Raw genomic sequence first — 439542 nt, 5'->3', positions numbered from 1 at the left:
GTGCAGTAATTACTGAGCTGTGGTTGCAGAGAGTTATTAACTTGCAGTGCTAATGGAGACTGCTCTGCTGTCGAGTGGGCTTTGTCCTGGCAAGGGGCCAGGGCTGCTGGCTAGCTGCAGAGGCCAGGCTAGGCAAGGGGAGCTCCTTCCCCGAAGAGCTTGGCCAAAATCAGGTTGCAAGTCAAGGCATCCTGGCTTCTCAAGTAAATTGGCTCCCTTCCAGTCTCTTTAGCTACTGGGGCAGGTCAGGATTGAAGGGGAAGGAAAAAAAAACCACAGTGTTAGGAAAAAAGAACACTCCCAGCTTCTGCAGGTCACTGGGCTGCTGAGGAACCCCAGCAAGAGCAAGGTTGAGGAGTCAGGTGAGCTGCAACATCCAGCTGTCACAGCTACAACCTGCACTTCTGGAAGCACTGCACAGCTGTCAAGTTTTGACTTGGGAGCAAAAACCTGTGTGGAGGTCATGCCACCAAGGGAGGGTCTGCACTAACCTCAGTGAGCCTGGCCCAGACTAGCTGAGACCTTTGGGGCACTTCAGCCATTTGCATCGCTGTAGCTGGAGACGGATTGGGAAAGCAAACCTGAGGCTGCACAACCCTGTAGACCGGAGCGATTCAAAGGCAATAAACCCTCTGTTCTGAAACTGCTCTCAGCTCTACTAAAATGTTTCTCTTTCCTAAGCAGGGTTTCCATACCGGGGCCAAAAATAGCAGGCCAGTTCTGCTCTTGTTTTCCCATCAGCAGGGTCACGTCCCTCGGAGCCTGGAACACACATTCAGCCTCACACCAGCAACTGGGCGAAGTTAAGACTTTTTTCCCATTGGAGAATACTAACTGCATCAAACAATTGATGGAATAACCAGGGTATCACCCAAGTGCTGTCAAGTATGGACTTAAAGAACAACTCCGAAGCAGACACACAAACTGTTACTCCTAAATGAACCAAAGGAGTTCAAAAATAATATTAATAATAATTAAAATAAAGCTCCTAGGAGTTGACATGAGCAGCACAGCTGGGCAGGCACCCCCAGCAGGTGAGTCTTCCACAGGCAGTGCCTGACCTACAATGGAAACAGGAGCACTCGGGCAGCCTGGGCTTCCAGCGGAGGGGGCGCTGCGGGCAGTGTCCCCGTTCAGGCTGCCCCTCTCGGGGGCACTCACCATGACAGTCACAACCCCCAAAAGTACAGCCGCAGGCTTCTCCTCTCCGAGCTGCCCTCCGGGAGGCGGCACGGGCACGGGCAATGCCGGGGAGAGGCGCTGGGGCGCGCAAGGTCAGATGGAGACCGAGGCTACCGGGGAGTTCCTGTTGGTGCCGGTCAGGTGCTGGTTGTTGTCAGTGGTGCCCTTGGGGAAGGCGTCTGACTTGCAGAGGATCTTGGAAATGATCTTGCGGAAGGTGTAGCGGAAGTCCCGGATCCGGTAGGCGTAGATGATTGGATTGATGACGGAGTTGGCGTGGGAGAGGATGATGGCCACGTACATCACCCACTCGGGCTTGGATCTGGAGAACTCCTCGTGGAAGTGACTGATGCAGTTCAAGATATGCAGGGGCAGCCAACAGAAGGCAAAAAGCCCTACAATGATGGCCAGAGACTTGGCCGCGTGGACCTCCTTCTGCAGCGTGGTCCTGGAGTTGCCCATCAGTTCGATCTGATGCAGCTGTTTGCAGGCCACCATGAATATCTTGATGTAGATTCCCAGCATGATGACCAGGGGAAGCAGCACGCAGCCGAAGAAGTTGAAGTACACCATGTAGCTCATGGTGACCACGTTCTCAAAGAGGCAGGAGACGAAGCAGCCGTGGTGCTCCGGGCCTGTGCCAGCCTCCGTCTCGTTGGTGGCGTTGGGACAGCCACTCATGGCTTTATTCCATCCCATAAGTGGAGTCAGTCCAATCCCAAAGGACAGGAGCCAGAGCACAGCAATGAGTCCTCTTGCCCGCTTGCCAGTCACCAGGCTGTTATACCTGCAGCATCAAGAGGAAAGCCAAGATAGAGCCATCAGCCAAACCAGCAGCCCTGACTCCCCTGCGTTTTGGCAGAAGCCACAAAAGCCCCACCCATGCCCACACAGGGACCTCACCTCTGTCATCACCCCAGGGGTAAAAAAATCTCACCTGAGCTCTGTGCCTGCACAGAGTGATTCATTTACTATTCCTGAGAGATGCCAAGCACCAGCCCTGCCCACAGACAGCCTGTGATAGGAGGGAAAGGGCTTGGAGTCTTAAAAAAGGTTTTATCACTGCATGAGCCTAAACCACCAACTAAAGGAGGGCAAAAGCAGGGGCAAGGCTCACTCCGTAACCACCAGCTTACTTTCTTGCTCCAAGCACCCACTACTGGGCATGCAGGGACGTGCTACCAGGCTACGTGAACTTCTGGGCTGACCTATTACAGCTGAGACAATGCTGGGCTCAGCTCTGCACTGTGAGGAGCAGCTAAAGCCTTAACCAGCATCACCACACACTTAGAGCCTCTACACCACAGCCAGCCTGCTTCAGCCTGGGCTGCTCTTACGCCTGCAGCAGTGCTGGCCTCCCACTGGAGACTGCAGCAGTCCCACGATGTGATGTCCCTTCCCAGGCTGCCTCACACACTAAGGTGGGAGGTGCCCACGTCCGTGGAAATCAGGGGACCTGCTGTATCCCCAAGCCTGCAGCTCCTGGCTCACACCAGCCAGACTGCAGCCCACGTCAGCTTGTTGTGGCTGGATAACAAATACCCCAAAAGACTTTTCTGAGCCAGCATCTGAAAGCAACTGCTGCTGATGGATTGCTTAGGGGAGTTAGGAGACAGTTTGTGTCTCCACTCAGAATCTCACATCCAGCATGGAGCTAGGAGCCAGGAACACTGGGAACTTCTCCCTCAATCTGATGTCCCTTCTTTGTGCATCCTCCATCAACAGTGCTGATGGGGGCAGCTTTTTCCAGCTCCCAGGGCTGGTGTTGGCCTCCACTGCTTCTGTATTGGACTGGGTGATTCTGTAGGACCATTGAGGTGTCCTGAAGACAGACACAGCTGCTGGAGCCATCGGTGGGGTTAAACCACAGAGCCAGGAGTAGCTGCTGCTGTCAAACAATGCTTGTGCTCTGCTGACCCACCACAACCAGTCATAAAGATCCAGATTTTAAAGTGGGTATCTTCCTTGGGCACCTGCAGCTCTGATATGTTACAAAGAAGCTCTATGGTGGCCCAGGGACAAGTTGATGCAGTGCTGGGAGGTGCAGAGCCATGTGCTGCCCCACACTTCTCCTACCCTCAGGGACTGGGTACCTTCATGGCCAAGAAAAAGGCCACGTCTGATGCTCAGAGACACAAACAGGGCTGGAACCTGAAGCAGCAAAATTCAAGCTGGTTTGGGTGCAAACAGGACCAATGCCAACATCCAAGCACCAGTCAGATCACTCGTTGGAGGTATGAAGGACCAGTGGCTGCCAGAAAGACAACATCAGAAACCCATTACAGCTCTCCCCACAGCCAGTCTGCTGGCTGACACACGTCCCCCCTTCCCACCCCCTTCTCTCAGTGCTTGTTTACTCTGGCTTGGCCACCCTGCTCCTCCTCTCTGAAGAACGTTTGTTCTGATTTTCTTCCGGCCCGTGAGGCAGGGAGGTTCTATTCCCACAGCCCCGCAGCTGTGCCTGTGAATCACGCTGCCGGCGCCTCTCTGCAAGCTGCCCGGCCTCTCCTCCTGCAGGCTACACGGGCAGGAAGGGAAGTGGTGGCTTTGCCAGAATGAACTGGGAGGCAAAGAGAGACCGAAGGAAGCCCTTGGCCCCTTCTGCATGGCCACTGTGGAGCAGGATGCCCTCTGGGCATGGCCGGAGCTGGCCAGAAGGATGCAGGAGCTGCAGCCACGTCTGGGCGCTGCTGAGCTGGGGCCACGCTCCACAGGTAGATGCTAAAGGGCAGGGCCAGCCACCGTGGGGCTTCTCCTGTGCTCTTCTCTCATAATTACTAAGTCTTGCTGCTTCAGGAGAAGTTATCAGTCGAGGCCTCAGTGAGGCCAAGCCCATTGCTTTCAAAGCCCCATGTTAAATTTTCAGGAGCCAGAGCTGGTCTGGAGCTGTGAGACCCAAAAAGGTTAAGCTTTGATTCAGAGCAAGTTCCCAGAAATCTGATCTCTTGACAAAGCTACCAACCAGAAGAGGCCAAGGTGAAACTGGCAATAGCTTGACGTTCTAAAATCATTAATTAGCTCATCATTATCTTGATCCACCTATTTAGTGGATCACTGCCTTAAGATACTGGAAGTTAAGCATGTGCTTAAAATTCCAGAAGACCATGGGTGTCACCATATCCAGGCACAAGGAGAAGGCTCTCAGGGTTGCCTGAGAAGACTCAACCAGGTTTGCAGCGTGCCCCCTGGCAGAGCAGCTCCCACCATAAACCACCATCAGCAAGAGCAGGTGGGAGCTGTGAGGCACCTGAGCTGGGAGAGTGAGGAACCAGCAGCTTTCCACAGCTCTGAATGATCCAACAAACCCTTCCTCCATTCTCTTTTAGGCTTAATATAATTAAGGGGGAGGGAACCAAACCAACAACTATCAGAGTAAATTTACTCACCTAAGTCTGCTCAATTAATGTAGGACAAATATTGAATCTCCTCCATGTTTCTACCCAGAGGCATCAGATGTTGCTTTAATGTAAATAACAGCTGAATATTTTTAAATGATTTATGGAGATTAAATAACCTGGCAATGCATTAGCTCCTTTCACACCACCAGAAGTCTCTTTACTGGTCTAATCATCATCAAGCAGCTAATTAGCTCAGCTCCCACCCAGTGCCCCCGCAGTGGACAGGCTGCAGGAGCCCCAATGCCATCCCCACTGGGCTGCAATCACAAAGTGATTCAAGGTTCTACTCTTCTGGCACAGACAGCTAAACATTTGCCACCAGTGTCACAGACTGCTTCAGGCTGCAAGGTCCTCTTGTCCAACCCCCTGTGGTAAGCAGGGACATCTCCAACTAGATCAGGTCGCTCAGGGCCCCATCAGCTTTGACCTTCAATGTCTCCAGTGATGGAGCCTCAACCACATCTCTGGGCAACCTGTTCCAATGTTCCACCACTCTCACTGTAAAGAGCTTCCCCCTATGTTCAACCTAAAGCTACCCACATGGTCATGCAGCCCAGTTCAGCTGCTGTTACAGCTTGGCTCTGACCTGCTGGTGTGACCATGTCCAAGTGCCAGGCTGATGGGTCCCTTCCTGCTGTGCCAGCACCAAAACAGAGCAGTGGCAGAGGCTTCAGCCAGGGCACAGCTCTGCCAAGCCATGGAGTGAGCAACTGCTCTGCCACTGAGGATGCAGGAGACAACCCCTGGGCTAGCCCATGGGCTGGAGATGATGTCCCTCACCCAGCAGCATCACTGTTGCCTGGGGCTCTTCCACTTCAGTGATGGCTCAGCAAAGTCCACAGCTTTTCTGGAGGAGCATCACAGCAGCAGACTCATAGAAAAGTGCAGGGTGCAGGAAGGCTCCCTGCATTCCCCAGGCACCATGTCTCTGCTTGGTAGGGTGGTCAGGTTGGGTTTTCCCAGCAGGTCTCATTCCCTTTCTTCTGCTATTTAGCAGAGCTGGATCCCAGCCCAGCCACCCAGGCAGGCGTTGCGAAGCACGGCCGGAGTGGCCCAGCCAGCCCAGCCTCTCCATGCTGGAGTTTGGCTCCAGAATGGCAGGAACTGAGTCATGTCCTGCACGTACCTGGCATCTCCCCACCACCCCCTGCAGTTACAGCATGGAGATCACCCAAGCAGAGGCACTGCTGCTCCTGAGCTTCCCATCTAACAACGGGCATTCGACAGCAGCCAAGCCAACATTCAGCACTTGGGGCAATGAGATGTGGGCCAGAAGGCAGCTACAGCCTGGGGGCTGGAAGGAGACTGCTGTTCCCACATTATTCATCCCCAGAAAGCAGGAATGAGGAGAATCCCCACTGTCCTCAAGTAACCCAAAAGGATGAACAGGTCAGAATGTTGTGGTGCCACACACCCACTCTCCTGGTGCTTGGTGGAGTCTGCTGGTGGCCCGGACCATGATGCTGGCCTGGGCCCCAGCTTATAAATGAGTAAATAAACCTGAGGTTCACAGAGAGCAGAGCCAGTAGCAATCAGTTTGTTTTACTGGACATCTGAGATGTGCTGCTGGACAAAAGGGGCTCTGCAAGCTGAGAAACTGCGTCAGCATTTGCCACCGCGTGGTCACCAGCGCTGTGCTGCAGGGGCTGCTGTGCTGGGCAGTGTTCCACCATGCAGCCCTTGTCCTGCCCAGTGGCAGGTAGGAGGTGACCTCTCTGTCACCTGCAGAGTGGCATGGCCCCCTTACATTTTTTGCACCCTGGCAGCCCTGTTCCCAAAGTCCTTCTCTGCCCCCCTTACACTGGGCCACTACTGGAGACACAAAAAGAAGCTCCATCATCCCTGCCACGGTCTGAAGACCTGCAGCTGGTACCTAGCAAATATGCTGTGAGTCCTGGCTCCTCAGACATCTGCACCACGATGTCCAGGATCAGCTGAACAATTTCAGGGCTTGAACTGCAGGCTTATGAGTACAGAATCATAGAACTGTTCAGGCTGGAAGAGACCTTTGAGATCATCACATCCAACAGCTTGTCTAGAGGTCACAATCCCACCACTACTGCTTAGATACTACCACTAAACCATGTCCCTCAGCACCACATCCACAAGTCTTTAAATACCTCCAAGGATGGTGATTCCACCACCTCCACAGGCAGCCTGTTCCAGCACCTGAGAACCCTTTCTGTGAACACTTCTTTCCTAACATCCAACCTGAACCTCCCCTGGCACAGCTTGAGGCCACATCTGATGGGCCCAGTGGGGAGACACTGGGGCGATGGCTGCGCAAGGGATGCTGCAGCCAGCTCGGGTCCTATCTGCACTGTCAGTGCCCCAAGCTGTGATGGGAGCCCTGGGGACTGGTGCTCCCTCTGCTCTCCCTGCATCCCTGCCCAGGCTGCCAGATGCAGGGAAGTGAGCAGATGGAGACTTTGCAGAAGTTGGACTGCGCAGGTGCTCCGACACAAACAGGCAGCGATAACTTCTGTGCTGCTATTTTAAGTGCGAAGGAAAATCAACAGACACCTCGATCCACAGGGGAGGGAGCTCTCTGGCTGCCAAGCATTGTGTCCTGCTCATCTACTTACAGCTGGACTTTGCATCTTGCCCTTGGTTTTGTGAGCTGTAACAGGATGGAATTAGCACCACTGCTGCCGCTCCGTTCGCTCCACACGCAGCCGTGGAGCAGAGCTCACACACCAGCTGAAAGATCCTGGCAGCACATTCCAAGTGAATCATAAATTGCACCTTAGAGAGGGGAGAAGGGGGGGAGGGAAAGGGGGGAGGGGGAGGAGAGCAAAAGCAAAAGCTGTGCTTTTTGACCAGGAAGGAGCTGGCAGCGAGAGTGAGAAATCTGATGAGCGGTTCCAGTATCAGCTGAGGAAGCAGAACATCTGTGCCTGGTGGTGTCCTGCCCTAGATAAATCACTTCCTCCTGCATCTGCCCCCATTGTGTGCAGGGGACAGCAGCAGCAGCCCCCGCTCGCACCCCTGGCCTTCCGCTGGCCGGGTGACAGCCAACACGCCGGCCCCAGCGCTCAGGTGAGCACCCAGGGGTCATCTGCAGGGCCAGGAGGCTTCACTCAGCACCACCAGCTCTGGCTGGGAGCACAGCTCCTGCTGCAGCTTTCCTGGGAAACCTGAGTGGCTGTAGCAGCTCGGTCCCTGTGCGCCCAGCCTCTGGGGGTCTGGATTGGAAGGGACTTTTTAAAGTCATCTAGACCAAACCCCTTGCAGTGAACAGGGGCATCTGCAACTAGAGCAGGTTGGTCAGAGCCCCAAACAACCTGACCTGGAATGTTTCCAGGGATGGGACATCTCCCACCTCTCTGGGCAGCCTGGGCCAGGGTCTCACCACCCTCAGTGTAAAAAATGTCTTTCTCTCTAGTCCAAATCTCCCTCTCTTCATTTCAAACCATCACCCCTTGTCCTGTCACAACAGACCCTGCTAAAAAGTCTCTTCACAGCTTTCTTATCACTCCCTTTAAGTACTGAAGGTCTCCCTGGAGCCTTCTCCAGGCTGAACAATGCCAATCCTCTCAGCCTGGCCTCATAGCAGAGGGGTTCTGGCCTTCACACCATTGTTGTGGCCTCCTCTGGACACTGACTCCAAACAGATCCATGTCTCTCCTGTGCAGAGGCTCCAGAGCTGGACACAGCACCCCATTCCCAGAGCACCCACCCAAGCACCCTAGTCCAGCAGGGAGCCCTTCACACCAGGCAGGTGGCCCTGGGCAATGACAGGTGAAGGAGAGCACCCAGTCCCCAGTGCAGAGCCCATCTGCAGGCTGCTGCTCCAGCTCATCTTTAAAAGGGAGGTTGGTGTGTGGGTGCTGAGCCTGGTGCTCAGGGAACCCAGCTTTGCCTTGGCTCCCACCCTCATGGAGTGAGGAGGAACAGCCACCTGCTGTGAAGTTTCCATTCCTGCTTGAGGCACCCAACCAGCACAGTCACAGCTGCAACACTTCAGTGTTAGGTTTGGGGGACCACTAAAAGGCTGGGGATGAACCCTTGGGCCATCTGCTGTGCCCAGTTGGGAGCCCCCAAGTTGACTGCTCCCCGGTTACAAAGACTTGAAATGACAAAGGAAAAACCAAACCAAACCAACCTCACTTCTGCTTCACTCAGCCATGGTGATGCCTCTTGGGATGAGCTGGGTGTACAGGGGAGAATTCCCCACCCCTGGGTACCTGTTGGTGCTGGTGTGCCCCAGCCCACCCCATACAGGCTACAACCATGCCAGGCCCTGCAGCCTGCCAGCTCAGACTATCGAGGGTCAGCAGGCTGAGGTTCCTCTCAGCAAGATATCCATAGCCACATGCTTATCCTTCCCCAGAGCTCCTCCTTCCCTGGGTGGAGGCAGAGCAGCTGGGACAGTGAAGCTGTCCTCTACAGCCCCCACCTCAGCCAGTTTATCCAAGGGCTGGCACCTCAGCTGTGCTATGGTGAGCACAGCACCAGCTTGGGGTAGGACAACAGCTGAAGGCTGTTGAGGGTTTGCAGGGCCACGGGAAGGAGAAATGCAGGGGAGTGCAGGTTTGGCCCAAGGCACCCTGCCAACAGCACGAGTTTGGGTGCTGTGGGGTATGAAATGGGGAAAGTGCAGCTCAGGCTGCTGCAGGGTGGGGAGCAGCACCAGCAGCTGTAGCCTGGAGGTGTGAATGTCTCACACGCGTTCGGAGCGCCGCATCCAGGCCGCATTTCCCATGTCCTGCCCTGGGTGCTGTCAGTAGCTCCAGCCCCAGCACCAGCCCCAGCACCAGCCCCAGCCCCAGCTCCAGCACCAGCCCCAGCCCCAGCCCCAGCCCCAGCCCCAGCCCCAGCCCCAGCCCCAGCCCCAGCCCCCTCTGGCAGCAGCGGGGCAAGAAGAGGCAACCAAAAGACAGACACGGTGCAGGGCAAGCCGTGGGCTCCCTGCCCACGCTGGGCAGCCCCACACTGCTGTGAGCAGACCTGATGCTGGGGCACGGGCAGGGAGCGTGGAGCCCAGCACAGGAAGGAAATGAGCTCAGGCTCCGCACGCTGCTCTCGGCTCCAGCAACCGGCGACACCGAAACACAGAGCAGCTGCCTCGGACACCCACGTGCGACACCAGCCCTTCGTGCTCCCCGGGCTCTTGCTGAGTCCTGGAGCACAAAAGTGCTTGGCCCTAGCCAAGACCACAGGGCTGAGCTCTTCCTCCCATCAGCCTCCCTCAGAGCCCCACCTTATCTGCCTGAGGGGGCCTGGGGCTGAGAATTTTTGTCATTCCAAACCTCCCAGAGGGTCAGACCTCAGATGTGCACCAGCGGGTGGCTGAGTGAAAGGCAGCTGCTGGAGGTGAGATAGGAACATTGATTCACAGCAAGCTGTTGGGGTGGGATCCTGCAGAGCGATGGTGGGACCACGACCCCTCCCAGGCACCCAGTGCCCTGCTCACTGATAACAGACACGGGTGTGGGGATGGCAGATCTCTGCTGCCTCCCTCTTTCTAAAACGGGTGCTAAAGCCCTTCCCAAAGGCCCCAAGCCACTGGCCTCTCCATCCACCAGTCCCAGCAAGTTGCTACTCCTCTGCCTTCCCTGCAGAGCCCCAGCTGACCTTCCCAAGGGCTGGTGGATTTTGCGTGGTCAGCACCAAGCCCAGCACCACTCATCCACCGGTGCCTTGTCCCAGCATGCTCCAGCAGCTCAAGGAGCCCATCCTGTCCTCATCTCCCTGCCCAGGCACAGCCAGGTTCAAACCAGCTGGTGACACAGCATCCAGCCCCTGTGTGCCAGCTACACCATTGCAGCAGGAGGGGCAAACCTCATGGAGGAGACCAACAGGTCTGAGCACGGTGGATGTAGGACCTGGCCAACAGCCACCCCCACAGCACCATGCTCCAGGGAACCTGGCACTAGGATGTGGGCAGGAGGGGTAGAGTTGAACGCTGGGATGATGGGTGCCAGTGCACAGTGCATCATGAAGGGGTGCAGGCAGAGCCCCAGCAGTGGTGACACCAGTCCAGCTGCACAGCCACTCCTGTGCTCTGCGTCCCCAGCGGGTGCAGCCGCTCTGGTCGTGGTGCTCAGTGACACACCAGTGACCACAGGGCACCAGAGGGTGAGTGTAAGAGCAGGGGCACACAGGCACTGATGTACCCACAGGTTATTTGTGGCTCACACCCAGGCCTGATGTCATCCATAGGATTAGGAGATAATCTCTGGCACAGACAGACCCTGAGCCTGGCATCAGGCTTCACAAAGCCGTGGGAGCCGAGGGGAGGGGAGAGGACTGGCACATCTGCAAGCACAGCTGGCACCACTGATTCCTGCCATCCTGCAGCTCAAATACAGTAACAGGAGCCCCAACCCTACCCTGTGTGGTGACTGCCCAGAGGGCCAGGGCACAACACCCCTAAAAGACTCCGGTTTGGACTCTGTGCTCCCTGTTTTGGCAAACAGCAGACTCATAACATACCCAAACCAAGAACACCAATTAACAAAGGGAAAGGCTTTAACTGCAAAATGAAAGAGCTTGCTTGTTTCATATATTTTTTGTAGAGAGATCAGAAGGGCTTCTGGAGTAAAATTCTGCCTGATTTCAAAAGCTGCTGTTTTCACCTCAACATTCACCTGTATTTTTTTTACAGACTGAGCTGGCCCAAACTGAGCAAAGCTCCTAAAGCCCCCAGGCTCTGGGTTCTGACTCAGCCCAGAGACTGATGCCCTCAGCCCACAGGCTGGAAATGAGGCTTTGGGCCACCACTCCCTGACACCCCTGCTGCTTTTGGGGTTTTTTGGGGGGAGGGAGGTGACCCCTGGAAAAGCCCAGTCTAGACAGGCTGGGCCAGCATCCTGTCAAGCTCAGTCTTAAAGGTGTCCAATGCTGGGGACTCCACCACTTCCCTGGGAGATTATTCCAATGGCTGATTGTTCTTGTTGTGAAAAACATAGACTTGGGATATGGTTTAGTGGGCACAGCAGGATTGGGCTGATGGTCAGACTTGATGACCTTAGAGGTCTTTTCCAACCTTTATGATTCTGTGATTTTTAACTCTTGTGTCCAGTCAGAATCTCACCAGAGGTAACTTGCACCCATTACTCCTCCTAGGACTCCTCCTGAAAAGAAAGTCTCCATCTTTGTAGCCACCCCTTAAATCACAGAATCACCAAGGTTGGAAGAGACCTCAAAGATCATCAAGTCCAACCTGTCACCACAGACCCCATGACTAAACCATGGCACCAAGTGCCACGTCCAGTCCCCTCTTGAACACCTCCAGGGAGGGTGACTCCACCACCTCCCAGGGCAGCACATTGCTGCAACATTGTGAGAAAGTCTCCCCTGACCCATCTTTTCTCAAGACTGGACAACCTAATTCTCTCAGCCTTTCCTCATATGGCACTTTCTCAATCCTTGGATCATCCTGGTGGCCCTCCTCTGGAGCCTCTCTAGGCTCTCCACCTGCGTTTTGGATAGTGGGGACCAAAATGTATTAAAGTGACCATAACCTTGCCCAGGCACAGGCATCTGATGGACTGCTCAGGTCTCTGGATCGGGCACTGTGTGTGGGGGGCTCTGTGTGTGTGAGGCACACGAAGAGCAGAACATCTGGGAGTTCAGCTGAAGGGTAATGCAAGGACTTCCCTTCAGAAAGGAAATGAAGCAAGCCAGAATGAAGGGCAGCAGAAGGAAGAGCAGCTGCAATTCAGTGAGCTATTGATGGCACAGAAAATCAGAGAAGACACCGAAGAGGATTTTCTCTCCTTCCCAGTGGTTCCAGCCCTCCCTTCCTGCCGTAAATACCCACCAGCTTGCTTGGCTGGGAGTTGGAAGGAATATAGGAACAATTCTTTGCTGGAGAACACAGAGGGAACCCCCTCCCCTGCAGCAGCAGGGCACCATGAAGGCAGGCAGCAGAAAAGCATCAGCCAACCCTTCTCTGGAAAGGATCTTGCACAGCTAAAGGGGTCAGATAAGAGCAACAACAATCCAAATGGAACTTGTTGCCCTGAGGAGAGCAGGAGCTGGTCTGCTGGCTTCATCAAGGGCAGCAGCTCATGTGGGAGACTGACAGCACCAGCAGCAACTGGTGCAACACCATCAACTGATGGGAATCCAAGTACAGATGCTCTGTCTGCAGGGGGACAGCAAGAATTCAGCAAGGTGCGGAAAGGCAGAGGGCATGGTCACGTTCTAGTCCAGGGAAAAGCTGCTCAGGAACATCACTCTCACACTTCTGCTAGGGATACAATTGAAGACAGGAGAGAACTAAATCTGGGCAGGAAGAACAAGCACCAGATCAGCTCCAGCTGCAGGGACCTGGGGCTGATTTTCCCTCCTCAGGTCACAGCTGAGGTGTTTGCTGGGTGGGCAGCAGCAGCACCACATTCACTGCCCTGCAGGAGACGACCAGTGGGACAAGAACACACACAGTGTGATGTTGCACAGGGTGGTTCATTCTCTTTGTGCTCTCTAACTACAGATACTCTTCCCCTTCCCTAATTCCTGACACATTTGTTCCAGGCATCTCCCCATCCCTACAATTATTTGACACACCAAAGGATTTTGGTTAATGCAAATAGAAGGGAAATATTTTGTTCCACCTATAAATATTCTTTGGCTCACAGCTCTGGGCCTGTGGGGTGAAATCCAGCTCCGGAGAACACCAGAGAGCCAAAGCCTAGCACTGCTCTTGTGCCAGACACTGCACAGGGTGGATTTACTGCTGCTGAAAGATGCTCAGTTGCTTGGCTTTGACATTCTGTTGGGAGGAAGCACTGTGGAGGGAAGCAAGTATTTGGAAGGGTCAGGTTGGCAGATGAGAACAGGGCTGGTGCCATGTGAACCCAGGTGGCACAGGGACAGAAGCATGGGGGGCTGCAGGAGGGGTGAGGGACATCTGGCAGGGTTAGAGAATGTCTGGAGAGAAGAATCAGAGTCCTGGTGTGTCAGCTGGGGGAGAAGGGACCCGGGGAAGGGCTCAGAGCTGCAGCTGCACAAAGTGGGCAGCAGGGGTGGGGGCTCCTCCTCAAACAGCAAATTTGTCAAAAACAAACAAACAAAACAAGAGTTTCAAGGGACAGAAGGAATTCATGGCTTCAGGTCAAATCCAGCAAATATTTTTAGCCAGAAGAGGGAGGGTTCTGCAACACCATTTTTAAATCTTGAAAGTTTTTTGTTCTGCAGCTGCCCAGATGAGAATTTGTCAGTTCCTGTCCCACAAGGATGCTTCCAGCTCAGAGAGCAGCACAGCAACACCAGAAGGGTTAAGCAGCTCAAAGGAAAATCTGCCAGGTTGGTTAGGACCACTTTGTTTCACTGAAACCTCCAGACATCACTGTTTCAGCTTGACCAAAACAATTTTCCCTCTTCCCCATGGGATTTCTCAGTTCAGCCACAGAACTGAAAAATCCATTACTAGCCTGGCCCTAATGCAAACTTCCCCCGCTCACCCCCAGCCTGCAGGTCTGCCCAGCCTCTCAGTTTGCCTAAATAGCCCTGAAATAGCATGAAATCATACAGCACAGCCAGTTCCCGATGTCCCTGCAGAGATGTCCACAGGGAGCCGGTGGATGCGGCAGGGACACTTGTCCACCCTGCAGTAACTGTGCTACTTATCGTAATTGCTAGACAGGGCTGGGCACAAATCATCTTCTTGAACATTCATTACTTCATGGCTTGCTATCAGCCCCTGCACTGCTCTCCAGAGTGCTTTAGTGAGAAGAACTTTTCCTGATGCTGCCATTCCTACGAAGTAGTGACCAGCTTTCCTTTCCCACAGCACAGGTTCCTTGCAGAAACAGGACGTGCATCTACCTGGGCCAGGTGGCCGGCAAAGTTCCCCTCCCTCGCTGCTGGCAGCACATGGAGCATCTCAGGAATAACAGTGCTGAGGAGGCAGCTCTGACCAAGCCTTGGCTGGAAAACCCGAGTGCAGTAGAGAAGTGTTTTGCCAGCATACTTTTATATTCTCCTCCATCCTCTTGTGGTCTTGGCTGCACAAATCAAAACAGCCTTTCAGTACCAGCCTATGAATCTCCTCTAGCCAAAGCAATGACCTGGCCACTGCCCCATGCTCCTCACAGTGAGAACCCCTTGTCCTTTTAAAGGGGCATCTCTGAGAGCCATGAAATGAGCCTCCAGATCAAGACCAAATTTAATCCAAACTTCACACTTCAGAGCAGCCTAGGATGGGACTTCTTGATCTTGTGGTCCTGCTCTGGCAGGGGGGTTGGACTCAATGATCTCCGGAGGTCCCTTCCAACCCTTAACATCCTGTGATCTCTATTTACAGCTGAAGGGGCTCTCTGTGTCCAGCTAGGAAGTGCTCATGGGAATACAGATGTTTGTGCAAATGGAGTAGAAGATTTGGCCTAAGATGGGGTAGAAAAGCAATACTAGGAAAGGATCCCCAAACTGCCCTGGGATTTCATCCCACACAGGTAGAATCATGGAATCATAGCACACCAGGCTGGAAAGGACTTTAAGGGTCATCTGGTGTAGGAACTGACCTTGTGTGGAGAGTCAAGCAAACCTGCTGGAGACCAGCATTGTGAATAAACCGAGAAAGTGGAGGAAACAGTTGCTGTTTTGTCAGTTGACAAAACCACTTCTCTTCTGCAAACATGTAAAGGACCCCCTCAGAACATTGCTGATCTGCTACTCCTGCCTCGACTCCAGTGGAGTAGATACACAAGATTCAACTTCATCCAAGCACTCACAAAGCACTTGTGCTACAAACTAGGAGTAATTTAACAGCCTGGGCTTGAACAGCCTGCAGAAGCTGATGTGACCAAACTGAAACCTAAAAACCTGCATCACTGCTGCTGAGCCACAAGCCCCCATGCTGAGTAAAGCCCCAAACAAATGGAAGCAGCACCAAAGCGTTATCTGGAGCCAACAGCAGCTGAGAAGGTAGGAAGTTCAGCAGGTGGTGTCAGAGATGCTGGCAGCAAACTGAACAGCTCTGCCTCTGTGCAGAGCAGGGCTGCAGCTTGGCTCCAGCTCGCTCTACATCCCCTGGAATTTCCAGGCGCCGTGCTGCGATGACACACGCAGCCACCCAGCAAACGTGCGCTTTCACTGCCGGCTTTTATCACCTGCCTATGACTAAGTCACATTTGCCCAACATATGGTGGGTGCTACAACAGGATGAAGGGTTCTTTTGAGTGAATTCATCACTCACACAAGGAGAAGACCAGAGGCGAGCAGGATCTAGGAAAGCTGCAGCTTACACAGTTCAGATGAGGTCCCCACACCAAACCTGCCCTGCTTCCCACAGCCTCTGCTTCTGACCCGTCCCCTGAGCACTCCTGGACTCCCCAGCAGTGTCTTATTCACAGGCAGGGACACGAGAGATGCAAAGTGACCCAGGCTAAGGGACTCAGGTCATTTCTAACGCAGAGCAGGTTCTGGTGCACTTAGTCTTAAGGAAGCTCACTGGTGAAGAGCCTGTAAAACCCACTCCATAGGTTTTGCCCCAGGACACTGCATTGGCTCATGACTGAGAAGGAAACCAGTTTATGTATCTGAAACTGCTCTTGGATGACAGTCTAAACTGTAAAATCCTGAATACAGTAGTATGAAAACCTCTCTCTTCCCTCTTCTCCTTCTATAGAGCTGACACCTTCTGACATTTACTGATCTGTGAGCTCTCTCATGGTAAGCACTCAGAAGGAAATGGCACATGTAAGCACCGAGATGTGGTTTCAGCATTTATAGATGCAACAAATTGCACTTTCAGTCCATTCCTTAGACCCCTCTAAAACCTGGAATCCAGCCTAGTTAGACCCCAGTCCAAGCTGAAAACGTGAAGCATATACAGAACCCTATTAAGATCTAATTAAGATGAGTTAAGATTACCATATTTAAGATGACTTTCAGCCTTTCTGAAAATGTTATGCCCTGAACTCAGGAGGAGGCAAGAGTTCTTACAGAGCAGTCTACAGAACTCCTTCTCTGACAGGCTGGGAAGGAGGAGAAAGAGTGGTTGCTGCTTTCTATGATAACCCAGGAGATGCCCAGACACCAGAGTAATGGGGGCTGTATAAATACCTGCATAGATTAGCTGCAGCTATCCCAAGCACATCACTACATCACCTCCTGGCCCCCTCAAGAAGCTACTGACCTTCCCAAGACAGACATCCTCAAAAACTGAGCTCTCAGGTACATTTTGAAGTACAAGGCAGGATGGTGAAAACCTGGTCCCAGTCCTGCAGCAAGCCAGTGCAAGATCTGTGTTATATTCATCACCATCTGTGAGCAGCTAACACCAGAAGTTCCTGCACACTAAGCAAGGAAAGTCCCAGTCTGGGCTGTCAGGAATTGTAGCTACCAACATCCCCCTCCAGTCTCTTACCTCAGTGGGATCTTAATAGCCAGGTACCTGTCGATGGCCACCGCCAGCAAGCTGAAAATGGAGCTTTGGGTCAGCACCAACACGAAGCAGGCAAAGAAGAGGCAGCTGTGAAAATCCACCTGGAAGCCGATGCTGATGGTGATGGCGAAAGGGATGGCCAAGAGACCCACCGCGATGTCAGCCACTGCCAGGGACACCAGGAAATAGTTGGTTGCGTTCTTCAAGGTACTATTGATGGCCACGGCCCAGCAGACCAGGACGTTGCCAGCGATGGACAGCACGGCAATGATCAGCTCCAGCACGATGTAGGTGGTTTTCACAGTGTCCATGGCGAGAGCCCAGGGCGGGGAGCTGGAACCGTTCATCAGAAGGTGCTTTCCAACGGCCGCCAGCCCGCAGGTACCAACAGGCCACGGGGCAGCGCTTCCCCGAGAGAAACACCCATGTCCGGGCGCTCCGCCGCCTCCCGCCCGGCCGCCGGGGCGTGGGGGGGCCGGAGGGGCGCGGCGAGCCCCGGGCCGTGGCCCCCCGCTGCCCGCAGCGCGCGGCCCCCGGGGGGCATCCGCGGCTTCGCTCCCGCGGGGCTCCGGTCACCGCCCGCCGCCCGCCACCACCGGGCCCGGCCGTTGTGCCCGCCGCTGGGCCATCTGCCGGCACCGAGGGACCGGACCGCACCGGAGGGGACTGGGCGGGATGAGACCGGACAGGACAGGCTGGAACGGGACGGAACGGGACAATCCCGCCGCTGCTCCGCCCGAGGATGCTCCGCCGCCGCCCGCTCGCTCGCTCACGGAAAAGCCGCTGCCGGTCGCGGCGGGACTATTTCTGCACATGGGGAGAGCGGGGCGGGGAGTCCGCGGCGCTGAGCCGATTGGCCGAGAACCGACGGGCCCCGGGACGGCTCCTCCGCGCTGCTCGGCCCCAGGACGGCACCCACCGGACCACGCACCCTCGCACTGCCCCACTCTGGTACCTCCCGGTTCGGGCACCCTCTCGTCTCCTCACCTCCCAGGCTCAGCGCCCCGGTCCCCCGCCGCTGCTCCCGGTCCCCGTGGGCAAACTGCGGTGCTGGATGCTCACCACGGGTACTTGCCAAAGGAAGGGTGAAAAGTTGCCCCAAAGGTTTTGGGTGAGGGTTGCACCTAACACAGCACGGGCTGGGGTGCTTCTCCCGGGAGCTGGGACACCGCCTGCGGTGTTGCCACATGGAGAAAAGTCCCCAGGACCAAATGTGCTGAGCAAAAAGTAAGAAGTTTCACAAAAGTCATGACAGCGCCGGGGCTGTGGATGGTCATCACCCAGCATGACATCTCCTGATGTAAGAAAATGGCAACACACCACGGGTGAGCCAACGCTGTTACTCACCAGGCTGCAGTTGTGGAGTTGAGGTCCAAGCAGCTTGGATGAAATCAAAACTGAAGTAATGACCCAAGAAAGGGGTTGCCTGCACTGGTGGATCTGAAAAACAACAGCAGAGAATGCGAAGATAAATGTAATAACTACTTAACCTATTCAATCCCAGCTTTATGCCATGCTCACCCTCAAAACACAACAGGTCAGAGGCTGAACTTCACACCCTCTTTGTCACATCCAGCAGCATCAAATGATCCAGGACAGAACTAGGAAAAAAATAACTCACCAACAATTCAGCAGAGCAAACCTGTAGTGAAGAGAAAAACAAAAGAAATGGACATTGGTTTTGCTTAAGACAGAGTTGGAAATGGAATCCTCTGGAAGAAAAAGTTTCCCCGGGATCCAAAGTTAAAGCAGAACAAAAAGATGTGGGAAAAGCAGGATGGAAATTATTTTCTATGGCCACAGTGGAAATGGAACCACACTTGTTGAGGAGCAATGCTTTGGATCAGGCAGTTATGATGGGGACCTCCTCATTCACATTAGATGAAGCCCCTTTTTTTTCCAAGGTGGATATCTCAGGAGCAGAATCCTTCAGGATGACTGGGAAGCTGAAGGAAAGGCATTGTCTGCGGTGTGTTTAATGCAACAGGGACATACAGCAAGGTCCCTTTGCTCCTTTTAGACATTTGGGGAGTGCCACTGCCCCTCACCATGCCACCTCACACCTGTGCCCTGTGCATCCTCCAGCCACTTTGCCAGCACAAAGGACCAGCTCTCACTCCTGTGACTCCAGCCTCAGCATCCACCTGGGACCGCACTGAGGGGAACAAGCATGGCTTAGAGGAAAGCTGAAGGCTGCTGGTACACAGCCCCCAGCCCTGATGGGCTGCTCCATCTCTCCCAGCACTGGCTGGATCCCAAACTTGTCCACACTGGTTTGGTTTATTTATTGTTTTGGGATGAGCTTAGCTTCCCTCGTGCAGAGCCTGTTTCAATCATGTAAACGTTGGTAAACTCTCATGGAAAAGCACTTTCCCCCCCAAAGCAATGGATTTACATCAGGGTTTTTCACACATTGTTTTCCTGCCTCTAAAACATGTGCCAACAGAAGCCTTCTGCTGCTTCACAGCATTTCAGCGAAACAAGAACTAACTCTTTGCAGTGGATATGATTTATTAGGAAAAGATCTGCTTTTGTGATCAGGGCAGTGCCTTTGACAGCCTGAACCAAGGGAAATTGTGGTTTATCAAGTTAGATGTGAATGGGAAAAGCCCTGTTTCAGATTCTGATGAATAGGTTGTTCTGGGAAGGGTCCTTCTGTGAGACAGGTAGCAAGGCAGAGCAAATACATCCTAGGGAGATTCACAGCTCTCCAAAGCAGTGAAACCTTTGCCAAGGTTTGTCCAGTGGTTTGTTCTGGCTCTGTGAAACTGGCAGAACTGAACTTATTCCGAATACAACCTAGCTGCAAGCGGAGCCAAGCACAAGCGTGCTCAGCTCTGCTGTACCAAACCTGGTTAAATCCTGCTGGCAGCCAGAGCAGGATGAACCCATTCCCAGCCAGAGACACTGACCCTGCCCTCCAGCTGCATTCTTCCAGCCCTGTTTTAAAATATATGGCACCATACACCGTACCATTAAATACCAGCTGAATGTGCTGGCCCTATAAAGTCATCATCCCAGCAGGCATTGTGAAACTGCACAGCTCCCGGGGCTCCAAGGAGGATGAATCCTTAGGTGATAATGTGCATATTTATACACTGGAGTCTGTAAAGGAGTGAGGAAATCACACAATTGGCAAGGTAAATATAGCCCAAAAGCCTGCAGCTCGTGGAACCCATTCAAGAGCTGGAGCATAATAGTAACATGGCAACAGGTCACTGGAGCACCGCTGGATGCTCGGATGCCAGAGACAGATGAATCACCATTACTATTATTTTCCTGGATTCTATTTTACTCCAGGGATTTGCCTCTCAACATTCATGTAGGAAACAGCACCAGCCCCAATCTGCTGCTTTCAAGTGTAAGAACTCCTCTGGCTCTTTTGTTCAGCGGGAAACTGGTTTAAACAGATCCCACGTTATGAATGGCGGTGCGGTGGGAGACAGGATCAGCACCCTGGGGTGGCCGCAGCCCGCGTCCCTGCGCTTTGGCAGAAGCCCTCCAGCCTCGTACGTGCTGTTCCCTCTGTCGCTGCAGCCCCCGGGGAGCGGAGCTGCCGCCTCGCAGGCTGTGTGCTTCCTGCAGCCCTCTGTGATCTCGGCTGGGGGAGGCCTCCCTGCCTCTACGTGGCCTAGGCCTATCCCTATCCATCTCTGTCTTAACACCTTCAACCCTCTTGGCTCAGCCGCGAGTTGCTGCTGAGGAGCCTCCTGGAGATATCTCTCCGTGCTCACCAAGACCCAGACAGCACTCAGGGGCTACTGCTCCATGAACACACAGGAAAACTCCTGAGCTGGGGTGCTCTTGCCACATTTGCCACCTCAGACCCTCCTGAGACAAAACCTCCAAAAGCTTCTTTTTCCCCCCCTTGCTAAGCACAGAGTTAAGGGTAACAAGGACCCAGCACCCAGAGTTAAGGGTAACAAGGACCAAAGTGGGAGTGTCTTGGCTTCAGGAGGACACAGGCACTTTCTGGATATCAAAATGAGCAAGGGGGGAAACGGTTGCCAGACCAAAGGTTCAGCCCTCTTGCTGCTCCAGACACATCTGTCATACTGACCTTGGCAATCCTGCACCAACCCAAGAGCACTGCAGTGTTGGGCACAACTGGCTCTTGGGTGGTAAAGGACATTAGCCCTGCACCTTGTGGCTTCCCAAGCTAAGCTGCTGGTAGCCATCCCCTTCTGTGAAAAGGCAGCTTTCATCCCAAACTGCTCACAGGAAGGGGAGACTGGGAAGTGAGGAGACAGAAGCAGACCTCAGGGCCTTCTGAATGTCTGTGGAGGTTCTCTCTTCCTCCAGACCTTGCCATACACCTCAATACAAGTCTCCACACATACATCTCCCCAGAGCCGCTTCCATTTCTAGCCTCTTTCACTACTTTCTCCTCTGCAAAGGCTGTTGGTGAAGGGAATGGCCAGAGAGTGGTGAGGGTAAGGGATGGTGGACATGAGGAGCTGGACAAAGAACCAGCTCCTGTCTGTCACATGGCTGAGTCTGACTGACAGGTCAGCAGAGCTCAGCTACAACGTGCTAAATAGGAGCCATCAGCCTAGAAGAGCTCACCCTGCCTTCTGAACTGAACCCCCATCACCACCCAAGCCTTCACTAGTACTTCTGGGTTGATTTGCAGGACAAGACATAGCTTGTCCTGAACTCGACTCCAAGAAAGGATTCCCAAGACACAATATAACCCATAAACCACACAGCAGGTACAGAAGCCCTCTTCAAAGTGGTACTGCTGACGATGGGCTGAGCTGCAGCAGTCTCCACAGGCTGGGAGAAGGGAACAGGATTTTTGAGGCGAGTTTGGTATGCAGGCAGGTGAAACCAGTAGTCAGCTCTGCCTGCTGAGCATTAGCATGTCAAAGGTTCCAGCTGGGCTCTGAAGGAAGCGATGATGGAGGTGAATGGCCAGAGGGGAGGTTTGCTTTGTATCCCCGTAGGCGTTTTTCTGGATGTTCCAGACAAAACCCCCAACTGTTTCCAATATGGAGACTTCAGTCGGGCTGCAAAACCCCTGGAAAACTAAACAGAAAAATGACAGTAAGATCGTAAAATGCAAATCAACAAACTTGGATTTTCCTACTCCCCAGGGTCATTGCCAGATAATAAATGTGTATTACCCTGGAATTCAAAACTGGTGCTTAAATTACCTGCAAGGACTCATCTGGTAACAATGCAGGTGTGTGAATTCTTTACAAACTGCGGGCTGCATCTCGCACCTTTCATTAGGCAGACAAAAAAGACACCACAAAGACTGAACCAAAGAAAAAAGTAAACTACAAACAGTGGTGAAATTAAAAAGGAAGGATTTTGGCTGGGGGGAGGGCAAGGGTATGGAGATAACAGTTTGAAGAAAAGCTTAATTTATCTCAAGGCTTGATTTTGTTTATTAACCACCTTCTGTGATGAAAAGCCAGAAGTGCCTCTTCCAGGAGCGGCCTCAAATGAAAGCTGCGGCTCAAGCCAAGAGTGTGTGAAACCCCAAAGCACTGGGCCTCAGTTTGCAAGGTCTCACCTACACAGGGCTCCCAGAGGGTATTGGCCCAGTTTCTTCTTTGTGCTGGTGGAGTTGGTAGAGCCAAGTTCCCCAGTGGAATCAATAGGAAGTGTTGTTCTGTTTCCAGGCCAACGCCAGCAGGGGAAAGCCCAGGGTGAAGCTGGATGGGCAGCGATGCCGTTTGCAATTCAAACAACCTGCAGTTGATTCATTCACACCAGAGCTCCTTCCTGGGCAAAGCCTCCACAGCTTCATGGCCCTAAGAAAACCAGCGTGCCAAGTGCTTGCTCCACAGGCCTGACTCAGAGCTTCACTCCCAATCAACACTTCACAACAGTAATGAGAAGCGATGCTGCTCCCTGCCAAGCTCTGACAGTGCAGGGAAATGTGCCCTTATCCAGAGTGGCTATAAAGCCACCCTGCTTTATGCAAAACCCTGACATTTGGAGCTCTAGATGAATCATAGGCTCAGAATGCAGCAGGTTGGAAGGAATCCTTAAAGGTCATGATGTCCAACCCCTCCTGCAGTGATTGGGGACATCTTTAACTAGATGAGGCTGCTCAGGGCCCCAGATGCTATGAGAAAACTAGGAAAAGGCTCAAATTTGTGCAACACAGCTGCTCTGGCTAGAGAATTGTGCTCAAATTCTAGATTTCATCCAAATCCTTCAGGTTGTTGTCCCTGTGCAAGGTGGAGCCAGGATCTGTAAATTTCTGTTATGATTATGGTTCCCTACACCAGCTAGAGAATAACTGAGAAGCCACGAGCTTCTCCTACATCCCAGCTAGAGCTCTGAAACACACCCTTCACCTCCCATGGAGAACTTCACCTTCATAGGCAGAGCCATGCAGGTTATCCAAGTGTTAAAGGGCAGCTTGGCAAAGGAAAAATTGCAGCACACACACACACACAAAAACCTCATCAATCAGCCAGTGAAGAGGAAGGGACCAGCATTCCTGCCCCACTTTGGCTCCAACACCCAGCAAGCACTGAATTTGCACTCCAAACCCATTTGAAGCCCAGAATCATTATCACAGCCTCTATGGCATTGCTCCATCACTGAGATATGAGATTTCTCTTGTCCAGTCTCTATACTCGAGGACAAAAGCGCTCCCTAAATCAAGATGTGAACACTAGCAAAGCCCAAGAACTTGGTTAGTGTGGTTTCCATCCTGGCATGACTTTGTCAGAAACACTCCTAGCTTATGACAGCAATGTCTTAGTCACAGCTGAAGGGGAAGAACCTGGAACCCAGACTGTGCTAACCCATAGCATATTATTTATAGTTAGTATTACAGCCCCTTTGGAAGCTCCAGAGTGGCTCTCCCATCCCAGAATAGCTTTCCAGGGCCCTGGCAGTACAACTGGTCTCAAGGGATGAGCTATGCATATATTATTACTATTATTATTATTATCACTATTATTGCTGTGCTGTTCAGACAGGCTGGGCTGAATGCTGGTAGCTGCATTACAAATGAGCAAGAGGCCACACTCACTGCCTTCCCCACACCTGCCCTGGCTGTAGGTTTCATTTTGACAAGGGAAATAACACTTTTTATAACTACTATAAGACTTTTGATAACTACAAAAGCCAAGCAGAGTCATGGTGGTAGCCTTGCTCCCCTAGAGTCTGATCCTGTTGGGAGAACTTTGGGGAAGGTAGTGAGCTGGGTGTTGGTCTCTTGTCCCAGGGAACAAGCAACAGAATGAGAGGAAATTACCTCAAGTTGTGCCAAAGAAGGTTTAGGTTGGATATTGGGAAAAATGTCTTTGTTGAAAGAGTGCTCAGGCATTGGAACAGGCTGCCCAGGGAGGTGGTGGAGTCACTGTCCCTAGAGATGTTCAGGAAACCTGTGGACATGGCACTGGGACGTGGTTTAATGGCCATGGTGATGTTGGGTTGACAGACTTGATGACCTTAGAGGGCTTTTCAGCCTAATGATTCTATGAATGGTGGGGCTGTCCTGCTGCATCACTAACCTGAGGAGCTTGTTTGGTCCTGCTGAGGGGGAGAGTGGTTTCCTAGGAGAGAGAGAGAGAGAGCATGAGCTACCTGAGAAGACAAAAATTGCAGCACACCAAGGCAGAACAAGGGTTTGAATTGCTGCATGATCCTTTAAAGTCAAAAGAAGTGGTAGAAAGGAGCTTTGCACCAGTGTACAGCTGTCTGTCAGGAGCAGGTTAGAACAAGCAGTTGCTCCTATGTTGATTCTCTTAATCTCGTTACTTTCTCTTTAACCAGCTTAACACACACACACACACCCCCCCCGGTGTGGGGGTAAGGACAAAACCTCGGTCATTGCTATGTACTTAAGAAGGGGCAGCAGTTCGTGTTCTAGATAGGTGCTGAACGATGTTTACTCACATTGGCATTTTACAGCTTTCATTTTCTTCCTGCTGTGCTCAATAAAACCCCCTGATTGCCCCCATAATCTGACTGCCCTCTTTTCTGGGTGACATTTACTTCAGGGTCCCAGAGGTCGTGCCTGTAATTGCTACAAAGCACAAAGCTGTCAGCATTGAATTCTGCAAAACTCGGCCTGGGAGACCTCCCTGGGTCTGATCTTTGTGGCCCATCAAGTCTCCATCTGCAAGACTTCTACTCACATTGCTTATGCTTCTCTACCGTTCATTATGGCTTCTACCTTTCAAGCACATGGAGACCCAGGGCAGCTTCTCACATCTCTGTCCAAGCATCACTACAGCTGTTGCAGCCCCAAAAGGGGAGAGGTACAAAGCTGTTATTCCATATGCATTGGTGACACTGTCTGTTACCCAGCCCAAGAAGATGGGATGTAAGATGCTTGCCTGCCTCTCACAGCTGGTCAGTGCAGGGATCAGGAAGGAACTGCTTCCTGCATACTGCAGCTTACAGCTCATTTCCATCCTGCTCAGCCATATGCTCTTTAGAAAGCCAAACCAAAACCATGGCTGCTCTGAATGCACTACAGAGACCTGCTCTTCCACAGTAATTTCTGGTGGTGATGGTCTCTGGAAAGCAAGAAGTCTCAGAAGCTTTTGAAGCCCAGTGTCTCTGGGAAGACCTGTTTGACATGAAAAAACAACCAACTTCTGTCTCAGATGAGCTGTGGTTGGATCACAGGAAGATGGAAATTAGGTAATCAGCCACACAGCTTTGAAGGTCAACCTGCAAACAGCTCATGCTAAGTGAGAATTTCCACCTGTGTCACAAATACAGCTGGGGAGTCCACCAGCTAGATCACAACTTCCCTGAGCAGGGCTGGACAACCAGGGTTTCACCCCACTAGGACTAAAGAACCTTCTTTACAAACCCAGTCTGGTCTGATTATTAATTAGCTCTATGATAACATTGGAGATGAACTGTAGATGGTGGCTGGAGGCTGTACAAAGTAGCAAATACAGATGCTGCTTCAAGGGTTTTATAGCTGAAAAAGACAAGGGCAGAGAAAAATAGATCAGTGGAGGACTGAGAATTTAGGCAGCCAGGCATAAACTACCTTATTCTAAGGTCACACAACCAACAAACTTCAGGATTCAGAGTCCTGCTCTTTGCACTAAAGTGTAGAGTAGGAGGCTGCATTCCTGGTCATGGTGCAAGCTCCAGGGCTGGTCCTGAGAATTCCTCTGCAGAAGACAACTGAAGTGCAAAAATTGAGTCCAGTGCTTTCTACATGAGCTACAGCAAACCTTCAAAATAAAGCACAGTGACAGCTTGGAAAAATATTCAGAACAAATTTGCCATGTTATGTGGTCACACTTTGTCCAGGAGAGAAAGCTACCCAGAGCAGACAAATCATCAAAACCACATCACTTTGCCTGGGACATTGCCACCAGAAAGGATCAGCCCAGCACTGAAAATCCAGGGTTGAAACATAATAGTCAGTTGTGGGAAGGCAAAAGAGTTCCTGTTATGTAAATGAGAGCTTTTCCTTTAAGGTTTCATCTCCCCAGCCGGACACAATCCTACCTGAGAGGCGTGGTGAGATTTAAATGCCCATTCCTTTTGTCCTCTTGTTTTCTGTGCTGACTCAGCAATCTGGATTGTTCTGGTCCTGCCACTACACCCAGGAGATGAAAGCAGCCTCTGTGAAAGGTGTTCAGGAATTTGAGCTCAGCAGCTTTAAAAGGTGACAGAACTCTCACCTTTGCAGGTAGATTGGGTAATGGCTGGAGCTCAGCATCCAGCTGAGTTCCAGCCACTCAAGCTAGAACTCAACCTGGCTGCTGCCATGAGGGAGAACCAAAAGAGGTTTTTACAAATCCATTAACACCACAAAGAAAGCCAAGGAAGATGCCCACCCTTTCTTGGATGCAGGGGGGAACACTGCTATCAAGGATGGAGAAATGGCTGAAGTACTTAATGCCTTCTCTGCTTCAGTCTTTAATATCCTCAGGGTATTCAGCCTCCTGGCATGGATGGAGAGCAGCATCATAATCCAGGAGGAAGCAGCGAATGTCCTGTTCTGCCACCTGGACACTCACAAGTGTATGGACCTGGATAGGATTCAGCAAGTGTGCTGAGGGAGCTGGTGAAGGAGCTTGCCAAGCTGCTCTCCATCATCTGTCAGCAGTCCTGGAGAACAGGGGAGGTGCCAGACAGTTGGAGGCTTGCCAAGGTGACACCCATCTATAGAAAGGGCTGAAAGGAGGATCCAGGGAACTCCAGGCCTGTCAGCCTGACCTCGGTACCAGGGAAGATCACGGAGTGATTCATCTTGGGTGTGCTAACACAGCAAGTGCAGGATAATGGAGAGATCAGGGCCATCCAGCATGGGGTCATGAAAGGCAAGTCCTGCTTGACTAACCTCATCTCCTTCTATGACCAGGTGACCTGCCTAGTAGATGAGGGAAAGCCTGTGGGGATGTCCACCTGGACTTCAGAAAAGCCTAGGTCATGGTAGTTGGCTTACAGCTGCACCCAGTGATCTTAAAGGTCTTTTCCAACCTTGGTGATTGCATGATTCTGGATATGCAAAACAAAGCAGCAAGCTTCAGAAACAGAAGAAGATTTATTAGAAATATTACACAGATTTTTGCATCATACATTTTAATAATGTTAATCTTTAAATATTAGCATGTCCAAACCTGGCAATGCCTACTATATACATCCTACTGTGCTCTTTGTATAAATTAGATCAGGGTGTACCCTCTGTACCCAAGAGAGACAGCTAAAAGGACTTGACTGTTAGAGGTGATTATCCCAAGCAACAAACTCAAGCCTGGACCAATGGTCAATAAAAACATCGTGTCCAGTGCTGCCCAGTGGAACCTGGCACGGGTGCAAGTTAAAAACGTAGAGACCAGCAGCTGAGGAAAAATGTTACTTGCAGTTCAGTTATAAGCTTGATCCTACACCATACTGGTGAGTGAGTCTAAATGGCACTGGAGTTGGTAAAAACCAATAAAGTCTAAGCATAGAAGAAGTTATTGCTGGGTTTAAAAATGCCTTAATGCTCAGTGCCCTGAGTCTTTTTTTTTAGGCAAAAGCCCTCTTCTGACAGGAAAATGCATAATCTCATCCCATACAGGCTCTGCCTTTGATCAGATACACAAGGCACAGCTCTGCAAACAGCTGGCCCCAACAGATTCTTCCTGCTGGAAGACCTGGTACCACAAACGTGGAATGAGGAGGGAGGGACGAAGAGATGAATGAGCCAATGCTCCTGTTTGCATCGCTGAGGAAAGGAGGAAGTCAGCAAAGCAAAAAGGTAGACTGTGAAGATTTCCAGGTCAGAAACGAAGCAGGGAAGAACCAATCCCTCAGCCAGCGTGCACTTATTTGGTTTGGACAGAAAACTCACACAGAACAGGTTGCACAGACAAACCAGGAAAACTCACACAGAAAACCTGTAAGAAACAACTTCAAATGACAAAGAGAACACCTGCCAGAACTCAGGGAATGTGTCTCGCCGAGAGGAACCTGGAGAACGTGCCCAAGCCAAGGCTCACCCCACTCGGCACAGCTGCCCTGCTGCAGCACAGGAAGAACCAGGAAATCTTTATCCCCTTTGTGTTTCTGTGACTCTTGCAGGAAGGGGAACCTGGCAGAGGCAGCAGGCTCTGTGTTCTCTTTCCTCCTCATCTTCTGAGACCTACTCCAGGCTGCACTCCTAGGAGAAATGTCACTCGAGATGACAGTCAGTAAGGACTCTCAGGCTGCTGTCCTCGGCTGCCCACAAAGGCCCAGGTGCTTATGTCCCATACCTGCCCCTCTCCTCACACACTGGACTTTCTCTCCTCCCAGTTTCACTGCATACTTTCAGAAACAGCTCCTCAGCCTGCCTAGAAAACTTTCTTAGAGGGCTGACTCTGGGCTCACTTCTCGCCACCTCTGTACCTTCCCAAGCCACGACACAATTTATATCTTCCATGACTCACCAGAACTTCTGGCAGTCAGATTGTATACCTGTCACACTTCAATCTCCTCTCCTCTCTAACAGCTCCAGTACAACAGCCACACGATGCCATATCCCTCCACAGACCTCCACTGAGATCCTCATCCTACTCTTCCTTCTCACATGCTCATCAAAATCCGTTCTCTGGCTCCTTGTAGTCCGACAGTCTAGCCAAGTGCACACAGACAAGTGTTCCAGAGTGCCTGGATATTTAGGGAACATGTGGGTACATTGATGTCAAGATTTCATCTGCCTGCATCAGGGGAAGATCCACTGCTTCTAAGAGGCAAAGCCAGAAAGGATTTAGGCAGTTCAGGCAAACTGATACTGACCCAACACAAGACATCATCCACATCACATCACCCCATGTGCCATTCTAGGACATTTTCAGAGGATTCTCTATGAAGACCATCCCTGGGCCCTCTAGCTCAGCTCAATTAACAAACTTCCCAACTTTAAAGGCAGCTAGAACTTTAGTGTTGCAGTTCTAATTCCAGATGGCTTACAAGGCCCTGCAGATCTGCTGCAAATCAGGCTGCTCTGCAGCATCTTGTGTGGGACAAATTTAATTTCATATTCAAATTTTAAGGCTTCATGGGGAAAAAAAAAAAAGAGAAACCAAACCCAAACCCAACCCAACCAACAGCAATTGCTGAAAACCTAGGTTGAAAAATGTAACTGGGCAAGGTTCAAGAGGAAGAAAAAAATCCACAGTACTGTAACAGTTAAATGAGCAAACAAATTGTCTCACAAACCAACCTAGGAGAGCATCTCCCAATCCCCAAGCATCAGAATGAGATGATCTGCAGGTTTGAAGAGTACCACTGAGCAAGTGGTGAAACTGAGCAGCTTCTTCCCCCACTGACAGCTCCCTGGGGTGGCTCCTAGGGAAGGAACAGCACTAGAATTGGGTAGAATTAGTGTTTGGGCTATGCTGCCGGGGGGACAGGGCAGAATCCACGGCAAAGAGGTGACAGAAACATTGCTTTGCAAAAAATCAGTGGTGGTGGTGGGGGAAAAAGCAGCTGCTAGGTCAGTGCTTTGTGAGGACAGAATAAATCCTGGAGAAACAGATTAGAATGAAATGTCAGAGCAGTGCTTGAAGCAAGTGCCACTGACACGTTAGATAACAGATAGCATACAGCTGACAGGCACATGGAACACACATGTCCAGTGGCCAGAGGGTTAAGATGATCTTCCCTTTCCAAAGCAAGTGGAGCCCTCTGACTCTGAAATGTTTACCAGACGCTGGGAATTAAAACAAGCTCTTCCCATCCCTGCGAGTGCCCGATCCAAAGCCCACTGAGGAATATGGAATTTTCTGTGCTGACTTCACTAGGCTTTGAACTACAGCCTGCTGGAGAGAATTGGGATCGCTGCCAAGGATACCTCAAGGGAAAAGAGCCTGCAGCGTCCACAAGGCAACAGAGCTCTGCAGCGTGACCGCCTGCCGAAGTGGACTCTGTTAGCAGCTACTTTCCTCTTCCATCTTACCACATAACAGCAGACTGGGATCTGAGAACACTTAGAGCAACTCTGTTCTCTAGGGATGGCAGAGTCTGTGCTGAAAAATACTGGAGAGTTAATTCCATGTAGAAAGCACTCTCTTGCAAAGAAATGACTGTGGCCAGCATTTACAGCTGCATTCTCACAGGACAAGAGGACCCAAAGAGTGCGACGGCACTGCAAGTGCGTGCCACTGTCCTGTTTGATCACACAGACTCTGAAGAGATTGGAATCAGCTTTCCCTGGGGGTGATGGATCAGAATTGATGCCAGAGTAAAACTAAGAGCAAGTGATGCTTTCCCACTGCCCTCGGCCACTGTCACCTACCCCTCAATCCTGTGTTTTGCTGAATCAAGCCTGAATCAAGTGGTTTACTAATTAAATAGTGTTAAAAATACCCCAAACACAACAAAGCACTGTGTGGAAGCCAGAGGCTGAGTTCAGCCACCTGCAAAGCCCCAGAAAACCTGAAATCAAGTTTCTCCTGTGGAATTGTTTGTTCCTATTTCAGGAGCCCTTTTGCAGGAGTTAGGAGCAGCAAGCACACATCATTATTATTTGTAAGACAGAAACAATCCCTATCTCCCTAGCATTAACATTCACAAAGCATCAAGTCTGGTCACAGGGTTAAACATGCTCACTAAACAACCACTTTCTGCTACCACCATAATCTAAAGCAGCTAAGCAGCCCTCTATGAGGTCCTGTACAAAGCCTGCGCTCCAAGACCTGCTCCTAGAAGAAATCAAGCAGCCTGTTAGATCCTGCTGCCCTTGGAGACAAACAGAAAATGTAGCTTCACGAGGTGAAAGAAGAGAAACAGTATAATGGAAATTAAACAGTATCTTGCAGACGTTTTACTAACAGTATTATTGAGCTGTAAAGCTGATCTCTGGCGCCTGAGAGACTTCCAGGACTCAGAGAAGGGTTCCAGGTACATTCTCTGTAACTTGTGGAGTGAAGCTGCAACTTCCATCGGTACTAATACATCACTGTGCTCCTTTACAGGGTAACATCACTCCCAAGGATGTATCAGTGCCCTGTGGACTGTTTTTTATTGGCCAGGGCACTGGCTGTCTCAAGATTCACGTCTCCACACGGCACCTCCACACCTGTGCTGATCGGAGAGCATGAACAACGAAGTTACCCCACTCAATCCACAGAGAGATGTCACTGTATTGCTTAGAGGCATCACCTGATTACTGGCACCTTGCAAACTAAAGCTTGTAAACTGCATTTGCGACATTCCTGTGAGAACTGTGCCTGCACAGTCAGCTGGGAAACCAAGCTCTGGCTTCCCGTTGTGATCAAGTAACGGTGTTGAAGTAATAAACCTATTTTTCCTCAAAGAGGTGACTTCTGTTTGATCTGCAATGAAGTCCCAGCACCTAACAGGATTTTCTTTCACTAACAGGTGATGGAACAGAGTGTGGTTTCTGAGCTACACATGATCCTGTTGTTATCTTGCTGGTTAAGCTATCACAAGCAAACTAGTGCACTTAGTGGGTCAGATGTGTGAGAGTAACCCAAGTGAAGGTTCTGCAGACTTATGTGCATCTGTCCTGATGTTTTATAAAAATCTATGGAGACAAGAAAAACAACAGCTATTTGGGATGAGTTAAGCATGTTTTGGCAAGAAGAGCATTTTTGTGAGCTTTTGTAGTAACCTCCCAGCCTCCCTTGAGTGCCAGCATAGTCCACATTGATTTACAGCTTCGTTCTGTAGCAGGTCTCTTGGTGGTGGAGTCTGGTTTGAGGCAAACAAGGATCCTCTTCAGAAATATCCCACACACAGTCAAAAATGCTTTGCAGTTTCCAGGTGGGAATACAATTAGAGATGAATTTGGTTTGTATAGATGGACAACAGATACTTATTTGGTTGCAGTCCCAGACGTAATCAAAAGGATGGAAGAGCTTTCTTTCAAACTAAGAGCTTAGGTTGGTTGTGGAAGAGGAGCAAGTGGATTTTTAAAGTGATCAAGTGCATCTGTAGCATTCTTAGTTCTCTTCCCCACTTCTGTCCACCTCTTGCTCTGCATCTCAGGTCTCAAAGTACTTGTAGATCTGGGCCACATACTGCATCACACTCTGCCAGTCCGGCCGGTCTGTGTACATCATCTCACTGAGCTCCTGCACAGGACAGACACAGCACCAACACTTAGGCAAGCACCACCACTGGGAACATCACCACCTCCTCCCAGCAGCTGTGGCGACAGGGCACTGCTTCCATGCCAGAGCTCCTCAAAGCCACACACAGGATAAAAGTCTAAAGGAATCATCTACAAGCTACAACCCAGGAGGTTCCACCTCAACATGAAAAGAAACTTCTTTGCTGTGAGGGAGCCCTGGAGCAGGCTGCCCAGAGAGAGGTTGTGGAGTCTCCTTCTCTGGAGACTTTCAAAACCCACTTGGATGTGTTCCTGTGCGACCTGCCCTGGGTGATCCTGCTTTGGCAGGGAGATTCAGCTCAATGATCCCTGGAGGTCCCTTCCAGCCCTTAACATCCTGTGATTCTGTGATAGTGGCCAGGTACAGTTGTGAAACTCATTAACAAGCTAATTAAACAGCCACCTGCATTTCACATTCTGAAAAGACTTCTTCCATCTGCTGGAAAAGATCAACTGTCTACATAACTTCAGGTAAACTGCTGCTGCTGTGCATGGGTTCTGGTTCTGGGTTTAACTCATGAACTCCAGAATATTCTTTCATATTAAACTTCATTCTTCCTCATCATCATCTCGTTGATTTTAGAGAAGGCTTTTAAAACAGTTTAACAAATTATCCTCCTGTTTCTTAAGGCACTAAACCAAAAGAAAATGGCCTCATGGTCCATGAACAGGGTATCATCTAAAGCAGCTTCTAAGAGGGGCACACAATCAATAATCTCATTTCAATACTAGATGACTTCCAGAAGTTCCTTCAAAATTACATCAATTCCATGCTTCTACAAACTCTTTCTGGGCATTCTCCCAACACTATGAGCTTCAACAGCTGGTGGTGCAGCCTCCCCTAGCACTATGTGAACATTTTCAGTGCAAGCATGCCTGGCTGCCCACAAAGGCTTTGGAGCAGCGTTAAGCAGCAAATCTTCCCTGACTAAATGAAGGTTACTCACCAGGCTGGGTTTGATGCCTACACTTTCAGCAGCTTGAAAGGCTAACAGCAGATTTCTCTTCTGTAGAAACAAAAGAAAAGTTCAAAAGGCTTAGCATCAAAGTGTGATTCTTGAACCCTGCCTTGCATCTGCTTCATCTGTAGGCTTAGATGGGCAGGTGTATTTGAAGGCTGAAGAACACTTGGTCCCATACTTCACACAGACTATTTTCTGTATTAGTGAGGAACAGCCCAACAAGTTGTTTGCCTTTGAATAGCTCATCCACTCTTGTCCAAGCTACAGCCCTCTGCTTTTGACAGAGGTTCTTGTAAACTGATTACAACTGGGCAAAAAAATCCCAACCCACTGAGGTTTTATCTTTGCTATGGGTAAAAGGTTTCTGGGGAGGTGTTAACTAACGTAAGGCATTCCTGTATATGGAGTGTAATCCTTGCTGTAATAGATACTAGCTGTCTGAAGGAAATCCTCCCCTTTCTGAGGACCCTAATAGCACACTTGGAATGTGCTGACGTGGTCTGACTTTTAGATACACTGCTGTCCAACTTCCACGAATGATGTGCTTCCTGATCCAGCACTTCGAACGTGTGCTAACTCAGGAGTCCAGAAATGCTTTAGCCCTTCAAAAGGGATGCTGTGCCTTCCTGTTTATCTGCAGCTCTTGCTGGATTCAGGTAACTTGTCACTAACTCCTTATCCACTGGCCCCTGCATTTCTCTCAGAGAGCTCACTACAAGTTTCCTTCCCCATTTCACCCAGGCTGTTTGCCTTGAAAGCTCTCAGCTGACCCTTGTCTCTTACTGTTGCTCCCATCTACTTTCCATCAGTCAAGATCTTACAGCACTGTCTCCACCACATACCCAGCAATGCTCATGTAACAGGCCCATGCTCACCCTGAATTCTGCAATTGGTATAGGAGCAGGTACAACAAAACTTACCTTATCCTGGCTGTTGAGCTCCTGGTAAGGAATATGTGCAGGCAAATAGGTGTGCAGGAGAGCACAGAAGGCCAGCCCATCACTCCAGCTGCTGCTGAAGTTGGTAATATCAATATTCTGAAAGACAAAGCATGAACCATCCCTGAACAGTGCCATGGCTGGTGGTGGGGGGAAGCATCTCCACAATGATTAGAGGGGGTCCAGAGCGCATTTGGGGTTCTTCACAGGGCTCTCTCACGGGGCATGGCTGCAACTGAGCATGGAGGTCCAGTTCTGGTCCTGTGAGCAAGGTGACCTTTCTAAGGCTCTTGTTTGCACTGTCTGGCCATACCAGCACACTAAGGAATTCTTGTGACTAAGTTTTGCTGTTGTAGCAGCAGCTGCAGTTCCAGATACCAGCTAAAAACATAACAGTGATACTGCTCAGAAAAGAAACAGCTGCTGGAGCAGGGCTGGCTCCAGGACATGATGGTTCTGCACCCTCCAGCAGGCGTGGAGCTACCCTCAGATCATTCTCGCCAGCCACATCTTCCTGTGTGCTGAACTCAGATTCTCTGCCACTTAATTTTCTTTATTTAACTATTTTCAGGTTTCTTTCAAGATTCCCCCAAAGACAAACCTTTATTGCATCTCTCATACAATGTTAATGCAGATGCACTAAAGCCCAGACAGGAAGTGTTTTAGCACATGCTCTTCACTTACGATGCCTCACTCATTACTTGCCCAGCCTGGACTTTGTCCAGTCAGACAGGATTTCAGTTTGGTAATAAATGCCCATAACCAAACATGACTCAAACTGAAGCAGCACAGAGTATTTCAGGTTAAAATCCTCTGGCTGCAATAAATCTACAGACCTAATGGGCTGCAAAAGCCCGGCAGCAGCAGCAGCAGACATTACCACACTGCACCAGCCACCAGAGTGTGTTCTGCTCTGTTAACATCTGTCAATGGAGATGAAAGAAAAGCAATGTGGTGGCTGAAAACCATCATGAGGGGGGAAAAAAATATTCTGCTCTGAAAGCTGTCTTGGCTTTGCCTAATCCATAAAGTCACACCATGGAACGTCCAACTGTGTGTGATGGAACTGGCTGAAGCTGGGTTATTCTGCTTTCCTGGCATTTCAGCCAAACAAGTTCCTTACTATTTATCAATCTGCAGTGAGTGGGAGAGGGCTGACTGCCAAATTACAGAAGTGTTTTTGCTGAGGCCAATATATTTTATCAGCAAATAATCTACCATCAAATGCCAATATTCTCATTTTATATTGTATGATAGAAATGGAAAACGGAGGTCATCTTTCCCCACCCTGCCCCACCAAAGGCCATGGAAACAGGAACAAACAAAGCCTTAGTTAAGCAACAGGACCAGACAAAAAGGCCACTCATGTTTGTGTAGGAACAGTAGATCCTAGCCTCGATTTTGTGATGCTTTTATGAGGGACACACGAGACGCAAAACTGTTCCTTCCGACAGCATTTCACCAGCCCAGCATCAACTTGGTAATTTCTCTTGTCTTTGTAGTTTTGGCTACACCTAAAAACTCTTCAGGAGAAGAGTTCTCCTCCCATCTAACAACACCCAGAGAGAAGAAGTGCTAATGTCTACAGAACTGTATTCCTCTCACCCCCTGCAGCAATGCCCAGCCACTCATCTTCAGGAATTCTCAGATCCAGGTAGCAAAAGTTCAAGGATGGGATTCTGCTGGCAGTCTTTAAACACTGATGAAGCCTGCTGCAAAAGTGGTGTCATGATCAACAGAGAAAACTACCTCAGATCTCAATTTTTGCCCTAAATGCAAACCCCAAAATCACCATCTGAAGGTTCAGCTCAGCTGTTCAGCTAACAGCACAGCAACAAACACTCAGACATACTCAGAACCACTCAGCTGTTTGCACATCCCAACAAGCATCAGTGCAGCGTGAAGGGTTTACCTCTAAACAAAAGCATTTCCACCTCATATAAGGTATAAACTCCTCTCTGGTGTTTCAGCTTGGAGTCTCTGTTAACTGCTTTCCCACTTGGGATTTAAGGACATGGTAAATGAAAACTGATTTGTGCTTTGCCACACCGCAGCTTTGCTCGTGGAACCCCCCCCCCCCCCCCGACTCCACCACACCAAGAGGAATTAAGTCAAACAGAGGCACTCTCAGTTCTCAGAAGATCTTTGGCTCTGCTGAAGCCAGGAAAAAAAAAAAAAAGAAAAAGAAAAAACAAGGCAAACAATTTAGGCAACAAACACCTTGGAAACTATTCACTTCTCTTGATTATTTTGGCAGGGCAATCTGTCTGAGTCTTTCTGCCACACCTCTCTAGCCCTCAGTACACAGTCTATGACTATGTGGAAGCTATTTGTGTACATGCTGGCTGTTAATGTACACTTCCAGCTGCAGAAGAGCCTGGAGATTTCTTGGTGTGCTTATGGCAGATCCCCCACCCCAAGCTCTGCTAAAGACATCTGCTCCAGAAACTAACCCCTGACCCATGGGTCTAGAGGTGCTGAGTAACTCAGACCTGCAGCACTCAGGCTTCCTTTGGAGCAGACTCACACAGCACTTGACCTGGATCTTCCACTTTGCTGCTAAGAAAATAATCAGGCAGGTGAGGCTGGTGTAGCTAAAAATCTTGAAAGACCATGCAAGGCAGGCCAGAAGAGGAATGCTTTTATAGCAGTGACACAACCATCTCTACATACTCTGAGTGGCAACAAGGAGCATGGAAAGACGTGAAGACAGAAAGTTGGCTGGCACAGGGGTAGAGTACTGCGTAGAGAACAGAGGTGTCCAGACTAAACCACTTCCAGTGGAGTTCTCAGGCTTCTTGTCAGTGAAAATAGCTTGTTGACCTCAAATGAAAAGTTCATAAGTAGGAATATGAAGAAACTTGGCTCTGGAAGCACATCAGGGCCACAGTTACCTGAAAGTATTGAAGTATCCACCCTGGTTTGTTTCTGTAGAGACTGAAGTACACTAAGCAAAGTGTGGGAGGGGAAACCCAACAAAGTCATCCAGGTGATGTTAGTTAGAGAGCAAATATATGACATCAGTGACAGGCCAAGTCTGAAAGGCATCAAGCACCTGCAAGTCATTAACCTCAACCCCTCAGGCCAGGAGCAGGACCTTTGCTTGCCGATGCCAGAGCACCACGAGAGCCAGGGTAAAGGCACACAGGGAGATCTGTGGGATCTGCTCTCATTAAAGACACTTTCTTGTTTATCTGAGGAAAGAACAACCACACCATTAGATTTCACTAGATCTTTGCCTCCAAGTCTTCAGTCTGAAGCAACAATGACATCATCTGCTCTTCACCGCAGCCTGAGTAGGTTAAAATACTGACACAAGCTATTCCCACTAGACAGATGTGACCGTGCCCACAGCAGTGGCTCTCTGAGAACAATTTGCTCTATTAGACCCAGAATTATAAATTACAGATGAGAATCAGCTTGAAGCTAGCCTGGAACTCTGTGGAAGAAAGGCTACAATAAATATGAGCCTCATTCTTCACACCTCAGCAGACAACACGCCTTCCTGCCTCTCAGGTGTACACACAGGAAACATGGCAGAGTGGCTGATTATTGAGGTTCAGCTCACACAGAACATAAACTTAACTACTAAAGACAGAACTAGTTGAAACAATTAGGTTGAATAAACCAGAGGGAATTGTCTGGTTTCAATAGCAGCGCTCCCTCAACTGGCTCAGCCTTCTGCAATCAATGCCTGCTTATCACAACCAGAGACCCACATCTCCACAAACCCAAAGTCTGACACCTCAACGTGGTTTTCTCCTGGGGTTACATTTAGAGAGAGATAACTGAACAGGAACCTCCTTCTGTGAACCACATCTCTGCCAGTCTGAACTCTGCCCTTTCTAATGTAAAAATCTAATCAAGGCAGCTTCCAAGGATCACCTACAGCCAGCCAACTTTATCAGCAGCTTCATGAAACTGCAAATCTGGTTTGACCTATTACACACTAATTGGCTGGGGACATGTTAGCAGGCTTCAGCCAAAGGGGTTCTATCACAATATGAGGTTTGAGCTCTGGGTAAACAAGTTTTAAACACTTCCTAAGAAGCAACAAAAGGGAAGAAGGGCTCCTTTTAGCCTGACCTAACCTTCTGAGGAAGCAGAACACTGCACATGATCTAAAGTGGTCTAGCAAAGATATGAAACATCTGGGAAATCTACTGGAAATCTGGGTGAGTTACAAGGGTGGTCAGGTCCAGATAACACAGATGAAGTGCCTGAAACTGAAGACTGCCTGGATTCTTCTGTAATGAGAGGGTGCACCCAGATGACTTGGACAATTGCACACAGCTATTTTCAATGGGCAGTTGCAAGCCTCAAGTGATTTGCATATCACATTTAGGCAATTTACTAGCAGGAACCCTTCTGAATTCCCTTAAGTGAAATGTACAATAAAGTAATGCATTCTGTAAAGAAAAGATCAATAAAACAAAATCCAGAATAACCTGTGGAACAGCAATAGCAATACTGTTTGTTGTAGAGAGATTAAGTGGCTAGCTGAGATTGGGAAGGAAGCCAAATGACCTTCTGTCCTCCAGGCTGTATTAATATCCCCAGTTCAAATGGTTCAGGCAGCTGCAGTCTCCACAGGAATAGTTTTAACCTTTCTTTGAAACTTTGTGTATCCCCATCATCCATATCTCATAGATTCATAGAATGGTTTGGGTTGGAAGGGACCTTAAAGATCATCTCATTCCAACCCCCCCCTGCCATGGGCAAAGACACCTGTCACTAGACCAGGTTGCTCATGGCCTAACTTGGCCTCGAACACCTCCAGGGAGGGGGCATCCACAACCTCCCAGGGCAACCTGTTCCAGTGTCTCCCCACCCTCACTGGAAAGAATTTCTTCCTAATCTCCAGTCTAAATCTGCTCTCCTCAAGTTTCAATCCATTTCCTTTCATTCTATCACTGCAAGCCCTTGTAAAAAGCCCCTCCCTGGCTTTCCTCTAGGTCCCTGTCAGGTACTGAAATTTCTACCAGCCCCACCACCAAGTCATGCATCTTATTGCTGATCACAGGTGTGTGAAACAACACAGCTCAGATAACATTAGATGCTGTGTGAAAATGCTCTTGAATTAGGCAATTACATCCCAGTGTAATGATAAGGAAACAGTGCCAGCTCTGCAGAAGTTACCTCATTTACTACATCGCTTCTAAGAAGCAAACCCCATTTCCTACCACGTTCCTAGCTCCTTGCTCTACTGCTCCCTTAGGTGTTGACTTGGGTTTACTGTTTATCACCTCCCAAAGTGAGGGTGAATTAACCACAGAATGGCAGGGGTTGGGAAGGACCTCAGGAGATCATCTAGTCCAACCCCCCCTGCTAAAGCAGGTTCACCTTCTTAGCACAGACAGGACATGAACAATTCCAGAAAGCTGATGACTGTGTTTTTTTTTCCCCCCCAAAGCACCAAACATCAGTTGACTACAGCTGTCACATGGAGCAGGGACAGTTTAAAAGAGGAAATCTATCAAGCTTATTGTCACACATCCCACACACAGATTTTTCAGCTTCCAACTATTTTAGTCCCTCAAAAGCCCAAGATCTGAGAAGACACAAAAATATCAGGCATGTCCAGTACTCTTCATTACCTTTCCTAGCTGAGTCAGACTGGCAGGAATAGCTTGCAGGATGCTCTCTTGTAGTTCTGTGCTCAAATCAAGCTCATCTGACAGGAGTTGTCTCAGAGATATCATCATTCAGAGTCTGTTGTAAAGCCATTCTAAAGTGATCTGTGCCCTCTGCAAGCTCAGCTTCCCTCATGAGATCTTGAGGAGGTCCACGACCTCTACAAGGCAGCTTAGTGCTGCTATTTTGATTACTAAAGAGCTGTGGTGCTGCTTCAAATGAAATTTTCATGAGAATGAGAAATGAAAGTAGTACCAAATGGGAGCTATTTAAGGTAATATGTGATAGAGTAACGAGGTGACCTCCCATTTCCTCTGCTTGTAAGGTAAAATTCTTTCTATTGACATTGAAGACATCACTGTAACTGTACAGATGAGTAAGTTCCCCAATGAGTCAGCCAGCACCCATGTGTCCATCTGCTCTATTGCTCCCAGCACTGTGTGGGCTGCCCAATATTTCACCATACTTTGGCCCCTTTTTTGGGGGGGTTATCTGCATTTTTATATACAAAGATTTGACTTTTAAAAATGAAAACAAGTTCTGCTGAACAAGGGTCGAGAGTAATTGCTGGCACAGCACACACAGCACACAGGGAGGGTTTGTTTCAGTGGTGGCCAGTGACAGGACAAGGGGCAGCAGGTACAAGCTAGAATGCAGAAGGTTTCACTTGAGGGGGCTGCAGCACTGGAGCAGGCTGCCCACAGAGGTTGTGGAGTCTCCTCTGGAGACTTTCAAAACCCCTCTGGTCACACTTCTGTGCAACTTGCTGCAGGTGAACCCGTGTTAGCAGGGGAGCTGGGCTAGGTGATCTCTGGATATCCCCTCCAACCCCTCCCCATTCTATGACTCTGTGCTTACCTGTTGACAGCCAACCCCCTGCCTGCTCTACAAATAACACTTCCATCACCTTTCTCACCAACTGGTATAAATGACAATGTGCTGGAATGTCACAGGTAAGAAAGTTTGGACTGTGTTCCTTCATTCCCAAGGCTGCTAGAGTGAAGATGCAGCAGCACGGCTCCAAGGACCACACAGATACTCTGGGGAAAGAGGGAAGGAGAGGGGGGAGGAACTCGCTCCCCTCTGTGTCCAAGGCAGCAGCACAGCTACTTCCTGCCCGGAGCCCTGGTGCAGAATTGCTAATGACCTCACTGATTGCTCCCACTGCTATTTCTAATCATCTGCTCTGAGAGTTCAGAGATTAGCCATGTCCTGGAATTCCTGGGCGGAGGGATAGGCTGCAGACTGCAGCAGGCTCACCGTAAAGGCTGGAAACAAGGGGGGAAAAGATCTCAGCAGCAAAGGATATTGCTGGAACGGGCAGCAGGGCTCAGCTCTCTCCCAGTTAAATTCTCAGCCTGGAGCTGTTCCAGCTGGTGACCAATCAATTCAGTGTTTTCCCTGATTGTCACTGCAGCCAGGCAACACGGGGAAAGTGTCTTGGACTTTGGGATGGCCAGAATGTAAATGCTATTTTTAAAATCACCCAGCAGGGTAGGAAGCTACGCATGAGAGAGCTGCATGGGCGTTCGTTTTATCCCTCCAATCAAGAGACCTGCATTTGTTGACAGGATAAAGCCTCTTAGTGAAAAGAGGTAGAGCTTGGCTGGAGCGATTTGGCTGCACTGGAGGAGCACGTTTCTGCATTGGCATCACTGTGAAGGGGGCTCACACGTTGCTCATCAGCTTAATTATTCTCAACATGCCTCAATCTGGCTGTTGCATTTCTTTTCCAGACCCAATCCTGGGTCCAGCTGGGACATACAGAGAAAGTGCATGTACATATTTGGCTATAAGGGATTTTATTTACAAAGAGGAAGCATTTGGGGGGGTGGGGGGGTAAGAAAAAAAGGGAAAAAATAAAAGGGGAAAAATAGAAAAAAAAAGAAAAAAAGAAAAAAAAAGAAAGGAAAAATAAAAGGAAAAAATAAAAAAGAAAAGAAAAATAAAAGGAAAAAATAAAAAAAGAAAATAAAAAAGAAAAAGGGAAAAATAAAAGGAAAAAAAGAAAAAGGAAAAAGGAAAGGGGAAAAAAAAAGAAAAAAGAAAATAAAAAAGAAAAAGGGAAAAATAAAAGGAAAAAAGAAGAAAAAAGAAAAAGAAAAAAAGGGAAAAATAAAAATAAAAGAAAAAAGCAAAAAAAAAAGAAAAAGAAAAAATAAAAAGAAAAAAGAAAAAAGAAAAAAGAAAAAGAAAAGGGAAAAGGAAAAAAGAAAAAGAACAAGAAAAAAGAAAAAGAACAAGAAAAAAGAAAAAGAAAAAAGGAAAAAGAAAAATGAAAAAGAAAAAAGAAAAAGAAAGAAAAAGGAAAAAAAAAAGAAAAAAAAAAGAAGAATAATATCTTGAAATGCTAAGGCAGTATTTTCACTGTCCTTTTTATCCAAGTGCTACTGAAAATCATCCTCATCCAGCAACATGGTGGGATGATCTAGATTTTTAACAGCTAGGGAAATCACAGAAGAGACCTCAAAGATCAACCTGTCCAACCTTCAGCCCAGCACTGAAGGGTCAGCTCAGGGCAAAGGTACTATGCCAGAATGCCAAAGTCACAAAGATGGTCCCAAGCAGCCTTGGGAGCAAAGTTCCTGGGCAACTTATGGTGAATTTTTATTTAAACAGAGGTAATAGCTCTTGAGACAGGAGGGATTATCCAAGATCCCCTTCACCTTTTGCAGAGAGAGGAGAAGCCTCTCTGAAGTCAGCATTCCCCTCTTTGGCCAAAAGGAGAGAAACACAAAGAGAGCCAAATATTTCATCCATTCCTCAGAAAGTCACAGAATATACTAATAGCTTCCTGGGGAAACCCCGCTGCACATAGAACCTACTTCTAAATGTCAAAATGCTACAAGAGCTCTTCACAAGCATGTACAGAAGGATACTTCAGGGTAAGCAGCGCTGCTCACCAGAGAACAACTTTGTTGCATCAATGATATTGGCAAACGTGAAGACACAGACAGCTTTTTCCTGCTTGCTCAGCAAGCTCTGCCCATCGGCCTCCAATCTCAGGTTGGTGTGGCAGGAAGGAAATCTTCCCAGTCCTTCCCAGAAGAGAAAGGCTCTGCCATGAATGCTGCTTGGAATGAATGGATGGCTGCCATTTAAATCTAGAGGGGTTGTTGGTCAGGGTTTTATTTCACCCACATCACACAAACCAGGAGTTATTTGTTTTGCTGCTGGTCTTCAGCACACAAGATCACAGAACTGTGGGAATGCTGCTTTTCCAGACTGCACATAAACTCTGTGTAACAGCAGATGGGATTCACCTCCTATCCCTATTGCCTGAAAGACTTCACTTGGGAAGGTGGCCAGAAAACCTGCACATCCACTCCTCAGTGCTGCTGCTTACTGAGTTCTCATGACTGCTTAACATCTTCAATAGAAACCTGGCTCAGGTTGATTTTTCTGTGTTTCTTTAGGACAGAGCACAACTGTGCTGGGATTCTCAAGGCTTCACAACTAAGCTTCATCAGTGTCAAAGGAGGTGTTTGACTGTTTCATGAGCCAAGCCCCAGGAATTGTATTCTAGCCAGGTTCAGAGATGGAGAGGGTTGATCTTGGTCCATTTCAACTCTGGCTTTTTACCATAGCTGCCAGGCTGAACACCAACCTGAGGGCTGTGGCAGCACTTGCCATACAGTCTCTGTTCACTCTCCGTGGTCCAGGATGGTGTGTAACTGAAGTGAGGCAAAGTGCCCAGTCCAGGCTGGGATTGAGAGAGCAGTTGCTTATGGGGAAAGATAACACCAACTACTCACACTAATGACGCACAAAGAAGTAAAAGACTTCTTGTTTCCAAATACAACTCTTGGTTTCCAGAATAAGGAAGAAACCATCAAGCATGAATGTGTTAATGTACAGCTGGCCACGGAGCAGCTTTGGGATCTCTCACAAGGCAGGTCCCCACAACATGCAGGTTGATCCACCAGTGATCGTGATTAGCTGTTCTAGCAGTAGAGCATCCACCACCTCCCTAATGAGAATGAATTGGCCCCATGACCACTTGACCCAAGGGAATACTTTATGTCCTCTCCAGCCTATCTGCATTTGTACATCTTTGGGCCACACTTAATTTGTGCTGGAGCTTCTCCAGCCAGCAAAGAAGTCAAAGAAATGCAAGGCAAAAAGCAGGGGATAATATCATGGAGCAGAGCTTGAGAACAAAGAGGGTATGGAGGAAATACTGTCTAGCACAAAAAGAAGAGGAATTTAAATTCCTGTGAGGAAAAAAAATAAGGGCAAGCAAGCCACAAATTCATAAACAAAAACCTAGTATTAGTCTGAGTTTAAACTGAACACAAAAGGGTAAAAAGCTTTTCTATTCCAGTCCCTGCCAAACCACCAGTCACCCAGTCTCTTGCTGTAATTACTTGACAAACAGCAAATACTGCAAGAGCCTTTTTTCTTCTCCCTATGCTTTTGCATCTGTGCTGCACAAAGAATGCAGTGCTCTGCAGAAACACCAACTTTTACCCGCTCTGAGGGAGCAGCTTTGTGCTTCTGGTAGTAAAAGCAGTCAGAATTGCAGTTAATGACTCCTAGCTTACGTTCGGAAGTAATTTGTTTCCAATTTCTGTCTCTCAAGGCTGGAGCAGCCTTAATAGCAGGAATACTTCAGGGAAGGGTTTGTTCCTTCTTTTTGAACAGCTGAGGCACTACACAGGAAAGATACTTTTGTTAGTATTTACAGCACAAAGGCTGGAGCACTTAAAACTCCTCTCAATGCCAGCCTGTATGTCTGGAAACAACGCAGGCTGCAGCGTCCATTAGGATGTTCCATCAGAGCCTTACAACTGAGCTGTGTCTTGAGCAAAGGAAGCTTCAAAAAACAATTCACAGCTTTGAGGCAAACATTCAGAATGGGCAGGCATATTTGTGTCTTGCTAATTTAGACTAAACAATACAAAGCCAGAGAGCATCACCCTAAAAATAGTTCCTACACGCTCCTAAGCCTACTTTCCAAAGCTGCAGAGTGTTTCTGGGACCTGCTGCAAAGTCAAATACCTGTGAATAGGGCATGGAGACAAAGAAATCACTTGCTTCTAGCTTTGCTGGTAGTATTTTATGCAGGATAATTAAAAGGAATTATTTCCTCCAGCAGCTACTTGTACAACATGAAAGCTACATTAGGATTGCTCTGGTTAGTAGCTTCTCCCTGGTGTTGAGATTCCTTCAGATGATAGGAAACCAGATCTGAGGCTGGTCCCACAAACAATACCAATTTATTTGTGTCAGTGCTAGCAGGGAGCACTGCCTCCTCTCCTGAAGATGCTCACTGCCCTCACCCACAAGCTGGTCCCTGAAGATGCTCACTGCCCTCATCCACAAGCTGGTCCCTGAAGATGCTCACTGCCCTCACCCACAAGCTGGTCCCTGAAGATGCTCACTGCCCTCACCCACAAGCTGGTCCCTGAAGATGCTCACTGCCCTCACCCACAAGCTGGTCCCTGAAGATGCCCACTGCCCTCACCCACAAGCTGCTGCTCTGACACTCTCACAGTCAGGGAGATGCTATAAAGCAATAGCTTTAATGCACAGGTCAGGGATATATGAAGTATAAAAACCTTCAGAGCTGGAGCTGCCATTTCCCTTTATCAGTTCTGGAACATTCCCCATTCCTCTACTTAAGACAACCACACAGACAGAGAGGTGCTGGCTCTTCAACAAGTGGGTCAAATGGGTCCTGTTAGACCAAACACAGCTAATAAAAAGAACAACTGTGATTGTGCACTGGAGAGAAGAGCTGGTCTCAGATGCTCTTTTCCTCTGTGCCAGAGGTTGGATGGGTAGTGGTTGGAAAATAAACATGAGAACAGCTCTTTTAAGCAAACCATATTCATTAACATGGTAACAATTGCCTTCCTTCTCTGGAGAGGGTATGTGTGGCAGAAACAATAACCCTGAGTTCTAATGATCATGGGTTAAGTGCCTCTTGATGTTCTGTGTTTTCACAATACATCTGTGGATAGCAATAGGCTCAATCTAGAGAGGTTTGGCCCCTTGACAAATGGTCTCTGCAGAGAGCAAACAGAACCAGGGCACTTAAATAACACCACAGTCACTAATGATACGGTTATGGAAGGTGATAATGCAACAAGAATGACTCTCAGCATCTTCCAGGAGTTAAGGACTCATAGGAAGAGAGACTATTAGAAAAGAGGCACCCAATTGCTGCTTCACACTCTTGCCATGGTGTATAATCTTTTTTAAATAGATGAGGATAAAACCAACAGCAACCCACAAGACAACAAAAGAAAAAGCTATTTTAACATAAATAACTTACTCTCAGTAGGCTTTGTGGTTTAAAGGACTTGGGGTAATTCAGCTCCAGAGCCACAAAAGCAGTTCTCCAGTCTCATCACCCTACATTATAAGCCATGATGTCAACAAATCCAGAGAGGCAGAAGGAACAGCCTGGGTATGACTGGCAAAAGGGCTCATGTGGCAGTGCACAACGTTTACAGGACACCAGGCACTAGATTAAGGTTGCTAGGTTGCCTTTTTAAAGCCAAAGATCTTCCTCAGGGAAGCTTTGCACAGTGTCACTGAGCCCAAAGCCACATTGGACTACAATTCCTTTTACTACCAAGGGTTGCTTTTTCAGCACCTTCCCTGCATAGTTACTCCAAAACTGATGGCCAAAAAGCCACACCACAGCCACCTGGCCACTGAAATGCGACAACCAAAAGCACATGATTGATCATGTCACAGTTGACACAATGCCACTTCCATATTCTTTTCTCCTAGTCATGAATGGAACTTCCACTTGGTTTTCTTTCTGCTGCTTGTGTTTCCACGTTCTAAATCGTCTCTCTGCAGCGTCCATCTCTTTTTGGTATCAGATCACTGTTTAAACAGGGATCTTAAAAATGCCATAGCAGCACGGAGAAACACCAAGGCTTTCATCTTTCCCCTCAGTTACTGTAAACTTAGGCAATTTCTTTTCTACAAAAAAACAAACAGAACCCTCCAGGCCACCACTACTAATTTGTGTGGCACTTCTCCCAGCTCCCCCCCCACCAGTGTCCCTTTCTCTTGTTGTATGGAATCGTCTCCTGGGGGACACGCTGGAGTTCAAAGCCAGGAATGTTCCCACTGTAGTCAACGCAAAGGATATATGCCAGGAGCAGGATGTAAATTTCTATCTATAGTATAAGCCTTGTATGGATTAAAGCATTTAAAAAGTGGAGCCTCATCCTTTGGTCCCTGCCTTATCCCCAGATACTTTCTGAGGTCATTAATCCAGCTTTCCTCAGGAAATCTAGGACACGGGTAGTAGCTGCTACTGAGAGTATCAGTTATTCTAATCCACTTTGCTCACACTGTTTAATGAAATCTGGTATCTTCCTAATTTAAAGCAGACAGGAATCTCCTCCTTCCTCACCAGCTCTCATCAGGAACTGCCACTAGACCTCAAAGGCAGCACATTTTGCCACTGCAGAAAAGAAGTCAGGCGGCCAAGGAGCAAGTCTTTTATTCTTTCCTTCCACTGTGTAATGGAGCTGAAAAGAGTTCTCATCCAAAGCTATCTGTGGTTCTAGGCTTCATGTTGAGCAAGAATATGAGACATCCTACTGGAATTTGCAGAGATGATGCCTCACAGGCAGAGGTATTCTCAATGGAAAAGAAGCCATGCACGTCATCGGTGCTCTGCTCAGCAGAGCTCATTACCTCATTCCCACCACTGCAGAGGCTAAGGCAGGAAGGAGGGTGACGTTCTTTACTCCAATTCCAGCTCTTTGTACTCAAGAATGATAAAAACTCCCTGTGGAGCCTAGTATCAGCCTTATCGTAAGAGTGCAAGGGTCTGGGAAAAGCTGGTTCAAGAAATCAGTGAATGCACTGCCAAGAGCACAATGGCAATGGGGATCTGAGCAGCAATGTCCAAGAGAGAATGCCTCTAAATGAAGCAGTGAGTGTAGAGAGGCATGGCTGTCACCAGAAGTCCATACTGGCTTTGTCCTTTGGTTCACCCAACTTGACTTTCTGCCCTGAGATCTCACACTCTGGGTGCCAAGGCTCCCTCCATCAGTCTGAACTTCTGAGGCTCCCCTGCATTATGCTGTGTTTGTCAGTGCTTTACCTGCTGATTGGCAAAAACTGCTGAAAACTCAATTCTGCTGCCTGAGGACAGCCATGCACAGAACAGGAACCTCATCAGAGCAGGAACCAAAACCACAAAGCTTGTTCTGAAATACCATCTGGACAATCACGTAGCAACAACACTCCAGCAGCCATGCACAAAGCAAAGACTTCCACTGTCCTCTGAAGCCTGGACAGACTTCCCCCCAGAGACTAATACTAAAAGGGAAAACAAATAGACCCAGATTGCCTTGCATACCTCCTGGGTGGCCTGCTATCTGATACACAGCTAGCTCCACTGCTTGGGTTCAGCTCAGGAAAATAAAACTCCTTCTCTATTCTATCATGGATGGAATAGTTATCACTCTTGGTGCCAGTCTGGTACCTTCAGAATCAGGCCAGGCCTCTGTATTGGCAAAGCCACATAATAATCTCTGAAAGCAATTCATTTAGTCCAACTTCAGTGTAATCAGAGGAAGAAAACTATAGGCTGGCTCTAAGAGAACACTTCTAAGAGTGCACTCAGAAGAAGTGGAAGCTCACCATATGTGCCACTTGAAACCAAAAAGGGCACCACTGTCAGGAGGAAGTGTTACTCTAGAGATGGCTTTTGCTGGCTTAACAGAAGTTACACTTGGAGAGGTCATATTCCATGAATCATTTTCTGAGGACTGGATGGGAATGTTCCTCTCAACTTCAAATCCAAGGCCAGGGGAATTTTAGTAGATGAGATAGAAAACAAATGAACACAGCACAGAGCATACAGCTTGAGGGGACAGCACTGTAGCCATTTAGGCAGCATCACAGAACTGGAGGCTAAATGCAAACCCTGGCTTTACACTTTCTCAAGCATGTCTACAGTCAAGAGCCTTCTCTGTTGCTTTTCCCTCTCTGAAACTGGTGCAGGCAGTGCTAAGAAAGGACTCAAACTCTTATAGTTCACTTTACTTAAAGGGAAAGCTACTGTCTCTGTTCTTCCAAACCCCTGCACCCTGCAGCTAATGCTTCACAAAGAGCTGGTTGTGAAGAAACAAAAAAACCACCACAAAAAAAACCCCTTATTATTTACTTCAAAGATGGACTCTGCTTTTATTAAAGCCTTGCTGCAGGGTGCATATCACACAGTGGTAACTGCTTTTGCCTTCTGCTCTGAGTAACAAACAATACTGTTCTAAGGAAAGAAAAATCTCAACGTGGTATCAAACCAAGACTGTTCTGCACACCCAGCATGTATCTATAGGTCTATAACCAAGCTGCAGAAGGCAATCACAAGCAGAACCAAAGGCCTGACAACTGCATTCAAACACCAGCCAGAGCTTGATAAGCCCAGGAATACCAATACAAGAACTGCAACAAACCATTGTGCCTGTGGAAAAAAATCACTGCAAAGAAAGGAGACATTTCTCAAGCAGTCAAAACCTGCTTTGTAAAATCCTACTAAAGTGCAGCAGGTTAGAAAGAGAGGGCCCCCAGGATGCAGCCTTCATTTGGTTGAAGCCAAAGAGGCAAAGAAATATTCCTCTGGTTCTACAGAAATGACCAATGAAAATATTCTCACAACAGCATATCCCCCACAGAAGCCTACAGAAAAATAAGTACATTAGAATGGCATTTCAAGAACTGATGCCAAAATGAAGCTGCTGCACACATCCACTCTTTGACATCTGGTGCAGTAGATGTTTGGTGCTTTGCACACAAATTATTCATAGTAATGTAATACTGGGGACTGCAGGGTCAAAGAAAAGTGATGCAGTAAATATTCTGTGCTTTGTACACACATTACTTACAATAATGTAATACTGGGGGCTGCAGTGTAAAAGAAATCTGAAGGGAGCAGCTGGGAAACAGCCAGGAGAAGCAAACACACAAAAAGTCAGCAGCCTGAAATACACATCTTCATTTGAAGTCATGTTGCTTACTGCACACCTGTAGGAAACTGATGGATTCATAACTCTCCAGAGAAAAGTAAAAATGCATCCATTCCCTTACCTGGTAACCTCCAGCACCCAGTCCCTTACCTGGTAACCTCCAGCACCCAGTCCCTTACCTGGTAACCTTCAGCACCCAATCCCTTACCTGGTATCCTTCAGCACCCAATCCCTTACCTGGTATCCTCAGCACCCAATCCCTTACCTGGTAACCTTCAGCACCCAATCCCTTACCTGGTATCCTTCAGCACCCAATCCCTTACCTGGTATCCTCAGCACCCAATCCCTTACCTGGTATCCTTCAGTCTTCTTTTGGCACCATTTCAACAGAGCATTCCTCTTCGAACCACCATACTCCCGAGCCAGGGCTGCCAGTGGGTCCTTTCTCTCCACACTAATTCAGAGAAGGGTAAGAGAGAAGCTAAAAATCTGCTTGAATTCTCTTTTATTTATATTTTTATCTGTGTATAAATAACACCTGTATGACAAAGCAGGATGGCAGCCCAGAACCTCAGTGTAAGCCAAACGATCACAGCTGCCAGAGCTTGCATTCTGTGTTTGCTATTAAAACCAGGATTTGGGGTGCAGAACTGACCAAAGAATCTGTAACTGCAAATCCACACCCAGATGAGCTGATGCAGAACAAGTTCTTGAATACAATGAAAAATCTGAAAGCTGGACTGGAGCCAAGGCCTCAAGGACAATTCATAGAATGGCTTAGGTGGGAAGGGACCTCAGAGATCATCTATTCCCACTTCCCTGCCATGGGCAGGGATGCCTCTCAACTAGACTCAGCTGCTCAAGGCCTCATCCAGCCTGGCCTTGAACATCCCCAGGGAGAAGGCATCCACAAGCTCCCTGGGCAGCCTATTTCAGAGTCTCACCACCCTCAGAATGAAGAACTTCTTCCTACGATCCAGTCTAAACCTACTTTCCCTCAGCTTCAAACTATTCCCCCTGCCCTACCGCTAGACACCCTGATGAAAAGTCCTGTACCTGCTTTGTCACCAGCCTACAGCTTCTGCTGTTGGAAATAATGGTGGAGATGAGGAAAGTTAATGCTTTTTCTCAAGACAGAAGAAAATGCTGTGCCCAGCTTTCTTAGACCTCAAAGCTCCTCGTTTTTAACATACAAAGCTACAACAAGCTAATGAGGGTTGACCACTCATGCACATGATGGAATTCTTGTATCCAATTTAGTGGCTCCTGAAAGCTTTCTATCCTCCTTTTGTCATGATTGCTCATCTTACAGGTAACTGTGGTTACTATAATCTGAATTTTGATAGCTGGCACAGCCTAGTAATTCTGAACTGGACAGACCCAGCCAGCAGTGAGACGCAGGTCTCCCAGCTTAGAACCCTCATCCTGGTGCCAGGTAATGCTGACAATCTTTCCAGGGCATTGTTTTTCAGAGGAGATGGAGGTGGTACCTGAGTTTGCTTTGGGGTTTCAAGCTGCTGGGGGTAGAGGTAAGCATTCTGCTGCTGAAGGCCATGGGGGGTTTGCTGAGGGATTCCAGGGAGGGGCTTTTACGGAGGTAATGGTCTGGTTTCAGCTCTTCATTCCTCCCCTTCAGAAGGTCTGTGAGAAATGAAAAGGGGGAAAAAAAAAGAAAGAAGGAGAAAAAAAAAAAAGCTGTCAGCTTGCAGTCTGAGGAACTTGATTAATCACTGTCCTGCCACCCAGCACAAAATATGTAGTCTGTTGTTTTGATTCTAAACAAATGTACTCATTTGTTCATTAAACACACATGGGGCTAGGAAACCTTGAGCAGATTAGAGGTGATCATAACAAGGCATGGCTTTGATGATTTCAACAGTACAGCCTGCCTGGTTTCCTGTGATTGATACTCCTGCTAGGGGGTAGGGGCCTCAGGTGAATGAGGGGAAATACCAAAACCTACAGTCTTAAAGGTTCAAAAGCTGGTCGCCAGATATCCTCACCAGATGACTGAGAAGCTCTAGCACAATAATTTCTTTGCTGCCATTAGCAGGCTTGGAACTCAAAAGCCTCTTGGTCTCCTGGACACAGCCTAGCTCAAGGCAGCAGTGAAAGGCACTTGTTGGCACATAGAATCAATAAGGTTGGAAAAGACCTCAAAGACCATCAACTCCATGATGCTTGGCATCCCTTCTGACAGAAAATTGGGAAGTCTCAATATATTCATAGCAGAAGTTAATTTTACTGACATATGTTATGTGGTTTGTATTGATATTTATTTACATAATAGCCATGATAGATAGATAGATATTTGCATTTGTGTGCATATAGATGTAAAACCTAATCCAAATCAGCAAAACAAGCAGCTATGAAGCCCAGCATTGATAGGTTTCTTGAAGAAAAGACAAAGAGATCATACAAATCAAATGATCTCCCCATGCCTATCAGCCATGAGGTGGAGCCAGGTATGACACAGGCAATGTTGGCTGCTTTGTTTTTGTAGACAAGCTATCAATAAGGCAGAGGCTGTGGCCAGCCCATTATGAGCTCTTATCAGAAATCCACTGAACGTGGAACAACTTTTTCTCCTCCTTTTCATTTGCCTCCCAGTGTTAATTATCAGTTAATGCCATATCAACTAGAGGGTGTGAGTTCCTCCTTATCTCAGCTTCAGCAAAGGCTAGTACCACTGGATCAGTCCTAACTTTCTCTTCAGGAGTACCTGGGGGGTTGTGCATCAGCAGTTGCCAAATAAAAACCTCATTCCAGCAGGAGTGAAGCTGCTCTTGTTTTGCCTCCTGAACTTTGCAAGATGAAAGCAGCATTTGTAGCTGCCAAGAGTTGCAGGCATTCCTGCACCTTCATTACACAGCATAAAGGGCTGCTACATTCCTGTCTGTTAAGAAGTCCAGATGGAGAAGCACAGAATCCAGTCCCAGGAGACAGTCTCATTTGCAGCAGCTTGGCTGTTGGCAGAGCTTTGCTGCACTGGACTGCATGCACCCTGCTCAGTCAGGGTCACCTCTCCTTCCACTCACCTGCTCCTGCTCTGTGTGCACCGTGAATCCAGAACAAAAAAGAAACAGCACAGGTTTTAGAAGTCTTTTTGTTGGTGTTCCTCTGGACATTCCAAATGTGTATGACTCTTCTAGCTCCTCATTATGCTGGGGAATTGCTACACCCATCAGACAGGCATCCACTGAATGATTCTTGGGACTATTTTAAACTTAAGACTATTCTGCTTAGAGATACAGAATTCCTGCACAGGGCACATCAATGAACAAAGTCTGAACATCCTAGAGAGGAATGTAGGTTTTTCACTAGATTATAATCATAGCCAAATTAAACAAAAGTGCTGTAAAATTATCATTAAAATAAAGGCATGGCCTAATTAGGAAATGCTGTGCTAATCACTCAGGATGTGCCCATGCATGGTACAGTAAAAGCAAGGAGAAGGAAAGCTTCCTGCTAGCTCTAAAGGCTATTGGAAGCATCTAGCTAGAAAGAAAAGATGGAGGAGATGAGGGCAAATTAGGAGTCATTTGGAAGGAGAAACAGGATAATAATTGCATGAAAAATATGCAAGGTGATTAAGGCAAATCACATCCTGTCAGCACTGTGTACAGAAAGCTGGTGGTTACCAGCTTGAATTATGCCTGCAGTGGTGCAAGGTGAGAGCATCCAGTTTTCAATACTCTTGAGCCTCACTTGCTTCAGTACTATACTTCCTTTGATTATTTCTGGCTGCTAGGAACTCCAGGACAGATCCAGTGAACCCCTGATTCTAAATTAAAAGATTGTAGCCACAGATCAGCTTCTCTCTGAGAAGTAATCCATACTGCTCTCCAACAACATAAAATCTGGGTCATATTAAGGACATTACAGAACCCTGCTGTGACACTGGTCAGATGGAATCAGCCAGAAGATTATTATTGTGGAGACTACTTCACTCTGAATTTCCTTGGGGATATTTTTTAATTCAATGCTGTTTGCACAGGGCTTGGACCAACTGTCTTCCAGGATTATTTAGATTGGAACCAGAGCTATTACAACTTTCTAGTGAGTAAGCCTTTGCTATGGATTATTGGAACTAAATTAAATCCAGGTACAAAGAGAAGCTGTAAATAAAGGAACTTGTCAGATAAGCACCCATAAATTTTTTTTTGCCCTGCAATGGCTAATAAACTATCTGTGTATTTCAACAGATTTTTCACAGCACAGTTACCTATGGGTAATAACAGTAATTATCCATGGCCTGGAGAGGGATATTTATTACTGAGGACTGGCACTATATTATACAGTTGACTCATTACTTTACTCCACAGCCAACTGCTAGAGATTAAAAAAGATTATGTTCTGGTTAGGATCCATTATATACTCTCATGCAAGACATTTCTGGAAACAAACTCATACAAGTAAGTAAACTGTCTCTTTCACTGATCATTTCTGCTTGCTTAGCATTTACTCCTGCAGGAGAAAGAAGCAGCACTGACAAGAGGTTATTTGCTTTTTGCTGCCATCTCAAAGGTCTTTTCCATCCTGGTTAATCCTATTCCATTCTATTCCATTCCATTCTATCCTATTCCTATTCCATTCCATTCTATTCCTATCCCTATCCCTATCCCATTCCTATTCTATTCCTATCCCTATCCCATTCCTATTCCATTCCTATTCCTATCCCTATCCCATTCCTATTCCTATTCCTATCCCTATTCCTATTCTATTCCTATTCCTATCCCTTTCCTATTCCTATCCCATTCCTATTCTATTCCAATTCCTATCCCATTCCTATTCTATTCCAATTCCTGTCCCTATCCCTACCCCAATTCCTATCCCTATCCCTATCCCAATCCCTATCCCAATTCCTATCCTATCCCCTATAACTTTTTTGCTCTTCAGATACAGAACTCTTCAGCTTTGAAGGACGGAAAGGGGAGGCTCAGCAGGTTATCTGAAGTGTCTACAACCAAAGACAGGTTCTAACTTCTTTCCTGTACTAGTAAACTGCTGCAGAAAATCCAGTCTACCAGTGAAGAAACTGAGACTGAGTTTTGGGTTTGTCCCTCCCTGCAGTTCCACTACAGGAATGTAACATTTCATCTGTCCTTAAGAAGTCAACAGCCTGTTGTTACCAGCTTTGATTCCAACAGGACAACCTACATTCAGGACTAGATAATCAAAAGCAAGGGCCCTGGAGAAAATGGGAAACAAACTCTGGGGGGAAAAGAATATTAAATGACAAGGGAACAAAAGCAAAGTGTGAAATAAAAACAAACTCCTCTCTTGAGAAGTCTCAAAACAAACTATTTTGAGACCAAACGCGAGCGCTCCTCAAGCAGTCACACTGGCGTCTGAAATGTTTGATGTGTTTCAAATGGAGTTCAATTTAAAAACAAATAAACCTTCAGAAGACAGTGCTCTGGACCCCCTCCAGATATATACATGTTGAACCAAATCCAATCCTCTCCAGTTCCACAGCATGGATTAGAGAGGTGCCGGTGGGTACTTTGGAATAAGGCAGGCAAGTTTGTGTTGGCAAACCACAATAAATCAGCTCCCTTTTGGGTTTCTAAGGCTACAGTCAAAATGGGAATGGAAACACAGCACAATTAATAAGCTCTCCAAAACAAAAGACTCTGAAGATCATAGAATCAGTCAGGGTTGGAAGGGACCACAAGGATCATCTAGTTCCAACCCCCCCCTGCCATGGGCAGGGACACCTCACACTAGATCAGCCTGGCCAGAGCCTCACCCAGCCTGGTCTTAAACACCTCCAGGGATGGGACCTCAACCACCTCCCTGGACAACCTATTCCAGGGCTTCACCACTCTCATGGTGAAGAACTTCTTCCTCACCTCCAGTCTGAATCTCCCCACCTCCAGCTTCATTCCATTCCCCCTAGTCCTATCACTACCTGATATCCTAAGAAGTCCCTCCCCAGCCTTCTTGTAGCCCCCTTCAGATACTGGAAGGCCACAATTAGGTCACCTCGGAGCCTTCTTTTCTCCAGACTGAACAGCCCCAACTCTTTTGGTCTGTCCTCATAGGAGAGGTACTTCTTTGTGTTTGACAGCAAGATACTTCTTTGTGTTTGACCATAGGAGAAGAACAGCCCAGGCAGAGGCAAACAGTTCATGACAAGCTTTTCATAATCAAAAGAGGCAACATTTGTGCATTTCCTGCAACTTACCTGCAAGAGGAAGGTCTGAAAGATCTGTGTGCCTGGCAACACCCTTGCTGGCTGGCTTGGCATTGTTATAAACAGAATGTCTCTGTCAAACAAGCAAATGTACAAAATGTAATTAAAAAAGTACTTCTCATCAGACTTAAATGGGCAAGAAGAAAGAGGAGATGCTTCTGGTATCTCAAGATCACAAAGCAGGTGGAGGGCTACAGAAACCTTTCCCCAAAGTGTCAGCCGTACCTGGGCAAATGGTTGTGAAAAGTAAAAAGGAGAAAGGAACAATATTTTTTGCTGCCATTATGTTTGTTCCTGAACTACTTCACAGATCTATCTGCATCATTTGTTGCTCACAGCAAACATGGTTTAGGTGTCACAAACCCAAAGATGCTTCTATTACCTAGCTCAGTCTGTTGTTTCTTGTACCTCACTTCCAATAACCAAAACCTATTTTCTGGTCAGCAGTGATTCAGAACTGTACTCCGAAGAGTTCACATCCGTCCACTGAGACCTCTAAGCTGAAGTCAAAGACAAACTCACTTTGATCCTTTTTGTTAGTGCTACAGCATTTGATGTTTCATAGCAAATAAACAGATGAGTTTCCCCTTCCTCTTGTCAGCACATGCACGTTGGCATGCTGAAGCTGTGTCATGCTCTCCTGAACACTGCATCTACTCATTTGAAAACCACGAGGCTGGAAAGAGCAACTTGTACCTGCATGGGGGAAACAGCAGCAGCTGGGGCTGTCCTCACTGGAATTCCACTTAGAGGGCTCCTGGGGACCTTGTGAACTGGGATATTTTGTCCAGTGCTACCTACAAGGCAAAAAAACACAGAAACTTTTGCAATTCAAACCCAGATATCTCCCTCTTGTCAGAGCAGGGAACCACTGGTGTAGTGACACGGCAGAGAGGATATTTATGTACCATGCACCAACAGAAAACATCCATAAAGGAGTAGAGTAGAGTAGAGTAGAGCAGAGTAGAGTAGAATAGAGTAGAGTAGAATAGATTAGAATAGAGTAGAGTAGAATAGAATAGCCCAGACCAGGTTGGAAAAGACCTTTGAGATCATGGAGTCCAACACATCATCCAACACTATCTGATCAACTAAACCCTGACACACAAAAGGGAAAAATCATGTGCTCACTACTAGAAAAATTTTCAGTACAGAACAGTGTTCAAATACCTGAGCATCCCAAGTCAAAAGACTTTATCAGGGACTTCACAGTAGCAGCAGATTCTGAGGGCGTGGGAGATGCTCTGCTAATGCAGACTCCTTGCCAACGGTTGGTCGTATCAGCCTCCAGGGAGTCCACCTCTTCAGTTGTCAGCCTGCAAAGCAGAAACCAGATCAAAGTCAGGAGCAACAGGAAATGCAAGCAGGGATTAAAGATCCTTCTATGTAGTAAGGCAAATCCAACGATGCACCTCTGTCACTGCAGTGCCCCCAGCATGGGCACTCCTTAGAACGTTCATGTCCCTTGCTCAGAGAGCCTGGCAAACATTTAAGTCATTGAGTCTTACAAACTTTCCTGAGTTGTTAACCATATCATCCTCATTCCCCATCCTCACACAGGGTGGGGAGTTATGGTAGGGAAAAAAAAGGCAGTTTGATGAGATTTGTGAGTAATGATCAATAATTACCTGAGGATGGGCTATCAATACAGCACAGGGGCCTAGGGTGGTCCTCTGTGTATGATGAGGAGAGCAACCACAGAGCAGGGTGTTATTTTACACTCTGTGCCTTTAACTAGCATGGCCACTGCTGGAGTAATTGTTACCAGCTAAAATGCCATAACTGAAAATAGCTGGACAGGGTTCAGGTAATAGCCATAAAAATTGGACCCCAAAGCATCCTCCATAATAAACAACTTTGGCAACTCAACTCTCCCAGCCCATCCTACAGCAATCTCACCACCAGCCTGGTGATGGGATTGGGAGCTCTAGGTGAGCAGCTGGACTTGAAGATCTCAGAGGGGTCTTCCAATCTCAACAGTTCTATGGTTCCATCAACAAGGACAGCTGCTGAACAAGTCAGTCCCATAAGCAATTATATGGGGACTAAAACTGTTAAATGCCTCATCCTAGCAGGCACACCACCACCAAAATTCAACAGTTAGAATGAAAAGAGAGAAATGCAAACTAGAAACGAGGCTTGGATTTTAACAGCAAAGATCATTAACTTACTCCATTGAAAAGAAATGTTGAAGTCAAGATTAGGTGCTGAGCTTAGAGGAGCTAATGAAGTCCACAGCTCTGTTAGACAGCAAATGGAATCACACAGTGCAACTGTTCCTTCCAGTCCTGCATTTTATAGATCTGGCTGCCACTGCTTAGCACTGACACTGTACTTACCTGGTAGCTCTCAGGTAGATCTCAAGTGCAACTATCTAGCAGAGCCATGTTAAAAGAGTATTTGCACACTATTTTCCTGATCTCCTAGCTGCTTAAGACGTGTGGATCAACAGGTTCTGCTTCCCACCACTTTCCCTACTTAAAAGTGCAGTAGCCCCCAAGAGTTACATGAGCGAAAGCAGTACTTGTTTCATAAGAGGGCTGGAGAACTCCATCCAGAAAGTGCCTATAGGGTTGAACAACTTCTGCTGTGCTAAAAAGAGAAGTCAGAACCTTTTTCTTTCCCTTTTAGCATCACAGTCCACAAAATGCAAGCAGCTAAAGGGTGTCAACAAATAAGGGAGTAAGAGTGACTCAGGTTTCTATTTCCGGCAGAGCTTAAGGAGGTGCTGTCTTCAAGCAGATATTGGCTATTCCTTTGCTAATTCATTCAAGCTCCTTGTGTGCCAGGGGAGCCTGCAGAGGCAGATGGTTAGAGAAAAGGCCATTTCAGTTCCATTCTCCATTTAATCCAATAAGAAGAAAAGGCAGATTGGGTAAGATTCTCTCAGCTCAGAGGAGGCCGGTGCTGTGCCGAGTAAATTTGAGTTATCTTTTTCTTCTGTGGCTTTATAAAGTACAAATGACAGAACACAAAAGTTAAAGGAGTCCTGCTTCTAGAAAAGCATGGAGGAAGATCAGGCTCAGTGTGGTCCTGGGCAGCCTGATCTAGCTGGAGGCATCCCTGCTCACTGCAGGAGGGTTGGACAAGGTGACCTTTAAGGGGTCCCTTCCAGCCCAATTGAACCTGTCAATCTGCAATAGATTTCTGCCACCTACTGCAATCTATTAGGCTTTCAAGAATTAAACAGGCCCCTGCACAAGACTTCTGCCCAGTTATCTAGGCAACAAGGCTATGCACAAGGTTTGTGGAACATTAGAGTAAGAAAGGAATAGTACATTGCCTGTAGGTTAACTGGTAAAGCCTGAGAACAGAACAAGTCAGAAGTATGCTCCTGGCAGCCATCACTTCACTGGTTAGGATTTAACTCTCAGAACAGCTCAAACCTCACAACCTAGTCTAGCCTTTGATTGCACAGGGCTGCAAACATGTCAAGTCAATTTAGAGTAACTAGACCAGGCCTTATACCATGCCACAGAAAAGTGCAATGAGAAATCAGCTGCCATTATTCTGTCACTGTGCAGGGTAATTAAGGAAGATTCAAGTGCTGGAGCTACTACCGGCTCCAATTTTGTTAGGATGCTTCCTGTATTTGCAATAGGCTTCTAATGCCCTTTGAAACAATCTCCTAGATTAAACACAATCACATTAGAAAATTGAGGCCTCCTATGCTGCAAACCATGGGATGAGAGGTAGGAAGAACAGTGGTGAGAGGTATCTGCTGCAGCTCAAACCACACACAGCAGCCAACAAGCAATGGAGAATTATGAAACTTGGTGAATGCTTTCCAGTTTTAAAGAGAAAAATCTGTGTGAAGAGGGAGTGCAGGTATGTGTACACAGATGGGTTTCTTAATAGAGAAGCAGAACAGTAAGAGCTTAACTTGCAGCAGCAAGCCGATTCAGGAGGCTGGCACCAGAGATCACAGCCATAGCTTCAAACCAGAACTGATTCCTTGTGCACAGGATTTATTCAGCCCTGTATATTTTAGGCCATCCAGGAAGGCTAAGCAAGCTCTGCCACATAAAGGATGGATTTGAAGGAAATGTCATCTACTGCTGTGTGCTTTCCTTGAAACAAGAGTGAATGGTTTACACATCAATGCTGCAAGTGCAGCTGGCTTAAGTGGAGCAGCTCCAGGAAGAAGCAGACACACTTTAGCCACAAAGGAATTAAAAAGTCCAGCCCTTTTCACAAAAATCACAGTCCAGTTTCATTCATTCATTCACTGGCGAGACAAATAGATGCAGTGAGCTCTTCCCTAGTGGCAAGAGTTAGCCTCCTTGTTTTCTACATTTGGGTGCTGTAGACAATGGACAGTCAACAAGGTACAGCTCTTTCTCTGCTTAATGTGTAGATTTAGGCAACAGCAGCTGGCATGCCTGTGAAACTTCTAAACTGCTGCAATGACCTCTTCATTACAGGTGGCCTAGGACCACAGAAGCCTAGTTCCAGAAAGAATTCCTCTGCAGTCTAGTCTTTGACACAGCTCCTGGCATTGTTGTGAAGCCTCCTGAACGCCAAGGGGACACAGAGAAGAGACACACAGCTACTGAGGCACAGAACAGAAGAGAGGCCAAGGGCAGGCAGCAGACAGTTCCAAACACTTAAACATTTATTTGGCACTTTAATATATATTTCTTAAAACATAAAAACGAACATTCAACAGCTGCCAGCACAGAAAAGAAAGGCAACACAAGTGTGTATCTGTGTGTACACTCCAGGGGCACGGCACAGAAGTGAAGGCCATGCCAAAGCCAGGACATCCTGCAGATTTTTCTGCTAGCTCAGCCTGCTCTGAGACCAGGCCCTTGCTAAGTCTTCACATCCAGAAGGAAAGGACGGAAATCCCACAGCCAAAATACAAAACTCCAGTCCTGGAATGAATCCTGATGGTCTCTTGGTAGAGATGGCAGCTCCCAGGTTTCTCCTTAGCATCCAAGGAAAGCTGTCTCCAGGTATCTCCAGTTGCAAAGCTGAACCTTAGCAAGTTCTCCCTGATGATCATATACTTCACCTGAGTAAAGGGCATGAGAAACACTTCCCTTCTGAGAGGATATTTACTAGGGGCTTCATGCCAGAATTTCTTTTCTTTCTGGTTTCTCCATCTGCAGTTCTCACAGCCAGGACAAACCTGACGTGAGGCATCCTTTGGGAAAGTCATAGCAGGACACACTGCTCGGGCACCACCCTGCTTCCTGACACAGACTGAGCCAGACATGCCACCCAGTGGTGAGTGCCTTCTTAATACAACACAAAAAACCTGAAAGCACCCAAGCAGCCGATACTGAACACATCACTTCATGTTTGTACTCAGCTTTCCTGCTGGGTTTCAGTCACCTGCTCTGTGTGTGTGTGCAGATCCTGATCTGTGTGCAGGCATGGAGCTAGACACAGACCTAGGAGTATAACACTATATGGAGAACTCCATGTGTATGCACTTTACAAACTAGACACACTCAGTCCTGTCTTTTCTTTAGTCTTAAACTGGCATGTTTGAACTTGTTTCATGGCAAATATCCCCATCCTTCCAAAAAAAAAACCCCAAAAATAGCCCTCAGTTACTTCAGCTCCCCAAATCTTTGTGATTGTTTCTTATGGCATAGTTTGCTTTAGATTAATTCAGAACTTCTTCTGCCTCATGGAGTCCTCTGAAAAGAGAAACCTTCTGAAATGGAGAAATTGGCTCTTGCCCGTGAGGTGGAGGTGAACCTGAGCAGCAATCACACTTTGACATACACTCGGCTTTGAGAGGGCAACAGGGAAAAAAAAAAACTGGAGGTGCTTCTTCAGATTGAAACTTCCCTTTTTCAGCAGCAAGTTGAAGGTATGTCCTGAAGTGTCTCACAGGCCTGGCCATGCATCCATGCAGGGCTGTGTTAGCTGGTAGAGATCAGGCACCTATGGAGATAGAGACAACAATCGAGGGAGTTAAGAAGCAACACAGTCGCCATCCTGAGGCACAGCTCAATTTCGCAGTTAATCACCCCATCATCACTACACAAAGGGGAGAGGATAAAACGTTGGTGGTGTTGCTAGGACTGCTGAAGGAGAGCGTCTTACACTCCACCAACTCAGCTTTGGGACCTGATGAGCAACCAAGAATACAAAATACAATAATAATTCCGAGTTGCTCAGATAGAAAGAAATTTAAGTATTTAAAGCCAGGAAACCAATTTCCAAGGAGAGGGATGGTAACATTCCTGCCTCCTTTCCTCTAATCATTTGAGACTATTCACTCAAAATGGGCACCTGAACTCAATGAGGCAACAAGTGTGGCTCTGCCTCTCTCAGAGCTTCTGCTTCAGGATCTTTACACCAAAAGGGATGGAATAATCTCCATCCAGTGTGGAGAAGAAAAAAGAGGGGGGGGGGGGGGGAAGCAAAACCAAAAACCCCACGACCAAACCACACCAACTCTGAGGGGCTACTAACTAGAGCAAACAATGCATCGAAAGGACACTGCTCTGCCATTCTAATTTGCTTGCCAGTGAGAGCAGAAGGAACTATCAGACAGAACAGCTGCAAAACACAGGCACAAATGAGCAGCACATCAGCACATACAGACTGACAGCAGGGTTTAATACACAGAGGAGAAGCTTATTTCCAAGAGAAAAAGCATGTAACACTGCCATGCTGTGGCATTTGAGACTTCAGGAAGAAGAACAGAAGCAAATTAGTGGGATACAGGTCACAATCTTGACTTTTAGGCTTCCTTTTGAGGCTTTGGTTACATTTTATTATTGTTATTACTGTTGTTGTTATTACTGTTCTCAGAAGGCATTCATTTAATTACAGGCAGAATATCTCTGTTTTCTGAGCACTACTCCCAGCCCAGCTGTCTTCTCTCCATGTTCTTGGTTCAAGACACGACAATAAAGTGCCCAAATCATTTTGAGAACTTGAAGGGGGGGAAGTCAAAGCAAGACCTTGAAACTTTCACTGTTGCCAAACAGTGTATTGCCACAAAGGCTTGGAAATGAGTGTGCAATGAAGCCAAAAAGAGCCATCCACAATGTGGGTACTTTCGGCAATACCTTTCTCCCTTTGTGTTACAAATCCAGTAAAGCCTTTTTTCATTTGAGGTATCTGATCCTTAAACAGCTACAAAAATGAATTGATTGCCAAAGTGAGTCTTCTCCAGAGATGAAATTTGCTACAGGATCATAGGATAATCCAGCTTGGAAGGGACCTCAGGAAGTCACCCAGTCTAAGTTCCTGCTCAAAGCAGGGTCAGCTATGAGGCCAGACCAGGTTGCTCAGGGGTTTATCCTGTCTGGTCTTGAAAACCTCCAAGGATGGAGACTATGGAATTTCAATTTCCACCATCTGTGAGGAAACAGTTACACAATGGTGGATTGTAAGCTTTTGCATTTTACAGCAGACAAATAACATTAATTAGGATGTAAAATATCACAGGAAACTGTCTGAAACATGGATTTGTAGGTTCCAATCAGTACTAGGGACAAGTTAACTCCACTCTTCCTTATTCCATTTCTTTTACACTGGTCCAACCTCCCCCCAACCCCCCCCCCCAGACATTCTCAGTCATAGAATTAGACATTTAATCTGTGTTAAAGATGCCTTTGGGAGGCTCTTACCTTCATTCAGAAGAACTCTGATGACCTCATCAGGATTTTTTCTGCAAGTTCTTTGGCTGTTCCTGAACCCAAAATGACTTTTTGTCTGATCAGAAGAGTGTAACGGTGAACTCAAACTTGGAGGCAGGAACTCGGGCAGCCACAGGCAAACATTAAAATGGCAGGATGTCATAGGAGATAAATTGGCTTCAAGATCAATTTATGAGGCAGAGTCTAATGACCCTCAAGAGATGGCTGAGATTTTGCCAAGAACCCTTTGAGTAGCAAGCTTTTTGGAAGGTGTAGTTTCCAATTGGAGCTTAAAAAATCAGACAGGAAACTTTCCTTAGGGACTGCGAGATTCACAGCTGCCCAGCATCAGCAGACACGAGGAACACTTTGCAGAGCGCTAAGATATCGTGCTACAAACTGCTTCCACCAGTGCTGAGCATGCATTAAGTCACTGCAGGTACCAGAATCAACTGCTGATTCATGAAAGCCAACCACAGGCAACGATGAGAATCTCCTCAGAACTTTCTGGGTGAAAAGCTGAAGTGCTGGGAATGGGAGTGACCCCAGGAGTGCAAAAATCACTGGGAATGTACAACTGGCTCTCAGCAGGAGCTTTAGTGACTTGAATTTGTTTTATAGGTCAGTACAGTTTTAAACTTTCAGTGCTTGGCTGTTGCTTGCTGGTTCATTTAGACAGTGACTGACACAGGCTCCATTACCTTCTCCACACCACTCAGCACAGAAACTCTGCACTCTTCACGTGGACACCGAGAGTGAAATGACTTACACTTAAGCTGACAGATGCAGAATTTGGTCTTGACACTTGTCTTTGAAAGAGAACAAATATTGCCCACTGCAGACAGCAGATCTGGCTCCACAACCAAGGTAATACTCAAAGCAAGCTATACAGAGAGTCAACATGATGCAAAGACAGACATAGATTTCTCTGTGTGTGTATGTGTAAGAGGGAGAGGCAAATGCCAAACCTGGCTTCAGTATGTCTGAATACCTCCTTCTGGCACTCTTTGGATTCAAATGCAATACCTGCAGCTCAGGCTTCTTATGCCAAAGAGCTGACAATGAAGCCACGTTCCTTATACATGGAAGATAAATATTCCTGTTTGCAAATCAGCAGGTCAGCTTCAATTTAAGTATTATCAGACATCCTCACATTAATAGATGTGTAAGACTAAAAGGAGGGAAACTACAAGTATGTGATTCCTGCCTTTATACATGGACCCCACTCTACACAAGAGAAATTTCATTAAGAGTAAATTAGGAATGGAAACAGAGCCCAAAACTTAAGTAGTGTCTGGTAATCATTTTGTCTGAATACGTGGTCTGCAAGAGCTTTTCTTTGCATTCACTGGGGACTCTGACAATGAAACTGGAGCTTAAACACATTCTTCTTTTTTTTTTCTCTCTCTGAAAAGAACCATTTCTGTGCCTTTAAGTCCAGGAATTCTGATCCTTACACCTACACAAAAAGCCCTCTCATCCTTTTTACTCCCCTCTACTGTACAGCTGCCGTGGCAAGTCCTGAATGGAAAACAGCGAGCAAAGAAGTGCAACACAAAGCTGGACTGTTACTCCACCTGTAAGAAATAACAGCATTTACTGTGCTCCTGTGACTATTCTGCCACAGGTCTACTTGGGCAGAGTAGAAGAGCAAAATGAGTTTCACACACCTTTGATAAACAGCACCACCGTTGGTGTTATTTTGCCTTCATTCCCCCAGCACAAGCTTCCCTCACTGCAGCTCTGCTTGTGTCAGTGCAAAAAAGAGCAGGGCACTTATCTCTAGAAGTTTTGGGTCTTCCTTCTAATACATCTCTTGGTTTCCAGTTCTACTTATTTAGTATTTCAACTGTAGTATGATTTTTGGTGGTACGCAAAAGTTCATACACTGCATCAAAGGCACGCTACAAGGCATCTCTGCTGGCTCCAGCCTGAATTTTAAGAGTTATTTTTGTTCTTGCCCTGCTCCCACAGAGGGAAGCCTCACACATACAGCTACCACACTGAGTTATGCCTCTGAATGGTTCACAGTTCCTGATCCCTCTCCAACCACTCAGACTGTGAGGAGGTCCAGCGCATGGCAAAGTCACTTCTGGGCTAAACGCTGCCCCAGGCCACAGTCCAGACCATTTGACACAGCAAATCACCTCAGTTTCAAGTTAAGGACAGGAGGCATGAAATGAGGAATCCTACTATTTGCATTGATCACTCAGTCAACACAGATTGGCAGAACAAAGCACCCCAGCTACTCCTCCTTTTAATTTGAGCATATATAGTCCTTGACTCCTCCTGGGTTAAGCAGCTCTCTTCTGGAAGCCCCATTCAGTCTATGTAGCCAACCAACCTCTTCACAGATGATGTAGTACAGCTGCACAGAGTTGTGAAGGCAATAAACCACAGTGGAATACCATATTGAGAACAAAACTGTAAGAGGATATTGGCAACTGTCATTAGTTAATATTTGCTGAATAAAACCTTCATGGCCTAGTTGACAGAAGTAGATTTCCAAGAAGAAAAAGAACAGAAACATCTTAGAATAAGAGACAAGAAGATCTGTCAGAAGAGTTAAAAACAGACAACATGCACAACCAAGCCAATGAATAGTTAGTGACAAAGCACTGTTTGCATGCATGTTAGCAGTCAGAGATCAAATCTTAGCCTTTGTAACCAACCAACCAACCTGTTGCTGCCCTTCACTTCATCCAGCTCCTTCTGCAGTCTGGCACTCTTCTCCTCTTCTTCTTGAAGCTTCCTCTTCACCACACGGAGCTCCTGCTGGGCTTCGCACTTAATATCATTGGCTACAACCACTGCAGTCTGCAGATCAGCTTGAAAACGCCTCCACTCTTCTGTGTCTTCCTAGAAAGAGCAATGAGAACCCAACTGTTTGCTGTAAAAACACACCTGCTTCAGCTGAGCTCTTAGTTATTGATCTCTCCTTTCAGTGATCACAAGCAACCAGGACTTCACCACCATTTCAAGATCACGCTGAGGTCAAAGTAAATACTGCCTCTTTACACAGTACCAACGAGAGTGCCAAAGAAGAAACTGATGCTAAGCTCTCAGTTCCAATACAAAAGTACAACAAACATTCTTCCTACAGCTATTGATCATTCAGTGTTGTGATACTGCTACAAGCACTGCTGCTGCAAAGAGCTTTGTTGCTGGTGGTGAATCATGAAACAGGAACAGCTACCCCAGAGTAGAAGCTCACAGGTAGAAAAACGAGAAGACATTTGCAAAGGGTGCAAAGGATTTTTCCTTCACAGGCAAAGAGACAGCTGGAAATTAGCAAAGAGAATGGAGAATGAAAGGATGCAGAAAGAACCTTCCACAAGTGTTCCAGAAAAAAAATACATCTCTCTCAAAGCCAGCATTGTAATAAAAGCTCAGCTTAGCTTTGTCATGGAGCCTAAATCTTACCTTCATTTGCTTAGTCAGGGCCTTCAGCTGCCTCTCTGTTTCTTGTTTTTGTTCTTCCAGCTTCATTGCTTTACCTAGGAACAGTAAATAAGGGGAAAGATTATTAAACATATAAAGGCAAGGGTGAAAAGTGGGGGAAAAAAAGGGAGGGCAGAGAAGCCTGCATGGGTTTGCTTCTAGTAATGCCATTAAACAGATGAAACTGAAACCAAGATACTCTGACAACAGTAGATTTGTTACTCAACCTTCTGAAGTAGGTCCTTATTTTGAGGCATTAAAGCAGACATTGACATCTACAGAAGCACACGTGCAGGCTCACTGAGTACACACTCCGCACTGGAGGCGACACTGGTCGTTCCACCAGGTGGCAGCTCCCCTCCTACACCACCACAGCAACCACACTTCACAGCTCCTAGCAGGGCTTTGCCCCAAAAGCTTTTTAAAAGGCCAATAATTCCTGTTTCTAGGATGGGCAACACATCCCTCGCTGAAAAACGAGGCTTGGAGACTCTCTCTACTGCGATTCCCACAGCACTAACTGTTTAAATAGTGACTTCAGGGCACGAACAGAAAGTATTTGCCAAACTGGAATACATCTAAAGTGAGGACCTTGTCCCATCTATCAAGACACCTTCCCTCCTCCCTGTTGCAGCCATAACTGAGCCCCCTGAAGAAGTTCACTTCAATCCTCCTTTCAGCTCCACCTACTTTCTAGGTCACTGATGAGCTGGTTATTGTGAAGTTTTATAGCTCGATGTTGTTCCACCTGGTCCTCCAACTCAAAAATGGTCTCTTTCAGGTTCTTAATATCTGCTTCATTCTCTGATGTTTTTTCCTGCAGCTTCTGGCTGGCTCTGCTCAGCTGCTCAGCCTGCCGGTCACACACCTCCTTCAGCTGACCACACTCATTCTCAGCCTGGAAGGGAGGAAAGAAAGCTGCATGTCTGTCTTGGTTCCTTAGGAGAGATCACTCATTAGAGATTTTGCTGGGCATCCCATGGTCTGAACCTGTGTTCTAAGCATTGTATAAACTGAATTGCAATGTGAAGGAGACAGTTGCAGGAAACATGAGCTACCCAAACACCACTTTTCTCTCCTGGTAATAACACAACAAGATGCTGCAAGAGAAATGAAAAGTTTTCCCTATGACGACCTTCATTCCAAACCAATCTCTGCAGGGAACGAACAGGGCAGGATTATATTCCTGGAAAACTCCACATCTGTTTGGGTATCCCATTATGAGAATGGTATCACTACTTTAGGGCCAAGACAACAAGCAGTTCATCCACACTGACAATTGTGCATTTTCCATGGATTGTGGAAATAGGCACAGCAGAGCTCCTGCAGATGATAAGTGTATTCCTGGATAAAGCACATCTGGAATTACTGAAGGGGGAATCTGCTGCGCTCCACTTTGTTGGCTGAGGCCCACATAGATCAATTCTTCCAGGTTTTGGGGGAGATCAAGTACAAACAAGTCATGGAAAAACCAGGTGGAGGCTGCCAATTCAGTGAGCAGCACTGGCACAGCCTGACTGAAGGGCAGCCTTACAGAAGCCTGCGGTCTCGTTTGGGTGTCACAAACAGCCAATGATTCAAAACAGCTTAATTTGAGGGAAAGGAAGAGTAAGAAGGAGGAAATCTGTGGTTTCCAAACCAAGCAATAAAAGTTTGGTACAGAGTTTGAGCACTCAGCAGTTTTTCATTTCTCCTTCATAAGCTCCAGCTCCAGCAAGCACTTGGAAGCTTCCTCTACTAACTCCATTTGCTGTGGTCACCTATTTAAGCTGAAAGGACATCTGGATTTTCTAAATCATTCAGATCATGGAGGTGCTTTTTGGCAATGCTCTCTTCCTCTGCAACCAGCCAATTTTACCACTCTTCTCATGATCCCTTCCCCATACAGGAAAGGCTGTGCACACACTAGGACTCTTTCTGCAGCAGTGGGACACAATCACTGCCTTGTGCTTTATTAACACTCACTTGATGACACCTCACATCACAGCTCCCTTCCCAGCATCCAGGATCACATGGAAAATACAAACAGTAACTGACTTAAGCTTGCTTGGAGCAAAGCTGCAAACCAGGCAAATGAGCCTGAGAAAATTTGTTCTAGAATAAATCCTGTTTAGTATTTTTTGGCCATTACTTTACCTATCCCAAAACAGAATTCTTCCCAGTTTGGGAAAGGATATTTTAGTTGTAGGAAAACAAATCTCATCTGGAGCTTAATTGTGCATCATTAGTCATGTCCCTGTAAATACCAGCTTCACTGAGCATTACCTCATGTCCTTGGGTTCTCATGACCTATGACACCTATAGCTCACTACTAATTAATCATGATTAATTATTCAGAATGCAATATTGGTTACTAACTACTGATGCCCTTCTGGATTTCAGAGTGATTTCCTTCAATATCTGTTTACATAACACCAGAGTAATTTTATGTTGACCTGTTCTTTGCTCCAGTTTGGATGAACAACTCCATTGACTGGAACAGTAAATTCTGCAGCAGATATTAGGGGAAATTAGTTTTGCTTTTATAAACACAGCTATGCTGAGTTTTCCCTGGGAACAATATCTGCATTATACGTACAGAGTATGTTTATTCTATGCATATAGAATCAATGAGGTTGGAAAAGACCTCAAGGATCATCAAGTCCAACCAGTCACCCAAGAGATACAGCAGCAGCAGGAGACAATACCACAAGGAGACAATATCATGCAAACCCAGCTTCCACTGAGAACTAATTAGTGCAATTTAAATCCTGGAGACTTATAATCAATGGCCCAGCAACCATCCCAAGCCAAATAACTACCTATTTATGGAAGGACAGATAAGCAATCATTCTATCCTACAGCTGTTCCTGCTTTACCTTAGATAGCAGCCCCTGGATGTGCTTCAGTTCGCTGTTTGCCTTCAGCAGCTCTTGTTTAAGCTCAGTGCAAGATGCTTCCAGCTGATCCTTTTCCGCACGGGCTACTTTCAGCATCTCTTGCACCTCGGAGTTGTCAGTAGTGCAGCCCATCACATTGATTTCTGCAGCCTTCTGTTTCTCACTCTCCAGCTGAGTTTTGAGAGAGCCATTCTCAATTTTCAGGCCTTCCAAGGCCATTTTACAGTCCTCCAGAGTTTTTGTCACTGTGCTGTTGCTCTGCTGTTCCGCTTCTAGAAGTTTAAGCAGCTTCTCATTTTCTTCCCTCAGGCTTTTAATCACCTGCTGGGCATCCTGATGCTCCCTTTCTAAACTGCGTAGGCTGCTGGTTAACTGCTGCTGAATGTTGAGCAATTTCTCTCTTTCAAATTGTGCTTTTTCAAGAACTTCAGCACATTTCTGTTCCAGTTCAAGAACCTTCCCTTCGTGAGCCCTGCTTTCTTCGTTCTTGGATCGCTCTTGGAGTAGAGTCATTAGCTTCTCATTTTCTTGGCTCAGCTGTTCCGCTCTATCTCTATGCTGACGAAAGGAAGTCTCCAGGAGAGCTTTCTCTTCCACTAGCTTCTCATTTTCTGTTGTCAGCTCCTGCACCATTTGCTGTTGATCCGACAGCTCCTGCAGAGTGGCTTGCAGCTCCTCTGCCGTGCTGTGGTGGTTCTCCTCCATTTTCTGTATTCTCTCCGTAAGAGACGCAACAGAAAGGTCGCTAATATTGTTGGGAGAACTTCCTGTGGTGGAGCATTTGGAACCTTTGAAGTGGTTGCTGCTGGAGGATGCTGGCCTGGAAGGTACATCTGCTATGTGTTCGAAGTCGGAGGCGTCGGGCGACAAGGAGGCTTTGGTCACGTCGCTGCTGGAGGAAGCAGAATCGCGCAGCGCACCCCCGGCCGCGCGCTGCCTGCGCTCCTCCGCTTCGCCTCGAGACGCCTTTTGGGACGGGCTTCCAAAACTGGACTCTTGGGTAGTTGGGGTTGGGAGGCTGCTGTTCCCTGCACTGCTTGTTGTTGTGTCTGAGAGAGGAGAGTTCTCCAGGTAAAGCAATTTCTCTTTCAGCACGCGGTTCTCTTCTCCCAGGCTGGCCAGCTCTTTCTGAAAGGTCCTGTTCTTCTCCTGGAGGGTCCTGATCAACGGATCCATGTCGACAGGTGACACTGCTTCTAAGTTTTGGCTGGAAGCACCCATTCCCTCAGCCTGAAGTGCCCCTTTCTCTTTGCATTTCTTCAGCTCGCAGCGGAGTTTGGTGATTTCAGAATCCTTTGTCTTTGCTTCTGCCAGGAGTTCTTTAACCTGAGATTCCAGAACAGCTTTGTCACCGCTTTCATTCTCCTGCTTGGACTTGCTGGCGGGGCGCACGTGCTTGGTAGGAGTTGGTGTACCAGAGGAGGTGGGGCTGGGTTGGGTTTTCCTGGTGTTGGCTTGACCACGCAACACAGCTCGCTCTCGGGACACAGAGGAGGATATTTCCCGGGGCGCCGGAATCCCTGTGCGCTTCGCAGCTGAAACTGTCCCTTGAAGGGTGAAAGAGAGATGGCAAATTGAGTCAGCTCATCAAGGAAACAATTCACACACCGATGCTAGAGCCTAGAGCTGCCTTGAGAAAAAACAACCACCTGAGTGTTTGAATAGGTTTGGTCATGACTGAGTGTGTGGATTTGTCTTTCAAAGGTTGGTATCATTCTGCAGTTCTTCCTCTCCCATCCCCTGCAAAGGAGCACAGCCTGATGAGGGTTCCCCCCTCCTCAACATAATAATGCAACATTTAGATGCTGCAATACATGAACTGCAACCTCCAAGGCCAGGATATTAATTGCTTGAAAAATAAAACTCCTTTACATTGTGAAAAGCTGAATTTAGGTCTATTAAAATCTACTACATCCATTGATTGCTGGGGAAAAGCTCAGAAACTTAAGACTTGGTCTTCAAGACTAAGAGAATAATGCATTTTTAGCACACAGGAGCATTGTCTCACATAAAACTACTGGGTTTGCATCATCCTCCATTTATGTAGATCATCATCAGGTCTGAAAGACTTCTACTGACTGCAGATCCAGGGAAACACAAAACTCTCCTGGCACTTCTAACACTAAGACAACTGTGTTGCTGCAGGTTCTCACACAGGGAGCAAGAGGAGATTTTCCTTTTGGGATTATAAATTCCCATCCTCATTTGGGGATTTTAAAAAACTAGAGGTAGAAAATTGTTGCTGTTCTCTTTGGTTGTTGGCTTGCTTTGGTTTTCTTCCCCCCTGACTTATATGCAGAGTATCGTGTGATTACAAGGAAATGAAGTTTCTGAGTTGCTGATTTTCTCCTTCCAAAGCTCTCTTGGCATACAGGGGCACAGGTGGTTAACAATAAAGAGCCATCCTAACCATGAGTATTAACAAGCTGGTTCAAAGGGAGGTATTTCATGGCACTATGAGTGGCCACACTATGAATTTAAGAAATTCCTCTTTTAAAGACCTTATTCAAAAGGAAAAAACCCTGAAGCACAGAGCCATGATGCTTTGGGATATGGTACAATGAAACAGATATTGTCAGATGTAGCCTCATCAACAGGCTGCAAGGGCCAGTTCTGCAAACAGAAAGGGCTAGCAAGGCAGTGTTTGCAATAAAAACAAGTTCCAGAGCACTCTGGGGGGAAAATCCCGGACTCAGTTACATCTCCCCACATTTGTGAGGCTCTCTTTGCTCACAGACATGTGCAGCCTGCACAGAAATGTGACCAAAGAGGAAGCAGACCCTCAGCCTCATACAAGCAACTCCCAGCCCTCCCACAGCACTTCTCCCAGGGAGCAGATCTCAGTGCAGCGATGCAGGGCAGTGAAGGGTTAATATTAACACCATCCAGTTTGCTCAGCATCTCTTTTGAAGAATGCACTAGGTTTATAAACCCCACACAGCCAGGAGCCCCTCCTCCTCTCTCCCAAACAAACACACTCTGCAGCAGGCACAATAAACACCCGGAGACAAAGAGCAGCCGAAGAAAAGCCCCCTGAACACAGAGACTGAGCTGGAGGAGAGCACAGAAAGGGCTCTGTGATGGCAGGGGCACGATAAGGCCAGAGACAAAGGCTCCAGTGTTTATGGCAAGAGATAGCAGGGCCAGGCTAGCCGGACAGTGAGCAACCCACACAGCTTCATTGAGTCATCTACAGCTGGAGCCGTGAGGTATCAGGGCAGCTCGGGGCTCCCCAGTGCAAAGTGCAAGGCAAGATGGAAGTTTTTCCACTGCTGCTCAAATGGCTGCTGGGGAAACTTCAGACACGAGAACTCAGCTCACTTGTCCGAGATCAAGGCCCTCAGCTCACTGCTCAGCCTATTTCTTACCCGGAAGGCTTCCAGCTGCCAAGAGCTGGCACCTGTAACCCACATCCACGCTGAGCTCGGCAGACAGGCAAAACTTCAGTGTCAACACAGCTCACAGCATAGGATGAAGGACAAGAGGGAAGGTGAATGGACCATGAGGTGATGGGTCATTGCCAGCAGAGAAACAGCAGCTCAGCACAGCTCCTTTCTTGCTCAGGGGCAAAGGTTCACGTGGGCATTCCCAAGTATCCAGCTGGGAGAGCACAAGTCCTTGTCTGAAGGTCTCTTGAGCATGCAGTAGGACAAGTGCCCAGAGTGAGGAGCAGTACTCACAGCAGCTATAATCATGCTACACATTAAAGATGTAAAAATACACATCACAAGTGGCCACAGATGTTCTTTGATGAAGCCTAAGGGGTGGATTTAAAGCCTTCTATTATATCCTGGACTTTTATTCAATCTGAAGGGCTTTTCTACTGTTACAACAAAATGAATGACAAAGCAAGTGCCCCAAACTACTGCAGTGCCATGACTGTCATCTGGTCAGCACATGAGTGGGCAGCATTATATTAGCAGTGAGCAGTGCTGACTGGGCACCATTATTTACATTACAAGAAATAATGCTGCTGCTGCACTCTGCTGCCAACTGCATGGCACTGAGAAAACCCAAGGGAAAAGCAATGCCAGCGTGCTTTCAGTGGCCACCAGGTGACAATTGCAACATGACCCTGAGCAATGGAAGACAGATACATGAGGGTAACAGTTAAGCATCATGTTTAACTGGGATTATCTGTACTTCACCAGCTCACCAACCAGCGCAGGCTCCGAGCTTACTCAACCTGCCCCATGTGTTTTGTAAGACTCCATGCTCTGCTGACTTGCTCTTGTCATAAATCACAAAGTGTTTGCTGCCCATCAATAACCATTAACCAAACTGGTTTTTTGTTCATGACATACAAGTGTTTATGTATTTCCTCCTCTCCACTCTCCAAACCAGCACCATGCATTACTAAAAACCCACAGAGTGCCCACAAAATGAACAGCTCTCAATGCATCTCTATGTTGATTGGAAAGCACCACAGCAAGGATAAGCACCACTATAAAGTCTGCTTTATAGGTGACCCCCTCAGAATGACCTTGAAATTAAGCAGTGGAGTAGTTATAAATGGAACTGCCAACCCCACAGCCCCGGGCACCCACTATGCAGGAATGCCACTTAGGGCTGTACAAGTCCCACTGGTGACCTGATTAGCTCAGCACCCCACACTGCTTATGGGCTATGGGAGACTCCAGGCAGAAATGTGCCTGCCAAGCTGCAGAACCCAATCTAGGGTTGATCTATGCTGCTGCTTACAGTGGCTGGAATCACACAGAACTCCCCTTCCTAGAGCAAGGAAGAGGAAAGACATCAGCCCCACATCTAAAGGAGAAGGTCTGGGGAAAACAACCAAATGAACCAAACCCCCAGACCATTATATACCCTTCAGTTGGTCAAAATGGGTGCAGTGGCTCCTCATCCCTGTTTTCATCATCCACCCACCCTGCCCAACCTGCTTGCTTAACTATTCTCCTGTGAACTGTGAGCACAACCTCTTTCCCACCATTCCAGGCATCCGAGCGCAGGCTACCTCTGACCAACAGAGTATGTCTCATTCTCTTTGCACCATATCCAACCTCCCATTCTCCCAGTCCCACACCCACTCTACTAATGGGCTCAGGTTGTGTTTTCCCACTTCAGAGAAACTGGGAATTACTCCTGAATTACTCCACGGGGAGTTATTGTCTGAAAATCTGTTTTACTCAGACTGAGGTTACCTCATCATCAAGTTCCTCACCTCGAAGCCCAGGAAGAACGCCTCCATTTCAGCATCAGCCATACTAATCAGGTGTGAGGGATTAAACCTCACAATTATAAGCTCATGCTCAAAGTGCTTCACAATTAACAACTACTTGACTCAAATCCTCTGAAACACATAATTGTTAACTCTGTGTTACAGGACAGGGAAGCAGAGAGAACTGACATGCCTCACCCAAGGTCACAGTAAGGATCAGGACCCTGGAGCTGCTGGCTGCCTGCCTGCTGTGCAGCTTGATTGTCTGCACCACTTTCTGCCAGGGAATGCTTGCAGACTTTCCACTGGTGTCAGAAAAAGTAGGACTTTAATGAGATAAAAGTTGACCCCTCATGATGATCTTTAGCCATTTTAATCCCATTTTCCTCACAGCTCCAATGTTTTTCACAGAAGGAAGGATCAGGATCACTACTCAGTTTTTCCACATAATGATCTATATTTGCTCTAAGCTCTCAACCACCTGCTGCACCAGCTCCCATAGGGACATCCACAACCAGAGGAAAATGGGCTATGGAGTGGAGAAAACCATCTCTCAATCCCCCAGGGTGGAACACCCAGGGCTGCTGCTCAGCAGTCCGTGCAGTATGGCTAATGCAATCACAGTGAGAGCAAGGGGCAAGCACTTTACCATGGTCACGGGGGGGGACAGATGACATTTTGGATTGCAGATTTGGTAAGTCTAAGATGCCCTCACACTCTGTGTGCTCTGAGGTAGCACACACCACTGTCTTCCCAGTAAAGCACTAGCCTTGAAGTTATGTTATTTTGCTTCACTCAAGTATAATTACCAGTTGAATTACCTGCTTCTCCAATCCCAGAGCAGAGGAAAAATCTCAGTAGAGAAGTAAATTCATGTGACCCCAGAAACACCTTGGGAAATGTTTAAATTTCTGCCCTGACTCTCTTTTTTACAGCTGGAACCAACACAAGATTATTTGCCTCTGGCCTTTGTGCCATTTGTGTTCCACAACCTGTCCTTTGCTTAATCCTTCCCTCCATCAACATATTAATAACCCAAAGGTTAACACCATGAGCTTCTGCTGTTCCAGGGACTGAATTAACTGGGGATGTTCCATTTCATACTTTCTTCCTCAATATTAATCCTGTCAACTCTTAAGCTAAGAGCAATAAACAGACATTTTCTACCTCAAAAGTCCATGCTAGTAATTTATTCCTCCATAGTTGAAGTAGGTAGGGAGTCCCCTGCGTGTGGAGTTCAGCTATGTAACCCAAGGGTGCTGCTCACTGATTCAGTTCAGAAAGCATTTCAGCCATGCCAGACTAAAGCATGAAGACAGATGCATCTTTGGTGTGATGTTTTGAAACACTGGATACCTTATTTGAATTGCAAGGGCAGGATAACCAGGAATAAAATAAACCTATTCGTGGTGCTCTTGCGACGCTCTAGCTTCCAAAAGGCAAGCTGTTGCCTGCAGAAAAGTTTGTACTCATGGTTATCTGCTGCTCTAAGAGGACTGTGACATCTCTCTCACTCTAGAATAGAATAGAATTAACCAGGTTGGAAAAGACCTTTGAGATCATAGAGTCCAACCTATCATCCAACACCATCTAATCAACTAAACCGTGGCACCAAGCACCCCATCCAGTCTCTTCCTAAACACCTCCAGTGATGGTGACTCCACCACCTCCCCTGGGCAGCACACTCCAATGGCCAACAGCTCAGCTATTTTTCACTGCCTTGTGTCTCCCTGCCATCCCTCCCACCTCAAAATAAATAAATAAAAGGGTGCTGAAACAAAAGAGCAACAAGAACTTAGGGGTTAATTCATAGCTTCCCTGCCAGCAGAAGACTGATCCTTTGTTGTCCTGGAATTCTGTTTCCATGTGCTAAGATATGTTAATAAATGCTGGCATCTGAGCAAACTCCCAGGCCTCAGACAGAAGAGTGATTCCTGCAATACCTTGAAGGGAAGGTTTGTGTAAATCAAACATTTAGCAGAATGACTTCAGTAAAAAGAATACCATTAAGGGTCCATGGCTGTACAGCAAATATGAGTTATTTAACACCCCCTAAGCAGTTTTACTGGGCCATACCACACCTGGTTTAGCTGAAATGGGGGCTTAAAAATCCATTTTCCAAAAGTGGCTGAGCCACTGACAGCTCAGAGCTTGAGTGAAAGCCTAGGGGACTGGGCAGATCACTTTCACCCTGCTCCAGCATTGCTCCTGAGATTGATATTGAGACCGATAGATGAAATGAGGAATATCCTCTGGGAGATGACTATCCAGCATGGAAGGAGGATTGGTGTGCATTTGCTTGACTCTAATTTTCAAGTCTTTTCATGACAAGGATTCAGAGTTTTGCAGACATTATTTCATTGAAATGCTCTCTTTTCCTATGCCCTTCTTACTCTGTAGGCAAGTGAAACAGTTAACAAAAATAATAACTTCCCTGCTAACCAGAGATTTTTCTGATATCCTAATTAACAGGAAACACACTGCCACATCTCATGGTGCCATGAGAAAAAGCAAACAGAACTCCTGAAAAGCAAGGCAGATATAACAGCAACTCCAACCCGTGCTCTTTCCTACAGATATTTCACTGCCCTACACTTGTTCTGCACAACGTTTAATGCTCCTATCCCTAAACCTCCAGGCATGCTAACAGGAAGACAGCCTGGGAACAAATACTAAGCAGATGCACATAACTAAACTGACAAAGACCACTCTAATCAGTTCCAAGTGTTTCTTGGGGGTTAGAACGAGAGCAGGACTGGATGCGGAAGGCCAGATTTTCAGAGAGATTTAGGTGCCAAGAGACACAGATTAGCCCCTACTCTTATTTTCAGAACTCCTTAAGCTGTTTAGAAACTCATATTTGAGAATGAAATGCCTAAAACCTCTGGTCCACCACCACTTCAGGCAAAACTCAGGGTAAGGAGTGACAATATCATACTGTGAAAAACTATCGTGGCTTCATCTGCTTGACACACAAAGGGAATGAGCTGAACAGGTCAGATGTCAACATTTCTCAGTGACCACAGTGCTTTGGATCCTAAGCATCCCATTCCTTTGGATAATCCTCAAAAACTCTTGAGGAGCACACCATTTTCCACCTCTTTCATGTTTGTCCTGCAGAAAAACAATGTTCTCTGCTACCTGGTCTTTGTGCAACAGCAAACAAAGCAAACCTAGGCTTGGCCAGCCATGGCTTTCCTGGATTAGATTGTTTGCAGAGTATTAGTCATAGAGCCAACACCTTTACAGGTCAGCAACTCTTTGGGAAGGTTCACTTGGACTCCACCTAGCTTGAAAGAAGGCAAGGAGATGGCTGCAGAACAACAAAGGTGGTTTTGATAATCTAACACTAATTACATAGAAGCATCTGCTCAAATAAGGCCTCCTACTCACTTAGCAAACAGACTAAAAAGCAATTACAACATGAGCTCTTCTTTTCTGAAGAGTTTTAATGGTGTGTTTGGACTGTCTGGACTGCCTGACTACATTCCCTGTGGAACAGCTACAATATATGCAACAGGAGGAAAAAGCTAAGAGAAGGCAAAGATTTTGATCTATGTAATCACTGTGGACAGTGTAGCAAAGCAACAACTCAGGTACTGATATACAGAGGGAAAAGAGACCAGAGAAATCTAAATTACAAAGTGTTAGGGAACAACAGACACCTGTATTGGAAAAGCTACAGTACCAGAGGCTCCAAATAAAAAGCAGCATCTTGATCTGACAAATTCCTACTTGAAAGCTACAGAGACCACTGACAATCAAGAGCTGAAGACTCTGCAAAGCTTGGCTTTTTGATTTCATCAGAAGGTGTGAGTCTGGAGAGCTGGGGTGCAAGAAGCACAGAAGAAAGGGCACAATTTTGGTAACTCAAAGACTAAGTCATGACAAAACTACTTGTCATCAGTGTGAGTCTGGCAAAACATTCTTTTGAAGGGTGGCCACTAGAAGAGACTCTCCCATGGCAGGAATGTAGCCCAATAGCAGAGACAACCTTACATTTGAAGTTATCTCCATGCAGTTCAAATTCTACCATCAAAGACAAGCAAAAATGTACCTTTACAGATGTACTGTCCAGTGCAGCTCCTACCACCCACAAAAGGCCCCATTAACACCATCCTCTTCAGCTAGTTGTGCAGTGGTTTCAGAAGAGAAGGCACCCAGGGAAGCCCTGCTGCACCAGCAGAAGATTCCTTGAAGGTCACAAATATTTTCTTTTCAACTCCTTGAATTCACCCTGGGCAGTAACTCTGTCAGCTTATTCCTTCTTACAGAAAAAGTTGCATTTAATTATCTTCCCCCCTCCCCCCCACAAAAAAGTGTTAAAAATGTAACCAGAAGAACAGCTCTTCCCAGCATCTGGTGGTTCCAAGCTCTCAGCACAGCCACAACAAGAACAACTGAAGCTCAAGTTCACATTGTCACAGCTCAATGGTATTACAGTGGAAACAAGGTCGCATTCAGAAGGTAAATGAGAGGAGATCTGATCAAAACCCTGCTCACAAAGTCTCATTGTGAATTCCAGCTGACTTTCTTTCCCCTTTATGGGCCTGTTCACATACAATTCCTCTCTGAATAACAGCAGGAGTAGTTAAAATCTCTTTACTCTGAGAGACATGCCAGTGTCCATACAAAAGAGCTCCTCTGAACATTTTTTTATGCTATTTACTTGGGTTTTCTGAAGGTTTGTTAAGAGTCAAATGAAAAGTCCAGCTTGGATATGCCTGTCCTGAATACAATACAGTTTTGTCCCCAGTGCAGGTTGTACTGTAGGAGGGAACTTTTGCTCAGAAGTCTAAGGACCAAAGATACACATGTGAAGGACATTGGTAAAGCTGAAAGGAGGCAAGAATTGTTCTATTTGTGTGTATCCTGAGCTAGCACACCCTGTCTTTGCTTTCACAAACACCAATCACAATCAAGAAGCATTGAGAGGGCTTCACTACATCAATTAATCTCTGGCACCAGGAGAATCATCATAGCATCACAGAATAGTTTGGGTTGAAAAGAACCTTAAAGATCATCTAGTTCCAATGCCTCTGCCATGGGCACAGACACCTTCTAGCAGCCCAGGTTGCTCAGGGCCTCATCCAACCTGGCTTTGAACACCCCAAGGAGGAGGCTTCCACATTTTCCTGTGAAATGTGTTCCAGTGTATCCCCACCCTCACTGTAAAGAATTTCTTACAGTATCAGTCGGGGTTGGAAGGGACCACAAGGATCATCTAGTTCCAACCCCCCTGCCATGGGCAGGGACACCCCACACTAGATCAGGCTGGCCAGAGCCTCATCCAGCCTGGGCTTAAAACACCTCCAGGGACAGCACCCTGATCTCCAGACTAAATCTCCCCTCTTCCATCTTGAAGCCATTCCCCCTCATCCTAGCACTACAAGCCCTTGTAAAAAGTCCCTTCTCAACTTTCTTGTAGACCCTTTCAGGTACTGGAAGAACACCATAAAGTCTCTCTGGAGCCTTCTCCAAGCTGAACAATCCCCAACTCTCTCAATCTGTCCCCAGAGCAGACGTGCTCCAGCCCTCGGATCAATTTCTCAGCCCTGCCCTGAACCTGCTCATGAGGGTACCACTGCATTCCTCTCTGAAAGGAGGCACATGAATCTCCACAGAATAAGCAAGCAATGCACATCACCATGTGTGCCAAGGCAGGTGCATCTCACAAGTGTCACCACAACCCTTACCCACCACACTGCTTCGGATGTCCGGAGTACCCTGCAACCTGGGTAACAAACACTGAGCCATCCAAAGCAAATGGTCAGGCAAATGTTGCAGAGAAACTTTATATCACACACTGACTGGAATGCCCCTTGGGTAAACTCAAGCCTCCTTTTTTGGGAGCTGTTAATACCAGTGGGCTTGCCAAAAAATTTTAGTCACCTGCTAACTCTTCCCCTGGTCTACCTCCCCCCCTCCAAAAAAAAGAATGACTAAAACTCTCAAGAATGACTAAGACTTCCTATACAGAGCATGATCCCCAAATTAATCTGGTGGAAATTAAAGAAATCCAGAATTGCCCTTTTTTGCAATGAAGTCACCCACACCTGCTGCTTCTTTTTATGCAGTTTAATACTTTTCACAACCATATAGCTCATGATTTGGGGGGGGGAAGTTACATCATTTTTATGTTCCTTAAGCAGGCCTCAACTCCACATACTCATGACATTAGCACACCAAAGTGCCAGGGATTTCTGTGTACTGTGACACTTCCTGATTTTATTTGTCCTGGAACTTTTCCTGCCAATGCACCTGTCAAAAATGAGATGACATCAGGTATAATCATCTCCCACCTACAGCAAGCTGAATTCTAAGCCAAACTGCATTCTAGGGATTTTGTAGACAGTAACTGTTCAAAAGCAATCACACATACCCCCTCAGAATAATACCCCAAAACATGAATCTTTCAGCAAATGAAGACAAAACAGCTGGGGTTTCCCTTAGGTAAAGGATTTTTAGTTTTAACTGATTGGCAAGTTTGGGGTTTCCTTTAGTTCCCCTGCTGCTAGTTTTGAAGCTTCTGCTGGCTAGAAGGTGGTCAGCAACCACATCCTTGAAATTCCCTGACACTTCCTAAAGGAAGGCACTGTTCAGCAACAAAATCAATGGATTTGCTCTGAGGTAAAGGAATAAAATTAATCTCTCTACTCAGATTGTTTCTAACATAAATGGCTGCTAGCTGGGGTAAGAATCCGAAGGTTTTCCTTGCAGAAGAACAGAACAGAACTTTACCAGGTTGGATGAGACCTTTGAGATCATCGAGTCCAGCCTATCATAATTCTTTTCAGCTCAGAAACCTAGCCCAGAAGTCCATCACTCAGCCATTCCTGGCTTAACACTGGTGACAGGACAGCTGTACTTCCATTTCTGGAAAAGAACCCCAATTATTCCAAATAGCACAACAGTGTTGAGTGGTTTGAGAAGGACAGGAAATTAAAAAGCAAACAAATGAGAAAGCAACCCTAAACCTAACCACATACACTCAATTAATAATGGTCAGCACAGAGCAGCAAGTAGATGCATTCCTCCATGTACCATGGGTGTCCCAAGTGAACATTAACACCTGATCTGGGGCTGGAGGTTCCTGAGGAGTTACCTAAAACCTCCTGGCTCAAGAATCTAGTAGGAATCTGCTCCGTCCAGGCATATGGGGTCCTCTGCCTCCCTTCTCTAAGCTACCAAAAATCTACCTAGTATCACACCTATAAGCACAAAGGGTAACCAAAAAAGCAGTTTTTGGCAGGAAAATAGCAACACTTCCACAATAAGAAGGCTAATTTTTTCAACCTGTTTATTCAGCTGCTGCTGAAGCCACGCTGTGGAACTGATTTTGCTATAAAAATGTATCTGCATGGGGCTTTCCCTTTCATTTCCCTTGTTAAAGGCAGGTCCTGATCTGATTCACTGCCCTTCCCAGAAACACTTCAGCTTGTCCCACTGAGGGAGCACCAAGCCACCACAGAGGAAAGGAGCAGCAGAAAATGTCCCCACACAGCATTGCTGTTGAGTGCTTTGTGTAAGGAAGCCCTGACCCGAACCCTCCAGTGCAGAAATGCCAAGAGACTGAGCCTGGCTGACCCCAACCAACTTCTTTCCTCTTGAATTCTCAAACCCTGATAATTCAGAAAGAGCAGAAAGGGGAAAAGGATCAAAAAAAAAATAGAACCAGTGAAAGGAGGTTCCTCCTGCTCCCCCTAAAACAAAGCACAGGACTTGAAAGCTGGAAGCCTTTGATTGTTTGCTTACTGCTTAATAACCACTATGCATTGCATTGCATTGCTACTACAACTGCCTTTTGTTTAATGAAATGTGATGACCACATAAACAACTCAGTTTTACTGTCGTTTCCAGCCTGCTTCAGTGAGGGGGTGGGGAGAGGACTGCAATTTAGTTTCCACAGCTCATCCAGGGCTTTAGCTCTGCCCAGCAGAGCAATGATAAGGGAGCCAGCCAGCCAGCATTGTCCTGAGCTGCTGATATTAGGAACTGGGCTGAAATCATTAAAATTATCAACACAGGAGGAGATGTGTCAAGAAAAGCAATGAGACAGAAGGGGAAAGAGGAAGAAATCTCATAACATAATGAGATGTTTATCTGCAAAAAGTTGCCCACTTCAAAGCAGGAAGGGCTCAACTCCATGGCTGAAAAAAAGAAAGAGCTTTTAATTAAAAGCTCAAAGATTTTCCACAGTCAAGCAGCCTCAAAGAAACTATGTGTGGAGGAGGCTGAGAGTAATTTCTGACATGATTAGTCCATTCTTCAAGCTCAAGGTTTTATGAAAGCAGCATTTCTCAAGATCTAGAAGATAAGGACTGTGGAAATATCCTCAGTCTCTCCAAGCACTGTCTCTTCCCTTCCGATGCCTCCATCCTCACCAGCTTTTGTTCAGGAAAAGGCTGCAGAAACACTAACAGAGCTTTAGGCCTTCCACCTTGGGGCAAGATCAACTCTAAGTCTAAAACCAACGGGCAGTCAGATGGATACTCAGCTTTGGGTTAAGCAAAGTTACTGCCATGTCCTTTAGGAGGTCAGGAAACGTAAGGTGAAGTATCTCTGTACTTGCTTCAGCCAGCTGAAGATGGGCTGTCTGCTGCACACAACCTTCCATTACTAGGTTCAAAAGCCTTTCAAGATTTAAATAAATGGTACCAGTTCTCTGGAGCACTCTTTCCATTCAAGGCATATCTGCAGACAGGGATGGATGTGTCACCACTGCCACAGCCCTTTCCAGCATTAGAACAGCAGCGTTACAGGCTTCCCTTGGGAACAAGAGAGCCACTTCTGCTTGGTCATATCATTTTTTTAATGCTTTTCTTTTTACTTTCAGAGGAAACAGGGTTTTGACAATTCACCCTTGAACAGATAAAATGATACATTCTCTCTACAGGCTGCAATTTATTCTATCATGTGGCAGAGAGGAACACCAGGGCCATTGTGCTATCGCATGCTCGGCGAGCTGCTGCTGTGGGCTTTTTCCAACCAGAGAATAGCAGTGCCTGCAATGATTGGTGTTCATGGAAACTCAATTTCATCCCCACTTACCAGCTGTTAACTGTGAGTAAGAAACCTCAGTGCTGAGCTGGTTCTGTTCTGCACAAGCATAGGGAATTACCTCTGCTCTATTTCAGGAATCATACTCCTCTTGGTCTAGGAGTGTAAATACTCAGATTTACTTTGGAAGGTCTTTCTCTTCCCTGTCTTGCAGGGAACTAGGATCCTGCCAACAAATTTATCATTATCCACACCCTTGTGGAAAGAATCCCTACAACAGTGATTATATGAGGCATAATTATATGGTATTATAAGATTTCTACATCTTCAGTATAAATGCTGCAATACCAAAATATAGAAAACCTTAAGGGTGTGGAAAACACAAAAGAATATCCTCCAGACACAGGGAAGAAGCCACCTTTGCATATTGCTTCACTCATCTTATTCAGAACAACTTTCTGTCCTCAGCACAGGGTTTCTCCATCCAGTTGGGAGTGGTCAGAGACAGCTCAAAGTGATGATCAGGAACACAACATGCTCAGCTTCTACCTTTTCCTCTACGGCATTGCCTCGGTGCGTTCACATTTGCCTTACAACAATCAGAGCACCCACCTATTAACACACTTTTTGCACAAACCTATCTAAAGGAAACCATGAAGGTGAAAGGCAAAAATTACCTTTTAACCTGTAACAGGTAAACAAGTCCAAATCAAAAGGCTGTAAGAAAAATCACATGGCCTTACAGGTTTTTCTGCTGAATTCAAGAATCTTACTGTAACAGCCCGAGGCAGAAGCTGTGTAGAAGGGCAGTGTCCTCAAAAATAAGAGGGTTTGCTCAATAACTACTTTGTCTTCTTTTTTTTTTTGTTTAAGTAGGCTTTAAATTTTCAGCTATCATCCTAGTTTAGAAATGGAACAGATTGTTGAAAGCAATCAAAACACAACTAACAACCATTTGTCAGCTTATCCTGAACATCGGTCACCAGTCGACAAAGAAATGCAAAAGAAACGTTAAGCATAAGCTCCAGATCAGCATGAGAAGAAAGAAAAGGCAGCCAAGACAAGTATAATATGTCAAATGACTAACTGCACCCTGTCCCTAGAGCCTCTTTCCATACATTACTAAATATGACTTCACTGAAGTCATGGGTAAAATTCTTACTTGCCTCAGTAGTGTCCTACTTTCATCAGTGATTTTCAACAGCTAACATCAAAGCATCCATCAAGAGACAAGTATCAGAGGAACACAATTTTGCTCACAGCACATGGGCCTGTTTACTTAGAGCCTAGTATTTTTCCTAAGCAATCAAGCAAATTCCAATCAGGACAACAAACCCAATGTGGTTCTTTCATCTTGGTAGCAAATGGAAGAAAGTGCGTCCTCGTTTCAGCCAACGCATCTCCTGTGCATGCTCAGAGCTGGACCCTGCGAACTCTCCTGTGAGCCTTACACTCTGCCAAGGGTGAATTTTTCCAGTCATCAAATCAAGTTTGCCTGTGAGAACTTTACATTTAAATTTCCCTGTCAATAAAAATTTAGAGCTTGTTAGTTGTGCTACACAGGCTGATTAAAAGGGCAGAAAACTGCAGTTCTGATCTAATTCCATAGCCTGCGAGAAGCGACTGATGAGCACAGATCATACAAGGACACGGCACTCTGCCTCAGAACATGCAATCCATATCTATTGATGCTTGTGGAAGAACATTACTGCTCCATGAAATAGCACATGGAGCATTTCAAAAGGTCTCTGAACACATCTGCTTTGGGTTATGGGAAGGGAAAAGTTTGTATGGAAAACCTAGCAGTGTCTATTATCATCAGAGATCCTCAAGTTCCCATCACCTTTATTCATCATGCTCAATTTGCTTGGAGAATACAGCATGGGAAAGTATCAAAACATAATGGAGGTATTAAAGATTTGTCAGCCTGCTAGTGGCAGTCTGAGAGCGCCACAGAAAAATCAAATCAAGTCCTCTTCAAGCAATCCAGTGCCAATAAAAATCAGAGAAGTACTTTCCTTCGGTTTTACAATTTCATGTTGTTCTGAAGGCTACACTCCCTGTGGAAATCAGAGATTTTATGAAGAATAAATTAATGAAATGGAGAAGGAATTGAAAAGAGAAAACAAATAAAAGAAATTACTCTGCTGAAGGACTAGTAGAAGCTCCAAAACACAGGACAGCTTCTGAATAAACTGGTGAATACCTCCAGGGCTCTGGCAGGTCTCAGTGGGAATGCCAAAGTGCAATATTTGCTCAAATTTCTTCAGCTAGCTTTAATATGTTGAGGAGCCAAATATAACCCCCTCTCAAAAAACAAAGCAAAACAAACCCTTTGTTTTTATTCAAAGGCCAGCATTATTCTCTCCTCCTTTCAGTCTTTTCCCTTGGAGTCAACACTGTGTCAGAATCAACACACAAGCACAAACATCTGGCTGTTTCCTTATCACTGCCACTGTCCAGCCAGCTGCAGCACACTAACTAAACCAATTAAAGAGCCTTCAAGAAATTAGCTTTTCTATTTACTCTTATACTAGAGGATAACTTATAATCAACTTATCAACTTATATATCTATAAGTATATCTATACTTATGATCAACTTATACTCATAGAGCCTGAAACACCACCAGCACTGGGGCAAAAGCTCTATCCACAGGACAAGATTTTGCTGACCAGCACATTCAGTAAGATTCCCAGCAGAAGCTGCCTCCCTTGATCCAAGAATGGCTTTAATTTTCATCAGCAAAACAATCTAACACAAAATGCACAAACCACATCCTGCTGCCTGCCATGCCTTGAAAGTTCTTCTTGTAAAAGCTCTGGTCCTACCCACAGAGCAACTACTCCCACTCAGCACATCCTCCCCGGCCAACATTAGGCTCTCCCCTTTGTGTAGGAGAACTTATTCCTGATCTTTTCCATTAATTTAGCACTGCTGGCCTCTCATTTTGGGATTAGGGGACCTCAGATTATCACCCAATTCTGCCTCAAGCAGATACATTTCAGAGGCAGCAAGTTTAGTCATACTCATGACTAAATCCCTCTAAGAGGCCAGTCCAAACTGTGACACAGTCTCTTGGCCGGACTCTTTTCCCTGGCCTGCAGAGCAGAGCAGTGCCATCTGACATCTGTTTGTCAGTATTTCTGAAAGGATTTAGTAATGGCAGGCCACTCAAGTCACATCACAAGACTAATCAGAGCTGGCCCTCACTAGCCTTGGAAGAGAAGCTTAAATCAAGTAAGTTACCCTCTAGGGAAAAACAAACTTCTTCAATACCAGTTTAATCAGCAGCATGTTTCTGCTCTGAAGAATGAGAGCATTTGTAAAACCCCCATGCAAGAATGACTTGCAGGAGGAAGAGGTGACTAAGGAATTAAACAATCCACTGGAGAGCAAATTGTGGTTTGTTGGCTCCACTGGGAACAAAAGGTCTTACGGCTCGCTGCCCGAGCTCGAAGAGGACACGACTTACTGTCGGTATTTCCATGAAAGCTGTTATGTGATTCATTAGCTCTGCTGGACCCTCTCTCCTCTCTCCCTTCCCCCCACACCATCGTTAAACTCGTCTGTTCTCTCGAGCTCTTGCTTGGCAGAAACAGTGTGCTGACATACAGAGTGAAAATGAAGGGAATAAAGGAGGAATGGAAGAGAAGCAGATGAGAGACTAAAGAGTAGCCAGAAGAAAAAGCCTGACTGCACATCCCACCCCACCCCCCAAAAAAAGAACGACAGAAATCCCAAGAAACAATATATATCTCTACAACATTCTTTATCTTGAAAGTCTCCATATGTTTTACAAACTATATATCCTACCCTGAAGAATCCTTTCCTTCAACACCCCCTAGGCCAGGGCAAGGGAGACCTAAGAAAACAGATCAACACTGGCTTAGAGAACACACTGACACTTGATATTCTCATCCAAGCCATGGAAGCATGTTTTACAAATAAGCACAGTCCCAAAAAAAGGCTAACCCTTGGATAACCCCCACCCATCACCTTGTTCCAACTGGAATTTAACATTTCCACTCAACTGCCTCTTTCAAGAAAAGTTTGTGTGTGTATTGAGTCATCTTTTCTTTTTCCTCCCACCTCTTCCCAAAGATATTAATCACCACATCACCTGCAGATGTTTGGAGGATAAACAAACCCCCACCATCACCGTGTCAACTAGTGTCAAGGAATCCCAGCTCTCCCCTTCAGCAAGTTCAGGCTGCCTCACTGTTTCCAAGGCAAACTAATGTTTGAAAGGCTTTCTGTCAATAAACAGCACACTGGGTAACACTGGATTCTTCCACACAGCTCCCATCAAATGTTCCAACTGTTCCACAGGTGCTCTGGCCTCTGTTTGTACACACTGATGGCTCTTGGGGTAGCCAGTTTCAAAAGCAGAGAATTAACCCTGCTGATGAACTGCAGCAACACTCACTATTGGTTTACATCTTTTTTCTGTACTACTTCATAGGTGCTCTAATTCTAAAACCTCCACATGCTTCATGAATATTCAGAGCACTCAGGCATAGCAGGAAAAGTGACCTCTTGCAAGGAACAGAGTTTGGGGGGGGAAAAGAGGGGTAAAAAAGATGCAAACTTGGGTTACACACCACAAGAGCTCTTACAAGTGATTGTACAAGTGGCCTACAGTAAGTTTTAAATTAGAAGTCAGGCAAAGCCTATAGAATCATAACATCACACCCTCAAATCCTTTTTAGCCACTCTTAATCTACATGTTGCTGAGAGTTTAATTTAAAATGAGATTATTCTGGGCTGTTACAGAGTGTTGGAGCCCTTCTGTTTCAAGCACAGCCACCAGACACCAGCAGAAGATTACTTTGCAGGAGACACAATGTAGGATGTCTTCCCTTTCTGTGTCTTCATCTCTCCATAAGTCCTTCCTCAGCTAGTCACATTTCTTTCTGATTCCCCTCTATTAATGTGCTAGCTTCCAACTGCTCAGCTTAGGGCAATAATCTCCTTCCTGTTCCTTGACCACACTCTGCAGCCCACCCAGAACTTGGGGTTATCACAACTGTACTTCTACAGCCCAAACCTTGACTGCTAGCTGCAGCATCAGGATCACCCACATGGGCACTGTCAGACTCTCAGAGTTTTGCTTCTGGGACCTGTATTATTTTACTGAGTTTTGAAACTAAAAATATATCCTTGTCCTAGAACTACAGCCTTGTTAGCCAAAAGCTAAGCATCCCTGTGGTGACAGGTTGGACTCCATGATCCTCGAGGTCTCTTCCAGCCTTAGTGATACTGTGTGATACTGTGTCCTGCTATTCCTATTTACACCTAACAGGCAAACCATATATTCTCATGACTATATGAAACTAAGTATCTCACTGTAGGTTATAATCTAGTTTACAAACCAGGCATTTAGGATCAGAATTTAAAGGCCTCAGTGTCCTGTGACACCAGTTGGAGGAACAAGTGTCTATAAATCTGTCCCAAATACTCCAAGATGCTACATTTGGGGTGAAAGACTTACAGAAGAGCCATGAAGTTTCTTACAAGGAAAAACAAATAAGACCACTCTGAATATCATGCTCAGGAAACATGTCAGGAATTGATTGTCTGTAGTTAAAGCTGGCTCATCTGAGCTAGATCAATAGAGAGGCCTATTCCAAAAGGACCAAAGGTGGTGTACCACATTTACTCCAGGTGTAGGTAACCCTGAACGAGAGTTAAAGTAAATTCATCCAAGCACACAGCCCAACACATATACTGTCATATTTTAATCTGAAAAAAACCTCAAACCAACTCTTTGCATCTTAATTGTGAAAAAAGCAACACAAATTCTGCTTCTGATATCTCCTTGTCATTGTTCTCTGACTTCCAAAGCCATTTGCACAAAGCAAGGAATGTTGTCAGAATTAAGTTTTGTCAGCAGGAAGGTGCCAGAAACTTTTTTCCCCGTGGTTAAACAGAGTTTTAAGCGTGCAGTTCAACACAAACTGCCCTGAGTTTCAATCAGAGACCTTACGAAGAGTGAGGACACCAACACAAGGCTCAGTACAGCCTACATTTAGATAAGCATACTTTTAAAACAGTTGAGGGGCAACAGAAGCATAACTCTTTCGAAAGACACGAGGCAACAAAGGATGAAAGAGATTTTTCAAACCCCACAAGGGGTCTGCACAGTCATTTATCATCGATATTAACAGTAAGCTCCTCAAATCCCACCACTGGCCCTACTAAACCTGAGTCAGCTTTCTCAAACTCTGATCAGAAGTTAGCAGTGTAGCTCCCCACCCCGTTACCCATCCCTCTCTTAGTTTATTAGCAATATTATCCTTCTGCAACTGACAGCTCAGCTCCAGCAAAACCCCTCCAGCTGGCAGTGGCCAGTGCAATATAGATCCCAGGGGCTTGGGATGTAGGCAGCCATACTTTCCAGCCTAAAGTCTAACTTTCCCTTAGGGCAGCATTTCTTCTGGTGACTGGATACTGGCAGCTTTTGTGTTCTTCATTAGCCTCCTGATTAACATACTGCTAGAGAGTTCTCCACTACACCTAACTGCTGTTCCAGCACTCACTGGCAGATCTATTGTGAGAGATCCTGGAGCAGCAGTCCAGCCTTGTCTGCCTCTTTTCCTCACAATGGGAAAGATCAGGTACATGCCTATTTACTTTTAAAACAATAGCTATAAATCTAACCCAACGTTATAGAGAAACCCTGATCAAGTAATAACAACTGTAATGGAATTTTGTGAATGAAATTCCCCATGGCAACAGTAAGAGTGTCAGGAAATACAACCCAGTCCAGTTTTCTTTATGTTAGGGGGTTCTATGCTCAGAGACAGAAATAAAGAGCAGAAATCAGTGGGCCTACTGTTCCCACCCCCCCACCCCCACCCCTCTTTCAGCAAGCAAAATAAATCAAAAGGCAACCAAACCAGTACTACAGCATCGGGAACAAATTACCAGCGCAGTGTGGACGCCTGGCACAAGGGGAATTGGATATACCTGATCCCAGCTCTCCGCTTTCTATACAATCTGCTACTGATTAACATGCAAAGCACTGCACTTCTAGGAGGACAATGGTGGGAAGACCTTCCACAAAGGCATCATTTTAAATTCGAGGGCCTGGAAAATTTCAGGCCTCAGGCCAGGAACAATGGTGAAGGCGAAGAGAGGCGAGCTGCGGATCCTGACAAGTTGTGTGTCCATCACCAGATACGGTTTGTAACTTTCTAGCTGCATCATGCAGCCTGCACACAACGCAATCTGTCAGGCAGCGAGGTCCCTCCCCTGTGGGCATTCTGCTCCAGCCAGCAAAGGATTCCTTCCAGAAAAGCTTCCTTAAGGCCGGTGCTGTGATCTCAGGTAGGCAGCAGTAACAAGCAGCATTTACGAGGCAGAAGGTAAATAGCAGTAATTTCTCCGGCAGCCTCCAAGCCAGCAGCATTAGCTCTGACAGCAGCCTCTTGTTTCTGCCCGACGGGACACGCCGGTGAAACCCCCACGCCCCCCACAAAACCAACCCGCATCCCCTGCGGTCACAGCAGCCCCCCTACAGACCTTGATCGTGCTCCTCGGCTCGCCCGGGCTGGTTGCCCATCTTCGGAGGGTGCCCGGCTCCTGTCCGAGCCCCTCTAGGCCCCCGGCGCCCCGCTCATGCCTGGCTGCGGGGAGGACCTGCCCGGATCTGCCGCGGTCTCCGCGCCCCAACTTCCAGAGGCGGAGAGGAGTCAGCTCCTGGCCGGCTGCTGGCCCCAGCAGCAGAGCCTGCTGCCCATGCTGGAGCAGCTGGGGCTCTCCCTCCTAACTCATTACAATAGTATGCACCGAAGGCCGGGCTGTGCAGTTAATTAGCTGCCTGACTGCTGGAATAAAAGGAGGGGGAGAAAGAGGCAGGGAAAGAGCTGGTTGAGGAAGGAGGAGGCTCCACGGGCGGGGGAAGCCACCCAGGGGCAGGCAGCGCGAACTGCAGGCGGGTCCGTGGAAGGCACGAAGGGTGTCTCCTGCGCTCCTGCAGCCGGGAACCACCACGGGCAAGAACTCAGCTTGGCAAGTCGAACCGCAGTGCCCAGGGCAGCCGGGGGATGGGGCCAAGAGGCTGTTTCTAGCCATAAAACAGCAGAGTTCAAAGCAAAATCCTGAAATGCAGCCGGGGGCGGGGAGGAGAGGAGCAGCAGGAGTCTCAGTGATGACAAGAGCAGTCAAATGCCTCCAAAGCAAAGGCAAAACTCTTATTGCCCCCAATTCACAACACCCATAGCACGCTTGCCACATAGCAAACAGACCTTGCTACCCTTAGGTCTAAGTACACTGCTGAGGAGAGACTCTTGAGAGCTGTCCTTGCCCAAATCTGTCACAGGAATTGGGGGACTGCGTTTCAGAAATGCTCAGCACCTTCTAAAAACTAAGATAACTAGAAGATACCAAAATGGACATTGAACTCCTCTGAAACCTGGCTGTGACTGTGAGCACAAGACCCTTCTGAAAGTCCTTGTCTGTCAGGTTTGTTCTCTGGGGCACACTAGAGCTTCACATCTGTATTAGAAAAGCAATGATACAGGATACATTGAGGACTACTAAAGCCCAATTTTTTTGTTGAAGTAAGGACATGGCATTTTGTTATTCCTAAAAAAAACCCCAAAAAATTATTACAGTGACATCCAAACTTCCTCTCATGCTAGTTCCTTGCAAGCACTCAAAAAAAACCCCCAACCCAACCAAACCAAACCTAGGAGCCACTGCTATAACTAGAAGCTGCAACCACAAATATGATCTATGTACTGTATCTCTATCTTACTTTGGACTGACTTTCCCTGCAAGAGCAGCTGCACACAAGGCAGCTCTACCCACAGAGTGGCCGAGAGCTGACCCTTCAGAGAAAGCAATCAAGGTGCTCCTCACTGACTCATGATGCACATGGAAAACAAGAATAGAAAATGACTCCAGTGATCAGCTTCCATTACCTGGATAATTACCAGAATTGTCTTCTTAACCGGATCCTAAGCTTAAACCAGATTAATTTCTGCAGGAGTTTGCAGCCTATCTAGTTGTGAATCCACTGCTTCAAATTCAACCCCCCAGAGAACATTCAAGTCAACAGAAGCAGAGTTTTGCTAATGCTTCAATACAACAGGGTGAGCTAGTTGTCAGGCTTACATTTTTTCATTGTTCTTGCTCTGACATTTTATGGATGGAGCTAAAAGTTTTCACACAGCTGTCTATATTAGGATGACATTAAGCAAAACTCCTGTCTGTTTCTGTCATATGACATGCCAAGTTAAAATGCTTTGTTTAATGAATAAGCCTCATGAGCCCTATTTTTAAAAGGAAAGAAAAAAGGATCATTTGATAGTACATCCTTCCTCCAAAAGTCATCTTACAGTCTCTTAAGTCTTGTATCTCGTCAGGATGGGTGCTCAGCTTGCCCTTCTCAAAGGTACAGCCACAAATGCATTCAAATCACTATTACTATACAAATCACTATAGCTCCAAGTGAAAGATTTTCTTCTATTACAGACTGAAGAGTGACTTCTGCTTTTCTTCAGCAGGATTCACCTCAGGGATTTCATTAGCCAAGACAATTTCTTGGGTTGATAAATCCTGACACCAAGCATTTATTATTTCAACACCTGCTCTCTATTTCTGTAACACAAAAGGGAATAGTGTGCCAGGGTCCCAGTACAGCACGGGGTGCAAGCCCAAGTCATTGTGAAATTTAATCACCAAGTCAGAGCAAACACCTGAAATCTGAGCACTGCAGAAGAGCCATGACTGGAAGAACCAATCTGTTATTTTTGACAGCAGCATGAAACATAAGGCAGAACCTTCTCACACCATGATATGGAGAATGATGTCAGGCAAAAGGCTTCTAGCACAAGCCCACAGTGGAAGGTAAGGTAAAGTATAGATTTTGAAATGCAGCTGTAGCCCAAGTAGAAGTCAAGGATAAGAGATTACTGTTTATGGGGCTTGCAGCTCAAAGTGAGGAAAAAGGAATAGCAGCAAGCATGACTTCTACAGTGGTGACAAGGGAATGAATTATAAACAGACACATGGCTAAATCTTTAGGCAACTGAGTGTTATTCAAACACTTTACATTATTTCCCTTCTTCCACAGTCATGAAAGTATAAAAATGAATGAACAACTTCATCTTTCTACAGCAGATTAGCTGGTTTCTTCCTAGGCATGAAGTTTGCTCATCCCTTTGCACCATACCCTTATGAGACTTGCCAATAAAAGCCCACAAACACTCCTTTTCTAGAGAGTGAGAATGGGAATGAGTTGCTCAAGGTGGGACATACATAAGTCTTTCAACTCATTAGTCAAAGGACAGGACTGGCTTGCCAGCCATAACCTTTCCTTGCATCCTACTCTCGCAACACAGCAAACAAATTAGCATGACCTCTGCTCAGAGTGCACTCCACGCTGAGAAGGTGTGAAGGTGCCACAGAATGGTCTCAGATTTGAAGTGGCCAGGCAGTTGACAGTCTCTTCAGAAAGCTAAAGTCTATAGAAGTCAGAGAGGCTAAGCAGGACCTCCAGAGGTTGGACCTTCTGACCAAGACTGAACTAAACCATGGGCAGACACCATCTCTCAGCACCATCACCCTATCATGCTCTGCTTCTTCCATTAATGCTAAAGATTTTATGAGCCCTAGGTACACAGGTAGCAGGGTGAAGGTCTGCAGAGATCTATCACACACGTATAGACCCCAAAGGATTAGGAAGATAGCACCTACACTGGAACCCAGAAGAACAAATCTATTTTTAAGCATGCAAAAATATTTGTTTTGTTGTGAGGATAACTTGATGAGGTCACAGAGAAGTTCTTGGCACAGAAGTACAGCCTTCCAGGAACCCATCTGAGAAGCAGCTATCAATCCCTCCCTCTTACATATTACTACAGTAAAAGCTAAGGCATGCCAAAAGCTGCTAAAAAACACACCAACAAACCAACCAACCAACAGGAAAAAAAAAGCAGTAGGGGAGAAAAAAAATAATTCAAGGAATGCCAAGCCCTCTCCTGATATGCATACTTGTTAGACCAGGCCAGCTTTGGATTCCTTCCTTTCCCTCCCATTCTTTAAGTGCAAACACAATGGCACTCTGCCAAGCCATTCTGGCTGAAATACATTTAGGCCTAAAGAATTTGTGTTAAGGATCATTTCTCTTCAAACCAGCTGAAGGAAAGCTGATAATTAACCTAGGGCAGGTAGTCAATGCAAGGTTCTGTTGACTTTGTTGAATAACTTCACTAAAGCAGCCTGGAAAAGAAATAAAACCAAACAGATGATAGATTTGCACTATTCCTGGAACATCCAAGCAGGCTCCCTTTTCTGTTTGGGTGTCCTTAGCAAGGCTTTTGCTATCATCACAGTTTGCTTAGAGCTGTAATGGATCTTCCTATATGTGTAGGCTTGAGCCAATTAACTGTCAACAGTTTGAGTCAGGTCGTTACAGTCTTAAAGATTTCACATTTCAGTATCCCTACCACACACTGAATCCTCTTAACTGGCTCAGGTCCCAGGGTGGCAAACACGTGCCAAGAAAGTCATTCTCAGGGGAATATAGAGCAGAGAAAAGGGTCTCTGGGTCTTTATTTCACAGGAGCTCTGCTTCACAGACCATTTTAACACAAAGTTGCATGCACAACCTTAGAACGTGCTCCTGCAGATGCAGGGCAGCAAAGGTAAATTGTGCAGGAGAATAGGACAGCAAAACCCTGCAAATGGCACACACTGCAGACAGTGTTGTCAGCAGAAGCCAATTCTTACTTGTTTAATAATGCAAGATGACTGCAGCCAGCCTGTGAATGCCTCTCAGAAACTGTTATCCTCAACAGGATCAGGTATCAGAAATCCCAGCAGACAGGGACTACAGTGCACTGCTCTCAGTGATGGAAGAAGGTTCATACAATACAGCCAACAACAGAACAAAAGAATAATTATGTCAGCCAGCCTTCACATGCCACCTCCAGAAAAAAAGAAGGGAGCATCCATCAATAGATCTCCCTAGTCTGGGGAATCATGAGACTGACATCTGGAGCCAACAGTTTAATAAAAACCACTGCTATTATTTAATTAAAGAACTACTGAGCTGCTCCTGCTCCCCTGGAATAAATGCCTTTTCCAATTAAAGTGTCCTACCAGAAGATAGTTATCAAGGTGGGGGGAGGAGGGAAAGAAACCCCAAACACAGCCATGTGAAGCAGAGCCCATTCCAAGCCATTCTAAGATGTAGAACTGTTTGTGGGTTACAGAAAGAAAGAGCAAAGATTAGGAGAAGGTTAAAGTTTGCCACGGTGGCAAACATCACGCAGGACCTTTTTCAAAGGCATGAGAAGTGAAGATGCACATTGGAGAATGTGCTAGCACAAGGTGGGGGGTGGGGGAAATCATTGCAAGAGGAAATAAAGAGAAACTTGGCTGCCATAAACTGATTCTGGAATGTCAAATTTATCTGCCTCAGCTCTGCAGCCATCACTTTAGAGGTTAGTGGGTGAAACCTTCTACAATGATGCTGAAACTTAGCCTGAGTACTTGCTACCTTGAGCAATCACAGGGGGAGAACTATTTGGCTAAGGTAGACTAGAATAGAATAGACTAGAATAGACCAGACCAGGTTGGAAGAGACCTTCAAGATCATTGTGTCCAACCCATCATCCAACACCACCCAATCAACTAAACTATGCAACCAAGCATCCTGTCAATCCTCGCCCTGAACACCCCCAGCGACAGCAACCCCACCACCTCCTCGGGCAGCCCATTCCAGCGGGCAATCACTCTCTCTGAGTAAAACTTCCTCCTAACCTCCAGCCTAAACCTCCCCTGACGCAGCCTGAGACTGTGTCCTCTTGTTCTGGTACTGGTTGCTTGGGAGAAGAGACCAACCTCTGCCTCACTACAACCCCCCTTCAGATAGTTGTAGAGAGCAATAAGGTCACCCCTGAGTCTCCACCTCTCCAGGCTCAGCAACCCCAGCTCCCTCAGTCTCTCCTCATAGGGCCTGTGCTCCAAGCCCCTCACCAACCTTGTCACCCTGTAATGTCAGAAAGGTTAAGGTACAGATTCACACTTGCACCAAGGTGTTTTAACCAGCCATGCAGACACTTCCAAAAGTGTTTAGGTGCCCATATGCACATCCAGCTGCACAGAGAGCTGTGGATGTAAACACAGAAATGTATTTCCACGTTATTTCCCATGTTAAATCCCTGCAGCACACCTTGCCTGTTTGAATGACATCTTGAAAAAGCAAATTTGGGGTTTGTTTGGTTTGTGGGTTTTTTTTAAGTCTTCCTTTCCTTTTTCACATTTGTTCTGGAGCTAGAATCTCTTTTTGTCTTGAACAATTTTGCAAGAGCTGTGCCTTTCACCTGCAAAGGGCAGAAAAAAATGCGGTCAGCTTTGCAGGTGAAGTTTTGGAGCATATTTATTGTTCCTGGGAAACTCCAGATGAGATCACTCACTTGGTTTCTAGTGAAGAATTGTGGGCTAGAACACAGCAACCTCATTAGTGCCTCTCTCACTTCTCTCTTTCACAACAGAGACTGAGACAGTAACGAGACCGAATGCGAAGTGCAGCAGCCTTCCCACAAACCTGTGGCAGCCCTTTGATGTGGCAGATCACAAAAAGCAGGCCCTGTCAAAAACTGATGGATGGGAGAGCAAAAAGGACCCCAAGGTCAGAGAGCTGTCCTTCAAAAGAAATCACTTTCCTTTTTCCTGTCCTAATTAGGGTGTATTAGCATCTGATGAGCTGTCAAAGGCTTTGGGGTTGTGGGTTTTTTTCAGTGATATTTTTAAAGGCAGGTGGTTTGCTTGGGTTTTCTAAATAAAGGTAAAAGACTTCTCTTAATTTTTCTGACCAGGCAGAGAAGGCTTCTGACCTGGCTTAGCTCTACACTGACCAAAACCCCACATCAAGAAGTGGCACTTGCCAAGCAGAGAAGTTAGCAGAAAGCAGACAGTAGGTCTCTCTGTGCACTGCTCTCAAACAGGAAATCTTGAGATGACAATGCTATAAATGTGCAGGAAGCTCTGAAATCTGGAGTCTGCCACATTGTCAGTTCTGATGGGAAAGGAGCACATCTAACGAGTGATACATGCACTAAAAATCATACACCTCAGTCTCTCCTAAGATCAACCACAGCTGTACTACTTCCAGTTGCCCAAGTGGCACTTGTACTTCCCCAGTTCTAGCACCAATACTTGCAGTGGCCAGTTGGCCTCATGGAGTTAAAGCCTGTTTCTGAACATCATCACTATCAACACAGAAAACCTCCAGGCAGCACTTCTAGAGGGAAATCAAGATTTCCTTCTTTTTACCTAAACTTCATAGCAAACAAGCAGTGGTGGATAAATGGATTAATGGTATGTGTTCTACTAGAGCTAGGCAGGAATTGAAGGTATCCAGGTATCATATTTACACATTGGAGCAAACTGACAACTGGGCAGGACCATGAGTGGCAATTCACAGGAAAACTGATTTAAATGGAAGCCATCCTTATTGGAACAGATCTTTGTTCAAAGCAAACTGTTTCACAAGAGAGTATCATGTGCTCAAGAGGGGATTGGATGTGGCACTTAGTGCCATGGTCTAGTAGTCATGAGGTCTTGGGTGACAGGTTGGACTTGATGATCTCTGAGGTCTTTCCCAACCTTATTGATCCTATGATCATCTTCAGATTCTTCTATAGCCTTAATTTCTCAGCATTTTTATTTTACTATTTCATTTACTTATTACAGCTTCTTATAACACTTATTATAGCTTATTATAACACTGTGCTTTGTACAGCTTCATTTCTAACTCTGGCACCCTTCCACTCTGGGATTAGTAGCTTTTGTCCAGGTAGCCTGCAGAGTTCAGAGCCTCACCACTAGATGCCGAGGAGATAATTGAAACTCTTAATATCTTTGAGTTTGCCCTCTTTCTGCTTCCGTACTGCCACTGCCTCCAACCATTGATGTCAATCAGCTCAGCAGGCACACACAGAGAGCAACATGCTTTTGTTGCTTTGCCTGAAAATGTGTGCCAGTTCTGGGTATTCCTATTCGATGCCTAAAAATAAAAGGCAATTTCCAAAGGAGCATGGAATGGCACAGTAGGCCATCCCTCACACACCTGCTGGCATCTTCTCCTGGCCTCCAGAGATAGAACACATCCCATAAGCATTGTGAGAAAGTATAGCACCTGTCTTCTGACGTGGTTCAAGCTTCAGAGAGAGCCTGAGCTTGTCAGTAAAATACCCTGGATTTCCAGAAATAGTAAGTTAGGTGATTATAGCATTGTTATTGACAGCTTCCTACTCCTTGGGGCAAATTCAATAGGTCTGTATAGATAGAGACTTTATTTAGCAATGAAGAAAGCTGATGAAGCAGCCCAAGATAAAGTACAGAGATCTCTGACTTACATGTCAAGGATAACAGAGTCTTCATATAGGAGGTGGTAGAGCTTGACATAATCATCAATGTATCTGTGAGCAATGGGCATGCCTGAAATACTCTGAATGCTTTCAGACTACATGCTGACAGCCCAGCCCAGCCACACATCACAGCTTTATCTCTTTTCTGATGTCCAGCACAACACTTTTTTGTGTGGTTCTGGTCAAACCTGATAGAAAATAGCTGCTGGCACTGAAATAAGATCAAGGAAACACAGACACACTTGAACTAGACAGCCTGGAGGCACATTTTCAGAAGGTGCTTGAATTGGAAGCTGATAGGGAAGCAAATGACAGAACTGAGAGCAAGGATTGGGAATGACTGCCAGGATCCATTGGGCAAGTAATTTCACCTGTCTGAACCTCCAATTTTCCATCTGCATTCCTGTATTACCATGCAATGCTCTTCCCGAGAGGTATCTGATGGCCTGAGAGCCTGTGACATGGTGTGAAACTGCATCATTTATTTGGGGTGCAAACTTCAAAGGATCAGAAACTGAAAACTCACCAATTTCCTAGAATTCTGACCCTTAACAACAGAGTCCTGGATAGAAAATTTCTCTATTTCAACATTTTAAAATGAATTATTTACTTCATAGATTGGATGGCTTTACAAGTGCAAGCATCAAAGTAAACACTTTCCTTTTTTATAGATTAGTGAGCTCTCCCTGCTGTTTTGCACATTTATTTTCAGCTCTTTTTTCATCTAGTGAAGCATTAAAAGCAATGCAAGAGCTCTGTAGGCTTGGGTTTAACACAAACCCAGATAGGTACTTCAGGGCAGTACATGGAAACATAACACTGTAGATAAGGAAGCTGAACTTCAAGACATTTATTTCTCCCTGCACATCATTTCCCATTACTGGGGGTTCTCAACACTGCCAAGCAGTGGAAGCCAAACATCACAGCCCAGAACTTCCCACCAGGATCAGTCTCCAGTTCCACTTGCTCACCTCCACTCACTTGCCAAGAATGGAGACACGGTATTGGCCTCATCTCCCCTTTAAGTCACTTATGATTCAGTGCATTAGCTTCCAAGAGAGCAGGCAGGGGTAGTTATGTCAGCAGAAGGTGAGAATGAATAAGTGAAATCCCACCAAGGGCAGCACACAAAGAGGTTTGTTTAACCAAGCAATCTGGATGTCAATTATTATCTGCAGCATTTGGAACATGTGCTACTGCTCAAGGTCGACAGACAAACGCTGGACAGTCACACCCAAAGAAAGAAAGAACCCTAAGCTTTTTCTTTATTACCACACTTTGTTTCTTTTCATTTCCCTTACACAATACCATAATACTGAGCACTGCCAGAGTGTAGCTGGAACTAATATCATTTCAGTAAAATAATCAAATCACTCACTTGAAGAGCAGACAACGAAAGCCCAATCCAAAAAAGCACAACCAAGGAGGAGGTGGGGTGGGAAGACAGGGAAGACACAATGTCTGCAGTTAAAACATGAAAGGAAAATACAGGGCTGGAGAAAGCTATCAGGGAAGCCAAAGGCAGTGGGTTTAGAGCAAAACTTCGAGACTTATGCAGTTGGCTACGTCCACAAACATCTGCATTTCCCAGCTACAGGAACACTCTGACTTGGAGCAGCTCCACAGTCAGTTAGCACTGCAGTGTAGCCTTGGTCACCATCAGAGACTATTTCAATGAAATATAGCAGCTGAAACAATGTTCTTGCCTTCTCTACTCGATGTTCCCAGGAACATGTTGTGCCCTCCGTCAAGTCTGAGTTTTAATTTCCCTCCTAGCAACCCCACACACTATCAGCATTTGCTGTTTGGTATTTTTCCATAGTGTGACAATTGGAAAAAAAAAATAATTAGCATTTAGCTTTGTAGCCTTGCTAGTATCCAGCACCTTTTAGTGACCATGATAGCAGCAAGCAGAGGTGGTTGATGTCCCATCCCCTGGAAACACTCCAGCGACCTGCCCTACTTGAAGATGTCCTTGCTTACTGTGAGGGGGGTGGACTAGATGACATTTAAAGGTCTCTTCAACCCACACCAGTCTGATTCTACAGTTCCATATTCTCAGGGTGTTGCTGGATTTCCAAACACCCTTTTGGACTATGGAACCACTGTGAAAGACATCATCTGTATCCTAATATTCATATCCATACCTGTAGGTGGTCCCTCTAAGACCTGGGACAGCTCTCTCTAGGTTAAAAGGAATTTCAGAGGGGTAGCACATACATCCCTAGTGTTTACCTACACAACAGACATAGCTCCACACTTGGACTCTTTTTGCCCAGCACTAATATTCCCATTCATACTTACTACAAACACGGATGCAAAGCAGAGCATGAGGTCAGACCTACTGATGTGATTTAAATTGGCAAAACAATACCCAGACGTAACTCGACCTCCACAAACCATTTCACTTCCCTGTATTTAAAGCAGTCATCATCATAAATCTTCTCCCTCTTCCAATCCCAGTTATTATACAGGCATGCAGAAGGGGGCTCTCGATTCCAGTGCTAGTAATTTGGGATCTGTGATACGTATTCCACTCTGGACTCCCTGCAGTGCTGTTTCCCTGGCTGCAGTCCCAGGATCCTACACTGCATCATCCGTCCAGGTTTTCTTCTCCCTGCGTGGCTCCTCCCAAGCATCTTTTGCCTCTCTCATGCTTCTTTTTGTTGGCTGGTGAATCTCAGATGCCTTTGGGTACGACTAGTCACTATTACATTTGAGGATTTACACACCAATTAGCTGCAGAACAGGATCTGTCTTTGGGTTACTGCGAAGCACTTTTGCATCATTTGCTTTCAGGGGTGAGGGAAGGTATCTAAAGCTGATTTTCCCCCCCTCCCCCCACTCGAAAACGCTTTGTGGTTAGTACCATTGTTCTGTTATGCAGCCAAACCCTGCAGAGGCAGTGACAAATAGGGAGGTCATGGTCAAATTTAATAAGATCTCACATTCCCTTGGAAATGCCACCAGGGAGCAGACAAAAGCAGGCGTTTGCTGAGCTCCTGGGGGAAAGCAGAGCATTTGCACAGAAGTCCTTGGTATGCAGATGGTGTCGCTGCCTTTAGAAACAGGCTTAAGACTGGAAAGCAGTGGGAATAAGCTGCTGGAGCTGGGGCTGAGGCTGAACCGAACTCGGATAACCAACTCCACACCAGGACGCTGGGGCTGGCTTTGTCCTCGCCTCTGCCGTGCCCCAGAAACGGCAGGGAAAGGCTCTGCTCATCCAGCAGAGAGAGAAGCAAGCACGCAGCTGACGTGGCGAGAAAACGTTAATAAAGTACAAGATTTTTAGTGGGTTTTAGGTGGGTCTCCCACCCGCCCCGGGCCAGTCCCACCGGCCCCAGGAGCGTCCCGCTCGGGGCAAGCTGGGACGGGACAGCAGCGCCCCCGTGTGGCCGCTCGGGGCCCTCGCAGGCCGCACAGCCCCGGCCCCAGCCCCCTCAGGAAGGTCAGACCCACGCAGGGCTCCTGGAAACCCACTTTGAACTTTAGAGCACTGGCTTGTGGAGTCAGCGAAAGACCAGGCTGCAAGGGACGGTGTGTCCCGGCCTGGGAAATTAATTGCAAACTCAGGGAGAGTCCTAGGCTTGGGTCGAGAGGACCTTCAGAGCTCATCCAGTCACCAACAAGAGCAGGTTGCTAAGAGCCCCAAACAACCTGACCTGGAATGGTTCCAGGGATGGGGCATCCCCCACCTCTCTGGCTGACCTGGGCCAGTGTCTCACCACCCTCTGCATGAAAAAAATAGTCCTCTTTCCCTCTAATCCAAATCTCCCTCTTTTAGTTTCAAATCATCGCCCTGTCACAACAGGCCCTGCTAAAATACCTGTCCCCACCTTTCTTACCAGCCCCTTCAAACTGAAAGGCCACTATAAAGGTCTCCCTGGAGCCTTTCTCCAGGCTGAACAACTCCAATTGTCTAAGCCTGTACTCAGGGCAGAGGGGTTCCAGCCCTCTGACCCTTTGTTTTGGCAAACCCAGCAGCACTCATAGCTTGCTTCATAGATTCTGGAAGATGGTTTCTTTGTCTCTACCTGTGCTGGGCTTCAGCCGACCCTCTGCAAGCTCCGAAATGGCTCCTGTCGTAATGGTCTTCTTCAGTCTAGAGACTCCAGAAGCCACTGCTGCTGCCCCTGGTTTTGTTAGCATGTCATCACTGCTTGCCCTCTTCAGCTGCAACAGAGAGATTTTTGTGAGCAACCAGAAGATTCAGACTCATCAAGTACTTAAGAATGCAAGGTTCCTAGAAGAAAAGGAACGTTTCCATACAGTAACTCAAGGGGAATGTTGCTTTGATTAGTGTACTACATTTTCTAGTCATTTTTGTATTTGGTTCATATTCTAGACACTTGTGAAGTGAGGCAAGAGACACTTCTGCTTCAACAGTGAAGAATGAACATGGGGAAGACTGTTCAAGTAAGCAAATAACTGAAAAGCTGGGAGAAAATAGATCACAGGAATACACTTCAAGCAGCCCCAGCTTCTCAGCATTCACCATATTTTCTCACTGGTTTACATTTGGACCTGTGTAGGTGAGTGCCAGCTGCAGAACCTGACACACCAAGTAGGTCAAAGCAGCAAATAATTGGCCCTTAAGAGGTCTGTCAAAAAAGATCTGACAGTTCTTGTCTCTCCACTTAGGAACATGTTGTATGCTCCAATGGTGACCTTAGCTCCCATGAATAGGGATCCAAGTCATTCCAATAGCAAGCAGCTGCCAGTTGATAAGGTGCTTGGTTGCATGGTTTAGTTGAGTAGGTGGTGTTGGACGATGGGTTGGAGGCAATGATCTTGAAGGTCTTTTCCAGCCTGGTTTATTCTATTCTTTCCCATATTTATCAAACAGGAGTCCCCAGGCTTTGAGGCCTCAGGTTCTGTGACATGCACAAAGAACATGCTGGAGACCCAAGCCAAAATCTGAAAATCACCTAGCTGAGAAGCCCAAGCTGCTGCAATAAAATGCAAGAGCAGCCAGGGCAAGATCTAACACAATTCCCAGCTGGAAAGCCCTTATCTTAAAGGTGGTATGGCTTCAGCTGTCTGCCCTCCTTGCTTGTGGAAAAGCAGCGAGCAAAGATCGCCAATGAGCTCATGGCAGGAGCTGAAGCTTTGTTTTACTCAAGACTGTAGGATTCACTAGAAGAGAAACGGAGAAATCTGCTCAGGAGGAAGCCTTTTGTTTTTTCAGCTGTCCACAGAAAAGGAAAACAAAACTTGTTTTCAGAATATATAAGCAGGGTGGGGGGAAGGAAATCTGTAGATAAATGTTTCATAAACTTGGAAGAAGCTAAACTGTCTGCTTTACAGGGTGTTTCACACTATGGGGGGGGTGGTTCAAACACACTGGCAGATATCACTGATTCCCTCAAGAAAGCCTTTTTGTACATGAGAAAGCAACTGTGTGGTCTTTCCTGGGAGGGGGGGGTGTTGTGGTAAAAGCAAGGTTGCTGGAAATGGATACAAGAAACCCACGCAACACCAGCCCCATGAAGGCATGATTCAAGGAGAAGCACTGAAATTATGTTGCTTCCAGAAGCAGAAGTAGCATTTTCTCCGAGAACACTGGTCAGCTGCTTGCCCATTTGTGTGCCTTCCTAAGCAGCCTGTGTACCTCTAGTAACAGCTTCTCATTAATTTCAGGGTGGGGGGAAAAAACCACTTCAAGTATTTTAGAAGACCAAAGCACAGGGAAGCCTCCCTAGAGCAATAATTTTTTCCCTCCCCAATCCCTTTCAGCCTGTGGACACCTAAACTATCTTCACAAATCAAACCCCACTTCCTTTGAAGTTGTCCAGGGATACCCAGGGGTCCATGAACCACAGGCTGAAAACTGCTGCTCGTGGTTAAGTGAAAGGAGAGCACACATCAAGCACTCTCCCTAGTTAGTGGTTCCTGAACATAAAAAATCTTCAAGCAAAATGAAGTCTCTCAGCTCCAATTCTTTCTCCCTTTCATCTCTTCCACTGACTCAGTCTGTGGTTTCCTGGACCCTGCAAGCTCGTAAGTTTCAATAGCTGAAGTGTTGACCAGCTCCAGGATACCGAGCAACTAACATTTTGCCTCCTGGCAAAGGTTTTGGCAGCTCACCCTGAGGAGCTGAACGAAACAATCTGACTTCCTGACCTTTGGAGACTTCTGCAGTCTCTCTAAAGTAATATCTTTAGTGTGCCCTCTCTACAGCAGCAACTGTGCTGCCTTTTTCTATCCCCTGTCTTCAAAGGAGCCACTTTGATCTTGCACTTGCTGATAATCAACCCGATTCATTATAACCATATCAGATTTCCTGGTGAGGCTTTTTTGGTAGCATTCCTTCAGAGATGCTGGCCTCAGCCACACAGCACACACTCCAAGAGCCTGAACCTGGAGGCTTGCACAGCCCCTGCTGGTTAGTACCTTGCTGAGCCGAGATTCAAAGGCAAGTGAAGTTGAAGACTTGGAGGTCTTCATTCCTGTTGAGGCGGTGGAAAGTGGCTTTCCTCTGTCAACCCCATGACTCCCTTGCTTGGTCACTGCACTCCAAGGCCTGGCAGTACTCTTCATTTTCTTCCCAGTAAGCTCAGTTTACAGATACTGAAAGAAATAATAATTTATTATGTGTATACATGCACAGAAAAACAACTCCACAGTCTTTATATCATCTGAAAGAGAGCACCAGAGATACTTGGCATCAGTTTAAAGGGCTGAACAGACCATGATAAATTTTGTTCCCTCCTATACACATCAAAACTCAGCCCAGGGAATCCCTCAGAGAAGGCTGCAGCCACTTACATTCTTCATCCTGACTGCTAACATGAAACAGCACAGAAGCAGCACTGACTTTTGCTGGGACTGTGTAAATCAGAGACCTCAACCAGCCACAGCAGAACACCTGTAGATGCTGAAGCACAATGAAAGAACAACTGAGAATCACCAAGGTTGGAAGAGACCTCAAAGATCATCAAGTCCAACCTGTCACCACAGACCTCATGACTAAACCATGGCGCCAAGTGCCACGGCCAATCCCCTCTTGAACACCTCCAGGGATGGTGACTCCACCACCTCCCTGGGCAGCACATCCCAATGGCTAACAGCTCTTTCTGTGAAGAACTTTCTCCTCACCTCCAGCCTAAACTTCCCCTGGCACAGCTTGAGACTGTGTCCCCTTGTTCTGGTGCTGCTTGCCTGGGAGACAAGACCAACCCCCTCCTGGCTACAACCTCCCTTCAGGTAAGACTGAAGTCCACAGCAGTTGGGACAAAGCCTACCCTCTCTTCCTGCCAGAACCAGCATCTTCAACTGAAGTCAGTCACATGAGAAGCAAAGTTTCCTCAGATCTATGGAAAATGTGAGATCTTTACCTTATCACAGTCTTCTAGAGAAGCAGCAGTTGATGTTGCCACAGCGATACAGATATTTCACAACACCAAGGTTTACAAAACATGGTGGTGGGGGGGTGAAACATAAATAATTCCACTTCCTGGCAAACAAATATCCAGATCCACTATTCCTCAGAGATAAGCTTATGCAAGAGAGAAATCCTGCCAGGAATCAGTAAATACATGTGAAATCCTTTATTATTATTATTATTAGATACAGCTGAGCAAGTGCAAGCTGCCAGCAAGAACAACTAGTCTGTTTCTCTCCACAGGTAGATAGCTGCCAAATAAATCACCAGCTCAACTGGTGCAGAGCTAAAGCCATACATTTCCACCAGCCCACTGCCCAACCCAACCCAGGAGCAGAATAACAATTAGTTGGAAGGTTTTTTCTTGAAGCCTCACCAACCTGCTGAGTTGGGAGTGGGAGGGAGGGGAGATTGCCTGGTATCTCCCCCACTCCTGCATGAGCAACACTTTTCTTCCACAGCTTCATCTTCTAAAATAGACACACAGGATGTAGCTGCATATCAGCATTGTGGAGGCAGAGGCTAACTGGCTTCTTGTCTGCTGAACTGGTAGCCCAGAGATGGACAAAGAGATCAGCCTAGCGTCCCAGCCAGGGGAATGTGCTCCCAGTAAGCACAAACTGTTTATCACACCAGAATCCAGCTGGGCCAGCATGAACTTGGACAGCAGCAGGTTGAAATGGCAATGACAATTTCTTCCCAGCTGAGCCAGTAAAGGGCTGGGTTCACATTTTACATCTTGCAATTTGCTTCATGCTTCATTTTACATTCACAGCTAGGAACACTCTGAACAAATCTGTTTGGGGTCCAAGCTGGATTCCACACTGACAGCACCTGGAGAAGAGGAGGCTCAGGGGAGACCTTATTGCTCTCTACAACTACCTGAAGGGAGGTTGTAGCCAGGTGGGGGTTGGTCTCTTCTCCCAGGCAACCAGTGCCAGAACAAGAGGACACAGTCTCAAGCTGTGCCAGGGGAGGTTTAGACTGAATGTTAGGAAGAAGTTCTTCATAGAAAGAGAGATTGGCCATTGGAATGGGCTGCCCAGGAAGGTGGTGGAGTCACCATCACTGGAGGTGTTTAGGAAGAGACTGGATGGGGTGCTTGGTGCCATGGGTTAGTTGATTAGATGGTGTTGGGTGATAGGTTGGACTTGCTGATCTCAGAGGTCTCTTCTAACCTGCTAATTCTGTTCTATTCTGTCCACCTGCCCAGTGCCATGATGGTCTCTTTAAGGAGAGCTTTGCTGCACAGAGGCAGAAGGAAATGTCAAGTACTCTGCTGCTGTCTTACTGAGAACAAAGCAAGAAAGTGACATTTCCTCTATTTATCCTTTGGTGCCCTTGCAGGGAGGGCTGGTTTTCTCCACACCCCTAACCTGTCAGCTCCTCAATAAAGAAATAAAGTTAGCAGTGATTGGGAAGTAGAAGCATTACTCCATTAAAATTCTTACCACATACAGCATGGAGCCATCCACTGATCTCATTAGAGGAGAAAGAATAGTCTTTGTTGATTGTGCTGATCATATGGCTCCTTTTTTAAAGCACTGACAGATATGTAAGCTATTTTGCAAGGGATAATCATATTCAGCATCCCCACAGTTCATCATCAACCTTAGCAGGCTTTGCTGCTGTACATTATTTAAACCCCCATCTTTCAACAGGCACAGCACTGACTGCATTTATATGGAATCAGAATGGCTTGGGTTGGAAGGGACCTTAGAGATTGCCTGCTCCAACCTCCCTGCAGGGACACCTCTCCAGCAGGTTTGGCTGCTTGAGGCCTCATCCAACCTGGCCTTGAACATCCCCGGGGAGGAGGCATCCACAGCCTCCCTGGACAGCCCATTCCAGAGTTGCACCATCCTTGTGCTGAAGAACTTCTTCCTAAGATCCAGTTTAAGCCTACTCTCCCTCAGCTTCAAACCATTCCCCCTTGTGTTGTCACTAAGCACCCTTATGAAAAGTCCCTCTTCTGCCTTCCTGTAGGATCCCTTCAGCTATTGGAAGGCAGTTCTAAGGTCCCTACAGCTATATAGTGAAGCAGCAGCTACACATTCAAGCTGTCTTCCTGATTACATCTCCCAATTACGCAGATTTGGGGGTTTTGCAGATCCAATGGCTGCACATGCCTTCTGCTTCAGTATACCCTCTGGATTTCTTCATGACTTCATCTCATGCTTACCTGCCTTCAGCTGCACAGATGCTTCCCTGATATCCTAAAAAAAATATTTCGAGTCATCCCCAGCACTTCCAAGTGGCAGTGCAGTGATATGCTTATTAGAGCATCAGGGTAGAAGTAAAAAGGAAAAGGTACTTCAACCACAACTCAAGAAATCCAGCCAGCAGCCTGAGGCAAGCTGGCTTTTGCATGTAATGATAGCTGAATTATGTGCCATGTGGATTTAATAACATTCTGCTACGTGCCAAGTGGATGAAGCTAAAATTGAGAGGAGCAGAGCTGGATTTATTAGTGTTTATTAGATTTCCATGTATTTAGATGGGACCAGCACTTAGAAAAGATGGAAGTAATTCTCCTCATGTATTTGCTTAACCTGGGCCTGAGCTGTAGATAAAGACTTCAGTCTCTGATGTGGGATCTCAATACTTCCCACAAGCCTTATATGTACACTTCAAAGACTAAAGAGAGGTTGCAATCATCTTAAGCTGTTTTCATTCCTAGGTAGGTGGCACACGTTGGAGTTGTTGGGAGCACTGCTTCAGGAGTAATACTAAATAAAACTATGTTTTTTTCCCCTTTCTCTCCTCTTTTTCTTTTGAGAGCAGAAAATCCATTCTCAGTCACCATCAGCTTTCCTTCTCCACATTTGATTTACTGCAGTACAGGTAAACAAAGGAGCTTCGTGGAAGCTGTGGGCATTTGGGTGAAAAGGGAAAGCCTGCAGTTCAGGAGCATGAAATGGCTCACAGACTGAGGCAGGTAAGGAGCAGTGAACTGGCAACCAGAGTCCTTCCTTGGAGATCTCAAATAGCTTCAGCCAGTTAGCATTCAGGAAACCCAACAGCAGCAAAGAGCTTTCTGCCACCCTGGGGCAGAAACAGCACGTACAGGGACAGCTCGCAAGAGATTGCATTATAGCCAGGATACACAGCTGGTATCTACTTGTCATAGACACCATGAACAATGAGAAGCCAACATACTTCCTAAATCTGGAAAGACAAAAAAAACCAAACACAGAACCCCACAACCCTTAAGACACTGAGTTTGAGACACCTGAATTTACCCTTCTGTTCCAAATCTGACACAAGGCAGCAGCTTGTCAGAGCAGTGCAGTAGCTAAATGCAGGCTCTCCTTCTTCAGTGTGATTTTCAAGACAGGGCTAGCAACAGTAGCTTGGAGAGACCATCCTTCTGAGGCAGCAGAAAGGACTTTGAAAGGGCTCAGTCACAGTCATAAACTGTCCTTGAATGAGAGCTTGGGAATGGGATCAGCACAGTCACAGCAGGACGTGCCAACAATATGCTGCTTCAGAGCAGCAAAGTCACTTCCACTGCCAGTCACATCCCCACTGGAGGGGTTTGGAGTGTGCTGTTTCTAAAATCATTGACACTCCAAAGTGCTGGTGTCTGGGTAGCCCTCTCTGAAACATCAAAGGAGAGAACTGGAGAGTTCATAAAAATGTAAATGCTGGTCCTGACAGAGCCTTCTCCCTCAATAATCCTCAGAACATCAAAGTCTTAAAAATTCAGGCCATGCTGCATAGGTTCTTCCTGGCTCACTGATATTTTTTAAGGGTATTGGGAAAAATTTTGATGTGGGCAACGCTGGCAGTTAGTAGAAGGTTTACAGTGGAAAGAGTCCACTTACTGTTTTAATAAAGATTGAGGGCCTAGACATTTCTTTAGTCTGTCCACATGCATTTGTTAATAAAGTCCTTAGAACCAGCCTAGAATTATTCCCAGTCTTATGGCTAGAAAAACTGGATTAAAGCATTTATCCTAATTCTCACAGGCAGTTTGCAACAGCAAAGACAACGCTAAGTCCCTTGGATCTGTAGGCTTGGCTATCCATCAAAGGAATCATTCACCAGTCCCAGAGAATAAGAGTCCAGGAAACACATTCTGCTGACTATCAAAGGTTGGTTTTACTCTAAATAAGAATAGATAGGTTGGTTTCAGTGATGACAAGCAATATCATTTACCCAGCAGCTACACTGTTAAGTAAATAGCACTCCTTAAGATAGCTGCAGAACCTAAGTTAGATAGGAAAAATCCCTCTTGAGGGGCTAGAGATACAAATTTTCTGTATCCCACCTACTTCACACAGTTTATGTCCTGGTGCTCATGTCTGTGTGCAAGGCCAGCCACTCAACAGGACAGGCAAATGAGAGCCATTGAAGTTGCTTTAGGGAAATGAATGAAAAACAGACCGATGAAAATTCATGATTAGATCTGGAGAGTATGGAACCAGATGGCAGGTTCACAGAGACCTGTGAATCACAGAATGGCTTAGGCTGGAAGGGATCTTAGAGATCACCTACTCCCACCTCCCTGGCAGGGACACCTCTCAACTAGACTCAGTTGCTCAAGGCCTCATCCAGCCTGGCTTTGAACACCTCCATGGACATCCACAAGCTCCCTGGGTACCTATTCAAGAGTCTCACCACCCTCGTTCTGAAGAACTTCCCAAGATGCAGTCTAAACCTACTCTCCCTCAGCTTCAAACCATTCCCTCTCATCCTATTGCTAGACACTCTTAGGAAAAGTCCCTCTCCATCCTTCCTGTAGGATCCCTTCAGGTATTGGAAGGCAGCTATTAAGCACACACCCCACCCCCCCCCCCCGAGCCTTCTTGTCTCAAGGCTGAACAACCCCAGCTCCCTCAGAATGCCCAACATCTCTGAGAAATGAGGTCAGAAGCACCACCTTTGCAGGTAGGACTCTCAATGGACAGCAGCCTGGGACTTAGGTGGGTGAAAACCCACAGTCCCCTGTGCCATTTCCCTGTAATTCAGTTACTTTTCATTACACCAAAGGTCAGACTACCCCAGAACCATTACTGCACATTCTGGTGAAATCAAAAGCACAATTTTCTGCAAGTTCTTGGGGGGGTTTATAGCATGGAAAAAAATCTGCATCATGCTTTCATTATTTTCCTTCCAACCTAATCAATCCCTGCTATTTTCAGACAAACTATCAGCTAGAACACAGAAATATCTAACAAGTTCAGTAAACTGTAAAAGCATTTTCTAGCAGCACGTAGGAAGCTATATGGCAGGATAGCCAGCTGGGCTGAAATAGAATTCTTTTCTCCCTTTCACATCAATTAACTTCAAACAACAATTTTTAGGCTTGACAGATGCTTCCATATGACTCATTGTGATTTCTTGACTGATATCAGGGATTCAAGCCAGGACCACAATCCAGGGAAGCTGATAGACCAACACAGTCACTGGTAACGCAGAAATAGATGGCACAAGTTAAAACCTACCTGGCAATAAGACCATGCCAAAAGTTAAACACCCAACTGTTTACTCTCTTTTGGTCACTTTGAACAGCTTGCTTTGGCATCTGCTCCTTTCAGCTCTGTGTTGTCTTTCTGTGTCTATCAACATCCATCCTCTCTTCTCTGTTACTTTGATTTCAGGGTCTTTGAGGCGCTCTCAGTGCAGCCTTCCTCCATTACTCCAAGTGGAGACACTTGCTGGATCATGGCTGGTACAAAGCTTGGCTTCCATTAGAATGGGATTTAAAAGCCCACCAGACCCAAACAATCCATCACAAGACAGACTTTCTGCCACTCAAACACATCTCAAAGGAACAGACAAGATATGCCCACCTGCCAAAACCACATCTCTAAGGCTCTTCTTGCTTGTGTTGGCCAAAGAGGTTCAATTATAAACCTGACCTCAGACACTGAGCAGCAGTTTCCTCTGGTCTGCCTCAGCAGACTTGCTTTCCAGTCTCATTCACAGCTGAATTTCCATATTTTGCTGGTGGAGTAGCAGAAGACAAGACAGCACTTGGAAATTTTCGTGTCCAGACTGCATGCTACAGCAGGGCAAATTCTGCTGGTTTCATGCATGCTTCAAGCAAAGGTGGTTTAGTAGTTGTGGGTTTTTGATGTTAGACTGTCAAGAGTGGAGAAGAAATGTACTACCATAGCACAGCAAGGCACTTAGAGCATCCAGGTGTTTCAGCAAGGAGTTCAAAACGTTGCTAAACCTCCAATACAAGGCAAATAGAAATTAAGACACACAGATGCCCAAGGTCAATCAATTAGTTGATAAAACTACAAAGCAGAACACCAGACTCAGAATTTAACCACCAGGGGCTCTGATGCAGTTTATAAGTCAAATCTCCATGGCCCTTCTCTGGACCCACTCCACAAAAGCTTTTCTTTACAGGGCCCATGGCTCCCTTCATGTACAGTATAAGCAACTACTGCAGAGCCATTTCTCTTCCCCTCTCTTCATGGTATCAGATAAAAACCACACAGACACTGGAAACTCCCCTGGATCCCTCCAAAACAAAGCTAAGAGACAAGCTCATGTTTTTGTGGTAAGGTGTTTCTTGCTTACTCCCTTGGGGTTTTTTCCCCCCCCCCATTATTCTCTAAAACTGGTATTTATTAACCAATACATAAATATGCTGAAAGGCCACAAGGATGTGAAACCTACATCAGAAGCAGCCCAACTGAGGACAGTTCCAACCAGCCACAAACTACAAGTTTCTGGCCATCAACTCAGCTTCTGAAAGCATCCCAACAAGACTGCCAGAGTCCAGCTCAGTAACTGCAAAACTCCATATCCCAACGTTGCTCAACATAAAATCCTCTTCCCACAGCAGCCATCAGGGTCACTGATGACTTTTCCAGGCATGGACAGATGATGAGAGCAGTGCAAAACCTCCTGCCCATCCTCTTTCCTCTGCAGAAGTTCCCCCTAGAGTTTTGGATTTGTCAGTCTTCTATTCTTAGTTATATCCCATGGTGGGGGTGGAATGCAAAAAATAATGCAGAAGTTACAACAAAATCCTTGTGTGTTCATCTGGACAAAGGGTTTATTTAGCTGCATTTCTCTTGTCCTTGATTAATATTGTTGGCCATTTATAAGAGGGGAAACCACAGTTATTCTGCTGCTCGTCCAGATACCCAGAACTGTCATCCAGCACCGTGATTGATGCTTAAAAACCAAGCCAAAGCTGTGCTCTGAGATGTCTGGGAACATGCCCCTCCTGTAATTTAAATCACCCTGCTGTACATGGATATTCAATCACCACCTCCTCCTTCCTCACACTGATTATCTAACCAGCCACCACTGCACATCTCAGAACAGAAACTATGCTACCTCCCTGTGACCCCTGATCTTATAGAGAGGAATCATAGAATCGTTAGGCTTGGAAGGGACCTCAAGGATCATGCAGTTCCAACCCCCCTTGCCATGGTCAGGGACACCTCACTCTAGATCAGGTTGCTCACAGCCACATCCAACCTGGCCTTAAAAACCTCCAAGAATGAGGCTTCCACCACCTCCCTGGGCAACCTGTGCCAGTGTCTCACCCCCCTCATGGGGAAGAACTTCTTCCTAGCATCCAGTCTGAATCTACCCATCTCAATTTTTTCCCCCTAGTCTTATCACTCCCTGACACCCTAAAAAAATCCCTCCTCAGCTTTCTTGCAGACCCCCTTAAGATACTGGAAGGCCACAGTGAGGTCTCCTCAGGATAAGGAAACAAGAATCCCAACTTATCTGTAATTTTCTGCTCCTTACCCCTTCAGAAGAACAGCGGCAACTACCAGCTGGGTGGTGCTGGTACCTGAAGATGCCATGAAGCACAACTGTGTGCTGGCTGTCAGTAAGCAGCCCAGTGTGCCTCTCTGGTTGAGGGAGGTGCATTGCCTCACTAAGGCTGAACAGAGAAGAGCCTGCCATCATCTTTCCCCAACGCCAGGACAGAGCTACAGACTCCAACGTGGCAGTTCTGAATCATGTCCTTTGCATTGCTGATGGATGCACACAAGCAAAATGACAATCAGCAGGGTAGGGTGGCAATAAACATTTGCAGGGAGACAGGCAGGCACAGACAGCATGTTCTCATGCTGGGAGAGTGTACATGGAAATGCCATATGTAGTGGCAGAATGCACACACAGGTTATGCAATACATTCCAAATGTTGTTAAGTCACATCAAAACTCCATCTAAGAAGTGACTCCACTCTAGAGGATTGGGGAAATGCATTTAGGTATGTTGTAGGCATTTGTTACTTCAATGGATGGCCAGCAGGGAAAGCTTACACAGTGCTGACATCCACCCTTTGGAGTCATAAATCAAAGGAAAGAGTCCAGAAGGATAAAAATGATGCACTGATTCCAAACTTCATTTCTTGAAGTTACAACCATGTTGTAACAGCAAAGAACTAGGTCACTCTGGGCTTTCCCCAGTATGACTCTGCCCTGAATAGGTGGCTTTAAATTATGTCCCCTTTATTGCATGTTGAGAACAAAACCTCTTAGAACCATTTCAATGTAGCTACTGCTCATTAATCCAGGCTCTTTGAACTGCTGTCCCTGTGAATACAGCACGAAGCAAGTGACACAGAGGGGTAACACCTCGTGTTCTGCCGACCTGCAAGAAAAGGTTTCACTCCAGATAGAGCAAGAGCTACATAATTGCTGGAGAAATTAAGAATAATTACAAGTGGTTTGCCTGATTATTACCTGTCACTGCATTTTTCTGTAGCATTGAGGGTAGATGCATCTACAGGAAAAAGAATGAGCATGGGTTTTCTGGACTGGCAAGCAGAGAATAGAATAAACCAGGTTGGAAGAGACCTTCGAGATCATCCAACACCATCTAATCAACTAAACCATGGCACCCAGCACCCCATCCAGGCTCTTCCTAAACACCTCCAGGGATGGTGACTCCACCACCTCTCTGGGCAGCACATTCCAATGGCCAGTCTCTTTCTATGAAGAACTTCTTACTGACATCCAGCCTAAACCTCCCCTGGGCACAGCTTGAGACTGTGTCCTCTTGTTCTGGTGCTGGCTGCCTGGGAGAAGAGACCAACCCCCACCTGGCTACAACCTCCCTTCAGGTAGCTGTAAAAAGCAACAAGGTCTCCCCTGAGCCTCTGCTTCTCCAGGCTAAGCAACCCCAGCTCCCTCAGCCTCTGTGGCTGCATGGCAATCCTGACAGGTAGAGACACACACTCTGGCAGGCTCCCTGCCCCCTCAAAGCACAGAGAGATGATATCCCAGGCAGTGCACCCATTTGGGTCTCTTCTCCCAGGCAACCACCAACAGAACAAGAGGACACAGTCTCAAGCTGTGCCAGGGGAGGTTTAGGCTGGATGTCAGTAAGAAATTCTTCACAGAGAGAGAGACTGGCCATTGGAATGTGCTGCCCAGGGAGGTGGTGGAGTCACCATTGCTGGAGGTGTTTAGGAAGAGACTGGATGGGGCACTTGGTGCCATGGTTTAGTTGATTAGATGGTTGGACCCGATGATCTCCAAGGTCTTTTCCAACCTGGTTAATTCTATTCTATCCTCAGCTCCAACACAGATTTCTTGTTCAGCCATGCAATCTTGCTATGCCTGAGCTTTACCACTTATGAAAATGATATCATAAACACACTATGCAGTGAACATTTCTGAAGCTAATGCTCATTCATGTGCTTTGGAAAGGAAGCTCACGAGTGGGGGGGGTGGGGGTGGGGAGGTGTGGAAGTAAAAATTAGCTAACTCAATATCTGTTGCACAAATGAGCAGCCTCACAGATTGCCACACGCCGGGATGTTTCCCCAACTCCCGTTTTCCATCCATCAAAATGCAAAGAAAGTAATTGAGATCTGGAAGAGATCCCTTAAGGGGGCATTTATCTTCCATTGAAGTGCAGAACAGAACACTTAGAACTTAGTAAACTGGGAACTGCTCCACGTTTGTGGGACTGTCAACTTCTAACAGGAAGGGCTCTTTGCGAAGACAAGGAGGCAACTCCAGAAGTGCAGGAGAGAGCAGAGACTTCTGCTTTCCGAATATATTCACATCAAAGAGGAACAGATTTAGGCAACAGCATCAACGGTTTCCAGCTGTGATTTGGGGAACCACTCACGGGCTGAAACCCCAACCTGGTGGGGGGGGCTAAATAATGCTATTAAATCAGAACTGGTGTTGAGAGAAGGTATTCTTGTGTTAGTTACCTGTCAAATTGTGCAAAGAACACTATTTCAGCAAATCAAAGCTCCTCTCCTGCTGAGGTTATGGGGCAGGGAGCATTTCTCGTTCTGAAAGGGTAGAAGAGGAACATGCAAAACTGTCCCTTTGGGAGGAGGGACAGAAAGGATTAGCAGGGGGCATCTAGAACTTAGACTGTGTACAAAAGAAGGGGGCAGAGAATGCCTGTTATCAAACCAGTTCTACCAGTAATCCTTTACTGCTACACATACAGGGCTCCATTAACATCTCCACAACTTGGCCATGCAACATAAATGCTGTTATTATTACCATTGTTATGATGATCAAGCTGCGGTCCACAGGCCAATTTTAAGGACAACTGCTAAACTGCAATAATTAAAGGGTCCTGCTGAGAATCCAAATAGCTCTTTACTGTGCTGTTTTAAGAGGGGACCCATCTGGCGTGCTCCCCAAGGCTTTCACCGATCCCCTGCAGAGATGCTAGCTGCCAAATCTATTTGCTTGGCAGCTTCTTCCTTACTGTCCTTTCTGGACTGGACTCCAAACATGCAGTAGCAGAGGGAAGTCTGCTCGTGCTCCTGCTTCCTTTCACTGTTGGAGCCTTAAATTGCCGGAGAAGAAAGCAGAAACAGGCACAGAAAGAGCTTCACCCCTTCTGTCACTAAAGCTACGTAGCTGAGGAGAAGAGAAATACAGTAGCCAGCTCTGACAGCCCCACATGACGGGGGGGTTGTTGTTGTAGTGGCTTTTAAGACCACCCTCGGGCCATTCCCAGCTAATGCAGAATTGTTTGCACCCTGCAGTTTGTTTCAGGCAATTTAGTTTTAGGTACTACAAAGCAAAGCCTTGGGGAGCAGAGCAGATGCACTGGCTCTACGAACACATCACCCATCCTAGAACCCTTCTAGAGATAACACAGTTCCCACCTCGGAAAGCCTAAAAGAGATTCAAATACTTACAGCAGAAGCTCGTCCTCGGGTTTTTGCCTGCATTAAAAAGCAAACCGTCTCCCACTAGCTTCTGACACCATGTGCAAGCCAGACTGAAAATTCAGGGTTTGAGTGCTTCCCTGAGAGGAAAACCACATTGCAGTGAGACACAGAGAGCTGCTTGAGAAATGATTCACATACGGAAGCAAGCTGGCTTCACCAGCTCTGGCATTCGGCGCACACACGCACGCACATATGCACACTTGCTTACTCAGGGGAAGGAGAAAGATTACATTTTCATCGAGGCAAGGAGGATTTATGCAAATAAATTTAAAAAAAAAAATAAAAATAAAAGGCAGCCACTGGTCTCTCCCACCTCCAAAACACTGGGATGGTTCGATTCATAAAGCAGACCCGTGAAGAGTTCCTTTCGGTATCATATCAAACCTCCGCGGCAGAGCTGGACACTGGGCAGAGAGTGTGAAGCCCAGAGTGGTCTGCATGAGCCAGTTGTGTAAACTCATGTGGTAGCTAGCAAGGGGGGAGGGCATGGGGTGGCTGGAGAAAGGTGTTTGTTAGAGGAAACCACAGAAGCAGCTCTCAGAAGCTTTTATGTTCCACGTCAATGACCTATCCCCCCAGAGTGCCAGCAATGACAGCCATGACACCTTAACACCATTTCTCTTGCCCCATCACTGCTTCACAGCAGTGGAAAGGTGTGTTCACAGAATCACCAAGGTTGGAAGAGACCTCAAAGATCATCAAGTCCAACCTGCCCTCACAGACCTCATGACTAAACCATGGCACCGAGTGCCACGTCCAATCCCCTCTTGAACACCTCCAGGGATGGTTCATGCAGGAAAGATACACTAGGAGAGGCTTCTACAGAAGGAGTAACTGGAATCAGTCCTGAATGACTTCAAGAAGTAGTAATCTATTCTTTATTTACAAGAGAGCAAGTAAGGGACAAGCGTGAGCAATGCTCAGGAAGGTTCCTCTTTCTTAAGCTTTCTGAAGAGAATTTAACGCCTGAAAACAGGAAGGAAAGGGCCAGAGGTCTTAATGGAGTTAAACCAGACAAAGATAGTATCAAGTTAGAGGAAACAGAGGGGATGCAAAGAAATCAAATCCCAATCTCAAAACAGAAACCCAGGGTGTTCAGAACTGGGCTGTGTTTGACTCCATCCAGAGAGGGAGCTGTTCACCCTCCCATGCCTTGGACACTGAGACTGTGACTAGAGATCAGGAATCCTCTCATGAAGTGCAGAGAGGGATCCCAGCAGTGTGAGCCCAGTATCTAAGCAATGTTGATGCTACAAGAGCAGAAAAGGCAGATTCACAACACGAGCCTAAAGAGAGTTGCTGCACCTAGTGGTTCAACCCTCTGCAACTCCTTACTCTATGTGCCAAAGGGGCTTCGAGGAAGCTGATGTTATGCCAAGAGTAAATTTGTTTCAGTTCAGTGTTGGCACCACTTCTGTTCTCACTGAGTACCCAGACCTGCAGACACAGACTGTGTCCAGGCTGAATCTCTTTCTGAAGGTTACAGATTCAGGATCCAACCTTCTCAAGAAGGAGGAACTCTTGCTTTCAGATCTTACACCATCACAACAGAAACAGACCACATCATGACTTATTAGAGCACGTGACCGTGCTTTATGTTTGGCAAGCCCCGTATACATTGTCAGTTAGAAGTCCTACATGCACCTAACATTTGGAGTTGGAGATTATTCACAGCTCAGGGCAGCAGCACTTTGTGGCATCCACGCTGACAAAGTCCTTGCAGACAGTGGGATCTACGTGAACTTTGTGTCTCCTCCCTGAGGAAGTGACACTACGTTCAGTGATGCATCAGAGGCAAGGAGGTCACTGTGGTACACCCAGCAGAAGGACTGCAAGTGGCTGCCTCTGCTTTATGGACCACCTTCAAAACTGAACAGACAGAGCTGCAAAAGGACTGTCAGACACCAAACCCAAAGAAAGAGACATCAACTGCATGCACCCTGCTGAAAAGCTGCTTTGTCTGCAGGAAGCAAACAGACTTTTTGGAGCACACTGCCTCTGCCATTGCAGGTGAGTTCACATGGGCTCAGTGAGAGAGAAATGTTGTCAGCTCAGTAGGTTTTCCAGTCCTTCAGCCAAGAGAAATACAGAACTGAAATTAGGGGAGAGGAGATGAGCTACTAGATTTCCTTTGCAGAGATATTTTTAGCTCTGATAAATATAACTGGAGCAAAAGCTAGAAAGGAAAACACTTGGATGCAAGGAGCTAGTCACAGCATTTACATGCTTCAGCTTGGGTAGACAGGCTGCAGTAAAGTGAAGCACATTTTCCCCCTACCCAACAAGACCAGACAGTACATTTGTTTATTTAGAGGTTTTCTGGTAGCACTTGCTGCTATAATTATCTGATCTCTTTACTTAGACCAATGAATTAATCAGCACAAACCCTTCTGAATTGAAAAATTGCCTGTTTCATGAACAAAGAGCCCAGCAACAGGCTGTTGAAATGACTTGGCCGTGGTCACAAAGCAAGCTTGTGGCCTTGTCCAGGGCCTTCACCATAATTACTTTCACACAGCCAGGAGGAGAGAAAACAATTTCAAGTAGTGCTATCAACTATTTTTTTTTCTGCCAGGTTCTCACCCAGCTGGTGAATTTGGTTGACAGACAGCATAACAGTGAGCATATTGCTTGCAGGCTGCTCAATCCACGAGCTCCCACAGCTCTGCAACAAGGCAAGAGGGAGAAAGACCAAACCCCACTAATCAACACACCTTGCAAATCCGATACTTGAGGAATTGCCACTGGAACAGGTTGCCTAAAGAGGTCACAGATGCCCCCTCCCTGAAGGTATGCAAGGTCAGGTTGGCTGAAGCCTCAAGCAACCTGGGCTAGCAGGTGGTGTCCCTGCCCATGGCAGGGGGGTTGGAACTGCATGATCTTCAAGGTCCCTTCCAACCCAAACCATTCTCTGAATTTAAATGCTCTATGGAGCAATCTGTGCTGCCTGTGCAATTTTACAGGAACAAATATAGATGAGACACACAGGGCTGGGCAGAGGGCAGGATTTCTCTTGGCACAGCTCATTTGAGAGGCAAATGAAGAGCATGGAAAAAAAAAAGAAAAAGGCTCAAAGAAGGAAGAATATTTCAAGTATCTTTGCACTTACAGACATTTGTGCTATATTTAACTGCTTTTGTGCATGCAACAGTCTTAATTACAAAGGAGAGATATTCCATAAACAAGACTATTATGTCAGTAACAATGTCATTTTAAAGCAAGCCTCTAATTCAGTCATGAGGCTTGGAACAGGACTGTCTGGAGCTATAAAACCAGAAGTCATTACAAAGGAAAGCCTGCATCAGACAGTGGGTATGAGTGGAGCCAGCCCATGGCTTTGGGACAGCATTTACTCCCTGCTTGCCTCCCTTTTGTACAGAACTAATACACATTTCTTTCTTTTCTGAGTTCCACTACAGATGTCAGGAAGTTCAAGCAGCTAGTGGACATTTGCAGAATGAATCATGGGGCACCACTTTCCATCTGGACAAAAACACAATTGCTCTTCAGTTAACAAGATGATGCTGATCAAATGGGTGGATATAAAAAGTCAGCTCCAGCAGCTGGTGCCAAAAAGGCTCCTCAGCTGAGAAAGATGAGTGTGCTGGCTTGGAGAGCTCAGACTGTATTCCCTGTTCTTAAGAGACAGCTTAGAAGCAGAGAAGCACTCAGGTTGGAAAGGACCTCCAGTCTAGGGACATCTAGTCCTGCAGTGAGCAGGGAAGAAATTCTTCACTGGAAGAGAGATTTGCCATTGGAATGGGCTGCCTGGGGAGGTGGTGGAGTCACCATCACTGAAGGTGTTTAGGAAGAGACTGGATGGGGCACTTGGTGCCATGGTTTAGATGGTGTTGGGTGATCGGCTGGACTCGATCTCAAAGGTCTTTTCCAACCTGGTTAATTCTATTCTAACTACATCAAGTTCACATTCTCACTCATATACCTGAGGGGCTTAGCCTGTAGCATGGCCACCAACTTTGACCTGCAACTGGAGAAAATATTTGTTGTTGGAAGAGAGTGGAATCATTACATCTAAAAAAACCCAAAAAGGCAGATGTGTTTTATGGAACATGAAGTGCTACAGGAGACAAGAAAAACAGCTTCCTCTGGTGCCTATTGCCAAAAGCTCAGAAGATGAGACAACAACTTTAGAATTTCCAAGGGAACAGCCACTAAGTCAGGCAAAAAATAGAATTAGGAAACTGCCTGCTTCAAAAGTAAGAAGAGTCTGTAAGAGGAGCCAGCATTTTTCAGCCTTTCTGTCATTTCCGAGCGGCATGCTGAAGAGTTAACAGACATCAATCTCCCAAGAGCAAGAAGCAAGCAGACAGAAGGCAGCAAAGTGGGGAAGAACAGCTATGTGGTGAAGTAATATTCATTGTATTTCATGTATTTTGACTAAGTCTCTGATCACTTGTACACATGTTTATTCAAAGTCTGGGTTTTTCTCTCCAATTCTCAAATGGCTGCACTTCCTTCGGCGTCAAGGACAGCTTCACTGCACTCACCCCACCACTCACCATGCAGATCCATCTAAATCACTACAAGGAGGACACTGAGGTGCTAGAGAAGTTCCAGAGAAGGGCAAGAAAGCTGGTGATGGGTCCAGAGCAGAAGTGTTGTGAGAAGCAGCTGAGGGAACCGAGTTGTTTATTCTGGAGAACAGGCAGCTGAAGGGAGACCTCATTGCTCTCTTCAACTGCCTGAAAGGAGGGTGGAGTGAAGTGGGTCCCTTCTCTCAAGTACCACAGAAGTTCTTCACAGAATCACCAAGGTTGGAAGAGACCTCAGAGATCATCCAACCTGTCACCACAGACCTCATGACTAAACCATGGCGCCAAGTGCCACGTCCAGTCCTCTCTTGAACACCTCCAGGGATGGTGACTCCACCACCTCCCTGGGCAGCCCATTCCAATGGCTAACAACTCTCTCAGGGAAGAACTTTCTCCTCACCTTGAGTTTAAAGTTCCCCTGGCACAGCTTGAGACTGTGTCCTCTTGCTCTGGTGCTGGTTGCCTGGGAGAGGAGACCAACCCCCACCTGGCTACAACCACTCTTAAGGTAGTTGTAGACATCAATAAGGTCTCCCCTGAGCCTCCTCTTCTCTAGCAAGCGACAGGGTGAGAGGAGGTGGCCCCAGGTTGTGCCAGAAGAGGTTTAGGTTGGACATTAGGAAAAATGTCCTCCTCAAAAGAATTGTCAAGCCCTGGGACAGGCTGCCCAGGGCAGTGGTGGAATCACCATCCCTGGAGGGATTTAAAAGACATGCAGATGTGGTTTGGTCAATGGTTGGACTTGATCTTAAAGGTCTCTTCCAGCCTAAAGGATTCCATTATGATTCTAAAGATGGGGGAAAGGCAATACTTTCTCATTTCAGGGAAGAGGCCTGAGTAAGACTTCCAGTGTTCTTTTATAGTTAAGTGACACTTTTTATTTTGATGACTAAATTAAAGACTTAAAGAATGGAGATACTCCCTTCTCTCTATGATTCCTCACTGCTACTTTTCTGATTCACAGGTTATAATGCAGCACTCCTCAACAATTCATAGAGAATTACCATATTCAAGTAGCACAGCAAGTTTTTTACTACCTACACAGGCAAAATACTGCACAAGCCCTCCCTGCTTCCTGTGCTTATGGCCCAAGAGAGATCCCATGCTGGAAGAGCTCGAATTTACCACCTAACGGGAAAGGAATGACAACAGGTACCCATTAGAAACACTAAGGAGCCTGGAACAGAAACCACTTCATCAAAATGTTGCTGATCACTGACAATGCAGAGCTGTGCAGGGACATTAAGGGCTGGAGAAGATGTGTGCTGGAGGCTGCTTTAGAACTATAAAAACCCCAAGGGGATGGTGGAGGAATGCCCCACTGCTTTGAACTTTCGGTACATTTCAGTGTGGTGCAAATAAAAGACCTGAGCTGTTGTCAGCTTTGCTTCAGAGGGACTTGCACTGGAGCTGCTGACAGCCCTGAATGGAAGCAGAGCTGTGGGGTATGCCTTAGAAGCACAGAGTGCATCACAGGGAACCCAGCAGCAACCAAAACTAGGACAAATGAATAGAGAAAACTGATGAAGCACAAGGAGTGCAAGTCCCAAGAGACCAAGAAGCCTCTGATGTAGATCAGGATTCCAGATGAAGGGGGAAAAAAAGCAGCTATTGGTAAGGTTTGATTCCCTATATAGCAATGTCTGAGGAGTTTCCCCTCTGACTCTCTGCATCTTTTACAGATTACTTGAGCAGGCTCAGCTAATCATTGCAGTAGTTTAATAATTCATCTCCTTTACAGGTAGGGAAACAAAGGCACCTAAATTACTGACAAAACACCACAATCTAGTAAGGCTCTGCAGTGCCAGATTGGTTTTATTTCCCACCTAAGTCAGGTTTGCAGCAGATATGCACAGTTATAGACAGGCACAGAAGTTTAGCTTTGGTAACCTAATCAAGTCCAGGCAAAAAGGGAGAATCTAAATCCAAGTTCAGCAATTCCTTGCTTGCAGGCAGCTTGTATGAACAAACATTTTTGCTGCTGCTGCCTGAAGCTTTAACTCAGCTTAGCACACCTGAGAAACTCAGCCGTGCAGCTGAAATGTGAAGCATCCAAACACTGAGATCCACCCCTCAGCACTGACCCCAGCATTAGAGGATGACTGTTAAGAAACATGCCGTGGTGTAAGGCAAATTCCATTCCTGCTGTCAGGATTCCTGGTGAAAGTTATTTCCCAGTTCATCACAGTCACTTGGGATTTCAAATCTTCTGTCCAAGTGTGGCACACAGGCATTATAAACAAAAGCAATAATCAATGGTGAGCATTTTGAAGCTCAGCAAGAAAGGATCTCAGCATGTGGCTCACGTGGCCTCGACACGGTATCAGCAAATCTCAGCACAACGTCCTCCAGACAGGTGGAACTCTTTCCATCACAGAGCTACAAGGTACCACTCACTCTGCCCTGTCAGCTGTCCCCACACACAAGCACAGCACCTGAATGCAAATTGCACCTCTCCTCAAAGCCCTCACCTCCTGCTTTCTGGTACAGAACATGCCAGTACACCCATAGAAGCCTTCCTTACTCAAAGGTAGAAGCCTAAATGCCAAAAGCAGCAGGCACAGCTAATGAAATGAGAGCAGCAGTAATAGGTGAGCAGCTTTCCAGGCTTCTCTAAAAGCAAGGGATAATTTAAAACCTCCAGCACACATTAAAATAGGAGGGTAATGAAGCAAGAGAACAGATTGCATAAAAAGGAAGCAGCATCCTATGGAGTTTGTGACCTGTTTACCATAAATAAATAAATGGCAGCAAATACAACCCCCTGAGGTGACAGCATGAGGGACATTAGTGAACCTGCCGTGTAGAGAGGCCTATGGAAACAACTGTCATTAGAGAGCAAAAGAGGATTGATTGGCCAAGCAACACCAGCTCGGGAAAGCAAGCAGAGGTGAGAGAAGGAAAAGGGAAGGTTAGGAAATCCAAGACAAGAAGGAAAGTCACTCTGGGTGTTGCCCAACTAACACTGCTAACCTGGGACACAGCAGCCCAAGGCCTGGAGGAAAAAGGAAAAAAAGAAATAAAAGAAAAGGCAAAGAAAAAATAAAACACCAAAAAAAAAAGGCAGTTTAGGAATAGAGAAAAATGAGGGGAGAGGAGAGGAGCCAGCTCAGGTTTTTTTCTACCCCATACTGAATCACTCAAACAACTCTGGCTGCTCCTGTGGCAAGTGAAATATCACGATTTTGCATCCTTCATTAGGATTAATTGGTTCACTTGGTGGTGGCATCAAAAGCAAGGCCAAATGCTGGCTCAGACAAGGAGAGTGACATTTTCCTGTCCCAGCAGGAGCCTGCTGGTGAAGGCATGCTCTCCAGGGAGAGCTTGGTCTGTCCCTGCCCACGTCACTGTTAATTCTGAGAGAGTCCAGAACTAATCTCACTCCTTTCAGTACCATTAATATTCTCTGTTATTAAAAAGCAAGAAATGTGCTGGGTTGTCCTCTTTGGTTGTGATCTCATTCAAACAGCACAAACCACCCAAGTGCTTTGCCCTGTCGTATCTCAGGGAGCTGGAAACCTTCTACCCAGCAAGAAACTCTTGCAGCAGTTACCATGGTGACACTGGTAATAGATATTTAAAGGCAGCTCACTCATAATCACATCTATTAGCTATCAGAAGGCTTTAGTAAGAAACACTCACAAAAGCTTGAAAGTAGGGAACCAGTCAGGCTTAGTGATGGTATAAGCAGACAAGGAATGTATGGAGAGAGATCTGCTTATGTCACCATTTAGCTGGACACAAAGGACTCCTCCTGCTCCAACCTGAAATGGCACTGAGGCTGGCACAGAAGAAACTATTTTTGGTTAGCAATTTTGAAATTGGTTCTAAAAGCTTCATGTCTAGAGTGGGAGCTCTATAAATCATTTCAGAGCAAGTCATTGCCAGAAAAATAATAACAAGCTATGCTACAACTCATCCCACATTAGAAGCAGGCTGCTGGAAACTCCCCAGCCTACCAACATCACCTGGAGGGGGTTCTTTCCAACACAGAAACATCCGTGGTGGCCACAGAGAACATTTCTCTCTGCACCCACCCCAAAGGCCTGACACCAAGGAACTAATGAACCCCATTACACAGCCCCAAAGGGACCTTACCTCCCCACCTGGAGGGCTGAGGAGCCTCAGGAATAGTGTCATACTGCTTTAGGGGTGTTATTATGAAGTGAGGAAATTGAATCTGGATAAACACAGAGCTCACTGAGTTGAAGAGGTACCTCTGGTCATGGAAATCGTAAATAATTTCTTTCTTTAGGTTCTAGTTGCAGTGTTCCAGCCCACTGGAACGTAACCAAGAGAATCTGCAGAATCAGATCTCTAGTTATGAAGCCATTTCACCAAGTTGGCTAAGCCTCTGTCACAGTCATCAAAGTGATATTTCCTTTCTCCTTTTTTTTTTTTGCTGCATATTTCCATGACAACTTTCCTCCAGTATCAACTTCTTTATATTGGAAAGGGCTCTCCAAAGAGAACGCAGGCTTCTATAGCAACAGCTAAAAATCCCTGGGAGATGATGATGTCTGAAACTTTACACAGCTCCCTTTTTTAGCCCATGAGTTACAACACAAGTGCATGTCAGATTTCAGAGGTGAAAACAACATTATGTGCAATAACAGGGAAATTGTGAGGAGGGGAAGGGATGACTTGGTGAAGTGGGACAAACACCAAGAAAACCAACAGACGACATGCACTGAGACAGAAAAACGTTACAGAGCAGAGAGGATCAAACAGTCATCTTGCAAACCCACATCCTGCTCCTTCTGAGTTACAGAACAGAGTCACAAGGACCAGGTCTGCTCATCTGAAAAGATTTTATTGAAATGCCTTTCTCTACAGTCTATTTTATACTGACCTATGAAAACAAAAAGGCAGCTCAGTGAGGCAGCGTGCCTTTAAGCTTTCTTCAGTACTTCAGCTGTTTGCCATGGCATTGCCAGTGTTCTCCAACATGGAGAACCTGCCTCAGAAGAAAAAAAACCCTGCACTCTCAAATAAGTCAATTGGTTAAACTCACTAAGCCAAGGGAAGTACAGACATTAAAGCTACTTCCTTTCCCTGAATTTAGGCATATTTCACAAAGCACTTTGCTCCTCCAGTGCCCTTTCGAGCCTAGAATCTTGCAAAGAAACATTAAACAGGTTGCATTCACAACCTGGATAAGAAGTAGAACAGCATCAGACTTAATACATCAATGAGAAGACTATAGAAGGGAAAACTAAATGTTGCTGCTAGAATCAGAGCCCAGCAGGCCCCAGCACACTTCCTTGTGTAGCCCCTGGGAAACTCTTTGCTAGACAAGAGGTGAGGTGGGCAGTGTGACCAGCTGCAAAGCACACACACACAGAATCACTAGGGTTGGAACAGACCTCAAAGATCATCACGTCCAAGCTGTCCTCACAGACCTCATGACTAAACCATGGCACTAAGTGCCACATCCAATCCCCTCTTGAACACCTCCAGGGATGGTGACTCCACCACCTCCCTGGGCAGCACATTCCAATGGCTAACAACTCTCTCAGTGAAGAACTTTCTCCTCACCTCCAGCCTAAACTTCCCCTGGCACGGCTTGAGACTGTGTCCTCTTGTGCTGGCAGCCATGCTTTCTTCTGCTAGTGGTAGAACACTGCCTTTTTACCTCACAATATCCATCAGTTTATCCCCTCTTCCTCTCATTCCACTGGATCATCACAATTCTGGTAAGGCATAAAAGGTGCAGACAGGCAGGCATCAGTGATTAAGAAGGGATTTAATCCAATTATTGCTGACTTCCACCATCAGCCACATCCAGCCCAGATAGATAACTTCAGAAAGGACTCTGGAACCGGCAGTTTTACAAAATGAAGTTAAGCTCTGTGAAAACTTTCTCCTTTTTATTTTAAATAGCAATGCCAAAAATGACAGCCAAAGCTTGTTCAAGCCCTGGGAGCTCCACAACTAAGAGCCCTGTGCAAAACCATGATTTCAGACAAAACCCCCGTTATTTCCAATGGTTTATCCTGTTTGGAGGATACTGAAGTGTGGGAGAAAGACTGAGTCACTGTAAAGGTCAAGTGCAATGCAATTATTTAATATCCCCACATGCTGCCCTCTGCTGCAATGGTCTCTGAGCATCGTCTCCCCTGCAGGCTGGGAGAAAATTCATCATCAGCTGCACCCAGGGCTGGCGTCACACAGGACAGGGCCACACTCACATGGAACTGAAATATTTCATCTGGGACTAGGCAAAGTTAAAAATAGCCCAAGTCCTGGACTTTGCAGCTCCAAGATGAAAGTAAGACAGCACTGAGACAGGAAGAGGACCACACGCGCTGGCTGAGCACAGATGCAGTAATGAAGGTTCACAGGTTTGTAAGAACCAAACAGCTGAGAGCTGCATTGGAACAAACTTCCCTTTCTCCAAGGGGTGTTGAACTCACAAATTCTCTCTCTAAGCCTTAATCCTCCATCTGATTTCACCCACATGAAAAGCCTGCTCAGGCAGCTGAGGTTATTCAAATACTCAAGCACATGTATTTGTTCACATGTGGACACAGAACAGCATGAGTAAGAAAGGGAGAAAACTACTTAAATACCTAAGAGAGTAAATATAAATATGTTTTATCTGAATGTTTATAAATAAATTCTCTATTTTATATATATACATGTAACAGTTACAAAGTATTTCTCTCTCAAAGCATTCTGTTTACAAACAGGAACCCAGCAGTGTCTTGAACACCTGGGACCAGAGAAAAGGAGTCAAAACAATAAACCAGCTATATGTATCAGCCCTCAGTACTCAGAGCCCAAATCCAACAGACCTACAGAGCTTTTTTTTTGCTCCTTCTTCCCCTCCCCACGCCTTTGGAAAATAGGTTTTGCAGCCTGACTTCAAGCTCAGCCCAACTAGGTTACTTTGGATCAAGGAGAAGATTGAAATCTACAATTTAGGGTTCCTTAGGGAGATCATCCTGCCAGCAAACCTTCTCTACCTTGTAAAGCTGCCTTTGGTAGATTCTTAACAGCGTGCTGGAAATGGATTCTGACCTTAAAAAACCCGCATGAGGACAACAACTAAACCTCAAAATTTCAAGAGAAATAAATAAAAGAGGAAAAAGGAGTTTAAAAAAAAAGAGTGGAAAGGGAAGAGCCCCGGGCGGGTGGACCCTGCTGGTGCAGCCAGTAGAGGGCAGCGGAATTTAAGAGGAAAGTTGCTGAAAATTAACTTCCCATAATGAAATCATTGAAGTGGTAAAATCACCCATGTAAATTAGCTGAACCCACGGATCCAGTCCTACCCTAAAACATAAGCGAGACACAAAAGCATAAAGGATGAAAATAAGAGGAAAGAAAACCGATTACCTTGGGATCTCTGAAGAGTTGTGTTTCATGGGATCAGGAAGATGCAACACTTAATAATTGGGGTTTAAACGACGCATTAAATGTGTTCAATATCCAGTTGTTGAAATGCACTGCTTCGAAGCATCCTAATGAAACCAGCACAGCTATTTCTCAGGACTTTAAACTAGTAAGGCTGAGTTATAAAACAGGAAAATAAATAACTAAATAAATACACTAACATAAAATAATCCAATAAAGCTATTTTTTTTAAGGCATAGGGATATTGACTTGTTCCAAGCCGAACAGAAAACTGGTTCTAGCCCACAAAACCAAGAAAGTAAAGCAAGTTCAGCAAAACACAACACAAGCAAAGCATGGAGAAGATTTTTCACGTTCGCAGCACCCTGCTTAAAAAGCACCACTTCTCACCTCATTATCAAACTGAACAAGCTTGCAACAGCCAAGGCTTCCATAAGATTTGAACACGAGCTAAGTTTGCATTTTCTGATGGAAAGCCGGATTTGGTTTATTCACTAAGCCCTTCTGAGAAACGCAGGTCTTGAAGTAAAACTGCGGCTTTACGCCAGAGGCAGCCAGGGTTCCTCAGGCTTTTCTCCGCCAGGCGTTTTCACCTGGCCTATAGAGAACATGGAACATCAGTAAGACCTTTCCTGAGCTCAGGCAAGGAGCTTGCAAGCCCAGGTGCCGTGAGGCTCTGCAGCTCTCACCTCGGAGGACGCTTGAATGCTGTTGGGGCAAACCGCAGCTGCCCGGGCAGCCTGGACCGGCAGCCTCTCAGGTGCAACCCAGCGCTAAAGACCCCCGCGAGAGGCTCCGGAGGGAGCCGGACTCTGCACCGGCAACCACAGCGGCTCGGCGCCCACCCCGCTAACGGCCGGGATCCGCTGCTCTCGTCCCGGCAGCCCAAGGAAGGCACAGTGCCGGGAGAGGCTGCAACCACCCGTCCTGCCGCGGGACCTGTTGCCCCCCAGACACCAGCGCGGACAGCGGGGGACGGCAGCAACGCTGCGACCCCTCACAGCTTCCCACCCCCTCCTCGCACCTGAGTCAGGTCAGAGGGATTCGGTCCCGCACTGCGGCACCTCAGCCAGACACCAGCCTGGGAACTTGCGCTGGGTGATGCCACCGGCCTGCCACAGCCGGGAAACGGAGCCGGGAAGAGGAGCCCGAGCCGCGCTCACCTGCCGCCGCTGCCGCTCTCGGGGATGCTCCGGCAGCCGGAGTCCTCAGCGCACCTGCAGCGACCCCAGCGGCCACCAGGGGGCTGGCATGCAGCACGCCGGATAATGTAGTCCCTGAGCCCAAGGGAACGCCAGTCGCGTCGCGCCGCGGAGCCTGCCGGGAGCTGTAGTTCGCGGGGAGGACGCTGCCGCGGGGCACGCTGGGATGTGCAGTCGCGGCTCACGCAGCACGGCCGCCGCCTCCTCTCAGCGGAACTACAACTCCCGCCATTCCCGCGCGCCGCCAAGGCTGCCGGGAGTCGCGCTACCGGCGGCTCCGGCGGGCCCGGACGCGGTGCCGAGCCGGCCGCGGGTGTTCCAGGCTGGTCATGGCGCCGTCCTCCGCTCCGGGTGCCTCGGAGCCCCCCCCGCCGCCGCTGCAGTACAGCCTGCTGCTGCAGCACCTGGTGGGCGAGCAGCGGCGGCCCCGCGCCTTGGACCCTGCGGCTCTCGGCGGCATCCCCAGCCCGCCCAAGAGCGAGGAGCAGAAGATGGTGGAGCGGGCCATGGAGAGCTGCGCCTTCAAGGCGGTGCTGGCCTGCGTGGGAGGTGAGGCGGGAATTGTTGGGGGAGCCGGGGGAGGCTGGAGGGATGGAGCTGTGGTGGGGTTAGCCAGCTGTGAAGAGAGCAGAGGGACTCCCCGGGGCGTCGGGAATGGGGTGGTTGGAGGAAAGGCTGTGGTACAGGGATCCCCCTGTTTTATTTTCCTCCCTCTAAGCTTCCTCCAGTGTCAGAGCTTCCAGGGAAGGATCCCTGTCAGTTTTCTTTCCTTGCAAAGGGAGAGGTGCTCACAGCCTTTCCTCAGCACAGGCTGTCGACAAGGAGCATGTCAGCAGCGGTGCCTGTAGTGTCAAGACCATTGGTGCTCTTGCACGGCCCCTTCCCTGCTGCAGGGCTGACAGACGGCGGGAGCAGAGGTGTTTAGGAGCCTATGGGGAAATGTGCTGCTCGAGGTTCATTTTATTCTCCTTGTGTTTCACAGGATTTGTTCTGGGAGGTGCATTTGGTGTCTTCACCGCTGGCATTGACACCAACGTTGGGTTTGATCCCAAGGATCCATATCGTACGCCGACTGCTAAAGAGGTCCTCAAAGATATGGGGCAGCGAGGCATATCCTATGCAAAAAACTTTGCCATTGTGGGTGCCATGTTCTCCTGCACTGAATGTGTGGTGGAATCTGTGAGTAGTGACTTCTTACACACTAGGAAATGTTTTGTTGTGCAATTAATCTCTTTTACTATACCAATTAAGTCTGTATATACCCAGGGCAAAGGAGTAGGCTGGCTTGTTGTGTTTCTTGGCTATCAAAGCTTTTCAGCTTTGAGACCTGTCTTCAGGACAGCTCTCCTCTGACAGATTGAGCAGAAGAGCATGCAACACCATTTCAGTTCAAGTCCTGAATATACTGGCAAGTTCAGGCATTACTTTTTAAAACTGACAAGTACTTGTTAAAACACCAAGCTGGGAGTTGCAACATGGTAATTTGAGCCTCTAAGAATGCCATATGCAAAGAGGGATCCTTTGGTTAAAGTTCTTAAGTAATAGGCTTATTTTCATCTTGCCCCTTCAGCAAGAAGTGACTGTGTGTAGCTCAGTAGTAAATCTATCATCCATTCTCTGAAACAGCAAAATTAGCCTGTTATGTGTTTGAGTTCTGCTTTTTAATTGAAAGACACAATGATTTCTTAACTCCTGCAGAAGAGAAGTCTATCTGCTTGCACAATGGAGCAGAACAAAGAGATCTGTGCCCTGGTGAAAAAGCAGCGTGCTCAGCCTCTGGAAGTAGTCCATTATTGCAGCAGTGTGCTGTAGGTCTCACCTGTACTGAGATCCAGGCTTGGTGCTGTGGTCAGAGTGTCTTTGAAACCTGTGAGCCAGTGCTAGCTTCTGGAACTGCATTCTGGGAGCTCTCTGGGCTCACCTGAGAGTCTTTGCTGTAGCACTGCATTGCACCATACAGATTTCTCTTACCTCTCCCGGTGACCTGTTCCTTTCTCATCTCCTGGCCCTGCGAGTCTCCGATTTGAGAGTGCAGAGGGCCATCTGCTGAGAGGAGAGAGAAAGACATCCTCAGCTGAGAAGGGGCTGGAAGGTCATGCAATCCTTCTTGGTATTAGCACAGATACTGAGTGTTTACTCTGTATTTACTGGTTGACTCTTCTGGTTTTTAATTCCCCAGTACCGTGGGAAGTCAGACTGGAAGAACAGTGTCATCAGTGGCTGCATCACAGGAGGAGCAATCGGCTTCAGAGGTTGGTAGTGCCTGCTCTGAACTATTTCTGGGAGAAGACCCCAGTTTGGTTATGCAGCAAGTGGTGATTTTAAAAGAACACACATTACAGATCTCTTCACATAGAGCTGTGACGATGACAACAGGGAGGTGTCCTCCAGGCTGGCAGAAGTGCTCTATCACTTTCCTGACAGTCTGAAAGATATCAGTGGGTAGAGAAGGCTTCGTTGTACAGGACAGTGAGATTAGAGTAGAAAAGGGAACTGCTTGAAAGAATCCAGCACAGAGCCACAAACATCATGAGGGAAACAGAACATCTCCCATATGAGGAAAGGCTGAGGGTCTCTTTAGCTTGGAGGAGACTGAGGGATGACCTCATTCGTGTTTATAAAGACGTGAAGGGCACTGTCAGGAAGACAGCACCAGACTCTGGTCAGTGATGTTCAATGACAGGGCAAGGAGCAATGGATGCAGCTGGAGCAGAGGAGGTTCCATGTGAACACAAGGGAAAACTTTCTCACTGTGAGGGTGACAGAGCCCTGGAACAGGCTGCCCAGAGAGGTTGTGGAATCTCCTTCTCTGGAGACGTTCAAAACCCACCTGGATGCATTCCTGTGTGACCTGCCCTGGGTGATCCTGCTCTGGATCATCTTTCGAGGTCTGTTCCAACCCCTAACATTCTGTGATTCTGTGAAATGACTTGAAAGAAAAAATCAGTGTTAGCTATCCACACTTTTCTGTGGTGTCATGGAGAGGAAGCCAAAAATAAAACTCTCTGAAGCTGCAGCTCTTGTGTTGCCAAAGCTCTACTGTCTATCTATTATTTCACTGGCAGAAGCTGTGTTAATTTGCACAGCGTGTGAAGTGCTTTCCTCCTTTCTCACTTCTCAATTCAAACAGACAAATCTATTTAGCTCTAAAAGAGCAGGAGCACTGGGATTTCAGTTCAGCAGGCACTAGTGGGGACCTTGGGAAGCCTTGAGTGCTGACATCTGCAGAAAAGCCCCAATTAGGAAGAGCTGCTCTGCTCCACAGAAATACCAAACTTCTCTGACCTTAAGTTAAAAAAATGTCCACAGAGCAGAAAAGAAAATGAAGTGCTCTTGAAAGGGCTTCTGATTGAGCTTGTTAAAATGTGCCTGTCCTGAACCTTAATCCTCTTAGAACTCTTAGGTGCTCTTCCTATCCCTCCCTAGAGTACTTGCAGTGTTGAGAGCATACTGAAATCAGCCATGGCCACTGGTGTTTTCAGTCCCTTGAGGGGATGCTTAATAGCTGGGCCAGGCCAGGGTTAAATCCACAGTATGCCAGCTTCCTGCCCTCACCTTGGGCAGAGGGAGTGCTGGTGTTCCCTGGAGGCAGACTGCCAGGTTCCTGCAGGTGTAGGCTCTTCCAGGCAGCACAGCATAAGCTAGTTACTGGGAAGAAGAATCACGTTCCTCTTGTGCCTCACTCTTTGCCACCCTTCTTGCCTTGCAGCTGGTTTGAAGGCCGGCGTGATCGGCTGCGGTGGATTTGCCGCTTTCTCCGCTGCCATCGATTACTACCTACGGTAGCAGCGGGATCCCCTGGGAGCAAGTTTCCCTTCTGCTGCTAAGAGCCTGCACCACGGCTGAAGAACCACCAGGCTTACCTTCCCACCGCCTCTGGAGCCCTGATCAGTGCAAGCTGGATGGCGTTGGCTGCTTTTCCTGAATGACTAACAACGATCTGGCTCTGAGCCCTGCTCTGCCGCTTGGGGCGGGCTTGCGGGAGGACGCGGGGCCAGAGCCAGGCGCAGCGAGCAGTATCTCCAGGATGCATCAGCTGACTGTCAGTTTCCAGGAAACAAGCCTGGACTCTGGGCTTTCTTGATCCTCAAGGTCTGATTTTGATTAAGTCTGTTGCTAGCATCAAAAGAGGCAGGAGGACACTCTTCAGACAGGTTTAGGTTACCGTGCGGCTGAACGCGCTGCCGGCGTTCAAGTTGTCACTTTTGCAGCTTGCTAATCTGTTGGGGAGAGGGAAGATCCTGTGGAGAAATTAGTTTGTTCCAGGCTTTTCTTAAAATACCAGCTGAAGACAAACCACCATCTGCACAACTTGTCTTATTTCAAGTAGAGAGATGAGAGCCAGATTTCTGTACCACGTCTTAAAGGGAAACGCGAAAAGGAATCCTTAGCCTCAGAACCGTGTGGTTACTGGCAGAGGAACAAAACAGTTTGAGGGGGAAAAAAAAGGAGGCTGCAGAAGTATAATTCTCTGTAGCCACTTGGGCAGCCTGATTTAACCTCACTATGGGAGTATAAAAAAAACCCCTTGCTGCTGATGCTTTTGACTGCCCCAGGCTCACACCATTAGTTCCAGCAGTTTGATAGTGAGACTGGAAAGCAGAGCTGTGAGAATAAGCCACTGTTAGATAACTGGGCATTCATTTAGCACACTCTCTGTTTCCCATCATGTCCCTGTACCACCTCTGAATGCCCCAGTGTTATAGCTGGGGGAAATGGAGTGTTATTTCTGCAGAAGAGTGGCACTGAAGTCAAAACATCTGTTCATTAGCTCAAGGAGCTGCTCCCTTCTTCATTTGCATTTTCATTAACCCTCTTGCTCTTCTACCCAAGCGCCTCTCTTAGGCCTCAGGGGGTAACTTTTATACTCTCAGTAGTTCAGGGTGATTTTAACCTTCACTGAGCCACTCCACAAGGAGAAACACCCCCCCTCATCTTTCTGAGGTAGCAGGATTTCAGAGTCAGTGCACACATACACACCTAAGAGGGGGTCTCCCACCCCATTTCCCCTCATTTGCACCCACAGCCTGACACCCCAGAATGGTGGCGGCACTTGCTTACCTGGAAGAGCTATACTAGCAGGGTTGTTTGGCTGATGCAGCGGTCAGTGGCTGGTTTGGAGGCATACTGTGTCCCATTCCCCCATGGAAAGAAGTGGGGAGACAGCAGCATGTGATCTATCAGATGAGGCTTCCAGATCGCCTGATGTCCCTTGCTGTGCCTGTTCAGTATCCTCAGGCCAGAAGCTGTGCAAGTCAGCTGAATTTTAAGCTTGAGTAACTCAGGGCTGATTAAACAGCCTGGCTCCAGACAGTCCAGGTTTTTCCCCTCCAGAATGTACTGAAAGGCAAGGATGCAGCCCAAACCATAAGAGGTCTCTTAAAAAAAGATTGCCTGGCACAATGCCTTTGCTTATACCACTGGCTTGAGGTGCAGCTAGCAAGGTTTCCACGATGGAAAGAAGAGAGCTGCGATGCCAGAGTGCTCAGGGAGTGCAAAGAGCAACACCACAGGGCTCCTTTTGTGCAAATGTTGGGGCTTTGCATTTTTATTAACTCCTTTTTTTTTCTCTCCTTGTTGTGGGTTTTTTTGTTGTATGTTTTTTTTTTTCTCCTCACATGGTTTACAGCCATTTAAAGTTTATAATCTACAGAAATTGAAACAGAACACAAACAAAAATATATCCTTACCAACTCTTGAAAGTCAAATATTAATTAACAGTTCTATTCTACCTATAACTGCCAAGAGTCCATCCCCCTCTTTTCCTTCCTGCAGGGACAAGCAAAGGCCAGTCACAGGGGATGGCCACAGCCTGTTGTGCTGGGGCTGTGTGGACCAGGCCTCCAGCCACTGTCACAGGGGGGTTTTAGCTGTACAGAGTCTCCATCTGGAATGACAGAATGGTGGACAGAGACTTGGACACATGTAACAAATCAGACACACAGGGATCCGTTGTGCAGTCAGATCGAAACCTCGGCCTCCTTACTGGGTCCAGGGCCAAGCCAGACGCCTGGTGGTTTTCTGCAATGCTGTTTCCCTTCTGTTTAGCTGGTAGTCAAGAGGAGCAGGGTCTGGAGTGTGAGCCCTTTGGAGGGGGACCGAGATCTCCCCTCCTTTAGTCGCTTTGCTGGTGTGGGGCAGGCAGGCACTGCCTACCCCAGGGAGGTGGGCACAGGACATACCTGGTGCATTGGTGGCAGGTGACTGGGCTCTACCTGGAACAGTCTTAGTCAGGAGGGTAAAGGCAACACTGCTGTCAGAAGGGATACACTTGGTCACTTCTCATCCATCTCCATTTGGCACAGGAGAGCACAGGGCCAACGCAGGCAGGGAGTGGAGGGCTTCACCCATGAGGACACGGACTCGGCTCACAGAGCGAAAGGTTTCGTTTCCCAAGTGGTACCAGTACCCGCTTGTGAGTGTGGGAGGGCTGGGGACATAGTGAGAGCCAGGCACTCAGCCAGAGCACAGCCTGGCACTGAGCACAGGCATGCGGCCCTCCTGCCTTGGGATGTGTCATGGCAACTCCAGCCATCAGGCTAGGGGTCAAGAACTGGGACCAACAACTAAAAGAGACCTGAGCTGGCTGGGCAGAGCTAACCCAGCAGCAACTGCATTGTCAGAAAGAAAAAACAAAGCACTTCTGCCTTCAGTAGTGAGGGTCATGAAGGTTTTCCTCCTCTCATCCCTCTCTGCTGGTTTCCAGGCTGGGTGCCCACCCAGCTGCCACAGAGCACTTGACTCCAGCAGCCTGGATGCCACCGAGGCAGGGCCATGTGCTGCCATTTGCCCGGTGCCTGGGGAAGGCCAAGGAGGAAAACAAGAAACTCCCCATTCTTGTGGGCAAAGCAGGGACATTGGTGCCCAGGCAGGCTCTGCCACAGGGCACAGCCAGTGCTGGCAGTCCTTGTGGCAGTGCCAGCCTGGCAAGGGTGTGTGTTCAGCAGAGATACAGAGTACAGAAACAGCAGGGACCCTCTCGCCTGCCCTGCCCTCCAGGGAAACTGTGAGACCCACGTGCCCTGATGGGACCCCATCAATGCACAGAGCTGGGCTCAGCCCGTGGCAGAGGAAGCAGACGTGTCCCTCAAGCCTGCCGTGGATCAAGACCAGCAGAGCCCCTCTGGCTCCAGCTGCCTGTGAAGGATTATCCCAAACGCTCCTTGGAGGCGAGGCTCAGCGCGGGGAGTCACTGCCACGCTGCATGCACACAGGCAAAGCACAGGACAGGGGCTGCAGAGGGGACTGGCCTGAAAGCACCCAGAAGAGATGTGGCGAGGAGGAAGCAGCACCCTGCTCCTCTGCTCTCGTGGTCACAGGTTTGCTCAGGCCAGAGCAGGATCCAGGCACGGGGTCCGAGGTTTGCGCAGGCAGCAAGCCAAAGCGGAGCTGGTTTCACTGGCACTGGGGAGGGAAGCCTGGGAGCTGCCAAAGCAGAGCTGGTTTCACTGGCACTGGGGAGGGAAGCCTGGGAGCTGCCAGCCTCTGGAGCGAGCCGGTGCTGCACATGCAGGCGTGGGGCAGGGGAGCTGGGCAGCAAGAACAGGCACTCGTGGGACGCAGCAGGCTTCGAGCTGGGCGAGACGAAGGGTGCCTGCTGGGGGTGGGCAGGCAGAAAGGAGTCCAGGAGAAAACTAGCCAAGGGGGAAGCCTGTGTCCACAGCCCGTCAGTCACCACCTCTTCCGTGGAACAAATATACATAGAAACCAACTCCTGAACACGAGAGGGACATCAGACACGACTACTTTACAGAGAGGCACGGTGCCTGGGCTGGGACCGGGCCACGGTGCATGATTGTACAGGAGCTGCAGGTGGCACCGCCCTGGGTCCGGGCCAGTCTCCCTGGGGCACTGTGATCCAGTCTGTGACCCCCAGCAGGGAGCTGGGAGTGTTTGCAGCTGGTGCCTTCTTCCTGCAGGCTACACGTCCGTGGAGAAGTAAAGTGTGTTGCGTTTCAGCTCAGTGAAGGAGATAGGAGGATGTTGCAAGTAGTAGAGAAGGACCTGGACCTGTAGCAGGCAAATGGGAGGCGTTAGGTCAGAAAGAGGCAGAGATGCCAGCTCCCAGCTAGTCCCTGTGCAAACACATCCAGCAAAGAGTGACCAACCCACCCAGACAGGCAGATGAACCATTTTGCTCCCCAGCCCAGGGCCGCTGGTGTGGGCTGCAGCTCCACACTACCCTCACAGCTCTTACCTGAGCCATCACATCGTGGGACCAGATGTCAGAAGCCAGGGTGAGGTGTCCCTTGCTTTCTCCCTCTGAGGGTCTGAGCAGTGTTGGCCCGAAGACTGTGGCCAGATTGTGGAGAGACATTTTGTTGATGGGCTCCTTTTCAGCGACCCTGCAGGGTACAGAGAGGGGCACTGTGAGCTCCTACTTCTGTTCTCCTGGAACAGGGCAACCATGGGGTGATGTGAGGGGTGAGTGCTGGTCTCCCCTTCTCCCAGCCTCCAGCTTGCCATTGCCCTTCACAGCCCCCAGAAAACCCAGGTGCAGGGCAAGGAGCTCTGCCCCCTTCGTGGCCTCTGCCGGAGCCGCCAGGCCTGGCCGGGAGCCCTGGGTGTGATGTGGCAGCAACCAAGCCCTTGCTTGCTTATGTGCTGCGGGGCCTCCACCCTTCCCCAGCCCCAGCTGGGTACCAGGAGTTCTACACCAGCCGAGAACTCCCTGCACCCACTCCCCCCAGGGCGACCCCCCAGGACCCCAGCCAGGCTGCACCGAGGGAACCAGAGCCACAACATTGCCATGTTAGGAGGCAGCTGCGCTCCCCGGCACAGGCTGCACGGTTGAGCCCTGGCCAGGGGAGCAGATGTGGGAACTGGCTGTGCCCAGTTCTCAGGATGGAAATGGATTTTTTTCCTTCCCCACCCCCCAGCATCAATCACTTTTTCTGTTTGGTTTTAGCCAAACCAGAGAGGGAAAAAAGAGCTTCATGATGCAAGTAACATGAGCTGCGAGCCCCAGCCCCAAACTCAGTGGCAGCTCTGACCAGGCTCTGCATGCCTCACTAGCACCCTGCCCACAGCACTGTGCACTCCATGGGCTTCTGCCCCCACCAGCAAGCCCCAGAAGTGTCCATCCCCTGGTCCAGATGGGGTTCTTCTGGGCCAAAGGAAAGGTCAGCAAACCACACACTGCTGCACTTGCCCTGGGATGAGCAATGTGAGGTGTCACCTGCATCTCTAGGACATGCCCACAGAGCTGACTCTCTCTGGGTCTTGGCTACCCACTGCAGACAAGTCTCAAGGATTACTGCACCTTGTTTTGCAGGGGCTGCTGCTGGGCTGGTGGGCAGGGATGCAGCACTCAGTTTTCCTGCTAAGGGGGACACTGCACAGCTCACAGTTGATTCCTGGTCAAGCATGGAGGACAGCTGCTCCCCACAAAGAGCTCCTCCAACCAGCTGCACACTGGCTGTGGCAGCCAAGAGCTGTACCTTGCCAGAGGATGTGTGCTCCCTGCAAAGCTGACCCCCACCAACAGCCCTGCACTGCATAGTCCCTGCTAGCACAGTGGCCTTGGGGCTGCTCTGTGGAGTCCCTCCAACATCCTACAGGGCCTGTGAAGAGGAGCAATGGAAAGCAAACACCAACATCAGCTGAAGGGACTCATGGTCTGCCAGGTCCCAGCCTGAAAGGGACTGGCAAACATGCTGGAGCCCAGGGAGATGAGGCAGGTGGGACACACTTGGGGCTGCACCCTCTCGGAGGGGGTGCAAAAGGGAATTGGCCTCCTGCCCAACACTGAGCTGCTGCTGTTGGCCCCAGCTGCTGTTGGCCCTGGCTACTGCCCGCAGCCCAGCTCTGCACCAGCACAACACCATCTGCCTCCAGTTTGGGATCAGCCCACAGGAGTGCAGGCATCACAGGAATCACACAGCAGCTCTAGCTCACAGACCTGTACCCCAGCACAGCAAGCTCAGCCTTTACCTTTTCAAGTGCTCCAGCAGGAAGAGGAAGGTGATGAGGTTGGGGTCGGGCAGCGAGCGGAGAAGGTGCATCATGCAGTTCTCCTTGGCAGCAGGATCTGAGAGGGCTGGAGACAAAGAGAGAGAGAGGGCTTAGGACCAAGGTTGGTGACATCTTGTGCAGCAGTGGGACCCATCACGGCCAGATGCCTCCCAGCAGCCCGTGCATGAACAATTGGCCCTGTCCCAAAGGGCTCTGCCTGCACCGTGGGGAGCAGCACTATGAGCCCTGACCTGGACTGAAGCCAGCAAGGACAGCCAGGACCAAGCGGGCTGAGCTGGGAAGGACCCCTGGGAGTCTCCCACCCTGGAGCAGGCAATGCCAAACAGAGCCACACCTGGGCACCAACCCAACCCCTTCCCCACGCCAGCCCTTACCAATCCCCTCCATGAAGGCAGGGTAGAGTCTGTCAGTGAGGAGGGGCTCAGGCAGCTCACGGAAGTAGAGCTTCAGCGTGCCGGCGATGGCATTGATGTCCATGTCACTCAGCATGACCAGGATGTCCTTGTTATCTGTCCAGAGAGCACCCATGGCTGTCACCTCCTTCCCCTCTGGGTCTCAGCCCTGTGTGTCACCCCAGCTACCTGGACAAGCTGCTGGCTGGAGGGCAGGGACAGCGCTGCTGAGCCCACAGCTGCATCTCCCCAGGCTGGGACTGGGAAGAGCCCAGCGGTTCCTGCCTGACCAGGCAGCAGCACGTGGAACAATTTGCACATCCATTTGTGATGCTGCCCTGACTCAGAGGCTCCCAGGAGTTAGCCAGGCAGCTCAGAGACACCAAAGCACAAACAGGGCCAGGACCTTTGGGAGTTTCTTTCCAAGCCTCACCCTCCTCCTTACCCCCACCCCATTCCTGGCCACACTGGCACATTTAGCACACATGCAGTGCAATAACCAGGCCCCAGGCTTGCAGGGCAGGGGACATGCCCCCTGGGGAACACAACATGAAGGGCAGCCACTGCCCAGGACACTCACTTGCATCAAAGACAGCCTTCAATGCCTGGATGTCAGTGGCAACACCAGAGATCCTGTAGATGCCAACCTCTTCAATGCCCCTCTTCTCCACCTCCTCGATGCACTGGCGCACGATGTAAGGCACCTTGGAGCGCTCACGCCTGGCTCGGGAAGCAGAGCCGTGAGCAAAGATTCCCAGGGGACACCATGGGGCCAGGGAAAATCCCCAGGCCAGGGACAGGATGGGGCTTGTGGAAGAGTGGGCAAGTTCCCCAGCACAGAGCAAGAGCCAAGCTCCCAGGTGTGGGTGAGAGCAAAGGGACATGGTGCAAGGACAGAGCAAGGGGACATGGAGCAGCCCCACCCCCACAGTGACCAGCAGGGCTCAGCCACCCCGGCCCCACACGTACTTTGTCACCACACTGATTTTGACCCCAAAGACTCCAGTCTGTTTTTTGGATGGGGTCCTCTTCAGGCTCATGTCTCTGCTTGTGAACTTCATGGAGAACTCCACCTTGATCTGCAGGAGACAGGGTGTAAGTCCCAGCAGCCCAGCCCTGGCCCCTCACCTCCACGCCACATGAAGGCATGGCACAGCCCCAGGGCAGTGGCTGCAGTGACAGCCAGGGGCTGAGGGTCCCTGTGGCATCACTTACCCCATTCATCTCAATCACATCCATGTGCCAGTTCTTTGTCTGCACAGCCTGTGGGTCCAGCTGCAGGGAGACATGGTGCATGAGGTTGATGGGGACCTGGCCCTGTGCCAGCCCCATGCCAGCCCCACTGCCACCCCTGAAGCCCCCAACCCACAGACACGTGTAGGGCACTGGATGTGCTCTTCCCTGGCCAATGTGCTGCCCACAGTAGGAGGATGGAGAGGTGAAGGTCTTGGGGTCCCTCTGGCCATGCCCTGAAGCAGAGTGGGCTCAGCCTCCCCACCCTGCCCCTCCCTGAGCCCCTGCGAGGCAGAGCTTTAACCCACACCCAGGCTGCAAGGAATTTCCAAGAAATTAGGACTATTTCTGGCAGCAGATTGATGAAACAGAACTAGGGCAGCATTCTCTGCACAGAAAAACAACATCTCCCCATAGCCAAGGCTATTTATAACCCCTGGGAATGACGAGCTCTGCTATTCCTGGCTTTGGGGCTAGCAAAGGGACTCGGTGATGCTGCCCCAGCACCCAGCAACAGTGGCAAGGTGCTGGCATTCCCAAGGCCCCAGCACGTGTTGCAGCGGGCACTGGGCCCCAGGGCTGGGCAGAGATGGCTGCAGTTGCCTTTCAGACCTTTCTGGTCCCCAGCTGGTGGCATTGATCTGGCCCCATCGATCCCTATAATGCACATGGCGGGCAGTGGGGCAGAGCCCAGCACTAATGTCCCCTGGGGGAAGGGGATGGAACAGGCTGGGAGAGCTGGCAGGGGCTGGAGGGGACTCCCAGGGCCACGTGCAGGCAGCTGCCAGGGGAGGCTCATGCCAAGCACACGAGGTCACTCCTCAAGGACATGAGAGATTCCTACAGCTGCTGCGTTGGGAGATGCTCCGGGCGAGTGCAAAGATGTCCAGAGCTGCCGCTCCAATCCTGGAACTGCCATGGCCCTGCTCCAGCTCCTGGATGCCCATAAAGCCACCACATGTCATGACTGGGGGCCACCTGGGGTCTCTCGTGTCCCTTCTTGCACACAAAGACCCCACGCTCCCAAGGAAAGGATTGAGCTGCTCTGGCTCTCAGCACAGACCCAGCATCACGGCATCCATCCACACTCAGCCCAACGCCACAGGGAGCCTGAGCAGCTCCTCAGCGACCACAGTGCCACGGGAAATGCTCTGGTCTCCAGCACAGCCTGGTACAGGAATGGCTCCGGACACAGCCCTCCCTGGTGCTCCAGCCCAGTACACAGAAGAGCTCAGCAAGTGCCAGGCCACCTCTTCCCTGCCAGCCCTGCGGCAGCTGCAAACGGCAGCAGGGGAAGCAGGAAGAGAAGGAGAAAGGCTGCAGCTGCCCTGGGCTCCCATGGGACCCTGCAGCAGGTTTGGACACCAGGATCACGAGGCTGCAGACAGATTGCTGCCAACCCCAGCCCTGCTGATTCCTTGTGTTCCACTCCAGTGCTGCTGTGCACCCACCATGGCCAGTGCCAACCCAGCTCTGCCTGTCCCATGGGCCTTTCCCCATGCAGCCCCACCCCACGCATGGCAGGGCAGCACCCAACCCTGCAAGCCCCAGGCAGAACAGCAAAGCCCTTCACCCCTAGCCAGGCTGGGAGCTGTGGGCCTCTTCTCTTTAATTGCAACCACCACATACGCCTTCCACATCCCCTGGGTCCCCCCAGCCCTGATGGCCCTGGCAGCTCACATCTGGAAGGGCTTTAGCAGGGCTCTGAAGAATGCTTTAATAAAAGCCAGGTTGGCTGCCACCAGCACCACAGACTTTACCCTGACCACACCACCTCCCCCCAGCCACTCACCCCCAGTCAGGCAGAATTGTTCCCCAGCCAGCTCCCTGCAGCAGCCAGCAGAGCTCTGAATTGGGGCTAATTCAGCCAGCACCACTGCCCAGAGCTCCCTTGCACCCAAGAGCTCCTCCAGCCCCAGCACTGGCACCCTGCACCTCAGGCAGAGCTGGCACCCTGCCCACTCCCCACGGGAAGCAATTCCACGGCCAATGCTTTGTCTCCAGGCGTGGGAGGACAGACTGCAACAGCCACCTATGGAGCCAGTGGCAGCTCCTGCCCACACAGCACTGGCAAACACCCTCTTGCAGCTACCACCACCATCTCCTTCTCCCCCAGAGGGAGCTGTCTTGCTCCAGTGTGACACAGGAATGTCCCAGGCTGGCCTGGGAGCCCTGAGGAACAGCCTCTGTGCCAGCACTGTGCAGTATGGCACAAGTGACACGCTGCTGGCACAGATGTCAGCCCCTCTTTGGCAGGTCAGCCAGCTTCAGACACCAGCCTGTGCCCAGGGAAACTGCTCAGCCAGGTCACCAGCACCTCTCCAGGTTGCTCCCACCTGCATCTCAGGGGGCTCTCAGCAGTGCTGCTCTCTGTGCCCAGACCAGCATCCGCTGCAGTGCCACTTTGGTCCATGGTGAGGTGAAAACCACCCTGCTCACACCCCCAGGAATGGGCCATCATCCTGCCTTCCCAATTTATCCAGAGGTTTTTCCTTGTAGGACAAGGCCCCAGGCTGCAGAGGAAAAGATGTCAGCATGGTCCACGATGCTCATCCCATCAGCCTTGCAGCACTTTGTGCATCCCAGGGAGGTTTCAGTAGCAGAGGGACCCTTCCAAGTCTCGCTAGTGCTTCCCCCACCCTGCAGCCCCTGCCTGCTGCTTGTCTCATGAGCAGGACAACTCTGGACACAAAGGGACAAGGCAACATCCTGGAATTTTGTCCTCAAGGCACCTCTGAGCCGTGCGCCGCAGATAGAGCTCCTGCGTGGGCAGCAGCAGCCGAGACAGACCCAGGCAGCGCTGGGTTCCCAGGGCTCCCAGGTGAGAATGGTTCCAAACCCTCCTGGTGGCTAAACAAGGCCCTGAGCACTGGAATGCTTCAGCAGGGCAGGGGCTGCCAGGCTGGGCATGTCCCTTCCTCACACCTCACATCCATGAGGTCACCCAGCTGTCAGCCTGGGGTGAAGCCATCAGGAGCAAAGTGGTGACTCAGTCGGTGAGGCCATCTCTGCCATGGCCCTGGGGAGTGAGATCCCAGGAGAGCTGCTATGAACAGGGCTGCTTCCCATCAGTGTGGCACACATGGACACCCCAGCCTGGCCTCCCGACGCTGCCCCAACTCCAGCAAGCAGATGCCACCACCAGACCTCCATGCCAGCAGCTCCATCCCCAGCAAACAGGCAGTCCCTGGGCTGCTCCACGCCACGGAGGGCAGAGCAGCCCCCACATGAGCAGATGATGCCAACAGCAAAGCACAGCCCCCAAAAGCAGCAATTCACAGCCCCGTGTGAACGCTGGGACCATACACAGACCCAGTTGGGGACATATCCTGCTCCTACACTCCCAGCACCTCCCAGCTGGCAGCTGGTGGAGAAACCAATGGCCACGCTGGGGATGTGTGGGGCTGGGAAATTAAACCCCCTCATGTTTTGACCCAGCAACAGCCGGCGGCAGCACAGCCCTGGCTGTCCCTTAATCCCCTCCGCGGGAGCAGCGGCGGCGGCACGAATCGAGGTTAATGCGGCTGCGTCACAGGCAGCCCTGCTACCCTGCAAACCTCGGCCCCGCCGCTGCCAAAACAAACCCCCACAGGCTCCGGCACCTCCTGCCCACAGCCACAGCCGAGGCCCCGCACAAGGGGACCCCAGAGAGGGAAACCCCCAGAACCCCTCGTGAGGTCACAGGGGCTGCAATAGTGCTGTCCCCCACCCTTGTCACCCCTGTTGCCCACCCCTGCCGCCTGCCCTCCCCCAAAGATGGGCAGCACTGGCTGGGGTAAGCCTGGACAGACCCGGAGTGGAGGGGTTGCAAAACGAGCAAGAGAGGATACCCAGGCACCGGGTGCTGCAGCACCCCAAGGAGCTCAGCCCCAGCCAGCCCCCAGGCAATTCTGCCCTTCTGGATGAGGGTTCCCCACCCTCTGCAGAACCCCCAGTGCAAAGGACCCAGCCCCCCAGCATGCAAAGGCAAAGGGAAGGAGGGAAACGAGCACACCACAAGCTGCTAACTGTTTCCAAGAGCTCCCAAAGCACTCAAAACAACCTCCCTGCTCCATGCACGGACCTCACAGCCCTGTCCTCACAAGCAGCACAGTCCCTCGTATCAGAGTGCCCCCAGCTCCGACAGCCACAACACCACCACCACCACCACATACAGCAGAGCCCGGCGATACGGCAAAGCCATCCCAGAGCCTGTTTGTTGCCCACCACCATCCCACCAAGCTGTCCCCGCACCCCGAGAGGCACCTTCTGCCGGAGCAGCTTGCTGCGCACCCTGCCCCAGAGCCGGGCACCCGTGTTAGGGGGACGCTTCCCCTCGGGCTCCTCCACGCCGCGCTCCGGCCGTTCGCCCACGGGGCCAGGGCTATCCTCTGGCTGCACCAGCACCTCCGTCATCGCGGTGACCGCCTCGGCTCCGGGGAGACAAGACGAGGGTGGCCGGGGATGGATTAGGACAGCACCCGCATCCCTTCTGCTCCAGGCGGGAGGTCAGTGGTGGTGGTTGGGGTGGCGGGGGCCAGCCAGGGGAGCCCAGCTGGGGCGGCGGGGAGGCGAGCGGGCAGGGCTCATCTTCAGGGTGTGAGCCAGGCTGTCGAGAGCAGCTCGGCAGCCCCAAAAGCCTCCCTCCCCCTGCGAGGAAGTGACTCAAAGACAGCCCCCCCCCACGGCGGCCCCCACGCGTTTAACTCTCGCTCTGCCGCCCGCTGCCGCTCGGGAAGGCTGGAGGGGCTCCCGGCCTCCCGACGCCGTTATCCGCTCTTATCCACCGCTCTTATCCACCGTATCCCTTTGCCTCTATCCACTGTTCTCGGTTTTCCACTTCCCAGTGCCTGCCACGGCCCCAGGAGACATCGCCACTCTTGGCTATAGCATTCCCGGCTCCAGGGAGGAGCCAGGCTAGCTCTCCCAGTCTCAGGATGGGGGATGAGACTTTTAGGGTCTCCTGCCATGCCTAGGGACAGGCAGGAAATCCCCCTCTGCCTGCCCTGACCCTTGTCAGCTCCACTGCCAGGGTGTGCTGTGGTGGAGCAGGGCTGTAGGGCTGCAGGTCCCCCAGATCTGGAAGGGTCCCTGCCTGCTGCTTCTGACTGGAACATGGCGAGGTGCAGGTTTTGGGGGGAGACTTCCACTGCCTCCCAGTCCAGCCCTCAGCAGCACTCCCAGGTCCTGCAGGAGCGGGTCTGGGGAACCCCAGCAACACAAATTGTCTCCTCTGGAGCCTCTGCCAGCCCAGAAAGTGGGACAGAAGGACAGGCAGCTACTGCCTGTGGGCATGGCAGGCACTGTGCCCATGACAACACAGGCTCCGCTCCTGCATCCCCTGCACACCAAATGAGTTGAAGAAGGGGCTGCTCCTTTCTGCCCCACCACTCAGAGACCCTCTTCATGCACCTGCTGCCATCTCCTCACTCAGGGCATGATGGTCATATCCTGCCTCTTCTCTGCAACGTAGGCATAAGTGCTTGCAGCCTGCTCTGCCCGCCTCCAGCATCCGTCTGCCACCCTGCCACAGCAGCAGGCACCACTGCCAGCACCCACCGGACACAGCCCAGCTGCTAGGAGTGACTGGGACAGCTTGGAGCAGGGCTGAGTCCTGCAGTGCCAAGGACACAAGCTCCCCCTTGGGAACACAAGCTCCACCATGGCACTTCTACCACAAGCAGGGCACATCCCAGCCTTGGAAGCCACACACCAAATGGGGTTAACAACAACAAAAGAGGGCTCATGCCAACCGGAAGATGCAGTGGAGCTGTACCCGTGCCCAGATGCACATTCCCACTGAACAGCTGATGGCATAGCTGGATCCACACAGCACAGGGTGTGCACCCTCCACCAGCCACAGGGACAGGGCTCAGGGTAGCAGTCTGACCATCATCACCAAGCTGCAGATCCCTCAGGGCGCATTTCCAGGATGCTCAAGAGAAAGCTGGTGCCGACCCTGGCCCCTCTATGGACCCAATCATGTCCTCTGTATCAGTAGAACATGACTCCTAGTCATGACCTCGGGAGGCCCCCACTGCTCCCTGTACACTGATCCACTCCCACCAGATTGTGGTGCCACTAAGCTGCTGTTGTGACTGACTCATGTGCCTGGGCCGTCATATTGAAGCTGGGCAGTAGACACAGCACCGACTGCAGTGGGGTTTTGGCCATTCTGGCAGCCCCCCATCATGAATACAATGAGCCTTTGCCAAGCTGCTGATGCTGGTACTCCATGTCTACCACTCCTACTGCTAACTGGAACCTGCAGCAGCTCATGATGAGCACAAGGACTAGCTAAGGACCATCCAGGGCAGCACCTCTGCCTGAACAGCTCAGGTCAAAGGGCAAGAGGCAGCACTAGGGCTGGGACACAACCCCCAGCCCCACGACCAGTGCTGCCCATCCTGCCTGTAGCCATGCTGCCCATCCTGCCCTGTCACCCACCCCACTCCTGGGGCAGGGGCTGAGCTGCAGCTCTGGGTGATGGCAGGCCATCCCCAGCCCTGATACTGCTCCATTCAGCCAGGTCCTCCTTGGGATAAGCAGCCCCAGGGGCTCTTCTCTCTCTTCCCTCACAGCTTTCACATGGCGAGGACAAGCTGTGCTGTCCCCATCCCGACCTCCGCGTCTCCCAGCGTGACTCATGTTTGTTGACCCAGGCTATTTCCGAGAGCACAGCTGGGCTGATCCCCATGGGACCTCGAGCCCCTTCCCTGCCCCAGCCCTCCTGCTTGGCCCAAAGCCACCCCCACACTGCTGCTTCCAGGGGGAGAGTGCACAGACAGGTGATTTGGGGTACGAGCGAGCCACTGGTGAAGCCAAGCCCCCATCTCCACCCCACGCCTGGTGCAGTGCCATCTCCCTGCAGTGTCCTCTTCCCAGCAGCATTTCTGTGCTGCTCCCTGCTCCCCTGGGCGCTGCCTGCAGCCACTTTCCCACGGAGCAGTCAGCCACGTCGGGCCCTTTGAAGTGGCCTTGTGTTGACGGCTGCATCTCAGGCGTGACACTGTCCCCAGCGCAGTGGGGAAGGCAGCTGGCCTGGGTGTCCCCTCCAGGAAAACACAGCAGCAACCCATCCCCCACTGACCTGGGCCCTCCCTGCAGATTGGCCAAGGGAGGTGATGTGGGGATAAAGGGGCTGGGGGTAGGACCAGGGTGTCCTGCTTCACCTGGCAGCATCTCAGGGCAGCCTAGGCCTCCATCCTGCCTGCCTGGCAACCGCCAATCAGGGTCGCTGCACCGTTGCCCTGGAAACGCTCGTTGCCATAACAGCAGCTGATGGAGGCACAGGGGAGGCAGATGGTGGCGGAAGGGGACAGCCACGGCTGGCAGAGAGGGACAGGGACTGCATGCTCAGAGCCTTCCCTGGGGCCACAGCACAGAGGGCAGCAGAAGGGAAACACATCCAGCCTAGCTGAGACTGGAGCACATCTGGCACTGGTCCACAACCACTTCCATAAGATCCCCTCTCACTTCATCACACCTCTTGCAGCCACAATGCCCCAAGACTATCATCCACATGCTGATGCCCATCCACCTCTCTGTCCTCAAGCTGGAGCCACAATGTCTGTGCCATGTTCCCACAAGCTGCCAGATGTCTCCTGTTCCATGCATCACTCCAGGGCAACTCTCCCAGCCCAGGCACCCAGCCCCAAGAGGTCCACTCTTGGGTGAGAAGGTGCCCAAAAGCCCAGTGCATACCTGGATCTGCCCTTTGCCCATGATCTTGTCCACGATTTCGTTGTTGTCCTTGTTGAGCTTAGTCTTGTCATAGCACTTCTCGTAGCAGAGGATGCGCAGGGACTGGGAGCCCTCCAGCTCGATCTCAAACTCCTGGGGCATGGAGGGAGGGTGGCTCAGCCCCAGCGCCCCAGAGCAGCTCTAAAACTGGGCTTGGTAGGGAAAGGGGGTGGCAGTCTTCTCCGTGCATCCCACCCTCCTCTCACCTCATTCCACTGCGGCTCTGTGGTGTCCCGGAAAACCCTGGTCTTGGCTTTGCTGACAAAGTAGCCAAAGGAGTCCACCTCCAGTGTGCAGTAAAGGTCTGGGGGAGCAGACACTGCTCAGCACCCAAGGAACATCCCCACCGGCTCCCAGGGGACCACTGCAGGCAGAGCAGGGCCACATGCTGGACCCCAGCTCTTCCCATCGCAGCAGCCCCCCCAAGCAAGGGTGGGCACCCAAACTCACTGGCAGACTGCTTGAAGCCCTTGGCGGAGTGGACAATGACGTGCAGGAACCCATAGAGCCCGGGGGACTCATCATCTGCAGTGGGGAGAGCAGAGGCTGTGTCAGGGCTCAGCTGCCACCTCCTGTGCCCCGTGGGAAGTGTGAAGAATGGCTGTCCCCAAGGCAGCCATTGTCACAGTGAGTATTAGGTATCTGTGGTGACACCCCAACCCCTTGGAGGGCTGTCCCTAAGGTCTAGAAGAGGACATGCATGCCCCACTGCTGACCATCCCTGCTGGAATGCCCCGGGAGAGGGTCCCAGTAGGGCTGGCTGCGTCTCGCCCTGGGGACACTCTGGTCTTGCCCAGCCCATGCAGGTGCTGGAGAGACCCCAAAAGCAGCCCCACGTTGGCAGCCGGGGTGGTTCTGCCTAGCAGCCCAAATCTACTCCGGCAGTGCCACCTGGTGGGTGGCTGTCCCCTGCACAGATCCCACAGCTCGCCCCAGCATCGGCTCGACTCAAAGAGGGACCCAGCAGCCCAGAGGACACTCACCATCCTTGTTGCTGGTGACCGGGATGTTGTGGACAGTGCGTAGCTTGAAGCAGGATCCCGTGAGCACCTGCAGCTCCACTGAGCTCAGGACAAAGGCCTGGAGGTCTGGAAGAGAGGATGGGAGAGGAGATTCAGAGGGACACAGCCATGACTGGCCATGGGGACCAGAGAGAGGCAGGCTGCGATCCTGAAGGACCTCTCTGTGGCCCCTGGTGGGGAAAGGAGCCCCAGAAGGACCTCATCTGCCTCAAACTTACCCTTTTTCTGCAGTTTCTGAATGGCTTCCCTCCACTCAGACCTCTCATAGTCAGATGACAGCAGGAAGAGATAGCTCTGGAAGAGAGAAGGTGATGCAGCAGGCTGCGCCAGGCAGGGTTGAGCCTGGCCCCCAGCCCATCCTCACCTTCCCATTGCGGTTGTGGATGCGGAAGGGGATGGCAGGCGAGTTGAGGAGCAGCCAGAACTCGTTCTCAAACATCTTCTTCTTGAGGCGCTCGATGGCCCTGCTCTGCCCCTTGTTGGCTTTCTGCAGGCGAGGAAAGGACAGAAGCCTTCACAGGTGCCCCAACCCCTGACCCAGGGGAAGGCACCCACCCCGGGCCAGCAGCAGGTCCCATACCCTCTCCAACCACCCTCCCCCTCCACTCACCTCCTTCTGCACCTCGCTCTTGATGGCTGAGATCTTCATCTTCATGTCCTCCAGCTCGTGGTCAGGGATGACGTGGACCTGCGGGCAGTGCTCCGACTCCTCCGGCGAGGGGAACACCAGGTCGGCCAGGGGCACGTACCACTTGCAGTCGTACTGCTGGTGCTTCCTGCGGCCGGGGTGTGGGCACTGAGTGATGCCTGACCCCCTTCCCAGCACATCCTTCCCCCCCGTGCCCAGCACCCTCCTTACCCCACGGCTGCCTTCTTCAGCTTGGCACAGAGCAGCACGTCGGTGAAGAGGAAGACGTGCCGCAGCTTCCGCGAGCCCTCTGACAGCTCCACCAAGAAGCCATCCTTGACGAGCTGCCGGGTCTGCGGCACAGCAGGGCTGGTGTGAGAGTGGGCAGGGAGCAAAGGCCAACAAACCACAGGGCATGGATGCTCCTGTCCCTCTCCACGGCTCTGACACCAGGAGCACGGGAAGGTCCATGTCCTCTGGGTGCTATCTTGAGTCCCATAAGCTCAGCAGGGAGCCAACAAGCAGCAAGGACCAGGGAGATTCCTACCCTTGCACCCAGGACTGCATCTAGAGAAAGCCCTTCATCTACTGCCCAAGCACCATGGAGCTCCTCAGGGTGGAGACACCAGCCAGAGGCTGGAAGAGGGCTTAGCCTTCACCCTGTGCCTAGGTACTGCCCACCCCGTTGGCTCACCTCCCCCTTGGGGGTGGTGACCGCTGTCCTCCGTGGATCAATGTCCTCATTGATGCTGGAGAGGAAGTTCTGCGAGATGCGGAGAGCGTCCTGGAGCAGCGGGTAGTCAGGGTGGTCAGCAGGGGTGTGCTTGAGAAGGTCCTGGAAGGGGACAGGTGCAGGTGAGTAGCCTAAGGGCACTGAGAGACTCCCCAACAGCACTGGGAGACTCCCCATGGCTGTGGGTCCCCAGGAGCAATGGGAACAGAGCTCTCCACTGCCTCCCACTCTGGGACTGGCATCACACTCACGTGCAGGACGAGGGTGCTCCGCGTCACACGGTCAATGGGTTTGTACAGCAGTGCTGCAGGGAGAGAGGAGGTGTCAGCAGCCACCCACCACCAGGGTCTCAGTGCCTTTACCACCCATGAGAGCCAGCACCTCATTCTGCAGGGCAAGGAGGGGACATTGGATGCCCAGAGATCTGCCAGGTCTGTACAGAGCCCTGGGCGAGTGTCTGGGATCCGTTCCATGTGGAGCCAGTGACAGATGGACCAAGAGCCAGGGCTCAATGCCACAGCCCACCAGAAGCAGCAGAAACCATGGCTGAGCTGGTGTGTGGAGCAAGGGCAGAGTCCAGTGCTGGCAGCTGCCCAATATGCAGCTGCCTTGATTTTGGGGGCTGCACCCGAGGGATTCTGCCAGTGCTGTGGGTCTCTGCAGGGTCTCACTGGGTTGACAAGCCCAGACAACTTCTGGGTGGCACATCCCATATGGTGCTCTGCTCCAGCCATCACCCTGCATTGGCAAGGTGTCCTGCAATGGGGACACCAACTCAGCCACCATATCCTCCTCCCCTCTGCTGCCACAGGTCATGGGTGGCAGAGACAGAGAGGCCTTCATGAACACTGCCTCTGCCCTGGCTGCAGGACATCCCCACCAAGACTGTGCCAGCACATCCCCCTCCAGCTGAAGAACCTCCACAGCCACCACGCATGCACCATCACCACCAGCTTCCTGCACAGTGGCTCTGGAGCAGAATAGCCACTCATCACCTTCAGCAGCATTTTCAGTTTCCCTCTTGGCCCAACAGCAGGTCCCATCCCTGCCCTGCCCTCACCAGCCTCTGCCACCCCATGGACACACCAACTGGCCCTGGGTGCAAGGGGAACCCACAAAACCCCCACATACAGAGAACACAGTGGCCAAGGCATCATCCCAGCACCACTGCCCCATGCTCCCCCCATGACTGCATGTGAGGCTCTGTCAGGCTTGGGGCAGAGCTGCCCCACACAGGGCACAGATACCTCCTTTCTCCTGCCTCACACCCCTGCAGCAGGAAACTGGTCCCAGGGACCCTTCCAAGGCACAGTTCAGCCCAAGCACCTGGACCCTCCTCCTCCTTCTCCTCCCTGGCTCTTTGGGCACAGTGGGGCTCCCCACACCCAGCCACTCACATCTCCCTGGGCTGCCTACAGCCAGGACAATGCCTCTGGGTTTTCCCATCTCTCCAGAGCACTTCCCCAAACCGCCAGAGCCAAGCAGGACCAGGCACTGGGCTGGGGCAGAAGAGGAAAAGGTGCTGCCTGCCCCCAGCCTGCACTCTGAACCACGGTGGGTTCCCCTTTCCCCCACAAGCCGCTGCCTCCTGGCACCCAGACCTGAGAAACGAACCCTTGTCCTGACAAACAGGGAGTCTGTGCTGGGGGTGGGGGGGACACAGGACAGGACCCTGAACCAGAGGCTGCATTCCCCATGACTCCATGTCCCTGCTCCCTGTGACAGCCAAGGAGAGCCCTGCTCCAGGATGGAGGGGGCAGGCATGGTGTACCCTCCTGTCCCCCAACCTAGACCCACAGTGGGGGGGGGTCTAGGCAGCCTCCTGCTGCCATCGCTACAGACACACATGCACAGCACTGAGGAGCCCTAGGAAAAGCTGTCCCACCACAAGACAAGAGCCTGAGGCTCTTCACCAGCACCTGCTGGTTCCAGCAGCCTGGGCCAGGCAGCAGCAGCCTGGGACGCCCAACGCCTTCAGTCCCCAGCCACGGAGAGCAGGGCGCTCCAGCCCCACGATGCTCGCAGCCTCCAGCAAGCGAGCCGGGACCCCTCTCTATCGCCATCCCCACCGCACAGCCCAGGAAGAGGGGGGTCCCCAAGCCACCCCAGCCCCTCACCGTCCCGTTGCCAGCCCAGCCCTGCCCGGCGCGGCCGGCAAACGCGTGGCCGCGGGAGCCAGAGCCGAGATGATTCAATCCAGCCTGGAACAAAGACGCTCCCAACTTCGGGCTGCAGAGCACGACGCAGCCTCCACCCCCCACCAAGCAAGGGCAGCCAGCCCCAGGGCAGCATCCCCGCGGCACCGCTCCCCACTGGCACTCCGACCCGGGGCCGCCCCCCTCCCCTCACCGTAGGTGCAGTTACAGCAGAGCCGGAGGATGAGGAGGATCTCCATGGCAGCCCTGTCTCCACGCAGCCATCTCTGCCGCTCCGTGGCAGCTCAGCCCGGCTGCGGCGCGGCACCGGCCCCTCCGCACGGCTCCCGGCGCAGCCCGGCGGGTGGGGAGGAGGGGGTGGGCAGGGGCTGGGGGGCTGCCGCACGCCCCCAGCATCCTAAGAACTGCGTGTGTGCCCCCCACCCCCGGCTGGCTACGAACACAAAGGGCTCCGCGCTCAGTAATTCATCGGCAGCAGTCCGGCGCTCAGACAAAGGCTGCGGCCCCCTCCCCACACCCCTGCCCGCCGTACCCTCCATGGTGACCGACGTGTGGCTCTCCTTCGAGTCCTTGGGGCCCTTCACCTTCAGCTCCTAGGGAGGGAAAGGCTCATCAGAGCAGCTCACGGTGCGGGGGCGCTAGGGTGTGGGGAAAAGTCACTGCTGAAGGTCAGAGGGGTCCCCACACAACCCTTCCTGCACCCTAGTATCTCCCCTCAGCTCCGGCCCAGCCATGCTGGAGGGCACACATGGGTGCTGGGATGGAGGTATGGACTCCATGGGATGCTGCCTGGCCAGAAGCAGCTCTGGCAGTGCCCAGCAGTCAGGATGTGGCAGACCCACGGGGCACCCTGGAGCAGGACACCCAGCCCCACAGCAGCCTGGGGAGGCTGCTGGTCCCACAAAGCTAACCAGCTCTGCTGCAGAGGGGCTGGGGGGGAACAGGGAGCCACACTGCAACCACAGAGCTCCAGGTTTCTATAGGGGAGCCAGGCATGCAGGTGCAGCCAGCAGGAGATGAGCTACAGGTGCCCAGTGCCAGGGTGAGCAGGTTCAGACAGCCCCAGAGATGACAGCAGCTGGGGGTGAGCCTGACCTGATCTTGCATGAGGCATAGGGCAAATTCCTGCAATACTCAGAGACCACCACCCTCCAGCACAGCTACCGATGGCCCTGCCCCTGAGAGTCCCCAGGGCAGGGACAGCATCTCCACAGGACAGAAGTGTTCAACTCAACCATGAGGACAGCATTCTCTGCCCAGTCTCCCCAGCACAGCCCCAGCCCAGCTTACCTCTGAAATCTTCTGGAACTGGTAGTTGCTCTGGCTGCACTTCTCCGCTGTCTCCAGTGCAATTTTGTAGTTATCTACAAAGGCCTTGTAGACCCCCAGCTGGCTGGCCTGTGGGGAGTGGGGGTTAGCCAGGCACCCAGTGGGATGCAGAAGCACCTCCCACCATGTGGGGGGACAGGCAGCCACCAAAGGAACACTGTCCAAAGGTGTCCCTCCCTGGCATGACACTGCCAGAACACAGCCAGCTGGGGTGGGTCACACACTTGGTTCTGCAGGGGAAGCCCTCACCTGGGGCAAGAGGGGGGAGTTCCTGCACAGCCCTGTGCCCCCCAAAACCTCCAAAATCCAGCAGAGAGGTACTGAGCACCTGGACATCAGAGGCTGAAGCTACAGCCGTTTCCTGGCACACTCGGACCTGTGCTCTCCTCCTTCCCTCCACCATGGGCATAGCCTCATTGCAAGTCCAAAGCAGTGGCAAGACCCAGAGCATGACCATATAGAGCCATCACCACAGCACTCATAGACATCAAAGAGGCAGTGACCTCCTGCCTCTGCCCAGAGTCTCACCCACACACCTGGGCTCCTGCTATCCCCATGGTAAAGCCACACCACACACCTGCCATGGTTGCACCAGGACTGCCAGCACTGGGCATCCCCACTGCTGCAAGGGGCACAGAGGCTGCACTAACTCCCATCCCAGGACAGTGCCTGCTGCAGGGAGGGATGCAACAAGTCCCATGGCCACCAGTGAGCACATGGCAGGGTGTGAGGCGAGTCACACCATGGGGCCAAGCCTCACAGCATGGTGCGCCATCTCCCTGGCCCTCCTCCTCTTCCAAGCAGAGCAAGCCCTGGGAAAGGCACGTACCAGCTTCTGGAAGAGGTGGCCCATGGTGATGTTGCTGTCCCACTGCTGCACCTTTGGGCACAGGCTGTCATAGAACTCTTTGTGGATCTCATAGATGTCCTGGATCTTGTAGAAAATTGTCTCAATCTGCTGGAGGGTGAGGACAGGCTGCGACGTGGTGGCTGTGGCCTTCAGTGGCTTCATAGGCTGCCAAAGGGGGAAGGGAGAGCATTGGAGAGGGCTGGGAGGAGAGCGCTGGCAATGAGAAGGATCTGATGTGGCAGCAAGGGCTGCCCAGGACAGGTCCCAGGTGGCAGCTGGACCAAGGAACTGCTCCCAGCTTGTGCATCCCCACAGAATTCCCCATGGTGGTGGTGATCCCCATGTTGTGCAACCACGTCTCCAGCATGAGGGCCAGCGAGCCCGCAAGGGGAAGTGGGGCTATAAATACCTCCCTGACAGGCACACTGCGAGCAGGGGGAAGCCAGACAGGGGCAGCCAGGCCAGAGCAAGGCTGGCTCCAGCATGGCTTCTGCAGCTTTGCTTGCCACCTAGGTAGCACCCAGACCAGGCCTGCCTAGGGCAGGCTGTCCAGGAAGAAATTACTCCATCCATCCATCCCCCCATGTCAAAGAACATCCCTGGAACAGTGTCTGGTCTGGGCTCCGTGCTCACCAACAAGAGGGCCTCCAGCTGGTTGATGTAGATCTCCTCGCTGGCCAGGAAGCCGGAGAGCACCAGCTTCCGCATCTCCAGGCCTTTGCCAGCATCCCGCTCGCCCTGTGCAACACAGAAAGGAGCCTGGTTGAGCCAGAAAGCGGCACAAGAGGAGACCCCTCATCCCACCAGCCCATCCCCACGTGGACACATGTCCTCACCAGTGCTGGGAAGCTCTGTGGCAATGGCCAGGCACATGCCCGCTGGGCGGCACAGCCAGGCTGGAGCCAGCTAGGAAGCCAGGAGCTGTGCTGGCGCTGGTCCCCTCCCTGCTCCTGGCTGGCCAGGAGCCCAGCCCTGCTGGCAGTGCTCCAGGGTGGCGTGCAGCACGGCAGGACTCTCCCAGGGCAGAGTCCAGAGGCACCAGTGAAATCATGCCTGGCAGTGGATGGCGCTGCCATGTGACCCAGCACCACCCTTTTCCCCTGCTGAGGTTTTCCTGGGAAAATGCCACTCCGGTGGTCACTGCCTGCTGGCAACTGAGGCAGGTCCTGGGCTGTGCAGGATCCCACTGCTGGTGGCTCAGCTCACATCCAGGTCTGCTGCTGGACCAGTGCTCAGGTGGTGCCACCCTCCTGACAGCGAGATGGGTGATGCATGGCTGGGCTCAGGGGGCTCTGGGACCTTCAGTGATAATCTGCCAGCACCCAGGCATGGGCACCCCAGCCCCTGGACTGTCTTGAACGCTGGGTGTGCCTGGACCTCCCCCCTTAAAAATCACACTCAGGAACTAGGCTTTGCCACCCAAACATGGGCCAAGCAGAGCCACGGGGGCACCAGCTGCTCCTAGCAATGAGCCATTCAGGTTACTTTGGGAGGTACTCTGGTCCTACCTCACATCTGCCCAACCCTGCCAGCCCCAGCTGTTGTGCTAGGGGGATGCTGGCAGCTGTAAACACCAGCAAGGCACAGCCTTGGGATGGCCATGGCCGTGGATCAGTAGCTACCTGTCCCACCCTGGCTTCCACCACCCAGCCCTGGGGGCTGCTTTGGGGTGCCTACCCCACAGGTCCCTGCCAGGCTGCACCATTAAAGCCTAGCCATGGTGTCTAGTGCAGGAGAGAGGTGCACAGGGAGGCAGGTTTTGTGTACTGGGAACTAGCAGGCTCTCTGCCACCGATTAGTCATGGGCTCTTCCTGCTTCCCCGAGCCTGGGCCCTGCGCAGGAGCTGGTGAGATAAGGGGCCCATCCATGCCCAGAGCCTGCAGTGCCCCATGGGGACAATGCCAGCTGAACCCCCAAGACACAGAGCAAACCTAATGCAAGGCTCAGTGGCCACCCCATGCAGCAGATGACATGGAGACGGCTGGAGCCCTCCGCCAGCCCAGTGCCAGCACCCTGGAGGCACCCTCAGCAGGGCGGGTGAGAGGAGATTTCTGGGCTGTGCCTGCCAGCACAGAGGTCCCCTGGGGCTGTCCCCTAGCACTGGACTTTAGGGCCATTTAGGGGTTGCTGGCAGCTGTGCGGTGGGGCAATGCCAGTGCGTGGTCCAGCCCCTTCCTGAGCATCCAGCACTGGGTCTGCTGAGCAATACAGACCCCCCACACCCCCCAGCGGCACACGTGGCCCCCGCTTCCCGGTAGGAGGAATGTTGGGTGCTCACCCCACTCTGCACAAGCACCCGCTGAGCCCTGTGCCCCTGATGCCTGGCACAGCCCTGCCCCGTGCCCCCAGCCACCGGCAGTCCCAAGCGAGCAGTGAGGCTGCAATGATGCTACCACTACCCCCCACCAGCACCCACCGCACCCACCCAGGAGCTGCGCTGAGACCTGGGCATCACCAGCACCAGTAAGATGCCCTTGTCCCACCAACCCGCTGCCCAGCTTGGGAGCGGGGTCCCCCCGCTGCCCACCTTCTCGCCGGCCGAGAACGGAGACCCGGGGCTGGTGGGGGTTCCCGGCTCGGAGTCATCTTCATCCTCCAGCACTTTATCCAGGTACCCTATGGCCTCCTCTTCCTCCTCCATGGCCGGTGGGGCAGTGGGGGTCAGAGAATACCCCGCGAAGCTGCAGGCGAGGTGCTCACACGGCCGAGCGGACCCAGCCTGCCTCAGCCCTGGCCACCGGCCACCTCCGCGGGATGAAAGGAGCCATTATGGGATCCCCGGTGCTCCTGCCTGCCCCGGCCCCGGCCTTCAGCCCCGGCGCCGCCAGACGCTGGCGGGGCGGCCGCGCAACCGCTTCCGAGCGGTGGCAGTGGCGGCAACGGCAACCGCGGGGTGCGCAGCGGTGGGGCAGGAGAGACGACCTGGCTCTCCCTCGGCCTCCGCTCACCCCCGGAGGGGCGGTGGAGGGCCGCTGCCCGTCGCCCTGCGCCCCAGCCAGCCGCTCCGCCCTGCTCTCGCACAGGAAATGCATCTCTTGGCGGTGGAGGTGGGGCTGCCTCGCCGGCCCGAGTGTGGTCAGAGCTGGGACGTGCAGCAGCCGCCTTCCCCGAGCCGGTTCTCCCAGCGCTGGCAGAACTCGGCGTGCCCAGGGAGGACCATTGTTCCTTGCCCCCTTGCCAGGCTCCCCGTGCCCTTGCCCAACAAAGCAGCCAGCAATGGGAAAGCAGCCGTGCTGCCTGCCATGCCCCTCTGGTTTCTCTGTGTCCCATGAGCAGGCAGGGAGCCGGACCACAGGGATTGCCACCAGTGAGGAGTGATCTTGCAGCATCACCAGATCCCGTAAGGCGACCTTGCTCCACATCTCCGGAAGGGTTTCAGACCTCTCCCTCTCCAGAGGGCACTCAGGCAGGGTAACACAGCTCAGACATCTGCTTTCCTGCAGCGTCTGCCCCGCATCCCACAGGGATCAGAACTGGCACCTCCCCATCAACCTGACCACAACCCCAGGGCAGCCAGAGAGCCGGGGTCATGAGCAGCGGTGTGATGCCTGAGAGGGACGTGATGGGCCCTGGTAAATGGGGCAAGAACGGGCTGGAGGAGGGGTCACTAACGCAAGAGCTGTTTCAGCAGTTCCTCCCGGGCTCCTCGGGAGCAAAAGGGAACCAGCAGCCACATATGTTCTGCCCACAGGAGATGGTTCTTCTCCCTGTGGCTGTCCAAGCTTGGAACAAAACCCTGCTCCGAGAACAGGGCAAGGACACAGGCACAGCTCCGTGTCCACACTGCAGCTCAGGCTTTGTCCTGCTAAGAGGGGTCTATGCCAGGGGACCAGGACCCTACCTGCCACAGCCAGGTCCCCAGAGTGAGGAAAGCTCCTTGTTCAGGAGACAGCCGCCAGTAGTGTCAAGCCTATCAGCACTCAAGCAGGCGCTGGACCACCAGCTCACACTGTGACCATGGCTCTCAGCATTTCCCAGGTGAGAGACAGAGGGACAGGCTGTGTCTGCACCCATTGGCCATGGGTCCCAGACACAGTCACAACTTCTCCAGGAGCCTGCAAGAATAGTTGCTCCACCAGAACCCTCCTCCAGCACTCCAAAAGGCAGCAACACCCGTCCTGCCTCACTACAGAAGTGATGAGGTGAGACTGGCATCCTGCATCACTGGAAAGTGAGTCTTGCATGCAAGCGTGCACCCATCACAAGGCTGGACACCCAATCAAATGTGCTGCTGCTCAGATGATGCTCTACTTAGCCCCAGAAGAGCAGGTCTAGATAAAGAGATGGAGGCAGAGCTGGCGCTGAGCTCCAACGCTTCCCAATCCCATTAGTGCCAACCAAGCCAGCTTCACTGCCTGCGTCCAGACTCAGCGTGCTTCCCCAGCCCCAGGGTCTCCTCCCAACCCCTGCTTCCCCAGAGCCACCCTCAGCTATCCCTGCTGGCTCCCAGGACAGAGCCCATTGCCCACAGCACCCAGCCCATCGCCAAACCCCAGCCCTGGGGTTTCAGGGCTGGGGCTCACACAGGCTGTACTGGACGACCAGGGGTACTGAGCTTGGATGGTTTGGACCCAGCCCTGGGCCAGGGTCCCCCCGGCAGAAGGGTGGCAGAGGACCAGCACACACACCCCACTCCCCCAGCCCTGTCCCTCCTTCCCTCCCTAGAGGCTGCACTGGGTGCCAGGAGGAGGAGGATGCTGACCCTGGGGAGGAATCCACACCTCTCTCCTCCTCTGTCTCAGCATCCAGGTTAAGGGCTTAACTCTTTGCAAGACAAAACCCTGCACCTTTCCCAGCCCAGGCTTCTTCTCGGGCAAACCCCCAAGCTGCTGCCGGGGCACCAGGGAAGCGGGCATCTCATCTCCATCAGCACGCCCCTGCCACGGACCCGTTGCCCCGGCCGGAGCCCACACCGGGGGCACACACTGGGGACTGCCGCCCCACCACCTCCAAGCTTTACAGAAACTTCCATCCTGGAAAAACCATGGTTTTCCCTTTGGCTTCCCGTCCCGCAGCTCTCCAAGCATCCTCCTGGGAAACATCCTCGATAAACTCCAAGTGCTTCCCGTGGATGCTCTTGGAAGAGCCGAGGGAGAGGTTAAATCTAAGTTCCCCAGAAGAGGGGTGGGGACAAGGTGTCCCTTCTCAGCTGGCAGCTCGTCCCCAAGTGCCACTAGATGGAGCTGGCATCGCGGCGGAGCGGCTGCGCCCAGTCTCCGGGGGCTCCCTGGACCAGAGGACATCGGGGATCTCGGGAATCCCACGCTTCCGGCACCAGGACGCCGCTCTCCGACCAAGCCGTGCCGTCCTGGCTCTATCAGAATGTGTGTCACAGACATTTGCATCCTCACCAGCAAGATGAGGTCAAGCATTGGAAGAGGCTACCCAGAGAAGTGGTGGAGCCACCACCCCTGGACGTGTTAAAAAACCTGTGCCGACGTGACAGCCTGGGACATGCTTTAGTGGCCATGGTGGAGCTGGGTGGATGGTTGGACTCGATGATCTCAGAAGGCTTTTCCAACCCAAACGATTCTGCATTTCTATGATTCTAACACCAGCGTAAGAGGGTGCTGCCCTAGGGAGTCCAGGGGACCACAGGCAGCAAGTTTTGGGATGCCAGGGGAGAGTTCTCCAGTTCACAGCAGCACCAAACCACCACTGGCACTGCTGACACAAGCAAGCTAGTGACCCACAGTCCCAGCTTCAACTACACCTGCTGCAGAGATCCACGTCCCGAGCACCTACCCCTGTGCCAAGGCCATCAGTGGGCGTGGGTGAGACGCCGTCCCCGCTCTCCTGGCCGCGGGCGCTGAGCTGGGGGGACATGGTGGGCGACTCATCGATGTAGGGCATGGTTTCCGAGCCCTCCGGCAGCGCCTTAGGCTCCTCGTTGCCCTCGGCGTCGTACTCATCCGCACCATAGTTGAAGTCTGCCAGGGGAAGAGAGGGTGGTGGTGAGCGCCCGGGCAGCGGCGCGGCCAAGGGTCACCACACGGCACACCGCAACCACCCCGTGCACCGCAGCCGCCCCAGCCTGTGGTTACCTGTGGGCAATTGACCCCGCGTCAGATCGACAGGGCCACACCCCCCCACAGCCTGCTCCAGCCCCTCGAGTCTCAGCTGCCCGCTTGCTGCCTGCCCGGCTGAGCGGGCAGGGCACCACACAGAGCATCTTCGGCCCGCGAGGCATGCTCTGCTCGACACACTTCCCTATATTTGCATAATTAACGGCACCGAGAGCCCTCGGGTCTCCTCTGCGCAGGGACAGCTGCTCTGCCAGACGCCCTGGCCCCACGCAAGGCCCTGCTTGCCCAGCAGCTGCCATCCCCGTGCCATCCCTGGGGAGCGACAGAGCTGGGCTGGCAGCCACGGCCGCCATCCTCCCCGCTTCCCCATGCCCACCCTCCTAGGAGCGTGGGAACGGGTGCCAGGACAGCTGGGTCCACAGCGTGAAGGACAGTGCCACCCGCCCTGGAAAAAGAGGGGTGGAGAGAGCTCTGTGGTGGGTGGGCAGCTCAGGCCACCCTGAGGAGGTCAGAAGGGGTCTGCTTTCCCCAGCACTGCAGGAGGCCACTGCCAGGCCAGGCCAGCATCCATTTTTGGATGCTCCACACTGTCCTATCTACCGCCCGTAGCCCAGCAGAAGACATTGTGGGGAGCCAGAGCCCCAGTTGGGTGCGGGGGGAGGCCCAGGGTGTGCGGCGGGCCCCCGGGGCGCAGCGGGGCCCGGGGTACCTCCTAACCTGTTACCATGGGAACGGCAGCGGCTGGTGGCGGCGGGAAGAGGCGGCGGCGGCAGCCCCGAGATGCTGACAAAGGGGAGGGGGAAGGGAGCCTGGCTGCCGCAGGGGCGGCCGCGGGGTGCAGCCAGCACCCCACCTAGGGCCTGCGGCCAGAACTCCCTCAGCAGCCCCCAAAGAGGCAGTGGGTACAGCTTGCCCAGCCTGACCCTGTGCCAGCCCCTGGGTACCCACCACAGCCCCATGGCTGTTCCCACAGGCTCCCTGGGCAAGCCCCAGCCAAGACCCTGGCCCACTCGGGCCAAAATGGGGGGCACAAAATAGGGAGCATGGGTGTTGGAGCAGCCATCCCAGACCAAATATCACACTGCTGCCACTTTGCGCCCCCATAACCCTGTCACCCTGGCTGAGGACTCCCCTGGCTCCCACCAACACAGCTCAGCACATTAATGTTGCATTCAGCTTCATACTGAAAATGGACATAAATCTTTTACATCAAAGAGCACCACAAAGCCTGCTCAGGAGCCTTGCTGCTCGTGGTGGGGAGGGATTGAGGGATCCCAGCCTGCATCTGGGGCTGGGATGGAGGAGGGCTCTGACATGAGCCAGATGCATCCTGGCTCTGCCAGAACACCACAGCCCCTCTCAGACCTTGCTTCATTAGAAATTAGCAGCTCCCACCCACCCTTCAGAGGCTGAAGTGCCACCCTCACTGGGCCACCACAGCCCCTGTTCAACCCAGAAACTGACTGGGAATAAGCAAGCTGGAAGGGCAGAGGCAGGGGAGCCCATAACTCCCCCTGGTCCTCACCTTCCAGGAAAGGGGATCCATGGTGCTCACCTGTCCTGCCCCCTTGTGCCTCCTGTCTGATGAGTCCCAGCTGGGATACCTCCAGCATCAGCCAGGTGCAAGGCAGTATGAGGTACATTAGCACTGACGTCCCCCCATGATGGGCCACCTCCATGGGCCACTTACACCCCACAGCTCCCCTAAGCCCACCCAAGCAAACACTGTCCTTGGGCTGGGGATGCCCCAGAGAAACCCAAACCTCTCACCCAAGCACCTTTCCCCATCAGGCAGAGTCTAAGGGGGAGCCAAGGCGGCAGCGAGGAGACAAAGCTGACAGTCCCCACCAAGCACATCAATTCAGAGGCCATCAGAAGCCACTACCTCCTCTCCACCGAGATCTGCAGCTTTGGCTTTACCCATGGGATGGGCAATAGGACCTCCCAAGGTGGCACTGGCACTGTGGGAGATCTGGGAACACAGGCAAGGGTGGCACAGTGGCAAAGTAATGAGGAACACAACTTTAATGAGGCACCTGGGAGGTGACATCTACAGTGCCACAGGGAAGAAGACAGCAGCAAAGACACTGAGGGGGAAGGGAGTGTCCTGTGGGGATGCAGGCAAGAGGCATTGCTCCCAGTTAGAACAGACCTATGTCCCAGCCCCAAGGCCAGGCGGGGGACAAGACCTACAGGTAGTGCATGAGGGAGGATGAAGCTGTGTCCCCATGGCTCCAGCTGTGCTTTCAGCTGTGCCATGCATCGCCATGCAGCATTTACAGGGCTGTGACCTGGGAAGGCCAGGCAGAGGCACCTCCCCAGCACCTGCTGCAGGAAGGGAACCAAGTACCACCAAGCAGCCACAATAGGTGAGGGGACACAGAGAGGCTGGTCCCTGTGTCTTCCTGCCACACAGGGAGCCCAAACCAAGAGCCTCCCTCCTTCCCCTGCAGCTGCATTGCCCCTGCAGCCTGTTCCTGTGCCCATGCCAAACCCAGTACTTTTTGCTCTCATTTTTGAGCAGCAGTGGAAATCCTCCTGCTCCACCCTAGGCATAGAGACCAAGGGGAGGGAGGCAGCCTGGCCCAGGGGAGCCACTCTGGGGGGCAAGGATGTCCTGACTTGAAGCAGGCTGGTACTGCCAGCTCCTACATGCAGCCCTGTGGCCCTGAGCTGGGTCTGACCCCACAGAGCACCAAGGGCTGGTACCCATGGGATGCTGACACCCATTAGGGTAGGGGTCTCATGGGCTGGCATATGGACCCAGGAGGGTGACAGGGTCAGGAGTTCATCATCAGAGAGGATTCTTCTCCCCACAAAAATAATGTTTCTACTCTGCCACATCTTCCCAGGGCTGAGCCAGGCTAATGCCAGCGTGATGGTCCCCAAAAGGGAGCACAGGCAAAGGCAGCGCCCAGCTCCTGCCCACTCCGGGCAGAGGCAGCACAGCCACACCAGCTGAGGGTGGCACTCTCTGCACTTTCCAGCCAGGCACATGCCGCTCCCTGGCACCCTGACAGTGCACCAGCACACACCAACACCCGCCCATCCTATGCCACTGCCAAGAGAAGCCCAACACCAGCATGGAGCCTGCAGGGTTTTGGGGAAACGCTGCAGTTTCCCTGTGCCTGGGTGAAAATTCACCATGACAACAGGGATGCGTGAGCTGGCCTCGGACCTGCCTCCGCAGCCCTCCTCCAAAGGGTGGCTCCACACAAACAGCAGCTCCCTCACGTCCTCACCACCTGCCCAGGTGTGATGAAGGCCAGACCCCGTCCTGCATTCCCCAAAACACGGGCACATCGAGCAGCCTCTCCCATGCCCCTTCCCTCCATGCTGAGGGCAGCCAGAGTAGGATTTGGGATGGCAGAGGTGCCAGGGCTGGGAAGGAGGGTGTGGAGGTTGGGGCTGGATGCAGCCCCCGGGCACCAGCCCAGCTGCCTGCACAAGCCATCCCAGCCCCCCGGGGCTGCTGCTGCTGGATGCGGCCTCCAGCTGTGGGTGTCGGAAAGCCTCAGGCTGGAAAACTTGGAGGGCTCAGTCCTATGCAGTGTGCTCCCCCAACAGCCCCCACTTGCTCCAGGGCATGGCAGGTATCCATGTCCCCTTCTCCAAAGCATCCCACTCATGTCAAATCTCACTGGCCCACAAATGCCAGGCTCTAAGATCAACACTGCACCAAAAAAACCACCACCCCTGGGCTGCCCACACAGCTCAGCACTCCCCCAGAATGGACAACAGGGACCCCATGACTGAGTCCCCCCCATCCCCTAGCAGTGTCCCTGGCTCTTTTGGCCACCTCTGAGACAGCTGCTGCAGGACTGGCACCAGCATGGCTCTGGGGCTTGTTCCTCCTTGCTGCCCATCTGTGGCATGGGGGATTCGCACCCCTTGGGCTGCCGCAGGACACCTCTGTCCCTGCCGGCTGCCAGCCCCCGGGTACTGACACCGTGTTGCCACAGCATCCTCAGCACAGCCTCAGAGCTCACTGCAAAACCCACAGAGGGAGAGGCTCCTTCCCACAGCCACAGGGATGGGACCCAGGGCAGAAAGCACCCACGTCCCCAAGGACTTCTGTGGGCAGTGCCAGCTGTCCAGCCCCTGTGAGCCCTACTGCGCTGGAACCACCACTGCCCATCCTAGAGCCCCTCAGAGTGGGCAGCTGGTCCCCAGAGCCTGGTGCATGGACCAACTCCAGCCAGTGCTTCCCTGTCATTGGTGCATGTGGGATGCTCAGGAAGGGGATCACAGCCCGCTGAGGCAGCATCACCTGCCCCTTGCCTGGGCTCGGCTCAGCCCAGGAGCCCCCCAGACCGGGTTCCCCAGCACGGCATCCCTCCCAGTGACCACCAGCACAGCATCCCTGCCCAGCACAGCATCCCTCCCAGTGACCACCAGCACAGCATCCCTGCCCAGCACAGCATCCCTCCCAGTGACCACCAGCACAGCATCCCTGCCCAGCACAGCATCCCTCCCTGCGCGACGCAGCGTTACACAACAGGTAGTGGGGACCCCCCGACCGCCCCCCAGCCCAGCCCACGTACTGCTGTAGAGGGTGTCGATCCAGGAGAGCCGGGGCAGGCCGCGGTGGCTCAGCGGCTCCATGCTGGGGGGGCCGTGCCGGTTTCAGCCCGGCCAGCCGCTTCTCATCTCACAACAAAGGCGGCGGGCGAGGGCGGGAGGCGGGGGGGCCGCAGGCCCGGGCGGGGGCTGGCTGGAGGAGCCGGGCACGGCCGCCTGCCTGCCCGCACGATGGATTTTGTGCCGGGGGTGCCCAGGGAAGGAGGTGCCGCCTGGCAATGGCAGCACGTCCCGCCTCCCGCCCCTGCCCTGCCGGGGGGAGCCCAGCTCAGCGTCCCCCTGCACGCAGCCGCGACGACCCTCCGCGGGGGTCTGGGGACCGGCGACGAGGAGGAGTAGACGACAGTGGTGGCACGGCGGCGTGCGGCTGTCCCCCAGGCCACCCCTTTCCCCACCACTCTCGTTCGGGGAAGAAGGGGAGTCGGTCTCCATCACCTCTTCCCCCGCGGTCTTACCGCCTTTCTGTGCCCCAGGGATGCGCTGACCCCTCCCCAGCAAAACCTCCCCAGTCCCTCAAATCTCTGCGGCTGAAGGAGGAAAGCTCCTCCTGGCCCTGCTTCCCCAGCTCCGGGCGGAACCGGGACCCCCAGGAGCCGGGAGCTGCCCTGCCCCATACACCCAGGGTGGGCAGAGCTGGGCACGGGCAGACAGGGGTTAAACCGCCCTCCCCAGCTGCATGTAGCCAAAGGAAATACAAAGTGCCAGAGTCATCAACCCCAATATGTCAGGGCAGCAGCCAAGCGTTCAAGTGCAGAGGCTGCCCTCGTTCAGCCTGTGCCCGCATCAATGCCCCAGTCCTGGCTGGGTGGGCAGCATCCTCCACCAGTGCCCTTGGTCACATCCTGCCCTGGACCAGGCGCCAGGGCCAGATGGGAACTGAGCAGGAGGGATAACACTCTGCTGGGCACAAGGCGAAGGCTGAGCCACCAGATCATGAAGTGCCAGGACATGGGTGGCATCGGCTAGGAAACCTAAGGGGACCTGCCACCACCTGATCCCCACTCCCATGGATGCCCACCTCAGCCCTAGACAAAGGAAAGCCAAGGCTGTAGTTTGGTATGGCTGGGGCACACACTGATACCAGTGCCTGGCATCCAGGAGAGGAGGCACTGCTGCCCCAGCACAGCCCTGCCTGTCCTGGGGGCCATACTTAGCTTTAGCATGGCAAAGACCCACACCAACAGCTCACTGCCTCCATGGGCTGCGAGTCACCAATTGCTAAGTCAGAGGCACAGGATGCAGCCCCACAGCTGCCATTTCCCAGCCCTTCCTTGTCCTGCTCCCAGGTATTTCAGGGAGCCAAGCACACCCTCATGGGATGCTGCTGGACACCACCACCAGGCCTGCTCCTTCTGGTGCTGATGCTCTCCTTGTCCCCAGGCTGTCAGCAGGAGTGACCCCAGTGTGATGGTGTTTGCTGCTCTCCGTCCCCCACCAACTCCCCCTTTTGCTCCCACCCAGGCTCCATCTCAGACCCACAGCCTTAATGGCTCTGATGGAGAGTCCCTTTCCACCCTCCAGCCAAACTCTGCATCGCTGCAGCCCCCATGGCCCGGCACACTGAGCTGCCAGGAAGGTGACAGCGGTTCAGACGTCAACCCCCCTCAGAGCAGGAAACCACACTCTGCTCATGCCTCGGGGAGCAGTGCACCAGCAGCAGCAGTACAAGGTGCTGCTGGTCCCTCTCCAGAACAGGGCTGCAGAGCCATGGGGGCGGCTGGTTTTCCATCCACAGCTCTCTGCATGCATTTTCCACATGCTTTCCACCACTAGACATTCTTGGCCACACCTGGCCGTGGCACCAGCCTCCCCACACCACTGTGCAAACCCCTTTTACATATCTCCCTCTTCATCCAACACGAGGCATGAGCTGAGCACTCAGATGAGGTGACCACAGACCACTACGCATCCTCCATCAGCTGACCACCCCTGATGTGACACCACGCAGCAAGCCCTGGCATTGCCATGGACCAGGAGGACCTAGGAGGCAAGTGCCCTACTGGAGTGAGACATCCAAACCAGAGCTGCACCCAACAAGCCTTATCTGGCCCCCCACACCTACCCAGACAGGTGCCCTTGCACAGCCCAGGCAGAGCAGCCCCAGCAAAACACGAGGCTTTGTTTCTACTTTAGTTTTCCTGCTCTTTTCACCTTCACAAAAAAAACAACAACAGCAGCACTCCAAAACCTGCAAAGCCACCAGACCTCCCTCCTGTCCCCAGGGCTAGAGGAACCCCCCCCAGCCACAGGCACCCTGTGGTGACACAGGCCAGCCCTGGGTGAGGAGATGCTGCCCAACCACGTTTTAAGCACCTCTGACCGGCCCCAGCCCCAACCAGAGCACAGCAGCAGCAGCCCTGTGATGAGAGCCGAAAGCTGAGTCCCGTGGTTCCTCCCTGCCACCGGCTGGCCCCGTGCAGCCTGCCTGGTGTCTGGCTGTCTGCCTGGCATCTGCCCAGCCCCTGCCCACCCACCCACCCACGCACCGCTATTCCTGGACACTCGTGCAAGAGACGTCTCCAGTCACAACCACATGAGCCTCAGCGCCTGCCCGGGGCTGGACCTGGGCTGATGACAGGCACCTTGGGCTGGTAGCAACTGGGGAGCAGAGCTGGAGCTGCCTACACCTGCAACAGTGGCATGGGGCAAAGCAGATGTTTTCCTAGGGGAAGACTGGAGGGTAAGAGGGCTGCTGGGGAGCACCCTGCAATTGGCAGAGGTACACAAGGACTAAGAAGGCAGCCGGAGTCCAGTGGCTGGGAGAGGTGAAGCCTCCATGCCCCTGGGCCATGACAAGTTCACAGCCAAGGCTGCAGAGCCCAGGGCTGCAGAGGGAGATGCCAGCTGAGAGCCCAGCTTTCAGAGCTCCAGCATCTGCTCTCCTCGGCTCTCTGGAAGGTCTGAGCTGTCCCTTGCAGAAGAGCAGCAATCCCCCTGCCAGAGGTTGCAGAGCAGGAAAAGGAGGAATAAATGAAAGTGCTTCCACCCTCCCCACCAACGAGCACAGGAGAGTCTTCCTGCAGGAGGGTATCCTGCTCCTCAGCTCAACTCAGCATTAAACTTCTCCCCAGTATCACTTCCTTGTGGGATAGAAACCCCAAGGTCTGCTCTGCAGCAGCCCCAAGGCATTGCTGAGAGGTGTCCAGAGCCCTTGGGGAGCAAAACAAGCTCCAGGGCTGGTCAGGTCCCCCACACCAAGTGTGAGGAGGAGGGCAGAGACACAGCCACAGCAGCAGTATATCAGACTGAGGAAAAAGTGGTGGCTGCTCGCAGGAAGAAGCATTTAGTACCAGATGAAGGCCTGGACCAGCTATCACATCACATCTCTTCTGCAGAGGAGGAGACCATGGCTGTATCTGCCAGCACCACAGCCCCAGGCTGCTTTTCTCCCACCCAGCCTGGTGCCAGCACTGCCAAGATGGCTTGGCCAGGTTTGCTTCCCACTGCAGGGCTTGTGAAGGAGAAGGAAGAGGTGTTGGTTCACAGCATCAGAACAAAAACCTCCCATGGCAGAAAGCTCTGCTCTGAGCACAAAGGCCCTGCTCTGAGCACAAAGGTCTCCCTATCTGCCAGATCTTCAAACAATCCCTGAACTTTCCAGCTGGGACTTATCTTGGGGCACATCTGCAGGACATCCTACACGGTTCTGCTTAGGCTGGCCAGGCTCCACTCCCCAGCTGCAGCCTAGAGTGCCAAGAAGTGTTGCTGTTGATGATCTACATATGCAAATTATCCTGCTTAGCAAACACTGATAAAGTGACTAAGGGTGGAAAAGCCAAGTCTGCCTGAAGATGTTTCATAGGAAGGCAGCAACATCACTCTGGTCCCTCTGGACAGGCTCCTTGTGGCTGCTCCCCCTGACAGTGGGAGGACAAATCCAGCAATGCCACGCACCAGGAGCACAGGTGACCTTTCCCTGGGATGGATCCACACTTTTGGGAGCTGCCTTGGCCAAGCCTGGCTCCCCTCTCTAGCCCAAGGAAACATTAATCCCTGCCAGCATGGGAGAAAACCTCTCTCTCCATTCACCACTGCAGGGTTGGCCGCAGCAGGCAGCACCCAGCAGAAGACAGCAGAGCCATCCGCTGAGATCCCAACCAGCAGCATCTCTGGCCACGCTGGGCAGGAGGGACCAGCTGCACAAAGAGCCCCACTGCACAGAAGTGTCTTTCCAGGAAGAAAGCAAAACAAAACCAACAACCAACAAACCAGATTTCCACAGCTTTACAATGCAAATGTATTCCAGCCCCGCGGGGCACTTCTGGCTGCAGCCAGACAGCTAAACGAGGGCTCCCTGCATGTCCTGCTGCTGCTGCTGCCCCTGCCTGGGCACCACCAATCACCCCACAATTGGCCACTGCTGCACCAAGCCTGGGGGAGGCACCTCTGAGCTGAAGTGCTTGACCCCATGGCAGGCAGAGCCAAGGGCACCTAAAGTGAAGCTGTGTCCCCTCCCTCTCTTCTGCAGGGTGCCAGGACAAAGCACACAGCCCAGTGCCACTGCCACCACCTGGATGCTGCTGGGCTGGGTGAGCTCAGCATCATCTGCCCCAAACGGGGGGCAGGAGCAAATCCCCAGGCAGTGGGACCATGCTCAGCTGCTGGCACACAAGGGTGCTGCAGCCAGACCTGCTTCCTGCAGGATCAGGTTTGGGGTGCTGGGCAGCAGCCATATTCCCACTGCAACCACATTTAGCTGATGTCAGAGATGATGTAAGAAGGGAGCAGCCAGAGGAAAGCCAGATCCAGCCATGACAGACTGGGCTTGCCCACTGCCCCTCTGCCCAGGGACAGGGTCTCCCTCCCACCTCCCACCCATCCTGCCCAGTATTCAGAGTGCTGGTGCCTGGAAGGACTCTTTCCCCACCCAGCAGATGCTGGGGCTGATGCTGTCTCTGCTCCAGGGCAGAGATCCTGGTGGTGCCCACAGACAGAGCTGCTCACAGATCTCCCCTTTGCTCTTCCAGCTCCTTTACAAGCCCTCCACCGTTAGCCCATCACAGGGAAGTGACTCCAACAGCAGCACTTTGTGCTTTCCTTTAAGAGCTATGCTTGGAAACAGCAACTGCTCTGCTCAAGGGCTTTTTAACCTCCTGAACTTCAGCATTTATTGATGATTTTCTTTAACAGTGCCAACCTGCTCCAGGTTAACCTTGCAGACTCCATCTCTGGCAGCCCCATGTCACACAGGGCTGGCTGCTGTCACACTGCCAGCAGGGGGGTTTGTGGAGAGAAGCCACCTCCCAAAAGGTTGCTGGGCCCCAGAGCAGATGGAGACGGTTCAAAGGTCCCCGGCAGGCACAAACACACACACATGCTGTGGTTTTGTCCTCTCCTAAGCAGTTAAAATTAAACACTGCAGCCCTGCCTGGCCTTCTCCAGTCAGAAGAGGAACTTCCAGCATCCTCAGAACAAAACAAGCACTTTCCAACAATGGGGAAATACAATGAATATAAATTAAGAGAATAAAAGATGAGGGTGCAGAGGTGGTAAGACAGGCTCTCAAGGAGGGACAGCTCCCAGCCATGCCTCTCCCACCTTGGCACCCACTCCCAGATCCCTTCCCGCTGCTAAAGGAAGGGAAATGGACACACAGGCAACACAGCACTTCACCTTCCTGGGTGCTGGGGAGTCACCACTCTTTCACCTCCTGCACTCCACAACCTAATCCAGGCAGAAAGAGATGCTCCAGGATAAACTCTGGCCTTGTGTGCCCCCTGGTGCACACCATAACTTTTTTATGCTCAGCACCCTTCAAGGGAGGGACCCCGTCCCTGTTGTCACTCTCCCTTCCCAGTTCCCAAGGTACTAGCAAGGACAGTGTGGTGGGGTGAGCAGCAGAGCCCACGTGACTCCAGGATCTTTCCATGACAGAAACTGTAATTCCAGCTAAAGAGAGCACTGGGATTTCATTTACGGCACCGCTCGCAGCGGCAGCATCCTGCCGTAACCAGATCCCCCAGCCAGCCCCACCGGCGACTGTTCCAGCTACGCCAGCATTCCCCGCCCCACAGCTCGCATTTCTGGGGTGCAAGGTGCTGCAGAGGGCAGTCCAGGGGCTCCTGAATCCAGCAGCCTTCCACAGGAGCTTCAGGAGTTCCCAGCTCTGAGGCAAAGCTGGCCTCTTTCTCTGTTTCCCAAGGGCAAAGCAGGGAAACCCAGCACCGAGTTTGTTCCACCTCTCTGCACACTGTCCAGCTGCCAGGCACAAAGCATCTCCCTACGAGCATCACCACGTCCCTCCACTCGGCCACCAGCACAGTCACCTCCCTCCCGCTCAGCTCACCCCCTCCCCAGGGGATACCAACCCCCAGCACCAGCCTCACACCACAGCAAGAGGGAAGGTGATGGAAGCAGCACCCAGGCAAAGCACTGCCGCGCCCGGGCACACCCCGACCACTTCCCAGCATGGCACGGCGCATACTCAGCTGTGAGGCCAGCTGGGTGTTTAGCCACAGGGACAGGTGATGGCTGAGAGGAAGGGAATTTTAGTCCTTTCCACGCTTCGTTTTTAGCCATCTGCTGGCTGAGGCTCAGATTTTGCTGGTCCCGGGTGAGCTGGCACAGGCCTTATCTCCGATGCCAGGATCGTGTATCTGGCTGTCACACGCGCTGCTCTCTCATGCAAGAGCCACTAACAGGGGCATCTTGCAGATTTCCTCATTTTAAATCAGATCAGTCACAAGCTACTTAAAGGAAAGCACTGTCTTTCCCTGGTAATCCCCATAAAGATGCTGTTCAAAGCTCCTTTCCTCACTGCCCAGATCGTGCTGCCATAGGTTAGGGTAAAACAGCCGAGCACCGACCACGCTCAGCCGCAGCACCGTTAAGCACCAGGATTCACATTAAAATTCCAAGAGACCCAGGCAGAGCAGCACTAAAAGAGTTACACACCACCTGCACTGCTGGCAGGAGAAGCAAACAGCACCACGACCAGGAATTTTTAGTCATATCTGAAACATAAAGAGAAGTGAGAAGAAAACAAGGGGAGCGCTGAGTCCGGGGAAAGGGGGATCCAGGCAACGACCACACGCTCCCAGATTCTGCTTTTAAATGTCAGTGCTGCCAGCACACACAGGCACCCTTGTAACGCCCAACAAAGCAAAGTGCTGATGCTTGGGAAAGGCTCCAGCACAAGGCTGGGGAGGGCTTGTCACCACTGCTGCCATCAGCCAGCCTCCACACAGAGCCTGGTTGTGCCATGGAGCAAGGAGCTGGGTGCACGATGGAAGGGATGCTGCCTCCTTGGATGACTGCAGGAGCTGTGAACTGTGATGGCAACCCATCTGGGAGAGGAGAAAGAGGCCACGCTTAACCACAGCAGATGAAAGTGTGGATTTCAAGGTCTTGCCCAAAAAACTCATCCTCACTGGCAGCAAAAGTCTTGGTCCAGGGACCTCAAAGGCTGTCATGGGGCTGGAGGACACCTCCAAGTTACAAAGCCAGTACCCTCAGGGGCTTATGCTGTACTCCAGAGAAATCCCTTTAACACCCCCTTGGCCTGGAGCAGCCTTGCATCGTTCTTGGGTGTTTGGAAACGTGCAGGAGCACTACCCAGATATAAATACAGGATCTGAGTGAGAATCAGAAGAGTTGGAGCTTGGTCACTCCAGCGCACTCAAGTCGCTCAGGAGCTCTCTAACAACTACAACCAGTGCCTGCTGACAGGGAGCTGCAGAAGGGCTTGGGGTGGCCCTTTGAAGGCAACATATCAAATGCCCATGGTCCTCACTACAGGGCTGGGAGCAGACTCCCATGCCTGGTCCCCACAAACACACGTGTGAGGGAGCCCAGCACGATATGGTGATGACACCGAGAGCAGCAGTGTACTTTGGATGTTTCACCTCCAAACGAGCTTGGGAAGGTGAAAAGGAATCTGAGCTGTTCTCCAGGCTGCAGACCAATGCAATAAAGATAAATCACACTACATGTTAAGCGCAGGGCTGACACCAGAGCGCTTCCCACCCAGGCCAATCTTAAACCAGCACCATCCCACCCTGGGGAAAAACCACCCCCACCCCGAACAACTGAGAAAGAACCAAACGAACTCAAGTCAGCTGCAGAATTAGTGACATTAAAAGTGACATTACTGAGCTGTCAGGAGTGTGTTTGAAATGGGATTAAAGCTGATGCAATAACAACTTCCAGGCCGCTGGAAGTAGGACAGCGTGACGGGTGACAGCGCTGGCTGGCTGTGCCTTCAGTGCCTCGAAACAGCCACGCGCTTGCAAAATCACATTGTCCTCAAATCCGCCCAGAGAAACGCCCTGGAACACCTCACCCCCCTGGCACTGGGACACCTCACCACTCTGGCATGCTCCTGCTGTAGTGGCCCCAGGACTTCCCCTCAGGAGTTCACAGGGTGTCACCCAGCAGAGGTGTCCCCATGAGCCAGGTCACACCTGGAGGAAGTGACTTTCCCACAGTTGCCCAACCCCAGAGGTGGCTCCTGGGCCAGCGGTGTGTCTCCAAGAGCCAGCTGCAGGGGACACAGCCACCCTCCCTCCTCCCATGGCAGAGGATGGGATGGGGCCTTGGCATGGGATGCCCTCAGAAGTGGAATAGGAAAGACAGTAGCTTGGGATGACCTTAATGGTGGAACAGAGAAAGCAGAAGGGCTGGGGGTGGCATTAGTTGTTTGATGAGATTGGCACAAGGGCTTGGGATGCTCTCAGCACGGGGTGCCCCTCCCTGGACGTGATGCCACGGCACAAGGTGCATCAGCTGTGTGACAGGGACAGCCTGGGGGTTTGGGCTGGCTTTAGCAGTGGCATAGAGACATGGGGATTGACACAGTGTGTCCTTGACTGCGCCACAAGTATGGGACCGGAGCTAAGGATGGGGATCCCCCACGGGAAGGGAATGCCCTTGTCCGTGCAATGGGGCTGGGGACGTGCCGGTGCCCGGTGTGGGATGCCCTGGGCCGCGGGGTGGGGACGGTCGAGCCGCGGCACCCACCTGCCGAGGAAGCGTCCTCCGCGTCCGAGCTGCCGCCCTCCGGGGAGCTGCCGGCGGGGCTGGGCGGAGAACAGGGGGCGGCAGGAAGGGCCGGGGCCAGCGGCGGGGCGGGGGCCCGGGCCAGGGCCGCCTCCAGGTAGCCCACCTTGAACCTCTCCTCCGCCAGCGCCCGCTGCAGGTGCCGGAGGTGGCGGCGGCAGCGCTCCAGCTCCCGCTCCATTGCCCGCACTGAGCCCAGCTCCATGCGGGGCGCCGGTTCCCCCGGGAACTCCGCCTGCCAGTGCCGAGCGAAGTCCGCCCGGGCCGCCTCACCCGCCGCCATCCCCCCGCCCCGCTCCGAAGTTTCCCCCCCACCCCCGGCTTCCAAAAGGCAGCCGCCGCCTTCCGCCGCCGCCGCGGGGCCTGACGTCGCTGCCCGCCCCCGGCCCGCCCCGCCTCGGCACGGCCCCGCCGGGGCGGGGAGCAGTGCTGCCACCGCCCCCCGGGCTCAGCCCCGGCTGCCAGACCGGAGTACCTCCGGCCATGCCGCTGCTTCCCGGGGAGCTCAGCGCGGGATGGATTTGAGGGAGCGGTGCGGCGCTCCCGGCTGTTCCCCACTTCGGGTCCTCCGGGTACCCGGGGTCAGCTGCGAGATGCGGGCTGGGGGATGCTATGCAGGTGCTGGAGCGGAAGGATCCGGGAGAGTTTATCTCGGAGAAAAGGAGACTGAGGGGAGACCTTCTGGCTCTCTACAACTCCCTCAAAGGAGATTGGAGCCAGGTGGGGGTTGTTCTCATGTCCCAAGGAACAAGTGATAGGATGTGAGAGGAAACTGCCTGAAGGTGCCTCAGGACTGAAAAGCCATGGAGATGCGGTGCTGTGGGACATGGTTTAGTATCGACCTGGCGCTGACCGGTTAATGGATGAGCTTGACGATCTTAAAGGTCTTATCCAGCCACAACAGTAGATGGCTCTGGGGTTATGAAAGGCAGCCAAGGAAGTGCCTGCTCGTGGTACTGGTGCAGAGCCCTTAACAAAGTGCCAGGAAAAGACACTATTCCACACCCCCCAAGTAATCAGTTCCCAAACCAGGAACAACTGAGCCTTGAAAGTCTGGGGACACCAGGAGATACAGGGCCAGTGCACAGGGACACCAAAACACCTACATCATGCAGTCACTTTAGTTTTATTTCATGGAGCCAGGTTCAGCAGCGGCGGCGGCGGCTGCGGGTCCTACGGCGGCGGCTTCTCCCCCGGTAGCTTCTCCGCCGGCTTCTCCGTGACCCGGCCCGGCGACGGCTTCTCCTGCTCCGGCGGCGGCTTCCCCCAGCCCGGCGACGAGATCTGCGTCTCGATCTCCTGGTTGCGCGCAGTTCGCTGGTGGGGCTGTCACTCCGGGGAGTCCTGCTGCGCCGCACCCGGGCCATGCTGGAGTGGTCTGGACAGGTGTGTAAGGTTGTCCTGCTCGCCCTGGGCTTTGCAGCTCTCTGGCCCCGCTCCTGCTTTTATAGGGGTGCCAGGGCGAGCCCTTTGTGATGAGGCCAACCTCACCTGTGACATCAAACCGTCTCCCTGATGCTGCCCGGCCCTGCCTGCTTTCCATGGTTACAGAGTCCTTTCCCCCCCCTCCCCAGCCCACAGAGCAACGGCTGCCCCTCAGCAGCACTGCTCCCTGCATCACCAGCCCCCTGCTGCTGTGGCAGTGCCAGCGGTGCCAGCTTGGCTTGTGTGTGTGCCTCCTGCATTCCCTATTAAATTGCTTTTATCTCAACCCAGGAGTTTTCTTACTTTTACTCTTCTGATTATCACCTCCCAATCCTGCTGGGACAGAGGGAGTGAGCAGCTGTGTGGGGCCCTGTTGCTAGCTGGGGCGAAACTAAAACCAGGTTCCGCCATGGACCTCCAAGGGCTGCAGGGTGGATGTCTGCTCCATCCATGGACATCCCTGGGCTGCTTGGACATCCCTGCTCCACCATGCTATCATCACTTTAGTGTGAAACTTCACCCGGGGTGCAGCCCTGACCCCCATCCTGGGAGGGCTGGGTCTGAGGGGCCCCTTTCTAACAATTACCAAAGATTTACAACCTTGGCAAGTTGTGACAGATCTTGCTATTGCTTTCTCTTCTTGCCTCAGAAAGCCAACACCAGCTTGCCTTGACCTGGCAACAAAAGCAATGCACTCCCCGGCTGCTCGCCTCAGGGCTACAAACATCCTTTGCCACGGAATGTCTCCGGTTGATGTTGCACCATGGACCAGGGCTGTAGTTCTTTAGCAATATATTGATGCTCCATTGCTTATGGTAGTCTCAACAAGGAATTGAAGTAGCTACTAAAATGCTGAAAGACTATTAGCAGCACCAAGGCTGGACAGTAAAGGCAGAGAAAACACAGGGCTCTAGAGCTTCTGCACAGGTTTTGAAATTAGTTTGGCATGGACAGATCAGAGAAATCCCCAACAGGAGACAGCAGAGTCCCCCGATTTCCTCTAGCAACCGCAGCAGAACAGCTACACGCTGTGGACAGCAACCCCCCGACCTGTCCCGTCCCCCAACGAAATTTCTCCCCGCATTCCCGGCTTCCAAAATGCCGCCGCTGCTCGCCCCCGGCCTTGCCCGCTTCGGCACAAGCCGGCCGGGACGGGGACCAGTGCTGCCACTGCTCCCCAGCCTCAGCCCCGGCTGCCAGATCCGGGTGCCTGCACTGAGCATCTGCACCGGACAGCTCCGGCCATGCCGCTGCTTCCCGGGAAGCTCAGCGGGGGATGGAGCAGGGGAAGCGGTGCGGCGCTCCCGGCTGTTCCCCGCGTCGGGTCCTCCGTGCTCCCCGCGGTTGCTACGGGATGCGGGCTGGGGGATACAGTGCGGGTGCTGGAGCGGCTGAAGGATCTGGAGGTGTTTATTTGCAGAAAAGGGAACTGGGGGGAGACCTTCTGGCTCTCTACAACTCCCTCAAAGGAGACTGGAGCCAGGTGGGGGTTGGTCTCATGTCCCAAGGAACAAGTGATAGGATGTGAGAGGAAATTGCCTGAAGTTTCTCCAGGACAGGGTTGGATTGGACTTTAGGAAAAAAATTCTTCCCCGAATGTGTTGTCAAGCCCTGGAACAGGCTGCCCAGGGAAGTGGGGGACTCCCAACCACAACAGTAGATGGCTCTGGGGTTATGAAAGGCAGCCAAGGAAGCGCCTGCTGGTGGTACTGGTGCAGAGCCCTTAACAAAGTGCCAGAAAAAGACACAAATCAGTCCCACACCCCCCAAGGAATCAGTCCCCAAACCAGGAACAACTGAGCCTTGAAGGTCTGGGGACACCCGGGGACACAGGGCCAGTGCACAGGGACACCAAAACACCTACATCATGCAGTCACTTCAGTTTTATTTCATGGAGCCAGGGTCACGGTGGCACTGCCTTGGACAGGCGCCCAAGCACTGGCGTCAGGTTCAGCGGCGGCGGCGGCTGCGGGTCCTACGGCGGCGGCTTCTCCCCCGGTAGCTTCTCCGCCGGCTTCTCCGTGACCCGGCCCGGCGACGGCTTCTCCTGCTCCGGCGGCGGCTTCCTCCAGCCCGGCGACGAGATCTGCGTCTCGATCTCCTGGTTGCGCGCAGTTCGCTGGTGGGGCTGTCACTCCGGGGAGTCCTGCTGCGCCGCACCCGGGCCATGCTGGAGTGGTCTGGACAGGTGTGTAAGGTTGTCCTGCTCGCCCTGGGCTTTGCAGCTCTCTGGCCCCGCTCCTGCTTTTATAGGGGTGCCAGGGCGAGCCCTTTGTGATGAGGCCAACCTCACCTGTGACATCAAACCGTCTCCCTGATGCTGCCCGGCCCTGCCTGCTTTCCATGGTTACAGAGTCCTTTCCCCCCCCTCCCCGGCCCACAGAGCAACGGCTGCCCCTCAGCAGCACTGTTCCCTGCATCACCAGCCCCCTGCTGCTGTGGCAGTGCCAGCGGTGCCAGCTTGGCTTGTGTGTGTGCCTCCTGCATTCCCTATTAAATTGCTTTTATCTCAACCCAGGAGTTTTCTTACTTTCACTCTTCTGATTATCACCTCCCAATCCTGCTGGGACAGAGGGAGTGAGCAGCTGTGTGGGGCTCTGTTGCTAGCTGGGGCTAAACCAAAACCAGGTTCCGCCATGGACCTCCAAGGGCTGCAGGGTGGATGTCTGCTCCACCCATGGACAAGCATGGACTGCTTGGACATCCCTGCTCCACCATGGAACTTGCAGAGTCTGCATGTGGATACTTTGACTAATTTGGCTTTGCCATACTCTTCCTGACATTCGTATAGACACAGGCTAACCACAGCATTTTCCCAGCTGAAATGTATTGTAATTCTCAGTTGATTCGCCAACAAAATTGATCAGTTCCTGATGAAAAAAAAAGAACAACCAATGGAAGTAAGACCACTTAGAACAGCCCAAGCCCCTTTGAATATGCTCTGTATGTTTTCTGAAGCTAAACAGCCACATCACAAGAGATATCCTATTTCTTCTACTGTGAAATACACGTTAGTGACAGTTCAGACAAGAGATCAAATATCTCATGAGATTTCCCTGGAGAAAATGAGCTAATTCTGCCTAGTTGGGAGGAAAGGCTCAAATTTCAGACAGTATTTTATTTCTAATCAATCTGTCACAGGAATGAGCATCATCACAGATAAGCTGTCTCCAGAACAGCAGGGAATGACACGATCCACTTGGCAGCATCGATGCTGCCACAAGACCGTCCCTTCGTTTCACACCTCCGGGGCTGCTTCTGGCCAGAGGGCTGGCAGCAAAGCCAGACAGGGATCCAAAGGAATTTGTGTCCCAGAGAAAATGCAGGACAGATCAATGGTTTCCATGGCTAGGAGCTGGGAACCTGCTGAAGAGCCTGCCCTTCCAGAGCAGAGGTTTTGATGCTTTCATCAATTTAGTGTGCAAGTTCCCCTGTGGTGCAGCCCTGACCCCCACCCTGTGAGGGCTGGGTCTGAGGGGCCCCTTTCTAACGATTACCAAAGATTTACCATCCTGAGAGGTTGTGACCATCTAGATATCACTATTGCTTTCTCTTCTGGCCTCAGAAAGCCAGCATCAGCTTACTTTTACCTGGCACAAAAATCAATGCATTCTCCAGCTGCTTGCTTCAGGGCTACAAACACAGTCCCTTCCCTTGCCACCAAGTGACTCCAGCTGCTGTAGAACCATGGTCCGGGACTGTAATTCTTTAGCAATATATTGATGCTCCATTGCTTATGGTAGGCACAAGAAGGAATTGAAGTAGCTACTGAATTGCTGAAAGCTCATTAAGAATACCAAGGCTGGGCAGTTAGCGCAGAGGAAATACAGGGCTCTAGAGCTCCTGCACAGGTTTTGAGACTTGTTTGGCATGGACAGGTTAGAGAAATCCCAACAAGATACAGCAGAGTCCCCGGATTTCCTCTAGCAACCACAGCAAACCAGCTACCCACCGCGGCCATCCCACCTTCTCGCGGCAAAGTTTCCCCCCCCACCTCCGGGCACCAAAATGCCGCCGCCGCCGCGGGGCCTGATGCCGCTGCTCGCCCCCGGCCCTGCCCGGCCCCGGCGCGGCCCTTCCCGGGTGGCGAGCAGCGCTGCCACTGCTCCCCAGCCTCAGCCCCGGCTGCCAGATCCGGGTGCCTGCACTGAGCATCTGCACCGGACAGCTCCGGCCATGCCGCTGCTTCCCGGGAAGCTCAGCGGGGGATGGAGCAGGGGAAGCGGTGCGGCGCTCCCGGCTGTTCCCCGCGTCGGGTCCTCCGTGCTCCCCGCGGTTGCTACGGGATGCGGGCTGGGGGATACAGTGCGGGTGCTGGAGCGGCTGAAGGATCTGGAGGTGTTTATTTGCAGAAAAGGGAACTGGGGGGAGACCTTCTGGCTCTCTACAACTCCCTCAAAGGAGACTGGAGCCAGGTGGGGGTTGGTCTCATGTCCCAAGGAACAAGTGATAGGATGTGAGAGGAAATTGCCTGAAGTTTCTCCAGGACAGGGTTGGATTGGACTTTAGGAAAAAAATTCTTCCCCGAATGTGTTGTCAAGCCCTGGAACAGGCTGCCCAGGGAAGTGGGGGACTCCCAACCACAACAGTAGATGGCTCTGGGGTTATGAAAGGCAGCCAAGGAAGCGCCTGCTGGTGGTACTGGTGCAGAGCCCTTAACAAAGTGCCAGAAAAAGACACAAATCAGTCCCACACCCCCCAAGGAATCAGTCCCCAAACCAGGAACAACTGAGCCTTGAAGGTCTGGGGACACCCGGGGACACAGGGCCAGTGCACAGGGACACCAAGACACCTACATCATGCAGTCACTTCAGTTTTATTTCATGGAGCCAGGGTCACGGTGGCACTGCCTTGGACAGGCGCCCAAGCACTGGCGTCAGGTTCAGCGGCGGCGGCGGCTGCGGGTCCTACGGCGGCGGCTTCTCCCCCGGTAGCTTCTCCGCCGGCTTCTCCGTGACCCGGCCCGGCGACGGCTTCTCCTGCTCCGGCGGCGGCTTCCCCCAGCCCGGCGACGAGATCTGCGTCTCGATCTCCTGGTTGCGCGCAGTTCGCTGGTGGGGCTGTCACTCCGGGGAGTCCTGCTGCGCCGCACCCGGGCCATGCTGGAGTGGTCTGGACAGGTGTGTAAGGTTGTCCTGCTCGCCCTGGGCTTTGCAGCTCTCTGGCCCCGCTCCTGCTTTTATAGGGGTGCCAGGGCGAGCCCTTTGTGATGAGGCCAACCTCACCTGTGACATCAAACCGTCTCCCTGATGCTGCCCGGCCCTGCCTGCTTTCCATGGTTACAGAGTCCTTTCCCCCCCCTCCCCAGCCTACAGAGCAACGGCTGCCCCTCAGCAGCACTGCTCCCTGCATCACCAGCCCCCTGCTGCTGTGGCAGTGCCAGCGGTGCCAGCTTGGCTTGTGTGTGTGCCTCTTGCATTCCCTATTAAATTGCTTTTATCTCAACCCAGGAGTTGTCTTTTACTCTTCTGATTCTCTCCCCCTAGTCCAGCTTGGAGGGAGAGAGGGAGCAGCCGTGTGGGGCTCTGTTGCCAGCTGCAGTTAAAGAACAACCTGACTCCACCCATGGACAAGCATGGGCTGCTTGGACATCCCTGCTCCACCATGCTATCATCACTTTAGTGTGAAACTTCACCCGGGGTGCAGCCCTGACCCCCATCCTGGGAGGGCTGGGTCTGAGGGGCCCCTTTCTAACAATTACCAAAGATTTGCACCCTTGGCAAGTGGTGACAGATCTTGCTATTGCTTTCTCTTCTTGCCTCAGAAAGCCAACACCAGCTTGCCTTGACCTGGTAACAACAGCAATGCACTCCCCAGCTGCTTCCCTCAGGGCTACAAACAGTCCCTTCCCTTGCCACCAAATGACTCCAGCTGATGTGCACCCTGGTCCAGGACTAATTCTTTGGTACCATATTAAAGGTCCATTGCTTATGGTAGAGTCACAACAAGTTAACTGAAGTAGCTACTGAATTACTGAAAGCTCATTCACAGGACCAAGGCTGGGCAATTATCCCAGAGAAAATAAAGGGCCATAGAACTCCTGCACAGGTTTTGAGATTAGTTTGGCATGGACAGATGAGAGAAATCCCCAACAGGAGACAGCAGAGAGTTCACTGATTTCCTGTAGCAGCCACAGCAAACCAGCTACAGACCTTGCCCTGAGGGTTAGCATGCTGGAAAGCATCCCTCCCACATCTGGCAATGCTAACACACCTTTTGCAGGATTGAACTAGGCAGAAGGGTAATGGGCTTGGGAAGCCACAAAGATGCCTGCAAAGATGCTCTTAGGCAAGGATATCCTTTGGAATTGGGGTTGTTCAGCCTGGAGAAGCAGAGGGCTCCAGGGAGACCTTCCTGTGGCCTTTTGAGTACTTTTCCCAGTGTGGGAACTTAGAGATTGGCAGAGATTTGCAAGAAGGCACAGCTTTCTGAGTTGGAGAACAGTCCAAGCTGGGTGGCAGAGTGGCACTGCAGCCCCATCTGCTGACTGCAGGTCCACAGGGATTCACCACAGGTGGGCTTCCAATGTTCAAAGGTGCTGACAGCATCATCAGATAAACAAATCACTCTTTGGGGTGAGGGAGCTGTGTAGGAAAAGGTATCTGAGTGATTTTCCTCCTTTGGGGAAGCCAGGGCTCATGCTCCTCATACTTGCCTTCAGCTGAGAAGTCTCACATGCTCAGCAGAGCTGCAGGTGCCTGTTTCAAGTGATCAACACTGCAGCTAAGGAACACCAACACACAATGTTCAATTGCTGCAAATATTTATGTATGTTTAAAGCAAATTACTGCCCAGGTAGCACTTCCCTTTGTAGCTTGGGCCCATAGGCTTCATTTTGAAGCTGGCAGCACCCTGACCCTGTCCTTTACTTTGCTGTGATATACATCAAGTCCAAAGAACTCAGCCATTTATGTGGAGCAGTTTTCTTCTGTGCCCTATCCCATGACCTAGCTCAGGTAACAGCAAAAGGAAGCTCCAGTACCTCTCTCAGAATGAGGGTACAAGGTTAGTTATGTGGCAAGACAGATTAAAGACAGAAGAAACAAGAAGAACTAGGGAAATCCCAGCACTCTTCCCTGCTCCCAACTCTGGGAATGCCATGTTCAGGGGTGTTTTGTACTCTTTTCCTTTACAACTATTTCCTGCATCTCACCATTGTCCATGTTGTGGCCAATGTCACCTACCCAATCTCGGGACCTTCACAGCATCTGCCTCTTCAGACTGACACCTCTGACAGCTTCTCCATCTCACAAGGCTCTTCCCAGACAGATCAAAACTCTGTGTATTTAATAGCCCATAGTCTGCAAACATCTCCTATGGGACAGAGCTGTGAGGAGAGTTCACACACACAGACCCCAGCCCCATGCCAACCAGAGGCAGCAGCTCCTCTGAAGGCTGAGAGCAGACCACAGCCAGCATTGCAGATCACTGCCACCTGCATCTCCTCATGGAACTGTCATGAGCAGCACAAGTCTGAGGCCAGAGCTGGCTACAGATGCTATCCCCCCCTGCATTCACTCTTGTTGCAGATGTCTGCAGAGCAGATTTATTTGATCTTAAAACTTGTCTTGTGTAAGTGCTGTCATATTGGCACAACATTCAGTTCCAAGTTGTCACCAGCAAGTGGAAATGGAAGCTTTTTATTGAATGCATTTTGTTTCATCTTAGCTTTTAGAACAAGATACTTAACAACATAAACAGCCATTTTTACATGACATGTCACAGGCTCAGCTGTGCTACTACTTTAGCTACAGCTGCATATTGTCTGCTTCCCCAGAAGTCCTGGAGCTGAAGATTCATGGCAAAACAGACAGAAAATGGAAGTAGGTTGTACTAAGGAGGCAAACATTTTGCTGCATGCACCTCTCCATCAGCAACCAGTCCAACTTTAGCAGACACCAACTGCATCTTTTGTCTTTGTCTACCGTGGGAGCTGTGTTACACAGAACTGCAACCAAGTTAATGTATGCAAAGTTTGCTGGAGCAGGGTGAGAAACAGCAAGTGCTTGGTCTAGGGAGAAAGTGTAAAGAGGGCACAGACAGAAGCTTTGCATTCCAAAGGATTCCCTCAGGAATGAAAGGTATTTGAAGATGTCCACTGGTGCAGCTGGAATTAAAAGCTGAGATTTCTCAGAGAAATGCAAATCAGTTGAGCAAAGCAAGAAGTGTTTGGAGAGGAGAAGGAAAATATTTAGCAGGCAAACACTACAATGTTGAGCAGCTCTGTGGGAGTCATGTCCCCTGGACCATAGCAAAACCATATTTAGTCTCTTGTGTAGGTAAATATCAAGCTGTGTACATTTCTTTTGCTCCTCCCAAGCATCTCCTGGACACTTGCTGCCTCACATCCCCTCCACAGAAGTACAGTACCACAGCAACAGGGCAGTGTGTAAAAACACCTGGGGGAGGAAGGGTTAGCAAAGTACAAAGTGTTTCTTCCAAAGTGCTTAAGTAGTAAACAATACTCCCCTGGGTTTGTACCTTTAGCACTGTACCCAAAGACACCAGCTGGTTTTGCACTGGCAGTTTCAGTGCTCCCAGTTTGTGTTACCTGCTCAGAAGCTGGACAGCACCACTCGAACCGCAGTGCCACATCTCTTGTGCTGCTGATGCCTTGTCAGCAGACAGAGCTGCACAAGAGTCCTTGGATAGGTCCCTGTTGCAACAGCCAAAAAGATGGCCAGCAGGTAAAGAAATGAGAGGCTTCAAATGTAGATCACATCTGAGTCATGCTGCTGAACCTACAGGGAAACCAAATAAGAGAAGTGAGTTTCACCCTGAACTCCTACTTAAAGCACAGTAACTCCCTTTGCTCCAGTTCTTTAGCCCTGACTCTGCAGCCTTTTGCAAGATGCTCTGCAATGGTTTTGTCTTCCTTCTTAAAACAAGAATATTTGCTTCACCCCTGCCTCTTGGATTAGGTTCATCTTAAAAGTTGCTTCTATGACTTTGATCCTAGAGGTCTTTTCCAGCCAAAACAATTCTATGATTCTATGTCAGGCATTGGAATAGGCTGCCCAAGGAGGCAGTGGAGGATATTAGGAAGAAAATCTTTCCAGAGAGGGTGGTGAAACCCTGGAACAGTTTGCCCAGGGAGGCTGCAGATGCCCCCTCCCTGAAGGTGTTTAAGGCCAGGTTAGATGCCTTGAGCAACCTGGTCTAGCAGAAAGTGTCTCTGCCCATGGCAGTGGGGGTTTGAACTACATGATCTTTAAGGTCCTTTCTAACCTAAAGCATTCTGTGAATCTGTGATTCTCTGTCCCTGGAGGTATTCAAGAAATACCTGGGCATGGCACTTCAGGACATGGTTTAATAGCCATGGTGGTCTTAGGTTGACAGTTGCACATGATCTTGGAGGTCTTTTCCAACTAAAACAATTCTATGATTGTGTGACCTGCTCTAGGTGATCCTACTCTAGCAGGGGGGTTTGACTGGATGATCTTTTGAGGTTCCAATCCCTAATGTTCTGTGATTCTGTGACTTGCACTAGATAGAGCTGATTCCTCATCTGCTGCTATACTCAGTTGTGTTCCTCCTAGTTCCAAGCACACAACCCCAAAGATTCAGATCTTGGACATTACATCCAGGAGCCTCAAACTGATCCTAACAACCTCAGTTTGTCCACACAAGCCAGCAGTGGAGCTTTCTTTATTCCCAATTCCTTGCACAATTAGCACTGCCTAGAGAGAGCTGATTTCCTTCCCCCTGTTCTTCTTGAGTGCACACAAGGTTCTCCAGCCTAGGGAATTTAAAAGCAGGTTGTTTTTTCCCTAAGAACCAGCTAATTCACTCCTCAGGACTCTTAAACAGGGAACATACTGGAAGAGAACTGAACTGTTGGAAGTGGAGGCATTTCCTTATTAAGATAACTGGCATTTATCTTAATTGTATATTATTAAGATGAAAAAGGCATTTTTAACCTTAAAACCAGAAACCAGGCAAACCATGGTTTAAGCTCTCTGTACCTGGGAGCCCCTTCTCATTTTCAAGCCTGGCTGATAGAAATAAAATGTGGCACAGATCCTCCATCCTGCTTTGTTTACCAAGGCTTCCAGCTTTGCTTTCCAGCTTAGATCATAAGTGAGAAAAAACAGGTGGCCTCGAGTTGTAAACAATCCCAAACAATGCCCCAGTGCAGGGTCTCCAAACTCATGCAACAGCAGTGACTCATCTGAGAGGCTGTGACAGAGCTGGACAAAACAGGTCCCCAGAGCCAGGCACTGTCTGAACTCTCAGCTTTTAGTCAACATTTGGGAATTTACTTACAAATCTGATTACCTTTATAATCTGTTTTCTGGCTCCTGTGCCCACACTGTTGGCAAGCAGAGGATTTCCTTGAAAAGATGACTTATCCACTGGCACGGTGTGCTGGATTCTGTTGGTACAAGGCCAGCTGCTTGCAGTGCTTAAGGAGGAAGCAGGGAAAGGTCTTTGAAGATTTATATCCAATGACTCTCCAGTTTCAAAGGGTTTCATCCACGAAGGAGTCTTCAGAAGAAAAAGACCACATGGAAATTGAATGCCCCCTCTGTAGCAACACTCATTGAGGCAAAAAAGAGCATCAGATGCATGCTTAGAAAATAAAGGCCATCTTCCCTCCTGTTTTTTGCAGCCTCCATTCTCTCTAAAACCACTGACTAGGAGCCACTTTTGCTACAAGAACATGGAAAGAGAAAGCCAGCCCTAGTCTTGCAGTGGTGTAGAAAGAGACTGCAGTGTTTATGAAAACCACCTGAAATTAACAACAAAGGTCTGTGTTTAGACCCTTACTGGCTTTAAAACAACCCTCCACCAAGATTTTTTATGACTTCCAGCAATCACATGAATGAAAACATGATGCAAATGATGTGGAACCACACTGAAGTGGGTCAAGTTGCAACAGTTTCATAAAATCATAGCATGGTCTGAGTTGGAAGGGACCTTCAAAGGTCATCCAGTCCAACCCCCATGCAGTCAGCAAGAGCATCCTCAACTAGATCAGGTTGCCCAGAGCCCTGTTGAGCCTCACCTTGAATATCTCCAGGGATGAGGCCTCAACCACCTCCCTGGGCAACCTGTTGCAGTGTTCCACTATTCAAGACCTTAAACCCTCACTGTGATTTCATAGGCTGTAAAATAAGACATTTTTTTTTTGCTGGTGTTCCACCCAGGACAAAACTTCTTAGATAAGGAGAATTAACATAAAAAACCCCAACCCCAAACCAACCCAGGTGAAAAAAAATATCTGTGTTCACACTTCTTCTGTTTTCCTATCAAGGGCAGCAAAGGCTTGAATTGCAATACAGCAACTGCCTCTGGCAGACCCACACTGCTCTTTTGTGGTTCACTGTGAGGAGTGGCAGGTATTTGGGGTACATACATTCCCTGAGGAGCGACCCAAAGATCCCAGCACTTCATTCCAGTGAGAGTAAAGCCCAGACTGTTTTTCTTCTAGCTTCAAAGCATAAATCTCAGACTTCAGCTCCTTCAGTCGATCTTCAAATTTCCTGCTCTTTTCCAAGTAGTCCAGCCTGCAGGCCACACAGTGGAGACAAAAAGCATACTGGCCTCACATAGCTCAACAAGTGTGTGTGAATGGAGGGGAAAGCAAGCTCAGCATTTTGCCTGCCAGATTCTATTTTAGCTACCAAAACCCCCTCGGCCTGACTCCCCTGACCCCCGAGAGAAAGAGATTCACTTCCACCCTTCACCATTCACAACCTTAGAAGCTTTTTACCATGCATTTCCTTCCAGGCCAGAAGAAAAAGCCTCTCGACGTACGAGCTGAAAGCAGTACCACATTTCGACACTGGAGGGAACCTCCTGTCCTCTAACGTGCTCTCTGCCCACACAGAGCGCTCTGCAATACAAACGCTCTTCCTACGTGTAAACTTGGTGCCACCGGAACACTCTTCCTCTGTGTAAATAACCCTCCTTACACGGACATAATCCATTCCAGCTCAGTAAAAGGCCTCCAGTCAGCAGGAGGCCATCCTGAGCTGCTGAGGATCAACTGTGATGCCCAGAGGTCACTTTTTTCCCTTTCTGTGCTTTCCATGAGTAACATTCTCTTTTATTGACACCAGAAGCATACTGATACCTCTCTCTCTCTATCTCAAAGGACAGTCTCTTGAGGTCAATGTCTTTCAAATCCAGCTTTATGGATCCTTTGTCAAAGTTGGCATCTCTGCTGTCAGTTGGTGAGTACTGTGGGTACTTGACCATGTGCTGAAAGAGGCAACAAAGGCACTGTCAGCAAGAGCTGATTGTTTGATTTCAGGCTTATCTCCCCAGCTTCTGCAAGAATGCCATGCTGAGCCATTTCATAAGTTACTGATGAACTCAGAGACACACAGATGCTCCTGTAGCCCTTCCCCCCGAGGGACTCCAGGTGACTGAACTCCACAACTCACAGATCCAATGGCAGAGAAGTCTCCTGGCTGCAATGTTCCTCTCTTGCAGCAGAGAATGGAAATCCATTCTCAGCAAGTCTAGAGCAGAAGCAGCAGTTGAGGCACATAGCCCTAGCACTGCCTTCTTGCTGGAGATAGCTTCATCTGCTTTGCCTAAAGACACTCATGGACAATTCCTATGACAGGACAACACAGATGGCTCACTACAACCACCTCCACAAAGTACTGCCTGAGATGGTACAAAGTCATGAATGCAGCAGGCAAGGCAATCTCTGATCCCCAGGTCCCAACACCAGTCCTGCTTTCAACTTTTGGCTTGTTTCTCTTATCATCCCAAGTCACTGCCCTGACCAAATACAACTGCCACCCTCACTAGACTGTCTTTAATTGGTTTATAGGTGTTTTGACTCCCAGCTGGGTGCAGACATGTCACCAGCCAGCTTGATGGAGGCTATGAAAATGCTATCACCATCAGACTGCCTGAAGTGGTGCCCAGCAGAGCAGAAACTTACAGGATAATTAAGCCTGGTTATGTCTAAGAGTTTCTGCTTTGCTTTCCTTTCAGCCTCTCTGGCTTCGTGCAGATCTTGTTTCAGATGCTCAGCTTCCTTGGCTCTGTAAGACAAACATTCTGAGGTGAATGGTTGACGATTTCCACTATAAAGCAACTCATGAATTTCAGAGCTGTGCACGTGTAAGGGACCAGAAATACATAGATGGCTCAACATTGCTGGGATAATGGTTTGGTATAAAGGGAGCGTGGCACTTGGCCCCTCGGGGACAAACAAGGGGCTTTGAACTCGGGAGACTCCCTGGTGGGACTTAGGACCCTGGGGACTCCCTGGCAGCGAAGGCAGCAGAAACAACGGGAGACAGAAGCAGGTTTTGAAGCCCTGGAGATGGCTTTAGGCACCAGCCCTGCTGACCAAGCAGGGCGGGTGGCAACTGCGCGGTGGCAAGGTGTGAGACTACGAAAGACTGCTTACAGGTCTGCTTTGGGGGACTACCCGGGGGGGCTGTTTGGGAAGCTGCTTAAGCAGCTGCCTAGCGAACTGCCGGGAGAAGGGGCGGTTACTGCTTGCCTGCACCTGCCTGCGCGTCCTGCCAGGGACGGAGCTGCCGTCCCGCCTGGCCCCACTCCCGCCCCCTCTTTGTGTCACCACCGCCTGACCACGGCGCTATTTGTTTGCAATCTGTCAAATAGATCCTTTTAGGGACTTGTCTCCGTTTGAGTCTTAATTCTGTTCCCGAGAATGTAAAGTTAGCCACATTGAGGGTCCAGCTGGGCATCAATCAGGAGTTAAACTCACAGAATCACCAAGGTTGGAAGAGACCTCAAAGATCATCAAGTCCAACCTGTCACCACAGACCCCATGACTAAACCATGACACCAAGTGCCATGGCCAATCCCCAGCTGCACCCAGCACCAGCTGGAACCCAAGGGGGGTTTAACTTCTGCCAAATCACCACCATTGGACCAGGACAGCACATCCCTAGCTTCCAGACAGCAAGATCCTGTACTGTGAGGGATTTCTCTACCCAAAGACACTTGTGGCAGGATGGTCACACGGAGATCTAACTGGACACAGCGTGACACACGCTGTCAAAAGACACCCCTGCACAAACTGCCTAACATGTTTTTCCTAACTCATAATTTCCATGGGCTCAGTTGTGACCTGCTGATACAGATTCTCCAGGCTGTCAGAGAGCCTCCCCGAGGTGGGGAGAGGTGCAACCTATCTGTTCTTTATTTTGGCAAGCTTTTTGGCAGTCTCTTAAAACAAGCAGAAGGCCCTTAACAGCAAGGTTAAACATCCTCTGTCAACAGTGGGCTGCTCTGGCACCTTCAAGCAGCACAGTGTTATGGAACATGCAAATGCTTAGAGAGTGCTTTGTATTCCATGGGAGTTCACCTGGTAAAGATCTGGAAGGGATACAAGAGACCATCACCTGGTACTAAGGAATGAAAATAGCCTCATAACCTACAGGGTATAGAGACTGGTAAGTTTAGGTAGCTGGGTAGCCAGTGCTCTTCTGATAATGTTAAATAGAAAGTGCTTCTGCATTCTGGACCTTCCTGCTACCTATCCCTAAATCCTTGCATCTCATCCTCTGCAAACTTCTTGACCTGCATCCCAACCACTGGTACCAGGTGGAACAAATGATGCAAGAAGGCTTAGTCACTCTGAAGTGTTGCTCTGGGATCAAGCCCTCCCTCCCAGGCTTAGCTCTGAGAAAAGCAGCACTCTCTCCACCCAGCAGAGACCACACAACCCCAGGAGGAGCCAGTTTAACCTCCGGTCCGATTCCTTCACCAGCTTCACTGCTATCAGCTCTGCCTCCCGCATCTTCTGCTCCATCAGGCGCTTCTCCTCCTTGGTTTTCAGAGCTGTGATCTCCAGCCTCTGGCGCTCTTGTTCAGCCTCTGCAGCGTTCTGGGCCAGCAATTTTGCCTCCTCTTCTGCAATCTGAGCTTTCTCAGCCAGCAGCTCTGCCGCTTCCTGAGATCGGATCTAAGATGAAACAGTTCTGCTTAGTTACTTACCCTGCCTGGCATTGTGGCTGCTTCAGGCTTGGTGCCCTTGAGAGCCACAAAGTGCAGAGCTCCAGAGAGGACAGAGTGACCAGGAGCTGTACCAGAAACTGTAATCTTTGTATTTCATACCCATACATCCTGCATCCCTATAAACTTGCCTGCAAACTAAGTTTCTTCCCCTTTTCCCTCTTTCTCCTCCCAGGAAGGATGCCCAGGCTCTTATCTCCCTGCAGAGCAGTGAGGCCTGGTGCCAGCCTTGGCAACGCTGCTAGTTCAGCCCAGAGTGACTTAACTGAGGCCTGGAGTTGCCTACCTGAATTTGTGCTGCATCACAAACTTGTGTGGTATGGAGGGAGAGAGCCTTGGTAGGGAGGGGTGCACGAAAGCCTGGGTTGGCTGGCCTGGTGTAAAGGGAGTTTTCTGTGAAGCTTTGGCCTAATGAGCTGCTGTGTTAGGCCCAGACAATGGATTTTTGTGTGGTTTATATGCCTTGCTATCATAGACTCAATAAGGTTGGAAAAGACCTCAAAGATCATCAAGTCCAACCTGTCACCCAAGACCTCATGGCACCAAGTGCCACGTCCAATCCCCTCTTGAACACCTATACTCACCACTACAGAACTGCAGTATGTAGCTTGTAAATAGCCTTCCCATTTAAGCTTTCTAATACTATCCAGCCCTTTATGTGTTATTCTTTTCCCCCCTTTGGAGCAATGGAGCAATCTGTCCACTCATTAAACCACGACCAAGCATCTACAAACTCCCCTCTACAGACAGTCAGGAAGAGGACATACTTTCCCCAAAGCAAAGTGATGAAAACATTACTCCTTAAAATAAGAAGTGTAGTAAACATAACTGTAGGGTCTGGGCCTTCTCCTCTGCTCCAGAGCTGCCTAGCTTGCCTCCTGCCTCTTTCCACAAATCAAGGAGGTACATTTGCTTACAGCTGGACAAAGACCTCAACCAAAAATTGAAGTTGGCCTCTTCAGCTGCCAGCGCACCATGCCCCTTTCTCCCAATTCCAGCTCCAAGCTGCTTCCTTTCTTCCCTCTTTGCCTGGAGAAAGCACAGTGACCCAAACACAGGCAGCAAATGGCTCACAGCAAACAGACTATGGCAGATCAGAATTTTCCCAGCTACTTCCCATGCCCTCTCCACCATCGGTCAGAAATTCTCCAGCCTCGTCTGAGCCAGAATTCCTGGGGGCTTACAGCCAGAATTCCTGGGGGCTTACAGGAGCCACAAGAAAAAAAAATTAAAAATGCTTCCAAACCAAGAAACCTGTCAAGCACAGGAATATTCAGAGTAATGTGCTACTCACCAGGGCCTCATTGGCCTGCCTGGCTTCATCTTCCAGCTGGAAGAGACGCCTTTCCAGCTCCTCTTTGGCTCGCTCCGCTTCTTCTCGGAGCTGCTTCTCCCTGGCCAGCCTTTGATTCTCCATCTGGAAACAGAAGGAGCAGTACCACGTTTGTGTGTTTGCATCAGAAGCTTATCTGGGCCTGAGAGAGCCCAGCAAATGAATCTAATGAACACAGACTGCTCCCTAGCTGGTGGGCTGGTATTCACCAGAACAAGGCTGATGCTGCCTCCTCTTTGCAGCACTGAAGTCCTCTACACAGATAACATTGATTATTTCAGACTGCTGGGAGAGGACTTGGATCAATTTATGCACTTCAAATCTTTGGCTCACCTATCCAGTTTCACAGACAACACTTGCATTCTCAGATGCTGCAAACGCTAGAGCTGCTCCCACATTCAATCCTGCTGCACTTTCCCACCTCCCACACAGATATTGATGCAATGCATGGACAGAGAGGGCACCAGCTGGAATAATACTCTGTGTTTTCAACAACAGAGGAGCAGAAACATTTACCTTTTTCCTAGCTTTTTCCTCCCTGGCTTGTGCTTTCATTTGCTGGATCTCTACCGAGTCCACTTTTCTTCTCCTCATAAATAGGTCGTGGTTGCCAACGCACAGGTGGAAAATCTGGACAGCAAAAGCAAAGAGAATGTGATTTGGATCTATGTGTGCCCCAGAGAGAGGGACAAAGAGCCCCACACTGGCTTCATAAGACAGAAGCTGACAATTCTGACTTCAGCACAGGTGCTGGTAGTTGCTTCCCTTCAAGAAAATCAGCGCCCAGGGCAGGCTCATACCCAGGTACATAACAGATTAGAAAAGTTCCTAGCAGGATGAGGGGTCCCTTCTGTCCTTCACCCCCCTCTGGTTCCATTTTCCTGAATGGATCTGGGCAGGGAGTACTCAAGATGGAGCTGAGGGAATGGACACCTGTGACAGCTCCTTCACAAGCTCACTGAGAAGTGACCTAGCCCCTGTGGTTGTATTAAGAAGCACACAGTGAGGACATAAGTAGCTAGTTATTACTTCCTTCCCTTATTGCTTCTCCAAGAAGAGGCAGTAGCTGATTAAGAACCCACAGCAGTCAGCCAGGCAGATGCTGCAGTGGCTTTGCACCTCTCCATTTCTACATCCACCCCTTCCAGCAACTGGATTTCTCTTTGTGATTTGGGCCCTCTTTCACATCTCACTTTCCACTCCTCATCTCCCCTTCCCAGAGAGGACAAACATACACACTGTGACTTCCCAGGCAGAACAGTCCTCAGGAAAACACAAACTCAGCACTCCCTGGCTTCTCCAGAGGTTTTCCAAGCAGGAGTTCTCATCATCAGTCAGCATTACCAGGGTCAGTTTTAAGGAAGAAAAGTAGGACACTTACCAATTTGTTCACTTTGAGCTGAGAGGGAAAAAACTTGAAGACTTCTGCTTTTTTGTCAAGAGGTTTGATAATTAACTAGAAAGGCAAAAGAAAACCAGAAAAGCAGCAGTGAGAAGGAGGAGAAAAAAGCTGAAACTATTAATACTAATGCAAAATTTAGCCCTTCACCACTTCTCTCCAGGGAAGCAGTGATTTATGCCACAAATGTGGGGAGAGTGATGCTCAAAAGAATCAGAGCCAAGGCTGCTGTGACACAGGTTCCTCATCTGCTCCCATAGCAGGCTATGTTGGAAGAATAAAGCCTCCCACAGACAGACACATCACAGGGCCAGCTTGGATGGTGGTTTTCATAATACCAGCTGTGCATTGCAAAGCATACCAGGAACACTGGGACAAGCACTGGTTATCAGGAAAACAGAATTCATTATTAATCCCCAGAAGCAGTCATTCTTGAAGGCAGGGAGACAGCCAACACCTCTCTGAATACCAAGCACTGCAGGTGCAAACAAAAAAAATCTATCAAGGGCCTGGAGAACTTGTTCTTCTGACCATCAGCTAACAGTCCTGGAGCTCCTGCTTTCTCACAGGCTCAGTCCTGTCTCCCAAGCTGTTTGCAGAGGACCTGAAGAGTTCTCATGCTGCCAGGTCAGTGCACACTGTTTCACTTCACGTGTCATGCCTGGTTTGGCTGCATAAAATCTGGCTCCCTTCTTTAAGATCCTCTTTGCTGTGACTCACAGGCTCCCTACCACTTCACTTCTGTAATTCATTTGCAATGCAATGTATAATTTCAGGCCATCTGAGTCACCAAGATCATGATGTCCTACAGCTCCTCTCACCCCCTAGGTAATAACTGGTTGAATGTGTTGCCTTGTGAGGAGCAGGGCTGTGCATGTGTTACAGCATTGAGTGAGGGCTGCCCAATTTCCCAACCACAGGGAGTTAAAGCAGTTTATTCACAGACCAGTGAGGGGGGGAACTTCATCTCATGTAAGCACTAAAAACTTTTTGGAGGCAGGCTGCCCTGCCTGATTTGATGTCTGCACATTAACACCAGAGAGCAAATCTCCTCCTTAAGGTTTTCCAAAAGGCCCACAGAAAATGGAAGAGGTTGTGCTGTCCTTTAGCTGACAAAGGCCAGGTAGTGCAGTGCCAATGTAGGTTTTTATCCTGGGTTTATTGGTGATTATAGCCTTCCATGGAGCCACATGACTTGTGATGAGACTAAATTCCATCCACTTTCCACTGTACCTTTTACAGCTTAAAAATGGGCTCTGAAAGCAGAGGGAAATTGCAGTGGTAGGGCTGAGCTGCAGACTGAAGTCATGCACTGAGAAACTGGCAGCATTCAGGCAGAAAAGCAATGTACATCTCCCTCACTCCTCCTCTTGCCCCTGTGCTTCAAACCTCGCCTACAAGGACAGTTTCTACACGTGAAAAGGCCACTAACTCTTTGCAGAGCATCTCAATCCTGCTGAGATAACTGAAGAAGTCAGTCAGTCACTGTGTTTTCCAGAGATCAACACACTTATTTTGTGAAGGACAAGCAGCAGGGAAGGAACCTGAACAGGGGGGGTCCATGAGTTTGGAGAGCTCAGAGCAAGCTCTGGCTCCTCAGGGAACCAAGGTTAAGCAGCACATCAGAAAGGCAGGTCTGTTAGTTTTATTTTTGTAACAAAGCTCCCTAGGACTTTCCCCTTCTCCCCCAAATTATTTAAACAGAGACAGCTTTCAGCCTGGTCCAAGAATCCCAGTCCACACCCATCCCTGTATAAAAAGAATAATATATCAAAGCCATCATACCTCTTTCTCAGTATAGGAAATGTTTCTGATAGCACTCCACTCAAAGGACTTATTTGGAGAGAACCTGTTATTAATGCTGTAGAGGTGGATACCTTTGGCATCAACTCCAAGCAGGAGATCTGTGTGGTTTTTATTTTGCTTAAAAAAAACAAAGCCAAGAGATATCAGTAAATGCAGTTTATGATGACATTAAATAACCACAGACAAGAACACCACATTGGTGTTTATCTGTATTTTACAAGAAATGGATGTTTCCACAAAATGCCATGAGGGGTGTCACTGCTGGCCAACAAACCCAGCTCAAACTTTTGGTCTGTTTGTCCTTGTTACACACCCAGAGCTGCTGAGGGCCTTTGGTCAGATTATAAACCACTCCACTGTTTTTGAGCAGGCAAGTAAACCAAGTCAGGACAAGCAGTACATAGCCCACCAGCAGAGAAGAGCAGAAGTCAGAGGTCCCAGTTCCAAACTCTTTGGAGGATTTCAGCAGGACAGCACCATCACCTACAGCAATTGAGAACTGCTACAATAAAGCACTTACAGCAATTGGGAAATAATTGACACCATACATTTCCAAGTCTTGGGCAATTTTCAGGTAGTTCATCTCAGCTTCATCCCTAGAGAATGAAGCCATGATTAGACTTGGTGATTCTGTTCCAACCCTTCTGGCCCAGCTGACTTAGAAAAGAACAGGCAGCCTGGTCCTTCATACCTCCTGTCATTTTGCCATCTTGCTCTCAACAGTAGAGAAAGGGGTAATAAAACCATCATCTCTGGAGGATAAAGACAGGAAAGCTCTACCTGTTTTGAATCAGGTATAGAGTAACCTTTATTAAAATGCAAGTCCAGTCTCATCCCTGTGTGAGTTTTGCCACACCATCATTATTATGTCTTGGAGACCTACCCTACCATTGTTTTCCATGACACAAGGATGTTTCCTGCATGAAACAGAATTCACTGGGAAAGGAGTCCTGAAAAAAAAAATCTAAACAGAGCTTTGAGCAGAGGACAAAGGGTAAGAATCTCTCCACCCACCATTCTTCTGTCCTCAAGGTAAGGCATTACTTAAGTCTTGAGGAAAATAGTCAGTAAAAAAAAGTAGTGCTAAGAAACATCTAAAACAGCCAAAAAGAAATGGAACCAAAATATTGAAAAGACTGCCTCTGGCTGTCATCAGCTCATTCTTCAACTGAATTTCCAGGCATGCTGGTTGGCTTGAAGTAACTGAATGTCCACATGGACTAGCACCAAAACTCAGCCCTGCAACTATGATGCTGTGTCTTTCTGTCTCTAGCAACTCCAGGTAGCTAACAGCCTTAAATGAAGAGGTTAAACTCTCAGGACTAACTGCAATTTCAACACAGTTCAAGCTTTGCTGGCTCTTTGCTGGCATGCATGGACCTGAAGGGTAGTTGTAGCCAGGAGGGGGTTGGTCTCTTCTCCCAGGCAGCCAGCACCAGAAGAAGAGGACACAGTCTCAAGCAGCACCAGGGGAGGTTTAGACTTGAGGTGAGGAGAAAGTTCTTCACAGAGAGAGTTTTTAGGCACTAGAATGTGCTGCCCAGGGAGGTGGTGGAGTCACCATCCCTGGAGGTGTTCAAGAGGGGATTGGTTGTGGCACTTGGTGCCATGGTCTAGTAGTCATGAGGTCTTGGGTGACAGGTTAGACTTGATGATCTTTGAGGTCTTTTCCAACCTTATTCATTCTATGACTCTATTGAGACAGTACTCCTGGTTTACATATGTTAGGTCATGAGGCTCTGCAAGAGTCCTCAGCTTCCCTGTTCACTTCAGAGTCCAGTTTACAAGCACTTGGAGCCCTACACAAGCCAATTTTTACCCAAGCTGAGTGGGTGGTTTTATCCTTAGCTATAAAAGTTAGCTGATTAGCATCTCATCTTGGAAACCAGTATTTCTTTGCTCACTCTACAACCCCCAAATGTCACTGAAGACAGCAAATCACCAGTTACTGAAATGCATGGGATTTCCAAAGAATTAAGTGACTTCAATACCTGGCAATACCCCTGTGCTCAGCATACCAAGCAGTAATCTTTTCTTCCCACATCTCTGCTGTCAGCTGATACTGCCTGAGGACCTACAGAGACAGGAAGGAGTTTGGTTTCTTTTGAAGATACACCTGATGCCTCTCCCAAGCAATGTGAATGCAGCAATGCAGGTCACAGCTCGGTCATTTTGCCAAGTTCAGAACTGACACACAAAAAAACACCCCAAACCCCTGTTTTTTAATGCTCTGGTTAATCCCCACAGCAGCATCTGTGTTGTAAAGAGTGAACTGCAAAATTTTGAGTTGATACAGAACAAAGACTTACCCTTTTGGGTAAAAGTTCATCATGTGCTAGAAAGCCTGGCTCATGAAAACTTGGGTCGTAGTCACCATACTGCCCCAAGAAAAGAAAAGAGACTTCAGTTGGGGTGAGATGCAGAAGAATTTGTTGCTTGGGGAGTTTGATGTGATTGCTTGAGGCAGATTGTTGGGTTGGCTCTCCTCTATATACAGGGTAACACAGAATAATCTGAACTGCCCATGGAGGTTTCTTCCAGCCTTTGTGCTGCAGACATGGCTCCAATATAGCCATGAAGGTGGCCTGCAACCTTCAGTCCTAGCCTGCAGCTCTCCATAACTGCAGACAGGAAGGAATCTCCCATGACTACATACTCTTCTATAAAGAAGCTATGCTCAGAAGTAGAAGCTTCCCCTACTCCTGTAGTTTACTACACCCCCCTACTGCACAGGGGCTGAGCTGCTAAGATTTTGTATTCACCTTCTGCCACTCAGAGTCTGGCTCTTGGTGGCATGGGGTTAATAATGTTCTGAGACATCCTAGAAAACCTGAAGTGCTTCCACTGTGAGCTCTGCTATTAGCACTTGCTGGGTCCATGGATGGCTTTTAAACCAACAGGAAATAATTGCAGCTGAGAGAAAAATTACACTAAGATGTCCAAAGTCTCCTGTATTGCAAAAAATACAATATATTAACACCAAAACCCTTGTAGGGGCATCTAAGGTTTCTTTTTTCTAGACTCTCCCAGGATAAGCTGCTACTTTAACAGTGAGTTTTAACACTGCTGTGTTTAACATTCCATCAGGTGCATATGGTGGTTGAAAAAGAACAAAAGCAAATCAGTAAGAAAGAGCATTTCTATGCACAAACCTTGGCCTGAACAGCATAAGAAGCCAGTAAAACTGTTGCTTCTGGAGAACAATAGATTTCCTCATCCAGTATTTGTTTCTTAACCTAAAGCAAGAGAAAAAGGGAACAAGTTAAAGAAGCTCAAAGTCAGGAGTTGTGTCAGGCTCAAAATGAAACTAGACATGCCCAGACTGTAACTTGGCATCAAACATCACCATTATGAGTTAGCAACAATCAAATGGCATTCAGAAACACAGGAAGCCTCCACTTAGCATTACATTACATGGAAAAAAAACCCCTAAAATCCCAAAGCCTAAGGTTTGGAAGTTTAAAGTATCTTAGTTTTAAGTTCACTGAAATGTGCCTCTCTCGACCCCACACAATCCTATCAGGAGTCAAGAGGAGTGTGGCCAGCAGGGCAAGAGAGGTGATTGTGCCTCTTTACTCTGCTCTTGTGAGACCCCAGCATAAGAAAGACACAAAACTGTTTGACTGTGTCCAGAGGAGGGCCACAAAGATAATCCAACAGAAGGAGCCTACAGGAAAGCTGGAGTGAGACTTTTCATCAGGGTGTCTAGTGACAGGACAAGGAGGAATGGTCTTAAGCTGAGGGAGGGAAGGTTTAGACTGCATCTTAGGAAGAAGTTTTTCAGTACAAGAGTGGTGAGGCTCTGAAATAGACTGCCAGGGAGGTTGTGGACCACCTTCTCCCTGGGGGTGTTCAAGGCCAGGTTGGATGAGGCCTTGAGCAGCCAAGTCCAGCTGAGAGATGTCCCTGCCCATGGTGGGGAGGTTGGAGTAGGTCTCTAAGGTCCCTTCCAACTTAAGCCATTCTATGAGTCCTGAATGCATTGTAAGACATGGTGTGTACTTCATTCCTTTCAACAATTCTTTTCTCCTCCCTGCTTTGGCCAAGTTAGGTTGAAAAGGACCTCTGGAGGCCATGTAGTCAATGCAGGTCCAACTAGACCAGATTGCTCAGAGCTGTCCAGTTGACTACCACCACCAAGGACAGAGACAGGGTGAAAACCACAACAGCAGCTTCTCAAGCTTTCTAGAGTGAGAGAATAAAGAAGATCTCCCAAAGGCAAGCTGACTAAGAGAACTTCAGTTGTTCTTAGACCACTGTAATTGAATATGACAAGAGAATGCTGCACAAGGTACAGCCTCAAACATCTCCAAAAGGAAAAACTGCTTGAGATAGCACTGAACTATCTTTACAAACACACCTTGGCACTGCAGGGATTGTGAACTGGAATGAACCACCAAGAACAAAAAGTTTTCCTTTTAAATTTGAGGAGTGCAATATATGAACCTGAGTTATAGCCCAGGGAAAATTCTTTCTAGGCTGTTAAAATGGAAAGAATGAAAAGAACAACACCCCAACCCTTTTCTTCCAAACTGGAAAGCTGCACTTTTCCTACTCCATGGTGCAAATCACTTCCAGAATTGACAACTTAAAATACCTCCCCCCCCAATAAGCATCTAGGTTTTTTTGCTTTGATCAGTTCTCACAAGGACATTGTTCTAGTTCCTTGTGAGGGAGTAAATCAGCTAATTTTTAAGCATTTAGCTTTAGTCCTTTCCATTTATTGAGGCATTTTGCACAAAGCTGTTATACCACATGGCTCTGTGAAGGGCTGAAGAGTCAGCAGAGCTGAAATCTAGGCATCCAGATGTCCATACATGTTGTACCTATTAGCATCCAGGTGTGATCTTAGGTTCTTATAGTCAGGAAGCTTTACAAGTTCCAATTTGTTTCAGTCTTGTTTTTCTACTTTGGAATGAGAAGAATTTGCTAATTGCATCTCTGCTAGTCAAGGCAGGTTCAAGGAGAAAAGAAGAGTGGGGAAAGAAGAAGGAATCAGGATTAAGAGACTAGGAAAAAGAGTTCTGCCTCTGTCATTCCTTTTCCAAATGAACTGAAGAAACAAACTGCCAAGTGGTTGAGGGTTCTGGATGAAGTTCTAGTCATCATGTTAACCCTCAAAACAGCAGCACTCTCCCACTACTTCATTAACACATCCTCCCCAGGGAACAAGTGGTTTTTACTGTGTTTATTTACAGATGCAGAGTGCCCTTACTCCACAACCCAATCTACCTGCACAGACACATACTGCTGAAAGCTACAAGAATAAAGCAACACACCAGAGGGGCTGTAGCTTGCAGAGGACTCCATAGCAACTCTCAGAATCATTTTGGTTGGAAAAGACTTTCAAGATCAAGTCCAACCATTCTCTTACTCAGCTGGAAGTTGCAGAGCTAACCAACAAGTTCCCATCCAAAGCTCCATGCTGGTATACCTACTGCTACACCTACAGCCTGACTTTTTTTCCTGGTTGATGCATCTTTGTTTTGATAATGAAGCATTGTGCTCCAAGAATTTGCTCTATCTACTTTTTAATGGAGCTAAGAGCCCTATCAGTTTCTGGCACAAAAGAAAAGCAGTAAGAAAGCTGCCTCTGCAAAGCTGCTAGCATCAATGCATGCAGGGGGTTAACTTTATTACTTTCACTGGCTTCCATCTCATGGAAATCTGAGAGCGCCACCATGGTGTACAGACCAAGCTGTGCTTACACAGCTAACAACTCTGCTCTTGAGCAGAGTGCTGCACTCCTGCAGCTCCTCAGGAGCTGCCTTTATGGCAGAGCTGAATTGGGTTCTGTTATCTGTAATGAAGATTTGTCAGGGCTGGGGATTTATTGTGCCTAAGCAGCAGGCACCCAGTTCAGCTGGGTAGAGAAGACAACTCAGACCAGCTAATTTGGCTGGCAGAAGTCAGTGTGTGCAAGTCTGGACATTTCAGAAGACCAACACCATTCCAAGGGAAAGCTCTTCTTATCCAGGGGCTATTAGACAGTGATGAAGCCTCCAGACTTTGTCTTTAGAAGGATCATACCTTGTGGTGAATCTTCTGTTTGAAGACAGCTGTGTATGGTGCTTCAGTTCCTTTTGAAACTCACCAGGTGAACAAGCCTGCATTTCACCCCAGCTATCAAAGTCTATCATACTTTCCCCCCCCCTACAATCCATCATGAAGATTTAAGAAGGGCAAGTCAGGGAGTTGCTGTTTTCTAGTGATTGTGCCTTCTACAGTCATGCACAGCAAGATCTCCCAGTAACCACCTGGGCTATTTTTAGGAACTCACAAGTTTCAGTTTCAGGGCTAGGCTGCAGTTCCAGGTCTTGTTTCTTTCTGCAGCTGATATGAGTGAAAAAGCTTATTGTCCCCAACTGCTTTATCACCACTCCTTCCCTCTTCTCCACCTTCACAACAGCCACTGCAATTGCTTGTGTAGTCACTCCCCCACAGAGTGTGCACCTAATCACAGGGCTCTTCTAACCCTGCTCCTTTTGAAAGAGCTGGATTAGGGAATGGTTACACAAGAACTTACACCAACAGGTCTAAGACAATGATGCCAAGGCATGATGGAGGCTCTCTTCATTCAACTTAGCTTTAGCCAGAGCAGACCAAATGCCATAGTCCTCAAAGTGACTTCTGAAGCTGACAAATGTGATGACTTCACTTCATGCTTCTCAGCACCAACCAGCTAGAAAAGCCTCACAGTTCTTCAAGCAGTGCCAGCCTTGCATGGATTGGTTTTTAATAACACATGTGCTAGAGAAGCAAAACAAGTCTGGAATATCCAGATGTGGAATTAGCACCCACACTGCTGGGTGTCAAAGTCATTTGACATGCAACTACAGGTCTCAGCAACTTAATTCCCATTCCTAGCCCAAACAGTGTAAGAAGCCATCAAAAGACCAAAAACCTGCAGAAGACAACATGCAGCTTATCAGTACACAAACCCACAGCAGGCAGGAGAGGTGTTTGCATTTCATAAAAATAAGATCAGATCTTTACAGAGACACTGATAGAGCTGAAGCCAGCAGAATCAGAGACTAGCAACTGCCAGTAAGATCAAAGACAACACAAAAAGACTGGGGTAAACACAGAAGGAATTCATGATTAAAAACTGTTCCTGACCTGAAGGAAGAATAAATGCTGGGTAATTTCCTGTAATAGTTCCTCTTCTACCTTCTCTGGGTAAAATTTAGCCAAAAAATGAAAGCTAATGGGATCTTCTTTGGGGATTTCTTGATCTAAAACCTGTTAACAGATAAAACACAAGTCAGCAGGGAGAAGAGTACATAAATGTGTCAAAATACTATTCCAGAGGAAAATCAGAAAGCAGCCAATAACCCATTTAAAGTAACTTTTCCATAGCTCAGGAGGAAGGGCAATGCTGAGCTTTAATCTAATAGCAATCAGTGCATATCATGGTGACTGGTATGTAATACTTTAGGCCAAATGTGCCAGAAGCAATCAGAGCAAACAAGACAAAGAACTTCAGCATGAAAAAAAAAATGATATCATCTAAAATCCTGAGTTGTCTTGTAACACATTCCTTTAGCTCCTGTGCTAAAGAAAGGAGATCTTTCTGTAAGTAGGAAACTGCCACACTTGAGTTTTGTTTCCCCTACCTTTTTGTCCAACTTTAACCAGGTGCACATTCCTTTTATTGTGTACTGCAAGCCAAAGAACCAAGTCTCCCTTAAACCAAGTGCTCGGCACACCAGATCAAACAAGTCCTTTCCTTTCCACTTCATCTAAAAAGAGAGAGAATGAAGAAACCCAGGTAAGTCTTGAATGAATTTGCTACATTTTAGTCAAGCAAACAAGGCTGCCATTTGCCTTCCTCCTGTGAACTCTTATTTTACCTTTAGCTTTTCAATTAAGCACACCTAGAAGCAAAGGTGCAATGGTTACAAAGCTCTACCTCCTCTCCTCCAGAGCAAGTCTCAGAGCAGCTCTGCTCACCTCACTGCAGCACCAAGCACTTTATGAGCAGAGGGAATGGGGACTGTACTATTGATTTCCTGGGGCATGGCAAGGCTTTATTATTATTTGTAAAACTCCCATTCAATACTTTTCTGTAAATTAGAGAGACTGAGGGAAGGCCAGGGGAAATCAAGGGAGTGTCAGGGCCCAGGTAGAAATGCCAAACAAGGAAAGCAAATCCATCTTCCACATACCTCAGCTATTTCAGTGGCAGCAAGCCAAGCCTTTCTGCTGCTCTGATTTAAATGAACAGGAGCCTGTCTTCTACACTATAATTTAATAACCTAGCTCCATAAAAACTGAATTTTGATTAAAGGTCCTAAAATTCACACACACAATGCTCCCCCCCCCGTTTTTTTTTCCCCCCCCACTGAAGAGGCTGCACATCTCTCTTCTATTTAGCTAAAACCCATATTTTGTCTAATTGCATGAGCCACTAAAAATTCAATGGCTAAACAACAAGAATAATTAACTTTTAGGCAGTATTTGGATGGCAAGCAGGAAATCATGCCAGGAGCAGCACAATATTTGGGGAGAAAGGGGAGAGAGCAGGAGGAATAGCTTAAGCTGGATTTTTAAACAAGGTCTCTGCTCTCCAAATCCAATTTTCCAAACCCTTCCTTTTCACAAGTCTGTCTGCAAGTATTCTAGATCAGTCACAGAAGTGCTCTGCTTGTGGCTGATCCTATTCTGTCTCTGAGGGACCTGGTAAATGAAATACTAAACGCCCCACTAGACAGTCAGGTCTCTCATCAGAATTCCAGTCCCATTGGACCTCAGTTTTGCAACTCCTCTTCTCAGAATAACTGAATGTCTGTATCTGCTTTTGCTGGATGATGAGGAATTAATCAGGCACAGTTCTCTCTCCTCAACAGTGCAGCTCAATTAATTTGGCAATTGATCACTTGCTGTATTTGTTTTCTTCCATGTTTCTCTGCAGTCATGATTCCTCTATCCAATTTACTAGATAGCCTTAGCTAATAGAAGCCAAGACAGCTTTTACATTTGAGCAGTTTTCTCTTCTGCCCAGATACAAAACAGCTGGTGGAGTTCAATAAAAAAGAACCTGAGGTTTTTACAAATGGCAAATTTGAAGAGAAGGTCTCAGACAGAACTGAGCACAAAAGCACCATTTTATGAATTATAAGCAACATCTCAGGCCAGCTCTGAGCAGAGCTCTTTATCCAACCTGGCAGTGTCTTAAAGAGTTGTGTCACTTAGAACAAGGTTTTGTGGACAAGTAGGAATACTTACAAACAAGCTCTGCATCATGTGCTGGAATGCCTATGAAGAAAGCAGGCTTACTGCTCACTTAGTTGTGTCACAGTCAGATGGATTTCATGGAAACAGCTTTAAACTCTGAATTAAGTCAGAGTTCACAGAAGACTGCACCTGAGACCAAGTAATCCATCCTTCATAAAAACAACAAATCAGTTCCAAGACCATCCATGAACTGATCATCTCAACTTTTCCCAATGTCTGTCTTGCTAGTACAAAGTTCAATCCCCATCTTTCTGGCATTCTGCTGAGGACTTACCTCACAGCTGAACTCCATCTCAGCATCCACTGTTATAATTTTGACTTTAAAAGTCTTTGGTTGCTTCTTCTTCAGGCCTTGGATGGACATGTTTTTTAGCTTACGAGGATAGCCACACCTGAAAGCAAACACGCATTACATTTAGGTCTGGAAATACAGTAGCATTTCCTTGGCTAGATGCCAAAGCAGGATGAGTCCAAACCTGAAGAGTAAAGAAGTCACCTTTAAATAGGTATTTTTGCATCCAAGACAATAAGAAAAAATAAATTAGTTTGACCTTTTAGTTTGCTCCTTAAAAGAAGTTACTCCAAAATGTCATTCCTGTCTCTCCTCAGACCTTGACAAACACAGGTTCCTGCAGTACTACAAAGAACCTCATTCAAACCCATTGCAAGACCCAGAGGCCTGCCTCTCACTACAGCTGAGAGCATTCAGGGAACCTCAGCCTTTGTGCTCCACACAATCCTCCACATCCATGCAATGCAGCAGCCTCTTGCAACAGAACTCTGCAGTGGATGTATGTTTACAGCTCCATACAAGTAATAACCTGACTCCTGAATAATGCCAACAGGACTAAGAGATTCCTCAGCCCTTTTACATACCCAAGCTAAATTCCTTTTCCCCAAAGGTCTCTGCATTGTGTCCCAGCATCAAATGAATCAGTGGAAGCTCCACTTGTAAGACACAGCAGAGTGCTACATCACACCTTGTGACAGCAGATCCCCCTCAATCCTTTTCCTAGCTATGGCTGCTTAAGCAACTAATCTACTGAGTTGCTTTACAACTTAACTCCCTGAAGTGACACAAATGCAAGCATACATTGAAATGAAGCTGAATTGACCATTTTTCTCATGGGCATACCCAACTCAATGATGAAAGTCACTTAGAACAGAAGGTTTCCCAGGGGAATCCTTGTGAGAAGAATTGAATTTTGCAGAAGCCTACAGAAAATTCCATCACAAAGCTTCTGCTCTAAATGCCATTGACTGCAAGCCATCAGGAAAATGTGTGAGATGTGCTGTTTCCACAGCCACAAGAGGTTTGTGGACATCATGCAAACCAAATGCTGAAAGCTGGGGCTAAATGAAGCTGTGTGAATCTGCATCATGCAGTTGTGTTGATTTCTGAGCACAGGAGATCAGCCTGGAAAGTTGTCTTTTTGCTTTATGAAAACTAACATTTCAGACTCTGAACTATATAGGTCAAGAAGAGACTGAGGCATTCTTGGTTCCCTGCAACATAAGACTATTACAGTGTGGCAGACTTCCAATCTCTCCTTAAGGAATTCCAAAATGAAGTTCCAGTTTAAACTGCAAAGTTCCATTTGTCTTCACCTTCCAGGATTTTATAACATATCCTGACCCCTTTCTTTGCTTCTGCTGAGCTCTAAATTGGCTTGCAAGCATACTGATTATTTTCCACTTTGCACATGCCCCTCATCCAAAAATGTCAAGCAGCTAACCAGGAGGTAAACTAGAAATGGAAGGTTTTCTTTTCAAATTGTAGGGAAGCTGAGGGGAGATGAGTTAGTTACCAAATCATATGGACACCAGCAGCAGAGTCAAGAACAAGTACTTGAGACAACTCAGAGTGGGGAAGAAGAGCTCAGGGGAAAACTGATCTTTCTGACACCACTGAGACCAGTTGAGGAGTCTTCTCCCTCCAGTTGGCTCTGGGAAAGTTTCTGTGAAGTCTGGTTCGGTTTGGAGCAACACTTCAGGAAAGAGAACAGCCTGACTGGAGAGGATCCAAAGCAGACATCCAAGTGCTAGAAAATAACCTGTGGTAAAAAGAAAGTGCTGGTTAGTACAGAGACAGTGTGGTGAGGCATTATGATGTCTGCTCTTCATGACCACAATGGTTAGGACAAGGAATAATGGACTGAATTACACTGCAGATAGGTTGTACAGTAAGAGAAAATATCACCAACAATATGAATATTATTTGTAATAATATTCATATAATAATATAATATTTTGGTGTTGGAAAAGCACAGGATGGGATTTTTGTCTTTCTAAACTCCTATCCAAAGCAGTGTGACAATACTTGTCCCCTCCACAAGACTGGAGGAAACAACACATCCTCAAAGCATGCTCCCCAAGCTGGTCCTTCTGCTGGTGCTCACCACCAGTCCTAGCAGAGACCAGTTCACACTACCAAGAATCAGTACAAGCTTCAGGGACTGGCATATCCAGACCCCAAATCCCACCACACCCAGTGTACCCCCTTGTCCTCAGGGAATAGCTTTTTAGAGGGGTAAAAACCATATGCTGCCACAGAGTGCTTCCTCTAACTTAGGCAACATCCCAGTGCACACTAGTGAGCAGAGCACAGGTCCTCTCCTTTTTAGCATAGAAATATGTTTTTGGTAAAGGAGAAAGGAATACTTAAAAACCCCCAAAATGGCCACAGTAGTGTGGCTTAATGTGACCACAGTAATATTGACATGTGAAGGCAACCAAAAGAGGAGCAATTATTCCAGCACTTTTTTGATCTCTAATCTGCAAGCTGCAACACAGCTAACAGCAAAATTATGTTTTAACCTGTTACATTCCAAAGGGCTTTCCTGTCTAGTTGCCTTCAAATCCAGAGCTTTACTGTAATTAATGGTACCACTGGATCCAGAGTGGAGGAAGGAGAACTACAGACTGCTATGCAACACTGGAAACAACCCCTTTCTTCTATTAGTTTCCAATGTCTGAAGACAAAGGAAGGGGGGGGGGGGGGAGCTTCATAATTCATTTTTAATATGTAATTTGAAGCAGCCAATTGAATTAAACAGGAACTTGGAGTTAGGGCCAGGGCAGAACATTCTCAAAGAGTTTCATATGGAAAACGCTGAACAGATAAAACTGAACTGCAGAGGAATGCACTCATTTTCCTCAAAATATGACAAAAACACCAGAGCCCTTCACTCTGACTTTGAAGTGCTTTCATTTCTCTTGTATAACCTGGTTGAAATGACAATATAATTTGTTCAACATTTCCAATAGCATTTTTTTTCTCCCCCAACCCTCCCCAGAATTTTTATTCCATGGAAAAGTACATTCTGACTCAGTGAAACAAAAAAAAAAAAACAACACCCCAACAAAAACCCAAAACACCACCACATATTTTTTAATATCAAATTTTCCCAAGAACTGTAAACTCCATTTTAATCAACAGCGCTGGCAAAGAAATAGAGAAGGTTTTCACACAGCACAGCTTAAATGAATGTCTGGTAGTGATGGTGGAAGCAAAAGCACTCAACAGTCAAGCTTTCAGAAAAAAATTACTTTTCCCAGTGAGAGAAATCTCACCAACTAAGACATCTCTGGGTTTGCAATCTTTTGTTGACATGCAAAACCATCAACTCTCTAGATCCCTGCTAAATAACAACACCTAACTCTGAACACGTGCACTGTTGCCAGATAACAGCTTCTGCCCCAAAGCCCCAGGGATTTATTCCTGCAGTTGCCACAAGGATCTAAGCTCAAGACCCAGAAGCAGCAAAATGTGGTAGTTCAGAGCATGTCATAACCTTCTGAAGTAACACATTAATCCAAAACAGGGTGGGGTGATAAAAGATTCCTGTCCAGCCAGAATCTGGCAACAGCTAGCTCAGAAGCTGTGAATGTCCACAGCTTCTCCTGCACCTTAAGAAAGCCAACAGGAAGATGATAAAAAGCTTTGCTTGATGAGAGGAACAGAAATGCAGTGATGAGGAATAGAATCTGCAGAAATTCAACAGCCCTGACTCTACCTTTCATCCTGTTTATGTCTAAGATATACCTTTCTGGATGGATTACAGCCTTCCTCCTTCCTGACAATGGGAGACTAGTGCCTGAGCAAAACATGGGGGTGCAAGGGAAACTGGGAACAGCAGGCAGCAGCAAGAAGAACTGGCAAGGTGACTCTTGCAAGGGACTGATGCCTATCTGTACCACAGCACTAGATGGGCAGTCAGTCGTGTTACACCACTGCACACTACTGGAAGGGGAGACAGCCCACACACCAGGCATGGCTTTTTTAACAGCATTAACTGAAAAGCACAAAGAGAAAGGTAATTAAATCAGCATTCCCTCCCAAAAGCTCAATAAATCCACCAGAATTCAGTACATCAGAGAGAGACACAGAGCCAATACCTCAATGAGCAAACTGTAATTAGTCTTCCCAAGAGCGAGGGCACAATTTACTTTCGTTTGAGCACTTCCAAGGTGGCTGGAGGGCTCACAGGGCTCTCCACAGGATATAAGGGTTTCCCTTCACATGGAACTTGCTCTCAGTGACAACTGGGTAAGCTATCACCATCCAATCACACTTTGGCCAACAACACTCAAGCAAAAAAGCATCTATTTTCACACACACACACAAAGCCTGCAGCACTCTTTCAGGTGAGATTTCCACAGCCTCGCCTGCAGGCAGGCTAGCAGTTAATGGCAGTTGTGAGACTCCTCTCTTGTACCCCCAAAAGCAGCCTGCCCTTAAGGATCAGCACATGCACAGGGGCAGCAACTGCACCATCTGCCAGCAAAGCCCTTACACGAGCTGGAAATACAAAACCCTGAAGCGCAGCACGGTTTGAAGAAACCAGGTTTGGGCAGTACTTTTAAGAGCCACCAAGAGAAGATGCTTGAACCATCAACTGCAGAAGTACATTAACACAGATACTACAATTTGAAAGTCTCCTGTCAGTGCTGACATATTCACTGCAACTCTTTATCACAAGTTCCCCTGACTCATGTTTCTCCCTGCATTTCCATACTTCAGCTCAGAAGCTAAGACAAGTAATTTGAATGCAGACAACACAGGAAAGCATTGTGGGCTTTTTTACAGTTGTTGACTCACAGTTCTGCCGGTGCTCCCTGCCCTGCCCAAGGAATAATTTAAGCAAAGAATTCACTGCTTTAAAATGGGTCAGCATTTGAAAGAGTTTGCTTATCTCTCACTCTAAAACGAAGCTATCCAAAGTCAGCGGTTGGAATCAAGACTTACCTCACGGAACGTTTCCCGAATTAAAAGATAAAGAGTGACATGGGGTTTAAATCCAGAGTGCTGTACTTCTCAGCAGCCATCAATATCCAGCCCTCACAAGTTCCACCACTGCAGATAAAATCCAAAAACAACTTTTAGACTTGATCCCCTTTCCTTTGTTTCCTATGAGCTGCAGCATGTTAGCGCCCTCTGAAAAATCAAAGAATTGCTTTCCCAGGTGATATGAAAGGCTCTTAACCATTTCCTGCCTGGGCCAGCAAGACTCCTCCCAGCTTCTCTCCATTGTAATTCAAGCAGCAAGGCACTGAAGTAAGAGAAGCCTGTGACTCTTGGGTTTCTGTAAGACCTGATCATGAACTTCCAAGTGATTCCTTCCATAGCATTTGATCAAGCTATTTCATCAGTGTCTCCAGCCATACAGAGAGCAGCCTGTTGCCACCATACCCAGCTACCTTAAAAGGGAAGCTGCACGCTGGTGCTCTATGAAACAAATGCAATTCCCTACCTGCCCTTTTCCTGCTGCAAGAAGCTATAGGACAATAAAGCCCGAAGAGAACAGACCTGGAAAGTGGTCAGAAGCCAAAACACTTACCATCAGAAAAACACAAATAAACACAGCTAAATGGAAAAGGGGATGGCCTCAGCCTGAAGTTGCAGGAACAGAGACCACAAGCTCTAAGAGCTGCCACATTACCTCAAAGGCAATGGCAACACTAAAAGCTTTTCTGTCATCATTCAGTTTGTATGTTGGTTTGGTTTTTTCACCCCTACTTTTAATTTTAGATACAAATCTACAGAAATGGACTTTCTGCCAGGGTATGGATAAGCAAAGAAACAGGCCAGCTCTCACTTCAGGTGCTACAATTATTCCAGCTTCACACGGAGAGCCTTCAAGATGTGGCTCTTATAGGTAACAGAACATGGCAGAGCACAAAACTAAACCCTCTGCAAACAGACCTCAGTCCCATGCAGCTACAACACTGCACTCAGCTTCACTCCCTGAAATGCAGAGCACGAATTGGCCTCTCAGCTCTCACACCTCCACCTCCTCACCTCCTTCTCGTGCCTCTGGATGGAGGCCTGCTCCAGGTCACGTCCAGCCCCGCAGCACAACACATTGCTGCTGAATGTAGCACTCAGATCGGTTTATACCAAAAATCAGGCTGGGCTCACTATGGGAGCCCGCAGGAGCCAGGGGTAGTACAGGTCTCCCCAGAAAAGGAACAGATCCTATGCGGACAGGCCCCACAGCAGGCACCCCCCCCCCCCCTGGCTGCAGGCAAGGCCCCTGTCCCCTTTAGCCTAGGAAAGGAAGAAAACCGCATTTCTGCTGGCTTTAGCCTCTCGCTGCGCGCTGAGGCACCTCACAAGCACCACACAGGCGGCGAGACAACGCCCCCTTCCCGCCCACTGCCGGGGCAGGGCCGCGGCCTGCGCCTTTAAAGCCTGCCGAGGCTCCGCCCACCGCTGCCGGCCCCGCTGCCGCGCGGCGCTTCCGGCCCTAGCTCCAACTCCTTCCGACTCCGGTTCCTGCGGCGCGGCGGCGGCGGTGAGAGGCTGAGGGTTGGTTGTGGTGGGGCCTCGGCAAGGGACCAGGGTACGAGTCTCTCACTAGGCTGCTCTCGCGGAGGTGGCTGAGGCGCTGAGCTGCTGAGCTGAGGCCCGGTGCCTGCAGGACTAGGCGTTCTTCTCAGCCCTGCTGACAGGCTGCTGAGGCCGGGCCTGGTGCGGAGAGCCAAGGAGGGAATGGCTCCCAGTCTCTTTAAGCTTTCTCTTTTATCCTTTATCTTCGCTGAGAGACGCTCAGTAGACCTGTCTGGCTCCTATCTTCCTGGTAGCTCCCTTGTGCTCGATGTGTGTTGCTTATCTGCCGCGTGTTTGCCTCTCCCCGGCCTGGTCACTGGTTGCTGGCGGTTAGTCCTGTTTGACACTCACTCCTCCAGCCCTTTGGCTCACACAGCTGAGTCAAGGATGGCAAAAGTAACCCCGAGCATTGTTGCCTGAAGCATTTCATCCTATGGATGTGTCTCTGTAGCCCTAAACTTTTCTTTTGATGTGTTGCAGCATCAAAGCCAGTGTCATTTAGTCTTGCAAAATGCATAGATGGAGAGTTCAACAGGTGCTGCTTGTGCTTAGTAGGTGTGGGAGAGTAAACCCACTGGTCCTCATCACTTTTAATATTGGTTCGAGTCTTCTAATGTTTAGCTGGCTGTATTGCCCATGACACTTGTAAGAGTGATATAGAAAGTTCTTCCTGATTAAAACAAATAAGGTAATGAGGTATAATTACTTGCAGGAAAGAACTAGTTCCAAAATGATTACACTTGCTGTAGGTCAGGCAGCTCTCTGGTATGCATTTTATGCTTTGGAAAGCTTACTACCTTTCTTGAGTTTCATCATCTTAGCTAATAGTGAGATGCACAGAAGCAAGTGACTTCCTGAACAGAAGTTATAAGCCTCTCCCTGTTTGAGTTAACTCTAGACATATACAGACCTGGTTAACAGGTGTCCAGCAAAACCAAGTGCTGGAGTGTGAGTTAAATTCATAATAATGTCCACAGCTACATGTCTGTGTTGTCTATGTAACAACTGGTACAATTCAGAGGAATTGTGTGGGCTTTGTGGGATAAGGTCACCTCCTCATACTCTGATGTCTGGTTTTATTGGCATCCTGAGGTGACTTTCCCTGATAATGGGGTCATGTTCATATCCCTCCTTATACCACGAAACAGAGCTGAGATAGTGCAATGTAAGGTGCTTTGAGCTGCTTCTATCTCCCCTGTTTTTCCAACAAAACAACCTAATTAAGCTGCTAGTCAGAAATAATGAAAATGTTGGCATTGATCAAAAACTTGTTGTCTTTTTGGTTGCACTAACATGTCTGCTTACTTGTTGGCAGGCACTGGATGACCATAACTAAACGATGTCTGTGCCACGAGGAGCTGTCCATGCAAAATGGATAGTAGGGAAAGTGATAGGAACCAAAATGCAGAAAACTGCCAAAGTGAGAGTGACAAGGCTGGTGCTAGATCCTTACTTACTGAAGGTAAAGGCTGGTAAACAAATTTGTGTTGCATGGTTGTGGTTTTTTTTGTACTGTGTGGAGGAATGTTTCATTGATTTGCCTCCTCTTAAGATTTTTTGATAGCTCTTAATGCAAATTCCTGCTTAAGAATTTGGTTGTGGGCTGGCTGCAAAGTGATGTGTTGTGAGGACACTTCCTTACAAATTAGCTGCTACATGTATTTCTTTGAAGTGCTTTGTTAATGTACTTCATTTGATGTCAGTTGAGAAGGTAAGTTTTTGTTGTTTCACGCTTAGGTTTAGATTTTCCTACTGATTTGGAATGTGCTTTGTTTTGGAAGCTTGACATTATGTTAGTCACTTTTACTGTAAAATCTGTAGCAGTTTTCCTGTGTGCATAATTGCAAGCCTGCCTGGTGTTTGTACTGTGATGTGCTGTACAGTCTTCGCTTTTATCACTTCTAATTGTGCATTCCAAGCAAGTAAGTGAAAATTAGCATTTCCTTCAATTTTAGATGGTAGAATAGAATAGAATTAACCAGGTTGGAAGAGACCTTTGCGATCATAGAGTCCAACCTATTATCCAACACCATCTAATCAACTAAAACATGGCACCAAGCACCCCATTAAGTCTCTCCCTAAACACCTCCAGTGATGGTGACTCCCTGGGCAGCACATTCCAATGGCCAATCTCTCTTTCTCTGAAGAACTTCTTCCTAACATCCAGCCTAAACTTCCCCTGATGCAGCTTGAGACTGTGTCCTCTTGTTCTGGTGCTGGTTGCCTGGGAGAAGAGACCAACCCCCACGTGGCTACAACCTCCCTTCAGGCAGTTGTAGAGAGCAATAAGGTCCCCCCTGAGCCTTCTCTTCTCCAGGCTAAGCAACCCCAGCTCCCTCAGCCTCTCCTCACAGGGCTGTGTGACCTAACCAGTGCTGAGTACAGGGGCAGAATGGTCTCCCTGCTCCTGCTGGCCACACTGTTCCCGATACAGGCCAGGATGCCACTGGCCCTCTTGGCCACCTGGGCACACTGCTGGCTCATGTACAGCCTACTATCAACCAGGACCCTCAGGTCCCTTTCTGCCTGGCCGCTCTCCAGCCACTCTGACCCCAGCCTGTAGCACTGCGTGGGGTTGCATGGTACACGTACCACGACAGCAGTGCTAACTTGCCTTTAATGAACAGAAGATTAAAGGTAGACTCAGGATTAGATAATAGGTCTTAGGGACCCCAGTCTCTGCATTATCCCATAGAAGAACCTGATAATATAATTCCTAAAAGAAAGATTCTGAATTCATAAGTTCCAGTAAGAATTAATGTTTAATTTTTATACAAAAGAACTTGAGTTAAAAAAAAACCCTCTGAGATGACAAACTTCCAATTACTGATTTCTTTGAGGTGATGAACTTCAGATGTATTAGGGATGAATAATAACTAACATCAGTTATGAAGTGTGGACTGCACAGGAAAGTTGTTGAGCTTGGAAGAGCTTTTCTCTGTAAATGTTGCTGTGAGATGTCTTAAGGAGAGGAAAAGGTAACTAGAGAGCAGAGAGGCTGGAAAGTGGTGGAAAGTGGTGATGCTAGGAAAGGGAAGCTATGTGAAGAGCTTGTTATTTTTACCTGTAGCTATCTGTATCACTATGGACAGCTCTTTGTGCTTGGCTTATTTTTTTTCCTTTTTGCTGTTCTGTGGGCTTGGTTGGCAACAACATCCTGACACCAGAGAGCTTGTCAGGGAAGGGTAGTGCTGTGCTTTCTTGGAAAAACAGAGTGCACAGTTCTGTGCACTTCATGATCCAAACTGAATCCCATTAGAAAAATACTACTTTTACCTTTCCTTAGTGAAATTAAGCTTGGTTTATGTTAACTTTGTATTTACCAATTGCTTAATCTTGCAATCTAATGCCAAGGTTTCCTTTTTTTTTCCTCCTACAGTTCTTTAACAAACGAAAAACCTATTTTGCCCATGACCCGTTGCAGCAGTGTGTTGTTGGAGACATTGTTCTTCTGAAAGCTTTGCCTGAGAGAAGGAGCAAACATGTGAAACATGAACTGGCTGAAATTGTTTTCAAGGTTGGAAATGTGATAGATCCAATAACAGGAAAGCCCTGTGCTGGAACCAGATTCCTTGAAAATCTGTCAGATTCAGAAAACCTGACAGAGGCAGATACCACCTATCTGAGTGAAAAACTGCAGGAACTTAAAGTTTGTTCAACAGACAAATAGTGGGGGGGAAAACATTTAAACAGAGGGCTTCTCAGCTTGTCTGTCAGGGATGGTTTGGGCCCTGCTGTTGTATGTTAAATATTGCAGTGAAATCTGTAGACAAGTAGTAAACATAGTTGCTGATGAGAACAGATTGAGAGGCACCTCAAATCTTTTCATGAAAGAGAAAATGTGAGTTTAGTGTTAACACTTCATTTTGTTGCATGTAGTTCTGCTCCGAGCTTTGACAAATTTCAGCAGCCAGCTGCTTGCTTCAAATGGTTCTTTGTGTTGAGAAAGACAAGGATACAACTGCATATAACATTTAAGTTTGGTGGGAGGATCATTACCTTGATGGTTCTGTATTCAGACAGTCTTCTGTGGCTTGTAGGATTACTTCAGCTAATGCTATTAAACCTTTTGAGAGGAAGTGTAGAATTTTAAAACCAGTTTATCTGCATGTGTCCTTATTTCCTGTTACAGTCACTCATACTACATTGCAGTACCTTCTATCTCCTAAAATGTGTAATAAAAACACAGCCTTTCTAATGGTAGTAAGGTGAGAATAAAAACTTTGGGTAGCTCAGCATGATTATCTTTGTAACCTGTCCAAAGAAGTATTTGTTTCTGGTAGAGATGGACTTTTTTGAACTGCCATCAGGAGATAGAAGCTGATGAGAATACTAAGCCAAAGTGGTAGATGGTTAGATTTAGTCCCATCACAAAGCTAATTAAAACATCACATTTTTGGAGAGAGACAGGTGCAGATTTTCTGCATACTTCAATATGAAACTAGAAGGCCATTGCCGTTAATGATTAAAGATGACTTTTTCCTGCTACAGCTCTGGGGATCTGGTGTTGTGTCTTCAGGACATAAAACAGACTAAGTGTGCAGCTGTAGCAGCAGCCTGGTGTTGCTGACTTTTTATTCAGATCTAAAGGCACTTCTGCCTCAAACTCCAGCATTTTTGGGGACAGCATCCCCTGTATGGAGGAGAGGGTGCTATATTAAAGCTACAAGAAATCCTTTTTGAAGTGGCTATTTACATCGTTGGTCTTCAAGATCAGAAGCTAAATAAGGTGTGTCTGAACAGAGTTCCTCTGACCTAAATTATCTTTTAAGAAACTGAGCCAGCTTGCACTAGTATCAGTTCTGTTCTCTTCCATTCTCAGTGGCATAAATCATTTGCCCTTTATCTTCCTTCACCTGCACAAAATCATTTTCAGCTGCCTGCATACTGTTAACAAAGTCCAATTGAACTCAGCAAATTTTTGGCCAGGAAGAATGAGAAAGTTTAATTTTCTTTTGTGCTTCAAACCAGAAAACACAGCTCTTTCAATGCTGGTCCTCCAGTACTATCCTGTCGAATCAGTAAGCTTGGATGTCAAAGACACCTTGATTCAAATGTCTGTGTAAGTTAATAACGTGAGCATGGTCTCTGACTTTGAGGAAGTGCCTTAAACATATGGCTGTAGGTTGTTCTTGCTAGTAGATTTGCTGAAGTGGTTTAGGTTTATGTAAATCACTTAGTAACTGCAGCTGGCTGATTAAGTTCCCATCAACATGAAAGGAAACCTGGGCTCTGACTCCAGCTCTAGTGAATGCAAAATGTGAAACTTACCTGCTGCAGAGATTGAGAGAAATCAGACCCAGGCTAGAATGTGGTCATGGGCTGTAGGAAGTACCTTTTATCAGAAAGGGCATTGAAGGAGCTTGACCCTCAATACATGGGATGTGAGTGTTTTGTTTAGAAGAAAGATTTCCTTCTTGCTGAGCGAGTTGCATCTATATCTAATTGTAGAATGAAACCCTTCTCTGTATTTTCTTTTTTTTTTTTTTGAGAGGCTGTGAAAATGTTGTAGGGTGTTGTGTTGTTTTTTTTTCCCTAAAATTGATTCATCACAGGTTTTTCAGTTTACAAGAAAACTCTGGGGGTGTTGCTCAAGAACTCAAGCTACTGTCAGACCAAGATGGGATTAAATGTACACAGCCTGAGTGTAGCTGGATTGTAGAGGAATAATGGCACTGATTTTGAAGTGGCACCACAAGCACTGTACTTTGCTGATGTTAAAACCCATCATGTGTGCTGGCCTCTCACAAAATGACAATGGAAACTGCCCAGGGAAATGACAGAAACTTTTATGTAAGTCATATACAGAAAGACAAGCTTTGCACATTGTATTTGCTAGTTGCTTTCAGAAGGGGCCTTTTAACTATTACCCTTATTGTAAGTTTGTTCTTGAATTATTTTGAGATCTGGTCCTAACACACACCACCAGTTTAGCTCAATGCAATACTGGTGCCACTGGAACAGAGCGAAGAAAACATCTCAGCTCCCTATGGGTGAAACATTCGTTTGAGAAATAAGAAACACGTTTTCGTACGTGATTTAAAAAAACAAACAAAAAAAAAATTAAAAATGCCTGGGCGCTTTCTTCAGCGTTTTTCTCAGTGAAAACTAAACCTGGGCCTGCGCTGACCCCAAGGCCGAGCGCCACTGGGGGCCCTGGGGTCCAGCCCCGGGTCGCCCGCGCATGCGCGCCGCTGCCTTCCCCTCTGCGGTGCGCCCCTGGTGCCCGGCGGCGGCGCTACAGCGGTCAGCCCAGCCCCGGCCCAGGAGGGAGGCGGCCGGAGCAAGATGGCGGCGCGAGTGCTGCTGCGGGGGAGCCTGGCGGGAGCCAGCGCCGTGCCGCGTCTCCCGCCCGGCAGCGGCCTGGCCCTCAGGTGAGCCCTGAGGGGGTGAGGCGGGCGGGAGAGGGCCGCCTGGGGAGGCTGGAGACAAAGCCGACGCTGCCCGCGCCTCCCCTCGACCCCGCGGCGTAGGTTTCCCCCCCCCCCCTTCCCCTCCTCTTTTCTGACTGGAAATGGCGCCCCGCTCGCCGGAGCAGGTGACGGGCCGGGCCCGCTGCCCTCCCGTGGGGCGGGGTGTGCGACCTGCTCGGGCTGTCCTTCAAGGTCATGGACGCTAAGGCCAGTCCCTTCTCCACCTTCCTCCAAGTTCGCCCCTGGGAGGGAGCGGTGGCCCCGCCGGTGACCCACCGCCTCGCACCCCTGCCCTGCCCCGCCGGGGACGGGGTGCCCGCCACCACCTGCCGCCTGTCCCCCGGGCTCAGGCTGCAGGGACACTCCATCTCTGCAGGCATCAGGGTGCACAGGCACCCCACTGTCACGTATCGCGGAGTGTCGGGCTGCACACCCACCCTGCACACCTTGCGCCTGGTGTTGAGGGGTATGGATGCTCTGCTCCCAGATAGCTCTCCAGGATCAGAGTATACAGCTCCGATGCATCCCAACTCCACCAGGCAGCAGGGTGCACGGCCACCTAGCATCTCATGTCCTCTCTCCTGGGGTGCATGGCTGCACGCACAGCACCCCTTGGTGTCAGGATGCACAACCACTCCATGTTTATAGCGCAAGGCTGTGTCCCTGCCTGACATCCGTGCCTCCCCCGGTGTCAGGGTGCATGGCTGCACACACCAGCATCTTCCCACCTTCATGGTGCACACCTGGACCTCAGCATGTGTGTGCACTCCTTGGGTGTCAGGGCACACGAATCCATACTTCCCTTAGGAGCTGGGCTGTTTGTGCATGCAAGCCCTGGGTGTCAGGACAGAGACACATCCATCGAGTTTTGGGGTGCAGACATTTGCATGCCCACATCTGATGTGTGAAAGGTCAGACATGGATACACACACACAGATGTACACACATGCCTAGGATGCTGGAGACAAGCTGCCAAGCTGCAATGGGTCTGTGCACATCTTAACTCCCTTTCTTTGAAACAGGGAAAGCTGCTGCTTCAAGCCTCAGAATGACCAGCACCTCCTGTGCAAGCAGCTTTTTGAAACAGGAATGGGGCAAGTTGTACAGAGGAGATGTTAGGAGATTTTCTGTGCATGTTTGGGTATTTTCTTTTAGTTTCAAATAAACTTTTGACACCTGTATAGATCACAGATCTAAACCTGTCTATAACAGCCAAGTTGTTTTTCTTTCTCTTCCAGGCAGACACGAGTTTCTTCAAAATCTAAATATTTGACATGGTATCTCCCACTAGTTTATGTTCTGTGCTAAAGCAGAAGCTGAGTGGGATAGAAATCTTTTCACCATTTGTAATCTAAGCAAGCTACTCTGTGTTAGCCTTTTGTGTTCATACAAAACCAAGAAAGCCAAGCCCATAGGTAACATTTGCAGCATAAGAATTTGTTGGCAGAGTCAAGCAGTGCCTTAAGAAAGTGCATGAAAACTGATTAATCCCAGAGAACAAAATAAAAAAGTGAAGTGTGAAGGCACTTGCATACAGTGGGAGTCATTCTCTGTGTATATTCACATTTTCATCAGTGGTACTTGGGGTTTGGATCAATTTGAATCCAGCAAGGCCAGGCTGAATGAGGCCTGGAGTGACCTGGTCTGGTGGAAGGTGTCCCTGCCCGTGGCAGGAGGGTTGAAACTAGATGGTATTTTAAGTTCCCTTCCAACCCAAACCACTCTATGAATCTATGAACAGCTACAGTAATAATGTTAAGAAGTTAAAAGCAGATCTTTTGGTGGTGGATTAGTTTTGCAATAATTTGTGGTCGGTGCCCACAACTGGCAGGCCAAAGACATGAATTTGCTCCCCTAGTTCCGAGCTTATCTTGGGTGCATAGTGCCCACCCAAGTGAACCAGTTCAGGACTGCCTGATTTGTGGATGCCTAGAAGGACACCAGTCTCTGAGGATATAGATTAGAAACAAGGCCCCAGCAGCTCAAACTGGGTGCACTGGCTATCTGTTTTATCAAACTTGGGCTGTTACCATGTTTTATCGTGTGCTGAGTGTGTATTTAGTCATGATTTATTAGTCACACTTCATGGGGAGCTTTACCACTGTAGGGTAGAAGATTTTGCAGAAATGTAAAGCATGACTCACTCTATTGTATTGAAAATTCCATGTACCTCCAGTTTTAGGAGCAGTTTAACATTCAAGTCATGAGATTCCCCTTATAGCAGAGGAATTGGCTTTTTGGTGTTATCCCTGTAACTCCAGCTTACTTTTGCTGCTGATAAAGCTGGTTCACCAAAAAAACCCCAGCAACATAATTCTTGGTCTTTTTAATCTTCCAAGTTTGCTGCAAACAATAATCTTCGTAGAAAAGAGTTATTAATTTGCTAACTCCATTAATAAAGGGGAAGAAACAGCAATAGTTTACAGGTCTGAGTTGCAAAAATGGGCACTGCAGGACTGGGATTGGATTCTGTGTGCCAGAGCCCTGTTTGCTGTCCAGTGAGCATTAGTGCTTATTTTGAGGGAGCTTTTAAAAACCACTTGGATTTATTAGGTCATCTGGAACAGTTTGTGTTCCTGTGGCACCTGATGTAGCTGTGACAACCTGTGCCTCACCTCCAGCCAAGATCAGAGATCTCTCTACTCCAGGCAGCCGCCTGCCTTCTATTCTAGCAGCAGCCTTGTGATGGAAAATGGCCTTTGAAATGCTTGTCCTCAGGAATAGCTGCTTAGCTTGCAGCACAGAACATATTTGTGCATTTGCCTAGGGCCAGAGGAGGCCTCCTTTTCAGTACCTGCACCATAAGGTATTTTTACCAATTACCAAACTGCTTCTTAACTTTGAAGAAGCAGTTCTGGTCATTTCTCTGCTATGAAACATTCTTCTGCTTCCACAGGGTGAACCAATTCATGATGTTATTTTCAGACACTAGGGCTAGAAGGTTGGTTGTTGAAAACCACTGCTGGTGTGAACTACTTTTGTGTAATGCAGGCAGGCGTGGTCTTGAAGAGATTTTTTTTCCCAAAGGCAGTTGAGATTTTCTTTCCTTTCCCTGTTTCTTTCTTTTCTTGCACTCTTTCTTTTCTTACTGTTTTCCTTTCTTTTTCCTTTTTTCTTTCCCCCCCTTCTTTCCTTTCCCCCTTTTTTCTTTTTTCCCTTTCCTTTTTCCCCTTTCCCCTTTCCCTTTTCCTTTTTCCCTTTTCCTTTTTCCCTTTTCCTTTTCTCCTTTTCCTTTTCTCCTTTTCCTTTTCTCCTTTTCCTTTTCTCCTTTTCCTTTTCTCTTTTTCCTTTTCTCCTTTTCCTTTTCTCCTTTTCCTATCCTTTTCCCTTTTCCTTTTCCTTTCTTTCCTTCCTTTCCTTCCTTCCTTTCTTTCCTTCCTTTCCTTTCCTTTCCTTGTTTTCTTTCCTCCCTTTCTTTCCTTCCTTTCCTTCCTTTCCTTCCTTTCTTTCCTTTTCTTCTTTTTTTATGCTTTCTTTCCATTCTGTCTTCTTTAATTTTATGTATTTATTCCTTAAATGACTGTCACAGACTTTTGATATCTGGAAGAGACAGCTTTGTGGCTGAAGATAGAGAGCTATCTTGTGGATAGTGATATAGTAGTAATACAGTCAGTAATTCAGGGTGAAAAGTTGAGTTCTGAGAGAGCAAAAGGTTTACAGTGCTGCTGTAGTGCCACATTTTTAGTATAGCAGAGAAATATTTTAGTATTTCAGCAGAAACCCCATGTCAAAAAGAGACAAATTGAAGGAAGTGGGTTTTGTGAGAAAGAAGAGAAAAATGTCTGAGTTTGGGGCCCCCTGTCATACCTTGGAGAGAATCAGTTAAATACCTCTTGTCCTTCTGCACAGGTTTTGGTGACGGAGGGGTCTTCTGTCAGCTGGAAAAGAGAAGAATAACTCCTTTAGCACATCATTTTCATGAAAGTTTTAGTGTTCTGAGTAGTCTGAGGTGTAGAGGGAAGTGCTGTTATTTTGTAAGTGTACATGCAGAAGCTGCATAAAGATCAGATGTAAAAAAGTGAAATTCTTCTGTTTCAGAGAAAGGGAAATGCTGAATGTTGTACAAAACCGTGGCTCTGCACTCCTCCTATAGTATGGTTGCCAGAATGGGGAATTGAGTATTTGCAGGCTGTTTGTTTCCTGCCACTCATCATTTTTCCCAAATTAGACTTCCAATGTATTTGTTTTTTCTCCTGAAAGATGCTTTTTTTAGGGCTATATTTGAGCAACAGAGCAACATATGGCAGTGACTTTCCCGTTCACTTCTGTGCACATTTCTCCTTACGCACACTTCTTGCTCTTTTTCGCTCTTCTCTGTGCACGTCAGGACAGACCCAGCTTTCTTGAGCTGACACTTGGTTAAAAAGGAGGTGAATAGGCAGCAAAGCAGCCATCCTCCCATTCCCAGAGTGGAATAGTGCATGGTTAACCGTTGAGCTGTGTGTCTGAAATCTTGGTGGGGAAAGGGCTGCCTTTACCCTGCGGTGAAGTGGCTCAGTGGGAAGCTGTAGCGAGAGGTGTGTATGTGACTGTGTGTCATGATGCTGTCTGCTTTAAACTTGGTTGTGCCTGTCTTCCCTGTGTCGTGAGCGTTTTCATGGCCTGCTCAGTGACAGTATAATGTACTTGTTAATGTGTAGGGGGCTGGTATCTTCAGCTAGCAGACCTCGTGAAGACAGTTGGTTAAAATCACTCTTTGTTCGCAAAGTCGATCCGAGGAAAGATGCTCACTCCAACCTTCTAGCCAAAAGAGAGACCAGCAGTCTGTATAAACTACAGAGTGAGTGCTATTTTTATATTTAACCTTACCATTTCTTTACTCTCTTCCTGCATTTCTCACCTAATGTTGTTGTTTCAGTTCACAATGTAAAACCAGAATTTCTAGATGCCTACAACAAGCTTTGGTAAGTGTGCCTGTTAACTGTTTCCACGTTTTAGGCATGTTGGTTGGATCACAGACTATTCTGTCCTGAAAATTGGCAAACATCATCATTAGCTGGGGGGTGGGGGTGGAAAAATCCTGCTTTTACTTTCAAGGTGTGATGTCAAATAGATCACATATTATTCCTGGAGAGAGAAGGCAAGAGATACTTTCCTCAGTTCCCCCTGTATCTTCCTTCTTGGAGATGTCATTTTCCTCAGCTGCAATTTAGGATGATGCCTTTTATGAAAACACTGGGGATGTTTGTTGGAATAACTCTCACCCTTCCCATAGTTGTCTTACAATTGCTGCTCCATGTGTGTAGATCCTGGCACACCAGCCCTTCACACTCCAGCTGCTGTGTAGGGATGTGTTGAGTGTTTATTGTCTGCATACAGGGAGGAAAGGGAGAGAACACTGGTAAGTTAAAAAAACCCAAAAAGGTAGATTTAAAACCCCAGGGATTGGCTTCCTCTCAACTCATCTATGTCCTTCTACAAAAGTAGATCTACTCCTAAAGAGCTGGGCAAATCCATGGATAGGATCTTGGCAGTGGGGTGATATCCTCCAAAGGGAGCAGGACTGTTAAGGGATTTCCAAAAGGTTAGTGTTTGATAAAATGTATGAATTAATAGCATTTAAAATTTACTACTTCAAAGATGAAATTGCAGAGATGTTAGTCCTGTTGTGCCCACACCATCACTCCTCTGTGAACTGCCTTTTCCAGAGCTGTGTGTTTAAATTTGGAAGTGCAGTGAGCCTCATGTCTCAACACAGCAGTGCTTTCTCACTGACAGTGATCACCTTGTCACTTAAATGAAGCATACTTAGCATAATAATACCCAGTTTTTATAGTGTGATGTATTGATGAGAACACCAGCTGGGCTGGAGGGTGGGAAAGTTCACAGCTCCTAGTTCACGTCCTCAACTCTGTTACTAGCTGGCTGCCCAGTCATGGGTAGGGCAGCTGACTTATCTGTGACTTTGTGTTCAACTTTGAAATGGGCCTAGATAGCCCAAAAGTTTCCTTGCTGTACAAACACAGAAATGTACATTCAGTCATGAGGTATTTTTAGCTTTGTTGTTTAAAAAAATCAATACACAGAGAAGCACAATTAGCATTCAAAAAGCTTTCTGTTTAAAAGCTTCATATAAACATGTCCAGCTACCCAAGACAGGGAACCACTTCTCCACATTATCTCCTGAGCTTCCTGAATGTTGAGTGAAAGCAGAGGCTTTCATTTTCAAGAGAAAGAAACTGCTGACAGCCATCAGATGAAGGATTTGTGGTTAGATTTATCCTTTCCAAACCAAAGCAAGTTTGAGTCTTCCAGGGAAGGAGAAAAGAGTTAGAGTAATTAAAAAACCCCAAACCCTAAGTCTCTGAATTTCCCTTCTTCTTCTCCCTGAATTAAAGATGAAAAGATTAATTTCTTACTCTGTATCAAATCAGAATAAGGATTAGTCAGCATTAATTCCTTGTTCTGTATCAAATCAGAATGAGGGTTAGTCAGCATGTGGAAAGAAAGGACTAATTAATGAAGACAATTAAAAGAACACTTCTTGAATTGCTGTGGATAGGGACACCCCTTCTGAAGAATTAGGAGCAGTTGGGTTTAGAAAGGAGAAAGCTGGTGTTCATAAGGTATTCTGTGTGGGGGTTTTCCTCTCATTTGCAACATTTTAGGGTTATTGTATTGATTTAACCTTCCCATTTAAAGATGCCTTTCTAGGATCTCATTGTGCTTTGCAGAAATGAACTGATGGTGAAACCTCCTTGCAAACACCCTTGGAGAGTCATGGTATTATTTACACTGTGCAGTGAGAACTCTGGAGGCACAAATGGGTGATGAGTTTTGCCCAAGGTCACCTGGAGAGTCAGTGGCAGAATCAAGAGGAAAACTCACACTGAATGATTTTTCAGCCCAAGATCAGCCTGCTACTTAATATTTGATACTGTGCAAAGACTCACTGAGCCAAACTAAGAGAAGGTTTTCAGGAAGAAGAAAATAAACTGAAATGCAAAGTTCAACCAGACTAATTGACTGACAGTGCCTCAACCAAGCTGACAGGCAGTAAAACTGAATTCCCTGGTGGTAATGTAGGCCACTTGAATAAAAGTATAACAAACGTGGTAGAAATACTGGAAACAGTCAAACAAATTATGTGTCAGAGGTATGTTTAAGGCACTTCCACTGTGTGCTTTCATGGGGAAGTTGCCTCAAACTAAACCCGCTTTCTGAGATGGTGGAAAGCAATCAGGCTTCACACTCTGCAGTGCAACCATCATTTGGTCTCTCAAAATACTTGGGTTTATTCATTCAGCCCACAGAATTAATAGCACTGTCATTGGTACAGAAGGCTGTCCTTGCCTGGTTTTGTTTCTACCTCCCTTGATTAAGAAATGCTTTTGCTAAAGCAGATCACCCCTGTAGTTGGGCTGCACTTTCTGTAAGTGAGATTTCCTAGTATTTATTTTCCTTATCTGTTGGATAACCTTTTGGGTGCTAGATGTGATTTATTGCATCAAAACAAATTCTCCCATGCTGTGTGCCTGTCAGAGAGCCTAAGAAATGGTAACACTTACCTGAATTTTTCACAGTCTTGTAGCCATCTTTTCCCCTGTGTAGCAGATCTTTGTGTTTCAGCTTTTCTCTTCTGGAAAGTAGAGCTTGTGAAATTTTTTTTGGGGGTACCATAAATGCTAAACGTGTGGTGATTTGTTATACATATCAACTGTAGCCTCCCTGAAGGCAATGCAACATAGTGTCTGTATTCCTTGTTTTCAAGTCAAGAGGTGCTGCCAAAGATTCATGAAGAAAAACACTACCCATGTGCACTGGTGGGGACTTGGAACACGTGGTACGGAGAGCAAGATCAGGCTGGTAGGAGATAGAAGTACAACAGAATGTAAAACCATACAAGTGAAACGTGTGCTTGGCAGGTTTCTTCTCTTTAAATCATCTCTGTTGACAGTAAAACCTTGAGCAATGTATCCAGTGAGGGTGTGTGTGCATCAGTTATCAATCCCTGCATTAACATGTACAGTGCTTGCTTTTTTGTCTTGGTGTTTGGCAGTAAAGCATTTAACTCCTGAAATTTGTCCTATTGGTAATGCACTTGGATGTTTTCTAGCTGGTGGATGAGCAGTGGGGGGAAATGCTTGTAAAATGTGGTCCTGTAATATTTTGTGGACACAGGTCCCAGTGTAAAGGTTTACAACAGCAGAGTTTGCCTTGTGCTGGCCAGTGTAAAAGCTTAGGAGGAAAAGATTTCTGTTTGTGTTCATCCTGCTTAACTCTGCAGGTTGAAAATATACTGGGACTAGACATCAGTGGAGAGCTGCTACAGAGGGAAGTACAAAAAGTAGTGTAGACAGAAAAGCTTAAAAGCTTCCTGGGTTCTGGGAAGTTGGAGGAAAGGGAAGCCACACATACAGAGTGGGGTCAAAAAAACCTAAGTCAAAATGAATGTCAGTGCTTCCTTATTAAAGAATATGCTCATGTACTCATGAATTTTTCCTGCATTCACAACATACTGGCATATCAACACTGAGCAGATGTGAAGAAATAGCAGTAGATAAACCAAACAACACCTGAGAATCAATCCTGAAAGTCAAAAGGGAAATTGGGGAATGAAGACAACTGAGCAGAGATTTTCTTAGCCAAGGCTCTTTGGTCGCCTGTGTAAGACATTAACACAGACTGTCTCTGTAATTGTATCCATAGCCTGCCTCAAAGATTTTACTGCCACAGTTCTAGCAGTGTAATAAAGCAGATTATGGGGTTTGGACTTGTTCAATACCTGTGCCCATTAATATTAAGTGGAGATATTGAATTTGCCCTGAGGATGAGGCAGCAGAAGCAGGCACACTAGCTGAATTTGCTCTTGCAGTGAAGTGCCTTACAGTAGGCTTATTTTTCTCTCTTGGAAAAGGCACAGGGCTGCTCTAGAGGAGAGAAAATAACCCTTGTGACTCTTTGAGGTGAAATATCCTTGCCTTGAGATACTAAGTGCTTGCAAATAAATCTTGTTAGGATTTATTAAAGGGATTTGTTATGATTTCTTAACGAGAGACTGCTTTGGAAAAACTCAAACCTGTTCTGAAGTTGTTGGTTTTTTTTATGGGGGAAATCCTAGCAATTACAATAACTCCAGCATGTTTAGATTATCTTCTGCTTTATTTAATGCAATGCTTACCTCAGAAATAACATTTGCATCATTTTCATGTGCTGCAGAAAGTGTGCTGCTCTTTGTGCTTGAGTAATTTGCTGACCTGAAAAAAAAGTCTACCCCTGTGTTGCCCTTAGATGAAATACAAACCACATTGTTGGAATTAAGTCATCCTCTTAAATTGAATCTCGGTCTCGGCTATAAAGCCATCACATTTTACTAGCACAGCAACAAAAAAGTCCTTTCAGAAATGTCCCTGGTACCTTTGGAGCTGGCTGCAAAATTTCCCAAGAGAGCCCTTGTCAAGAAGCAGATGATTCCATTATCCTTAAAAAGTTCCAATGTGCAGCAGTGCATTCTTTAGGGAAAATCTCTTTTTGAACCTGATTTCTTTTTCTTGTATAATTCTGTAGTATGAAGAGCATTGTTTTACTGTGCTAGTCCATAAGATTTAACACTGCTCTGTGACATCCCTTAAAACAGGCTTCCTTTTTTTTTCTGTTGCAGTTCATCTGTGGAGATATGAGGGAGGTTACCCAGCTCTCAATGAGGTCATGAATAAACTCCGTCAAAATAAGGTAAAGTGGATTGGTTTGGTTAGAATTGGTTCTTTTCACTCAGGAAAGGACAAAAAGTAGTCAGTGCAAAAACCCTGCACATTTGGATACCCACCTTGACTTAAATATTTCATCCCTGCCTGTATAAACTCTTTGGAAAAGGATTTCTTCTCCTCTTCAGAAATATCAAAGTTTAATATCTGAGTATTTTATGGAACATTTGCACTTAACATGGCACTTGCTTTTTAACACTCCAGGGAGATCTGTAGGGATTGGTGGGACTCTGGAATAGGCTGCCCAGAGAGGTTGTGGATGCCTTCTCCCTTGGGGTGTTCAAGGCCAGGCTGGATGAGGCCTTGAGCAGCCAAGTGTAGTTGAGAGGTGTCCCTGCCCATGGCAGGAAGGTCAGAGCAGATGATCTCTAAGGTCCCTTCCAGCCTAAAGCCATTCTATTATTCTACAGCTTAAAGGATTCCAGTGTCCCAAAACCAAAAATGAGAGTGGTGAGGCTCTGGAAGATGTTACCCAGAAAAGTTGTAGAGACTCCAATCCTGGAAGTGTTCAAACCCAGGCTGGATTTGGCCTTGAGCAACCTGGTTTAGTAGGAGGCGTCCCTCTTTGTGGCAGGGAGGTGGGAACTAGATGGTATTTAAGGTCTCTTCCAACCCAAACCATTCTGTGATTCTATGATTCTGTGAAAGCAGCACTAAAAAAACTCTCTCTAAGCCCCTGGATGTTACACTGCTGTATGTTGGTGCAACCTAATCCCCAGTTTGACAGTGACCATGTTGCTGTTTTAGGAGTTCACAGAGTTCCGCAAGGAAAGAGGTAACATGCTTCTGTCCCGCAAGAACCAGTTGCTGTTGGAGTTTAGCTTCTGGAATGAACCTGTTCCCAGAGAGGGGCCTAATATTTATGAACTGAGATCCTATCAACTTAGAGTGAGTTTAAATTTTCCTTTTTCTTTCTGTTTTTTTTTTTGGGGGTTCAGCTCTACGCTGTCGTAAAATGTTCAAAGAGTCTTTGTGCAGCGTCGATGGAAAACAGACCTCAGCTTTAAAATCTGGTTCTTATCAAAGCTGATGTCTGAGGCACTGTTGCTCTCACAAAGTGTGGGGTCCAAAATGAAGGCAGGCTCCAACAAGATGCTAACATCTGCAGGGTTGAAAGCTTTGTGTTTTCGTTTGAGGGCAGCTTCAGGCAAGTGACTTAAGAGGCAAGACAGTAAGTAAACAGAGCCATTACAGAGGGTTCTAATAGGCTTATCACTTGAAGGAAGTGATTTGGTTAATACTTAGTGTTCTCCATGCAGAAAGTGTGGTGAAAATTGGCCAAGTGTTCTAACTTCTTGAAACTCCACTTTTAACAGTCTGTTTTCTTTTTGTAGCCTGGAACAATGATTGAGTGGGGAAATTACTGGTAAGTGTTTCTTTAGCACTTGCCTTCTATTTGAGAGGTGTGTGTTTAAAAATCACCGAGTGGAGGTGGCAGAACGGTACCAAAGCATTTCAGTCACCCAGCTGATGGCCTGCTTTGGTGCTTATGCAACTTGCAAGATAGCTCTTTGACCTTTAATTTAGGCTTTGAGGACAGAAAATGGAATTCTGTGTGCAGACAACATTGTGGGCTCTGTGGTTTGGCTTTCCTTCACATAACCCTTTTAGTTGGCTGTAACAGAGCAGAAACCATTTATTTTCAGCAGCAAGCACTGCTTAGTGCAGGGTGGTGATTAACTCCTCCAGACCATGTTGATCTTTTACAACTGTCACAAGACCACTAAGAGCTGGCTAACTTCTAGTTTAAATAAGCAATTCTTGGCTCTTTTAATCTTTAAAAGTCAAGTTGCTCCTTAAGAAGCTATTGAGCAGCACATTTAAAAGGTTAAAAGCATGTGAGACAGTCTCCTGTGGAGTATATACTTCTGGTTCTGTCTTATTTAAAACCAGTTTAAGTTCCTTTTAATATACATTCACTGTCCTTGAAGTTGTGCTGGATGACAATTAAACAATTTGGAGTGGTTTTAGTCATTTTGACAAAGATGAGGGCTTGGGTTTTCAGATGTGCTGTTGCCATTGATGGCTTTTATTTAATGACAGCCATCTAAATAAAGTGAATTTAGAGTATTTATAGAACAGGCACAGTCAAACCAATCTGGTTCAGTAGATGCAGCAGATTTCTAGGTAGGAGAAATACTGATTTTATTTACACAACAAATGATGGAATGCTACACAGGACAGCTGCACAGCAAAGCTGTATGTAAATAAAAGAAGTTGGATTCCCCTACCACAAAATGTGTAGTGAATGAGCGTGGCAAAGACAATAGAACTGCAGCTCAAGGGTTTACTTTTAGAACAACCTGCTGTGAAAACATCCTGCCACTTTACACTGCTCCAGCAGTTGTCTTTATGCTGAATCTGATGCTGAAGAATGATTCATGCACAGTCCAGGAAAACTGTGAGCCTCTCCTTTTAACTCATTCTAACTCATCTCTAGGTATGTTTTAATTATTTGGAGCTGGAAAGCAGTGTCTTGCAGATTTTCTTGCTGATTTAAATTGCTGAGGTGTACTGCACATGCTGTTTACCAGTTTGGCTTCCTTTCAGATCTTTCCATGATCTATTTCCTTAGCCAGACCTGCTGTGGTTCATGGCTGCTTTGCTCTTTCGCAGGGCTCGTGCAATTCGCTTCCGACAGGATAACAACGAGGCGGTTGGAGGATTTTTCTCCCAAATTGGACAGCTGTATATGGTTCATCACCTTTGGGGTAAATCTGTGTTCTCTGCTTTTTTTTTTTTCCTCTCACTCAAACAGCCCCTATCTGATTGTTGACTTTGTTCAGGAGGCCTTTTTTTTTTCCCCCCAAAAGGCAGAGGAATGTTTTAAAAGGGCTTTCTAGTTTGACATCAACAGTGATGATTTTCCTAATGACTGTGTAGGTTCTTCAAACAAGCAAGCAGAACACTTCATGTGTTGTTCTCTTTCCATCAACAGTTTCTCTTGGCCCTTTCTTATTAGGGACTGCTTGTTTGCTTGCAATATCATAAGCATGCCAAGCCACATCCTGCTATCTCTTTTCTCCATCCCCATTCATGCTCAAGGCAGGTTTTACAGTTTAGTTTCAAGCAGCACATGCACCACACCTACAAAAAGGAAAGTCATGCATTTATTTACATTACTACAGTGAAGTGGTTTGGCTTCCTCTCTGTGTTAGCCTCCACAGATGCTTAGCTGCTTTGCATGTTAGGGTTGTTACAACTTGACAATTGCAACTGTCTAATACTCAGTTTAGAGAACATGCAGTTTTATCTTCACATCTCAACAATTCAGAATACTCTATTCCATCATTAGAAATCTGACACCACTCAGGCATTGCTGTTCTCTGTTGCATTATCTGTCTTACCTGTGTCTAAGACATTCTCTCTCTTCCCCAGTTCCTTCTTTTTGCATTGGTTTGGGAGCTTTTCTTTTTTGTGGAGAAGACCTTCGGATTTTTTTCTTTCCCAGTGTTGGCAGCCTCCTGATTGTGCACTAGAAGTGCATTCATGTGGAGAAGAAGTTCCTTCTAAGCTTTCTGTTTGTTGTTTTCTCTCACCAGCTTACAAAGATCTCCAGACCAGAGAAGATATAAGGAATGCTGCCTGGCATAAACCTGGCTGGGATGAGCTAGTCTATTACACAGGTAACCTATTAACTTCATTGGAATGCTGGTGGCAAACATTTGTGCAGGTCATCATTTTTGTTCTTGAGTGTATTTCACATGATAGAAAGTTCTGTATCTATGCTGTGTCTGTCTGTGTGTCCATTTTTCTGCTGGCAGGGAAAGGAGGGACATTTCCCTGAGCTGTAAAGTGAATTTTGCAGTTGATTATTCAAACTAGGAAAAGTTGCCTAGTTGGTAAATAATTGCTACTTCAAATAGTAGAGTTTGATGCAAGCACCTCTCCTGTTGGACAACAGTTTTGTGTAAAGGTGTTGGGGAAGATCTGTACTTTTACATAAAGGTTTAAGTTTGCATGCAGAAATTTAGGGAGTCAGTAGTGGCATTTATCTGTATATTAAGTGATTCCCTCTAACAGCTCATGAAGTACAGGAGCCTTGTTAAATGTGTTCCTCTGAAAAGGGAATTTAGACTTTGGAACTGGAAGCCAGGAGATCTTTGACATCAGGGATAGCTTTCAGAGCAAAACTCAGCAAAGTGTGCTAAGCACATCAGATTTTGGCTTCCATAGGGTACATTTCAAAGGGAGTATACCAGAAAAATATCAAACAGCTTCCATTGTGGTGAAAAGGCAGAGAACTGTTTGCCTTCAAAAGAGCAGGCAGATTACATTAAAAATGACTTGGGTCTCAAAACTGCTCTGCTTCAGTTACAGAATGCTGGTGGTTACTGACAACTTGGCATGCACTGGCTAGGAGAGTAATTTGAAGACAATGATAACCTGTTCAAACTGAGTGTGCAGACCTGCTAATGAGCTCTCTTAGTGAAATTAAACCCTTGTCTCCATTTTTTTTCAGTGCCCCTTATTCAGGAAATGGAGTCCAGAATCATGATACCATTGAAGATTTCTCCACTTCAGTAAAGTCACTGATTTACTTGTGCCTACATAGATAAAGTGACAAGTATTTGTCTTAAATTAATTTATGGTATACATTGTATATCATAGTCTGAAATATAAAAGTACTGTATTGAGCTTATAAAAAGAGACCTCTTTTCTTCAGAACCTAAAGACCTTTTGCTCTTAGGATTGTACCAGGAAAAAAAGCAACCCAAGAAATACAGAGCTGTGATGAAAAGGTTGGTTAACTGAAAACAAGTACAAAAGAGAGCCATGAATTCTTCTGTCAAGACAGCTCCTTGGGTGAGGTATGGCAGACAGCATTTAATTCTTCTGTTCCACAGGCAGTGCTGAGAGTTCAGCAGCAGAATGGGTGGTAGAGTTGCTGAGGCCTTTCTGTGGCGTTATACTGGCTGAAAATGTTAGAGCCCTGAAGCCCTCAGGCAGTTTGGGAGTACATCTAGCTGTTCTAGCAGGCCTGAAATCAGTAAGCAGCTCTTAATTGGGAAATGGGCAGTCATTTATTGAGGCTCATAGTGTTTGTCAGGTGGTAGCTTATGGACAGAGTGGGGGTCTTCTGTTTGCAGGGACTCTGAAGGCTGTGCTGAAGCTAATGGCACACGTGTGTGGGTATTTACAGCTGGAATGAATCCTGTCAGCTATAACCTGTGCTGTTCAAAGAGATACTGACAAGATGTGGTTGTGTCTGAGCATTCTGCAGGGGATCAAGTTCAGTGAAACACCTTTATCTCTGCAAATAACTTGGAGGTCTGGGAAAAGGGGTTTAATTTAATAAGCAATTGTGACTTCAGACATATGCTTGGTCGGGTGTTTCACTTACTGTACAGTAGGTACTTCTGAGTTGATGTGTGAAACTGGAGCATGTTGAGTCAATAGGATTGGCATAAAGTGGTGTACCCATTATGTCCAGTTCTATTTTGGTTTCACTTTTTAGACTAGGCTATTTCAACACTTTTGGTGTCTGCAATGATGTGAACATCCTGTTAAGTGCAAATAATATTCTCTCTTTCAAGTGGCTACAGTGTAACATACAGAATGTACAAACCAGTTCCTGAATGTCCACTTTGTACATTTCAATGAGTTTTCAGGAAGAACATACCAGTCAATAAAATCCTTTTAATTTTCACATTTTCCTGGTACCTCCTCTGTATTGCACCACTTGTGTTTTCTCTCAGCTTGCAGTGCTTACTATGAATAATGTGAATAATTTCACAGACTATTTCAGCTTAGCCAACATCACTCTTCTGTGTCAGGGCCAGCATTTCCCAGCTTTCTGCTCTTCTGCTCCAAAATGAGTTCACAATATCTCCATTGCATCTCATTTTGCTAAGTGTTCTAGAGGCCATAAGTGCTGTGGTGATAAATATCAACTATGTTTTCAGTTCAGTTTTCCTCCACACATCATGCTTAGTTGTTCAGGTCTGATTTCTCCTCTTCTTCCCATGTGGGTTTCTCCCTCTTGCCTTTGCTTGAGTTTCATCTTCAACAAAGTCAATATTTCATCTGATTCTTGTCTGTGAATTTCCCTCCTGTGGCTAAGTGCTTACAAAATTTTACTCAGTAAAATTCTGTACTCTGTTAGCTTCATGTTCTCAGCTTACTCAGTGCACCAAGTACCTTCAGCTGTTCCTTCTTGTAACTCAGTCATGAGCAGTCCTGTCATCTGGGGCTGTCTTTATTCCCAGACTTTTGGGACTACTGTTGAGCTGAAAAAGGGATGACAGTATCAGCTTCCAGTCCTTGTTATTTCTCCCAGTATCCTCCCATGTTTGTTGTTCCTAAAGAATTATGCTTGTAACTTACCCCCTATAACCAGCAAGTTGAGTCAGGGACTAAAGGCAGAAATAATTTTTGGAGGTGGGAGGATTTAGTGGGTTCTGATGCAATCTGTGTTCCTTACTCCCAGCCAGGAGCCCTGAGAACTAAATTCAGTCAGCCAGAGCTCTTGGTTAAGGCCCATGAAGTTTTGCATGAATAAAAAAAATCTTTACACTGGACATTCTGGAGGGTGGCCACAGAGCACAAGACTCTTCTTCTCTCTTTAGAGGTCTTAAGAGATCTGAATTCCCACTAGTGGTGCTATCATGTATTACAAATGTACCTCCTGTTGTTCTGAGCTTCAGACCTGAGCTCTGGCTGTCCTCAGGGAGAGATTAGCTCCTGTTAATAGTTACAGATAACGATGTAAACTCAACAAACATAGCACAGGACATCAGCAATGCCAGGCTTCTCTTGCTTCCCTTGGCCTGAGCCTTTTCTGAAGTTGGGTTGCCCTTGCTGTGAATGCTGTTGTGATTTCCCTCTTGATTTCATGGACAAGTCTGCCTTCTTCCTTTGACTAGGAGTTCTTCAGCATTGTTGAGAGCAGAACTTGTAGAGTTGCCAGTGTTTGGAAGTGTCTCTGGTTATTGATTCTTCCACTGCTACGAGGACACAGTGAAACTCAGGTTTACTTGTCCTGATTTCTTCCTGCAAACTGTTCTTCTAAGGCCTCCCCTTATGCAAACTGCACTTAAACTGCCTCACTTAGTAATTGCATTAAAATGAAAGGCTGTATACGAAGCAGTGAGCCTCCCAGCGCTCTTGGTGAGGACACCCACCTGAAGATCAGATACACAAAATCTATGTTACTCTCCAGACTTTGCTCTGCTGTGGTGGGCTATGTTCAGGTCAGTGGGTAGCTTGGTTGTAACACTGCAACTTCCCTCACACTGCTTTTTTCCCCTCCTGCTCTTTCCCAGTGTTTTACAGGCAAAAGCTCTCAGCCACCTATAAAGCTAAGTAATCCTTCTGGTAACTCCTGGACTAGAGGTCAGGCTTGATATTTGCCCAGTGGAAGGGGAGGGGTGGTATTTTTTCAAACCAGTCAGACCTAAAGAGCTCTTGTGAAATCAGTGGCACAGTGCCATGTTTCCATAGCACTCACACTGGCAGAAGACACTGCTGTGAATGTTAACATCTCTGTGGCTCAGAGCCTCCTGCATGTCTCCTGACTGTGGCATTAGTGAAATTACATATATGGGCAGCAAAGCTTCTCACAGGGTTTGTTGAGTCAGGGCCTGTAGCTGTGGCTGATTAGCTGGAGGTTAGATTATTTAGTTAGGTTTGTTTTAGTGGCCTTTTAATTCAAATCAAACTGCAGCAAACACACACTTCTGCTTCATAACTAGAACTGGAGAGGAACACAGAGCAGAAGGAGTTCATGCTTGTTCTACTCAGGCAGTCTTGACTAAACAAAAGCATGATTGTACATGAGCTGCCCTTGGAGCTGGCTGAGATTTTTCTCAGGAAGAATTTAAAAGAGATCATCTTTAGTAGTCCCAGAAGAGTTCTGGTGAGCAACCTGCCAACTATTGTCTGCCTTGGCTTTTGTGAAGTTGTTTAAACTCTGTATTTAAATTCAGTAGAGGAGGCTCCAGGAAGACCTTACAGCAGCCTTCCAGTATTTAAAGAGGGGCTACAAAAAAGGTGAGGACAGTCTTTTTAGTGGGGTTTGTTGGGGCAGAAGAAGGGATGACAGTTTTAAACTAAGAGGGGTGATGTTTCCCTGGAGGTGCTTAAAAAATGCATAGATGGGGTGCTGGGGGATATGCTTCAGCACCAGACTTGGTGGAGTTAGATAATGGTTGGACTTGATCTTGAAGGTATTTTCCAATCAAACCAGTTCTGTGATTCTGTATGTCTGCCCTGAGAAGTTTGTGTCTGGATTTGTTTTCTTTTAACCCTAAGTTTCTAGCATTGAAATGCTGTGGTAACATTAAGCACTTACTGCATTAAGTGTGCCAAAACATGAGATGGCAGCACTGAGAGCTGAGATTTATCACTCCCTGGGGCTTCAACTCTTTCTTCCTTACATCCATCCTGATGGTGTCATAGAATGGACAGAATCAGGATTTGTTTGAATTGTTGGTGATGCTTAAACAAATTGACAGGAACAGCCTGCTCTAATTTTATTAGATGAAGGAAAGGTAGTGGAAGTTGTGGAAACCAGTGATGGTCTTGTGCCTGGAAGGCAGGCACATCACTTGTGTGAACTATGTGGTGGGATGCAGGAGAATTGGAACACTCAGCCTCTGTCCTGGGGTAACTGCTCTCACAAGCCCCTCTCCCCACACAGAGACAAGAGGGAAAGTAACACCAAAAAAACCCAGCAACCTCTGGGTTGAGATAAAGAGTTGAGATAAAGAGTTTTACTGGCAATGATACAGTGACCTCAGCCTGTTTGCAGAAAAGCACAGCAAAATGCAGAAGCAGCAGCAGCAACCAGCAATAAAACAGTTCCACTCACCCAAGCATGCTGAAGCCAGCCCAGCAGAAAAGACCAACACCCCAAAAACCTGAAAACCAGAAGCAGCAACCAGAACAGGAACACAGAATCACAGAATGTTAGGAGTTGGAAGGGGCCTTGAAAGATGATCCAGTCCAACCCCAGTGCCAGAGCAGGATCACTTAGGTCGCACGGGAACGCCAGGTAAGTTTGGAATGACTCCACAGCCTCTCTGGGCAGCTTGCGCCAGGGCTTTGTCACCCTCACAGTGGGAAATTTTTTCCTTATGTTCACATGGAACCTCCTCTGCTCCAGCTTGCACCCATTGCCCTCTATCCTATCACTGAGCAGAGCCTGGCTCTGTCCTCCCAACACTCATCCTTTACATAACGGAATCATAGAACAGTTTTGGTTGGAAAAACCCTTTGAGATCATCCAGTCCAACCATCAGTCCAACGCCACCATGGCCATTAAACCATGTCCCAAAGGGCCATATTCACACATTTCTTGAACAGACCCAGGGGTGGTGACACCACCACCTCTCTGAGCAGCCTGTTCCAATACCTGACCACTCCACTACCTTTCCTAATAGCTTCATCAGCTTCCATCTCGTCACGTTCCTCACAAAACATTTGAGTAGAAAGGTGCCATTTGCTGCACGAGTTTCAGGCCAGAGATGAAGGTCCCCAGCACCCAGAATCATTAAAAAAAACAAAGGCAGAACACAAGTTTGCAAACAAATACCTGTTTAATTGCAATGTATAATGGATTTACAGTTGTTAAATACATTATTTGACTGTATAATTTATCGCTCTTCCAGCTCCTTTAGCAATTCGTCGAAGTGAGTGATGTACCATTTGGCTTTCTCCTTTACTTGCTTTCTGATTACATTTCCTCCAAACCCAATGAAGCAGTCCTGGCAAAACAGAAAGTGGACACAGGTATTATAGAACCATAGAATCATCATGGAAAAGATCTTTAGGAGCATTGAGTCCAACCATAAGCCAGCTACCATGACCTCTAAACCATGTCCACGTCTACAGCTTCTTGAACACCTCCAGCAGTGGCAACTCCACCACCTCCATGGGCAGCCTGTTCCAACCCCTCACTACTCTCTCACTAAAGAAGTCCAATCTAAACCTCCCCTGGCACAAACTAAACCCATTTCCTCTCATCCTGTTGCTGCTTATTTGGGTGGAGAGACCAACAGCAGCCTCACTCCAACCTCCTTTCAGGTAGAGGTAGAGAGCAGTTAAGATCACTTCAGCCTTCTCTAGATTAAACAACCCCAGCTCCCTCAGCCACTCCTCATATGATGCCCTCCAAACCCCTCACCAGCCTCATTGCTTTTCTATGGACACACTCCAGCCCCTCAAGGTCTCTTCTATACTGTGGTGCCCAGAACTGAACCCAGTACTCAATGCAGTTTCATGCAAGGAATGGAACTTCTCAGCAAATAAGTTTGGGTTTAAGACTGGATTTCAGAACTCCCCATTTTACTTTCCCTGTTTATTTGTCCAGATTTATTAACAACAACTTTTAAATGTTGCTCCACCTTGGTTATCAGAGTTTTGCTCCCATAGGGAAGTTGTCTCTCAAGTGCCTCAGACCTTCAGGATTGTTCAGATCTGAGATTTTCCTGAAAACCTGCTCTAACTGTGATGCAATAAGGCAATAATTCCAGAATGAGTTAACATTGGAACTTGCATGCAGCATCTCCCCATTATCCCTAATACTGTTTATCTTAACTCTGTTGACCTCATTTGATAGATACCAGCAGTAACCATTAACTCTGTCTTCAATCATTAACCAGCACCAATCATCATTTCTACATCTCAGAAAAGCATCTGCAGTGAAAGCACAGTGTTTAAAATTTCCACTGCTGCTTTTCTTTGCCTGTGGGTGGAAGGCATTTAGCACAGCTATGGTTGTGCATAGATTTAACAGGCAGGGTCCAGCTGTCTTAATTCACACCACAGGAGCTCCTAGAATTTGTTCCTGTGCATCTCCATGCACTGGGATATCTCTCCCTCAGCACTGGTGAAGAAAGGGCACTGGGGTACTTCTATTTAGAGAAAGGTGCAAAAGGGCAGATGAAGTTAAGTTCCTCTGTGCAACAACCATTTATAAAGGTGGCCTTTTAATTGATTTGTTTTAATTCCTTCACTCTGTCAGGCAGATCTCTTCAAAGGTGCCATCACTGTATGGTGAGAAGAACCCTCATCCTAGGCTGATAGCAGGTAAAAGTGCACCAGGTCTATGCCACACCATCATGCTGAGCATCATAAATCATTGCTCAAAAGCAGGGTAAGGCTTCTGTACAGAAGCCAGCACTGGCTGCAGGGACAGAGGGGAAAGGCAGATGGATAAGATCACTTGATTTGAGACAGATTGCATGATTGTCACACAGCCCAGCTGGACCCAGCCAGCAACCTGACTTAGAGACTGTCTGAACTGAGAGCACTCAAACATTGCATGATGCAGGCTTTCTAGGGGAAAACTACCTACACAGATCTCTTGGGCTGTGGGAAGTGCTAAAGATCTTCCCTGAAGTCCCACAAAGAGTTTAAACCACACTTTGTTTTGTCCTTTTTGCTCAAAAGGAACTTAGAATTCTAGTTCTTTAATACTTACACCAGGAGGACAAGCTTCCATGTCTGTAGCTCCATCTCCAATCATAACTACTTTCTTGAAGTTGAACTGTTCCTTCAAATGAGTAATAACCTTTCCTTTCCCCCCTGATTCAGATGTTGGTTGTGTTTCATCAAATCCTGCATATTCTCCTAGAACATGGTGGAAGGTCAAGTTAGACACAGAGCGGGAAGAAGGATAATGTCCTAAGGCCTTAAGAGAGCAGCTAACTTCACACAGTCCTATAAGCCTCACAATTTCAGCATCCCCAAAAAGTAATTAGAAGGTAAGCATAAAAACTAGGGCTTTGCTAAGTCTTAGGTGGAGATGTTTTCAGATTGTTGAGAGGAGGTTGGAGCAGATGATCTCTAAGGTCCCTCCCAAACTAAGCCATTCTATGATACCATGAAAAGTAGAAAACCTATGTGGGTAGCATTACAAATGCATCCCCACTCACTCTGGTCCCACCATCCTGGTGTAACCATTTCAGAAGCAACATTCAGTATGAAGTGTAAACGGTGTATGAAACACTGAGTAAGAAACAACCTCCTTAACTGGGGTTCTGCTTGATCACACTAGCTTAAAGTCCAGAGGAGCTCTGCTAAAGTACCTTGGTCTCCACACATACCTCAGAGTCACTGAAAGGGACGTTTGCCTCTGAAAGCAGGTAAGAAACTCTCTGAATTTGAAGGAGCAAGAGAAAATGAAATTCTGGTTTCTCCAGCTGTAATGTGTGTTACCTTTCACACAGCTTGCAATTAAAACACATCTACAGCTCTGTTTCATACCTTGGGAAAATGACCTGAACTCACTGGTAAGGTCTTGTGGGTCTCCTACTTGAAGCTAGCTAGATTGGTGACAAGGTCATGCAGGCTGGACAGTAGCCTGTAGCCCAATATCTGAGAGCATGAGCCAAAAGAGTGGCATTAATTAGCAGAGAAAAGAGACCTTCAGGGCATCTCACCATTAAAGTAAAACCTCAGCCTGTTGGCAAAGACGTTTGCTGTCGGAATGTTCAGCTGCAAGGCCACGTGTTCCACGATGCTCTGAAACCCCCCAGAGACCAAGAAGACCTGGACTCCTCGTTCGTGAAGCCTGCTCACCAGCTCCCTGAGGGGAAAGAACAGTCAGTCAGTCACCAAGCATGAGTGCCTGGCAGCATCTAGGGATAAGAGGAAAGTTCAAATACATCTTTTCTAAACAAGGCTGCCCATTACTTGGTGCTCTTCCAGGTCAGTTAGGATGTGTGCTGCTTTCCAGCTCCATCCACCTCTGCTGCCCAAAGCTTTTCCTTCTTTTCTTGCAAGTTTGTGCATACACCTTGCTTGAGAAGAGCTGAACAAAACCATCATGTCCAGGGGCAGGCAGGTGTTTGGTTGCTTGGAAACAAGCACTCACTAGAAATGCTTTCTATACATTTTTGTGCTGTTCACATGGACAGATGTGAACACCACCAACAATTCTCTTCCAACAAGTCAAGAGTTTTTTTTTTCCTGAGGTAAAACAGCATCAAGAAAATGAATTTATAATGCAGAGGAAAAGGTAGGGAATGGGTGTGGGGAGATAAAGCCACTGCACCAGCAGGCAGAAGGAGGCTGAAAAGTGTGCAGAGTGCAAACATAACTCAGAGTTGGTCCCTCAGATGCTGAACATGGATGCCATCTTTAGAAGAGGGCAACAGCTACAGGAGAGGATTCAAAAAGTTTTTGGACCCAGTTAATGTCAGTGGGGCTTGAAGGCAGTTAAAAGTTTAGGGGCCTTGGCGCTGGAAGCAGGAAGATCAGCATGCAGCAGTGCAGAGCTGTAGAAGTGGTAGCAGTGACGGCGGAAACACTAAAGACTCAAAAGCAAAGTGGAGGCTTAAAGCAGGCTACACAGAAAAGGAGGAAGAAAGGGAAGGAATGAAAAGGAAAATCATGTGGTTCCAAACAAGCCAACAATGTTCTCTTTGTAGTTACATCTAGCTATGCCTTCAGAAAGAGCGGAGCATGTGCTTCATTTTGGGGGAGAAAATGCACAATATCTTCTGAAATCGTTGGATGCACTAAAAACATTCAAGACTTGGAGCTATGGCCAGGGTTTGTAGTACCAAAAAGCTATTCTTCTCAGTTGTTTGGGAAAAAAATCTGAATAGGAAAAAAAAAAAACAAGCCACCCCACTTTTCACTTTAAACAACTAATGTTTATCCCAAGTCCAAAGATGACTGAATGCACACATAGAAATTGTATCCCCCCCTAATGATTTTGTAAATGATTTTTAGAGACCAGTACAGAATGGGTAGCTCTGAATGATGGATCCCTTAAGCTGAGTGACTGAAGAAGAGGTAATAGAATTGCAGAGTAGAGCAAACCAGTAGTTCATACTGGCTATTAGATCTCCTCCCAGTTCCATCACTTCTCAAAACCCAGATGTGACTGAACAGATTCTTCTCCATGCCTGTTTAATCCTTGAGCCAGAATTTGAGCTTGCCAACCAAAAAGCCAGTTCATACCTAAGACTCTTGTCATTTTTCCATGGATGCTCTGGCACTTGAGGTGGACTCAGGCCATTTTAAGCTCTCGATAGCAGCTTTGTACACAACATGGAAGTGGAGTAGGAAGGCAGTTACATGATGGTCTTAGAGCCTTCACTAATGCCACAGGATTTTGTTCATTTATGCCATGTGCTTTTGGCAGAGTTTTTTGTTGGATCATTTCAAATTCTTCTTACCTTATTCCTGGTGTTAGCTCGGGGGGGTTGTCAGATATTAGTTTCTGCACTTGCTCGTAGGAGGGCCGGATGAGCCCCAGTCGCGCCGTCAAAGCTGCCTTGAACGTCACACTGCCACCCATCGCTCTGCGGGTCCTAGATTGTGACAAAGCAAGTCAGTGACACTGGACAACCCGAGGCTTCTCCCAAGAACACTTACAGAAGAATGACAAGGATCATTCCTCTCCTGTGAGGACAGACTGAAAGAGTTGGGGCTGTTCAGTCTGGAGAAAAGAAGGCTCTGAGGTGACCTTATTGTGGCCTTCCACTATCTGAAGGGGGCCTACAAGAAGGCTGGGGAGGGACTTCTTAGGATATCCCCCTATAGGACTAGGGGGAATGGAATGAAGCTTGAGGTGGGGAGATTCAGACTGCACATGAGGAGGAAGGTCTTCACCGTGAGAGTGGTGAAGCCCTGGGATGGGTTGTCCAGGGAGGTGGTTGAGGCCCCATCCCTGGAAGTGTTTAAGACCAGGCTGGATGAGGCTCTGGCCAGCCTGATCTAGTGTGGGGTGTCCCTGCCCATGGCAGAGGGGTTGGAACTAGATGATCCTTGTGGTCCCTTCCAACCCTGACTGACTCTATGATTCTATCAAGGGTAGGAAACAAAAATGTTCTAGGTTATACCATATCTGTGCTAAGGAAGAAGACTGGTAAAAGAAAAGCTTGGCAGCAGCCACTGGTAGATCGCCACAGCTCTGAACTCAGGAGAACCGCTAAGGCAAAGTGCTTCACTCCCTCTGTGTTTCCATCTGAGCCACTGGGACCAGTACTGCTAAAGTGCATCCCAGACGCTGTTCTCTGAACTGAACTTTTGCTACAAGCTTCAATGGGAACAAGATCAGCCTGAGAGAAGAGTTAAGAGAGTTGTCCTCTCTCCTCTGTCTCCTAACAAGGTTTGCTGGTGCTTAGCCAGGTGTAATGATGAGGGCTGAGCTTAGCCTGTTGAAGAAATTTACACTGGGGGAATTGCTGTATAGTTTCCTTGAGTGGCTTGACGATTCCAGAAGCAGTTATTCATGATGCATTCAGTCTGCTCATTACTCCTGAAATCCTTCTTTAAACTGCAATCGCTTCTTTACGACGGAGCTGAATTAATCCCTACAGCAAATTCATTGGCCCAGATCAACCTTATCCATGCTTATTTCCTACTCCTACTGCAAGGAAGTAAAGAGCAAATATACATACATCTCTGCCACGGCATCTCCAACTCCACAGAACTTGGCCAGCTCATCGATGCCTTCTTCCCTGATCACTGTACTGTCCACGTCAAAGCACACCGCGTCGGCGCTGCGGAAGATCTCTTTCAACTCCATGAGGGACGCCATCCTTTTGGGAAGCTTCTTGCTGCATGGGGACAAGATAAAGTCTTTCTCTGAGTGAGAGTACTGCACTGTGTCTTGAGCCATTGGTGCAGCTGGGCTGATTCTCCTGAGTAGGGACGAGCACAGCCCGGTAGCCAGCTTTTATCAAAGAGCACGAGTGGTGTGGGGGCCTGGCTCGCTTGCTGATTTGCTCTCTGCTGTTGCTGCCTACTGATGTTCAAATTACGTTACAGGTGGGCCGTGGAGCTTTGGGCAGTTGCTGATTTGCTCTCTGCAGGCTCAGCCCATTGATGTTCACATGGGGTTCAAGGTTGCAATACTTGGCATTTGCTGAAGCATCCAGCTGCCAAGTGCGGGGCGGGATTTGCAGTTCTTTGTCTCATCTTGCCCTCACTACTCAAATGGATCCTGATTTTGCATCAGGCCCAGTCTATTATGTCAAATTAGTTGCTCCAGGGTATAGCAGAAGACACTTGGCTCTTAAGGATTTGCTTGATTGCAGTAGACATAACTATCTTAAACCTATCAGTGAGTGGTTGCCCCTAAATCATGAACCACAGAAATTGGAAGAGACCTTCAAGATCATCTAGTCCAATCTTCAACCCAGCACTGCAAGGTCACCACTAAACCATGTCCTTAAAAGGTTAGATCCTTTCCTATGTCCAGATTAATATAAACTAAATATCCTCATCATCTATGAATGCACAGAAAATTTGGCCATTAGCATTGAGAAGTAGTCTTTTATAAAGTCTTGGGCTTGGAGAACTTCACTCAACCCATTGAGATGATCATCATGACCCAACTTCTTCCATAACAAAGCCTGACAAAAGTTTGTTTTCTTCCCTTTTATGTCTGTTCACTTAACTATGTTGAGCACTTCTGTAGATCAGAAGCACCAAGTGTTAATGAAGTATTGTCTTATTCTACCCTGAGTAATTCTCTTACTCTACCCTACTCCTCTTGTGCTTTACCCTTTCAGAGGGAATTCAAAGGGAATTCAGTGTGGACCTTACTGTTTACCAATCTGACAGAAATAACAGCTTTCCATCCCTCACTTCACAGAGTTTTGTAGGGAAGAGACACAGAGTTGTCTCTTCTGATCTCTTCAATGTTTCTCAGGACATGCCTTCGGTCATTGATCTGGCTAGCAGGTTGCCTATTTTTCTAAGACAGCAAAAAAAACCCCCATCAAACATATCTTCATTGTGTTATATACCTTCACTTTCTGTTTTCCTCTCACAAGTTTGGTTTTCTCCTATATATCATGTCAGTCTTGATGGTGAGAAGTTTTACACTCAAGCTCCCACAAAGCGTTTAGTATGTTTCCATTTTTGGACAAACTTTGCACCCCCAGATCCAAAAGCCATCCAGTGAAGATGATCACTGTGTAGCTTGTTGTGGAAAAGTACAGGAGCTGATGGGTACTGACATAGCTCACTGCTAGACAGGGGTCACCCAGGGATCACACATGGAAAGCACCGATGCTGCTTCCTGAGGTGGCTGCTGAGGGACCACAGCTGAAGAGTTAATGATCAAAGCAAGGGTTTTTTCCTCACAACATATTGTAAAGCTCTAGTCTAGCTGTAGAAGCATCACTGAAGAATGGTTTGCTACAGACAGCATGTGGGCTTTGATAATTTTTCTCTATAAAGACTGCACTGTAGATATAAGAAATACAGTTCTGTGCCTTCAGCATGGCGTGGAACAGAAACCTCTCTCCTTTCAGTGGCCATGGACATAAACAACTTCCCTCTGACAGAGACTGGCTCTGAGCTGAGACTTAGCACGTGGTGAACAGGTGACACATGAAATCCAAGTTTACTTTGTGCTAGCCTTGACTTGACATTGGCTCCAGAGCACTGTTTATATTCCCAGTGGAAGATGTTGATTTTTCTGAGCAGGAGAGCTTTGATTTTAGGGCAGGCCTTGGCCAAGCCATTGGCCAAGAGAGATTTGTTCAGTGACATTCAAAAACACCCACTAACATTTTATAATTGACAGGGTGTTAATTTATTTTTTCCCCCCAGCCTATTGGAAACTATGAAGTCCACCCAAAAAAAGTTAATTTGTGGGTTTGGTGCCAATTGTAAAGATTTGCTCTACTGGACAAACTCATTTCATCACTGTGGTTGCGTCACGGTGTTCCAATACTGATTCCTTCTTATGCAAAGCCTTCACATTGCCTCATGCTGCACTGCAACATTACCACACAGTGATGCAATGTCACTGTGTGAGGACACCATGCTATGATGTGGTTTCTTGGTGAGAACCTGAAATCATTGAATGGCCTAGGTTGGAAGGGACCTTAGAGATCATCCACTTCACCCTCCCTGCCATGGGCAGGAACGCCTCTCAGCTAGACTCGGCTGCTCAAGGCCTCATCCAACCTGGCCTTGAGTATCCCTAGGGAGGAGGCATCCACAGCTTTCATGGGCAGCCTATTCCAGAGTTCTACCTCCCTTGTATTGAAGAACTTCTTCCTAAGAGCCAGTCTAAACCTACTCTCCCTCAGTTTCAAAGCATTCCCTCTTGTCCCATCGCTAGCCACCTTTATGAAAAGGCCCTCTGCAGCCTTCCTGTAGGATCCCTTCAGGTACTAGAAATGCATTTCTGGATACAGGTCTTCAAAATTTTAATCTGAGAAAAATGTTACTGCTACAAATATGCATTGGGAGCAGGAAGGAACAGACTTTAAACTTTTCCTTCTCTCTGGTTTCCATGTTTCCCATGCTCCTTTCCCTTTTGGATGCTCCTTACAATGACAAGGCCACCACTGTGGTAAACTTTGCACTTTGATGGTCAAATAGACAAGTTAAAGGAAGAATTACAGATACCAGTTGTGAAGCCAGGGTTTGAATTAACCCTGTCCTTTCTTTATGCCATGCAATAATTCTTTCAAAAGAGTTTCAAGCCATGGTTTATAGTAGCCAGAAAGGACAAGTTGGAAAGGAAGAATTATGTTTTGGAATGCAGAAACCATCAGTGTTTCCTGACCTCCCTTGGCCTGTGACCTGCTAAAGTCTTTGCACTTTCTGCTACAGCTGGGCACCAAGTCCTGGAAAACACAGACCTGGTCTTGGACACTTTTGATGAACTGTAAAATAATGAAGCTAATACAGGAGCAAAGAGGAGAACATGTGAAGGAAGCTTCAGCTGTTGCAGAGAGTTTTCATCTTAGGAAAGGTAAAGGTAAGAGTTACAGGTGGTTCACATGGAATGAAATAAGGTTCTTCTGCCCATGCTGGCAGAGCTCCAGGGATTACCACCAGCTTCTGAGGCTGGCAAATGCCATTCCAGGTGGGAACATGCCAGTGTCACTAACTTGTGAATTGTTTTTCCCAGCCCTAAACATAGATGAGAACATAAGGCAATTTGTGACTGAGTAATGGGGAAAAATACAAGCAGGAGGCATTCTGCTCCCTCCCTTGTTTCCTCTGTTTTCACTGGGCCATCCTGGCATGGCAACCACCAGGAAGCTGCCTAGAACTGACCTCTGGGGAAGTGCACATAGGAAATTAAGGAGAGCTGCAGTAGCTTGTCCACAAGTAGGTGTCACCTGTAAACATGAACTATGTAAAACCTTTCTATGGACAAATCTCTAAGAGCTGTAATAGAGGAACAGCAAATTTTTCTTTCAGAGTGGTCTAGGCCTCTACACTTGGCAGAGATTAATGACTCGCTCTGAGATACAGGGCATCTGATGGCTTTAATGAAAAGGTAAGCAAAAAGAAACTCCCACCAAAAAAAATATGAGTTCTCTCTCCATATGAAAAACCTGGGTAGAAAAATCCCTGATCTTTCTGCCACTGAATTTCAGATAGGTCACCCATTCCTATCCTGCTATCTGCGTGCTGGAAAAGCGTCCGAGCAGCAAACGTTCCGACAGGCCTCCAAACAAAATACCACGAGGAAAAGCTGAGAGGAAGAAAATTGGGAAGAGAAGAAACAGTGGGCAAAGAAATGACTAGAGAAGATGTGAGAAAAGAGTGACAGAGGGAGAGAGAGGTAGGGGGAAATGAGCTAAAGATGGAGAAAAAAGGAAATCACAAGGGAAAAGTGGAATTCCCGTGAGATCTCCTTGCCTCCAGACTGTCAAGTACTTCATTAGGCCATTTGGTGGAAAAAACCTACTTGCATTTCCACAGGTAATTATTCTGTTTTGTAACAGAGAGGGTGGAGTCACAGCAGCAAGCACAGGAATTATGTAAGGCCACATGCCAAAGGAAAACAACTGAAATCTCCTCTGTTTGCTGACCCTCCAGAGAAGGGCACTTCCCGCACCGTGAAAACCAAACATCCGCAGTTTCTGCTCCACGTAATTGAGAGGGGCAAGCAACTGATACCCAGAACTCCAGCTGTGTTCTGGTCTGTTTTGATAAAGCCTTGACAAGATCTCAAAATCCCCATTGTGACTAGACTTCACTTGTTAGCAGACTCCAGCCTTCAAAAGTGCTGCCACGCTGCTCCTTTGCATTGTTCCTATTTATAGCCGTGGCAAAAAAATAACGAAGATTCAAGTGAATCTTAATCAAATGTTCCCTAAAACATCTTTCTCAACACACCACTCAGGAGTATCTTAGTTTGCAAACAGTTTCTGGTACTTCTGATTGCCATTTGGCAGGGTGAGAGTGAGCACTTTGCTGAGGTACTCTGAGGTCCATCCCCACAGCAGAGTAACCTTGCAGCCAGGTGAACAGAAATGCAGCTCTTGCTGTTGCACTGGAGGGAAACTGCTGCTTGGAGTAAGGGATTTGGAGAAAATAGTTCTTGAAACTTTCCTCAGGACCTGCTCCCACTACAGGAATGATCCTGCCTGTAAGCCTGCCCACAGGGGGTGTTTCCATGGTATTAGTTTAATCCTCATTGTTTCTAGTTCTGTGTCTGGAAAATGGGAATAATGTTGTGATGAAGCTTTTCTGTGCTGAGGTTTAATTCTCAGTGTTAGCAATATGGTTGGAAAGCTTTGGAGGAACAGGGGTGCATTCAAGGAGATTAATTATATTTAAGCCAATTAGGACTGTTTTTATCCCTGCAAGTAGCACTCTTTAACAGTTCAACCCATCCATCCTTCACTGTGAGCCTCTGTGGTTTTCAGTGTGAGAACAGAAGGATTCAGTCCTTAACCTCACTCAGTTTGCTTCACACTCCTGCTTTTCTGTTCCATTTTTAAAGGTGGTAAGACAAATCTTGACCTGCAAGTCAAGAGATGAATTGTTGGCAGCTGTACACTAACACCTGAACAGCAGTGCCTAACAGGGAATTAGTTTAAGCACCTTCTGAAAAGTGGTTGAAAAGAGGCAGAAGGATGCTGGATGTTGACATACACCTCCCAACGCTCCAATCCCCTCTTGCCTGCCTGACCATATGATGATGTGTCCCCCCTGCACGATTGCATCATTCATTCACACCGCTCTTATAAGCCAGGCACCACCTTGCTGCTGCATCTTGCAGGGCAGCACAGTCACAGCCCCAGCAGAAGACACTCTTCTTTTTCTGTGCTAGGAAAATCTGCTGTTCTGGATCTGATACACCAAACTCCAACCCCTTCCAAACTGAGAGAAAAAAAAACTAAACAAAACAAAACAAACGACAACAACCAAAAAACCCCAGTGCTCCCAGTGACTTACAGTATTGTACCGGCCGTGGCTGCTGCTGCTGCAAACCTCTTGGCTGCACAAGAAAAGCAGGGATCAGCTGAGACCTTCGGTCACATCAACAGCACGGCACGGGCTGATCTGGAAGCAAGCCGCATTTTGGAAATCACTCTTTTATAATCTGCTGAGTAAGGCAGCCGGGATGTTGGTTTTTTTAAAGGTTACACACATGTAACCAGAGAAGTCCAGCTGTTCGCTGACAGGCGTAGGGAGGAGAGGTGTTCCCTTGCCTACGTCGGGGGAGGAGCTCAGGCCCAGTGCGGGGCGCTCGCAGCTTGGGCAGGCGCTGGCTTGGCAGGCGGCAGACCGAGGTGATGGGGAGCTGGCTCACCGGGCAGCCAGCCTGTGCCACGGGCACGGGGAACAAAACGGCCCTTGGCAAAGGCACTCCACGCAGAGCTGAGGAGGGGCTCTGAGCAGCAGCAGTCAAAAGAGTTGCTCTTGGCCTGAAATCAGAGGCACGGCAGAGACAGTTTTCTTTCGCTGGGGATGAGGTGAAAGGTTTGGGGAGTTGACTGCAGGAATGCATTTTGAGTCATTTCACTCAAAAGTAGTGTTTTGGCTTAAGCTGGTGCTCTGCATCAGAGCAAGCAGTGTTACACACCCAAAATCAAATCAGAATTCACCAAAAGCTTTTAAGGCAAAAAGGCAAACTCCTCCTTGTGAGAAAGCTCTCTTTTGTTTCCTCAATTGCAGTGTTGTCAAAAGCAGTGGAAACACTGCCAGGCCTGTCCGTGCCTGTGTTCTGGCATCCCACAAGAGTTTCCTCAGGCATTGCCAGGGCCACTGGGTTAGAAATGGGAGCCTGCTAGCCCAGAGCTGTGAAGCTGGTCAGTTGGTTCAAGGTCAAGGAACCCTGATTTAGCTGATTTAGCTTCTTTCACTCACTTGTGATAGGAGTCTTATGACTGCTGCTTGCCTTGAGAGACTGTTCTGCACCACTGGATGCACCGGTCACAGTCGATGCACAATTCTTCTGCCATTCTCTCAGCGTTGCCTTTCAAAATTACAAGCATTAATTAAAACCAGTAATAGCCTTATGTGGCTCTCTTCCCTGGGATGTCTTTCAGAAACTCTCAGTTCATTACCATGTGTCAACCATTTGTTAGTAATTTCTTGTGTCAGGAAGAGCTGGTACCAAACCCCTTTTGCTGTGCAACTGGTCCCATGGTTCACTGTTCCCCCTGGTCCTGTTTGTTATTTTGGTGGTGTGTTTTAGGAACAGGTTTAGAAATCTCTTCTGTGAATAAGGTTAAATGAAAACTGATCCTGATAAAGGTGAAAGAAAACTGCTTCTACTGAGAATCTCAGAGAGGTTTTTTTGCCAAGATAAGCAGTGCATTATTTGACTTAAGAGAGCTGCTGCTGTTTCATGGAGAATATTCCCTTTATTTTGCTTAGCTTAACAGACACCTTGGGTTTAATTCAGTTAAAATAATTCTCATCTTGTGTAATGTGTTGTAAATCCATTGATTTCAGAGGACAGCTTAGGCCCAGTAAGCATCTGCCCTGAATTATTACTGCACGTTAGAAACAAGCATGCAAAACAGTTCAACAACTACAACTAAGACTGAAAAATTAAGGGAAAATGCAGGAAAATGTGGGGTTAGTGTGAAAATTATACTGAGAAATGTTACTGTGCCATAAAAAATAACTGTTTTCAGACACTGGATCCAGCAGAGAGAGAGGTCTGCATGGGAGCTTTAAGAGGGTGTTCAGGAGTGAAAAACCAGAGCTCAGCTGGATGTGTGGCTATCAATACAAACACAGCACCTAAGCCTTGAATGAGGCCTCTCAATCTGTACAAAAGGTGGAGACCACCTACATGAAAGACTAAAATACCTGTGAAAATGGTTTGATTTTTTTTTATTCCCCCCCCAAAAATATCTAAAATTGAAACTAGATTTCCCAGAACTGCTTCATTTTCCTTCAGTAATTCCCTCACAAACCTGAACCTGCTTGGGGAATGGCCATGTTGCTGGCACAGCCAGCCCCACACACTGCAGGTGTTTAGGGTGGGTAATTCCTGCTTTTTTTTACAGGACATCACCCACAGGAGCCACAGAAAAGCAGCAAGGAAAATAGAAAATGCCATGTGCCCACTGGTGTGCCTATGGGTTTGCCAAGGCTGCCCTCTGCTGAGAACAGCCCTGAGAAAGAGAGAGCCTCGAAGCAACACCATACCAGAGAAGCAATAGGAAAATATTTGTGTGTGACCTGTTGGCTACAGAATCCAGAGCTGGGGATTCAGGTGTTTTTAACTTTGCATCTAGGCACCTCAAATATTAACACTGCAGCCTCTCAGGGCTGTGGTTTGTTTTGTTATGGTTTCAGCTGGCTGGTAGCATCCCAATAAAAGTGAAGACTAACCATTAACAGAGTCCTAGACCCAAATTTTAAGTGCCAAGTGTATTTCCCTGCATTTTGCAATATTTAATGTTTATTTCTAATGATAACAGTAACAGAACAGAAAGCCCAGCCTCTAAAGTGTCAGCATTCAAGTATTTCACAAGATGTATGCACTGCTCAGCTAAACAAAAGGGCTCCAAACTTCTGTGGTATTATGTTCAAAGACCAATTCCATCTAAAATGTTTAAAAACAGAAACCCAAGCCTATGGACAGTTGTCACCTCAAGACCTGACAAGTCCAGCTCACAGGCCACACATGACAGTCTCCTGCACAAGATGGTGCTTTGCCCAAAACCCTGAGGTCTTCATCCAAAGCAGCAGAACAGATTCCCAGCAGGTGCCACAGCCTGCTGCCAAAACTGGTCTGCCCTGACTCTTCAGTTTCACTGACTGTTCAGTCAGGCTCCCCCAAAATACCTGCAGCTAAACTGTACCCAACAACTGGCTTGGACTTTACTACTGGAACAGCCCAAGGCATTGGTGCCAGGCACTGCTACAGTGACTCACTGCAGCCCAGCATCCAGGGTTGTACCCAGGACTCCCTGCTGCCAAGAGTGGGATGGAGTGGTGGAGATTTACCCTGTGCCATGCACACAGCTGATAGATGAGTGTTTGGGATGCCTATCTGCCTTCTTTGTTCAATGCACTGAGGAAGTCCTGGCCTGTGGGCCATTGCCCTCTGCATCTTCTGGAGTAGAAAGGCTGCAGGAACACCAACAACCACTTGGCCTGGATCACCCTGGCACACCTCTGCAGCCACAGGCCACGATTACTCTGAGGACAGGCACCTTCCTCATGAAATACTTCAAATTTACCAACAGGGTTGTGTCCTCAGATACACAAGATGGGCATTGGGTGCTACAGGCCCCGACAGGAGAATGCAGGAGCCAGGCTTGGCACAGTCTGCACACGGTGCACACAGGGAACCAGGGCAGCAGCTCTCTTCTCAGTCTCCTCTCAGAGGAAACTGTCAATTGTGTTCCAGTTTGGAGCCAAAGCTGGCAAGATGAAAACATTTCACAGCCTCAAGGAACGGGCCCTGATGGCCCCTGCAGGGCAAGCATTTCCAGTGCCCGTCACAGTTGCCTTGACTTCACAATTCTGTTTTTCTTCCACAGATCTCTCAGGAAGCCTGTGCCAGACCTCAGGAGAGATCATCCCAGCCGAGAGCCCCGGAAAGGACCCGGCCCCGACTCGATCAGACCCGGGCATGCAGGGCCACACTGCAGTGGCTTTGCAGGCCCCATCAGCCCACGCTGCATCTTCTGCATGAAATGACGAGTTTTGATTAACCTCGACTCTGAACTTTTACCAGGAACTATTTTGATGATTAAGCCGGAACGTTTAACTATTAATTCTATCGATCTAACATTAAATCATCCGCTTTAGTTAGTTATTCTCACGGTTCTGGGAACCTGCCGGGGCACGTCTGTCACATGAGCGGATGGGATTAACGACCGCCCGACCATGCCCGTTCAAAGGCCCCGTTCATACTCGCCTGCCGCTCGGCCCTGGCAGCAACACCCGCTGCCCTCCGCAGCCCGCCCTCCCCGTTAGCCACCGCGGCGGGGCGGGAGCCGGCCGCTGGGAGCGACAGGCGGTGCAGCCAACGGAGACGCGATCGGAGCCGTCGCTGGCCAATGGGAGCACACCCTCCCCGGAGTGTTCTAGAAGGGGCGGGCAGCGAGGCGTGGCCCTCTCTGTCCCCGCCCCCCCGGAGCGGCCTGACCCAGCGCGGAGCGGAGCGGCGACCATGGCGGTGAAGGCTCTCAACCCCAAAGCGGAGGTGGCCCGCGCCCAGGCCGCGCTGGCCGTCAATATCAGCGCGGCCCGCGGGCTCCAGGATGTGCTGAGGACCAATCTGGGCCCCAAGGGCACCATGAAGATGTGAGGGATCTCCGGTGTCTCCCGGTTGGGGTGGGGGGTGGGGAGGGGAGGCAGGCCGCACCGGCGGCCGTTAAGCCTGAGGGGAAGCGTGGTGGGGAGAGGCGGGAGGAGGCTGCTGTGAGGCCGGGATGCCGGTCCTGCCTCCGCTACGCTTTGGGGAACAAAGAGGCCGCTGGGCCGGGTGGGGCTGAATGAATGGAGAGGAAGCTGAGCGGGCCTAGGCCGGGCACGTGTGGCGGGGCCGGGGCAGCCGCTCACCCGCCCTGTCTCGCCCGCAGGCTGGTGTCGGGGGCTGGAGACATCAAGCTGACCAAAGATGGCAACGTACTGCTGCAGGAAATGGTGAGCTGGTTCTTGCCGCCGCGGGTGTGTTCGGGGAGGCAGGAGCAAGCTGGTGTTGCCAGTGGCTGGCGGGGGACCACGTTCCCTAACGCCCCCATCCTTTATTTCTGTAATATTTAGCCCTGCACGTTGAGGGCAAAATGGCCCTTGGGAGGAAGGTAAAAGATTTAAGCGTGGCTTGGTAGGGGGGGTGTGCAGTTTATGTGCTAATCTGGCAATTTAAAAGGCAACACGGCACTTCTGTCACCTACTGTTTTGCTTATGGGAAGCATTCTTCTATTGTGCTTGAGCAGGTCTTAGGCGCCAGAGTTCACCACGGCCACATGGCCTGCAAAGTGTTTAAATCTGGGTGATGAATGCAGCTCATAGCACTTTCCTGTCGAGTCCGGGATTATATCACTGTTTCCCCAGCGTGGGGGTGAAGATTACAGGGGCAGTGGTGCCATCCTGCCATGCACCCTACGATGCTGGATGCTGGCAGTGTCCAGCATCCAGTATAGATGCATAATCGGGGTGGGGTGGGTATAATTCAGTCAAGTTATTGCCAAAGTGATTGTTTTTAATTGATACTATTAGTTGGAACCTGATGACTTGACATCATAAAAGCATCAGCTGATCCTTAAATGTTTTGTTTATCTGATTTCAGATTGTGTCCTGTACCAGTGCTGTAACACTCACTGCTCTGCTTATTTTTGTCTAGCAAATACAACACCCCACAGCCTCCTTGATAGCAAAAGTAGCAACAGCACAAGATGACATCACTGGAGATGGTACCACTTCAAATGTTTTGATCATTGGAGAACTTCTAAAGCAGGCAGACCTCTATATTTCTGAGGTATGTCTGCAGCAGTGCTTTTGGGGAGAGGGGGGGAAGTTAAAAGCTTCATATGAGACCATTCAGCTTGGTTTGTTTGATGCTTAATGCTTGTAAGCCAAAGGTGAAAATGAATACATCTGCCTGAAGTAAGTGCAGCACAGAACTTGTAAAATGGGGAGAGGAGGACTTCAAGAGATATCCAAAATCAAAACCACATATTGTGAATACTGTGACTTTTAATAAAGTTTTATTTGATGTTACTTCTGTTTTGTGAGAGCTAAAACACTTTGGCTTGCATGTTACCAAGGAGATCCTCCCTGACAGATATTTTGGAATAGGCATTCATATTGCACAGTGAACACCCAAGAGTGCTTTGTAGTGCTCTTGGTTTCAGTTCTGTGCTAGAATAATCTGTACTTTTCCTCTGCATTGGAAGGATTTGCATTCCTTTTATATGTATTCAGAAGCACAGTACATTTTCTTTGTAGGCTGCAAATTGCCTGTGTTTTGATGTTACCTGGAGTGGTGGAAAAAAACCACCATTTTGGTTTCTACTGTTTGATTATTTTCCTTCTTTCCTTGTATTAGGGTTTGCATCCTAGAATAGTAGCAGAAGGATTTGAGATTGCGAAAGACAAAGCTCTTGAAGTCTTGGAGCAGGTCAAAATAACCAAGGAAATGGACAGGGAGACCCTTCTAGATGTTGCCAGAACATCCCTCCGTACTAAAGTTCACAGTGAGCTTGCAGACATCCTGACAGAGGTAAGTGTTACGTGGCTTTGCCTCTTGGGTTGAGAGCTCCAGCCTTTAAAGTCCTGGGATTGTTAACTTGAGTGAAGAGAAGCCTAGTGGTCATTTTGAGGCTTTATTTCCCACCCCCTCCCCTCTCTTCCAGGCTGTAGTAGATTCTGTTCTGACAGTCAGAAAGCCAGGGGAGCCCATTGACCTCCACATGGTAGAGATCATGGAGATGAAGCACAAGTCAGAGACTGACACAACGTAAGTAACGAGTGCCCTTCAGCTTCACTTTAAGGATGCTCTGATGTTGGAGTAGTCTGGGGGGGTGGTTTTCTTTTTAGAACAGCTTGGCTGTCTGAAAGCTACCCCTGGGAAGGTTACTAGGGAAGGGAGTGAGAGAAAGGCATAAGCAGAAGTTCCTCACTCACTGAAGGTGTTTTGAATAGCAGAGAATGACACTGGGTTAGGGTCTAACATACCAAAGTTAAATCGATGCTGTTTGGTCGTAGTAATAAAGTCTGTGGTTCACTTGTGCCCTAGGCTTGTATCTGCTTGTTACAAAAGATTACTTGATGAATGGGAACAGGGCTGTAGTCATCTGGGTGGACATTGCCTAGGCTGTGTACCTAGCTCAGTGGCATGGACGAATTCTGCACTAGCTTTCCTCAGTAGCTAATGCAGTCAGACACTATGCCAGAGCAAGCTCCTTTTTCACACTGGTTGGCATGCTGCTGATGTGAGAAGGGGCATGCCTTTGGAAGAGGGGTACAGAATGATTGCTCACTCCCAACACAAGTGCATGGGCAGTTGATGTTGGACCAGCTGCACTTTCTGTTCTCTGACTTGTCTGGGTGCTATGGAATGTGTGTCTTGTGTGTGGACACACAAGGTGCTTTCTCATCTTTCAGGCTGATCAGGGGGCTGGTTTTGGATCACGGTGCTCGTCATCCTGACATGAAGAAGAGAGTGGAAGATGCTTATGTCCTTACCTGCAACGTGTCTCTAGAATATGAGAAAACGTGAGTACACAGCAGAGAGGTGAGGAGCAGGAAGTGCTTCTGTCTTAAAGGACTTGCATTGAAGGTGTGCTTAAATAAGGACTGAGAGGACTGCACAGAGCGAGGCAGACAGTGTAGAAGGTGGGATAGAAGAGATGATGCTCCCTTTGGAAGCTGAGAAATTGTCTTTGAGAGACAGAGGCTTCATAGTGGTGCTTATTCTGTTTTAATGAAACAGGCTGGAAAGCTTTCCTGTTTCTTGAGCAGAATTCTATATTGTAGAGCAAACATCTAAACACACTTTAGAGTTTGCTTGGTTTCTAGTGGTGCCTCATTTATTGTAATGGGAGAGCTCTGAACTAGGGTTTGGGGGTGGATCTTGGGTTTGGTTTGATTTCTTCATAACATTACCAGAAGGATTACCTCCTTACATGTAATTCTATTTCTTCAGCAGAGAGGAGGCTTTTTTCTTACTGCTTCTTTTTTCTTCTTCAGAGAGGTGAGCTCTGGGTTCTTCTATAAGAGTGCTGAAGAGAGAGAGAAGCTGGTGAAAGCAGAGAGGAAGTTCATTGAAGACCGAGTGAACAAAATAGTTGACTTGAAAAGAAGAGTCTGTGGTGACTCAGATAAAGGATTTGTTGTGATCAACCAGAAGGTGAGAAGGTGTAACTGACTGGGACAGTTAATCTGAAATGCTGGCTTGCTTGGCAAGCCTTGTGACTCCGTTTGTGCAGTTCTTCTGGCAGAAACAGCTAAGCGTAGGCTAACGGACTTGTGAATGTGTGCTTACAGTTCTGACTTGGGATCTTCTTTGAGCCTGAGGAAGAGCTGCCTCGTTAGCATCTGACTCAGAAGGGTGGGTTTAGCATTTTCTTCACCCTGATGGTCACTTTCTTGGCTTCTAGGGAATTGACCCTTTCTCCTTGGATGCACTTGCAAAAGAAGGAATAGTTGCCTTGCGGAGAGCTAAGAGGAGGAACATGGAAAGGTCAGTTCCCAGGGAGAGGGAGGAGAGGGTAAAATCACTTGCTCTTCCAAACTCAGTGAGTCAAGTCTGGCTTACTTTTGTGAAGAGCTCTTTCATGGAGCAGGAGCAAACTGTTCCAAGCCTGGGCAGTGTGGTGTTCTGCATGCTAAAATACTGTTGTTACGTTGGTGACTTCACACTTTACTTAATACAAAGCAAGGGCTGAGCTGTGTGTGTTCTCTCTCAGACTGACCCTTGCATGTGGTGGTACTGCCATGAACTCTGTGGAGGATCTCACTCCTGACTGCTTGGGACACGCAGGGCTTGTCTACGAATATACCCTGGTAGGTACAACTCAGCTTTCAGCTGCAGAGAGTGGCCATCAGGTGAGGCCTTAAGTGCTTTAAGAGCTATACAGGAGCCTGAGCAAAGGCTGATGGCACTTCACATCCCAGTGTCCACTTGTATGTGAATGTTACCTGGGTATCTGCTCTTGTCACAGTGTATTTTCCTGTTACTTCCATATTATGCTTTTAATTTCTGTACAAGTGAGAAAACAGAAACAAGGTTCTGCTGCTTCTTACTGCTTCTTGAAGGGCTGTTAGTGCAGAACTGAATCTGAAAGTGTTCCTTTGTTACATGTATATGCTCATATACGAGGTGAATGCACACCTTGTCTTTCCCAGGGTGAAGAGAAGTACACCTTCGTTGAGAAATGTGACAACCCCCGCTCTGTCACCATCTTGATCAGGGGACCCAACAAGCACACACTGACACAGATCAAGGATGCAGTAAGGGATGGTCTCCGTGCTGTTAAAAATGCCATTGAGGATGGTGAGTCTCTGCTCTCTTCAATGATGTTAAGGCTCTGCTGCTGAAACTCCCCAGACTGGTCAACTTTATGGCAGCTTCCTTGGTATCTGATGCAGCTGGATGCCAATCTGTGTGTTCCAACATGAAGTGCTTTTTAGTTCCTGTTCTTACACCTTGTAGTTTACAAGGTGTTGATAACTTGTGCAAGGTGTCTTTAAGGATGAGGGAAAAGATCAAATTGCATTAGAAGTTAACTGTTCAAACTAAATTAAATGCTTACTGTGAAGTCTCAGTGCTGTTATTTATTCCCCTGCAGGATGTGTGGTCCCAGGGGCAGGGGCACTAGAAGTGGCAGTAGCTAATGCTCTTGTTAAACATAAACCTAATGTAAAAGGAAGAACCCAGCTTGGAGTTCAAGCTTTTGCTGATGCTCTGCTCATCATTCCTAAGGTATAAGGAACTCTTGAGTAAAGTGGCTTTAAAGCATACTGAGACCTGTTGCTTTTTCTGCTGGAAGTCTAACACCATAAACTCATGTCTCTGCTCTCTCAAAGGTTCTGGCTCAGAACTCTGGTTATGATCCCCAGGAAACACTTGTGAAGGTTCAGACAGAGCATGCAGAGTCAGGGCAGCTCATTGGAGTTGACCTGAACACTGGTAAGAACTTCAAATAATGGGGTGATGTGCTGTCAGGAAACTGTCATGACTCAGCCCCATGAGGAGTCCATAATGCTGCTGTGACTGCAGAAGGCTGTTCCTTCTGTCACTGACAGTGGTGCAGAACGCTGTGGCAGGTGCCCTGTAGGCAGTTGTGGGGTGCTGTGCTGCTCACATGCACTCTGTTAGAGCTTTCTGTGAAGATAAAGCACATATTAACACCAGGGTGCAAGTAGCAAGCAAAATCATACATCAGACAGTGGGGAGTCTTGCTTTGAGCTGTGTGAACTGGTTATTCAAAGACTGTTTTACCTCTTTTGTAGGTGAGCCAATGGTGGCTGCAGCAGCTGGAATCTGGGATAATTACAATGTCAAGAAGCAACTGCTTCATTCATGGTAAATGTCACAGTGTTAGATGGTTAAAATTGAGAGAGAAATGTGGAATTGAGTGGTCCCCTGTAGAGGGAGCTACCTTTCAAAGGCAGAAGTGAAGCTGTTCTGTTTCTCTGTGTCAGGAGGGATATTCTAACCCCATTTATTTGCTGTTTCCAGCACCGTGATCGCTAGCAACATTCTCCTGGTGGATGAAATCATGCGAGCTGGAATGTCCTCTCTTAAAGGCTGAGCTGGCTCTGCTGTTGATGGCAGCAGTCACCTCCAGCAGTGCCCCATGGAATGGCCCTACAAAAAATCTACTCCAAGCCCCTCTCTGCTTGGCCAGAGGGGGTTTTCCCAGCAACAGAAGGTTCTCTGCTGTAACGAGCAGCTGCCCCTCCTTGGTGAACATGGCCACTCAAAATATTAGCAACTTAAGCAAAGATTTGGCTCTAAAAAGGAGTTATTTATTTTTGTTTTCACTGAGGTGTACAACTTCAAGTTGCTTTTCTTCTGCCCAATAAACTGTTCTGTTCTGTGCTCCATGTGTGTTGGTCATTTAAAACTTTGCTTTCCTCAGGCCAAGTTCTGGAATGCTCTGCTCCCAGCTGCCACCAGGCATCAGACTGCACTTTTTGGCTCCCAGCTTTGTTACTCATTTAGATAATTGCCTTGGCAGCACAGCAGGGCTGTGAAAAGGCTGCTCCAGGCTCTGCTCCTGGAGTGGCCTGGCTTCAGCCTTGCAGTTTCACATCCTCGAGGTGGAGGAAGCTGTTTGTTTCATGGTTTTTACTTGCTCTCAGCTAAAAGGGAGTGAGGTGAGACACCAGAATTGTTTGCAGTGTGGTGGGAGAGCTGTTGCATGTTCTCATAACGCACTGGTAGGTTTTTAACACCATTCTTGCTGTGCTGAAGTGTTCATGGACGACAGACCAGGTTTAGAACCCTCTTTGTAGATGGAGCCTGCCATAAGGAGGGGGTTGAGTTAAAGTGTGGTGGTTGGGGTTTGGTTTTGTTTCTACGGAGGGGAACAGGCTCCTACAGCCTGAAATCAATTTCCCCCTTATCCTGGCTGTGCTTTATGCAGTTCACAGCCAGGAGCCTCCCTCCTAAGGCACAGCCAGGAATAAACCCAAAACAATCACAGACTCACCAAGGTTGGAAGAGACCTCAAGGATCATCACGTCCAACCTGTCACCACAGACCTCATGACTAAACCATGGCACCAAGGGCCGCGTCCAATCCCCTCTTGAATACCTCTAGGGATGGTGACTCCACCACCTCCCTGGGCAGCACATTCCAATGGCTAACAACTCTCTCAGTGAAGAACTTTCTCCTCACCCCGAGCCTAAGCTTCCCCGGGCGCAGCTTGAGACTGTGTCCTCTTGGGGGGTTGTGAGGAGGTTCGCCGTGTGTGGAGGTGAAACGCTTTTCGGCCTCCAGCTGCTGTGAAGCCAGCCCTTCTGCCACAGGCTCTCCGCCGTGCGACCGCAGCCCATGCGGGCCTGGAAGGAAGGGGTCGGGGCGCGGGAGCCGGAACCGCTCCCCCGAGCCCACAGCTCTTCCGGGGCAGAGCCCGGCGCTTCCCGGTGGCCGGCCAGGCGGATGGGGCTGGTGGTGCTGCTGTGGTGCTGGGTGCTGGGCAGCGGCCAAGCCGTGCGGGGTGAGGAGGGAGCGGGTCCTGCTGCCCCGGCTTGTGCCGGCAGCCCTAACCCCCCTGTGCGCCTCCCCACAGCTCCCCTTCCCCTGCCCTTCCTCCCGATTGCAGCGAGGCATCAGTGTCGAGGAGCTGCCTGGCTGATCTCGCCTGACTGAGCTCTTCCTTTCCCAAAGAGACACTAGAAACGTGCCTTTAAAACAGGCCGCAAACATTACAGACCCGTACGAATGCCAACCGTGGTGGCTGTGCTGCGCCCTGCCTCCAGTACGCACAGTGACTGACTGGCACATAACCTGTGCTGCCCTGCGCGGCCGTGCTCCAAAACGACAGCTCTCAAACTGAATTTCTTCACTTCCAGCATTTGGAGAGGATGGAAGCATGGTGCAGCTGCCCGGGGGGAAGTTTCAGATGGGATCCAGCTCCTTGGAGAAGAGGAACGAAGAGGGGCCTGTCAGGGAGGTGACAGTGAAGCCGTTTGCTCTGGACAAATACCCTGTCACCAACAGGGATTTCAGGTAGGAGCAAAGGTTAGGGCCCGCTTGGCTGGCAGGGGCTGGGGGGTTGGGATTGGGGCTGGATCCCAGGGTCTGAAAACCAACATTGGGATGCTCCCAGCACCTTTGTTAGAACCCCAAAATGTCTCTGACAGTAATAAATCACCTTCGTGGGGCAAATTGAAGCATTGTACCAGTGTAGGTTGCAAACATGCTTCCCTCTACTCCTCTTTGCCCCCTTCCCTTCCCTTCCCTTCCCTTCCCTTCCCTTCCCTTCCCTTCCCTTCCCTTCCCTTCCCTTCCCTTCCCTTCCCTTCCCTTCCCTTCCCTTCCCTTCCCTTCCCTTCCCTTCCCTTCCCTTCCCTTCCCTTCCCTTCCCTTCCCTTCCCTTCCCTTCCCTTCCCTTCCCCCTTTCCCCCTTTCTTTTCTCTTTCGTCCCTTTGTCCTCCCCCACTTTCCCACTCTCAGAGCTGTACTGCTTCAGGTTTCAGGTTCCTATAGGTTCCATTTCCATCTGTAAATACAGGAGCACTCCCCCATGTAATGTTTACATTTCCTTGTGCAGAGCACCAGGAAGTGCACTGGGGAAATGCCTTGATTTGCCTGGCTTAGTCCTTGGTGGATAAAGGGAACCAACATACCCACACCCCAGTAACTGCCCAGCAACACACAGTAGTGACAATTACTGCAACTAAGGCAGTGGGGAAGGGAATGGGACAGGAGCAGGGTGAGATTATTCAGCAGCACAGGGCCTTTTTGGAGACATTCAACTAACAGCAGCTGTAGGTTTTAGTGGGTTTTGAGGGATTTTTGATCTCTCAGACTCCACTGAAGACCAAGATGCAGGATGAGGGTTTTTTTATGTGCACAGGTAACAGAAACTCTCAGACCTGCCAACAGATGCAGATCAAACTGAGCTGTTAAATCTCTGGCAAGCTGACTGAGCTGTGCCAGGGAGGAGCTGGGGCTCTGCAGATGGGTGTCTGCAGGTTGTGCACCTTTTGCCTTGCTCTGAGCTTGTTGCATGTGTAGATCATTGTATTTGTGACTCTCGAAGAACTCTTCCCAGACACCTGAGGTTGTTGTATTTGTCACCAGGGAGTTTGTTAGACAAAACAAATACAAAACAGAAGCAGAAGCATTTGGCTGGAGCTTTGTCTTTGAGGATTTCGTATCTGAAGAGCTGAAGAAAAAAGTCACCCAGAAACTGGAGGTAAATCTAAATCTCCTGGGGATGAGTTTCAGTGATGGTGATGTTTGTGCTCACATCCTTGTCTGGCCTTTCTAAGTGAAAAAAAAAAAACCACAAGGGGAGAGCCTTGCTAGTGTTACTTTCCCACCAAGTAGCAGCTTCCTCTCAGAGCAGAGCTTGGCCATTCTCAGTGGTTTTCTTTTGTCTTGGGTTGGTTTGCATTTGAAACTGACAGCAGGGTTGAGCCTGGGTTGATCTTCTCCAAACACTCTCAGACTGGACCCATGAGATGCTGCAGCGAGCTGAGAGAGAACAAAGTGCTTTTCCAAGTACCTTGTTAATGAAACCTTAAAACAGAGGTAGTAAGCAGCATGGGCTGCTTGACCCTTTTCACTTTACAAGCAGACCCATCTGCTGCTAGCAAAATGCCTGAGATAACCCAGCTCAAACTGCAGCTTTTCACCATTTCCAGACTAAAAAGTGCTCTCCTTTACACACTGCTGCTCTAGGGTGGTGCTTGGGGAGAGTGTCACCACTTCAACTTTAATCTGATGCTGTTTCTTTTCCCAGTCTGCTCCTTGGTGGCTGCCCATTGAGAAGGCTTTTTGGCGACAGGTGAGTGGAAACCTCTCTGCTGCGGGGAGTCTGTGCCAGGAGCCTGCCCAGCTTAGTGTCTGCTGAACCTCCCTGACTGAAACTGGGAGAGAATGGCATCTCTGGCTGTTGCACGCTCCCTGCCTTGGTCCTTTTTAATTGGTAAGCTTATAAAATCAGTTAGACTCTGATCAGTGATTCCTCCCAGCCCTCAGGTCCTGGCTCCAGCATCAGGGACAGGCTGGATTACCCAGTGCTGCACGTCAGCTGGAACGACGCACGGGCGTTCTGTGCCTGGAAAGGGAAGAGGCTCCCAGCAGAGGAGGAGTGGGAATTTGCTGCCAGGGGAGGACTGGAGCGTATGTACCACAAGCTCTGACCTGCTTCCAAACCAAGGCATTGAGTTATATTAGTTCTACCAGATCCAAACCTCCATCCAAGGGATGTTTTCAGAGGTTAATCTGAGGGGTTAAACCCCCTCTTTTGGCCTGGGAGTTGAATTCATAATAACAATACTAATGCAGGAAGAAGAAGTGGTTTATGTATGGTTATGATGTATCTTCCCAAACAAAGCACTTCTGGCAGCTGAAAGGACTGTTTCATGGGCTTGGGGCAAGTAGCAACCCCCCTGCCCTCCCAAGTTGATGAAGCAGTGGCTGGGATCACTCAGGGACTGCCTGGCACAAGCAGTGGTTGGTGAAGGGGAAGCTGTTGCTAATTCCCATCTCTCCTGGCCTCCTTGGCAGTGCCTGTAGGGATCAGACTGACAAGGCCCTCTCAGTGTCCTGAGCTGAGCAGAAAAGGTTGCCTATAAAAGCCTGGTTAAAAATAGGCAAGTGCAGAGCTGGAGTGACAGAGGGATAATGAGCCTCTCTTCCTCCTTGGCAGAAAGGATGTATCCCTGGGGAAACAAGTTCCAGCTGAACCGTACAAATCTTTGGCAGGTAAGAGCCTAAAAATTACCCCATCTACTCTGAGCTCTCCTCAGCATGGTGTGTGGCTGCCTGAGCAGGCTGTGTGCTCCTGGGAAGCAGTGCAGGCTTACCTGCAGGATAGCAAAAGTCAGGTCCTGGTGGGTTATCCAAAATACCCTTAAAGGGAGCAGACTCAGCCCAGCTTCCCTGGGAAAGCAAGATTTCAGTGCTTCCAAAAATGCACACATTAACCACAAATTCAGGCATACATTTGTTTGAAAAGGAGATTATCCTGGGAGGACAGTAAGAGTGGAGAGGCACTGGCACAGGTTGCCCAGGGAGGTTGTGGATGCCCCCTCCCTGGAGGTGTTCAAGGCCAGGCTGGATGAGGCCTTGAGCAACCTGGGCTGGTGGAAGGTGTCCCTGCCCAGGGACCTGGAGGATCTTTAAGGTCCCTTCCAACCCAAACCCTTCTCTGATTCTCACAGGCAGAAATGCCACATAGAGTTAATTTGCAGTTTAGAGTTATTTCCATTCTTTAGGTGTAACACAGCCCTGCCAAGGCCAGGCCTGGTGCTGTCTCCATGTCTTTGCTCTCTCTTCCCACAGGGTGATTTCCCCAGGGCTGACACGGCTGAGGACGGTTATCACGGCGTCTCGCCGGTGGCAGCCTTCCCTCCTCAGAACAACTATGGTATGGAGCAGGCATTCTTGGCCTGGGGACTGGCATCTGCTTCCTAAAGTAACACTACTTACAAAATCCTGTGGTTGTGGGAGTTTCAGCATCTTGATAGATCAACCAAGCCCAGCAAAACACTGATAGCTGTCAGTGAAGTTGGCTGATGGGCACCTGGTGCAGTTCACTGCACCAGAGCACCCCCTGAAGTCAACTATTTTGCTCATCAGTCTGATTTGCCTGAGAATCCCTCAAGCAGATGGGAAACAATGAGACACTTCAAAGGTCCAGCTGTAAACAGGGGCCAGTTGGCAGTAAAGAGCTTCTGGTTCCCGGTTTCACCATTAAGCCACCCTCTTGCAGTGATCTTTTGAATGTTGTGCCCCCTCCCACACACCAGGGTGCTTTTGCAGCCCTTGCACATCCCTAACCCTGATGCAAAACCATCCCTGTCTCAGGGCTCTACGACCTGCTGGGAAACACCTGGGAGTGGACAGCGTCGGAGTACCTGGCTCCAGGGCTCTCCTCGAGGCAGCGCACTCAGAACATGAGGGTCCTGAGAGGGGCCTCATGGATTGACACTGTCGATGGGTCTGCAAATCATAAAGCTCAGGTGACTACCAGGTAGGCCTGGACAGTGCCCAGCTGCTGCTGCACAGCACTTTCTGCCTTGGCTTTATAGAACCATAGGACTGTTTGGGTTGGAAGAGACCTGTAAGATCACTGATTCCAACCATGAAACCAAGATCAGCATGGCCACAAAACCATGTCCCAAAGTGCCACATCCACAGGTTTCTTGAGCACTTCCAGGCATGGTGACTCTACCACCTCCCTGGGCAGCCTGTTCCAATGTCTGACCATGCTTGCAGTAAAGACGTTTCTTTCCTAGTATCTAACCTAAACCTCCCCTGGCACAATTCCAGGCCATGTTCTCTAGTCCTATCACCTGATACTAGAGTGAAGAGACCAACCCCCTCCTTCACTCCTAACTTCCATTTCAGGGAGCTGTAGAGAGCAAGGAGGTCTCCCCTCAGCCTCCTCTTCTCCAGCCTGAATAACTCCAGTTCCCTCAGCCACTTCTGTCCTCCAGCTGCTTCACCTTATTTGGAAGCAGGTTTTAACAGCTCTTTTGTTTGTTCCTACTCACCTTTTCTGAGGAGGTTTTACAAGTACTGCTGAAAATTTTCCTGCCCTAAACATTCCTAATTGCTTCTCCAGTCATCAGTATTTAGAATTAAATGTTTTTTTTTTTTCCTTGAAGTTATTCTAGGGAAGTGGAGGATTTTCCTAGTCATGTTAAATTATGTGTCTCTTTTTTTCCCTCCTCCCATGAGAATGGGGAACACACCAGACTCAGCCTCTGACAACCTCAGCTTCCGCTGCGCTGCCGACGTCCCTCCAGTCAGGGCTGAGAAAAGCTGGACCAAGCCTGAGCTCTGAGGTCACTCAGGAAGACCTGAAGGCATTTTCTCCTGTGGAGATGACCAGCAACCCCCAGCAGTCACTGTCATTAACCCCAGACAGTTTAAAAAATGTAAATACTAAAACTCCTTTTGTACTGGGAAGTCTGGGCAGGAGCAGTGTTGGGAGTGGCAGGCAGGGAGGTTTGTCTCTCATCTCCTCTTGTGTGGTCAATATTCCAAGCTCTCCTTGTGGTGTCCATTGGAAATAAACTGCCAGCTTGGGGCTGCCATAAGGGGTGGCTGCAGTGGTGGGAATGATGGGGGCACATTCCTGGAAGGAGACTTGTACATCAGTCCCCATCTCCTTGGGAAATCCCAGCTTCGTGAAAGCCTCTGAGCCTTCCCAGAATTGAAACAAGGCACTTTTATTGACCCTCAGACGGTGGCCAAACCACGTGTGCTTGAGACTGAGTACATAAATGACAGCACCCCATGCCTTGGGTGTTACAGCCAGCAGTGAGGGATACAAAACAGCTCTGCGCAAGCTCAGCCACTAAAGCCCTGATGAGGACTCCCTTCTGGGCACTGCTCAGCCACTAAAGCCCTGATGAGGACACCCTTCTGGGCACTGCTCAGCCACTAAAGCCCTGATGAGGACACCCTTCTGGGCACTGCTCAGCCACTAAAGCCCTGATGAGGACACCCTTCTGGGCACTGCTCAGCCACTAAAGCCCTGATGAGGACACCCTTCTGGGCACTGCTCAGCCACTAAAGCCCTGATGAGGACACCCTTCTGGGCACTGCTCAGCCACTAAAGCCCTGATGAGGACACCCTTCTGGGCACTGCTCATCCCTTCCCTGCCTGTGGCTGCCCCAAAAGGGTCTCACTCCAGGGCCAAACTGAACTTGCCCAAGCAGAGCTGCTGCTCCGAGCACATCAGGAGCTGCAGCTGGTTACAGCTCCGTTAGCAGCAGCTTCTCCAAACCCATCCCTTACAGTGGTGGGACACAAGCCCAGGGGCAAATCACAGCTGTCTGAAGGGGCTTGCAGCTGCACCTGACCCGAGGCCAGCCCCACCTCTAAGGAAGAGCAAAGAACTCACTGGTTGGTTTTCAGTTGTTTTACTCCACTGAGCCAGCTTAGGCAGCAGCCCTCAGAAGAGCTCCTCCTCGGCTGCCAAGGTCAGCAAAATGGCCTTGCAGGTGTTCTCGAAGAGGGCAGCTCTGTTCTGGGCCTCCCCCTTCTTCACCCAGTGCCGGTAGGTCCTGAAGGCGCAGGCGTCGATCAGCTTGCGGACAGGCTTCAGGGCGTAGGGGTCGCGCACCACCAGCTCCCTGGTGACCGCCTTCAGCAGCCGGTACTGGTAGTAGATCCGCACCGAGGCCAGCACCGTCAGGCAGATCACCTGCAGCAGGGGCAGGGGAACGGGCTGGCATTTGTGGCTGCTCCTACAATGGCACCAGGTCAGCCCCAACACAGCCCACGTGACTGCTGCCTGTGTGGAGGAGCCAGGGAAGCCCAGCTCCTGGCACAGCTCTTGAGGCCTCTCTGAGCAGTTCAGCCAAAAATCCAAGTGTGCCCTTAAGGTCAAACTGCAGGTCAGTCTTAAACCTGTCACCTAATGCCACTTTAGATGGCTCTGAGCTGTCCCAATGGCTGCTAGAGGGAAGGAAAAGGATTCCTGGATCAACTTCTGCATCATCTGATGCACCCATGTGAGGTCAGACTCGATTTTGAATCAGAGAATTGTCAGGGTTGGAAGGGACCCCAAGGATCATCCAGTTCCAACCCTCCCTATGGGCAGGGACACCTCACACTAGATCAGGTTGCTCAGAGCCACATCCAGCCTGGCCTTAAAAACCTCCAGGGATGGGGCTTCTACCACCTCCCTGGGCAACCTGTTCAGCGATTTCCCCTTACAAGTGATTTTCTTTACTGATTTGTTGGGGGGTGGAAGCTTCTCCCTTTTCTTACTTAATCCTTAGGAAGTACCAAAAAGTAGCTGAAACAGTGCTTGGAGAAGGGTGTGCACCCAGGCTGCCACATCCTGGCCGAGCTTCGGTCACAGGATGTTAGGGGTTGGAAGGGACCTCCAAAGATCAAGTCCAACCCCCCTGCCAGAGCAGGTCTGTCAGCCTTACTGAACCCACCTGGGGAATCCATCCCACTGCTCAGCTCGTCTGGCTTCCAGGCTGAGGGCACTGAGACGCCCCCCAACCCCTCCTCACCTTGAACTTCCGGAAGGGGCTGAAGTGCCGAACCTCCTCCACGTCGTACTGCTGGAAGAAGGGGTGGGCGAGCGCCTCGCTGGCCGTGTACCGCTGCCGTGGGTCCACCACCAGGAACCGGGAGATCTGCAGGAGGGCAACCAGCCAACCTTGGCTATCCCAGTTGTCTGCAGCCCCTTCCTCAGGTTTTCCCCTCCCCGAGCACCTACGAGGTCCTTGACGGTGTCTGAGCGGTCGTCCCACTCCGGAGAGCCGAAGTTGTAGTCCCCGTTCATGATCATCCGCAGCATCAGCATCTGCTTGCGGTGCCAGAAGGGGGGCGAGCCGGCCAGCAAGGTGTACATGATCACCCCGGTGCTCCACCTGTGGGCAGCCCAGTCACACCCTCCAGCCCTGCCTGCCACCCCAAGAGCGGCTCTGTGCCATCCCCCATGCTGGCTTTGCCTCCCTGGAAAGCCAGGAGGACGCTGCCCTGTGTGGTGTCTGATGAGGGGAGGCTCAGCTTGCTCCTGGGGCTCCTTAGCCCTGATGGGTGATAAGAAGCTGGGGCTGCCCTGCTGCTGGGAAGGGGTTTTGAGTTGAGCTGATGTGAAGCTGTTCTGGATACTGCAGGAGGAAGCTGCATGTTGGAGGCATTTGGGTTTCTTGTTTTATTTAAGGGAGGGAGGGACATGGTGGTGCCAGCAAGGCTGGGTGCTCTGGGGTTGTCTCAGCGCCAGGCTGTGGTGTGCCAAGTGCCCTGGCTGTGGAGTTACTGAAGGTATTTAAACTGAAATAGGGCTGAAATACCCCACTGTGTTTTGAGTGGTTGGTTACAGCTCTGAACGCTGCAGACCTGAGCCTGAAGTCACCAGAGTTGGTAGCAAAGTGTCTGCAGGGCTCGGATGAGCTTTCCAGAGCTGGCTGCTTCCTCAGGGGCTGCCTTGGGTTCAGGTCTTGCTCCGGAGTGCCTTTTAAAAGCCCTGTGTCTTAGAGCCTGGCTCAAGTTAATTTATGAACACAAAGTATTGCTTTTCCTCCTCCCTGATGGGGCAAAGTGGGGAGATGTGCTCATTCCCAGGCTGCTGTGCCAGTCCCCTGGTCCTAGCTGGTCACCAGGACAACCTCTCACAGCCCTCAGGGTTTTCTTTTGGTGCCTCATTTAATTAATTTCCAACACTCAAATGGGTCCCTAGCTGCACAACTGTTGCTGTTTCACTTGCTTTGGGAGCAGCCCAAGGGATGAGGTGGGAGGGCAGGCATCCAACTCACATATCAACCTCCTTCCCATAGCCTTGGTGCTCGTCATCCATGGAGCACTGCAGGATCTCGGGGGCCAGGTAGCCAGGTGTGCCACAGATCTCTGTGGAGACAGAGCAGAGCATCCCCCTGAGCCACCCAGGAGGGTTTGTTCCATCCCCACCCACCCCTCAGCAGCTGACAAGAGAGGACTGGGTCCCAGGTGGGATCTCTGCAGTGATGATGCCCACAGGGAATAACCATAACTGATGTGCATCTTGCTGGCAACTTGCTGAACTCTAGTGGCTAAAAAGTGAGCAAAGAGAGCGATGGGGATGGCCAGGTTGGCTACGTGGCTCTTTGCAGGGTAGGAGGTGGGGGGGAAAAAAACCTTCATGATGGGCAGTAAATGGATGAGGTAATGAGGATCAACTGGAGGAAAAGAAGTGGAAAGAACAGGATGGTTTTCCTAATTGGCAGCAATTTCTTCATGGCAAGGAGCCCATGTGCAGGCAGATGTGTGAGCAGGATGCTCTTGTGTGAGCAGAAGCACCCAAAGCCACCAGGCACCCATCTGTACCCACAGCACTGAGACTGACCCCAAGAAGACTGTGGGGCTGGAGGGACTCTCAGACTTGCTGTGGGCACTGCAGCAATGGAGGGGCCATGAGCCAGCTGGCATCACCCCCACCCTTGCTGTCCTCTTACCTTTGAGCTTCTCATTCTCATGCAGCTGGCAGGAGAAGCCAAAGTCTGTCAGCTTAATGTTCATGTCATCATCCAGGAGGATGTTCTCTGGCTTCAGGTCTCGGTGGACAATGTTGATGGAGTGGAGGTACTGGATCACTTCCAGCAGCGCACGCATGATCTTCCTGGGGATGGGTGACAGCACCTCTCCCAGGCCCAGTGCCCACCAGTACTGTGCTCCCAGGGATGGGGAAAGGGACCAAGCAGCTCAGCCCCTAAGTCTGAGCACAGGGGCACAGCCAGGGGTGCTGTTTTGCCTGTGGGCACCACACTGGGTGCAAGGTCACCCTTCAAACCCACACTCTGCTTTTGCAACATGATTTTCAGCCACCTGCACCTGGCCTTACCTGGTTTCCTTCTCACTCAAGGTGACTTTTTCAGTGAGGTAGTCAAAAAGCTCCCCTCTTCTCATCCTGCATGTGGGAAGGAAAATGGAGGCAGGCAGTGGATAAGCTCCAATGGCAAAGCAGCCCCAAGCCCCTGGGGAGGATGACCTGGGGGTCACTGCCACTTAACTTAGTGAAAAAAGGGGTAAAAATGCCTCTACACTGCTGCATAACATCAGGCAAGAGGACAGCCTGTCCTCAGAGAGGGCAGGTTTTGGATGGGGCAAGGCTCTCCTGCTGATGTTCATTGCACTGCCTCGGTGTCAGGAGCTGTGACGTCACACTGGGCATATAAATAACCCCCTGGGACGTGTGACAGCTCCCACAAAGGTTAGAGGGAAACCTGAGCAGCACTGAGCCACTGACAGAGGGGAAGCACAGCCAGCGAAAAGGCTGCGGTGAGCTAGCTCACAGCCATCAAGCTTGGTGCTACCTTAAGCAAGAGCTGTTTGTCCTCCACCTTTGACCTCTTTGCACCATCAACAGCTGGCATGGGTGTTGGCTGGTGGCTGTCTGCAGAGCAGGGATGGGCTTGAGGAGATAGTGCTGGGGTGACAGGAAGCTGGTACTTACAGGTCAAACACCAAGAAGAAGAAGGTGCTGGATTCGTAGCTGTCCTTCAGCTGGACTGCAACAAACACAAGGGCTGTGAGCACAGTGTACAGCCTGTTCCTGCCCCTTGCTGTTCTAATTGCTAATTGAATTAACGAGGAGTTGCTCTTCAGTGGTGTTTTGGTTGGGAGACAGCCTGGACACTGCTGGTGTGTGCGCTGAGGTGGAGCTTCAGTCCAGAAGAGAAGGCTCTGAGAAGACCTTATTGTGGCCTTCCAGTATCTTCAGGGGGCCTACAAGAAAGCTGGGGAGGGACTTTTTATGGTGTCAAGGGAGTGACAGGACTAGGGGGAATGGGGAAAAAAAATAGAAATGGGTAGATTCAGACTGGATGTTAGGAAGAAATTCTTCCCCATGGGGGTGGTGAGACACTGGAACGGGTTGCCCAGGGAGGTGGTGGAAGCCTCATCCCTGGAGGTTTTTAAGGCCAGGCTGGCTGTGAGCAACTTGATCAAGTGTGAAGTATCCCTGCCCAGGGCAGGGGGGGTTGGAATTAGATGATCCTTGAAGTCCCTTTCAACCCTAACAATTCTATGATTCTATGCTGCAAGCAGGTGCTGTGTGGCACATTAGGACCATTGGAGGTCTGACCTTCCAGGGATTTCACCCCCAAATCCTTTCCTAGGGACACCCTGAGGAATAAACAGGCAGGAAACCCCTGGTGCTGATGCTCAGAGCTGGACTTACTGACGTTGGGGTGGCCTGAGACCTTCCGAAGGATGTCGATCTCTTTAGCGGTGGCTTCCCGCAGCTCCTGCACCTCCTTGGGGGAGATGTTGCCCGCGGTGATGTCGATGATCTTCACGGCGTACTCCTGCCGGGTGATCTTGTGGATGCACCGCCGGACGACGCTGCTCACCCCCCTGCCAGGGACAACACAGCCAAGATGGAGGTTCCCATCCCGCCCCATCCAGCCCAGCTTCGCGGCTGTGCCATCAGCACCTGGCCTGCGCAAGCGGGTCTCACTCTGTTACCCTGTCTTGATGGGACAGAAGGTTTCAAGCTGATGGGAAGTGCTGCTTCATGCTATTTTTAACCCCATGCTGCTGCGGCCCCCTGTTCATATCAGATTCCCAAGGAATAAAACCTGTTCCTATGTGGTACTGGAGTATGGGAAACCACAGTTTGCCAGATCCAAACTTTACCTGCCCAAAATCTCCTTTGGCTCATATTTTTCATAAAACTCCTTGGATGAGTTCCAGTCTGGTAGCTCTTCTTCCTTGGTCATCTCTGGCTCCTGGCTGGGGGCAGTCTGGCCTTGTCTGCTGGTGGAAAGGGGCTGCAAGGAGAAAAGAGCAAGGATGGATACTCCCTGCAACTGGGGCAGGAGCAGGGACCTACCCTGTCTCTGATTTTTGCCTCCCTAGAGAGGAAAACATTGACCTGGAGGAGAAAAGAGGAGGAAGAAGATGTTGAAGATGATGGTGAATCCTGGACCACAGACCAAAGGCAATATTTAATTGACTGAAAAAGCAAAGCTTTGCCCTCAGGACCTCATGGAGATTCTGTTGAGACTAACACGAGAAATCCCATGGGATTCCCTGCACCCTGGCTGTCCCTGAGGGCAGAAGCAGCCTCACAGCACCTCAAAACCTCATCCCTTCCCTGCTTAGGCAGCAAAACTGTCACTTTGGGGTGACAGTTTGGCAAAGGAGGGACCGTGGATGGGCAGAAGAGTATCAATATTGTGTTTAATGAGGAATGGAGCATTTCTAAAGAGCCAGGAGTTTGATTTAATTTATTAAATTTTAGCTGTTGGCAATAATGCCAGCGGTGCCAAAACAAGTAAGGGCTGAATGAGAGGTAGGGAGAGGGAGCACAGAAGAGACAGTATCTCCAGTGTTGGGCAGAACCGCTAACTTCCATGTCTTTGAAGCTGAAAATCCAAGTAGTGGGAACGGTGGTGGTCTTATGTGGAAGAGCTGGGAGCTGGGGATCTCCTGTGGGGGATTGCCAGGGTGAACCTGGGCTCTGTGTGTTGCTTTCTAGGAGGAAAGCGCCCAGGAGTTTGCTGAAAACCTCCTGATATTACAGAAACAGCTGGTACCGAGGGGAGACTGCTTTAATTATCAGTACTGTATGAGCTCCATGGGCGTGCAACGAAGGGTAAAGAGAGGGCAGGGGGTGGGGGGAGAGAGGGGTTTCTATCCCGAGGTAGCGATGGAGGAAGGCTGAGCGAGCCGGACCGGGCATTGCCACCCGGGGCCGCTGCGCTGCAACAGGGCATTACACGTTTGCCATGGTAAATATTCGGTAACACGCAAATATTTGAGAGCAATCTGGAAAGCTCAAGCAAAACCCAGCTCTTAGGCCAGCCCGGGAGCGCCCCCCGCGAACTCCTGCCCCGGCCCAGCCCCCAACCCCCTAGCAGCAGCGGCCCCCCGGCCCCCCCTTCATGCCGCGGGAGGTCTTCTCGCACCCAAAGCTCTGCGCTTCCGTGAGCCGGAGAGGCGGGCAGCTCCTGGGGAGCCGGCCCCGCTGTACTCGGCAAGAAACAGCAAAATAACGCTAGAAATAACACCCACAGCAAGCCCCGTGGGGCGGCTAACCCCCGCCGGCTCCGCAACCCTCCCCCCACGTCCAGCCCCGTCTGCCGAGGCCGGTTTCGCCCCTCACCTGGCCGCGGGCAGCCGGGCTCCGCCACCGCGCGTTCCCCCGCGCCGGCCCCGGGCCTGGGGCGGGCGCTGGCGGGCGAAGGGCTGAGGCCGCGGTGGGCCGAGGAGGGCCTGGGCGCGGGGGAGCTGCCGCCCGCCTGAGGCTGCTCCCTCAGGACCGCCCGGCTCTGCCGCCGCCGAGCCAAAAATAAAGCGCAGCGCCGCTTGGCACCGCCGGCCGGCCCGGGGGGGGCATTTGGGCCGCGGCTTGGGGACGGACTCCCGCCGGATGGACGGGAGGGGGCAGCCCGCGGCCCCCCGGGAAGGCGGCGGGGGCCCGGCGAGCAACTGCCGGCGGCTCGGTGGGGAGCGAAAGGGGGCCGGGGCTTCCCCCCCCCGCCGCACCGGCGGCTTTAACCCTTCCCTACGCGGGCTGAGCTTGGCCCCGGCGCCGCATCTCCGGTTTGCGCCGGGTCCGAGCCGCTTCTATGGCCGGTTTGGGTCGGGGCCGAGCTGCTCCTAAATGGCTCTGCCGGTTCCCCCCGCCGGGGGCTCCTGCGTGGCTGCCGCTTCCCAGCCCCTCCGAGCTGCAAAGTGGTTTACTTTGTACTTTCTCCAGGCTAAACGCAGATACCGGCTGCTTGTAAAGAGAACTTTAGGGATGCCTACTGCAAACTCAGCAGCAGCCCGGTGCGTCAGTTCTGGCCCAAATAGTTGGTATTTCTTTTCAGTCAATCAGCTGGCAGCTGAGACGCAAGCTTAAGCAGCAGAAGCAAAGCTGCTCGTGTCACCAGGAAAGGCAGTTGTGTCCTCATCCCCCCTGTTTGAGGTAACCTTTCCACACCTCGAATACTAATTTTCTCTTTTCAGCTTCCCAGGACTACAGATGAGACAGGAACTCTTGGGAGCAGGCAGAATACCCAACAGCTTAAAAGCACTTCAGCAAAACCAGGTCATGCTGCATTAAAGTATTTTTAGCAGGAACCGCACTCTTCTGTGCAGGATTCTTCCCCCTCCCCTTCCTGGTGCTCAAACCCTCCCTGCTCGGTGCAGGGTTTTACACCACCCCCACAGGTGGGTTTACTCTGCAAGCTCCAGGGATTTCCGCAGGGCATAAGCTGATCTGCTCCCTCTGATGGAAAAAGGAGGCTTTGCACTCTGCATCAGTATCTTTTAAACTGCCATTTATATTTAATTCATGTGCCAGCAGTTGCTTTGTCACCGGCCTAGGAATGAGGGAAAAAAGGCCACAGCCTCCCCAGTCAGCTGAACCACCCTCTCTCGTTTCAGTCCACAAGATGGAGAAAGAAGAAACCTACAGCCTGAGCGTCTTACTGGGAACTGTCTGATGCAAGACTGTGGTTAGATGTCTACAGCTTCCTGAGTGCACAGGCTCACTTGGGTAATGGCCTACCACTGGTATCTCCTCTGAGCAGAGGGAAGGTATTTCTTGGAGTATGTTTGATCTACATCCTGAGCTCGTTTTAAAAGTACAGCAGAACACCTATAGGGTAGAAACTTTGCTGCATGCAGAACAGCGTGGAGTCAAGATGCTAGCTCCTCACCCCCTTTTTCAGTCAGAGGCTGCCTGTAGAGTTCAGATGCTCACAGTGAAGCTGTCTGGTAAGCACAGCCACCACTGAGCTCCAAGTGTTCCTGAACCCCCGCAGCTCCAGCTCTTTAGGCACCACTGCAGTCAAACAGACAGCAGCCTGCCAAGAATCAGTTCCCACCTGCCCACCGTTCAGATTCAACTCCAAATTTCACTTCAAGCAAGGTATTTCTAGAGAGAGAAGTTTATTTCACCACTGTATCACTTACATTCAACACAACAATCAGCAAACCAGTTAATCCAAGGATGAGCTCATTCTGCTTTATTACTCATTCTTCCATTTTGTGCTAAGTAATTTGCGGCTGTAAGTCGTATCGTGTGTGTAGCTGCTAGGGCAAGAAGCAAGCCACGAGCATGACAGTGTGAATGTATGAACTAACAAGATACCAGACAGCTTTAGACTTTATTAACTGAAGCTTTTTTGTCATTCACAGGTCAGTTCTTGTACGATGGTCTTCACCAGCCTCGTTCTGAAGGCTTAGGCTAAACCTGAAAGGTAAGAAGTTACCGCGGTTAATCACACCAAGTTTTGAATCCCTAAGGGCAGAGGAGTTGTAGGGTGTTCCTCTCATCCATCTGCTGGGAGGTGTTTAACTACAGGCTTCAGCAGTCCACCCCAACACTGGTCCTAGGCAGTGGCCTCTCTGCCAGGTCAGGGTGGTGTCTCAGCTGAGCTGAACAGGAACTTGCTGCAGGCCAGCAGTGCTGTGCTGGTTCTCCAAGCCTGCTGCCACTGCTACCCTCACCATCAGGAACTCATCCTCTCCACCCCATCACCTCCAGCTACATGTACAGGACCAAGAGAGGAAGCCAGCCAGAACATCCTGCTCTAACTGCAATGTGTGTGCTCTATCAATCCCCATTCTTTACCACACAACATCCCACAACCCACAACATCCCCACGACGATTTTTCTGATTAGCTCATTTAGTAGTGGTCTGGCAGCCAAGTGAGTGCTCTACTTACCATTAGCAAACCTGCACTGCTTCAGAACTTCACTGAAGCCCTCACACAGCTTGAGGTCAGTCTGGTTCTGTGCACACTCCAGGAATTGCTTCATTTCATACTGGCAAGGAGCAAACTGCGATTGCTGCTGCTGCTGGTAGGCAGGCTGAGCAGCCTGGGGCTCCTGAAATGGAAGTACCTTATAAGAGACCTTTCAACAGCCTCAGCCTAGGAAGCCAAACCACCCCAGTGCTACTCACTGTGTATTTCTTCCCACTGTTTTAGTCATAATGCTGCTACTTTTTAAACAGAAACCACTTAAGGGGCTGATATACAAAACAGTTTCCAGCAGTGGCATTCTGAAGAGACTTCTAAGTTACACTTGGGTCACTCTGGACAGCATGTGAGCAAGATAACAGCATTACCTTAATGTTTCAGCAGCACCAAAATGCCTTGCAATAGATCTTGCTGCCATCAGACCTGGCACAGGGAAGTCCTGTCTCAATCAGGGGAACACAACACTAATACTCGACCACAAGCACTCATCCCTTTGAGGTACTTTTAAGATGCTTCATGGTCACTGTGACAATTACCTCAGAGATTGAGCCTCTATTGTTATCCCAGTTGCAATTTGTGTGGTCTTTATGCCTATAGCATTTACTGCAGCCTATACAAAACTGATCTGTCAAGTTAACTGCACTTCAGCAGCTGGTATTTAATTGTGCCTTCTCTTACCTGGTAAGTAATATCAGGCCTTGCAGCTTCAGAGCTGCTTCCTCCACTAAATGCTCCTGTAAGAGCATGACCTATAGTATGGCCCACAGCAGAGCCTACAGCAACTCCAGCAGCAGTTGTAGCCATCTGTGCCATCAGACCAGGCTGCTGTGGTGCAGGAGCAGCCACAGCAGAAGCCGGTGCTGCTGCTGGGACAGGTGCCCGAGCAGCAGGTGCTGGTGACGCAGCTCTCATTGCTGGTGCCCGACTGCAAGGACAAGAAGAGAAGCCTCCTATCACCACTCTGAACTCACAGCAAGCAGAGGCTGCTTGGCTGCAGCGACCACGTCCAGTTCCTCCTTGTTATGTCCTGCATGCTGATAATTAAAAGCCCAATATTCTGGCAAGTGGCTTATGCAAAACTGGATCAAGTTTATCAGCTCCTTCTTGGCTTTTAAAGACCACCCACACCCACCAGAGGGCTGTACGATTTTAAAGGAAATTACAACCCGAAAGTGGCTGATCAAATGGGGATTTAATGATCAGGCCCCAGCTGCCGGGGCCCTGCCGCCAAGCCAGCGCCGAAATTCAATTCCATCCCCGCTAAACACTTAACCCCGCTACACCCATACTCAAAGCAGCCGGCCACCCTCTCAGCCCTCGCCCAAGCCTGTTACCTCCCACCCCGGTGCGTCACCCACCCTCGGAATGGCGGCAGAGCCTCTGCCGCCTGCGGCCTACACGAGGGCGGAGAAGAAGGAAAGGAGCAGCGGGACCCTCACCTGGCGGGAGGCGCCACGCGGGACGTGCGGCTCCGGCCGCCCCTTGGCATCGCGGCGGGAAAGATTTGCTGAGAAGAAAGGAAGAGGAGAAAGCGAAAACGACCTCGGACGGACAGAGAGCCCGGAGCCAGCCGCCGCCGCTGAAGGTCACCCGACACTCGCCGCGCGCGGTGGCGTCACTGCGTCACGAGGCGAGGCGGGGCGGAGCTCGCGCGGGTCCCGCCCCTTCCGCCGTGCGCCTGAGGCGCTGCCGTGAGGCGGGAAAGGGCTGTGGGAGGGACCTGTGGCTGCATGTAGCTCAGTGCCACGGGGCTCTGAGGGACTGGTGGCTGCGGGTGTCTCTGTGCCACGGGGCTCTGAGGGACTGGTGGCTGTGGGTGTCTCTGTGCCACGGGGCTCTGAGGGACTCATGGCTGCGGGTGTCTCTGTGCCACGGGGCTCTGAGGGACTGGTGGCTGCGGGTCCTACTGTGCCATGGGGCTCTGAGGGACTGGTGGCTGCGGGTGTCTCTGTGCCACGGGGCTCTGAGGGACTGGTGGCTGCGGGTCCTACTGTGCCATGGGGCTCTGAGGGACTGGTGGTTGCGGGTGTCTCTGTGCCACGGGGCTCTGAGGGACTGGTGGTTGCGGGTGTCTCTGTGCCACGGGGCTCTGAGGGACTGGTGGTTGCGGGTGTCTCTGTGCCACGGGGCTCTGAGGGACTGGTGGTTGCGGGTGTCTCTGTGCCACGGGGCTCTGAGGGACTGGTGGCTGCGGGTCCTACTGTGCCATGGAGCTCTGAGGGACTGGTGGTTGCGGGTGCCTCCGTGCCACACTGCTTTGAGGGAGCTATGGTTGCAGGTTCCTCTGTGCCATGCCACAATGCTCTGAAGGAGCTATGGTAGCAGATCCCTCTCTGCTCTCAAGCTACAGTGGTTTGAGGGAGCTATGGCAGCTGGTTCCTCTCTGAAATAAGTCAGTTAAACCGCGTTTAAACGTGTGGCTTTCCCTGTGAGAGTCACGCCCTCTGGAGAAGCCCAAGAGGCAGTGTGTGAGGCACCATGAAGGAGCCTCTAAAAGTCCTTCAGCACTCCCCGAATTGCTTTCACCCAAAAGGCTGGGTGAGGGTCACCACCACCCACCCCAGCAAGGAGTGAGGACACCTCCTGCCCTGCTCAGCCCTATGCACCAAGCCTTCTTCATAGGCTGGCAGGTGCTCATTGAGGACTGTGTTTTGAAACAAGAGTGTATTTGCTGGATTATTAATTAATGATGCATGCAGGGAGGTAACTGTTACCTGGTGAAAGAAGTGTGAGTGTTGTGAGTTTATGTAGCAAACGTAATCCAAAAGCAAAGCTTCAGTCAGAAAAGCAGCTGCTTTTCATGTCAAAAGTCATTATAAAGTAAATAAAAACAATATATCCTGTTCAGAACAGCAGCATCTGTGTCAGTCCAGGCTGCTGGCATTGCTACAGGAGCGCATCGCTGCATGCATCTCTCTGGTTCTTGGCCTCTCTCCATTTTGGCTGCTTCCTCAGCAGCTCTGGGTTTGGGGTTTTGTCAAATGCCTCTGAAGCATGATGAGTTTTGCACTCCAGGCAGACAGTAAGTAATTGACTTCATTTTTGGCACTTTCTCTCCTTGTGGATCGCTCCAAGCAAGGCAGGACCACTCAGAGCTTTCAGGGCAAAGCTCAGCCCTGCTCCTCATTCCTCTGCTTCCATGGTGCCCGTTTGGTGCACAAAAAGGAAAGTCTTCAACTAAACCTCATCTTATTTAAGGGCCAAACATGAGGGTGGTTTCTTTTCCTGCAGCTTTAGTACATCTGTCCTCTTACCAGTTGCCTCTTGTGTCTTGGTCATCTCCACCCCTTTCTCATTGTCCCTCTCCCCTTATCCCCACTAAGCAGAAGGCCCAGCATCGAGAGCAGAATATTTTTCATTTACTTTATACACTAACTAGAGTTCAAATAAATAATATTTTTCTTAACTCCTTTAAATTGTTTTCAGTTTCCCTCTCTTTTTTTTTTTTTTCTTTGCTGGCAGAGGGATTCCTTTTTTGTCCTTGAAGTCATTTTGCTACATGTCTCTCTTTGAATCTCTTTTGTTTTGCAGAACAATGAGGGCATGGATGGCATAACTGACAGCATGAATGCTGCCATTGTGTTTTGTCCTCCTGCTTTCCTTGGGAAAGCTTGCAGAGCTTCATTGTGTGCCGACTGCCTCTTCCATCTGCTAGTGCCCAGCAACAATGAGTGTGCAAGGAGATGGGGAGGGGAAGAAGAACGAGTAGCTGCTGGCCATCCTTAAACTAAAGCAATGATGGTGGGTATGATGGGTGTTTACAGGGAGCAAAGATTATTGTGTCTTCAGCTACTAGACTTATGCTGGTAGACAGAGATATCAGCTCATCCTTAATCTACAGCCAGATACTGATGGCACTCTTGATAGAAACCAGAGATGCAAAAGAAAAAGGATCCAGCCCTGGTTGTCTTTGGTTGTAGCCACCCAATTCTGACTAGTGTTATCAGCTCACAGGTCTGTTGCCTATGTTTAGGGGTATGACAGGAATGGTATCTTAGATCTGGGAAACAGATGATGACATCCCATTGCTCAAGTGTATCCCTCCAAAGACTAGGCTGAGAGGGACTCAGGGGAATCTACCAGCGCCTGCTCCAGAGCCAGGCAGAGCACCAAGCTCTGGAGTGTGCTAGGAAAAACAAACTTCTAATGCACTTTTTATATCGCCTGTCCAAGTCATGCATCCCAGAAAGCCTCAGGGCAAACTCTGGTAACGAAACAAACCGTCAGCAAGAGCCCTTGGCACAGCAGGCAGCAGTTTGGTGCATTCTGTCCAAAATCCTGGTAAAAACCTGGAGTGCTTACTGGAGTACCTAAGAGGCCAACGCTGCCTTAGACGTAGTGAAACGTCACCTCAGCCCTGAGGGTTCCGTCAGCCGCGCCTGGTACTGCAGCACTCTGAAACAGCCAGATCTGAGGCGAAAAGCGGGTGAAAAAAGAACCTCATCACCCTGCCGATAGCAGGAACGGGGAACACAGCCCGGTCCGGAGGCGGAGCGCTCTGCTGTGCCGCTTGTCACCCGCCAGACGGCGCCACACCAGGAGACCGCGCCACGCCTCCTCCTCCCCCGCCCTGGCCTGACGTGACGTCGTCGCGGAGCGCCACGTCCGGCGCGGTCGGCGTGGGCGGGGAGCGAGGACCACGCCCGCCCAGCGAGCCAATAAGGTGTGGGCGCGCGTGCGCCGCTCGACTGCGCCGGGCGCGCGTAGCGGGCTGAGGCGGAGGGAGGGGGTAAGATGGCGGCGCCCGTCCTGCTGCGAGTCTCGGTGCCGCGCTGGGAGCGGGTGGCCCGCTCCGCCGTCTGCGCGGCCGGCATCCTGCTTTCCCTCTACGCTTGCCACCTGGAGCGGGAGAAGGGCCGCGATCTCCACTACCAGGCTCTGTGCGACCTCAGTGAGCGGGTCCGCTGCTCCGCCGCCATCACCTCCAGGTGAGACGGGGATGGGACCCGCCGCCGCCGCCGCCTCAGGCCGCCGCGGGGAGAAGGGGCAAGGTACACGGGGAACGGTGAGGCCTGGCCGAGGAGTACTGCCTCCGTAGCCTTGGGGGCGAAGGCGCTGGGTGTTGGGGGTCTGGGCCGGTTCCCGGAGGGGGGCGGCGATGGGAGGGCTTGGTCGAGCGTGCGGGCAGCCAGAGCCTGCGGCTGCGTGCCGGGCACGTCCTGGGGAGGGCTTGTCTGGGGCATGGGGGAGGCTGGGCAGCTGGGACCCTGCTGGGGGCCACAGGCTGGGCAGGCCGAGCAGGGGGTCGTCAGGGCTCCGAGTTCAGGCAGCCTTTTCTCTGGAGAGCTGATGTGGGAATGGGGTTTGGGGCTGTAGGGTGAGGCACCCGCAATTTCTGTGTTGTAATCAATGGCAATTAGCTGGAATGGCAGGCATTTTACTGGTAAATGTGTGTGAGTGAAATGCTGTAGGTGTGACTAGTGATTGAGGCCAATGTAAACATGTACAATTGCGGATGGATGGCATTGGGTTGTTTTAACTGGAGGATCTGGATTGCTTTTTCATTGTAATGCGACCTGGCAGCACAGAAGATGCCTTCATGATACAGAGGAAGTGTTTAATTCAAGAGATGCGTGCCTCAGCAGCAAAAGCACAGTCCAAGTCCTGCTTTATTTTACAGGTTTCCTGTCAGTAATCAATTTAGCAGTTGTTTTCCAAAGGCCAGTGGGTTTTTTTCTTTCTGTTCAGAGAGTCAGTGTATAAATTTTAATAAGCTACTGGCTTGGCTTGTTGTCAAGTAACTAATTGATTGAATTACAGCAGATTAAGTCTCTTTATTGCTATACATTTACAAGAGCTACTAATATAAATATGCTATGGGAAGTAGTCTAGGGTGTAATTTGGCTAAGAAACTCAAGAAATTCAAGTGGTTCAACCAAAGAAATAAAATGGTTTGTTCAGCAATCTCAGAGCTGTTCTCTGTGTGTGTATATATATATATGTAAAGACATTTGCCAGTGGTATCCTTAGGCAAGGAGCTGGGAAGGGGGGGAGGGTTTTAGTTCATCAGCAACTGTATGTATTAAATGCTGCCTTTATTTTTTCTAATGAGAAGGATGCTGTTGTCAAGTACTCACTCCTGAGTACTCAAGCTTTTGCTTTTTCCTCTCAGTGTAACCTGTATAAAAGCTGCCACATTTTTTGTGAAGACATTTGATATATTACCAGTGAGGGAGGAGGTGTACATGTTCTGTCCAGGTGGGAACAGGTTAAATTGTTGAAGCAAAACATGCAGGGAACTCTTAAGAACACTTGTGGGGTGACAGAAGTGGGATTGTGTTATGTTACAGAGAGATGTGTATTTATGAATGCCTGAAAGGAGGCTCTTGTGATTGAGTGAGGGCTTTAACTCTACTTTTCTGCCTCTCAGCAGGTGACCTTTAGTTTGTGAAGGTAGCTTGTGTCTGTAATTGAGTAGTGTCCTGAGGTGAGAAGTTTAGATTTAAACAGGAAGAAGACTTCCATAGGTGTGCCAGATAACTTGGACTTTTAAATTAAAATCATACATAGGCTGCTGTGGTTAAACCACAAAATTACTGTCAGTAATCTAAAGCTTACCACAGCTACAGAGGTATAAAGAGAACAGCAGGGATTTAAGTACCTAAGTAGGCTGTTGTACAGAATTGGTCCTCTGTTAGCTTTTTATTAGTGCAACTGCTGCTGTTGAGACAGGGAGTTTGAAGTTTCAGTGCCTGTTTACTGAACACTTGGAAGAAGGACAATCATTCCAATTATATCCTCAGGTATTTCTAATCGTGGAATAATGCTTGTTAATTACAGTGCTCATTAGCAATGCTGCAGCTGAAACGTTGGCTACGCCGTGGTAAGATCTGTAGATCCTTTACTGCAGGAATTCTGTGCAATGATATGAACAGTCAGGGCTAAAACCAAGTAAAATTTCGTGAGCAGTTGCTAGGGGAATCATGCTTAAAGACTGAGGAATTGCAAATGCCAGGGTAGCTCGTGGTAATTAGAGCAGGTGGTAAAAGGAGCTGTGGCAAAGGAGTGTGCAAGTTCTGTTCAGTCAAACCATATTTGGAGAAGAATGTGCTTGCAGTGCCGTGCAGGACACAGACAAAAAAGGAGTATTGCTTTAAAACCAAGACAAGAGGGCAAGCTATTACACTTGGAAGGGAGAATAACATTGAAAGAAATTAATCTTCTTATCCATGTTGCCTCAGTTCCCTGTCCCTCCGTCGCTCTCCCTCTGTCCAGTGCCGCATTCCTTGTCACCACCACCTGTGGCCAAAGTTTCTCTGAAGCTTGATTTCTACAAGGAGCTTTTAAGTTCTGTTTAGATTCCACCCCAACAGCAGCACTTCAAATCTGGTGTTCCAGAGTTTTCATGCATGATGTAGATGCATTTGTCAACCTTTTCTTTTCTCATTCATCCCAAATTATTTGATGAGCTGAGTTAAATGCGTGACAGAGCTGCACTTTGTGGCTTTTATTGTCTTCCAGAGTGTTCACTTGGTTGTATGGCTGTTTAAACTAGATTTGCTAATGGAACTTAACCTGACTAATGGTTTTAACATTTCTGATGTTGACTCTGGCAGTGGAATGAACTTTGAAGGGTACAGCATGGTGTTGGGATTCATTTTGACTGCATGGAACAATTAGAACAAATGAGTGTATAATTCCTTGAGCTGAATTACTTCAGAACTTAGTTCTGGTCTTCAGGGAGGATATTATTCTTTTCCCCCACCAATAAGCTTGTTTGTGTTTCAGGGCTTGCTTTGGAGCCAAATGTGGTATTGGCACAACAATGAGAACAGAACTGTAAAGATTAGCAGCATGCAGAGGGAGGAGCATGGAAAAGTCATATCAGAGGCTGACTCATCAAGAAGATTGTTGGAAGATATGTCTTCCTGGTATCCCTTATTCAAGATGTTAATGGGCAGCATATTTCAAGCATTTATCATGGGGAAAGTTCACTAAATAGCTCTGAGAAGAAAACAGCTCAGGGGCTGTGTAATGACCACTGTTGTTTTCCAAGCAGGAATAAGGGAAGGTATTAGGGAACTGCCTAGTGTTTTCATCTGGCAATTGCTGTAGGTGTTTTAAGTGAATTGCTTTCTTATATTTGAGAATAATGAAGTGGCAAGAATGGCTTCATTTATAATGGAACTGGCTACTAGCAGCTCCTGAAAAAGCTTTTTGGTTTTACTGTTACAGTTTCACTGAGAGAATTAAACTAATAGGCAAGTTTGAATCTCTATTCTAGGGATAGCAGAATGGCTTGAAAGATAAATGTGGTATTTGAGCAGTGAGCACTGTGCTTTGTTAAGCTGTTGCATGCTCTAGGAGACTTCTGGGTCTTCTGATGTGCTTCTACTTTCTGTCTTGATTTAAGATTCCTGCAGGGGATGTTAGTGGATGCTTCATTTTGAAGGCTGTTTTGTAGCCTGGTATGTGTTAATGCTGTGACAGCTTCAATACAGACTTAAGACAGCTGGCATGAAGGACCAAAGGGCACATGTTGCTGTATATCTTTAGCAATATTTGTGGCTTTTGGCTAGCTGTGTAAGTGAAGAGCTTTGGAAATAGTCAATATTGACCTAGGTTAACACCTTTGGCTGACTTACTGGATCACAGAATAACAGAGGTTGGGAGAGACTTCTGGAGATCGTCTAGGCCAACCCCTCTGCCAGAGCAGCTTGCAAAGGACGGCATCTAGGTGGGCTTTGAATGACTCCAGGGAAGGAGACTCTTCCACTTCTCTGGGCAGCCTCTTCCAGTGCTCCACCACCCTCAATGTGAGGAAGTTGCTCCTTGTGTTTAGGTGGAATTTTGTATGTTCAAGTTTGTGCCCATTACCTCTTGTCCAGTTGCTGGGCACCACTGAAGAAAGACTGGTACCATCCTCCTGACACCCATCCTTCTAAGTATTTATAAGCATTGAGGAGGTCTCCTCTCAGTCTTTTCTTCTCCAGGCTAAAAAGTCCCAAGTCCTCTGACCTTTCTTCCTAAGACAGCTGTTTCAGTCCTCTTATCATTGTAGTCCTTTGCTGTACCCTTCCAGGCAGTTCCCTGCCCTTCTTGAACTGGGGAGCCCAGAACTGGATGCAGTGCTCCACTACTGAAGAAGCTCTACAGACAAAACAGGATTTTAAGAATCTGTGCTCTGGATATAATCTGCTTCAGGGATTCCCTGTGCTGAACTTTGTCAGTGTGCAGAAGAATTGTCATCTTGTATTGGAGTTACTCTGCCTGTTCTGAAAAATGAATGCCTGCCTTAGGTCTTCTAGGTCAGGCATCAAAGTTATCTTCTGGTAGTTCTCAAAAATGTACTTTTGTAACATTCTGCCTGTGTGGACAGACCTGTGCAGACAGGCAGTTGTTTCACTGGACTTGCCAAGCCTGGCCTGTGACAACTGCAGTGTCATTGTGCTGTTCTGCTCACCTTCATAGATCGTTTCAAGCAGGGAATTTAGACCCATGTAAATGCTACATTTGATTTTCTCACTCTTGTGACATTTTCTCAGTCTCCAGCTCTGTGCTGTGAGAATGTAATTATGCTGCTGTAGAGCTTACTCATTATGCTGTGAGATGTTGCAGTTAAAACCTTGACCAGTGCTGGTTCTCCAGTGAAGCACACCTTGCCTGAGCTGTTGTTTTGGTGCATCTTTAAAGACTGCAGACTCTGACAGAGAGCAAGCTGACAACCACCACCACATTGTCTAAGGAAACTGGACATGGGGAAAACAACTTCTAGTATCATAGTATCAGTTGGGGTTGGAAGGGACCACAAGGATCATCTAGTTCCAACCCCCTGCCATGGGTAGGGACACCCCACACTAGATCAGGCTGGCCAGAGCCTCATCCAGCCTGGGCTTAAACACCTCTGGGGACAGGTCCCCAACCACCTCCCTGGACAACCCATTCCAGGGCTTCACCACTCTCATGGGGAAGAACTTCCTCCTCACATCCAGCCTGAATCTCCCCACCTCCAGCTTCATTCTCTGGCCTCTTCCCCAGCCTGATCTTTATACTGCAGGTTCCCATTCAGCTCTGCTGTGGGGCAGTTCCTGTGAAGTTGATGTCTGTCAATTTGCTTGATTCCAGGTTATAGCAGTTATCTTCCATATAGATGGCAAGGTCCTCATGTCCCAGCATTTCTTTCTTCTCCTGGGCAGGCATTCAGATGCCTGAGGTTGACAACTGCAGTCGTTAGTGGCCAGTGTAAGGTGAGAAATGGCAAAGATGGCTTTAGGCAGGTCGTGTAAAAGGGGAAGCTCAGGTCCCTTGTGAACCAGTGCAGGCAAACCAGGCCTGTGTGCTTTGTTAAAATGTCACCTTCTTGGCAAGTCTTCACTCTTTGCTTATCAGTAGTTTCCTTAACCAGAGCCAAGCTATTGTTTTTGTTGAGCATCTTTGAATCTGTATAGAGGAGGGGAAAAAAAAAGCTTGATTGGGCTGCTGAAGGGCAGGACATGGAGCAGCTGCTACCAAAGTAGTTTACAGGGAAGTGTAAACACCTCCTGAGCCTCAGCTGTGATTTAAAGTCAGTTGTTTATTTCTGAGGCCTGCAAATGGGTAGATAGCAGGTGTAATTGTGCTGCTTCTGTCATTGGTAGCAAGCATTTGGGTCGTTTTTTGCTGTCTGAGGGAAGGTTTGAAGATGTCTAGCTTGTTGATTAGGCAGGGGAAATCAGACAGAATCTGTCTAGTTCCTTCCACTTTGCTCCAGCAGGTTCAAGAGGATGGTGAGTTTCACAGCTGTAGCTAGATGAGTGTAATAAAAGTTTTACAGCTAAGGATGCTGAGCCAAAAAAGAAATGCAGACAACTTAAGGCCAAGAAAAGTTGTTGCACTCTGCCTTTTAAAGTCTGACTTGTAGAGAAGGTTTTGGGTTTGTGTGCATTAATTTTACTTCCCCCCCATCTTTCATGGAGAAGTCTAAAAGGATTCAAGTTGTCAAAGTTTTGTAGAAGCAGATCCAGTGCCAACAGGGAGGAAAGAGAGAGACTCTAAGACTTCTGTTGAAGGGGGGAAATAAACTAACTTGCTGTATGAGCTAAGGTTGTCTGTCCCATTTGCTCTGCCAGCCAGACAGCAAAGACTCAGATCTGACAGAATGGAATGGTCTGGGGAGGCAGGGTGCAGGTGCAGGGTGTGAGCTGGGAGGGATCCCAAAGCTGTTCCATGTGCTGGAGGAGGAAGGAAGGTCTTCAACAATGTTTGTAGAAAGTCAGCTTCATTAGTTCCAAATCTGGTTCCCAAAGCAGCAGAAGCTGACGCTTCAAGTGATTGTTTTGTCCCATCTATGTAGCAGAACTGATGCCTTAATGCCTGAGGCTGGTACGATCCGTTTCGTTCCCGTCTCATTTTCAGCTTGACTGCAGTGTGCAAGAGGGCTGAGAATTATTTTGTGCAAAATGAATTTTACAAAGTTCAAATCCAGCCTTCACTTCTGGTAGCTTGATAAAAGGGATTATGGAGAAGGCATACAATGCTGGTGGCTTGTAGCTTGAATAACCAGAGCTGCTGCAGGGACTGCTCTGAAAGAATTAACCTCTGTCTGGGTGACAGTTTGCTGATACAGACACTGAGATTTTGTTTCCCCTGCTGTTTCTGAGGTAGGGCAGGAGGGTATGTAGAACAAAATCCCTTTGGTTTATGATAAATAATGGTAAATAGGGGTGGGGTTTTTTTTTTTGGAGCACTCTTGGCAAGTTTCCAAACAGGGATTTTTTTCTTTAATCTCCTTGCTTTCTCATGGCTTCTAATTGAAGGATTTTACCTGATCTTTGAACACTACCTGTTAGAGTGGCCTCAGCAACCTTGTAACCATGAACTGAGGTGCATCCAAAATCCTCCAGGGAAGCCACCAAGAAGCTGCAACTGGAGTTTCTTGAGATTGCAAAGCAGTAACATGCTGCAGATCCTTTGACCTTTACATGAACTTTTCTCTGAAGGTGGTGTGAGCATAGGCCAGCTCTGCTCCCCTCCTGAGAACTTCCATTCTGTGCCTTGACTGTCTCAGAAAGCAGGTGACACTTGAGGAGAGGTGCCCATCACTTGTTCAGGGCTCAGCTGGATTCCATTAGAAAATGGTATTTATTCCTTCAGGGTCACAAAGTGATCAGTGATGCTTGTTGATGATAACAAAATCATGCTTATGGAATGAAAAATAGTCCTGAAATGAGGGCCTTTAATCTGCTACTCAGGAAACAAAACCTGAGGCCTTCACTTGCAGCTCTGAAAGTATCCTAAGTTATTTTTTTTAATGAGTCTTTTTTGCCCTTTCCATTGCAGCAAACCTCAAAATGGAGTGAGAGATGTGTTGGAAAACCTGCTGCTGCACAAACAGTGTTTTCTGATTGTTGAATCATACCTGCCATTTAATTATCTGGTCTCCTGGGGATTTGATAGCATTTTCAGCTAGATATTTAGGAGACTAGAATGGGAGCTGGGAAGAGAGTCTGGAGAAGAGAAGGCTCTGAGGTGACCTCATTGTGGCCTTCCAGTATCTGAAGGGGGCCTACAAGAAGGCTGGGGAGGGACTTCTCAGGATCTCAGGGAGTGATAGGACTAGGGGAAATGGAATGAAGCTGGAGGTGGGGAGGAAGTTCTTCCCCATGAGAGTGGTGAAGCCCTGGAATGGGTTGTCCAGGGAGGTGTTTGAGGCCCCATCCCTGGAGGTGTTTAAGACCAGGCTGGATGAGGCTCTGGCCAGCCTGATCTAGTGTGAGGTGTCCCTGCCCATGGCAGGGGGGTTGGAACTAGATGATCCTTGTGGTCCCTTCCAACCCTGACTGATTCTATGATGTGTGCTCTGTTCAGAGCACCTGCTCCTCACAGCTTGCTGAAGCTAGCTGGGCTTGACCTGGTCTGGCATGGTTATTTTCATGTTAAAATGAATATGCTGTAGTTAGTTCTTTCCTTGACATGAGGATTAAGGATTGCCAAGTAAAATGGAGGTGATTCTGGCATTCATCACCAGAGGATGTTGTGGAAGTCAAAAGTATGTGTTCAGAAAGCATCTGGCTGCAGTCTGGGAAGCTTCAAGGTGGGCTGCTGAGCTGAGTGATGCAGGTGAAACCCCAACTCAGAAGTTTCCTGAGCTGATTCTTAACATAATGATAACTGAGGTCAGGGAGAATGTCTTGGTGAAGGATCTGTTTGTAAAAGCCCTTAAAAACATCTGCAGGTGACTGTCAGAGTTGGGGTGCTTGGCTGGAACAAACAAGATAGCACTTCTTACAGAGCAGATGAATCATCAGACTCTTGGCTAAGCTTGTTTGTTGTTTGGACTTTGTCAGGCTTGGAATTCTGTTGCTTTTTGAGCTCATACTGATAGCTCTCTCGGCTTTTAACTTGTTATAGGTAGAGGTTGTTACTTGTCCTTTAAAATAATGGAGTTACTTGTGTCCTGTATGAGGCTCTCTCAGGCCTTTCAGCCAGTGGTGTTGTCCCTGCTGAATTACAGTGAAACGTTTAGAGGTGAAGTGTACTCCCATAATATGTTCCAGCACAGAGAATTGTGCAGAAGAGGTCTTGGAGATTCTGTAGGGGATATGTCACTTGTGGATCAACATTCCCTCATTTCTTGTCTTCCTGTTAGGAAGTGTTAAGTGCCTGGCAGTACTACTTTAAACTTGTAAAACTGCAACGCTTCTGAGCTGTGTTAGATGCCACAGATGAAAAGGGACACTGCCCAGAGGGGGAATAAGAATTGCAGAGACCTCCTCTGATGAAAGGAAATGCACATTGCACTCAGTCCCCATGGTGTTCAAGTGTAGCTGTTAGGGAGCTACCTGAACTGTTCTAAACACTTCCTTGGACTTCCTGAACCACTTCTGGAAGCTGTTTTAAAGAACACTGAGCTGCCCCTGCAGATGGGCAGTGAAGCTGGTGGTCAGCCTGAACAGAGAGGGAATGTGAGCTGCATGAAACATGCAGGAAGAAACCTTAAACATTGATTTAAAAACCTCCTGGAGGTTAGCTCAGATTGCCCTTTTTAAATGGGAGTGAAACTGGGGTGTGGCACAGGTTAGGCTTGGCAGATGCTTGTCATGGTGCTCTGAGTCACTCAGGGTGACCTCAGCCTGGCTTTCACAACACAACACTTGGCTGCTTCGGGGAAGGGAGCCACAAATCATTACCACGCAGAAGCTGCTGAAGTTGGACTAAGCTTTTATCAGGCTGTGCAAGCAGCTCTTTTAATTAGGGCAGTTGGTTTTAGTTAGCATTCTGTATCCACAACCTGAATGCAAGCTAACAGTAGTCCTTTCTTTATGGGAAAGGCAAGTCCCATGAAGAGCTTCAGAGCACTTTAGAAGCATAGAATCAATAAGGTTGGAAAAGACCTCAAAGACCATCAAGTCCAACCTGTCACCCAAGACCTCATGACTGCTAAACCATGGCTTCAGTCCTTTTCACTGATGTTTCACCTGAAGTTCTTTCTGTTAGGCCTGCAGTCTGTCTTCTTGCTATTTGCTTGCCATGTGTTCTTAGACTTCTGAATTTACCATAGCTCAGGTGTGATTCGCTTGAGTTTTGGTGTGAAAAAGGTGATTTTCATAATTGGTCTTTGCCCTTCTACCAATTGCTGGTAAAAGTGCTTGGTTCATTGTGTATTTTAGTGGGATTTGGAATGCCCTTGGTAGAATTAGGAGATGGTTTAGCCTGCTCAGTAGAGAAATGAGATGGAAAGAGAAATACACAGGCTGAATGTTTTTGCTTTCCAGTTTGTTGCAGAAAACTTCCTCACACTTCAACGCTTTTTAAGGTTGGGAAAAGTGCTTTGTTTTAAACCACAGGCTTTTCAGCTGTCCTGAAGGGTGTGGAATAAGATGCAGGATTAGAGCTGGACTCCATGGGCTGAAATTTAATGCTTGATGTCCTTAAAGCTGCTACAAGGCCAACCAGATACTTAATTAACTACTGCACGAGGAGAAAGCTTTCACCGTGCTCTGACCTTGCAGCTTCTAAGTGATCACTTGGGACCACTGACTGTCAGGAAGGGCTTGAACTTGTTATCTTTCCAGTAGCAACATTTATTCAGTCCCTGGAGGTGTTCAAGAAGGGACTGGACGTGGCACTTGGTGCCATGGTTTAGTAGTCATGAGGTCTTGGGTGACAGGTTGGACTTGATGATCTTTGAGGTCTTTTCCAACCTTGCTGATTCTATGATTCAATGATTCACTTGCAGAATAACTGTAGAGGCAAATTGTGGAGTCTAAAGTTATTCATGCTCAAAGCTTGAGTTTGCTCTCAAACACCACAGGATCTCACAGGCATCAGAAATGAGAGCTTACAGCTAGGGCAGAGAGAAGGTAGGGATTCAGCATCCTGCAGTTACTTTTAAGCTAATGTGGAACCACTCTGAGTTCTGCTCTTGATAAAGAGGAGCTGAGTGTTCAAATGGAGTTTAGAGTCACCCTACAAAGACTTCTCACTCAATCTGGAACAGTAGTTTGCTCCTGCAGGTAGTAATCTGGAGCATCTGTAAATGTGGTGCTACAGGAAAAGAGACTTTAAGTGAAAAAACTGACACCTGTACTGTTGTTGTCTGGCTCTTTTAATACTGCATTTGGTAGCTGGACCACACAAGGCAGCTGTTACATGTGCTGGGACCATCTTATCAAAGTGAGGCTAAAAAATAAACAGCTCTTGCTTAAAACTCAGATAACATTCTGTGCATGACAGGAGAGTCTTGCCATAGCTGAGATTCTTTGGAACTTGGGGTATTTCTTTAATGTTTGCTTATTTGTGCCTGGAGTTTGGACTTCCAAAATCTTGCCCTCAATGGCTCCCTTAGCTGTGAAGTGCTGCACTTTTTTCCAGGTCTTTGGCATCCATCCTCTATGCTGCTTTCATAGAATCATGGAATGGTTTGGGTTGGAAGGGACGTCCAAAGGTCATCTAGTTCAACCTCCTGCAGTGTGCAGGGACATCCCTATCTAGAGCAGGTTGCTCAAAGCCTTCTCAAGCCTGACCTTGAACATCTCCAGGGCTGGGGCCTCAACTACCTCCCTGTGCAACCTGTTGCAGTGTTCCACTACCCTCATGATAACTGAACTTGTTCCTGACATCCAATCTAAATCTCTAGTTTCAAACCATTGCCCCTGGTCCTATCACTGCAGGCCTTTGGAAACACTCCCTCTGCAGCCTTCTTGAAGCCCCCTTCAGGTTTAGGAGGCTGCTATTAGGTCTTCCTGGAGTCTTCTCTTCTCCAGGCTGAACAACATCAGTCCCTTCAGCCTGTCCTCATAGGAGAGGTATTGCAGCCCCCTGATTGTTTTCATGGCCCTCCTCTGTACCTGCTTCATCAGGTCCATGTCCTTCCTGTGTTGAGGGCTCCAGAGCTGGACACAGTACTCCAGGTGAGCTCTTACCAGAGCAGAGTTAAGTGCAGAATCACTTTGTCCCCAGGCATTACTCTACATTAGCTGGGACTCTAAATCTTCATAGGCTGGAGGGAGGATCTGTCACCAGCTTTGTCCTCCATGGATTCATGGCCCCAAATTTACACTGGGATTATTCACTGCTCCTCCCAGCAATTAAATGTTGTCTTCCTGACCCTTCAGCAGCTCTGGTATGTGTGGCATCATCCCTGTGGTACAGCAGCTGTGCTGGCTTGAAGCTTTGTATTTGCACTTCAGTCATTGAGAAGATTTGGAACCAAAATAGTTGAAAGTACCTTTTTGGGTTTCTTTTTTACTGTTTATGCAGTAATTGTGGGGTTTGGGAATTGGTACCTTATTCTCTGCTTGATTTCTTGAGGGGCAGAGCACAGGACTTGGATATAATGTTAATTGTTAACGTGAAATGTGAACTAAAATTACTAATTTGAGTTTGCTATGCAAATGTTGCACAAATAGGTGGTTTTGGAGGTGGTGTAAAATGGTTCTGACTGTGGTACCTTTCTTGTGTGAGGAAATTGTTTGCAATGTGATGGTAGCCTCTCCCTGGTCTCAGACATCTGGTGAAGTCTATCAGCACCTTTCCTGCAGTGTGTGCAGAGCAAGCCTGTACTGTGTCTTGCTTCAACAGAACCATGGCCTCTTAGACAACAGGCTGGTTGGAGACTTCACTTCTCTTGGCCTGGATGTAGCACTGTGGTGTTTGCTGTGGCAGCAGTGGTGAGGAGTTGTGGGTTTATTTTTTCACATAGTTGTGTGACCAGCTGGTAACGTTGAACCTAGCCTTTAATTTTTACAGTGCTTGGCTGATGACCCAAAGACATGCTGGCAGGTGTCCTAATGTTCTCCTGTGGATTCAGTTGTGTTAAAGCAGTGTTCTCTTCTCTTCATGTTTTCAAGTGATGCTAATAAAGTGAGTCCTCACTTTGCTTTTACAACTAACAGCCTGATTTGCCTTAGGGCATAACATTAATGGTTTCCAGCACAAATACATTTGCCAATTTAATCTTTTATCCCCTCATAGTGCAGCAGCAGTTTGGTAGGGCTTGTGCTGCAAGTCACGTTGTGGTTCAGGTGCTGGTTCAAGATGTCACACTGTGCATGTGCTCTAGCAAAGGAGGTCTGTGCTGCTTGTTATGGTGCCATCCCCAGCTCGCCTGCTTGACAGATTTGGGTTCCTCCTGAGGTGTTAGACTGATCAGGAGCAGCTGAAGTGCAAGCATATGTTCAGACTTGCTTGCTCTGATAATGCCAGCGAGGTAAGTGCTGGCAGAGCTGGTAACAAGCAGTTACCAAGCTGGACCATTTTCCCTCAGCTGCCTGGTGAGCATGTGTTGGACTTAAGGTGCTGGAGAGAAATGCTGAAGATGTTGGAGGAAGGAAGTGTTCACTTCATAAAAGAGCTTTAAACTACAACCCTGGGAAGCAGACATGGTATTCGGTGAAGTTACAACTGTGTGCACCTGGTGGCTCCTGGTACATGCCATAACTGATACCAGCAATGTGTGGGGTGAAGCTGTACCTAGTGCACTCCTTGGTGCAAGCTGCAGAACTGTCACATCAGAATAGATCCTGTCTGGTGGTTGGTTGGGCTTGGTTTTTTTTCCCTTCCCAGCAGTGATGAGTTGCAAATAGTGATGTGTAAAGCAGTAGGTACCCAAGCAGAAGTTAATTGGGTTTATTGTTTTGCAGATGGGGTCGAGGATTCGGACTGTTGGGTTCCATCTTTGGAAAGGACAGTGCAATAAATCAGTCAAACAGTGTTTTTGGACTCGTGTTTTATATACTACAAATGCTGCTTGGTAAGTATCAAACTCACTTCAGAGTCTAAAGTACCCAGCAGGTCTGTGGTGATGAGAGGAGCGTGTTGCACGTTGCAGGGGCTGCAAGAAACCAGATAAATGGTTGTGCATTTCATGTGTTTGTTTATAGCACATCTGTCCAGAGGGCTTAAAAACTCAGCTGATGACAAGCAGTGATGTTTTCCTCCTGCCTTGCTGTTAATAATGTGTCATGACACCTGCTGCACCGGTGTGTTGACTTTAAATATATCTAGTGTTGGCTTGCACAATAGAAAAGAGGGGATAAAAATGGAATTTGCAAGCTGTGCAGGAGTAGCAGAGGTAGGAGCCAAAGAGAAGGGCACGAAGTGTAGCGAGTGCATACAGCTTTAACTGTGTGGCCTGCTCCAAAGCTGTTAATATCGACAGACATTACGTCAGCAACCTCAGGAGTACAGAAGATGGTAGACACTGCACAAACTCCTTGTCAAAGGACTGGTACAGAACCTGAAAGCTCCCTTCCCAATAGGGATTTGTCAGCCCCTCTTGGTGTTTTAAACAGACTGTGCTCCAGACTTGAGCTGGAGTTGGCCCTTGGCCATTTGCTGTGTGTGGAAGGGGGGAACCGAGCAGCCGTAGTAACTCTCTCTCTCTTGTTGCAGGTATGACAGCAAGTGCAGTAGCAGCTCTAATCCTCATGACATCCTCCATAGTGTCTGTAGTAGGGTCATTGTACTTGGCATACATTCTGTACTTCGTGCTGAAGGAGTTTTGCATTGTCTGCGTCCTCACATACTTGCTGAACTTCATTCTCTTTATCATCAACTACAAACGACTAGTTTATTTGAACGAGGCCTGGAAACGGCAACTCCAACCCAAACAGGAGTGACACCTGTTTGAACTTTTGACTGACAGTCTGAAGAACCAACTTCCATTTAAGTTTATTTTGCAGTAATTTTTTTATTCTCCATATCAGACACTTTTTTTCCCCCCCTCTTCCCCTCCCTCCCCAAGAATCATAACTGAATTTTTAACTATAAAGTTGAAGGGGCCCTAGCTAATTATTTTTGTTTCCCTTTGGGGTGTGTGTGTGTGTGTGCTAATCTTCAATTTAAATGTGGTGAGGAAAGAAAGCTCTAATACAATCAAAGACAAGCTTTAACTTTACTTTGAAGGAGTTTTAGCCACAGCAAAACCTAGACTCTCTCTCTCTTCCCCCCTCCACTTGTGAAGTGGGTAACACTTGCTACGAAATATCCTGTATATAAATTCAGGTATAACAAGATGTGATCATGACATTAAATATTCTAGGCTAGCATTACCCTATTTAATGTTGCCATGTTTACAGGATGTGTATTACTGGGTTGGGGGTTTGGTTTGGGGTTTGTTTTTTTTTTGGTTTGGTTTTGTTTTTCAGCTGATGGACTTAGATCTGACTAGGACTTCTCCTGTAAATAAAACTTAGAAAGAATTGGTTTCATCCCTGGAGAACTCGCTGTACCATCAGCTTTGCTAGCCTGGGAGCTGCCAGTGCTCAGCTAATAGTCGACTGACACGACGGAAGAAGCCACCTCTGTAGAGAACTTGTTGCTGCACTCTCTGCTGGTGCTTTCAGCAGGATGATGGCTGAGGGTTGTTCCATTTTTTTTTATTCTTTTTGTGATTTTTTTTTTTTGGTCTCCCCCCTCTCCAGTAACAAAAACTGGGAATTAAAGCTGGAACCTGGAAGCGTGTCCAAAAGCCGCCACTTCGTTAATTTCTGTACGGCGTGAACGTAGCTTAACGTGGCCAATGGAAAGCTGCCATCAGGATATTATATGCAGATTTGGGGGTTGGTGTATCCCAAGTGTGGTCTTTGAAAGGACTTAATTTCCATGCAGAGCTGTTTCTTATTTAAAATGGGGTCAGACAGCCAGTGTTACTAATGCTTGATGTGCTATGAGTGCTGCAGGATAGAGTTGCAATTTGCAGTGGAAACCACTGACTGAGCAGGATAGCCAAGCAGTGTTCTGAAGAAGCAGTTAATTGATCTTCCTCGGGATCTTTGGTGTGTGCTATATTGGGAAATGAACTTTAGTCCTGACCCACAGAAGATCCTTTGGAAGGGCAACCTGTTTAGCAGGATAAGTAAAGAAATGGGCTCCTGAAAATGAAATGTGATACAGTGCTATCATTGCTCTTTCTAATAACTAATTGGGGAGGGAGGGAAAAGAAAGTGTATTAAACTGCAGATTTAAAGAGAGGAACAAAACTGTCAATGTGGTTTCTGCACTCAGTATTTCAAGGCTGAATGTTAAAAGTGCCTTCTGTCTTAAAATCTTAAACCAAATACTTTGTGTTGAACTTGGCAGGCAGAAGTGTCCTTGCTTGAAAAATGGCTGAACAAACGAAACTCCCAGCGAATTTGCTGAGGATGGAAGAGTATTACGAGATCTGGTTTAGTTTTTAGACTGAGGAGTGGTAGCAATATTGTTTCAGTTAACTTTAATGCAATTAGAGGGTTGATGGTGTGATTCCAAAAGGAGAAATCCTTGCGTTTCAGACCCTGTGACACCAAAATGTGTAGGTTGAGCCACTCTGTAACTGGTGCTGTGCTGCTTTTTGCCCTTGTCAGCTTCTAAATGTGAAGAATTCCAACTGCTTACCCATTTGTGGAAAGAATTAGTTTGATTTTAGGATCCTTCTTCCTAAACACGACTGTCAGACACGTGTTGTATGGCAGAGTGGATTATAAACACTAAGTTGCTGAGGATAAACTTGACTGTGAAACATGCAGTGTTCCCTAGAGGAAATAGAGTCCTTGAGTTCACCAAATAGTATTTGAATTACTACTGAAGTAATTGTTTTCTGGCTTATATCAAGGATGTAGGTGGAAACTGCTTTTATGTATAGACTTCTGTGGTATGAGTAACATCTGTTGCATGTAACACTAAATTTCTTGTCCCTCTTTGTCTAAGAGTTTTAGACAACAGTTCATTAAATGCATTTGTGTATTGACCAGAGTATAGTTAAAGCTTGTCTTGATGTTTAGTTCTGTCTCTCAAATGCCTTGAACTTTGCTATGAGGGGAGTGAATGATGTCAAGCTGGTCCCTCCAGGTTTTACTGTGTTCTCTGGCGAGCCTCGAGGCAATGTCACTGTTTAATGTGTTGTATAGATTTCTCTGGATGCATTCCTGTGATCTACACTAAAGGCATCTTCTTCATCCAAGGAAGAGGGGAAGGCGTGCTGCCCGCCGTGGTTAGTCGCCGCGCTCAGACCTCGGAGCAAGCAGCAATGGAGACAAGTGTAATCAAAGATCGCTTGGTCCGGTTCCTGGGGTGTAGTGCCCACCAGCAAAGATCCAAAAAAGAGGAGGGGGGGGAGGGAAGAAGCCCTATCAGCTGAAAGTTTAGGTGTTGGCTGACTTCACTGTGTCTTGTGCTTGTCTGTGTGGGCATAGTCTGTCAATTCTGTTCGTTTAGTCAAGTTGCTTAGGGCCAGATTTGCAGCAGCGACTGCAGTCCTGGGTTGTCTGCACGTGGGGATCAAATGGGAATTGACTTTGGTCTCTGGGAGAATTTGCAGCTACACTTCTGTGCACAACCTTGCAAGATCTGATCCCTTAATTGTGAACTCTCTTGTCTTGTGTGCTTTCCTTGCAGTTACTTTTGACTGGAAGTGATTTGCTAGAACCGGCCCTAACACTCCTACTTTCTCTCTCATGTGTCAGAAATGCAGTTGGCCTGGAAAAGGGCAAGAGAATAGTATAGCAGTAGAAATGTGGGCTCTTTTGCTTCCAGTTCTTTGACTCTTTCCTTGTTGCTCCCAATGCTAGAAGCAGCCTATTTCTTCCAGTAAAATGAGTGAGGTTACAATGAGTAACGTGACGGTGGTGGAAATCAAATGAGTGCTTTGTGCAGCTGCCCCCCTGCCCGCCCCCAGCCCAGACAAATGTGTGGTTGGTGTTAATTCAGCCCTTACAAATCTAAAGGTAAATTTGAAGGACAAAAGCTAGTAAACAATACCTGGTCTGGCAGAGGGACAGGGAGGCATCACACTTGGCTCTGGTTGTGTTTTTACACTGATGAGAATGGAGAATGAAAAATTCCTAATGCACGAAGAGTGGTTCTGAATTTGGGCTCTTCCTTCTCCTCGGCTCTCAGAAGTTCTACAGGGAGGGGTGGATTGGAAAGGCAAAAGAACCTCATCCCCAAACCTGCTTAGGAATTAAACATTCCTGGAATCCTCTTACTGTAAGGTACTTGCTACTCTTAAGGCCAACGAAGCATTCGAGTCTCGTTTAGGAAACGAATGTGCTTGGAAGTTTCTTACTGTGAAGTGTTTGCAACATGAAGGCCACGAAACATTCCCTGCCACGGCCAACAAATCTCTTACCAGGAGATTTCTGCAGACTGGAGCATGTTTGTCTTCTGCTCTACAGAGTCTCTTGACTTGTTCAGAAGGATTGGTGAGGTGCTTCAGGCAGCACTTGATGCCCCTGATTGCTGTGGGCTAAAGTCGCCGACAGAGATCTGATCGCTTTGGTCCTGCCAGTGTTGTTTAAACATGACCCAGAGAAAACTGGTCCTGAAAAGATGAAAGTGTTGTTACCATAAAACTGTATTAAGCATGGCCTAAATATTAGGTGTGTGTTCTGTATAGTATGTTCCATCAACTATTTATTCCCAGTGCTTTAAACTCCAAATTGAAACACCCATTTGAGTGGAGCCATTCATTGGGCAGCCGTTCCCTCGATCAACATAGGTTGGGAGATTCTCTGCTGGAGGTTTAGGAGACAATTTTGCTAACAGGTAAAAACCAGTGTGTAAATATGTATGAAATCTATTTGTTGCACATAACTCTTTTTTTGGTATAAAAAAAGAAAAAAAAAAAAAGAAAAAGAAAAGAAAGAAAAATAAATGTAGAAATTACCTGTGGATGTCTTGCTGCAATCATTCTTACGCTGCATTCATGCAGTCCAAACGTCAGGAGCTTGAATGAACCCAATCAGAGGCCTTTCTGGACTCGGTCTGAGCCTTAGAAACTGTTTAAGTCAGTACTGTAATTCTGTCTCTAGAAGTGTACTAAGTTGTGACTTTATTTTATCCCCCCCCCCCCCCCCCCCCAGGCATTACTAGCAGTAGAAGGGATAAAGCACTGGGCTCCCCAGAGATCCCAGTGTACAGACTTTTCTGCAGCTTCATCCTGCCTTGCTGAACGCTGTGCACGTGGGGGTGTAAAGGGTGAGCAGCGCTGACTGGGGGGTTTAACAGCTCAGTTCCCCAGGCAGCGTGCAAACCAACCTGCCCGCCGTGTTGCTCTTATCATTCCCTGGTTCTGTAGGTCTGCTTCAACTCCAACAAGATCACCAAGTACCTGGAAACTGCTGTATGTTTCCCTGGATTTGAAGGGTTGGCACGGGAGAGAGCTCTTAGGGGAAGGGTTGGACAGGTGGCGTGGGGCTATGACTGCACTGAGCTTTCAGAACAGGCAGGAGCCACACCTGAAGTGTGTGCTTCCCAGGCATGGGGATATTAAACCTGGCATCTCTCCTGTGGGAATGAATGGAAGTCATCACTTGTTCTTCTGCAACCACAAGCCCTGTGTGTTATCATAGTGGCTTTCTGAGCCCTCATGAGTTAATGTCAAATCTTCATCTGTATTTTGATGTTGCTGTGCCATGGCTCTTGAAATGGGGAAGAAAATGACTTACAAATAATTAAGTCTCGAGACTGAGAAGCTGAAATGAGTTTCAAACACTGGTAGTGGGTTTAAATACGGTGTTCACTCTTCTACCATGGTATGTTTGAGTAAGTGTCTTTTTGCTGTGGATAGACTTTTATCTTCTGGGGGGTTAACGGCATAGGAAATCTGTAGCCCTAACAGTAGAAGGAATGTTGATAGTATGCTGCTGCTTTCCCCCTTAAACACTCAAGAAAACTTGTTTGGAAGTCTGCAGTCAACATGTATGTCCTTATTTTGTGTGTGGTGCCGTGCAAGGTCTGTTTGCTTTTTAATGTACCACGATTGGTCACCACACAACACAAGAGGAGATGTTTTGGTCACTGGGAAACCTGGCAGAAGAGCCGGTTGAGGAAGTAGTAGTCACAGCAACAGCTGGACACAGTTATCTGTGAAGCACATCATTGTGCATCTTCCAGCATTCCGTGGGCAGCCTCCAGTTTTGTCATTCTGCTAGGGGTGATGCTGCTCTTGGGACAGCCCTGAGATGTTGCAGCAAGTTTGCAGCCGAAGTGTTCTGAGAGTATTGGCATAACCACTCCCAGGCTAGAGCCTGTGCTTTAGAGTCCTCCAAGCCTGGTGTGCAGCCTGAAAGGGACTTTACTACACTACATTAGCATCTGAAGTAGCATGTGCACATCAGTTGAAACATCACCCTACCCTGGAATGTTTCAGGCCAGGCATCTCAAAGGTTTAGAACTAATTTAACCTTGACTATATAGAGTAATTCAGGTTGGAAGGGACCTCACTGGGTCACCTAGTGCATAGTGACAGTTTAGTATGAAGGAAGCTCTTCCCTGCTGGAAGTTAAAACTGCATCTAATTGCAGCAGTTCTGGTACTGTGAGTCAAAATAGTTTCAAAGTTCAGGTGATGTAGTACCTGCAGATGTATGTGCTGCTGTAGTATGGATTCTCTACTGTACTGGAGGGTGTTGGGTCTCCTCACAGCAGTGGTGGTTCGTAGCTTTCCTCGGTGCTGTGAAGCCTCAATCTCCCAGCCAGCCCCATACCTTCTGTCCAGCAAGAGAAGCTGTATAGACTGTGCTCTTCAGTAACCCTGCAGGCACCTTGCTGTGACCTGAGTATAGTGGCACTGTTAGGGAAGTATAACTGGAAAACCTCATTTGGATTGGTGGAATGTGATGTTCGTGTAGAGGAACTTAGATTTAGTTTGTGTTTAGCTGCTGGGTTTTGTACCATGTAGTATTTTCAGTTGGTTGGTTTGGGTTGGTTTGTTTTTGCCATGAACAGATACCTCAGTCAGGGTCTCTTAACTTCCATCTCCTTGGAACTCTGAATATTCATCTTACTACCTGGAAGCAGGAAGCCTGCAGATGTGGCTCTAAGCACAGGGAATGAGAGTTTCCGACCTGCTTCGTGTCACAGAAGCCGCTGCAGGCGGACTAGAAATCGCATTAGGCTTGCAAGATTTGAGTCAGGCACAAATACCACTCGGAGAAACCTTTAATGGACCAGTTCAGCACAGTACCCAGCCACTGTAACTTCTGAGCTCACTTCAGGAAGAGGGCATGTGACTTGATGACAGGGGGCAGACAGCTCGATTCGTTCGCAATCTTCCAGTACCTCTCTCTGAGAACAAAGGCAGCAGCTTTGGGCTGGCGCTGCCGGGTGAAGATGCCTTTCTTGTTCCCCAAAACACGGGTGGTCCCTGGAGACAAGTCATAAAATAAAGCAAGGATCTGTGAAAAGCTTTTATATGCCCCACTGTGAACTGCCAGGATGCATGTGCTCAATCAGCTTAGGTGGAAGAGACCTATGCACTTTCTTTGACACATAGTCAGGTACAACGGGGAACTCGGCAGATGTCCTTTGCATCGTCTTGGCAAGATTAACTGAGCAGCACAGCTGCAATTAGCTGCATTTACAGCTGGGAAGTCCCTGACAGCTAATGCAGGTGTGCCCATTAACTTGCTCAGGGCTGTATTTACAGCAGATAGGCCTCTCTTGCCATTATCTCCACCTTGAAATGTGATGATGAGAATGTTGATGACTAACCATGTGACTGTCCTGTCCTTTGGTGGTGTCCAGATCCTCTCTTGGTTTCCACAGAAAGGTGGGAAAGATGACCACACCATTGTAGAGAGACTGGAGCTGCTAATGTGTATGTCAACTTGTCCACATTTTCTCCATCCTCCTATGTGGAACTGATCCTCTCTGTGATGACTTAGCTTTCTGCTCCCTGTATTGGTGCTCTACAGATTATTCTTAGTGGTGTTTCTCTGTCTGAAATTGACTGTTCACCACCCTGACTCTCTGCTGGTGGCATATGACTAACTGGTTCCTTACCAGGTCTCCTGAGTTGTAACAGTTTAATTTCTGTGGCTGTCAGCACTGTAGATTTAATACCCCATGCTCTGTGAATGCACTTAGTAACAGTGGGTGGAGTGTCATGACAGACCATTGTCCACCCGTGTGGCATCTGGTCCTCTGTTGTTTAAACCTCTACCAAGTTAACAGAACTTAAAGGTGCTCTGTCACTAATGGCAGTTGTAGGTGAAATGCAAAGCAAGTGAGGCACATCCCTAACAGCTGACTGAAGCTCTGAATTGAGGAGGGCCAAGGGATGAAGTAATCTGGGTCTGCTCACAAGCTTCCCTGGCATTCTGCCCCAGCACACTGTTTTGTGTCCTGGGACATCTAGAAGCTTGAGCTGGAGAGGATGCATTAAGTACAGGCAGGACCTTCCCTCTTGGCTCTGGTCATGCTGGACTTTGTCACAGAAGCCAGCTGTACTCTTAGTAAGCAGAAGGCCCTTTTGTCCTGCCCTACAGCCCAGTATTGTGTGTGTCATAAACCACTTTAAACTTGCATGGAGGTTGGAGAGCTGTGTAGAGTGTGAGCTTACCTTGGTTGGTCATGAAATCAGCAAAATTCCATATGAGCTCCCCAATCACGTAGTCTTGCCTCTTCTTGTCAAAGACAGAGTGGTACTCTCCTAGCAGGGCTTTCTGGTACTCCTCAGTGAACATCAGAGGTGGATCCTACAGCCAGGAAAAAGAGGTGGCCTTGAGTGAAGGTGACAATGGCAACAAAGGCTTCCACGTGTGAACTTCCTATTTCTTGGGGACCTGCTTCCTGAAGGCAAGTTTACAATGGCTTGGTCTGTCCATTGTCATTGACAATGGCTGTTGGGTGACAATTGGAACTCCTGCAATGGCAGGGGGAAACACAAAGTACAGACCTGGGGCCTCTGGCTTTGCTTGGCATTGCTGCTTTGTCATGGGAGCTACAGGAGTGCCACCTGCTGCTGTGCAGGACAACATGGTCTGGAAGCATTCAAGGCCCGGGTGGATGGGGAGCAACCTGGACTAGTGGAAGGTGTCTCTGCCCCTGGCAGGGGATTGGAAATAATGATCTTCATGGTCCCTTCCAACTCAGACCGTTCCATGATTCTAGACAGTCATGGATGTCCACTCTCCAGAGTTGTATCTGCCCACTCAGCATTGTCTATAAATGCCAAAGTGCAGATCTCAGAGTTTGGTGCTTTTAGTCAAAGCTAAAAACTTCTCTTCAGGTAGAATCTAACCTTTGCTAGTCAGTGGCAGAGCTCATGGATTTTGGTGGAGCAGGATGACAGTCCTGGAGCATTTCAGACACAAGCTACTGCATCTCAAAACTGAGCAGCCAGGCTCAGTGGGACTGAGCTCCTCCTTCAGTTTTGCTGACCCTCTGCTGAGCCTTTTTTCCACCTCAGGCATCTCTAACACTCACACTGTGAAGCCCAGGCACTGAGTCTGCTCCGTATTCACTCTGGATGATGGGTTTTTGGTAGGTTTTATACCAGTTCTCAAACTGTGCTGTGAGTTGTAGTGGAATAACTTCCAGATGGCCTGAGTCATGATACCAGGAGAAGTAGCTATTGACACAGATTACATCCACGTAAGGAGCCTGCAGAAAACAAGGTGAGAGTTTTGTCACAGTCCTCACAACCTCCACTCACGAAGCTAAATCCTCCTTTTGGTTCATTTGATCCAATTCAGTTTTGGTGCATGTAGGACAAAGTCTTCCCTCCCCCAACAATGCTCTTACCAGGAAATAAAGGGATACATGCAGGAAGCTAATAGGAATACTCGTTACAGAATTAGGGAGTCACAGCAAAGAGTTAGGCCAAGATCAAAGCTAGGCAAGATTAACCCACTTCATCCTCAGGTTTGTTAGAAGGTTTTGAGTTTCCAAGATGTCTCTGGCTTGCTGGTGCATTTGGATGTACTTTTGCAGTATTGGAAGGTGATGATCAAGTTAGTGGTCAAATATTTTGACTAGCAAATTTGTGCATCAATGGTGCAATACTTAAGACTAAGCATTCTGCAAGTTCTATGCCATTTCTACCACATGGACAGTATGATACAAGGGCCCAAAGCCCACTCAAGATTCTAAGTGATGTTGTCTGTAACTTGTTCAATGTTCTCTTAACATGTTTTGTAATAAAAAGAAAATAACTCTAATGTCACATCACAGTGTATGAGATTTGTTCCTGGGTGTTGCTTTGCTGTGTCTCCTCTCAAGCCAGTCAGGACACACTTGTGGGGGTGGGATGTCACAGACTGCCTGCCTCAGGAAAGCACCAGCCCAGAGCTGATCCCTGCAGGGCTCATTCCAATCTAAGGCCACAAACTGGGGGGGGTCTTTTTTTGCTCCTGGGGTGGAGAGGAGAACAGAGTTTTAATTTACAGAAGGCTATCCCTGCTCAGTGCAGGACAGCTTGAAGGAAACACCAAGTGGAATCTGTAGTGAGGGGATGTGGCAGCATCATGTACCTCCAGCCTCTCCTGCCAGAGGTGTTTACTGTGCAGCAGCAAGCACAATGAAAGTAACATTGAACTACCCTGGAAACAAATCTGTTTGAGATTTTCAGTTCATGCCATGGCCAGTGTGAGGCACAGACAGCCAAGGATGGGTGCCTGTGGGCTAGTTATACAGCTCCAGGACTGTCATTATGAAACTGGAAGAGCTTTTACGTTATTCAGCCTCACTAGACAGCTGCCAAAGCAAATCTCGAGCAGTTTAAAGCAGGAATTAAAGCAAAGCTTCCTTCCTTTAGACTTCCTCAAGGGTTGTTAGTATTTTAAAGAGGTTTAAGCTTTGGTTTAATTGCAAGTGAAAATCCTGAGCATTAGTACACACAATCAATCAAAGAGCAAAGCCTGGCAGTGTTCATGGAATCCAGGGGTCTGTTGCTGCCTGCTGCACTCAAGACAAAACTCCTCTCTTACAAATATTTTTTTCAGCTGGCCTACTCCAGGATAAAGTGCTTTGTACCAGAGACAAAACTGAAGTTTGCTTCTGCCTCTCTAGCTCCAGTTAGCTTCAAGAGGTGGGGGTGGAAAGGACTCTAAAGCAAATGACAGGAGGACATTTACTGCATGAACTGGAAAGAAATCTATGAATGAAACTTACACCAAGATCGAGGGCATAATTGGCATCTGTCACATAGGTTACAGGTCTGGAGGGATCCAGAGCTTTAGTGTGAGCTATCACTGTCCTGTTTGCAAACAGTAAAGCAAGAGTTCAGCAACAGCATGGAGAAGCACAGCCCTGTTTCCCCAAGCTCTCTGTCCTTCCCTGTCTCCCCCTCCCCAGACCCTGGAGCTGGTTTGGATGTAGCAGAGTGTTTCTAATTAAATGCTGCAGGATACATGGGGATTGGCTGCTATCAAGTGCCTGCAATTCCAGCCACTTTTGCAGGAGTATCATGGCAAAGCTGCTTGCTGTCCCACCTGAAAAACAGAGCAGGATAGAATTCCACCAAACACAGGCATGTTAAGTTGGCTGCTGGTGACAGCAGCTTGTAAGCTGGACAAGGGACTGGGTTTGAAGACAAAAATGTATGAAGGGTGAAGGAAAATTCCTGAACAGCTCTTGGGATATGTTCATGCAAAAGCACAAGGCCCTAAACAGCAGGCAGAGCCCTCAAAGACTGGCTGCTCTTGAGGAAACCCTGAAAAAGGGGAGATGAGACACAGAATGGGAGGGGCAAGCTCTGCTGCTTCCTCAACGTTGTAGGAGAGTGGTTGGCTCATTCTGAAGATTAAAACTTTACAGTTACCACTTAATGCACCTATAGCTACTAGGGACTTTACAGAAACCACTCCTGACTATCCAAAGCTTAAATCTCTTTAAAAATAAAACCAAGGGGACTGCAGGGACTCGAAGCAGTGGCTTTGGGGTGGGATGTCACAACACCCTGCAGGGCAAATAGCACTAACTGAGGAACCTCGGTTCAGAATTAAAGGCCAATTATTTTACAGCTTTGCTGCAACTCTCAAAGAATGTAGCACTCATCTTCTGCTGGTGACAAGGAATGTCCTGTTCCCACCAGCTCTGCTTTTGCATGACCTGTAGGTCAAGAGGAGGCGCTCAGACCAAGTGGACTCCTTGTAGTTCTGCAGAACTTCACTGGTTTAGATACAACAGGTTGAGACTGCATCTGGGAATACTGTTTCAGGGTTCCCTTCTCTGTGCCATCCCAAAGGAAGATCTGCCCAGACTGAAGCCTCAGCTCTGTGTACAGCAGACACACTTACTTGAAGTAAAAAGCTGCTGGGGGCAGCTCCGATGCCGGCTCGTTGGCTACTGACCACATCACAACCGAGGGCCTGTTCTTATCCCTGCGGATCAGCTCCTCCATCACAACCAGATGATGCTGCAAGGACTTGTTCCCAAAGCTCTCACTTAAAGACAAAAAGAAACAAGACCTGGTGAGGCAAGGGTATAAAACCCATCTCCTTTGCCTTTCCTTGTGAAAACTCAAGACTCTGAGGTGTGTAAGCACAGCTGAGCCTTGACACCGAAGAGGGCTTCTGCCCAAAGCCTGCTGCACAGGTCAGGGCTGTGCTTTGGGCTGATGGATCGAGCCAGACCAAATGACACGATGGCCATGTGGCAAAACACCCTCTGGTTGCCCAACCTCACTAGGCACGTGTGGTGCAAGGGCTGATTTCTACACAGAGCAAAGTACTGCCATTATCAGGACATCGGCACCGCGGGCTGGGAGGGGATGCTTAGGAAGCAGCTCAGAGAGGAACACGGAAACATGGGGGAGGGTCTTTAGAGCTTACGGCAGTTTGATCCCCACTGCTGGGCTCTCATCTATCACTACAATGCCATAGGCATCGCACAGGTCCATGATCTCCTCGGCGTAGGGGTAGTGGCTGGTGCGGAAGGAGTTTGCTCCCAGCCAGCGCAACAGGTTGAAGTCCTTTGCAATCAGAGGCCAGTCCAGCCCTTTGCCACGGATCTGGGGGGGGGGACAAAGAAATCGCAGCCCGTCACGCCCGTTAGATGGGCATCGCTCCCCCGCTCAGTCCCAGGCTGTTTCCATGCACCACGCACCACCTCTTCCCCGCACTGTTCGCCTTTCTGCGGGGCACTGCCACACGCACACTCTGCCCCCGGGGGTCGTCAGCTGCCGGCGCTGCTGCTGGCTGCTGTTCGGAGGTGAGGTGCCCTGCCCGGGCCGCCCTCTCCCTCCCTTTCACAGGTGTTCCCCATGAGGCGGACAGGGGAGAACAGTTGGAGGAGGACCCCGTTGCGGCGGGGACCTCCCTCAGAGGAGAGCCCAAGGCCAGCAGCACCGCGAGGGAGCGGCGCCCCCAACCTCCGAGGTAAGAGGGCGGCCGGGGCTGGAGCCTCTGGCAGGGCTGGAGCCTCTGGCGGGGCTGTGGCGCCGCCATGTGGCCGGGCTGCGCCTCGCAGCTCTCCACGGCTCCGACCTCTCTGCCGCTGTTCAGAGCATTTCCCGGCGCGGGGAACCTGAGAGCCGCTATTTCTCACTAGAAACCACGGCCGAGGATGGGTTAGCTCCTCTGCCAACATACCATGAGCCCCGAGAGGGATGTTACAGCTATGGCAGGCCTTGCAATGTGTTCCCTTAATGGCAGTAAAAGTACAGCCCAGCCCACCTGGCAGCTCCAAGCCTTAGGGAAGGGTGCGAGGAAAGGGCCACTTTGAGTGGCGAGGGGAGGCAAGAGCAGGTGCTGCAGCACAGTGAGAGCTGGCATTAGATGCCCCTGCCACGGGTGCCACACTTACATCTGCATCTTCGTGCTTGTTGACACCATGGAAGTAGAAGGGCTTGCCGTTGATGAGGAACTGCGTGCTGGTGACGTGCACGGTGCGGATGCCGACCGGCAGCACGTACACATCCTCCAGCAGCGCCCCGGCCGCCTGCGCCTGCAGCTTCACCTGCCGTTCCAAAGGCAAGATGCAAGTGACCTTCGCAAGGATGTTCTGTCCTCGCTCCCTCCTCTCTGTAAGGCTTATCCTGACCACTCTTCCGCTGCCCAGCCCTGCCTCAACATGCCTGCTTCTCACTGCTGCTTTGGCTGCTTCTTGTGGTCCCTCCCCAGGGAGGGAGCAAGGGCTGACTAAACAGAAAATGGAAATCCCAGCTGGGGAAGTAGAAGGATGAAGAACGAAGCCTGGATGACCCTGCTGAGGCTTGTTCACCCCAAAAGCTTCCATTTTTTTTCCTCTTACTCATTCAGGACATGTTATATCCCCAGTCAAGGTAGTGTTCACCTCTTCTGCCCTGCACCTCAACACCAGACAGTGATTGAAAGGTCATCTCCTCATAAGAAATACAAAGCTGAGCCCCTGGAAACTCAAAGCAGCTCATCTGCCCTAATTTCTACATCTTCATGTCACTACTCATCTTTAACTCTTCCAGCCTTGTGCTGTTGAAGCTGAACTCTTCTCTTACAGAGTAGGAAGAAAGCTCATTGCATGGCAGAGCCTGTGGAAGAGGTTAACAGCCTGCTCCTCAGAGATTCTACTCTCAGCTTTCATGGTAACTTCCCCCTTTTATTGTCTCAAATGGTCCTTTTGCAGTGGGTAGCTTGGGCCCTAAATGTGAAGGGCAAGCATGCATACACTCAGGGCATGTCCCTCTCATCACTAACAGATCTTTCAGTTCAGCATCCAGGAAGCTGGCAAAGTTCAATTTGATTACTGTGTAATTAGCAGTGGCACTCTGGTCACATCACCAGGATCTGTGGGAGGAGAGGAGTGCAGAAGAAGGGCCATATGGCAGCTCCTTAACTCTATTAGACAGTCAGAGGGAAAACACACAGGAAGGAAGAAATGTCACTGTTACCTCCAAGGAGTAGAGGTATCCAGGGCTCTCGTGCATCAGATAAGGCCACCAAAGATTTGGGTTCAGGACTTTCAGCTCTCCTGCTGGCTCATCACTTGTAGCAACCACTTTCCCCTCTTGGTCACGTAAACTCAGGGACAAGGAGTAGAAACTGCTGCCAACAACTGACACCTGATACTGCACCAGCGCTGGTTCAGAGGAAACAAAAGACAATCAGAGACTGCCACGAAAGGCAAAACACAGGCATTAAATCTTGGAGAGTTTTCACATAAAGCAGCATTAAAAGATGAGGGAGATGTAGAACAACAACAAAGTGGCAGGAGTTGAGGGTATGAAGCGTGGCCCACTGCTCTTGAGGTCCAGAAAGCTCCAGCAAGATCTGTGTATCGCACAACTCTGCTGCTTAGAGAGAACCCTGCTTCAAGTGGCAGGAAGAGTGCCCCTGCTGAGAAACTCTACTTTGAGGAACACCTGATCACCCTTGCACAGATCTCTTGCAAGTAATTCCTTTTCCTTACTGCTTCTGAGCTCTCTGCCTTATTCTTGCAGCTGATAAGCTGTGCAAGGAAGCAGCTCAGGTTCAAGAGACCGCCACTATGAAACAAATTCAATCAGACTTTCACAGGCTATTTTCTCTGCTGCACTTGTCATCTCCATTTGGAGCCTGAGGTAGCTGCTGTAATTGTTCTGGACCTACCAACGCTCTCTGATGAAGTAGTTGTCACAGTAATATCATCTATGTAGACAGAAGGAGTGGTGTAAAGCACAACCGGGCGATGGATTCCAGCATAATTAAAGAAATCAAACCTGATGTTCTGTACAAAATAGTTCTTGGGATACCTGAGTGAGCAAGACAGGAGAAATGGCTGCATTATGGTTCATTACACAGCAACTGAGGGCAGCATATGGATGCTAGCAATGGCAAAGGCATGCAATAAGAGATGCTAGCTGGTAAAACAGGATGGATCTAGCTTTCAGCAGTGCTGCTGCTGCTACACTGAAGGGGACTGCCAGTTAATAAACACCTAACCCACTGAATAGGTTTGGTCCTTCAGGATAGCTGGGATGTGCAGTTTCCAGATGACTTCAAGCTTCTCAAACCTGCCATTCCTTCAGTTTAGCAAACCACTTAATCTCAGTCCCCTGTGTACAAAACAGTTGCAGTAACTCAGCGCAGAATCCTCACAACCACCAAAGCTTAACCTCCTTCCTGCTCAGCTGATCAGTCTCAGCACAGATACAATCCAAGGCTTTTGTACATTGCTTGGAGGGTCTTACAAACCAGCAGCTGAATAAATTCCCACTCCCTCCCCCCTGGGACAAGCTCAGCAGTACAGCACTGCAGCAACTCACCTGGCTTTGTCACTCATGTATTGAATTGAGCCTGGAGGCAGAGTGTGGGGTGTCAGAGTGTTGTTGAGAGCGACAGTGATGCGGCAGGGGATCCCTGGGCTGCCCTGGACAATGCTGCTTATGTCTGCTTCGAAAGGGAGGTGGCCCCCTTCATGCTCCACAACTTGCACTCCATTGACCCACTGCAAGAGAAGACACCCATGAGCCCAAGAAGCAGGAGTATCAGGCTTTTGTGGTGAGCACAGCAGGGAGAAGCAGAGCAGCCCAGCAAGAGGCATGTGGGCTTCCCAGTAACACTGGACCTTGTTCTGAGCTCTTATTCCTTGAGAGCTCAATCTAGCAGCCCTTCCTTTGTGGGGAGCAAGGTCTGGGTCAAGTGTCACTCAGAGATACTGTTCTGGGTAGATCCTGTAGCAGGGACATGGTTTAGTTAGTAGCTCTGATACTGGAGGATCGGAAAGGAAACATCTGGGAAGCACGGCCACGTTCTTGGCTGGCACAAAACAGGCAAGAGTTAAGAAAACTGATTGTAAATCTGGACAGAGGTGTGTCTGCTGAAGAAGTCAGAGGGCAGATTTCAGTGCAGCATGATCTTGGAAACACGCAGCCAAGCTCCCATGCAACGTACCACGATGGAGTAGTAATGGGCACTGCCGAAGCGGAGCACCACTCTGGTGTGGTCGTCCTGCAGCCAGCGCAGAGGCAGCAGCACCTCCTTCTCGTACCAAACCCAGCCAATGTAGTTCTCCAGGCTGGGGTCTTGAGTGATGTCATTGAAGCTGGCAGGCACAGGCATGTCAATCACAGGACCAGTCTGGCAGGAATTGTACAGAAAGGGAAGGAACAGATAATTAACACAAAAAATGTTTCAGTGTCCTGGCTGTCCAACCTGTACTGCTGGAGGTGTCCCCTTCCACTGAGAGCCTTGCAAAGTCTTTGCCAAGGGGAAGTACTTGGGAAACCCTGTTTAGAAACTGGTGAGGTTTGTCACAGGTCCTATCCAAGTCCTACTTAATATCAGGCCCAGGAACCTGCCTGTTCCTACAGCATGAAGCTGCTCCTGGTTTTGTCAATGGCTGTGGTATTGCAGAACTGTTGTTGTTTCAGCCTGGGACTTCCCACAAAGGGCAGTTTCTCCTGGCTCTAGCTGTTTGGTGAGTGATGCTGGTGGTGTGGTGTCAGTGAACTGGAGCAGAGTGCTGCTTGTCAGGCTGGGAGCTGCAGCAGAAAGATGGCAAGAGTCCTTGATATTTTGGGCCAGATCTCCCAGGGAAGCTCTGTGGCAACTGTCTGGGATGAGACCAGCATTTCTGACTCCCTGAAATCAACATAGAGGCTGTAGGATTACCACAGAGTCAACTCACTTCTAATGTAAGGACTTTAGGCAGATGGTGTCATAGTGGTAAGTGGATGCTGTTGCAAAACAAAGTTGTTCATTTTTAGCACCTGCTGTGCTCGTGATGTTGCACAAACGAGCACTGCAGCAGCTTCCCCTTTCCTAAGGAAGCCTTTCCATGGAAATTTGGTCTCACTGGGGTGAGGATCATGTGTGCAGCTGAGTCAGCACTGAACTGTACCAGCAGTGCAGAGAAACTCAGCACCCATATGAGACATCAGAAAGTCCTAGGATTTTCTAGTATCTGATACAGGATACAGGTGGCCATAGTTGTGTGTCCCCTTCAAGGAGATTCTCTGATGTCTAAGCCTCCCTTTGCAAGGAGTCCAAGATTCCTTTCTTCTGGCAGTCCCTACACAAAACTTCCAAGAGAGTTGTGTCCTTCAGCTTATCTCCTTCCACAACTGGCAAAAACCTGGCCAAAGATCTTAAACAGAAGTGAAGGACATGTAAATGTTATGCACAGGACACATAACTTCTTTCTTCAAGGCAATGGTGTCGATTTCATAATGGTTGTCAGTTACACTACAACTCGTGCAGCCCTAACTTGGCTACTTTGGAATAAATAATTCCAACTAAAACACCAAACAAATAATTCCAAAGTGCCTTTCCCAGGCTTGTTTTTGTTTGCTGTGTGCTGCTGACACAGGTGAACGTTGTGCAAGGGTAGGCTGGGGTTTGCAGCGCAGGGACAGCTGATGGTGGCTGGAGTTAATTCAGCGGCTTCCTGCCTTCGGAGCAGGGATAACGGGAGAAGCGGGACAATCGGAGCAGCGGGATAACGGGAGATGTCGCTTCCTCGGGTGCTAATTCGGAAGCAAACCCTCCGCAGCCAGCCCTCTGCATGGCGACAGCCACTGAAGGCGAGGCGGGGGGCAAAGAGCAGCCGGTTCCGCCAGCCCGGTGGGGAAGGACGGGGCGAAACGGTACTGCGTGGAGAGGAAGGAAGACTGGCTCGCAGCTGGGGCCCTTCCCGGGTGGGCATCACCCCTCCGCCGCCTCGCCTTGCCCGGGGGTAGGGGCATCCCCTGCCCGCACCCCCGCTCTCGGCCCCTCGGTACCTCCCGGAGCGGCTGCCGGTACCAGCGCTGCACGAAGCCGGCGTCTCTGCCCGGCGAGAAGTCGGCGCGGAAGCTCCAGAGGCCGCCGAGCTCCTTCCGCTCCCGGGACGGGGTGTCCCGGGGGTAGAGCATGCCGCCCGGCGGGGCCGCCGCCCGCCCCAGCGCCAGCAGCAGCAGCAGGCAGCCGGCCCCCGCCATGCCGCCGCCTGACGCCCGCGCCGCCATCTTGGCTGTGGGCAGTCCCCGGCCGCGGGCAGGTACCGGCGGGGGCCGGGCGGCGGGACAGGACCCGCCCCGCTGTGCCGGCGCTGGCGCGGAGCCTGCACGGCGTGTCTGCCCTTTCGCCACAGCCTCCAAGCAAAGCCAGCAGCAGCCTGGTGTACAAAGCCGCGCAGGGGCTGGGCGGCGTCCAGGGCCGCTGGGTGTATTCATTTATTTGCTTCCTTTTGTTTATTTCAAAGTCACTCGTTGAAGCTGGAGGGCAGGATGCTATTGGGACTGATGAGCGGATGGCACCTTAGGGACAGGCAGGAGGATGATGCCTGCGTTAGAAAACCATCTGGGAAGCATGGTAACATCGCCTGTTCACAGCACATCACTCAGAACAGCCTGAGGAAGCAAAGACGACAGGGAAAAGTACCCCGGGGGTAGCAGAAGATGGTCAAGCCATCAGACCCCTAAGTATTTCCCCAAACTTCACGAGGGCTGAGGAAGAACACGGGACAGGAGCTTCAGTGAACAACAGACACCCCAGTGTTTATTAACTCCAGATTAGTGTGATAGGCACAATGCTGCATGCACGGGATCTCTCCCCACACTCTAAGCCTGCTCCTTCAGCCTCTTCAGAATCTCCCTCAGCTGCTCAATCTGGGTGGACACACTGCTCTTGGCAGTCCCACCCACGGCTGTGTACTGCTCCACGCTGTTGACAACGTTGAAGACCTGGGAGACGTCGCTGCCGATCAGGGGGCTGGGGAGGCAGAGAGAAGAGAGGTCAGTGGAGGGAGCTGGGTGCTGCTGGCTGGCTTGACATGCTCACTGCCTGCAGAGATGGGGAGGGAGTGGAGGTGGAGCCTTCTCCTGTCAAGGGGAAAGGCCTCCTGCAGCCCTGCTTCTGCACTTCTAGTGCCTGAGTGCAGCCTCTTGTGACAGATCAGAGGCAGCTCCAAGGGGAGAAGGAGAAGTGCAGAAGCAAACTCCTCAGAAGGCTGGTGAATCATAGAATACATAGAATAAACCAGGTTGGAAGAGACCTTCAAGATCATCGCGTCCAACCCATCAACCAATCCAACACCACCCAAGCAACTAACCCACGGCACCAAGCACCCCGTCAAGTCTTCTCCTGAAAACCTCCAGTGATGGCGACTCCACCACCTCCCCAGGCAGCCCATTCCAATGGGCAATCACTCTTTCTGTATAGAACTTTTTTCTAACATCCAGCCTGAACCTCCCCTGGCGCAGCCTGAGACTGTGTCCTCTTGTTCTGGTACTGCTTGCCTGGGAGAAGAGACCAACATCCGTCTGTCTACAACCTCCCTTCAGGTAGTTGTAGAGAGCAATAAGGTCACCCCTGAGTCTCCTCTTCTCCAGGCTAAGCAACCCCAGCTCCCTCAGCCTCTCCTCCTGGTGGCTGCAGGTCAGGGCAGGACTTTCTTGCAGTCCCTCCCATCAGCTGCTGCACATGCCCCCTGGAACTGAATGGTGCTGATGTCTTCCTGCAGAGTTTTCAGGCCCAGCAGCAGCAGAATTGGGACTCAGGCCAGGAGGATTTTAGGATGCTGTCTCGCTCTGGGATTCTGGGGAAGGGCACCACAAGGAGGTGTGTACAAAGGGAGATTGCTACCCAGCTGCGAGGGGAGCCATGGCAAACAGTGATACAAACCTGATGCTCTTCAGGTCATCCAGGCTGAGAGCACTGATGGGGATGCCTTTAGTCTCGGCGAGGTGGACGGCCTTGCCAGAGGCCACGTGGGCTTGTCGGAATGGCATCTGCAGTGAGAAGCAGAGGCCCCAGTCAGTGACCAGGCAACTGGGGTGTTTGTCAGAGGAGAAATGGATGTGCTCCCTTGTTTGGCTGGCTTGTGTTCACTTAGGGGAGTGTCATGTGAATCCAGGTTTGCTGACCCAGACTGATCATCACCTGGGGACAGAAGAGAAGGCCTCATCTCAGGCCCTCACTGAGCAGCACTCTGCATCCAAAGAAACCACAGCTCCCAGTCTCCCTGTGATACTTACTCCTTTACGAACCAAGTAGAGAGCCAGGTCAGTAGCAAGCATCTCAGGGCTCAGTGCCTTCTCCATGTTCTGCTTGTTGATCTGCAGAAAGGAGGGTCAGAGCAAGGCATTATCAGCAGGGCCTCCTTAGGGACATGTTGGTGGTCATGGTGAGGGGACCTAACTGGAGGGCCCTGCCTCTGAAAGGACTCTCTGACCATTGCAGCAGCTGATAGTGGGGCCTACAATGAGCTGTCATCTTAGGACCAGTCTAAAGATCTTTAAAGTGTGTTACTCACAGAACACCCACTCCAACCTTGTTCATCAGAGAGAGACTGAAACCTCACCTGGAGGGTAGAAATCACTCCAGTGGCAACCTGGAGCACAGCATTCAGCGTGTCCACAACATCAAAGACAGCTTCTTTATCCTCCTATGTAAGAAGAGGAATGGAAATTCCTATTAAGTCAACCTGCTGCAGCCCAAAAGCCCAACAGCCAGAGCAGCTGTGCCACCCTGGGGCTCCTGCTATGGCTGGGTGTCACCTGCAGTATACAGAGCAGTGGCAAGCAGCCAGTGCAGTGGCCAGGCTGCTCAAGAGCAAATCATTGTGTCTGCTCAGAGGGCTGCTGTGAAAACTACTCTCTCTTTTACACCTCTTTTACATCTCTCTTACCTGCAGATCCTTGTTGTAGGTGCTTGGCAGCCCTTTGAGAACCATGAGAATAGAAGCCAGCTGCAGAGAGAAACAGGTAAGGCAGTTAGTTCCAGGAAGAGAAGGACACTGCCCCAGCACAGGTTCAGAGCCTGGAGTGAGCACATTTCTTTACAGGGAGGGAAGGAGGAGGAACATCCTTCAGGCCTGCCTGAGCCATTTCCCCAGCCCACTCCTGCCCTTGGCAGGCTCACCCGTCCAAACACTCGTCCAGCCTTGCTGCGGATCAGTTCCAGGCTGTCAGGGTTCTTCTTCTGAGGCATCAGGCTGCTGCCAGTGCTTAAGAAAGGTGTGGAGTGTAAGGAGAGCAGGACCCCAGTCCCTACAGGTTCAGGTTGTGCAACCTACTGGCCCAGCCCTCTGAAGCAACACCGAGGTTCCCCTTCCCCAGACACCTTCCCAGGGCATAGGGAAGCAGTGAACTGCATGTGCTCAGTTTCTCATGTTTCCCACAGCAAAGCCTTTGGTTTTGCAGTCCTGTCTGGAGCTACCATGCCAGAAGGCTTCCCCCTAAATCCCTCCAGAGGTGGCATCAGTAGCCAGGCTAAGTGCTGCTGTGACCTCAGAGAGGGAAGGTTGTGCCTGTGCCACCCTGAGAGAGAGGAAATCTGTTAGTACTACAGTCCTGGCTAGTCCAGGAAAGGCTTTGGCAGCATTCCCAGCAGAGGAGGAAGTTCCCTCTGCCAGCACTTGCTGGGGAGGAGTGTCTGTGAATGCAGGCTTGGTTGAGCTGCTGGAACCAGAAACCAGTGATTGTTACTGAGGAGCAGTCACCCTAAGGCTGCTTTCTGCCAGCCTCTTTTAATGCTGTGTTGGCTGCATACGCAGGGAGACCCCAACCACTGCCTCACTCTCTCAGGAGGGGATGGCTGAGGAAGGGCTCTGTGCCCAGAGTCCTACCTGTAAGCATCAGATAGGGTTACAAATCCAAACTCGCTGGTGCTGTAGATGATGAGATCTTCAGCCATCTTGCTCAGGTGGATCATCAGCAGGGTGGCCACAGAGAGAAATTCCACTGCAGGAAATTAGGAGGTGAAAATGTGCTTCTTTTTGCCTGACAAAAGAGCTTTGGCCAGACTTAAACATGAGCAAACAGATTTCCTGTATAATTACTTCCTAGTGAGGGATTTCAATGCACTTACTAAAGGAGGTCACCTGTAAAGGTCTCAGGTGCCTGCCTGTTGCAGGGGTTGGAAGAAGTGTTTGAGTTGTACTTACCCACAAAGTCTCTCTCACTAACAGCATCCATGCTGTTCAAGCTGATGGAAGCAAAGTCCAGCTCTGCAAGGAAGGTGATGGACAGAGGAGGTCAGGCTTGGCTTGTCTGGAGCTTAAATGCAGCAGGGTGCCCCACTATGAGCACTTGAGTAGTTCCAGGAAAACAAACAAGCTGAGTGGGAACTGTGTTAACCCCTGGCAGCCAGTATGCAGCATGCTGGTTCTCTTCATGCTCCCTACATTCAAGCACCTGCTGTCTCACTCCGGGATAAAATCTTCTGGCTTAAAGAGTCCTTAGGAGCTACCTCCCACCCCTGAGCAGCAGATCATACTTCTCTTTGTTTGATTGTTTGGGGTTCTTTCCCCTCCCACCCCATGGAAGTTTTTGCAACACATCCAAACTAACACCAGGACAAAGTATCAATGCTTCCCTCCCTCCTCGATGTTCCCAGAGCTCTGCCCCTCAGCCACAGGGAGACATTTACCACAGCGCAGCAGCTCCCTGTCAATTTCCAGCGGGTTGCCAGCCAGAGCACCACTGCCGGGGAGAAAGCAACAGAAGTCATGCACGAAATCCAGCACCCTCCAAGCAAACCTGAGCTCTAGCAGGCAGTGAGACACCTCTCACAGTATCACAGTAACTAAGGTTGGAAGAGACCCCAAGGATCATCAAGTCCAACCTGTTCCAACAGACCTCACAACTAGATCATGGCACCAAGTGCCACGTCCAATCTCCCCTTGAACACCTCCAGGGACGGCGACTCCACCACCTCCCTGGGCAGCACATTCCAATGACGAATGACTCGCTCAGTGAAGAACTTCTTCCTCACCTCGAGTCTAAACCTCCCCTGGCACAACTTGAGACTGAACACTTCTCCTCCCCCATTCATGTTGGTGTCACACAGTGTGAGGCTCAGCAAACTCTGAGCTCTGGAACAAACCAGAAGGTCTCTTCTAGAGGAGTTTTGCTTCATGAAGGCTTTGAAGTTGTTACCTTCAAGAAGGGAGAAGAGGAGTGTCCCTGTGGTGAGAGACTTCCCTTTGGAACAGTTTCCTCACTGATGAGAGGTGCAAGGCTTGCACCCTTGCAGCTCTGCAGTGCATGGTACACAAATCCAAGCGGTTCAGGGGATGCAAAGATCTGCTCCAGCCATTTCCCAGAGCAAAATAAGGCCCAAGGAGTACAGAGAAATTCAACTTCACCTTCCCAAAGGCAGGACATTGATCCTCCTCTTCACTTCCCCCAGACGCTCGGAGTCCCGGGTCAGAGCAACGGCATGGCTAGGAGAGGACAGGGGACAGGGAGCACCTGAAGCCTGGAAGTGTCACACAGCTCAAGAGGTAGGAATGGCCAAAGGATGGAGTGTACAGGAAGTCAGCTCCACAGACCACTCACTGCTTGGCTCCTGGCTTGGACACTCCACACAAGGAGTCCCTGTTCCAGATTCCAAGGGTGGCTCTGGTTTGTCCCCACCCACAAATGTCCCCTCAGAGAATGATGCTCTTCTAGGCTCAAGTGAGCAGGGCCCCAAGGGTGAAGAAGGCTTCCTCCAGCCAAGTGTGAAAGGTGGTTGGTTACCTGAGCAAGAACTGGCTCCATCTGATGGGCTGAGCTTTCTGCAGGTGGGTGTAGCCAGGCAAGATAACATCAATTTCTCTGCATGGGAAAGGAGAGAAAGAGCTATTGGGGTGCAGGGCAGGGGCAGGTACCCTCCAGGGATTCCTAGCAAGGTGGTGAAGGGAACTCCTTCAGCCTGCAGCTGGCCTCTCTCTTCCTCTCCCTGTCCCTTTTCAACCTAAGCACACTGGGTTTAGATCTCCTGACCTTCCAGGGGGCTGTGGCTGCCCAAGGCCTCCCTGGAAAATGGGCAGGTGCAGCAAACCCTCTGGAGCAGGCAAAGATTCCCCAGTCCCCAGATGGTTTGGAGTGTGGAGTGTGAGGAGGAGAGCTAGAGAGAGAGTTACCACAGCTGAGCTTTTCTCACACACAGCCACTTGAAACATGCTCAAGTTCCCTCCTCCTTCAGATGGCTTTGGAGCCTTCCAAAGCCTTGTGTGCACCTCCACCCTCAGGTCCTGTGCTAGGATGCAGTGGGGGAAGAGGAAGGGCTCTGTGATAGGAACTGGGGGGGAGGAGGGGCTGCTGCCTTTGCCTGTGCTGCCACACACTGCCTGGCTGCAACTTCCTCCACAGGAGACCCTGCTGCTGCCCTGATGGTGTCAGTCAAAGAGCAAGCCTCCAAGCCTCCTGCCCCAGCAGGGCCAAGGCCATGGATGTGGAAAAGGACTCACATGGCAGCACGTTCCACCAGGGTCTTGATGAGCTGCAGGAGGTGAGTGGAGATGATGGAGAGGGAATTCTTCAGGAACAGCTTCAAGTCAGTCACAACCTGTGTGAGATTGGCCACAGTCAGTCAGAGCAGAATGCAACAGACTTAGGGAGTGGCCACTTGTGCTGCCAAGGAAACCCTCCCTGTGCTGTGTGATGGGGAGGTGCAGCTCCTCTCATCATGTGGTCATCTTGGTGTGGTGGTGTCACTAGGTCTTGCTCCCCAGGAGGAGAGCCAAAGGCTATTGTGGTCTGAGGTCTGCTGAGGTGAGGGGTGGGAGGAGTCCCACGCAGCTCTGTACATACCTGGTCATTCCTGCTTCTCCCAGTGTGCAGCTTCCCAGCTACATCTCCAATCAGCTCCTGAGGACAAGAGGAGGGTTTCTATCAGTGCCTCTGGCCTCTAAGCAGGAGCCTCCATGTGAGCAGACCTCCTCCCTGCCCGGAAGGGACTCAGCTCTGGGATCCTGTGAGTAGCCATGGGGTCTCTTCTGGGGAAGGGCAAGTTTGGGTTCAGTGCTTGTACAGTGCCTCTTCCACCAAGGGGGTCTTGGAGACACTTGAGTGTGCCCCTGGGGCTTCAGTGCCACAAGGTCCAGAGGACTTTCCCAGTGGGAGAGAGGCACAGGCAGGTCATGCCAGGCAGCTCTAGCTACAGAGGAAAGGGAGCAAGAGGTTAGAGAGGACCCAAACCTTTAGTCTGCGTTCGTTGGCAGTGTGGATGTCCTCATCAGTTTGGGTCACCACAAAGACTCCTTTAGACCATTCCTCAGAGATCTGCAAACATCAGCAGAGACACCAGTCAGCCCCCACTGGTCCCCTGCTGCAGGTGGGGCTGTCAGTGTCCCCAGCAAAGACCAACTTGTGCCATCCCAGTGGAAACCAAAGTGTGGCTCCAGTCCCAGGCAAGCTCTGGCATTCCTGTTCTTTCAGGCCTGGGCTGGCTGCTTGCTCTATCCTGAGAGTGTCTGCTGCACTTGATGGCATCCATCTCTCCACCCATGATGGCTCTGCAGCTCAACTGGGCAATCCATGTCTGTGGTTTAGGCCAGCAGACCCTTTCAGAAAGCACCAGAACACCTGCCTAGCTCTAAGGAATAGGTCATGAGGACACTTACAGATGGTTCTTAGGACAGCAGCTCAGGGATGCTACTACAGATGTTGTCACTTAAGCAACCATTCAGTTGAAGGAAATAAATACCTTTTCCAGGCCACTCAGGATCTTCTCCAGCTCAGCTTTAGATAGGATCCCAGCCTTCTCCAAGGCTTTGGCATAAGCCATGCTCCCCTGGATATCAACTTCAGACAGTCTCTGATCATAGCTAATGGAAGCATTGAGGATCTCCATGATTGGATCTGTGCTTCCACTGAATCTTCCTCCCCAAAGTTTATTCCCCTGAGAGAGAGGAAGAAGCAAATTAAATGGGCCTAATAACTTCAGTTTAGGTCCTGTGCACTATCCAATACCCAGTGATCTGTTTATTCAATACAGAGGCTCAGCTGTGTCACTGCAGTGTAGAAGCACCGAGCAGGTGGCTCCTGAACTTCAGGACCTTTGGCAAGTACTTGAAGAGTTGGAGACCATGTCACTGTCACCAGAATTTAGCCCCTGAGCTGTGAGATCTGGCTCAGGAATCCTCCAGGATACTTCACCTCTGCAGGACTCTGCAAGGAGTCCTTGAAATTAAGACCAGGAGTTAAGGTGCAAGAGGCAGCTGCAGGTCAGCAACCCTTTGATAGCCTTTTAGAGGGGAGAAGAAGCAAAGCAGTCAGTAGGAAATGTCAGTGAAAGCCAGTATGCTCCAAGTCCTTTTGGGGTTGTTGAGCTAACAGAGGGATGTTTCTTTGACTGACAAAGCTGTGGGCCAGCACAAGCCACAGGACAAAAATGTCTGAAGCTACCATGTGAAGCCTCTCCAAAGCCCATGATATGCTTCCAAGCTTTGGCATGATTAGGATAAAACTAGTTAGGGTGCAGGGTACAGAAAGGGAGGTCCTGGATACTTTCAGCATCAGAAATGTTCAGGGGGAAAAAAAGAAATCAACAGAAAAAGGTTTTAAAGTGGATAGAATCATAGAAAGAAAAGTTGGTTTTCCACCCAAAGCAAGATTCACATGGTAAATTCAAACACTTGAATGTGTCACCTACATAAGCACTGCCCAGGGAGACCCAAGACAGGCACACAGTTCCAGCTATGCATCACAGCAGGGCTGTGTGTATTGAGAGAGGTTTTTTTCCATCACTGCTTCAGCATCTGAATGGATTCCCCAGCCAAGAGCTGTGCCTCTCACTTGTTGAGAAGCTTTTTGCTTGCCCAGGAAGACACTCCCTGAAGCCCTGACTCTGGCAAACTTGCAGTGGAATGAACAGGAGTTTCACCTGGGCAGAGATCTTGCAACTTATCCAAGATTTGGAAAGCAACTCTCCAATGCCAGCAGGCATAACAAGGGAAAAGCCTAAATACAGTTGCCATGGCAGAGTGGCCATTTTGTCACCCATGTCAAGTCCTTTGCCACAAAGGTGGTGGAGCACTGGAACAGGATGCCCAGGGAGGTGGTGGAAGCCCTATTCCTGGAGACATTCAAGCTCAGGCTTGACAGGGCTCTGAGCAACTTGATCTAGCTGGGGATGTCCCTGCTGACTGCAGGGAGGGGTTGGACTGCATGGCCTCTAGAGGTCCCTTCCAACCAGTGCATTCTGTGATCCCAAGTCCCTTCTCCTGCTGTGTGCTCTAACTACCATGGACAGCAAGAACCTGGCCGGAGAGCTGCAAGCTAATCTGCAGCCTGGGCTTTATCAGCCAGCCAAAGTGCTGTTGAGTAACCTTACAAACTTCCTCCTAGCGACTGTCTCCACGTCTGTGCCAGTCCCTACTGAGACAACAGATCCCTGCCCGAGGACAGCAGGAGAGAGCCTGCAGAGGCAGGGGTGCAGGCATGTGCCTCTTGGTGTCTTTAAGGCAGCTCTGTCAGAAAGATGAGGGAAGGCACAAGTGGGAATTGGGACTGAAAAGTTGCTAGAGGTCCTCAGCATGCATCGGGTGCCCACATCAGCTTGGCACAGGGGGTGCTAAATTAAAGGCCAGCAGCAGAGGCTAAGTGCTTGAGGGGAGCAGGTCTATCGAGGTATAACTTCAGTATTATGGGCTCTCATCAAAGCAAGAATTGGCTCAGCAGCAACACTGCAACACTCACATTTGCAACCAAGAAACCAAAACTGAAAGACTGGCTTTAGCTGGCCTCAGGACCCTGGCTGGAGAGGTGGCTAGGGCAGTCTGGCAGCTGATGGAACGCTTCAGTGACCCAGAGCAGAGGCAGGCAGGGTTGCAGTAGCCATTTGGAAGGCAGAAAGCCTGACTCGCCGAGACATCGAGTCACGTCTCATCTACCAGGCACAGAAACTGAAAACGCAGCTTTTGTGCAGAGAAGTGTTTACAGAGGCTGCTGGAAAGCACCTGCTGTTAAATGCAAGTCATCAGGAACGGACTGCACTGTTCTTGTCCCTCCCAGGTAAGACCCCGAGGCCGGGGCAGACCGACCGGCTGGCAGATTAGAGTTTAACTCGGCTGAGCTGGCGCCTGCCAGAACACCCCGAGACCACCCCCCGGGGAAGCAAAGTTCACCCTCACCTCGACTGCCATGTCCGACGGTTTTCTTCCTGCGCTCAGCGATCCCGGCAACCGGTGCAACCTGTGGAACAGCGAGGTCAGGCTCTGCCCCGCTCCCTGCCCCGGCTCAGCCCGGGGGCCCCGCTGCCCGCTCCGTCGCTGCGGGGGTCGCGGCCCCGCTCACCGGCTCCGCAGCACAGCCCAGCCCCGGCTGCGATCGGTCTGTGCCCCGCTGGCTGCTCCGCGGCCTCGCCGCCCCGCTTTTACACGCCTCGGAGCGGGGCTGGCTGCTCGTCCCGCCCCGTCGGGGCGGGGTGTCCCCGGGACTGGCCCCGCTCCGGGCCCGGCCCCGCTCCGGGCCCCGCTCCCTCGTACCAGCCGCAGCACCGCGGGGTTGTGCTGCAGCGGCGAGATTTAGCCTCTGTGCGATGCCAGGCGCCCTCAAGGGAGTTCAGGAATTGCGTCCCAGTTTTCCTGTCCCCTTTCGGGGGTTTCTGTCCCTTAGCCAGCCCTGTTGTCACAGGACCGTAGGATAATTCAGGTAGGAAGGCACCTGGTCCAGCTGTCTTTCCTGTGTTCTTCTCTGCCCCAGTGTTCATCCTCTTTCTGAGCTGAAGTTGAGGACACAGTGGGATTGTGCTGGGCTTTCTGTGGCAGGAAGGATAGAGGCAGAGTGGCACGGCCGGCGTCAGGCAGGGACTGGCTGCCCAGCCTGCATGGACAAGGACTGTCTGCCACTGGGTTTCCTTCCTCTTCAAAAGTCCCTCATTTTTAGTTCTGTCTGACAAGCTCATCCTTTATAGATATCTTTGTCCTTATTCTGGGCTTCGACAGGAGGTTGCTGAGGATTTGGAAAAATAGGAAGCACTGGGTTTACATCCAAGATGGATCATAGAGAGGGAGAGGCTTTACCTCGTGGTGTTTGTGACAGAGGCTCAAGCCTGGCTCTGGGGAACATGCACAACCCATCAGGGGTTGGTCTCCCTCAGAGAGCAGTTGTGACCCACAGGGCTAGAAAATGGAAGGTGGGATCTCTCTCTCACCTTACAGAGTTGCCCCTGTGTCTACTTTGCTAGCTGTATTTTCAAGTCATTAAACCTATACATGTGTCCTATGCAATAGCTTTGATTTCTACCTGTGTGTAAACACTTGCAATACACCAGTGAAAGCTGCAGCCTCTCTTCCATGAGTTCCAGGCCTCTTTGTAATGCTTTCCATTTGTCTGTGTGTGTACCTCTCTGTAACTTGAGTGGAATCACAATGAAGCAGGTTTGTGTTGCCCCTGGCAAGTCTAGATGGATATGGTTGGATGTTGCTCTCTCAAATTCATCCCTGGTGCATCAAGCAGAGCATTTCCTCTCACAGCTCTCTTGTGATGGCAGAAAAAACGTTATTAGCTCAGATTCTTCACTGGAGAGCCATGGGCCTGAAAGAACAGGCATGGCAATTTGTTCAGGAGGCAAAATATTCAGCTGGGCTTTTCAGGCCAAGTCCAGAGTAGTGTCCCAGCTACTGATCCTGCTGTCTGTACAGATCTTCCCAGGCTGAGGGGCAGGGCTTTGAAAACCCAGATCACAACCCAGATCATTGCAGGGTGATGGTGAAAGTCTGAAGGTACTGTGGACCACACACTCCTGCAGTGTCTGTGGAGCTTCAGAGACCTCCACAGGTTCCTCCCAGTCTAAACTATTTCACACTTCTAAGAAAAGGGGGAATGAGTGGGAAGTACCAGTGGTTATGAGCTCCTCTTTTCAGTAGGAGACCAAGTTGTGCTATCTGCTCAGATGTCCCTTTCCCTTTCACTTTGGGAGGGCCTTGTGTCACTCAGCACTGGCCACGAGGAACAGTGCTGCTGGGAGCAAGAGAAAATCTGTTCAGCTGAGGGCTCTGATGGTAGGGAGCAGGAGCTAGAAAACACAAACTGGGACAAAGCAGGGAGTGGCACAGATCAAGAAAGCCTATGGAAGGAAAAAGAACTGGGAGCTGGGCAGGTAGATGAGGAGATATCCCTTCTTCTGACTCTGTAGGTGTTGGGTATTCCTGGTCTATTCTATTCTATTCTGTTCTATTCTGTTCTGTTCTATTCTGTTCTGTTCTATTCTACTCTATTCTATTCTGTTCTACTCTATTCTATTCTATTCTGTTCTGTTCTGTTCTGTTCTGTTCGTGTCACCACTCCCTTTCTTGCTCCTTCCCCCTATCAGCTCGGTGTGTCTAAGTGATTTCCTGGCCACAGCTAAGCTATCTGGAGAGCGAGACACAAGTGCCAAACCAGAAACACAGCAGGAAGTAAGAGAGCAAACACAAAGGAGATTTATGAGGTAGTGACTGAAATGTGCTGTTCCTTAAATGCCAGGAGAGTAGCTCAGGTTTAGGGTCAGAATAAGGAGACTGAGGGATGAAGAAAGAGAAGGTTTCTGTTGCTGGTTCTCCCACATATTTAAAGCACAAATGTTGCAAAGGTAGGATGAAAGCATTTTGAGTTTCCTGGGATGCTTTGTTAATGGGAGGAGATTTAGCTGGTGGCAGTTTGTACCCAGTGCTGCAGCTCTTAACCCAAGCATGGTGAGGCAATGCTTCTGTTCCTGCCACTACCTATCTTTGACAGAGTCTTGCAGTACTGAGTCAATAAGCGAGGCTGCTGCATCAGCACGGCGAGCAGGCTGCTGAGCAAAACAGCAGCTTTGAAATGCTGCTGAAAGAAACTCTGCATGACAAAGCCAGTGCTGCTGTGCTGTGGGTGCCAGGTTCAAGCTGGTTTAGTATGTCATGAAAGCTGGTTTAGTATGTCATGAAAGCTGCCCCACCTTCCCTGTAGACAACTGTCTGTCTCTACTTTTTGAATCAAGCAGCAGGCATGTTCCATCCAGAAATCGCTGTGGAACAGCAGTGGGGAATAATGTTTCAGGTGTTTGTTTACATCAGGTCCTTTAACCCTGTGAAAGACAACAAGCAGCTTGCATTCTCATTCCCCAAGTAAGGCTTTTCCTGGTCTTTGTTCTGATGATGTGTTTGTAAACACAGGAAGAAGATAATGTAAGGTTTGTAAGAGGCAGCCAACAGTGCCAGTCTCTCTTCAAGCATTCTGCCCAAGCTAGCTTGGCCTGGCTCACACAGGAAAGAGCTTGACCTGGGACTCTGCAGCCCCTGTGCTTTGGAGGAAACCAGAGCCAAAAGTAGTTTTGTGATGGGCTCAGTGACCTGTGGATTGACCTGCTGGGCAAGACCTGCCTAAGACTCTGCAAGTTCCAGTGCCAGGTGGTGAGGAGACGTTTTTTGGCCACCTAATGCCCCCTGCCTGGAGGCAGACAGGCAAGGTATGCTGCTGCAAGGAGGGCAGGAGCATATGGAGCTGTAGCATATGCTGCAGATGCAGTACCAGGTGTACTTTGTGCACACCCACAAGCTTCTCTCAGCACAGTCTGTAGCCTGATCTGGCACTGCTGCATCCAGCCTGGTGCTGCATGGAATCATTTAGGTTGGAAAAGATCTTGAAGATTACCAAGTCCAACCCTTAACCCAGAGGAGCCACGTGCACCACTAAAGCATGTCCCTCAGCACAACAGCTGCATGATCTGTTAAATCCTTTCAGGGACAGTGACTCCACTGCTTCCCTGGGCAGCTTGTTCCAGGGCTTGACAAACCCTTCAGGGAAGAAATTGTTCCTAACTTAAACCTAAACCACCCTTGGAGCAACTTGAGGCCCTTCCCTATTGTATCACTTTTTCCATGGGAGAAGGGACCAGCCCCTGAGGAAGCCCAGCTCAATCATGCCCTGAAGAAGAAAAACACAAGACAAGAGCTTCAGTGAACAACAGACACCCCAGTGTTTATTAACTCCAGATTAGTGTGATAGGCACAATGCTGCATGCACGGGATCTCTCCCCACACTCTAAGCCTGCTCCTTCAGCCTCTTCAGAATCTCCCTCAGCTGCTCAATCTGGGTGGACACACTGCTCTTGGCAGTCCCACCCACGGCTGTGTACTGCTCCACGCTGTTGACAACGTTGAAGACCTGGGAGACGTCGCTGCCGATCAGGGGGCTGGGGAGGCAGAGAGAAGAGAGGTCAGTGGAGGGAGCTGGGTGCTGCTGGCTGGCTTGACATGCTCACTGCCTGCAGAGATGGGGAGGGAGTGGAGGTGGAGCCTTCTCCTGTCAAGGGGAAAGGCCTCCTGCAGCCCTGCTTCTGCACTTCTAGTGCCTGAGTGCAGCCTCTTGTGACAGATCAGAGGCAGCTCCAAGGGGAGAAGGAACTGCAGATGCAAACTCATTTTAGGATGCTGTCTCGCTCTGGGATTCTGGGGAAGGGCAGCACAAGGAGGTGTGTACAAAGGGAGATTGCTACCCAGCTGCGAGGGGAGCCATGGCAAATAGTGATACAAACCTGATGCTCTTCAGGTCATCCAGGCTGAGAGCACTGATGGGGATGCCTTTAGTCTCGGCGAGGTGGACGGCCTTGCCAGAGGCCACGTGGGCTTGTCGGAATGGCATCTGCAGTGAGAAGCAGAGGCCCCAGTCAGTGACCAGGCAACTGGGGTGTTTGTCAGAGGAGAAATGGATGTGCTCCCTTGTTTGGCTGGCTTGTGTTCACTTAGGGGAGTGCAATCTGATCTGGGTTTTCTGGGTAGTGAAGAGGGGAGTGTTAGGAGGTGAAACTCCACCTTTAAATTACTATCAACTCCACCCAGCAGCAGCTCCACTAGCTGGGGTACATGTAAAGCATGGGATTCCAGCTTTCATGTCTGTTGACCCAGACTGATCATCACCTGGGGACAGATCAGAAGGCCTCCTCTCAGCAGCATTCTGCATCCAAACAAATCAGAGTTCTGAATCTCCCTGTGGTACTTACTCCTTTATGAACCAAGTAGAGAGCCAGGTCAGAAGACAGTATCTCAGGGGTCAGTGCCTTCTCCATGTTCTCCTTGTTGATCTGCAGAAAGGAAGGTCAGAGTGAAACATTATCATCAGGTCCTCCCTTGGAACATGTTGGCTGACAGTAGGGCCCATAATGAGCATTGTGAATGAGCTACTGAAGTCTTCATCTCAGGACCAGTCCAGAGCTCTTTCACTTGTCTTACTCACAGAACATGTGCCCCAGCTATGTTCAGTAGGGAGAGGCTGAAGCCTTACCTGGAGGGTAGAAATCACTCCAGTGGCAACCTGGAGCACAATATTCAGGGTGTCCACAACATCAAAGACAGCCTCCTTGTCCTCCTGTGTTGGAACAGGGATGGAAATTGCTGTTAAGTCAACCTACTGCAGCCCCAGATCCCGAAAGGCAGAGCAGCCCAGCCAGCAGAGCAGGTGTGTGATCCCTGGGGCTCTTGCTGGGTGTCAGTAGCAGCACCCCATGCCTCAGCCCCCTCCTCAGCAGCCTGTGCACAAGCAGGACAATGCAGTGGCCAGGCTGCTCAAGAGAAGGCAGCTGTGTCTGCTCAGAGGGATGGTGTGAAAGCTAACATCTTGGCTTAGCAGTAGGGGAGGGACTGCAAGCTCTCATGAGTGGTTGGATTTGATGATCTCAAAGGTCTCTTCTGACCTCCAAGTTCTGTGATACTACCATCTCTTTTACACCTCTTTTACCTGCAGATCCTTGTTGTAGGTGCTTGGCAGCCCTTTGAGAACCATGAGAATAGAAGCCAGCTGCAGAGAGAAACAGGTAAGGCAGTTAGTTCCAGGAAGAGAAGGACACTGCCCCAGCACAGGTTCAGAACCTGGAGTGAGCACATTTCTTTACAGGGAGGGAAGGAGGAGGAACATCCTTCAGGCCTGCCTGAGCCATTTCCCCAGCCCACTCCTGCCCTTGGCAGGCTCACCCGTCCAAACACTCGTCCAGCCTTGCTGCGGATCAGTTCCAGGCTGTCAGGGTTCTTCTTCTGAGGCATCACACTGCTGCCAGCACTGAGGAAAGGTGTGGAGTGTAAGGTCATGCAGCTTACTGGCCCAGCCCTCTGAAAGCAACACAGAGGTTCCCCCTCCCCAGACACCTTCCCAGGGCACAGGGAAGCAGTGAACTGCATGTGCTCAGTTTCTCATGTTTCCCACAGCAAAGCCTTTGGTTTTGCAGTCCTGTCTGGAGCTGCCATGCAAGAAGGCTTCCCCCTAAATCCCTCCAGAGGTAGCATCAGTAGCCAGGCTAAGTGCTGCTGTGACCTCAGAGAGGGAAGGTTGTGCCTGTGCCACCCTGAGAGAGAGGAAATCTGTTAGTACTACAGTCCTGGCTAGTCCAGGAAAGGCTTTGGCAGCATTCCCAGCAGAGGAGGAAGTTCCCTCTGCCAGCACTTGCTGGGGAGGAGTGTCTGTGAATGCAGGCTTGGTTGAGCTGCTGGAACCAGAAACCAGTGATTGTTACTGAGGAGCAGTCACCCTAAGGCTGCTTTCTGCCAGCCTCTTTTAATGCTGTGTTGGCTGCATACAGCAGGGGGACCCCAACCACTGCCTCACTCTCTCAGGCTCCCCAGAGAGCAGTTACTTACCAGTAGGTATCAGATAGGGTTACAAATCCAAACTCGCTGGTGCTGTAGATGATGAGATCTTCAGCCATCTTGCTCAGGTGGATCATCAGCAGGGTGGCCACAGAGAGAAATTCCACTGCAGAGAAGGCAGGAAATCAGCAGATGAAGAAGGTGCTTGTTTGCCCAACACCACAGCAAGCTATGACTGGAACTTTAGAACTACTTCCAAGTGAAGGATTTCAGTCTCCTTATTAAAGGAGGTTAACTAGGAAGGTGTCAGATGCCTGCTTCTAAAACAGAGGTAGGAAGAATTGTTTGAGTTGTACTTACCCACAAAGTCTCTCTCACTAACAGCATCCATGCTGTTCAAGCTGATGGAAGCAAAGTCCAGCTCTGCAAGGAAGGTGATGGACAGGGGAGGTCAGGCTTGGCTTGTCTGGAGCTTGAATGGAGCAGGTTGCCCCAGCATAAAGGTGGGTGTAAGCCCTGGAGTAGTCTCAGGAACACAAAGATTCTTAGGTGTTACACTGAGTGGGGACTTTATGAGCCATAGGCAGACAGTGTGCAGCAGAGGTGCTGCTCTGGCACCGGCTCACAGGCATTGCCTGTCTTGTTGCAGTAAAAAGCCTTTGAAGAGAAAGATTTTAAGTCCAGGACAGTGCATTACAGTCCTGTTGGGAGCCATGCATCAATGCTTCCCTCCCTCCTAGATACTAGCAGTAGATTTCTGCCCCTCAGGAAGGCCCAGGGAGACATTTACCACTGCGCAGCAGCTCCCTGTCAATCTCCACTGGGTTGCCAGCCAGAGCACCACTGCCAGGGAGAAAGAAACAGAAGTCATGCACAAAATCCTGCACACTCCAACCAAAACTGAGCTCTAGGCTGCAAGGAAGGCACCTCTGAAGGTGCTGCAGAACAAGTCAAAGCCCAGTGATTACACAAACAGCAGACCTCACCTTCCCAAAGGCAAGACATTGATCCTCTTCTTTATCTCTATCATGCGCTCGGAGTCCCGGGTCAGAGCGACAGCGTGGCTAGGAGAGGACAGGAGAGGTGAAGCACCTGAAGTCTGAAAATGTCATTTTCCTTCCCAAGCAAGATTTTGCCCCATCTGGAGCCTGGGATCCCCTCTAGATCAAAAGAAGCTTGAAAAGGAGCCTGGGCACTAAGGCTCTTGGAAGTGGAACAGCCAGCAGCCATAGGAGACTCTTCCTCTCACCCTATTAGCTAAGGCTGGAGGCTATGGGGAGTCAGCTCCACAGACCACTCACTGCTTGGCTCCTGGCTTGGACACTCCACACAAGGAGTCCCTGTTCCAGATTCCAAGGGTGGCTCTGGGTTGTCCCCACCCACAAAGGCCCCCTCAGAGAATGATGCTCTTCTAGGCTCAAGTGAGCAGGGGCCCAAGGGTGGAGAAGGCTTCCTCCAGCCAAGTGTGAAAGGTGGTTGGTTACCTGAGCAAGAACTGGCTCCATCTGATGGGCTGAGCTTTCTGCAGGTGGGTGTAGCCAGGCAAGATAACATCAATTTCTCTGCATGGGAAAGGAGAGAAAGAGCTATTGGGGTGCAGGGCAGGGGCAGGTACCCTCCAGGGATTCCTAGCAAGGTGGTGAAGGGAACTCCTTCAGCCTGCAGCTGGCCTCTCTCTTCCTCTCCCTGTCCCTTTTCAACCTAAGCACACTGGGTTTAGATCTCCTGACCTTCCAGGGGGGCTGTGGCTGCCCAAGGCCTGCCTGGAAAATGGGCAGGTGCAGCAAACCCTCTGGAGCAGGCAAAGATTCCCCAGTCCCCAGATGGTTTGGAGTGTGGAGTGTGAGGAGGAGAGCTAGAGAGAGAGTTACCACAGCTGAGCTTTTCTCACACACAGCCACTTGAAACATGCTCAAGTTCCCTCCTCCTTCAGATGGCTTTGGAGCCTTCCAAAGCCTTGTGTGCACCTCCACCCTCAGGTCCTGTGCTAGGATGCAGTGGGGGAAGAGGAAGGGCTCTGTGATAGGAACTGGGGGGGAGGAGGGGCTGCTGCCTTTGCCTGTGCTGCCACACACTGCCTGGCTGCAACTTCCTCCACAGGAGACCCTGCTGCTGCCCTGATGGTGTCAGTCAAAGAGCAAGCCTCCAAGCCTCCTGCCCCAGCAGGGCCAAGGCCATGGATGTGGAAAAGGACTCACATGGCAGCACGTTCCACCAGGGTCTTGATGAGCTGCAGGAGGTGAGTGGAGATGATGGAGAGGGAATTCTTCAGGAACAGCTTCAAGTCAGTCACAACCTGTGTGAGATTGGCCACAGTCAGTCAGAGCAGAATGCAACAGACTTAGGGAGTGGCCACTTGTGCTGCCAAGGAAACCCTCCCTGTGCTGTGTGATGGGGAGGTGCAGCTCCTCTCATCATGTGGTCAGCTTGGTGTGGTGGTGTCACTAGGTCTTGCTCCCCAGGAGGAGAGCCAAAGGCTGTTGTGGTCTGAGGTCTGCTGAGGTGAGGGGTGGGAGGAGTCCCACGCAGCTCTGTACATACCTGGTCATTCCTGCTTCTCCCAGTGTGCAGCTTCCCAGCTACATCTCCAATCAGCTCCTGAGGACAAGAGGAGGGTTTCTGTCAGTGCCTCTGGCCTCTAAGCAGGAGCCTCCACGTGAGCAGACCTCCTCCCTGCCCGGAAGGGACTCAGCTCTGGGATCCTGTGAGTAGCCATGGGGTCTCTTCTGGGGAAGGGCAAGTTTGGGTTCAGTGCTTGTACAGTGCCTCTTCCACCAAGGGGGTCTTGGAGACACTTGAGTGTGCCCCTGGGGCTTCAGTGCCACAAGGTCCAGAGGACTTTCCCAGTGGGAGAGAGGCACAGGCAGGTCATGCCAGGCAGCTCTAGCTACAGAGGAAAGGGAGCAAGAGGTTAGAGAGGACCCAAACCTTTAGTCTGCGTTCGTTGGCAGTGTGGATGTCCTCATCAGTTTGGGTCACCACAAAGACTCCTTTAGACCATTCCTCAGAGATCTGCAAACATCAGCAGAGACACCAGTCAGCCCCCACTGGTCCCCTGCTGCAGGTGGGGCTGTCAGTGTCCCCAGCAAAGACCAACTTGTGCCATCCCAGTGGAAACCAAAGTGTGGCTCCAGTCCCAGGCAAGCTCTGGCATTCCTGTTCTGTCAGGCCGGGGCTGGCTGCTTGCTCTATCCTGAGACTGCCTGCTGCACTTGATGGCATCCATCTCTCCACCCATGATGGCTCTGCAGTGTTGTGACCATAGAAAGATTTAAGCATTGCAAGGAGAAAGCTGAGATGTCAGTGACTGCTTTAGCATTGCTCTCTAAGCTTGTCCTTTACAAGCACTAACTAGACCACTGCCCTTTGTGGGTGAGCTACAGAAGTGGCTATGTTACTGAGCTTCTGAACTTCTCTTCACCCCTATACAAAGCTTTGCATCACCTCCTGCTACCATGGGCAGCCTGCCCCAGAAGGGTCCCAAGTGCCAGCAGGGAAGGAATTGACATGGAAACAATTCCTAGAGACTGTTCAGGCTGAAGAGGACTCAGTCTGAAGCCCACCTCAGTGAGGCAGCAGGGCTGCAGCCATAATATGAGCACTGACACTGAGCTCATCAGGTTTTCAGGCCCTCCCTGGGGGCTTATCAGCTGGTTCAGATCCTGCTGCTGGGTTTTGGTGTCTGTAACAGTTCAATTTAGTCATCAATCCCCCACCCAGAGTTTCCAAGAGTACCGAGCTCATCTGAGGGAGGCTGCTACAAATGCTGCCAGCTAAGGAGCCATGCATTCCATAACATAACAGATGTGACAGAAATAAATACCTTTTCCAGGCCACTCAGGATCTTCTCTAGCTCAGTTTTAGTTAGGATCCCAGCCTTCTCCAAGGCTTTGGCATAAGCCATGCTCCCCTGGATATCAACCTCAGACAGTCTCTGATCAAAGGTAATGGAAGAGCTGAGCATCTCCATGACTGGATCTGTGCTTCCAACAAACCTTCCTGCCATCATTTTATCTCCCTGCAAGCAATAAAGGCAAGAGGCACATTCAAACAATTACATATATCCTAAAAATCAGTTAATGTCCATCCCACTCCTTATCCATGTGAAACATACTCAGGAATGTCTATTTTGTCCTGTATCACTGACATGAAACCTTCCTAACTTTAAGACCTCTAGCAAGTAAGTGAAGAGGTGGAGAACATGTCACTGCCACTAGGATTTAGCCTAGGATTTAGGTGTCACTAGGATTTAGGTGTCAGCTCTAGCTCAGGAATCTTCCCAGCTACTTTACCTCTGCAGGACTCTGCAAGGAGTCCTTGAAATTAGTATCAGGGCATAGGGTGCAAGATCAGTACAGATTTGTCTTTTGAGGCAGCTGCTGCTCACTGACCCTTTGATAGTCTCCTGATAGGGAGAAAAAGGTGAGGGAGGCAGGGATATAGTGGTAACTTGTGTCTACTGGTACTTGAAAGAACTTTAGAGAAGCCACTATTTTTGTGGGGAGATGGTAAGAGACTATTTAGTTGACAAAGAGCTGTGGGCCAGCACAAACCACATCCTCTGAAAGACTCCTGTAACTATGCAGTGCTTGAAGTTACCATTTGAATCATGCTGAGGACATCACACAAACTTTAACATCAAATGGGGCAAAAGCCTGTTAAGGTGCAGACTACAGAAAGGGTTGCCTGGCTAACTTTTCGCAGTAAAAATGTTCAGGGGGGAAACGAAAAGGAAAGATAAAACCCCACGGTCCCAAACTACCCCCGGAAGGTCTCTGAAGCTGCGCGGCGCCGGGCTGCGGCCACCGGCCAGCTACCATGGACAGCGGGCGGCTGCCGCCACCGGGGCCGGGGGCCGGAGTCAGCCCGTCCCCAGCGGCTCTGAACCCCCTTGCCCGAGAGCGCAACAAGAGAGAGCCTGAGGAGGCCGGGATGTAGGCACAGAGTTTGCTCTCCAGCAAACTCTGAAGCAGGTTTGCCCGTAAGAGCTGCGGGGTCGTGGGAAATGGGAGTTGAAAAACCCAAAGTTTTGCATCTCTTCGTTGGGAAAGCAGTCCCTGAGTGGGTAGTGCTGGTAGGCAAGGGCTTGCCCGGGGAAGAGGTGTCTAAGGCTGCCTTCGAGGTGTCTAAGTCTACCTTCTCTGAGTCTAGTAGTAAAGATTGAATTAGACGCCTCTGGGTCTTCCCCGGAATCAGAGGTGAATTCTCCATGCAAACCCCGCTCAAACGAATCAGTTAGAGCAAAGCCCCCGCAGGACATGGCAGGTTGCCGTGCTGGGGTTATCACACAAGTTGAGGTCCCGTCCGCCAGAGCACCCCGAGAGCACCCCACCGCAGAAGCAAAGTTCACCCTCACCTCGGCTGCCATTTCGGACGACGTTTTGCTCGTTTGTGCAGCGATCCTGGCAACTGGTGCAACCTGTGGAACAGCGAGGTCAAGCTTGGCGCTGCCGCGCTCCTTTGCCCAGCCTAGCCCGGGGTCCCCGCTGCCAGCCCGGCCCCGCCGGGAGCTGCGACCCCGCTCACCTGCTCCGCAGCACAGCTCCTGCTGTGGTCGCTCGCTCACTCGCTGCTCCCCGGCCTCGCCGCCCCGCTTTTACACGCCTCGGCGCGGGGCTGGCGGCTCGTCCCGCCCCGCCGGGGCGGAGTGTTCCCGGGGCCGGCCCCGCTCCGGGCCCCCCTCCTCTCAGCCCCCTTCGTCCTTTCCACGGGTCCCCTGCGTCCGGCCCCTGACCGACCAGCGCACGATGAGCAGGTCAGGGAGAGAAGATGCTTTGGGAGGCAGGTGGCTGCAAAGGAGAAGGTTGGGAGAGATGCTCTCGTGTTGCCTGTCAGTGAAGGTATTGGTGTAGCTTTAGGCAGAGCTCCTGCATCGTCTGAGGGTCTTGTTTCTGGACATTGTCAGCTCCTTCTCTGGGAATATCCTTGTGCTGAAGGAGTCCCATCACTCTGTCACACCCCTCCACTGTGTAGTCTCTGATAGGAATGTAATTGGTATGATGACTTGGATCATCGTTGTCCTGTCTCTGTTGCCTCCACAGCAAATAGAGGAGAATAAAATAGGTAGGAGCTAGTTGCTCTTTCCCATTTCTGAGAGAATGACACTTCCCATCCCACTGTTAAGGATACTGCAGCTCCAGCTGTCGGACTTCTGTCACCAGTTGCTTCGGGACATGCTCACAAAGAGGCTTCTGAGAGCCTCAGGCGGTGGCAATGGGATGTGAGGTTGTGCTCTGCAGCCTTGGCAAATAGTCTCTATCTTAAACTCACCAAACCCTAAATATCATGGAAGTAAAGAACTGGTTCAAAACACAAGAGACCTTTGGGAGCAGCAACTCACTGTAGCTCAGCACCAATTTCTCCTTAACTCCACAGGCACTGAGCACTTCTCTGCAGCCACTCCACCGAAAGCTGAATGTTTGCAGGTTCACCTCACTGAGTGTGCTGCTGCAGTGCAACATTCTTCCTTCTGTGTGGTCCAAGTCTTTCACAGAGCTCAGGAAACACATTCCACCTTTCTCATCCGCACTTTGTTGGGTTATTTTCTTCCCTTTAAGGCGACCCTCTTGTCCTTTTCTACTGTTCTCTCAGTTCTCCAACTTACCTTCTTTTCCTTTTTACACTAGGGAAACAGTGCTTGATCATGTTGTGATCATGTTCTTTCCTGCTCTGAAAGTCTTTTCTTGCCTTGTTCACCCTTTAGGAGTGCCCTTGTCCTTGCTCTGGGCTTTGATAGATGACTGATGCTTTGGGAAAAGAGTAAGCACTGAATTTATAACCAGAGTGAATCTATGTCAATAAGGCCTTATTAATCTGTGTCTGATATTCCATGTGGCAAGGTCGCGTGCTTCCACATGGGATCTGTCAGCAGTATCCCTGGGTGTTTAGCAGACTCCATAGGGATTAGTTTGCTTGTAGTATGCTGCTTAACTCCTGTCCCAGTTTGTGCTGCAGAGATTATTAATCCTCTCTTTTCCCATTTTTAGAGGAAACAGGCAATAACTTTCCTTTCTATATCATAAAGAGGGAAGGGAAGCTGTAGATCCTAGCAGAAGTCAGTAATGTGAACATGAACATTGAAGAAAGAGACTTTCTTAAAGACACATGGAGCTGGGGAGATGAACCTTTTTTGAGGGTGAAACAGTGAAACAGGTTTTCTAGTGCACACTGAAATGTATTCTCATTGCTATCTCCTCTACTTGTTCTCAATCAGATGGCTCTCCACTTCTTGTCATCTTCTTTCAGTATCTTATTTGCATGGTGAAATAGAGAGGTTATTCCCCCACGTACCACTCCACAACTAAATACCAGGGAAGGTCTGAGGGAAAGGTCTTCCACCTGTTTTCCCTTCTGGCACAGCAAGTAGCACATCATTCATATCTCAATATTCCCAGCTACACCCTTTCCCAAGCTGATGTACAATGAGGTAGCACTAGAGAGTAAATTATCTGGTTTGCAGCACAGAGAGGTTTAATTACATATATTTTAATATCCTCAAAGATTTGAACTTTATTTGTAGTTGCTTTTGTAATCAGTCATCACAGCTTTACTCTTCCTTTCAGAGTGCATTTTGTGTTGGGTGAGTGCAATCTAAGGGGAATGGAGCAAAACTAGAAATGGGTAGATTCAGACTGGATGTTAGGAAGAAGCTCTTCCCCAGGAGGGTGGTGAGACACTGGCACAGGTTGCCCAGGGAGGTGGGAGAAGCCTCATTCCTGGAGGTTTCTGCAGCCAGGCTGGATGTGGCTCTGAGCAACCTGCTCTGGTGTGAGGTGTCCCTGCCTATGACAGGGGGCTTGGAACTAGATGATCCTTGAGGTCCCTTCCAACCCTAACAATTCTATGATTCTATGCTTCTGGGGGGTGTGCTTTAGTGGTTTGTAGAAACAGACTTTTCATAGCAGGATTTATTTCCGTGACTGAGTCCTGGATGCCATAAACAGCTGCAGTGCACCTTCTTTGAAAACATTATTTTTTTTTTTTTTTTTTTAAATTTTTAACTGTCAATTTTGGTTTAGAACAAGGAAAACAGACAGGAAAAAAAAAAAAAAAGCAGCAGCTCTGTGGGCTGAAAGTGCTGGGCAAACGCACCGTCAGCTCGACTGGTGTGAGGCAGTGCTGACATTTTTGTGTCAAAAAAAAAAACCCCACAACAAAACCCCCAGCAGCAACCTTTTTTAATGAATTTTGAATGTAAAAGAAGAAAAGAAAAAAAGCCACTATAGGGTGATCAGCGAAATGCTGAATCCAGTAAACATCTTTCATGACAAAGAATACAAAATACCCTGCAGATCTGCTGTCAATAGCAATTGCTAGGCCCCCTGCTTTCAATAGTTAATACCGAGGCCCCTTTCTCACCAAGCCTTAGTGGTAACAATCACAAGCCAATGGTTAAATGTTGACATGCTAAGCACATTTAGAAAAACCTATGTCTGCATTCCCTATGGATGGTGTAGCATAACTGTCTAACACCTAAAGGGCAGCGATGGAAAGCAGGGAAGGGAGCTAATCGCTTCCTCAACCTCAGCTGAATGGGAGGGTAATGAGTTCTCTCTTAGATCTTCCTCTTCTCCCCAGCGTGAGATCAGTGGACCTGCAGCTGGCCCATATATATATATATATATATTTGGTCCATCTATCTATCTATCTATCTATCTATCTATCTATCTATCTATCTATTTATATGTATATAACTATATATATATATATTTTTATATATATATTTATATATATAACTATATATATATAGTTATATATATATAGTTATATATATACAGTTATATATTTTTATATATATAAAGAAATATAAACATTATATAAATATATATAAAAGTATAAATATATTTATATTTTATATATATAATATATAATAATTATATAATATATATTATATATAAAAGGGCAACAAAGTTGGTGAGGGGTTTGGAACACAAGCCCTACGAAGAGAGGCTGAGGGAGCTGGGGTTGATTAGCCTGGAGAAGAGGAGGCTCAGGAGAGATGTTATTGCTCTCTACAGCTACCTGAAGGGAGGTTGTAGAGAGGCAGGGGTTGGTCTCTTCTCCCAGGCAACCAGCACCAGAACAAGAGGACACAGTCTCAAGTTGCACCAGGGGTGGTTCAGACTGGATGTTAGGAAGAAATTCTACACAGAAAGAATGATTGCCCATTGGAATGTGCTGCCCTGGGGTGGTGGTGGAGTCACCATCATTGGAGGTGTTTAGGAGGAGACTTGATAGGGTAGTGTTGGATGATAAGTTTGACGTGATGGTCTTGCATGTCTCTTCCAACCTGGTTTGTTCTATTCTATTCTATTCTATTCTATTCTATTCTATTCTATTCTATTCTATTCTATTCTATTCTATGTAGAATATATAATATATAATATAATACAAAATAGAATATTAATTATTACATTATGTTATATACATAAGATATATATAAATATAGATATAAATATATATTTGTATAAATACACACACACACATATATATTTTATATATATATATATATATTTACACACTGTGTGTCCTCATTGGAAAATCTTTAGGAAGAATATTTCTATTAGAAACATTAGGAAAAGAAAAGGAAAGGAAAGGAAAAGAAAAGAAAAGAAAAGAAAAGAAATTAAAAGAAAATAAAAGAAATAAAGAAAAGAAAAGAAAAGAAAAAAGTAAAGAAAAGAAAAGTAAAAAAAAAGAAAATAAAAAAGAAAAGAGAAGAAAAGGAAAAGAAAAGAGAAGAAAAGGAAACGAAAAGAACAAAAAGAAAAGAAAAGAGAAGAAAAGGAAAAGAAAAGAAAGAAAAGAAAAGAGAAGAAAAGAAAAGAAAAGAAAAGAAAAGAAAAGAAAAGAAAAGAAAAGAAAAGAGAAGAAAATAAAAGAAAAGAGAAGAAAAGAAGAAAAGAAAAGAGAATAAAAGAAAAGAGAAGAAAAGAAAAGAGAAGAAAAGAAGAAAAGAAAAGAGAAGAAAAGAAAAGAAAAGAGAAGAAAAGAAAAGAAAAGAGAAGAAAAGAAGAAAAGAAAAGAGAAGAAAAGAAGAAAAGAAAAGAGAAGAAAAGAAAAGAGAAGAAAAGAGAAGAAAAGAGAAGAAAAGAAAAGAAAAGAAAAAAGAAAAGAAAAGAAAAGAAAAGAAAAGAAAAGAAAAGAAAAGAAAAGAAAAGAAAAGAAAAGAAAAGAAAAGAAAAGAAAAGAAAAGAAAAAAAGCTGTTGAGAGGCATTTATATCATGCTGACCATCTAGCCTCTGGAGGCTTGTACTTGATGGCTCTTAAAGGAATAATCCTTATACCCATGGCACATCATCGTCACGGATGGTTAAAAAGTTTGTCAGCAAAGATCTGGAGTGAAACTCAGAGAAATGCTGAAACTAAAGGTGATAAATTTGGACTGGGGGGGGGGATGTAAAGAGGAAATATAAAGAAGAAATCATAGGCTGAAAATTCTGAAGCTGTATCTAAAGAGAGTGAAGAAAGAGTAGGCAAGGATTAGTAGATTTCTGGAATGAAACTCTGAAATTGGATAGTCTGGAAATACTACATTTTGAAGTAAAAGCTGCCATCCTTCCTGTTCTTCTCTTTAGCTTGGTTGGGAGCTGCTGTACAGCCAGTTATCATGTGCAGGGTTTGAAACATGGCAGAGAAGTTACAGGGCATTTGCTGTGCTGGTTTTGGCCAACTTAGTAGGTCAGTTAATCCTGACGTGAAAAAGGACAGCATCCATTACATCCCATCCACTGAGCCACACCAAAGGCTTTCAGCTGGCAGTTTGAAGACCTCTCTCCTCACTCTTTTTTTCCATAGGGGTCCATGAGAAGTGATTCTGGAGTGTAGATGAATTTCTGCCTGTACTACGATTTGTGTGTGATGGGGTCCATATGTCCACTGAAACTTTTTTTAGGAGTCTTCAACTGAAAAAGGCCATAAAAATCTTTGCAGCAGGCTTTTAAACTTTGCCCAGCATTTGGGTGTCTGACAGCCATGGTTTCTGGAGAGCCGAGAGCTGCTTGTTGCTCACTATCCCGATACAGTTCCTGTTGGGCTGCAGTTTGCTCAGATTTTTGCAGATTAGTTTAGGATTTGCAACACCCTAAGGAGAAGCAAAGTCCCAAAAGTGGGAGTGGGCTTTCTTCTGGCTTGATTCTGGGGAGAAAATCAGGTGGTGGAGTTTGTGCTAGTACTGCAAGATGAGAGGTTGCCAGCACAAGTCTAGCCCATTTGGCTCTCTAGGTTGTCCTTACAGGCTTGCTGCAAACAAGCAAGTGTACACGTGTAGCCTTAGGGGGCTACAACTAAACTGCTGCCTGAGAAATAGTGGCACAATTAAGTCATTAACACTTCCCAGGCTCTCAGTGTCTGAGCCAGTTTTCCTTGCTGCAGCCAGCAGTTTAGCTGGTCGCACCCAATCAAGTCTCTTCAGTTTTCTTGAGAGTGAAAAAGGCTCTTGCCAAATTTAATAGCGTATTGATTAAATGGGAGAGAGTCACAGTGATGTGTCTGAAAAGATGTGAAATGAGTTTGGTAAGATGTATGTAGAGGTGCTTTAAAAGATGGTAGGAGTATTGTACTGCTTCAGCCTTACAATATTGTGGTTGCAAAAGACTAGAGACTTGATCTGGGAGGCTCTCTACGATACTATTTCCCCCTTGCTACACACAGCAGTGTCGAAACGGGAGCACATTTTCAGTGCCTGTCGTCAGGGAAGCAGGTTTCGATTCTTTTTGCGGTAGTTACAAGTTGGAGGGCGGGAAAATGTTTACCATCACAGCATTGGTGGTTCAGTGGTAGAATTCTCGCCTGCCACGCGGGAGGCCCGGGTTCGATTCCCGGCCAATGCAGTTAGTGTTTTCGTTCCTTTTTTTAATCTCCCCACCCCCCTCCTCCCTCCTATTTCTCCTTCCTTTTCCGCTTCCGTCCCAGCCGCTAAAACTTCTTCAGCTCTAACCCTCCCCTCCGCCGCGCTTTCTTCGCCGGGAAGGCTTGTGGGCGCGCAGTGTGAGGGGAAGTTCCCGCAGCGCACGGACGTGCCCGGGCCGGCCAAGATGGAGGTGTAAGGAGCGGGGGCGGGCGCGGGGGCGGGCAGCTGCCGCCCGGCCTCAGCTGCGTCCTTTCCGTGGCGGCGGCGCGGGGGCTGGGGGGGTACATCCGTACGGGTCAGGCTGCGGTGTGTGGGGGTACAGCTGTGGGGCCTGCCTGCGGGGCTGTGCATCTCTACAGGCCTGCCTGCGGTGTGTGTGGGGACAGCGCTGCGGCCATGCTTTTGGCGTGGCTGTGTGTGTGCATATCGCAGAGTTGTCAGGGCCCTCAAGGATCATGCAGTTCCAACCCCCCTGCCATGGGCAGGGACACCTCACACCAGAGCAGGTTGCTCACAGCCACATCCAGCCTGGCCTTCAAAACCTCCAGGGATGAGGCTTCCACCAGCTCTCTGGGCAACCTGTGCCAGTCTCTCACCACCCTCATGGGGAAGAATTTCTTCCTAACATCTAATCTGAATCTACCCACTTCTGTACTGTCAACGTGCAGTGTGTGTATATATGTGTGTGTATCTATGGTCTGTGTGCAGTGTGTGTGTGTATCTATCTATACAGACCACCTGCAGCATGTCTCTGTGAGGATTTATCCCTCTATAGCTTTCTAGCTGGAGAAGAGGAGGCTCAGGGGAGACCTTGTTGCCCTCTGCAACTACCTGAAGGGAGGTTGTAGCCAGGTGGGGTTTGGTCTCTTCTCCCAGGCAGCTAGAACCAGAACAAGAGGACACAGTCTCAGGCTGTGTCAGGGGAGGTTTAGGCTGGATGTTAGGAAGAAATTCTTCACAGAAAGAGAGATTGGCCATTGGAATGTGCTGCCCAGGGAGGTGGTGGAGTCACCATCACTGGAGGTGTTTAGGAAGAGACGGGATGGGGTGCTTGGTGCCCTGGTTTAGTTAATTAGATGGTATTGGGTGAGAGGTTGGACTCAATGATCTCAAAGATCTCTTCCAACCTGGTCTGGTCTATTCTATTCTATTCTATTCTATTCTATTCTATTCTATTCTATTCTATTCTATTCTATTCTATTTGCCTACCAGCACTGTATGGGGGTTATGTCGAGCCTTTAATTGCCTATAACCAGCAGTGTTCAGCTGTTCTGATGAGAAACTGAGGGTTTTGTGTTTGCTTGAAGAATCTTGCAGAAGCCTCTGTTTGTTTGGGCAAAAGGCTCTGTGGTTTAGCTTGAATCCCCACTCTCCCCGCCCATCTCCTCTGCCCTCCTTGTGCTCCTTTGGAGAGGTAAAACATGAATCCTCAGCTTCAACTTCTGGGTGAGTTATTCCTGTGGGTGTCAGGTAGAGGCAGCAGCTGAGTGTGCTGGAGGAGAAGGCTTCAGGGGGATGTGCCAGCAGCTGCAAACACAAGAAGCAAGTCAAGATTTTGCCTAGTTAGACCAGCCAGCCCTTGAGTTGCTATCTCAGGCAGCAAGTTTTGTTGCCTTCCTACACTGACATCACTGTGGGTTTCTGCCTTGTAGCATCATCTGGGCACGAAACTTGACTTAGGCTGAAGCTCAGAAACTCCTGAGTTATGTGGAGCTCATCACAGTGTGTGGTTATATTTGTGTACACAGTGCTGGCTTCTGATGAATGGGGGCATAGAGGATGCCAGTCCCATGGGATGTATGCCAGCATCCACAGAAGTCAGCTGAGCTGCTGCAGTTCATGTTATCCATGGATGCTTTATGGTCATTAAGTCTTCTATGCTATTGCATGATATCATTAAATCTTTTCTATATGAAGTTCAAAAGCGTAAGAGACACAGACATGGAGATACAGTTTTGGGTTATGTTAGTCTTAACATAAGTAGCAGCCTGTGGGGAAAGGAGCTGTTCCTGCTGTTGTGTACTGAAGAATACTGTGGAACACATCCACAACTCCAAGCTGTTGTATGTGTGGAAGGATAACATTTGCCCTGCTGAGATAGATTTTCCTATCAGTGATACATCTGTGATGCTGCTCCTATACCTGCTTGGTATTTGTTACCTTGAGTAGCCTGACTTATTTTACTGGTGCTACCTGTTTTAGTACTGATAGGGAGGTGCATCAGAGGTAGAAGAGCTGGGAGCTGAAGTCCTGAGCTGTGGGTGTCCCTTGCATTTGAATGGAACACTTTACTCCATTCTGTATTTGAATTGCTGTTGGAATTTACTCTTCTTAATCCCCTAACTCCTGCCTGATGGCCTCCATAGAAGGAAGCTCTGCAACTAGGAAAACCTCTCCTAAGCTCTTACCCTGTCAGAAGTATCTGTTAGTAGATGAAACAACCCTCCAGAAGATGTTGTGCTTGAAACATGTAACAGATTTTAAGAAGTAGATCTAAAAAGCTGAAGCATCGGTGACATTTTCAGAGGTGTGGTGCCATATACTGAGATACTTCTTGATACAGGCAGAAAACCTCAATGATATCTTGGATTGAATTAACATTTGGGCAAGTATTACTTATTTAAACAGTCTAAAAGTGTTTATACATTGGTGTTAACATGAGTTTATGTTAACCTTTCTGCTTGAATCTTAATCTCACACAAATTAAGCATGCTGCTGACTGTTTCCAAGTCATAAATCCCAGTGTGTGTTTTTATTTTCTTCCTTTCTGGCTGTAAAATTCCGGTTGATATTTTGTTACTTTCTGAATATAAAATTTCCCATGGATATTTTCTTATTAAAAATTCCAAGGGGTGTTTCAAACCTCTCCCTTTCTGGGTGAAAAATTCCAAGGGGTGTTTCAAACCTCTCCCTTTCTGGGTGAAAAATTCCAAGGGGTGTTTCAAACCTCTTCCTTTCTGGGTGTAAAACTCCAGTGCCTGTTTCAAACCTCTTCCTTTCTGGGTGTAAAGTTCCAGTGCCTGTTTCAAACCTCTCCCTTTCTGGGTGTAAAGTTCCAGTGCCTGTTTTAAACCTCTTCCTTTCTGGGTGTAAAATTCCAGTGCCTGTTTCAAACCTCTTCCTTTCTGGGTGTAAAATTCCAGTGCCTGTTTCAAACCTCTTCTCTTCTGGGTGTAAAATTCCAGTGCCTGTCTCAAACCTCTTCCCTTCTGGGTGTGAAACTCCAGTGCCTGTTTCAAACCTCTCCCTTTCTGTGTGTAAAGTTCCAGTGCCTGTTTCAAACCTCTTCCTTTCTGGGTGTAAAGTTCCAGTGCCTGTTTCAAACCTCTTCCTTTCTGGGTGTAAAATTCCAGTGCCTGTTTCAAACCTCTTCCTTTCTGGGTGTAAAGTTCCAGTGCCTGTTTCAAACCTCTTCCTTTCTGGGTGTAAAATTCCAGTGCCTGTTTCAAACCTCTTCCTTTCTGGGTGTAAAATTCCAGTGCCTGTCTCAAACCTCTTCTCTTCTGGGTGTAAAATTCCAGTGCCTGTCTCAAACCTCTTCCCTTCTGGGTGTAAAATTCCAGTGCCTGTCTCAAACCTCCCCCTTTCTGGGTGTAAAGTTCCAACATACATTTTTAATTCCTTGTTTTCTGAACCTAAAGTGGACAGTTGATTCCTGAGAGTGAGGACTCAAGAAAATGTTCTTCCTGCTTTTAAGTTCTGCAGAAGCTTTTGGAGCTGAACTTATTTGTCAGTTTGTAATTCTGGTATTTCAGCTCAGCAGAAATGGTTGAAGATTTGGGGTTGACTCATTGCTGTCCATCACTCAGAAAAAAAATCTTCTCCTAACAATGAAGTGGTTTTGAATGAAAGAACCAATTGGCTTGACTAATTTGACTGCTGATAGGTTCCTCTCCCATCATCCATACATAGCAATGTATTGACTCTATATGACCCTTTCACTCACTTAGCAGAGTAATTCCCTATGTAACTCTTCTATACCATTATTATTTCAAACAAAGAATGTCTTTGATCCAGAGGGATTTCTGTAGGGATAGCCTGAATGCAAACATTCTGAAGAATTGCATTTACCTACCCAACAAAAGCTATATGGTTTGTGAAACATGAATGAAAACTAATGCTCATGTGAGCTCACTCGCTGAAGTTTCACTGGGCTCAGCGAAATGGAAGTTGGAGTTCATCTCAGCGTATTTCAGGAGGTCCTTTTCATGTAAAAACAATGATAGAACCTGTGGAAGTTTGTGGATGTGTTTGACTCGTTTGAAAGTGATGAACCTGACAGTTCTATTCAAACAGTTGGTGGTGCTTAACAATGCATTGTACCTTTTTTTTGCTCCCCCCCTTCTTTTTTGTCTCTTTCCCCCCCCCTCCGCCTAAGCTGGTGTGCAGACCTGAGAGGCCTTTTTCATTTTCCTTTTGTGTGGAGACTTTCTGTTGGTGTGGCTGCTGACTGCTCAGCAGAATGTGGTGTTTGGGGAGTATGGGATGTTCTGCATCAGTTTTTATCCCTTTTTTTAAAACTGAGATATATAAAATTCTAATATCTGGCAGGAGGAGAGGTGTGATCAATCTAATTACATCTGAGCCTCCGTGCACTCAGGCACCAAGCTGTGTGGTGCACTGGACTCACTTGAGGGCAGGGATGCCATCCAGAAGGATCTTAACAGGCTTGAGAAGTGGGCCAGTGCCAACTCCATGAGGTTCAACAAGTCAAAGTGTGAGGTCCTGCAGCTGGATCAGGCCATTCCTAGGCACAAATCCGGGCTGGATGCAGAGGGGGTTGAGAGTAGCTCTGAAGAAAGAGACTTGGGTGTATCGACTGATGAGAAGCACCGTGAGCTGGCAGTGCGCTCGTGCAGCCCACAAGGCAAATCATAGCCTGGGCTTCATCAAGAGGAGTGTGGCCAGCAGAGCAAGAGAGATGATTCTGTCCCTTTGCTCTGCTCTTGTGAGACTCACACCTTGAATACTGTGTCCAGTCCTAGTGTCTCCATCATAAGAAGGACACAGAACTGTTGGAGCGAGTCTGGAGGAGGGCCACAAAGGTGATCCGAGGAAGGCATCCTGCAGGAAGGCTGGAGAGGGACTTTTCATGAGGGAGTCTAGCAGTAGAACAAAGGGGAATGGTTTTAAGCTGAGGGAGAGTAGGTTTAGACTGGGTCTTAGGAAGAAGTTCTTCAGTAGGTTGTGTCTGCTCTTGTAGAGTGTGTGTGACTCAGCCAAGAAGATTTTTGGGTGAAACATCAATTCATTGTTTTTGTCTTTCCTTCCAGAAAAGATGCAAATGCTGCTTTGCTGAGCAACTTCGAGGTACGTTTCAGTGTGTTCTGGTTTGAAACCAGCAGTTTGAAGCTGTCAGCAGACACTTGTATATTTCTTTTGGAAGCTGAAATTTACCAGTGGCAATGGGGAAGGCCTGGAGGTGATTTACAACACCACCCCCCACTTGATTTGTTGTTAAAAAAACAATTGTGAAGAAAATCTAGTTCAGAAGGTTCCTATTTTTCCCTTGCAGTGGCTACTGTATTGTTTGTAGAATCATAGAATGGCTTAGGTTGGAAGGTTGTTGTTTGGTTGATAGGATTTTTGCATTGTTCAGTTCTCCTTGCCTGCTGGAATATTTTTAGGTGGAATACTCTCAAATGGTCTAAATCAGTTTATTTCCTGCCCCCCTCCTCAGGTGTTCCAGTTACTGACTGACCTGAAACAGCAACGCAAAGAGAGTGGAAAAAACAAGCAGAGCTCTGGCCAGCAGAACCTGAACACAATCATGTATGAAGTGAGTAGCACTGTCAAATTCCTTTGCAAATTAGCCCAGGCTGGAGTAATTCCCCTCCTTAGGTCTGTAGGGTGGGGGACTGCAGCTCCCCTCCTTAGGTCTGTAGGCTGGGGGACTGCAGCTCCCCTCCTTAGGTCTGTAGGGTGAGGGACTGCAGCTCCCCTCCTTAGGTCTGTAGGCTGGGGGACTGCAGCTCCCCTCCTTAGGTCTGTCTGTGAAGAACTTTGTATCAAATTTCTCGCTATGAAAAACCCACAGTGAACTGTTTTATTTGCCACTTCTCTGTGGTCAGTTTCTTCATGTTGTGGGCTTGCTGTGCTGACAGGGCAGAGGCATGCAGCTGCTCTTATTAAAACTCATCACAAAAGGAGCAGGGGGGGGGAAAAAAAAACACCCTCTTTGAATTGTTGAGTTTTATGGGGGTTTCTTTTTTTCATTCCAAATACTCTGCCCTTTTAAGAGCCAGGCCAAACTTGTTATCATCTAATGAATTGATGATTCCATGCAATCATGATTTCAAAGCTGAGGCACTGATCACATGTGGTATTTCTTGTATTAACAGAATTAAATTCATCATTTCCAGCTAAAATGAGGTTGGTTTGGGTTGTTGGGGTGTTTTTTTTGTCCAAAGAAAACAAAAATCACATGTACCAGTGATTGGTATTGCTATAACAGTATACCAATTAATAGACCAATACCAGCTTGATATGAAATGTTTCATTTAGTGGTAGGAAGAACTTTTAATATCATGTAATTACAAATAATAACATTTGAAGGCTCTCAAATTAGCAGCTTGCAGTGTGACCCATTGTGTCTGTGTCAGAATTGCATGAGCAGCACCAGGACTGGCAGCAAAGCTGAAAGCAGTTTGCCTTGCTTGCATGAGAAATCCTGTTGAGCAGAGAAACTGCTCATGTGAATAAGATTTGGCCTAGGCTCTGTTTTTGTTTTAGTTCTGGCTTTGTTTGAGGAGGTCTGGAGTTGTAATTCCTCAGCCACATAGTCAACAAAACAGGGGCTTACCAAAGGAAAAAAAAAATAGCTAATTTAGATCTTGCTGGAGACAACAGCCTCTTCCTGTACCTCTTTGAAACAGCTGAGCAAGGTCCTGCCAGTTTATTTTGTCAGGGGAAAAACCCAAATCCCCTAAGTGCATTTTGTCACCTTAAAGCTCTCATTGCTTTGTAATAGTGCTAGATGCTAAATACCTCTAGGATGCTCTGTTCTGGGCATGGAGTGAAGCTGGTGTCAGCTCTGGGTAGATTTTCTTCATATTTGACAGAAAAACCAGACTTTGATCTCAGAGGGTTGCCTTTGTTCATGCTGGGTATGTCTTCACAAGCTCTCTGCAGGCTTTTAGCCACTGGTCCTGAAAGAGCTTGCTGAACTGGAGCTAGGTTTTGCTGTATTTCTGGCATCTCCATTTATTTGAAATTGCCCCAAAAGACTAAACTAGAAAAGAAATTAGTCCTAGTAAATGATTTTGTTGCGTGGCAGTATGGTGATCTCATAGCAGTTGTTACAGGTGAAGAACTTCATTGCATAGAATCAATAAGGTTGGAAAAGACCTCAAAGATCATCAAGTCCAACCTGTCTCCCAAGACCTCAAATTTGATCTGAAAAGGTCAGACAGGGCTTACAAGAGTTACCTGCCCCCTTTGTTGTGCTTTCAGATGCATTTCTCAGTAGTTGAGTGAAACTGGTCCTTAAGGATTCCAGTGATGCACATTTCCTCACCACACTGTTAAGAAGGATGAATTATCCTGTGGCGTTGAAGTCTGATTTTTCTTTCCTTAGCATTTTAAAATGAGAACAGATTTTAATAGCAATAGCCTCAAAATACATCTGCATGCTTTCTTGTTTGCCATGCTGATCTCCCAGCTCCTTTTTTTACCCCTGCAAATGCCACGGGTGATGTCATTTGCGTCAGCACTTCCCACTGTTCACAGAAGTAAAAAGGCAGCCCTCAAAACCTGAATTCCCTTTTGCCATTTTTCTGAGTGGCACTGAGGAGGCTTTCCCAACTCAGCTCGTTTCAGACACAGCTGATGAAGCAAATAATTGAGTGTGAAGTAATGTGTGCTTCATTTCCATCTTTTTGCAGACCCTGAAGTACATCTCAAAAACACCCTGTAGGTACCAGAGTCCAGAGACTGTGAGGGATTTCCTTGTAGCAATGAAAGGCCATAAGCTAACCAAGTAAGTAGAACTGTGCCTTTGGACAAATGTACAAACTCAGGGCAGTGTTGAAAAGCTGCTCCCTCTGCACGCAGTGGGAGCATCTGACCTTGGCTGGTTTTGATCAATGCATTTAAAATGTTGTCTGCCATTATTTAAATGCTCCTGCAAACATCTTTCCCTGCCCTTGCTGACACCCCCACGTGGATGAATATTCCCTTTGTTTACCAAGGTACTTCCTGTGTTTCCCAATGCATTTCCTAAGCAGATTCTTGTCAGTATTTTGGCTTTTGGCACGGTTGCATGTGGTCCACAAAGCAGAGCTCACAAAATGGTTTCAGAGGAAGAAGTTGTAATTTATAATTGAGTTTTGAACACAGGAAGAGGGGGGGGAAAAAAAACCCAGACACCCAACCCAAGCACAGTTTATTAGCAATCTTATTTTTATGACCTTCCTTAAGCAAAAGTGGACATTCCTGAGAGGCAAAAAAGAAAGGAAGGAAAGGTAAGGAAAAAGAGGCAAAAAAGAAGGAAGGTAAGAAGTAACTAAAATGTTATTCTACAGTTAAGTTTTTGTGTGAGCCTCAGAACCCCAGGATTTGCATCTCTTACCTAAAAACCTGGTGGAGGCTAGGTGATGTGCTGAGCTTTGCCCAGCCTGCTATTGCAGCACTGCGGCACTAGGTCGTGCTAGTTGTATGTGAGGATTTCAAAGCAGCTCAGGAAGACCAGGTGCTCTGCAGAGAAGCAGCAAGAATTGAAGCATATTCATTTCAAGAGTGGAGCTTTTAATCAAGTGAATTCTCCTTTTTCCTGCCCTCCTTCCACAGACCTGCACTACCAACCATGCAGAATTCATTACTCATGAGGCTGCACAAGATGTCCTGAGATGTTCTGGCTCCAGTTGGAGCTGGTTGAGAGTCGTGCTGGCAAATGGTGCAGGGTCTGTAAAATCACCTCAGATCTTTCCTCTCTGCTATTGCTATTGTTTCCTATTCCAAATACTAGGTTAACAGACCAGCCTGCATACCTTTTCTGCTGATCCCCATCTGCTTTTTCTCATACAGGCAGAAATAAAATGCATCTTTCCTGAAGGGCAAATTTGATAAGCAAATACTAATGTACAGACAAATACTAATGTACAGACAATCAAAATCTTTGAGAGTCATTGCTAAATGGAGCAAATTCATAGAAGTATAGAATGGGTTGGGTTGGAAGGGACCTTAAAGAACATCTAGGAACACCTTCCACTAGCCCAGGTTGCTCAAGGCTCTGCCCAACCTGGCTTTGAACACCTCCAGGGAGGGGACATCCACGACTTTCCTGGGCAACCTCTTCCAGTGTCTCTCTTCAAAGACATTTCAACATCTGTTTCAGTGTTCCTGTCAGTAAGGAATGGCAATGCACAGGGTTGGTTTTTTCCCTTGTCATCAGTTATTGTGGTAAAACAGAAAATATAGAAGCAAGGTTTGGTTGGTTTTTTTCCTTTCTTTTCCAATGTGAAGCTCTGAACTGACATCTGAGTGGATTTCATTAGTACCTTGTTGAGGCCTCCAGCTTTGTCCAGGGCTCCAGTACAGTAAGCTGTGTTGTACTTGGAAGTACAGTATGGCACTAGCAGCTCATTTTCCATTTTTAGTCCCTGGAATGGCTGCATACTTCATGAGTTAGTGTGGATGGTGTTGCATGAAAAGAATATTTATGAAGCTTGTGCTTGGTAATTCTGGTGAAATGGAAATCAGCTCCACTTGTGTTTCTTCCTGTTACTGTAAGTCTGAGGTCTGATTTTGAAATAATCAAATTTCCAGTCCCTGCATATTATTATCATTTCAGCCTTTAAATCCACACATTGAAGGAGGTGTTGAGCTGAAAATCAGTAGTACTTCTAGAAAGTATTTTCCCTTACTGCTGCCAAAACCTACAACAAATAGAAGCCTCTGCAATATTAAAGGCTGAATGATTTTACTTGTTGCTTTTGTTTCCCCCCAGAGCTTTCAAAGTGGATATTCAACACCAAAGTCAGGATGGTGTTAGTTTAACAATAGCAGCATTTAATTGTCTTTTAAAAGGCTTCTTAATTGATTGGAAATTAACCCTTTGATCTGTGGCAGAGTTGCTCAATTTTTGTTGCCTAATACACACTCTCCCCTCAAACACAGAGCTCAGATCCATTTTCTTCTCCCACAACTGCATGCATTTTTTGTGCCACAGCCTGAGATTTCCCAAAGCACACTCAAGGTCACTTTGCCCTCAGCTGGAAATGCTGATCTTGGCTCTAGCTGGGTCTCATCCACTGCTGGATGTGACCTAGGAGTGGGGAGGCACTGCTCAACCTCCCAGCAGCAGCTGCCATTTGGGGATTTCTCCTGTAATAGTGAGCAGCAGATGATTAACTCTGATTAGTGGAATCTTGCTTTCTGTGAGAATATAGCTTTCAGCTGTCACTCATCTCTCAGATGTATTCTTCTATTGAAGGAGCAGCCCTTATCTTCCAAACAGTGGCACTGAAATCCATGCAGTCCAGAGAAAAGAGAGTTACTTCTGGGGGGCAGTTAAGCTGAAGGTACTCTTTGCCTTCTGTTCAGATGAATGAGCTGAGTGTGAACATGCAGGCTGTAGGAAGGGTAAAGATGGATTTGATTGGTTTAGTTTTGGGTGTAATGGAGCATGAACTAAATTCAGATTTATCTTGCCTGTACCCATGCAGTCAGCAGTGACAGTCAGGCAGAGTTGAGGCTTGCAGTGTTTGCCTTCCTGAAAGTTATTCTGATGGAACTGGGCCCATTCAGATGATGGTTTGTGAGTGTGTGGACCAGAAGTCCCAGGGGCACAGAGCCTCTGATCTTCACAGTCAGGTTTAGGTATCAGTGTTAGAAAAAGTCAGTGGGTGCTGAACTCCAGCTCACACTGCATGCAGTGATACACTGCTCACTGCAGTGCTGAGGGCTGAGCCATCCAGATTTCTGTTGCCAAGTTGAACTTCAGAGGCATTTTGTGACTGTTTGCTTCAAAGGGATGCCAGGAGGAGTAGCCTTTTGTTCACTCCATTTGTTGTGAGTAGGAAGGGCAGAAATTGCATTCAGAGAGGACATCAAAAGGGTCCCCTGAGTTGGTCTCAGCTCATGTACTTGGAGGACATATCTGTATTCTGTGCAGACAGCAGGAAGAACTGCTGACCTAAGCAGAGGTAACTTCTTTGTGCCTTGCATGTGTGGTATTTCTTAAACAGTCTTCACAGCTGAGTGTTTTCTACACAGAGGAGAAAGGATAAAGTGTTATTGTTCTCTACTGCAGGAGAAGCCTCTCTACCCCTACTAGTATCCAGTGTATCCACAAGGTATCAAGGTATTTGTCTGAATCATAGAATGGCTTAGGTTGGAAGGGACCTTAGAGATCATCTACTCCAACCTCCCTGCCATGGACTTGGCTGTGCTGAGTTAACAGTTGGACTCAATGCTCTTAAAGGTCATTTCTGTGATTCTAACTGACCACACCTCTATAACTCAGGTACTGACTGAGGGTCATGTGGGGGTTTTTTATGGCATTTTATGTATCTTTGCTACCTTGCTACTTGTGTTCATGCCAGTCTTCGTGGGGCTGTGCAGCAAATCAGGTCAAAAATACTCAGGGAAGTGGTTGGTTGTCCTCAGAGTCCTCCTCAGGGTTTGCTGTATGGTGCTCAGCAGTTGCACAAACACAGCAGGGGAGGATTTGCATGAGAACAGAGATGAAGATAGAATTATTTTTGCCCAAAGATCCATGTGTAAAAGTATGGCTTCAGCATGTTAGAAGTATGGAAAAAATACACTAGCTTAACCTGTGTGGGGTCAGACTGAGTCTGTGTGACCATGGGGGGTCAGACTGAGTCTGTGTGACCATGGGGGGTCAGACTGGTTGGGGTTTTGAATGCTGCCTTTGCAAAGAATAAACCAAGTTCTTGCCATTTGTCTGCTGGATTGGAGGTTCCTAGGTATGAGAGTTGTTCCAGTGGTTGTGATTTTACAGCCAAAGAATCTGTGACCTTTGATAAGTCATTTAGCACTTCTGTACCAAAGCAGCAGTGCCTGTTAATTAATGCTTGCACAGTAATGCCCTAAGGTTGTCTGCCTTGCCCCCTCAGGCTAGAGGTGAGAACACACACAAGAAGTACTGCATTTAAAACACCCCAAATTATCATGGCAATTAAACCACAGCTGCAAACCCAGTCAGAAACTAAACCATCAGGAATGTATTTGCCTCTTGCCAGCCTTTTGGGGGGGATCCTCAATTAAATAATAATAATATGGATTGGTTTATGCTTTGCTTTTAAACAGAGCAGAAAAGCTCCAGTTGCTTAACCACAGGCCTGTGACAGCAGTTGAAATACAGCTGGTAAGTAACACTGCTCCTGGCTCTTCTAAGCTTAAATGAAAGCAGTTTTAACCTTGGGCCTCAACTGAATAATTACTTTCTCCTGGTCAGTGATTGAATGTATCCCTTTGTGCAAGTCTTTACGTTCATGGCTTCAGATCCACTCTGCTTCCTCCCTTTGAGACTTGCCCATCTTTCTCTCAGGCAGATTCTCCACCTCTGTTTGCTTCGGTGTCACACAGTGTGAATGCCAGATGCAGTCATTAAAGGTTAGTTAGGGTACCATGAGTGAGAATGTATTTAACCTGAGTCTTTTTGTGGCTGCTCTGTAACTGAGGGCTTTGCTTCCTGACAGCTGTGATGACCTGGCTGTTTCCATGGCAGGCTTTGATATTATAGCAAACCCAGAGAAGCTGAAAGGGAGCCTATCAGTAATGACTGAGAAGGAATTTGGAGCAGTGGTGGAGAATGAGAAATGGATAGAAAGAGACTTTCTGATGGGAAGTGTCAATCTGTGAAGCGTAATGCTGATATAAAGAGGGATCACTGTTAAATAGATGATTATGTTCCTTGAAGAATCTCCTTAGGAATACAAAATCTGGTGGTAATAAAGAGGTTATTATAATAAGGATATTCTTTTAATAAAGATCTTTTGCATTAGGAACATCTGGTTGTAGTCTTGCCCTGAAACCAAACTATACAGTAATAGGATCACATTTTGCCTGCAAAATAGGGGGAAGATAAAAGAGGTGCCAGTGGAACTATTTTCCTTTCACAGCCAAGGAGCAGACATTCTAATGCTGAAAGCATCTCATAAAAGAGTGCTTTTAGCGGTGCAATTAATAGTGTGTGTTGTGACTGAGGGGATCAATGTCAGTCAGCAACCCAAGCAAGAGCAGCAAGGCTTTACGAGTTTTGCTTAGGAGTTACTTGTAAGTGGAGGTATGCTTTTGTTTGCTTCAAGAGCTTAGACACAGATGTATCACATTCCTCTGTAGGCCATGTTCTGCCTTTATTTCCCTCTTCTCCTGTAAATATAGTAATCTTTTGCTGCTCTCAGGTGATTGGTTTTTGTCTGTCTTCTCCATTATCCTACATAGCTCCTCATTGTCCTACCTAGCCATAAGGTACTGGAAGTATTTTACACCCTGTGTCATATATGAAGGCAAGTATGAGAAATCTGGGCCTTTCTGTTCAAAGTCAGGCTTCTGCAGAGTGTTGTGCTCTAGATATCCCAAGGTTTATAATGCCAAAAGTGGATGAAACTCACTGCTAAAACTGAAGAGAATACAGATAGGAGATTTGAGTTCCATGTCAGCTCATGATTAATAACACAACCCTTCTCTAATGAGTAAAACCATTGTGCAAAATGTAGTCTTCATACATTTGGGGACTGGGAGTGAATTTGTGCTACCATGAAAATACCTTGGATGCAGTTGCTTCTGTTCCATTGTGGTCCCTCTGTAATTCCCAGGGCAAGTTTGTCCAAAACTGGTATTACAGTAATCTAAGTTGACTGGAGTGTTAACACTGCTAAGTTAAGCCTCCCCAAAATTGCAGTACATTTACTTTCATTAAAGCACATCAAAGTCTTTTGAGCTCAATAACTGCTAGGAAAGTACAGGCCATTTATGTTAGTGAAAGAAAGAGACAGAAAATGATCTTCTCTTCAACTGCTGTCTTGAATTGTTGTGGGTTTTGGTGAGGACAAGGGAAAAGAGGTTGTAGCAGTGCAGTCTTTGGATAGATAAAACCTCTGTCTTCTCTGAGCACCTCTGAGTACAAAGGAATGCAGAGCTGGGAGGCTACCAGCAATTTCTTCTCTGATGGCAGCAGGGAGAAGATTATCCATGTACAGATTTCATGCAGACAAGTCCATTCACTGCCCTTGATGGCTGAGGGGCAACCTACAGAGAAGTGAACACTAGGTCGAAAATTGCCTTGATTCTCTTTTCACTGAAGTTGCTCCTGACGCTCAAAAGCTTTTGAATTGCTCTTAGAGCTGAATCAGACATAAATGATGATGAAAACTTCTTGACCACTTTATATAATGTAGGCAAATCAATCTTGTTGCTTGAAAGGCTTTATAAACGAGGTGCCAAACAGCCATGCCTCTGGCTGTCCCTTGCTGAAATGGTTTTGATGTCTCAGACTTGCCTTGATGCCCTCAGTGCTGCCTGTCCATGGAATGGAGTCAAATTTACCTGATAGGCTTTTGATAGCTGCTGTGAGGGGACACTTTTATTTGTCATAGGCTTTTGATAGCTGCTGTGAGGGGACACTTTTATTTGCTAGCTGTTGCTTTTTAGCCCTTCCAGCTTTCTGCTTTCGTGCTCTCAAATTCTTTGCCTTCAGTTGTATGCAAACAATAAATCAGTGTTGCTAAAATCATATGTAACCTGAAAAGGCAAATTTATGTTGTGATCTTTTTGCTCTTCTCTAAGTCCTCATGCATAGCTTGCTGTCATTGTTTATATTTGTCCCTTCCAGACTGGGTGCCAGGATTTATTTTCAAACAACAATAGCAACAAAAGGAGCATGAAATTCTAATTCCCATCCCAGAGGGTAAAGCACTGTACACATTGCAGCTATCTTGACCTCCTGTTTTAATCTTTAACATATGTTGTTCCTGGCTCAGTGACTCACAGAGGAGGAAACAAAAAAAGCCCAGGCAGTGATGTTGATCTGACCATGACAGTGGTCCAAGCTTTAGAATTAGAACAAACCAGGTTGGAAGAGACCTTCAAGATCATCGAGTCCCAACCTATCATCCAACACCACCTAATCAACTAAACCATGCAACCAAGCACCCTATCAAGTCTCCTCCTAAACACCTCCAGTGATGGTGACTCCACCACCTCCTCAGGCAGCCCATTCCAATGGGTAATCACTCTCTCTGTGTAGAACTTCTTCCTAATCTCCATCCTAAACCTCCCCTGGTGCAGCTTGAGACTGTGTCCTCTTGTTCTGGTGCTGGTTGCCTGGGAGAAGTGACCAACCTCTGCTTGTCTACAACCTCCCTTCAGGTAGTTGTAGAGAGCAATAAGGTCACCCCTGAGTCTCCTCTTCTCCAGGCTAAGCAACCCCAGCTCCCTCAGTCTCTCCTCATAGTGCTGAACTGTGCTGGGTTTGAAGAGTGAGCATCATCATTTGTAATGAACAAATTGGGCCCATGTTCTTCTCTCTGAATGGAAGAGTAGATGGCAATTCTGTGCTGGGTTTTCTTTTTAAACTAGATTTCTCTCTCAGAGAGCTTTTAACCTCTGCATAACCAGCCTGGCAGGTTGGCTGTTTTAGCTGAACAATAATTATTCAACAACAATATTGTTGAATAATAATGTGAAGTAGTCTCCTGGAAAATGGGAAGGTGTTAAAGGATTTCAACATTCTATCTTCTTTTTTTCCCCCGCAGTGATAGGGACCTGGGGGTAGTGGTTGATGGTAGGCTGAACATGAGCCTGCAATGTGCCCAGGTGGCCAAGAGGGCCAATGGTATCCTGGCCTGTATCAGGAACAGTGTAGCCAGCAGGAGCAGGGAGGTCATTCTGCCCCTGTACTCAGCACTGGTGAGGCCACACCTTGAGTCCTGTGTGCAGTTCTGGGCCCCTCAGTTTAGGAAAGATGTTGACTTGCTGTAGCATGTCCAGAGAAGGGCAACAAAGTTGGTGAGGGGTTTGGAGCACAAGCCCTATGAGGAGAGGCTGAGGGAGCTGGGGTTGCTTAGCCTGGAGAAGAGGAAGCTCAGGGGAGACCTTCTTGCTCTCTACAACTACCTGAAGGGAGGTTGTAGACAGATGGGGGCTGGTCTCTTCTCCCAGGCACCCAGAACAAGAGGACACAGTCTCAAGCTGCACCAGGGGAGGTTCAGACTGGATGTTGGGAAGAAATTCTTCACAGATAGTGTGATTACCCATTGGAATGGGGCTGCCTGGGGAGGTGGTGGAGTCACCATCGCTGGAGGTGTTTAGGAGGAGACTTGATAGGGTGCTTGGTTGCATGGTTTAGTTGATTAGGTGGTGTTGGGTGATAGGTTGGACGCGATGATCTTGAAGGTCTCTTCCAACCTGGTTTGTTCTGTTCTATTCTACTTCCCACTTTGCATACTTGGCTCACTCTCTCTGAGGGACATTAATCCAATCATTCAGTCTTGATTTCTTGTTTGGTTGTTTTTTTAACGTGCTTTATCACCGTGTTGGTGCTAAACACTTCCAAATTATTGCTCAGAGGAGGAAGTAGCAATCCAATCATTTTCTCATAAAATATGTACCTCCTACACTGCAGCTAAATTCTGTGGTTGATTAGCTTTGGAAGCAATCAGAAGCCCCCTATTTCCTTTTTTTGTTTGTTTTGCTGTAGTTTAAATAGAATTCTCAGTTGTTACTCAAGTAAACAATAGCTTCTAACCACAGGTTGCTCTGTTCTGTGGTGCTAATGTTTGCTATCCATCAAATATTACTTATCCTTGAGACAGCTTCTTCAGTTCTTTCACAACTTTATGGGGCTCTTCAGTGTGGCTTTATTTATTCCTCAGGAGTTGCAGTGTATTGATGTGTCTCAGGAGGCCAAATGAAATCCAGATCAGCATTGAAAACCTAAAAGAAGCAGAGTGAGGATGATGAAGTCTTTTCTACTTGATTTCACTTGAGCAAGCACAGAAGATAAGATAGGGTTATAAGGAGGGAAGGCCTGGTCCTGGAATGTTTGTCCTTGTTTCACCAAGTCCAAAAGGGGAAAAAAAGGTCTAGACAAATTCTCTCAGTGTCTGTGTTCATATCTTGTGATTACATTTGTACATGACACAGAACATACAAAGTCATACATTTGTTTCATAATCAGAGAATTGTTTTGGTTGGAAGAGACCTCCAAGATCATCAAGTTCCACAAACATTTGAATCTTGAATTGAAGCTTGAGGAAGGTGGAATGAGACTGGAGATTAGGAAGAAATTCTTTACAGTGAGGGTGATAAGACACTGGAACAGGTTGCCCAGGGAGGTTGTGGGTGCCCCCTTCCTGGAGGTGTTCACGAATCATAGAATCAATGAGGTTGGAAGAGACCTCAAAGATCATCAAGTCCAACCTGTCACCCAAGACCTCATGACTACTAAACCATGGCACCAAGTGTCACATCCAGGCCCCTCTTGAACACCTCCAGGGTTGGTGACTCCACCACCTCCCTGGGCAGCACAGTCCAATGGCTAACAACTCTCTCTGGGAAGAACTTTCTCCTCACCTTGAGCCTAAACTTCCCCTGGTGCACCTTGAGACTGTGTCCTCTTGTTCTGGTGCTGGTTGCCTGGGAGAAGTTGGATGAGCCCCTGAGCAGCTTGGTTGAGTGGGAGGTGTCCCTGCCCATGGCAGGGGGATTGGAACTGGATGATCTTTAAGCTTCCTTCCAACCCCAGCCCTTCTATGAATCTTTGGAATGATGTTCACACTCAGGCTGGCTGTCACTTTCTGATTGTCCTTCTCAAGAAATAAAATCTTCTAAACTCTTCCAAAAAAAAAAAAAAGACTTTCTGCCACCAGGAGTTCTCAGCAGGTTTTAGTGTGACTTGCAGCTTAGTGGAATTCTGTCCTTCTCTTCTGACCTGGTAAGGATGGTTGTTTTCTTCTGAGAAATTCATATCTAGTGCTCCCCATTTTGACAAAGCTACTTTGAAAATGTGCAGCTGGGGAAGGCTGTGTGCTAGCAACAATATTCCACAGACACACTTGTTTAATAAGCACAGCTCTGGCTCCCAGTAGCAGTTATGCTACAGAGCAAGACATCTGCCAGTGTTTAATCCCGCAGTTGGCAAGAGATTCCTCTTTTCATTCTCTTGTAGCAAGAGTCAGTGATGGATGTTGGATGCTGTGTTAGAAAGCCCATGCACAGATGTGTCTGGAGAGGCAGAACACGGCTGGCATCCTTTCCTTGATGTGTTCTTTATTGGGTAAATGGCTGCCTGATTTTAAACTTAAAGTCCAGTTAAGTTAGATGGATCTCTTGAGGACCTAAAGAGTCAGTCAGTGCGGAAGCTGTGGGTTAATCATAGAGTGGTTTGGGTTGGAAAGCGCTTCCAAAGACATCCAATCCAACCTCCCTGTTGTCAGCAGGGACATCTTCCACTAGATGAGGTTGCTCAAGGCCTCATCCAACCTGACCTTGAATATCTTCAGGGATGGGGCCTCAACTACCTCCCTGAGCAAGCTGTTGCAGTGTTGCACTACCCTTATGGTGCAGGACTTTGTCCTAACATCCAATCCTAACTCTCCTCTTTTCTAATTCCAAACCATTGCCCCTTGTCCTGTCACTGCAGCCCTCTGTAAAGAGACCCTCAGCAGCCTTCCTGTACCTTCAGTGTTTAAAGGTCATTTGGATGTGGCGTTTGAGGAGATGGTGTAGGGGTGAACCTTGTATGCTAGGGTTATTGGTTGGATTTGGTGATCCTGAGGGTCTTTTCCAACCTGAATGTTTCTGTGATTCAGGTACCTTCAGGTACTGGAAGGCTGCTACTAGGTCTCCCTAGAGCCTTCTCTTCTCCAGGCTGAACAACCCCAGCTCCCTCAGCCTGCAGGAGAGATGTTTCAGCCCCTGATCATCTTCATGGCCGTCCTCTGGACCGGTTCCATCAGGTCTATGTCCTTCCTCTGGACCTGTTCCATCAGGGCTATGTCCTTCCTGTGTTGAGAGCTCCAGAGCTGGACATAGTACTCCAGGTGAAGTCTTACCCACTGTTACTATTTTGGGATAGCATAGAGTTGAAAAGCAGTCATGGCTTGGGAACTCTTAGAGCAAGCAGCAATGTGGCTGCCTTTTTCCTGGGTTCATTTCAAGCAAGTGCTTGCTCTCAGCCCTGAGGAGGAGACCCACTTGTCCTGCTGCATAGCAGGGTCCTCTTTGTCCATAAATAGCATTGGCCCATTCTGTTACTTGCTCAGATACCAGGGTATTGGACCTGCAGAGTTCAGCAGAGCTTTGGTGGATGACACCCCACACTTGGCACATGGCATCTTCTGCGTGGACACTCCATTTCTACGCGGTGCGCGCGGCGCTGCCAACACAAACATCTTGCGTCATGTGCTGCTTGCAAACATCAGCATTTCTGTTCTCCTTAGTATAAACTTTGCATTCCTCCCTGCTTATGGCTTGACTCTGGTGCTTGAGCAGTTGCAGCCAGTTGCAAGCCAAGGGGTTGGCAGGGCTTTAGATAGATGAATTTTTGCCTGGTGGTAACATTCCTGATGGAGAAGCAGGTTCTTGAGCCCGATCATTTCTTTTTGCCTCTTAGGCTTTTTCTTACACCTAATTTCTCTTCTGAGCCTCATAACATTATTGCCTGGTAGTATCAAGTAGCAAAGGTATTTTGTCTTGTAGTTTTAAGTCAGAAGATGGTGAACATCTGTTGAATCTCATATAAGCCTCTGAGTGACCTTCTGTTGCCTTTGGTATCTCTTTTCCTTGAGAACAGTTTCATTTGTCCCTTTATGTGCTTTCTGTTCCTTTTGGATCTTTCCTGTTGGCACACTGCTCTGTTTCATGAGTTTATACTTTCATAAATTCCTGCTCAAGCTGTTTCCCTGAAGAGTGAGGGGAAAAAAAATGATTTTTAGAGCTCATGCTTTTTATCCTGTGAACTCTTGAATAGTATCACAGCAAAGTAGCACTGAAGCATTAACTCGAGTAAGCAGCTGTCCATCCTGCCACGTGTAGAGGGTGGTGAGAGCTGGCAGTGAGGATGCATGGCTCAGAGGCATCAAGAAGTGAGCCCTTGATGAATTTGCTGCAGTGGTGTATGGAATTACCACTTCCCTCTGGCAGAGGCTATGGATCTGTCAGCAGAAGGGAATGTGGAGCTACATTACCCACTCCTTAGTGGCATCTTTCTTTAAAGATGCTCTTCTCAGCAGTTTAATGAGACATCAGTTACAGCACCAAAGCATCTGAAGCATAAGAGACTCTTCCTTTCATCAGCTTCCTGCTAGAGTGTGATTTCTTCAACTGCCAGATCAATCACCAGAGCTCATCTGTCAATGTCTAGAGTCATATCTGCAGTTTGTCAGCCTTGCAGGCTTCCATGGTTAACCACCACAAATGACATCAACCTGATTGTTCATACTGAGGGTTGGGGCATTACTCATTTGGCACTGAGGAGCATAAGCAGTGATTAGATGCTTGCTTAAATACACTCTGCCCTTAAATGCAGAAGCTGAGTTGATTCTGATCTAGAAATCACTCCCTATTATCTGCCTGCATTCCGATCACATCCTTGTGTTTGCCCCTGGCTACTGGAAGCAAGGAGAAAATGTTTGGAGAAGAAAGGGAAAGGAGGGATCAAATTTAAATGGGGAAAAGGGGTGGACTTCATGTGATCCAATAAATGGGATCTAAAGTAGGCAAGGTGCCATCTTCCTGAAGATGGGAAAGTAGTTGGATGGTAATAAATGGAGGAGGCATAGAATCATAGAATGGTAGGGCTTGGAAGGGACCTCTGGAGGTTGAGTCCAACCACCCTGCCAAAGCAGGATCACTTAGGGTAGGCCATACAGGAACACATTCAGGTGGGTTTGAAAGTCCTCCAGGGAAGCAGACTCCACAGCCTCTCTGGGCAGCCTGTTTGGATACTCTATCACCCTCACCACAAAGAAGTTTTCCCTCCTTTGCTTCCCTGTGTTCCAGTTTGGAGCCACTGGCCACTGAAAGATAAATCACTCTGCCTTGAGTGGTGTTGCCTGTTCAAAGGATCTGGGCTTTTTCTTTGCACAGTTACCTGCTGCTGTGGGGCTGCTACCTTTAAAATTCAAAGTTCCAGCAATTAATAACAAGGATAATCCAGTCCAAAACCCCAGGCTGGTAATCCTCTACAGAACTTCCTAGTGTAGGTCATCCTGGGTGACGGTTTTGTCGGCAGTGCTGGCAACGCAGAGTGTGTGTACCCACTGTAACATACATTACTGCATAATGATGGTGCTCTGAGGGATGTGTGGCAGTTTTAGGCTGATGCCAGTCAAGCTGCTGAGATGATCACCTCTGAAAATGCAGCCTAGCAGGCAGTTATCTGCTGCCACTTCAGCAGCTGCTTACCCAGAAGGGTAACGCCAGGAGGATTTTTTGGCGTATTTTAACTCGCGATGTATAGTGCAGCAGCTGGTGGTAATGAGAGCCAGGGCTGGGTTGCAAGCCAGGCTCCTCCAGGAGTTCTTGAATGAAACTGTACTTGGAAGGCTGCTCCAGAGAGGACTTCATCCTTTGATCAGGACAGTCCCCAGCAGCAGTCATTTGCAGATGGCTATTCACTGCTTGCCTTTTGCCGCAGGAGTGGATTCTCGCGTGCTCGCTCTCCTCTCATCAAGGGGCTGTGCACAGCAGCTGATGAAAGATGATCAGATTGTGCACAGGGGGCTCAGAAATAAAAAAAAAAGTTAATTGCACATCCCACTCTGCTTTGTAGAAGGCAAAATGGCATCTGCACAGCTGACAGTTCAGAGCTAGAACCGCTGAAACCTGCGTTGAGTTGGAACTGTAATTAATACAAATCGCTGCTCTTCAAAGGACCTTTTAAAGGCCTTTATGTAGAAATGAAAATCTCAAACCCCACAATCCTGATTGCTTTCATTTGTGTTTGAAGGGTTCTTCTGCCTTGCTTTGCCAGGCCTCTGACATGCTTTTCCTTTTAACAGCTGCCTATAAATTAGGGCAGTTGTTTCCGCTGGGAGCAGCGATGCAAAGGCTCCCACAGCTCCGCAGTGGGGGCAGGTCCCTAACTGATACTATGGAATTTCATTGTGGATTTGTGATGCCATGTTTTGTGTTGCTCAGAGTGCTTGCATGCCTTTGTGTTCAGGAATCACAGAGTCATGGAATGGCTTAGGTTGGAAGGGACACCTCTCAAGAAGACTCAGCTGCTCATGGCCTCGTCCATTCTGTCCTTGAACACCCCCATGGAGGAGTCATCCACAACCTCCCTGGGCAGTCTGTTCCAGAGTCTGACTGCCCTCATGTGAAGAACTTCTTCCTAAGATCCAGTTTAAGCCTACTCTCCCTCAGCTTCAAACCATTTCCCCCTTGTCCTATTGCTAGACACCCTTATGAAAAGTCCCTCTCCAGCCTTCCTGTAGGATCCCTTCAGCTATTGGAAGGCAGCTGTAAGGTCCCCCTGGAGTCTTCTCTTCATTAGGCTGAACAACCCTAGCTGCCTCAGCCTATTCTCATAGCAGAGGTGCTCCAGCCCTTGGATCATCCTGGTGGCCCTCCTCTGGACTTGCTCCAGCAGTTCTCACCATCTTATCAAATTCCAGTAATGTTTAGCTGCTGTAGGCTGAGGTGGTTTCTCTATGGCCTGGTTATTTATCATCTAGGTGCTGGAAAAGATACCAAGGTTCAGGTAACCTCGCTCAGGTTATCTCAATTCTCCCATGAAAGCACAGAAACTTAGGGAAATATGTCTGGGAGGTAGGTCTGCACATGAGCTAAATGAAAAGCCTGGCTCAAGATACTGATGTGTAGGTTGAGAGAGGTTTTAGGAGGAATGAGGGAGGAAAATCTGCTCTGAGTGTGTTTCCCATGTTGCAAAGAAAGCAGGCTCTCCTGGAGTGCCAAGTGTAGCACTTAACAATGGAGCTCTTCTTTCTCTTTTTAAGCATTGTAAGAGTTCCACTTTGTAATGAGCTCAGACCATGTCCTGCCTGCATCCATTGAGAATAGCATTTCCCAATTAGCTTAGCCCTTCTCTTTGGAGCTGAGGAAGGAAGTATGGATTTCATGATTACAATGGATTGGGGTTTTTTGCCTTGCAGATGGTAGAAGAAAGCGAGGAAAGGCTAACAGAAGAGCAGATTGAGTCACTTATCCAGACAGTCACCAGCATCCTGCCAGGAGATCCTGAAGAACAACAGAGAGACTCTGCAATGGTAACTGAAGGCCAAGGTGACCAAGCGTAGGAGGCACCTAGACCAAAGCTGGCAACAATTTCAAGCACAAGAGAATCAGCTTTGATTTTTCTGCCTTTTTTTTTGCTGGTTTTGTGGGGTTTTAGTCTTTCTTTTTTTCCACTCCTTTCTTCCTCTTTTTCCTCCCCCCTCCTTTCTTCCTCTTTTTCCTCCCCCCTCCTTTCTTCCTCTTTTTCCTCCCCCCTCCTTTCTTCCTCTTTTTCCTCCCCCTCCTTTCTTCCTCTTTTTCCTCCCCCCTCCTTTCTTCCTCTTTTTCCTCCCCCCTCCTTTCTTCCTCTTTTTCCTCCCCCCTCCTTTCTTCCTCTTCTTCTTTCTTTCAGGACTGGGTACCAGTTTAATCCTGTATTGGAAATCATTGTAAAATCTGTTACAATTTTTACTGCTCAGAGGTGATGAGGGAACCAATTGTTTACAAGAAAGCATGGAAAAGGACACTATTGTTTCCAGCATTTTGTCATAAGCTGGGATGGCAGCAAATGGGTTTTGTGCTGTAGCAGTCTGAGAGATGATGTGGCACAGAATCTGCAGCTTTATTCTGTGCTTTTTCTGTTCCCAATGTAGCAGCTGTACATGTGAATAGGCTGACATACAGCTGGCAATATCATAGCAGAGCTAGCATGGTAATTGTTTTCATGTGCCTTTGAATTGCCCAACTGCTTTCCAGAATATGGTCTGAAGGCAGCTTCTGGAGCTGTTTGTAAAAGGGGCAGTTTTCAGGGGTCAGAACACAGGTACAGGAAGGGTTTGGTGTCTGGCCAGCAGGCTGTTGGCATCATGGATCTGTTGGTGGGGTCACTGTTCTCAAGGGTGTCTAACAGCCTGTACTTAGAATCATAGAATCATCAAGTTTGGAAAAGACCTTTAACAAGTTCAACCATAACCCAGCTCCCATGGCCACTAAACCATGAAGTGCCACATATACAGCTTCTTGAACACCCCCAGGGATGGTGACTCCATCACCTCCCTGGGCAGCCTGTTCCAGCTCCTCACCACTCTGTCACTAGAGAAGTTTTTCCTCATGTCCAATCTAAACCTCCCCTGGCACAACTTAAACCCATTTCCTCTCATCCTATTGCTGTTTATTTGGGAGAAGAGACCAACACCACCTTCACTCCAACCTCCTTTCAGGTAGGTGCAGAGAGCAATAAGATCTCCCTTCAGCCTTCTCTTCTCCTGTCTAAGCAACCCCAGCTCCCTCAGCTGCTCCATGTGTGACACCCTGCAACCCCCTCACCAGCCTCACTGCCCTTCTCTGGACACACTCCTGATCCCTGGCTGCTTGGACAACCTCTTTGTAGTCCTCCCACATGGTCTCTTCTTCTTTCCATTGCTTCTAGACTCTCCTTTTTGTGCCCCAAGCAAGTCCAGGAGCACCATGTTCATTCACACTGGTCTCCTGGCACTCTTGCCTGCCTTCTTCCTTCTTGGAATGCACTGCTCCTGGCCTTGGGAGAAGCTGGTCCTTGAATATTGACCAATTTTCTTGGGCCCCTCTTCCCTCCAGGGCTTTATCCCATGACACTCTGCCAAGCAGATCCCTGAAGAGGATGCAGTCTGCTCACTTGAAATCCAGAGCAGTGAGTTTGCTTCGTGCTCTCTTTGCCGCCTTGAGGGTCTTCAACTCTTATTGTTTCATGGTCGCTGCAGCCAGGGCTGCCCTTAAGATACAAGACCTTGAATCAGAATATATTACTTTTCCCCCACCACCACTTCTGTCATGGTTTGATTTTGTGTTTTTATGCAGAGAATTTACACTTTCTGACCTTTAGTTGTGCTGTGCATGAAAGGCAGTGATAACTTCCCAGCGTCTGGGGGGTTTGTGATACGCATTTCCATGGCATTTTAAGCTGCTTTGATGTTTGGGGAGGAAAGGAAATGACTGGAAAATAGATTTGTAACCTCTTAAAGATAATTTATCTTATGTAAATACATTCAGGGGCTGGAGACTAATGGTGCATTTTGACTGGGTAAGTGGAGTACGAGAGGGGGAAAGTCCTCGGTGCATTTTGTGATGCTACGACGTAGATTTTTCTCAGCTAAGAGCAGAGCAAAGGAGAAGAGAGCAGTGGATCAAATCATGGGGTGGCATGCAAGTATTTTGAAAGGAGCATTTTTAGCCTCAGCAGTCATGGAGGTTGTTTGACATGCTGAGACCTTGAGCTGCAAGTGTTTGCTTTCTTATCTGTCTTTTTTCTAAGATAAAGTGATGGAAGCATGTTCTAAATGTACAGAGAGCAGATGGGGCCAGCTCACAAGGATCTTTAGCCAGCAAGAATGTTCTGACTGATCTCTGAAGCTGAATGTTTCATCTTGGGGGACTGTTGATTTGTTACCCTAATGGATTTGTGGCCAGCAGCTGTGTTGTCCTCTGTTGTATGTGTGCTGTAAAAGATACAAGGACTTGTTCACTATTGTTGTGTTTAACCTTCTTACCGAAATCGGTTCCAGATGGGCTTTAAACCAGTGCAGAAGCACAAATGGCTTCTTCAGTCTCAAGGTACACAAACTGTAATTTCCCTAAACATGAAATACTGAGTAACATTTGAAAGGGATCTGGCATTTCCCCATCTGCATTGCATCAAGGAATGATGTTCAGATCTACTGCTGGTGCTCTCTGACTGTGTGAGTCCAGGTGAGGAATTGCTCTGGCTCAGAGCGCAGCTTTCTGCTTCCCTTGTTTACCCTCAAGTGTGTTCTTTGGAAACCCAAGACTCAGGAATGGTTTATGGAAAGCAAATGCCATCTTGCTTATGTGATACCCTCCTTCTGGTGTCCTGGATACTCCATAAAAGATCTGCCTGTCTGCCAGGGCTGCTTTTTGTTTGCTTGGCTGACCAGTTACCTAACACAGTACATGTACTGTGCTGGCTCTTTTGAAGGAGAGAAGTCAGCACGGGGAGAGTGGCCCTCTGATGTGTCCCAGGGACAAGAAAGCACACGTGGTGGGCACTTAAAAGGTCCCTAGTTGTGAGAAGAGAAGGGCAGAGTACTCAGCACCTTCTGACTGTGTAGGAAGACCATGCTATCTTTAGCTTTCTCATTTTTCATGTGTTCCTCCCTTTTGTTCTGTGTCACATCTTTGGGTCTCAGCAGAGGACAGCTCTGCTTAGGGCAGCTCCCAGCGCCGCTCTGGGAGCAAAGGGGAACAGGCTGCCAAGATTCTCCTCTGTTTTGATACTTTAAAATACCTGGAGCTTTCCTTTTCATAAACTCAGCCCCACAAAGGCCAGCTTGCTTTAGGATTGTTTGGCAGACCTTGCTGGGGAAGTTTTATTAGCAAGATTTGTTTTATGAGAGGAGAAGGATCAACCACTCCTACCTGGCTGTGCTGTCCTGCTGGGAAGGGGAAATTGATATACTGGAAACAGAGATGTCTGCAGGGAGCTTTGTAGACAGCACAGGAAATCCCTACTGATGAGCTGAGCAGCTTTGGTGGTTGTGTGTGGCAGGGCTGTGTAGGAGGTTGTTCTCCACCACTGAGATGCAGAATTTGAGCAGCTCTCTTTCTCTTGCAGGGAGCCAAATGCATTTGGTTCCTCTGTTTGTGTGATGTGTTTGCTAGGGTAGCTTTAATTACAAAAAGCAAACCCAGAACAAGGTGGAGTTTTGGTCTTCTTCTGGGGGGAGATTTTCTTTTGGGCAGGTTTCCTTCTGAAGCATGGCTTCAAACAACACTGAAGTAGTGCAGTGAAATGACACTCCAGCCTAGTGCTGGAAGAGTTAAATAACAGCCACTGAGTGTCTGGACCTTCCAAAGAGTCTATACAAATGTTTTGAGAAAGGTTCTGTCCTCAACAGTTCTGTGCACAACTTCTTTTTCACTTGCTGAAATCTCTACTGGCCACAGCCCAGCTGTGGCTTCTGAAGTCAGCCCAAGCAGGCTGGGAATCACACCCTAAAATAAGGACTCCCAGCAGCAGGGTGGGTGGCTGCAGCTGCTGTGATCCCAGCAGCCCCCTGGCCCATGAAGAGTGATCAAACTGGGCATGACTTTTGAAACTGTCATACCTTGGAAGGAAGAAGGTCAAGAAATCAGCTAGAGCAAAGCTGGGTTGGTGCAGACTGAAGCAAATTGTGCTGGGAGGGAGCAGGGTGAGCTGCAGGCTGCTCATTTGTACTTTGCTCTCCATCCTGTTGGACATTCTTGTCTTTCCCAATGGAGAGCTGCAGGAGGAAGACCTGGTTGACCTGGTTAGGATATTAGGGTGAATTTCTTTACTGCAAGGGTTATCAGCTTGCCCAGGGACATGGTGGAGTCCCATCACAGGATGTTAGGGGTTGGAAGGGACCTCTGGAGATCTTTGAGTTCAACCCCCATCCTTGGAGGTATTTAAGAGTCATGTAGCCACAGTGTTCAGGGACATGGTTTAGCTGAGGACTTGTCAGTGTTAGGTTAATGATTGGACTTGATGATCTTAAAGGTCTTTTCCAGTCTAGGCAGTTCTGTGATTGTGTGACTCTGCTTGAGCAAGGAGGGGTTGGACCAGGTGAGGGAGGTGATCATGGGAAGAGCAGGGCAGGGAAGAGGCAGCTGGAAAGCCACCATGAGGTGAATGAGTGGTGAGTACCAAAATGAGCACCATGCCTCTTCCTTGCCTGCCAGATGCCTTCATCTGGGCAGTGAGATCCTGCCCTAAGGACACTGGTTTCTCCCCAGCAACTTGTTGACCCAGTGCTCCTGGTGGCACACTGGGAGACCAGGGATTGGGATCCCTGTTCCTTGTTGAGATCCTGCAAGGGTAGAGGGTGTGGGGTGAGGCAGGCAGTGAACTGTTCATCCTTGGGATGCTCAAGCTCTTGAAAATATTTCAGCAGCAGCTTGGATGTATCCAATCCCCCAACACTCCCCAGATGAGCCCAGGGAATTCCTTAAAGAAGCCCAAAGTGCCCTCTAAAACCATGAGTGATGTTTTCTGACCTTCCCAGGGAGAGGGAGGTCATGGTAGCCCCCTTTCCAAAGGGCTGCTCCGGAGGCACAGCCTGGGATCCAGCCAGCATCCTGGAGGGAGTCGAAGGCAGCGTTGTTTAGGTTGGAGCTGCTGAAAACATTGACAGAGAAAATATTTGCTGTTCCCACAGGAAGAAATCCTGCTGCAGAGTTTTTATGGAGCAAAAAGAAATGCTTGTGCTGACCCAAAAAGAAAGAACATCAGAGCTGTGGCCAAAGCTCAGCTGAAACGCAGCAGGCACTTGGGGAGCACTTGTTAAGCCCCAAGAGCTTTTGCTTGCCCTGAGCAAGTCTCCCTGCTCAGGTTGCTGAAGTTAATTTCCCTCTGCATCAAGGAGCTTTATTTTGCTAACTTCAGTGTTTATAAAAAACAGCCAACAGAGGTAGCTGAGATGCTGGTAGACTTTAAAGATAGTTAAGATGAAGCTGGCCTGAGAGCTGAGAGAACATCTGAAAAGAGATGGGAATGCTTTGGGAAGGACCTGATGCAAACAGGGAAGGGAGCAGCAGGGAAGGCTCAGGGACACTGCAAACAGTCCCACCAGGGCCAAGTCCCCAGGGAGGGTTAAAGAGCATCCTCCCAGCAGCTCTCATCAGCATCTCTTCCATATCCAGTGTGGGGACACAGGTAGATGGCACTTCATGGGAGGTCCCAAGCAGTGTTAGAGGCCACTGGTGAGGCAGTGCCTGGGCACTTGGGAGGGTGGTGTTGGTGGCACTGGTGCCTGCCTTGCATAGAATACATAGAATAAACCAGGTTGGAAGAGACCTTCAAGATCACCGCGTCCAACCCATCAACCAATCCAGCACCACCCAAACAACTAACCCACGGCACCAAGCACCCCATCAAGTCTCCTCCTGAAAACCTCCAGTGATGGCGACTCCACCACCTCCCCAGGCAGCCCATTCCAATGTGCAATCACTCTTTCTGTATAGAACTTTTTCCTAACATCCAACCTGAACCTCCCCTGGCGCAGCCTGAGACTGTGTCCTCTTGTTCTGGTACTGGCCGCCTGGGAGAAGAGACCAACATCCGTCTGTCTACAACCTCCCTTCAGGTAGTTGTAGAGAGTAATAAGGTCACCCCTCAGTCTCCTCCAGGCTACTCACCTTAGACAAGCTTTGGCACTGAGCACACCCAGGCTGGCTGTGCTGCTGGGGTTGAAAGCCCTTGGGTTTGAGTCCCAGGCAGCTTCTCCCCCCCAACCCAGCAGATGCAATTAGTGCTTGGCCCTGCCAGGCTCCTGCTTGGTCCCTGCCAGGCTGCAAGAGAAAAGCTGGCAGGAATTGCCTGGTTCTTTTCTTCTGTGGGGTCAGGCAGAAAATTCATTGTTCATTAAAAAGGGGAAAAAAAAGGAAAAAGAAAAATAGTATAAGAAGAAAGAGGACCACCCCCCCCAGTCCCAGCTGATCTCTTGCAAATCCCTCTGCCTCTCACCCAAACAATCACAGATGTCCCATTGCTCCCCAGCCAGATGTGGCTACAGGATGGGGATGTCTGATGTGAGCTGGAGCTTTAACCTGGGATATCAGCCCCAGGGGAATGAGGATGGCCTCAAACCATCGGTGCCAGCCAGAACCAGGGCTCTTCTCTGCTGCTGCCATCACTGTTGGGTTGCTGCAGCACCCCAGGAGCCTGGGATGTTTGGGTTTCTGCAGCAGGGTGATTCCTCCTGCCAGGCTGGCTCCTCATGAACTGGTTGGCTTCCTCCTCTTAAAAGACAGAGAATTAAAATACAGCCCAGTTGCTGCTCCTGGAGCTCAGGGGGGGTTTGCAGCTCCTCTGGAGCATTTGCTCTGCTGTGCTCTCTCAGTGCAGGAGCTGGCAGAGGAGCAGGTTCTTGCTGATCTCAGTCCCAGACTCACTCTCTGACTCCTGCAGAGCTTATGTGAAAATGAGGCTAAAGGTTTGCCCAGAGATTTCCATGGGGGGATCAGGGTGCCAGATGGAGTCACCCATCCCCTGAGTGGGCAATGCCTTGATTAACCCAATCTGTGCCCCCAGGGATGAGCTGTGGGTCAGCCCCCTTCACCCCAGTCCTCTGCACCAAAAGTGGTGTCTTGCCCCACATCTGACCCTGGAGCTCCTCTATCATGGGATGTCAGTTTGGGAAGCAAATTCCTTTTGTTACAGACCAGACACTGTCAAGAAAAAGCATCCAAAACCAGAGAGGCTGAGCTGCTGAAAGGATCCAGCCCTGCAGGGAGCTTGCAGGGGTTGGTCTCCCAGCTCTTCCCACACATTGTATGTAGATGTGTTTATAAAGTGTGAAAGTTAACCCCTGGAGACATGCTAAGGGCTTCCAAAACGTGCTCTCTTGGACTGGAGAGATTTTTGCCAGGTCTAAAAGAATCTTTAAGGGTTTTCTTCTCCATGTGCTGCTTTGGCAAGGAGGGAGGGCATTGGCCGGGATTCATAGAGTGGTTTGGGCTGGAAGGGACTTTGGAGATCATCTAGTTCCACCCCCACTGCTGCGTGCAGGGACACCTTCCATCAGATCAGGTTGCTCGAGGCCTCCTTCAGCCTGGCATTAGACACCTCCAGGGAAGGGACATCCACAACCTCCCTGGGCAGCCTGTGCCAGTGTCTCACCACCCTCACTGTCAAGAATTTCTTCCTCAGCTCCAGTCTAAATCTACCCTCCTCAAGCTTCAATCTATTCCCTCTCATCCTATTGCAACAGGATGAGCTCAGGGGTCTTTAATCAGCACCTGTGTGCCCCTGTGCTGGGCTGTGGGGGCTCATTGCTCTTTTGTTTGTTAATTAGCTGTGTTCAGTTGTCTGCCTGCCCCAGGACGGGCTGGTGCTAGCCAGCAATACACAGTGAGCTCTCAAGAATGTCACAGGTGGACATAAAGCTGGTTGGGTTTGGGGGAAAGCTGCAGGACAAGCACCTTGATGCCTCTGCAAGTGGCATTCCAGTCCCCATACTGATGCAGCAGGCACCTGGTGTCCCTTGTCCTATGGGGATCAGGGTTGGTGCCACCACCACAAGGCCTTCTGGGAGCCCCAGTCCCACTCTGGCTCTGGACCAGCCCCTTCCCAGTCTCCCCAGTTGCAGCACTGAATTTCCATCTGGTGTGCATCATGTCAAGCCATGATTGCTTTATACTCTCTAAATTAATCTGAAAAGGCTTTTTTTCCCCCTGTTTTTCTTTTCTTTCCCCCCTTTTTGTACTCCTCACCACTTCCCTTGTCAAACACCCTGGCACAGCAGCACTGAAGGCTTCCTCGGGGTGAAGCAGCTGGAGGGTGGCCAGGAGGGAGGGCAAAGGAAGCTCCAAAAACACTCACTCAGGACCCAACATGCCCCAACTGCTTCCTCCCAGCAGCTTTATTCCTTTGTGGCCCAGCAGAGGCCATACAAAGCCCTAGAATAGAATAGAATAGAATAGAATAGAATAGAATAGAATAGAATAGAATAGAATAGAATAGAATAGAATTAACCAGGTGGGAAAAGACCTTTGAGATCATGAAGTCCAACCTGTCACCCAACACCATCTAATCAACTAAACCATGGCACTAAGTGCCTCATCTAGTCTCTTCTTAAACACCTCCAGTGCTGGTGACTCCACCATCCCCCTGGGCAGCACATTCCAATGGCCAATCTCTCTTGCTGGGAAGAACTTCTTCCTAACATGCAGCCTAAACTTTCCCTGGTGCAGCTTGAGACTGTCTCCTCTTGTTCTGGTGCTGGTTGCCTGGGAGAAGAGACCAACCCCCACCTGGCTACAACCTCCCTTCAGGTAGTTGTAGAGAGCAATAAGGTCTCCCCTGAGCCTCCTCTTCTCCAGGCTAAGCAACCCACTTCTGGCAGCTCCTCCACCACAGCATCCATGAGCTCCTGGGGGTGGAAGTGAGGCCATTTCAGGCCAACTTAAACATTTTCCCTTTTCCTGTGCAAAAGTCCTGCCCCAAGGCTTGGGCTTCAGGGAAAGTTGCCTATTTCCCAGCCTTGTGGGACAGGATCCCGTGTCCATGTGTCACCATCTTAGGTGAGACCCCAGTGGTTGAAGCAGATGGAGAAGGCAGCTCAAAGGCTGCTGGTGGTGCACTGGAAAAGGCTCTAAATGCTCCTCCTGATCCAGAAAGCTGGTGGAGGGCATCCAGGTGTAACTCAGCTCTGCGTGGTGCTGAGGCTGCCCCATCCATGCCAGGTGCCTGCAGCAGGATCATCTTGGAAACCACCAGGTTTGGTGGGACAAAATGGGATGAGCATCTTCTCCCATCTCTGTTTGTCCTGCTGGGCTTCTTGTGCAGGCCTGATGGGAGGCTTTGCTCTGCAGATGTGGGTGCAGAGGCAGAGGCTGCTTGGACAGGGGTCTGCGCAGAGCAGAAGGAGCAGTTGCTGCTCTCTTGTGTATTTCACTTGTGCACGGATGCTGGGAGTGGCTCAAAAGGTGTTTCCAGCCCTGAATCCCCTGCTGATGGAGCCCCAGGGGGGAAGAAAAGCCTGAGGCAAGGACCACAGCTGGTATCAGCCATGTGTGGGGCAGGTTCTGCACCAACCCTCAGCCTTCTCTTCCAGGTAACTTCACTTCTCCCAACATCTTGCTGGCTTTCATCAGGGCAACGGAGCGCTCTCCATGGTCCAGCCATGAGCTCCTGCTCATCTCTAGTGCTCAAAGCACTGAGAAAGCCCACGGGGCACCCCAGAACCTACCTCTGACTGACTCTACAAACGCTGCTGCTTCCTTATTTAACCCCCAACTGTTGCTTCTTCCTTTTGGGACTTGTGAATTTGAGTTTTCCCCAACCCTTGTGCGGTTCCAGGAGCTGGAGCCTTCCCTCCAGTGCCAGCTGAGCTGGTTGTGTTGGGCCAGGAGTGGAGGCTCTGAAGAAAACCATAAATATTGTGAGAGTGGTGATGATGAAGCAGAGAGCTGGCAGGAGGGGAGGGAGGGAGGGGCAGAGGGAAGCTGCAGATTCTGCTCTTCTTGTTTTTTTTTGCAGGGGCCTCAGCAGAGCCCAATAGTTAATCATTAAAATATGCTTCTATGGAACTCAGCTCTGCAGGACAATGAACTGAGAAATTATTTAATGCAATTTAAATGGGTCATGGTAGTCACTCTAATTGTGCCTCGAGCCAATGGGAGCTATCAAGGCTCCTATAAAAGCGGGTGGGGAAGAACTAGCAGCTGGTGGGAAGAGATCACCAAAGCCCCGGTGCGTGTCCTGAGCCGCCTCTCCAGGCGTGGAGATCCTCCTGCTCTGCCTGCGACCAAGCTCCGGCTCCGGGCTGAGCCCTCCTTCGAGCGCCGGTGAACCTTGTGGCGGTCAGCGGTGGGAAGCGCAGGGGCTGCCTGGAGCTGGGGCTCGCTGCCGCTCGGCGCTGCCCATGGGGACCGGGGGCCTGAAGAGGTGAAGTGCAGCGGTGCCGGGAGCTGGGGGCTGTGTCTCTCGGGTGGGGGTGAGCAGGATGCTCCTCCATGAGGTGGCTCAGACCTGGGGCAGTGGCTGGTCTTGGTGAAGCTCTGAGCTTGCAGCTTGGGAGATGTGCTGGTGGTGCCCTGTGGGAACGCTGTGGGGGGGTTTGCAGCAGCTCTGTAAAGGGAATAGATGGGGGGGGGAAGAAATGAATGGGAATGGATTTTAGTGGACTTTGATCAGAATGTGAGAGGGGTTGTATCAGTTGAGTGTTTGTGAGCTGATCCCCACAGCTGTCTCAAGTGCTGTTCTCCTGCAAGCTTGACACTTGGCTCCCAGCCTTCCCACCAGTGTGTTCTATCCCTGCTGTGGTTCGCAGCCCCACGGGACCGACGAGCCAAGCGCTGTGGGTGAGCACTTCTGAGACCCTCCAGCGCAGCACTGAGCGTGGCTGGGGTGCGAATATTGCTGCTGCAGGGAGCAGTGGCACTCAGCTTTCTGCCAACCTTGTTGCCCTTCTTAGAACACCCCAAAGAGCTGGGAAGGGCAGGTCTTTGCCGCTCCGTGGTGCAGACCTTTCCTCCCGCAGTGATGCGCTGTGCCGCCGCGCTGCTAGTCCTCAGGTCAGCTCTCAATCCCAACCTCTCCAGACATCAGTTTCCTCCTGCTACTTGTTTTCCTTCCACAGTCTTTCAGTTGAATAATATTTCATCTGTCTCTTTTTGTGACTCTTCTGTCCAATTTTCAGTCACATACAGCTGATTTACAGCCAGCCCCACGTTACACGAAATCAGCTTTCAGCTCCCTTTTCCCTGCTGGCTAAACAAGCAAAAGGGTGCAGGGACTTTCAGAGGGGATGGTGGCTGTGCTGGCCAGCTGCTCTCCCATCCAGAAAATAAAGAGCACAGCCTGTTTCCTGTTAGATTTTGCTGGTGGTGTTGATTTACATTGTTTGTCTCATGTTTTATGGCTTCCAAGCTGAGGTTGTGTTAAGCTGGCTGGAGTTTAGGCAAGAGAAATCCAATGCAAGCACTGGCAGCTTCCCCAGTGCATTCAGGAGGGTTGATCACACAGTCACATTGTCTCAGTCACTGGAGGAGGAATAGCAGCACTGCTGTGCTTGTCTCCTGGCCAGTTTGCTCCAGTGCTGTGCTGCTAAAAGGTACTTGGTGGCTGGTTTTTGGAAATTCAAATGTGTGGGACAATGCAGGTGATGGAGGGGCTGCATCCCCCTGTGTCATGGCTGGGTGCTCCTCCAGCCAGTGGAATGATGGTTTGGTGGCCCTGGGCCATGTCCTGTCTTTATCTTCACCCATGAGGTGGATTTTTTCATCTGAAGTTCTTCTCTTGTTGAAGAGAGGAGTGAGAGAGTGGCTGGATGGCCCTGCAGCCAGCCAAGGCCACCCCACCAAAACCACAGACTGGGACAGAAACTGATAGCACAGAATCACAGAGTAATTGAGATCATCAAGTCCAACCCCTGTGTCAGAGCAGGTTCACCTAGAGCAGGCTGCACAGAAAGCATCCAGGCAGGTTTTGAATTACTTCAGGGTAGGAGACTCCACCACCTCTCTGGGCAGCCTATTCCAGTGCTCTGCTATCCTCAAAGTAAAGAAGTTCCTCCTCATCTTAGGATGGAACCTTCTATGTTCAAGTTTGTTCCTCTTACCTTGTGCCCTGTCTCTGGGCACCACCAAAGAATGCCTGCCTACCTCTATCTCTGTGTGGACATAGAATCATAGAATATTGACCTCCTTGTGGCCTTCCAGTACTTAAAGGGCTGATCAGAAAGCTGGGGGCAGATTTTTTAGCAGGGCTTATTGTGACAGGACAAGGGGTGATGGTTTGAAACTAACAGAGGGAGATTCAGACTAGAGATAAGGAAGACTTTTCCTTTATGCTTAGGGTGGTGAAACCCTGGCCCAGGCTGCCCAGAGAGGTGTGGATGGCTCATCCCTGGAGACATTCCAGGTCAGATTGTTTGGGGCTCTGAGCAACCTGATCTGTTTGAGGATGCCCCTTCTGACTGCAGGGGTGTTGGGCTAGATAGCCTTTAAAGATCCCTAAAACCATCTGCACTCCATCTGACTTGGGTCAGTCAGAGGTTGTGTGCAGGGCAAGGCAGGGACTTCTGCCTGAAGGAATGCAGAGGGTTTGGAATCAAAAGCCCTGATCTAATGGCAAAAGCCTCTTGCTGGCCACAGGAGGGAAGAAAGCTGCTGATTTCATTTCACAAGCTCAGCAGCAGGTTGGCTGGAGAGCTCTGCCCTTTGTGGGCTCTTTCTGGCAGAGGAAGTCTCATTTTTTCCCTTATACCTGCAGGGCTGAAGGTGGAGCATGTGCAGAAGGGAGCATTGGGGAACACACCTGCAGAATGCAGCAGGTTCCTGTGGCAAGAGGTCAAACAGCATTCAGTGTTCCCTGAATATCAGCGTGTGTGTGTGTCTGGAGATAAGGGAGAAGCTGTGCAGGGGGTGTTTGAAGCAGGATGGGCTGGGCGAGTCCTGAGTCTGCTATTTCTGTTCCCCCTCTCTCCACCAGAGTCTGGAGAATTGCTTCATTGATGGTTTTCAAAGTGCTGCTGCAGCACGGTGGGGTCACTGCTTGGCTCTGCTGCTGCAATTTTGTGTTTAGGAAGGGTACAAGAAAAAGGAAAGGAAAGATTGCCTGTCTCTGTGCCCCAGGATGCTCACAGAAAGGGGCAGAGCTTCAGGGGATGATTTCTTTGGTGCATTTTTTCTTCTCCTCTGTGCTGCTTTTCAAATTTAGCATCTGGTTTAGAGCTGTGGGGGCTGTCAGCCGGTGGCTGGAGCTGGGGATGGGGAGAAAGGAGGTCTGCATTTCCTAGCTTGCCTACAATGGATTTATTGTTTCCTAGAGGCCAGGTTTTGGGAGGTGCAGGTTTCAGATGGCTTCATACCCTCAGGTTCTCTGCTTGAGTCTCACCACTCTCATCACCTCTCTTGGATTCATGGAATCATTTTTGCTTGGAAAATTCCTCTTAAGATCATCAACCTCCTCAACCCAGCACCACCATACCCCAAAGTGCCATGGCCAGGCATTTCTTGAACACCTCCAGGGAAGGTGACTCCACCACCTCCCTGCAGCCTGTTCCAATGCCTGACCACTCTTGCAGGGAAGATTTTTTTTCCCCCTAATATCCAATCTGAACCTCCCCTGGTCCAGCTTGAGGCCATTCCTTCTCCTTGTGCCTCCTGCATTTTTCAGTTCAGATTATTTCCCTCCCGGTGTCCAACCCAGCAGTGTGTCAGTGAGCTCAGAAATGCCACATTCCCACACATTCTGAGAGGCCACCATAAAACAGAAATGACTGATGGAAACCAAATGAGAGGGGGGAGCTCTGCAGAAGGCACCACTCCTCCCTCCCCTGTTTACTCTTCTCCCAGACTTTGGCCTGGGGGCTCAGACTTCACCCATTTCACAAACTGGTGTGCCTCTCTCAAGACCTGAAGCTAGGGCCTTGGGAATGGGTCTAAACCAGGGGTTTTCAAGCATCATCCTGGGCTGAGCTGTTCAGCCACTGGCAAAAGGGAAACCCACCGCCAGAGTGGGGTGCTGGATCCAGCAGTGGGGTTTCATTTATTTACTTTAGGGCATCACATCACCCTCCTCATCTTCCCCCAGGAAAGGTGTCAAATTCCAGTCACTGCACTGCTGCTTGCTGGTGATGAGCCTGAGAGCAGTGGGGCTGCCTGGCAGCCCCCATGGAGGGACACTTGGGGTTTCATTCACATTCTTTTAGCTGACAAGTTAAGCTCAGCCATAAAGGAGGTAGGAGACAATGAAAATACAGCAAGTCTGGATCAGGAAACTGTGGTGGGGATGGGATTTAAGTTCTGCCTTGCCTCATCTTTAATAGTGTGAATTTTAACAGCACTTGTAAGGAGCTCAAAAGGCTGCATTATATCTGATTGCATTAGCAGTCCCTCACTGCAAGAGGGATACTGAGGTGCTGGAGTGTATCCAGAGAAGAGCAACAAAGCTGGTGAAGGGTCTGGAGAACAGAGCTGGTGAGGAGCAGCTGAGGGAACTGGGGTTGTTGAGTCTGGAGAAAAGGAGGCTGAGGGGAGACCTCATTGCTCTCTACAACTCCCTGAAAGGAGGTTGGAGCCAGGTGGGGGTTGTTCTCTGCTCCCAAGGAACAAGTGACAAGAGGAAATGGCCTGAAATTGTGCCAGGGGAGGTTTAGGTTGGATACTGGGAAAAAAAAATCTTTACTGCAAGAGTGGTCAGGCATTGGAACAGGCTGCCCAGGGAGGTGGTGGAGTCACTGTCCCTGGAGGCGTGGCATGGCACTCTGCGACATGCTTTAGTCAGCATGGGTGCTGCTGGGTTGATGGTTGGACTTGCTGATCTTAGAGTCTTTTCCAACCAAAGTGATTCTATGATTCTGTGATTAATGTGTTCCCCCAGAGCTTTCTGTCATTTTGAAGTTGTTTGCACTTCTGTAGCCCCTGGCAAGCTAAGAAGGGACGAGGGGCAGCCCCGCTGGGCACTGCACAGCTCCTGCTTTCAAGCCCCCGCGCCTGGCGCATAGCAGAGATGCCAGCGTGGCCAGACCTTGGGATATTTTGGGGTTTGGAACTGCTGTGGTTGCAGGAGCCAAGTCCTGCAAGAGCAGCCAAGCTGGCTGTCCTGCTCTGGAGAAGCTCATTGCGTGGACCATAGCCAACTGCCCAGGCACAGTGTGTGCAGCTGAGGTGCTTTCAGTGATGCCTCGTTGCCGCTGTCCCAACCAGAGGAGCCTCATAGGAGCAGAGCTTGGTGTCTCTGGCAGAGGGCTTGGGGGTTTGTGAGCTGCTCTTTCATGTCCTTATGCTATTTTTTCAGACACAGAGGAGATAATTTCTTAATAAGCTAATGGATATTTAGCTCATTAAGTGGCCACCACATATGCTACTGCTTTACAAACTCAGTACTTAATCCTGCAAACCACTGAGCATTGCCAGGCATTTAAACTTCCTGGGACAAGTCACAGAGTGACAGAATAGGGATTGGACAAGACCTCTTAGTCTTCTCTTTCCCAGACTAAAGAGCCCCAGGTCTCTCAGCCTCTCCTCCTAAGAGAGATGCTGCAGTCGCCTCAGCATCTCCATGGCCTGTCCTACAAGAGATAGCTGAGCTCTTCCAGCAGGTGCTGGCGCGCTGCTGCTTTCCCAGGCAGACACCATGGATCTGATGAATGGATGTGCTGAGGACAGGCTGGGTGGGTGCAGCAGGGCTCTGAGGAGCACCACTCCTCACCTTTGGGTTGAAGCCCAGCGCTTTGCTCCGTGTCTCTGCGAGCAGCCACGCAGGGAGCTCAGCAAACGTGGCTGAGAGCATCACCATCATCACGCATCGCTCAAAGACCTTCAGCAGGGAGGTAGTGTTCATGGGAGGCTTGATCAGAGCTCCAGCTTAGCCAGTTTCTGTGATGTGATATTGGTGGTGGTGGTGGGGTGTTAATTTTGTTTTCAGGGAAAGCTAAAGAAAGGGAAGGAATGAGAGGATGACTTCCTGGATGTCCCCATGGTGGAGCCGAGCGCTCCGCCTGCACACGTCCATCGTGCCACATAGGCAGCTGTCTGCCAGCCAAGGACATGGGGAGATGTCTGCAAATGTAAAGGAGGAGAGTCCTCACTCCTGCACTGTGACTGGAAAAACTTCTACATTTACTGGATGGCCACCAGCTCCTGCTCACCAGCTGCAAAACCTGAGGACTTGGCACTTCCAGAGGTTCTTACAGCGGGGGAAAGAAATATCCCCCCCCCCGAAATAAATACATCTGATGCCTAAAACGCCTGAGAAGAGGGATGAGGACTGCATGGAGATGGGCTTAGCTCTGTAATTATTTCTCCAGGCACGTGGAAAGGTCGATTCTCAGCTGTCACATTTATAAAGCAGCAGACACAAGCTCAGACAGAGATGGGGGAAGAGGGAGCTGTTAATCACAGAGAGCTGCTTTGCAGGGTTGGAACAAAAATGGCCTCGATCCTCTCTGAGCCACAGGCAGGTTAAGGTCAGGTTGTAGCTGCCTGAAGAAAAGCCCACCTTCTCCTGACTTTGATAATCTTGGCTTAAACCTTCCAGAAATGGTGCCTGCAGCTGCAAGGCCGTCCCTTCTTGGTGACAGAGCATGGTTCTGCTGGGATTGGGGAAATAGTCAGCCTGGGGCCCAAGAACAAGAGATATGGAGTGGGATGCTGCCTCTTGGTTCTCCCTTGGCCAAGGCACCCACTGGCAACTTGAAGACTGTGCCAGCAGTTTGTGAGTGAGGTGTTAAGTCCTCTTCCTTCCTAGTCAGAGGGCAGTTTGGTGGTGTTCATAAAGGCAGAGATAGCAGAGCTGACTTAAGCATGGCTTGGACACAGAGCCAAAGGAGTGCTGCAGCAGGGTTGCCTGGGGAGGGACGATGCCCAGCACTGCCCTGGGCACAGGCAGCACAGGCAGACCCAAGGCTTGGGATTTGGGAATGACTTCTCCCTAAAAGTCAAATGAATTTCCCAGATGTGCAGGGCAGACTGCAATCTAGGCAGGTTTCTTTGTGCTTTATCATATCAGTATCCTCCTCCAAATTGCTCAGTTCCTTCTCTGATGGCTCTCTCCATACCCCTCTGCAACAGAGGTTAGAAGGAGCTTTTTTTCAGGGCAGAAGCAACAGCTGAGCCCCTCACCTCCTTGGATTTCCAAATTGCCTTTAGTGAGCCTGGGGAGGAAAGCCACAAGCACCACCCCTCCCCACTCTGCATCTTGGGAAGGAGGGATCCTGCCGGGGCCAGGCGGGAAGCCTGGTGTTGTGCAATCGCTGCTGAGGCACTCGAGGAAAAACAACATCTAGCAGATCTGGCAGGAACGTGCCTAAGCCAGCAAGCTCAGCCCTTCTTGCTCTGGGCTGTGGGAGTGAGCTGGGCAAAGCCACAGAGAAATTCTCTGCATTTTTAGGATTGGGAAGGTGGGTCCAGGGTCTCTGGACTAGAAAGCTTTCTCTTGCTTTTGAGCAGCATGCTGGAGTTGAATTCAGGAGTACTTTTTGGAGTGGAGATGGAAAATCGTTGTCTGGGAAGCCCAGGGAAGGGGAAATAAAAGACCCATTTTGGTCTCTGAATGGGACAGACCCTCCAGCTAGCAGAGGGCAGGGCAGCACCACTGGGGACTTGGCTTGCTCACATGCTGGCCCAGCAGCTTGTATGATGTGGTAGGAAAGATGCTGCTCACTGGGCAGGCACGAGTGAAGGCAGCACAATCTGTCGCTGCTGCTGGAGCTGTGACAGTCCACGTTGCCTGAGGCAGGATGGCTTCTGGCTCCTCCAGACCCCTGATGTGTCCTGGACACATGATGCAGCCATGGGGCTCGGTCCCTCCAGGCGATGATGTCCAGATGGCCTCTGCCATAGCAGTGATCTGGAGGAGTTTGGGTTGGGTTGTCACTCACACTCAGAAATAGCAGGGGAAAAAAACGTTTAATGTAGGCTCCTGAATAGCACCAGGACTCAGGGCTGCTCTTCCTCCTCCCACCAGCAGTCCCAGATGTGGTGCGGCAATTCTAGACCTTAGAATATGGGAACATCCAAAAGCCACACTGCTGCCAAGGGAAACCCAGACACAAAACAGGCACAGCCACCACAACCTGCTCCTGTTTCTCGTGGAGCTCATCAAACCTTGGGCTGCAGCACCAGCTTTGTTCCCCTTCTGAGCTGCAGGTTCGGTCCTGGGCTCATCCTTCATCCCATGCACAAGGCTGAGATCCTAGCGAGGAGGAATTGCTGCTGAGATCCAAGGAACAAAACAGGAAGAAGCCACCAAGGCAACTGTCAAATGATGAACAATTAAGTGCTGTTGCTTCTGGTGGTGTTTATCCAGCAGCAATGGCAACTTCAGGGCTGGAAGTGAAGCTCTGTCTGCACTGAGGCTTCAGGTGATGCAATATTTGATGAGTTACAGTTCTCCAGCTTCAGCAGGGCACTTGTCACTGTCCTGATCGTTGGGATCTGCTCACACAGCTGCTGCCACTTAACTCTGGGCAAACAAATCACACCTGAGCTGCAACCAGGTTCTCCTCTCTCAAAAGCAATGCTGCTCATCACCTGGGTGAAGCAGGAGGCAGGACAAGCCCTCATCCCTATCAGATCTCCAATATTTGATGATGTGTGGCTCTTGGAGAAGAGCTGATTAAAGAAGGGCTCAGTGTGGGGCTTCATACAGCACTGTTGTGCTTTTCCCCTTCTCCTTTGGAGAACAGCATTTCCCCCCCCCCGAGGCATGGTTTGATTGCCACAGATTGGAAGCCTTTAAAAGGGACTATCTGTGTGAGTCACAGCTGATGCCATAAAAGAAAAACCAATAAAGTGATCTGCAAAGTGCTGGTTAATGGATTGAGGCAAACTTACTGGAAACAGGACACAGCCTGTTTCATCTTTAAAGCAGCACTTCAAATCCAGCAGCATTCGGGAGCCAGTGACATTTATTCCCTGTCAATAGCTGTCAGAGGCAAGAAAAGAGAAGAGAATTATCCCACCTGAAAGCAGTTGATGGTTTCTCTGTGCTCCCAGCAGCTCCCCAAGCACAGCTGAAAGCTTTAGGGGTGTCAGGTACTCTTGAAACTCAGTCTTAGAGTCATTAAGGTTGGAAAAGAGCTCCAAGATCATCAGGTCATAGAATCAGTAAGGTTGGAAAAGACCTCAAAGATCATCAAGTTCAACCTGTCACCCAAGACCTCATGACTACTAAACCATGGCCCCAAGTGCCACCTCCAGTCCCCTCTTGAACACCTCCAGGTCCAGCTGTTGTCACAGGGCAGAGCATTTCCCATGATGGAAATCATCGAATCATAAAATGGTAAGGGTTGGAAGGGACCTCTGGAGATCATCTCTAGCTCAGACCCCCTGCCAAAGTGGCATCACTTAGGGCAGGCCACACAGGAATATGTCTGGGTAGGTTTTTAAAGTCTCCAGAGAAGGAGACTCCACAGCCTCCCTGGGCAGCCTGCTGCAGGGCTCCAGCACCCTCACAGTAAAGAAGTTTTTCCTGATGTTGAGGTGGAAGTTCTTCTGTTCCAGTTTGTACCTGTTGCCTCTTGTCCTATCACAGGTGCCTTCTTGACACCCACCCTTCAGATATTTATAAACAGCCTTCTCTTAGCCAGGTTAGACAGCCCCAGGGCTGTGCCTTTCCTCATCAATCATCGTTGTAGCCCTCCGCTGGGCTCTCTCCAGTACTTCCATCTCTCTTGAACTGGGGAGCCCAGAACTGGACACAGTTCTCCAGCTTCACCAGGGCACTTGTCACTGTCCTGATCATTGGGATCTGCTCACACAGCTGCTGCTTAACTCTCAAAAAACAAACCACACCTTAGCTGCAACCAAGTTCTCCTCTCTCAACAGCAATGCTGCCATCACCTGTGTGAAGCAGGAGGCAGGACAAGCCCTCATCCCTATCGGAGCTCCAGGCAGCGGTAGAAACCACATCCTGACAGGCTCATCAGAGCTTTATGGCAGGTGCTTTGTGAGGGCTGAGAGAGGTGGGGTAATGGCCCGTGGTTAATTGTCTCATCCTGATGCTCAGGCAGCGCCACTCCGCGTCTGGGGAGGCCGGGATGACGGCAGAGCCCAGCTGGTTATCTCCCAGCCACGCAGGACCTGTACCGTCTCTCCGGGAGACAGGACACTGCGTCATGCTCCGTTTTAGGGCTTTGAGGATTAGAAGGGGATGTTCTCCCACGTGATGCTTTCCATCGTTTTTTATACCAAGGTCTTGCTGCTGGTGCTGTCACCCAGCCCAGCTGCCTCCAGCCAGCCCAAGCTCTCTCCAGGTCTGGTGGCACTGAGGCTGTGGTGGTTACTTAACACCCTTTGCCAGGAGTCAAAGGGGCTGTGTGTTTTGGATGGGCTCAGCTGCAAGAACCAAAGCTGGGGGGGGGAGCACGCGAGAAAGGCTTTTCTTCTTGTAACATTCCAGCTGTTCCAGCTGCTGCTGTTCTGCGTTAGCAGTGCCAGGTAGGACTGGGGAGACCCGTGACAAACCCAGCTGTTCCCAGCTACCACATCTGTCCGGCACAGCTGTCCAGGATACGCTGCTCCAGGCGCTCACGTGGCGCCCCCGCCCGCTCCAGCTGCGCGTTCCAGATGTTTCCCGCCTCCCACGCAGGGGTTAATGGCCCCGCCCCCGATTACAGGCCCCGCCCCGAGTACCACCCTTCAGCTGTCAATCTAAAGCGCCGGACCAACCGCGTCCCGCGACACATCGAGGCCCGCGACCAATCAGGGCGTGGTTGTGATTTCCATGGCAGCCGCAGCCGCGCGGCTTCGGGGAGGCGGTGCAGCCGGTCCCGGTCCCGGTCCCGGTCCCGGTCCCGGTTCCAGTTCCAGCCCCAGCCCCATCCCACTGCGATGGTGCCTGAGGGAAGCCGCGGCGGAGGAGGGGCTGCAGTGCTGCTGCGCGGCTCTAGCCCAGCCCTGGCAGCGGCCGCCGCGACGCGGGGGCGGTGGCAGCTGCGCAGGTGAGGAGCCGCTGCCCGCCGCGCACCTGAGACGAGAGGATTGCGGCGGGGCGGGCCTGGGGCGCCGCGGTTCTCTTCACCCTCCTCACCACTTGCACTGCCCCGACGGCGGCTGCCTTGCTCCGCCCTGCCCCGCCCCGCGCTCGGCTGGCTCCGGTCCTGCCGGAGGCGTTGCCTTCGTCGGCTGGGCTAGGGTCGGCCGCGGCCTCAGCCGGCGGCTGGCAGCTGGTTGGCACTGTGGCGGTGCGGTCCACACTGCCATTTAGGCGCCGGTAACGGCTGGGAGAGCTGTACCATACCATACCATACCGTGCTGGCCGGGGCAGTCTGCTTTGCGGCCGTCGCCGCGGGTCCCGGAGCCACAACCGGGCGCTCCCGAGGATGCACGACGGGACCGGCTCGCTGCTTCCCGCCGGTGCCGTGGCGGGGTGTGAGGCGGATCCGAGCCGGGTAAATGGGAAAGTTTCCGTCCGGGCGAGCTAACTCAGCTGCGGAGCACCCAGCGCCTCTGTTGCCTTTGTTCAGCGGCTGAGATGTGCCGGGGGCGGCTGGCTGCGGGCGCTGCGCGGCTGGAAATGCCTGCGGTGGGGAGGGGAGGCACGCAGCGAGAGCCGCTAACAGCGGCAGGCACGGCGTGTGGAAGCGTGCTAGCGACGAGGTAGCGCAGTAAACAGTATGCCTGTTAGCTGGAAGTGGTCTTGTTGGTAATATTCCTGGAAGGAGTCGCTTGATACAGTCAGTCCGGTGTACAGGGTTTGGGGTTTTTTTTGGTAGGTCTTTATCTTTTCAGTATTTTTCGTGTATTTATTTGTACTTTATTGTATAAGGGGGTGCCGAAATCCCTCACGGGAGGCGAAGTGCACAGAGTAACAGTTCATCAGCTCTTGGAGTGCTACTGACTATTTTCCCTGTATTTTTCTTTGTGTTTGGCTTTGAACATAAAGAGCTAGAAGCCTGTATGTGTTCGTTTCCTTCTGTTGGGTTGTTCTCCACCAGTCAGCGTTGTAGTACTTAAGGAATACAGTTTATTCTTGCATCACTGGGAACGTGATGCTAACTTTTGTTTGACCATTCAGTATGTAAATCCAGGTAATTTGCTGTCTCTCTGCTACAGGTAGCTCTGTGGCCATGAAGGTTATTTGGTGCTTTAGATTTAAAACAAAATGTAGGCTCAAGGGATTGCAAACGTGTGAATAACATCCCTGTAGCTCCTACAGTGTGAACTGTAAGGGAATGTTGTTCACACATCTTCATTCCCTTATTAATTTTGTCTGACTCTGTCTTGCCATGCCACTTGTCAAACTGCTTAGCATGGAGACAGGCTTCACTAAGCCTCCTTAGCTGTCTTGCATCCCAGATGCTTTCTGCCAGGTGACTTACTGTTTATTTTCTTGTGTCTGCAGGTGAATAACAATTAGTCATTCTATTTTATCATCCTCTTTTTTTTGCTGTATGACAAATTGGGGGAGAGAACTAGAGAAAGCAGCTGCAGGATTGAGAGCTATGATGGCTTAAAAAGCTAAAGGTGGGCTTGGCACTTGGAGCTTCTTGATTTTTATTTCTGGCCTTGGCTAAGTATTTTGCTTGCTTGTGCTGTACACTGACATTGCTCTCTCGGGCTCTGTTATGTGACTGGTAAGTAAGAAATGATACCTGGTCTTGGGGGAAATCATTAAGGGGATTGTGCAAACCCTGCTTTCAAGGCATAAAAATGCCTCCCAAATCCCAAATGATTTTGGGAACAATCTCCTAAGTGAGCCTAGGATGGTTTGGAGAGCTTCTTGAAGTGGTGTGCTGTGAATATTTCAGTTGTGTTCCTTGGTGCTGTGCTATACCATTACCATGTAAGTGCTGGCTTCCCTATGCAATCTTCTTTGTGGTCAGCACACATGAATGACCAGAAACAAACCAGTTCATTGAAGGAAATGGGTTTATGGAATTCCTTTCTTTAACTTCCATTTGGGACTGCTGAAAGGATTAAGATTGTCTGCAGGGGCTTCTTATTGGGGTTATTTGATGAGCTTAATAGAAAACTTCCTCTAAGGAATATATTGTCTCCAGTCTTCTAAACATATGTTGCTTTGAAAATGATTCTTAAGAGTTCCTGGTATCTGCTGCCTTTCCAGTGTTTATTTTTACAGAGGAAAAATGAAGGTGCAAGAAGAGGTAAGGAAGATACTGATGTGATTGGCATTTGCTTTTTAAATCCTAGCAGTACTTTCACTTCTCTAGTCAAGAGCAGAGCAGAGGGTGACAGCAGATAACAGCTTAGGATTTTTTTTTCCATTCCACTTAGCTATCTTGCTACTTTAAAATTAATTTGCTCTGCAGGTGTATACCAGAAGCTTTGGATGTTCTGGTCTGACTGAAAGCATCTCTAAACTGGGAGTATTCTAGTTCTGCAGTCTGTGTTTTGTTGTCTCCTGCATGAAGTCTTTCGGGATGTGTTTGTGTGTCATAGCCCCAGAGACTAAGGAGTTGAGTAGGCTTCCTTAGGAGGAAAAGAAAATCATGAGAACACTGTAGGAGGACTTGTGGATGAAGTGTAAATGGATGGTGAGGGGAAAGAGAACTTTGCAATAGTATCAGCTCTGGCATTCTTAATTTCACCTCTGTCTTGTTCCTGCTTTCCAGCTCAGGTGTGAAGCCTAATGACCTGTGGAATAGAGCTGAATGCAATCTTCCCTCCAGGCAAAGCTCTCCAGAAGTGTTGAGATCAAACCCAGTGATGAACAAGTGCAGGGACAAGCTTGACTCCACAAAAGTCTAAGCAGTACTGCTGTACTTGTTCTTCCTAGAAAGAGATCTGCTTATCAGAATCTGAGCCAGAAGTTCAGGAGGTGGAAGCAGAGAACAAGCTAATCACTGAATAATGCTTTATATATATATGTGGGATTTTGGTTCTTTGAGCTGGGTAACACCAGGGTTGCTGTCCTTTTAGTTCAGCCTTGCAGGAAGCTGCCCAGTTGAACATGAGAAGGCAGGTGTTCATCACTCTTTTGGCCTCCAAAGTGCAAGTCTGAGCTTTAGAGCTTACAAGGCTTGCTTGTAACCAGTGGTAATGGATCATCTCTGTTTTCCCCTGGCAGGGAATGCTTCACAAAACAACAAAAGCCAAACTGTTCTAACATAAAACACAAATGAATGAGTTGCCTTTTGACTAAGCTAATAATCTTCAATGGGTTTTGGATGAACTTGAGGAAAAAGGTCTTGACCTGGTGTGTGCAGGGGCAGGGGAGGAGAGGGGGAGGAGAGTTCATGTGCGCAGAAAGGAGGAAACAAAGCAGTCATTTTTGCTTTGCTAACATCATCTTGGGGCTGACTCATGGGGCTGACTTTTCTGGGAGTAAGACTCAGTTTGATGCATTTCTGCTTAGCTGCATTTTTTTCATACTGAGGCTTGTAGAAGATGACTTTGGGGGGTGTGTCTTTGAGCTCCAGGTGCCTTTTTTTCTAGGAATTCAGTTTAGTCATTTCAAACTAACTGCTAAAGGCCACCTCTACCCTTGTAGTCATCTTCAGCTTCCTCAGCTTAGGACTGTGTTGTGTTTATGAAGGGATTGTCTTGTTTTAGTGGTTAGTTGGGGGGAGGGGTGTGTAGCTTTTTTGGGGGGGTTGGGGTATGTTTTATGAAGAGCTGTCTGCTTTTAGGTGAGTGGCACTTGGCTCTTCTCTGGTCATAGTGGGTGAAAATGCCACCATTTTTCACAGCTCAGCTTCAGTGCTGACAGAGGGTTGCAGATTGCCCTGTTGTGATTCTTTTAAGTGCTGTCAATTTAGTTACTGTTCACAGCAGAGCATCAGCAGCATCCTAATCCTTCAGGTTGACAGATGTGATCCAGAGCACTTAGTCATGTAGAGGAGGGAGGAGGTGGGGTTGATCTGCAAGCTTCTAGAAGGGCAGTAACTTAGTTTATGTCATGCTTGTCCCAGAGAGCTTTGTGTGGAACTTCAGGCACAGAAGGGAGTTTCCTGGCTTGGGGAAGAGATCAGTTTGTTGAGAGGTGCTGCTTCTTACTGCTCCTCTGTGGGTTTCCTTAAGGACAAAGCCCAGGTCTTGCCACAGGTTGTGGAGGCTGCATGCTCTGTTCATTGCTTCCAGGCAAAACCAAACTGAAACACCACCACCAAAAAACTAAAATGAAAGCCAACAACAACAAAAACCCAGTAAAAAAGCCCAAGCAAACAAAACCCCCAAACCAACCAACAAAAAACCCAAAACACAAACCCCAACAAGCAAACAAACAAAAACCCCCACAGAAAACCAACCAACCAACAACAACAACACAGGACCAAAAAACCCCCAGTACAGAAGGTTTTAGGAGAGCTTAATTAATGGCAGCTCTTCATGATCTTGGAGCCTTTGGCATTCTTGGACTTAACCAAAAAAAGTTAACTGCATGAAATGGAAGTATTTGTGGTTGATTGGTGTGGAGGTTTTCTGCCCCATGGATGGGGTTTTCTTGGTTTTCTAGGCACAGCAAACCTGCTTGGGGGATTGCACTGCTTGTTTGCATTCACAGCTGGAATGATGCTGGGACTGAGTCATCTTTCTGCTTTACCAACCTGTGAATTGAGGATTTCAGGCTGCAGTCCACAGGCTCTCCTTCCATACTTAGCTTGGTCCTGTTGGCTGGTGCTGGTGTGTTTGGGGTTTTGTTTTGTTGCTTGGGGTTTCAGTGATACCCTAGTAACAAATAATAAGGGTAAAACAGAATCACCGAGGTTGGAAGAGACCTCAAAGATCATCCAACCTGTCTCCACAGACCTCATGACTAAACCATGGCACCAAGTGCCACGTCCAATCCCCTCTTGAACACCTCCAGGGATGGGGACTCCACCACCTCCCTGGGCAGCACATTCCAATGGCTAACAGCTCTCTCAGTGAAGAGCTTTCTCTGTCTTGATAGGCTTTTCACTAGTGGTGAGCTCCTAACTTCTGCATGTGGTGAACATTAGTGTCTACCAGGGCTACTTTTAGTTTGGAAGGTGGAGATTTTCTCATATTTTTGAGGATTTGGTTTTTTTTCCCCCCCTCTTTCTGAGGAAGTGACTTATGGAATTTGCTCAAGCTGAATACCGTGAGGGATTGTAGGAAGTGTAAATATTTGCAAGTCTTGTGTGCTCGGTGGCAAAACACTGCTTGTGTTAACTCTTCTCTTGAATCAGAGCTGACTGAACTAAATCTTCACTGTGTTTAAAGGGATTCTGTGTCCTATTTGCTACCTTTCAGCAGAACAGTTTCCCCTTCCCTAACTGACAGCTAGGTCTGCATGCTGAATCTGTTCAGGAGAGAGACTTTCTGACTTGTGGTGCTCTGCATGATTTTGATTTTTCTCTCTGGGCACTCTTCAGATGGCCTCCACTTAAATTTCTGAGACTTTGTTCCTTTGAGCATGCAGACATGGAGTCAGCATGGGTTGATTAGTTTTGTTGTGGTGGTGGTGGTTCTTATTTAAATCAAGGCTGATCTTAGTTTTGATCTGGGTCGACTTTAATCCTGCATTGTTTGTACTTCTTAATGACTGTGCACTTCTTTAATCAAAGCTTCCCTTGAAGGGGAATTGATGTTTCCCTTTCTCTTGCTGCTGCAAACTGTATCTGTTTAATTCATTGCTTAAAGGCCTTGATCAAAAATTGGGCCCTGTCAGGGCTGATATGTAACTGTGAAATGTCTTTTACTATCCTCTCAAAATCCTGTGAAGGAAGTGGAGCGTTTCAAACAAAGCAGGAGGTAATGCAGTCAATGTGCAGATACTGAGACTGTCACTCAGCAAGCCTGTACTGCAATCCTTCATTATTTCTAGCATGATTTGTGTGGGTTGTCCTTTGCATTTGTTTTATCCTGGTGACTTTGGCTCAGAGGGGTCAGGTTTTTTGGTTATCTTTTGCTGTGAAACCTCAAGTAAAGAAGGATGGCTTCTTAATTATTTAGAATAGAATTAACCAGGTTGGAAGAGACCTTTGAGATCATCGAGTCCAACCCAACATCCAACACTATCTATTTAACTAAACCATGGCACCAAGCACCCCATCCAGGCTCTTCCTAAACACCTTCAGTGCTGGTGACTCCACCATCTCCCTGGGCAGCACATTCCAATGGCCAATCTCTCTTTCTATGAAGAGCTTCTTCCTAACATCCAGCCTAAACCTCCCCTGGCGCAGCTTGAGACTGTGTCCTCTTGTTCTGTTGGTGGTTGCCTGAGAGAAGAGACCAACCCCCTCCTGGCTACAGCCTCCCTTCAGGTAGTTGTAGACAGCAATAAGGTCTCCCCTGAGCCTCCTCTTCTCCAGGCAAAGCAACCCCAGCTCCCTCAGCCTCTCCTCACAGGGCTGTGTTCCAGACCCCTCCCCAGCTTTGTTGCCCTTCTCTGGACACCTTCCAGCAAGCCAACATCTTTCCCAAACTGTGAGGCCCAGAACTGGACACAGTATTTATTTATGCTCTAATGTGTAGAGCCCCATATGAATAATGACTTTACAAAGCCATTATTCTACTTTACAAAGTTTAACCACAGGCATCCAGTGGTAGAAGTCTTCAAGTATCTCTGAGAACTTCAATGTAACTGTTGTGATCAATCTCCTTACCTTCTGTGGGTAAACCAAAAGGCTTTTTATTGTGGGATGATCGTGTTTGGAGCTTGCATTTACTGATCTTAACACAACACTGGGAGGTAACAGCTTCATTAAATGCTGTCAGGTGTTCCATTTGTTGATTGATTGTGGGAGTTCTTAAAGCCCTAAAGAGATTCTCATTCTGTTTTCTTTTTCCCCCCCTTGCCAGACCTTAATTTATTTCGGATTGGGTTTCCCATGGCACGTGAACTAGAAGACCACTTGAAATAGAAGGCCTCTTTGTTTTGAAGTGACAATCTTGATCAAAATGGTTGGCAAACTGAAACAGAACTTGCTGTTGGCCTGTCTGGTGATCAGTTCGGCGACAGTGTTTTATCTGGGCCAGCACGCTATGGAGTGCCACCACCGCATAGAGGAGCGCAGCCAGCCTGCGAGGGTGGAAAGCCCGAGGAGCACAGTAAGAACTGCACCCAGTGGGAATGCCACCAAAAGCTTTGCCTACAACAAAGACATGCCTTTAATATTTATTGGGGGAGTACCTCGGAGCGGCACCACCTTAATGCGTGCCATGCTGGACGCTCATCCGGATATCCGGTGTGGAGAGGAGACGAGGGTGATCCCCCGGATCCTGGCAGTCAAGCAGATGTGGGCTAGATCAAGCAAAGAGAAGATCAGACTGGATGAAGCTGGGGTCACAGATGAGGTGCTGGACTCAGCCATGCAGGCCTTTTTGTTGGAAATCATTGTCAAGCACGGGGAGCCTGCTCCCTATTTGTGTAACAAAGATCCTTTTGCTTTGAAGTCCTTAACTTATCTTGCTAGGATTTTCCCCAATGCCAAATTTCTCCTCATGGTACGGGATGGGCGTGCATCTGTGCACTCCATGATCTCTAGAAAAGTGACAATAGCTGGGTTTGACCTCAACAGCTACAGGGACTGCTTGACCAAGTGGAATCGGGCCATAGAAACGATGTACAACCAGTGCATGGAGGTTGGGTTTGAGAGGTGCATGCTGGTCCATTATGAACAGCTTGTCTTGCATCCTGAGAGGTGGATGAGAACTCTCCTGAAGTTCCTTCGTATCCCATGGAACCAAGCAGTGCTGCACCATGAAGAAATGATTGGAAAAGCAGGGGGTGTTTCTCTTTCAAAGTGAGTATGAGCATCCCTCCTTTGCCTTCTGTTCTCCTAACAGGTACAGTAGTGCATTTAGAATAGAATAGAATTAACCAGGTTGGAAAAGACCTTTGAGATCAAGTTCAACCTATCATCCAACACCATCTAATCAACTAAACCATGGCACCAAGCACCCCATCCAGTCTCTTCCTAAACACCTCCAGTGCTGGTGACTCCACCACCTCCCTGGGCAGCACATTCCAATGGGCAATCACTCCTTCTATGAAGAACTTCTTCCTAACATCCAGCCTAAACCATACAGAATATAAACCATAGAGCATACAAAAGACAAGTTGTAACTTGGTGTCAGTTTTCAAGTAGCTAATAATGTCTCAAGAAGATGCAGATTGTCTGGAAAATAAACTGTGTGCTCTGGTTGACATGCTGGAGGGATGGGAAGCCATCCAGAGGGACTTGGACAAGCTTGAGAGCTTGACTCAAGCCAGCCTCATGAAGTTCAACAAGGCCAAGTGCGAGGTCCTGCAGCTGGGTTGGGGCAAACCCGAGCACAAATCGAGGCTGGGTGAGGAGTGGCTTGAGAGCAGTCTTGAGGAGAACAACTTAGTTGATGATAAACTCACTATGAGCTGGCAATGGTCACTTGCAGGCCAGAAGGCTGCCATGTCCTAGGCTGCATCCAGAGCAGTGTGAGCAGCAGGATGAGGGAGGCGATTCTGCTCCTCTGCTCTGCATCCAGTTCTGTGCCCCCAGCATAAGAGGGACATGGAGCTGCTGGAGTGGGTTCAGAGGAGAGCCATGAAGATGATCAGAGGGCTGGAGAACCTCCCCTGTGGGGACAGGCTGAGAGAGTTGGGGCTGTTTAGTCTGGAGAAGAAAAGGCTCTGGTGAGACCTAATAGTGGCCTTCCAGTACTTGAGAGGGCAACAAGAAAGGACATTTTACTAGGGCTTATATGAATGGCATGAGAGGGAGTGGATTGAAGCTTGAGGAGAGCAGATTTAGATTGGATGTTAGGAAGAAATTCTTTACAGCAATGGTGGTGAGACACTGGAACAGGTTGCCCAGGGAGGTTGTGGATGCCCCCTTCCTGGAGGTGTTCATGTCCAGGTTGGATAAGGCTTTGAGCAACCTGATCTAGGGACAGGTGTCCCAGGCCATGACAGGGGAGTGGGAACTGGATGATCCTCAGGGTCCCTTCCAAACCATTCTGTGAATCCATGAATCAATAATCTGCAATCTCAGATGGCTGCTGTAAACAACTGTCCCACAACATGTGAATGAACTCTTAACTAATGGTCAATTCAACTTGAATTTGGAGGTCTGGAATCAGCCTCGAGTTCCAGTACAGCTGTGCTTTTCTCTGTGCTCCAAAATCAAGCTGGACTGTTTTATCCAGACTGGTGTTATTCATCTTAGATCACCCATTTGATTTCAGGAACTTGAGTATTGTTGTCAATGCAAGAATGGCCCTTGAGTTCCATGTGCCAAGAACATACTCTTCCAGGAAACCTGAGAAACTGTTCCAACAGAATAGAAAGCAGAGCTGGCCTGCTTTCCTCTTGGCATGTGCTCCTAAAGGGACAAGCATTTTGAATGGAATTAACCTTGTAAGCAGAGCTCTCAGTAGTCCCTTGTGCCATCTGTGCACCTGAGCTAGGTACTTTCAGAACCCAAAAATCTAGCTTTGCTTAGAAAAACTAGACAGGTGGGGTGGGGAAAAGGGCTGTAGTTCTCCAGCTAAACTTCTCTGGTTTCTCTGCCACCGTTGACAGCTGAGCAGCTGAAATACAGAAGCTGGCTCATCTTTGCATTGAGAGGGGGAAGGTGGGAATGGTGGAGTCTCTTCCTGTTTTCGCTGTGGAAGATAGATCTACCAGACTGTCTTGTTTCATCTTCCAAAATCCTGCTTCCAGCAGCAAGGCATGGCCCAGCTAAATTCCATGGCTTCTGGGGTGGTTTTGATCTTCATCACTGGCCAAGTGTAATAGAGGCACAGTATCACTAAGGTTGGAAGAGACCTCAAAGATCGTCGAGTCCCACCTGTCACCACAGACCTCATGACCAGAGGTGCACCTTGCACAGCAATCAGTGTGGGCTGGGTAGAGACATGGCCAAGTGCTGAATACAGAGTCTCTTAAAACTTGTAATTTTGAGAAATACAAAGGGGGAAATGTTGTTTATTTAACCCCCAGGGAAATGGCTGTGTGAATTTTCTAGTCTGGTGGAGGGCACTACAATTGAAGGCAAAGCCTAAAATGATTAGTCAGTCACTACAAACCTGAATGTCAGATAATGGGTGGCTGTTTACAACCACTGAAAAAGCACAGCCACCACCACTGCCTCCCAGTGTTAGGGGCTGGAAGGGACCTCTGGAGATCATCAAGTCCAACTTGTCACCCAAGACCTCATGACTACTAAACCATGGCTTCAACTGCCACAGCCAATCCCTTTCTGAACACCTCCAGGGATGGTGACTCCACCACCTCCCTGGGCAGCACATTCCCATGGCTAACAACTCTCTCTGGGAAGAACTTTCTCCTCCCCTCCAGCCTAAAGTTCCCCTGGCACAGCTTGAGACTGTGTCCTCTTGTTCTGGTGCTGATTGCCTGGGAGAAGAGACCAACCCCCTCCTGGCTACAACCTCCCTTCTGGCTGAATGTGGTGGAATGGGTTGTGAGGAGCTGCCCACACTTGTTCATGTCCCTAAAAATCAAGGAAATGGATGGTGCAAAGTAGAAGGAGGCTTTATTTTTTAATCAAATGTTCAAATCTCAGACAAGTGAGTAGGAAAGTGTTCTCCTGACCCTCACTTCACTCTGTTAATGCAATTCTTTATGCTTTCACTACGTCTCACGAGATGATATGTGGAAGTAATTTATTATTTCGGGGAGGGGGGTGGAAAAAAAGAGTTGTTAGTGTTCCATCTGTGGTGGTTTTGATCAAATCAATTACCCTTGAAATAGGTGGTGAGATTTGCCTTTCAGTTGCAGGAGACCTTGATAATTTGATAATGGTTTCAGTGGCTCAGTCTGCAGAGGAAAATGTGAATATGAAGTTGATTAACTTAGCTGTCTGTTTGGTGTATTTATATGCTGCTAATTGAAGTTGTGCAGGGTGGGGTTGAGACCCAATTTGATTTCCTTCTACCAGCTAAAACCTCCTGGTTTTGACATCCCCAGCTCCCACTCCATCCCCAGAGTGCTTGTGGGCAGGGACAGCTGCTGCTGCTTTGTGTGGTCCTCCTGTCCAGGGCAGGAGATCACTGCCCAGAAAAGTCACTCTTTGAAGATGCTTGCTGAGAACTTTAGAGTCTGTCACAGCTTGTCAAGTTGTCACAGCTGAACAAAATACACCACTCTTTCAAACCACTACAACCACTTTGCATTAGAGTTAGGTTTACTTCTCTCAAGTTGGATTTGGCTTGTTCTCAGCTGCAGGAAAGATCTTTAAGGCTTCAGGAGTGCATGGCTGTTACATCCAGGTTCAGGTTCTAACCAACCTATTGTTCTCTTAAGACTTGGAATTTCTCTCTGGGCTTACTGGAGAGTGCTTTTTTTTCCTTCATGGTGTGAATGCTGTCTTCTTTCAGCTGAAACTTGAGTCGAGCAGTGGAGCTCCCTATTCTGATCAGTAGCTTTCTCTTGTGGTGACTTTCCAAAGGATGGTCCTGAAGACCAGAGAGACTCTTAAGAGAATTCAAAGTGCTGATGTCTATGGCAGCTCTCATAGAGCTTTAATTTACTGCCTGCCTGGTACCAAGTGCTTCAGGCTCTTTCATAACAGGGTATTAAAATCAAATTGTATTTCAGTTTTTACTAGCAGTAGGAGGAGAACACAAGTGCCAAGTAATTTGTACTGAAATGTGACATGCATTTACAACTTCTCAACATATAGGCCTAGCCTCTGCAGCATAGTAAAGAGGGTATTAAGATCTAGATAAAATTATTTCCCCACTTGTCTGCTGTGATAAAGAACTGCATAGGGAAACCTGTCTCAGTCATCTTCCACTCACCATTAAGGCTTCCAAATCTTTCAGACAGGCTCAGCATCTGCTTCAGAGGTGTCATGCCTGCTCAGGTCAGATCAGGCATAAGATGCCTGGAAGTGTTTTAACTGTAGAAGAGGTTTTGAGAACCAAGTCTGACGAGAGTTTGTTGTCCTGAAGTACTTAAAAAGGCTTTGAGAAAGAGATCACAGTATTGCTAAAAGATCATAGGATGGTTTAGGTTGGAAGGGACCTTAGAGATCATCTGCTCCAGCCTCCCTGCTGTGGGCAGATGCCTCTCAGCTAGACTGAGGCCTCATCCAACCTGGCCTTGGAACACCTCCCCCTGGGGAGGAGGCATTCACAACCTCCCTGGGCAACCATTCCAGAGTCTCACTATGCTTGCACTGAAGAATCCAGTCTAAGCTTCAAACCATTCCCTCTTGTCCTATCACTGGACACCCTTATGGAAAGTCCCTCTTTGTGCTGTTGTGTTACCTGGTAGCAGAAAACAAAATGTTTAACAGTATATTTGATCTGATCTGACATTAAAATCAAATGAAATCTGTGTCAGGTGAATGAGGCTCTAGGTCAGTGTAAGTTGGTTTATTTTCAACTGTATGTAGAGTTAAATTGTGGGTGCAGGCTAGCTCTCAATCAGAGGTGAGCTAGCTGCTTGATGGCTTGAAGAATTTTGCAGGCAGTGAGCTGATTCCCTTTTTCCCCCCCTCCCTCTGATTCCCACCTCAGACACTCTTATGCAACAGAATGTTAATAGCAATATTAGATGCTACACAGTTGAGCTGTAAGATGCTGACTTCGTCTCTTTGCCTGGCTGCTTGGTTTGAGGAAACTGTTGGCTGCCTTACTGTCTTCTGCATTTGCTTAGTAATCCCTGCTTTTTCTGTAGCCCATGCAGCCTGAACCTTGCTGCTGTTCTGTTTTACTTGGTGTTTTCTCCCCTCATTTTGGTTTTCACCCAGCTGCAAGGAGCAGCACCGTGAGGGTTAGGAGGACGTGCACCGCAGCGTTTCTGGTAGCGGGAAACCATCTGTGGTTTGAAGTCATTGCCATGGAGGAATGAAGTCATGGCTCTTGGAGGAATGTGTTATGGCTGGGCTACATGCTCTAACTAGTATTGTTAATACAGCTCTGGCATTTGCCTCCTAACTGCAAGCAGCTGTGGTGACCACTGATGCAAGAAATGTCGACCATTTTATAGTGATTTTTTTTTATTAGGCTTATTCTGGAACTGGCTGTCTAGGCAAAATCGCTGCAGACTATACTATTTTTAATGCATGCCTTTCATTGGATGTCTTGGGGGTTAGCCCTGTGTTCTGTGCTACCAGCTACTTGCAAAAGCTGAAACTGTTCCTGTGGTTTTTGCAATGGAGCCTGGAAGCACTGACCAGGCAGCATGTGCCATGTGCACACCGAAATCCAATTTGCCAAGACTTGGTGTGTTTCCCTGTCCTGCTCTGGCTTGGTTTTTATGGGGTGTGTCTTTCCTTCTGTCCCTCAGTCTGTCTTCCTCAGATGTTCTTTGGTCTGAAGAATTATTTTTTTTTTCCCATGGATTGTTATGTGCTTTTTTTTTTTCCTTCCCACCTTAACTGAAAGGAGAGAAAAGGATTGAAGAGAAGAGCGAGTGCGGGATAGTGTGGGTTTGAATCGGTGCCTTGGAGCAGCTCAGTGTAGTTCCTGGCTGATCTCCTGCCAGCTATTAATCACCAGGAAATGTTTCATGCTGAGCTGCTTGTTATGAAAGGCTAAACTGACAGCAGGGCAAAACATACACCTTTAAAATGGGCTTTTACTTCAGGATGAGGTATCCATGTGTGTCCTAATTTAGGTCCCAACTGATGTACAGCAGCTATTGTTTTGGGGCTCCAGTAAGCTCTCAGCCAGGCCCATTGCCTGAGTCTCACAGTGTCACCTTTATTTTGAATGCTGGAATCAACCTTCAGGTTTGGTGAAGGGATTTGGGGTTTGGTTGGCTCTGAGAGGGAGGGGATCATAAATCTTAACGCTCTTAAAACACCTACTGATAAATCTTTCTTAAGCTTCCCATCCTGCAGACTCCTGACTGTGCTGGGTGCTTTGTCCTCTGCCATACCACTTTGAACTCCCCAAAGCTCAACTCTTAACAGCTATTTTCATGCTTATTTGATGTGCAGTCAGATGCTCATCTTGTAATTAGAAGGATCAAAAAGGTATGCTCAGGCTTTTTAGTTTGCTGTACAGACTTGTGATCTCAGGCCAACTGCCTACAGGAAGGCTGAGATTCAGTTGTGACTCCTTGGTCCCAAAAATCTCCCTCTGAGTTCCTGCCATCAGATTGAGCCTACTGAAAAATGGATGAAGAGGGTAAGGCTGAAAATTCTGAGGGTTGTCTTACAGGTTGTTGTTTGTCGAGTGTTTAATCATCAGCTTCTACTAAACACCTTTTGCAGCCATCTGTGAAGGCCCTGCCTGCCAAGACAGTGTCCCCATGGGTGACCGTTTCCCTGTCTGGTTTGTTCTTTGTTGATTGTGTAACCTTCCAGCACTGTATGACTAACTTCCTTCCTCTGTCCTGGAAGAATTTTAGCTAAGACAAGTAAAACAGTGACAAGGTGAAGACTGGTGTTAAGAGCAAGTTCAGGTAATGATAGGAATGGATAGTTTGTCATTTAAGGCTTTCACTGCCCAGAGCGGTGCTCATCTGCATGAGATGCCCCTTGCCACTGATTTAATGTTTGTCTGCTGTGCAACAGTCCTTCAGCTTCTTCTTGGACTCCTGAGGTTGGTTAGATAACTGCAGTCAAACTTGTTCCTCTTGTAAGCTGACTGATGCCAGCCTTGAGAGCAATTTGACTTCAGTTCAGGCTTCTGCACTCAGAAATTATCAGCAGCATTGCAGGAAACTTGAATTTATTTTTTCTGAGGAGATGTTTCCTCATCCTCTGCCTGCTGTATAACTGAGGAATTACTGCTTGAGAATTAAATTGAATCTCAGTGTTCTCCTTCTGTAGAGTAGATGAGGTACTGGTGTTACCAGTAACACTTTGTGCTGTTACTTTCAAGTACAGCCATTTCATTTTCTGGGTGGTAGAGCTTTTTGAGATCAAAATTCTTTATGATGTAAATAAGACCTGGGAAGGATAATAGCTGCAAGTGGATGTGAGAGCTGTATGCTTAGCATCAGGTTGGAGGCAGGTACAGCCAGCCAGCAGGAGCTGCTGATGCAGTGATTATGGCATTACTTGCAATGCAGATGCAAATACCCCTTTAGGCAACTTGTGTATAGAGACTTGATTCTTACAATTTTTTTGTAGTGTGCCTTAAAGAAAGCTAAACCTTGGCATCCAGAATGCATGTGCACTCTTTCTGAGGCCAGGGGAAAAAAGCTTTCAATGACTCTGAGTAAAAAAATTCAGAGTTTTCTATTGGCCTCTTTGAGAAATGAAGACAGCAAAGAAGTTGTATGTCTTCTAAAAGAAAGAAGGAATGTGGGAAAGCAAAGTCAGGGCAGGTTTCCCTTGGGGGGGAAAAGAAGCACTAACAAAACTGGGGGGCAAGAATGAAAATTACTTTAGGGCTATTGATTCAAAAGAGCAACAAATCAACTCTCTTCTAAACACTGTACATGGAACACTGCAATAATTTATGCTCTTCCCTTTAAGCCTGGTTTAGCACCAGGCTTGTTAGATGACTGTTGAGCTGGATGCTCTTAAAGGTCTTTTCCAACCAAATCAAATCAGTGGTTCTGTGGTTAAGAACTGTGTGTAATGATCAATCAGTACAAGGAATGGTCATGCAAAACATTATTGCAGTCTGGAGCTTTTTGTCATTTCCATTGGTCTGATAGTTGAGTCAGAGCATGGAGGAGGCAATAAATGGCACATGGATTTAAATTTGGAACACAGCTTTCAAGAGCATGTAAGACAATGAAACAGCAAATGTGGGAATATGCCAGTGGGAAAACAGCTTTGTATGTAGGTGTGTGCATGCTTTACATTTAACAGCTCTTTGGCTTTCACTGCTGCCTCTGTGTGAAGAACTTGCTTCAGTACATTCTCTGTGAGAGCTTAAACCAGAAAGCATCCAGGAATGTTGAGCCAGTTACTCTCATTTTATCCTTACGAGTAAAACTTCCCATCAGCTCTGTAACTGAGAGGGAAAGAAAAGAAAGGGGGAAAAGCCTCAAACGAAACAAGCTAAAGGCCTCAGTGCTAGTGGAGAAGCAAGTGTTGGTTGGAATGCAAAGAATAACCTTTCTCTCTCCCTCCACAGGGTTGAAAGATCTACTGACCAAGTAATCAAGCCAGTCAATGTGGAAGCACTGTCCAAGTGGGTTGGGAAGATACCTGCTGATGTACTGCAGGATATGCCTGTGATTGCACCCATGCTGGCAAAACTGGGCTATGATCCATATGCCAACCCACCAAATTATGGAAAGCCAGATCAGAAAGTTGTGGAAAACACAAGGAGGGTAAGGCACTTTTGCATGTTTGAGTGTTGGTCAGATGGATGTGAGCTGCAGAGCAGAAGAGTCTTGCGCTTTGTTTGGCTTTGTTTGGGTTTTTTAGTCTGTTTCTAATACCTTTTGATACTTAGCAATATGTTTTCCTTGCCTTGGGTGGGAGGAGGAAGAATTCTGTGGGACTTTGAGCCCTGAAAGTCTGGCTCCTGCTCCTTGTTTTCAATTTGGTTTCATCTTCCTTTACCCCAAGCCCAGGCTTAAGCTGTGTCCTTTGATGTATGCGGCTGAAGCTCTTCAGAACTGCCCAGCAGTGGAGAGTTTCCTCACCCATGGCATCCAACTTGATTGATGAGCTCAGCTTTTTGTACATGAGGGCTGGCAGAAGCTCTGTCACAAAAACTGCACCCCAAATGCTCAGTGGAATTTGCAGAGTGACCCATGGAAAATGGTGCAAGCTGATCAAAATGTCAGAGTTTCCAGTTCTTTGCTGCCCTTTGTGGAACAAACAAACGATGGAGGAAGGTCTGGTGCTGATTAACCTAACCTTAAGGATTTTTCAGTCTGAATTTCATGTTGTTGGCATTTGAGTAGTTAGGGCTATACAGCTGTTTAGCCCTGGAGGGATCCATTGAAAAGCTCGTTAGCATTGTTTGAAATCAGAGTAATTAAGTCTTTACTCCTGTTTTCTTGGACAATATAGACTTTATTAAAAGAAGGTGACTTTTTCTGCTGCTGCAGTAAATTCATCACTGGAAAAATGGAATTAAAACCATTTAAAAGGACTGTCATCCCCCAGCCTTCCCATACTAACCCCAAAGCTGGTTGGTATGCTGCTGGGTCAGATATTAATGGGGGGAAAAAATTGCTTTTGGTGAAGTCTCCAAACACATTTGTGTAATTTTCTTTTTAGAAGCCCTCTCTGGAAACTTCCACTGAACAGCTGAGCAGTGTATTAAAGACTGTCAGGGTGACTATTTAATAGTTGTTAGCTCAGCTTTGAAAAGGTAACTCATCTGTTCTGGTAGGGGTAGTGGTTAGCCTTCTATAGATTTCTTGATGGTTTGATTTTAAAAGGCTCAAACCCAAACTTTTCTGCACTCAACTCAATCCCTTTGAAAAGCAGCAAGTGTTCAATACTGCTTCACTGAGCCCTGGACACAAAATCCTTGTGCAGCTACCCATCCATGCTATAAAACAGTGACTCAGAGGCAAATTTGTGTTGGAGTGCAATGCTTTTAAGGTTGGTTGTCTCTTACTGATACCACCTAAATTAAGCTTTCACAGCATAGTGACCTTTCTGAAGCCTCTGCTTGTGCATGGCAAGCTCAGTCTTGAGTTGTAAATACTGTATGGATTTCAGTCATTTACTGTTGGGTAGCTGCCTGAAATCTGTTTCAGTTCAGGTAACAAACAAACCCACAAGCAACAAAGACTGAAGCCTAATTTAAAAGGCTAAAGTGTATTGAGAATTCTTTCCCAAGCTTGCTTTGTAGCATAATTTGTTTACTAGTGTTAAAACCAGCCATGAAAAACTAGAGGTTACTGTTGTAACAGCTGATCCAAATCCTGTCAGCATATGGAACACTTGTTTATTAAAACAGCAGTCAAAATATTGGTTCACTTACAGCCCAAGATAGCATTTGAGTGCTGTTACTTATTCTAGAACCCAGTACATGCTTTCCTAGTCACTTGTTCCTTAATAAGATTACTTTTGCATGTGTGGTTGGGAAAATGAGGGGGACATCCTGACTTCAGACTGAAATCCACAAAGGCAAAATGATGAGAGATGGCTAATCTTCAAAATTCACAATGTTCCTTTTGGAAGCAGAGAAGCAGGAGGCTCTCAAAGTCCTGTACCCCAAGGAGCTTTTAAAAGGATGGCTCACATCAGTGATGGTTTGAATTCCTCCCCAGTCACTTCGCTTTGTTTCCTCCCAGCTGGTTCTCGGCAACCCCCTGCTTGAGTCCTCTTGTCTTTCTCTGTGACTGTGGAAATGTTGATGTCCTGACTTCCTAAGGTTTCAAGATGTAAGGCTTCCCATTTGGAGTCCTGTTTTCTGCTTAGGTTACTCAGTTCCCAGGGCAGCAGGCTCATCACCCTCTCTCCCAAGCGCCACCTTTCCCGGCCGTCCTGGCTCTTGCACAGTAAATTGCCCAAACGCTGCCCACTGAGTTTGGCCTTGGCCCAAGGAAGCTTTAAAAGAACAAATTCTGGTTGGCGATCAGTGGGAGCTGACTGGCTTCTGGAAAATGCTTTGGTTTGGTTTGTCTTCCCCACAGCTTGTTGTTTGTATTTGGGGATGGGGGACAGATAGTCCAAAACACTTCAAGATGCTTGGAAAAAGCTGGGGGAGGAAGGGAAGGGAGGGAAAAAGAGGGAACTGTGATGTGTTAGATTTGTCCATCAGGGATAGCTTGTATCTAATCACAATATAGATAAATCTTGCATGTAAGCAGTTATCGCTTCACCATGTGTTTGGAAGCTGTTCTATTGTATTTATAGTTGTGGTCTCAGAACTTTAAACTGAACACAGAACTTGGAGTCATTGGAAACAGATAAAGTTTAGCCTGCTGAAGGGTATTGTCTTAGTGTGCTAGCCCCTTAGAGTGCTTAGCTTGAAATAATGTTGAATTATCTGACACTTGCTACTTCAGTACCATTGTAGTTTCTCAGCCCAGGTAAAATGGTGTGAGCTGGCACTTCAGGTAAGGAAGTTGCCTCTGTCTGGCAGACAGAAAACAAGGGAGAAGGGCTGATCTTTTTTTACCATCATCATTTGGGAGGAGGTAATTTAAGTGTTGTGGGGCTGATGTAATGCTGGCTTAAGCTGGTGGTGAAAGTTGCAGCAACAGGGTGGAAGCCCAACACCATTGAAATTACTGGCAGGGGAGATCCTCGCTCCACCTAAGGATGTAACAACTCTCTGTCATCCACTTTAGTGCTATCAGATCTGTTACAAAACAAACAAATCCCTTCTTGTTGTTATGGAGAGTTCTTGTTTTGTGTGGTTAGAAGTGGTTTTGTCCTGTACATCCCAAACTGTAAAGACAGCTGGAATGAGAAGATGAAAACAGGTCAGGATGCAAAATGTGCTCGTAGCTAGAAAGCCTCTTTTGCATGTAGAGAGCTCAGTAATTTATGAAGCCTACCTAGTGCCCAGTTGTAGGAGATTAAAAAAACCCAAACTATTTGAAACCTGGAATTGCACAAAATGTTTGTTCTACAATGTGCTTAAATGCTGTTTGTAGAACTGTATTTGCGCTGCACTAACTGCCTTGAGCAGAATCTGTCACTTCATGGAAAAGACTCCAACAGTGAAAATACTGTTCAGCTGCTGCTGTTAGTGCCAAAGGTAAGAACCAGCACTGTAAGGGTGCCTGAACTGAGGACCGGTGGTGGAGAGAACTGGAAAGAAGTGGCTCATGTGGTGCAAAATACTGCCCTCCCCTAAGCTTTCTAAGCAGTTCAGTCCTGCTCGTCTTTTTCTTTCCCCTCTTTCCCCCTGTTCTGTCCCCCTGCCGGTGACTTGCATTCATACAGGTTAACTTTGTATTTTGTCTTCAGTCTGGAAACACAATGATGATTCTCACCAGCTAAAGAGCAGTGTTTGACTTAGAATCTCTGTGTGTGCTTGTGGGTGATGAATGGAAAGCGCTTCTCTGCTAAACTTGATCTATTTTTTTCCCCCTTCAGTGTTACCTGCCTGATACACCAAGACAGGTTGGTTTTTCATGCTTCTGTAGCACAGCACAAAAATAAGATGCCACCAGTGTTTGTCCTTAGTTCTGGTTTTGCTTTAGGAAGTAAGAATGTGAGGCTACCTGCATCTCTTCTAGCATTTAGTGTTACAAGCCCTCTCTGACAGTATCTGCAGTGGTGCAGTACAACTGCACCGTGAGCAGAACACACTTTTTTCCTGATGTTTTCAATAACAGAGCCATTAACTTTTTGTTTATCTGTTTTATGTTAGGCCTGACAGCAGTCATTATCTCTTCTGAGACTTGATCTTGTCTTGCCCAAGCAGTGCAGAGAAGAGTGGTTGCACCATTCGAGGTCTGATTAGTGTTGTGCCGCTCAGCAGATCTCTGCATGTGACCTTAAGAGGCAACTTGTAGTTACTCAATGACAGCAATTTGTGCTGTCCTGTGTTTTTCTTGGAGGCCTGTTGCTGGTCTGTTCAATGTTTTATTGTGATTACAAGGTTCTTACAAGGTGCTGGAGCACCTCTCCTATGGAGACAGAGAGTAGGGGTTGTTCAGCCTGGATAGGAGAAGGCTCTGAGGCGACCTTCCTGTGGCCTTCAGGTATCTGAAGGGGGCTACAAGAAAGCTGGGGAGGGACTTTTTAGGATTTCGGGTAGTGATAGGACTGGGGGAATGGAGCAAAACTTGAAGTGGGTAGTTTCAGATTGGATGCTAGGAAGAAATTCTTCACCTTAAGGGTGGTGAGACACTGGAACAGATTGCCCAGGGAGGTGGTGGAAACTTCATCCCTGGAGGTTTTTGCAGCCAGGCTGGATGTGGCTCTGAGCAACCTGATGTAGTGTGAGGTGTCCCTGCCCATGGCAGGGGGTTTGAAAGTCGATGATCCTTGAGGTCCCTTCCAGCCCTGACAATTCTATGATTCTCTACATTGCTCTTCATTATAGATTCATAACTAACTACTTCATTTTATTTCCCTAGAGTTTTAACAAATTCTACATCCTGACCACAGAAGAAAATAACATCCTGTAACTAAAAGGAGTTTTAATCTGCAAATGGTGCAGAAAGTGATAACAATTAAGTTGTCTGAATTGGTAGCTCAGTCACTGTGGGGTGAATTATGAAAGTGGAGTCACTCCACATTAGAAGAGTGCCCCATATTTCCTTATCAGCAGTGTGAGGTTGGGTAAAAGTGTGTGTCAGCAGTTTAACAGAATATACCCAGAGTGGAGAGCAGCTCATAGCTGCATGACTGACTTGTGCCCAGCAGAAACTGGCTTATTGTTATGTTATGATTGGCTAAGTGGTTTCCTCTCACATCTGTAACATATTACATCAGATTTGCTTTGGCACGTACTTCCCACTAAATGAATTTGTATGCTTGGAATACATTTTCCAGTCAGCTCTTTTAACTTCTTCATGAAGTTGTGTTCCTTGCCCTGGAGAGATGGCAGTGTGCAGAGCTCTATAGGAAAAGCCATGGTTTCCATCATGTGTGGCTTCTTCTAATCCCATCCAAAGCTCTTACCTATCTCTGGTTTGTGTTCTGATGATAGCATTTTCTGCAGTAATATCTAGGGGGGGGAAGAGTTCTATTAAATTCTATGTCATAGAATCACAGAATGGTTTGGGTTGGAAGGGACCTCCTGAGGTGAGCTTGTCCAGCCCCTCATGCTTGTTTTAAATGGTGAGGAAATTTCTCCTGCTCTTTAGAGTTGAGACATCCCTGACAGCCCTAGTTTTGAGACTTTGTAGAAGTGTTTTTAAAGGTGGAAGCAATCTTGTGATGAAGGGTGTGCAGTATATTTGTATTAATGTGTGAGGGAAAAATTCTCTCTGCAGTTAGAGATGTGCAACTGTGGATGTGTGCTCCAGGCCATGTATCTCTGTGCCGCTTAACTTAACCATAAAAGCATTTGGCTTTGTTGGGGAGTTTCTCTGATATTTCAAACAAAAATTGGGGGGTGGTGGTGTTATTTCATCTGTCTTGTGACCACCAACAGCACCGACTTCTTCTTGCTGAAGAGCAGGCTCCAAGGTGACCTAATTGTGGCCTTCCAGTATCTGAAGGGGGCCTACAAGAAGGCTGGGGAGGGACTGCTCAGGATCTCAGGGAGTGATAGGACTAGGGGGAATGGAATGAAGCTGGAGGTGGGGAGATTCAGGCTGGAGGTGAGGAGGAAGTTCTCCCCCATGAGAGTGGTGAAGCCCTGGAATGGGTTGTCCAGGGAGGTGGTTGGGGCACCGTCCCTGGAGGTGTTTAAGCCCAGGCTGGCTGAGGCTCTGGCCAGCCTGATCTAGTGTGGGGTGTCCCTGCCCATGGCAGGGGGGGTAGAACTAGATGATCCTTGTGGTCTCTTCCAAGCCTGACTGATACTATGAACTTCTTTTCTGGGTGTTTCTTCCAGCATGCAGATTCCCAACTGCAGGTGGTGGGGTTTATTTCTCTAGAGTTGCTGATATTTTTCTTTCTTAAGCAGCTATGCATATGTATGACTTACTGTATGATTTACAGTCTGCAGACTGGCCTAATTTTGTATTTTGCTTGTTAGTATGGTTACAAGCTGTCTTTTAGCAGGCACTTACAGGTCTGCCTGGAATCTTGCTCTCTGTGTTGTTCCTGCTGGGGAAATATTTGCATCTTGGAGGTCTCTTTCTTGGCAACTGTAACAGAGGTGAAGAAGTTTGTAAGCCTTGTAAAGAGCCTTGAAAGTTAAGGAGAGTCTGAAAGAGCAAGAGGAGGGCACCTCCATGTACTGTGCAGTAGACTCCATGATCTTTGAGGTCTCTTCCAACCTTGGTGATACAGTGTGCAAGGATTGTTTCTGCAAAGAGGCTCTGCTCTGGGTGTGCCAGTGTGCCTTTTCTTCCCCATGGAATCAGTAAGGTTTTAAGACACCTCAGAGATCATCAAGCCCAACCTATCGCCCAACACCTCATGACTACTAAACCATGGCTTCAGCTGCCACAGCCAATCCCTTTCTGAACACCTCCAGGGATGGTGACTCCACCACCTCCCTGGGCAGCACATTCCAATGGCTAACAACTCTCTCTGTAAAGAACTTTCTCTTCACCTCAAGCCTAAACTTCCCCTGGTGCAGCTTGAGACTGTGTCCTCTTGTTCTGGTGCTGCTTGCCTGGGAGAAGAGACCAACCCCCACCTGGCTACAACCTCCCTTCAGGTAGTTGTAGACAGCAGTAAGGTCTCCCCTGAGCCTCCTCTTCTCCAGGCTAAGCAACTCCATCTCCCTCAGCCTCTCCTCACAGGGCTGTGCTCAAGGCCTCTCCCCAGCCTCGTTGCCCTTCTCTGGACTCATTCAAGTCTCTCAATGTCCTTCTTAAACTGAGGGGCCCAGAACTGGACCCAGTACTCTTACAATTAATGTGGACAGCCTTGTGCTCTGCAACTGGGATGTTTTGAAAACCTCCCAAGTACAGTCAGTTGCAGGCTGCCTTTTCCAGACAAGGAGAGCCATTATCTCTGTGTGCTGGCAGTGACCAAATACAATGTGACTCTTTCTAAACTGGGCTTGGAAGAGGGCGAGGAAGTCTGCTGTAATCTGCTGTAAAGATGAATTACAGGTTACACTGCTGAGTTGCATGTCTGTTCTTAAGCTTTCATTGTGCATTTGTAAAAAGGGTGTCTGAGAGATGAATATGAAGCTTGTTTTCTAATCTCCTTTTGAGAATAGCTATGAGGACAGGCTGAGGGAGCTGGGGTTGCTCAGCCTAGAGAAGGGGAGACTGCAGAGGGACCTGAGAGCTGCCTTCCAGTACCTGAAGGGATCCCTACAGGAAGGCTGGGGAGGGACTTTCCATAAGGGTGTCTAGGGAGAGGACAAGGGGGAATGGTTTGAAACTGAGGGAGAGTAGGCTTAGATTGGATCTTAGGAAGAAGCTCTTCAGTACAAGCATAGTGAGACTCAGAATGAGGGTGGTGAGACTCTGGAATAGGCTGCCCAGGGAGGTTGTGGATGCCTCCTCCCTGGGGATCTTCAAGGCCAGGTTGGATGAGGCCTTGAGCAGCTGAGTCTAGTTGAGAGGTGCCCCTGCCCATGGTGGGGAGGTTGAAGTAGATGATCTCTAAGGTCCCTTCCAGCCTAAGCCATTCTATGAATAATATGAATCCTGCCAACACTGAACAACAAACTGACAGAGACTTCAAATTCCTTCCCCCCCCCCCTTGGAAATCCATTTGGACTTGTAAAAGAATTCCCTTAGAAATGGTAAACACCATTTCTGCTCAATTTTACTGAATTCTTGCTTAAACTGGAAATCATTCCAGTGTCATGCTTCTTCCTCTCAGCTGCCACTCTCTGAATAATGTGTTTCTGACTTAGAACTTGCTCAGAAAAGAATTTTGAATCCAAAACCTCTTAATTTCTTTGGCTGCAGATGGAGTCATTGTTTTCAGAACTTCTGGATTGCAGTTGATCCATGGGTTTTGATTCAAAAGAGACCTCTTACTGGGTTTGGGACTACTTTAAACCAGTTTCTATGGACTCAGTAACGGCAGTTCTCAACCCAAGTTGGGCACACTTGGTGTGTTAAACCTGATCTTCTTGGGCCTGTCATTGATTATTGTGATATTTCATGTGAATATAAAATCAAATCCATCTGAAACAGTTCCTTACCTCACCAGGCTATGACATTACTGTCATATTTCATTTAATGTTGCTGATGGATAAATACCTTTTAACTATATGTTGTTAGATGCTTGTGAGCTGTAACTGCTGTTCCTCCAAAGGGCATTACATTGGTAATGTTGTTAGAGCAGATGTGTCTATAGATAACACCATATAAAAATTGGACCAATTCATAACTGCAGGAAAAGAAATAGTGTGGCAAGCAGAGAGGTCATTCTGCCCCTGTACTCAGCAGTGGTTAGGCCACACCTGGAGTACTGTGTCCAGTTCTGGGCCCCTCAATTTAAGAAGGACATTGAGACACTTGAAGGTGTCCAGAGAAGGGCAGCACAGCTGGGGAGGGGTCTGGAGCACAGCCCTGTGAGGAGAGGCTGAGGGAGCTGGGGTTGCTTAGCCTGGAGAAGAGGAGGCTCAGGGAGAACTTATTGCTGTCTACAACTACCTGAAGGGAGGTTGTAGCCAGGAGGGGGTTGGTCTCTTCTCCCAGGCAAGCAGCACCAGAGCAAGAGGACACAGTCTCAAGCTGTGCCAGGGGAGGTTTAAACTGGAGGTGAGGAGAAAGTTCTTCACAGAGTAATTCGCCATTGGGATGTGCTGCCCAGGGAGGTGATGGAGTCACCACCCCTGGAGGTGTTCAGAAAAGGATTGGACGTGGCACTTGGAGCCATGGTTTAGTTAGTCATGAGGTGTTGGGTGATAGGTTGGACTTGATGATCTCTGAGGTCTTTTCCAACCTTATTGAGTCTGTGATTCTATTTAAAGGAAAGAAGGAGGCTTCCAGAGGGCTAAACATGCTTTTGCTCACTGGTTCTGAATCAGTCACAACGTCCCATCACTGGTATTCACTCCTCCCAAGAATTCCTGGGTAATGACTGTAGTGGTTTGCCAGAAGAGGTGAAGAATCCTGTCTGTTTCTTCCAACATCACCAGCAGTCTAATAAGAGATCCTAGTTTCTCTTGTGAACCTTGTCTAGGTCATTCTGTAACATTTGTACTTATTTTATTTTGCTGTGATGATGCTGTCAGTTTGTAACTTCCATCTGTGCTCCGGGGCGCAGCCTGCATTTTAATGGCTTGCTTAAAAGCTGAGAATAGGAAATGCTCTCTTTCATTTATAAATATTTATGGTATATCTAGGCTCCAGCAAGCCACATGCTGAATTTTTGACCAGTGTGGCTTTCATTAAGGTTTCCATGGGAATGACAGTAACCCCTTGGCTGAGTAGAAAGGAGAGCTGTGCTTATCATCTTGAATCAGCCTTTCTATTCTCTCTGAAAGATGGAATATGGGGAGGAACAGCATTCTGCAATATATCTGTATAATAGTCCTTTCTGTCATGTAGGGACTTAGTGAAGCCTTGTTGTTTGGCTATGTTTAGCCTAGTGATAAAGAGCGATGAGAGCCGCCAGCTCCCAAGTCCACGCCACATGAGTCACAGTAATGCTGAAGGCCTGCTGTGGGGTGAGGCGTCTGTGGATAGGAAATTCAGAGCTGACTCAGCTGCAGCCCTGCAGTACACTGGCAAAATGACTATGGCTTCATATTCTGGTCATCTAATCCTGGAAAAGCATCCCTTGACTTTATGAACCTTCTTCCATCAGACAGTTTGCAGAGTTGGGAGTGCAGCTCTGAGCGAGGCTTTAGAGGAGCCCCATTGCCATTGTGTGGCTTTACAGAGTAGTAATAGAATGGAATTAACCAGGTTGGAAGAGACCTTTGAGATCATCAAGTCCAATCTATCATCCAACACCATCTGATCAACTAAACCATGGCACCACATGCCCCATCCAGTCCCTTCTTAAATACCTGCAGTGCTGGTGACTCCGCCACCTCCCTGGGCAGCACATTCCAATGGCCAATCTCTCTTTCTGTGAAGAACTTCTTCCTCACCTCCAGCCTAAACCTCCCCTGGCACAGCTTGAGACTGTGTCCTCTTGTTCTGGTGCTGCTTGCCTGGGAGAAGAGACCAACCCCCACCTGGCTACAACCTCCCTTCAGGTAGTTGTAGAGAGCAAGGAGGTCTCCCCTGAGCTTCCTCCTCTCCAGGCTAAGCAACCCCAGCTCCCTCAGCCTCTCCTCACAGGACTGTGCTCCAAACCCCTCACCAGCTTTGTTGCACTTCTCCTAAGTAAGTTTGTGGCTTTGGGGTCTTACATGATTGCAGCTACACAAGACTATAAAGAACTCCCATCTTTTGGGGTCAGTAGAAGAGATGGTAAAACTCCTCCAAGTACACTTAGTTTGCAAAAAAATACCATAAAAAAAATACAGATGATAATAATACAGAATCTCCTCCCCTCTGTGGAGTCTGTTCCAGCTTGATCTCAAACAAACAGCTTTTAAGAGGTGTCCTCAAGGGGGGAGATGACAGCTTGCCAATTTATTTCCTAACTGGTCAGATAGTGGAAACACTTCTTTGGTGTGGCTGGTGGTGTGCTTGAGGATATTGGTTGCTTGCTATTCCTCAGGGCAGTGCTGTTTAAGAATTGCTCTTATGCTGAAAGAATTCATATTGCTCCTGTTCACCTGAAATCACACCAGCTGGAGGTGTAGAATAAAGGGGGTAGAAATGTGTAAGATAAGGTAGGAGGGGATGCCCCTTGATCTTGGCCATTTTAACAGCATTTAAACCCAAGTTTGTTGTCGTGGTCAGGCTTTGATTGTAGTCACATTGGCTTAACTGTATCAAAGCTAACAGAACTGTCCTTTGACAGCACCTGAAGATGGATTCTTAGAGTGGTAGGAGGGAAGGGGCCTCAGGAGATTGATTCCAGCCAAAGTGTGACACTTCTGTTTGTGTGCATGATACATTTTCTGTGCTTAATGAATACTGACACATCAGAAGATGTTCACAGAATCACCAAGGGTGGAAGAGACCTCAAAGATCATCAAGTCCAACCTGTTGTATTGTGTGACGTTGGAGTTTCTTAACTGTAAAACCTACATGTTTGAGAGCTGAGTGTTGCTCTGTATCAGTTCTGACACAGTCCCTGAGATCAGCAGAACAAGAGGACACAGTCTCAAACTGCACCAGGGAAGGTTTAGGCTCAAAGTGAGGAGGAAGTTCTTCACAGAGTGTTGTTAGCTGTTGGAATGTGCTGCCCAGGGAGGTGGTGGAGTCCCCATCCCTGGAGGTGTTCCAGAGGGGATTGGATGTGGCACTTGGTGCCATGGTTTAGTAGGCACAAGGTGTTGGGTGGCAGGTTGGACTTGATGATCTTTGAGGTCTCTTCCAACCTTAGCAATGCTGTGATTCTATGGTCACGACAAGTAGCTTGGTATGGAGAATCTTTTACTTGTGAACTCTACTTAAGGCCAAAGGTGGCATAAGTTATTGAAGGTGCTAAAATGTGAAGCAGCAGATTTGTATTTCTTTTTCACACATAAAATTCAGAAACCTGGCTATTGTAGGAAGTCCCTGCTGGCTGTATTTAATCATCCTGTTAAAACATCCTTTTCTAAAAGCACAGTGAATGGATCACACAGCACTTTATGAATAAACTCCAGCAAGCTTTCCATGCAGTGTGTTACATATTTTGGGTTTTTTTTCCCATTTTAATGCAAACAAGGTCAGAGAGAGCACAGAACAAGCCTAGAACTGGATGTGCAGCTGTAGAACTACTTTGGGTGACCAAGCCTTGTGAATGAAACTTGCTTTTGCAAATAGACTGTGTCCCCTTTGGGTGCTGGGTTTAGCATTACTGGGTGCTAATAACCCAGAGGACTCTTAGACATCAAACTCTTTAGCATCTGAAACAGTAGTGAATGCTAATTTTGACTATTACATTGGGTTTCTGTTTTTTTCCCCCCCCTAGGTTTTTAAAGGTGAATTTCAGCTTCCTGACTTTCTTAAAGAAGTGCCACAGGTACAGTACTGGATTAGTTTCCTTTTTGGGGGGTGTAGTGGCAAGTAAATGTGTAACCAGTCTGTATAAACCCACTTCTTCATAAATCTGATTTATTTCTTTGACCATAAGGGACTATGCAGCTGGAGATCATAAGAGAACAGCTTGTGCATGGGATTGAATCTCCAGTGCTCTTGCACTCAGCAGTTCCCCCAGCCTCTTTTGAGTGCCTGTCTAACTCCAGTGTTAATAGTATGGTGCTTCTAAACCTAGACTGAATCTTGCTGTGAAACTCAAGGAAGGTTTCTTTTGTTCCAGCCAAAGAAGACAATAGAAAGGAAGTTTCGTGGCAAGATAAAATGAACATGGATCAGTAAAGTCCAATAGCTGTAGTGTCTTGTTTCATGTTTTCAGAAGATAACTCGTTGCTGTGGACACCAAATCTTTCTGATAAACCTTTGTGTGACCTCTGCTGTGGGCTTTGCTCTTTCACTGGATGTTTGCCTGCTCTCACATTCCCAACAGTTAGTGCTCATGCTTTTGCAAGTTGTGCACAGCTAATAGAAAACCCATGAAGGGCTGGCACCACGCAGCTAAGTGTGCTGTTGCTGTTGCTCACAGCATTGTTCACTCTCAAACTGCTGGCCACGATGTCTGTGCAGCTTAGCGGCGAGACAGCTGCTTAAATGTGTGCTGCTTACGAGTTACTGTCAGCAAACTGGATGCAGAAAGCGTGCTGGAGTGGTTTCTGATGCTTTCAAGTGCAAGTATTGTGGTTATTTCATGGTTATCTACAACCTGCCAGATAAAGCTGCAGCATTCTGTGGCTGCCAAAACAGGAGGAGATCCCATCTTTCTGATAAGGGTTGCTGGGAAATTCAGGGAGATGAGATAGCTAAAATACAGCACACAGTGTGTGAGCAAAAGAAATGCTCCTAGATCTGCCTACAGTAGTGCTTAGTTAAATGATGCTATTTGCATCTTCCTATTATCTTGTGGTATGCCAAAAGGACTTGGTCCACTGTTGCTAGGAAATGTCCTCTTTCAATCTGTGTGATCCAGAGCTTTCAAAATGGGACTCTGCTCAATTTCAGGAGGTGGAGTCATACAGTTAGCTGGTTATGATGATGATATTTACCAAACTCTGAGCAGATTTATGCCAGGTAAAGAATGATAATCTGAAAAAAAACAAACCCCACCAGAACCTGTGTGAAATGGAGACTATTACTTAAGCTGATGCTGGAGTTGAATTGATGCTGAGAGTGTTCTCAGCATCTAAAGAGAACACTAACATAATAGAACTAAACAGCCAGATGGGTTTGAGCATGACATGAGTGTTGATAATTATCCTTTTCCCCCCCTCCCTTCTTTAATGTAAAATAGCTAATTTCATTTTCATTATTTACTTGACAGACTGAGCCTATGGAATAGAAGATCCAACAGATACTTCTTGCACAGGAGGTAATAAAGGAGCACACAGGCCTGCTCATTTTGCTCTTGAGTTAGCTTTTGTTATTAAAGCTCTTGTCACTCCATGCAAGATTCTGGCTAAGAAAAATACTAAGATAAGAGTTTTGATTAAGAATCTGTAAAAATCACATTAAGGTAAGTCCTAGTGGTGAGAGCCACAAAAGTATAGTTCATGGGGCTTGAGAATCACCTGGGCACTGTTTGCTACACTGTTCAACTGCAGCTCTGTTTTGGAGCTTGCAGTGGAGCACATAGAATGGTTTGGGTTGGAAGGGACCTCCAAAGGTCATCCAGTCCAACCCCCCTGCAGTCAGCAGGGACATCCTCCACTAGATCAGGTTGCTCAGAGCCCTGTTGAGCCTGACCTTCAGTATCTCCAGGGATGGGGCTTCAACTGCCTCCCTGGGCAACCTGTTCCAGTGTTCCCTCACCCTCATGGTAAAGAACTTGTTCCTAACATCCAGTCTAGATCTCCTCTAATTTCAAACTGTTGCCCCTCATTCTTTTCACCACAGGCCTTTGCAAACAGTCCCTCTCCAGCCTTCCTCTAGGCCCTCTTCAGGCACTGGAAGGCCTGAGGTCTCCCTAGAGACTTCAGGCTGAACAATCCCAGCTCCCTCAGTCTGTCCTTGTAGGAGAGGTGTTGTAGCCCCTGATCATTGTACCGCTGCTCATCCAAACATTCTTCAGCAGTTTCTTGTTCATTAGAGTATCTCTCTGTCTTCCAGTACTGTGACACACTTGCACAGCTTGTACTGAAATGGGGGATTCTTAATCTTCTTTGTCTTTCATTTTTGAATCACTTGCCTTTCCTGGATAGAGGAAACTGCTAAAGATTGACTGGTTTGCATCATTTGCTTTTAATACATCTCATAGCCAGTATTTTTCAGTAAACCACATTTCAGCTGTTGGATTGCCAAGGGCAAGAGTGTGCAGGGAACTCAGCAAATCCCAGACTAGTCAATGAGTGAATAGTGCAGCATTCACTGTATCAGTCCAGGAGTTTTACTGATCAGCCCTGTTCCCAGATGTTCCAGCTTGACAGCAGAAGAGGGTGAAATGCATCCAGTTTAAACATAGCCAAAAGCAGCATGCCACACAAACACACCCAGCACAGATATTTATTATGTGGCCATAAATAGAGCACTCTTTATAACCCTAAATATAGCCCCCAAAGCATCATACCAGTGAGGAACGACGGGCATAAGAGTTTTGCAAAGATTAATTGCAGGCCTTCCATCTAAAATCAATAAAGCAAGCCTGATCTTTCCCTTTAGTCGGTGTTCAAAATCACTAAGACATTCACTTCATTTTGCCACTTGGCTCTTTGGAAACTGTATTTTAAACCACATCATTTCTTCTGGCTGAAGCTGCTGCTGGCCAGAAATCGAGCTGGTGACTTCCCAGCAGTAGCTGCCACTGGTACACTTCCTGCATGTAAATCAGGCCATTCTCACACGTGCTTGGAGTGCAGGGGGGGGACATTCACAGGGATTTCTCTGCACTTAAATATCTCCCAGATAGAACTCTAATGATAAAGGATGGGAAAGCCAGTGACGTTCCTTACAAGGAAAGCTTTTAGTAATTGTGGTTAGTCCTGACAGTGACCTACTGAGATGACAGTGACCTAATTCTGCATCTCAATTTAAGAAGGACATTGAGACATTTGAAGGTGTCCAGAGAAGGGCAACACAGCTGGGGAGAGGTCTCAAGCACAGCCCTATGAGGAGAGGCTGAGGGAATGGGGTTGCTTAGCCTGGAGAAGAGGAGGCTCAAGGGAGACCTTATTGCTCTCTACGACTACCTGAAGGGAGGTTGTAGCCAGGAGGGGGTTGGTCTCTTCTCCCAGGCAAGCAGCACCAGAACAAGAGGACACAGTCTCAAGGTGCACCAGGGGAAGTTTAGGCTCAAGGTGAGGAGAAAGTTCTTCCCAGAAGGAGTATTTGCCATTGGAATGTGCTGCCCAGGGAGGTGGTGGAGTCACTGTCCCTGGAGGTATTCATAAAAGGATTGGATGTGACACTTGAAGCCATGGTTTAGTTGTCAGGAGGTGTTGGGTGACAGGTTGGACTTGATAACCCTGTGAGGTCTTTCCCAACCTTACTGATTCTGTGAATATTTACAATCAAAAAAATGCTGTTGAGGATAAGACCAAAATACTGCACTGAAAGCTGAAACATAACTTCATTTTCCCTTCTTCTTTAGAGAAAAAAAAAAAGACTGCTGCCTTTTCAGTGGAAACAACCTTAACAAGGACTGACCCACCGAGATCAGGGAGGCCACTGCCCATGGCCTGCTTTGTTCAGGATCTTCTCCCCCATTTGTGCCATGGTTTCATTGGAAACGTTGCCGTTGTGAGCGCCTGAGACCTGTTTAAAACACAAACAAACAAACAGCCAGCTGTCTGATGTTCATGTGGAACCGTGTTACATTTGCACAACTATTTGGTTGGGTTTTGGGTTGGGTTTTTTGTTGTTTTTTTTTTAAGGTTTTAAAGCAATGTCTGTCTCCAAAACTGCTCTTCTGTCTCTAATTGCAAAGCTCCCTCTTCAAAGATCTCCTTCCTTTTTTGTTTGTTGTGTTTTTCCCTATAGCAGTTTGGTTTTGAAGGTCTGAAGCTTTCAAAAGAGTGGTCTGTGCTCGTCCTGAGAGGGGTATTTTTTTTTGGGGGGGTGGAACCAAGTTGTTTGTTTTATTCACACGTGGAAATTGTTAAATGTCTTTTTATTTAAAAAGAAGAAAGAGGAAGGGGGGGGGAAAAAAAAAAGTTGTTGATAAATTCCATGTACAATTACAAATCCAATGAGCCTTTTTTGTATTTTATTTTTCAAAATAAATGCTTTAAATGTGATTTTTTTAATTTAGTTTTTTTTTAATTGATGCTTGTCTCTCAGAGTTAAGACTAAAATAGTGTAAGGGTATTGATGGATAACTTGGAGGGGAAGAGATCTGATGTGCTGGGGGAAGAGGTTTGGAGCACAAGCCCTGTGAGGAGAGGCTGAGGGAGCTGGGGTTGATTAGCCTAGAGAAGAGGAGGCTCAAGGGAGACCTTATTGCTGTCTATGACTACCTGAAGGGAGGTTGTAGCCAGGAGGGGGTTGGTCTCTTCTCCCAGGCAACCAGCACCAGAACAAGTGGACACAGCCTCAAGCTGTGCCAGGGGAGGTTTAGGCTGGATGTTAGGAAGAAGTTCTTCATAAAAGGAGAGATTGGCCATTGGAATGTGCTGCCCAGGGAGGTGGTGGAGTCACCATCACTGGAGGTGTTTAGGAAGAGACTGGATGGGGTGCTTGGTGCCATGGTTTAGTTAGATGGTGTTGGATGATAGGTTGGTCTTGATGATCTCAAAAGGTCTCTTCCAACCTGGTCTGGTCTATTCTATTCTAATACTGATGCGCTGGGGGAAGAGACCTGATGCCCTGGGTTTGGATCTCTTCTTAAGCTTTGTACTTTAATGCGTTCTGGTTGGCTTTTGATAACTGGGTGATGAGGAGAAGGTAAATCACTGAGCGGTGTCAAAGAGTAACAGGAGCTTTGTTATTGCAGGAAAAACAAGCAAAGAAACAAGGTAATTTTTAGCCGTTTGAATTGGTTCCCTGAAAGCAATTACCAGGTGCTGCAGGAGTGAAACATTTCACAGCAGGGGGTTCAGAAGTGGTGTCCTAAAGCTGGCAGTGCGGAACATGATTATTCAAGTAAGGGGTTTTAGGATGCATTTTGGGTCTCACTTTCAGCTCTCCTCAGTGCTTCTTGGCCTCATCTTTCTCTGCCCATTTTAAGAAAATCGTTCTTTGTAAAACGTTCTTTTTTCCCTCCACAAATTCTGCCTTTAGACTTTGAAAGTTTGGGGTTTCCTGTGTTCTTTAGTTGCTCCAACTCCCTTTAGAGATCACTAACGCGTTTGTAAAGGTTGTTCGTTCCCTGTTGGCTTTTAAGTGCATCAGGCAATCGCTCGTGGACTTCAGTCCGGTCCAGGATCACCAAAGCCCCTTGGTTTTGCAAAAGTAATCGCGGAGCATCCCCTGGTGCCACCACGGGGCAGTGCTGCCGCTCGCTTTCTGCCTGCTCGGCAGCTCTGCCACTGTCAGCCCCAAGCCGCCGCTGCCCGGGGTGGCAAGGACCGGCTGGCAGTGCTCGGGACCAGCCCTTCACCCCCCACGGACAGGTAACTCCGTGCCCTTGAGACTCGTAGAGGAGCAGAAATGTGGAAGAAAAGCGCAAACCGGCCCGAACGGTACCCGTGTCGCCTCCCGCCGGTCCCCGCCTCAGCGCCCCGCCCGCGCAGGACCCGGATGGGCCCTACGTGAGGCGGCGGCAGCTCTCCCTTCCCCCCGGCCGCGGGCGGGCGGCAGGTGAGGACGGCGGGGCAGCGGGGGGCGGGCGCGGGTCCCGGTGACAGCCCTTCTACGTCCCACCGTAGATGCGGCGGGCGGCGCCGGGCTGGGTGCGCAAGACGCGGCGGCGGCTGCAGGTGATTCCCGCGGGGGCCGGCAGGGGGCGCGAGCGTGGCGGCGGCGCCGTCAGCCGAGCCCCGGGCGGTGGCTGTCGGGGCAGGGGCGGGAGAAGCCCTCGGCGCCGGGCTGAGGCGGGGCCCGGCCCCGGGAGCGGGGTGGAGGCGAGCGGGTGAAACGGGGGGGACCGGGCGGAGCTGCTGCCGCTGGCCCGGGCCGCGGGGCCACCCCGGGCTGGGCTGGTCGTGCCAGGGAAAGTCAAGCGCCGCATCTGCAGGCGCTGTCATGGAACCACAGAATTCTAGGGGGTGGGAGGAGGTTTGGAAGGGACCTCTAGAGATCATCTAATCCACGCCACCCTGCTAGAGCAGGATCACCCAGTGTCAATCACCCAGGATCGTGTCCAGGTGGGTTTTGTCTGCCTCCAGGGATGGAGACTCCACAACCTCTTTATAGACAAGCTGGTCCAGTGCCCTGCCATCCTCAAAGCAATTTCCCCCTTTTGTTTAGGCGGTACCTCCTGTGTTCCATTTTGTGTCCATTTCCTGTCACTGGACACCACTGAGAGGACTCTGGCCGCATCCTCCTGACACTCACCCTTTAGGTAGGGATAAAAATTGATAAGATCCCCTCTCAGTCTTCTCTTCTCCAGGCTAAACAGCCCCAGGCCTTTACTTACAGGTAGGTTCCAGTCCCCTCAGCATCTTAGTGACTCTCTGCTGGGCTCTCTCCAGTAGTTCCTTGCCCTTCCTGAACTGGGGAGCCCAAAACTGTATTCAGAACTCTAGATGTGGCCTCAGCAGGGAACAGTAGAGGAGGAGAAGAGCTTCTCTTGACCTGCTGGCCCCACTCTTCTTCATCTCAGAATCAGAGAACGTTAGGGGCTGGGAGGGACCTCCAGAGATCATTGAGTAGCTTTGCCAGCACCAGTGTAAGTTAAGAGAGAGTTGTTTGATGTGGAAAAGTTGAGGGAAGTGCAGGGCCCTGAGAAGCTTTTCTGAGTCTTTCCATCACGTAAAACTCAAAGTCATCTGTCATTCCCTAGGGAATGAAGCAAAGCTTGTGGGTCCAGTTCATTTAGTAGGCTCCTTTGGTATGCAAGTGTGAGGCAGGATCTGAGCTGTCCATAACAAAGCTCTGGGAAATAATCTCTGCCATTTACTTGACAGGCAGCTTGTAAGGAGGAGACCTTATTGCTGTCTACAACTACCTGGAGGGAGGTCGTAGCCAAGTGGGGGTTGGTCTCTTCTCCGAGGCAACCAGCACCAGAACAAGAGGACACAGTCTCAAGCTGCACCAGGGGAGGTTTAGGCTGGATGTTAGGAAGAAGTTCTTCAGAGAAAGAGAGATTGGCCATTGGAATGTGCTGCCCAGGGAGGTGGTGGAGTCATCATCACTGGAGGTGTTTAGGAAGAGACTGGATGGGATGCCTGGTGCCATGGTTTAGTTGATTAGATGGTGTTGGGTGATGGGTTGGACTCGATGATCTCAAAGTTCTTTTCCAACCTGGTCTGGTCTGTTCTGTTCTATTCTAAACTGGAAGCAGCTATTTCTGGTAGAGTTGGATGATGCTGACATGATTCAGTTAAATATTTGATTTAATATTCATTTTATTGATTATATTTTCTCATTAATTACCTGTTGGTCTGGACCTAGCTGTGCTACAATGTGAAATGGATGCCTTTACTCAGCTTAAATAAACAAAGCAACCCCTGTAAATCTTAAAGGTTTAACAGAGAAATCATGGAATTGTTTCAGTTGAAAAAGACCTCTAAGTTCATCAAGTCCACCATCAACCTAAGACCATCATGGCCATGTCTCCAAATGCCATGTCCACACATTTCTTACTTGATAATAATTGCTGGAGGTGCTTTGAAGTGGCAAGAAGAGAATATTCAAATAGATGCATATGAAATGAAGCAAAATGCAGACCACCAAATGCAGAAGGCTGGACATGAGGAAACTGGGCAGTGATTAGCTTCTGTTTTTCTTGTAGGAAGACTCTGTTCCAGTCAGTTTGCTGCTGTTTCACTCCTCTTTGTCCCTGGATGAGCAGGAAGTGAAGCAAACCTTTTAATGAAGGTCAGAAAACAGGTTAAACTTGCCAGTGGTCAATCTCTTCATTTTACTGCCACTAATCTGGTTCTGGAACTCCTGGTCTAAGTACAGGCTGAGACCTTGTATGCTAAACCTCACTCTTCAGGAGATTGGTTTGTGTGAACTTTCCAGTGGCAAGGTTATTATTCATGAGTGGAACATAATTAATGTGTGCTCTCTCATGGTTGTTTTTTTTTTTCCCTCAACTTTGGTGTCATGTTGAAGGAACATTATGAAAGAGGGAGAAGAATTCCTTTTACTGAAGCCCCCCCTTCTCCTGGGAAAGAGGACCTTTTTGGTACAGTGCCAAGTGGATGAACTTGCCCAACACACATTCTGTGGTCCCTGATTCCCATATACTTAATGGAGCTGGATTGTGTTTGTTCAGAGTATGATCTGTTTACTTCCAAGCTATGGAACATTCTTGGAAAAGGCAGACAGTTAAATCTCACCTTTTTTGTCCACTCTTGTGTTCTTTTGAGTAGTCTGAAGAGAACTGAACAGTCAAAGCACTGGTGACAAGTCAACACCATCATAAATAAACACTAAACACAGGGCTCCCCCTCAGTTTTGACCATGCATCTTATAAATTAGGCTTCTGCAAGCTGTTTCTCGAGGGGAATTTGTTTTACTTCCTTAAAGGAGTCCCTACCAAAACAGTTAGTCACTTATGGTGTCTATGTTCTTTATCTGTAGAGCATCCTTGGTTTGTTTTGATAATTGATGATGCCAGAATAAGTGTTGTTTAGGACAAACACTAGAACAGTTAATATGTCTGGACATTGAGAAGCCCTTCCATCCTTATTTACCTGCCTATGCATTGTTCCCTGGTGGAAAAATTGAGTATGAAGTGATCTGAACTGTAGAAGTAGTCTGCTCTGTAGAGAAGAGCAGTTAAATAGCTGTCTTGAGCTGAGACAAAGCTCTTAACGAGCTGCAGACTGAAAAGCAGTTTTGGAAACTTCATGGTACCTACTTAGTTTATTAGGCTGTTAAACAGCATCTAGAATGCACCCCCAGATTTGGGTGGAAGAAGGCTGTGCACACTCCCACAGGATGGGAGGTTCTGATCTGTTTAGCTCTCAAAGAGCTTCTGTTTTGACCAGGAGAATCCCAGTTCTGTCTGGGTTCATTCTGAACTTGCTCTGTTTCCTTGAAGAGCCAAGATCTCTAAACAGCCTGATGCTGTGCACAATGAACTAGTAAGGCAGCATAAATAATGGCTATTCAAATTGCCTGTCATGTCTGTTTGTTGCTTTTGATGGGGAGCAGTCTTTATGAAACGTTTCTTTAGTCAAGAAATAAATGTAGCAGATGTGCTCATGCAAACATTCCTTCTGGTTTTCTATTTTATAGTGATTAGAGAGGAGCTTGAAGGCTTAAAGGGTTAGATAAAGCTTCCAGCAGTACAATATCTTTGTCAGGATGTTGTGATGCCACTGGAGCCACCACAGCAGGTCCTGTAAACCGAAGTGCTTTTGACATAATGCAGCCTGATGAGAAGAGCAGGGTGAGAGCAGTGTGGGGTTGCAAAGCCTTCCTACTCTCCTCTTCCAGTTGTTACTTTATAATGCAGCTTATTGTCCCGTCTTCTGTTTGAGGGTGAGCAGTGGAAGCTCTGTAGCTGGCACTGCTGGGCATTTTCTTCTGTGCAGGAAAGGAAATGGATGATTAGCAGTAAATGCACACATAATATATAGAGATGTAGAACACGTGGAGTTCAGTCCGGGTGTGTCAAACATTTGTGTGCGGCACGATGTGATGCAGTTTTGTCTGCCTGGTTGGAAACCTCCATTCTCTCCTTTCACAGGGAATGCTGGAGCAGAACAGGGCTTTGCCAGAGCAGGCTCTGGTCGCTCTGGCAGCTGAAGGTGACAGCCAGGCAGCTCGGCTGGCAGCAGCAGGCTGGGAGCTGCACGGCGCACACGGCCAATGAGAGCCTGCATTTCAGGACGTGCTTCTGCGGATGGCCTATGGCGATGGCCGGGGTGGGACAGCGGCCACCCAAATTCCTCCAGCAAATGATATTTTGCTGCAAAAGCCTGGTGGAGCCAATCACGCACTGCACCGCACAGCCAATGGACGCCGGGCTCTTACCCAGCCACTGGCAGGGGCTGTGTGGCTGGAGGACCTTGGTACAGCTCCGCAAACTGCATTCCTGCGGGGACAGCCCTCTCCCGGTTTGTCTCTCAGCACAATAGTCCTCGCCGTGATTCATTTCCCCGTAATAGCAGTGCCACTGTAAACAGTGGGTGCCCGGCCGGAGTGACGTGCCGTGCCTTGTCTGCGAGGTGACCTGCAGCTGGTGGGGACACTGCCGAAGTAATTTGGGTCTGGTTTCCCATTTAGCAGTGCCACGGCTGCCTACACAGCAGACCTGCTGACGAGAGCCAGAGGGATGGTGGTAGTTACGGGGCAGAACAAAGTGAGTGGAAACCCGGATGATGCCATGTCGAGCTCAGATGCAGAGGATGATTTCCAAGAGCCAGCCACTCCTACTGCAAGCCAGGCAGGGCAAGCACTACCTCTGCTGCCTCAGCAGGTAAGAGCTCTCTGGTACTCCTCATCTGATAAGATGCTCAGGTGCCAAAGAATTCAGGATTTATTTTGGGTTGAAGTATTGATGAGTGTCCAGCTCGGTTGCCATTGGTAGCTACGTGGTTGATTAAGACTTCATTCTCTTTGATTTTACTACAACAGCTTTGCAGCATTACTTAGAATTTCTGTCTGTTTAGGTGTGGCAATCACCTGAACCATCTTACAGTGTGGTATTAGGATTTTAGGCCTGCTGTAAACCTAACATAAACACAGAATCACCTGGGTTTTTTTTCAGTGTATAGTATAGTAGTGTAGTGTAAAGGAATCAGCAGAGTAGCAACTGAGTGGAAGTCCCAAGGTTGGCCTGAGGTTTTCTACCTGTTTTGTGTGTGGGTGTGTGGGGGTAGGTGTGGGTGTGTGGGGGTAGGTGTGGGTGTGTGGGGGTAGGTGTGGGTGTGTGGAAGGGTGGGGAGGTTTTTTTTGAGTGTGTGTTGGGTTTTTTTTCCCCCCTTAAAAGAGCCAAAAGGAGGCATTCATGCTTTAATGAATATCTGGTATTAAAGCTGTCACATTTCCAACCTTGAAGCTGTTCACCCTTGAACCTCACCACTCCCTGGTGACAGGCCAGGAGAGAAGTGTTTGTCCAGCCACGTTATGTCACTGAGGCACGGGCTGTACGCTGTGTCTTCCGAAAGCTCAACCCCTTTTTGGCCTGAACATGCTTGCCAAGGACTGAAAGCTCTGTTCTGATGATGTGATTGCTTTTGCAGTTTCCAGAAGTTGTGCCACTAAATGTAGGAGGCATGTATTTTACAACGAGGCTGTCGACGCTGAGACGTTACGAGGACACGATGCTGGCGGCGATGTTCAGTGGAAGACACTATATTCCAACAGATGCTGAAGGCAGATACTTCATTGACAGAGATGGGACCTACTTTGGGTATGTAGAGTGTCCTCAGTAGTACACTTCAAAAGTTGTTGCTGAAGAAGCTTATTTCTAGAGAAAAATCTAAGCTTTAACTCTTTCCCCCCCCCCCCCCTTTCTAGTTGGTGTAGGAGGTAAACGAGACTCCACGGCATGGATGCTTTCAAAGCATCTCAAGAGTTGTAATTGGGAAGCTGTTCTGTTCTTTGGGGCTTAAGTTTTCAGCTGGGGGAGAGAAAAGCAAGTAATGTTCTGAATTTGTGCCTTGTCTCACCTAGAGGATCTCCTTCCAAGGTGTGAAGTTGTTTCGAGGTTTGAAAAGAGTATGTCTCTGCCAGTGCTTTTCAGAGGAAGCTTTTTAATTGGTCTTGCAGTATTTCTGATAAAGGTGGAAGGGAAGGGATGCCTCAGGGTTGTTTAAGCAGTTGGAAGTATGATATTTTCAGTGTTTAGCAGGATGTAATGTAAGTGGTAAGGAAAAAAAAGGCACAAGATACAAAGAGTATTACTTTTTAATTATCATTGCTGGCAGTGCCATATTCCTTCATCTTCAGGATTCCTTCCTACATGCTTGACCTTAGTTTAATTAAAACAAAATATGATCTTACTCTCTGTTTCATTTGGTGTGAGATTGCTAGAAAAGGTAAGCAGGGTTCATGGGTTAATGTTCATGGCTTAAGGTCTCTGCCCAAAGCACACTTTGCAATTTAACTTGCATTTCTTGTTTCTCCTTCCTAGGCATTGCCTTAATCACTTCACCAGAGAAGCACTGAATTGTTTCCAAAGCCTGTTTGGGTTGTGCCACAATCTGGGACAGAAATAGATTAAGCCATTATAGTTATTGGAAAAGAATTGTTTCTTTACATTTGGCAGTTTGGAAGTGGCTGCTGCTTTGTTGGAAAATCAATTTATTTATGATGTTATCAGGCTGAATTCAGGCTGTAGCTGGAACAGAGAGCCAAGCTGGCACGTGCTGTGTGTGTTGACATTCTGATGAAGGCAGCAGTAATGCTTGGTTTATTTGATATGGTCAGGAAGAGTTTTGTTGGTTCATGTTTTTAAACTGATTCCTTTTCCCTGTTAAAAATCTTGTAGCTTAACAGTGTTTCAGAACCACAAGGAAGTGTTTGTTCTTTCTTTTTGTCTCTCAGTATTGTTATTACTACACACACTACAGGTGTATGTGACCCTGATGCTGTGAAGGGAACATGCCTGCTTTCAAATCATAGAATCATAGAGTGGTTTGGGTTGGAAGGGACCTCCAAAGGACATCTAATCCAACCCCCCTGCAATGACCAGGGACATCTTCCATTAGAGCAGGTTGCTCAAAGCCTCATTCAACCTGACCTAGACTATTGTCAGGGATGGGGCCTCAACTGCTTCCCTAGGCAACCTGTTCCAGTGTTCCACCGCCCTCATGGTGAAGAAGTTGTTCCTAACATCCAATCTAAATCTCCTCCTCTCATTTCAAGCCATTGCCCCTTGTCTTATGACTTCAGGCCTTTGTAAACAGTCTCTCTGCAGCCTTCCTATAGGCTTCCTTCAGTTACTGGAAGGCTGCTATTAGGTCTCCCTGGAGCCTTCTCTTTCCATGCTGAGCAACCCCAGCTGCTTCACCCTGTCTTTACAGCAGAAGTGCTCCAGTCCCCTGATTGTTTTCATGGCCCTCCTCTGTACCTGCTTCATCAGGTCCATGCCCTTCCTGCGTTGAGGGCTCCAGAGCTGGACACAGTACTCCAGGTGAGCTCTTACCAGAGTGAAGTGGCAGGATCACCTCTCTTGACCTGTTGGCCACCATCCATTCAGCCAGGATCCTGCTTCTGTGTGGAACAAAATATCCATGCGGGTCATTATCCTGGAAAATGGAAAAGATTCTTTTGTCACAGCTACTGTGATCTCTTTCCCATGACATTTTATGTCCTCTTCTATTTTAAGTGGTTACTCCACCTTGGAACTTTTTGTTTAAAGTCTGATGGGTGTTTCTGGAGTGAGTTTTGACATTAAGAGAGGCAAAATGTGAACTGATGACTTAGAAGCATGAACACAGCAAATGCTTTTCCAAACATATGTTGGAAAGGTGACTCACACTTACTTCAGTTACTGTCTAAGCATAAGGATTTCTGTCTCAATAGAATAAACAATGAATGTCCAGCTTTCCTTTTCCCACCTGCAGCAGTTTTTGGCAGAGCTGTGTTACTTAATGGTATTTTTGCCCTTTTTTTCCAGAGACATACTTAACTTTCTGCGATCTGGTGACCTGCCACCAAGGGAGCGAGTGAGGTCAGTTTACAAGGAAGCTCAGTATTATTCCATAGGACCACTGCTGGACAGTCTAGAGGATATCCAGCCTCTTAAAGGAGAAAAAGTTAGACAAGCTTTCCTGGGCCTGATGCCATATTACAAAGGTAAAGAAACAAAGTAGTATTGGCAGTTTCTTCTAGTACAATTCAAGTAGCGTATGTGGCGCTTTCAGGTCTGCTGTCAACTTTCAATCTAATTCCATTGTTGCTTTGGTATTTTTCATGCTCTTTAGATCTTTGAGGTCTCCCTGTCAGATTTATTCCTGCTGTATCCAAGGATGTGTTGGGTTTTTTTATGCTGTCTTAAAAGGGAGCAAGATCTAGGCCACGCCTGGGCTCATTAAATGAGAAGGTTTCTCTGCCTCTGCCTTTGTTCCAACTGCAACCGAATAAATGTGGGCATATAGTAAGGACACCAAGTTCACAAGATAACCAGAGCTGATTTAATTACAATCTTGCCACATGCAGCTTCCCATTGCTGCTAGTATTATGTCAAGAGTAACTTGTTAAACCCTGAAGGAGTATTGTGCCATTGTGCTTGCTTTCACCGGGTGCTTCGTGGTTATTTTCAGCTGGTTGTTGTTTCTTTAGACCACTTGGAGCGGATCATCGAAATAGCCAAGCTCAGAGCTATGCAGAGGAAAGCGAGGTTTGCAAAATTAAAGGTCTGTGTCTTCAAAGAAGAGATGCCCATCACTCCCTACGAGTGCCCCCATTTCAACTCCCTGCGTTTCGAGAGGAGCGAGAGCGAGACCAAGCTGTTCGAGCACCACTGCGAGGTGGATGTGTCGTTTGGCCCCTGGGAGGCTGTGGCCGACGTCTACGATCTTCTGCACTGTATCGTGACGGACCTGTCGGACAGGGGGATAACTGTGGATCATCAGTGCATTGGGGTGTGTGATAAACACCTGATCAATCACTATTACTGCAAGCGGCCCATCTATGAGTTCAAGATCACTTGGTGGTGAGTCGTTTGGCCCGGGAGGGTGCAGGGAATCGAAGGACTTCTGGAGGAGCACTGCTTGGGAATGCTCTCGCAACGTGGCTCTGGAAACGCACTGCTGCTAACCTGTGTCGGAATCAGCCTGCTGACGTCTTGGCCAATGCTTAGCTGCTCAGCAAAAAGGGGACCTGGAACAGAGGTTGAGTAGCCTCTGAAATCTTGAAAAAAACCAGCCTGAAACAAGACTGTTGGCTCAGGTGCTTTAAGGAGGCACAAAACGAGATCACCTCATGGAAATGACGGAGAGGAGCGTCTTACCATCTGTCAAGGGGTGCCACCTACCCTGTGGCTTCAGTGTCACAGTCTGCAAAGTGGATATTGCAGAGCTCGCCTGTGTCCTTGCAAAGCCAGGGTGCTAATAATGCTGACGTGATGTGGCTGTATTTTACCCACTGAGAGATGTTTGAAGCACTACTTAAACTTAACCACTTTATAGAATTGAGTAACACCCAGCACAGAGGTTCTGGAAATGTAATTTTGATGAGCTAGACCATTAAAAAAAAACAAAGGGGGGGGGAAGGTGGGGAATAAAAAAGGACTAGCCCCTAGATATTATTAATTGTTGTCACAATTAAGCTATATTTCTTCTTTTTAATCAAGAATCTGCATTATTCTGAGTTGTAAAGTTATACCTAAATTATTTCCATTGTTACAACAAGGAATAGCAGATCTGGAATAGGTTCCTTGATGCTTTTAGGAGTAGAGACTGTTCATGGAAGATTTGTGCCTGGTTTTAGCCTTAGACATTCCAAATGTTTACAGTACCTACAAAAAAGACAAGAGGATCTCTGTAGAATCAGGTCATTTACAAGGCTTTTGGTAAATGGGAAAACCCTGTCTGTATGTTCCTATTAGCAGAAGTAAGAGGAATATTTCATGTGTGTTATTTTATTACTAACTCTTTTTACATTCTGTGGTACTAAGCTTTGTCCTAGAGTTACATTCAAATTCTCCTAGACAAGTGCTTCCTTCACTTCACCTTCTTCAGGCAATTAAATCTCACCTTTAACATTCTCCTTGACCCTTCCTGGTGTAACATCAGGAAGAAAAAGATCAAATCAGACTTCATTGTCAAATATTTACCCCATTGTATACCCATTATAAGCCTCACTTTCAAATGTTACTTCATTATAAACCATTGTCCAATATTTATCCCATTATGAACCCCATTAGCAGGCTAGGAAACGTCTTTCCACGCCAAAAGAGGCAGCCCTGGCAGAATCCTGTTCTTTTCAGAAGGTAATTGTTGCACTTCTGCCATCAGTAATCACATCCTGAAGCTGGATGACTTGATGTCCAAAACTGAAAGGGAGATCTAAAGCACCTGAAGATGTGAGGTACAGAAAACTCCAGCATTTTTCTGGAAGACCCCACTTGAAGTGAGCCCAAAGTGAGGTGAGAGGGGGGGGGAAAGGAAATCTTTGCCTGTTGCATTCCATGGGATTACTTAATCCAAGAGTATTGCTTAATTCAACTTTGGACCAAAACATTTAAGAAACCTGTTAATTAATTACAGTGGTGAAAATTCTCAGCTGAGGTAATTTTTAGACACATTCTAAGAACTTTCTGATCAAATTGTCTTGCAAAAAAAAAAAAAAAAAGAAGAAAGAGGCAAATTGGTCACATTGTGACACTTAGGTATTTAATTTAGGGACTGTTAGTACCTTGTCTTCCCTAGAGGTGGGGGCCATGTAGCTCTAATGATCTCTTGCCAAATGTTTACTTACAGAGGATCGTTGTCAAGTGCTGAGTTTCAAATCCAGAGCTTGCAGTTTGAAATGGAAGGAGAGGGAGGGAATTATGTGCATTTGGAGCTCATTTTCATGTCATTTCAGTTTTCTTCAATACTGACCTTTGTGTTGCAACTTGTTGTGCTTATGTTTGTCAACCCCAAATTAAAGGGCAGTCTGAGATAAGTAAAGTTGCTCTAAAGTGATAGGAAGCTTGCATGGTGTCTGAGCTACTCTGCTGGCTTCCTTTTTGTTTTCCTCCCAGGGAATCTCAAAGTGAAATCCACAATTTCTAATAAACTGGCATAACCTCCTAGCTGAGGCTTGCAAAGTTTTGGCTGCTTGTAGCACTTCAGATTTAAGTTCAGGGTTTTCAGCATCAGTTTATGTGGAGACTGCAAAGAAGAAGAAAAAAGCACTTTTCCTGGGTTATTTGGTGCATTTTTACCACTTCCCTGATGTATTTAAAAGGGAACCTAACTCTGGTTTGAATTTCAGCATGACTTGAAGAGATTGAACACAATGTGGTTTAACAGCATTGGAGTTTAGTTTGGCTTTAGGCATTTGTCACTGTTACTTTGGACAAGCTATGATGGCAGAATTCCTGTTTCAGTCAGGTTTGCTGTTTCTTAATATGCACACCCTGGTGTGTTATCACTTCTCTCCTCTTTACTGCTGAAATAAGTAAGGAAGGGCTGCCTAACCAAAATGATAACATGAAAGTCATGGTCTGTATCAGTTGCATCTTAATTGACACTTTCATCCCTCAGATTCTCCAGCAGGCAGCAAACACTAAGTGCAATATGAAAGAAGAAAACAGGGATTTGAGCCAAGAGGCTTTTATTGAGCACACACATTCTGTGTTGTGATTAGTGCAAGTTACCAATACTGTTAGTGACTACCCTAAGCAGTCTTTGTTTACAATGACTTAGATGATATTGCCTAATATGTTTTCATTTGTTGACAGAAACAGAAGAGTTGTGCAGGCAGATGTCAGGGGAGGATAATCTCATAGCTGATTTCTAGAACATTTTTGACTTTCCTTGGCTTTTAGCATCATTTCTGAAACTCTGCCTTTGCCACAGAACCGTGAGTAGCTGATCTGCTAAACCCATGCTGGAGATGACTGATGGTTTTGTGCATCATCATTGTCTAATTAAGCTAAATGCCTATGTGATAGTGCTTTTTAAAAGTATTATTTCCTTTAGGACTTCTCCTTCTGTCTGGCTAGGCCAGAGGTTTGCTAGAACATATTTACCTGTTTCTCTGTGCTTCCACTTCAGCTTCTTTGCCACTTTACAGCTACTTTTTCACCCCTACACTTCCAGGCAGCCTGTTTCGTTTGTCAGCTGACACCACAGACATGCAGTAAATGGTCTCATCTCAGTCTCCTGTCAGTAATATAATGTTGCTATAAATATGATATTCTTTACACTGAGAGTGGTGAGACACTGGAACAGGTTGCCCAGGGAGGTTGTGGATGCCCTCTCCCTGGAGGTGTTCAAGGCCAAGTTTGATGAGGCCTTGAGCAATCTGGTCTAGTGGAAGGTGCCCATGCTAAAGGGTTTGTAACTAGATGATCTTCAAGGTCCCTTGCAACCCAAACCATTCTATGAGTCTCTGAATCATGTTTGCAAATCATTCAAAGGTCAGTCAGTGCAGGTCAGTCCATGGAGCTCATTCAGTTGGAAGGAAAGACATTCTCATTGTGTGCTCTGAGACAGGATGCATGCCCTGGTTCCAGACTGATACAGGAACATGTGTTAGAATCAACTCTTTATTATTATTATTTTTATCCTCACTCTGAAGTCTGAAATATTCTCAAAGCACAGGTTGTCTGTCTGGATTGTGATGATGACTCTTTTTATGAGTGCTGAGGGCAATAGTGGGACAGTTGAGTGATAGTTATTCCAAGATTGGAATTGTGAGCTATTTTTGTAGGTTGTGAACAAAACCACAAGACTAATCTTTTTAACATCTCCCCTCCATCTAATCATTGACTGGTGGCTTTCAACAGGGAGCAAAGGGAGATTCTATCAGGTCTCAAGTGACTTAGCCAATGTCACAGCACATTAAATGTTTCTGACTCAAAAATGTCAGGAGAAGAGATTTATGTGCAGCATCCACTTAATGACCCTTGATTTCAAGAGTCTATATAAAAAAGATCGAATAGTTTACCTTTTCAACTCATTGTGAGCTTCTTAACTTGAATGCACAAATGCTCCACATAGGAATCTGAAATACTCATTGCTGAACTTCCATCCTCCTTAGAGTAAGGCAAAGGTGCTAGCATCTTTGATCTGGGAAGCCTTTGAGCCATTAGCAGATTGGTTTGCATGCTTGTGGTCCTTGTTTTCTTCTGACACTGATGGATTTTATTTAACTCTTTTCTTTCTAAAGGTGATTTTAACCAGAGCCTTTACCAAAGGGATCCATTTCTACATTGACGAGAGTGTAGGTTCTTGGACTTGTTTGGAGGGTTTTTGAGGTCTTAGTTACCTTAACAGCAAAAGCAGCAGGTTACTGCAGCAGGAATTTTGCATGGCCTCCTTTTAAAGGATTTTAAACCAAGACTTGGTAAGACTGCCTGGGAGACACCTCTTGATGTAATCAAGCAAAAACCTGGTTTTGTCCATGTGAATATTGTTGAGATCTTGCTGTTCAGTTGTGTTTAAAACTCTTCCCTGAAACTGGCATGAAAGTTAAAGGTTGAGTTAAATATTGCTTTTCTGATAAGCCTGCTTAGGCCTTAGGTATTCTCTGCCCCCATCTCATAAAATCACTCACCCCAGAGGTGCTGAGTGTATGAAGAAGGCTGTTACAGGAAAACCAAGAATCCTCCTTGACTCTCAGCAGTGAGCTCACAAAGAGAATTGATTCTTGCTAATCCATCTGCAGTCTCCATTCTTCTGCTCTGTTTAGATTGCTCTGGCTTGAGCAGGGAAACAAAGCAGACCCAGGGTTGAGTCTGGTTAGCACAAGTCCTTGAAAGCAAAAGTCAAAGACTCCTGTCATGTGAGAGATGTACTGATTTGCATAAGCAAATGGTCTGGCCTGTGCTGAAGTGGTTGTTAAAATTCCAGCAAACTCTGAAGGATGCTGATAGGTTAAACTGTTGTAAATGATGGCTTTGTTAAACCCTAATCTGCTTTGAGCCCCATTGTTCCCATGTATGTATTGTGAGAGGCAGAGAGGTCAGACAGTTCTTTTGTCAAGGGTTCTGGGTGTATCTGTGTTTCTCTAGTGAAGTCTGAAGCCAAGCCAGGTTGCTGATCACTGTCCCCCAGAACTGAAGGCAGCCTGCTTGAGATGTGTCCTGGGCACTGAGCGAGGGCTGTGTATTGCAGATAGGAAAATGGGAAGGAATTAGTTCTGCACTGTGTTTCACAGTATCACAGTATAACTAAGGTTGGAAGAGACCCCAAGGATCATCGAGTCCAACCTGTTTCCTCATGGACAATCCTCACTAGCTCTGAAGGAAGACTTTGGTGAGATCCTGATCCACACTCCCTCACACCTCTATTTGTTAGATGAAGTGTAAGAGACATGAGGAGCTGAGGTGTCTGGCTGAAGATGTGCAGTGAGACAATGTCTGACTGGTTTCCCCTGTGGTCCTCACCCCTTTCTCTAACCTTTAAGATGTACAACTCTCACGTTCAGGAAATGTTTTACTTCTCTCTACTACACCCTCAAATTTGTTTGCAAAGTGAACAGTCTGCTTTAAACTGAAAGATTTGTTTTAATATTACAATGTAGTGACTGATAGCTCCTAAAGAATGAGGGAAAATCTCTCTTACTGGCAAAAATACTGCATAAGTGAATGAAACCCATTTTTCATGGCATCATCACTTTCATTTCACTCTTCTGCTTTATTTTTCCCCCTAAAGACAGTTAAGGAATGTAAACTTAGTCCTTTTCAGGGCTTACATCTGTTTCATAGTCCTATGTATGCAAAGTTCCTGTCTCCTGGGGTTTGAGGGCTTTGTCTATTGCTTGCTACAAGCTGAAGAATCAGTGCATGATCTCTCATCTCTTTGTGGTCTTAAAATGATTACAGATATTATTTATTAACTTAATTTGCCATTTTCACCACCTGGGGCCCTTCCTTCCCCAACACTCTGTGATTTTTTCACAGCTCATTCTTGTTTATAGATGACCTGGACAGGTGACATGGTGAAGAAGGTGATGGAAGTGCCAACAGGGAAAGTCTCCTGTCAGAGCTGATTGTTTGCATATCAGTGTGCTTTCTATTTTATATCCACTCTTGTGCTGTGTGAGGCAGAGGGACATTCATCTCCATTTCTGTGAGGTCAGGCAGAGGATCCAGTCTGTCTGGAACCCAGGTAACAGCCCATGTTCATCCATTTTCTGTCTTAAGTTCATTGTGTTGTGACGGATCAAATTAAATGGGTAGGAAAATCCAGTGGCTGTGGATTGCACTGGGAAACACATCAGTAAAGGGTGAGATGGCTGCAGAACCACCCTGCTTGAATTTCAGCATTGTTGTTGAGAGGTCTGAAGACCTTACTGCCACAGTTTATGCACTGGATCTTTCTTTTCTGCATGGCAAAGCAGAGTAATCAAATTTGGGACACAACTCTCTGGCAGGTAAGAGAGCAAAGGCTAGAAAGATAATCTCTCTATTCATCATAAATATCCAGGACATAATACTTCGACTTTCTTCATTTAGTAACTGCTTTCCTCTGGACCATTGGTAGACCCCACTGGCTTTAAGTTAGGACTGGTATTACTGAACCCTGGAGTTGTGTTGATCTCTTTGGTTATATGTAGGCAAACAGCAGGTTTTGGGTTGCTCTTACACACAGCAGCGAAGCCCCAGGTTAGGCCTGAGGTTTGGGCTAGGGAAACATCATTTCATTTAACAAAATCTCCAGTCTTTAATCATGTTTCTGTGCACAAGCTAGAGTTCAGAGGGTCATTATGTGCTGTGGCTATCTTCTGTATATAGTCCTCTAACTGGAAACTGCTCTTTAGAACAGCAGTTCTTAGTCCTTTTACTTACACAAGTTTAGTATAAGTTTACCTCCACTTTCACTGTGACTTTTCTAAATGGGTTTTGTGTTGCTGAATTAAGAATTGTATGTGTCTATGCATTGTAACCTGTAATGCCTTTGAAAAATCCAGCCTGGAGCCTAACAATCAGGGTTTGGAATTCTCTCCAAATGTGTTTTGGGGTTTAAGTTGCTGTTCAGTACCGTGGGTAGTGTTTTACTTCTTACTACGTTTGACTTTTCCGTTCAGGTAAGACATAGTCTTTGTTTTCTTAATTTAATATACTTAGGAGAAAATGTGGATCTAAAGTTTGTGTTGTGCAATAAAAGTGTATTAGACTGAAAAGTGTTGGAATCTGGCTGGTCTGGTCAGCAGCCACTGCAATCCCCCTCCTCACGTTCCCTGTGATTTGAGTTGGCTTTGCAAGACCAAGGGCAGGGTCCTGCATCTGGGTCGAGGCAACCCCAGGCACAAATCCAGGCTGGGCAGGGACTGGCTGGAAAGCAGCCCTGAGGAGAGAGACTTGGGGGTGCTGGTGGAGGAGAAGCTCAACAGGAGCTCTCAGTGTGCGCTTGCAGCCTGGAAAGCCAATCAGAGCCTGGGCTGCAGCAAGAGAAGTGTGGCCAGCAGGGCAAGGGAGGGGATTCTCCCCCTCTACTCAGCTCTGGTGAGACCCCACCTGGAGTACTGCCTCCAGTTCTGGAGCCCCTGTTACAAGAGGGATGTGGAGGTGCTGGAAGGTGTCCAGAGAAGGGCCACGAGGATGATCAGAGGGCTGGAGCACCTCTGCTATGAGGACAGGCTGAAAGAGGGACTTCTCAGGATCTCAGGTAGTGATAGGACTAGGGGGAATGGAATGAAGCTGGAGGTGGGGAGATTCAGGCTGGAGGTGAGGAGGAAGTTCTTCACCATGAGAGTGGTGAAGCCCTGGAATGGGTTGTCCAGGGAGGTGGTTGGGGCCCCGTCCCTGGAGGTGTTTAAGCCCAGGCTGGACGAGGCTCTGGCCAGCCCGATCTAGCATGGGGTGTCCCTGCCTATGGCAGGGGGGTTGGGACTAGATGATCCTTGTGGTCCCTTCCAACCCTGACTGATACTATGACTGCAAATGAAAATTACGACACCAGTCTCTGTGCCAGGCTTCATTTATCAGCACCAGCCACTAACTTGTTCACCTTCACTCCCTTAGGAGATGGCACTCACATGGTGTCTGCAGTCTTCTTGGGGAGACAACAGCTCTCTGATCACTTCAGTGCTAGCTCCTTCCCTCCATACCCACCCATTCACGTGAAACAGCCCAGAGGTGGTCTGCAGCTGTCCCTGCTTTTGCAGTGCTCAGGAAGAAAGCTGATTCCTGGTTTTGCTTAGCTGGCTGCAATCAGAAGTATTCAGAAATGACTAAAATTACATTTTCTTTGCTGTCTCATGATCCTGCTAAAGCAGTCCCTGTTTGCACAACTGCTTATCTGTGTTGAGCTGTGGGAGGGGGAAAAAACCCAAAACACCAAACCCATCATATGACAGCATCATGTTAATGAGAAGGGAAAGAGGTGCAAGTTTGAAATAGCAGGAGCTCTTTCTCTTCCTCCTGCAGTCAGCAGGATGACACGCTGCCAAGTGCTCCGCTGAGCTGCTGGAGAGTGCCTGGGTCTGAGGTGAAAACAAAGCTGCTCTTGGGATGTAGTGTGGCTGAAGGGAGAGGAGGGATGCTGCTGTTTGATGTGCTGGAAGGTTCAGAAAATGAGAATCTGGAGCGAGGCACCAGCTAACCCCAAAGGCTGGATCTGTTCCTATTTATAGCTTACAGAGAATGCAAAGTGTGGAGCAGCCCTGATGATCTTCACTTCTGCTGCACCAAGCTGCTCCCATAGAATGGGTTTGAGGGGGAAGGGACCTTAAAGGTTATCTAGTCCAACCCCCTGCAG

The 439542-nt window shown here is 48.5% G+C and overlaps 19 protein-coding genes and 3 non-coding genes across 35 annotated transcripts; 12 read left to right on the top strand and 10 right to left on the bottom strand.

Annotated features, from left to right (window-relative positions):
- Positions 1–1263: 1263 nt before the first annotated feature.
- Positions 1264–17277, bottom strand: ADORA2B (adenosine A2b receptor). The gene is made up of 2 exons (XM_009903278.2): positions 16900–17277; positions 1264–1969 (listed from the first exon to the last, which is right to left on the bottom strand). The coding sequence occupies exons 1-2, from the start codon at positions 17262–17264 to the stop codon at positions 1276–1278; spliced, it is 1059 nt and encodes a 352-aa protein (XP_009901580.1). The 5' UTR covers positions 17265–17277; the 3' UTR covers positions 1264–1275.
- A 14163-nt stretch (positions 17278–31440) lies between these two features.
- On the bottom strand, positions 31441–131282 carry SPECC1 (sperm antigen with calponin homology and coiled-coil domains 1). 4 transcript variants are annotated; one of them, XM_054166178.1, is made up of 15 exons: positions 131253–131281; positions 106041–106217; positions 103682–103820; positions 70060–71627; positions 67892–68099; positions 67184–67257; positions 66441–66619; positions 57321–57466; positions 56847–56947; positions 56142–56223; positions 51442–51592; positions 50303–50405; positions 34353–34469; positions 33418–33477; positions 31441–32432 (listed from the first exon to the last, which is right to left on the bottom strand). In XM_054166178.1, the coding sequence occupies exons 2-15, from the start codon at positions 106185–106187 to the stop codon at positions 32343–32345; spliced, it is 3165 nt and encodes a 1054-aa protein (XP_054022153.1). In that variant the 5' UTR covers positions 106188–106217; positions 131253–131281; the 3' UTR covers positions 31441–32342. The 4 variants fall into 4 exon arrangements, with proteins under 4 accessions (XP_054022153.1, XP_054022154.1, XP_054022155.1 ...); XM_054166179.1 differs by lacking the exon at positions 131253–131281 and adding an exon at positions 118148–118166; XM_054166180.1 differs by lacking the exons at positions 103682–103820; positions 106041–106217; positions 131253–131281 and adding an exon at positions 91786–92134.
- A 285-nt stretch (positions 131283–131567) lies between these two features.
- TIMM22 (translocase of inner mitochondrial membrane 22) lies at positions 131568–136350 on the top strand. Its single transcript, XM_009903366.2, has 4 exons — positions 131568–131840; positions 132274–132470; positions 133471–133543; positions 135001–136350. The coding sequence occupies exons 1-4, from the start codon at positions 131621–131623 to the stop codon at positions 135075–135077; spliced, it is 567 nt and encodes a 188-aa protein (XP_009901668.2). The 5' UTR covers positions 131568–131620; the 3' UTR covers positions 135078–136350.
- A 2837-nt stretch (positions 136351–139187) lies between these two features.
- ABR (ABR activator of RhoGEF and GTPase) lies at positions 139188–177210 on the bottom strand. 4 transcript variants are annotated; one of them, XM_054167011.1, is made up of 23 exons: positions 176898–177210; positions 163078–163262; positions 157965–158069; positions 157311–157496; positions 156443–156550; positions 155685–155745; positions 153248–153300; positions 152958–153098; positions 152495–152616; positions 152246–152411; positions 152000–152122; positions 151854–151929; positions 151597–151701; positions 151064–151138; positions 150820–150917; positions 150575–150706; positions 142874–142933; positions 142628–142737; positions 142239–142378; positions 141641–141775; positions 141225–141330; positions 139489–139636; positions 139188–139301 (listed from the first exon to the last, which is right to left on the bottom strand). In XM_054167011.1, exons 1-23 carry the CDS (start codon positions 177139–177141, stop codon positions 139212–139214), a joined length of 2769 nt encoding a protein of 922 aa, XP_054022986.1. In that variant the 5' UTR covers positions 177142–177210; the 3' UTR covers positions 139188–139211. The 4 variants fall into 4 exon arrangements, with proteins under 4 accessions (XP_054022986.1, XP_054022987.1, XP_054022988.1 ...); XM_054167012.1 differs by lacking the exon at positions 176898–177210 and adding an exon at positions 167903–168063; XM_054167013.1 differs by lacking the exons at positions 163078–163262; positions 176898–177210 and adding an exon at positions 159860–160194.
- An 8808-nt stretch (positions 177211–186018) lies between these two features.
- LOC104302743 (merlin) lies at positions 186019–209117 on the bottom strand. Its single transcript, XM_009903282.2, has 18 exons — positions 208900–209117; positions 207366–207483; positions 205471–205596; positions 204974–205096; positions 201007–201090; positions 200164–200232; positions 199846–199928; positions 198375–198450; positions 197834–197971; positions 196031–196105; positions 195166–195279; positions 194611–194733; positions 193049–193266; positions 191266–191368; positions 190441–190568; positions 189721–189871; positions 188640–188849; positions 186019–187102 (listed from the first exon to the last, which is right to left on the bottom strand). The coding sequence occupies exons 1-18, from the start codon at positions 208905–208907 to the stop codon at positions 187067–187069; spliced, it is 1983 nt and encodes a 660-aa protein (XP_009901584.2). The 5' UTR covers positions 208908–209117; the 3' UTR covers positions 186019–187066.
- Positions 209118–213788: 4671 nt separating this feature from the next.
- MRPS17 (mitochondrial ribosomal protein S17) lies at positions 213789–218544 on the top strand. Of its 2 annotated transcripts, none has more exons than XM_009903283.2 (3): positions 213789–213888; positions 215239–215385; positions 217303–218544. In XM_009903283.2, exons 2-3 carry the CDS (start codon positions 215263–215265, stop codon positions 217591–217593), a joined length of 414 nt encoding a protein of 137 aa, XP_009901585.2. In that variant the 5' UTR covers positions 213789–213888; positions 215239–215262; the 3' UTR covers positions 217594–218544. The 2 variants fall into 2 exon arrangements, with proteins under 2 accessions (XP_009901585.2, XP_054022903.1); XM_054166928.1 differs by having other exon boundaries at positions 213822–213936.
- A 1642-nt stretch (positions 218545–220186) lies between these two features.
- Positions 220187–235686, top strand: NIPSNAP2 (nipsnap homolog 2). The gene is made up of 10 exons (XM_054166190.1): positions 220187–220297; positions 224977–225116; positions 225195–225240; positions 228048–228142; positions 229938–230008; positions 230788–230928; positions 231375–231406; positions 232657–232751; positions 233583–233666; positions 234503–235686. Exons 1-10 carry the CDS (start codon positions 220212–220214, stop codon positions 234565–234567), a joined length of 855 nt encoding a protein of 284 aa, XP_054022165.1. The 5' UTR covers positions 220187–220211; the 3' UTR covers positions 234568–235686.
- A 3876-nt stretch (positions 235687–239562) lies between these two features.
- Positions 239563–245664, bottom strand: PSPH (phosphoserine phosphatase). Its single transcript, XM_009903285.2, has 5 exons — positions 245400–245664; positions 244173–244307; positions 242427–242572; positions 241466–241614; positions 239563–239747 (listed from the first exon to the last, which is right to left on the bottom strand). Exons 1-5 carry the CDS (start codon positions 245618–245620, stop codon positions 239637–239639), a joined length of 762 nt encoding a protein of 253 aa, XP_009901587.1. The 5' UTR covers positions 245621–245664; the 3' UTR covers positions 239563–239636.
- A 9637-nt stretch (positions 245665–255301) lies between these two features.
- CCT6A (chaperonin containing TCP1 subunit 6A) lies at positions 255302–261728 on the top strand. Its single transcript, XM_054166856.1, has 14 exons — positions 255302–255486; positions 255765–255828; positions 256529–256663; positions 257234–257407; positions 257541–257644; positions 258292–258402; positions 258877–259036; positions 259287–259369; positions 259596–259692; positions 260035–260182; positions 260478–260611; positions 260716–260818; positions 261142–261214; positions 261371–261728. The coding sequence occupies exons 1-14, from the start codon at positions 255353–255355 to the stop codon at positions 261441–261443; spliced, it is 1593 nt and encodes a 530-aa protein (XP_054022831.1). The 5' UTR covers positions 255302–255352; the 3' UTR covers positions 261444–261728.
- Positions 256993–257124, top strand: LOC128897776 (small nucleolar RNA SNORA22). Its single transcript, XR_008462593.1, has one exon. It is a non-coding gene; the product is annotated as a small nucleolar RNA SNORA22 (small nucleolar RNA).
- Positions 258021–258156, top strand: LOC128897775 (small nucleolar RNA SNORA15). Its single transcript, XR_008462592.1, has one exon. It is a non-coding gene; the product is annotated as a small nucleolar RNA SNORA15 (small nucleolar RNA).
- Positions 261729–263138: 1410 nt separating the features above from the next.
- SUMF2 (sulfatase modifying factor 2) lies at positions 263139–268556 on the top strand. Of its 2 annotated transcripts, none has more exons than XM_054166478.1 (8): positions 263139–263368; positions 264446–264560; positions 265110–265154; positions 265342–265492; positions 266022–266077; positions 266657–266741; positions 267182–267336; positions 268058–268556. In XM_054166478.1, exons 1-8 carry the CDS (start codon positions 263232–263234, stop codon positions 268085–268087), a joined length of 774 nt encoding a protein of 257 aa, XP_054022453.1. In that variant the 5' UTR covers positions 263139–263231; the 3' UTR covers positions 268088–268556. The 2 variants fall into 2 exon arrangements, with proteins under 2 accessions (XP_054022453.1, XP_009901591.2); XM_009903289.2 differs by having other exon boundaries at positions 267182–267347.
- A 676-nt stretch (positions 268557–269232) lies between these two features.
- Positions 269233–276167, bottom strand: PHKG1 (phosphorylase kinase catalytic subunit gamma 1). Its single transcript, XM_054166477.1, has 10 exons — positions 275935–276167; positions 274464–274597; positions 274006–274181; positions 273280–273334; positions 272668–272733; positions 272282–272445; positions 271607–271697; positions 270565–270718; positions 270356–270481; positions 269233–269532 (listed from the first exon to the last, which is right to left on the bottom strand). Exons 2-10 carry the CDS (start codon positions 274544–274546, stop codon positions 269281–269283), a joined length of 1167 nt encoding a protein of 388 aa, XP_054022452.1. The 5' UTR covers positions 274547–274597; positions 275935–276167; the 3' UTR covers positions 269233–269280.
- A 1525-nt stretch (positions 276168–277692) lies between these two features.
- On the bottom strand, positions 277693–280136 carry CHCHD2 (coiled-coil-helix-coiled-coil-helix domain containing 2). Its single transcript, XM_054166472.1, has 4 exons — positions 279965–280136; positions 279204–279450; positions 278490–278652; positions 277693–278013 (listed from the first exon to the last, which is right to left on the bottom strand). The coding sequence occupies exons 1-4, from the start codon at positions 280012–280014 to the stop codon at positions 278003–278005; spliced, it is 471 nt and encodes a 156-aa protein (XP_054022447.1). The 5' UTR covers positions 280015–280136; the 3' UTR covers positions 277693–278002.
- Positions 280137–283237: 3101 nt separating this feature from the next.
- VKORC1L1 (vitamin K epoxide reductase complex subunit 1 like 1) lies at positions 283238–297660 on the top strand. Its single transcript, XM_054166629.1, has 3 exons — positions 283238–283453; positions 296588–296697; positions 297339–297660. Exons 1-3 carry the CDS (start codon positions 283260–283262, stop codon positions 297563–297565), a joined length of 531 nt encoding a protein of 176 aa, XP_054022604.1. The 5' UTR covers positions 283238–283259; the 3' UTR covers positions 297566–297660.
- Positions 297661–303632: 5972 nt separating this feature from the next.
- GUSB (glucuronidase beta) lies at positions 303633–315541 on the bottom strand. Its single transcript, XM_054166622.1, has 12 exons — positions 315327–315541; positions 313498–313683; positions 312870–313051; positions 312214–312356; positions 311517–311704; positions 310454–310606; positions 309481–309659; positions 308947–309093; positions 307820–307904; positions 306134–306310; positions 305268–305403; positions 303633–304070 (listed from the first exon to the last, which is right to left on the bottom strand). Exons 1-12 carry the CDS (start codon positions 315522–315524, stop codon positions 303913–303915), a joined length of 1932 nt encoding a protein of 643 aa, XP_054022597.1. The 5' UTR covers positions 315525–315541; the 3' UTR covers positions 303633–303912.
- A 519-nt stretch (positions 315542–316060) lies between these two features.
- On the bottom strand, positions 316061–323727 carry LOC104302818 (argininosuccinate lyase). The gene is made up of 16 exons (XM_054167003.1): positions 323703–323727; positions 323002–323249; positions 322494–322577; positions 322107–322163; positions 321764–321861; positions 321051–321128; positions 320675–320752; positions 319957–320009; positions 319472–319534; positions 319154–319268; positions 318448–318532; positions 318215–318274; positions 317888–317971; positions 317562–317642; positions 317209–317315; positions 316061–316296 (listed from the first exon to the last, which is right to left on the bottom strand). Exons 1-16 carry the CDS (start codon positions 323725–323727, stop codon positions 316146–316148), a joined length of 1467 nt encoding a protein of 488 aa, XP_054022978.1. The 3' UTR covers positions 316061–316145.
- Positions 323728–329215: 5488 nt separating this feature from the next.
- Positions 329216–337423, bottom strand: LOC104302819 (argininosuccinate lyase). Its single transcript, XM_054166426.1, has 17 exons — positions 337361–337423; positions 337191–337253; positions 335658–335852; positions 334763–334846; positions 334376–334432; positions 334033–334130; positions 333319–333396; positions 332821–332898; positions 332625–332677; positions 332195–332257; positions 331886–332000; positions 331226–331310; positions 330993–331052; positions 330540–330623; positions 330259–330339; positions 329794–329900; positions 329216–329451 (listed from the first exon to the last, which is right to left on the bottom strand). The coding sequence occupies exons 2-17, from the start codon at positions 337200–337202 to the stop codon at positions 329301–329303; spliced, it is 1401 nt and encodes a 466-aa protein (XP_054022401.1). The 5' UTR covers positions 337203–337253; positions 337361–337423; the 3' UTR covers positions 329216–329300.
- A 6172-nt stretch (positions 337424–343595) lies between these two features.
- TRNAG-GCC (transfer RNA glycine (anticodon GCC)) lies at positions 343596–343666 on the top strand. Its single transcript has one exon. It is a non-coding gene; the product is annotated as a tRNA-Gly (tRNA).
- Positions 343667–349370: 5704 nt separating this feature from the next.
- Positions 349371–394566, top strand: CRCP (CGRP receptor component). Its single transcript, XM_009903371.2, has 5 exons — positions 349371–349465; positions 351570–351664; positions 355957–356014; positions 366771–366884; positions 394522–394566. The coding sequence occupies exons 1-5, from the start codon at positions 349457–349459 to the stop codon at positions 394564–394566; spliced, it is 321 nt and encodes a 106-aa protein (XP_009901673.2). The 5' UTR covers positions 349371–349456.
- A 54-nt stretch (positions 394567–394620) lies between these two features.
- TPST1 (tyrosylprotein sulfotransferase 1) lies at positions 394621–417651 on the top strand. Of its 5 annotated transcripts, none has more exons than XR_008462504.1 (5): positions 394621–395465; positions 403711–403909; positions 416064–416114; positions 416412–416617; positions 417507–417651. XR_008462504.1 is itself a non-coding variant. In XM_054166158.1 (5 exons), the coding sequence occupies exons 1-4, from the start codon at positions 394621–394623 to the stop codon at positions 416454–416456; spliced, it is 1140 nt and encodes a 379-aa protein (XP_054022133.1). In that variant the 3' UTR covers positions 416457–416466; positions 417507–417650. The 5 variants fall into 5 exon arrangements, 4 of the variants coding, with proteins under 4 accessions (XP_054022133.1, XP_054022132.1, XP_009901596.1 ...); XM_054166158.1 differs by having other exon boundaries at positions 416412–416466; positions 417507–417650; XM_054166157.1 differs by having other exon boundaries at positions 416412–416482; positions 417507–417650.
- A 4336-nt stretch (positions 417652–421987) lies between these two features.
- KCTD7 (potassium channel tetramerization domain containing 7) lies at positions 421988–431361 on the top strand. Of its 2 annotated transcripts, none has more exons than XM_054166616.1 (5): positions 421988–422034; positions 425922–426653; positions 427420–427589; positions 429801–429979; positions 430466–431361. In XM_054166616.1, the coding sequence occupies exons 2-5, from the start codon at positions 426510–426512 to the stop codon at positions 430840–430842; spliced, it is 870 nt and encodes a 289-aa protein (XP_054022591.1). In that variant the 5' UTR covers positions 421988–422034; positions 425922–426509; the 3' UTR covers positions 430843–431361. The 2 variants fall into 2 exon arrangements, with proteins under 2 accessions (XP_054022591.1, XP_054022590.1); XM_054166615.1 differs by lacking the exon at positions 421988–422034 and adding an exon at positions 422551–422618.
- The last annotated feature ends 8181 nt before the right edge of the window (positions 431362–439542 follow it).

This window comes from Dryobates pubescens, chromosome 13, assembly GCF_014839835.1.
Source record: "Dryobates pubescens isolate bDryPub1 chromosome 13, bDryPub1.pri, whole genome shotgun sequence".
In the NCBI taxonomy this organism is placed as follows: domain Eukaryota; kingdom Metazoa; phylum Chordata; class Aves; order Piciformes; family Picidae; genus Dryobates; species Dryobates pubescens.
This window is presented reverse-complemented; position numbering and strand designations above follow the sequence as displayed.

Bases quoted from the DNA above. Each gene is read 5' to 3' on its own strand.
- LOC104302819 (XM_054166426.1), bottom strand. The intron at 330,624-330,992 runs GTAAAAGAGGTG...GTTCCAACACAG, and splicing joins CCTACAACAAGGATCTGCAG to GAGGACAAGGAGGCTGTCTT. The intron at 329,901-330,258 runs GTAAGTACCACA...TTCTCACTGCAG, and splicing joins TCTACTTGGTTCATAAAGGA to ATGCCATTCCGACAAGCCCA.
- LOC104302818 (XM_054167003.1), bottom strand. From the start codon at position 323,727: ATGGGCTTTGGAGAGGCTTCACATG. The intron at 317,972-318,214 runs GTAAGAGAGATG...CTTCTTACATAG, and splicing joins CCTACAACAAGGATCTGCAG to GAGGATAAAGAAGCTGTCTT. The intron at 317,316-317,561 runs GTAAGTATCACA...TTCTCACTGCAG, and splicing joins TCTACTTGGTTCGTAAAGGA to ATGCCATTCCGACAAGCCCA.
- CRCP (XM_009903371.2), top strand. The intron at 351,665-355,956 runs GTAAGTAGAACT...GCTTTTAAACAG, and splicing joins AAAGGCCATAAGCTAACCAA to AGCAGAAAAGCTCCAGTTGC. The intron at 366,885-394,521 runs GTAACTGAAGGC...CCCCCTTGCCAG, and splicing joins AACAGAGAGACTCTGCAATG to ACCTTAATTTATTTCGGATT.
- SUMF2 (XM_009903289.2), top strand. From the start codon at position 263,232: ATGGTGCAGCTGCCCGGGGGGAAGTTTCAGATGGGATCCAGCTCCTTG. The intron at 263,369-264,445 runs GTAGGAGCAAAG...ATTTGTCACCAG, and splicing joins GTCACCAACAGGGATTTCAG to GGAGTTTGTTAGACAAAACA. The intron at 266,742-267,181 runs GTATGGAGCAGG...TCCCTGTCTCAG, and splicing joins CCCTCCTCAGAACAACTATG to GGCTCTACGACCTGCTGGGA.
- CHCHD2 (XM_054166472.1), bottom strand. From the start codon at position 280,014: ATGCCAAGGGGCGGCCGGAGCCGCACGTCCCGCGTGGCGCCTCCCGCC. The intron at 279,451-279,964 runs GTGAGGGTCCCG...TTGTCCTTGCAG, and splicing joins CGCGTGGCGCCTCCCGCCAG to TCGGGCACCAGCAATGAGAG. The intron at 278,653-279,203 runs GTAAGAGAAGGC...CTTCCATTTCAG, and splicing joins GGCCTGATATTACTTACCAG to GAGCCCCAGGCTGCTCAGCC.
- LOC104302743 (XM_009903282.2), bottom strand. The intron at 197,972-198,374 runs GTAAGTGCTTTA...GTTTTTTTTAAG, and splicing joins TCAATTATTTCCCAATTGCT to CAAAATAAAAACCACACAGA. The intron at 188,850-189,720 runs GTATGTACCCCA...TTTCTTCTGAAG, and splicing joins TGGGTCGCTCCTCAGGGAAT to ACTCCTTCGTGGATGAAACC.
- KCTD7 (XM_054166616.1), top strand. From the start codon at position 426,510: ATGGTGGTAGTTACGGGGCAGAACAAAGTGAGTGGAAACCCGGATGAT. The intron at 426,654-427,419 runs GTAAGAGCTCTC...TTGCTTTTGCAG, and splicing joins TACCTCTGCTGCCTCAGCAG to TTTCCAGAAGTTGTGCCACT. The intron at 427,590-429,800 runs GTATGTAGAGTG...CTTTTTTTCCAG, and splicing joins AGAGATGGGACCTACTTTGG to AGACATACTTAACTTTCTGC.
- TPST1 (XM_054166158.1), top strand. From the start codon at position 394,621: ATGGTTGGCAAACTGAAACAGAACTTGCTGTTGGCCTGTCTGGTGATC. The intron at 395,466-403,710 runs GTGAGTATGAGC...CTCCCTCCACAG, and splicing joins GGGGGTGTTTCTCTTTCAAA to GGTTGAAAGATCTACTGACC. The intron at 416,115-416,411 runs GTACAGTACTGG...CTTTTGTTCCAG, and splicing joins TTCTTAAAGAAGTGCCACAG to CCAAAGAAGACAATAGAAAG.
- VKORC1L1 (XM_054166629.1), top strand. From the start codon at position 283,260: ATGGCGGCGCCCGTCCTGCTGCGAGTCTCGGTGCCGCGCTGGGAGCGG. The intron at 283,454-296,587 runs GTGAGACGGGGA...ATTGTTTTGCAG, and splicing joins TCCGCCGCCATCACCTCCAG to ATGGGGTCGAGGATTCGGAC. The intron at 296,698-297,338 runs GTAAGTATCAAA...CTCTTGTTGCAG, and splicing joins TATACTACAAATGCTGCTTG to GTATGACAGCAAGTGCAGTA.
- PSPH (XM_009903285.2), bottom strand. From the start codon at position 245,620: ATGGCTCAAGACACAGTGCAGTACTCTCACTCAGAGAAAGACTTTATC. The intron at 242,573-244,172 runs GTAAGAAGAATT...CTTTCCCCTCAG, and splicing joins GAGCTAACACCAGGAATAAG to GGAGCTGGTGAGCAGGCTTC. The intron at 241,615-242,426 runs GTGAGATGCCCT...ACCATGTTCTAG, and splicing joins GCTGAGGTTTTACTTTAATG to GAGAATATGCAGGATTTGAT.
- CCT6A (XM_054166856.1), top strand. From the start codon at position 255,353: ATGGCGGTGAAGGCTCTCAACCCCAAAGCGGAGGTGGCCCGCGCCCAG. The intron at 257,408-257,540 runs GTAAGTGTTACG...CCTCTCTTCCAG, and splicing joins TTGCAGACATCCTGACAGAG to GCTGTAGTAGATTCTGTTCT. The intron at 260,612-260,715 runs GTATAAGGAACT...GCTCTCTCAAAG, and splicing joins CTCTGCTCATCATTCCTAAG to GTTCTGGCTCAGAACTCTGG.
- ADORA2B (XM_009903278.2), bottom strand. From the start codon at position 17,264: ATGAACGGTTCCAGCTCCCCGCCCTGGGCTCTCGCCATGGACACTGTG. The intron at 1,970-16,899 runs GTAAGAGACTGG...TTGATGCTGCAG, and splicing joins GCTATTAAGATCCCACTGAG to GTATAACAGCCTGGTGACTG.
- MRPS17 (XM_009903283.2), top strand. From the start codon at position 215,263: ATGTCTGTGCCACGAGGAGCTGTCCATGCAAAATGGATAGTAGGGAAA. The intron at 215,386-217,302 runs GTAAAGGCTGGT...TTCCTCCTACAG, and splicing joins TAGATCCTTACTTACTGAAG to TTCTTTAACAAACGAAAAAC.
- PHKG1 (XM_054166477.1), bottom strand. From the start codon at position 274,546: ATGACCAAGGAAGAAGAGCTACCAGACTGGAACTCATCCAAGGAGTTT. The intron at 274,182-274,463 runs GTAAAGTTTGGA...TGTCCCTGGCAG, and splicing joins CCAAAGGAGATTTTGGGCAG to GGGGGTGAGCAGCGTCGTCC. The intron at 271,698-272,281 runs GTAAGAGGACAG...CTGTCTCCACAG, and splicing joins TGAGAATGAGAAGCTCAAAG to AGATCTGTGGCACACCTGGC.
- GUSB (XM_054166622.1), bottom strand. From the start codon at position 315,524: ATGGCGGGGGCCGGCTGCCTGCTGCTGCTGCTGGCGCTGGGGCGGGCG. The intron at 309,660-310,453 runs GTAAGTGTGGCA...CCCCCCCCCCAG, and splicing joins ACAAGCACGAAGATGCAGAT to ATCCGTGGCAAAGGGCTGGA. The intron at 306,311-307,819 runs GTAAGTTTCATT...TGTTTTCTGCAG, and splicing joins ATTATGCCCTCGATCTTGGT to GCTCCTTACGTGGATGTAAT.
- NIPSNAP2 (XM_054166190.1), top strand. From the start codon at position 220,212: ATGGCGGCGCGAGTGCTGCTGCGGGGGAGCCTGGCGGGAGCCAGCGCC. The intron at 228,143-229,937 runs GTAGGAGATAGA...TTTCTGTTGCAG, and splicing joins CGGAGAGCAAGATCAGGCTG to TTCATCTGTGGAGATATGAG. The intron at 230,009-230,787 runs GTAAAGTGGATT...TTGCTGTTTTAG, and splicing joins ATAAACTCCGTCAAAATAAG to GAGTTCACAGAGTTCCGCAA.
- TIMM22 (XM_009903366.2), top strand. From the start codon at position 131,621: ATGGCGCCGTCCTCCGCTCCGGGTGCCTCGGAGCCCCCCCCGCCGCCG. The intron at 131,841-132,273 runs GTGAGGCGGGAA...TGTGTTTCACAG, and splicing joins GGTGCTGGCCTGCGTGGGAG to GATTTGTTCTGGGAGGTGCA. The intron at 133,544-135,000 runs GTTGGTAGTGCC...CTTGCCTTGCAG, and splicing joins AGGAGCAATCGGCTTCAGAG to CTGGTTTGAAGGCCGGCGTG.
- ABR (XM_054167011.1), bottom strand. From the start codon at position 177,141: ATGGAGCTGGGCTCAGTGCGGGCAATGGAGCGGGAGCTGGAGCGCTGC. The intron at 151,930-151,999 runs GTGAGGATGGGC...TCTCTCTTCCAG, and splicing joins TCCACAACCGCAATGGGAAG to AGCTATCTCTTCCTGCTGTC. The intron at 151,702-151,853 runs GTAAGTTTGAGG...CCTCTCTTCCAG, and splicing joins TCAGAAACTGCAGAAAAAGG to ACCTCCAGGCCTTTGTCCTG.
- SPECC1 (XM_054166178.1), bottom strand. From the start codon at position 106,187: ATGAAGAGTACTGCCAGGCCTTGGAGTGCAGTGACCAAGCAAGGGAGT. The intron at 71,628-103,681 runs GTAGAGACAAAG...TCACCCTTCAAG, and splicing joins TCGGCTGAAGCCCAGCACAG to GGACAGTTTCAGCTGCGAAG. The intron at 32,433-33,417 runs GTGAGTAACCTT...TGTCCTGTGCAG, and splicing joins TAGGCATCAAACCCAGCCTG to GAGCTCAGTGAGATGATGTA.